This window comes from Sphaerodactylus townsendi, linkage group LG07 (genome assembly GCF_021028975.2).
Source record: "Sphaerodactylus townsendi isolate TG3544 linkage group LG07, MPM_Stown_v2.3, whole genome shotgun sequence".
Lineage (NCBI taxonomy): Eukaryota > Metazoa > Chordata > Lepidosauria > Squamata > Sphaerodactylidae > Sphaerodactylus > Sphaerodactylus townsendi.
Window position 1 is genome coordinate 52,735,625 of NC_059431.1, and position 576,716 is coordinate 53,312,340.

A 576,716-nucleotide genomic window follows, 5' to 3' on the forward strand; every position below is an offset into this window, starting at 1 on the left:
TGCTTGAGAGGCAGCCCACGGCAGGCTCCTGCTGGCTAAGGTAAGTGGGGCATGGAGGGGCACAGGGGTACACGATGGGGGTGAGGGGGCAGCCAGAGCAGGCATTGCCCCAGGTGCCATTTTCCTCCTTACACCTTTGCTTATGAATGAGCTCATTACCTATCCCAGACACTTAGAGGCTAGTAGAAGACAAAAGCTTATATTAATTTTGATGGTAATCACACACTATTACCTTGGCAAAGTGTGATTCAATATGCAAGCCACCCAGTAACTACTAAGTTTGAAAAAATAGTCACACCCCCAATTAAAATTAACTTTTAGCTGATATGATTAGGAAAATTAGGCCAAGAATTCTCTCCCTCTGAGTAAACAAAATCCCATTGGGGCAGGATGAGATTAAATGAGACATGGCATAGGAGATCCATGGTAAGTTGTCCTACATATAAAGAATATATAAGGAGTTTAATATAAGGAAAATTGTTTCTGTAGGAGAGAGTATTTAACCATTCTCAAACAAATCACAGATACTCTTAGATCCACAAGGGGGGAAGAAGAAGGCACAGTATCTCAGAGCAATCATGTGGGCCAGTCAGTTAATTTTTTAAAAATGACAGCAGAAGATCTCCACAGCCATGTCTCATTTGACCGAAAGACTGAGCTCACATTACTTTGAGATACTTGCAGCTGTTAAACTGAAGGACTAAATCTGTCATCAGCAGTGATTGTGGATTATAGTCTCTTATCAACTCAGTCCTCAAGATTATGAGCCAATCATGAGTTAGTTATTATCAATCAGATGGTAATTTTTTAGTTAATGTACCCTTAAGATATCTTGTTCAGGTACAATTACTTTTGTCCCAGTTTGAGGAGTGAATAGCACAAAAATAGACCAAGTTCCTGGACTTCTGGTTCAGAAGGCAGAAAAGCAACTATGAGATAAAGAATCTATGGCCCAATGAAACTGACTATTCACATAGCTATATAAACCACTTCACTCTTCAAATCTAATTATGTTACTGCTGACTGTGTGAACTGACATGCATTAAAAGAGTTACATGCTTGAGAGGAGATGATGGACTAAAGTTATATCTATGTTGTTATCTAGGATAGTTAATTTTCATACCTAATCAAGATAATATATAAAAGACAGGTTGCAAAATCTCACACTGATTGTTTCTTTCCTAATTGCCTATACAATATTTAGGGATATTTTTATTTGAAATATACAATACACTTCAACAGTGGTGTGAACTTAATTTCCCTTGAGACACTGGATCAAGCCAAGGGCCAAATCTCTGCTTGCCCATGGGCAAAATAAAGAACAAAGTAAGAAGTACCTTGGGAGATCACCTCAGGAGATCCAGGTCCAATTCCCACTACTCCACATTAACCCTCCACATTACCTTGGGCCAGTCAGTTTTCTCTCAGTCCATGCAGTGACTGGCAATGGCAAACCACCTCCCAACATCTTTTGCCTTGAAACCTTTATGTGGTTGGCATAAGTCAGCTGTGATTTGACTACCACTTCCCTTTTTTAAACACAGCAGTTAATGATAGAATGTTGTTAATTCATAGGGTCTCCATAAATTGGAAGCAACTTGATTGCACTTAACACATACCTGCACATTAAAAGATATAAGGGACTTGTCCTCCTTCAAACGGCTTCCCAACTAGCTAGATGAATTGAGCTATTTTACAGCTACACTCCATTCATATAATTCTGTGTAATAGTTGGAAAAGATTCACTCTGTCATCACTATATGAAAATTAACTGCCAGTGGAAACTCATTAAAGGGGTATTGCCTGAGCCTGTCATCCTTTGACTGTCAGTTTGCTATAGTGACCTGCTGCCTCTTCTTGGAGCAACCAAACAATCTTTCCTTTCTTTTTTCCCGGGTATCTTGAAATAAGGGCAAGCTGTGCATGCCCAACAGGGCTTTCTGAACTCTTACATAAACAGATTCATGACAGAATGGTATGTGAAGTCCTGCTGGGCATACACAACTTGCTGCACCTGAGAAAGCAAGGAGGAAAACGGTTGTTCCATTGGAGCAGTGGGCATGCCAGTAGTGCAAGTAACAAAGGTGAGGTAGGGTGGTGGTGAAGATAATTGCCCAAATCAGCAACCTGAAATCTTCATCTTGCCTCACTATAAAGCCAGTCCTGTTAACTTTACTTCTGAATTCTTCATAACTTGTCAGAATTGCTTTTGTCACTTGAGTTTTAGAGCAACTGAATACTTTTGTTTTCACAGCTCCAAGTTTTTAAAAATAAACAATTTTTGATCTACAGCAAGAAATTTTAAACAGTATTACATAAATGCATGGGAAATGCAGGATTATGATGTGCAGGGTCAAAACTACCGAAATTCCTTTTTTAAAAGTTAAAAGAATGTCAACTTGTATTCATAAAACTAGAACTTTTTATTGATTTTTTATTGATGGTTTGTTATATACCCAAATTAGCACAGAGACGTATCTAGGTAAACTGGAGTCTGGGGAGAAAACCTGAGTTTGGGCCCCCCTCCCAGTATGGGTGGCCACCTTCCCTCACCACAACCAAACAATGATTTTTGCACCAGCTCACAAAACCCCTCCCACCCCCAGCAAAACATACATGGCTCTCTCCCCACCAACTCTCTTTCCTAATTTTGTCCTCACACCAACCCTATGAGATAGGTTGTTAGCCTGAGAAACAGCTCCAAGCCAGTGCAAGTGGGTATTAAGCATGTAAATCTCTCACAAATCATCTTCCCCTTCCAACAAAACACACATGGCTCTCTCCCAGAGGCGTAGCTAGGGAAAATGGAGCCCGGGCAAAATCTGAGTTTTCTGTCCCCCCCATGGGTGGCCACCCCCCCCCACAACAAAAGAATCATTTTTTGCATCAGGTCATCTCAAAGGCACCATCACAATGTAGATCATGCCCCAACTCACAAATCTGCACACACACTGTTATAAACTGTGCCCAGACTTATCTTATAACAGACTTCTCTCTGTTATACACCTCTGAAGATGCCAGCCACAGATGCAGGCGAAACGTTAGGAACAAGATCTACCAGACAATGGCCACATAGCCTGTAAAACCCACAACAACCAGTTGAATCCGGCCGTGAAAGCCCTTGACAATACTTTCAATGTTTTTTAATCTAGGGAGCCCAGAGTCTCCCTTTAAATCCACTTCGAAGGGAGTGGATTTAAAGGGAGACTCTGGGGAAAATCTGAGGGTGCCTGTCAGGGGAGCAATCTTTAAGCTAGTAGTACCAAAATTTCAGGAGACTTCTGGAGACTCTCCTGATGAAATTTGGTTCAGAGGGTCTAACGTTATGGACCCTCAAAAGAGTAGCCCCATCTGCTATTAGTTCCCATTGGAAACAATGAGGGATGGGTCGCCCCCTTTGGAGGTCCATAGCTTTGGACCCCCTGAACCAAAATTCACCAAACCTGGGTGGTATCAGAAGGAGACTATCCGATGATACTACCCATGTTTAGTGAAGTTTGGGTCAGGGGATCCAAAGTTATGGACTTTCAAAGGGGTAGACCCATCTACTATTAGTTCCCATTGGAAACAATGGGGGATGGGGTGCCCCCTTTGGGGGTTCATAGCTTTGGACTCCCTGAACCAATATTAACCAAACCTGGATTGTATCAGCAGAACACTATCCTGATGATACCACCCAGGTTTAGTGAAGTTTGGTTTAGGGGGTCCAAAGATATGGACCCTCAAAGGGTAGCACCATCTACTATTAGTTCCCATTGGAAACAATGGGGGATGGGGCACCCCCTTTGGGGGTCCATAACTATGGACCCCCTGAACCAAGCCTCACCAAACTTGACTGGTGATACCTTGAAATCTTGGTGCCGCTAACTTAAAAACTGCTCCCCCTGCCGGCCCAAAAGTGAAAAAACACTAAAAATTACAAAAAACACACAAACGAATCTGAAATTTTTGTGCCCCCATGTGACTAAATGGGGGGCGCCCAGGGACATGGGGTACCTCATTCCCCTAGACAAATACACCTCTGAATTAGACTTCCTGAAGGGCAATAATAAACCCCTTTATGCTAACTTGTTCTGAAGTCAACAGTTAAAGCATTTCCCTTGGATCACATTATAGTTTTGTTGACTAGAACAGTACCACTAAATTATTAAATGCATCTTAAATGTTCTGATGAAATTCCCTGTTTCACAACTATAGAAGTTTAGAGCAACTTATTTCCCGTTAATTAAACTTCCATCTACTCATATATACTGCTTTAATTGCTTGCAGTATTGTCAGACAGAATGGGGAAAAGTCAGAATGTATCAGGGAAGATACTCGTCATTAATTTACACACAATAATAACCTTGAATAGAAGAGTTTGGATTTATCCTGTAAAGACTCTCAAAGAAGCTTATAAACTCCTTCCCTTCTCTCCACAGTAGACACTGTGAGGTAGGTGGGGCTGAGAGAGTTCTGAGGGATCTGTAACTAGCCCAAGGTTACCCAGCAGGTTTCATGTAAAGGATTGGAGTAACAAATCCAGTTCACCAGGTACCAGTCCAGTGCTCATGTGGAGGAATGGGTAATCAAACCCAGTTCTCCAGATTAGAGTCCACTGCTCTTAACCACTATACCACACTGGTTTTCTAGACATTAAATATATGGACAGGGAAAAATACTGAAAAAATACTGACTCATGCTGATCTTTCCCAAGCTTCCCTCTTCCAGCAGTCCATTCTGACTGGAAGTTTCCCCTTCTGTTTAATAGCCACACAGGAGACTTCCACAGAGTTGGAATGGCCTTTTCTGCATCTTCCATCAGTGTGGCTCCAGTAAAGATGCGAACAGGTAGTTTTCTCTCCTTCCCCCACCCATGCCAGTTCTCTCTGTTGGCATGGCTACTAAATCATATGGGGCCTGGGAATAAACTTGATTAGGTGAATCCCACATCTTCAGGAATTAACCCAAACTAAGGACAGAAATGGCAACATTGAAAAGATCAACACACCTTGCATTTATCAATTAGTGGATCTAGCCCAGTACAGGAGGAGACAGTGGGATCAAGATTGCTGACTTCAGCTTTGATGACAACAGAGTACACAGACCTGGGACCTACCAACATACTTTTACCTCAGCATGAATACAATGCTTACTTATATACAAACTGTACATGCACAGGCTATGTTCCCATGATCAGATGATTATGAACAAATAGTGAGGGCAGGACCCATATGCACAGATTGTACACACATAGGCACTGTATCTATATTCAGGACCTGCATCTTTGCTGTCAGCAGGAAGGCTGGTGCACTTGTATCTACTCCTACCTTATGCAGGAGTACACGGAGCTTGACTCCATAGGTGTCACCTATGCAGGGTTCCTTTTTAGACTAAGCGGAACAAAACAAGTCATAGTAATGAGGGGGGTGGAAACATCTGGAAAGTGTCACCCAGCAGGAGCTCCTTAATTAATTTCATGGGTATTTAAAGATGTGTGTACATGCATGTGCAAACCCATGTCTTGTGTATCTGTTGCAGCAAGCACAAGCATTTCCAGCAGCCACTTCTTTTTTTAAAAAAAGAAAGAAAACAGTGTGGATTAGCTAATTACAGATTTTATTTTCTTAAAGTTAATCTCAAATTAGCAAACATTTTTACAATGGCATATACAGGAACTACATTTGTTATTGTACAGTTTTCAATGTCAACCTCCCCCCCCCCAACCCTTTTACTCTGTGGTCCAGTGCTGCAAAGGGGTGTAAGAATGTTAAATAAAATTACTGTGAGACAAGTTGAAAAGGTTGCTTCTGTACGCACACATATACAAAAAAAGCAGTTTATTACCTGCATGACAATACAGTAATGAAAGGAGGTTGATCTCTCTAAGGTGGGTTTTCAATTAGAAGGCTCTGCTAACAATCAAGGGGAAAAGCCTATTTACTCAAGTGCATTATAGTATGACTTCTCAATGTGATTCTTTAAAAAAAATAATTAGAATACTACAGAAATGATGTAAGATGTAGTATGAAGCTATCTAATCATAAAGAAAAGAAAATCCTAATTGTCTTAATGAAGAAAATATGGCAGGAATAGCCACCTCATTCCTTCAATAAATGTATCTACCATAGTTTGGTTTCCACTTCACTCGTTATCTTGTGAAAACTAAGTCTTCTTATGCTAGCAAATGACAACCAGCATTCACTTGGATAATCTTCACAGAAGAATCCATATGCTTTAAAGAGTATTACTGACTAAAAGTCACCTCGTAAACAGCATTTCCCTGCAAAGATTATGACTGACAGTGCTGGAGACAGAAGTAGTTTGGCAGAAGGCAACAAATAAATATCAGAGAAACTCTGAATTTTCTCACAGGATTCTATATGAAACAGTTTTAAACAAATTACTGAGGCATAGAAAGCTAAACAAAGAAAGATAAACATTAAAACATATTGTGCACATAAATAGTATATAATATGAATATAAACAATAATTGCAATAACTAGATGTAATCTTATTTTTCTTTGCAAGTCCTTGAACACAGTACGTATAAATTTGTATAGAATACTGTTGTCTTCTTTTGTTTAGGGGTAGGTCACTGGAAGAATCTTGCATAATGCAGCCAGTGCAATGTAGTGGATAGATTATTGGAAGATCTGGGTTCAGATTTCCATTGTGCCATGAATGTTGCTGGGGGACTTTGGGCCCAGTCACTCTCTTAGCCTAACTAATTCGACAGGATTGTTGTGATCATAAAATTGCAAAGGGAGGAACACATACACCACTCTGAATTCCCTGAATGAAGCGGCGGACAAAAATGACTAAAGTGCTTGAGTATCAAAATCACTTCCTAAGTCTTCCAAGTACACTGCTGATTTTGATGCATGCTGTAATTGGTTTGGACCTACAACCATGGGAACAGATTCTTTCTCTGTTCTCTTGGTGCAGTGTTTATGATACCTAGGCTTAGTATCTGCAATCAGAAAAGAGTGATGAACCCTGTTCCAGATGATACCTTTTTAAATGGCAGGGGTGTGTGTGTGTATGTGTGTGCAGGGGAGGGGAGGGGGGGTTACATGAATGATGCAGAAAACAAACTTGTCCACAAGCAGATGTGAGAACAAATGATGTGTTGCCCTTGTATCTAACCCCCTTGTATTGGGGGTTTGATATGGAATGAAGCTGGAATGTGTTTCGCAGGTTAGGAAAGGCAGCACCCAGTCCAAAATAAAGCCACCATGGTTAACAAGGGAGGTTGAGGAAATTATCAGAAAAAAGAAGATGTTGTTTAGAAAATGGAAGTCCAACTTGACTGGGGAGGAATACCATAGGGAACACAAATGGTGGCAAAAGAGAAGCAACTTAGCTGTAAGGGAGGCAAAAAAGGATTATGAGGAACGTATGGCTGCGAACATCAAGACCAGCAACAAACAGTTCTCCAAGTAGGTGTGAAGGACAGTTTAATATTAGGAATATATTATCGTCCCCCTGACCAAAGTGCACAAGAGGATTCTGAGATGGAAAAAGAAATTAGAGAGGCCAACAAAAACAAAAATGTAGTGGTAATGGGTGATTTTAACTATCCCCATATAAACTGGAAAAATGCATGTTCAGGTCATAGTAAGGAGAGAGCATTCCTGGATATGGTAAATGACTGTGGCTTAGAGCAGATGGTTGTGGAACCAACCAGGGGAGAGGTGATCCTAGATCTAATTCTATGTGGGACCCAGGACCTGGTGCAGGAAGTCAGTGTTGTTGAGCCGATAGGGAACAGCGACCACAATGCTGCCAGATTCAGTATCTCAGCATGCGAACAAGTGGCAACTACTAATGTAGTTACATTCGCCTTCAGAAAGGGAAATTTCTCAAAGATGAGGGGGATAGTGCGCAGGAAGCTGAAAGGGAAAATCAAGAGAGTCAAAACTATCCAGGATGCTTGGAGGTTATTTAAAAACACAGTAATAAAAGCTCAGCTGGAATGTGTTCCACAGGTTAGAAAAGGCAGCACCCAGTCCAAAAGAAAGCCACCATGGTTAACAAGAGAGGTTGAGGAAATTATCAGAAAAAAGAAAATGTCTTTTAGAAAATGGAAGTCCAGTTTGGCTGATGAAGAATATGAGAGGGAACACAAATGGTGGCAAAAGAGAAGCAAGTTAGCTGTAAGGGAGGCAAAAAAGGATTATGAGGAACGCATGGCTATGAACATCAAGACCAGCAACAAACAGTTCTTCAAGTACAGGAGGTGAGGAACATTTCTGCACCTGAACCAAGCTTCTTAGGAGGTGAATCCGAGGAACTAGCGAAGATAGTGGTAGACAAGGAAGAAGTTCTGGCAGCCATTGATAAACTAAATGTTACCAAATCCCCTGGCCCAGATTGCATTCACCCAAGAGTTCTTAAAGAGCTCAAGCATGAAATTGCTGATCTTCTCACTTTAATATGCAACTTATCCCTGAAATCAGGCTCCATCCCTGAAGACTGGAAGATGGCCAATGTCACACCAATCTTTAAGAAAGGATCTAGGGGGGGACCCGGGAAATTACAGGCCAGTCAGTTTGCCATCTGTTCCTGGTAAATTAGTAGAATCTATCATTAAAGATAAAATTATAAAACATGTAGAAAAGCAAGACCTGCTGAGAAAGAGTCAGCATGGCTTTTGCAGAGACAAATCCTGTCTTACAAACTTACTAGAGTTCTTTGAGGGTGTAAACAGGCATGTGGACAGGGGTGAACCAGTGGACATTGGCTACTTGGATTTCCAAAAGGCTTTTGACAAAGTTCCTCACCAGAGACTGTTGAGAAAACTCAGCAATGAAGGAATAAGAGGGGAAGTCCTCCTATGGATTAAAAACTGGTTGAGAAACAGGAAACAAAGAGTGGGTGTAAATGGGAAGTTCTCACAATGGAGAGATGTCGGGAGTGGTGTCCCCTAAGGATCTGTTTTGGGACCAGTGCTCTTTAACCTATTCATGAATGACCTGGAAGTAGGGGTGGGTAGCGTGGTGGCCAAGTTTGCAGATGATACCCACCTATGTAGGGTGGTGAGCCCCCCCCAGGATTGCCAAGAGCCCAAAGCAGACCTTGATAAATTAGATGAGTGGGCTCAGAAATGGCAAAATGCAGTTCAATGTAGCAAAATGTAAAGTGATGCACATAGGGCAAAAAATCCAAACTTCACATACACGCTACAGGTCAGTGCTATCAGTCACAGACCAGGAAAGGGATTTAGGAGTATTATTTGATAGTTCCATGGGAATGTCAACGCAATGCATTATAGCTATGAAAAAGGCAAACTCTATGCTGGGGAATCATTAGAAAAGGAATTGATAATAAAACTGCAAAGATTGTCATGCCCTTATATAAAGCAGTGGTGCGACCGCACTTGGAGTACTGTGTCCAGTTCTGGTCGCCGCATCTCAAAAAGGATATTGAGGAGATAGAAAAAGTGCAGAGAAGGGCAACAAGGATGATTGAGGGACTGGAGCACCTTCCCTATGAGGAGAGGCTGCAGCGTTTGGGACTCTTTAGTTTGGAGAGGAGGCGGCTGAGGGGGGATATGATTGAAGTCTACAAAATTATGCATGGGGTAGAAAATGTTGACAGAGAGAAATTTTTCTCTCTTTCTCACAATACTAGAACCAGGGGGCATTCATTGAAAATGCTGGGGGGAAGAATTAGGACTAATAAAAGGAAACACTTCTTCATACAACGTGTGATTGGTGTTTGGAATATGCTGCCACAGGAGGTGGTGATGGCCACAAACCTTTATAGCTTTAAAAGGGGCTTGGACAGATTTATGGAGGAGAAGTCGATTTATGGCTACCAATCTTGATCCTCTTTGATCTTAGATTGCAAATGCCTTAACAGACCAGGTGATCGGGAGCAACAGCCGCAGAAGGCCATTGCGTTCACATCCTACATGTGAGCTCCCAAAGGCACCTGGTGGGCCACTGCGAGTAGCAGAGAGCTGGACTAGATGGACTTTGGTCTGATCCAGCTGGCTTGTTCTTATGTTCTTATGTTCTTAAGTACATCAAAAGTAGGAAGCCAGCTCGGGAAGTAGTAGGCGCGTTTGATGACAAAGGAACAAAAGGTGTGCTAAAAGATGACAGGGAGATTGCAGAGAAGCTAAATAAATTCTTTGCATCTGTCTTCACCCAAGAGGAGGTGAGGAAAATTCCTGCACCTGAACCAAGATTCCTAGGAGGCGAATCCGAGGAACTAGTGAAGATAGTGGTAGACAAGGAAGAAGTTCTGGCAGCCATTGATAAAGTAAATGCTACCAAATCCCCTGGCCCAGATTGCATTCACCCAAGAGTTCTTAAAGAGCTCAAGCATGAAATTGCTGATCTTCTCACTTAAATATGCAACTTATCCCTGAAATCAGCCTCCATCCCTGAAGACTGAAAGAAGGCCAATGTCACACCAATCTTTAAGAAAGGATCTAGGGGGGACCCAGGAAATTATAGGCCAGTCAGTTTGACATCTGTTTCTAGTAAATTAGTAGAATCTATCATTAAAGATAAAATTATAAAACAAGTAGAAAAGCAAGACCTGCTGAGGAAGAGTCAGCATGGCTTTTGCAGAGGCAAGTCCTGTCTTACAAACTTACTAGAGTTCTTTGAGAGTGTAAACAGGCATGTGGATAAGGCGGAACCAGTGGACATTGTCTACTTGGATTTCCAAAAGGCTTTTGACAAAGTTCCTCACCAAAGACTATTGAGAAAATTCAGCAATCAAGGAATAAGAGGGGAAGTCCTTCTATGGATTAAAAACTGGTTGAGGAACAGGAAGCAAAGGGTGGGTGTAAATGGGAAGTTCTCGCAATGGAGAGATGTAGGGAGTGGTGTCCCCCAAGGATCCGTTTTGGGACCACTGCTCTTTAACCTATTCATAAAATACCTGGAAGTAGGGTTGGATAGCATGGTGGCCAAGTTTGCAGATGATACCAAATTAGGTAGGGTGGTGAGAATCGCAAAGGATTGCGAAGAGCTCCAAGCGAACCTTGATAAATTAGGTGAGTGGGCTAAGAAATGGCAAGTGCAGTTCAATGTAGCAAAATGTAAAGTGATGCACATAGGGGCAAAAAATCCAAACTTCACATACACGCTACAGGGGTCAGTCACAGTCCAGAAAAGGGATTTGGGCGTCTTAGTTGATAGTTCCATGGGAATGTCAACTCAATGCATGGCAGCTGTGAAAAAGGCAAACTCTATGCTGGTGATAATTAGGACAGGAATTGATAATAAAACTGCAAAGATTGTCATGCCTTTATATAAAGCAGTGGTGTAACTGCACTTGGAGTACTGTGTTCAGTTCTGGTCACCACATCTCAAAAAGGATATTGAAGAGATAGAAAAAGTGCAGAGAAGGGCAATGACAATGATTGAGGGATTGGAGCACCTTCCTTATGAAGAGAGGCTGCAGTGTTTAGGACTCTTTAGTTTGGAGAGGAGACGCCTGAGGGGAGATTGTAGTCTATAAAATTATGCATGGGGTAGAAAATGTTGACAGAGAGAAATTTTTCTCTCTTTCCCACAATACTAGAACCAGGGGGCATACATAGAAAATGCTGGGGGGGAAGAATAAGGACTAATAAAAGGAAACATTTTTTCACGCAACGTGTGATTGGTGTTTGGAATATGCTGCCACAGGAGGTGGTGATGGCCACTAACCTGGATAGCTTTAAAAGGGGCTTGGACATATTTATGGAGAAGTCGATCTATGGCTACCAATCTTGATCCTCTTTGATCTGAGATTGCAAATGCCTTAACAGACCAGGTGCTCAGGAGCAACAGCCGCAGAAGGCCATTGCTTTCACCTCCTGTATGTGATATCCCCAAAGGCACCTGGTGGGCCACTGTGAGTAGCAGAGAGCTGGACTAGATGGACTCTGGTCTGATCCAGCTGGCTTGTTCTTATGTTCTTATGAAGAAGGTTCCTGTCTGCTAACTGTTGAGTATTGCTGCAAGGAACCTCCCCACTGGCAAAACAAGGACTTTACACTGAAGGAAAGCATGACTCTTAGAAGAATGGAAGAACCTTTGGAACCAACACATTTAAATTGCAGAGCAACTGTGATATAGTGGTTAAGAGTCTTGGTCTAGAATATAAGAGCCCCAGGTTCAAATCCCCATTTGGCCATGTAAGTTCAAGGGGTTACTTTGTGCCTACAAAATTGTTGTGAATATAACATTTGTAAGAGAGGATCATATACACTGCCTTGAAGAAATAAAGTATAATAGCATACAAAGTTTAATTCTACCCAATGTTTGTTCAGTTAAAACAATATATTTCGCTTAATTCTTCTACATTAATTAAGCAGCAACATCTCCTTCCCTCCATTCCTGGAAGTGAAAGCCGATGCAGTCTTCTCCTGGAAACAGAAAAATTGGGATGGGCTATGAAAGGTCTACTAAAGGGAGCCAGAAAATGAATAATGCAATTCTCCATCCAGAATTCAAATACTGTTTTCCATCCAGGCAATTTCTTGAGAGGAATGACCATTCATAGTAAAACTTGCTGTGTAATTTGGGACTATTAATAGCAACCAAACATGTGTCATGTACCCTCCCTAGAAGCTTTTGATCCTCTTCTCAGTAAGATGTCACTCCTAATTTGTAAAAAGAAGCCATAGCAGGCAATTAGTACTTGCTGCCTTGTCAACCAATTAAATGTAATAAAAAGCTTTCAAGGAGTTAATGCTAACATGGGTGTAAATGAAGACTGTATTTTGAAATGAATGGATGTCTTCTCCCACCCCTGACCTTATTCCTCAGGTGATTTTTTGTACAGCTTGTAGACTCATATCACCAGTGTCAGATCTGAGAGAAGTTTTCAGTAATCTACCCTAATGATGACTAAGAATATACAACAATTGCTGGTGACTGTTCTTTTAATTTCAACCCAGTAGGAAAAAAAACACTGCTTCAGTTGTTTTGCAATACTCCTGCCATGTTCATTCATTCCTCTTACTTCAAAAAAAGTAGCTCAAAGATCTTGCCTTGGGATAGTTTGTAAGACAAAGGAAATGCAAGGGCACGGTGTCACTCATTTGTGAAGATGGACTCACATGCATATGCTGCACTAATTGGGAGGAATGGATCAGCATGTAAAGCTGGAGAGAAAATGGAGCCAACCAGATGCTTTTGACAAAGCCACTTTCAAAACTAACCAATCCTGTTTATCTGTCAGCCAGAAGGCACTGCGGAGAGAGGGGCACCATGTATTATCTGCCCTGCTTGCAGTCTCTTAGACCACATTAATCCATGATAAACAAAATCACTAGAAAAATACAAACGGCTGCTTATGTGGCGTTAAGTTGCATTTTTGTCACCAGGACCTAGTGAATAGTGTGAGCAGCTACACAGGAAAAGTTATTACTAAGCAGATACTTGGGGTGAGAGGTGGGAGTATAGAAACTTACAACAGTCCTAATACAGCTCACAATTGGATGCTGGTAGTGAGAGCTCTAGGAATTTAGCCCATGCCAAAATTGCATTCCAACCAGAATCTCTCAGTGCTGTATTCATTACAGTATTCTACTTCCCACAAATATTTAAGCTGTATAACCTGAAACAAAGGTGTTATTCAGCAAACAAAACTATAGCCTAAAAGAATCCATTAAAATGATGAAAATCTTTAAGTTTTTTATTCAGATATAATTGTATGGACATGTGTATATACAAATACAGATCTTATGGGTTTGTTTCATTTTTACAATTTCTGTTAAGATCATATAATGTAAGCATTTCAAAAACAGCACTCAATGAATAAGTGCAAAGAAACTGCAAAGCAGGGCAGTACAAACACAGGACCACACTGAGCTGGACTTTCATACCCAGGGCACACAATGAGTGGCTTCAATAGGGTGTCAAGAGTAAGTATGGAAAGTGGATTTTGTAGACTCATGGGTAACCTCCAACATGCCAGCATCTATTAAACTGTACAGACAATGGCAGAATGCCTATTGTAGGGAGATTTGCCTCACATCCGAAAAGCTTGGGGGTGAATGCATGGGAAAATCTTGGTAATGCCAAATCAGAAACAGATCTGTTCATTCACTGGTCCAAATTTAAGGGGGGGGGGAGGGAGAACTTGCAGGGCTGAGGCACAAAACAGAAAAATTCAATGCAGGGAACTGGTAAAATAAAATTGATGAACAAACATGATCTGACTGCTGTATGACTAAGGTCAGAAGTTTTAAAATTGATACAGCCACTGCTTTTAGAACACAACTAATAGAGATCAATTAAAAGCACCTTCTCCTACCAGTTACCATTTCTTTCTCTCTATAGTGGTTAGAAGGAAAGAAAATTATGTGCATCTGACTTCTTCCAAACACTGTTTATTGATGTGGGGAATGAAGTCATATCACACAAGATGCTGGCAAGGCCTCCTTTCAAAACAGATGACAAAAAGAAATTAAAAAGGTACTGGAAAAGAAATATATATAAAGAAAATGCTAAATGCTACTAAAAACTCCAAAAGGAAAGCTTAACCCTAAATGCCACAGAGCTCCAACTTCAGACCATTAACACTGAAGACAAAACACTGGTCATCAAATGCCACATTGCTCTGGATCATGACATTGTGAAATATTGAGTCTGGGTGAATGGGGGAGTCCTGCATGGTTCACATGTTGTGGCCACTTATCATTTAGTTCTTGGTAGCCATGATGGATGCTTCTGGCATATAATCAGTGGGTGTATTCATTTATTTTAATATAATGAAAATCTATTTTTTCACTTACAAAAGACATAATAATCAAATTAATACTTTATTATCAAACACTATATACAACAGAGGCTGCTAATAATACAGAATTTAAAGAACATAGCATTTTCTTTTGTGTTACTTGTCTTTCCTTTGCCACCCAAGAAAGTACAGTACAAAACAATATTTCTAAACTAACACGAAAGGTTACCTTGTTGTCTATTAAAGGATACACAGTATCCACCAAACTGGTTGATTCTTATTTCCCCGCTTTCCTTCACAAAGCCCTTGGCAAATCAGGAGTGAGACACACAAGGCAGACTTGCCAGGGCTGAAAAGCCACTGCAGTGGTGGTGCAATTTTGCTCTGTAAACTGGGGAGAAGAGCTGTTGTAAGCTTGGACACTGACACCTTTTCCAAGTGTGCAACTCAAGACAACACACACGCATACACACCAGAGAAATTCACAAATCCAAAGACATTTCTTGTTTGATGTGATTGAGATTGCCTGATGCCATCAAGTATCCGAAGTGCAGGTCCAGTAAACTTACTACCCACAAGGTTTGTCTTTTATGCAGCATAGCAGCTCATGTCCCTGTAAAATAGTGTCACTATTATTCACTGGATTAGCAATCATACTGTGCCAAAGCAAAAGGTCAAATTCATTGTGGTGAAAAATTATTTTTAAAAAGCATGCTCTTGAAACAATGAGAGTTTGTGAATCTAGGCTTTTATTATTTGTAAACTGTTGGGAAACAACTATTGCCATTGTCAGCATATCAAATCAATACTTCTCATGTTTGATTGATATGCTATCTTCACAGGAATGCAACCTTATCTTTACATTGCTCACTGTCTTCAAGGTTATTACCCTACAGTTCTCCCACTCCCAGCTGTGTACATGCATCAAGCATATCTATCGGCTAGAGGTGTATTTATTGTATTGTAAAGAAAGAAAGTAGGATCATTCTTCTATGTAGACTGCAACTGTGTGTGTGTGTACAATATCTCATTGCTCTCAAATGCAACCCATATGCATACCTATGGTATCAGGCAAGCCCAGAATGCCTTAAAATCACATTTTCACTTTCCACTAGTTTTCAATCCTGAAATTCATCAACTTTAGAAAACCATTTTTCTCACAAAATGCTGTCCATGGGCATCATGATTCAGGATTAAAGGACACTTTTGTCATCTTGTGAAAATCCTACTGGGAGTGGAATAACCCTTTATTTTAAAATGTTGCTCTGAACAATTTTTGGACAAAAGTCAGCCTTACTAAACAGCAATTCTCATGGCATCTCTGATTTTCCCTCTGTCGGGAAGTCAAAATTCAGGCTACTTAATCCTTCAGAAACCTACAAGGGAAGCATTAACTGGTAAATGATATATCAGTTATGTTCAGATGCTTAAGATCAGCACCCTGTAATCTTTAAATGTCAAAATATTCACTCTTTTAAAATAGGACCAGCATAAATTCTTTTAGTACAAGGTATATCTAAATGATGCATTTTCTAATGTAGTGGATTTAAGTTTTTTTAAAGGACTTTGGAAGTCCATCTAGTTCATCTCCTGCTGACACTGACTCTTCATTTGTGCTGGAGATGAAAAGAAATATAAAACCAATGCATAATTTTAACTCCAGGATTCAACATACTCTACTTTCCCTTTTCTCTTCACACCCCAACTTCAATAACAATTTCCCCCTTTCCAAATGCATTTATTCCAAAGTTTGCCAAACTTTCAAGGGAGAACAATCACAGGAGATTAAGCATCTTTGACCAGGTTTGTTCTATTCAGTGCTGCCACCATTTTAGCATGTATCATTACCCAGAGCAGCATACAAGGCTATTGGCTAGTGAGTCAGCCCTGGAAAAGGTCACTTTATTCTCACAAAAAAGGAAAAAGAAAATGCCTCTTTGCATTTGAAGAAAAAATATTGTAGCACCATGGTGATCAGTTTCAAAAGAAAAAAAATCTGGTGTGCACAATTCACTTAAAGAGATAAAAGAGGCACTCACGTCCCTGTGTAGCTTCTTAAATCTGGCCTTGCTTGTGTGCTAGCATTCCTCAGTAGTCATTTTTTAAAATTTCACTCTAAAGACAGGGCTTCTGTTGTGGAATGCAAGTTTTACTGTCATAACAATTCTTCAAGGCAGTTGAATACAAAACAGTGCTATAGGAAATGGTGTTGTACTCTATCTATTCTCAGTATTTTCCCTCCAGTCCTGACATGATGACACAGTGCCTTGGATGATGATCTTTACAGCGTTGAATAAGGAGCCATAAATATTGTATTGGAGAGTCAAAACTCCTCTTGGTTTTTCACACAACTTCCTTATTCTCCAATTGACTGCATTTGCCACTATTCTTCATTGTCCACATACAGATGATATATTAAGCTAACGGAGGTGGTATCTTAAGAGAGACTGCAGAGAAAAGTAAGAATCACTAGTGTCAATATTGAAATTTGGCATTTTCATTTGGAGTCCTTTTATTTTATAATGGATCAGGGAAAGCCATGGGAAAGTTTTGGAGTGGGAAGAGGACTAATTATTCCTCTTCAGGTATTGTTCATAGTTCAGGATGCAGAGAGGGAAGTGGTGGGGATGGGGAGAAGGGAACAAATGAACATCTGCAAAACCAATATAAAGTCCCTTTCTTGGGATGAGCACTTAAGTGGATCTATGATGTTCCAAGACCCCGATGTTAGAGTATGTGCTATAACGTCAAAAGCATTGCCAGAAAGAACAGTAGGGTTGCCAAAAGCCAACTGGATATCCTTGGTGTCTGTGCTGCATTCTCACCACGGGATGGCTCAGCTGACTCATGCACAGTATCATCTGTTCAAATAGAAAACATATATTCTAATGAAGTTTTGCATTGTTGATGAACTCTTAAGATATGTCATGAACACATGTCAGCACTTAAAATATATATAGAAAAAACAAATTTTATGCCATTGTAGAATTTGAGAACTATAACAGGTCATTTATTCCTAAAAATGTGACCCATGTTCTGCATACTTTCCTGTATTAAGGAAATCTCACCAATGTCAGGTGTAGAAATGAGATGTTGGTTAGGCATGGGCTCACGTCCTAGAATGCCCCCCCTGAGTCCATCATTATAAGATAAATCTATTTGCCGATGACAATTATATTTTTAACTGACTGAGAAAACTCAGCAGACAGTCTAGGAACTCTCACCAACCAACATGGAAAGGTAGCAGGTTGTGAATTAAATATTGAAAAGACAGAGGCACTCCTTTTCGATGTAAATTTGGAAATCAAGATCAGCTTGAATCAGGAAAAACTATTCGACATTAACTTTAATCCTATTATATCAGATATAAAAAGTACACTTCCTCTCTGGCAGACCTTTACCTTATCCATCATGGGTCGAATTACTACTGTAAAAATGATACTGATACCTAAAATCCAATTTAAATGATCAAATTTACCAATAATCATAGCGGTTAAAATTATAAAGAAATTAACAAGTTTATATGGACCAGTAAAAAAAACCCCTTATACTTATTAGTAGTACAGAATAAAATTAATAAAGGTGATATAGATATTCCTAACATAAGTAATCCACGATGTTTCACATCTGTCATGGATTGCCAAATGTTTAGGTGGTAGCAGAGATTCCTCAGAAGTTGCCACAGAGCAACATTACATCCAGATGGCTCTAAAGACCCTCTTGTGGTTGAATAAATGCTTAAGAAAGAGTCTATAATAAAGAAAATTAGATTATAAATTAACTCTTACATATTTGTGACAAACATAAGAAAAATTATCACCAGGCATATTGCCACTGGCATCTACAGTAAGAAATTAAGATATCTTGCAGAACTGTAAATTTAATTCCATAACTAAATGGAAAATATACAGTAGCTGCAATATACAGTATAATAACTTGATAACAGGAACTATGATCATTGACTTGCAAGAAGTCTATCAAATAAGCAATGGCAATATTAAATGGTTTGAATATTTTAGCAGCTTTCTGTTTTGATACCAGCATTCAGCCCCTGGGATAAGAACTCTGACAGAATTTAGTGACACTATAAATAAAAAGTCAGGAATTAGTGCATCTAAACAGTTCAATACAAGTGGGTAAAAGATCTGGGTTATTAAATTCCTAAGACAAGTAGAAATATGTCTTTGCCTATAGAAATACGTCTTTGCTCTATTTCCCTTGGATTCAGAGGAAATTTGAAAAAAAAAGTTATATCAATGACACTGATGCCAGTTAAATTAGCTAAAATCTATGGGGAAATGCAGGATAAATTACCAAATGCAGATTATCTGCACATGTGGTGGGCATGGGCCAGAAACTATTACAGCTTTTATTAAACAAAAAGTTTTTATATATATTTCCTCTTTTCTGCTAAGATCATGCACTCGGCTACACAATTCTTTTTTTCCAAAAGAGAAGCCAAATGCTCATTTGTTGACAGCTGCTAGAATAGTATTTGCAAGATGCTGGAAATCAAAGCTAAATCCAACAGTTGGTGAGTGGATTCTGAAACAAGGACATAGGTAAGGGGGGGGGGTTCTTGGGTTCTACCCCCTCATTGCATGTCCAAAGCTCCGCCCTCCGTTTGTAGATTTTTGGGTAATTTTTTAAGTGTTTTTCGGTTTGTGGCCTGTAGGGTGCGCAGTTGTCAGGCTACCAGCACCAAACTTTCAGGGTATCTTTAGGAGACACTCCTGATGATACCTCCCAGGTTTGGTAAAGTTTGGTTCAGGGGGTCCAAAGTTATGGACCCTCAAAGGTCTTTGCCTATAGAAATACGTCTTTGCTCTATTTCCCTTGGATTCAGAGGAAATTTGAAAAAAAAAGTTATATCAATGACACTGATGCCAGTTAAATTAGCTAAAATCTATGGGGAAATGCAGGATAAATTACCAAATGCAGATTATCTGCACATGTGGTGGGCATGGGCCATAGCCCCCATCATCTATTAGCTCCCATTGGAAACAATGGGGATGGGGAACCCCTTTGGGAGTCCATAGCTTTGGACCCCCTGGACTAAACTTCACAAAACCTGGGTGGTATTAGTAAGAGACTCTTCTTATGGTACCACCCAGGTTTGGTGAAGTTTGGTTCAGGGGGTCCAAAGTTATGGACCCTCAAAGGTATAGCTCCTTTGGGAGTCCATAACTTTGGACCCCTTGAACCAAACCTCACCAAACCTGGGTAGTATCATCAGGAGAGTCTCCTGAACAATCCCTGAAAGTTTGGTGCTGATAGCCTGACAACTGGGGATCCTAGATTCTCCCTTAAAAGGAGAAATTGGGCTCTCTAGTTTAAACACCATTGAAAGTGATGCTGTTTGGAGGTGGATTCCAGCATCACAGTGGTCGCCCGGGGTGGGGCGCAAAACTCAGATTTTGCACCGGGCTCCATTTTTCCTAGCTACGCCTCTCCCCAGAGAAGATGGCTGAAGGGGCTGCTGGCTGCCAGCTGGTGAGGGGGCGGGGGGCAGGGAAGTCTGCTGTCCATGGCCTCAGAGCTGCTTTTATAAGCATTTGGGCCAGGGCCGGGGCTTGGGGAGGCATGGCCATGCCCCAGGCTTGCGTGGGGGTGTGACCCCACCCCCGAACCCTCCCCATAAAAATCTATACCTACGTCCCTGTTCTGAAATGAAGGGAAACCTTTTTCCTAATTAAAATGTCATATACAATGTGTCAAAATTGCAGGGATACAATGTGTCATAATTGCAGAGAATTTAAAAAATAATTCTTGTAAAAATATGGTCTATGTCTATACGACAGCATATGAATAAACTTTTTTTCTGTAAAAAAGTAATTATTCCAGAATTATAAATTCAGAATTATATGTAATCATTCTGAGTTTTCAAATATTTCCAAATTGTAATTGTTCATCTCTACCATATAATAATTTCCATCTTTAGTGGCACTACATAATAAATAGTATTCTGCTCTTATTTAGAACCCACTTTTCCTTTGACATTTCCTTTGACATCACCAAAAAAACTTCAAATGCAAAACAGCTTAGAAAACAAAGGACACACATAAGTGATTTTCCACAGAAAGCATATTGGCTGTATTAAATTTAGCTGGTTTTCATTGAAATATATTATACTTTTTTCTAAATTATATTCTAGATTTTATTATTATGTACTATGTCAACTTGTGTCCCTTGGAATCTGAAAAAATCTTCAGAATGTAGATAAAACTTAGATGTAGATAAAAAGTCTTCATATTAATGAATAAGTTTTAAATTGATCCATAAACTTAGGAAGGAAATGAATTTATTTTTGTTTAATTGATTTAGGCTAAGGAAAAAATAAGTAATTTCTGGATTTTTATGCAAAGTTTCCCATGTCAATGGAATCCACAGGTAGATAAATGTATTGTTCCCTTAGGAACAAATCCAAAACCAATTACAGAATAAAACATTTATTAGGAGAAGTTAACACATGACAAAGTAGTGAGTAAGCTGCCAAGGTCACCAGAACTCTTCTTCAGAATAGATTTTAACCCAGAAATAAAGAAAGGAATAAACATATCAAAAGTCTGTAGATTTTAACATTCTTAAAATGAAACAGAAGAGATATATATTTAAGTCAATTAGATTACACTGTACTAGATTCAAAACAATCTCAGGTTTCATCAAATGCTGCTGGCACAAGTTACACAGTCCGACATATGTATAATTGGTAAATGGTAAAATGGTAAATCAGGTCTGTGTAATGTTTGGATTGTACAACATATCTAGAAGGCACTGGGCAAAACTAGAATTAAAAATTTCAGTCCAGTTTATAAAACACATGCTGAATTAATGGTACAACATACTGTCTTCTTTTCTGTCTCTTTGGGAGCACTTCCATACATTTATATTGGATGGAGCTCACAGAAGCTGTCTACTTTAAGCACCTGTGATTCCTTAGAGACTATTTATTCATGTGCAAGGATTTATTCATTCTAGGGAACTCAGGTGATGACACCCATAATATGTTCCATGCTTCAGAATTTAGGACTTGTAAAAAATCAGGTTGCCAAACCTTTGTTTAATGATGTAAGGAAGACAATTTATACAGACTATAATTATCTCATTGTTTTAAATCAAAATAGGAATATCAAATGTTTGATGGATTCTTTGGGCCTACCAAAATTACTATAGCCATGAAGAATTATGAAACTAGACCCATTTGCCAAAGATACTTTGGGCTTGTGTTTCCCAAATAGTGATTTCATACCAATGATAAACCACTGTGGTAATGTGCAAGTCAGGTAAAATAGTGTTTTTTTCCATTGAGAATTGTATGGGAGCAATGTCACTGTTTTTAATATTGTGTTACAATGCAAGTGCTTGACTAATGTTATTTACTTTCGTGATTAAATTTAATTCTGTGTTATCCACTTTGACTTTGTTGAAGAGTAAGGTAAAACACCTAAAAAAACATTTTTTTAGATGGGACTTTCCAAAGTAGAGAACTACCAGTCAAAGGGAAGGGCAAGATAAATTAAAATCCTGTTTGGAACCTGGCCTATGCCTACCAGTAACACTAGCAGAATGTATACATTTCAACGAGTATAATTAAAATCTAATGTGCCATGTTTTTACTGATACAAAAATATAAATATGAAAGCACTGTTTATAGTTTTCAGTTAGTCCCAATTCTAAACTTCACCACAGCTACTGTGAGATATAGACTCTGAAAAATTACCAGCAGCATTTGATCATACCTTTTTTTACAATTTAAGTCCATAGTGAGAATTGAGGGACTTTAATACAAAGTATTTTCTTTGTGAAGTATTATTTTTCCTGTTACTCAGGTTTTCTACTTAAAAATGTACTATTTATTAAGAAATAAAAAAGCTTGTTCAGGAGCATAAATTACACAGAATGAGGCAATGAAGAAATTGACTGGCTATTGTGCCCTGTGACCTTGACTTGTCTCCATCCCATATACTTTGAAAGAGACAACAGGAAAACAGTCCATTGGACTCTTATCTGAAGGGTCCTCCTCCTGGTAGGTAGGAGGACATCTGCTTGGGTGATTCTCCACCTGTTCACCAGGAGGCAGGAACTTTTTAAAAACCACTTCCTGTGCTGAGCCTTGGTGCCATTTTGGTCAGCATGCCGCTGTTCAAGCAGTAACTAACTATATTTAAAAGTGAACAATAGCTCAACAGAGAAAAACATAACAGTAATAACAATGAAACATTAAAGACAACGATCAAGGAATTATGGTATAACATTAAGACAACCAATCAGGACTAAAGATGACAGGGAGGGTCCAGATAGTCTCCTGCCTACCAGGAGAAGGACCCTTCAGTTAAGAGTCCAATGGACTGTTCTCCTGGAGGCAGAGGATATCTGCTTTGGACCTCCTAGAGCAGTGTCCTTGAAGTTGATTGAAATATGGTCAAGAATCCTTTGGCCGAAGGCCATCTGGGCAGCTGACCAGGATTGGATTTTATAAGGTTTGACAAATGTGGAAGAGGATGACCAAATAGCAGGCCTGCAGATCTCTTCCACAGAAGCATGATTGCAAAAAGCAGCATTAGTGGCTGCACTTCGAATAGAATGTGCTGTGATGCCTGATGGCACAGTCAGATTCCCTGCTTCATGTGTTTCTATGATGCAGGTCTTTAAGGCGGAGCTGGTTGACAATGGTTGACATTTGTCTTCCTAGGTTAGGTGTAGAGACATTAATGAAGAGGCTTTCTGTTTGTCTAATGTCCTCTGTCCAGAGGATGAAGGCTTTCAAGGATCGTCTGACATCGTGGTTATGCTAAAGTCTCTCCCTATCTGTAAAAGATTGAGGATAGAAGGTTGGAAGAACTACAGGCTCGTTGACATGAAACCTGGAGTTTGCTTTTGAACTAAAGGTGGGATTGGTCCTAAGAACTACCCTGTCCTTATGAAAAATACACAGGTTAGGATTGATAGACAGGGTGTGCAACTCAGATACCCGTCTGGCTGATGTTACAGTCACTAGAAACAGTATTTTCATCTGGAGCCATCTAAGGTGAATGGAACGAACGGGTTCAAATGGTTAGCGTGTCAGAGCCAAAAGGACTAAGTGTAGCCACCAGGATGGAAACCTGTGTTGTAGAGGGGTTTGAGATTGGGAGACACCCCTGAGGAAATGGGTAATATCAGGATGTCGGGTGGCTGGATATCCGTGGAAGAGGGGCCACAACGTGGAAAGGGCGGCTATCTGGCGACTGAGCATGGTGCTGCACAGCCAGTTGTCGAACCCATCTTGAAGGAATTCTAGGACCTCTGGGAGCGAAGGTTCCTCTGGATTAACACTCTTGGGCGACACCAGCACACAAAGGCCTTCCAAGAAGCATTATAAATCCTGGTAGTTGCCGGGCGTCGTGAAGAAAGCAGGGTCTTCGTCACCTTGGTAGAATACCCTTTCCTTGTCAGTTGCCGCCACTCAAGAGCCACACAGTTATCCGCAGCTAACCTGGGTTGGAATGACAGATGGGCTCTTGCATCAGAAGGTCTGGGATCTGAGGGAATAGGTACAGGAGTTCCACTAATAGCTCCCTCAGGGCTGAGAACCACGGCCACCTCGGCCAATAAGGGGCGACTGTGATGACTGTCGCCTTTTTTCGGATATCCTCCTCAGCAGTTTGGGGATGACCGGGGTCAGTGGGAAGGCGTATAGAAGTCCCAGAAGCCAAGGTGCTGAGACAGCATCGACTGCAAAGGCCCTCAGATGACTGAATCGGGACATGAATTGCGGAGTTTGGGAGTTGTCTGCTGTGGCGAACAGATCCAGTTGTGGGCTGCCAAATCTGTTGGCTATTTCCAGAAAGGTGGAGTGGTTGAAGGACTATTCTGCTTCCATGTTCTTTTGCCAACTGAGCCAGTCTGCTTGGATGTTGAGGCAGCCCTGGACATGTTCCGCTCATAGGGATAGCAAGTGATGTTCTGCCCAAGAGAGGATGTGTACCGCTTCGCGATGCAGTTGCGTTGAGAAAGCTCTCCCTTGGTTGTTGATGTAGTACTTTGCGGAAACATCCGTCCAGACCAACATGTGGCGATGTGTGATGCGTGTCTGGAAGTGTTGGAGGGCCAATAGAATTGCTCAGGCTTCTAGAATATTGATGGGGAGGTGAGCTTGTTAGTCTATCCATGTTCCTTGGGTTATCTGGGTTCCCAGAGTAGCCCCCCAACCCTGCAGACCCACGTCTGTAAAAATTTGAAGCTGATTCTGGGGGAGGAAGATTTTCCCCTGACTGAGATTCTTCTGCAAAGTCCACCAGCGAAGACTGTTCCATAGAGTAGCTGTGATAGTGAGCAGGTGATCCCGTTTGTACATGATGTCCAATTGATACAGGCATAAGGACCATTGAAGTACCCTGGCATGCAGCTGTCCCTACTGCACCGTATCTATGGAGGCTATTAGTAGGCCCATGAGACTTGCCAATTGTAGAAGGGGCACTCTTCAAGTGGAGACGACGTGAGTCACGAGATGTTGTATTTCCTGAATCTTTTTTGTTGGAAGGAATAGGGCCCTTTTGGTGGTATCAGTAAAGATGCTCCATCTACTGAGATGGGGTCAGCAAGCTCTTTTCCCTGTTTACTAAGAACTCGTGCTGGTGTAGAACCAGGATGTCGCCCAGATAGGAAAACATGCGAATGCCTTGTTCATAAGAACATAAGAACTAGCCTGCTGGATCAGACCAGAGTCCATCTAGTCCAGCATTCTGCTACTCGCAGTGGCCCACCAGGTGCCTTTGGGAGCTCACATTCAGGAGGTGAAAGCAATGGCCTTCTGCTGCTGCTCCTGAGCACCTGGTCTGCTAAGGCATTTGCAATCTGAGATCAAGGAGGATCAAGATTGGTAGCCATAGATCGACTTCTCCTCCATAAATCTGTCCAAGCCCTTTTTAAAGCAATCCAGGTTAGTGGCCATAACCACCTCCTGAGGCAGCATATTCCAAACACCAATCACACGTTGTATGAAGAAGTGTTTCCTTTTATTAGTCCTAATTCTTCCCCCCAGCATTTTCAATGAATGCCCCCTGGTTCTAGTATTGTGAGAAAGAGAGAAAAATTTCTCTCTGTCAACATTTTCTACCCCATGCATAATTTTATAGACTTCAATCATATCCCCCCTCAGACGTCTCCTCTCCAAACAAAAGAGTCCCAAACGCTGCAGCCTCTCCTCATAAGGAAGGTGCTCCAATCCTTCAATCATCCTCGTTGCCCTTCTCTGCACTTTTTCTATCCGATATCCTTTTTGAGATGTGGCGACCAGAACTGAACACAGTACTCCAAGTGCAGTCTAACCACGGCTTTATATAAGGGCATGACAATCCTTGCAGTTTTATTATCAATTCCTTTCCTAATGATCCCCAGCATAGAGTTTGCCTTTTTCACAGCTGCCATGCATTGAGTTGACATTCCCATGGAACTATCAACTAAGACGCCCAAATCCCTTTCCTGGTCTGTGACTGATAGCACTGACCCCTGTAGCGTGTATGTGAAGTTTGGATTTTTTGCCCCTATGTGCATCACTTTACATTTTGCTACATTGAACTGCACTTGCCATTTCTTAGCCCACTCACCTAATTTATCAAGGTTTGCTTGGAGCTCTTCGCAATCCTTTGTGGTTCTCACCACCCTACATAATTTGGTATCATCTGCAAACTTGGCCACCACGCTACCCACCCCTACTTCCAGGTCATTTATGAATAAGTTAAAGAGCACTGGTCCCAATACGGATCCTTGGGGGACACCACTCTCTACATCTCTCCATTGTGAGAACTTCCCATTTATACCCACCCTTTGTTTCCTGTTCCTCAACCAGTTTTTAATCCATAGGAGGACTTCCCCTCTTATTCCTTCATTGCTGAGTTTTCTCAACAGTCTCTGGTGAGGAACTTTGTCAAAAGCCTTTTGGAAATCCAAGTAGACAATGTCCACTGGTTCCCCCTTATCCACATAAGGGTGATTGGGGCCAGCAGGGTCTTAGAGAATATCCTCAGTATTGTGGTCAGCCCAAAACTAGAACTGATGATGAGTTACTTCGAAGTGGTGTCTGGTGTGCTGGATGTATGGGGATATGGAGGTAGGCCTCGGTTAGGTCTATTGAAGCTTGGAAGTCTCCAGGCCAAAGGAGTCGCCTTCTTGGAGCTAGGCAAAAAGGCAGGGGAAAAATAACAGCCAGAGCAACCTGGATGCAAAAAATGCCTCAAAAAACTCCTTCTCTTCCCAAACACAGACACACAGTGGGGGAAGGGGGACAGAGTGAAGAAACTCACGCAAAGAGACTACAACAGTACAGACAAACATAACAGTGAAGAATTAGTGCACCTAGCCCAGGGGTCTGCAACCTGTGGCTCTCCAGATATTCATGGACTACAATTGGCCAATTGGCCATGCTGGCAGGGGGTGATGGGATTTGTAGTCCATGGAGAGCTGCAGGTTGCAGACCCCTGGCCTAGCCTAAGATCATGCACTCCCTGAGAGGCAGGAAAAAATACTGACCAAAATGGCACTGAGGCTCAGTACAGGAAGGGGTTTTTAAAAGTTCCTGCCTCCCAGTGAAGGGATGGAGAATCACCCAAGCAGATGACCTCCTCTTCCAGGAGAACATATATACCATAGATGTGCACTACAAAGGCATGCATATTATTTTACATTTACGACAGCATGCAACCAACTGATCTCTAAACATGTTAACATCAAGCTGTTAGAAATGTGTACTTTATTAGCAAATGATTCTGTGAAACTGTTCTATTGCTAAAGAGGTAGTGTGGATTTTCAAAGATGCAATATGGTACTATTTTTCCTTGTATTAGTCTCACCGCTACCATTTTTTCCACTGTTCTGATAGTTTTTAACATAATTGTGGCTGCAACTATTTATATAAGAAAAAAGATCTCAAAAAGCCCTTTGGAGGTATACTGGGTGAAAAATGCAGGGAAAATTACAGATGTCAAAAGGAAGTACACAGAAAACTCCTGTGTGGATACTCTATTGTCAATGCAAATACTTAGCAATTTCAGTGGTAATGAAAGCAAAACAGAGAACGCTTGCTGTATGGATGTAGCCTGAATTTTTCATTGACTTCAAAACTGGTTGAATATCTCTCTGTAGGGCTGCCATGACATGGAAGTTAGTTGGAAAGCACTAATCCCATGGGTACTCTGTGTGTATAGTGGAAATCCCTCTTGCAAAAGAAGCCTGGATGTTAGACTGAATTTGTTTGTACTGAGACATCCCTGTCCACAATTACACATTGTTTTACAATTGGACATCCCACTGCTCTACTGATTCACAAGCAATGTTTTCTGCTCTTCTTTTTAGAAAGATATTTAGAAATCTTTAGAAAATGTTTATGATGGAGTTGTACAATTGGAATACTTCAACAGCTACATTTGACAATAGGAATTGCAGCTGCTCTATATGTTTATAGAATTGGGGACTTGACTATATGCTGGGACAACAATTTTCATTTACTGGTTGTGACTGATACTCAGTCAGGATGGATTAAACATTTTGTTACAAGATTCGGATTCTAAACAAAAAGCCCAAACTATTGAAGGATTACTGAAATGAACAACTGAAGTTACTGTACGATTACTGTAACTTAAGACAGTAATAGGGGAATTCAGGGAATGGGTTGGCAGTTTCCCCAATATTTAAACAACATCCATGGAGGAATTTAAATTGACAGGACAAAAGGAATAGGATAAATACCACAAAACTCTTCTGTGGCACAAAACTAATGAAGCAAAGGTTCACAGTTACTGGACCTTATACAATTTCACTTATTTGAAGAAAATGGTTTGACTATTTCCAATTTATTTGAAGAAAAGCAGGGCAGATATCTGTTGGAAAAATGCTTTATGACATTCAAGTACTTATTCTACACTAAGAACTTTAATCAATATATATGTTTGCTTTTGTGGTCACAATACTATACAGAATTAAGGCTACAACTAGGTGTCACTACAAAGCTCTCTGCATATTTCCATGCACCACACTGACACTAGGACTAGTGCAGAAGTAATCTTTTTGTGTAGGAATTCCTCCCACCCTTGCCAACTGTAATTAACAATGATCCAAGTTTATATCAGGACCAGTTTTAACCATGGAGAAGCTGATTAGCAAATCATGTTTGCTAATCACTTATTCTACACTAAGAACTTTAATCAATATATATGTTTGCTTTTGTGGTCACAATACTATACAGAATTAAGGCTACAACTAGGTGTCACTACAAAGCTCTCTGCATATTTCCATGCACCACACTGACACTAGGACTAGTGCAGAAGTAATCTTTTTGTGTAGGAATTCCTCCCACCCTTGCCAACTGTAATTAACAATGATCCAAGTTTATATCAGGACCAGTTTTAACCATGGAGAAGCTGATTAGCAAATCATGTTTAAGAGGGAACCCTGCTTAACATAAGTCCTAAGGAAAAGAGATAATTTAGGGGGAATTTCATATGCAATGAAGAAATGGTGGGGGGGGGATTAGTAATCACATGTCACACTATTCGTCTTTTAAGTGAGGGTAATATGTGTTACATCTAAATTTCCCTTAATTACAAAACACAAATATTAATGTTCAGATAAAAGAGGTAGTCTTCAAAAACATCTAGACCTTCATTCATTCTTCTGATAAAAAAGATTTTTTTCTGTTCTACAGGAAAATACTTCATTTGACATAAACCACCATAATAAGAAGCCAGAACAACATCATGTGAGAAAACCTTCAATGAACAAGGATGATTTTCAAATTTGCAGGTATTATTTCCAGTCACAAAATATTAATACAAATGACCCATAGATCTGTTTAGTGGAGAATGCTGACAGCTTCAGTAAAAGCAATGTTCATAGAAATATTATGCACTTTCCTTTAAGAAAATGTGTTAATAATTTTATCATAAAAACAAAATTGGAAAAAAATACCTAGTTCACACCAGACACAAGCATATTCTGAAATAATCTTTAAAAATCCCAAACTTAGAAATCTGCTTTGGAAAAAAAGAATGTTTGCAAAACATGGTACTTATAAACAGGCAACAGTGTACATATATGAATTAATTCACACATGCTCTCTCACACACACACAACACACACACTTGCTGTATGTGTGATCCAGCCAAAGTTCTGCATATTTAAGTACTATCGACTTCAGATCAGAAAGTGAAAAACATCTGTTCAATTATGTCCCATCAAAACCAGTGAGGTATAAAAAAAGTTTCATTTGATAGGACTATTTCTCAACACTGCAACATTTCCAAATGTGTATACATATTTAGGAAAACATCTAATGTGAGGCATTGTTTAGATTTACACACATGTGCTTGCTTATATACTTGAACACAAACAAACATTTTTTTTACTGAGCTCAGGCTGAGAGGTCTTATGTTTAGTAAGATATATCTGGATAGGTATTCACAGACCCTGCATGAATACTACAAAACACTCTTTCACTCAGATAATTCATGGTAATAAGAATGTTCTGTTTTTAAATCTGACAATGATTTAATTGTAATTGACTAGGACTTAAGATACATGATCTAGAATTATCACCCAAAAATGACTTTTTAGGGAAAAGCACCTTGCTATACATAATTAGAATCTGCCAAGCAATTGGGCAAATGGTTTGTTTATAAAACACTATATTATCTGGAATATGTAGTGTGCAGGCTATGCGTTAGCTTAAATACTTTTACATGGAAATAGTAAATATTTTCAGGAACAATATTTCACTGTATATACACACACATTTTCTTTCTTAAGCAATTACATCCTAAATGGATATTGCAGTGTGGCAAGTTATAAAAATGGGATAGAAATGGGGACAGAAGAATTGCTGCATTTTTTAAAATTGGGATGTCATGTTTAAGTAAATCATTTGTCATGGAAAAAAGCATACTTTGCCTTCTGTTCTCTACTAAGAATACTAGCACTAGCAAGTGAGATATATCATAAGCAATATTAGCACTGCAAGAAATGAGCAAAAGCAGAGTCATTTTATCATGCAAACCATGCAGAGAGGAAGAGGGAGAAGAGAAGCAGAAGCACCAGAGGGGCAGAAGCATTTGTTAACAGAGATTCTCTAAGCATACTAACCTGCTGGTTCTAATGAATTTTCTACTTTGTCGTTAACATCGAAAACACGATCATGAACACCTATAGTTTTCATACAGTTGTCTATAACAAAAATAGAGATAACAGCCAAATATGTTAGTTAGACACCCTTAAATTCCCCATTTTCCTTTTTTTTGTTTTTGTTTGTTTGTTTTGTTCTATCTGATTTATAATTCTATTATATGTATATATTATGTCTTAGCCTGTGGCACTTTTCAAATGCCAGGAAAATTGTCTTTTTGTACAACAGTCTAAGAAACAACAAGTTAGCAACTGCTATGTACTTAAAACAAATAAGAAAAAAAGCTTTGTGAAAAATGATAAAAAGATATGGTGAAAAAAATGCTGCTATAAAGAACAGATACCACACAAGATTTAAGAGTAAAAGAAAGTTTTTACTGATGTTTACTGGACCAAACAAAGCATGCGCTATAAAAGCTACCTCTACAGCTAGATTGAAAGAACTTACTTGCAGGTCGTACAAAGACTTTCAGCTTTAAACAGGACCGTCTCCCGTTATCAGGTATTGCAGATGCTGTTAAAAGACAAGAAAGGGAAAAGCATATTAATATGTGGTTCTTCAAGCATATTTTTCCATCTCTAAAGTAACATAATGTATAAACAAAATAAAAATGAATTAAAGCAGGAATATTCTGAGTAACGTGTAAATTTTAAGAAAATGCTAGTTTTAAAAATAAATAATATGTGCAAACACCGGTAAAACTGTTCAAGTAAATACTGGCATATGTGAGTCACAAAGTTGACCCAAATCGCGCCTCTTAGCTATAACAATCTTGCTCTTAGATTACAAAAACAGAATCCTGATCGGTCTGTACTGTCTTGTAATCAGGTACAGGTTGAGTGAAGCTGATGAGCTTATTTCAAAAGCAAATTCATACAATTAATCTCCTTTATATCCTGTTGCAAAGCAGCTACTGCATGTGGCAAGGAGTTCCACACCTGGGAAATCTTTAATATTCATTATACCACCACAGCATATTCTAAGAAAGAGGCTGACACTGCTTGGCAGAAATTGGAATTCAAACATGATAAATAGCTCAACACAGAGAACAACCTAGGTCTAACATGATATAAGGCCCTATTCATGAGATCTTTCTGATCCAGGTTAAAAAGTTAATGTGGTTTTTAAAACTATTTCTGAGGAAAATGCTATCCTTCAAAACAGCTTCTCATCCATTCATCCTCTGAATCTTCAAACCAGACAGAGCAGGAAGGGGAAATAAGAGTGTATTTATAGCTAGAGCAACAATGAAGACTTGATAACATGCTTTAAACCAATCGCTCTCAGACCGTATCAGCAATCTTTGTTTGATTCCTTATAATGGATTGAAAAACAGATGCAAGGATTGCATTACCTTAGATTATGAGTATCAAAACACACATTTTGAATGCTCTCATCCCAATTAAAATGAAATCTTACCATAATAAAGTTCTCTCACTTAGCACCTACAAGGACATTTTTATGTATGATACCTCACCTTCTTACTGAACAAGAAAAATTCTGCAAAATTTCTTCTGTGGGTTTAAATCAAACTGATGAATTACCTTTAAGTGCAGGGCAGAAAGCTGAACAGTCTCCTAACTCTATAGCCAAGACATTTTACTTGTCTTTTTCATGCAAACAAGATATTCCTTTATTAACGACTCAGAAATTATCATGTTAAGGCCAGAGCTGAAAATTTGCTGCTGTTCACAAAGTTTATTGATCAATACAGTTCCTTCCAGTTGTCAAAAGTTTCATTTGAAAAATAAAAAGCCTAGTAAGCTTCTTCACAAGAACCCAACTGTACATACAATTATTTGTTACCCCAAATAAAGAATAAGTATCTGAATTAAGTTACTATGGCGAGAGAAACAATCTCTTCACCTGAGCATTTGGCTGATTCTCCCCTACTAGGATGGTGGGGGGCAGGGCTCAAACTGCCCTGTACACTCCTCCCTTTCTTGGGGGTGGCTGGGTTGGAAGTTTTTGAGTTTAGAATGTTTTATGGTTTTAGGACTGGCTTTTATTGTATGGGATTTTATTATGGCTTTTATTGTAACTTGTCCCAAGACTGAAGTAAAGGGAGGAGAATAAATCTAAATAATAAATATATACCAGAAACATGGTTGTATGGGACATTTCCAGGGGCCGCTTGAGATACAGAAATTGGTGAGCATAGCAGAGGAAAGTTAACCTGTCTCCACTGCCTTTTACCAACAGAAAACAGCTGGCCATCAATTACAGACTTCCAGCCTCCTATCTAGGTTGGTCCCGAAGTCAATAGGTGACAGTGCCAGATTTTGATTTAGGGACAAATCACTTTGATATGAAAAACCTGTTTTTGAGCAGGAATTTAAAGAAGGTATCAACAACATCTACAAGCGACATGAATAAATGTCAAAATAAATTGTTAATAGATTATTAATAAAATGATGTAAACATCTATATTGTCATCATGTTAATATACTCATCTTTTTGACACGCAAAGCTATGTTTCAGCACATGTCAAATGGTTCCATGTTCTAGAAAATATGAAATCTTTAATAACGTTGGTTGCCATAAAGTATGTTTATATAGAAAATATACTTGTTTGAACATGCATACTTCCGATCACCCCTTGTATTTAATACAATACTGTTCTGTTAGGCTTTAAAAAGAGGCATGAGCTTAGCACAGAATTAAGAACTAGTTTCTTCAGTCTTGTTTTCACTATTTTCACAGTATATTTGCTGAAATGGCTGGCAAGTACAAGGATAAAAAAACAAGAAAAAGGTAGAAGGTAGAACAAGACAAATAGCACAAGCCAGCACGTGTTGAGACTGTCTGCTTCTCTTAGTCACAAAACAAAACCATTCAGCAATGATGCCTTCTATTCTAGCTCCTACCCACTGACAAGCAGTTAAGAAGTGCTAACAGCTGGCTTGCCTGCAAGCTCTCACTAAATCAAAGCTTAAAAATACCCTTTCCTATACTGACATTTACAGTAACTGATGTGTTATAGGCCACAGTATTGCACTTTGTAGAAGAATCTAGGAAACAGTGTCCTTCCTGTGGCTCCCTGATGAATATACAAATCCTAGTCAAGAGAGAAAAGGCTACTTAACAGTACAGGAGTACTGTATCTCCAACTTAACAATAAACAAAGTGACATAAGTAAATTGATGCCCCTGTTAGCCTAAGCAAAAATATGTTTGACTATTTCCTGCTCTATCCAGTTTTTAAATTGATTTTACAAATGACACAGAACATATTCAAAGGAAAAATGTCAATTTTATATTTGTGCTTTGGAAGCTATTCTTTGCATTTATAAAATCAAACAATACAGGCACTCCTCAACAAAGGCCATAACTTTCAGTACCTTCCATATGATGATTACGTTACGGCAAGGACGTAGGTAAGGGGTTTTTTTCTCGGGTTCAAACCCCCCCCCCCCCATTACATGTCTGAAGCTCCGCTCCCCATTTGTGGGTTTTTTGTATTTTTAGTGTTTTTTCAGCTTTTGGCCTGCAGGGGGCACAGTTTTTAGGCTAGCAGCACCAAAAAGTCAGGGATTTGTTGGGAGACTCTCCTGATGATACCACCCAGGTTTGGAGAGGTTTGGTTCAGGGGTCCAGAGTTATAAACTCTCAAAGGGGGTGCCCCATCCCCCATTGATCCAATAGGAGCTAATAGAAGATTTGAAGGTCCATAACTTTGGACCCCCTGAACCAAACTTCACCAGGAAAGTCTCTTAAATATACCCTGATATTTTGGTGCTGCTAGCTTAACAATTGCACCCCTGACAGCAGGCACCCCCCAAATTTCCCCAGATTCTCCTTTTAAATCCACCCTCTTCAACATGTATTTAAAGGAAGAATCTGAGGTCCTCAGTTTAAACATTGAAAGTGATGCTGTTTCAGGATGGGGGAGCATCCACTCCCAAACAGCATCACTTTCAGTGTTGTTTTAACTGGGGACCCCAGATTCTCCCTTTCAGGTGGATTTAAAAGGAGAATGTGGACTCCTTAGTTTAAACACCACTGAAAATAATGCTGATGTGTTTGGGGGTGGATTCCAGCATCACAGCGGCCACCCATGTGGGGGGGACTCAGATTTTGCACTGGGCTCCATTTTTCCTAGCTACGCCTCTGCCTAGAGGGGAGAGCAGAAGGGACTGCCAGATGCTGGCTGGGAACCCAGCTGGTGGGGGGGAGGGGAGTGCTTTTATAAGCACCGAGGCTAGGGCAGGGCTTGGGGCATGGCCCCGCCCCCAAACCCTCCATAAAAATCTATACCTATGTCACTGCATTACGGCTTTCCCTTTTGTAAAACTGCATTTTCTCTCTCCCGCTATAGAAGTCTTTATCTGATATGTCCTCCCTATCTGAAGACACAAAATCTCTGGAAATTTTGAAGCTATATAAAAAAGCCTTTTTTCCCTGAAAAAGGCAAAGTGAACAGAAATTGGACAAAAGAAACTGAAATCCGAGTTGCACCTTCTGAGATTCCCCGGCCCAAAAGACGCCCAGCTGGCCTCAACGATGGCCAGGGCTTTTTCAGTCCTGGCCCTGACCTGGTGGAACAAGCTCTCCCCAGAAATCAGGGGCCTGTGGGACCTAAGTGAGTTCCAGAGGGCTTATAAGACAGAGCTGTTCTGCCAGGCTTTTCCATCCTGCCAGCAGAGCTAAATCCTCAAGTTCTCTTCAGGCCTCCTGTGGGCCTAGATAGGGAAGTCACCATCCTGGTTTTTAGGTTGCTGAATTATTGTGTTGTTTTTATTGGGTTTTAAATAATTTTTATATTGAATATTTTATTGTAATTTTATTGGGTTTTGACTGTACGCTGCCCTGAGCACTTTTGGGAATGGGCGGCCCAGAAATCCCATCCCATCCCATCCCATCCCTCCCTCCCTCCATCCATTTATACCTTCCTTTCTTATCATGTTTAAACTTGCTTTACTGCTTTAATGACATAAAAGTGACAGGACTGGATTGGACTCTCAGGCCCATTATTCATGGAGCGCTTTACGCTCTTTGCTATGCAGAGAGTCTCCTCACACTTCCTCGTTTATATGCAAGGAGGTACCCCACTGCCTGCTTTGCAGCTTGCTTGCCCTCACTTCCACGTCACTTCCTGCCAATCACAAGATTGATGGCTTTTAAAAAAGTATACCAATATTCTTCCATGGCACAACCTCGCTGCTTCCCTCTGTTGCAATGCTGGAGAGCTTGGGAGGGAGGTGGGCCAGGCATGATCAATCATTGGCAGTGAAGGAAGGTGTCATGGCCAGGCAAGCCCCTGTTCCTTTCCTAATGAGAACGTGATGGGAGCCTGAAGGTGGGAAAAGGGGGGTGGAAGAAGATGTGGGAGCATGTGAATGGGACTATACTGATATTCTTCATCACAAGCTTGCAATATTGCTGGCTTTTTAAATTTGGAGTTCTTCAAATTTCATATAGATATTCCTCATATTACTATTGCACAGGCTTGTTATCATTAATTTTGTTTTTGGGGAAAAGGTGGCAAACCCCCAGAAACTCTGAATCAAAAGAAAACATCAAAGTTGAGTGTGTCTGCAATGAAAACTCTGTTGCAAAGGAAACATACCCTTGGTGCACAGCAGAGACCCACTGTATAATCGGCCTTAGTGCTACTCTTTAAATTGTTCTCAATTTAAAGGAGCCTCTGGGTTTCACTCAATCATTTGTGTTGTGGTCTGAATTAAATCATCTGTAAATAATTTCCTGAAATATATATGGGATTGGATCACTGTAAATCCTCTAAAAGAGAAAATACAGAATCAATAGTTTGATTACCTCTGAGTTTAACTACAGATAGTTAAAACGTGTTTAAAATAGTTTTCATGTCTAGGATTCTTGGAAGCTGGCTTTTGATGCCACTGATTCTTCTGGACCACCTTTCAGCACTAAGATTTGGAGGCATTGCCATGCAGTGGTTTTGGTCCTACCTAAAAGGTAGGCTTCAGAGTGTGGTGCTGGGGGGTTGCTCCTGGGAGAAGCATCTGGAGTTTTGGGCTGAGTTGCCACCAGTGTGCAGGTGACACTCAGCTGTATCTTGGACTTCCAGGAGATCCCAGAAGGTTGTGGAAACCATGAACAGATGAGGGCAAACAAGCTGAAATTTAATCCTGACAAAACAGATGTGATACTGATGAGTTAATATTAGATTACTGCAGTGCATTTTCCATGGCGATGCCTTTGAAGCTACATAAGGTACAGAATGCTGAGGCCAGATTTTTGTCCAGAGTGAGTAATAGGCTGATTCTGCATGGGCAGCAATGGATTCATGGAACCTGCTTCTGCTGCCTGCCTCTGTTTGCATACCAGCTGCAGGGGCCACCCAGGATTGCTGGGATCCCAGAGACAGAAGGCAGCACGATTTGCACAGAAATACTGTTTCCACGTGAACCATGTAGCAGAAAATCAGCAGAAAATCCCCCCAGTAGCAAGTAGCCATATCTTTTTTAAAATCCCCGAGAATCCTTACATCTACCTGCACGGCATACCGGCTGCCTATTAGAGTATCCCCTCTAATGACAATTGCCTGGAGAATCCACCATAATGATGGAGGGAAAGGGGTGGTGCGTGAATGCTTCATGTTTGCCGTAATTCGCACAGGCAAGCACGAATCACTTGCAAGCCAGGTTTAAGGGGGGAAAGTTGCAGCATTAGCCATAAGGGCCTTTTCTACACAAGTTGTTTACAATTTATCTTGTCACCAAGTGCTTTTTTTTTTCATTTTAATTCTGCACATTTCCCTCTCTGTTTCTGCAAACATTTCTAAAAACCCTGATTCCAAGCAGCTTCTTTTGAGTGTGCGATCATGTTGAAACCGTCTTTATATTTCTGCCCCATCAAACACTTGGCATTTATCCATAGCCTCGTATAGTTGCCCAACTCCCCTTCAGCCATTTTCTTCTCCTCCCCCCTCACCTGTTTTTGAAAGGAATTTCATTTAATTTTTTTCTCTTTGTCATATCACATGATTAGGGTATAGAGGCAAGCCAGGTTGTTTTGTCAATTTCATCTCAAATTGGCTATGTAACATTAAGGTGAAGATACACTGTGTGCACAGTTAGAAGCAAAGGAATTGATAAGGAAGGTTGTTTTTACAGGAAGAAATTGACAAGAGACTGCCACAGTCATGATTGAGAATTACTGCAGCTCTAATTTGGCTGAAAAATATGCTGGGGGTTGGGTGTGTGGAAGGGAGAAGCAATATCTCTCTGCTCTTCAAGCAATAGTGCCTGCTCTAGTAGGGAATTTTTTTGGCTTACATTTTGTATGTGTAGTTCTCAATGGTAGAAATGGAGGTTGAGACTTTTTTTTTTAGTTGCTGCTTCAACGTAACTGCCTAATAACAATAGTGCCTAATAACAAAAAACTTCTTTTGAAGTCATCAGAACTTTCCAAGTTTAATGCATTTTATAATTCAGGGGGGAATCAATAATAACATTAATACATCACATTTTATCTACTTTTAAAAAACATTTATACTGCTATTAAAATCTGACCAAGATCCCGCTCTTATTGCAAAAAGCTCCCATCAGTCCTTCAGAACTCTTACTGCTATAAGTAAAAAAGCAGGATAAAAATGGCTAGCCTCATGAGAAAAGGCCATATATAAAGGGCATAGCTAGGAAAAGAAGCATTATTTCCTTTTCCTTTTACATAAGTGTATTAAATTCTTGTAAAATTGAGATAGATGTTGCAATACAGGGTTTCTTAGCTAACAATGTATATGTGTGTGTGTGGAAGAAAACATTTTAAAACAATATTCACTTTTAAATGATGGAAGGAGTATAAAGTCCGGATATATAAGGCTCAATGACAGCAAAATAATTAGGTCAGTCATTTTGCAGCAATACATACTACCCTGTGTCAGAATTCCAAAGGGGCCTTCAGGCTCTAAAAGGCTGGGAACCCCTGCTATAGACTGTCTTGCATAAAAATCTTTAGGATACATTCTGTGTGAATAAAACCTTAACTTAAAAATCATTTTACCCACTGCAAAAAAGAAAATATTCATAGGGGGTTCTCCCCCCTCCCCCCAGATTTTTCTATATTTCATATCTTTCTGTTAGAAAAACAGAAAAAGTGTGGGTAAGATCTTTCAATTTTTGCCCTGTGGGTTTTTATCTCTCTCTCTGTATTATTGACAACTCAACCTAGAGTGGCAATCACTCCACATCTTGTGGAAAACCACAGCTACCATCAACCAATAGAGCCCCATTTTATTTCCATTACTGGCATGAGGAAATTTTCCTCATGAACCTCAGGAAATTTTGCAGGTTACTTGTTTTTTTCATGGTGGGAACCATTTTTCTGCAGCCACAAGACCTACTAGAAAAAAATCTTGGCCCAGTTTCCTGAAATATGGGGAAAACGTTGCTTTAGGGAACGATGCTCAGAAGAGCCATGGGTGGCATGTAAAAGACTCCTGAGGTGGCTCTTGAGCCACTCAAGTGACTAGGGCACTTTCCACAAGGGCCAAAAACAGCGCCCTAGGGATGGCAAAAATGCCGTCCTTAGGGAGCTGTTCGCATGGGGGGCTCCCCCCTCGCTCCTCCCCAGCGGCGCAAAGCCGGTTTCCCAACCTCGCTCCTCAAGGAGCCATCCCCCCTTTCCCGAACGCCTTCCCTTCCCTCTGACCTTCTGGCGCGTCATCCAGGCCTGGGGACATGCCCCCCTGCCTGCGACTCCAGAGCTGTCGTGCAGGGCAGGGGGCGTGTCCCCTGGCCTGGACGATGCGCTGGAAGGTCGGAGGAAAGGTAAGGTGTTCGGGTGACGGCGCAGCGCTGTGCCGTCTTCCCTGCCCCTACTGCGAACGGTCCTGGGGGGGGGGTGCGTCTGCGTCGTATACGCTGACGCATCCCCCGAGCGAGGCCATGCAGAAACGGCCTATCATTGCTGTAGAACAAATACAAACCCTGACTTTTATCTTTGACTTTCCTTTTTACTCTTCAACAAAATTCTGGTTCATGAACTAGTCCACTCTGATCTTAACTATTGCAACTTCCTCTCTGGCATTCTATTGCTACAATTTACCTTCCCCTTTCCTCTATCCATAATTTTCTCTTGAATTCTTCATGCCTTTTATAACTCTAATGCTTAAACCTCCTCAGCTTCCAGCAGAAGTTCCTTGTTCCATAAGTAAAATTGTGAACATTATTGTGCCAGCTGAAGGGGACATAAGTTCTGTTCCTTTTCTGTTACAGGTATTAACCTGGTCACGGCCACAGATGAGACCTTCTGTTACCAGCTGAAAGGCAAGAATTAAATGGCTTTCCAAACTTTGGCTCTAACTGAACCTGCACCTCCCAGTCCCTCTTCTGTACCAGTCATATTCTTCAGACAGCTGTCTCCTTAAGTTGCTCTCCCTTAGGACTGTCCATATAGTTATAGAGAAATCACGGGATTTTCAGTGTTGGGCCAAGTCCCAGTTCCTATAAGAGTGGTTGCAGATGGTGCCTTTACTGCCATGTTTAGGAAGACATGTAAATGTTATTTGAGAGAGCAGTTGGTGGGAAGTTTTAGCATATTTGGCTGTGTTCTGTCCTCTTTTAATGTTATGTTTTAATTTTGTACTTTACATTTTGAGTGCTTTCAAATTTGTAATTTGTAATGTATATATTTTAATCTGTATTGATATTGTTGTTTCCTTACGTTATAATCATTTTAATTTTAAGTTATAATCATTTTCATTAAAAAATATGAAACTACAAAACAACTATCAGCTATCCCTAAGCCAACTGAAAAAATACTTAATGATTCCAAAATTTTGTAATCAAACATAAGAACAAAAAAACTGGGATATTGAAAAACTCAATCATTTCCAACCTTACATCAGATATGAATATGAATATTGGCGCAAGTATTGGTTCCTTCTTGATCTTTTCGCTTAGTAAATCTAACACTTTCAACCATGAGTGGAACCCAGGCAGTGCAATCCTGGTGGTGGGAGTTCACAGAGGATGGCACCACCATCGCACCACCACATCGCATCAACAGCAAGTCAAAAATTATGCTGCTTTTTCTCCCAATAATATGGCCTATGCAGCTCAACAGACTTTGCCACTGATTTTGGCAGTCTAAGTCTGTGATGGCAAATGGAGGCATTCTCAACAAAAGAGCTAAGGATGTCAATTCAAGCTAGCCCTACCGTAGGAGCACCACTTTGGCACTGGTGCGAGCTCCCACCCCAGCGGAGTGCTGATGCCACAGCTGCGCTATCGTATCATGCTGCCACATCGCTCCCTGTACCAGTGTAAGTGTGCCAGTATAAATGCCCCTTGCATGGCACAAGTAGCTTTTATACCAGCACTCTTTTACCAGTCATGCTGCCTCCTGAGCTGTTTCAGTCCTACCCCTCAGGACTGTACTATGAAAGTGAGCAGATACAAGAGATAAGCAATCTCGTTTTGGTGTGGGGGGAGGTTTAAAAGCAAAGCATCGCAGGAATGAGATTTAAAACAGAATAGCAGAATGGTTATGGTCAAATGATACACTGTAATTTCAAATGTATCAAGGTGTTTCAACCAGCATTTAAGTTTTTATTTTCTACTGAGAGTGATTTCTCTTGGCAGTCACTGGTTTGTTTGTTAAACTCAAGCTTCTTATATACAGTGGTTGTTTAGTTGGAGGAATTAGGAACATTCACACACTTCTTTAGTTTTTTCTATAAACTGGCCTGGGATCACTCCTTTCAACCATGCTATTTAGCATTAAACTCTTAGGGATCATTCTATCAACCTTATGTCCGTAGATAATGGATCCTTTCTGATTCAAAACCCAAACATGTTCCTTTTCACTCAAGAAGAGGATCCTCCAATGGATTCTTTGTTTCCAAGCTCTATCTATTAACTCCTTTTTCAGTCCATTAACTGTCAGAACTCCAACTGCCATTCTCAGAATACTCTTCAAACTCCATGTCAATCAAGGAGTTCTATGGCCAGGACAACTCCTTGGAAGGCAGCTATCTGTCAAACATCCAAATAAATAAAATAAAAATGTTGAAGGCACTTTGTGTCAAGGCACTTTGTAGAACATGAACATGTTTGTTTATGCAATGGAAATCTTCTGGAATCTCCCAGTTAGTACCTGAAGATGCCAGCCACAGATGCAGGCGAAACGTCAGGAGAGAATGCTGCTAGAACACGGCCATACAGCCCGGAAACCACACAGCACCCAAAATAAAAATGCCTGATTATCAAAAAAAATTTCAAGTGCAGCAAAATGAAAGAGTATGAGCAAAACCACTAAAATAGTCTTAGCACTATTTAAAAAGACAGAAGCAAAAGAAACTGCAACCCATTCAGGTGCATGAGCTATGTTTTGTCTCCTTGTAGACATGTATTTTATTTTGGATATGCCTTCCATGGTGGTGGTGATTTCTTCACCTTGAGATGATACACTGCAGCAAATGAACAACACTGTCCTTACTTTATTGTATATAATGGTCCTATTATATGGCACTCATAATATTTTTCAAGGAGGACAATAATTTACTCTTTATGAAGCACTACTGAGTCCAAGTTAATTCACTGTCATTACATTATTAACTGTAATTATTGAATATTTTTCTTCCCTGAATGCTTCCTTTTGTACTTTTGTTTTTCCCTTTGCATATTTGCCACAAATAATTTGCATTACTGCACAGTTTAATTTAGCATTGCCTTCTCCCTGCTTGTATGGAGCGACAAGGTCAGATGTGTTGAATGGTAGATTTGACCAAAAAGCACCTGCTCCATCTTAAAATAACTAAGCATAAATATTAGCTCCATTGGGAATTTTTTTGCTGCTGGGAGAATGAAACTTACTTTTCTTTATGGCATTCAGGTCGTACACAATAGAAAAAAGGTCTGAATAAAATCAAGTTACATTAGAGCTGTTCACAAAGAGCAAGGAATAAAATTTCATACTATTTTGAGATTTACTTTCTGACTTCCATGATTTCTGCAAGAAGTTTAGGTAATTTCTGGAATATGATAATTCAGTAAAATGTGGATAATGCGATCCTTATTCATGAAGTCTTTTGAGCAGATTAGGGGAAAGATTAAATTATTATGTTGTATGGCATGTAACTGGCGGTCCAAGGTAATATGTTGAATTGTGTCAAGGCACTTTGTAGAACATGAACATGTTTGTTTCTGCAATGGAAATCTTCTGGAATCTCCCAGTTAGTACCTTTGAAGGGAGGGCATTAAATCGAGCTAGCATAAAAGCTCTACAGTGTGAAGGAACAACATGGTGAAAATACTGAACCATTCTGTCATAGGGATTAGCAGTTTTAGTATTGCAGGAAAGCATGCATGTGGTTGGGCAGGGAATAACTTTTGGTATTCCAGATCTAATAGTTTCTGTGTTGAGGCTCTAAATATATGATTCTCACTTAAGGATTCAAAAAAGACAATTCACTGTCCTGAATTTACCAGCACATGTTATCTCTGAAAGCCCATTTTAGGACTGGACTTGCCATAATGTTTAAACCTTGGCTCAAAGTGAATTTTATCTACTCTTTCTACTAGCTCAGGCTTTTTCAATTCATTTATTGGATGCAACCTTGATTCTAATTAACATCTTCTATCCATTGCTGACACAGTTCTGATGACACAATGGGACAAATTTTCTGATTTTTTGCTTTCCCTATTGTAAGTCAGTTCCTACGGCCCAGTTTATCATCTTAGGTGCAGTTTACTATCTTAGGAGACAGCGGTGTAGTGGTTAAGAGCAGGTGCACTCTAATCTGGAGAACTGGGTTTGATTCCCCACTCTGCCACTTGAGCTGTGGAGGCTTATCTGGTGAACCAGATTAGCTTGTGCACGCCAACACCGGTGTTTTCCATCAGGCAGTCAGAGAGCTATGAGAGAACTGGCAGTGAGAGAGCCAGGACTGGGGGTGACCGGCGGTTCTGGCAGGCCTGGAAAAAGGTTGGGTACATTCAGGCAAGTTTGGCTAGCCTGAAGAGGGGGACTGGTGGCAGAGGCTTCCCAGCACTGACCATCTGGGTGCATCCAACTGGTTGTGAAAGAGCCAGGATTGGGCATGCCCGCACGAAAACAGGGTGCCTGAGGCAGCATCACCTTGCTGGGGGCATTAGAACTATGGCTGGGCACATTCATGTCGAAAGCTTCCAGGCAGCGATGGTGATGGCGACCCACCGGCAAGAGGAAAGTCATGGCTGTACATGCCTGTCTGAGGGGTTTTCCGCACCACAGAAGGGAGCTAAGGTTGACTCGGTTCCCTTCAGTGGGGGGCGATTCCAGGCTGTCCGCACAGCAACTTACTTGGCCCCCTGGAACCGAGCTAAGTGGGCGGGATCATCTTGGTGCCTGTTTCGCTCCTCGATCGTGATTGCCGCTTGTGTTACCATGGGAAACGGAGTGTTCTTTTTTTTACAGTTTTTACAGTTTACAGTTACATGCCCGCCACAACTCTTCCGTTCTGCGCATGCCACAAAAGCGGCTCCTGATTGGTTGAACGGATGAGGTGTCGTTTCGATGCGTCCGCACTTCAAAGCTTTGAAGCGGTATCGACCTTGTTCCAGCAGAAAGGTGCAGTTCATACAGCGACAGGGATGTCGCAGTTCTGAGGGGGGGCGGGAACTGAGACAAAACAACATTGAGCTCAGTTGCAATGCGGATACACTGAGGTGAACCTAGATAGAAACTAGTACACCTCTGTCAGTGCGGAAAGCCCCTGAGAGACTTTAGAACCCTCGAGACAGCAACAGAGGCCAGTGTCAACGGCCCCTAAGCAAAGCTCAACAGGACTCCCTCAGGCAGCTGAGATTGGGGTAGGCCCTACAACAATGCGAATATGGTAGCAACAACAGCAGAGACCTCCTACTGGTAGTTAGTGTTAGTAGTATGTATTCAGTTAGCCTAGTTATGTTAGTTAGCTTAGCAAGTGGATATGTAGTTTAATTTAGATTAATGTTAGTTGCTAGGTTAGAGAAATTATTAATATTAGTCATAGCAGTTAGGTGGACCTACCTGTGTTTAATTAAGTTGCTAGGCTGGAGAAGTTTATACTATTACCATTTAGTATATATGTAATGAACTGTATTGTTGGTATTTTAGGTAGGATTCTTTATACTCTTAGGTTGCTCTGGATTATAGAATTTTAATAGGAAGTCGCCATCTTAATCTTTTATGTCATTATCAGGTTAATTGTGATGATTTTGTTCTATCATTGTGGTTTTATGATTTGAATTATGTTGTACTGTGGTTATGTTATTGTGTGAGTATGTACAACGCTTTGATGTTACCAGATGAATATGTTGTGTAATACTGTTACTATTATGGATGTTATGATGCTGTGATATTTCTGATGTTATGATATTGCCAAATTATGAAATGTTATTATGTTTGCTGATGATATGCTATGGAATGTTGTTATGTTAGTTATGTTTTTGCTTTGTTAATTTAAATGGGAATATTGAATACTTGTTAATTTGATATTGGAATATTGTCAAGACTTTGACAGACTGTTTATGGTTGATGTTATGATCAGCTTTATTGAATTGCTATGCTTTATCGTTCTATCTTATGATGTTGTTCACTGCCCTGAGCACTTCGGGGGAGGGCGGTAAACAAATTAAAAATCCAATCCAATCCAACACAGGCCAGCTGGGTGACCTTCGACTAGTCACAGTTCTCTGGAGCTCTCTCATCCCAACCTACCTCACAGGGTGTTTATTGTGACGGGAGAAAGGAAAGGAGATTGTAAGCCCCTTTGAGTCTCCTTACAGGAGAGAAAGGTGGGATATAAATCCAAACTCTTCTTCTCTTCTTCTAAATGCCCGAATTGTGTCTAACAGCTTGGCTATGATAACAAAGATCTATTCCTTCAGTGCTAATCTATCCACACATGTCTAAGGAGAATGAAACCTAAACCTTAAACTAAGGAGAATGAAACTTTATTCTCCTTGTCATTCTAAAAATAAAATTGTCTACCAAATTGGAATAGATATCAAAAATCGCAAAATCCAGTCAAGCAAATATCAATGTGCAAGATCTGTACCTTTAAAAAGAAGTGAGCTACATGACAAGTCAGGAAACACTGAAATTCAAGTTTAGGATATGTTTCTACTTAAATAAATTATAAGTACAAGCTCTTTGGGGAAGAAAGGAGTATTTATAGCTATGATTTGCCTTTAGCCATCTAGGCACAATACCAGTTTCATTAGTCAAATCTAAAATCCACGTAGCCTTATATAACCCTCAAATCTTAATTCTGATAGCCAGAAGCACCAAAATTTCCAATAGTCTGTGAAAGCCCTGGAGATTTGGAAAGTTTCATTTTTAAGAACAGCCATCTGCTTCCTTCTCTATAAAGAAATGAGTTTATGTGGGAGCATTAAAAATGCAGTTTCCCATTATGTTTGCCACAGGCAATATTTCTCAATTTGCGAGAGTCAAAAGAAAAGATAGCCTATTAGCTGTTAGCAGAGCTGAGCCTTTCCCCATAGGGTTTCATGTGATTTACAGTACAACACAAATGTATGCAGATTAGCCAGGTAAATGCAGTATTAGGCATCAATATTCTTCTCACCATGTAAACTGGAAAAAGTTCCAAATTTACATAAATACTATTGAAAAGTCTGCTGGAATTTAACAAGCCAAAAAAAAGTAGACATGTGAAGAGTATTACCAATATCAATATTACTTGTTATCAATATTAGTAAAACATTAAAACAGCAAAAATACTTACTGTTACTTCATTTTTAAAAGATGTAGCATAAAAATCAGAATGGGGAATTAGGTACTTCAACATAAAATACCCAAATCACCTTCAGAAATCTTGAGAGCACTCAGGAGATATTTATTTGTGCTCCTGCATAAGAATGAAACAGCAAGTTGTATTGTGACTGTCTAGATTTGATTGCTTCTGGAGACTTATAGTACAATCCTAAATAGTGTTACATCTATCTAAGTCAATCGATTTCAAAGGACTTAAAAAGGGTATAACTTGGCTTTGGCTCACAGTGTCATGTACTGCTATTCCTTGCTCATTCTTGATGCTTGCTTTATTAAGCATGCACCCTGAGTAAACTACTTTCCTCCATAGCCACTGACTTTTTGGCAATATTTGATCTCACCAAATCTGGCATATACATTTAATCATCAGCAGGCTCAAGCTACTGACAAAATTGATTATTTTGATCTCTTGAAGGAAGTGGCAGGAAGATGCCAACTATAGAAGATGCAGTTCTAACAACTGTTGAGGAAAACTGAAATCAGTACTAGAACATCTGCCTTGCAAGGTTTTAAAAATAAATTGCATTTTAACCAAAACTTATACATACATATAGTATGAGTTGTGTTTGTGTTTGAATAACTGGACTGTATTTACCACCCTTCACAGGAAATGCTACCATGTTTAAAATTTCAGCTGTCAAAAATAAGGGCATGATATATAAATCGGCTTTTCTTTAATTATGAAATTACTATCTGCATAATTGAAATACAATCTGCAAAGCTTCTATTTTGCATCATTCTAAGATGAAAATGGCAAGGTAATAAATAAGTGAATATCAAATTCCACTAAACATCTCTAACATATCTTGCATCCTCTAGGGTTTTTAGTAAAAGTTGCAAGCTGATTCATTTGTACATGAAAGGGTAGTAGAATTCCTACACTCAAACATTTTGTTTTCTGTAAATGGTTTAGATATTACATTCAACAAAGTAACAGGAATTCTTGTGATGAACTTTCCTCCTATCAATGTAATAATTCCTCACTGATACCACACAGAGGAATCATGGAGAATGTTCTTTTTTTTCCCTTTGTAGGATAAGCTGAAAGGAGGTTACCCAGTAAGTTTTACAATCCAACCAAGGGTTCCAACCTGACCTCCTTGTTCCAAGTCCTCTAGTCTAGTCTAACCATTAAATTATACTATCCTAGCAGTTGAACTGTGTAGTAAAAAAACTCACTGGCTGTTTCCGCATGGCCCATAAACGACGGCCTGGGGGCGGTAAAAACGCTGGAATAACAGACTTATCTCAAGATACTCCTCTGAAGATGCCAGCCACAGATGCAGGCGAAACTTTAGGAACAAGATCTACCAGACCACGGTCACACAGCCTGGAAAAACCACAACAAACAGATGAATCTGGCCGTGAAAGCCTTCAACAATACATTCACCATAGAATGTCTACCAAAAAGATAGCGAAAAGGCCCACCTGCATGGCTGAGCTCTTAAAGAATTTTGTTGAGAACTACATGGCTCTTGCTACTTGTTACTTTGAATTGCCAAACTGGATCTAAAAATTCTAAAGATATTACTAAAACCAATTTCCACAGTACAGACTATTGCAACCTTGGTTGATTTGAAAATTCTTTGTACTTATTCAGTATTCCTATTTCCTGTCAGATTGTAACATAGATTCATCTGCTTCTTCAAATTAAAAAACATTAATAAGTTTCCATCAGAAATTTGGTCTTCAATTTTTTCCTCTTATCATGAATTCATTTCGCACTTCTTAGAGATTTGCCTAGTTTTCTTCAGTTGGGGAAGATTTCTACTTTATGAAAGACAAAAAGATTGGTTATAGTTTTTGGGATCCTGATACTTAATTACACTGGCAATCTTCTGGAAAGTCTCTTGAATTTTGAATTATTTCAATTCTGTGATTTATTTACATGTGAATTTAAACGTATATACAACTAATCAAATATTATCTTTACATTTTTCATTCAGAAATATGACAAGAGACCATTTTTAATTTGACTGAATAACAAAATCTTTGAATAATGTATACTATTTACAGAATTTCTCACTGTAAAAAAAGAAGAATCCATATTTTAATAGGTCCATAAAAACGTTATCCTGAACAACCCTCACAACTATAGTTAGTTTTGGCTTTGGGAATTAGCTTTTTACAAAGGCCAGAAGGACAATTGCATATATTCAACGAATCCCAAATTTCCAGTTTCCAAATGTTAACTTTTAAAAAGTATGTAAAACAGTCAACAGTACTGCAGCATCATATTTTTCATCTTTCTTTCATTTTTCTTCCAGCCATTGAGAATTATCACTATGGTTTCAGTCACAATCGGATTGTGGAGAAACCCATACAAACCCACACACTCAGATTTCCTTTCCTTCAAGAAGGTCTCTGTTTTTAAGTAATAGCAAAAGCTGAGATGAAGGTTCATTTTGCATATAAGTTGCTACACAGGAAAGGGAGAGGAGTTGTACTTTAAACAAATAAAAAATGTTGGTCCTAAACCTGAGAACCAGGACAAATAGCAGGTGAGAAGTGCTCACTTCTTTCTACAGAGCTGAAATGACCATGTTCATATCCTTTCATTCTAAAGTAGAAAAGATTATTACTATGCTACTCTGGGGGAGTCAGCCCTCCTGAAAGTGAGCTCCTTTGTTATGAATATGGAACAGATGGAGCCAAATCTATGTGCTCTGTAGGAACAAAAACACTTACAACCTAGCTCTCTCTATTAAAGACTCTACTTAGCTCCTTTATACCACTAGCTTTCTGTGCACCGCTGTGAGGTTTTGACTTTATAGAAAAAGGCACTTCATAAAAGCAATAGCTTTTACTCTTAAACTAAAGTGGACTAAGAACTGCAGAAGACAAATACAGAGTTTAACCCACATGGTTCCTTAGAGATATGCAAATATTCAATTACTTTTCTTTTCTGAGCCAGAGGAAATGCTCTCTAAAGAAAGAAATATCCATATATGACAGACTTTATACCAACAAAAGTAAGCCATGTGGCTTATAATATACCATCCACATTAGTAAAAGGTCAGGAATGGCTATTTTGTTGAAAGTCAGGAAACAAGGATTTAATTTGTTTGTGGCAGGATCAAAAAGATGACAATCTTTCAAAAATGTTATACTGAACTCTCAAACAGCATTTCAAATACACAGAAAGTTTGCAAATAGACTTTCATACATACAAATTTTTTTATATTCATTATCTTCAAGGTCAGCATTTTTCACCTATGAGTGTGTGTGTGTGTGTTGACTAAGATTTCAATAGAAGATTATACTTATTAATCTAGCAAACTGAATACAGGCACCTGAAAGATAGCATATGCATTATTTTAGATTTTTCTGGTAAAACTAAGAAACACAATATCAGTAGAATGACTGAAACAACTTGTTTATGTAAATTAAAAATAATTATAGACTCCCCCCCCCCCAATCACCACACAAATGCATCACAAAAGTATGACCCAGATTATAAAACAAGAAACAGTGATTTTTAAAAAACTGACTACATTTATTATGGGGATGTATTTACCACCTGACAGTCTTCTTGAAAGTAATTGTTAAAAGGTTTCAGGGGCAGAGTGCCTTGATTCTGACTAGGTTCAAGACTTTAGGCAAATTCTCCCCTTCCAGGAAAAGTACAGCTTGCCTGAAGTTGTAACCTTTGTTGACAGAAGGGAAGTGGCCTTGAAACAGATCATGAAGCAGATGTTTAATGTCAAATCAGAGTCTAGGGATACACATGTTAGTACAAATAAAACTCTTCTCCTGTCTGCTTAGCCTTCCCAATTCCCTGCCATGTGAAATATGAACTCACCAACAAATGGCCAGTGTGCTATGCTACACAGCAGGCAAAGCAACTGTTGCAGCTGTGCCAAAGAACGGAAAATTCCATATACTTCACAACATTTCCATTAGTCTGTTTTGCAGCACTTGTTGAAGTATATAATGCAGTAATCCCTCCTACGGAACCAGTACAATAATCAATTAGTATCATTCATTTAAAAAAATAAAGAAATTAATTTGTCAAGGCTCTGGTTGTTCCAAACTGGTAATAGTTAAGTGTCTGATAACTGATGAATATCAGTAACCAAAACAGACAAAATATCATTACTATGGACAAATGGTTAGATATAAAAGAGTACATCAAGATATCTCAAACTATAATATAACATGGATTAATTAATTAAAGATCATATCCTAAATCTTCTGTAATTTATTTATGTTCTCTATTTATATCCTGCCTTTCTCACTGATACTCAAGGCAGACTTTTTTTTGCCACCAAGTCAGAGCTGACAAATAAGAAACATTTCTTCAAATAAATATCTAAAACAGGAAACCAGCCAGAGAAAAAGTTGGGCCTTTGGATGACCAAGGAATAAATGGATTGCTAAAGAAAGATGGGGAGATGGCAGAGAACCTCAAATAATGTTTTGCTTCTGTGTTCACGATGAAAACTGTGGGGCATGTGCCCCAACTATTTTCAGGAAGGGAGTCTAAAAAACTGAGTCAAATTGAGGTGATGGGAGATGAAGTTCCAGGCCTACCAGGGAAATTAAAAACTGTCAAGTCACCAGGTCCTGTTGGCATACACCTGACAGTTCTTAGGGAACTTCATATTTCAAATTTTCAAACTGAATCTTTTATTGGCATAATAAACAATACAGATTAGTAGCAATCACAGAGTAAAACAATCATGGTTGCAACTTAATGACATAGCATGGGTACTTAGCCACCGTTTCAGAGATAGTGAAAGAATAATTGTTTAAAAGAAAAAAATGTTGCTCTAATAGACCTTCTTTATTAGTGAGTAGAGGGATCAGCAAGTTTGACCTGATTGTCTTATAAAATGGGCAATACAGAAGCATATGTCAGTCCCAGACAAATTAGTAGAAACTGAAATCAAAGACAGAATTATTATTAGGTACATAAGGGAAGAAAGCCTTCTGAGGGAAATTAGCATGGCTTCCATAAAGGAAAGTTCTGCCTCACTAATCTTGTGGAGTTCTTTGAAAAGTGAACAAGCAAGACTGTGACCCAATAGACATTACATGCTTGGATCTCACAAAAAACTTCTGAGCAAACCTAGCAGTCATGGGATAAAAGAACACATTCTCTTATGAATTAAAAATTTGTTAAATTCTATTCTGTTTCTGTTCTATTTACAACATATAGTAGACTGGCACAGGCCACAAACTGCATTACTTCCCAGATAAATAAATATGAAAGAGAAATTTTTGCAGCTATGTTGCCTTGTTTCTTCAACAGTAATCCTGAACCCTACGCCCTTAAAAGGGTCAACAAGGGTCAGCTGAACTCCATCAAATGTGGGATGTACAAGACCACAGATTTTACAGAATTATGTCTGTCTTGTTAGTATTTACTTGCTCACTCTTAACCATTTAAGTAGAGCAAGCAAGCAAGAAGGCAGGCAGGGGCGCCATACTACTAGCTGAATCACCAGGTGATTTTGAGAAAGAAATATGGAGCTGGGCTTCATCAAGATATTGATGACAACAAGTTCAAAAACTATAAATGATTTATCTTGTGCATCAAGAGAGACTGAATAGCAAGGGGGAGGGAGGGTCGGACTGCACTTTATGGAACTTCACAGAAGTTCTGTCCTGTAGACCACTGGTCTCAAATAGCAACCTCCAAATATAATACACATGCTTATGAAAATGGTCAAAATGGTTGCCTCCTCCAGACATCACGTGAGAGCTCTCCTCTGAGAGTCCAAGCCAGAACTCCTGGCTCCCAGAAGTTTTATTCATCCCCTTTCTCCACCCACTGACTCGGTCAAAGAACCTTTTCCCGGAGCCTCCTGGAATTTTCTTCCTGATGTCCTTTCTAGCATTTTGGAATCTTCAAATCTCTGATCCCCGCATGGAGAGGGGGGTGAGGTAGGAAACTTAACCCATCCTAATGTCTCTTGCTACCTCTATCAACATTTCTAGAAAAGGTGGCAGAAGTGAGGCTAGAAAGCAATTGAACTGATTTTCTCCTTTCTTCCTGCCCATAAAAAAATGGCTGTTCCTTTCACATCTCACTTCACATTCCACAATCTACATCTCTAGATTGGGCTGTAGTTTTATATTAGAATAAAAAGGCCATCTGACTTTTTACCAAGTAACTATATTGGCAATTACATAAGTTCCCTGTTATTAATTTATGAAAAAAGAATCTTAAATGGATGTAATCTGGACAGTCCAGGATAGCCTCATCTCACCAGATTTCAGAATATAAGCAGGGTTAGCACTGGTCAGTATTTGGATGGAAGACCATGAAGGAATACCGGACTAATGAGAGGCAGAAAAGGCAAACCACATCTAAACATCTCTTTCCTTGAGAACCTAGTTGTCTGGATACATAATTTTTAATGCAGGATTTTCACAGTTAAAAAATGTTTCTTCAATTTTTCTGAAACACATAAGCTGCTCAACTTTCCTGTCAGTTCTGTACGGAAGGAGGAAGTATGTACAAGTTTAGGATGGTATGGATGGGTGCACATCATGTACAAATGAGACTAGTGGGAATTCATGATATGCAATTACATGAAACAAGCATGCATTACTAGTATTTCCTGAGTTAAAATGCTCACCTTATCTCTTTGCAAAGTTCTCTTTGCAACAGACAAAACTTATAGCTATGATATCAAGGTATATGCTTAAGTGGGCATCCTGAAATAGACTCAAAGAAAGAGAAGATGCCAGAACTTTTTGAAGCATGGACATTCCAAACATATGAATGTGTGTCTGCTTGAAATGAATTGACAATGCCAGAAGTGCTAGTGGATTGTTTTTTCTATTTGTAATTTTGATTTTTTTTCACAAAACAACCCACAGAAGTGATTTATTAAAGAGTGGTGCAAAATCAAATGTATGAGATATATTTTTGCAAATATGTGTCCACATACCCATTACAGAGACTTCCTTTCTGTATAAGATTATTGAACACTTTCAGGCCGTTTCTGCACGCTGTCCGAGGAGTGGTGGGATTCAGCAGGTTCACACCACTTGGGCAGAACTGGTTGTTAAAACGGTGCTTAACAACTTAAATTATTTGACTCCCACCACCAGAACTGGTTGTTAAATTATCTGAATCCCACTACTGCGGTGGAGCCACAGGACCGTTTGCACCGTCTTGTGTGGGCAGCCCTGAAGCTGCTGTAAACCGCAGCATAGAGCCACAGAGGTGGGCTCTGCATGGAACTGCTTTCAAAATGCTTTCAAAATGTTTTATTACTGCAATGAAAACATTTTATGGTGTTGTATCCAGTCCCCCCAATTGGGGGAAACAGCATCACTTTCAATGTTATTTAAACTGGGAACCCCAGATTCTCCCTTTAAGGTGGATTTAAAAGGAGAATCTGGGCTCCCTAGTTTAAACAAGTGATGCTGGAATCCACCCCCAAACAGCATCATTTTCAATGATGTTTAAACTAGGGAGCCCAGATTCTCCTTTTAAATCCACCTTAAAGGGAGAATCTGGGGTTCCCAGTTTAAACAACATTGAAATTGATGCTATTTTGGAATTGATTCTCCCCCACACTGAAACAGCATCACTTTCAATGTTTAAACTGGGGGCCTCAGATTCTCCCTTGAAATCCATGCCAAAGGGGGGGATTTAAAAAGAAAATCTGGGGAAATTTGGGGGGGCTGCTATCAGGCGTGCAATTGTTAAGCTACCAGCACCAAACTTTCAGGGTATCTTTAGGAGACTCTCGTAATGATACCACCCTAATGATACCACCCCATTTTCGATTAGCTCCTATTCGAAACAATGGGTGATGGGGGCACCCGCTTTGGGAGTCCATAGCTTTGAACCCCCTGGACCAAATTTCATAAAACCTGGGTGGTATCAGTAAGATACCTGATGATACCTCCCTGGTTTGGTGAGGTTTGGTTCAGGGGGTCCAAAATTATCGACCCTCAATGGTGTAGCCCCATATCCTATTAGCTCCCATTGGAAACAATGGGGGATGGGGCACCCCCTTTGGGAGTCCATAACATTGGACTCCTGGAACCAAACCTCACCAAACCTGGGTGATAACATCAGGAGAGTTTCCCAAAACATCCCTGAAATTTCGGTGCTACTAGCCTAAAAACTGTGCCCCCTGCAGGCCAAAAACGGAAAACCCACTAAAATACCAAAAAAACCCATGAACGAACCCTGCATTTTTGGTGCCCACCACAAGGGGGAGCCCTGGGAAACTGCTCACTTTGCCAAATGGGCATTAAGCCACTGGAGCTGGCCTCTGCATGGAGCTGCCTCCAGTCTGCATGTTTTGTTTACCTTGTCTTCCCTCCAGGGCTCCTGAAGAGCGAAGTGACATGTCCATGCTGCCCTCTGACCCATGGGGGTCGGAGGGCAGCATGGGCATGTCCTTTCTCCCTCTGGAGCCTCAGAGGGAAGACAAAGTAAACAAAAACGCAAACAGGCAGCGCCTAAAGCTGCATCCTCACGCTGGTGCCATTCACACAGCGCTGGGGGGGAAGACGCCGCCTTCTAAAAAACTGACTCATGGAGCGAGTTTTGAAAGCAGCCTCTCCCCGCCATTTTGGGGGGAGCGCACAGCGCTGCTGCAGCTGTGCGAACAGCATCCCAGGGATGGTGTTTTTACTGTCCCTAGAGTGCTATTTTTGGGCCGTGCAGAAACAGCCTCATACTAACAAAGAACAAACCTTTGTAGTAGCCTCCTTGATGTGAGTGATCCCTACCCTTGAGGCACCTATGATAAACTTTCACATTAAGTGTCAGAATCATATTGGAAAGGTGGCAAACATCTGCAATCAAGTAAGGAAACTCTCAGTGGGATTATAATCCCCTAAGGTAAGCATTTGTCACCACTATGGATATGACAGAGATCAGTTGCTACAGGGATACTATTGCCAATGGACTGAAATTTGGGAGCATTTTCAGTAATTTCTATGTGTACATGGCTTGCATTGAAGTTTCAATGTGTTGCATTTTAGTCCACTTTCACATACATTGATGTTTTGATATTTAATTCTTGGTAAATATTATTTAAACCTGGTACCTCAATCCTCAATTAAGGCAGACGTGTTAACAAAGTTAACACCAAAAAACTGGAGCACAACAGTATGACACAATATGTTGTCAGACTTTTTACCATGACCATGAACTGCAGTTCTGAAAACTGGTGTGTATATAGCTCAAGACACCCAGTCATTAAACAACTAGTAAAAAATGTGGACAGAACCCCTAAATATCAGGGACTCAATGTACACCCTTTAAGCCAGCCAAAAGTTAAATGTGTTAGTTATGTATAAAAATACTGGGCTACACTCATTCACTCATTGTGGGTTTCAAAACTTTAGAATTTTTCAAATGACCTCAAAAGTTGATATTTGATGCACTACTTCTTCATGATACTCTGTTCATTAGAAAGTCTTAAAGAGAATACCCCAGAATATTTAAGGCAATTGCACACTACCCATAAGTTATTTTTGTGAGCAAACAAGGACGTAAGTAAGGGGTTTTTTCTCGGGTTCAACCCCCGCATTAGATGTCCGAAGCTCCGTCCCCGTTCATGGTTTTTTTGGTATTTTAAGTGTTTTTTTTGTTTTTGGCCTGCAGGGGGTGCAGTTTTGGGAGACTCTCCTGATGATACCACCCAGGTTTGGTGAGGTTTGGTTCAGGGGGTCCAAAGTTATAAACTCCCAAAGGGGTTCCCCCATCCCCCATTATTCTGCCATCCCTGGCCTTGGAGAGCTGCTTTTATAAGCACTGAGGCTGGGGGCGGGGCTTGGAAAAGCATAGCCATGCCCCAGAGGTAGGTAGGGGCATGGCCCTGCCCCAACCCCCCCATAAAAATCTATACCTATGTCCCTGTGAGCACACATATTTAAATCAGTGGGATTGCTTAAATACACACAAACACAAAACATTTGCTCGTCTTGCCTTGGCAATTACATGGCTGACTTGCTCATTTTCAAATATTGTTACTGATCTGAGTCTAATCAGATAGACAGGGGTAAAACAACAATAAGTAAACAAACCAGAACAAAACCATTTATCTGACGAACAGCCCGATAAGTCCCCAGCGAGTTGTACTGTATTTTTACAGTTTCTATAAAGGATGTCGCGGCATTTAAAATTGAGGTCTACATTGCAGTTCTCTCCCAGGGAAGATTAAATAAAAACAGAATACCATAGAGATTTCAATCCTACCCTCATTAGACAGTTCAACAGAGCTTACATTACGATCACTGAATTCATCGACTGGCTGATAGCAATCAAGACAGCAACTAAACTTTGTCACTGGATTTTGAAGTAGTTCTGTTAAAAGAGAAATCTCCCAATCCAGGGTTTGTATGTTCAATGCTGAATATCATTGTTCAGTTTTACAATCCTACTGACAGACATAGTGTTTTTTTTAGAGTATTACACCGTTACAGGAGATTTTTATCACGCCCATTCCTTTTGATATATTTCACTGAAAATCAGTCGACGTTGCCTTAAAATTAATTGCCTTAATAGAACACATGATGGAGATGAAGACAAATGTAGATTTGCCATAACAGAATTATACTAAATTGTAATCTCTATTCTTTAATCCAATGGAACAGATATAAACCTGTAAAGTCTGCATGTGGAGACACGGATTTTTGCTAATAGAATACATGGCAAGCGTGAAGGTCATATTAACAGTCTGTCCTGCGCTGCTCATAGAACCAGCTGCATTCACTTCTTTCTTATCATTCTCATCAGCTCCACACATTCTGTCCCATTATTCATGGTTTGCTCATACAGTAGTCTACAGAACTGCCTTCAGAGGAGCAGAATATTCAATGGCTTTTTAGGGTTCCTTATAGGGACTGTACAGTTAGTCTGAAGGAGAAAAAAAATCCAAATCATTAAAAAATGAAATTATGTAAAATTGAAATGAAATGAGTACAGGTCTGTAGTCATATATGAGGATTCCACATTAAACTTTGAATTTCTGGCTGCCTTGTTCCTTTGTTTCCTTGGCACCAGTCCTCAGTACTGGAGTTCTCCCTACATTTATTTGGGTCTAATATGTAACTCACATGGTTCCTAGCCTCTACTGCTTCACATTCCCTACCTCTTGTTCCTTCTTTTCTCATCCTCATTGTCTCAGCCCCTTCTTCTCTTCTACTTCTTATTTGCTGTTGACATTGTTGCTCTTCTGTCAACCACTCCACTTTTCCATATTGCTTTTAGCCTATAACTTGCAGCCCATTTTAGCCTTCAGTTTAATATCTAAAGAAAGCAAAATTAAAACTAAATGAAAAACCATAGCAAACTTCAGCTGTACAGAGTTCTTTTTCTAATCACAAGTGTGTAGTGTGCCCTGGAAAACCACTAATTATTTCAATTAAGACCGGAAACATGGCTTCCACCAACTGACTCACTCTCACTGAATTTGAAACTTGAAACATAAGCAAAGAGCTTTCTCACTTCTTTAAATGCAGTCCGAACCAGAAGCCCTTAGACATATTTTATTTCTGGAGAAAATGCTTGAGGTATGTAATGGGGAATTAGAACGTCCTTGTGATCAGGGTTTCTGATGAGAGGCAGACAAAAAACCTATGGTGGCTGGATTTTGTTCTCAGTCAGCCCAGAGCTTATCTTCAGACCTTGGATGAAACTAAAGACATCTATGACTGTTACAATCAAACTGCAAGAGGGCACACTAGTATCCCAAGTTCCTTATTAATTGTGTGTGTGTGTTTGTGTAACAAGCAAAACAATGAGATGCACATGGAAGCAAAACAACGAGATGCACATGGAAATTTTCACTTAATGTCACATAGTTGCAGTTTCTCATTTTATGCTTATTTGTAACATAAGAAGCAACACATATGAATGTGTGGAACTATGGTATATATTAATAAGCCTTTAAAATGTATTCTCAGATAAGACCTTACATAGAGAACAGGTGATGAAGTTGAGGCCTGGTTGGAATCTAAAGCCATGCCAAGATTCATAAATCATGTTTCCACAGTATGGATTCCTCCTTTCTTTGGCATGTGGTAAGCCCTCTAGGCACTTGGTCCAGTGAGCTGTATATGCTCACTCAGTTATCTCATTCGTCCCACCACCAATTAACCCTGGGGACATGGAACTTGCACTTTGTGCTGTGTTTCAGAGGTGCTGTGTTGTGCTGTGTTTCAGAGGTCAGAGTGGATAAAAGATTTGTAACCCCACGTTTTGTTTCTCCAGTATAATGTTATAAAGTGAAACTCTCCCAACACATGAGAAACTGAATAAGTAGGTATTCAAATCACTTGTGTACTTGCCACTGACTAACACCTAAAACTGTTGCAACTGACAACATCTAAAACAGAGTCTCCTGTCTCTCCAGTTAAAATGTTGTAAACGTTTTGAGACAACACAGCTGCTTGCCAATGACTTTGGAAGGCTTGACAACAAGAGAGTTTTTTAGTCTATTAAAACCAAATATAGGATATGACAGACAGAGCATACAGGATATGACAGCAGACAGAGCAGACAGATATGACTGGAAGACAGAGCTCACCAACATTTTTTTTTACAAAAATAAAAATAAATAAAAATGTGGGTCTGATTTTGTTTGAACATCTCTGCTTTGTCAATTAGCCCATTTCTACACTTCAAATGACACAAACAAGCCTGTATCGTTTTAAGCAAGCGCATGACTAATTCTTCTTGCAGTGATGAACTGAACTATATTTTTCTCCAACAAATTGCTGAAAACCATAATAACTGCTTTGTTCCCTGTGGCATAATAGGGGGAAAATATATTCTACAAAGTATTTTGGCATTCTAGAAAGGTGTTGTGGCAGGCAATCCAAGAGTTAATAAAACTTGGAGAAGGATATGTGGTTAATATAAATTACAAATTTCCAAATTTATGCTTATGTGTGATAGAAGCTAATTTACATAGTTCTGTTTGCGTTATCACACAGTATTTCAAAAGATGAAGGTGTAAACTGTGCTATCACATTGCCTGCCACACAGTTGTGTTCCAAATTAAATGTGATTCTGAGTGTGTTAAAAACAACATGCTCCATGCATTTATAATCATTTCACATTCACCTGTAATATTATCATGCCAGCATCATGTACTCTACTGCCCAAGATCCTCATTCATTCATTCATTCATTCATTCATTCATTCATTCATTCATTCATTCATTCATTCACTCACTCACTCACTCACTCACTCACTCACTCACTCACTCACTCACTCACTCACTCACTCACTCACTCACTCACTCACTCACTCACTCACTCACATACACACTTTTGATTTATTGGCCGCCTTCCCCCAAAGGGCTCAGGGCGGCTTACAACACAATAAAACACAACAATCCATATAAATTATTTAAAATCAACACAGTATACAGTCTAAAAAACCAAAGTAAAATCCAAAGCAATTTAGATGACAACAAAATCCCACCCCCACCCCAAGCTCACTGGAGGCCGGGACAATGTAACCACATTCCGAAAATGGCTGGAATATATAGGGGACCAAGTGACTTTAGACATTTTTGAAATATTATCAAAGAATAAAACATGGCAAGAAAAACAGAATGAAATAATGAAGAAATGGACAAGTTATGAAAACTGGAGGAAGGAGACGGGAGTCAAAGAAGACATATGGATGAGGAGACAACAACGAATGAACTTACTGCTGTTTGGTTAAAGAAAATTAAACATAAAATTGGGGGAAGGTGGGGGGGAAAAGGAAAATGTATCATTTGGAAATTATATCGGAAATGTATAAGCTGGGTGTCATCTGCATATTGGTGGCACTGCAGCCCAAAACTCCGAACCAAACCTGCCAGGGGATGCATATAGACGTTAAAGAGCATTGGGGAGAGGATCGCCCCCTGTGGAATCCCACGTACTATGGGGATACATAATAAATAATAATAAAAATGATAATGGGGCAGCGCTGTGAGTTCACTACCTGCAGTCCCCGGTCTTGGAGGAATGAGACCAGCGAACTCAGGGCTGACCCCCATACCCCGACATCGGTGAGGTGGTGGACCAGAAGGTCATGGTCTACTACATCAAACACTGTGGTGAGGTCTAAGAGTACCAGCAGCACTGAACCGCCTCTATCCAGGTGAAGCTGGAGCTCGTCCACGACAGAGACCCAAACCGTCTCGGTCCCATGGCCAGCGTGGAAACAAGACTGGAAGGGATTCAATGCATTTGTGTCATCCAGGAACCTCTGGAGCTGTCCCGCAACCACTCGCTCAATCACCTTACCCAGAAATGGTAGATTAGAAACTGGGTGGTAATTGGCCAGATCCAGAAGATCTAACTGCAGTGTTTTTAGGAGTGGGTGGACCACTGCCTCTTTCTGCCGACCAGGGAAAACTCCTTGCTCAAGGGAGCTGTTTATGATTTCCAACAGGTGGCTCCGCAACATCTCCCTGCCAGCTTTCACCAACCAGGAAGCAAACGGAAGGGCAACCAAGAAGGGCATGGGTCAATTATTATACTAGTATTTCATGCACCAGCATTAATGACCCAGTTTATACTTGACACCAACAGTTTGTAACTTCACATATACTTTTAAAAAAAGCTTGCAACACAAGAGGGTGATACAGTAGTTAGAGAATTGGATTTTGACTGGGAAAATCTGTGTTCAAACCCACTTTCTGCCATAAAACTCACTGGTTAGCCACTGTATCTAAACCAAAGCTATTTTCCAGTCTTGTGAGTATAAATGGAAGAAGAAGAGCTACTGTATGAAGCCTAAAGCTCTTACGTCCAGGCTGCATACACTCAAGAGTTCTTCAAACAATACAAAATGAATATTTTCCAGTGGCATCCATTTCTATGCCAGAAGATGGAAAATAGTGAACATCATGACATTTTTTTAAAGGGATCTGAGAAGAGGCTGAAAATAGAAAGTGATTGTGAGACCCCAGAAGTACTTATCTGAAATATGAATGACAACAAAATGTAAGGTGACGTTCTATGTAATTAGTGCAAATTAATGCATCACCACCAAAAAAAAATCAATTTTGCTAATTAATGCTCTTTTCCCCAAGAAACCACAACTGAAGGTTGTTGGAGATACCATGCTGAAAATGTCAAGTCAGTGTGCACTGGCAATTAAAAAAGTCAAATGAAAATTAAAAAAGTCAAAATGATCATGTGGCTGGAGCACCTGTCCTATGAGACAAGGCTGAAACATAGTGGGCTATTTCATTTTTTTTTAAAGGTTATTGAGCGATGATATAACAAGAGATCTTCAACATTATGCATGGTACAGAAGAAGTGGATAGACAGAACCTTTTCTCCTTTATCCATAATAGTAAAATTCAGTTTCACAATAAAACTTGAAACAGATTACATAGCTTCAAAAAGAGTAACAATTTCCTTTCCCTCTCATATTGTACCATGGTGAGCCATTTTGAGAATGACAAAGCTGCTAGGTTTATATATATCTGATTTAGCACAGTTATTGCAGCCTTTCCTTGTGTTTTCGCTTGCACATAGCTCTAGCACAAACAGAATTTTTGTACTGTAATCGACTCACTGAATGTTACTTCCTCCATATTTTATGTTAAGGGAGTAGAGAAATTAGTTTTAAATTTTTGAAGTATAAACTTCACACATAATGTTATTTGGTTTTATATTTTAATTAATGCACTATATGGAAAATTAAAGATGTCAAATGAATCAAATATCATAAAAAGACACCTTTAAAATAATATCTTTTAGTGCACTTTCCCATGTTCCATACCCCTTGTTAACTCATTTAATTCAGAAAGAATCACAAAAAACATGCATTTTATTCTCCTGTGAGGCAGACTGGCCTTCTTCCAGTTTGTGATGAAAAGGAAGAGAAAAATTCCTATGTCTTCCTTTAAAAAAGAGAAAAAGCCAGTATCATTTGAGAATATTAACTGTGGAAAGAATTCATTTATTTCTCACAACCAAGGCTTTTTAAACAGTATATTCATGAGACAGTTCTCAAAGATGCAGATTTGTAGCATAGCCTATCTCCATTTATACTCCCCTTTTCACAGTGTTAATGACACTTGAATTTTTGAACAGCAGGAATCTAAATAATCTCTTTTCAGTTTATTATATGACAGGCATTTAGGAAAAAAGAACCTTCACACAATCAGTAGTACTTCTGTTTCTATTTTCATTTTGTTATACAGATACTTTCTAGGCCCAAATTATGCAACAGCTTTTAACACTCCCTTTGAGAGTTTAAGAACATCAAAATCTATTAGACAGTGGTGAATGTTCCAGCTTTTCTTTTACAAGCCCAGCGCTTAATTCTTCTAATAACAGCCAATTCTTTAATCTACACACTAGATTAAGCACAAATTTTCTTTTAAAGGTCACCTTGCTTGTATCTTTAATATTTCACAAAAATACCAATAACCCCCCCCCCCCATATATCTATCAAACTTTTCTAATTACTGTGATTTTATTCAGAATGTCTAAAGCAATTTGGGTGATACAGCTATGAAGGTCAAAATTCCTTGACTCACTTGAGTTGCTGTCATAGTAGTATCTGGTCTCTGCTGACCAGATTTCCACTAAAAACCTAAACCACATCTAATATAAATAATTGCAAATCTTGAATTATGATTTTTATATTAAAATATTTTGAATCTGCTAAGGAAGTTTTCATTCCTTAAGGTCAATTCATGGAAGAAAAACTTGAACAGCCCAATTCAGAAGGCGCTGTGGCCAGGGACGGTGCTGCTGCCCCACATGCCACACTATCTCCAAAGGACTTTCAGGTGGTGTGGGAAGGCACACAACATGGAAAACCCCAGTAGCCTGAAAAACACCCAAAAGGCAACAAGTGACTGGGTAGGGGGCTGTTCCTGGGCCAAAAGTCCAGTGGAAGCTGACTAAGTTGACTCCAACCCCAGAAATACCCCTAGTCCACTTCCAATCTTGCCATTATGGTGGCACAGATCTGGGGAGGCAGTCTCTTCCAGATGGAGCTATGTGGTGCCTGCCCATCACACTGTTTCTCCTCTTGCAGTAAGGTGACCAAATGCATCAGTACAGGCCAGCACCTCTGCCAGGACATGCTTTGCCCTCTTCCCCCTAGATTGGGCTGCCCATAGCACAATTAATTGTGTGCGTAAAAAGGTAAGTACAGTTCTTTGAGATCAAGATGACATGAGGAACAAATGAGGTTTCTAGGGAAAACAAATGATCCCCACAAAAGGATTACACTAAAAAGGATGCATGAGTGAAGAACTGAGCCTCCTTTGTCTTATCTTCAATTGTTCTTGCTACAGCTATCCTGTGAAAGCCAGTGTGATATAGTGGATAGAGCTTCAGAGTAAGGTCTGGGGATCCAGGATTGAATCTCCAACTTGCTGTGGAAATTCATTAGGTGATTTTGGTCCAATTGCTTACTATAATCCTAACCTACATCATAGGATTATGATGAAAGGAGAGGAGAATAATGTAAGCTATTTTGGTTTCCACTATGGAGAAAGGTAGAATATAAATGAACTAAATAAATAATATGGGAGGCAGGTTAAAGGTAGAAAGGTGAATGGCTGAGCAGGAGAGAATGAAGCAGAAAAAAGTGGGGAGCATATGGGGGATGCCAGGATGGAAAGAGGAAAAAGTGTAAAGGAGGGAATACAGGAGAAAGTAAAGTGACCCACATAAGTCCTTGAGGGTTCCCTACCACACAACTGGGTCATAGTTTTCCTATTAAGAGACAGCTGGGCAGCGGGGGGGGGGAACTGACAGTAGATGGGCAGGTAAAAAAACAGTGACTGTTGGATGTGAAGAGAGAAGGAAACAGGAAAATGGGAGGGGATATGAGAGGTTTCATGGAAGGTAAAGAGGAAGTAGTAGCATAGGGAAAAATGAGATGCTTCCCACAAGGACATTCATGTTCCCACTTGTTCTGCGCTAATTATCTGCGCTAATAAAAATATATATAGTATTAGAGATAAAATACATGCTTGTGGAAGCAACAGAAAGGAACTTTTTATAGCTCTATGGCTAAAAATTAATGTGACTTAATATAAGGACAATATGCTACTTCTACATGAATATCATCTTACTCATAATTTTGTGCTATTTTGCCTTTCATTTAAAATGTAAATTTCAGTTGCACAGAAGAAAAACTATTGATATTTTAAAACACATCTGAGCAATTATTTTTATGCTAAACTCTGACAGCTAAATAATTCTACTAAATGAATGTTATGGAAGATCCAATTATTTCATGCAAAATATTAAATTTAACCACAAAATGAAAATGTAGATGATGATGATGATGATGATGATGGTGGTGGTGGTGGTGGTGGTATGATGACGACGACGATGACAGAAGTGGCTGATAAAGTTAAGTGGATATTGTATTTCCTATTAATCAAGTTATTAGGTAGACAGAGCTACTGAAATTCTTGAATCCTTAACATATAGTGTCCTCAGTAGTCATTATGATCATTTGATGAGCTTTTCTAAACTCCAAAGACAATAAAACAATGTTTTATTAATTTGCAATGGGTGATACTTGCAGGGATTTTAATGAAAAACAACACAAACCATCAACAAGAGTTCGTTCCTTAGCTTAAATATGCTTGCTTTCAAGTGGTAAAATTCACACGATGAGAAAATATATAACCTGTGTTCCTCAGAGGGGTCAAATGAAGTCTTGTACTCCTTGGAGACAAAGCCGATGTACAAAGTCAGGAGGAATGTTTGCATAAGTAAGATCAGTATCATATTATGTAAATTAATTCATTTCGCAATGATCTCCATGTCTAGAATTCCTTTTTTATTTACTCACAGGATATGAACCAGTGTTTAATTCTGACATGTTTTCACAGAATGTATTTCAGGAAATCAGTAGCAAAACAATACAACTGTTACTGTTCCAATTTATTTTCATTACATTCTGGCATGTATGGAGAGTTCAAGAACAGGAAAATGAACGTATGCAAAAGCTTCAGCTCCTATGAATCCCTCTTAATATGTTGTCTACTTTGCCAGAGAAAAAAATTCAACTGTTTAAGTGAGAGTAAATTCTCTTCAAGCTATTTTTTTTTTTTAAAAATATGATATTCAAGAAGAAAAGAAGAATTGGGATGCTACATACTCACAGGCATGATGGCTATATCTTAGCATGACCTTTTCTCCTTCAGCTGTAGAAGAAGAAGAAGAAGAAGAAGAGGAGGAGGAGGAGGAGGAGGAGTTTGGATTTATATCCCCCCTTTCTCTCCTGCAGGAGACTCAAAGGGGCTTACAATCTCCTTGCCCTTCCCCCCTCACAACAAACACCCTGTGAGGTAGGTGGGGCTGAGAGAGCTCCGAGAAGCTGTGACTAGCCCAAGGTCACCCAGCTGGCATGTGTGGGAGTGTACAGGCTAATCTGAATTCCCCAAAGCAAAGACTGTACTTTCTGAGACTTTTAAGGAAGCAACAACTAGATGGAAAACTTCTGGTGTCCTTTTACCGCTGTGCTATAGAGAGTGTCCTAACCTACTGCATCTGTGTATGGTTCTCCAGTTGCACAGTGGCGAATAGGAAGGCGCTCCAAAGGGTGATCAATACTGCACAAAGGATTATCGGCTGCCCTCTCCCCTCCTTGGAAGAAATCTATAATGCCCGAAGTCTAAATAAAGCCCAAAATATTCTAAGGGACCCGTCTCATCCAGCACACTCTCTTTTTAAACTGCTACCATCTGGCAGACGATACAGGGCCCTCAGAACTAGGACAAAGAGGCTTAGAGACAGCTTCTACTCTAGAGCTGTGGCTATGCTAAACTCCGCTGCTTCATATTGATGTATTTGGGGCTATGTAGGGATGGGTGGAGGATGATGATGTATGAGTCTGAAATTGCATGAGTCTGAAATTGTATGAGTCTGAAATTGTGTGCATCGAGGAATGCTGCTGTAAATTTCGTTGTGCGTGCACAATGACAATAAAATGCTTATGCTTATGCTTATGCTTATGCTTAGATAAGCCTCCACAGCTCAGGCAGCAGAGCTGGGAATCAAACCCGGTTCCTCCAGATTAGCTACATGAGCTCTTAACCTCCCACGCCACTGCTGTACCACCACTTCAATTCTACAGCACCTCTTGCTGTTATAATACCTTGAACTGCCTTACCACCAAGAATACCTTCATGAATACCTCCAAGAATACCTGTCTCATTCCCTTCAAGCTCCCTCTCAAAATTCCACCTTTTGTCTTGGCATATAAACATTTTACATAAATGTCATTTGTCTGCTGTGCTTATGCTGTCCCTTTGTTATTCTCTATTTATGCAGAGTAGAAAAATACATTGGAGTTTTCCCCATAACAACATGCATTACTTCAGTTCAGCTGGCAGAGAAGAAAGGGGAGCAAGTTACATTTTTGTGCATTGCACCATTCAGGTATTTAAATTTAGCAGTGTGTGATGTCTGTATTATGCTATTTTTCCATGTCCTCTATTCTATTTGTCTCTGATATTAGATTTTAGGTTACTTGGGGAAAGGATCTGTTTTCTTGTATGGTTTTTAGGGTCATGTACATAGATGACACTATACAAATACAGACAAACAAAAAACTAACAACATATGATCTGGGATCCGATTCATGTTTTAAAACCTTTAACTCCTTTTTCACAGCTTAAAATATGGTACATGTTACTACTATTTTTTATTTATTTATTTATTTATTAAACTTTTATGCCGCCCCATCCTCCAGGGTGGGAATGTACTAGTGACTAGCATACTCTACACATGTGAATAGGATGAAATGTGCTAAGATCTTGCTAGGAAGTAATATGACGCTGAGTCACCAAAATCTCAAAACTACAGGCCATTATTTAAACCACTGGAATTTTGGATATGACTACAATGCTGCTTCTGTTCTAGAATTTGTTTCTCCCACTACTTCACTTCTAAACTAAATCTCTTTGCAAAAATGCTTTGATGGTAAAGCAGTATGTTCTCATTTACTGATGCAGGTGTTTGAATTCCTTCAGGGTAATTTGCTTGCAAACCTGCTCCCACTGCACTTTGTGTCCCCCACTTGCTCTAACAAACAGCTGCTCTGAATAAAAGCTTGGTGAAGACTGCCATTTATCCTGAGTACTGTTACATTAGATAATGCTGGTCGGTAGTATTTGCAGCTAAAGCATATTTGGAAACCACATTTCTCCACATAGCCGTTTACACAATTTCAAGGACATTCCAGCAGTTTGAGAAATTGATAATACTGTTTTTTTAATCTAAAGTAAATTATTTGTGACTTTAAAGTTACTTTGAGGATTCTTTGCATTTCAGTACATTTAACCCTCTGTCCTCAAAAAGAGAAATTAAATTAACATGATGGGTTGGATCCTAGAAAAGATCCACATGCACAAGGGGTGTGTTTGATTTTCAATTGACCCCACATGGAATACCTGCAAATCTCCCATCACCCAGGAGAATGGCGGCGGGGGGGGGGGGGGATTTAGAGATGCATCAGGAGAGAAGGGAATCCATGAATGGAATTTAGATGGAACCCAAGAACATTATTTCAGTTTAGTCACTTAATAAGTTTGTCTACTTAATCACAGCAAGGATATTGACAGTTTAACAGTGGGTAACATCCCAACTTCTTCGAGATTCGTCCACATGATCAGCATATTTATAGATCACACTGTCTTCCTTTCAATGATCCCTCAAATCCAACAAAAGGCTCCTTGCACTGTACAACAAAGCGTCAACAAGAACTTTGGAACATCTCCCTGAGCCTTCACTGAAAGAAAACAGTAACTGAACACTCCTGCTCTTAAAATGTGTGAATAATACAAAAAAAAAAAAAGGAAAGCTCTGTTGAATAGCCCCAACACTGTCCACTTATTTCATGAGAATGCAGCTGGCTATATAATTCAATGTATGAAAGAAAAATGTGTTTTTAATTTCATTTGTGTTCTCATATTCATGGTGATTTTGTCTGGGGATTCTGAAATCTGCAAATATATATTCAGACACATCTGTAGGACACACAGATTGGCCTTTTTGCATAGGTGAAAAATTGCCATAGTTTCCTCCAGCTGCTATGCAACAATGATAAATTTCTTTATACTCACAGATGTAGAAATATTCCCGGCCTGGCCTGAACTCAAATCCTAATGAGAAGGGAGTGAAGAGCTGGAATTTTTCTGAGAACTTTAATGGTCCATTTGGAGAGTGAGGCCGATTGCACTCCCACCTCTTGAATCCTTTGGAGGTATGATCACAGGAACTATAGCCATCAAAGTTCACCATGTAAAGTATGTAGCGCTCAGTCTTATCTTCTGGCACCGAATCCTCATAATGAGGGCAGAATACATCCAAATAGTCATTGATGCAAACATCGATGTGGTAGTCACCCCGCTGGAATCTAAAAATGATACAAAGTAGAATGAGCTCAGTTCACCTTACTACAAATCACATCTAAGCTATTTTTTAAAAAAAAATCACCTTGAATTTTTCAGTTTAAGAACTAATTTGAGCAAGTGTTCCAAACTCTGTGCTCCAGCAACCTTTTCCCCTTGTGTTTCCTGGACAGAATGAGTCTAACATTTCTCTACTAAAAAGGAAAACCTGCATTCAATACAAATACAAATAGCAAACAAGGGGTTGTATTAAAAAAACTCATTACAGGTATATGTACTTTTCCTAGAAGCCCTCGTTCATCTTTACGTTTTCATCATTGCTGGCAACATTCAGCCAAGATTCAGAAAACCCTGGTTCACCTTTGAAAGATTTGAAAAGCAACATAATTCCACTGCCAATATGCACAGAGGAGATACTGGTATTTAGATAAAAGCATTCAAGGCTATGAATTATCAGCATTTAACTAACAGTTGAAATGAGAGCCAGATGAAAACTGCAGTAAAAGGGACTTTTGCCAGCATTTTTCAAAAAAAGCTATGATCCACATTAAGTAGTCACAACTGTAGTAGGGTTATTTTTAATGTCATTGTAATAATACAGAAGCTCATTACTGTGTGTGGCCAAACTATTTTATTCGTGGCTACCAACTGTACATAGCAGGTGGAAACTGTGTGCATACTGAAGTCTGCAAGTTACCAAAGAGACACTCTCTTAAACACACCAGATACAGCAAGTCATGTCTTCTCAAGGGTCAATGAGACCTATTCACAAGAAAATTTGCATAGAGCTGTGTGGCCCTTTCCGCACGGGCAGAATACAGCGCCCCAGGGACGGCAAAAACGTTCTGGCCACCCTGGAGCGGCGTGAAGCTGCTGCTTTAAACCTTGCTCGTTGATAGAACTTTCATTAGTACTTTCATTAGAACATTAGATACATTAGAACTTTTTAGGCCTTTGGGTGAGGCTTGACTTGTTAATGAAGGCCAACAACCAGCTAAAGATCTGGCAGCTGTGAAATTAATAATAATAATAATAATAATAATAATAATAATAATAATAATAATAATAAGAAGAAGAAGAAGAAGAAGAAGAAGAAGAAGAAGAAGAAGAAGAAGAAGAAGAAGAAGAAGAAGAAGAAGAAAAGACTGAGTACAAACAGAGACACAACTCAGTGGCCAAGATGATCCACTGGAATTTATGCAAGAATTACAACATAAGAACAGCTAAGAACTGGTGGACAAAGTGTTGAAACACAATACACCAGACATCATCGTGATCGAGGACAAGAAAGTGACCATCATCGACATAGCAGTCCCCGGTGACAGCAGGGTCATTGAAAAAGAACACGAGAATGTCCCTAGATACCGCGATTTGAAAATCGAGCTTCAGCGTCTATGGCACAAACCAGCTGAGGTCGTCCCAGTGGTAATCGGCACGCTGGGCGCCATCCCAAAAACACTAGGGCAGCACTTGAAACATATTCGAATTGATAAAATTAACATCTGTCAAATTCAGAAGGCAGCCCTGCTGGGATCCGCATGAATACTACGCCAATACATTACAAACTTCCTAGGCCTCTGGGTGAGGCTTGAATTGTAATGAAGGCCAACAACCAGCTAAAGATCTGGCAGCTGTGAAATCTACTACTACAACAACAACAACAATAATAATGGTAATAATAATATTAACATTAACAACAACAACAACAACAACAACAATAATAATAAAAGAGCAGGAAAAGATCAACACCTGGGCCATACCTGTCATCAGGTACACTGCAGGAATCATCAACTGGACACTGGCTGAGTTGGAAGCATTAGATAGAAAAACTCGGAAGCTTATGACAATGCACCATGCCTTACACCCACGCAGTGATACTGATAGATTATACCTTCCCCGGAGATCTGGAGGCAGGGGCTTACTGCAAGTACAGCAAACAGTGGAAGAAGAGATTATGTGAAGGAAAGTCAAGAACAGGCATTGACTGAAGTGAAGAACAGACATTTGCTGCAAACCCAGAAAACCAAACAAGAATACAGAAAAATGTGATTAAAATGAGGACTGAAAGCTGGCACAACAAAGCACTGCACGGCCAATTTCTGGAGAAAATCAAAGACAAGGTGGATAACGAAAAGACCTGGCTGTGGTTAACAACTGGAACTCTGAAAAAGGAAACTGAATCCCTGATTTTAGCTGCCCAAGAGCAAGCTATCAGAACAAATTCGATCAAGGCCAAAATCAAAAAATCCTCAGATGATGCAAAATGCAGATTGTGCAAAGAAGCTGATGAAACTGTAGCTCATGTCCTCAGCTGCTGCAAAAAGATTGCCCAGACTGAGTACAAACAGAGACACAACTCATGGCCAAGATGATCCACTGGAATTTATGCAAGAATTACAACATAAGAACATTTAAGAACTAGTGGGAACATTGTCCAGAGAAAGTAATGGAAAATGAGAAGGTCAAGATCCTGTGGGACTTTCGAATCCAAACGGACAAAGTGTTGAAACACAATACACCAGACATCACCGTGATCGAGGACAAGAAAGTGACCATCGTCAACATAGCAGTCCCCGGTGACAGCAGGGTCATTGAAAAACAAAACAAGAAGGCCACTAGATACCGCGATTTGAAAATCGAGCTTCAGCGTCTATGGCACAAACCAGCTGAGGTCGTCCCAGTGGTAATCGGCACACTGGGCGCCATCCCAAAAACACTAGAGCAGCACTTGAAACATATTCGAATTGACAAAATTAACATCTGTCAAATTCAGAAGGCAGCCCTGCTGAGATCCGCACGGATACTATGCCAATCCTAGGCCTCTGTGTGAGGCTCGAATTGTAATGAAGCCAACAACCAACTAAAGATCTGGCAGCTGTGAAATCTACAACAACAACAACAACAACAACAACAACAACAATACGGAACTGTCAACATCAAGAGAGGAATTTTCCAGGGTGACTCACTGTCACCATTGTTGTTCATCATTGCAATGATCCCACTGTCAACAATTCTACAAAAAACAAACCTGGGCTATCAAACTGCAAGAAATTCACCAAAAATTTCCCACTTGCTGTACATGGATGATCTAAAGCTTTATGGAAAATCAGAAACTGAAATTCAGTCACTGACCAACACAGTCAGAATCTTCAGCAATGACATTAGTATGGAGTTCGGCTTGGACAAATGCGCCACAGTGGCATTAAAGAAAGGGAAAATTACTGACAGTAAGGGCATAGAGATGCCTAATGGAAAAAAAAACCATAAATTGTAATCAACCTGAATCCTATAAATACCTGGGAATACTACAGCTGGACAACATCAAGCATGGACATGTGGAAAATGTGGTCAGCAGAGAATATGTCCCAAGGGTCAGAAAAATTTTTGAAGAGCAAATTAAATGAAGCGGGAATATGATCAAGGCTATCAACTACCTGGGGCATACCCGTCATCAGATTACTACTGCTGGAATCTGTGGAACTGGGCCTTACGCATAAAGCAGAGCTGGATGATCTGGACAGAAAAAACAAGAAAAACTGATGACAATCCACTACTCATTATACCTGCGCGTAGTGATGTTGAGCAGACTTTACCTACCCAGAAAATCAGGAGGTAGGAGGGCTTCTGCAAAGTGATGAAACAAACGGTGGGCAAAGAAGAGAAACATGCACTGGCAGATTATGTGAAAAACAGTGAAAGAACCAACATTGATGGAAGTCAACAGCAGAAAACTGCTCAAAGTGCAAAAAGACAAAAGAGTGAATACCAGTAAAATACACTGCAGAAAGCAGAGAAGAGAAAACTGGCAAAAGAAGGCTCTCCATGGACGGTTCCTAGAAAAAAAATTGAGGACCAAAATTGACAAGGAAAAGAAGAAACCTGGTTGTGGCCTTTCACAAATGGAACTTTGAAAAAGGAGGATCCGAGAGCTTGATTCTTTGCAGCCCAAGAACAAGCAATTCGAACAAGCACGCCATCAAAGCCAGAATTGAAAAGTCAACTACAGATCCCAAGTGCAGACTCTGCAAGGAAGCAAGGGCGCAAACAATAAGATCCACATACTTTGCTGCTGCAAAAGATTGCGCGATGAGCGGACTACAAGCAGAGGCATAATACTGTTGCTCAGATGATTCACTGGAACTTGTGCCACAACGACCATCTGCCTGTGACAAAGAACTGGTGGAATCACAAACCTGAAAAGGTCACTGAAAATGAACACGAAAAACTACTCTGGGACTTCCGAATTCAGACTGACAAAGTTTTGGAACACAATACTCCTGACCTCACGATTGTGGAAAAAAAGAAAGTGTGGATAGTTGATGTTGCAATTCCTGGTGACAGAAGGATTGATGAGAAGCAACTGGAAAAACTTACACGATACGAGGATTTAAGGATTGAACTACAAAGACTCTGGCACAAACCAGCGTACTAAAAGGAAGGTCCCAGTGGTGATTCGGCACACACTGGGTGCAGTGCCTATAAAGATCTTGAACGGCGCACTTAAAAACAATTGCTGGCGCTGACCTAAATCACCATATGTCAGCTTCGCAAAAGAGCCACCCTACTTTTACGGCTCTGCCTGCGCATTGATTATGCGATACATCACACAGTCCTAGATGCTTGGGAAGTGTCCGACGTGTGATGTAATACAAAATCCAGCATATTGATCTTGTTTGCTGTGTATAACTGTTTTGTATCAATATGATGATGATGATGATGATGATGATGATGATGATGATGATGATGATGATGATGATGATGATGATGATGATGATGATGTATACCGCACCATCCCTCAAGGGGTCTGGGCAGTTTACAACAAAAACCAATACATAACTTAAATAAATACATTAAAATCTAATCCAGATAAAAACACCAATTATAGGTGGCACCCAAGAGCCCCTATGCTTCCTACCGGGAGGGGTCGTCATAGATATAACAATTGGCTGAATGATGTAAGAGGATACTGCAATGGGGAAGCGGGGGAGCAGACAATCAGCGACTGGCTCCCCCAAAGGCCTGGTGGAACAGTTCTGTTTTACAGGCCCTGCGGAACTCCTGTAGATCCCACAGGGCCCAAACAGCTGGGGAAAGAGCATTCTACCAGGCTGGGGCCAGGGCAGTAAAAGCCCTGCCCTGGGTGGAGGCCAGTCGCATCATTGATGGGAGGGAGACCACCAGTAAGTTCGCCTCTGAAGAACGCAGAGGCTGAGTAGGGGCATATGGGGTAAGACGGTCTTGCAGGTATGAGGGCCCCAGGCCGTGAAGGGTTTTAAAGGTTAGTACTAGCACCTTGAAAGTGATACGGAACTCCACTGGGAGCCAATGCTTAGAATGGGGGAGATGTGATCCATGACAGAACCACCCGCGAGCAGTCACACTGCCACATGTTGGACCAGTTTCAACTTCTGGATCATCCACAAGGGCAGGCCTGCGCAAAGCGAATTACAATACCTAACCTGGAGGTGACCGTAATGCAGATCGCCGTGGCCAGGTCAGTCTGGGAGAGGTAAGGGGCCAGCTGCCGAGCCTGCCGAAGGTGGAAGAAAGCAACCTGTTTAGTGACCGTTTGTCAGAATTAACGTGAATACATGCTAATTAGATATTAATGTAACTAGATGCTAATTAGATTTTTAAAGTTATTTTGCTAGACCCTGGCCTACATCAAACCATGTGTGCACAGAAACACATGGAATTTTCCATGTTCCTCTTCATTCTGGAAGGCCCTTTCAACTCAGCATTGACCATTCCTAATTGCAGGACCTGAATCCATTCAGATGGCTGCCATACAAATCAGAGCCCTGCAATGAAGAGAGGGTGAATTTGTTCCCTCCTCTGTCTTCTGGAAATTAAGCTGCTACATGCAGAAGATACGAAAGTAGTGATTTTAGCCACATTAAATTACTCCTATAATTGCCCAACCTGTGTGGCTATACCTACATATAGGTTCTGGGATTCTACTAATTATCTTTTTGAGGACTGTACGAAAGCAATATGAGAAAATCAGTGTTCCATGGACTCATAATTTAATTACATGTTTCCTGGCAATTTTTAATTCTTGTCAATATTATGAAACTTTTTGAATTAAATTTTAAACGAAGCCCCTTGCTTGCCCTGAGAAAGTTATATTTAATCCCGAGGAAGCATGGCTGATATTTGGAAGCTGCGACTTTGATATTGAACAGAATAAAGAAAGCTACATATCAGAATACAATCAAGGTTTATGCTTAAACTAAAGGCATTTAATTATTTTCTGTAAACCAACACCATTGAAACAAAATATGTAATAAGTTTTTAAATATGCTTGGAAATATGATGATAAAAAACAACAGCCTGTGTTTATATATAGGCCTTCCCCTTTTCCATTGTTCTTTATACCCCAGTAAAATCCTGTACCATATCCACAGGACTAAAGATTTTCCTCTAATTTTTCCAATTTGAATAATAAATCTGTATTCATATTTACATAAACTTATTATTGTAAGAAGCCTTTCAAATAAGTACATAAATGTCTCTAGCTGATTTTTTAAATATGACTCATGTAATCTCAGATATATTCTTCCTTTTTGACTGCTATTGCATATTGACTAATATTGCATGGAAACATAAAAGGGGGAAAGGGAAGATATTCCTGCCTGGTTGAAATTTACGTTTGCCACAGGTGAGTAGATCACTGACTTCTCACAAGGCTATCAGCTGCAGACATTAAAAACAAGCATCCACTCCCAGTCAAACCCTTCAGAGTAACCTAACACTGTCTTCCAAATTTATGATAGAGAACTCATTGTCCCTTTCTCCCAACAAACAATCAAACCTCAAATATTATTAATAATGCTATCTGGCTTCCTATTCTTTGTTGCACAAAAGAAAACACATTGCTATTTTTCAAACACAATTAACCTTTGCATTCAGTCAGGTGATGTTCTTGCAATGTCACGGAAACGTGCACACTACTGAGCTAGATAATAGGCAGTAAAGCTTTAAAGAGGCATGGCAAAGATAGAGATAGTTATGTAGCAAATGTGCTATCAAAATTAAGAACTGCACACAAAGCTCACACTGATACCAGGCTAGCATATACTTGCTGGGGGTATCAACTAAGGGTACTTAATGTTCCCAAATGCCACCTATTTCAGCTACAGGAACGCTGAATGTAGTGGAATCTGCCTGACAATTTTAACTGAAGAAATATATGACATGGACAATACATTTTGAAATTAATTCTAGTGCTCTGTTTATTCATCATTACAAAACACAGGCACAACCATGTGCCTTTTTTATAGTTGTAATTCTGAAGCATATGTGACTCTTGTCTTGAATATAATAACTTTGTTGACTGTAGATATAAGAGGTGATCTACTTAACTAGATATTTATAATGCAGTAGCAGTTTTGAATGATTCTCCTTTCACTTTCTTCCTTTTAAAAATCACCATAAAATCTTGACATAAAAAATGCCACAACTGACACTAATTGCCCATTATCATATAGATAAGATAAAAACCGCAACAAGTTCTTCATGCAGATTCTGCAATACAAATCATATATATTGGTTACATTCTCCCTTCTAAAGTGCCTGTCCAAGGAGCAGCACCTTTTAAAAAAATATATCTCCTACTTTCAGTGCTCAGCAGCATTCCTTCTCTTATGTTTATAAATAATTAGAATTTTTAAACTGGATATTACTATATAAATTAAGAACTATATATTAGTAGATGGCATCAAAAACCCACCCCCTATCATGCCCTTAAGAGGCCTAGGTGTCATGGGGTTAAACAGTCAACACGGCTGGCCAAACGCCTGACAGAACAGAACCGTTTGCAGGCCCTGCGGGGCCCTGGTCTCCCTAGGGAGACTGTTCCACCAGGTAGGAGTTAGGACTGTAAAATCCCTGGCCCTTGTGGAGGCCAGTCGGATTACTTTTGGGCCAGGGGCCTCCAATAGATTCTCCTCCGAAGAGCGGTGGGACCTAGCGGGGCAATATGTGGAGGCACTGTCCCTCAGATATGCAGCCCTGAGGCCACTTACAGCCTTAAAGGTTAAAACCAACACCTTGAACATGATCCGGAACTGGATAGGCAGGCAGCAAAGGTGGTACAGAACCAGTGTAATCTGGTCCTGGCTAGATGTCCTCATAAGGAGCCTGACTGCCACATGTTGAACGCATTTATGCTTCCAGATCACAGTCAAAGGCAGGCCAGTGTAAAGCGAATTACAATAATTAAGTCTGGAGGTGACTGTTGCATGGATCACTGTGACCAAGTCAGAACTGGAGAGATATGAGGCCAGTTGCCGTGCCTGCCACAAGTGATGGAACGCCGCCAGGGCAGTTTGAGCAACCTGGGCCTCCAACGATAATACTGGGTCCAAGGTTACTCCCAGGCTTTTAACGGACGAGGCTAGATGTAGAGCCTCGCCATCCAGTGCTGGCATGCAAAAGTCCACTGTAGAGTTGAAATTATTGTATAAATATCTGTATAATTAAAGTAAAGTTGACCAAATCTGAGGATACTTAAATGCAGGGATTGGAGTTGTGAATGGGCAAGATAGATCTTTCTACAAATTTCTTCAACACCTTAGGTTGATAGAAAAAGATAAAATCTAATATCTAGGGTGTTTAAAGTCCCCCCCAAATGACAAGGACCACATGCAACTTTAAGAAGCAGAATGCCTCAGTAACTGTTGCTAGGCAACCACAGCTTCCAGGCTGGGCTTCTTTGAGTAAAATGGCAAAGAGAGAGGGATGACCAGAGATTTTTGTAGTCCAGGCCTATTTTGGCCATTGAGGAGGGACTCATTGGGGTCAGGCCTGACTGCAGTTGCCAGCTCCAGGTTGGGAAATTCATGGAGATTTTGTGGTGAAATCTGAGGAGGGCAGGGTTTGGGGACAGGAGAGGCCTCAGTAGAATCTAATGCCAAAGTGTCCACACTCCAAAGCAGTTGTTTTCTTCAAGGTCACATCTCTATCGCCTGTACTTCAGTTGTAATTCTGAGAGTAAGCCTTGAAGAGGGGATATACCTCACAGGAGATTTGGGGATACAATGCTATAAACGCCACCCCCCAGCAGTCATTTTCTGCAGGGGAACTACAGTTGCCAACCTCCAGGTGACAGTTGAAGATCATCTGGAATTACAAGTGATCTCCAGATATCAGGGATCAATTCCCATTGGGAAAAAAAATGCTGCTCTACAAAGCCAGGAGGCAACCTTGCAAATGGGGGGAAGAGTGCCTATGCCCTATGAAGATGGAGAGAACTCTCCCCATCTTCACAGACACCCTGCTGCCCCCACGCCCGGCTTTGCAAAGCCAGGATCCAGCTTTTCAAGGGGGAAGCATGAAAATGAGAACAGAGAAAGGAGCACACTAATAGCCACAGAAGATTCAGACTCAAGGTTTATGATTGGGTGTTTGCTTGCTGTAGCAATGATGCAGCAACTAAATGGGGAATGCTGGGAGGGAAATGAGGGAGCTGGCAGCAGAATAGGTGGAGACAGGGCGGAGAAATGGTGGAGCATGCCACTCTGTGGAGACTGAAAAAGTGAGAAGGGGGGGGGGGGAGAACCTGAAGCAGGCATGGCAAACTCATTCAAGTTTGGATTCCCAGTGAATTAGAGGAAAAGGTCAGTGTGTGCCCTCATTGGGAAAATTCATCCTTTCATTCATCAGAAGCACAGTAGCATTGCAACAGTTGCGTAAATGAAAATGAAACTTGGATAATGTCGCAAATCTGTTGCATAATTGAAAATCTTCCCCCAAGTGAAGGTGGACTTGCCTCAGGGAAAGCCTTAAAACTATGTTTCTTTGTAAACCAGTGACTTTTATTACAGCCAGTATTACAGAAAGAGATCTACCTGGACAGGTAATGTAATTATAAAAACAGAAATTAATTATGCCTTCCATTTAAAAAATCAGCATTTGTTTTCCAACTAAAAAATATGCTACTTTACTGCTAAATAAGCTGTAATCTTTTTTTGCTTTTTCAAATAAATTTATTTTCAACAAAAGATCACTGGCATATACATCAATAATCAAACTGTTACACAACATGAATATATGACAATTTAACAAGCTATAATCTTAAGCACCTTTATCTTTCAATCTATTTTCAAGCAAAATCTCCATTCCTTTTTTTTATACAGCTTTGCTGTCCAAAAATTTGTACCACAAAAACTATTGCAGTTTAAAGATACACATACTGCTTTCAATATCTGGGAATTCTTATTTTCCCCCAACTCAGAAAGAGCATATTTGTCCAGACTGCAGGGATCCAAGGGCACGCTTGTGCCAAGACATGGGAATAATAAAGTGAGAAGGCAAAAATGAGTACATTCTTGCTGTACAACATGCCAGAGCATCAGTTCCAAAGAGATCAGCTTCTTATCTTCAAATTCTCACCATTCCAATGGCTTTAATCCGTGCAAGTCACCTCCACCTGACCATTGATTTTTCATTGCTTTGGGCATTTAATTTGGTGATGGAGAGAGCTAGTGGTAGGAAGGTACAACAGGAATTCTTATTTTGTCAAAGACATCATTTAGACTTAAAAACTGAACTTCTGAACTGTCAACCTGAGTCACATAAACTGCAGAGCACTGTGCCCAAGCAGATACTAAAGTCAGGCTGGGATTCTTATACAATCTGTCTCAGGAAACAGAAATTTAAGACCTCAGACTATACCGGTCTCTTTGCTGGTCTAATTTATAGATACATGCTCCTGTGAATTTGAGTTTCCATTTACTTCTCTCCCAATAGCCCTGCCTAGCTGTGGCACTCAGATCCTGATACACAACATTTATTCTACTTTATCTATTGGCAGCACAATGAAAACTCATAATTAACATCCACACATTTTTGTTTGTGCCATCAAATTGTATATCCACAGGTCCAAATCTCCTTTTCCCATCCGTGTTCCATCTTTATTTTATCCAGGCTCATAAAATGCATACATTAACTTACATTTTATAAAACAGAAAAAAGTACTAAGCTCTACAATGTACAGGAAGCAATCTAAGTAGCTTAAAATCAAATTACGTAGTGAATTAATGTGGACACTAAGTGAACTGATAAATCATTAACACTTAGATTCTAAGAATTAACTGAGAGGCATAATACAGTAAAAAAGAGGAAAGCACCCACGGGTATAGCGCCAAGTGACACGGACATGAGCTGCTTAACATGTGTTGACCATGTGTCTAACCTATGAGGCACAACCCATCAGGCTTGATGGAATGCGACTATCATCGTTATTTGTTAACCCTGCCCTCAGGCATGCACTGACATCTATTAATGGTTATGGAGAACAATGGCCCATCTGCAGAAAGGTCTTGTTTTTCACACTCAAGGAGCCAAAAGGAAAAACACTTGCACAACGTTCCCACTGACCTTCGTTGTGATTGATACACATCAACTGAAATTCATGTCCCCAATCCCCAAGCAGTTTAAACTGACTCTAACATCAATAGCTTTTGTAATTTGTATTTCCTATACAATACTGTTGGACGAGAATCAGCCAGACCCCTGGTAAAGAACTGCATATTAACACACACTACCCAAGAAATGTATCATTTAATAAGATCATAAGCATAAAACTGTAAAAAAACCCCCACCAAGATGTATTTTATGAGTTTCATTTATATTCTGCCTTTCTCACCAATGGCGGGGTGGGGGGAGACTCAAGCAGTTTACGTCACTCTCGTCTTTTCCATGCTGTCCTCACAACAACCCTGTAAATTAGGTTTGGATAACAGTGTATGACATGGAGGAGTGGGGACTCGATTTTACCTCTCCCAGATCCTAGTCTAACAACCAAACCATTCTGATATTTTTCACAATGTTACAGAGGCATTCCTCCCATTGGGCAAAATGGGCAGCTGCCCAGGGTGCCACCTTGTGGTGAGCGACAAAATTGCAGGTTTGTTTGTGGGGGACTTTGTATTTTCAGTGTTTTTTTCCGTTTTTGGCCTGCATGGGGCGCAGATTTTAGGCTAGCAGCACCAAAATTTTAGGGATTTTTTGGGAGACTCTCCTGATGATATGACCTGGGTTTGGTGAGGTTTGGGCTCCCAAAGGGAGTGCCCCATCCCCCTTTGTTTCCAATGGGAGCTAATAGGAGATGGGGGCTACACCTTTGAGGGTTGCTAACATTTTGGCAAACATGAAATGATATATTGCATTACAAGAGGACCCAAATGGGTAAAACTTTCACTATCCACTCTGCATCCTGGCAAACAACAGTGGTAAGCAGCCATGTTTGGAATTACACTTGCTGAACATGCTCAGCTTGCTTGTTTCCTTCATTCCTTCTTGTCATAGTCAACATGTTAGGCCAATTGACCAGCGTGGTGTAGTGGTTAAGAGAAGCAGACTCTAATCTGGAGAACCAGGTCTGATTCTCCACTCGCCACATGAGTGGTAGACTCTAATCTAATGAACCAGGTTACTTTCTCCAGTTCTACAGATGAAGCCTGTTGACCTTGGGCTAGTCACAGTTCTCTCAAAACTCTCTCGGTCCCCCTATCTCACAAGGTGTCTGTTATGTGTGGGGTGGGAAGGAAGGCAATTGTAAGTTGTTTTAAGATTCCTTTTGATAGAGAAAATTGGCATACAAAACTCACTCTAACAAAATGTAGTTGCAGTTTCCTTAAATATTTTTCTAGCCTCTGTATAAAAAAGCAGGAAAAAAATCAAGCAAGAATTTAGTAGGTGATAACATTAAGTTAAGGTTCAGGTCTGATTTTCATTAAAAAGTACTTTTCCATTTAATTATAGGGTTGCTTTAGAAACAAAAACTCGCTTTAATATTATATATATTATTGGTTTAAATATAGGTCTTAAATTTTGCAGTGGAACAGTACACAGTCAAATGTATTATGAACACAGCAAGGAACAATGTTTCTATAGTACCAAAAAATTTTTTTAAAAGAAAAAGTTTAAAATTTATTTTTATTAACCTGAATAGAATTTCTGTAGCAAGTACTGAGGATATTCACAGTTAAATTGAAGAATTTGGTCATAACTGAATTATAGGCTAGTACCTTGTTAACACAACATTGTGTAAATGCAGAGGTAATAACAAAATATTCCTTAAACAGAACTCTGCAACAATTTTGTTAAATAATACCAATTCAACTTCATTTTTACATTCTGGAAACAAAAAACATTCCAAAAGTCCTATAAATGCTGGAGGTGCAAAGAGGCATTACTGCAGTTGCTGATCAAGAAAAGGGAGAAAGTCAGTGCACAGTGTCATTTAGCAAGATGTTACCATCCCTTATTTGTGTGAGGACAGAAGGGTGGAAGAAGCAATCATGTTGCCTGGTAGTCAAGTTGAGCAACTGTTGACAGATGTGAGAAAGGGACAGCATTGGGGATGGAGAGGAAGAATGGTTTTCTTGTGGCACAAACTGAAAGCCAACGTAGTGAAGTGGTTAAGAGTGTCGGACTAGGATCTGGGAGACCTGGATTCAAGCCCCTACTCATGCCACGCAAGCTCACTGGGTGACCAACCAGTCATATATTCTCAGTCTAACCTCCCTCACAAGGTTATTGTGAGAATAAAATGGAAGACATGAGAATGGGCCATTGGATACTCACCGTGAAGGATCCTTCTCATGGCAGGATAGGATAACATCTTGGAAGGGTTATTTTTCACCCCATTCCGTGGGAGGCAGGAACTAGTTTTTTCATTACTTCCTGTCTGACCCCATGACTCCATTTTACTTCAGTATTTGACTGACATAGCCATTCCTAAAGACAAAACTTTCAACAGTATAAACAAGTAGCAACAAGCAAAATTAACCCCAACCAAAATGGAAGGTCATAAAGGTAAAAACTAACGGAACTGTTATGGAGTACATTTGGAAAATATGCCAAATGAGGGAGGGGCCAAGATGTCCTCCTATCCTGCCAGGAGAAGTGAGTATCCAATGGTCACCGTGAGTATCCAATGGTCTGTTCTCCTGGGGGCGGAGGACATCTTGGTAGTGTCCCAAGAATTAGGGAGGGTTAAGCATGATTTCCCAAAAGCTGTTTCTATGGCTGCCCAGGACTGTAATTTGTAATGCTTGACAAAGGAAAATGGAGAAGACCAGATCACAGTCTTGCACATCTGTTGCACAGCTGCATTATTCCTGAAGGCTGCATTGCTTGTGGCACTTCTTACTGAATGGGCCATGATCCCGGTTGGAACAGGAAGGTTGTTCGCTTTGTGTGCCTCTATAATGCAGGCTTTGATTGTTGAACTTATAGCCGCAGACATTTGACTCCCAAAATTTGGGGGCAATACATTGATGAAGATACTCTCTGATTGGCATATGTTTTGTGTACAGAAAATGAAGGCCTTCAGAGCCTGGGGAACTTCCAGGTTGTGCCAATTTCTTTCCCTAGGCAGAGACGGTTGGGGGCAGAAGGAAGGGAGAACAATGTCCTGACGAAGGTGAAAGGTAGAGCTTGCCTTAGGCTGGAATGTGGAGTCTGTGCATAAGATAACTCTGACCTTATGAAATAAACATAAGTTTGGTTTTATAGACAGTGCTCTCAATTTATTTATTTATTTTATTAGGCTTTTATACCGCCCCATCCCCGGAGGGCTCTGGGCTGTGTACAAAATATAGGGATACAATATAAAAGAGTAAACATTTAAAAGCAGCTATTAAAAATTACAAATTTTTGTTCCAAGAATTATATAATTATATAACAAAATAGAGTGGCGTACAGCATTTCAATAATAAAAAATCCCTTCCCCCCAGAAGGGAGGCATAGCGAGTCTCATTAGATGATAGGTGGCCCAGATGTCAGGGGCCACAGAAGGGGGGCACCATTAGCGGCCGGTTCCTCCAAAGGCCCGGCAGAACAGCTCCGTCTTACAGGCCCTGCGGAACTCCCCAAGGTCCCGCAGGGCCCGGACAACTGGAGGAAGAGCGTTCCACCAGGCCGGGGCCAGAGCCGTAAAGGTCCTGGCCCGTGTGGAGGCCAGCCGCATCACGGAGGGACCAGGGACCACCAGTAGATTGGCCTCCGCCGATCGGAGAGGCCATACAGGGACATATGGAGTGATACGGTCTCGAAGATACAATGGTCCCAGGCCGCGTAAGGCCTTAAAGGTCAACACCAACACATTGAAGATGATCCAGAACTCTACTGGAAGCCAGTGCAGCTGACGCAGTACAGGCTGGATGTGTTCCCAAGTGGCACTGCCTGTTAGCAAGCACGCCGCTGCATGCTGAACCAGTTTTAACCTCTGGATCAAACGCACGCCCGCGTAGAGCGAGTTACAATAGTCTAATCTGGAGATGACCGTTGCGTGGATCACAGTGGCTAAATCCGCTCGGGAGAGGAAGGGGGCCAGCCACCGGGCCTGACGAAGATGGAAAAAAGCAGCCCGGGTTGTATGGGCCACCTGGGTCTCCATTGAAAGAGACAAATCCAGGTGGACCCCCAGGCTGCGGTCGGAGGGGGTCGGTGCCAATGTGACCCCCTCCCACACCGGCGGCTGGAAAGTCCCGTCCCCCCTCGCGGCCAAGCCAAAGAATCTCCGTCTTCGATGGATTCAGTTTTAACCTGCTCTGTCGCAACAAACCAGCGACCGCCTCCAAACAGTGCTCCCCCCTCCATCAACAGAATGAGCTGTGTGTCATCAGCATACTGATGGCAAATCAGCCCAAAACTCCGTACCAGCTGAGCAAGGGGTCGCATGTAGATATTAAATAACAGCGGGGACAGTAACGCCCCCTGGGGTACACCACATTGAAGCAGGCACTTCCGGGAGGCCTGGTCCCTGTACCTCACTTGCTGATTCCGGCCTCGGAGAAATGAGACTATCCATTGAAGGACAGTGTCCCGCACTCCGGAGGCGGCCAGGCGGTGGGCCAAAAGGTCATGATCAACCACATCAAACACTGCGGTGAGGTCTAACAACACCAGCAGCGCCGATCCGCCTCGGTCAAGCTGAATACGGAGTGTATCTGTTACGGCGACGAGAACAGTCTCCATCCCATGCCCAGCACAGAAGCCAGACTGGAAGGGATCAAAAACCGATGCATCATCCAGAAAACCTTGAAGCTGCTCCAGCACCACTCTCTCAATTACCTTCCCCAGAAACGAAAGATTAGAGACGGGGAGGTAATTGGCCAGATCCCTCGGATCTAACGATGGTCTTTTTAAGAGTGGGTGGACCACTGCCTCCTTCAACCCATCCGGGAAGGTTCCTTGCTCAAGGGAGCCATTGATTATACTCAACAGATGGGGTTGTAGCTCCGCCCGGCAGGTTTTTACAAGCCAGGACGGGCACGGATCCAGAGGACAGGTAGTAGGTCTAACAGCAGCTAAGGCTCTGTCGACAGCGGCTTCAGAGAGCAGGGAAAACTGGGCCAAACAAGGGCTTGAAGACTGCAAGGGAGTCTCCAGTTCGCTAATTGTATCCAATGTGGATGGAAGGTCATGGCAGAGCGACGCAATCTTATCCGCAAAAAAGCTCATAAATGCCTCACAGCTAATACTCAATTGAGAATTTGAAGATCTCTCCGATAGGGAGGTCAACGACCGAATTATACGGAACAGTTGTGCTGGGCGAAAGCTAGCGGACCGCTGGAGGGGAGGAAGGGAGAAGAAGACCCTTCTTCGCCTCCTTCGGCCACCACATCTCATAGGGCTTTCATGTAAGCCGCCCTATAAGATGTTCGCGCAGAAGCCTTCGGCCAAGGAGATTTCTCCACACTTGCTCTAGACGCCTAAGCCCCTCGGGCTTCAGACGGCTTGCGCAGCTCCTCCGTGATACCATGGAGGCCGCTGCCGAGAGCGAGGGCGAGGGCGCCGGGGAGCAAACAACTTCGATGGCATTGAAGCAGAGTCGGGAATTCCAATCGCCCACCTGCTCATCGAAAGTGTGCCTGGCAGGTTCAGGGTCCCGTAGGAGCATTCAGGAAACCAAGTGGGATCCATGAGTCTCCGTGGGCGTGGGCATAATCAGCCCATTTAGGGACGGGGTGGTGTGGCAGGTCCACCCGGAACTTCAGGGCATAATGGTTGGACCATGGCACTCTATCTGTAGAGGATACGACCAAATTTATCCATGACCCGAAGACCAAATCCAGCGTGTGCCCGGCCTCGTGGGTGGGGCCAGAGTTTACTAAGGAGAGGCCTAGTGTCGCCATGGATGACACTAGGTCCGCGGCCGCTGTAAATGAGGCGGCGTCGGCATGGACATTGAAGTTACCCAAGACGATGAGTCTGGGGAACCGCAACGCCCAGTCCGCCACCACCTCCAGCAGCCGCGGCAGGCTGCCTCCCAGTGCGCTAGGCGACCGGTACACTAGGAGGACAGCCAACCTCTCCGAGGCCAACCACTCCAGGCCAAAACACTCTATGCCGGTGACCTCCGGGACGGGGACTGCCCTAAAGGGAATAGATTAACGGATGAACAATGCCACCCCGCCCCTGGGTTCGTGATCGGTGAAGGCACGCGAAACCCGGGGGCACGACCTTGCCCAAGGCGACGGTCTCACCTTTGCACACCCAGGTTTCGGTGATGCATGCCAGGTCCACCTACTGGGCTCCAAGAAAATCTCGAAGCACCGTTGTCTTGTTCTTGATGGACCTGGCATTGATTAACACCAAAGACGAAGCAGCGTATCCCTGATTCCAACCACCATCGTTTCTCGGGATAGGTCGGAGGTCAGAAGGCAAACGAGCATAATTATATCTCATGTGTCTTCTATCATATGGCCGCCGCTTACCGCAATATCTGCCCCGTCCCATCAACACGGGGATCCCCAGCCCCGGAATTTGTGGCCTCATGACTCTACCAGCCTCCCTTCTACCTAAAAAGCCTGACTAATATCCCCACTAGATAACAATCCAATTCAACTAGCTAAACTAGTCCTAGTCTATCTAACCTTAAGCTAAACCAACTATAATACTAATGCTAATACAGTTCCAGTAGGCTACCCACAATTTATGCTATAAATACAATTCAATTCTAATAAGCTACCCACAGTTTATGCTATAATACATTCTATAATCAATTAATATACAATCTAGGTAAACACTTAAGTTACCAACAGCAAAATCAGGGAATTGGAGAGAAGGGGATGCAGGTCGGAGGCACTAGATGGTAGCAAGGGAAACCGCTCCTTAAAGGAAATGTCGTTGTCGCCTGGGCTCCCAGTGGAATCGGTGGGGATGATGGTAAAAGTTCTACTATGATGGAATTTCTATTGTGCAAGCGGTGGGTCCGGGGCTCACACCACCCGAGCCAGTTGCATAAGTACAAGGCCAGAAAAATCCCGCAGGGTAGAGATCTGGAGTTGTAATCCAAGCGGCAACCGAGGAGCCTCTGCCACTGGCCACCCCGGTTGGCCCTGAGGTAACGGGTTCCGTATATGGAAAACAGTCTCCCAGAACGTGACCCGCCCAGCTCTCTCACAGCTGGTTTGCAAGTCCTAAGGGAGATGATGATGTCATCATATACCCGTATCTCAGCCACTCCCCACCGTATAGCTAGCCTTTCAAGTAGGTTCCACCATCCACTCCACTGAGAGCATCCGACTTCCTGGCTTGCCGCTAAGATTTTTTGCTGGTACTTACAAGACCACAGGAGCCAGAACAGCCCCTGCTGCTGCAAATAAGTGTCCGGGGCTGTGTCTGTGAAAGAGAAGGTTGCATCAGAGGTACCACTCCTGCAGTACCGAAACTGGCCAGAGGGCCAGGCGCTCTGCTGCCACCTGTGGCGAAGAGTGGTACTACTCCTGCTGTGCCCAATGTTGTTGTGCTGCGAAGATCCCTGCGGGGGTTCCCGGCTACGGCTGGCGGCATCCGCACTGGAAAAACAGGGGGGGTCTCTGCCACTGACCCCTGGCGCCGATTGCGGCTTCAGGCACCATGCCACGTCACACTTCGGATGCCACGGAGGTTCCTGACTAGTGGCGTCTGTGTTGGAAAATGGGGGTTCTCTGCCACCGACCCCCTACGTTGTAACCGCCAAGACGCTCCGGCTCCAGCCCTGGACGCCACTCCCCAATTCTCCCCGACTGCGGGGCTCCCGGCTTGGCCAAATCCATGCCAATGGAGCAAGGGGAATCCCTTGTCAACCGACTGCTCACTGGTTTCAACCCCAACACCAGCCCGTTGGCTCCGAGAGAAGGGGTGCCGCAGGGGACCCGACGATGGAAGCGTACTCCCCGCAGAGGCACAGGCACAGGTAAGGCAGACAAGGCAGGTAGAAAGAGCAGAGGACTAAATACCTCATTCCGTCATCCCGGTCTATCTTGGCTTAGCTTAGTATCAATATTATTATTGCACTCTCCCAACGGCTATACAAGCCTCTAGGCTCCAAGGTCCCTCTCCCCAAAAACTGTAGGGAGCAATGAGAGCGGGTAGAAATCTCATTACAGGCTAAAACGAAGGGAATTTACATTTTAAAATCCAATTGTTGCGGAGCTCCGCTGCCGAGCACCGATGCGGACGCCATCTTGGAAAACAATTCTCTAGCTGAGGTGATAGCCACTAGAAAAAGTACTTTCATTCTTAGCCATTTCAAGTGAATGGATTGGACTGGTTCAAAAGGAGAGCATGTGAGGGCAGAAAGGACAGAATGAAGCCTCCAAGATGGGAATCTGTGTACCTGTGGTTGACCTCAGCAAACTCCCTTGATGAACCTAATAATATCAGGATGCTTAGCAACTGGTACTCTATAAAGGTTTGGCCACACTGTAGCCAGTGCAGCCACCTGCTGTCTCAATGTATAGCTACACAGGCCGGATTCGAAACTGTCCTGTAGAAAGTTCAGGTTCACTAAAATGCTAGGGGACTCCGGATTCACATTCTTCTGCCTAGTCCACTGGACGAATGCCTTCCAGGATGAATTATAAATTCTTATGGTAGCCTGACAACGCAATGCGAGCAGAGTGGAAGACAACCAATCTGAATATCTCTTCTTTAATTATAACATTTCAAGTTCCACGTGGTCAAATGCAGCCAGCGAAGGTCAGGATGTCACAATGGCCCTTGATGTAATAGATCTGGAGTTTGAGGAAGATGGTAGGGTGGTTCTATGGCTAATTTCTGGATCACGGAAAACAACGCTCACCTTGGCCAGTGTAGTGCCACAAGAATGATGTGCACCTTCTCCATCGGAAGTCTTTGTATAACTGGCATCAATGGAAAAGCATAGAGCAGGCCCCTGGGCCAGGGTGATGTCAGAGCATTTGTTGTGAGGGCCTTCGGGAAGTCAATTCAGGTGAAGTGGATAGTCTTTGCCAGATGCTGAAACTCTTGAGAGTAGCCACCTAGTGGAGGGAGGACATTCCACAGTGTAGAAGCAACTGTAAAAAAGGCCCTGCGAGCCACCTCTACCTCCTCATTTCTAAAGGGAGTGGGAAAGCCAGATGGGCCTCCTTCTCTGATCTCAACACCTGGCCAGATGCACTCTCTCAGCTACCAAGGATCAAAGTTGTATAGGGCTTTATATGTTAGCACCAGCACTTTGAATTGAGACCAGAAGTGCATTGGAAGCCAGTGCAGACTCCTCAAAATAGGGGTGGTGTGGTCCAATGCAAAGCACTGGTCAGCAGACGAGATTCTGTATTCTGCACCAGCTCGAGCTTTCAGACCATCCTCAAAGGTAGTCTCACCTGAAGCACCTTACAATAATCCAATTAATTAGTATAATGAATGTACCATTTGTTACCTAATATTATTGCAAGTTCAGTGTTCCAAACTATCTGTATGGTTCCCATTGGTGATTCATTGCATAATATTCATATATTTTTCAACATAAATAAACAAACCAGACCATCTACCACCAGGTAAAAGTATACCAATAACTTTGCCCAGTTTATTGTCCAGTTTGGATCCAGAATTATGCCATTTTAGGATCTCGAAAATATCACTTTAAATCTATTTGTAGGATGATATGCTGTTCCTGCCTTATGTCCCAGTAAATATAAGTTTTCAATAGAAAGAAATTCATGGAACACCTGAAAAGTTGATAAATACATCAATTGTATTTTCAAGGAAACAATCATACCCGAAGCTGGATATCCTGAAATCAAGAGGTACACTTCTGATTGCCTCCCACCACACACACACAGTGCAGCTCAAGACGTTTTAATATTTAAAAATACTCTCATCACCACTTTGATTTTGATATTTCCACTTCCATCACTTCCTCTATCAAGGAATCAGAGCAGCTAATCACCCTCTCTCCTCGTTTATCCATTCATACAGCTTGCCAAAGCAACTAGGGCAGGTATCAGGACAGCCATAATGATAACCAAACACAAGGGAAAGAATCTCACAGGAATCAAGTCCTCCCATATGCCATTAATTTAAGGAAGGCTAAAGAAGTGAAGAGACTAGGACAAAAATAGCTGTTCCAGCTCCAGCTCCTAGACACAGGTGACAGATGGGACAGGAGGCAGACAATAGATAGGTGGCTGAGCTAGGCCTATAGCCCCTATTGGCCATAAAATTTCAGTATCAGGAGTTTTACTATACTTGGAATTTGATCAGGTTTAAGACCCTGAGAAAGGATTATCATGAACACACTATTTTATTGCACTTTAAGTCTTCACAGACTCATTCTCACTCCTTCCCTTCTTACAATACACTTTTCAATAGAAAAAGCCCTAAAAAGGGTACAGTATTCTAACCTAATTTTTCCTGTGTGTTTTCCACTGGGATGACTAACATCTGCAAGGCAGCTGCAGTCAATGGGGAATTAGGATTAATTGTACCAGCATGCATCATTTTGTTCATCGATATAGAGAAAACTAGCAAAAGAAAATGGACTGGCACCCCTTTCCTACTGGTTGCTACTTACAGGACACATAGTACAGCTCAGAGAACCTGACTGGATCTAGAGCTAACAGTTAATATCTATTCTCTACATAACATTTTTAATGTAATCATTAGGTACATTCTGTAGTATGGAAAAGAGACAGACCTGACAAATCATATATTTCAGTTCATGAATTTCACAGTCTAATCAGGTATCTAAAGGCTTCTGTTATTGTCAAGTTGCGAAGACACTTTCTTTTGAAAGATGGCAAGATCTTACAGCCTGAGTTTAATATAAATACGTATACCCAAAATCAAGCACTTCAAGAAATAAAAGGAGTCCTAATGACAGCAGGTGGAGCTGAATACAGACTATCGAAATACTTGTTGGCATGATTCAAGAAGGCTCATCTGATGCTAAGGGCTATATAAGAAATCAGTAGAGACTTAACCTAACTAATTGTCTCCCCTGATTGTGACGGCTCTGATTAGAAGAATAATCAGCTCTCAGCAGCCTTTAGGCAAAACTGCCATCCAACATTTTTTTCTCTTCATGATGATGCAGAACAGAATGAATTCCAGATCACATTATTACCACACTTTTTTAAACATTAAAAGGGTTTCTCCACGAACAAAGCCAATAATTCCCTTCATAATTAGCTGAAACATTCTCCTGTTATGCTGAAGCACCTTTCTGACAGACTAAAGCAAAATAGGAAAATCCATGTAAATGCTGAGGCCCAATCAAATGTCTGTATCATGATTTTTGTTCACAGAAGTAAATCCATGATAGAAATTGCAGTATTTATTGGCTTGTATCTATATAAGCTTACGAGCTATAGACAGATACCATATATCAATTTTTGCAAATCTGCATATGGTGTGGATCTGGATCTGTGTATAAAATGATGAGTATTCACTGCAACAAGTCTGTGTTTGGTCAGCAAGATCTGCAAGAATTCATACCTTCTCACCTCCACCCAGCATTCAAAGGCACTTTGATGGCTATCTTTTAAAAAAGACTGTAGTAAATCGTGTTTGTGAAAGATGGCAGTAAACCAGGAGAAAAAACACAGGAGAAGATAGCAGTGGACATCATGTGGATGAGCCTGAAAACAACTGATGTAAAGTAGCCAAGGTAGAGCAAAACATTGGCTCATTCTGCACATGCAGAATAATGCACTTTCAAACTGCTTTCAATGCTCTTTGAAGCTGTGCGGAATGGCAAATTGCAGTCATGGCAAATGACAGTTGTGAAATTGGTTTGAAAACACATTATTTGCGTGTGCAGAAGGGGCCATTGTGTCTATACAATCTACAGCTGGGTTTTTAAAATGTCCCGACACAGTCAGGAAAGCTCAGAGAATAACCCAGGTCCACTTACTCTTAACTTCATCTGCCTTGCGGGGTTGTTGTAAGGAATGAATGCAGGGTCGAAGAGTCAGATATACTGCCCTATGATCATCAAAGATAATATGATCTTATATAATTTGTGTAAATAAGAAAGCATTATGGCACAGCACAACATTATCTTTAATGAAACTTTTCAAAGATAATATTATCCAGTAATATGGTAGGCTTTCTAATTTTTAAAAAACCTTATGCTAATTTATTGAAACACTTTCCATAGCTCCTTATTTCAGCTGGAACTCTATCATTCTAATTCTTCACAGAAATAAATATATTTTAAGTCTTGCGGCTTGATATTTTTCTGTTGTATTTTACTTCTGCTTTCTGACAATAATGACTCTATCTTTCCATTAGTTTTTTTCTATGGGAGAAAATCAAAAGGATTCCTTTGAATGCAAAGTAATATGCAACAACAATTATGGTTTCTAGGCTAGCAATTTCATGAAGAACATCTTGTCACTTTATCCTGTGGCATGGTGAGCTTGATATATTTATACTAAAATGTTCAGTTGATCACACATAAGAGACAGAAAGGGGGGGGGGGGCTATGATCTGGAGAGGACAGTTTCTTTCCCAGTCCATAATCTTCATGGAAAGTGTGGTTTTCCAATATAATACAGAATATCAAATTGTCTTGAATGGTTTTGGTGGAAGGTGATACATTTTTACAGTACATAAAATTATATCAGTTAAGATAGTGCTAATAAATTTTCTCCAAATCAAACATAGACAGACAGAGAGATAGACAGATAGACCGACACATCCTTGCTGCAGGTGATCAGGCATGTATCAATTTAAAATCATAACTACACAGATTGCTGAGAGCAGGCAGAAGTGAATGATTGAATTTGCTTTCATATATACTCAGACATCTTGATTCACGTGTCATCTATTACAGAAGGAGAGCAGAACATTATGGAACATATCACACGTAGAAGACTTTGCTAGAATCTCCCAGCCAGCTGTGTAAAATTTTGGTTTTGAAAATAGAGTTCTTCTCAGTGGACTGAAAAATCTGCAGATGCATTATATATTAAATGCACTGTAGTTACTTGAAGATCTACTAAGCCTGGCACATTTTAGGAACTCTTCTTAGTAAAGTAAGCCAACCACAACTCACTATATTGGTCTGAAATCATACATTTGGTAGAGCTAACTGGTCCCTGAGGAAAGCTCAGCTCTACTCTTGAATATGTCCAAGTGTGTTGCCAAAAATAAACTGAGAAGGAAGTATGTAAATATATGGTAAGTTAAATTGGTCAGATATATGTAAATCTTGTATGGCAGGGGCTGTGCATGCTTACTCCCAAATGAAGCTCTTACATACCTCAATATAGTATTCGGGGCGGGGGGGCAACCCCTGTTTTCACCCAATTCTTCCCTCTATAAAGAAGGATTTAAGAAAATCAATGGTGTCTCTTTGCAGTTAGAAGTCATAGCAATTTAGCAATGGAAATTTTCTTCACTTCACTCAGTGCAAATTGCTTTTTTCCCACAAGATTCCCAATGAACTGTAAAAGCCATCACTTTGGTCTGGTTAGCATCTGCATCCATTCAGAACCAGCATAATAGAGACCATAATGATTTATCGAAGCAGTCTGTTCAGTCTTAAACTTTTTTTAAGTCATCCATTTAACAATAACAACGACAATGCTTCTGATTGCTCCCAATTAGCTATTGAATAATTTTGCACCTGTAAAGGACTATTGTAAAGGACAGGGGAAGAAGAAGAAGAAGAAGAAGAAGAAGAAGAAGAAGAAGAAGAAGAAGAAGAAGAAGAAGAAGAAGAAGAAGAAGAAGAAGAAGAAGAAGAAGAAGAAGAAGAAGAAGAAGAAGAAGAAGAAGAAGAAGAAGAAGAAGAAGAAGAAGAAGAAGAATTCATTTCTTTACCTTTGATTCATTATTCAGCATGGCTCATATTACACACTTACAGCATATCTTATTCATACATCCTATCACACTAAGTCAGTAAATACACCATCAATGCAAACAAAGAGCAGCTGAGAATCACCAGGGCCCGCTATTGATGGCAGGGAGGGGGAAAGCTAAGAGGCCCTGCCATGCCTGCCCTTAGAAGGGCGGAAGACAGGCAGCAGCCATGCCCACTATGAGGCGCAGTGTCATGACGCCGGTGTGGCATCATGATGTCATTAGGAGGGGCAGTCGGGAGCCTTTATAAGGCTTCAACCCGACCCTTGGCCCCTCCTCCAGAGCTGAGCAGCACCAAGTTTCCCACCCACCTCTTCCCTTTGGACAATGTTAATGCATGTGTTTGCTGTAATAGCCAAGCCGGCAGTTGGCACATAGGAACTGATCTGATGGTGAGGGAAGCTGCGGAGCTAACCCTCTTGGGTGGAACCTCCTTAAGAGGTTTGGGGTAGAGCAAGCCATGGGTCAGGAAGCCTAGCCGGGGGCTACTGAAGCTTGCGCCTCTTAGTGGTAAAATGAATCTTCAAACACGGGCCTGCTGCCCCCCTGAGTTCCACTATCGCTGTGCTGCGCAAAACGGATCTTCAGAAAGAGGCCCTCCGCTTGGCTGGGTTCCATAGTTGCTGCACAAGGTTAACAGTTTCCTCCAACAGGTGAGTTGGAGGAAGGTTTCACCGGGGGACAGCTTTCGGGCTGCCCAGTGTTCAGATCAGATCCCATGCTGTGCCTCACGCATCTTTCATCCATTGTCAATAAAATGGTTTGGCTATGGCCAAAATTTTAACTCACAGACAAGAGTGTTGTGTTGTTATTTTGGTTGGGGACTCTGAGCAGTACCAGTCCTGCCCTCTGGTGGCAATAAACTTTATGCTTTATTGATTTGACGCTGTGCTCAGAGCATTACTCTGGGCAAAATTGGCTGCCCTTGACATTGATACCAGACTCCTCTTCTTAATAAGGCAACTGCAGACTAATACCAGTTGCCAGATTAAGTGTTCCCAAGAAGACATTTTGTCAGACAGTATTCCCATTTTCAAAGGGATCTAACAGGGCTGCGTCCTGGCCCCTACTCTTTTCAATCTCTTTTTGAGTGATTTCCTCTCTGCTCTTTCAGTAGTGAATAGTCATGCTCCAAAATTGGGTACATCCCATGTATCAATTCTGTTCTATGCAGATGATGCTATTATACTCTCCTGTTCCAGAGCTGGCCTTAGACATTTAATCAAGCGCTACATGGACTACTGTGAACCCCACAGATTGGTAATTAATTATGAAAAAAATCAATGTACTGGTCTTCTCTAGGCACTTAAAGAAGTTCAATTGGGCAATGAACTACATCCAAATTGAACATGTTAAGTGCTATAAGTATCTTGGACTCTTGTTTTCTTATAACTCCTCATGGATAGCCCATAGGAAGGCTGCACTCCTTGCCACATCTAATAGTATTTCTGTACTACTACTCTTCTTCTACAGCTGCAGCCATTCTTTTATTGCCCTAGCCCTTAAATTTTTTAATGCTAAAGTTCCCCTGAAATTGCTCTATGGAGTCCCAGTTTGGATTCAAGCTGTTAATCACTCCTTAAACTCTCTTCAATACAAATTTTTCCATAAGAAAACAGGACTTCCAAATTGTGTGCTTTTTGCAGCCCTTTGCCTAGAGCTAGGTCAAAGTTCTTTGGAATCAGTCGCTTGGCTGAGGGACTTTAGATTCTGGCTGCGGATTCAGCTTCAACAGACCTTTAATAGGCATATCAGTAAAAATAAAACAAAATACAGGACAGAGCAGGTGTTAAAACAAGACGTAAAACTTGTTTTTCCAGTTATCCCGCTGTCTCGAATTTGTTGGAAACCAGAGCGTGGATGATTAGCTTAAAATTCTGGTCTCATCTTTGCTTCAACACTGAGGTCGAATGCCTCACATATTTAGACCTCTCTGAACTGCAATCCTCCAGATGGTGGAAATCTATAGAGGCCAAAATAACTTCTTTAGGTCTCTCCCTAGAAACTTTTTTTATGCAATCTGCAAATGAAATTTGGCTATCCCTAAAAAGAAGGCAACTGGACCAGGAATACCCGTGGCTGTTGAGTGCAGCCAGGACATCTTGTTCTCCCTTGCGCTTTGGAATCTATCTTGAAATTAGCCACACAGCTAAATATCTATCCCAACTGTCAGAGTCTAGGCAGAGATAGATCATTACTCGAGCTAGATGTAATGCATTCCCCTCTGCCATTCTTAAGAGCTGACAGTTGAATATTTTACTTCTGGACAGAACATGTGCATATTGTCAGGATACTGTTGAAACTCTCGAGCATATTACATTTTCTTGCCCATGGTATGTGTTACCTAAATTCTCCCTACTCGTTCCGGCTCTAGGGAATAAAAAAAGTTGTTCAGAGTATACAAAGACTATGCACCTGCTGATCACCTCTTCCTTACCAACCTTATGTGTGTTGTCCAGTTTTATGTCTTGTTTTAATGCACGCTCTGTCCTGTATTTTGTTTTATTTTTACTGACATGCCTAATAAAGGCTGCTGATTCACTACCTCTCGGATTGCAATTCCCTGGTCCATTGCTTGCTCTCTGATACTCAAGCCAACCTCTGGTTTTCCATAATAGAAAAGAAAATGGTTTCTATAGGACTACCAGTGGATTCACTCTATTCCTTGTCGTACTAGAAGCTTATAAAAAATTAAAATGCCAATTATTGGTTAGAGAGTTTTCCACTTTAGTCACAGCAGCCAAGAAAACTTGTTCTCCCCTGTATTTTTCAATTCCACTTGAACAGGGTCAAATGGCTCACTACTTGTACTATTCAATAAACCCTGCTCAAAGGAGAGCTATAATGCTCGTTAGGTTTAATACTCCACCTTGTTACATGGTAGGTTTAACAATCAAGAAAAGTCAAATAGGTTGTGCTCGTGTAATGTGTTAGATTATGCCTCTCAAGATCCAGGTGGTCAGCTTGAGCCATTCTGAATTTGGATGTTTGATGGGTCCTTAAGCCAGAAGGTCTGGAGTCGGAGGCAGAGTGATGGGAGTTGATACTGATAACTCCTGAATGGTGGAAAACCATGGGCATCTGGGCCATCTTGGTGCTATCAATATGACCGTTGCTTTCTCCATTATTATCTTCCAAAGAAGACAGGGAATCAGTTGAAATGGAGGGAAGGCGTATAGAAGCGTGGGGGGCCACTGAGATGCAAGGGCATCTGTCGCTAAGGCCCTCTGGTGAAAATTCCATGTCATGAACAGTTGAAGCTGTGCATTTGCTGGGGCTGCAAACAGGTCTATCTCCGGGTTGCTGAATGTTTGGCATATCCTTCTGAAGATTATAGGATTCAGTTGCCACTTGCTTTCCAGAATCTTTTTTTCTCCTTAGCCAGTCTGCCCTGCTGTTTTGTACTCCCCGTATGTGCTGTGCAGTTAAGGATCGCATGTGTTTTTCTGCCCAGCTTAGGATCTTTGTGGCCTCTTGATGTAATTTTGACGATTTCGCTGCCCCCCCCCCCCCGATTGTTGATATACATTTTGGATGAAACATTGTCAATTCAAATCAAGATGTGCTGGTGATGAAGTTCCCGATGAAAATTTTGTAATGCAAGGAAGATTGCCTGGGTTTCCAACAGGTTGATGGAGAGTTTGGATTCTGCTGTGGACCAGGTTATCTGGACAAATTTCTGCTTGAGTGTGGCTCCCCATCCCAGCAGGTTGGCATCTGTGAACAGTTGAGGCTGTTCGCGATGAAAGTAACATTTGCCTTGTTCCAGATTGTGTCGAGTCGTCCACCATTTTAGGCTGCTGCGTAAGGATGAGGTCACCAACAGTTTCTTGTCCCATTTTAGGATAATGTACACCTGATAGGGATGGAGGAATCATTGTAGGGGCTACTGGGTCAGATTGATCACTGATATAAATAGACCCGGCAGACTTGCTAGCTGTAGAAGGGATGAAGGTCTTGCTGAGATTACTGCTGATGTTGCACACTGAATCTTTACTATTTTTTCTCTCGGGATGAAGAGGGAGTCTCTTGTCAAATCTATGACTGCTACTAGATCAGTGGTTCTCAACCTTCCTAATGCCGCACCCCTTTAATACAGTTCCTCATGTTGTGGTGACCCCCAACCCTAACATTTATCCATTTTACACTGATGCACAGAGTCTTGGGCAACTCCTGTGAAAGGGTCGTTTGACCCCCAAAGGGTTCTCGACCCCCAGGTTGAGAACCACTGTCCTAGATGTTCTATCCTTTGTGCTGGGATCAATATGCTTTTCTCTAGGTTGATGAGAAAGAGCCACGTGGCATAGTGGTTAAGTGCTTACACTGCCACTCACACGGTCAGGAGTTCAAGCCCCCTATGGGTTAGATATCCTGGCAGCTGGCTCATGGTCAACTCAGCCATCCATCCATCCATTTCTTGGTTGGTAAATGAGTACCTAGCTCATAGCTAGGGGGTAAAGAATAGCCGGGGAAACCAATGGCAAACTACCCCACAAAAACGGCTTGCCTATGAAATCACTGCTTGCAGAGGTACCCCAGGGTCGGACACAACTGAAGGGGAAACTTTACCTTTACCTAGGTTGATGAGAAACCTGTGATGGCAAAGTACGATCTGTACCTTGGCGTCATCTTGACCAAATGAGCAGGTCATCTAGATACGGATGAATCTGTATCCCTTGTTCACTCAATAGCGTAATGGGAGCCAGTTGAATCTTGGAGAAGGTTCTCGGTGCTGTGGCTAGTCTGAATGGTAGGGCACGATGTGAAGGTAGGCTTTCCTCAAATCTAGGGATGTTAAGAATTCCTCATGACAGAGTGCCGTAGTAATGGAGTGTCGGGTCTCCATGCAAAACTTCGGTAGCCGTATGAACTTGTTGACCATCTGGAGGTTCAAGACGGCTCTCCAGCCTCCATTGCACTTGGGTATCATAAAAAATGAGAATACACACCTGAACACTTCTGCAATGAAGGTACTGTTTCTATGGCTTGTATTTTAAGAAGATGATGGACAGCTTTCAGAGTTCTGCTGACTTTGGTTTGGATGACAGAGGAGAGATTATGATGTACTGACAGGGGAGCCTGTTGAACTCTATGACATTGTGATCACTTCTCTTGTCCATCTGTCCACATGGTTGCCTTGCCAGGCCATTTGAAAGTGGCAAAGATGAACCCTGGCAGGAATGGTTGGATAGTCATTGCTTGTTGTAGTCTGGACGAAATGGATTTCCCTATTTGTTGAACGGACAAAAGGTGCTCTTGTTCCGAAAGGAATTTTGTGTTTGCCAGGAGGGGCGGCCGCCATCCCTGGGTGCTCTAGGGAGAGTTCTGTGTGACTGAAAAGTGAGTCTGTTAGTGCGATTGTCTGGTCTGATAACCTTGGGCATCGCTTTTTTCTTGTCCCAGGTTTCGATTAACACCTGGTCAAGTTCTTTGCCAAAGAGTGTCCCCCCATAATAGGAATATCCTGATACAACATTCTTTGAATGCATGTCCGCCAGCCACAGCTGCAACCAGGAATTGTGTCATGCCACCAATGCTTGAGGCTATTGAGTGAGTCACTAAAGTCAGGGCATCGAAGGTGGCATCTGCTATGAAGGAGCTGGCAATGAGGACCCTCTCTACCCCCTCCCTGAGGCCCTGCTCCTCTGGGGACAACATCTCCAAGATTTTCTTCAGCCATACCATAGTGGCTCTTGCTACAGTGGATGAGGGGGAAGTATCTTGTTGGCTGCCGCCAGCCAATCATAGGATTGGCGTAAGATTGCATCTGATCGTCTAAGGAGTCTTTCATATTGCCCTCACCCTCCTTAGCTACCAGGCTCCCCAAGTGAAGTACTGCTACAGGAGAGTCAACCGGTAGAATTTGCAGCATAGTGTGAAATTGGGGTGCTGTGTGGTTTCCGGGCTGTATGGCCGTGTTCTAGCATCATTCTCTCCTGGCGTTTCACCTACATCTGTGGCTGGCATCTTCAGAGGATCTGATGGTAGGAATGGAAAGCAAGTGGAGTATATATACTGTGAGGTCAAAAGGTGAGGCCATCTGAATAGAGTAGTCTGGCATGTGAGTCACAGAGAAGTCTGTAGCATGGGAGTAACAATGAAGATAGCAAGGTCAATAGGTGAATGGATCTGAACAGAAGTATCCTGGTCTTTGTTCCCTTTGAGTGCTATAGTCTGTAGTTGTTCTGTGTTTGTGTGGAGCTGATCAGTCACTGTCTTGATTCTAGAGTTTTTCAACACTGACAACCACTGCATCAGACTACACAGAGAAGCCATTGAAATTCACAAGCACATGGACAATTTCAACAGGAAGGAAGAAACCATGAAAATGAACAGAATTTGGCTGCCAGTGAGTGCCATTAACCAACCAACAGTTTTTTATTGTCTGTTGTATTTGTTTGTACAATGGGCTTTACTACCAGTTAAAAATAATTAAAAATGAGGGTGGAGGTATTTCTGAGAGTAGTTTGATGCCAAATTAATTCCAACACATTCACTCCATTATTAGATAGTGCTGAGATTCTCATGTTATGTAATTTTATTAACATTAAATAAGATTGCCAAAATAAAAACAAAAGGGGTAAAAAACAGATATTGCTAATGGTACTTCTTTGGCTAAAACTCTAAATACCTGGTCTAAAAATGGTGAAAAAAGAAAATTAGAGGTAGATACAGGCTATTACTAGTAGTAGAAATGCTGTGAGTCGCCATCTTTTCTGCTTGAATGTGAACCTTTTAAAAAAAAGTCTCCAATCCAGATCGGTGGGGAGGTTCAAGGGTCTAATGCAGTTTCAAATTTCCCACTGTAGAGAGTGACGCAAATGCCTTCCAGCCAATCAAAGCGCGGTGGGCTGTGCATGATGCACGTGCAGCCTTTTTTTTGCTTTGCACCGGCTGAGTCTATCATTGTAACGTGTGCATGAGAGAACATTACTCGCTTAAATGTGTGCATGAGAGAACATTACTTGCTTAAACATGTGCACAAAAGAATAGTACTTGCTTCAACATTAGCACTTTTTCGTACAAAAAAAAGTTCCCGCCCCACCACAGCATGACGGCCAATCAGGACAAGGAAGGAAGAGCCGCTGAGCAGACTGTGCATTCAATCGCACAGTAGTGGTGGTTGCTGCACTGTTTGAAAGCATGATTGAGATGGATGTCATCATAAACATGCTGCGGTGGGGAGAGTGAAACCTCGACGAAAAGGTGCTGTTTCTTTTGAAACCTGGTTGTATCTGTATTTAATTTTCAGTGGGGATTCGGCCTCTGATTCAGCCTTCAGACCAGAAAGGAACATGTTAAAGCTGTATCTTGGAACATGAGTAATTTTTCTGTTATTTTTCACTTTTCCTTTATGTTCTTTTCTTTTAAATAAAATATTTGAAAAGCCAGAGTATCTGGATTTGAAGAACTCTGTTCTCTCAGTTAAGTTACAAGGAAGAGGGCAGCCCACACCTCCTCTTTCTTTCACAGTTGGTTACATTAATGAAACAAATTTCAGAACAGTGAATCAATTATATTACAATAGAAGTTAGTCACAGGAAAAATAGTTTATATCCTACAACTCCATTTCAAGCTCTCCCTTCAATGGAAGGACTTTTCTGACAGCTGACAAAGCTTCTACCAGATGAAGGTGAAGCAGAACTTGTAGGATATAAGCCATTGTTCTCACAGGTGTGTGGATCCTCTGAGTTGCAACACAGGTTGCAAATAAACAGAAAATAAAACACCTGCTCTAATCAACAATATTATTATTTTAACATCAACAGAAAGCCTTGCACTGGTAACTCCTCAGGAAGGAACTCCATAGCAAGATTTTTTCCTAAGAAATTTTTGTTTCAGGGAAGAGTTACTTTTTCTCTTTCTTTTTCATGGAAACCAACTGTTTTAATTTCTTTCCAGATTTTTCCTCGGAGCAATTCACAGTACATTTCCCATAGATTAGCTTCCAAACAAAATTTTAAACTGCTTCATACAATTTATTTTCACATGGAAGAAAGTACATGTGGGAACACAAGAAGCTGTTATACATATTCGTTGCCTAAACGTATGAAAGATATTAACACATGTAACATGGTCCATAAAATAGTGAATGGTTGTTTATCAAGTACATGTGTAAATAAAAGACACTCCTGAAATATTCTATTGACTCATAATAGATGTATAATATTGGCCTTACATGCTTAAATCATAGCTAAAAAACTAAACTATACAAAATTTAGAAGTATTATTAAATCCTTTACATAAACTGATTAGAAATCCAATTAATTTTTTTATCTAGAAGTGCTTGAAACACAAGAAATGTATGACCTTTTCTTTTTCTTAAAATCAAAATGAACCTTGATTATTTACCATAAGTGTTAATGGACATGTTAGACAATAGAACAATACAAAGTCCACCTACCCACCTACCCACTTTTTACTGAACTAATATTAGAACATAACTATTTCTGGTTCAATTAAACATTTTATATACAATGTAAGGGACTGGCTATGGGTTTGAGTTTTACGCCTTCTGCAACCAACTTATACATGCAAAGCTTCGAATCAACTTATATTTGTAATGCAGATTTGAATCCTTTTGCCCAATATATTCTAGTATATAAGAGATACATAGATGATTTGTTATTTATTATGCAACCAGGTTTTTTAGTTCATTTCCAGGAGTTTCTTATGTGGCTTAATGGCCTGCACACTTCAATTAAATTTACAGGCAGTGTGAGTACTAAACAAATCAATTTCTTAGATACTGCCATATACTTTGATAAAAACAAGCAAATTGCATTTGCTCCATACCACAAGGAAATAGACAGAAATTAGGCATTGCATTACACTTCTTTCCACCCCAAACATCAGAGGGATAATCTCCCTTATAGCCAATTATTAAGGACAAAATGAAATTCGACCGAGGAGGATATTTTCCAATCAGAAGCAAAAAAGATAATGTCCAATTATGATGAGAGATTGTATCCGAAACACATTTTACAACGAGCGTATAATAGAGTACAATCCAAACCTAGAAATGAAATTATGATGGACAAAAAGAAATTATGAACTAACAGACTTACATGGGCGTTGGACTATACTGCAAAAGCCCATAATATCAGAGACACTGTGTACAAATATTGGTATATTGTACAAAATATTCCATGCTGCTCCATTTCACCATTGGCTTTAGACACAAACAAAACATAAGACAGCAGTTGATTCATACGGATATAAAACCTGTCCCTCGACCCATTCCTCCTGTTATAGGACATCATCACTGTGGACATTATTCTGTATGTGATCTCTCTTTAAATTGCTCCACTATTACTGATCCCATTTCCAAACGGATGTGGACTTTGAAGCACACAAAGATGTGTATACATTATTATATGTAAGTACAATTTAGTATGTATTGGGATGACCACAAGATCTTTACAAGTTAGGCTTATGAAGCATATTAGCAATTTAAGGATTAAAAGGGAGGAAGCACCACTGGTGCAACATTTTGCCACCATGAAACATGGAGAAAGAGATTTCAAATTTGCTGCTCTTTATCATGCCAATCATTTACCTGATAGGAGAACAGACATTAAAAAACATTTGTTACAACAAGAAAGACGTTGGACATAATTATTCAAAAGTCATGTGGTAGGACTCAACAGAGACTTAGATTTTGCATGCTACTTATGATGGTGATATAGCTTTAATTCCCTTTAGTGAGTTGAAAGTCCTAAATGCAGGTGTTACCAATTTAGTATTATATATTATGTTGCAATTCCATTTGTGCATAGAAAAAGATTGATGAATCACGTTAGGGAAAGATGTGATAATACACAAGAAGGAGCGTGAGTATGTTGTTTGGATAACCATTTATCAATTGATTTGATGAGTATAATGAAATATACATTGCAGATAATTTTTAGCACTTTAAATCTACTAAATGCAATAGCACTGTACTAACATTGTTACAGCAGAAGTATTTTAATACATATATTTACATATTTTAATTATATAATATTTAATAATTTATACTTACTAATTGGGATATTTCTAAAAATATTTCTAAAATTATTAATTCATGAATTGAGATTTTTCTAAAATCATATAATAAATATTAAAATTGGCATAGGACTATTCAAAATTATTATTTTTCTATGTGATAACCAGAAATAGATATATTTTTGTACTTTTGTACTTTTTAAACAAAATGATTTAAATATCAAACTTCATATATGATACATTAAAACCTAAAAATTTAACATACGTTTCTTTTAATAATCATAATATTTACACCAATTATAATAAAAATATAATAGGAATGGGATAAATGTCCAAACAGAATTCTCAAGTTTATATGCATATATATTCATTAATAGATCCCTGTAGTGACTTGCATTACATTATATGATGAAGATATCTTTACTGATAGTCTACTGAAAATGCATCGGAGCGCGTAGTGTGTTTTGAAGGTATGCCATGACTGCATTCCATTTATGATACATGGAAATTGGAATGATGATGTTAGGCTCTTGGTACCCACCTACAATCCGGGATTGTACAATTATCTCTGCCCATTGGCTTTTATTGCCAGGAGTGTTTATACACTTAACGGAAGTCTTTCCTTGAATCACTGGAGACATAAAAGACTTCTACAGAGGACTTAAATGGTAGCTAACTACTTTCAGCTGCAATTTGTTGTACTGACATCACAGAGAGACATTAATTGATCATGCCATTGGATTTATTATACATAGATTGAGATATTGCATTGTACATGTTTTTTAGCACTTCATGTTTGTTGTCTATGTCATCACATTGTATCCTTTCATGCCTCTGAAGATGCCTTACATAGATGCAGGTGAAAAGTTAGAAGCAAAAACTACCATGGCCACACAGTCCGGAAAACTGACAACAACCAATTATGATTTTTCTCTCTCTATCTTTACTTCCTATTTCATTTTTAAAGTTGTTCAACAACAAACAAACACCCTTAATGGCATAACAGAGAAACATATAAAATCAGTGTAAAATACGAAGTAGTATACTAATTCAGGTTCTGTTGTACAGCAACATATGTTAAAACTCAGCCACTTTCATTATTTCAGGGTTCTTATCTGATAGGACAAATTTGATTTTCCTTTCATCTGACAAGTGCATTTCTGGTAACAATGAAAGAATTTGTTGGACTTGCCTGCCATAGTATCTTGGACAATGTAGTAATATAAGTTTTATGGTTTCGGTTACCCTTAATTGATATGGACACAAGTGGTTCACAAAGCTGTGTGCAAATTATCATATTACAAAGTCAACAGTTTTATCCAGTGGCACCCTGAAGAATATATTTATTCAATATAAGCTTTTGTCTGTTGAAGACCACTTCATCAGAGAGACACATAATACACATTCTATGGCTACCAATCTTGATCCTCCTTGATCTCAGATTGCAAATGCCTTAGCAGACCAGGTGCTCAGGAGCAGCAGCAGCAGCAGCAGCAGAAGGCCATTGCTTTCACATCCTGCATGTGAGCTCCCAAAGGCATCTGGTGCGCCACTGCGAGTAGCAGAACGCTGGACTAGATGGACTCTGGTCTGATCCAGCAAGCTTGTTCTTATGTTCTCATTTACAATACTTATTTGTTTGGATCTACTCATATCCCACAGTTAATTTACTTATTTTATCTATATGATATTGGTTATTTTAATTAATTTCAACTATTTAACTATTTCAGCATTCATTTGATTGGTTTTTAACATAGTTGTTATATTCCCATTTAATTAGCATTTACTATATCGCCTGGTTTCTTGAAGAAACAGAGCTGGTTGGAGGGAGATTGACTCTAATAATGGGAGGGGGGGTTATCTTAAATTACATTTCTTCTTAATTATTATTATTTGCTAAGGGGGGATTGAGAGGTTGTATTCTTTATTTTTTCTCTATTACCGAATCATAATGGGGTTTTATTTTAATGTAATTTGGTTCGTAGTTTCACTTTATTAAGCTCTCTAAATAGGAACTCTGTGTAAACTGTAGCAAGGATATATTGGTTAATGGCACCGTGGATAAGAGCAGCAGGGATATGTATTTTGATATTAATGAGTCAGAAATGTATGTAAGTTGCTGTTTTGGGTCCCTACCATGTTTTTCTAGAACAGCAACACAAATCTGGTATTCTTAGGAATTATGAAACACACACACATAAAATCGGTATTTTTCATGTTCAGGTGCTTTCTGCCAGTAGTAGCAGGTTATTTGCTTTTCTTTGAATTGCTTGATTTCTCAAGCAAAGGAATTTCTACCTTCCAATCAGATTCCTGCAATACATTATTCATTCATTCAGCCTTTATTGGCATTAAACTCAATATAAAGCACAAAAGTGGAAAACATGTAATCAGTTCATAAAATTGAACCATCCACAAAACGTTACAATAACTTACAACATTTTTCTGTAGCTCCTAACAAAAACTTGGCAACTGTTTCACCAACATCAGCTGTATTGTTAAGGAGAAAATTTATCAATTCAACCCCTGCAATATTCCTTTTTTCTTCAAGGATAGGAGAGATCCATCTTTCACACAATGCTCTGTGAGTTGGACAGACCAACGGAATGTGTTGAACTGTTTCAACAGCTCCCGTTACACAGGGGCATACTATCTAATGCTATTCTCTGAAATCTCCCGAAATGAGCTAATGAATAAACTCTGTGATGTTTTGGAATTTTGAGGAGAGATAAATATTCAGCCATTTTGCCTGGTGATAATTTAATTCCTAAGGAGACAGGGGAACAACTTGTGCCTACTTTTCTCAACAATTTGTGTTGTTCATTCTCTAGAATCCTTCTTTTTATATGCTGAAAAAAAGCTCCCCTCGACTTATATGCGGGCCATTAAAATTTTTTGTGTGTTTTTATTTTTCTGGCCAGCAGGGGGTGCAGTTTTTATGCTAGCGGCACCAAAATTTCAGGGTACCCTCAGAAGACACTCCTGATGATACCAGCCAAGTTTGGTAAAGTTTGGTTCCGGGGGTCCAAAGTTATGGACCCCCAAATGAGGTGCCCCCATTCCCCATTGTTTTCAATGGGAGCTATTAGTAGATGGGGCTACCCTTTTGAGGGTCCATAACTTTGAACCCTCTGAGCCAAACTTCACCAAACCTGGCTGGTCTCATCAGGAGAGTCTCTTTATGATACTAGCCAGGTTTGGTGAAGTTTGGGTCAGGGGATCCAAAGTTATTGACCCCCAAAGGGGATGCCCCATCCCCCATTGTTTACAATGGAAGCTAATAGTAGATTTTCCATTTCTGATAATATCCCTCTTTAAATCTAAGTTGGGTTACATTGGGACATACAGATGATGATGAGGAATCCAGTTTTGGAGGATTTTAACTTTTGTGTTTTAGCTTGGTTGCTGGTTGAGCTAAGGTTTTTGTACTTTTAAAGTTATTGTTGATACCATATTGTTCTTGTTGACCCTCTTTTCCACTTACAGAGCCAGTTTACTGTTTTTCTTTGAAATAAATATTCAAAAACATTTAACCTACTGATGCCGCAATTGATGTAATTTTATTGGCATCTATTTTTATTTTTGAAATTTACCAGCAGCTGCTGCATTTCCTACCCTCAACTTATACGCGAGTCAATAAGTTTTCCCAGTTTTCTGTGGTAAAATTAGGTGCCTCGACTTATATGCGGGTCGACTTATACGCGAGTATATACGGTAGTAGGTTTCTGGGCCAGAAGTAATTTAAAAAATAGATCCAGCGATAAACCCACAGAGTTTAATTTCTTTTCCATTATACCTATCCATGTAGAGTGACATGATTCTGACAGCAGTTGATGCAATAGGCTATGAGAATCTGCCTTAAAGTGTACTCAGATCCAGAATTTAAAAGCTCTGAGCCAGGCCAGTTTTCCATCTTGTGTTGTCCCATTTCCATACATAGAATCACATATGGAACACATTTTGGTACACCCAGAATTTTCCACAAAAAGCCGTATAGATTCTACTGTAGATTCTAGTGACTGCTTGATTGACTCCTTGATTGACGCCTTGATTGGACCCCATATGGTAATTGGGCACTTTAGCATTAAAATTTTTAATGCAGCTGGAATAAATTATTGGCCCTTGTTATAATAAAAAGGACACTGACTTGGCTGAATGGTTGGCTTTATTAATTGCTGCATATGCAATACATCAGAAGGTGATGCTCCCATCCAATCACTTTTGGAGACAAGCTCCAGAAAAATAATTTCTGTAAAGGAGTGTGAGTTGAGCTGTAAGCTTGCACTACTCCACATACACATGCATGTGAATAACAGTTTTTTTAGGTTCAGAAAAAAGGTTGAAAGAAAGCAAGACCCCTGTCCTCTACCCACGCTGCTCTTTGTCATCAAAATCACATTCTATGCCTAAGAGTGCAGAGATGGGGCACAGCAGGGCATTCAGGAGAAACGTTTTAAAAAGTCTGTCAGTCTGTAAAATTATGTTTACAAAACTGGATAGCGACATGATATTTAAAAAATGTTGGTGGCCAGCATTCTTCTACTGAGCTGGCTCCATTTTTCCCCATCAGTGGAGAAGTGCATTGGGGCTCTGTAAAATCAAATCCATTTGTTCATTCTGATTGAAACTTAGGAGGTCTTTAACTGAGAAATAGAACTATGATCTGTGCAAATGTGGCACAATTATCGTTTTAAAAAGCTGCTCCAGACTCCTGAATTGGTTCTCTATTGAAATTAACAGTTCAAAAATTCCAAAATCTTCAAAAACAAACAACGAAAACAAATGGATTGGAATCCCAAACTGGTATGTCCTGCCTGAAAATCACCAAGCACATTAACCTTTGTCCTCAAATCCTGAGGATTTTAGTGATTATAGTGATTTTTTTCCCTGGGACCATATCCCTAAATTATATTCCTGGGACCACATCCCTAAATTATATAATTATGTTGTCTTGTGGTTTTGTGGAGCAGTTCCTAATTATCATACAATTATCTATGTGATACTTTGTGAACAAAGCTGCATATTTGGAAAATTTTATGGGGCAGATTCATCCTTGCTCTCAATTAATCGGTACTTTGAACAAAGCTGACCACAACCCTTCATCCTTGGAAAACTAGGTAACTAGGCAAGGAAAGCTGTAGGTGCTTACAAAAAAATAGGCTATGTACTCTTAAATGTGCTTGACAAAACTCTGGGAAGCTCCCCAAAGCTTCTGCAACTTTTCAAATATATTTTTAGCTCTACCCCACTTTGAGTTTCCTGGGTTATTGAAGTGCCAAATACTTTCCCCAAAAAACCTTAGGACAGAATGGAAAGAATTCTATACATGTGCAGAATCCTGATTTACAGTCAAAATAATGGAATTTTTTTGTATCATATTTGGCCCAAGATTCATTTTTTGCATAATTTTAAAAAATCTTTGTTCATGAATTGTAGGTAAAAGTGATGCAGAATGTGTACCCAGGATCATATTTGGCCCAAGGTTCATTTTTTGCATAATTTTTAAAAATCTTTGTTCCTGAATTGTAAGTAAAAGTGATGCAGAATGTGTACCCAGGAAGCATTCATAAATGAAAGTATCATCCTATGTAACACTGAATTACATTTAAATGAAGAACTTATTTCTTTATTAAATGTTCGAAGGTATTGTATTTCAACTTTATAACAGCCAATGTGCATAGTAAAAGAATCAAATTCTCCTAAGTAGTGTAAAATAACATTTCATTAAAGGAGGTTTTCGTTTTCATCCTACACCATAAAAGGAATTTAAGGCGAGAGGAATAAGTTGTTTATGAGACAAAACTAATGAGTCACAGAGCAGAGAAAAATGAAGCTTGTTGTTTCTCACCTGTCAAGGCACAGTTTGATAAGAAACCAGCACAGGCTAGGAGAAATCCTTTTAAATTTCTGAACTATAATTATGCCAGTTAAACATTTTTTGAGTAGGAGCTCCCCTTCTAGAGGTGTTTTTGAAATATTCCAGTATTGAGCTATCACACTCTTTGAAAATAAGGAGTTCCCCAGAGTTTTCCAAAAAGTCCATTAAAACCTCCCACAAAAACACATAGTTTTAGTTGTGCTTTAACACCATGCTTTTGAATCATTTTTGATTGATTTGTTTTGCCAGACTAATAGATTCAGACTTGATTAGCCATTCATATTCCAGCTGCACTCCACCTTAATTGCTCAGTTAATTAAGAGCAGCCTATATATTTGGCCAGTCTACAAGCAATTTATCAAGTCTTATGTTACAGAAAAATATATGAATGAATTAACCTAGAGAAACAAAATAGGGTACATGGCTACCTAAAAGGATGGGAACCTACTGGGGGTCAACAGGCCAGAACTGAGTAGAGAAGTGAAAGGGCTACAGGGAGAGAGGGCTACAGGCCTGATGCCACCAAAAACAGGTGCCCTGTAGGCAGAGTGTCCCTGGGAATACCCATGGCCAAGTAGGGCAGATTAATACACACCATGCTGTAAGAAGAGATGGAGTCCCGTTAGTGTTGAGGGCTAAGTGGAACTATCTGCCTAAGGGATGGACAGCCACAGAGGAAGGGTTGAGCCAGTAAAATTCAATGACAGCTACTTTGGAGTCATCCCAGGAAAATATTGTATGACTTAAGAACATAAGAACAAGCCTGCTGGATCAGACCAGAATCCATCTAGTCCAGAACTCTGCTACTCGCAGTGGCCCACCAGATGCCTTTGGGAGCTCACATGCAGGAGGTGAAAGCAAGGGCCTACTACTGCTGTTGCTCTCGAGCATCTGGTCTGCTAAGGCATTTGCAATCTCAAATCAATGAGGATCAAGATTGGTAGCCAAAGATCAACTTCTCCCCCATAAATCTATCCAAGCTATCCAGGTTAGTGGCCATCACCACCTCCTGTGGCAGCATATTCCAAACACCAATCACGCATTGTGTGAAGAAATGTTTCCTTTTATTAGTTCTAATTTCAATGTATGTCCCCTGGTTCTAGTATTGTGAGAAAGAGAAAAATTTCTGTCAACATTTTCTACCCCATGCATAATTTTATATTAAATCATTTCCCCCCTGAGACGTCTCCTCTCCAAACTAAAGAGTCCCAAACACTGCAGCCTTTCCTCATAAGGAAGGTACTCCAATCCCTCAATCATCCTCATTGCCTTTCTCTGCATTTTTTCTATCTCTTCGATATCCTTTTTGAGATGTGGTGACCAAAACTGAACACAGTACTCCAAGTGCGGTCGCACCACTGCTTTATATAAAGGCATGACAATCTTCGCAGTTTTATTATCAATTCCTGTCCTAATTTTCTCCAGCATAGAGTTTGCCTTTTTCACAGCTGCCATGCATTGAGTTGACATTCCCATGGAACTATCAACTAAGACGCCCAAATCCCTTTCCTGGACTGTGACTGATAGCACTGACCCCTGTAGCGTGTATGTGAAGTTTGGATTTTTTGCCCCTATGTGCATCACTTTACATTTTGCTACATTGAACTGCATTTGCCATTTCTGGGCCCACTCACCTAATTTATCAAGGTCCGCTTGGAGCTCTTTGCAATACTTTGCGGTTCTCACCACCCTACATAATTTGGTATCATCCGCAAACTTGGCCACCATGCTACCCACACCTACTTCCAGGTCATTTATGAATAGGTTAAAGAGCACTGGTCTCAAAACGGATCCTTGGGGGACACAACTCCTTACATCTCTCCATTGCGAGAACTTCCCATTTACACCCACCCTTTGCTTCCTGTTTCTCAACCAGTTTTGAATCCATAGGAGGACTTCCCCTCTTATTCCTTGATTGCTGAGTTCTCAATAGTCTCTGGTGAGGAACTTTGTCAAAAGCCTTTTGGAAATCCAAGTAGACAATGTCCACTGGTTCCCCCTTATGCACATGTCTGTTTACACTCTCAAAGAACTCTAGTAAGTTTGTAAGACAGGACTTGCCTCTGCAAAAGCCATGCTGACTCTTTCTCAGCAGGTCTTGCTTTTCTACTTGTTTTATAATTTTATCTTTAATGATAGATTCTACTAATTTACCAGAAACAGATGTCAAACTGACTGGCCTGTAATTTCCTGGACCCCCTTAGATCCTTTCTTAAAGATTGGTGTGACATTGGCCATCTTCCAGTCTTCAGGGATGGAGGCTGATTTCAGGGATAAGTTGCATATTAAAGTGAGAATATCAGCAATTTCATGCTTGAGCTCTTGACTTAGCAGGTTGATGTGATAATGGTACTAAAGGCTGTTCCCCTCAACTAAAGTAATTGCATGTTTTATTAGGGAGAAGAATGTAGAGAGCACGTGTGCTGTTAAGTGTCATCAAGTTGCTTCCAGTGACCCTAAAGAACCACAGAATCATATAGAAGGAGCCATATAGGCCATACAGTCTAATGTTTAATGCTGCTGAGATATGGATGAGGAGATTATTGATTCTGTTGTTTTATTGTACCACTTTATTGGTTTTATCTAATTGATTGTTGTAAGCCGCTCTGAGCCTGAACAAAGGAGGGCAGCCTATAAAAAACAAACAAAATAGTCCAACCCTCAGCTCAATGCAAGATCAGTTGATAGCATCCGTGACAAGAGTTTGTCCAGCTGCTGCTTGAAGACAGCCAGTGAGGGGGAGCTCATTACCTATCTAGGCAGTCGATTCCATTGTTAAACTATGCTTACTATATATTTTTTTCTAAATATCCAGTTGGTACCCATCCATCCATAATTTAAACCCATGATTCTGAGACCTGTCCTCATTTGCCAACAGAAACAGCTTCCTGCCCTTGAAATACTTAATATACTTCAAATATTTAATGAAAGCATCATAACCCCCTCAACTTTCTCTTTTTCAGACTTAACATTCCCAAGTCCCTCAGTCTTTTCTCATAAAGCTTAATCTTCCGACCCCTGATAATCCTTGCTGCTCTCCTCTGTACCCACTCCATTCTGTCTACATCCTTTCTGAAGTGAGGCCTCCAGAAGTGCACACAGTATTCCAGGTGTGGTCAGAACAATGCAGCGTATAGCAGGACTATAGCATCTATGAATCAATGACCTCCAAACTGTCCTATTGTTAACAGCCTTGCTGAACATGCAGAGCCTAATCACATCAATTACTTTACTTGTTGCTACCAAGATCGGTACTACCTAGATAAAAAAGTGTAAAGGGGAAATCCAACCACCTGAGCAATTGTGTTGTTCCTTTTCCCTTGATGATGTTTCGGATTACCTAAAGTTTTATATCACTGATGCTACTTTATAGCGGTTTCTATATACACATATATATTGATTACAGATATAATAATTGTTTGCTTTTAGAAACTTACCCCTTTCTGACAATCAAATGATGAGATAATTTAAGATGATGTTGACAATTAAGTGTTTATGCTTACATTCCTACATTAATAGGAAATGATAGGATGATAGGAAATACTATGATTGTCAAGTGATAGGTTCTAAATTCATTAGGTTTACAAATCTGGGATTGCAACAGTATTTTTTAAAGCAGTCACTGTAGTGTGCAGTCCTCTACTACAGTGTTTCCCATCCTCCAGATTGGGAACCAAAAGTGGATTGCAATGCCTCTGAAAATGGGTCAAGGGCCAGACCACCCTAATGGTTGCCTCTGTCCTTTCCATTGTTCTCTTCTGTATTTTAGAAACCAAAATCTGACCCTGGAAACAATATTAGCTGGTTATTTTTTTCTTCACTGTATATAGATGTTGATCAAGTGAAACTAGAATGAGTTTTTTGGAATCATAAGGGGAATCAGAGGGAGTAGTGCAAAAGGACAAAGGGCTCAAAGGATGGAATGTACTCTCCATATGCAATGGCTGTTTATGCTGGAAAACCAGTTGCTTGGAGTTCATAGTGCGGGCAGCTGCATGGCACCCTTTGTGCCATGTATGTTGATTTCTCCAAAACATCTGGTTATTCATTGTAGATAATGTAATATTTAACTAGTTGGGTGCCAATGTTATATTTTGCCTAGGGTGCCAAAAAACTGTTGGTGATCTCTGGATGAGTTATCATACCAAGTAAATTAGAACTTGGGGGTTACCATATAGAAAAATTGGAAACCGCTGTTCTACTTGGTCCAGCAATGATTTAAAGCTAACTGGTATTAGTCAGAGGCGTTCCTCCCATTGGGCAAAGTGGGCAGTTGCCCTGGGCGCAGCCCTGTGGGGGGGCGTAGGTTCGTTTGTGGAATTTTTTGTATTTTCAGTGTTTTTTCCATTTTTGGCCTGCAGGGGGTGCAGTTTTTAGGCTAGCAGCACCAAAATTTCAGGGATTCTTTGAAAGACTCTCCTGATGATATCACCCAGGTTTGGTGAGGTTTGGTTTAGGGAGTCCAAAGTTATGGACTCCCAAAGGGAGTGCCCCCATCCTCCATTGTTTCCAATGGGAGCTAATAGGAGATGAGGACTACACCTTTGAGGGTCCATAACTTTGGACCCCCTGAACCAAACTTCACCAAACCTGGGTGGTATCATCAGTAGGGTTTCACGAAGATATTCTGAAATTTTGGTGCTGCTATCTTAATAATTGCACCCCTGACAGCAGGCACCCCTAAATTTCCCCAGATTCTCCTTTTAAATCTACCCCCTTCCTGCCAATGCTTGTTTTCTTTCTTTCTTTTATTCTCTCAATGCCTAATAAAGGTTATTATTATTATTATTAAATCCATCCCCTTTGGCATAGATTTAAAGAAAGAATCTGAGGTCCCCGGTTTAAACATTGACAGTGATGCTGTTTCAGGGTGGAGGAGAATCCACCCCAAAAAGAGCATCACTTTCAATGTCATTTAAACTGGGGACCCAAGATTCTCCCTTTAAGGTGGATTTAAAAGGAGAATCTGGGCTCCCTAGTTTAAACACCATTGAAAATGATGCTGTTTGGGGGTGGATTCCAGCATCACTTGTTTAAACTAGGGAGCCCAGATTCTCCTTTTAAATCCACCTTAAAGGGAGAATCTGGGGTCCTCTGTTTAAATAACATTGAAAGTGATGCTGTTTTCCCCAATTGGGGGGATTGGATACAACACTATAAAATGTTTTCATAGCAGTAATAAAACATTTCGAAAGCATTTTGAAAATGTTTTCAAAAATATTTCTGCTGTGTTCAGATTTGTGAGTTGGGGCATGTTCTACAATGTGATGGTGACTTTGAAACAACCTGGTGGAAAAAAAATCATTGTTTGGTTACTGTGGGAGAGGTTGGCCGCCCGTGGGCGGGGCGGGGGGCATCAAACTCAGGTTTTGCCTGGGGCTCCAGTTTGCCCAGGTATGCCCCTGGTATTAGTAGATACCTTTTATTTCAGATTTTTCCAGTTCACTGGACTTCACATGGCAGACACCGCAATTCTTACTTTGGCAGTTTTGTTATAGCATTTGGTTAGGGAAGTAAAGCTTTAAAGGGAATAATACTTTTCTGTCAAATGAAGAATACAAGGCTCTTTCTCCAATGTATGTAAAGTTCATTACGCATTAATTAAATCAACAGTATTTTGCATCAGAACATACTGCAGTAGACATATAACCACTTGAAAGTTAATCACTAGGCTTATAACACATAGTCCATGTAGCACCATAAAATGTGTCGTTATGATACATGAAGTTGGCATCCCAAGAGTTATTTTTAAAATATATAAACACTACCATCACTAAACAAAACATCCAAGATCCTAAAGTCAACTGAAAACTCAAACAGAAGGAGGTAATACTGAAAAGATATTTCAGTGATGTGGAGTTATAAGACTGACTATGATATAACAATAAACAGTCCAACAACTCCTATTGTAAAGCTGAAGTATCCAATTAACACTGCAATCCTAAAAAGGGCTGAAGGGGCAGACGGGCAGACTGATCCCTAGAGCAGCACATTTAGCAGATATACTGGCATAAGGAACATTTACACTGGTGCAGGGTGGGGAAAATGGGGGCAAACCTAGTACCCCCAGAGTCATGTGTCATGGCGCCTGATACCCCAGGCAACTCTGGGGATGCCAGCTCCTTGCAGGGTCTCCAGGCATAGCACCCGCCCCTGGCTCAGCCCTCCTGCCTCATCTTGTCATCCATCATTGCACAACTGCCAGCCACAGCAGCCATTACGAGCCTCAGGGCTGGCTGTCAATTTATAGCCCAATCACTTGTTGGTAAAATATTTCCTGTCACTGAATTCTGCAAATATATCAACGGAGTTTTAAGATGATCTCAAAAACAGTATTTGAAAAGCCTCTTGTTTGGGGTCTACAGTTGAATTAGCTCCAATGACACATCTCTTATGTTACTAAATCAAAGATGATACTGTAATTGCTCACCAACTATAAATTCTTTGTTATCTTTTAGTGGCTATCACTCTACAACTCCCCATATTAAATACACAGCTACAAGATGGATTTAGTCATTCAACAGAGCTTGCCAAAAAGATGTTAGCACAAGGAATGTGTCAGGTGACAGGGTAGAGCCTCCAAGGACACTGGGATCTGTCAACCTCTGTAACTGTATCCTGGTGGCCTGTCACAGCAAAGTTAATTAGAGACATCTGTAGCATAGAGATCAAGCAGAGGTACTAGTGGCAGCTTATTTGCACTAGAAAGGTGCGACTCGTGGGAGGTAAAGGGAACAGAATCACAAACAGATACAGATCAGTAACATGAGCCTGAATAGTTATGTGAGCCATATTCATTTCTGAAATAAAGCTACTTGATTCAGTGATGCAAATGGAGAATTAATGAAAAGAGTAAAATACACTGTTTAGTAAAACACTTTGATATGCTGGAATTTTAACAGCATAAATGGATTTCTAAACCATCTGCCAGCTGTTTCATACAGCCTATTCCACTTGAGGGTTGCAAAAACTTTATATGCTTATCTTCCATTGTCTATTCAACTCTTCGTTTTTTGTAGCACAACTTGGCTTGTTTCCTGTGATGGAGCTGAAAAGGCAATGCTCGATTCTTCACAAGCTTGGTACAATTCTTCCCCAGACAGCATCAAATGCAGAATACAATTCATAGCAATGTATTTATAGGACTGATGCCATTTGATAACTTGGAAATTTACTCTGTGATTTGGAATACAGGTCAGATTATAGCTTTTACACTAAGGAAACAGAACCTCAGTTTTATTACCCAAAAGTACACAATTTGTATGACAATAACTACAGAAACAGGTAAAATTAAAACAATATACCAAAATCCTTATCTACTAAAATATAGTAAACACTCACATAGAAACTACTATGCTTCTAAAGATTAATGATCAATTAAATCAAGGCATTAGTAATTTTAGCACTAATAAAATAGAGGAAGAACAGCAATGTTGGCAGCCCTGGGAAGCAGCTGGGGTCGCTGTCTATTTGTCCATCTGTCCATTTAAGATGCTACAAGCTGTTGATTCATTGGAGCTTCTTAAATGTTTTCATAGGTACTTGCACTATTTATCCCATGCTGAGCTGAGGCCCAAAACTCTGCTATGAGCAAAAATGTTCTTGCCCTGTGAGTCTTAATGCAGGGACCTAATTTCTCCCAGTTTGTACTTTGGGGGTGCTGCTGGAACCAGGGCTCTTGTTAGATAAACAGGTAGCAGTGGTCGACAAGGGGTTACTTCCACCAGCTTTGGATGGTGAGCCACCTGCTGCCCTTTATGGACAGGAAAGATTTTGCCATTGTGGTACATGCCCTGGTAACACATACTGCAATCCTCTTTGTGCGGGGCTTCCCATGAAGACTGTCTAGTTGGTGTAGAATGCTGCAGACAGAATGTTGATTGGAGTAAAGTGTGTGGATTAACTGATCAGTGATAGCATCTGGCTTCTCTTTCACTGTGTTTTCACTGTGCCTTCTCATTTGATTTTAATGGTATTTTGAAATACCGTAGTTTTAACTTGTTCTAAAGTTGTTGTGATCCACCTTGGGGTACCTCAATGAGCTTAAAGATTTGTGTATGTTTGTGAACTGCCATCAAGTCACAGCTGGCTTATGGTGACCATAGGAATGGGTTTTCAGGGCCATTGAGAAGCAAAGGCGGTTTGCCATTGCCCTCTGCACAGTTTTTCTCACAGGTCTCTCATCCAAGTATTAACCCCGCTCAGCTTCCAAGATCTGATGACATCAGATTACACCATGTTAACTTCCCTTTAAAAGATGACATACAAACCAATAAATTAAAATTAACTCTCAAATACATCACAAATTCAGCTAGGGAAAATTACCTATCATGAACTATTAGTGCAGCAGCACAGTAAACAAACAAAGTTTCCTCTCACTTCTCAGTGGGCCGTCAATCAGAAGTGGGTATTTAGAAAAGATCAAATTGATTGGTTGCAATGGGATTTCTGGACGTTTTAAAATTATATCCACTGAACATAGGTAAGAAAGATTTGATATCCTGCAAAAAATGTCCTGACAAAAGCTGATAGGTATATAATGCTATGATAGAAATACTACTAATTGCGTCTTATTTCCTAAGCAACTTGCGCCATATTACACAACTGTTTCAATGGTGCCTAATAACAGCCCTCATTTCTTAGGTTTTTTTCTCCCTAATAAATGAAGAACAAAATCACACCTACAGTACTGCGACAATACATGGCTATGAAGTTCTATCTGTAAGGAGGGAAATATCAAAACAACTATGCAAGTAATTTCCTCAGAATTATGCAAATGATTTGCTCTAATTCATTAATAGACAATCTGTTCTCACAGGTTTACACTGACTAATTAGCAGCAAACAAACACTGGTCAAGATTTCCAGAGTGCAGGTCCAGCTATGGGATTACATAGAAAGGTTTTGTTAATTTCAGAAACTATCTATACCAGGGGTCTGCAACCTGCAGCTCTCCAGATGTTCATGGTCTACATGGCCAATTGGCCATGCTGGCAGGGACTGATGGGAATTGTAGTCCATGAACATCTGGAGAGCTGCAGGTTGCAGACCCCTGATCTATACAGATGCCTGAGAAAAAAATATTCAGGTCACATACTGGTTGCCGTCAGAACCCATTAAGTATTTTAGGATTGGTTGGATTAAGCTGCCAGTGTATTTTTCAGAAAAGTCATAAAAATCAAACAGAAAAATATTATAAATGTTGAAAACTTCTAGACTGTGTGTTAAATGGGGGGAAATAATGCAAGAAGAAAATAACAAAGAGGTTAGCAAAAATCATAAATCTAATCAGGGACTTCCTCCTGAAATATTGGATTCTTTTTTGTCAGTGCAACCCTGGATTACTACCTGAATCAGCATTCTAAGTATAAACATGACAGTTATAATTTCTTATTTATTTATTGGGTTTTTATACTGCCCTTCCCCTCTTACCCTCACTGAGGAGATAAAAAGAGTTTCTGCAGTGACCACATCAAGTTTAACTGCCTATGATATAAAACGCTGAGAAATTCCAGTAAACAAACCATGGCAAACTTCTGCCAGTTTGGTGAAGGACAAAGTTAAAATGCAACATTATTTTAGACACAATTTCAAAAGAGATTAAGCTTATGATTTTTTCATGGGGACACACAGATTTATTATATTATTTAATTTAAGCAACCAGATTAAATTCTGAGTAACCCATTGTCATGGATGGTAATAGCTAAAACTGACTGCTTGTATACCGATCAGAAATTTACAGTCATATATATATATGATATAAAACGCTGAGAAATTCCAGTAAACAAACCATGGCAAACTTCTGTCAGTTTTTGTATGGTGATATCTAAATCTGACTACTTGTATATCGCTGACTGCTTGTATACCGATCAGAAATTTACAGTCTCTCTCTCTCTCTCTCTCTCCCCCTCCCTCCCTCCCTGTCGATACAAAATACTGATACAAAATCCCTGATACAAAATACTGAGAAATTCCAGTAAACAAAACATGGCAAACTTCTGCCAGCCTGTTCAGCCCTGCCTGGGACAGATCCTCCATGATGGTTTGCCTGCCTGCCAGCCAAGCAGAAGTCCACCTGGTGAGCTGCCACTTGCTGCCTATGGGAAGGAGTGAGAGGCCTTCCCCACCCACCCCATTGGAAACACCTGCAGGGGGTGGGGTCTGGCAGCTACACAGGAGTTCCACCAGCAGCCCAAGGCAGCCAGCCTGATCAGCCCTGCCTGGGACAGATCCTCCCTGTTGGTTTGCCTGCCTGCCAGCCAAGCCAAAATCTACCTGGTGAGCTGCCACCTGCTGCCCATGGGAAGGAGTGAGAGTCCTTCCCCACCCACCCCATTGGAAACATCTGCAGGGGGTGGGGTCTGGCAGCTACAACAGGAGTTCCACCAGCAGCCCAAGGCTGCTGACTTGGGCAATGGCCGAAGGGCACCACCTGTTCAGTGATTGTTTGGGGAGTGTTGATGGAGCAGACTCTATGCTAGTTCATTGTATTTTAGTTTTTGTAGTTGTGGGAACTGTGATTTGGGGGTTAGCTGATATAATTGGTTATTGTTTATAGTATATCATTGTGATGCATTATTATGCTATTGTTATTGTTGTATTATGATTTATTGTTGTTGATGTTTATGCTATGCTTTATTGTTTGTTCACTAATGTTGTTTGCTGCCCTGAGGGCGGATATAAATTAAATGTGAAATGAAATGAAATTATATATATAAGGGAACATAACAGTGAGAAAAAGGGATCTGGGCAGTGGTAGGATGGGATTCAAATAATTTAACAACTGATTGTTTACAAGGCACCATTTTAACAACTGGTTCTGCCGAAGTGGTGTGAACCTGCTGAATCCCACCACTGGATCTGGACACAGAGTTCTTGAGACTGTAAAGGGTCACTATAAAGAAAAGCACTGTAGGTGTGGGCTGTTGAAGAATTTGAAAGAAAAACCCCTGATCGGTAGTCCATAGGAATACACCTGGTCTGAGGCCAGTTGTACCAAAGCAGAAGGATATTAACTCTTGCAGTAATTAAACAACTTTCATACAATTACAAGTATCATGTTAAAATTGTGTATATTTTGCACAATATAAGAAAAATCATCAAGAAAATTCTAACATGTTCTACATGTTGTGTGGTGCTTTACTGTGGGATGTAGTGCAGTTCCACGGGGTTTGTTAAGACAGAGATGTTCTGCCAGGCCTATGGTTGAGGCAGCAATAGTTCTACCATGTGGACTGTCCTCACCTTCTCCCCTCCTGTTCCCATTCCATTTTATTGAATAAAGTAGGTTTCTGGGGGTAGGAGGGACTTAATTTTTAGCTTGGTTGGTTTTTCTACTACATTATATTCTCTCATTGGAAAATTTACTTGGAAATTTTACTGGTGCAAAGCTTTTAAAATTCTATATTAAGAATTGAGTTTTAATTGTTACTGGGATGAATTTTATTGTGTTGTTTGTACATAAGCCACCCTGAGCCCGGCTTTCAGCAGGAGTAGGGCGGGATATAAGCCTAAAATAAAGTAGGGTAATGTATATTCACTTGTTCTCAACCATAGCTATGTGACACTCGTATACAATAGAAAGCGCTTGAGAACATTTATACCCTATGTGCATGTTTGTACACGTATTTATGGATATCTGGAAGAACATTAACTGCAGCATAGAAAATTTACATTTTTGTCAAATATTTCATAAAATTATATACTGTATTTTGTTACTTGAAATATTGCCAATGACATCCATTCAGCTTGACATCATCTATTCCAAGTCTTTTAATTTCTACTGTTTGCACAATTACAAATATTGCAGATAGGTATGGCTCAAATGAAGAAAAGTTAAGCATAAGCATAAGCATAAGCATTTTATTGTCATTGTGCACGCACAACGAAATTTACAGCAGCATTCCTCGATGCACACAATTTCAGACTCATACAATTTCAGACTCATGCAATTTCAGACTCATACATCATCATCCTCCACCCATCCCTACATAGCCCCAAATACATCAATATGAAGCAGCGGAGTTTAGCATAGCCACAGCTCTAGAGTAGAAGCTGTCTCTAAGCCTCTTTGTCCTAGTTCTGAGGGCCCTGTATCGTCTGCCAGATGGTAGCAGTTTAAAAAGAGAGTGTGCTGGATGAGACGGGTCCCTTAGAATATTTTGGGCTTTATTTAGACTTCGGGCATTATAGATTTCTTCCAAGGAGGGGAGAGGGCAGCCGATAATCCTTTGTGCAGTATTGATCACCCTTTGGAGCGCCTTCCTATTCGCCACTGTGCAACTGGAGAACCATACACAGATGCAGTAGGTTAGGACACTCTCTATAGCACAGCGGTAAAAGGACACCAGAAGTTTTCCATCTAGTTGTTGCTTCCTTAAAGTCTCAGAAAAGTACAGTCTTTGCTGGGCTTTCTTAACCACCGCTCGGTAGTCTGTACTCCCCAGGTCAAATCCTCTTTAATCATAACGCCCAGAAATTTAAAACTAGCCACCCGCTCCACTTGATCTCCATTTATAGTCAAGGGCTGAATTTCTGAGCTATTCCTTCTATAGTCCACTATGAGCCCCTTTGTCTTGTTAGTGTTAAGAACCAGGTTATTTTCCCTGCACCATGAGAGCAGTCGGTCCACTTCATTCCGATAGGCAGACTCATCCCCTCCAGAGATGAGCCCCACCACCCGTTGTGTCATCAGCAAATTTGATAATGGTGTTACTATGATAGACAGGAGTACAATCATATGTATAAAGGGTGAACAGTAAAGGGCTCAACACACAGCCCTGTGGCGTTCCCATATTTAGAGTAAGAACTGAGGAAACCCGATTTCCCAGTCTAACCCTCTGGGAACGCCCAGACAAGAAGTCCCTAATCCACAAACAGATTGAATGTGAGAGTCCAAGATCCACAAGTTTTGTCACCAGTCTTTGTGGCGAGATTGTAGTAAATGCGGAACGAAAGTCCGCAAAGAGCATTCGCACATAATTCCCCTGATGTTCCAGATGAGTCAAAGCTGTGTGGAGGCTAATGGCAATGGCGTCCTCCGTAGATCTATTAGTCCGATATGCGAACTGATGTTTATCAAATGTATCTGGAAGGCAAGAACTAATATGCCTATGGACCAGTTTTTCAAAACACTTCATGATGATGGGGGTGAGTGCCACTGGTCTATAATCCTGAAGATTGTCAGCAGGAAATCTCTTTGGTAGTGGAACAATGGTGGAAGCTTTCAAACAAGATGGAATGGTGGACTGGGATAAAGATCGATTAAAGATCCCAGTAAAACACCAGCCAGTTGGTTAGCGCATTCCTTTAACACCCGACCGGGAATACCATCCGGTCCAGCAGCCTTCCTTGGATTCACAGCCCTCAAAACTTGCCTCACCTCATGTTCCTCCACAGTGAGGTGTGAGCTGCAATCACCTGGTGGCTGTGTGTCATCTCCTTCTGATAGACCTGTTTCAAAGCGGGCAAAAAAGTGATTTAGCTCCTCCGCCAGAGAAGAATCCCCATCCACAGAAATGTCATTGTTTGGTTTATGGTTGGTAATTTGTTGAATTCCCTGCCACACCTGCCTCATGTTGTTATTATTAAAATAATCTTCAATTTTTTTCTTATAACTCATCTTGGCTTGTCGAATGCCTCTCTTGAGACTGGCTCTCGCCGCACTATACTTTGCCTCATCACCAGATCTGAAAGCAATATTCCTGTCATGCAAAAGTCGCTGAACCTCCCTTGTCATCCAGGGTTTATGGTTGGAGTAAATCCGGATGCGCTTATACACAGTAAGAGTGTCTGTGCAGTGGGTGATATAACTCAGAACAGCAGTGGTATACTCCTCCAGATCTGGGTTCTGAGGGATTTTATTTTTTTAGCAAAAATAGATAAGTTAGGAATTGCAAAACCACTGAGCAGATTTTACAATGATCATATCTTGTGAGGACATCCATTCCCCAGCCAGCATCTTGAATCTGTGCACTTGTTGCTACACCATCAGAAGGCACATGAAGATTTACAACGAAGAAAAACCCTACCAAAACACAAATATTTATGTGTTGCTATTCCCATACCACAAGCCTCTCTTCTCCTTCCTTTCTAAATACTTGATACTGGGCAAACTAATTAATAATGCGTCAGCTCACTCATGATTAGTTTAGCTTAAAAGCCACCAGAGTGACTCTGAGCAACAAAAGGAATTCCTTTGGGCCTTGTCATGACATCATTTTTGCAATATAGCCAGTGATAGCAGAAAATGTAGCTGGTATTTATACAAGGGTATTACAGAAAGGCCCTTCCGCACCCGGCTTAAAATGACAAAATGTCAGCTTCAATCATATGCCAGGCTTTGGTCTCCTTCTGTAACCTTTTTCTTTTTGGTTGCTCACTTTTTATGTACGTATGACATCAACAGAAAAATAAATTGAAAAGAGCACTGAGGCAGAGTGTATTTCACGCACTGGTGCCAATGTTTCATATCTCATGAACCTCAGGAAAACAATTCATTGAACTAATTAGTTTACAGTGTTTAAGCAGCTTGTTTCCCGACTTTAATCTTCTTTATGTAATACTGTGAACAAAGCCATATTATCTTTAGACTGTTTTTCTTATACAGTTTAGCAAATATGATCTTTTTTGTTTCTGAATATTAGCTCATTTAGACATCAAACCATCTCTTGTTTCCTCTCCTTTTCAGGGCAAGAGTTAAACAAGGTAGAATAGATTTGGATGTTTTTCAAATGATCTCCCAGATTCAACAGAAACTAAGTTCTTTTACTGTTAATGAATCTACCTATGTTAATCAATTTATTTAGCCAATTTTCAAATGCTGTAACATGCAATGAATCATATCACAAAACGATATGACAAACCACTGGCATCTTTATAATCTACAACAGCTCAACCATCTCAAACCAGGACTTCCTTTCCACAAACACACAACACATGACATTTTTAAAAATTAACAGCACAATCCAGATTGGGGGAGGGGGGATGAATGGGTTGTGGGAACAGTGCTGGGATACACTGACGCATCTTCCCCCTCCACTGGTGTGAAGGGCATCCCTGCTGGTGGAGATGTCAAAGGCGCTGGCAGTCAGACGCCCACAGTTCTATGGCGGAAGTAGAAATCCCAGAAGTGGGCACCACTGCAGAGAAATGCTGGTGTCCAATAGGATGCCAGGGTGGGTGGGCTGAGGTGTTCCACCTGGACTTTAGGGTCAGGAATGCTGCGCCCAGGGCTTTGGACTTATGCCAGCCAAAAGGGGTGGTGTAATTCCATTGAACCCTGTGGAGGACTTCCAGGTGGCTAAGGTTTTTTTTTTCGCTTTGGCTGTCTCCTCACACCACCTGGAAGCCCTGTGTAGGTGATGCAGCAGCAGTGGCACCGTCCCTGGCTACCTCAGGTTATGCAATGGGCTGTAAGTCACTGTGTTAACTGAAATCAGTTGATGAAAGATGTTCATTTCTGTCTTTTTCTGCAGCAACCACAGCTCATGTATAGACTAATCAAAATCTAAAATCAAACCCTTGGTCAGCACTGCTACAAGGAACAGTGCTCAAAGAGAAAGAGAGGCATAACTGAATAAATCAGTACATAAATCAGACAGGTTTGGGCATTTGGTTCCCTTAAATGAAGACATTTCTTTTCCTTGTTGCTGCTGCTACATCCATAAGAGTCTGGAGAAAGGAGACAAATACAACTTCTTCACGTATTACATTGAACTATTAAATTTAGTTGTGCAGATGAGGGTTTTTTTTCCATGCAAAGCCTTTATTGGCATATAAAAAATTACAAATCACAACCGTTCCCCCTCTTTGGGAGGGTTTTAACGTGGATTGTAATGGACGCCGATAATTTTCTATTGTATGCTGTATTTTAAAGGGTTTTATTTTATAGTTAGTATTTAATTTATATTCTGTATTTTGTGTGTTTTTATTGTTTGTTGTGTAATTCTGTTGTGCACCACCCAGAGCCCTTCAAGGGAGGGGCGGTATATAAATTTAATAAAATAAATAAATAAAATATATAATTATATATAAAATCCATCAGACTCTCACCAATGCTTAATGGTCACATACCCATATTTCACGCCAAAGCATTAATTACATCAAAGAGAAATTTGGCTACCATTTCACAGAAAACATATTTTGAATTGTTTAAAAGAAAGTAAATTTTTTGGTCATCCAATAACCCCTCACATTTTGACAACACTTGATTCTAATGTTTACTTCTTATGGATGCCTTCTTCACATGAGCAAGTTCTCTCATCCCTTGGTTTCTTTTGATATCTTCCTTGTAACATAGCCGATGGAATTTTATTCAATCTAGCTATAACTAGTGCACGTCTCAGATTCGGATCTTTTAATATTTGGATATATGGTGAAATACAACCTCTCTCACCTACAATGGATAAATGTATTGGTGAGCATGTTTTGTTTGCTGCCATTATTAATTGTTCATAATTCCATGTAATTAATGTGGTCTTTAAGAGATTACATGATTCCAAACATGTTAGCATAAGAAGTCTATCTAGTGAAAGACCTATTTTGTCTATTTTCCTAATTACTTTTTTAGGCCAGTTGGAATTTGTTAATTCAGGTAGCAGCAAATTGATGAAATTACTTGTTTCAGCATTATAATGAATGTGTAGCCAGAACTTAAATGTTCTAAACCAAGCCAGGGAAATCAGTGTATTTTTAATCCAATTTTACACACAGTGCTGCATATGATGTACAGTTCAGAAGTGCCATGATTTTATGTAGAAATTAGAGTGTATAGAGTTTAATGAATCTTTGGCCTCAGGTGCCCAAATTGGTCCTCTGTATGGAATCTGTGTTCCCACAGTTAGGTTGAACACATTAATGGCAGCTAATATATATTGGTTTCCATTTCCATAAAAAAAAAATTTGGAAAATGCATTTACACTAATGTTCGCCTTTGTTAGTGCTACTTCATAATGGGCTTTCCAAGAAATATCATGGGTGAAAGTAAGCTTGCCAATAATAGATAGTAGACCAAGAGATTGATAATTTTCTAGATTCAAGTTTTTAATTAAATTTTTAATAGTTTGGGATGATTATTGCTTTTAGCTATGATTTTGGGATTAAACCCACTGAATTTACATGAGTAAATAATGCAGCCAATACTTGAGACCACAAGTTACACTTGCTTTGATCATTTCTGGAATAATTAGAGATCTACTCCAGGTGCTTTCCCTTGTTTTAACCCCTTGATCAATTCTTCAGTTTCCTGTGATGTCACAGGGGGCCATTCCATAATATCTTTAACACGCATATTCACAAAAAAGCGTTTTTGTAAGACACCTTTTCCTTAATGCCTCTATGAAGAATTATTTTTGCAATAATAAAAATCATAAATGATTGTAGGGCTGGAATTAGTAATCATTAAGAAACCATATCCTTCCATCCAGATTTCTCCAGATCAACAACTTCACATGAATAAATATTTGAATGCATTAAAATCATAATGGTACGAGTTTTTGATAATCCACCTTGTGCCATAGAATCTAGACATTTATTAACATTTCACCTTACATCATTAAAAGAAAATCAGTTCTGTTAGCAGTATTTCCTGCACTGACTTTTTGCTAGCTTTGGAACTGCTGTCCCACAGTGCCTATCTGCACTAAAGTTCACCCTGTCCTTAATTGTCAAAGAGATTCATAGTAACTCTTAATTAGTACAGAACAGGTAACACAGCTGTGACTTTGTGAACCCCATATACCTGGGGGGATTGTGACCTAGTGTGCTCAAGGGACTCTTCCACTTTCCCCCAAGGTTAATGACTACAACTACACTGGAACCAGCAAGTATGTAGACTATGCAACGGAAGATATCTGTAGTCATATGGCTGCTTAGGGATTTAAGGAAGATTGGAGAAAAATGCCTGTCAGTATCTTTTAGATTCAATTAGGTCAGTGACTGAATTACTAAATTTTTAATTCATTTTAGTGAAAGCTCCATTTTATACCCATGAAATTTATTCAGCTTTTCAGCACACACTTGGAAAGTAAATCACTAACATGTTTCCTTTTACCAATACAAAATACAAGAATCAGTGAAAATTTTAAGTTAGATTTACATCATTAACTAAACAGAACAGAAAAAATATACAACAGGCTCTGAGATTCTCTTGCCAAAATAAACAAGTAAATATTATGTAAATGTTTCTCCTCCACCATTCAATTTGTGCCTTCAAAAGGAGAAGACAGACTGGTGCGAATGGTGTTTGCACTTGCAAAGGATGATCCTCTTAGTTACTGAAGGACTCCACTATGTGTACGGCACAAGAAAATCAAAACATTTTAAACCAAAATCACAAGGACTCACACACTCACACAAAATACGTGACCACTGTATACATTACTTATCTGACAGTCTCTTGGATATGCATAATGATGATTACAAACATATGGTATTATGTGCTACCCTGCTACAGATTTTCCTCAAAACAAAGCCTTTAGATTTCACATTCTTCTTTTGTAATCTCAGAATGTTAACTATGAATCAAATGGGTTTGCTGTACTTTTTAAAAACAGATGGGTAGACTGAAGTTTTCTGTGAGAAACTGATACATATATTTATAGTGAGTGATATGAAATAATTTGGGTGAGACTGATCAACTTCACATATTATGAAGATGAAATTCTTAGAAAGAACTAGTTTCAAAAAAAACAAGGAACAGCATGTCAATTCTTTCCATTGATAAAGACTATAATTTAAAACATTTTCAAACATCTTCTTGCTGCCATATGGTCTAAGGGCTACTTCACATTTGCAAAATCATAATAGGTCATATAAGCAAAGACCTGTATGCATTAGGAAAGAACCCTCTAGATCCGTGGTGGCGAACCTTTGGCACTCCAGATGTTATGGACTACAATTCCCATGAGCCGCTGCCAGCATGGCCAATTGGCCATGCTGGCAGGGGCTGATGGGAATTGTAGTCCGTAACATCTGGCGTGCCAAAGGTTCACCACCACTGCTCTAGATGATGTAAGTGTTTAGGTACTGTGGCTAGATCATTAATGATCTACTTTACTCTGTCATAAAGAATGTCATCAGTCAAATACCTCATAAGTTTCAGATAAAACACCTGACTTCTGAATCATAATAGAAGCAAAGTCTCATCTACCCAAATATTCTTTTAGCTGAATGGATTTAGGGAGCCAACTGATCTTTAGACAAGTGTGTCTCAGAAATACGCTGGCATAATGGCCAGTTATGCTGGTGCAGGTCCCCAGCACCACTGCACCACTCTTGGGTGCTGCTGCTGCTACACACTGGCTGCATTCTGGTGCAACCCAGGTGCAGAGGTCTGTCACTGTGAGAGGACTGCAGTGCAGCCTAATGCTTTCCGCCTAATGCTTTCAGCACAAGAACATCCTCTGACAAAGGTTCAAACCTGTAGCAAGAAAAAAGGTGGGGCAGCCCATAAGCACCCTTAGAGTGGCAAAAAACAAGTGCCCTCTGCAGCCGCAGCAACACTCATTAGGCACCAAGCAGGTCAAGATAACAACTAAAAAAAACCAGGAATAATATTAATTTGTTAATTATCAAGATACAAGAAATCATTTCGTAATAATGCTGTAGAGTCAGTGGATTTTTAGACAGTATAATGTTTTCTCTGATAATGCTAGTTTTGTAATGTCAAGATCCAACATGTTATAGCTAATATTCATACAGCTTTGGGGTAGATCTATTACCTTTTCTGTTTTGTCTTTGTTTGGATTTCCCTTTTTTTGTTTCATATTTCTTTTTTTCTGTTTGTCAACCATATTGAGAAAATGTTGAAAATATATCATAAAAAGATAACTAAAAGAACTCCAATCTCAGGACATTCCCAGTCCTACAAAAACACCAGCTAGAAGAAACCACAGGTCAGTAGATAGGGCAACAGTACAGCACTCTGTCTGATCCCTTCCATGAAGACTTAGAATGAGCACTGAGGCACCTTGTGGTGGAAAAAGTGGAAAGAGAGCACTTTGCACTACTGGTAGCCTGGCAGCCAGCCAAGGTGGGGGGAGCTCCAGACCCCCCACCATCACCTCCTCATACAAAGGGATTTGGTGCATTGGGACTGAGCCCAACAGATGCCAGGGTAGGGGACCCAAGCTTTCTCTGGCTGATAAATATTATGAAATCATGAAAACAGTAAAGAGCAATTGCTAAAATACATTCACCACAATTTTCTTTAACCTTTCCTCTGTGCAATATATCTGATGGGTTTTTTAAAATCTTCCTTACCACTATCCCTGGGTAGTTTTATTCATTACTGCATCTAAAGAAGTTTATTCAAATAAATTTTAACAAGTCGTCTCATACTTCTTTGTTTAGATTTTGAACTGTACTTACACTACTTGGAAATGATTGTAAGAACAGGCGTCTTAAATTCCCACATTTATTTTATTTCAATTACTAAAATGAATTTGCTTAGTTTATAGGGGAAAAGTATCTTTTTCCTAACTACCAGCTTTGCAAACTCAGCATGAGTTCTGAAAGTCAAGCTGTGTTCTTTCCAGGTCACCCACCTTCACCAGCAAAAAAGGTTCTACAAATATAGCATTTCAGTGTTCATCCTGAGCCTTCCAGAATGAAACTAACACCCAGCATAAAACCAGTGAAATTCTATGCAATAAAAATTTCTCACCATGTAGAAATTTTAAAAAATTATCTCTCTGCTTATTAATTACATCCTTCCACTTCTCAGCATCCAAAGTACCTCTTTTTTGTGACAAGTTACAATTTATAATATAAAAAGGAAATCTGAACAACTATTTTAATCATTATTTGCCAGCAACAGAAACAAAAAGTTCCATTGTAAGTACCCTTTCTTAGTAGAGACAATTTTATGAAATGCAAATGAGAAATGGCAAACTATCTGTTTTAAGGATTATCATAATCCCAGATGCAACACAGAACCTTCTGATGTTTTAAATGTCTCCCTCGTATGTTCCTTTCCCACGACAAGACTCCACCAAGAGAGGAGCAATGTGAGTACAATCTACATGAGTACAAGTGAATACAATCTAAAATGAGGTGAGATTTTTCATGTCTCAGCATAGGAGGAAAGAAATGACTTTAGCAGCAGACTTGCCTATTGCTTTGACATAAGGGTGAAAACTACCATGGAGAAAAGTTGGGGACTAAAATTACAAAATTGTCCATGATCAGAGAAAAGCGAATATAACCCACTACAATGACAACAATAAAAACAGTGCTATGTGGAATCTTGTTTTCCTCTGCACCCTTATGGCTCTTATTTGACAAACACACTATGAATATTAATACCAGTCTACTTTACTTTTCACAAACGTATAATAAAATTTCAAAACTATAAAATTATAAAATTACTCCCCTGTGTTTTAAAATATGATTTTACTTTTTAATTTACTCGTTTTACTTTCCTAATCGACTCTTCCTTACAAAACTCATGCTGCTGTTTGAGTTTAAATCTTTAGCCATGTTACTTGTTTCAATGAATGATTTGGGTCACATGTAATACATATCCAGAAACAGCAGGTTATAAAGGCCTCTGTGGGACTCCTGGTACTGGTGCTCAAATACAAGTAGGAGATACATAAACCTGAAGTCTCCTCCCAGGTATTCCTTACGTGCTCCTGCTCAGCCACAAAAATTAAACAAAAATTGAAGCATTTATATTGTTAACTCCATAAATATGCTAAATAGTGTAATTTTATCTTCTAACCAAGTTCTGAATAACATGTTTTAAGATTTAAAGCAGTAAAATAAGTTATAGTTTGATAAGAAAGTATTCCATCTATTTCAATTTTTATTTGGGGTGAGGGGACTTATTTGGGGTGAGGGGGAAAAAGCAATTTTTAAAAATGACTTCAAAATTTCCAGGAAAGTACTTGTTCATTCTGATTAAGGAAATGGCATTACCTAATGGCAGAGACTCACCATACCTTATTTTTCAAGAGTCCAGAATGGATTCTGTATGACCCACTATATGGTGGACTCCTAGAAGCCTCTGACTATGTATATATTTTCACTCAGTATCTAAATCTTCATCCAAAAGGTAACAAGCAAAAATATTCCAAACTGCAGATCTGAAAACAATTCTTTCTCTTATGTAAGATACCTCTTTGCTGACCTGAACTAGAAACACATGGAATATTACAGGCACGGGGAACTCAAAGACTAGGATGTTCATTCATAAAATGATTTTTGCTCAGAGAATAATTGAATATTGATATTTAGGGACTTCTGTAATACTGGTTTATAAAAATCTATCTTTTAAGTATTTTAATAATTGCTTATTATTTCTATCCATTTATTTGGGTATGCCAATTACATAATTTCCCCCCTCAAATATAAGACAGTACATGCTTTTAGCCATCTGTAACACAAACTTTGCCGTATGTTTCACCCTAAAGATGCAGTTGTTCTCTCTTGAAACGAATAGGAATAGAAGGAACAGAAACTTAGAAACTTACTGTGAGGGTTCCTTCTGTCCTGAGGTAAGGAGGGCATCTTGGAAACTTGGGTGTTTCCCACTGGCTGCTCAGAAAGGCAGGACTAACACTTTCCACTTCCTGTCCTACAGGCAGGAACTCATGGACCAGCTTAAATTCTTTCTCAGCTAACAAATAGGACAGAAAGCACCAAAGAAGGCCATAGAACAGACATAAACAGTAATCAGAAGAACTGGTGTTGAGGGAGAAGATGAGCAAACTCATTCCCTTTCTTAGTTATTCCCAAACACATAACCATTTGTTTTATTTCTATACCTTTTTCTTCTATTTGTTTCTGCAGCAAGTCGAATCTTGTTTCTTCCATCATGCCCTAATCACTTTCTGGGTGGGCAAGATGCCCTTCTTACCCAGAACAGAAGGAACTCTCTTGGTGTCACAAGATCAGGAATGTGGTGATCCACGCCTGTCTTATAAATCCTGGGTTCTTTTTTCCAGATACTTAAAACTGCTGAGTTTTCCAAAGATTTTATTGAAAAAACAGAAAATAAGAAATGTTCTAATACATAGATTTCTCAGCTCTAGCATTACTCCATGCAGGTTTTTTTTCCAGACCTGGGATCTAGAGTTGCTTTTTCCTGCCTGGCCTGGATCAGAATTTTTCTTTTCCCCCCTCTCTTTGGTTCTCAGGTAAACTCCGTTTCCTCCCCTGCTGTAAATCAGCTTCTCTGATCTACTTTTTGACCTCTAGCTTCCTTTGTGTAATTTAATCAAAGCCTTTTGGTTTCCCATCTGGAGATCAAAGGTCCTTGTCAGGCTAGTGTGAATCTGCCTGATACTGTAACCAGAACAACCTCTTCACACATGGAAAGTTTATAAGGTTCCATTCTTGTTCTGAGGAGAAAGGCATCTTGGAAGCTTGGGACTTCCAACAGCTGTCCCTCTGTCTTCGGGTGAGAATTACAAGTCATCCACCACTTGCTGCAAACTCATCAATTGATGGCTGCATCAGCTCAAGAAAAGGAGTTTGCAATGCCTGACAAAGGTCAACATGGATGACCACATAGACGCTTCGCAGACCATTTCAGCTGAGACTTGACCAGAGAGGTGTGATGCCTGAAGGAACTGGAATGTTACTGGATTTGTATGGCTGACATATGTTGTAACTTATGGCTGACCTGGACATTCTCTTACCCTTTGTTTGGAAATGAAGAAAATGAATAAAAGGTCAGTTCTTCTGATGGACTGTGTACATTGGATGTATATTCTAAGAGCCCTGCAGTGGAAAGTTTTAGTCCTACCTCCCTGAGCAGCCAGTGGGAAACACCTAAGCTTCCAAGATGCCCTCCTCAGACCAAGAAGATGAAAAAGTACACCAGATGGATGTGATGTCAATTTCTTTTAAAGAAACTTCTGGCCAGCTTTCTGCTGAGTGGATACTGAATAATGACTTTTTTAAAAGCCCCTTCAACCCCCTATGTAACCTAATTGAAGTAAGATTTTATTTCTGCCACAATTTTTTTCTCCCTTTCTATCAAAATAAGCTATTTTCACTACAATGCCTTACTGAAATAGTGAGGGGGAAAGAAGCCTCTGTATGGCCTAAAGGTTGAAATATTACCAGTAGTTACACCAGTCTCTCACATGAAAAACAAAGCATAGATTACAAGGCAAGAAAGCCGTACTATGATGCTATGAAAGTATCTAGCTAGGAATAATCTTCCAACTGAAAATCATACTAAATAGATAGGTAGCAGCTGCAACTATTACACCGTATTGAGTAAAAACTCACTTTTAATCCAAATATCACATGTATGTAATCTGATCCTGTTAAAGGGCCAGTCTGTATTGTTGCTATTATCTATCATATCACTGTCTATCGTATCAATGTCACAAACAAAAAAAATCTGTATTGTGAAACATTTTGTTGGTTTATTTAGATTGTTTGAAAAATATACCCAACAGGAGCTAGAAAATGAAATAAAATTACTGTTCAAAACATGGAAGGAATGGATGTTTAGATTTCTGTAAGTCACTTTCTCTAAATGATGAACACAAAATATAATCCATATTTTCCTCTATCCTTTTATGTTTCAATGCTTGGAATAAATAATAATATTCAGTAGAAAAGTACTACTTTTTAAGGCTTTTTGTGGGCATTCTGGTAGTGATGTGCTTAATATTATTTTTATTGTTTCATTTTTACTGATTCCTAGTCCAAAAACATATATAATTTTTTCAATATTTTTTCTGTTTTCCTTAGGGCACTGCTTATGAGGACATCTTTAAGACAGATGGCTAATCCAAGCTCACTACTCATTACACTTTACTACAACAAGAATAGTACTAAATTTGTTATGGAATTCAGGGTTGCTTACTTCCAAGTAAGGATCCACATGATTGCTTATAAAAGTGGATTTAATATTAGGAATCATTAAACAATTAGGAATCAGCACAGAGAATCACATTAAAACTCCATTCTGAACTACAACAGTAGGCCAATAAAACTGTGACCCCTTATCTTACTGCACTATTGTTATCCACAATTTAGTATCACAACAGCTGATTCCTAATTATCAATTTTTTATATTCAGCCTGAGGTAATTTCATACCATTATACTATGCCATTGAAAATGGCTGGTTTTTGCCGATTAACTGAAGAGCATTACTAAAAAGTTTGCTGGCAGTGAGAAACTCTACAACAAATTAATAACTCCAACTACAGGTACAAAACTGCCTTATAGAAATAGGCAAGTGCCCCATTAATAATAACTCCCAATATATTTGCAAATTTTATTGGAATGTTCTGAATAGTTATAACTGCAATTCAATTTTACATTCTCCAACAAAAAAATTTAGACCCAAAATGCTGACTAACATGGCATTGCAACCTAGCAACTTCTTCTCCACAATATTACTGAATTGGCAGTAATGTTTTCTGTTAAAATAAAATTCAAATAATCTAATCCTGACACTTTGAGGGACGTTTACAGTATTACAAAAAGCAGCTGTATCTTCTTGAATTTATAAGAGGTGCTTTGATAGGATATAGCTATCAATTTTGAAGAACATGCACATCTGTTCGTGGCTGAAAAGGGGGAGCAAGCACATTAGCCCTTCTTTGCTCTTTATGTACAAAATCACACATGCAGAATTCTTTTCCAATAAATGAGAAAAACTTGATGAACGATCCCTAAGAGATGATTTCTCAATAGTCCTAGCATAGAATGGCTTATAGGCATACAGTATTCCATCAATATAGAGAGCTGGCAGATTGAAAGGCAGGAAGGATGCTCTCTGATAGCATGCATCTGCTTGCGAATACCAGGGAGTGCCCCAATCTATTGCAGCATTCATTATCTACAAAAAGCTCACCACATAGGTATGCAGCACCAATATCAACAGATGGTCTCTAAGTAATAATCCAAAGCAGCTTGCTGAATTTGCCCAAAACAAACATGATTACAGTCCTCCAACTAAATATGAATTCTAACGGAGATCTTGGTTGCCATACAAGGTACATTTACTAGAACCATGAAAAACATGATGCTTTTCTACTGAATAGTATTTATTTATTTATTTGTTTGTTTGTTTGTTTGTTTGTTTGTTTTTTAGACTTATAGGCCGCCTCATCCTTGAAGGGCTCGAGGCGGCTCACAATACGGCTGTTCTAATGAACAGCAAATCAACAGCATAAAACTTAAACCCCTTAAAACCTATGCAGCAATATAGATTAAAACAACAAAAGTTTTTTAAAACAAAAGTTGTTTAAAACAGGCGCCCGAACTAAGGCCAAAAGAGGGAGGGAATAGGCAGGGCCCGCGATGGCATCAGTAGATCAGGCCCAACCAGAATAGAAAAGATGGAAACAGGCAGCCTCAGATTCGGTGGGGGGTAGTAGGGCCACGGCCAGCCCCTCCAAAAGCCTGGTGGAATAGCTCCGTCTTGCAGGCCCTGCGGAACTCACTAAGGTCCCGCAGGGCCCGGACAGCTGGAGGCAGAGCATTCCACCAGGCAGGGGCCAGAGCCGTAAAGGCTCTGGCCCGGATCGAGTCCAGCCATATCATCGCGGGGCCAGGGGTCACCAGCAGTTCTGCTGCTGCCAAACGCAGCAGCCTATGTGGGACATAAGGGGTGATGCAGTCCCGTAGGTATGAGGGCCCCATGCCGCGTAAGACCTTAAAGGTCAATACCAACACCTTGAAAACGATCCGGAACTCCACTGGGAGCCAGTGCAGATGGTATAGCACAGGGGTGATATGATCTGAATAATCACTACCTGTCAAAAGCCGAGCCGCTGCATTCTGGATCAGCTTCAACTTCTGGATCAGTCGCAAGGGGAAGGCCTGTGTAGAGCGAGTTACAGTAATCCAACCTCAAGGTGACCAACGCATGGATCACAGTGGCCAGGTCAGACTGGGAGAGATAGGAAGCCAGCCACCGTGCCTGGCGAAGATGGAAAACGCAATCTGGGTAACATGGGCCACCTGGCCCTCCATTGAGAATGAATTATATTATATTACATTACATTGTATTGTTGTGCTTTCAAAATGGCATGGAACAACTTGCTGCTGATACCTCATTCCTCTTCTTTTAACCCTTTCAGGGCTTTCCCTCCATTTATTTGTACCATTACAAAAAGGCTTGGTATGTAGAGGCAAAGTCAGGGTAGTTAAAGGGTGTCCTGGAGTGATTACTATTGTGCCTATATTTTTGCACAGGTATGATGGAAGAAATATGGAACTCCATGTCCATCTGCTGAACAGGGGCTGAGGAAAGTGGGGTATGTCCGTTGAATCAGCCTGTGCCACACTCTGGGAGCGAGAACGCTTGTGAGGGGCCAGCAGCCTTTTCCCCAAACATCTCTTCTTGTGAGGCTCATCTGTCCCTCTGCTGGCTGCTATTGTGGGTGCCTGGGAACCTCCAGTGCTAAAAGCCAGACCGCAGCCAGAGGGAGCCAGACAATCTCCCTCCTGATGTTGAATCTCCTAGGTGCGGCCCTGGTAGACTCGACCGAAGAACGGCCATACTGCTGTGGTGGAGAAAAGTCTCCATTCGCCATTTCTAAGGCATGGAGAAAAAGGTGGGAAACGTTCGCACCTCATGAAAAAGAGCCCCAGGGACCGAAAAAAGGAGCTCCAGAGCCCCGGAGCCTCTCACAAAAAAACCACACAAACCTAACTTAACTGCCTAAACACACACACAAAATACAGAAGGTAGACAATCAGAGCATACGAATCAGAGGAGCTAATTGTTGGATGCTGTCCTAAATGAGGCAGGAACAATACTGAGTTCCACTGGAGGCGGAGCCGGGACAGGAATTTTTTTTTTAAGATGGAGTTCCTACCTCCCTATCTGAAGGATCAGGAAGACCCAGGCAAGATGGCCTCTGCCTCCAGGAAAAGACTCTATATTTCACATGAGCACAATTTATATAAATACTAAATACTTACTGTTTGTTCACAAACATTCAAACGAAAACTCACTCTGTGTTTCTCGTTAGTTATATGAAATATTAGTTATATGAAATATTAATATATACTTTTTGTCTCCCCCATTCCAATCCCACTTCTTTATCCCCAGGAAAGATAGGCAGAAACTTATTACCGTATATACTCGAGTATAAGTCGACCCGAATATAAGTCGAGGCACCTAATTTTACCACAAAAAACTGGGAAAACTTATTGGCTTGAGTATAAGTCTAGGGTGGGAAATGCAGCAGCTACTGATAAATTTCAAAAATAAAAATAGATACCAATAAAATTACATTAATTGAGGCATCAGTAGGTTAAATGTTTTTGAATATTTATTTCAAAGAAAAACAGTAAACTAGCTCTGTAAGTTGAAAAGAAGGTCAATAAGAACAATATGGTATCAACAATAACTTTAAAAGTACAAAGACCAAAGTTCTTTGTTTGCATGAACACAGACAGACCTCTCTCTCATTTCCCCACCCAAAGGCTCGTGTCTTACTCTCCCTGCCCCATCCCATAACTCTCAAGGGGGAAAGAAAGCCAAGAATGGGGAAGGGCACACAGCAGAAAAGTAAGCACATGCAAAAAAGGAGTGCAAAACAAGCTGAAAATGCATGCAAAACAAGCTGAAAAGGGGGGAGCAAAACCTCTTTCCCCTCCTTCTGCTCTTTGTTAGCTCCCTCTACCCTTCCTTTCTCGCTTTCTCCACATACCCTGCTGCCAATACACAACAGGCATCTGCACATACTCGCTCTTGGCCAAGTTAAGGATCCTCTCTCAATGCCCACCCCCACTTGCTCTGTCCAGGAAGGCAAGAAAGACCCTGTTTTCCTTCAAAGTACTTTGCATGTGCACAAACTTTTCAAAGCAGCTCAGCTGCAGCCACTTCTCCCTGCAAACTCCAGCACAGCCACCATCATGATGGGGAAAGAAACCTCTCTCTCATTCCCCTCACACAAAGCCTTGCACCTTACTCTCCCCGCACCATCCCAAAGGGGGAAGGAAAGCCAAGAACTGGGGAAGGGCGCACAGCAGAAAACTAAGCCTGTGCAAAAAGGAGATGATCCCAAACCTTCCTCCTGCTCTTTGTCAGCTCCCTCCTTCCCTTTGCTCTTCCTTTCTCGCTTTCTCCACTTACCCTGCTGCCAATACAGGACATGCATTTGCACATACTCCCTCGCCTTCTCGGCCAAGTTAGGGATCCTCTCTCAATCCCCTCCCCCACTCACTTGCTTGCTCCAGGAAGGCATTGCTGGCCAAGCTTGCAAAGCCTCTTAACTTTCACTCTGCCCCTAAGCCACACCTGAGGCTTGCTGGGGAAGGCATCTGCCGGTGTGCAGGAAAAAAGAAGAGTGGTGATATCAGCAGCCATTGGACCACCCACAGAGGCTGCAGGCGCCCCATAGTTGAGCAGGAGAGACCGGAGAACACCCGCACTGCACCTGAGAACAGATAAGTGGGACCCTCACTCAAATATAAGTCGGGGGGGGGGGCTTTTTCAGCACAAAAATGTGCTGAAAAACTCAACTTATATTTGAGTATATATGGTATGTCATCAAGTCTTTTGCACTTAATTTTTGTAAAATATAAGAGAGAAATCAGCTGTAAAAGTTTGCCTGACTTGACTATGCTGCCTGCTAAGCTAACCTTGACTAGTCTCCAATTAATTAGAATGAAGCTGCAAAAACTGAAGCCATAACTGCCAAAGCAAACACAGGCATTTACATACTTGTAGTCTCATTTGCATTGAGTATACATTCCCTTCAGGTTTGATTCTCAGTTACGCACACATTTTCCCCTCTTCAGCAGTCATCCCATCTTCACATCAGAGAAACCCTGATGTTTCCAAAAGCTCTGTAAGTGCAATTTTTTTCCTCTCCCTTTGCAGGGACAGCAAAGAAGATCTTTCCTTGGGTTTAATCACTCCTCCTCACCTTCCCCTGCACAGCAGTTCCTTCCACTCTTCTGGCCACTCTTCCAGAAGCATCAGAAGGGCTTTCTTTTTTATTGTTATTATTTTCCTTCTGAAAGTCTACCACTGGAACAATAAACCCAGTGAAACTGACAAGGAATTGACATGGTCGAGCAAACTAATGCTAGACCAAGGTTGGCAAGAAAAAAAGGTAGCAGACGACCTTTCCAAATGGAGGTTGCACAAGAACAGTGAGGAAACAGGGGTGGACAAAATGGCAGACCAGATAAGCTAGGGACACTTTGCAGGAGGAGAATTCCTGTGCAACCAAAAAACATGGGGAAACTCCACTGTGAAACATACAGCCACAGGGTTAAAGATTCAGCCTTTCCATTCGATGTTCGCATTACTGTTAGCATCTCCTGGAAAGGCTGAATAAACAGCAAGGGGAAGGTTTCCTGTGTAACTGCACCATCGTTATTGGTGGATTTCAGTTCAAAGCTCAATGAAATGTGCTGACTTCCTTCAATGAGCACTTTGGGGCTTTTTCCAAGGACACATCAGATAGTAACGTAGTTTCTAGTATCACTGGGAACACTGCATTGAATCAGCAGACTTGCCGGCTCACCTTTGTGACTACAATAACCAGGAAAAAGCAGGAGATAACCCTTTAGTCCCCAGCTGCCAAAGCAACCCCCCAAAAAAAGAAATCTGCCCAAGCTAAAAAGTGGAAGAAAGGTTTCAGTTCTTGGAAAAACCCGCCAGACAAGTCAGCACAGTATCCAAGTGATACCACCAAGAACTCTTTGACAGAGATGTTTTTAGATGCAAAAAACCGGCCATGGGGATAACAGAGAAACCGCCCAGGATGGAGACAGTTCTGAGCTACAGCTTACACCTATGATGAAAAGTGAAACTTTTACTGCCCAGGAGATCCTTGTCCAGACTATACTTGTGAATCCAAACAGGGAAAGGCACAGCAGAGTTGTGCATTGACCTGTGCACTGGTTGTCCAATATTTCCAATGATAAGAATTCTTGTCACTTGGAAAGTTTAAGTTAGTAGTGCATGCATAAATGGCCACAGTGTGACTTCAGTTAAACTGCTTAAAGATTTTTTTGTAATATTTGTAATATTTTATTATATTTATATTATAACAATGTTATATTGCTAGATTTGTCTCAGCAAACTCAGCAGTTTCTATCAAAACTGCTCCTACAGGTCTGTGCTGCCCACTAGTACAGATATAGTGTCACCAATCAGGAGATCAGGTGTGCTCTGCAGGATCCTCTTCAGGCTCCTTCCATGTTTCAAGCGATTATTATAATTTTTTTAATTTACAAAATTAATAACTTTGTATTTTTGCCCTCAATAGGGTCACCAATGCATCTAACAACACTTAAAATACTGGGCAGGAAGAAGTGATCACTGAGGGAACGCCAAATGAACAAAAAAGTCTTTTAGAATTTTATTTTATTTTAGAAGAAAAATGAACGGATTATATTTTTGAACTATAACAAACACAATGCTAAATGGTACATTATTATAACAGAAAGAGGACAGTGTATTCAACACATTCTTTGATTTGAGCTAAACAGCAAATTAGATTGGTTCAGAGCAGAATTTCTCTTACAAAACAGACAAAAGATTAACTGTCTTTAAAGAGAATAATGTGTTTGACAACTAATAAAGAAAGGATTTGTTAATAAGGAGTCCCAATTGATGCCTCCAATGCTTCTTAGTGTTTGCATACACTTTCAACATAATTAGCAAATCTTACACTTTTTTCTCCCTTTGCCTGCCCAACAACAAAAAAGAAGGAACAGATTGGAAAATAAAAGACATTTCAGACCTTAGTGCCTTGTTTGCTGGGTTTGTTAAAGATCCTTGGAGGTCATGCTGATTGACAAGTCTTTGGTAGCTCTGGGATAGCAGATAATATGCATACCATCTCTTGAGACACAAGAGCTCTGAGAACTGGCCATACTTAATAGGGGAAGGGGAACCAGTAGTTTGAACAATGTATCAAGCAGGAAGACTCAAAGATTGCAAATAGTTTCTTGACTAATTAGTACTAATGAGAAAGTAGAAGGGTCTTGCAAACAACACATATCTCCCCTTCACCCTCCCATCTGCTAGGAGGCTCTTTTTTACAGCTACTTTTGTAACCACTTTCTGGGATGCACCTTTAACTGCTAGGGCTATTTTGCCTGGACTTCCATGAGTGACAATGAGGCTGTACGTGCCATGACTCCAGTTCCTTTTTAAAAATCAATAGGTGGTAAGGTGCAAAGGCTTGAGTGTCTATAACCTATGGTAACCCAAGTCCTGAGACTGAGATTTCACATGTATAATGCAAGACTGAAAAACACGGCTTAAAAAGAAAGAAAAAAGTCAAAGGCAATCCTTCTCAAGAGACCCCATGTCGAGAGTTCAGTACAATAATTGTATATGATCTTTACAGCACAGCAGATCTAAAATGTGGGACAGCATGTTATTTTTAGCATGTAAGCTATTTATACTTTGAATTTTGTGCTATCTAATATTTTCTTCATATGAGGGCAGCAAATTGCTTTCCTTGTCATGTTGATAGGATGTGCTTACAAATAGTCAACCTGTTCTTACATACATGCTGTGCTTCCTCTGATTATTAATAACCTAAAACAAAACAACACATCAACTGCATAAAAATAAACTTGCTTTTTTAAAATCAAGGAAAATATAATCTCTTCCAGTATTGCAATGGACAGTTTAAGTGAAAAAATCATACCATGATTATGTTTGTCTTAACTGAATTTGTTCTGCACAAATTATAAAATTTGGTATGGTCTAGGAACCAAAATGTCTACTTGGTTATCACAGTCTAGCAAGAGCTCTTACAGCTCTTGAATTGTGCTTACAGAGCTCATCTTTCCTCCATGAACAACTTTCATTCAGTTTCACTGCAATTCTTCCCCTCCTTTCTCAACTCATTGCTTGGTGCTATACAATACTTTTAAAAAATTGAGATATTTCTGGAAGCTTGTCTGGACACTTTTACTTGTCTGGACACTTTTGTTTCATCACCATGATGCTGAATTGGGCTCATAAATAAAGTGGTTGCAGTACAATCATACAGTTCTACCGGTAGCACTGGTGTGTGCATTTTTTTCATCAGTCACTCATTGTGACCTTTGCTGAGAGAGCTGAGTCTCAGAGAAAAAAATATATAAGTTTTGGATGTCACTACTGAAATGTTTTTCCTAAATAACAAATTCTAGGTTCTCATTGTTCAGAAGAGGTAGGATCTCTCTTGACTTCACCCTTCCAAGCAAACAAGCATAGATGCCTCATTTCATCCAGTATCTGCAATCACATCATTTTGAAAAAAAAACCCCAGTAATTACTAAGTGGGCAAGTTGCCCTCCTTACCTCAGAACAGAATGAACTCTCATGGTAGGCTTACAAGGCTCCATGGCCTAAAAGTTGAAATATTACCAGTAGCTACACCAGTCTGCAGTAATTCCTAAGGTTTAGAAAAGCAATACGTATGCATTACAATTATTTTGTAAATTATTCATAGGTGAAAGGTTAAAATGTACTGCTTTAAGTAGCTTCATTTAGATATTTACCACATGGAGAAGAATCTTTAGGAGCATTATCATTTTAGTAATGCTAAAACCAAATTAAGAAAAGAAAAGAAAATGCTGCTGTTGTTTTTCCTCCTTTGAACTTAAAATGCTGTTTTGCTAGCGCTAAGTGAGATGGAATGGGTACAACGGTGACACAACACAGGGACTTTCTTTGACAGTATTTCCAAATTCCTAGCTTTGTTTTAAATCTTTCGAAATATTTTTAAAGAGTCTTCATTTATTCTCACAGGGATCACAAAACCAGTTAAGTGTCAGAAAAGATGCAGCAGTAGGCACAAAAAACACATGTAAACACGGGACTTCTTCTGAGTCAAGTTACTTTGACACTTCATAAATCAGTGTCACACTGAAGTAACAAGAATTGTTTGCACTGTACTCTAAAGCTATACTTCTTCACACCAGCTAGCTGATAGGTTTTGTATGGAACACTTCTGGCTTATTTCTCAAGGCAGTAAGTAGAATAAATCCACATTAAGCAGGAAAACCACTCTCAATTCCAGATTGCATTGTAACCAATCAACATCATCAGTGCCATATTAAAATCTGAATTGTCAGCTACAATGGCAAAGTTGCAAGTAAAAATGCATTAGTAGATGTACTAGATCTAAACAGAAATATCTATTCAACAACTGTAGAAGAATTAGCAGTCTTCCACAATTACCACACCACTGGGATTTTTAACATCGTTATGTAGTCCATTTTTAGCCTACAAATGTTAAGAGCCATTTTAAGTTACTTCATGTTTTATATTGATTTATGGTCTGCTATGTTTTAAATTGTGGGTTTTAATATTTTTATAATGATTTTAAATGTTTTACTTTGCAAGCTGCCTCAAGGCTCTAGAGAAGTGACACAGAAATTTTCCAAATAAATATATTTTAATAGACAATATTAACTAATTATCATTTTAAAATATGGGAACAGTATATGCCACCTGCAAAATAGATTAAAACCATAACTGATTTATTGGAAATATTTTGCATCACTTTATCCTGTGTTCATAGCAAGTTGGCATTACAAATTTAATGAAAACATATAATACAGTCATAAACACAGTCAAAATACCAAATCCGCTACGGGGAGTCTAAATTTAAAGGAGTCTAATTTATTTGGTATTTTGCTAGTCTTCAAGACTTGCAGCTCAATCCTATGCATTCATACTCATGATGTTCAGTGAAGCAGTAATGGCAACTCTAAGCAATGTCTTGAACATATGTCTTACAGCTGTCTGAACTCAGCAATAGGTTTAATACAGCATATCCCCATCTTTTCTATCTGCAGTATCAATGGCTTCTCTGTGAAATCCATAAGCACATGGACAATTTTAACAGAAAGGAAGAAACTATGAAAATGAACAGAACTTGGCTGCCAGTGTTGAAAAATACTAGAGTCAAGACAGTGTCTAACCAGCTCCACACAAACACAGGATGACTATAGACAAAGGAAACAAAGGCCAGGATACTTCTATTCAGATGCTCCCACCAGTGACCTTGCTATCTCCATTGTTACTCCCATGCTATAGACTTCATTGTTACTCATACTTCTATTCAGATGCCCTCAACTATCGACCTGGTTGCCTTCTTTGTTACTCACAGACAATGTTTCTTCACCCACCCTGGACATTCCAACAGATATATATACTCCACTTGCTTTCCCAACATCAGATCCTCTGAAGATGCCAGCCACAGATGCAGGCGAAATGTTAGAAGAGAATGCTGCTAGAACACGGCCATACAGCCCGGAAACCACGCAGCACCCAAGTGATTCCGGCCGTGAAAGCCTTCGACAATACGTATTTATGTACCTATTTATTTAAATAATTATCTACTATTATATAATTTTATTAATTTTATTTATTTGCTGGTTTTATATACCATCCTTCTCCTTGTGGGCTCAGGGCAGCTTCCAATATTCTAAAATCAATACAATTAAAACACTATTAATCAACATTTCATACCTAATCTAAAACCCAGTAGTGACAGATATTAACAGATACATGCCAATGCAAGGAGGGTAAGAAAGGTTGTGAGAGGGGGAGGGCAAAATGATGGCAAATCCTTAGTTGCCTCAACCATAGGCCTGGTGGAACAGGTCTTTCTTACAGGCCCTGCAGAACTGCATCAGATGCCACAGGAACCTGGTCTCACTAGACATAGTTCTACAAGGTTGCGGCCAGGGCCAAGAAGTTTAATGTTGCATAAAAGTAGTTTGTTATAGTTTTCATTCTTCATGCTTTCCTTCTTAAAAGGGAAAAGCATATATAGTTACTTAAAATAAAGGAATCATGTTTTGATCATACTATCACATTGAAATTTTTAATGTGGGATTTAAGCAACATAAATATGCACTAAGAGGCATTAGTAACATGTACAAAAATATGTTAATTGAAAACTACAAAGTGCAAAGATTCAGCAGACCAAATGAAGTCCACAAATCAATCAAATGTAGAATAATGGCAGAATAATGGTCTAGTACATTGCTGCAGATCCTTAAACAAAAGTTGCTTATTCACAACCTTCAAATCCAGGAAGAATGCCCTGAGTACCAATACTGAATACATCGGCTCAGTGGAAATGAACTGAATAAAACTAGCTCAGTGAAATAAATAAGCAGCCATCCTATTTTAAACATCTACTATTCATTCCTGAACACTTTGTACTAAAATGCCAGAATGTTCTGTCCATGACGTAGACATATATCTTCACCACAAGATTAGCATTCCAGTCTAGTCCAAGTGAAACCAGTTTACAAAATGTAATAAGCAAGCAGTTGTGTGTCCTACTTTAACTACATGAAATGGGAAACAGCAGGGAGTCCTTTTAGATTATTGAATTCTGTTGTCAGCATCAATATTGACAAAGTTGTTGACAGCTAAGAATTACCTTATCCATTTTACTAGAGAGAGTTAAAATTGATTAAAAAAAGTCAAAAGAGAAGAACACGGTGGGTGGCTAAAAATGAACTGAGTCCAGGATACTTCATCATTATTATTAGGTCTAATATTTCTTATTTGTTGAAAGGTGGCCTTGAGCTAAATGTGGGTTGCAAAAAGTGACATGGCAAAGCTATATACATGAAGCTTAACCTATACGTGATATATTCAAAAAAAAACCCAGTCATTAGTCAAAAGTATTTTTTGCTATCTGTCTTCTACGTTGCTTTTCTTCACTGAAACCATTTATTCCACATACTACAGAACTACTGGACATTCTATGGATTTGGTCCTCTGATGGAGTTCGCTAGGAACAGGGTTTTTTCCCCCCGGATGAAGAGTTAGGATGAAGAGTAAAGTAGATAACTGGGAGCAGGGGGTGGTGGGGTGGGGAACGACCCATTGGATACTCACCGTGAAGGGGTCTTCTCCTTGGTGGTCGCAGGCCATCTGGTTGGGTTGTTCGCTGCCCTGCGGCGAGTAGGCAGGAAAAGGCTCTTTGGTGACTTCCTGTCAGGTGTCTGTGGTGGTGCCGCCCCAGTATCTGACTAGCCGAGAGTAACAGTACACGGCAAACGTAACAAAAGTACAATATACAACACCACGGCCCAACATACCACGAAGGAAACGAATAATCCTATTTAAAAGGGGACCAAAGAGCCCAACAAAGAACAGGCTGAACTGTAAACGATAAAAAACTGTAAAGCTGGATATTTAGAGAACACATTATCGGTCAGCAAAAAACCGGGTGGGCCCAGATGGCCTGCGACCACCAAGGAGAAGACCCCTTCACGGTGAGTATCCAATGGGTCGTTCTCCCTGGTGGTAGCAGGCCATCTGGTTGGGAACTTCCCAAGCAGTGCCCTGAGAAAAAGGGGGGGGGGTTCGGTTACTCCCCGATAATGTGCTCTAGAATGGGTCTCCCAAAGGAAGCCTGCATAGCATCAATGGATGCCAGTCTATAATGTTTAACGAATGAAGAGGGTAGAGCCCAAGTGGCTGCCCTACAAATCTGTTCAAGGGGAATGCGTTTAAGGAGAGCCGCATTGGCGGCCGTGCTCCTGGTGGAGTGGGCTGTAACTCCGGTCGGCATGGGGAATCCCCTGGCCTTATGGGCCTCAAGGATGCAGGCCTTAATAGTAGAGCTGATAGACGCAGCCGCCATAGGTTCGCCCAATCTGGGCGGGCTGATGTTAGCAAGCAGAGCCTCCGATTTGCGGAGTTTGTTTAGTATGTATCAGAAAGGTCTTGAGAGAACGCCTCACATCCAGGTGATGCCAACGGCGTTCTCTGGGGTGTGTGGGATTCAGACAATTTTTTTTTTGTCAGAACCACTTCCTGCTGCAAATGGAATTTAGATGCCACTTTACGTCTAAAGCAGGGATCAAGCTTTAACACTAGTTTGTCTGGGAAAAAAGCATAAATTTGGATTAGTTGACATGGCTCTAATCTCTAATACCCTTCTAGCGGAGGTTATGGCTACCAGGAACAAAAGCTTCATCCTAAGCCATTTTAAATGTATGTGTCGAACAGGTTCAAAGGAGGGTTTGGTAGGTGCGTCTAGCACCCCATGGAGACACCAGGTAGGGAAGCGATGCTGTACTGGCGGTTGGGGCCGAGAAACCCCTTTGAGAATTTTAAGGTGTCTGGGTGTCTGGTGATAGGCATCCCCTTCGTCCCAGGTAGAACCATTGCAATGGCAGCTACCTGACGCCCTAGGGTGGAACTTCTCAACCCTGACTCAAACCCGTTCTGCAGGAATTCCAATATGTACGGCAGGGAAGCTAACTAAGGGACCCTTCTTTTTCTACGGCACCACCTTCCAGGAGGAGTCATAAATTCTGATTGGACTTTCTTCTAGCAGCTAAAATAGCCTTTATGACCCTTTTAGGATAACCCCATTTTCTTAACGGTCTCTGCTCAAGCGCCAGGTGGCTAGTCTGAGCCAACCTGGGCCGGGATGTAGTAGGGGGCCCTGGGAGAGCAGGTCTGGCAGGTGTGGTAGAACCAACGGTGGTATGACAGATAGCTGTTGGAGTACTGAGTACCAGGACCTCCTGGGCCAGTTCGGAGCCCCCAGTATGATTTCCCTCCGTTCCGACTGCACGCGGTGGAGTAGTCTATGAAAAACTTGGATCGGGGGAAAAACATAGAGGAACCCCTGCGGCCAGGGAGCTGAGAGCGCATCGGTCGCTGTCGCCTGTGAATGGTGGTATCTGGTGAAGAATACGCTGATCTGAGCATTGAGGAGTGATGCAAACAGGTCGATCGTTGCCATCCCGGGTCGTTCCTGGATGGTCTGGAAAACTGCTGGGTTCAGCTTCCACTTGGAGCTGGAGAGCGTGGTCCGGCTGAGCCAGTCAGCTTCCGTGTTTAGTGAGCCTCGAATGTGTTCGGCTCGCAGGGATGCAAGATTCTGTTCCGCCCATGAGATCACACGCAATGCTTCTCTGTGTAGGTCAGGCGACCTGGAGCCTCCCTGATGATTGACACGGCACTTCGCCGAGATGTTGTCGGCGTGAAGCCCTACGTGCTTCTGCAGAATAAGTTGCTTGAATGATTACAGGGCCCATCATATAGCTCTGACCTACTAGAATGTTGATCGGAAGCTGCGCCTGCACTTCGGATCAGGAGCCCTGAGCCAGGTGGTGGCTCAGTTTGGCACCCCAGCCGGACAGACTGGCATCCACAAGGATATGGATCTGTTGCGAAGGGGCGAAAAACTTACCTTGTACCTTATTGTCAGAGGCGTCGGTCCGAAATGGGTTGCCGCTCTAGTTGGAGCTGCGAAAATCGTGTGTCTTACAGAAGGACGACTGAGGCTGCCAGCTAGTCTGCTTGTATTCCCGTGATTGGTGGAAGGGGCCACGAAATGATTTGAGGGCAGGTTGTGCAGAAAACCTGGGCCTGTCTCTGACGGACCGTGGCATAGCTTATTTATGGTCCTTGGTCTCCACCAGGGTCTTATTTAACTCTGACCAAAATAGGGTCCCTCCCTCAAAATCAAAACTAGCCACCGCTGTCTTAGATAGGGTGTCAGCCTGCCAGGGCTTAAGCCAGAGCAATCTACGTGAGACTGATGCCGAAGACATGGGTCTAGAGGAGATTAGGAGTGCATCTAGGGTGGCATCAGCTGGGAAGGAGGTGGCCATGATTACCCTCTCCACCCCCTCACTAGTGCCTTGGCACTCGGGTGGAATGATGCTCAGAAGGCGTTGGAGCCAAAGAATGGGAGCTGTGGGGACGGTGGCTGCCAGAACCAGGATTTTTTGCTGCCATGGTCGCACCATCATGAACTCTGCGGAGACCATGTTCCGCCTTACGATCCATGGGGTCTTTAACATCACCCTCTCCGTCCTGGGAAACCAGACCCCCTGAATGCAGTGAGGAGATGGGACCGTCAACTAGAGGGGTTCTAATCATTCTCAAAAATTAGTCCGGAGTTAGGTAAAGCTTCTTGTAGACTGGAGGAAACCCTCTGTTTGAAGCGGGAGTGACCCATTCTTTTCTGAACTGTGGGCAAAAGACTCTGGGAGCGGGGAAAAATGAGAAGCCTGATCCTCTAAGGAAAGATGTAGGAGATCCCTTTAGAGCAGCCCTTAGTGGGCTTGGACGTGGCAGGAGCATTGGGATCACCCGCCTCCTCAGAGACCCTCAGTTCCATAGCCGACATTGTTTTGGCTAAAAGAGTGGATAATTGTTCCACCTTAAATAATCTGTGGCTCTGGTCTGCCTGAACTGGTGGTGAAGACTCTCCCTCAGAAAGGCGTCTGAGTCCAGGTCTACCTCCCCTTCACTCAAGTACTTGCATCATAATCAAGCAATCTGATTCTCCTGCGGGACCTGGAAGGGGATCTGCGTCTGCTTGTCTGAGGGGAGGCACGAGCATTTAAATGTCTACTAGCCGACTGGTCTATGGGGCCCTGTAGTAAGGAGACCAGTTGCTGCGGGGAGAAGGCGCTCCAGTCTGAAGGCAGAGATACTCCCAAGGCCGCCTCCCCCGTCATGGCACCCGCATGACTGACCTGCAGCGAAGTTCCCTCAGACGCTCTAACAAGAGCGGGGGTGGGGAAAAGGCTCGTGAAGCAGCAGACATCAAAGGCGGCGGAGGCAGGGCGATGCCCTGGGCGCTGTCTGAACGGTCGCCGCGACAATCCATCTCCTGTCCGCGTTCGCGGTCGATCCGGCCCGCGCTTCCCCGTCCTTGTGAAGGGCCCTCGGAGTGCACGGGTCTTCCAGCGCAGGCCTGGGAAGCGCGAGCGAGCCCGCCGCCCAGCCCCACGGCTGTTGCGCAGCTCCTGAAGAGTCTCCTCACTATCAGCCCAGCGGCTGTGTGTGGGAGACTGTAGGGTCCGAGAAGAGTCTCCTCACTATCAGCCCAGCGGCTGTGTGTGGGAGACTGTCGGGTCCGAGAACAGTCTCCTCACTATCAGCCCAGCGGCTGTGTGTGGGAGACTGTAGGGTCCAAGAAGAGTCTCCTCACTATCAGCCCAGCGGCTGTGTGTGGGAGACTGTAGGGTCCGAGAAGAGTCTCCTCACTATCAGCCCAGCGGCTGTGTGTGGGAGACTGTAGGGTCCGAGAAGAGTCTCCTCACTATCAGCCCAGCGGCTGTGTGTGGGAGACTGTCGGGTCCGAGATGACCTGGACCTAGTGGTTTCTACCGCGATCGGTAGAAGGGCTCCCTTAGTGGAGAAAATGGCACCGACGCCATAGCTCTTCCTTCCTCACGCCAAGAAAAAGGCGGGAACACAAGGGAAGGAGAGAGCTCAGTCAGCACGCAGACAGAAGGAGTGGAAAAACAATCAAACGTACACTGCACACAAGGGAATCACAAAAAACAACAACACAAGGAAGAAAAGGTAGCTTTGTGAAATCCAGCCTAGGAGCCTGTGGATAGTGCTGCCTACTCTGACCGAGGCAGGAAGATACAGGGGCGGCACCACCACAGACACCTGACAGGAAGTCACCAAAGAGCCTTTTCCTGCCTACTCGCCGCAGGGTAGCGAACAACCCAACCAGATGGCCTGCTACCACCAGGGAGAAAAGGGATTTCTGATGCCAAAGGGAGAAGAAAAGCTCTGTATAATGAGAAACAGAAAGGCAGATGTAATGTCTGGAGATCTACAAATACACCAAGATTCCTAAAAGGAGAGAATCAGGAAAAATTGTTGGACAAACTAGACTATGGGCACCATTTTTAAGCAATTAAAAAATGCGGCCTGACTAAGGACGCAGGATGGTGGACTGCTTGTTTGTTCTACTCCACACCATGTCACGTACCAAAACAGCCTACCCACACACAGATGTTTCAGTAGTTAAACAGGTACTAAGGGTAGATCATCTCAGCCCACAGTGTTCTAAGCCTGACAGACATTTTGAAATCTCTTTAAAAAGATGAAGACATCCATGGGTCATACCCATAGATGCCATCTTGTCTAGTTTGGATCTAAGAGAGACTTTTAGAAGGCAGTTATAGAGAATGAAAGACTGGGGTGTCGTCGAAGACTGGGGTGTTGACCACCACCAAGACAAAGGATGTCTCTAGGCAGTAAGCAATCAAAGGGATCAAAGGCCAGGCTACTACAATGCAGATGCCATTACTAACTGATTATGCTATCTTCATGGTTACTCACATGCTAAATGGGTGGATCCCACCCAACACATGAAAATCAAGCTTGCTAACTGCACCCTTCACACTTGTTAACAGGCAAATGGTTCTTTCTCTCACCCTGGACATTCCACAGAGAGAGAGAGTATATATATACTCCACTTACTTTGCTCCCATCAGATCCTCTGAAGATGCCAGCCACAGATGCAGGCGAAAAGTCAGGAGAAAATGCTACTAGAACACGGCCATACAGCCCGCAAGCCACACAACATCCCAGTGGTTCTAGCTGTGAAAGTCTTCAACAAAAAAATGAAAGACTATTACTTCTGATTCCAGCTACTGCCCAAGTTAGAAATTTTTATAAGTATACTCTATTTTGATTGCCCTACTCTTGTTTTGAATAAACCATTTTTTTTAAGTTCTGCCCATGAAGGGTAAATGATTATTACAGGGTTTGTGGATTTGTTTTGAAATCAAATTTTCCTTTCGCCTATTGTTAATTCTCTCTGTTCAGGATAAGTGAACACCAGTCAGCTGGAGACACTATTTTCTTCCCTCTATTCCCACCTTTCAATTAGTGAACCCAGGTTTCATTTCTTCCCTCAGTTGGGATAAGTGCGAGAAACTGGTGCTACATACGTTATCTGATTTGTCAAATATTATATGTGGACCTGCAATCTATACAGGAAAGGGAATCAAGTCCTGTTTGACCCAAGCCACTGCCTATTAAAAGGTGAACAGCAGGACTGAAAATTAATACTTCCTCCTGAATTGTCCACACTGCACTCTTAACAGCATTTGTATTCAAACTCTAGTTAGCAGTTTTAGCTGATCACATGCATCCAATTTATGTTACCAGAAAAATAATAAAATATATTTTTAAAAAGGTTAGATTATGTAGTCATAAGGCAGAAGTGTGAAATTTGTACTCTCAGTGCAGCTTTTCAATGCTATCACACACACAGAGATGCATATATAAGAAACATTATACAACTTGCTACAGGCAAAATTGACAGAGAGAATTTTTTCTCTCTTTCTCACAATGCTAGAACCAGGGGGCATACATTGAAAATGCTGGGGGAAAGAATTAGGACTAATAAAAGGAAACAATTTTTCATGCAATGTGTGATTGGTGTTTGGAATATGCTGCCACAGGAGGTGGTGATGGCCACTAACCTGGATAGCTTTAAAAAGGGCTTGGACAGATTTATGGAGGAGAAGTCAGTGTATGGCTACCAATCTTGATCCTCCTTGAGATTGCAAATGCCTTAGCAGCCCAGGTGCTCAGGAGCAGCAGCAGCAGAAGGCAATTGCTTTCACATCCTGCATGTGAGCTCCCAAAGGCACCTGGTGGGCCACTGCAAGTAGCAGAGTGCTGGACTAGATGGACTCTGGTCTGATCCAGCAGGCTTGTTCTTATGTTCTTAAATAAGCAAAAAAATATTTTTTAAAAAACCTTCACGGTGGCCATGAAACATTCTGGAAGAAGTTAGTATGAAGAAACATCATAGTAAAAGGGGGGGGGGGGAGGAGGAGGAGAACATTCTGGAAATGTTCTATGTGACTTTTGTGAAAGTGATACCATGAGTCAGCACAACACCAGCAAGCCACTGCACCCTTAATTTCTTCAAGTGTTGCTGGCAACCCAAGCTATTTGAAACCTTAACTAACTGCAGATTAAGTATACATATCACCAATATATTTAACAGTTAACTTAGCCCCATTTATGCATATTTAAATCTGCAAATCAGGACCACAAACAGGCGGATTCTGCGTGGGCCAAAAACAGTGGTGTGAAAACAATGTATGGTAAACCCTTTTACATGATTTTAAACCATTTTACACCGTTTTCACATCACAGTTTTTGGCCCATGCAGAATCCGCCACAGAGAGAAAATAACTTTCTCTAAACCTAGGCAAATCCCCAAATTCGCAGAAAAATCTAAAAATTAAAAAAAGATAATGTGTACATTTTATTGAGAGAGAGAGAGAGAGAGAGAGAGAGAGAGAGAGAGAGAGAGAGAGAGAGAGAGGCCATAATGTGACTGGATTTCAGCTGGTTGCCTAGCAACTATGGTAAGCACTACTACAGTGTAGCAGGAGAAGCCTGAGAGGTGGCTGAAAGCACTAGAGCTGATGTAAAGACTGAAAAAGACTACCCATGTTGGCGAGAGGAAAGGGGGCAATGGGGAGAAATATTGCACCAACAACAGAGAAGAAGACAGGTGCACAAAGAGGGATGAATGAATGAATGAATGAATGAATGAATGAATGAATGAATGAATGAATGAATGAATGAATGAATGAATGAATGAATGAATGAATGAATGAATGAATGAATGAATGCTGGGAAAATGGATTCAGTGAGATGGAGAACAGAAGATACACACATTGCAGCCCCAAGAAGAAACAGCAGTTGCAAGCTGGGAAAGAAAATATCTATCCACCACTTTACTGCTTTTCTCTTCCCCTTTCCTCCAAGCGTCACCCCTGGTGGGTGCTTGGTCCTGAAGTTCTCTTCCTTTCAGCCCAGCACAAGCAGATGTTTTACAGCAGCGGCAACTTCAAGAACTGAAACCACAGAACCTATTTTTCACTCTGTATCCTGTATTCTTTCTTTCTGTCAAAAGGCAATGGAAGTGCTGAAAGTACTAACAAGAGAGATTAGAGAAAGAAATCAGTGAGTAGATGTTAGCAGAACAGGATGACGCAAATGTGGCGTGATTGGATTCCCCCTGTCCTGCAAATCCTCCGTCCCCCTCTTCCAAATAGCTAAAATCAGTAAACAGTAAGGCAATGGCTTGGACTTAACAAACTGCAGAGTTAGACATACATGATGCGGATTTCCTGTCTCTCTTTCCTGTTAACAACTATCTGAATTCCCTAACATCTATTCCTGAAGGCTGGCAAAAACTCCAAACTGGCAAAGCAAGTGAATTACCAAAGACATGGGCAACACTGGCAACAGAAAGATCAGAAAATTAAAGAATGTTGCCCAAGGGCATCTTTGGACCTAAGACAATGATTCATGGGAAAGGAGAACATGACGGAAAACTGTGAAAACAATATGGAAGAGAAAGGTGTCCTTTCTTTTGAAGGGAGAATATTTCTTTTGGTGAAAGTCCCTGCAAAACATTCAACTACAAAATCAAAATGTGTAAGAAATACACTTTGGCTCATGTTTCAGAAAAGCAACTCTGTAATTTGCAATCACTTTCTGGACCACACAGCATAAAGTGTCATTCACATACCAACTAACGTTTCCATCAGACAGCTGACTTCCCCATGTTGTGCCAAATCCAACCACTGAGATACCCAAGTGGTATTCTTGTGACTTAGAGAATCAGTGCATATGCAAATGAAGGAGAAAGAAAAAGAGTTGATGTACACTGACTATAAATGTGAAAATGATAATAGTACTACAAACTGCTTCAAGTTTTCTTATAATGAACAAATGAATCCCTATGCCAACTGTGCTCCTCAGAGCAGACATGCTCGTTATGCTCTTTTCTTCAGTTCTTTCCCATACTACTTCTAGCACAGTACCAGTGTTATGGAATGGGCTGCCAAATGATATCAATAAATCACAACCTTTAACTGACCTTTTAGGAGACACATGAACAGTCCTACTTCAACAAGTTTTCTACTGATTGTGTTTCTTTCCTTGTAAAGCTTGTGTGAGAGGTTTTGTGAAGTAATTGTGTTTGCTTGGGAGGGTTGTTAGGATACTAGTGGTTTTATTGTCTTCATTTTGTATACTATCTTGATATTACAGTAAATTTTATTTTTTAAAGAAATTAGTAGTTCACATACTTCTGGCATAGGCTTTTTTACATACTGCAGATTCACTTCCTAGCTGGAAGCCAGTGGCCATTTTTACATACATTCTCATTAGTTGCTGTTTCTGCTATGTCTACCTCCAAAGTGAATACTCAATCTGCCTCACAGGACACTAAATTCACTGCAGTGGCTGTTGGATGTGCTGAACACCACAGAATACAACCTAATGGTTCAATTGAGACATCACATCTACCATCGTTAACAAAATTTTGCTGTAGTGCAGAACAGTGACAACTGACAAACCATAGTTTGTGATGGCGAACAAGAAAGAGAAGCTATGGTTTGAATCAGATTTGTAAACTACTGATACTGTGGTCTAGCTCTGAAGCATCACAGAAATAAGAATATTAAATAAAAGCAGATAATGATCTCCAAACCATGGCTTTCTTGAATCTTTGGTTATCTAGACAATGGTTTGGATTTTAAGTTTAATGCAAATCAGTTCTGTGAGATGTTTTAATTCATTGAATGTTGATCACTGATATGCTGTTATGCAATATGTCCAACTCAGAACATAATGCAAAAAGTAACCTTATCAAGGATTTTATCATTTTAAGAAAGGCATTATTAGAAAACAGAGTGACAATTACTATGATGTAAGCTCCATATTTCCATATTGCCTATTATGTTTATATATGTGTATTTTTGTGTTTATATAAACTATCAACACTATCAATAACTTTAGCAAGCAAAAAATTTAGTCTCTTGAGATTTTCATTCATGCAAAAAGAATTTATAGTAATAGTAACAATTCTTGTAAATGCTTCAGTTTGTGCTTATCATTCTGTAGGGTAACCAAATTCTTCACAGCCAATATGAATGTTACAGCTATTAACTAATGGATAATGTTATCGATCAATCAGTACACCATTTAGTCATTTCACATATAGTCTCCCTAATCTGTAGAATAAAAAGAGCTTTTTCAAAACTAAGCTACCAATAAGGTACAAAGCAACAATGAAATAAAAGAGATACTCAACAGAACACACTATGCTTTATTAAAAAAAACTTTTTTAAAAAAAGCTTATGTCAAAGTCAAGTAAAATTCAGCTTGAATTGTATTTTACCCAGATTGTTTTTTCCACTGCCATTCAGAAACTCTTATGGACTCAGATTTCCCCTGAGAACATTTTTATGATGCTATAAAGACAGTCAACCAGAGACAGAAGCACCCCAGCAAAGGCAGTGCAGACAGAACTATCAAACAACATTTAATTGCCAGGTGACATTGTGTAGCCGGACTTGAATTTTCATCTCAGAATGTTATCCATGAAAAGTCTGGGGATATCAGGTTGTTATGACAGAAGCAGATAAAAACAGTTTAATTTGGAAACAAAAAATCTGCAAAATGTTTATTCTCACTCATGCAGTAAGAAGAAAATGTCAACAAATTTTGAGCGATTTGACATTATCATGTAGCAATTTAGATCCAGACTCAAGATCTTGATACTGTTCTATATAGCACATGAATCAGACCACATTTTTGTTATATTATGAGATTACTTTGATTCTGTGTCTCAGAACAGAATAATATCAAACACAATTAAAGAATGACGCCTCAGTCCATAATGCTGAATGGGCTGGGTAAGATTGCAAAATACTAATTTTATGATGTGGAATTTGCTAATAGATGTGAAACAGTGATTGAAATAAGTCAGAGAACTTATAGGGACTATGGAAAAGATATAAAGCAAAACAGATGGTAAGGGTCCAGAGCAAAGAATAATGTACACTGACATGTTAGATGCTATGTCTATCAAAAAATCATAGGCAGCTAGACAGACAGTTCTTAAGCAACAAAAACGTTTATTTCAACTGCAGTTTCATTTTAGCTAAAGATTTATACATTGAAAAAGCTCAAAAATGTAAATATAAATGTAAATAAAAAATCTACCTCAGCTTTAGTTTCTGAAAGGATTTAGTCCAAGCATAACCTAATGTTTAGATAAAACTGTCACAGGACTTTTATTTAAATCAACACCACTGTACATGCAGTATTCAAAAGTCCAGAATTCAAACAAGTATTTTACTACTTTTTAAAGGCCAGGATTTAACACCAATCACTCAGTCCATTTAATTCAAGGACTATTGTATGTTATGTGGCCTTTCATTCTGAAGCATTAATCAGCTTCTTTATAGCTATGGGATGTTTTGCTCTTATCTTATTCAGGATAGTTAGGAAATTCTGTGGCAAGATATGCTGGAGGAAAGAGATGGGAACAGAGGAATTTCAGAAAAAGTGGGGGGGGGAAGGTGAAAGACAGAATGGAAGCAGGATTACAATGAACTTGCTGTACATAAGGCACAGCATATATTTGTAGAAAAAAATTGAATGTCTTTCCTTTAAGTAAAATCCCCTTTAGGCATAAAAGTTCATTTCAACATTCTGATAATCATTCCTTTCAAGCTGTAACTTTGAATTCATGTTTTTTAGGATGGAGTTGAATTTATTGTTTGCTCAGCAAGAACATTTCCATGCTCTGTGCTCTCCAATGATTTTTTTAAATTCATCCATCCTCTAAAATGCAAGGTTGAGAGGATGTTGAAATTGAAAAAAAATTAATATTGTAAATTACATTCCCACATTTTCATTTATGACATTTCTTCATCTTGTTCTTATTGACTTTTTCTTTGATTACTTAACACAGTGTGAGAATAATAAAGAGAAAAGTAGTATGAGTGCTTGTGTTAACATTAAGGCTGTTTCCGCACAGGCGGAAAACAGCGCCCTAGGGATGGTAAAAACACTGTCCTTGGGGTGCTGTTTGCACAGCTGGCACTGCTGCATCGCAGGAGCACTGTGCTCGCCCCCTTCAAGCGGCGCAAAGATGACACTTTTGAAACTTGCTCAGGGAGCTATGGACTCCCAAAAGGGGTGCCCCCATCACCCATTGTTTCCAATGGGAGCTAACAGAAGATGGGGGCTGCACCTTTGAGGGTCCATAACTTTGGACCTCCTGAACAAACTTCACCAAACCTGGGTGGTATCATTAGGAGAGTCTCCTAAAGATACCCTGAAAGTTTGGTGCTGCTAGCTTAACAATTGCACTCCTGACAGCAGGCACCCCCCAAATTTCCCCAGATTTCCCTTTTAAATCCCCCCTTTGGCATGGATTTCAAGGGAGAATCTGAGGTCCCCAGTTTAAACATTGAAAGTGATGCTGTTTCAGGGTGGGGAAGAATCTACCCCAAAACAGCATCACTTTCAATGTTGTTTGAACTAGGGACCCCAGATTCTCCCTTTCAGGTGGATTTGAAAGGAGAATCTGGGCTCCCTAGTTTAAACAACATTGAAAATGATGCCGTTTGGGGGTGGATTCCAGCATCACTTGTTTAAACTAGAGAACCCAGATTCTCCTTTTAAGTCCACCTTAAAGGGAGAATCTGGGGTTCCTAGTTTAAATAACATTGAAAATGATGCTGTTTCCCCCAATTGGGGGGACTGGATACAACACCATAAAATGTTTTCATAGCAGTAATAAAACATTTTGAAAGCATTTTGAAAATGTTTTCTAAAAAATTATTTCTGCTGTGTGGCATGGCCTATTGCTGTGTTCAGATCTGTCAGTTGGGGCATGTTCTATAATGTGATGGTGACTTTGAAACAACCTGGTGTAAAAACGACCATGGTTTGGTCATGGTGGGGGAGGACGGCTGTCCATGGGAGGGGCACCAAACTCCAGTTTGCCTAGATACACCACTGGGCGTAGCTACAAGGGGGCCGGGAGGGGTGCGCATTGCACCAGGCACACGCCTGGGGGGGCATCAAACTCAAGTTTTGCCCAGGGCTCCAGTTTGCCTAGTTACGCCACTGTTAGGAAGACAGGGGAGACAATAAGCAAAAAGGAAAGAGAAAACATAGGAGAAAAGGATATAAAATAGGCAAGACTGCTGGAGGAGTCAAAGAATCTGTGCACTCCCTGTAGAGGCAGGAAAAATACTGGCAAAATGGAGTCCAGAGCATCTACAAGAAGTGGTGAATTCTTTTTCCTGCCTTCCTGAGCAACGGCAAGAAACACCCAGCAAGATATCCTCCACCTCCAGAACTTTAGGTTCCCCACAGCTAAGAATTATGTCTTTATTGTTTAATAAAACCATAAGCTGTAAACACCATCTATGTTCTATTGAAAGTGCATTATTCGACTTTGCCATCTCCTCCATGCAGTGACTCTATCCTATCATTTTTCTTCCTTTTGCTACAGACATAACCAAAAAGGCTGGGGCAGGAGCTCAGATTCGGGTTAGGGTTACATTGAGCTCTAAGGCGTAGGAGGGGTGGCATGCATGGGAGGGGAGGGAGGGGGCCCAGCATCTGGACCTGGTCTACCCACCTTAGCAGAGGGAGTGGGAGGGGAGGGAGGGGTGGCATGCAAAGGAGGGGAGGGAGTGAGGGGTGGCATGCAAGGGAAAGGAGGGAAGGGGAGGGGGCCCGGCATCTGGACATTGCCCACCCACCCTAGTGGAGGGAGGGGTGGCATGCAAAGGAGGGGAGGGAGTGAGGGCTGGCATGCAAGAGAGGGGAGGGGAGGGGGCCTGGCACCTGGATCTGGTCCACCCACCATAGCAGGGGGAGGGGGAGGGGAGGGAGGGGTGGCATGCAAGGGAAAGGGTGACATGCAAGAGAAAGGCCCAGTATCTGCTCATGGCCCACCCACCCTAACGGAGGGAGGGGAGGGAGGGGTGGTGTGTAAGGGGAGGGGAGGGAGGGGTGGCATGCAAGGGAGGGGAGGGAGGGGGCCTGGTATGTAGACATGGGCCCCCCACCCTAATGGAGGGAAGGGGAGGGAGGGAAGAGTTAGCATGCAAGGGAAGGGGAGGGAGGGAGGGAGGGGAGGAAGGGGTGGCATGCAAGGGAGGGGAGGGAGGAGTTCTATTACCCACGCTTGTCTCACACACACAACCTTTAAATGAACTCCAATGAACATTTAGGTTCTGCAATACTTTACTAAACACACCTTAGCAGTGCCATCCTAAGCAAAGTTACACCCTTCAAAGCTCACTGAAGTCAATGAACTCAGTTATTTTGCAAGATCTATCTCTGTCTTAAAGGTGGGCTACCCTAGAGAATTGTTTGTATTTTAAAAAACTATTCTCCCAGTTCCCCTGTCCTAATGCTATACTGTATTTATACTGATTGCTGAAGTAAAAATATTTACTTTTAAAGTCCTTCAAAGCCCTTACCTGGATAGGCCAGGTAAGGGCTAGATCTCGTCAGATCCCCGAAGCTAAGCCAGGCCAACCCTAGAAAGTATTTGGATGGAGAAGCTCCAAGGAATACTGTCATGACAAACAGGCAGGCAATGACAAACCACTTCTGAATTTTTCTTTCCTTGAAAACCCCACAGGGGTCATTATAAGTCAGATGTCACTGGATGGCAAAAAAAAAAGTTCCCTCAGAACAAAGCTGTATCCATCTGGTGATCACTTCCGTACATTTATCTGGCTTACTAATGAGTGCTGGATACCAATCCATATTTCACTATTTAGTATGTATAATATGCACTGCATTTTGAAGAAAACTGTGTGGCAGAATTTGTACAGCTTTTAAGTTATTGTTCATTTCAGACCATATAGTTTTATAAAAATAAATCATATTGGGATTTTCTCTTTCTTTTCCTTTTTTAATTGTATACCTTCTCACATTTATTTTTCTGTTTTATGTACCGCATTGTATGAACAGTGAGTAAAGCATAAAAACAAATGGACAGAAAATATGTTAGCAACCACAAAGAGGAAGAAAATAATTGTATCCTGTCACACTGGTCTGATCAGATCAAAAATAAAACATTTGCATCAGATGAAAAAAATCCAACTGAAAATGAGAATGATGAACTCTAGTCCTGATGAGGAACTTGCCTGCTGAGTCATTTTTCTCAACCACTGCTGAGAGCAATAAAATGATTTATCCAGTGGTGGGATTCAGCAGGTTTGCACCACTTCGGCAGAACCCGTTGTTAAAATGGTGCTTGTAAATAGTTGTTAAATTATTTGCATCCCACCACTGGATTACTAAAAATTTCTATTACTAAAAATTAGCAACAACATGTACAAGATGGATAACTAACAACACAATCCAAACAGGACACGGTGGGCTGCACCGATGATCCTATTGAGGCTTCCTGGCTGCATGGGGAGGCTCGCAAAGTGCACAAGTCTCCCTACTACCATGAAGCCTCAATGGGCTACAATGGATTCACGCTACCCAGAAGAAAAAGAAGAGCAAGAAGAGGAGAAATTTGGATTTATACTCTGCCTTCCTCTCCTGTACTGAATTTCAAAGCAGCATACAAACTTACAAACTTCTTCTCTTCCTCTCCCCCGAACAGACACCTTATGAGTTAGTTGGGGCTGAGAAAGTTCTGAGAGAACTATGACTAGCCCAAGGTCACCCAGCAGGCTTCATGTGTAGGAGTGGGAAATAAATCCAGTTCACCAGATGAGAGTCCGCTTCATGTAGAGTGGGAAATCAAACCCGGTTTTCCAGATTAGAGTCCACTACTCCTAACCACTATACATGCTGAAACAATATAAAATCTAGTTTAGAACAAGGAGTTAATAGCAGAAAATAGTGCTTAATAATAGCAGAAAATAGATCATCATTTATGCTGTGTGTTCTTTATAAATAGGAAGAAAAAACTGAGATGCATTGTCATTACCTCATACATCAGACTGACTTATCTTACTGCATATCCACATAATGCTTATCACACCTGGCAACTCTTCTACTAACATATCACTATAACTATATTTAAATGAACTTTTTCTATAAACTTCCTTAGGCTTCTTCTTGTATCATGGTCTCAATGCTTTAGAAGGTTCTTATGTCCTTTGAATCAAACTCTACCTTCCATTTCATCACAAGTTGTAGAATTATAATCAGCAACTCTATCCAGGTGAAGCACAGGACCAGACAAGCTAAAGTGTCTCAGATCAAAACTTGGCTACATGGATAGACGTGCTTGAGGAAATACGTTGAAAACCTGCTGTTAATATGTCTCATTCACAATATGCTCTCAGGCTACAACTTTCATCAACATTAAATTAACTCACAACTTTAAAGCTTATAAAAAGAATAACAACATCAGGCTTACATTAGAACACAGGCATAAAAAAAAATTCCCCCAAAAAAGAAATTAAAGAGACAATGAACTATTCCTTTCTTTAGATGTGTTTAGGAACCAAATAAGTTTTGCAATGATATCAGCCAATCTAAAACAGGGTTTGGATATGTAAGATTCTAATTTTGATTACATAAGGCTATATTATCTTTTCTACGCAAAAAAGAGGCAGAAAGACACAATAGAATATCTAAGATATGGCAGGTACGCCACGTGCCCTTGGTGCCACTTGAAAGGAGGTGTCATTCCTGCCAGCCTGCCACAGCTGCACTGTCCAAGTGCCTTTCCTTGTCTGCTGTCTAGCTCCTGCTGTCTAACTCCTTGCCACATCCACTCAATCTGAGCTTCGGGGAGTGACTTCTGCCACCCTGATTCAGCAACAAGGTACAGCCAGCCAGGAGGACAAACTCCTGGACTCCAGGTTGCCACTAAGGCTATTTTCTATAGATTCGCCCCTGGAAAGACACCAACATGATACATAGTTTAATACTCCACATATTTTATGTCAAAAAGGAAGTGACCGGCAGTAAGTGCATTTGGCTGGCTTGGAAGTAAATTTTATTGAAATCAGTGTGAAGTATGGGAACTATGCATCTAATTTTAGAAAAGAACCTGTTGTGTTTAATGGAGCATACTCTGAAATAAGTCTATGCAAGATACATGTTAATATACTTATGTAAATATACTCATATTAATATATAATATTAAAATACTCCACAATTATTATGATTATTACTTTTGTACAATAATATGATTTGGCCACATTTGAAACAATCTGCACATCTAGAAAAGATGTAGAAAAAAATAAACAAAGTAATCATCAGCTCAACGTTTGTTTATTCATTGGACTTATCACTGCCCTTCTCTGGGAAGCTCAGGGTAGTTTCCAAAATTTGATAAAATAGTACAAAAACTATAATAAACACTTTTAAAAAATTCTATAAAATATCATATGAATTTACAATATAGACGGCATAAAACTCCAACAGACCTACAATCATTTTAGACTAGAGCCCCTCCTTCTAATATCCAATGTCATGTAATTTAGGTGGGACACTAGCAGAAGGAATCAGAGGGACAGGGGAAAGGAAAAAGGTGGGCAGTAAAGGAAGTAATTCTGGAAAATGGAAAGGAATGCTAAATTAAAGAGGGCAGAGGGGAAGGGGGGCTACGATGTATCAATGAAGCTGCCTCAACCGTATGCCCATTGGAACAGCTCTGTCTTGTAGTAGATCCTGCAGAGCTCTGGTCTCTCCAGACAGAGCACTGCACCAGACAGTGTCCCCAGGCATGGTTGGGGGAAGCTGGATTTCCCTTGGGCCAGGGACCACCAACAGATTTTCGTTTGCTGAATGTAGAGGCCTTCAAGGGACATAGCAGGAGAGGCAGTTCCATAGATACAGGGGTTCCAGCTCATTTAGGATCTTAAAGGTCAGTACCAAAACCTTAAACCTGGCCCAGTACTCCAGCCAATGCAGATGGAGCAACTGATTGAATGTGTGTATGCCAAGGGACCCACGCTGCTGTATTCAGAACCAGCTGGAGTTTCCTGATCAGCCCCCAGGGTAGCCCTGTGTAGAGCGAGTTGCTGTAATCCAGGGGTCCCCAAACTTTTTAAACAGGGGGCCAGTTCACTGTCCCTCAGACTGTTGGAGGGCCGGACTAAAAAAAGCTATGAACAAATTCCTATGCACAAATGATTGTAAAATGTTTGATTTCACCTTTCAGCCTTTCTGTCATGGTCTATTTTTAGAACAGTGACCAAAGTATGTCAAGTACAGGGTGGGCTCCAAATATTGTTGGGGGGGCTGTGGAATACCTTCCCCTGTAAAAAAAAAAGCAGAACTTTCCCAATGAAGCATTCCATCTAACCCAGGATCAGGTATCTTCCTGGATTCTTTCCTCCCTAGTAGCCAGCGAGCAATTCGCCAGCCTGGCTGATGCAAATGGGAGTGAGGCGGAACAGAAAGCCTGAGAGCAACACATGGAGTAGCCGAGAGGGAAGGGTGGAGCAGGCGTTGCCACATGTAAGGTTTCCAACTCTGGGTCAGAAAATGCATGGAGATTTGGGGGTGCCATCATGTAACTGCAATCAACGGCCGTTGGGGCCAGTTCCTCCTCTCCCTCGAGCCCCCACTGCACATGAATGGAGCCATACGGCTGCCATGCACATGGCCCGGGCCCGGATAAATGCCCTCTCAGGGGGGGGGGCCACATTTGGCCCCCGGGCCGTAGTTTGGGGACCCCTGCTGTAATCTAACTCAGAGGTTGCCACTGCATGGACCACTATGGCTCAATTGGCCTGAGACAGGTAAGGTGCCAACTGTTTCACACAGTGCAGGTGGTAAAAGGCAGTGTGAGCAATTTGAGTGCCTGGGCCTTCATTGATAAAGAGCACACCAGAAGCACACCTAGGGTCTTCACCGTTTGCACAGTGTTCAGTTGTGTTCCGTCCAGAGCCAGTAGTCAATAAGCCTACCCCAACACCTGCTGACCCAGCTACAAGTCCTCTGTCTTTGTTGGATTCAATTTTAATTGGGTCTCTTTCAAGCACCCCACTACGGGCCCCAAACAACTAGTTAGTATACCTGGAGCAGATTTCCATAGTATCTCCCCAATTATTGAAATAAAAAGCTTATCATCCACATTTAACTGTGAAATGACTCTGTAAGATTGTGGTAACGTTGGATCATTGAAATAGAGATATCAGCTGTATTATTTATTTGAAAAAAAATCTGTGTCTTTTCTTTTTTACATATTTTACTATATTTTCTCAAAATAAAAAGTACTCACTCTCCAGTCTTGAAAAATCTTATGGGTTTGCTATTAGTTTTGATTTTACGACAAATTTTTTATAAAAGTAGCATACAGTATTACACTGTACACAATAGCATACAGTGAAATACTTTTTCAAAGCCATTATTTTTATATTTTAATCTTTAAGGTCCTGACCTCTATAGTCCAGGCTAACATGATCTTTTCAGATCTCAGAAGCTAAAGCAGGGTTATACCTGGTAAATATTTTGAGGAGAGTCCACCAAAATATAGGTTGTAGGCAGAGGCAGTAATAGCAAACCACTTCTGAACATCTCTACAGGGTCACTGAAAGTCGTCTGCTATTTAAGGACCAAAAAACAAAAAATTATTTGGAGTTTTATTGTCAGATATAGACTCAATTCCAATGAAATCAGTACAAACTACAAGTATGTAGTGCCACTGAAAATTGGTTCCTAAAACTACTATACTAGTAGCACTTCTCTCTTCTTTTTCTCAATATAAGATAATCTCAAATAAGGGTACTGAAAAATTTATTTATTATTTATTTATTACTTAAACTTTTATACCGCCCCATCCCCGAAGGGCTCTGGGCGGTGTACAACACAAAAATATAAATTAAGGTACTAAAACCATTAAAACAGCGATAGCAATAAAAAGAGGCGTCCGCCAACCCCAATTTTAAAATTCTAAAATGAGTGTCTGCTATCTGTGATTTTAAAATTTTAAAATGAGTGTCTGCTATCTGTGAACTCTCTTTTCTACTTACCATTTTGTTGTATGCTTGAGTTTTGAAACAGGTTGCTTTCCACAAGGGAAGCAAAAAGAGGACTAACAAGTATTCAATCACACAGTTGTGCAAATGGAAAGGACGTCATGGAATCTACTGAATGTGAAAAAAACGAAGAGAGCCGAATGATCGTACTTAGGAAAAGTCTTTTGTTTCTTGTGAGAACTGCATTAACCAGAGTGCAGATCTTGAAATACAGCATCCATGGAAACACTAAGCACATGACAGTCAGTCAGATCAAAGAAGAGTTCTTACCCTGTAAGTATCAAATCAAACCTCCCACACCAACTGACGAGTTACTTCCTAGGAGACAAGGTCTCTTGTATTTGCAATATGCAAGTGCAACATCTATGTAAAATTTTTGCAACTAAGTCTTGAACCTGGAAGGTATGACACAACAACAATCAAAATTACTCAAATGATTTTACAAACCAATATGAAAGGCCACACTTTACGCATGGTCTCTCTCTCTCTCTCTCTCTCTCTCTCTCTCTCTCTCTCTCTCTGTGTGTGTGTGTGTGTGTGTCTGTGTGTGTGTGTCTGTGTGTCTGTGAATATTTTTAATTTTACCTACAGCCTTACTAGGAAAGGGAATCCATTCCTATACATTACTTTCAGAAAAAACAACAGGTCACACATCGTAGTAATTACTATTATTTACTTACAAAACTGAAATCTTATGTCTGACAAACACTTTTGAAATATTCCTTTTTTTCTGAGTATAAATAACCCTTGTTGACAGTATTATCAACAGTTTTCCAATAATTTCATTGCCAAAATTTTGACACAGCCTAGCATTTCTGAAAAGAGACATTTCATCTACCAGTACTTCTTTAAAACTTTTTTAGACATTGATCTATGCTTACGAAAATGTTCAAAATAAATTGTTATCACAAACAGTTTGGGTAATGGTAAATATCACTTAAAGCCTAACATTTGTAGTTTTCTAATTAACATACTGAGTTAAATTCTGTTCTTTGCATTTTTCTAGAGAAGGTTGCACATAAAAAGCTCTAGAAGCAGTCTCTGTTTGCTGTGCCCTTCTCTGAAAGGATATTTTAAATATACATCTTCACTCTTTAAACTTCAGCCAAAAGGAAGAATGTACTAATTATGAGGAAGGGAGAAGATGATAATATAGGTTGCAAGAGCCATCTTTCATCCCAACCTCAGCGGTGGTGTTGCATTTATTTTGACTGATCAATTTGACCGCCTGTAGCACATCTGTTCAGCAGATGAAAAACAACCACTGCCCATTCTGAATTCATAAATAAAATAATGTGCAAGCTGACAAACAACTGTGAAGGAAAATGTATGTGCCTTTCATAACCAAGACAAATCACTCTTTCTCAATGAATGCTTCTAGCAGAAGTTCACTAATTTGGTATTCATTTGCAAAGCATATGCACTGTGTCCAAAGCAGTACATTAAGAAAGATTGTAGCCATTCCATTTATACAGTCCAGAATTACCTAAGATTGTGGAGGCACTTTTTAATGTTTACATGGAGAACAGCTTACTGGGAGCTCTTAGGACTTATTGACGGCTCTTTATTCAAAAAAAAAATTAAGATTTTAAATCTGAGCTATGGAATTAATTTTACCAAAAGACCTGGCTGGCAATTCAAATTACAAGGCTGCATTTACCAATTATAGCTCAACTCAAACAGATAACACAATTCTCCAAAAAGCAGCATGCTTGAATTTTTAAGGATCATAGTAGGTGACAAGAAAGGATTTCCAAAACATCCAACATTTGGATATTTTCCCACTTAAATAAAAACTGCTTCCACAATTTTCTACAAAAACAATATTTACATTACAGCAACTCACAAGAGATAATCGCTTCTACTTCATGGTGTATACTCTTATTTCCAACCACCACTTGGATACATGAGTATCTACAGAAAGTCTGCATGCTTTTTCCACACAAAATTGCTATCCAAATAGAATGCCCAATGTACTGCTACCAGAATCTGTTTCATTTATGAAACTTCAGGACAACTCCTATATTCATCCTGTTCCCTATTCCATTATAAGCACAGAGTCCCACCACTATCACAGAAAACCAAAGTGGACTTCTACATCCACTTTATACTTTGTATGAAAGCTGAGTGACTCCAGAAAGGTTTTGGAAGTGAACCATGATACAGCATTGAAGACAGTGAAGGACTCAAAGAGTCATACACATCAACAACCAATCAGAAGGGTCAAAGACTATTTAAGTCTCCTCCATCAATCAGCTGTTGACAGTATATTAAAATCTAAAATCATCAAACTGGTAAAAAGATGTGAAGATAAATGTGCTATTGATATCTGCAAGATCTGCTAATATTTCTATTTTTAAAATGTTATTTTTAAAGTATCATATTCATTTCATTCTATAAAAATATAATATAAGTCAAATGATCTTTTAGGTCAAATAAGTTAGATCACAACATTGTAGACACTGCAATTGTCAGAATTCTTTGTCAAGAGTCTAGACTCAGTTGTTCCATATACCATGGTTCCATTGTCTGCTTCTTCCTCCCAAGCAGTAGCCTCTATCTGTCTGTCTGTCTGTCTGTCTGTCTGTCTGTCTGCCTGCCTGCCTGCCTGCCTGCCTGCCTGTCTGTCTGTCCCATCCCCTAAGGGCTCTGAGCGGTGTACAAATCGGTAAACACAGTTACATTTAAAGGTATCACAGGTAATATCTAGGTCTCACAGGTAATTTTAGACATTCTCAATATTTTCTGTTTTAACTAGAGTTGAGCAATACCCACAATATTTGTTAAAATTCGGACTAAGGCTTATTCAGGGATAAAAGTATCTGTATGCGCAAATAAGCCCAAATACCATATTTGGTATGCCCGGATATATTCAAATACCCGAATATATTCAGGTCAGTCTGGGGTTGTTTTTTTTTTGTATTTTTGCTGTTCTTTCATGTTTTGGCCTTCAGGGGACGTGTTTTTAAAGTTAGCAACACCAACATTTCAGGGTATCATCTGGAGATGCTCCTGATGATACCACCTGAGATTGGTGAAGTATCTCAGGTGGTATCATCAGGTGGCACTCAAAGGGTGTGCCCCAATGCCCATTGTTTCCAATGGAAGATAACAGGAGATGCGGGCTACCCCTATCAGGGTCTACGACCCTCTGATCCAAACTTCACCAAACCTGGAATTTTGGTGCCACTGGCTTTAAAAACGTGCCCCTGACAGGCACCCCAAGAAATTTCCCCAGATTCTGTGTTCTGAAGTGCCTTGGCTCCATTGCAACCAATGGGGAATTTCTGGGTGTGTAAGCAGGCTGCACATTTTTCGAGGTAGAGGCACAAAATTTTCAGGGTATCTTCAGGAAACTCTCCTGATGACACCACCCAGGTTTGGTGACCTTTGCTTCTGGGGGATCAATTTTATGGGCCCCCAAAAGGTAGGGCCAATGTCCCACTGCTCCCTGAAGCAAAGTTCACCAAATCTGGGTGGTGTCATCAGGAGAGTCTCCTGAAGATACCCTGAAAGTTTTGTGCCTCTACCTTGAAAAATATGCACCCCACAGACACCCCCAGAAATTTCCCATTGGCTACAATGGATTCACTTCAGAGCACAGAATCTGCCAGGCTCTTCAGCAAGTTCTATGGTGGGAAATTTTTTTTCTCCACCATAGACTTCAGTGGGGCTTGCTGTTATAACTAGCTGGCTCAGTGCTAGAAATTTTCTGGGGGGCTCTGGTGTGGGTTTTGTTCTGGGTATGGGCACAAAATTTCCCACAGGGCTAATGATGAGTCTCCTGAAAGGAACCCGCCAATTTTGCTGATGTTTGCATGGCTGGGCATTCATTCTGTGGGCATCAGATTCACCAATTGGATGCCCACAGCATTTGCCCCTCCCATGAAAACTTCAGCAAAGTTGGCTGGTTCCTTTCAGGAGAATCACCAGCAGCCCTGTGGGAAATCTAGTGCCCCCACCCAGAACAAGACTCCCAACATGAGCACCCCTCCCCATTGAAATCTGTACCCCGGCGCCAGCTGGGCATAGCAAGCCTCACCCCATCCCACCCTCCCACTGCTTCAAATGGAGGGGGAAAGTGGCATTTTTCCTTCCAGAAGAACACAGTTGGCACACACTTTCCCTTCCTTAATGCCCCCCAATCTTGTCTAAACTAAAGTGGGAAGAACCACAGACCTGCCCAGGCCACAGCAAGTCCTACAGGAAAAAAACTGTGGCTCACCTCCAGTGGCAACAGAGAACCCAAAGGAAATACCAAGGCAAGGCTACTTCACCTGAGCCTTGAAGAAACACACAACAACCCCATCCCCACCTTCTCTAAACTAAAATTGGGGAGACCCACAGACCTGCCCAGGCCACAGCAAGACCTACAGGAAAACAAACCACTTCTTCAAAAAAAAGGGTACTTTGGGAAAAAAGCTAAGACAAACTTAACAGCAGAACCAAAGCAAGTTAGCAAGTAGTAACCTAGCCACAAAGCAAAGCGAGAAGAACAGGCCCGGGGTAGGAGATTGGGAGACACCTATACAGAAGTTTCACAAATACAAACACTAGAACAAGGTAAAATCACAAAATCACAGTGTTTCCCTAGTAAGACAGTCCTGTGTGGGCTAGGCTTAAGGCCTACCCTCCTCCTCACATGAGCACCAAAAAAAACCACAATAGTGAAACAATTGAACAAAAAAGCAAGTTAAACTCCAAGAGCCCTGGCCTTTTGGAGCCTTAACCCCACCCCAGTCCCCTCAGCCCAATTCCAAAGAGCAACAGGAAAACTATACACTTTCAATTGTTAGCAAAAGCAAATTGTTTTAAAAAGTACAATCAAACTGTTCGGCGTCTTCTTTTTCCTCTCCAGGAAGGTCTGCTCTGCAGGGCTGGTATGTTCCACAAAGGTAGGCTCTCAATAACTAGTCATGAGATAGAGGCAGAACAAGTTCAAGTTCTTCTTGAACAATGGGTCTACCTCTTTCGAGTCTCTGGCACAGTATGGGCTGGGTGGAACCAACACCCCTGCAATTCATATGTTTGGGCCTGGCAGGCAAGCATGCTACCAACATCCCAGGGAATAAAAACCTTCCCTGATTGGCCAAGGAGCAGTGTTGAGCAGTTACGCTCACACTTCATTTGGCCAGTTTAAACTTTTCTCCTCCTGCTGTGTTCTCTGTCCTCCTGGCAACAAATTTTAAAAAACCACAATGGACTGAGACCTGAAGTCAGATCAGTAGAACAAGCAGAGTTGGAGATTCCCCCACCCCTCTCCTGTAAGGAGGAGTTTAGGGAGAGGGAGATCAAGGTGGTTTAAAGCTCCTTTCCCTTCTTCCCACATTTTTCCTGAAGCACACCAGAGAGCTCCCAACACAGACCTCCTATCACAACAAAGAGCCCCCCCCGACATAGACAGCAATGCAAAGTAGGTATGGGGGGGGGGTCTTGGATTTTTCTTTTTTTAGCTTTTTAAGCCACTAGCAGGAGTGGGATCTCCGGATTTTTTTTCTTTTTTTTTTACTTTTACAAGCCGCATGAGGTGGCTGTGGGAGGGGATTTGCCGTTTCTTTCTTTTTTTTAACTGGGGAGAGGGATTCATGTTTTTTTTAAAGTTTTACAAGCTGCATGTGCTGAAGCCCGAATATGTACAAGCCGATCCGAATACCTTGTATTCGGATCGGCTCATATTCAGGCAGGACGTATTTGGGTTATCTGAATCACCAAGACTAGTTTTAACTCCATATTTCTACCCTTCCACCAGGTGTTCCTTCAAATTCCTGCTTCTTCTTTCCAACCTTGTCAGAATTTCTAGCACTGTACTCTCCTTGATATGTCTGCTCATCTTAAACTCTGAAATGTCTTTAAAGTTGATGCTCTGATTTACCCTATGGTCTTACATTTTTACTGTGGTCCATGCTCTTTTCATTATTCTATCACTTGTACCGTCAGCAGCATTTGATAGGGTCAATCACAGTAACTTGGAGAACGGTCTACAATCAATATTTGGGACATCTCTGTTGGTTTTGCTCTTGGTTTTGCTCGGAGAGGGAGAAAACTGGCTGGAACCTGATGCGAGGTTCTATCCCCCAAGGCTCTTTAACCTTTCTGTTAAACCTTTGATTAAAATAATCTAGAGCTTTGGAGTACATTGCCATCAATATGCTGATAATACTCTATTTATCTAAGCACTCGCAAGCAACTGTGAAGGATCTTGGTCAATGTCTTGAGATTGAGGTTAAGTGGCTGAGGATGAACAAACTTGAATTTAATCCAGACAAGATAATGATGGCTGAAAAGGCTGAGTATTTGGCTGGTACGAATTACCAGTCTTAAATGATAAGTGATAAGTGCTCTTAAGTAGATCATGTTTAGCTTTGGTATGCTCTTGTACTCAGTCCTGTCAATGAATTAAAAGGATAGTAATATTGCTAGTCTGGAGAACACTCCTTCTCTCAGCCCACTTGGAGGCAGGTAATGCAAACCATCTCCGAACATCTCTTGCCTTGAAACCCTACTCAGAGTTGCTGTAAGTCAGCTGTGACTTGATGGTACTTTCTATCATCAATATTGCTAGGAGTGCCTACTTTCATTTTCATCTAGTTCACAAGCTGACCCATTACTTAGACTCTGCTGATATAGCCATATGGATCCATATTGATCTATATACCACCCCAATTGAATATAGCAATGTGCAATATATGCCTTTGAAGATATATTGAAAGTTTCAATTGATACACAATATGGCAACAACACTCCTGGGATCAGACACTCAGAATATATAACTTCTCCTGGAGGCAGAGGCCATCTTGTGTGGATATTTCCAACCCCATACTTAGGGAGGCAAGAATAACTTTTACATCACTTCCTGTCCTTTTGCTAGATTCCTTTTGCCTCAGTATTGTTTCTGCCTCACTAGGGAGAGTACGGACTCAGTATAGACTCCTTAGCTTGGCTCCGAAGACGGAGATCCTCTGGCTAGACCGCAGGGGTGAGGTTAGGGATTTCCAGCCGCCGGTGTGGGAGGGGGTCTCATTGGCGCCGACCCCCTCTGTTCGCAGTTTGGGGGTCCACCTGGATTCGTCTCTCTCAATGGAGACCCAGGTGGCCCATACAACCCAGACTGCATTTTTCCATCTTCGCCAGGCCCGGCGGTTGGCTCCCTTCCTCTCCCAGGCGGATCTGGCCACTGTGATCCATGCAACGGTCACCTCCAGGCTGGACTATTGTAACTCGCTGTACGCCGGCCTTCCCTTGCGTTTGATTCGGAAGTTAAAACTGGTCCAACATGCGGCAGCATGCCTGCTCACAGGAGGCGCCTTCAGAGAACACATCCAGCCTGTGTTGCGACAGCTGCATTGGCTCCCTGTCGAATTCTGAATCATCTTCAAGGTGTGGGATCTGACCTTTAAGGCTTTGCGGCCTGGGACCCTCGTACCTTCGGGACCGCATCACCCCATACGTCCCAACTCGGCCTCTGCGGCTCTGCAGAGGCCAACTACTGGTGGCCCCCGGCCCCTCTATGATGCGGCTGGCCTCCACGCGGGCCAGGACCTTTACGGCACTGGCCCCGGCCTGGTGGAACACCCTTCCTCCAGCTGTCCGGGCCCTGCGGGACCTGGGTGAGTTCCGCAGGGCCTGTAAGACTGTGTTGTTCCACCGGGCCTTTGGAGTGTCCAGCTGCTGACATGGTGCCCCCTTACTGCCCTGCCCTTAGGGCAGTTACATCAGGGTCCCCTCATATTGAGGGGTCCTGCCATCCCCCCCCCATGGGGGTAGGTTTTAAATTGGGGTCGGACGCCTTTTATTATGTATTATGGTTTTTTGCTGTTTTATGAGTTTTAAGCTATTTTATGGGATGGAGCCTATGTGTTTATATTTGTACGACCGCTCCTGTTGATGTTTTAGTGAATGTTGTTCACCGCCCGGAGCCCTTCGGGGATCGGGCGGTATACAAATTAAATAAATAATAATAATAATAATAATAATAATAGTATGACTCTGCCTCTGGTTGTTTCTAATCTGTCTGTCCTGGTTATTTCTGTCATAGTGTGTGTTTTGTGTGTTTTATCTTAGTTCAGTGTTTTTTTAAAAAAAACCTCATTTGTTTACTGCCTTTATTATTCAAACTGGCCTCCCAGTCATTTTCCCCTTAGAGAGGATTTTCTAAGGCGATTGCCGAGGCAACGAGAGCAGTGACGGCTCAGTGCACCACCCCAGGGATCGGTTGGCCCTGATCAAGACATCATCCAAGTAGGGATGAATTTGTATCCTTCCTCTGAGGGCAACTATAGGAGCCAGAAGGATAATTGAGGAGACTCTCAGGGCAGCTGATACCCAAAGGGAAGAGCTCTGAACTGGTAATGATATTCTGCCATGAAGCGAAGGAATTGCCAGTGGGATGGGAGAATGGGGATGTGTAGATATGCCTCCTGTAGGTCCAAGGAAGTAATAAAGTATCCCGATTATACAGCTTCTGATACAGATTGTAGAGTTTCCATCCAAAACCAACACATTCTGATTTGCTTGTTTAAGTATTTTAGATCCAGTCCCCTTTTCTTTTGGGAACACTGAAAAAGATGGAACAAATTCTCAAACCCTATTCTGATGTGAGTTCAGGATCTATGTCTTGGATCTCTAGTAGGTGTTGCACAGCAGCCCACATTCTTAGAAGCTTCCCTCTGTGCTTGGCAACTGGGAACTGTAGAAAGATAGGGGTAGGTAGGATTGAGAACTCTACCGTATCCTTGGGACACAGATTCCAGGATCCAGGCATCTGAATGGTCATGTTTCCAGGCTTGATGGAATAGGAAAAACCTGCTCCCCAATGAAATGCTGGCATAGTCAGGATTTTAATGCATTGTTGTATTTGTCTTTGCAACTCTTGTTGAAGTGTCTGTAGGATTTATTACTGTTGGGTCATCTACGAAAGAATGATTGGAATTATTTCAGTTCGAGCCCCTGTTGTCCTTGAAAAATCTGTTTAGGGTTTGCTAGGATTGGAAAATGAACCCACTGTTTCGTTTCCTGTTTTTGCGACCCACTGATCTTAGCATGGCCTTTTTATGTTTGGTCTTTACCAGGATTCTTTCTAACAATGTACCGAACGTGTTTCCCTTAAAGAGGTTTGCGGCAACAAACACTTTGGAGTGGAGTTCCACTGCCAGTGCTCGCAGCCATAGATATCTGCATGCCATGACTGTATAGGCCATTACTCTTGAGAAGAAACTGTCAGTCCAACGTTGAATCTGCTGCAAAAAATGAGGCTTGTAGGATGTGGTGAGATGTCTGTTCAATTTTTTTAGAAGCTGTAGAAGTTTCATGGCCCAAACAATGGCCACCCTGGAAACCATGGAGGCAGCTGCAGAGGCTTTAATTGTGCCATTTCCAGAGCACAGGAAAAGAAGAAGGGGGGAGGTGTAAGGTTGCTCCTATGCTGCAAGGGGGGGGGGGGACAACACACACACAAAGAATGCAAGAAAGCCATGTAGAAGCATTTAAAGAAAGACCAGAAGAGGCTGAGAAAGAAAAGGAGACTTAAGTAAGAAAAGAACAGAAGAAAAAAGGAGGCTAAAGAAGCAAAATCCAAAGTCATTCTCCCAGCCAACTCTGAAGTCTGTTCTCCCTTACCAAGGCAGGAAAGAAAACTGGAGCAGGTGAGTCCCGGTCAGGACATAGGAAGAGGAATTTGCCTCACTCGGCCAAAAGCTGGGAATCACCCATTCAAGATGTCCTCCTGTCCTTCAAGGGCAACACTGAAGTATTTTATCAGTGTGCTCAGTAACTTTTCCATATATTTGTGTTTTTACATTTCAGATCTTAAGAGAAAACAAGAATATTTCCCATTTTTTTCTAGGCTTTTAAAGCTACAACACTAAGCTTATTTTATTGTAGTGATTACAATATTGGATGAGGACCTGAGAGATTTAGATTTGAATCCCCATTCTGATATGGAAGATTGCCTGGTGACCTTGGGTTAGTCACTTTTTCATCCTAGCCTATATCATAGGGATGCCATTGTGAAGATAAATATAAGAAAGAAGAATGATATTGTGATTCACTTTAGGCCCTGTTGGAGATAACACCATGTATACACACATACATACACATTGTTATCCATTTCTTTACAGTGTGTAAAGTATACAAGCTGTGATTATCAAGAAGTAAAAATAGAGAGTAACACTGTCAGAAAGACAAGCAGAACAAAAAGGGTTAGGGATTTCACCTTGGAACTCCCTTAGGTCATCAGGCTAAGAACCAAGAGCACTGATTCTTTGTCCATCCACTAATCATTATTTAGCACTCCATTTTGTTTCTCCAGACATCTACTTTACAATGCTTCTGTGGACATATATATACACACACACATGGAAAGAGAGCTCAAATAATGAAAAAATAACTCTGGATCATTTCAGGCAGAACTAAAAATAGAATTCAACTTTCTAATATGACAAAAACAAAGCTCATCCACTCAACCATATAACCTTTCAAAGCAATTATGCAAAATCTTTTCATCTGGCTATGCTTCCTGCTGTAACAATAGATTTGATAGCATTTTTCATGCTATGGAGAGTGCTTAAAGCTGAGCTATTAGCACCCACTTCTATCTGCTTTCCTAGTACCCACTGCCATACTACTACACTAGGGACAGGAAGGAGAGTGCAAGTGGAACAAAAGATTAGAGCACACTCCCTCACCTTAGCTAGGAATAAGCCTATCAAACCACTATCTTTTCTATGACATGTCAGGACTAAACTACCCCAATCATGTAACAAAACAGATTCAATGGATGTTTTTGAAGAACTTTTTAAAAATAACCTGTATGTTCAACAAATTAGGCTGATCTTTTCAAGACAAATTTAACATAAGGACTAATTTTAATACCTCTATTTGGACAAGGACTGCTATACATAAGATCTAACCAGTACCCTTAACTTGAGAGAATGTCAGAAATCCTTTTATTTTCTGATATGAAACAAAATATGGCTTTCTATAGCTCAAATCCAATCCTCCCCACATTTGACTGTGCTAGACACACATGTGAAAGAATTTTCTTAGATTACTTAGTTTTAAATTTTCTGTAAGTTTAAAAAGTAGTTATGATTTTTGGCAAATTGCAATGTTTAAAATTTTCCTTTAAGCACTTCCATGCACTAATTTAAGTACTTAAAGAAACAGTTTGGGATTTTCTGAACTTTTTTTAAAATTAAAAGGTGCAGATACCTACAAAATTTGGTACGCATGATCATTTTATGATACAAAACAACTATTCAAATATTTCTGGACATGATTTGAAACAGAACCACTTTATATCTTTTAGCAACTATCCACACAGGATGTTGAGAAAGGCTATGCCATGCCAGGAATTCCACCTATGGCTTTCACCACTCTTAAGCAGCTTGAAGTGAGGGGAGAATCCCTACACCAGTGGCACACCCCTCTGTTCTCTGCAAATGAAGTTAATCTTTCAGCATAACTGCAATATTTTTCTTCAAATTGCAATAAGGCTTTTAACCTCTTTATACAAATCGTACACTATTTTGTTTAAGCAAACTGAATTGTTAAGAAAGCTGCTGATATATTTTATTTAATTAATTTGCTACTAAAATGAAACCTAAAATGACACTAAACAATTTAAAGTTAGATGAACTATGAAACAGATTAAAGGCAATAATAAGAACTGCCTAATCTGGTCACTTTTAAAGAAAAATTGACAACTTCAAGCAATACTAACAGATGCTAAATTTTTATTATAGTTGCCACCTCTTGCATTGTCTTTGGAAGGAAGTAGCATCACTTGGAAGTCATTCAGAGTCCAGCATTATTTGTTTATGTCAACTATAAACTATCAATTAGACTAAACATATTCGGAACGGTCAGACATCCAAAGTGTTGAATGAAATCATATGTTACTCAAGCTAGTGTGCTGACATGCTGTTTAACCATGGTACAAACGTGTTGCATACTCTTAATGAATGATTATGGATAAATCATGACAATTAATCTATGATAGAGATTTTGCATACAAAACCTGGACAAGGTTCTTAAGTCAGATAAACACAGACCACAAGGATAAGAACATCACATGGGGTGTTAATAAGAGTATTTAAACAAATTCTTCAAGTTTGTTCTTCATGATGAAATAGGGACAGAATTCTGTTTTTTCAGATACAATTTATTTTAAAAGTCTACTTCCAATATAATGCCAGGAATAGGTTCCATGCATGTCTTTCTATTAACACATGATTAAACTGCCTCTAGCAGGTTCTCTAGGTAGATGGGTAAAACCATTAAAAATGTTCAGTAAGTATTTGCAAATACAAAATATTTGCAGATGGCAGAAAACACCTGTTTTAATTCTGATGTCCTCTGAACCCATGTATTATGATGAATTATGAAATATAATTTCAAGGAGACCTTAGTAGATACTTAACGTATTGTTAGAAATCCGGCAGGACAGCTCAGGTGGCAGCAGTGGATAGCAGCCCTTCCCAGCAGCTCTGACTAGTTTGCTAGCTTTGCCCATATTTAGACAGAGGGGATGTGGCATTTTGGCCCCTCACCCCCTCACTGCCCAGCCCTCGGCCAAACTCCCCCCTGCCACTGAACTCTCCATGCTGCCACTGCACCATTGTCCCTGCAAAAAAAAAAAATCCAACAAACCTTTTCCTCTTCTCAGTAGCACCTGCCACAACCCACTGGGTTAGGTGTTAAGTGGGTTAAGACCATAAGAACATAAGAACATAAGAACAAGCCAGCTGGATCAGACCAAAGTCCTTTTGCCTCTGCAAAAGCCATGCTGACTCTTTCTCAGCAGGTCTTGCTTTTCTACATGTTTTATAATTTTATCTTTAATGATAGATTCTACTAATTTACCAGGAACAGATGTCAAACTGACTGATTGGTGTGACATTGGCCATCTTCCAGTCTTCAGAGATGGAGCCTGATTTCAGGGATAAGTTGCAAATTAAAGTGAGAAGATCAGCAATTTCATGCTTGAGCTCTTTAAGAACTCTTGGGTGAATGCAATCTGGGCCAGGGGATTTGGTAACATTTAGTTTATCAATGGCTGCCAGAACTTCTTCCTTGTCTACCACTATCTTCGCTAGTTCCTCGGATTCGCCTCCTAAGAAGCTTGGTTCAGGTGCAGGAATGTTCCTCACCTCCTCTTGGGTGAAGACAGATGCAAAGAATTCATTCAGCTTCTCTGCAATCTCCCTGCCATCTTTTAGCACACCCTTTGTTCCTTTGTCATCTAACGGGCCTACCGCTTCTCTTGCTGGCTTCCTGCTTTTGATGTACTTGAAGAACTGTTTGTTGCTGGTCTTGATGTTCATAGCCATGCGTTCCTCATAATCCTTTTGCCTCCCTTACAGCTAACTTGCTTCTCTTTTGCCACCATTTATGTTCCCTCTCATATTCTTCATCAGCCAAACTGGATTTCCATTTTTCTAAAAGACATTTTCTTTTTTTTTCTGATAATTTCCTCAACCTCTCTTGTTAACCATGGTGGCTTTCTTTTGGACTGGGTGCTGCCTTTTCTAACCTGTGGAACACATTCCAGCTGAGCTTTTATTACTGTGTTTTTAAATAACCTCCAAGCATCCTGGATAGTTTTGACTCTCTTGATTTTCCCTTTCAGCTTCCTCAAGCACTATCCCCCTCATCTTTGAGAAATTTCCCTTTCTGAAGGCGAATGTAACTACATTAGTAGCTGCCACTTGTTCGCATGCTGAGATACTGAATCTGACAGCATTGTGGTCGCTGTTCCCTATCGGCTCAACAACACTGACTTCCTGCACCAGGTCCTGGGTCCCACATAGAATTAGATCTAGGATCACCTCTCCCCTGGTTGGTTCCACAAACCATCTGCTCCTAAGCCACAGTCATTTAGCATATCCAGGAATGCTCTCTCCTTACTATGACCTGAACATGCATTTTTCCAGTTTATATGGGGATAGTTAAAATCACCCATTACCACTACATTTTTGTTTTTGTTGGCCTCTCTAATTTCTTTTTCCATCTCAGAATCCTCTTGTGCACTTTGGTCAGGGGGACGATAATATATTCGTAATATTAAACTGTCCTTCACACCTGGTATTGATATCCACAGTGATTCTGTAGGGGAACCAGCTCCCCTTGCATTGTCTATTTTATGTGATACTATGCTCTCTTTGATGTAAAGGGCAACTCCACCCCCAATGCGTCTGTCCTATCCTGCCTATAGAGCCTGTAGCCTGGTATAACCGCATCCCACTGGTTCTCCTCATTCCACCCTGTCTCTGTCATGCCCACTCTATCCAAGTCCCCCTTCAACACTCTGTACTCTACCTCCCCATTTTAGGTCGAATGCTTCTACTATTAGCATAGAGACACCTGTATACCCTGTCTCTGTCCTTAACCTGGGATTTATGTGCTTTACCCTCAAGTCTTTTTGCAGACACTATCCCTTGTCACATGCACATTGCTATGTTCCTCGCTTGTATGTGGTTGATTTAGAAAAACCTCCCTCTCTGTCTGTATCCCCATAGATACTGTATTCAACCGAAGTCACCTCAGCTCCTGTCGGCTTTCCCCAGTGATCAGTTTAAAAGCTGTTCTGCCACCTTTTTTAATGTTGAGCCAGCAGCCTGGTTCCTCTTTGGTTAAGATGAAGCCCGTCCCGTTTGTACAGGCCTACCTTGTCCCAAAAGGTTCCCCAGTTCCTGACAAATCTGAAACCCTCTGCCTTACACCACCTTCTCATCCACGCATTGAGACCCTGTATCTCCGCTTGCCCTAGCTTCTGCGCCCTGTGCGTGGAACGGGTAGCATTTCTGAGAATGCCACCTTGGAGGTCCTGGACTTCAACCTGTTTCCTAGCAGCCTAAATTTAGCTTCCAGAACCTCCCGGCTACATTTCCCAATGTCGTTGGTGCCAATGTGGACCACAACTGCTCACTCCACCCCAGCACTGTCTAAAAGCCTATCTAGATGAAGCGTGACATCCGCAACCTTCGCACCAGGCAGGCAAGTCACCATGCGGTCATCACGCCTCTCACAAACCCAACTCTCTACATTTCTAATGATCGAATCACCCACTACAAGGAGCCCCCCCTCCCGAGGGGTACCCGCAGTGCGCGAGGATAGCTGGTCACCAGTTCAGGAAGGGATCCCATCTAAGGGAGCTTCCCCCCCACCTCAGACTGGCACCCTCCATCCCCAAGGCCTTCATTCTCCATGACATCTGAAGAGATGTCACCTTGGGAGTGGGACCCAGCTGTTAGGTCCCTGAAAGCCTCGTCTGTCACCCTCTCTGCCTCTTTCCGCTTCTCCAGGTCTGCCACCTTGGCTTCAAGAGAACGCACACGTTCCTTGAGTGCCAGGAGCTCATTGCAGCGAGGGCACACCCACGACTTCTGTCCTAGTGGCAGATAATCATACATGTGACACTCAGAGCAAAACACTGGAAAGCCCCCATCCCCCTGCTGGCTTTCTGCCTTCATATCTGATTTGTTTAGATATTTAGATATTAAGCTTTTAGTCACTGCCCCCCTGGAGCTATCTGCACGTACTATCTGTCAAATATGTCCTTATAATTTTTTTAAAAAAAATTAAATTAAAATTGCGCGTGCCGCCAGGCGCGCGCCGCTGGTTCCAGAGACTGAATTAAAGCCCCACCTCTCAGGACAAAAGCCCCACCTCTGAGGACAAAGAGGAACAAGAGATGAACTCTGTTAACCCCTGTTAAGCCCCACCTTCCAGATTCAGCAGCCTTACAAGGAGAAAAAGAGATAACCCCTGTTAAAATAACACTGTTTTAAAAGCTGTGGCTTTGAGAAAAGCCCTCCAAAATGAACACCAGCAGGTCACTCTGCTCTTCCTGGCCAAGTCTCTTCTGCTGCTACTCCTCTCTGCTGGTTCCAGAATCTGAATCTGACAGCATTGTGGTCGATGTTCCCTATCGGCTCAACAACACTGACCAGAGAAGGAGCAACCAGCACTGCTTGGAAGAGGCTGCTTGTTGCCAGTCAGCACTGTTTGCAAGAGGAAAAGGTTTGTTAGGAATTTTTTTGTGTGGGGGCAGCAGCAACAGAGGGCAGGGGCAAGCCCTCAGCGCCATTTTGTGGCAGTACACCACTTCCAGAGTGTGGAGTTGGTCAGAATGCAGCAGCTAGACTGCTGACAGACAACCAGGCCAAGCACATATAAAGCAGATTTGAAAGATCTGCACTGGCTTCCCATTTGCTACCAGACCAAATTCAAGGTCTTGACAATGAATAAATAAAAAGAAGGACATGGGTTACCACAGCTATGGTGGAGGCCATTTGTCCCAGCAATCTTCAAATGGCTACTGCAGTCTAAAATCAATTGTGGTTGAATTTTCAGACTATAGTACCTATGGCCATCGCTCTACAATGGAATCCAGTCTGACCCCAATTAAATAAGCTGGACTGGAATGGAGACAAGGAAGATTTTTCAAACTTGATCTTGAGGCCAGCTGCTGCAGGGTGTTGACCACTAGCAGTCAATCATCCAAGTACAGGAATACCTTACAGCCTCTAGCCTTGCGGCCAGGAAGTAGAGCACAGCAGCCATGCATTTAGTGAATGTTCTGGGCATTTTGGCCAGCCCAAATGGGAGAACTGTATACTATGTTTGATAGGGACAGCATCTGAAACTTGCTTGTTTGGAATGCAGGGCAGACATGTTTTAAATAAAACAATCACATTTAAAAGAAAAACTATACATCTATTTTTGATGAATTCTTAATATGACACAAATATTCATTTTTTTGCCCTGACGATATATTAATCCAAGTTTCAGGAGCTAACAAGTCAAATATGTAAGCCACAGGAGCTAACTGTTCTACATACATTTGTATGAGTAATGATCTGCTAACTGCCCTTCAATTTGTTCTAGCCTAATTCCAACTCCCTCTAGGATTGTTCTTGAATCTCTCTTGTAAGGGAGTGTGTGTGTATCCACATCTCTCACAGGTGTGTGTGTGTGTGTGTGTGTGTGTGTGTGTACACACATATATATATACATATGTGTGTGTGTGTATATATATACACACACACATAAGAGAGAGAGAGAGAGATCCAAGTTATGAAAATGATAGGGAAATAACGTGAGTCAGCCATTTGTTTAACATGGCTAACCCCAACTGTTTACGCTTTTACAAGCTGTCAAAGCTCTATCTTTATATTAGATCGTCTTAAGTCCAAATAGAGAAGGGTCACATCTCTAAGAAATTGCACACCCCTTGCTTTGTGGTTTGCTCCTGTGATGTTGGTTTCAACATGACCTTTGACATGACTTGGCCTTGAGGTTGTAAAGCAAAGCTGTTCCAGCAGATTTTGATGCCAGCAACAGTGGATCAGCATAGTTAAAAGAAAATGCACACTGGAAAAAATTGAGGCAACTCAGGAAGCTCAACACAGTGTTTTTATTTTCTCTTTTCTTAGGATATGTGTAATGCAAGAATAAGACTAAAATAGGATATATCAAAAACTTTTTTTAAAAAAGCAGGATGACAGCAACTTTAATCAGGATTAGTTAAACAGAAAAGAAAAAGCCCTCGATGATACACAGAAAAGAAAATATTTTCATACGCCACTCAAATCCTCACATCCTTGAGTTTAGCAGCACTTGCACAGACCCCTCTCCTCAAATGAATCTACAGAAGCAGAGGTGACATTGCTCCCCCAAAGATATGTGGAAAAGATGTGAGGTTAGCATACAACTGCTACTGCACCTCATCACGTGCTCCACAATTACAGCTGAATGGGAGGGATTCTAACCAAGTACATATGCCTACCATACTCTTCTCTTCACAGCATGGAACATCTGTGCACAACCCAACTGTTTCCATGTATGAATGAACTTTTGCTTGTGCATTTCTATTCATTTTAATTGCTGTATTTTAGCTGCGACTTGTTCGATTTTAGTACTCTGTATTCTTTTACTAATTTACTTTTATGGTCTTTGAAATTTTGAACTTCTCAGAGAAGAGGTCTGGTCACATAATTATATTTTATTAGTAGATGAGAATGGTTAAAGATATTCTTGTGGACCATTTGACAGTTCTGATGAAATTCATTTCACTTCTTTTGTTTAAGCACTTTTACCCACACTTCTCTTCAATGGGAACCCAAAAAGCTTATGAAGTAGAATTTAAATGAACAAGTGGAACCAAACATAAAAATATTCCAAATTTTGAGCAGGTTGTGGATCTACTAGTACAACTAACTTCAATACTTCAGGTTGAACAGGACAAGCTAAAGAAGGGGAGTATTTGGACTTACAGGCCATGGCCAAGCTAAATTCCTGCAAATGTATAAGAAACAAGACTTAGTTTAGATGTTAGTCAGGTGCTGCAAGCAAGATGTTCCTACTTTGTTGTTCTTTTTCCTTCAACTAAAATTATTTGGCCTACCTGGTTAGTAGCTTTCAATAAGGGAGAACAGTGCAAAAATCTTACTAGCAGCACCTGATTTTAAAAAAGAAGGAAGGAAATAAGGAAATTTATAAATTATAGAAGAAACAAGAAGCCATAACACACATTTTCTGACTAATTCACCATTCTACTAAATTCTACTAAACAGTTTTCCTGCATACTTATGAACCAAAACTTAAAAAAATACCAAGAGAAAACCAATTCAGTCTTTCTTGAGCTTTACACATACCATAATCCTGCTTATTTCAAAGCTTTAGTTAAAATTAATTAAGTGAAAATATGCAAAAGACAGATGAAAAAAAGATGCTAAACTCGTTACTACAAAGACCCTATGGATGATTTTTAGAAACTCCCAAGCACAAATGGATAGTGAGAAGTTAATTGTAAGTGACACTGTATAATTTCTATTGAAGAGAATCTTAAGGCGTGTAAAAAGAAAGGTTACCCAAAGTGTAATAAAACATTGCACTGGAATGCCTTTTTCTTACACACAGAAGGAAGCTGCTATTGTTTTACGGCTGCCTAGGCAGCTGGCATTACACTTTGACCTCCAACCCTGACTCAGCAAGGAGCTCATTTATGACCTTAGTGAAATCAATCAATTAAATGAGATCATTCAAGAGAAAAGCTCACAGATTGTTTGTCTTCTACCCACAGCCCCCTCCCATTCCCAGACACGGTGGCATGCAGGTCCAATCAAATTGCACAATTCCCTTGCCTGCCTGAACCCATCATTTTTCATGTAGTTTTGATGGGCTCTTTCCCCCTTCAATTCAAAGCTGCTTTCCCAGACACACAAGTGGGTGTGAGCTTCCATTCTTGCCTTAGATGTGATTAATTTGCAGTATTCAAATGCCTAGTTCAATTCAGACAATGGAAATAGACTCATTTTGACTCCATCTACAAGCAATTGAAGCCAAAGTTATTCAGATCTGAAGGGAGAGAAAAAATTCTAAACTATTTCTAGTTAAAGAATAAACAAACAGTAAATAAAACCGAAGATCTAATGCTTTTAATGTTAATTAGTATTGAAAAAATACAGAGACTGGAGGGAAACCAAACTGCAATTCTTACTTCACTATATAGCAGAAATCCTTGCCACACAAAAAAAACTGCAAGGGGAAAGTCTTCTGTTGGAATCCTAACCAAAACTACATCCATTTACTTCAATGGACTCAGAAAGATGTCATTTTGCTTAAGATAACACTGAGTCATGTAGGTTAACAAACTGGTTACAGACCCTTTCAAACAACTTCCCACAGAACAGGAATATTTTTTATCTTTGAAATTGGTCCAAAGTAGGAAAAAAATATCGGTAATTATCCTCAAAAATCCATATAACTGACCTGGAAATAATGATATATCACATGCCTTAAATGTTTTACAAACAAGATCAAGTTATTTGTTTTGCCATTAAACTCCAGGTAAAAGTCACTGAAAAAAGCATTGAACAGAGCATTGGTTAGTGAGCACTGGTTAGAGAGATCTGGTTCAAATTTTCACTCTGCCATGAATATTACTGGCTGTTTTTGGGCCAATCATCATTTCGCAGCCTAACCCATCAGATAAGGTTGTTGCGAATTTAAAATAGAAAAGGAAATCCATGGATACCACCCTGAGCTCCTTGAAAGAAAGCAGCGATAAAATATACCGTATATACTCGTATATAAGTCAAACCGCATATAAGTTGAGGCACCTAATTTTACCACAAAAAACTGGGAAAACATACTGACTCACGTATAAGTCGAGGGTGGGAAATGCAGCAGCTACTGGTAAATTTCAAAAATAAAAATAGATACCAATAAAATTACATTAATTGAGGCATCAGTAGGTTAAATGCTTTTGAATATTTATTTCAAAGAGAAACAGTAAACTAGCTCTGTAAGTGGAAAAGAGGGTCAACAAAACAATATGGTATCAACAATAACTTTAAAAGTACAAAAACCTTAGTTTTTTGTAAGGAAAGGTTTTAAACAATGGATCTTACAATAAAAACTGGAATGAACATGCCTGTTCACTGTGACTCAAAACTACTCTGCTTTTTAAAAGAATAGTTCATTATTTTTAGTGTACATATTTTTAAAATTGCACATGGCAGGTGTCATTTTAGACGGAACATTCACACAACCTGTCAGGGGAGGAATGTTTATGTTAGCAGTACCAACATTTCAGAGTATCTTTAGGACACCCTCCTGATGATACCACCCAGGTTTGGTGAAGTTTGGTTCAGGGGGTCCGAAGTTATGGACCCTCAAAAGGGTAGCCCCATCTACTATTAGCTTCCATTGGAAACAATGGGGGATGAGAGCATCCACTTTGGGGATCCATAACTTTGGACCCCCTGAATCAAACATCACCAAACCTGGCTGGTATCAGCAAGAGATTATCCTGATGATACCACCCATGTTTAGTGAAGTTTGGTTCAAGGGGTCCAAAGTTATGGACCCTCAAAATGTAGCCCCATCTACTATTAGCTCCCATTGGAAACAATGGGGGATGGGGCACCCCTTTTGGGGGTCCATAACTTTGATCCCCCTGAACCAAACTTTACCAAACTTGGCTGATATCATCAGGAGTATCACCTGATGATACCCTGAAATTTGGGTGCCGCTAGATTAAAAACTGTGTCCCCTGGTGGCCGACAAAGTAAAAACCTAACATATTTTTTAAAATACAGTTGACTTGTGTAGAAGTCAAGGGGCGCTTTTTCAGCACAAAAATGTGCTGAAAAACTCAACTTATACACGAGTATATACGGTAGTACAGTGATGTAGTATTTTAATGCAGCAGGGACACAGTCTGATTGCTCACCAAAGCAGGTCTCAAAATACTATTTGATTTATTATAAGCTCATACAACAAACTGAATTATAATTTAAACAACTGCAATAACTTTAAAAACTACACAAAAATGTGTAAAAAAATTCACATGGAACAAAGCGACCACTTTTGCCACATAAATGTTCATAGCATTTCCTACTTACAATTACTCTTACAGTCACTGAATATTCACATAAAGTAATATTCACTGAAACATCTCCAGTACATAGACATTGACTATGAATATCTGACAGCCTAATGTAATTTTATAATTAATTCATTCATTTTGACAGACAATGGCCAGATACTGGTTGTTGTGGGTATTCCGGGCTGTGTGGCCGTGGTCTGGTAGAACTTGTTGCTAATGTTTCGCCTGCATCTGTGGCTGGCATCTTCAGAGGTGTATCACAGAGGGAAGTCTATTACACACTGTGTCCAGTTTCTTGAAAATTCTTGAAAGATTCTTGAAAAGTCCTCTACTACATAAGTGCTTAAATTAGATTCTATCCCTGATGAAAAAGAAACTTCTGGCTGTACCCTAAATTAACACAGCTTTCTTGCTTTTCTAAAAAGTTTGTTCAATAATGAACAGATTTCTCTCACACCCTGGCAAGTCACCTTCTTTCCACTGTGGAAGTTGAAATTTTACAGCGTATGTTGCTAATTTATTAAAATATTTGAATCAAAGCCATAGTAACATTTTTTAAAAAAAATTACCAAGAGGCAATATAATTTACATAAACACATAATTAAGCCACACTGGAATTAGAATACATTACAGAATTTAATACTTTAAATTCCATTCACATCACTGGGACTTAGGAATGCCAATATTTTGCTGGACCATACTTAGAACACTGACATTGTTTGAAAGCTAATGTTAACATAATTCCAACACAAAAATTAACCCTGTAGGCAGTGTTGGGATTCAAATGATTTAACAACCGGTTCTGGTGGTGGGATTTAAATAATTTAACAACTGTTTGTTTACAAGCACCATTTTAACAACCGGTTCTGCCAAAGTGGTGCGAACCTGCTGAATCCCACCACTGCCTGTAGGTGTTACAGAAAAAAAAAATGTAGAACTGATACAGAACTGCAATATTAATTGAATGTTAATTTGTCAATGGAACAGGATTTTCCCACTTCTTCCTTTCCAACTCAGCTCCTGAATTCACTGAGGTCCAAACATAAGAACATAAGAACAAGCCAGCTGGATCAGAGCAGAGTCCATCTAGTCCAGCTTTCTGCTACTCGCAGTGGCCCACCAGGTGCCTTTGGGAGCTCATGCAGGATGTGAAAGCAATGGCTTTCTGCGGCTGTTGCTCCCGAGCACCTGGTCTGTTAAGGCATTTGCAATCTCAGATCAAAGAGGATCAAGATTGGTAGCCATAAATCGACTTCTCCTCCATAAATCTGTCCAAGCCCCTTTTAAACAACATGATGCATGTAGTTTTAACTCACTCCAGACTGTTCAGACCCCGCACACTTTTACCACAGACATACAGCAGTTGTGAGGAACATCATTTTTAAATCCCATCCCACCATGCTATGGTAGGGAGCAATTTGCTTAACTTTGGAGCTGCACACAAAGTATTCCAACCACATGAAGCTCAAAAGTTATGTACCACGGTCCCTTCAGCTTGGGAAAACAACATGGGGCACACTTCTAACTGCACACAATGGTGTCAAATCCAGTGGGGAAAAAGACATTCCCTGTAGTTGTTGCATGACAGCAGGGAAAACAAGTTGGGTCCAGGGAGCCCGGTCCCAACTCATTAATGTACTGTAGAGTTAGTCTCTAAAAAGCCACTCTTGGGGTTACCTCCTTCTGGCAGGGAAAGTACTCAAATAGTCCTTGGGATCTACATAATGTTTCTAATTTTTTTCTGCTAATTTTTAAAACAAAATTCATAGTTCGCCTTTAGCACTCGCAAGGGTCACCAAAGTGAATGACACATTAAAACATACATAACAAAATCACATCTTAAAACCATCGCCATCTGAGGGAGGGAAAATTGCTGCATATGACAAAACACCTGTTAATTTGAAGAAAACACATAGACACTTTATTGTGTAAAATAAAATTGGCCATAGCCATCCGTTTTATTGGCATGACAGAATAAAGAACATAAGGAACAGCATGGGGGTCAGATCCAGGTGCTGGGCAGCCATGAAGGCTGTCCCCCAGCACCCGCTTTTCCTCAAACTCACCTGTTTGAGGAAAGAATAGACCATAACCAATCTAAGGGCAGCAATGAGGGGAAATTCAAGAAGGGCGGTGGGCCATTGCCTAAAGATTCCTCCATTTGCTTCAGTTCAGTTTAACCTTTAATGGCATAAAAGACTACAGATTATTTACATTTAGACATTTTAAATATTGGTATTTAAAATGTTTTCCAAAAACTTAGCCACTGTCAAGGTAATCGATGGACTACAGTCACTCAGCAAAAAACGAGTGGTCTGGAATTTAGAATAATGAAGCCTTGGAAGCAGCAAAGGATAAATTAAAATCATACGCAGGCTGCTATGAAGGGGAAATTCCAGGAGAATATGGGATATGATTTCAGGAGATCCACAACCGCAACAGCATAATCTCTGTTGTTTGGGGATCTGAAGGTATCTCCCAGAGGTTACCGCTGATGGGAAGCTGTGGGGCGCGAGCCAGCTCCACTCACGCCTGGGCATCCTGACCCCTGGCTTGCTCCACCCCAAACCTTGTAAGGAGGTTCCAAAGTGAGTTAGCAAGCAGCTTACCGCAGCCAAGGATCAGTCCCCCATGCACAAACCGCCTGACGAATATGACAGACAAGCAAACAAATGAAGAGCATAGTGCATAATACAAAACCGTGAAAAAACAGGGAGTGGCGGGCAGGAACGTTCACCAGGCGGCAGGGCAAAGAGGGCCTGGTTGTGCCCGGCCCTGCCTTTTAAGGTAAAGGGGAGGCACATGGCTGACGTGAGTCACAGCCACTACTTTAAAACTGACCAAAGAGAACAATGCATCATTTAAACAATTAATACTGGAACAAAAAACATAAAAAGACATTAAAACATTAGTCAGGAAGGAAGGATCACTGGGGGAACGTTAAATTTAAAAAAAAGTACTGGTGGAAGATGACAACAGGGGAGGACAGACAAATTGCCCTGCAGAAAGAGTCCCAGAGTTTCAATGCCATGAAGTCCTTCTCCTAGGAGGCTACCACCTAATTTCAGAAGGCAGGAGCACGTGAAACAGGGTCTCTGAACATGATTGTATTAGTTAGGATGATTCATAAATTAGTCGGCAGTCCTTCAGGTCTGTGCGTTCCAAATCATATAGAGCTTCAAAGGATAACAACCAGTACCTTCAATGGTGCCTGCAAAACAACTCCAAGCCAGTGTAAACAGACCAAGACTAAAGAGATATGGTTCCTATGGCCTACTCCAGACAACTTCCTAGCAGGAGCATTCTGCATCAACTGGAAATTTGCAAATACTGCTCAAAGGCAGCCCTATGTAAAGTACATTGTAGTAATCTAATCCAGATGTAACCAGGGCATGCACCACAGTGGCCAGATCTTTTTCCTCCTGGGAAAGGTCATTGCTGGCTAGCCAGTCAAAGCTAGTAAAAGTCACTCCTGGCCTCAGCTGGCATTTGTTTATCCAGGAGTAGCGCTAGGTATAAGAGCACCCCAAGGCTACTGATAAGAATGTAGCACATTTTTTGTCACAGCAAGGCAACACATAAAACTGTAGCTATGAGGAATACCTAAATTCCAACATGTAATTTTAACTAACCAGCAAGATCTGTAGTATAAATAAAACAAAATTATTTGCCATAATCAGCCTGTAAATGGAGGATTTTCTAATTACTACTAATTAATTCAGTACCCTCAAGTCACAAAATATATAGAGAAACATACTTTGAGTTGGCCTTGAGGTTTTCCCATAGCTGTTGAATATAATTAGTCTTGATTAATATTCTACACTGCCGAAGAATGATAATAATGGGCCAAAATTATCTACACAGATAATGCCACAGACAACTTTCATATCTTGATCAGAGCTTTTGTTCAAGCCATGCTGTTTAAATGGGATCAGAAAAAAAAATTTACACCTCATTTACAGTGAAAAATGTACTTGTTTGTGAGTAATTATAAGTAATCCTTTGCCTGTGTCCAAAGATATTCAAAACATTATGTATTCCTGCATGGCAGAGGACTTCGACTTGATAGCCCTTGTGGTCTCTTCCAACTCTATAATTCTATGATTAATTTAGGAACAATATTTACCATAATGGTGTGCATCAATGAAAGTAGAAAAGAGTATGTAAATATGGGAGGAACACAACGCGTTAGCTCTAAAACAATAGTTTTGTCAAAATCAGCAAAATTCACTACTTTTGTCATTTTAAAAAATGGCAAGCCAAAGATTTTACCTGCCAGTTTATATATATTATATATGCATAAAGAATATTCATGTTTATTAGTTCAGAATCAAAGGTCTTTGCAAAGCAGTGGTTATCTCAAGAACATATAAGAAACTCAGCAGGAATGACTACGCTCAGAATTGGCTAAAATTTCCAGTTGAGCAATTACGAAAGAGCAGTTTATAAACAGATGCATAAGGAGTGTTATGTGATTGCCATACTGAAAAGGAACAGAGAAAGCAGAACAGCTCTTATTACAGGCTGTTTCTATGTAAGGGTAAGTTGACTTGCACATGAAATTTCATCAAAAGTTTCACAACCTGCAGAGTTGCTTCTGTTTACATCAGCAAGACTGGGAACTTCTCCAGCATCCAGGACGCAATAATCCAATACAGGGGCAGAGTGCATTGGCACTCACTGGGTCAGGTATTCAAGCCACAACTCATGCTGATAAGCCACACTGTGATTACAAGCTGTAATCACATAACCAGTGAACTTTTACTGTGCAGATCCCTTGCTGTCTTGGAAGAAACAAACAATTCCTACATCCACATGGGGGGGGGGGGAGGAGAAGAAGAGCACAGGGCACCATGTCTAATAAATGAAAGGAAAGTAACCTTTGTTGGTTTTTGCGAAAAATTAAAAAAATTGAGGAATTATTCAGTACCTAAAGAAATAGCATTTAAACTAGACAGTATCCTTCAGGCTACAAAATTAGGCTTGAACTTGATCAAATTACTAACACCTTTCATAACCCCACATCCATAGGGATACATTAACAAGAGGGCTTAGAGCATGCTGCCTAGGAAGTGAAACAGGTTTGCCTTATTCCTAAGAGATGAAAGATCTGGCATTCTTTGCAGCTACATGGGAACATTCCATCTGGTAACTTGTTCTGCATCTCTGAGGAATTCCCCCTGCCTGTTTTTTGTCTGTTGACTGAATATCCAGGGCAGGGAACTTCTGTGGGAGAGACAACAATAGAGAGCATTTCACTGAAAGGCATTATAAGGAGACATGAATGACGGGTGTCGCAAAGATTATGCAGTGTTCTCACCGTACTCTCTACCGACAGCAGCACAAGTCAAACAATATGGTTGTACCTGCTTCTTTTAAGGATGTGAAGAGAACTGAAAATTATTTAATGTCAGCTGTTTGATCAAACAAAAATTATCTGAGACTACCAGCTGACTGTTAGATGCTTCTTGTTTTCCATGGTATTATATTCATACAATATCTAGCTTTAACTAGCAATGGCACCCTCTGCTGGCTTCTGTTTTGAACTTTCACTGAACAAAACATCTGATGTATTCCAGCTGAATCAAAAGTACAGGGTTTTCTGTTTCCCACAAGATACATCTCCTAAACCTTATCCGTTCTATACATCCAACATGCGTTTGATAGGAGAAGCCATATTTATTTTACTGTTTGTGCATGCTGTGGGAATAATGGGACTTTTCACTTGTACATGAAAAGAAATAAGACATGTATTCTTCACACATTACAATATACATTCAGAGTAAACAGAAGTTCCTACACTAACGTAAAAAAATGGTTTGTGTGTGAAATGAATATACATCACAAAACAATAGAAAATATACTGCAAGAAAAACATATTCAGAACATTTTAACAAAGAACAAGGGAGAGCCAAACGTTAAACTGACCACTGTACTATATAGATGAGGTTTGGTCAGAATAGACAATGAAAAGGTACCAAACTGCCAGTGACTGCCCTGAGACAGGCAAAAATATGGCTTGTTTGGCTTTTCTTTCCCTTCCTACTCACTGTTGCATTCATCTGCAGAGAAGGATTGAAAAATTTCCAGCTTGCTATTACGTCCAAAAGCATGGATAAATTGGAGCGTATTGGTTGTTGTGAGATTTTCAGACTATGTGGCCTTGGTCTGGAAGTTTTAGTTCCTAATGTTTCACCTGCATCTATAATTGGCATCTTCAGAGGCATGTCATGGTTTCTCTCTGTGGCACAGGGTAGAATATTTTGTGTAGTTCATATTTCATTTTGTCCACCTCTGAGGTGGGAGGGGGATAAGGTGAATTTGCATGTGTCCAAGTCAGGGGTAGGGAACCTTTAACACTCAAAGAGCCATTTGGACCCGTTTACCACGGGAAAACACTTGGAGCCACAAATAATTTTTGACATTTAAAATAAAGATAACACTGTATATACTGGGGGTTTTTTAACCTTTTATTCCGCTCATTCTGAGAAGCGCATGGATGTGTCTGCCCTGCTGCCTGTAGGGCGGGCAAGGATGGGGCCAGCGGCTCGGCGTCGCCACTCCAACGGGGCGGGCGGCTCGGCTCGTGGAGCCGCAGTGCAAGGGCAGAAGAGCCGCATGCGGCTCTCGAGCCGCAGGTTCCCTACCTCTGGTCCAAGTGAAGCTTGCATCCTGCATGTGTGCATCTTGATGGTTTGAATGTGTGTGATTCATCTCAGAAACTTGAATGAGGTGAAGCAGTGGGGGGGAGGTACGAAGGGAGAGGGAGAAGTTTATAGCATCTGGTGGATTATTGAATAGTTTTTAAAAAGTGCCCTGGTTTTTAGTTTTGGTGATTTTAATACCTATAGCCAGGTTTCATTGATTTTCAGACTCTTTTTGTTGAAACTGTCTTCGTGTTTGTGGATTTCAGTGACTTCCCTGTGTAGTCTGATACAGCAGCTCTTGCAGTTGTCAAGAATTTGTTTCCTCCCCACAAATCAGAATTGAAATCTGAAAGATCTGTTTCCTTCATTTACATATACATATTTACAGACTTCAAAATTAAATCCTGATTTGTGGGGCAGATATAAACTCAGATCTGCCCAGACACCAGCATGTTGAGATCACATGGTGGAGTTTGATTAAACATTTCACAAATTATTCACTGAATGCATGGGAAGGAGTGTCACATGATAAATAAGCCAAGTTTATGCTTTTCATGAACAGAGATTTGTTGCGAAGTTTGAATGTGGCCAAGTAAAAACTGCTTTTCAGAAAGTATTTCATATTCTTGTTCTGAAAGCTTACTGACACATTAGAAGATGCACACATATTTTTAAAACACAGTTTCACCCTAAATACAGGGGATAAACCCCAGTGAACAAACCCCAAAACCTTTGTCATTGCTTCAGTGAACTTTAAAAGGAAAAAGCTCTGAGTACCCATTAGAACTGATGCGGTATGCATACATTTGGTGCTTAGGCACCCATAAGCATAAGCATCATCACCTCAACAGCATCATCTAAACACACAGCTGCCTATGCTGCGACAACACGCTCCTAGTCAATCGCCATGCAGGACTCAGCCATGTGTGGAACTGAACCCTGCATGGCGATTGGCCCATGGCCACTCTCCTGCCACCCTTCCCCCACCCAGCAAGCCCGCTTGCTGCCACAGGCCCAGTGCCCCATCAGCCCCACATCTAGAGCCCATTTTATTTTAGCATAAAATAAGCTTTACTGTTAGTTATTACATAATGACAATATGTCAATGTCTGTGATCCTTGGGCACAAATTTGGCTAAAAAATAGATCACTTCTGCCATTGCTTGTGCCATAAACCATCATTTCTCATTTCATCTAAAACACAAACTACAGCTTTTCTGTTGCTCCAAGAAAGAATTCCAAACTAGAACTGAACAGTGACTTGAAATCCTAATTGGAGGAACAAAATCAAACTAGAGTTCATGGCTTGTATGAAACAATAAGGTATGGTTTGCCATGAATGCAGAAATATTTAATTTTTGATCCACACAAGAGGTTACAATGGACAGGGAATGAGCGAATGTGAGCACACTGGAGATTCCCCAGATTAATTTGCATAGCAATAAACAATGGTTGGTCATTACAGAATGGCACCATTTTCCAGCACTAAAGACAATCTAACAGGTTTTTTGGTTTTTTGTTTTACTAAGAGGTACTTGTGAGGGAGCTTCAAGAGCTCCAATGTGCAGTATTCAGATATCATTAAGACAGTCACACACACTAAGAACACATGTACCAAAGTAAAACTTACTGTAGTGGAACTTGTTTCTTAATACACTTGCTTAGAAACAGGTTGTGAAGTTTTGCATCTGCAAGCTTTCTACATTCACTGAGAAAATGGTAACTCTAAACACATCTGAAGAATGGCTTCTCGTATGGATCCATATTTATATAGAACTCTGCAACAGAAACTGAATTCAGTGGATATAACTGCAGTTTCACAAAATTATATTCAGCTTACAATACAACAGCATTCTGCCACACCAAGATGCCTTTTCATCACTACTGCTGTAGTATTTCAGGAGTCTGACAGAAAATCCTGTGTAACACAAGCAGTGAGATTGTCTGAAAGCACATTCCCACCATCATCAATTGGAAACGCTTACTTAAGGAAAAATGCTTTTAATATGTACCAGTTAGCTACGTCCCCTAAGATGACAGAGCTCCAGGGGGGGGGGGGGGAATTCATCGTTTAACCTGATGGCAAGTGCTTTGATCGCTCTTCAGGTCCATTCACTCCTTCTTCTCACTAACTGATAAACCATCCCATAGATTCCTGAACAAACTCTGTCTGTTAGTCACAGTAAGGCAGACAGGCTGCCCATTTAAGCTGTACAAAGCTTCCTAAATTCATCTCCCTGTTTTAATGTAAACTGTTCTTGAATGAGAAAGAAAGAATTTCTAGGAGAAAGGGGAGAGTATAAAGTGGAGAGAACAACTGATTGTCTCACAGCTTCTTGGTATTCTTTTTGGATTTTCTAGAGCAAAAGGCTGTAAAGAGACAAGCATTGCCAAACTAAACCACAAACCATGTGGAGGGGGCAGATTTAAAAAGAGAATGCCATACATTGAAAATATCAAATAACAATATCAAGCTGACTGAATAATGAACGTAATTTATAAGGAAGCACAGAATAAAATTGTGCCCTATTCTTACAAAACTGTCAAGGTTTATAACCCAACTAAAATGTTATTGCTATTTTCATTATTTTAAACCCAGATGTGCATTCTATAATAATCCAAACTATGTTTCCTCAAGACACTTTGCATTATTTTTATCCTTAAATGATCAAAAAGTCAAATATCATTGCAGCAACAAAATATAAACTTATGAGAATCACCTGTCTGTTTGGTTCAGTACAAGAAAAAGGTATCTCATATGTTCAGAATGTTAACTGACTGCCCTCTATCCCTCTGCCTAAAAACAGACAAGATACAGATTTAAAGTTCTATCAAGCCCTAATGTCTTCATAGCTTTCCTGTATGATGCTGCCATTCTTTGTCTCATTTGCAATAGCGTAATTAGACAAGTGACCAGTCATTTCATTGCATGGAATAGTTATTCAACTCTTTTTTTCAAGTAAATTAAAAGTTTCACATGAAAAAAGCTCAATTTTAAGGAAACTTTTAACTAGCCGAACTTTTTAAAGAAGAAAAACATGTTTCCCAAGACAAGGTACAAATATTTATTATCAGATACTGTTGTCCATTTTCATAAGAGAAACAAAATAAGGCTGATAAATGAAAACCACCTTCATTCCATTTAAGCTAATACACCATTAATATGAAAAGAATTTGACAGTTTACATAAGGGATGTGACCTGCTGCCAACAACCTCTGGCTTCTCCATTTTCCAGATGGAAGGAGATTAGTCTAAAACCTTTATACTCATAAGAAGATTTCCCCCCCCATGGAAAAAAACTATAAAGGACAATTCTGTTCCAAACTTCAAGTCTGTCTAGTCAATTCTGGTCCCTTACTAATGCCTATTAAAAGAAGCCCTTAGGCCTAAATCTGATTTTTTTTGGGGGGGGGGAGAGACTAATGCAAACTCCACACTCATGCCTACCTTTAAAAAACCTATTGACAAAAGCAGTGGGGAGAGTTTCAGTCAATGTTAACTTTAAAAAAAGAGGATAATGAGTTTCAATTGTGACTATGAACGTCTGCTTGAGTTTGATCTTGATGGGTTTAAGACAGGAAAAAGTTAAGCCTACTTGCATATTAAAATGAATTAATTTTAAATTCAGCATGTTCCATTTCTCTCACTTTGATTTATAAGCACCACTGAAAGACTTTGAAAGACATTCTTGTCCATAATGGTAAAGAACCACTGCATGGGACAATGTCTTTTCTTTGAAAATGTTAATATGAAAAATTGCCCATTGGCAAAGCATGACACTGCTTCCTATTAATCCTCAAATTACAGCAAAAAGGGAAATTGGAGTCTTTCATTGCTCCATTAAGTTGAAGACATGGGTTGTCAATCAAAGTGGAAAAACCTCTTAGAAAACATATTTCTAGTGAATTCATAACAAATAAATAAAATTAAACAAAACACAAAAAGTTAAACCACATTTTTCATTATATAAATCTTCTTATAAACAAAGAGAAAATCTATCCTTTTTCCTGGGAAACTTCAGTCAAACTGCAATAGAGTTAAGAAAATTAAGCAAAAATGGATACTACCCAAGGACAGTCACATTTTAAAAATGATGGGTTGTTTTTTTTTGCAGAAAATACCTGTTGTCAGTTAAGACCTTTCTGCCTCAAAATACATGAACCTTAAGGACTTCACCCATTCATTGTGGACTGTTTTGTAATATTAGTCTAACAAATTTTCCAAATCTAAACTGAAATCCAAAAATTTAGCTAGATTTATATTGCAGTAAAAACAGAACTTGTAGTTTAAACAATTAATATATCCCCACCCCCCAAAATAATCTTCCTGAGCAAAGGAATTCAGAAAGACAGAAAGATTCAGAAAAATAAATAAAACAATAAATGTAATTTCCACACAATAAATGTGCAGTAATGAAACCTAATAACTGGAATAGTTAAGACAATCAGATAATAAATTTATAAAACTGTTTAAGGAAATGGATATTAATAATTGCTGCACTGTGCCTTTTTGTCAAGTGATTATTTTGTTTTTTGTCAAATGATTATTTTGTTTTGTTTTTATTAAAGGGTCGAGATCTGAAATTGTATTTATGAAATTAATTTGGAGGTATGGCAAGCAACTAGGGGGTAACACAGTAATTAGGAATTTGAAAGCATTCTTCACCAAAAAAAAAACACCCCAAAGAAAAGGGCTTTTGTTCCTGTTTTTTAGTCCTGTAAAAGTGATACAGGAGTATCACTTCACATCTGGTGCTTAAAAAGATAGACTTTGATGCTGATCGATACTATTTGAATAAGTAGATTTTATTTTTCACCAAAGAAACAGAGTTCAAGATTATGCAGTTTATGTTTTTCAATTTTCCCATTTGGTCAATGATTTCCCTTGATGTACAGTAGAAACAGCCTTCTGTGTGGGCTGCCTTTCTTTTGGTTTTTCTCTGTTTTACTGTGCAGTCAAAGGGGGGAGGTTGAAGCGTTTTATTGACATCCGTGCTACCAGAGTCGTGCCAACTGGCACAGATGCTGGCCCTGAAGGATTTACTTTGGCAGGCAGCTGCTGCAGCACCCAATCCCAGAAGTAGACCCCTGTGACAGCAAATGCCTACACTAGCATGGAGGTGGCATCCCAGAGATTTTACGCAGGACAGAGCCAACTTTAGTCACCTCTGAACAGACTTTTAGACCAGGAACAGCCCCCTTCAGTGTCGTAGCCTTACACCACCAAAAAAAAGGTGGTGTTAGTCATTTTCCACTGTGGGCTTTCCTGAGGGAAAAAGGAGTTCCTCCTCCCCTGGCATTCATGCTCTCCATTGCCTCTTTGGACACAGTGCAATGGCACCATCCCTGGCCACCATTCTACACTCACACACCATTTTGATTGTGATGTTATACTTTTTTGATTTCAGAACACAAAACTGGTACTAAAACATCAAAATTCAAACTTTTCAAACACTATTCAAAAATCTCCCTGATATTACAAACTCCTTTCCTCCGCTCTCCACTGCTTCACCTCATTCCAGTTTCCTAGATGAGTCACACATATCAAAACTACCAGAACACATACAGATGCAACTGCAAATGAACTTCACCCAGACACTTGCAAATGTATCTCAGTAACTAGAACACATACAAAGGCAATTTTATGCATTATTATGCATTATTTACTAATTCTACTAATTCTACACTTCTTTGCAAGATGACCTCTAAGAATAAAACATGTCATTTCAACCATCATTTAATGCATTTTAGATAAGAGACTGGGAATAATAAAGCTTCAGCTTAGGAGAAGAATTGAGCCACAATTAAAAGTGCAGATGTAAACAAGTCGTCTGAAGAGAAATGCATCAAAAACCTCTCTGTACATGGGTACTGAATGGGTAGTATACTGCTGATTGATGTTGTCAAGGTAGTCCAATTTTTCATTATATTATCACCATATAAGGAAATAAAGTAAAATCTTCTGAAACTAAGCAAAGCCTTACAGGTTATTGCATGACTGGCTATTTGAATCACAAGCACATAGAGATCTGTCCATATGTCAACTCCTTCAAGAGAAATGGCTTTGGAGTGTCTTGAAAGACTAGAATTTTCTGTGACTTTGTTGGTATATAATGAGATATATTACAATGGAGAATAAGGAGGTGGTGTTATGACACATGTTCTTTGGTGACAGAATTGTTTTTATTATAGGAATCATTAAATGGCCATGCTGACATCCAAAGTTGTAAATATGGCCTAATGTTCAGCTTTAGATCAGATAGATTTTAAATTAGTGGATTTTCTGTAAAGATTTCAAGAACTATAAGAGAATCTGGTATCTCTCTGAAAATATGGTTTAAGGGTTTTAGCAGGAGCTGTTGATGACGTGTTATTGTATGATTTTCTCTTCCGGTGCTATCACAGAAGATACAACTTTACCTTTTCTATCCATTAGTTTACCACAGTGAGTATAGAAGGTATTTTTAAGCACACACGAATAACATCAGGTCTGATAATTTGTTTAAAGAATTGGAACATTTCTTTCTGGTTTTGCATAATTTTATGGCTTCTGTCACAATAGCAAAAAATGCAGGAATTGTGTAAACTCACTTCACATTTATGGCTAGGAATACTCAATTCCAAAATATAGTAGTGAATTAAAAATGTTTGTCATGAAAGTTTTAAATACGAATGAGGCTAAAAAGTTCCAATCTTGGTAAAATGAATGATTGTATGGATGGAACTGTTCAGAGAGTCTACTCTGTATACAACTACAAATGAGATACCTATAGATACCAAAAGCAAGAGAATAAACTTTTAAGGAACGAATTCAACACTACTCAAAACCCAACTTTTTACATATAAAATCAAGGCAGTAAATCACAGCAAAGAACAAAATAATCCAACATCCTTGAGCACAGATGTTCCCCTTGGTTCTTCTGCATCCTTCAGCGTACATTCTCACTTTCAGCAACCATTCCATACTTCAGCTACTCTCATCAATAATACATATACTATACACTTCACATTGTTCTGTTAGTTTTCATCTGACCTTACAGAACAAATTTAGAAACTTTACTGTGGAAAGAGAAGCATATCTACACATTTAGCACTAAATTATATGAGCTACTCTTAAGGACTGCTTTAAGAGAAAGGAGCAACAAATTGTCCAATTTGTCCTTCAACAGACAGGGTAGTCTGTTAAATTTTACACTGTTAATACAGCAAAACAATTAACACATCAAACGCCTGTAAAGAACAAGTTAGCTCAGGACTGATATTTCTGCCCATCAGTACCTCAAGATACATCTTTTGTGATAATACACACATAAATGAATAATACAGTTTTAATGTTACAAGTACATTGTTATGATTACTCAATTCTTATTTTAATAAAGCATATAGATTTGGTAAAAGGAGGGGTTTCCTTGATCAGGCACAATCTATTCTGTTTCTAATTGTGTATGGGGGAGTTGAATTTCTGTTACAGAAATACTGTACAACAATAACAAAAGGTGACACAGAGAAAATGAGAAATAAACTAAGAAAGCAAATCCATTCCACTCTTCAGTGGGAAGAACTACTTACCCTTTTGAACTCTTACCAGTGACTTCAGAATAGCAAAATCAGGCAGCTTCAGAATAATTTTTTTCCCTACAAGACAAATCATCCTCCACTCAAGTTAATTAGGATTTTATTACAGGTATCAATGGGAGCATGTATTTTTCTAGTAAAACTCCATTCTCAAACTGAAGGCATGTCTTGCTCCAAAAAATATCAAGGAGAATTTTATGTGAAAACACAGACTCAGTCATAAAACATGTGTTAGCAATAACAGCATGACAATCAGAAGTCTCTCATATTTCCTTAAAACTCTTTGCTTCTTTGTCCCTATCCCTATGACAGATACAGTACGTAAACAATCCAAGATAGGGAATTCACATTTTCTCTTTCTTTTTCAAATACTTTTAATAATTAACTCTGTTTACTCAAGGATCAAAATATGAAAACTGAAAAGAAACTCATTTTAAATAACAGATACTTAAAACATTCCACAAATTTCTCTGAATTTCTTTCACTGTGCAGCAGCAATGTTTCTGAATGTAAAGGTTAATTACATTGTGTTAGGACTGCTTCAGACATTCTCTAAAAGCAGAAAGAAAAAGTGAGTAGATATACATAATTTTCCCATACTTCTAATTCTGGTACAGAAGCAAAAATGCCCACCTATCAAAAAGACCTGGAAGTGTACCTGCATACAAGATGTACTATGATCATACAGAAAAAAGTGATGTTATATGAGCACAACTGTACATAACCATATGGCATAAAACACATACTGTTGGGAAGAAGACGTGGTGGAGGCAGGCTAGTATTGTTCACACAATCCAAAATCAAATACATTTAATTAGGATGAAATGTACCTAAGGTATGGAAGAGATGAAGCAGAGCAAAATGATCAGAATAACAACTGCAGGTGAACGTAGCTTTTAAAAGAGAGTACTTAATACTAGCCTAAATGAGTTCTGTGCGTCTCAGAAAACTATAAAAGTGCTCACAGACAACTACTACTGTAAGCCTATTTTGTCTCAGCTATCTTTATACTGAGCAAGCAGTGGTAATTAGCACCAGTATTAACAGCAGTAATCCTACAGAAAGCTTGAGGATATTAGGCATATGAGATTGCAACATGTATTGTTTCATTATTCTCTGGATTAAATATTTGAAGAATGGCTGCAATGTACTAAAAGAATTTACAAAGTATTTAAATTCCTTCCAATTTTTTAGGAACCCTTGACCTGGCATCGGGCATTTTTCCATCTTTAGTCTCCTTCCCTTCTCCTTTGAAACCAACTCTCCTTGCTGGCTAGGATCATCAAATGAGTTACACAGACAGAGAGAGAGAGATGGGTTGGGACCAAGACTCTAAAAGTAACTGCGGCAGCTCGTGTGGTGCCAATCACAGCAGGAAAACTGCTGCACAAAGGAGAAGTTAATCAAACCCAGACAAACCAGGAGATTTTAGACAATTTTACTCATCTAAGGGAAAAGAAGGAAGGTTGTTTACAGTGAGCCTCCTTTTTTGACTCTGTTGAATTCTCATTAAAAACACGACTTGGCTATGAATTATATTAGCTAACTGAAAATAGTCTAACATGAAAGTAAGAAGAAAAATGGCTTGCTGCTTATGCAGTCTTTGGTGTCATGGGGAAAAAAATCAAAAACTGTTTTTATGATCAGTCCAAACCAGTAACCATATCAGACTGGTTTTCAACATGACTTCTATTATTTAAAATAATAGAAGAATGAAAAGGCATGAGACAATGCTTTTAGTCAGAATCTGTTTTTGCATGCAGAATAAAGTGACCAGGTGCAGATTTTTATTTTCTAGAACTCCTGCTCAAATTCATCTTTAATGTTCATTTTTACCCCTTAGCTTGTTACATCGTACTGACACTAATCTGCCTTGAAATTGGCTGATTCTGCTCAAGCCATGTTTACTCCAGAGCCAAGTTTCATCTGGTTGATTTCATTCCAATACCACTTTATTATATGGCAGAAGTTATTATTAAAAACAATACATTATGAACACATAGATTTAAAATAATCTTAGCTCACAATGTATTATATCTTTTTTTTATTGTCTTAGTCATGGACAAAAATAAATGGTCGTTAAAATCTGAAATACAAATTAGTTCCCAAACATATTACCTTCAAAACAGCTGTTTAGCAACTGCTTGCTTCCAAATAAAGGAAAAAGATGTAAAATAGTTAAGATGGGATATCATCTTGCTGAATATTAACCACAAGGACAGTGAAATACAAATATTAATGTCAGATAATTTAGATGATTCCTTCAGCTAAGCAGGTGTTTTGGCTCCAACCCATGGAACAAGCAGTCAACACCAGTTTGCTTTCTAATGCTACAACCAAATACAAACCAGAGTATTTAATCTGATAAAAATGATGATTTTTTCAGATGAGAACAACAACAAGAACATGTCTGGATATTTACAACTTTTCACTGGAAGATTTGCTTGAATGTATTATCGAAGGCTTTCACAGCTAGAATTAACTGCCTTGTGGGTTTTCCAGGTTGTGTAGCAGGGAGTGTACACACACACACACTTACTACATGGACATGGTAAGGCAGAAGAGAATGGTAACCATTAGTCCCATGAAAACAGACAAACAAAAAACCCTAAAGTATTGCACTTAGAAGCGTTGGTGTACATTGGGTACCCAGTCCACACTAGCAGTAGTAAAGTCTCTATACAAGAACTATAGAGATACTGTGAAGATGTATCTACACATATAAACTGGGGTCCTTGCAGTATAAAAAAAATGATGTTACCACAGACATTTTGCCAGTGCCAGAGCAAAACAAAAATAGGGCAAATTTAAATAGTCCTGGGGTAAAAGGGGGCACTGTGTAACAGAACTAAAAGTTGCTATGCAATATAATACTCTGTTACCTGCTTAGAAATGAAAATCCCTAGCAATTGTTCAACAGAAATCAGGCCCTATTTAATCTTCCCAATATACTGATCTTATCTTGTCCTCTGGCATGACTTAGAAAGGCTGATGTGCTAACTAACATATATCATTGAACTGACTTTCTATCTATGCTCTAAGGCATACATTTCAGTTCAACAACAAAAGCTTGATCTCTCTCCAAAATGGATATCTTTTCTGAAATCTTAAATTATTTTAAAGGCCGCTTTGAGAAGCCCAGAATTCTTGAAATGCCTAGGAGGCAAAAGAATATAAAAGGCTGATAGGAAAGAATTTATAACCCAGTGTCAAATGTCAATGCCGTCCATCTCTATTAAGCATGATCTTATCTTTACTACAACACATAATGTTCAAGCAAATATCATGAAGAGTCACTAAGCATACACTTAACCTCTAACTGATATCACAGCAGCATGGATTAAATTAAAAACAACACAGTTGTATGCGTAGTGAGATTTAAAAACCCTTACAAAAGAAAATTTAGTAGATAAAATTAATCCATGTCATCGACAGCTTGAGATTTGCCAGTTCTCCAGCCTAGGTATTTGTATAGTTTCCTGATTTTTTAACATTTTAATTCTTCCTGCGTCTCAGTGTTTCTTCCTTGTAAAAGTTCCTTGCCACGTAGTCACACACCTTTTATTACCAAGGCGTGGGTTACATTCCTACAGTTCCTAAGGTCTGAAAGAGAAATGTTATAGAATGAAAGATCTTTCTTACTTTAGACTTTAGGGCTTCAATTAGAAGTTGGTCATATTCAGTGGTGGGATTCAGCTGGTTCACACCGGTCCAGTAGAACTGGTAGATAATTTTTTGTGTAGTTCGGAGAACTGGCTGAGTGAATCCCACCACCCCAGGGAAGGGGGAATGAGGGGGCTTTCAGACTCCTGGAACAGCTGGCTGCTCTGAGATGCTAAAAGCCCCGTCCTTCCCTTCCCAGGGGAGGAGGAAAGAAAGGGCTTTCAGAGCTCCAGAGCAGCCGGCTGCCCTGAGTAACTGAAAGCCACAGGGGAGGGGGAGCAAAGGGGCTTTTAGAGCCCTGGTGCAGCTGGGCATGAGCAGGCCTCTCCCAAAGGTTGCGCTGCTGGCCCAGAGGCATGGTGGCCTATGGCAGCCATAGGCCAGCTGGAGCCTGCCCAGACATCCCAGCCGCTGCCCTAGCCTGGGAAGGCCACCCCGGCAGGCCACATCGCAGGCCCTCTGGCAGCAACTGCCCACCCAGGTGTCCCAGCCAATGCTGAAAAAAGACACCCCCCGGGCCATGCAACCAGCCAGTGAAAGAAGACCAGCCCCTTTGGTAACTAGGTGGTCGGCCCCGCCTTCCCTCACCTCCCCCCAGTCCAACATCAGAAAGGGGGGCACAGCAGCCAGGCAAGTGGGCAGCAGGGGAGCGCACAGCAGGGGTCATGTGGTAGTGGTGGGGGAACAGGTGGTTAAATCATTAGAATCTCAGCTGTGGTCATATTCCCACAGACATTCAACGTACCGTAACTAGTTGGAGGTAATTATTACTTAGCTAAGCAACCAGATGAGTGGCTACTTGACCCAGGTGAGTGGCTGTTTGAAAGTCTATCTTAAATTGTGTTCTCCATACATCTCCATGACCTTTTCAAAACTCATCCAAACATTAAGTTGATTTTTAGCATACCTACAATGAAAAGCAGTATAAGATGAATGCTTAATAATACTTCAGAAGTTGTGGTAATTTCTGTTTGGGATTTTATCAACCAGTACAAATTGTGAAGGACTTGCATTTGGGTAGCACAATTCATTTTCCTACTAACCAACCTTTTCGTGCTATGGCAAGAAATACTGAACAGCCTTGTCTTTGCGTGAACTCCCTTCCCTTTAACTGTAGGTAGTTCACTGGATACAGAATAATAATGAATCTTCATTTTAAAACTGTTGTTGAAGTTATGAATTTAGTAATAACTATAACCATTAGAATTTAAAAAGAGAATAGTAGTTGGAAACAAAGTAAGCTGCACAGGCAATGCAGCACTGGAGAGATATGATCCCAGTGCAAGAAGCCACGCTGATGCTGGACCAATTTCAGCCTCCGGATCAGCTGCAAGGGAGTTGCAATAATCTAGCCTGGAGGTGACTGTAGCATGGATCACAGTGGCCAGGTTGGTCTGGGAGAGGTAGGGGGCAAGCTGCCGTGCCTAGTGCAGATGGAAAAATGCTACCTGGGTTGTACGGGCCACCTGGGTCTCCACTTACAGAGAAGAATCCAGGTGGACCCCCAGGCTGCGAACCAGGAGGGCTACCAGCAAGAAAAACCCCTCAAGTAATGGCAGCTGAAATCCTTTTCCCCTCCCATCGCAGCCCACCCAGAAGACCTCCGTCTTAGCTGGACTCAGTTTTAATTTTCTGTGCTTCAACCAACCAGTGACCGCCTCTGAACAGTGCTGAGGAGCTGCAGAAGCAGCGTCCGTCCCACCCTCCATCAACAGAATTTGCTGAGTGTCATCGACATATTGATGACAGATCAGCCCAAAGCTTCACACCAACTGAGCAAGGGGTCATATATAGATGTAAAATAACAATGGGGATAGAAGAGCCCCCTGTGGCACATTGCAATGAAACGGGCACCGCTGGGAGGTCCTATCCCCAACCCTCACTTGCCGACTCCCGAACCGGAAGAATGACGCAATCCATTGTAGGGCCATGCCCCGGACCCTGGAGACGGCCAGGTGGTGGGTAAAAAGATCATGATCAACCATATCAAATGCTGCAGTAAGATCTAGCAATACCAGCAGAGCTGATCCGCCTCCGTCAAGTTGTATGTGAAGCGTATCTGTGGCGGCGGTCAGGACAGTCTCTGTTCCATGCCCAGAATGGAAGCTGGACTGGAAGGGATTGAAAGCCGTTGTGTCCTCCAGAAATCCCTGAAGCTGCTCCAACACCTCTCTCAATTACCTTCCCCAAAAATGAAAGATTTGAAACAGGGCAGTAATTGGACAGAACCCTAGGATTTAAAGATGGTTTTTTCAAGAGTGGGTGGACCACTGCCTTCTTCAGCCCATCTGGAAACACACCTTCTTCAGCCCCATCTGGAAACAGAGCCCATCTGGAAACACATCAAGGGAGCGATTGATGATATTCAACAGATGGGTCCCTTCCTCCCCACCCTTGCATGCACCCCCTCCCCCTCCCTCCCCTCCCTTGCATGCCATCCCTCCGACCCCTCCCCTTGCATGGTACCCATCCCACTCCCTTCACTCCCCCTCCCTCCACTAGGGTGGGTGGGCCTTGTCCAGATGCCGGGCCCCTCCCCTCCTTGCATGCCACCCTTCACTCTCTCCCCTCCCCCACTGCCCTTCCCTTGCATAAATTCAACCAGGGCAGCTTCTCTTAGCATGATTTTTTTATTGCTATCAAGTTGCAGTCAACTTATGGCTATCCTGTAGCATTTTTAAGGCAAGAGATGTTCAAAGGTGGCTTCCCATATTCTGCCCCTGGGTGGTCTCCCACCAAGTACTGATCAGGGGTAACCTTGCTTGGCTTAATAGATCTCAGACTAAGCTCTCCCTGGCACGCTCAAATTAACCAGGAAGGGTACGGATCCAGGTCCAACAGCAGCTAGGACTCTGTTGACATCGGCTTCGGCAAGCAGGCTAAACCACTCCAAAGTAGAACCCAAAGATGGCAATGGAACCTCCAGTTCATTTATTGTCTCAAGGGTGACAGGAAGGTAATGGCGGAGTGACATGATTTTATCTGCGAAAAAGCTCATAAAAGCCTCGCAGCTATGATCCAATTGAATACTTTTAGAGCCCTCATTCAATGAGGATAGGGACCACACAATGCAAAATAATTGTGCCGGGTAGGAGCTAGTGAACATGAGAGAAGACGAGAAGTAATCCCTTTTCGTCCTCTTCGTCGCCACCTCATAAGCTTTCACAAACGTCCTATAAGTTGCTCACGTCGCCTCGTCACAAAACTTTTCTCCACATAATAATTATCTCATTGTACTGGATTTTTAAACAAAAAAAATGCTAAGATTTCTCTTAAGACTTCATAATTATATCCAAGCCCTGGCCAGCAAAGTAGTTTGCACAGCAGAACATTAGAATAGAATAGAATCTTTATTGGCCAAGTGTGATTGGACACACAAGGAATTTGTCTCCGGTGCATATGCTCTCACTCAGTATAAAGTAGACTGTATAAAGTAAAGTGGAGCATAAGAAAAAGGGAATAAAATTTAATATATATAACATCATTAATAATTAACAGAGAGAAAATGGGAAAGTGAATTGTGTCCTCTTGCTTCCTGAAAGAAATTATAGGTATTTCAAGACAAACTCCTTTCTTCTTGATGAGATTTCAGGTCTTGATAACATGCAAAAGAGCACTTGTCTCAGCATGCATTTTTTCTTGTTTGATCAGAATGAAAATCTACATATTTTTAAAATATTACTGTTCGCAATAACTCTGGCAACAAGCTAGCATGCTGGTTTCAACCATGTATCTTGCAACACCTGAACATCATATGGGGTTTACAGGGTACCAAGGTGTTTAAAGCTACATTTCGAGACCTACCAAACCAATTTTTCTGTAAAATATTGTTTAATATAAGAAATATTTATGTATTCTATTTTACAAGCAAAGTAAGCAGAAAATTCTTTAGTTGCTGATAACATCCATGCTGTGCAGTTAGAATCAACAGAACTTTTAATGAAATGTTAAAATGAAAGGAGAGTGAATTCACATGCAATTTAACAACATGCAACTGTACAATAATAGTTTACCAAAATAGAACATATGGAGGGAAAATCTAATGTTAAAGAAGTCTTGTTAGACTATTATGACAAAAGAGATTCCAGGGGCGATTTCGCACTTATCAGGTGAACTCAAGTTCGACCTATGTTCAACCCAAGTGTTCCTCACATCCTGTGAATCTGACGTGGAGTTAGCGAACTGCACTGCTCTGCTCTGACCGACAAATTTTCGAACTTCCACCTCCGAGGTGGGAGGATTCAGCAGCTGGCTTCTAGGGTTGAACTCAAGCGAAGGTGACGGGAGTCGGGGAGATCTTTGTTCCGGTCGAATTCGGTCGCTTCCGTTCAAGCCAATCACAGACTAATGCTTTTGCAGGCATGCGCAGAACGGAAGACTTCCTTACAGGCAACATTTTTCGCTTCCACAGCACTGGCATTTCACCCCAATCAATCGCTTCCTCATCCCTCCACTCCTTTTGAATTGTGAAGGCGTGTTATATGAGCGTTTGTCATTTTGGAGGAGAAGTTGTCATTTTGATCTGACTGCTGACAGCTGAGCGTTGCGTTGCTACATAGCTGTAACGTAAAAAAATTGGGGGGAAAAGGGATGCCGCACGTTTGCTTGGCTTGCTTAGCAGCCAATCGGAGGCAGGCGGCGAGGTGAATAGGCCCGCGCCGAAATTGATCCCGCCCTCTGAACTTCGGCTCCGGCAAGAGTTAACCCTACGGCTGCTGTGCAGGAGAGTCTACGAGGGACTGACATAGGTCGAGCTCTTTCAAGCCTGATCCGGAAATTGACCTATGTCGAATTCTCAATCATGAAAATAAAAGCCCCAGATGAACATTTACTTCCCTTATTCATATTTTAAAGGATGTTCCCCCAATTTATTTAAAAAACTAATTTAAACTTCAATTTTATCTGTTCATTATACATACACACACACACACACACACACACACACACACACACACACACACACAAAACTGATAATATGGTCCCAGATAGCAGACAAGTTGATACTATACCACCACTTCCCCTTCTCTATATGCATTAAGTGCCATCAAGTCACTGACTGCATACCTGTATTTCATTCCAAAGTATTAATTACATCAAAGAGAAATTTGGCTACCATTTCACAAAAAGCTTCATTAGTATTGTTTTACTATATATTCATATGTAAGCCGCCTCGAGACCCCTTGGGACACTGACAAGGTAGAAATGTAAGCTATAAAAATAAAAAATGTGACACATCCTCTTCCTCAAGTGCCCTGAGGAGATTTTTCCCTCCAAAATTAATACTGCCTGTCCCTTTAGCCATTTAAGCATGGCTCTTTTAGAGAAACAGTGTGCAAGCACTGTATTTTTTAATAGCCCAGTTTTCCCACTATTCAACCAAAATAAAGATTGGCTTCTTGCTCAGGCACCATCCAGAAAGCAGGAGAGTGTCACTTTCCTAACGCAGCCTTCCAAGTCAGAAAAATAAAATCAGGCACAAGAGGTTTTACAAAAGAAAAAAAGATGAACTAAATGAAATTTATTTAAAAATAATAAAGATATTTGGTGACGTAAAATAACAAATAAAACAGGTAAAGGATTCATATCGAGGGCACACTATAAATAAACTTACTTTTTAATTAGAAGTTTACTTGAGTAGGAATTTTTTCAACGGAAGGTAACGCACTTGGAAATAAGTTTCTACTCAAAGCATGTGCATAAATGTTCCACAAGGCAAGGCATATACATTCTGTAGAATCTGTAGATCATTTAAAATATCAGTCTGGTTTTAAGACCTTTTACAATGGCCCCTTCCACACACACAAAATAATGCATTTTCAAACCACTTTCACAACTGTTTGCAAGTGGATTTTGCCATTCCACACAGCTTCAAAGAGAACTGAAAGCAGTTTGAAAGTGCATTATTCTGCATGTGCGGAATGAGCCAATGTTATTACTCAGAACACTTTCACTTCTATCTGAAGACAGTTCTCTTAATTCTCAGGTAATAGCTATTTTACCAGATTTACTTCTAAGAGCAATCTGCCCACAGATATATCCCTCCAAACATTAAGTTTTTAGTAGGATTTCTCTTTACAGATTCCCATCAGAATAAATCCACTTCCTGTCTATGAATACCACTGGCAGATAACCCTACTTGCTTACTTTCCTTCAGTGTATTTTCCAAGAGATAAAAAATAACCAGTGTATTTTCAGTGTAACATGGCTATGTTTGAAACTCAGAAGAGACCACGCTGTCTGTCTGATTTGTCCCTTCACAAAGATAAAGCTTTTACATACAGAGAACAGAACAGTACACTTCACAACTGTCTCTCAGCTTTCTCTGCCTTAAACTCCTTCTCATAACTCTGACTGAAATTCTAGCTATCTGTCACACAAGACTTTAGCTAACTTAGCAAAATATATGAAACATACCATCTTATTTGTAGGTTCTGGCATAATGTAGCGGCAAAAAGAATGAGCTCTGATATAAATGTTCCCAGTTCCAACCTTTGCCTCCAATGCAAAAATCACTAGGTTTTAGAAAAGTAACTCTCTGTGGCCTACTTACAGGACTATTGTATGGATTACAATAATGCCATATACATGAAGCTATCTGAACGCTGAAATGATGAAATGAAACCTGAAAAATTAAGTATTATTATTGAACAGAAAAGTACCTAATCAAAATGAAGCAGAACATTACTTTTGGCTATCCAGAATCACTGTAATGTTCACAAAGGGGTATGTCTATACACATTAACTGCTAATTACTTCCACAGAAATATCTATGTACTGTGATATTTTCGCTTTGCTTTGAGGACAGCCACTCCACAATAGAAAATATACATTTACAAACCTATATTCTCTATTAGATTATTATGTATTTATAATGAAAATATAATTTTACATTCTTATTAATGATACACTATGATCTCACTTGGAGTTGCCACTTGCCTGCCTGCCTGCCCCGCACTTTGCCTGCCTGCTGCCTGCCTGCCTGCCTGCAGGCAGGTGGGCGTGACAGCTGTTTTGTTAATCCCGGGAATAGGGAGTTTTTATCAGGTAAGATGTAGAAAATAAAGAGAGAAGGAAAATCAAACCAAAAAATACACAGAAGTCAATTAAAAACATAATACAAAGGGAGAGGGAAGGCTCTCGATTTCATCAGCATCAAATATAAAAACAATTATAATTGAGGTTTGTTCCGCAGAGTGAATAAAAATCAATGATTTTTTTTAATTAAAAATTTATTTTTTTTATTAAATCAGATTTTTTTATTTAAATGCTTTTGAGGGGAAAATCTATGATAAAAAAGTTCACAGAGCAATCCAGATTACTGGGGGAGTGCTAAGGCAGCTGGAAGTTGTGTGATGAAGGCAGAACACTAGCTCTAAAGAGGTTTCAGGTGGGCAGGGAGGAAAAATAACATATCTTCCTGCTGCCTGAAGAGTCCCATAGTCCAAACAGGCAGTCTGCAGGTTCCCAGATAGCATTCCTGAGCTAGAATGCTGGCAGAAGATGACTAACGTTGTTTCCACCCCCAGGAACACCGTGTCCTGCCTCTCCAATGCTGGCATCCGATCCAGTTGCCAACACAGGTCTGTGAAGGCCTGGACTTAAGGTTTTGCCGCCACAGAGCTGAGGAGCAGAGCTGGCACGTCTTCCCCTGTGCTGGCGGGACTGTCCCTTACACAGCAGAGGGGGGTAAACTTGCCAGCATGGCCCTCCTCTGCTCCTTATGTGCATTCACACACCTCTATCTGGATGGTGCTGTTAAGATAGTTTTCTATTTAAGACATTATAGTCCAAAAGTTATTAATAATGAAATAAGAATTAGTTCTTAATTATGTGGCATGAGATTGTATATTCAGGCAATGCTTAAATTTTTGGTAAACAAATTCCATCGATCTATTCACAAAGTCATGCTCTTTCAGGGGGTTCTGTAAGATTATTTTAGGCAATTTTTCGATCTAGAATATGTTATCATAGATCCTTGATTCTGCAGTTCTCAAAATATATCTCTTCACATCAAAAATGTTATAAAATAAACATGCAAAGTTGAGAAAAAGACTTTAATCCCACTGTTCCTTTGCAAATCTACGTACACAGAATCAACCCCTCACTTTTAAAGTGCTAAGTTTTAAGAAGTTCAATGAATAGAAGATTGAACGGATCTGCACAAGAAGCTATGGCTCCTTCCGGACATGCAGAATAATGCACTTTCAAACTGCTTTCAGTGCTTTTTGAAGCTGTGTGGAATAGTAAAATCCACTTGCAAACAGTTGTGAAAGTGGTTTGAAAACACATTATTCTGCGTGTGTGGAAGGGGCCTAAGTGAGAAAAGACAGGCAAATTCAAATCTCCATAAGCAAAATGGCCTCTGGGTTTTATCAATAAAAAAAGTTCATGAAATACTCTTTAAAATCGGTTTGAGCACAGGATTACTAACACACCATAGTTTTAACCCCAAGTAACTTAACTTCAGTCTTCACATATCTGTCATGATCATGAGTCAATATCAGTTTAGGATCCAAATGGGATATGATAAACACCATCCCATTTTTCTTTTAATATTGGCTGAGATAAATTCCTCAATTCTAGAATTCAGGACTGACATTTTATATCCTTTTTCCCTATGATGTGAGTTTGAAGGCTTAGCTGATACTACTTCGGTTTTGCTTTATAATCTGTATTATATTTCAACTCCAAATTCCCATTCTAACTTCCCCCACCCAAATCACCAAATAATTTATTCCCTCTTTGCAGCTCATGACACATAAATCCTACAGCTCATTTGACAGCTGCATGAATTGATTTATTCTTCATGAACCGATTACTTGGGATCAAATGAAGCCAGCAAGGCAATAGACAACTGCTCCAGTGGGAGAAGAATCATGTGGGACAAACTACAAGCTGCTATAGGATTCTGAAGAGGGGAAGAAGATAGGAGAAACAATGTTAACTTGAAGCAGCTGTCAGAATGTGGATTTTAGGTATATAATCCATTCCACCCCCAAACTTCTTATATATATTAGCAAAAAAGTTTGAGCTTGACCTAGAGCAGGGGTAGGGAACCTGAGGCTCTCCAGATGTTCAGGAACTACAATTCCCATCAGCCCCTACCAGCATGGCCAATTGATAGGTAGATCATATAATGAAGTCATGAGAATACAATCTTACACTTCTCCATAATGAAGTCATGAGAATATAATCTTACCTACATGAGGCACTAGTGAATACAGTAAAGCAAGGCAACCAAATATGACTTTTAAAGTCTTCTGTTTCTTCTTAACTCCTGGTCTGAACAACATAATGCAACCTAATGGTTTTCAGCAAAATTCTACTATGTGGTTTTTATAGCATCCACAAATCCAGTCAGAAACTCAGACTTTATTCTACAAATATTAATAAACATCATAATTAGTTTGTCACTTATAAAAATTGAAAATTTCATCCCAACACAGAATAAAAGCTACTTTAGTTAGAGATTAAATATATTTTCTTACATTTCCCACAATTTCTACTAGAAATGACCAATAATCCCTGTTCAGTCGCCATTCTGGGTAGTGAAAACATCCATTTAAAACTCTACATACCCACTTTAGTAATTTCAGCAATGTCTATTGAACAAGATGAATTTGGTTCATTACATTGGGGGAAAGACTCAGAGAAGACAGCTGACATAGCAGACCATCAGTATTGGGTAATTTCCCATTCGATATTTCCTAAGAAAAGAAAACTCTTACTCCTTCAATCCATTATTATTTCTGTTGGCTGCATTGACACTCCATCAGGCCATTATGCAGATCTGTGAGACTCAGAAGACAGAGAAGCCCTGTACTCATTTCAGGAAACAGAATGAAGTTCCATATTTTATTCTACAGCAGCCACAAAATGTACATTGGATTCAAAGTACAATAATTATTACCCATGTGAAATAAAACAATCAAAAGTGGTTTCCCTTTAACAGTTCAGATAGGGCTCTAGCTCTTCCTTCTGTGTTTTAAATACATGAATTCTACATTTTCCATAAATGCATATATTCCCTACATTTTGTTATTTAGCATTACTATTATTCTTGTAATTTTAGGTTTGCAAAATTGTTCCAGCTGTATCCTTGATATATGCTAAATACTAGAAAAAGCAATGCAGACATTAACCATTTAGCTAACATGACACTCTAGTTTTCTGGGAAAGTATATGTTACAGAACTAACAGTAAAGACAGGGTTTACCTTCAAAGCATCTTGCTGGTTATAAGCTCCAAGGCAACTCTGGGATTTATTGTTGATATCTTCGAAACTTTTCAAACTTGCCAATACAGAGATCAGTGTCAGAATAGAACATTGTCAGAAAAGGACATTTTGCTCCCGAAAGGTTTTAATTTCAATGAAATTGTAATTTAAAAAACATTAAGACATTCCTGGTGTCTCGAGTTGAAAAACCATAATTGACACCAAAACATGTTGTTAATTTTTGTTGCAAATCTGATAATATGCAAGAATATATATACAGAGCCAAATGACACGATTTGACAATTTAAACACCTATTAAACAAAGTTTCCATGTCTTTCACCCACCAGGAATTAAATGCCCTATTTTCATTTCCAATGTGAGTACAATTAAATTTTAACAATTGACCAGAACAGTTTCACAGAAATTTTTGTAGGGAGTATGATGTGTTTTAGCAGTGAAAACTGTGTGTATTTAGCAGTGAAAACTGTGTGTATTTTCCATACTCATATAGACCCTGATATTAATATTCTGCAATTCACTTACTCAAATGAAACAAAAATATTGGTATATGATACAACAGTGTATTTCACCTGAGGAAACAAAGTTCTCAAAAAAGAATATAATTAAAATAAATATAAAACAATTCTATGTATATGCCTTGTATAATTATAGAGTGAAATCAATCCTGGATCTAATAACTTCTTAATAATTAACAAATTAATGAGATACTGGACTGATGGAAAAGTACAAGAGCTTCAATGTGGCCTAACTGATAAAATCATTGCTATTTACTTTATCTAAATATACCCTAGGCTGGAATTCAGTTACAACTTCTTCAACAAATTAATTGTTCTGCATCACCAAGTAATATTTGTTTGAAGTTACTCATGGAAAAAGGCTAGAATTAGAACAGAAACGAAATAAAACTGAATGAAAATAAATAAAACAATAAATATTTGGACACGGCTGGGATTATATTTCTTCCTCAGAGAGTGGGGTATAAATTGAATTAAATAAATAAAGTAGTCATTACTTTGCTATCAATGTATCTTGATCAATATGTAAATTGCATTTATAAGACTAATGTTTCAGTATAAACTCAAACTTAACTTTCTCAAAAAAGCTTTCACTGATTTCTTTGTGTGGATGTGTTACTCAAAGTTACTTCCTGAGTGAGCTGCAGCCCAAATGTTTATGTTTAAATATATATTTCACTACTATTTCCATTATTACATGGTTTCAAGAGACTGAACAAGAGCAATGAGTAGGCAAAGATGATGGCAGCTACAGAAACCCAATGAAAAGCTCTGAAAATCCTAAAGATAGATTAGTTTTGTAACTTTTAAGTCATTGGGGGAGGGGGGTGAAAAAGGGACAGTTGCATTTCCACCATGCTGCAAAAAATGAGATAATGAACGAAAGGTCTGGTTTCTGTGTATTGTCAAAGGCTTTCACGGCTGGAATCACTGGGGTGCTTGCTGTGTGGTTTCCGGGCTGTATGGCCGTGTTCTAGCAGCATTCTCTCCTGTTTTGCCTGCATCTGTGGCTGGCATCTTCAGAGGATCCTCTGAAGATGCCAGCCACAGATGCAGGCGAAACGTCAGGACAGAATGCTGCTAGAACACGGCCATACACCCGTAAATCACACAGCACTCCGGTCTGGTTTCTGTTTCTACACTACAGCGGAAAAATGAAATTGCACAAATGCACACTATTCACAACCTATAACTGGAAAGAAAGAAACATGGAAAAATGCATTCTTGTTTCATCTTTCTAGCTCTCTTACAGTACACCCATAAGACTCTGCTTTTCAACTTGGACCGTCCTAATTATTTTCTGAGCATTTTCTTTGTACACCTGTAGGATGACAAGGCAACATCAACCTGTAAAGTATATCTAGTTTTAATTTTTTGTAAAAAAAAAATGGGTTGTAATAGTATTGATTTGTTTTATACCCTATGTTCAACTGTTAATAAGGACAGAATGAAACACTTTGAGACTATTTAGGATACATAAATGCAGTCATATATCCACAGATAACGGTCAATCATATTGTGGAAGTATTTATAATAGTATAACAGTTCAAGAACTACATAAAGAAAAATGTTTAAATCATATTTACACTAGCAGAAACAAAACAGCTTTTTTTCCTTTAAGACAATCATAGAGACAGTGAGAATGTAGGTCACTGTCCTACTGCTAGATTAATCTATTTAAAAGATTTAAAAATACAAATTTCAAGGTAATTTATTTGATGCTTCAGACAAAGAGACAAGACCATTAATGCTAAACACAACCGTGTGTTGTTCTGATTTAACTGCAGCATGACTGACCTTTTTCATAGCAACCTTTATGCATCTAAATGCCTTTTCTGAAATGAGGGGCAGAGGCTATGTGATGAACGAGGAATTTTCTAGAATTGCGTATTTCAATCCATGCTCTCTCAAGTCCTAGCTCCATGTGCACTACGTGCCAAGAATACCAAATAAATTCTACAGTAACACTCGCGATGACACAATGTACAGTCATAAGATATGGGCACTTATCCCATTCAACCCCTCCCAGAAATATTCCACCTTAAAATACTTTTATACTCACAGAAGCATTAAAGAGGTGAAGTGACAGAATTGTAACCTAGCATAAAATACCAAAGTAATGCTCCTGTATTTGCTGGATATTAACTCTGAACAGACTTGGACCATATGTACATAAAGAAAGATATAAGGGCAAAGCTGAAAACACTGCCATAATTTGAAAGAATGGAAATTATTAATATTGGGATGTACACGTATTTTGAGACTAATGCCATACTGATCAATACACAGAAAACATTGTTTCTATAAAGAAAAATGTTGCCTTAGAAAATTCTCTTTGCTGAGTAAAGTTATCAATGTCCAATACATAAGGAATACTTAAGCCCTTCGCGGATCGGGCGGTATAGAAATTGAATTAATAAATAATAAATAAATAAATAAATAAATAAAGATCCCATTTTCTTTCAAATCCAGTTTCTGGGGATATTCTCATAGAATAATGTAAAGATACTGAAAAACACAGTTAGTCCAGCTGCCACTATTCCCAAACTAGATTTAGTCTAAACTGGAATGAATAAATAAAACAATTATGTATTAATTCAAACCTAGATAACTTCTAAACAGATTTAAAAGAATAACCACTAAAGAAAGAGTGCAGTAATTAAAAGGAAAAGACACTTCGCCAATCTGGTCTATTTTCAAGTATAAGAGAAATTCTAATGAGCCAATCAAGGCTTCCAATATTTTTATGCTGGCAAAAAAGAGATACAGTAATTTGAATTTAATTATTTTATTAAATGCACACTATGTTTCATATATTAAATTGACTGGGACTCATATCATTCAGGGAATTTTTTTAAAGATATTTGCCAAAGAATTCAAGACAATTCCCCACTATAGCCTCTCCCCCAATTATCATAATTTGCATTATTGATCAATAGCTTATTACTTTGTCTATTTCCAGATAATTTGTCAATACTGACACCAGGTTTCATACTACTGGGCAGTTAATAACGAAGCATCTTGCTAAAGTAAATACACTCCATGAAAAATCCACATGATGTTTAAAGTGCTTGAGGCAAATCCTCAAACATACTTTTACTTCCTCAGCATTTGTTTCCTGAACAAATCCACTCTGTGAGGATAGGCATGAGATAAAAAAATCACTGAAAAGGAAAAAGCTTTTTTAAAAATACTATACCTTGTCACTGGACAAGACAAAGAAGGCGAGTGCTTCTGCAAAACACAGACAGTGAACAACTGAATAAGCACCTAACAAAAAAAGCACACCTCATGAAGATCTTTCAAAGTTACTACATTAATGCAAGGCGACTTAATGGGAGAAGTATAAAAATAATAAACTTTCTATTTACTAGACTGTAAAATTAGCACTAAACCCTGAGAAGCCTATTAGAAAGTAAATATTTAAGGAATTAAGCATATACTGAATGATAAACTGAAGAATGATGAACTGAAGAATTAGCAAGATAACACAGTTTTAAAAAGACGCTCTCTCTTTTTCACAGGTTCCAGAAGAAGCCTTATTCTTTTCAAATCATAAAAGCACTACATGGATAAAGAAATTTTCCACAATGACTTAGATTATACAAGCTAAACAAATTTACTCTGAAATAAAAATACTAATAATAGAAAAAGTTAGAAATGCAGAGATTTCATAAATATTAATGATCTCATTTTGTTTATTTACTATTTACTAATTTCTAAAAGCCACAGTATAAATGAAAATAAAATGTAAAATGCTGGATAAAAAATGAGGGTCTTGAGTAAAATAACTAGATTTTTTAATGTATACCAAGCGCCTCTCCACATACATGTTAAACTTTTTAGTTTTGATGCAGTAAATTTTTATTTCTCCTCCAAACTAGTAATCAAACTTGTGTAATAAGAGTCAGATATATTTCATGAGTATTAGGCATAACAACTTGGACATTTCATAGTATTGGTAACCATTCACTGATATTTTTCAACTACCTCATTTTCATTTACTTTGGAGCAACAGCTTACTTCAAAGCAAGCATTTTGCACTGATGCACTACTATAGCCAATGATAAAATTAACCTTTCTTTCAATCCTTTGTTTATTCTTGATAGCTTGAATAGAGTGGTTTAAAAACAGAATTGCTGTAAAGAAATCTAAACTAAGGTTATTTTAATTTTAAATGTTTTAAGAGTTGAACAGCTATGCTAAAATCAAACTAGTGATCCCGAGTTGATATTACCAAGTCACTGGGTAAATTAATACATGAAGAATCATGTTAAAAAGTATTTCCTATGAAAGATATCATAGTGGTTATATCTTGTCCTGGCACTAAGGATTCCTAGTGGTTCTAACAGTCAATCATTCAATAAGTCCTTCACAAAAAGAAAGATTACTAAACAAACCCGATCAGAACTTTGGCCTTGGAGCTGCGAAGTCTCCAATTTCTCAAGGTTTCCGGGCCACTTGACTGTCTCGTAAAACATAAGGATAATTAAACTGACATGAAATAACTGCCATGTTTAAATTCTAGGGTCTGTTTGCTTAACCTTCTGATCTTTCAAAGACCACAGTCATTCCAGCACCTGTCACAGTCACTATATTATACAGTACAGTATGCTGAAGAAGCAGCATAATGTTAATCAACTTGTAAATTTACTCACATCTGCAAGCCATATTTCTGCTACACATTAACATTAACATTGTCACCTTGATTTTACTAGGACAGTTCTAAACATGTTATTCAGCATTAAAAATTTTAGTTAAGCAAGGAACATATACTATTACTGAAAATTTAAAAAGAATGTTCAAGGTTTGTCTTCATTGAATTAGATTTTAGAGTACCCAATTACAATTCTATTTAACCAGCTCATCAGTTTTGTTAGAATTCCATCTACCAAACTCTCAAGCTTTTTAAATTTGGTGTTGCCTGCCTTAACAGTCTTTACTGGAAACTGTGAACAAACAAAATCAAAGTCAAACTTCCCTAAGGATGCAAAAGTTTATGTGTCAAGATAAAATATTTTTAAAATGTGATCCAGAAAGCTGCAACTCACGTTAATTGTCCAGCTAGGGGGAGGGGAATCTTTCTCAAGTGCATTCAGAAAAGACCACCCTGAAAATTTTCACTTCCACTCAGATCCTTTGAAGATGCCAGCCACAGATGCAGGCGAAACGTCAGGAGAGAATGCTGCTAGAACACGGCCATACAGCCCGGAAACCACACAGCACCCCAGTGATTCCAGCCGTGAAAGCCTTCCACAATTTCAAGCTTTAGTTTTATGATGTGCATTTTTTTTTAAATCTTCACAAATATGAATTGACAAACCACATTTTATTTAGGAACTGACTAAATTAAATATACTGACTAAATTAAATATAAAGGGGGGGCACATTACAATATTATGAACAATGGAAATAAATTGCACTAACAGAAGCAGTAATAGAAAAAGCAAATCTGGTGGAATTCCAAACCATTTAAGATTGTGGTTTGAACAAACAAGATTACAAGAGAATCACATGAAAGGATATTCAAACTTTTGCAAGTAAGTGCGTTTAAGTCTGTAGCCCCAGTTTATGGATCAAAGATAAGTATCTGGAAATGTGGAAGAGACAAAAAGCTCTACACACTTTTCCTTAAATGCTGAGAATTTCATTTGACGCCACTTAGGAAGAAAATTCCCATTCCTAAAAAGATTTCTTTCACACTGCCAACTAAAGCCCAGTGATATTAAAAAATCTGATATTTATTTGTGATAGAAAAAATAACAAATTATGAGGTAGCCAATAAACAAGGAAGTTGTGCTGTTCTTTTTTTAAGAGCCTAGTTTACAGAATAAGTAGGCAGTCTTGATCACTAAGACATTTCCAAAAATCTACAGTTGCTCAAACATGTCCATTAAATTGTATGAAAACACCCTATCAAATATTTCATTTAAAAGAAAAGTAAAAAATATGAATTAAAGTATATTGCTATCTCAAGAAATACTAATTACAATTTCTAATTAAATCCATATTTGTCTTTGTCGTTCATGCATACACAAGGTATTTGTGTACAAAAGCATCTGCTTTTTAAATTTGGTGTTGCCTGCCTTAACAGTCTTTACTGGAAATTGTGAACAAACAAAATCAAAGTCAAACTTCTCTAAGGATGCAAAAGTTTATGTGTCAAGATAAAATATTTTTAAAATGTGATCCAGAAAGCTGCAACTCACGTTAATTGTCCAGCTAGGGGGAGGTGAATCTTTCTCAAGTGCATTCAGAAAAGACCACCCTGAAAAATTTCACTTCCACTCTAAGGAATAACTGGTGAAAAGTTACTCTGGTCCCAATCTTCAAAAGCTGCTTCTACAGTTTACTCAACCCATAAACTGAGGACACAAATTTATGCTGTCCCGTGTTTTTCTTCATGAAAACAAAGCAAACAAAAAGTACATATATTACAACTCTATGGCAAGAAGTAAATAAAACAAATTAAAAAATGCAAAAGTCACTAAGTGATATGACTGTGTGTATATTATATATGTATATACAGCTCATTATTAGTAGTAACATAATGAATGCCCATAAGAATATCCATTTTTGGAAGCCCACTCTACAATGGCAAATAGGATGTCCTATTTCAGGAAGAGCCTCAGTTAAAATGCTGCAGATATGAGACATCACAGCAAGTGAGCAAAAGAATCTTATGGTATCTGAGAACTGAGGTCAATCTCCTAATTATAGTATTCAAATCATATGATATTGTTCTTACTGTACATATCAGTGTACAGTTTGTGTCTCATTCCAGAATTATTTTGCAAAAATCAAATAAATAAAAAAATTCCCTCACAACTTAAAAACATCTATTTTAACTTTACCAGTCAATTCAAATGAAAAATTCTACCCAGCTATCTACACAGTAAAAACCAGACAATCATAAAGAACTTTATCAGAATGACATAGATTGTGAACAGTCTTTTTGCATAGCACTCACAAAAAACAGAGAAGCAGCATAACAAATAACCTACAATTTCGTTTCCTACATACCCAATAGATAATTCATACAGCGTGTTCTAACAAATTTTAATAACTTGTCAATTGACATATCTTGCACATAATCCATTTCTTATTTCAGGTAAGTATCATACAACTATGTAAATGTTCTCACTATTATTAAAAATGTTATACATTTTCTTGGATCAAATACTCCCCTAAACCAGCAACTAATCTTATAATTAAAATGTAAATTAAATGTCCTGAAAAATCAGACAACATTACCAATTGTACTCATCAGGAACATAGTAATTAAAGATAGTGTTAGAAGTTCTAGTAGACAGTAGAAGGGCTAGATTCAAGTCCAGTAGCACCTTAGAGATGGCTTCAAAGTGCTAATTGGTAGCTAAATTCAAGTCCAGTGCCACCTTAGAGACCAACAAGATTTTCAGGGTATAAACTTTTAAAAGTTAAAGCTACATTCATCAGATACACCTGACAAAGGCCTCTTCAACTCCCAAAAGATTTTAAAAGATTGATTTCCATATTTGGTAAATCATAATATACAATTCATAAGAATACAATTGCCAAATTTTAATAAATGGCCCATATTTTCTCAAGCAGCTTTAGAGTACAAGTTTCAATTATTCTAAAAGGACTTTGACTCTCAATGTGCTTAATGTGCTGTTCATGTTTATAATTTCAACTTCATTAATGTACAATTCCTTGAAAATTCCGATGTCAAAACTTGAAATTTTCAGTCTAACAAATGTTCCACCTAAACTCCATCGAATACTTCCCACTTCTTCACTTAGACAGAACTAATCTCTTTTTCTATCGCTGCCACAATATGCTTATGATCAGTGGTGGGATTCAAATAATTTAACAACTGTTTACAAGCATCAATTTAACAACCGGTTCTGCTGAAGTGTTGTGAACCTACTGAATCCCACCACTGCTTATAATAATGTCTGATTTCTACTACTGTCTAATGTGCAAAGCCTATGCTCAACATTTTTTTTACATTTTATCAGGTAGGTGATAAATGGTTTCCAAGTGTTAAACTACCCATCTGGGGTTTGTTTCTTATTCTTTGTTAATTTTTCTGTTTCTGGTAAATCTATCAATTTTCTTTGTTGGTAACTTTGAACATTTTCATTTCACAGCTATCACCAGTCTCACCGCTGTATCCATATACATCATAAGTATTTCAGTTTTATGGTTTTATTATTCAAGACCTCACTCTAAGAACAAGGGAAATTTAAGAAAGTATACAATTCTATTAAATCTAATAGTCTAAAAATATTTGTTGCAGATTAATACTGTGCAGACAGAAATAGGGTGTCCCTTCTCCAATTAATATTTGTAAGATATAAATAAATATCATTCTGGAAGGTAAATCTAGATATTTGAAAGACTGCTTGTAATATTAAATCTTTTCCATATTGTTTTAGTTTTCATATGGCTTCCCAACACATGTCATTCTGACAAAATAAACACTTTTCCTTTCTCACATATGTTTTCCCTATATGGACAAGATTATCTTCCTAAACCATCACATCTGAATATTGTCAAGGTACTGAGGATTAAATTACCACCAACATTTTTAAAAAGTGCAATCCCTTTGATCATTTTTTTCTATTATTTTTAAAATCCTTTTATTGTATTCTTATTTCTAGACTACAAAAATACATTTTAAAAACACCCAAATAACTCACTTAATCAAAAAAAATATAGTAAACTACTTGACACATGGAAACAGGAAACAATTCTAGTCGATATTTACTCCTCTCCTCAGATTTATCAATTATATGATTATAAACAAAAATTCTGTGTAACGTTCACTGTGTAGCATATTGCAATAATGCATCGCTCTAACCCTACAGATAGCCAGAAAGTTGGCGGATCTCTCCGTGGGTGAATGAACTTCATGGAATCTATGAACCTGCACACTATCTGCTACTTTTTCGAAGTAATATATAGCTGTAAACAATGGTGTGAGTTTTCTGTGAAAATTGGACTTTTTGAATCAAAGATTTAAATGGTATATTTGCCTCCTTTTGCTAACTTTATGTACAAGCCCTGGAGTTTGTCCATGCTTCATATCCCACATTTACCACATCTAATATGATTGGTTTGCAGCATAACAGCCCTGACGTCTACAGATTACATTTACATAGGTGGGGCAGATGTTTTTCACACAGAATAATATAGCAGTGGAAAATTCTCCATTTTTAAAAATCTTCCATGGAAAAATTTCCACCTGACAGCACTAGATATAAGACATTAATCAATTTACCAAGCCATCAACCACACTAATCCAACTCAACAAGTATGTATTAGGTGATACCAAACATAATTTTCCTAAAAGTACTACATGCCCCAGGGTGGGCAAGCCTGTAAAGTGTAGAAACAACAATAACAATAGCAATTATAAAATATCATTATTTGTTATACGGTTTTATGACTCCTATATATCTATATCAAAATGCAGTTGGCAACTGCCAGAAAAGGCCCTCATTCATTCTGGCAGAAACATCTTCTCTATCATCAGCAGATGGGCTCACTTTTTTCTTTGCCACATGAAAACATGGTGAGCTGACTAGGACTGCCTGTTTGGATGTGCTATGTAACATTATCCAATTCTTTTCTCAGTTTTTTTTTAATCATGTCTTCAAACTTCACTGACTTTTAAGCAGACATTCCTGTAAACAACTTCCTAGAAACCATGTAAAGGTTCTTGCTGTTCTCGATTTTCTCTTTCCAAGCATCACAACAATCAGACACAAAATTAATTTAATACATTTCTTTAGGAATAAAAATGGAGTTGAGAACAAAGAAGAAACTACTGTGGTGTGAGATTTGATGAAAACTGGGGGAGGGGGAATGCAATGTTTTTAATGTATTGATATTGACACTATTTGAAAATGCTTCCCTTGGCAAATTTAAGAAAACAATATTCTCCAGCCTGTACAAATGTCTGGGTTTTTACAAACACAATACTTAAAGCTTTCACAATAATTAAAGCTTTCAGTACTAATAAATATAAAACAACTCTAGAATTCTTCATAATACTATAAACTACCTAGTATCTCAATTGATAATGGTACAGCAAAACACATTTCTGAACAACTTGTTCTTACTCTACATAGCCAGCATGCAGGTGATAAGCCTAGAGATCATAGAAAGATTTGATGCTTGGCTGAGTATAAGTTGAAATGGCAATCACACAAGGAGACATTAACCCAAAATATGGTCTAAATGCCTTCTAGTTCGTTATGAGCTGCATTACTGGCCAACTGCAGCCCAACACCACAATGTTTTCTGTACTTACCCCCATCAAATAGTCAAAATGTACATTAATCTCAAATATGACACCTTCCCCAAAATATTACTGAGCTGCAATTTATCTACACATAGTTTTCATAGTGATTTGTATATTCCACTTTGCATTCAGCAAAATATCTACATCATATACAAATTTAATTTTTCCTAATTTGTTCTCAATTTGGCAGATTTCTTGAACCAAAAAGACTGAATTCCCATTACTTCCAAGTAACCTGTAAGAATCTAAATCATACATGAATACTTTCACATACAAGAAATTATTTGCTACAGGATTGCCACAGGAATGTGGGCACATTTTGACAATGGGTGTTTAATCGTATATGTTTTGTGCGTATAATTTCACATTGCTTCTGTAATTATAATAATGTTTACAGGCAAATATAACTGGCATATCTGAAGCAATCCCATTTAAAAAAATTTTTTAACTGTAATACAACTAGTGATTTGAATTCCTTTTCAGTTTATATAATAAAAGGATGGCACTAATACATTCATGTTAAACTATAATGGCTTGTATTCTATCAAAACAAAACAGAAATCCAGAGGCATCTTAAAGGCTGCTCATCAAAGTTTGAAGCTTTACTCTAGAGTCTAGCCTATCCCTGATGAGCTCTCAAGTTCCAATACAGTTATTTACAATGGTACAAGAGCAACTTCTAGTACTTGAAGGTTCCAGACTTTGCTGAGCAGAATGAAGCAGTAGAATATAGGCCATTAGAGACTGTGTTTCATCCTGCCAATCATTGCCATTCATGGAAAGGGGGAGGGCTATTTTTGCCTTACCTTCCTGGAAAACTTCCAACTTCCCTTCATTCGTGAGGATCTCCAGTCCCACAAGAATAGCATTTTGGGCTTCAGAGGGATAGAGCAGGCAGACATACTCCACTTTACAGAAATCCTTTAATCAGTGGAGATTTTCCACAAGAGCCAAACCTTAATAATCCCAAATTTGAAATACAGGAAATGGAGGCAAAGGCAGATTGACAAATCTGAATCAATGTGTAAAGTAGGTCTGCTTGGACTCTGATACTCATTTCAACTGATGAAAAGGAGAAGGGCCATTTCACTAGAGACTCTTCAGGGCATACCACTGCTTTCTAACTAGTACATCCTTCAATTTTGCTAGGAAAATATAGAAAGTGCAGTAAGGCCAACATGCCTTGAGTGAATTTACAGATCTTGAAAGGGCAGAAGATATACATTCCTACAAAATTTTGGCTTTCCAACTATACTGCTGGGCTGATTCCTCATGGGCAAACAAACATGGGTGTAGGATATTATAAAACCCGTTTTGGGGAGGGACTTCGCACAGGACCTGCCTTCAAAATGAGTCTGCCCGGTTTTATTTTCCCGAACCCAGTTTTTTTTTTAATTGCTAAACTAGCGATTCTTTTGAAAAAAAATCCTGGATTGGAGCCATCTTGAGCGAACAGCCAGGGAGGAGGTGCTTTATTTGCCTCCCTTCTACCGCACCCTCCACTGTGAGGGAGAACCTGCCTGCCATTGCCTGGTTTTCCTAGGAGGTCTCTTTTCATTTTTTTTATTTTGCAAGCTGCATTTGTGTAGCTATGCAGCTGTAGTCAGTCATATTGTGGGACAATTGGCATGTCTATGGGTGTTCATCTCTGCTTGCCTGCGTAGCTATGCATGTGCAGCAGGGAAAATGTTTTAAAAGAGAAGCGCCTCCTTGAGAAGTACAAAAGCAACCTGGGTTGTTTCCATGGGCTCCAATCACAGCGTGCACGGAACACATGGGAATGGGTAAACAGGAAAACGGGTTCCTTTTTCACGACTGCAACCCGTTATCTTCTGCTGTGCAGAATCAGCCATGGCCACAGTTATAACAACCTATTCATTTAAAACTAAAATCCCATATAGACTACAGAGTAGCAGAGAACAGGAACACCCATCGCAGACTTCCTACGTCTACCGGAGAATATCAACAGCATGCCTGCATTTGAACATTTCAACATGCAAATAATTTTCTAGATGTACATTACTTGCAAGACATGCAAACATCTCTGTTAATATTAATAGCACAAGTGTAAACACGTATACTAAAAATGAAGTTGAAGTGAATTTAACAAAGTTTAGTTTTTTATAAGCATGATCAACACAGCAGTCTTATGCTGGATTTTCATGTTAGTTTTTGATAATGTTTCCATATGAAATAACTTTAGCCATCAGCTCTCATTTGATGAATGAAATTTATTCATCAGAGCCTTTAGATTTTGGACAAATTTCCAGTATTTGCTAAATCTCAGATTATAATATGTGAGAGTTAAGAAAAAAGGCTCACCTTACAAAAATACGTATTATGTTTGCATCATACCCTTTCTGCAAGGATCATAAATGGTGTTTACTAGTTAATGTGCTAGCCTAGGCCAGAGATAGATACCAAGGTTTTAATTCTCACCTGCCATAAAAGTCACAGATAATCTTGGTCTGGTTCAATCTCTCTGTCACACAGAATTGTTGAGAAGATAAATGAAAAGAAGAACTATCTATGCCAGCCTGGGTTTTTTGTAGGAAAGTAAGGATAAACATAAATAAATAACATAACCCATAATCCCAGTTGAGGAAACTGAGGTTGAAATTCAGTGGCCTGAGGCCAGCAGTAGGTTTCATAGCTGATTTAAAACTAGATCTGTCACACCAAAACCCAACATTTAGATACTGACATGATTCCACAGTTCTGAAAACCAAAGAATCCAGTCTTCACAAAAACTGACCTAGAATTCATATGTATGTTTTTTATGCAGTAACCAGGCTTTAACATAAGGTTCACATCATCTATTTCATACAATGGATTAGTAGAAAATTTCACAGCATTTTTATGGTGAAAGAGATAGTTATAATTGGTATCAATAAATCCAACAAATCTTAAACCATAAAGGCGTAATAAAGAATACAAAAGTTTTACTTTTTAAAATTAAATCTCAGGCCTGATTAGTGTTACTGATTCCTGTATAAACATCAATCTCTGTTTAGAAAATAGAGTATAATCAACTGAAGTGTTGAAATTGTTCTTATTATAAGTATACTAATATATCAAACTAGAATGCTTACAGCTTATAGTTTATTACCAACCTGGGCATAAAAGGGGAAAGACCAAACAACTATAATATGCCTTGGTATCAGCTCTACCACTAGAAGATGAAATTTCACTTTGTGCAACGAAGCAAACGTTAGCAAAGCACACAGCCCATACATGGATATAAGGATTCAGAATAAACGCAACAGCAATATACGGCAGTTCGGAGTTCTTTTAGCCTTATGCATTTCACCCTTGAATGATAACTTGAAATAGAAAGTTTTTATGCCAATACCTTAAAATTTGATTTCATAAGAATTCATCCAGTTACACAAAATAGGATCAGTATGGAATATTGCTACAATATATTAACAATGCAATTCGGGGGGTGGGGGAGAGAATGTGCTCAGACAGCCAACTGAACTTAATTGGCATAAGGGCCAGTTATGCTGAAACATCCTCCACCAGAACTCGTCAGTGCAACTAAGGCATAGGCCACTGCAGCAATGTCATTATGGACAGTTCTGGGAGCACGGTCAAAGTCAGTTGGCTCCCCAACCCTTTCAGCCTGGGAATGCCCATCTCAGAAGTGGAAAGCTACACCACCAAAACATACTACAGCCCACATGCTCCTACTGTGCTCAAAAAACATGTCCCTCACACACCCACTGCTGCATGGCCACAATGAGGTCAGAAGCCGTCCAGGATGTCAACTACAGATGCGACCAATCATCTCTCTTTCCTGTGCCAGCTAAGCCCCCTTCCCAGTACCAAGTTGTGTACCTCTAGTCCAACAAAAGCCATGACTACATAACTTAGGAGGTACAGCAGCTGGTAACAGAATTGTGTCTCAGAACTCCTTGTGGCCTTTGAGTGAGTGGCAAGGCACTTTGGTAGCTGGAGAGGTTCAGAAAAGGCACTTAGCACCCAGTCACAAACTCAGCCTAATTTCCTTCAAAGGGTTGGTGTGAGGTTAAAATAGAGTAGAGGAGAATGATGTAAGCCACTTTGGGTCCTCATTGGAGAGAAAAGCAGGATATGAATCTCATAAATCTACATGCCAATAAAAAGCCTTTGCGGTTGAATACAGTAAATCTATGAGGTAAATAAAGGTGTGCCTTTCCTAGGAAGTTACAATGACAGCATAATGGATTTAGAATAATGGTCTCTAGGCACAGACAGATTGCCCTAGGACTGGAATGACAGCACCCAGAGAGGAAGGATGGTCACTGCAGTCCCAGAACACTTATGCTACATTTAGGAGCGTACTGGGGGAACTGTTGGCAGAACTGTACACTTGAGCTTACCCCAGTCACCCCATCTCCTGGTCCATTATTGACAGGGGTGGCTAGGGGGTACACTCAGGGCACCTTCAGCAATGTGGAAGGGCTGCTGGGAAGTGTGGCTGTTGATGAGTGGAATACACCCACAACTGCACACTCTCCTTGACATCGCCTTGTGGCTCTTCTGAGGTAAGTGCACCCTTTGCATCATGTGAGCCCAAGAGTCTGTTTAAGGTCTCCAGAAGGTGCCTGCTAGACCTTTGCTAACTGTCAGCTGACCAGGAACTTGTTTCAAGACTCAACCTCTAACAAACACTGGGCCAAACCCCCAACCCATGCCTGCTGGGCCAAACCCCTACCCCACTCCATCCCTGACTCCTTGTCTGTCACAACACAACAGCTAGTTGGAATGTTGCAGAATAATTGATGGGACTACTGATGCCATTGCAGCCATGAAAACCTAGCCACAATCTCTTTTTCCTGCCAGCTGCTGCCTAACCAAATCTTTTGGCCGAAGACTAGTGGTGTCAAAATTACACTGGTGGCTAACCACTGTAGAACAGGCAGCCTTCAGGATTGAACTGCTTGTCTACTACTCTAGTCATCAACACAATTAGTAGTAAATTACTCAATTGGAAGTAAATCCTCAGTTTAATTGACAGCCATGTTTGCAAACTTCCAGCATTCACCTTTAAGATTTTATTTCTTACTTTCCTATAATTCGTTCTCAAATGTTTTATGTTTCAAATAAGTCCCACTGAGCTTACCAAGACTTAAGCCCTATAAAGTCTGTTTGTAACTGTGACCACAGAAAGAAAAATGGCAAATTAGTAAATAAGTCATAATCAAATGTATACCTTCAGAATTCTAATTTTCTAGGTACTTTTGTCATGAGATGTTACAACAGCCATTGTTTCATAACAGATTTTTTAAAAACAGCTTAAGATATTTTATAGCACCAACATCCAAGAAGTCGTAAGAATTTGTTGCTTCATTAAATGCCATGAGGTTTGCCTTTTCTGTATGAAATATCATTTCATACCTTTTTCTGTCACTTTTACTATCACAATAATCTTTGTATTATTTCCTTTTTCCATATTTCATTGTTCTCTGTTGGTTTTTGTTTGTTTTACTTTGCAGAATTAATACAGGAAATGTTAATGAGACAGGATTATTAAAGCACAGGGATGAGTTGATTTGGGATCTCTACACTATTCATCCCGATGAACAGAGGACAAAGCATTCATTTTCACAGTACAGAAAATAATAAAAGTTATTAGCTACTTTATCACCTGAAGAACTGCCACAGAGGGAGCATTTAGCATGCAAATGCCTGCATCAGTACTACCTCTGTGTAAAAAGGTAATCCAAACAGACTTAGAGATAATATCATGAGGTCGTTTACTACTTTCATGTCCTTTCATATTTTGTATATAAATACATAATGATTCACTAACTTTGTTCTTTTATCCAGCAGTTCCAACTAAATGCATAAACATATTAAAATGAAAAATCAAAGGCAAAGAACTGTTTAATTATTTTCAGTATTGCACATGGCATGCCTCTTTTAATTACAAAAATGTTTCAAGTGGCAACTTTGTTTTCACAAGAGTTGAGAGTATCTTATTAATTAACTCCGTTTATTGTCGCATCTGAGATAAATATACTGTAGTTTTTTTACAACCTAAGAACACTTCTGTTGGAGTAAGCCCTGCTAAATGGACCTCAGTGGGATTCTGAAGAGACTTGCTTAAAATTGAAATTTATCATCCATGAACTAGTTAACCATTAAAAAGTCAATCATAATATGCTCCAACTTTACTTTCAACAATGTGTTTTAAAAAGTACACTAGAAGACTAATTTTGAATATATTAGTCCTTTCTTCTTGTAGGAGCTATAGTTCAATAAAAAGAAAGGCTGTTCATATAACCGATCTTGCCGTGATTTTCAATGACGATAACAAAAATGTATGTGCTACGACCTTCATCTTTAGCATTAAAAAAAAACTCACAAAAAACCCTATCTATAAGTAGAAGTCTGATTTAGCCAAGCCACCAGGGACACTAAGCTGATCCATGAAGTTTGTTTGTAAGATGCAAACCATTATGTTATATTACTTATAACACAAGCAAATTATGCAAATTACCTTGCTATGTTTCCAGGTGCACTTAGTCCAAATAGTCTGATGACAGCCTGGAAGCATTTATTTCCAACAGTGTTTTTTTGTGATAGACTGCTACAACTTTCTGAGTTTTCCATTAGTCATATGATTTATCAGGAAAAAAAATCAGGAGTGCTGACTCTGTCAGCCCTTCACTCTCTAAATATAACTCTCAACAACATGCCAGAGTCAAGACCAGTTACTTCTGATGTCTTCTCCTTAGTTGGCATGCACACGCTATCCTGTTGTGCCTCAGACCTCTCTTCCTCAATATACTGCACCGAGCGAGCTGCCTAACTGCACTTTTGCATCACATTACTTCCGCTTTTCTAACTTTTCCACTTCTGAGCACCATCAATTATGCACTAGAATAACTGACGCCTGGCTCAGCAATGTAACATAAAGGGCGATTATGAGTGTAAATAATTTAAACATCTGTGTGCCATGTTTCTTTCACCACTGATACAAAGCTGCTGTGCAGCACATAGCTACTGGAGGCTCAGGCCACTAATGGACAGAGAGCACGCCAGTTTAATGGTGGACAAGGATGGTGCTTGATTTAGCCCTTAAGGCCACTGCAAATGATTGACCTGAGTAAAAAGGAAACTGTGTTGTTTTAATAAAGCTAAATTCATTAGCGCTGCATTCTTTAAAGTGATCAAATTATAGTGGACTTCTAAATAACCCATTACCACAAACACCATTTGGAGATCTTGTAATAAATCCCCAATCACAAAAATGCTGGTCACAAGAATTCCATACTAGCTCATCCTTAAAGGGAAAAAAGGAGGGTCGCTAAAAATCATTCTCAGGCAAAATTTTAAAATTGAGCCATTTCCCAGGACAGAAATAAAATATAGTTCCAAGAAAAAGTTTTAAGAACATACTTAACAATTTCTAAGTCCCATATTGGTCCCCTCCGAACATTCCTGCAATCATATATAGACATAAATGCTATAGTTTCCAACTCTAAATAATTCTCTCATTTGTTTTAAATATGAGAATCAAAGTGATCTCTCACACTGCCAAGGATTAGCTGTGCAAAACCACTTTTAAAACTGTATGAGAAAGGCTCAAGATCAAGTCTCGCTCAGACAAAAGAAAACAGAAGAACAAGCTTGAAATAATGTAGGATTAGTTTTAGAAACATAAACAGGTTTTCATTAAAAACACACATCAGGTTATGATTCAGCATTTTCAATACTAGTAGCTTATAGCGAGAAATGCAGAACAGCTACTGCTTGTGTTGTTCTAAAACAACTGAGAGATTTTTATAATGAAGTGCACTTGAGAGGGATAGATTTAAATTACACTTTCTGTTTGCTTTTGAAATCCACTAATAACATGACACTGCAAATGGAATGTTTCCATTTCAAAAAGTATAGCTCACGCTTCAGTAAAATTTGTATTGAACAGGATACTGCAGCATAAGCAAGCCCAGCTCCAATGGAATCCCATCATACAAAGCCATTTCCTTTATCAGTAATGGCCAACCTTTTCCAGAACGAGTGCCCAAATTGCAAACCAAAATCCACTTATTTATCGCAAAGTGCCAACATGGCAATTTAACCTGAATACTTAGGTTTTCGTTTAGAAAAAATGGTTGGCTCCGAGGCGTGCATTACTCGGGAGTAAGTTTGATGGTAGTCGGTGGCTTTGCTTTGAAGCAACCGTGCAACTCTTCCAATGGGTGAATCACGACCCTAGGAGGGTTTACTCAGAAGCAAGCCCCATTGCCAGCAACCGAGCTTGCTCCCAGGTAAAGGATCGCACTTTAGTTCTTCGCATAAAAATCAGTGGGGTTTAACAGTGCTTAACAGGGTTACCTACACTGCTTTCCCAAAACTAGGTCTTAGGTTTAATGCTAATAATCAAGCCCAGTGGCCCAGGCCAGCCTTGATGTGGGGGGGGCACTCTGTTTGCGCGTGCCCACACAGAGGGCTCTGAGTGCCACCTCCGGCACCCGTGCCAGAGGTTCGCCACCACTGTCCTATATGGTGCACACAGGAATGGGTTTGAGAGAAGGAAGAAATGTTATCAACTTGAAGAACACTGGATTTACCTCCAAAAGATGTATTTGAAAGGGATTAGAACCACTGTTTTTTTAAAAAAAAATGGAGAAATAGTAGTTTGTTTAAAACAGCAAACTTAGGCTGTTTCCGCACGGGTAGAAAACAGCGCCCTAGGGATGGTTAAAACACTCTGAGCAAGATTTTTAAAAAGTGGCATCTTCTTGCCGGCGCAGTGCAAACTGCACCGGCATGAGGCAGCCGCTTTTGGCTCTCCAGTATCTGCAAAGGACTTATCTTGCCTTCCTCTGCAGCTCCGGGTGGCTGGAAAGACTCGCTCACACTGCCCTGTGACCCCTGGGCGGTTCAGTGCGAAGCCACCCCTGCGGGCAGCGGCGGCATCTGGACTGCACGCATGGGACCATGAGAACGGTCCCAATGCTCCGCTGGCTTCATTTATGCTGGTGGGAAGCCGCTGCCTCTAGCTGTGCGGAAACAGCCTTAGTTAACAGCATCCATATGGTGCAGCCAATCAGAATCAACAAAATCATTAGGCCATTTTCCAAATTGTTTTCTTTGGTTGCTTTAGCTATCTACTTACTACAAAAGTTTTCATTCTTTTTTTATCTTCAAGTTACATCTTCAATGAAAAAACAGAGAAGATCATAGAACAGTGGTCGCGAACCCCTGGCACTCAGATCCCTCTCTGTGGGCACGCGCAAACAGAGCCCCCACTACACATCTAGGTTGGCCTGGGCCACTGGGCTTGATTATTAGCATTAAACCTAAGACCTAGTTTTGGGGAAGCAGTGTAGGTAACCCTGTTAAGCGCTGTTAAACCCCACTGATTTTCATGCAAAGAACTAAACTGCAATCCTTTACCTGGGAGTAAGCTTGGTTGTTGGCAATGGGGCTTGCTTCTGAGTAAACCCACCTAGGGTCGTGATTCACCCATTGGAAGAGTTGCACAGTTGCTTCAAAGTAAAGCCACTGACTACCACCAAACGTACTCCTGAGTAACATATGCCTCGGAGCCAACCGCTTTTTCTAAACTAAAACCAATTTAGGTTAAATTGCTGTGTTGGCACTTTGAGATAAATAAGTGGGTTTTGGGTTGCAATTTGGGCACTCAGTCTCGAAAAGGTTTGCTATTACGGTCATAGGACATTTTATAAATAGGGAAAGATTTAATTTTATTGCATTATCAAGACTTTAAAATAATTTCTCCTACACAGTTTATCTTAACTCCGTGAATAGACAATATTTCTCTATGATTGTACAAACTTTTAACTGAATCAGAGGTTTGCAGTGTTTTAATTAATTTTCACCAAGAATACTAGCTCAATCCAGTGAATCCATTTAAATATAATTTCCCACTGCCCATATTCCATATATAGCTGGAGACACATGTGGGTACTACTGTTACAAAAAAGAAAGTTCCTAAATGGAAGACTTTGCATAGCTCTTCTATCAACCGTAAGAAAACTGAAGATGACTTCACCCATATAATGTACACACTGTACTAAGCATAATGCTTAGTTTTTTATCTAGGAGTTTTACTTTATGCTGACTGGAATACAGCAAACAATCCCCTCATAGCAGTCTCTTTAATCCAAAACATTTTATGTGTTGTAATGAGAGGCATTTTATAGACATAGTAATTATCATGGTTTTTAAGCCTTAGGTAATAGACAGCCACATGGTGAGAAGGTTCAGTAAAGGCAAAGTTTCTAATTAAGTAATATAAATGCATTTCCACTAAACTCCACAATGAAAGAATGACTGATAAGACCAAATTTGTAAAGCCAGCCACCCATGGGATGAAAGGATTCAGCAGAGAGCCTATGAACAAGGTGACTATACTCAACCAGGACTGCAAAGGACAAATACTCCACAATAAAGTTGTATATGTCCACTGCTGTCATTAATACAAAATCTTGTGCAGTACAGAAGCTTAGTGTGTCAAGCACACAATAAATAACCGTTCAGTCTGTATATCAAACTTCTTTTTTCCTACATCGTCCTATCTTCTATAATAGGAGATATTGGCTTGTTTCCCCACAGAAGTTTTTCCTCAGGTGGAATACAACAATTTATTTGAGAGCTTGACATACGCTTTTTTCAGATCACAGCTCATAGAACTCCTGTTAAGCCAAAACAAAGAAAAACGTCATCTGTCCCAACTTAAAGGAAAAAGCAAGCAGAGTCTCTGGGTGAAAAGTTCTGCCTGCAGTTCAAGGAGAGGGTGGTGCTAAGCTATAGCACTCCCCCCCCATCCCCTACTTACCTTTAGCAAGTGTGACAATCCTGCTGGGGGACTGCTGGACTGGGGGAGATGGGCGACTGCTGGATTGAGGGACCCAGGGAAATTTTCCTCAAGAAGAATGGGACAGGGACAGTGGCAAACAGTGCAGGGACAAAGCATGTGAAAGAGCAAGAGGAACTACTTGCCTCTGTGTGGATTCTGATTTGGCTAACACAAAGCACTCAGAGCTAAGATGTAAAAAAATTCCTTCATTTTGTTGAGAAGTAAACATTTCTCGATGATCAAAACAACTTTAGCTAATAGAATTTATAGTCATCTGATAAAAAACCAATACTGTCCAAATAACGGTTAACCATAAAATAATAGCCTAATATGGTTAATGATAGTAGCACTGCCTATAGTTCTAAGTAAGCAAAAGCAAATAAACTTATCTGAAGCCCAAGTTTGTTACATTACAAATTGTACAAAGTAATTCTTCAGTATGTAGTTACAACTTATCGGTTTCAAGTTCCAAGTTCTAGCAGAATATTAAACAATCTTCACTGACATAACTACGTGCATACATTGAAAGAGCTTCTAGCCAACCTCCTCTGTATGCTTAACTGCTGCAGACAGAATGTTCACTCTTTGAAAATTTCTGCCAGCATGCAATCTCTTCACACACACCTATTCGCTTCTACTTCCTACTGCTTTAAGAACAAGGGTGGCTTTTCCCTCCCCTCTGTGGAACCAGCCATTTCTTCAGAAAACCTGTCCCCAGCTTCACAATAGTGTGGCAATAGATCATTTTACACAACTCTTCATTTCCATTACAGAAAAGACACCTTTTTCTGAACTTCCAAGAGCATTTATCATTTCATAGCAGTTCCAATAAGTGACAACAAGGAACAACCTGTTCTTAATAATCCTATATGCACTCAAAAAGGAGAAAACCCAGCTTTAAACATGCATAGGATTGCATTGTCTCAGCCAATCCTGAACAGTGTGAATTATATGGACCAAAAGGATGAATATGGACCAAAAGGATGCATTATTCTACAAAGTAAATGTGAACAGTACTACTAACAATTATATTGATTGGGACAGTACAACAATGACTCAAAGCATAAGGTCAATGGACCAAATCCTTTTAAAGCAATTTAAAATATGTTCCTATGTCTCTCACACGGTACATTTCCAGACCCACATTAGGAAGAAATTATTTCCAAAGAAATGAACAAGTCACCTACATCAGGGACTCCACCAATAACTCTCTACCTTGCTTTACTGGGATTTTTTTCCCTACCCATGTGCGTGCAAAAGTCTGCTTGCCTTGCTCGTCTGTAAAATCGCAAGTAGCCTTTAATATTTAATTCGGCCCAAAGCACAGAGCGTGCTCAAATTCAATACAAGGAAATGCTTTATCTCCTCCATCACAGACTAATAATCTGACAAAGCCAGGAACACCAGGGAATCGTGGCAAACTTTGAGGGAATGACATGCAGTAGCTTTAAAATATTTTTACTTTTATATACAAATAACTATAAAAATAATACCATAAAACTATACAAATAATAACTGAATGAAACATAGATTAAGGCTCTGATCCACAACACTGCTGCCAATGAAAGCTCCATTTATTTTTAGTATTCTTTATGCGGAAATTTAACTAATTTCAGTTTCATATGTGATCCGAAGGAACAGGCATAATTTTGCCTTGTTACCCCTGCATAGCACAATCATGGTACCATACATACACAGACTCCCCTCTACGTCACCCAGCCAACATTTTTCATTAATGGTAAAACATTAAAAGTGAAAGGCACAATTTCTTCAATTGATATTCCTGTTTAATTCAACCAAATGTGGGTTCTGTTTTCCTGCTCCTCTACAATAGCTGAAATCTATCTAAAATCTGAATTCACCAACAGAAGACATAAGAATCAGACAGATCTGGCCACTGCATCAAATTTGAATCTAACCAGGTTACATAAAGTCCTTTTGGCTCAACACTTCTACAATGAAAAAACATTGTAGCACAACTTCCACAGTTGAACAGATTTTGAAAACCTGATATCTACAACTGATTAGTGTGGCAATAATCAAATACAACCTTAGAGAATGAAAAATAACAAATCTCACAGATCCATATTTAAGTAGGGGAGGTATATGCCAATATTGTATCTTCCTGGTATTTCAGCCTAGATCAAATATTATACAATATGTCTGAAAGATAAGCACCAGCATAAGGAGGTTTATTTTGATTTCCTGTGTTTACATTTTGTACAGAACTAGACTCTTCCCTCTCCTCCACTGCTCCAACTTCTGCATTCTCTGTTAGACCCAAATAGGTCTTCATCTGCAACATCTAATTTGCCCCTTAGCAAGATGCAAATAATTTACCAAATGTGGCAGCCTTATTATAACCCATTACTGAAAAGATAAATGATCTTCCTAAAACTGATAAAGAAAAAAAATCTTGTTCCATAAATATACTCTCTATTGGAATATGAATTTTATAAATTTCTGGGACATGCAGTAACCTCAGTTCTCCACCATTTTTATCTAATGAATTAGATATGACATCAATATATGTGGACCATGGTGTACAGTCCATTTGACTGGAGTAAATATAAAAAACACTCAAATATTAAGTTTCATACAAAAATCTAACATTAAGTATGTGATAGACACACAGGATAAAGTCAATCTCTACCAGATGTTATCCTCTATTTTATTCAGAAGAAGTTGCCTGCTACACTAATAGAAAAAAACAAAGCAGAATTTCAGAAACTAACATTTAAGTTAATATTCATGACACATCCACTTTGCTTTTGTTAATATCACAACTTTTAGAGCATCCAGATACATTTCTTCTTATTTGGTCCTGCCAGATTTGGCAGAATTTTACTAGCTGATTACCTATTTGCTATAACATGGCAGATGTGATAAGGTGCATATCGAAAAGTAACAGAAACGAAGGAAAAAATATCATCTTCCTGTTTCCCATGAACGTGTTCAAGCAACTTTTTGACATTTTTTTAAAAGCAGGTAAACTAACCCTCTTATGTCTTTGTAACAATTTTTTAGCCACTCATACAAACTAAAATAAAAGTATATTTAAAGTTAAATGAAGACTCAGGAGAATTATAGAAACTGCCACTAAAAGCTAAAGAAGGGATCCGATTACCAAACAGACTAAATTCCAGGAAGGGAAACAAAAGAAAACTATGCAAAGCTTAATTTATGAATTCCTAAATAGTATCGTCAAACAATATACGAACTGGCACCCTAGAGCTATCATACATTAAATTACTGCTTTGAAAAGCAACCATACATTTTAGCTACTGATTAACAATCACTTGAAACATTTGTCCCAAAGGTACTTTTGTCTCAAGACACACATATTTTACACAGTAGTAGTTTCTACTTTCTGCATAAAACACTGGACAAAGACTTCCACTAGAAATAGTATGCTCAACTATTTATAAAAGCAGTGCCAAGTACATTCTAAGAAAACAAGTTCACAAAAATGTATACGGCAATACCAGAAGTAAGCTTGTAATACAGCATTTACCTCTTGATACAAACAGCAAGGCTGAAAGACCATATGTACACAAGGCCAAAGCATTTCAGTAAAGTGGACGGCAATGTATCTCAGCAGACCATTTGAGAGTTAATCTTAACCATCACACTGCAACTCTATCAGCAATGCTTAAAATCTACACTATTTACTCTATAACCACGCTGATTCCATCTCTCTATTTGAATGTTCCTTTGCTGTCCTATACAATATATAAATGCATATCATAAAAGCCAAAGGCCTTCCTCAGCTAAGTGTATCAATTATTAACTTTAATCTACAGAGGCACAAATGGATTTTTACAGGAAGATAAAGTCATAGGATTAAAAATGTAATGTCTGTCTATCCAGATGGAGAACAGATGTTCAGTTAATAAGCCACTCTCCATATTTTATCTGTGACTCTGTGCAGCCAAAATATTTATCAGAAGTGACCACTGTAGAGCTCCAACAAGATAAATTAGAACTAAAATAACTTTCAAAATAGCTCCTTCTAACAGTATGTCTCCATATCTCACAGATTAAAAAGAGATCATAATCATTTGCAGGAATCCCAAGTTGGTTTTTGCTCTCAGGGGTTCTGGTTTTGGGGAGGGGGAACTGAGCAGTGTCCTGGGTGAAAAGATGTTTAAATTATCCCATACTTGAAATGTTTTTAATGTGTATGAAGGACCAGTTCCTACTCATACATATTCAGAGAGGGCCAGGAATAGTTATCATTCATGCCAATCATTAAGATCATAATTCTTATTGTGAGCCCAGGGAACTATTTTCCTCTTGTGATAGTCACATATTTAGCTAAGCCCATGCCAATTAAAAGCAATTCAATTTTAACATTTCTAGATTCCAACACATTTTGTGCACTGAATAAGAAAATAACACTTACTAAATCTAAATGAACTGTCCTAGAAATCTTCTCATAGAATTCAGAAAGTTAAAATTAAATACAAGAGGATGAGCAAATTCATCTTTGATGGCTGTACATTGCTCCCTGCCCCCAATTCCTTTCTTTGCCTAGCCTTTCTTCATTTCCCCTCCCCATCCTTCTTTGCTCCAGTGACCTGTTGTTCTTAGAACACTATCTGGCCCATGTGCAGTACCTCAACCATCTGGGCTGCTGAAGGGCCCTCAATTCCTGGTTGTGAATGGTAATTGTCTCAGAGAGAGCACCCTTATAGGCATTTCAAGCATCAAGGCTTATTAAAATCCTGAAGGGCAGTAATCCCTGAATGCCACTAAAAAGATCTCCAGCTGCTACCGTTTATGAAGTGGGCTTGACAAGAGAGAGAAAAGGGGAAGGGGTGCAGAAAGAGAAAGGAAGAATTTAGAAAGAAGCAAGCTATCCAAACAGCTCCCATTGGTACGGAATTGGGAAGGGGAGAGCAAGAAAGAAGAGTCATGTTTTATCAGCTTATGTTTCCTTGCCCCAGTTCCCAAAATATATTTCTCTCTGCTGTTTCCCCTTTCCCCACAGCACACAAATTATATTTCTGTTAAATCTTCCTTGGATTTTTAAACATCACATTAGCATATGACTTCAGAAAGTCTAAAGTTAAGCAGGGAAAAAAAGAAGGCTAAACCAAGAGAACTGACAGTTGTCTTTTCCCAACCACAATAGATTCCTTGAAGTTGTTTATGTAAAACATTCAAACACAGTTTCCGTATGTGGGTCTTCCCTCAATCTTTTGAAAGTATCGTTTCACCTAATTGAAGTAAGCTGATTAGTAAAAATTTAGAAGGCTCTTTCAGAAGAGGTGCAAAACCAGTTGAAAGATGTGTGTGGAGGGTTTTTGTGTTTTAAGACAATGAATGGGATGACTCTTCGTTGTCATCCTTCATTAGACATAGACACCTTGGATCAAACTGCTCAGACGTAGCACATGGCGAAATTTCTTTAACTTCTATTAACTTCCACAGAATAATTAACAGTTTCAGAATGCAAGGATTTTGTAGACATTTTAGAAGTCTCCCAACAAGGGAATGTTTCATTTCAACAACTAGTTTGACAAATCAGTGAAAAGTAATTAGTGGTTATATACCAAAAAGAAGGAGAAAGGGGGAGATGGGGGAGAACCCAAAGTGACAGACTGCTAGATTTTCAAGGAATACCAGACTATAACTTTTAGAACAATTAATTTTTCCCACACAATTGTGGAATATCATATATTCATTACAAATTCAGTTATAGTAATATATGCATAATTAAAACATATATAGCAGTATTATTCATTATAAGATAAATTAGAATAGGTTTAACTAATCTATACAACCATTTGTAATAATTCAAAAAGCAAAAAAACCTGAAATATTTTCAGAATTAAATTAATCAATGAACTGTATATAGTGAATACTGCATATAATGCACAAAAATACACAACAACTACTCACAATTATACTCTCACTAAGCATTCTAGGGACAAAATCTAACACAAAGCACACCATTTATATCACTAGAATTGGTTCAAACTAAACTTCACTTTGCTTTTTATAGAATACATATTTAACTATAAATTCCAGCTACAATTCTCTCACTGTGCTATTAACATGTCAATTCACGTGCATGAATGTACATGTACACACCCACAGAATTTGTACTTGTGCTTATAATGGGGCTCTGACAAGCGGAAGAACAAGGACTAGCCATAACATGGAGTTCTCGTTGGACCAAGCTCCACTTTGTATCTTAACTAAGGCTCATTCCACACATGCAGAATAATGCACTTTCAAACTGCTTTCAGTGCTCTTTGAAGCTGTGCGGAATGGCAAAATCCACTTGCAAACAGTTGTGAAAGTGGTTTAAAAATGCATTATTTTGCGTGTGCGGAAAGGGCCCATGACAAGCAGCTTACATGAATCAATGGCCCCTTCCGCACACGCAAAATAATGCATTTTCAAACCACTTTCACAACTGTTTGCAAGTGGATTTTGCTATTCCACACAGCTTCAAAGAGCACTGAAAGCAGTTTGAAAGTGCATTATTCTGCATGTGCAAAATGAGCCAATCTTTCATAGAACAGATGACCACCGTTATTTAGAAGTCTATAGCTAATTCCGCATGGGCCAAAAACAGCGGTGTGAAAATGGTGTGAAAATGGTATCAACCCTTTTACACCGCTTTAAACCTTTTCACACCGTTTTCACACCGTTGTTTTTGGCCCATGCAGTATGAGCCTGTTTTCCACATCCCTGAGTATGTGCTTGCCCCCTTGTTTTAGAGAACCCTTTCCTCTATTTTAAGTAGATTAGAGTTCAAATGTGTCCTGTTTTATGTTCCACATCACCTTTCTTTTTCTTGTAACACACGGGTACTTTTGCCTTGTCTGTTCTGACTAAGAAGGAACAATAAAAGCTTTTCAGGTAGCTTTTAGAAGGGCTCAGCTCAGAAGTCTAGTCAATATTTACAACAGCTCTGAACTGCAGTCTCACAGATCCTTCCAAGCAGAACTTAGCAGAAGGATTCCCAAGAGGATACCAGATTTTATTTTAACAAAAGTAAAAGTGAAGAGGTAAATAGATTACAATCTAAACCACATTTCCATGGAAATAATTTAAGAGAGAAATGAAAACAGGGCAGAAAAGAAAGGTCAAGAAAAAATGAATCTAGGGATCCACTTATAAATCATACAATGAATTCAAGTTTTGCTACTAATTAATATTACACAATTAGGAAAAGCAAACAATAAGTTATAAAAGTTATAAAAGTTACACACTGAAAAGTCTAATTACAATGAAACCTTGTAAGAAACACTAAGGTGTAATGGTTAAAGTGTCAGACTAGGATCTGGGACACCCTTGTTCAAATACCCCCTCGGTCATGAAAGCTAGCTGGATGACCTTGGGCCAGCGCTATACTTTCAGCATAGCCTAAATCACAGGGTGGTTGTAAAGATAAAACAGGTTCAGGTCTACACTGGAGTAAAAGACGGGGTATAAATGAAGAAAATAAATAATAAAAATATTTTAAACTCATAACACTGAAAGTATCCTAGTTCCTATAAAAAAAACCATAGACAAACCATGGCTAAAAGGTTAGGTATACTTATTCTAAAAACAGTACCCTGCTGAATTTATGCTCAAAAGCAAAACTTCAAGGAAAAGGTTATGCAGCAAACATTTTCTAAATACAGTTCCACTGACTCCAATCTATATATATAAAAAGCTAACAGTGTTTTTGTTGATGGCTGTATACCTCAGTAACTGCTGGGCCAATTCCTCTGAAAATTCCCAGCCACTATAGTCAGCCAGGCGAGAGTGTTTTTTGATGTTCACATACCTGAAATTTCACACCTGGCCCAGGTAAAACGCCTTTTTCCTGGCGCTCCATGGTGAAGGACATGCAGCTGCCTGTGTGTAACTGTCACCCTTAGAATGTTCGTGCTGCTTAGAATGTTCACTCAGACGGCCAGATATGAGCAGTGAAAACAGTACATAGGCAGTAACTCGAGTGGAAATGAAACACATACACACACATACACACGAAGGAAAGGGAAGGGAGGGAGAGGGAGAGGGGTGGCATGCAAGGGAAGAGAGGGAAGGAGAGGAAAGGGACGGAGTGGGAGGCATGCAAGGGAAGAGAAGTGAGAGAGGGGAGAGAGGGAGGGGTGGCATGCAAGGGAGGGAAGGCAGGGGGCCCAGCATCTTGATATGACCCACCCACACTAGCAGAGGAAAAGGGAAGGGAAGGAGGGGGAGGGGTGGCATGCAAGGGAAGAGAAGTGAGGGAGGGAAGATAGTGAGGGGTGGCATGCAAGGGAGGGGAGGCAGGGGGCCCAGGATCTTGATATGACCCACCCACCCTAGCAGAGGGAAAGGGGAGGGAGGGGGGTGGCATGCAAGGGAAGAGAAGGGAGGGAGGGAAGAGAGTGAGGGGCGACATGCAAGGGACGGGAGGCAGGGGCCAGGCACCCTAGATTCCCTGAATACTGCGGTTACAGTTAAGAAAACCAGGCACGAATTACTCAGGAGTAAGCTCGGTACAGCAACTGTGACATACTTTGAATGGCTGCATGGTGCCCCTCAGAGGGTTTCCTCAGAAGCGACACCCATTCAACCAAACTTACTCCCAAATAAAGGATCATGACCAGCCAGCCTAGATGTGTGGGAGGGGTGCCTTTCCATTCCCCCCCCCCAGGAATGCGGGCACACACATCAATGACATCGCACAGTATCAGGCTACGTGTTTGCATGTGCACGTACTGCTGGCCGGGCCCTGCTAGTCTCTCTCTCTCTCTCTCTCTCTCTCTCTCTCTCTCTCTCTCTCTCTCTCTATATATATATATATATATATATATATATATATATATATATAAAGCTAATGTTACTGATGCCCTAACGTTGAAACGGCTGAATGGATCGCCCCCAAATTTTCACATGACGTTCCTCCCTGTTGCAGGCAGGTAATCGGACCTTCAAATCGCCAAGAGTCCATACCTGAGCCAGGTAAAATGTCTTTTTCCTGGCGCACCAGGCCATGAAGCTGGCTGTGTTTAACTGTCACTCTTAGAATGTTCGTGCAGCATGTCTGTGGCCTGAGGGCTTGGTATGCCCTTAGAATGTTCGTGCAGATGGCCAGAGATGAGCATTGAAAACAGTAAATAGGTAATACTGTTAGGTAATAAGAGTGGAAATGAAACACATACACACTTTGCCATGTGAGATGTCAGGTGGGGTTCTCCCCCCTCACACGCAGGTAACTTTCACTCTCTGTGCCTCACCCACTGATACCACACAACACACATACTCTCATACACATCCAGCTCATCCTCACACACCTCACTCTGCCTTCCCTCACATCCAACCACCACTTACCCACTTCCTCACCCATATTCACCACAGCTCTCTTTTACTAAAAGCGAGCTGGAGTTTGCCTTTTTCTTCTAAGAAAATCCACGGGCTGGGGGCGAACGAACACTACTGGCTCCGCGTCTTTTGCACGTAGCTCTTTAAGAACCCAGGGAGCTGGCCTCGATCTGAGCGCCTCACCACCCTGCCTCTGCTGCCTGACTGGGATAGCCTCCTTGCCCCAGTTCTGCCTTACCCAAGCCAGGACTGTGCGTGTCAACCAGCCTCATGGACAGCGGGATTCACACTCTGGACAGTTCCGTTGTGGAATGGAAAGTTACCTTATACTAAAAAAACAAGACACCACCATATAACAATGTGAATTGCAAAGAGAAAGAGGGATTCCATTTGACCACCCCAAAAAGCTATGCTGCGGATCATTGGACCTGCATGGACATCTGTGTGGGTTGCGGACTGTGATGAGAAAGACAATTGCCACAGCAACGCGTGGTCGGGCCCCGCTAGTGGAATTATAACTGTGTAACTCTACTTAGAATGACTCCATGTGGTGTGCAAATTGTACTGGAGCAGTAGTGGCGTAGGAGGTTAAGAGCTTGTGTATCTAATCTGGAGGAACTGGGTTTGATTCCCAGCTCTGCCGCCTGAGCTGTGGAGGCTTATCTGGGGAATGCAGATTAGCCTGTACACTCCCACACACGCCAGCTGGGTGACCTTGGGCTAGTCACAGCTTTTCGGAGCTCTCTCAGCCCCACCTATCTCACAGGGTGTCTGTTGTGAGAGGAGGAAGGACAAGGAGATTGTCAGCCCCTTTGAGTCTCCTGCAGGAGAGAAAGGGGGGATATAAATCTAAACTCTTCTTCTTCTACTACTTCTACTGGGGGCCTCAAAGGTTGAGCTGGAAGCTAGAAAATCTATAACAAAATAATTATATTTATTATATGATGTACACAATAAGTTTGCTAAAACACATGGCTGGAATACAAGCTACATATAAAAACATCAGTATAAACTGTTACAAAGATCTCAAAGTTGATGATACTCATTATAAATGACTAATATAGAATCATATCCATCTTGGCCTATTGGGCCTTTCTCAGAGGCCCTTTCCACACGGAGGCGGAAGGGCTTGGGTCGGCGTTTCTGACGCCGACCCAATGACGCTGGGACCGTCCGCATGGATGGTCCCAGAAAGAACCGGGAAGACAGCGCCGCTGGGCGCCACCGCCCAGTCGACTCACCTGCTCTCCGGCCCTCCGGCGCGTCACCGGGGCCTGGGGACACGCCTCCCCTGCCCTCGCGGCGCCTGCCTTCCGTGGCGCATGAGCAGGAGGCGTGGTCCCCAGGCCCGGCCCGGCGGCAGCGCCGGAGGGCGGGAATGGGCAGGTGAGTGAAGGCGAGGGAGCACCGGGAAGCCGCTGCCGTTTGCATGGCAGTGGCTTCCAAACGGCGTTTGCGAAGCAGCTGCGCCCCTGTGCGAATGGTGGCCTGGGGACAGCGTTTTTGCCGTCCTCAGGCCGCCATATTCCGCCACGTCGCAAGGAAACGGTGAACTGAAAAGCTCACGGGCTACCCTGACACAAAGCATTTGAATCTTGAGACCTCCAAAGAAATACCCACGGGTCATGGATGCAAACCCGAGGAGCAGACAAAAAAAAAGAATCTCTAAATGGCTCTTCCTGAGAAAACCCCACTGCAGTCACCTATAAATCAGGTGTGACTTGATGGCAATTTTTTTCATTTTCAACTAAATAAATTACAGTATGACCCAATGCAATGTTATGTTCTCCAGGCAATACCTGTAGTTCATTTTAAAAATATATAAGTAGAGCTTTTTAATAACAAATTATTTCTCTAAGAAGTAATATGTTTTCCATAACTGTCATCATATTTACTACAGAAAAAAAACCTTTCACCACCATCACAAGGGAAATCAGAAGGCTATCACAGTCTTAAGTAGAGATTATATGAAAATCAGTCATAACTAGAGCCATAATGGTTGTAATTTAACAGTTCAAACTGATACTAGCTGTATTTACAGAAGAACTTCTAAATTTGTCCAAACATACATTCATATGTTTATAGAGAAAGAATGAAAACGAATGGAAAAATTATCATTTTAAAACTCAAAAATAAAAAAAATATTACAGCTTCAAAACATTCTGAAAATTATACTTTGCCAGCCCAGAGATTATGAGTTATGGAATAAGAATTATCCATGAGTTTTTCTTTTTGAAGGCTATAGAATATTGCGTGGTTGCACTTGAATGTACCCTCACTGTCAAAAATCTCACAGATTTTTAGATCTTTTAATCAACACCAACTAGCAAAAGAAAAGGTGCTAGGTGGGAGAAGAGGAAGAAAAATAGTGTAAAAGACATACCAATTCCCTTCTTTTTGTAAACAAAAACAACAAGAACAACAACCATAACCCGTAATGGCTGAATGCTCTGAAACATAAGGAATGTCTAAATCTCTGCATCCCTTAATTAAAAATACAGACCTTTGAAGCATCACCCTCACATTCATAGCTGGAAGGCTGCCCAACAGGATGGTACCACTACTGTGAACCATGACAGTCTATGAAATCATGCCCCAGTAGTGCTAAATAGCCCAGTCCTAAGCAGATTTACCCCATTCTCAGGCAACTGACTTCACTGGATTCAAAAGAGTATAAACCTGCTTAGGACTTCAGTACAAGTGTCTGATGCTTTTTCCATAGTTCAATGGACTCCTAAGTCTACAGCTAAAAAAAAATTAAAGAGCCTGGCTGTGACTAATAAAGCCTTAAACGTCTCAGACGCAAAATAGCAAGAGAGTCACAGAAGTGGCGATCATACTAATTACTAATTGTACCAGAGAAGAGGAACTAAATTTTCACTTCTACTCCCTAACAGCTGATCAATATAACTACCAATTATTTGATGGGCTACACCTACCTCCAAGGAATATCAGAGTCACAACGCAGAGGCAACAACGGCAAACCACTTCTGAACATATCTTCCCTTGAAAACACTACGGTGTTACCAAAAGTCAGCTATGACATGGCAGACACAGACAGACACACAAGAGCACTTGCACAACCCAAGCTACTGAATCTGGCCTGCAAATTGTGTCTGCAGCACCCATTTGTATGTGATGTTCTCCATTTGGCTAAGTATATGCAGGCAGAAATCTGCTTCCCCACAGAACTGTTTCAGGAAATCTAAGCCAAAGTTTCCTTGTCTTGATGCTGCTTCTGTTCTATTTTTTAACTTGTTATAACCCTGTCTGTTACCTCAGATTTTTTGAGGAGGACCTTCTGGTTGAGATTTTGAACTATCAGGGCGTGCCTTGGGCTTCCTCTTTTTCAGAGATGGTTCCTATAATATCAAATGTTTTATTCAATTTTTTTGGGAAGGGCCCCATACTTTATGCCTCCACATTAGAAATAAGGAGGGGATTATTTCAAGGAAGAGTTTTACAGCAGAGTTTTTTCTTGTATTTCAAACATTTTAATTGCCTCTAACCCATTGGTCAGTTTTTACCTGTTGGTCAGCATATATTCTTAATGCATAAGAAAATGTGTACACATTGTCTGATCATGCTTGGGGTCTAGTAAGTGAAAGTTAAAAAGCAACACCAAAACTAACTACATACAAGCAACCCACCTCAGAAGATGGGAGCTGTTGGATGGTCAGATCTTTCATTGGCTGTACAGAATGGAATTTCAGTTTGAAATTAAATTTTCATAGAAACCTTTCCTACTAATAGTTGAATGTCTTTTACCTCAAGATATTTATGCTGCAACCTAGCCAATTAACTTATATGCATACAAAGGATATTTCCACAATAGCCCAGAATATTGCCCTGAACAAAATTTTGAAAGGCATCTCAGGCTGCTACTGTTGATTTGTTCTTTCTACAGAGAGTACAGTGACAGAGAGTACAGTATCACAAAATGTATACAGGAGACATGAACTTAATAAGGGTGATATAGTACTTTGACTTAATATGTAGAATTTATGTAGTACTTCTGAACATTCAAAGTCCTTGTAGACAACTTTTTCACAAACATTGCACAATTCAGGCAGTACATGTGAAGAGTTTTACATTACCTCCAATATGAACGTGTTTATTTTATAACAAAAAATTGCAATGTGGCTGGCAAGGCAGGACATATCCCACAACAATTTTGCCTGGATTTCGTCTTCTATAGGTTGAAGAATTCTGATGGGTATACTGCTTTCCACATATTCACCTAGCAATCATTAGGCTTACAGGCATTATATGTTTGTAAAGTTTTGGTTCATAGGTAGATTCCTCATTAAAAAATAGTGTTTCAGCATATTGTCAAAGACTTTCATGGCCAGAATCAACTGACTGTTCACTGTTTCTATGGCGGTGTGACCATGGTTTGGTAATTTTGGCTTCTAATGATTTGCCCACATCTATGGTCAGGATTTTCAGAGGCATGACATGGTGAGATGTGCTATACAGAGTAACACATCCCACTGTGACTTGCCTCTAAAAATGCCAGCCATAGACGCAGCAAAACATTAAGAGCAAAAACTATCAGATGATGATCACGCAGCCTGGAAGACCCGCAACAGCCAATTGGTGTTTCATTGGCCACTTTCCAGCTCTCCAACAGGGAGGCTGATTTTAGACACCATTTATTTTATGTTATGTTATGAAATCAATTTTCAAATTTGAGGTCCTTTAGAACTTATGGATATGTATATGCCATCTGGACCTGGTGACATTAATTTTTTAATTTGCCAGTTGGTCCTAGAATTTCTTCACATTGCCTCTTTTTGCATTGGGGCCAAAGCAGATGAACTACTAGTATTTTAAATGGAAATCACAGTTGCAAAGGTCTCCCAATTCCAAACCAAACTGCAGAACAAGAGAAATGAGTTTTATGTTTGCTCCTCATACGATTTCATCAATAAGAACCATCTTCAGCTCATCTTTTTTAATTACCATTTTAACATGGAAATAACATCAGTGAAATAACATTTAAGGAAGCTTTAATTTATCTTTAAGAACCCCACAAAGACCTGATCATGCCTCTTCTAGCTTCTCATGTGGTTTGAATTTAATGTTGGTTTTTTTTCCCCTTTTTTGAGAGGGAAAATACTGCATTCTTTTGGATAACTGGTTCTTTGGTGGGGTATGTGGTTTGGATGGATATTTTTATATTTGAGTAGTAGATAGGTTTATGTTTGATCTTTTACTGTTAGATATTTTGAGCCCTTTGGTGACAGGCTGGATACAAAAGTTTTAAAGTAAATAAATAAAAGTCAGCTGCACTCTCTAAAAGAAGCAATATCACTGTAGACACCATCCAATATCTTTGGTAGTGAAGACTGAGGCAACATTAGTTGTTTAATGCTGCAACTGCCTAGAATCAACCTATGGCTAGTCACAATAACCTTTTTTGCATAGTTTATGAATCTTTATTAAATTGTGCTATTAGGCAGCATTCCTAGCTTCTGTAGGCAGCATTCCTAGCTTCTTAATGAAATGTCTGGCAATACATTTGGAAGTTGAAACTTTTAAATGGATCTACAGCAAGACCATCTATGATACCTTTTCTCCATAAAAAAAATAAGTTATTCGAACAGGGCATTATACGTACAAAGAAATTGCCTATATTTATATTCTTCATTAAGACATGAAAGTCACTAAAACTAGTTTCAGTCATATTCTAAATAATTAGACTATCACTGACCTAAAATCCATATTGAGGACAGTGCCAATGGTTCATAAATGCTACTGCCCATAAATGCTGATTACCCTGCAAACAAATGAAGTCTCACCTAGAACTTGTCAGTTGCTAGGTAGTGGGTTACTTCAGCCTATCTTTATTTCATTTTAAAAAATCATCTTCCATCTCTCTATGTAATTGCAATGCTCCATTACTGATAACGTATAAATTTTGTGTAAGTTCTTTCATCCACCTCCAAGCCAAGAAAGTAAAAAAGAACACACTACACCTCCATTACTAGTCAATGTGGTGTAATGGTTAAGTATCTTGGACTAGTATCTAGAACACCTAGGTTCAAATCCCTGTTCTTGTCATGGAAACTCATTGGGTGACTCTGGACCAGTAGCCCAACATATCTCACAGGGTTGTGGTAAGGATAAAACAGAGGAGATGAGAATGATGTAAGCTGCTTTGTATCCCCATTAGGGAGAAAGGCAGAACGTAAATGAATTCAATAAACATAGTTCCACATGTAGAGCAAAATTCTTTCTATTAATAACTAAGAAGGCCAACATATGAACACAATAATCAATTATAATAACAAACAATGATTGTTACACAAAGATAATACCAAGAATAAAAGTATCATTTGTACTACACAGAATACAATAGTTGTTAATAGAACATTACAATTATGTTTTTGTTTTGAATAGCTGGTTCTGAAACTGAAAAATCCTCCATGATGCATTAGATCTATGGCGACAATACACAGTATACTGCTTGGGGGGGGGGGGCAGCTGTTCCATTTTGGCTTCTTTTGCTACTTCATGTGTTATTCATAAAAGGTTCTGGATGTATTTTGTACTTTGCAAAAAATTTAGACAGACAGATAGATGAAGTACTTATGGAGTAGTCCTTTCAGTAGGGACACACTATTAATTAAGACAGGGATCTGAAGATTCAAAGTAATTATTGTGCAGCCAAGCAGGATTTAACATCCAACATGTAAAAGCCTGGGACTGCTTTCATTCTGCATCACCTTATCCTCAGCTCCGAAACCAAGAGAGAGAATGCTGCAAGAATTATCTTTATCTACATCCAAATCAAAACTATCTTAATAATGAAAGCATAAGTAAACATTGTAGACTAGATTTTTAAAGGCTTCACTCAATGTAATGTTATATTACAAGCAACACTGAAGAATCTAACATCCAAGAGAACCAAGCATGTAAGCAATTGAGCAACTAATATGGGAAAAAATACCGTCACTTTAAAAGTCACTTTTATCTTTTCTTGGTTGGTGTTTTAATGCCGGTATTACGGTTTAGTTGTTTTTAACATTTAGATTGGAGTTTACATTTTAAAGTTTATAACTGTTTTCAATTTTATGTTGTGACCCACCCTGAGCCCTGTGGAGTCAGGGCGGGAAATAAACAAATACATACATACATACATACATACATACATACATACATACATACATACATACATACATATCACTGATATAAAGTGGGGAAAACATCTGTCCTTGTTTAATTTTTGTTCTAATTTATGGACAAAAATTAGGCTTGAGTGACTCTGAATATTTAATGCAAACATTTCTGATTTGACCACTTTCTTGAGCAGAAAGGCTATCGGCAATTATCACTACCTTCCACTCTTGAAACATCAGATATGTAAGGTCATCCCATCTATTACTTCATGCGTTAACACTGACATTCAAGAATGTTTTTCTGAATACTAAAACTTTTTTTAATATTTATTTTTAAAAGTATATTTTGCCTTTCTGCCCTTAAAGGTCCACACACTTTAATATTTTTGTTCATTTTATGAATTGGACAAATGTATAAAAGTTTTAATTGTAATCCTGATTGGCAAAAAAAAGTGCAAGCTTGGTATTTATCTAGCAAAATTTATCTAGCAATATTTCTATGTACATGTGTCATACATATTTCATACTTCGCAAATAGATCTGAAGTATAAAAACTTACTAAGTAGTATTTACAGCAAGTAGTTCAGTATTACTCTACTGATCAAAGCCAGGATCCAAAGATTCAAAGGCCCTCCCTTTCTTGGGCAAAGAATCACAGTTTAAAACTAGCTGCAGTTTCACAGGAATACATGCAAGCGTAGAAATTAACAAGAGTTTGTTCTGATTAACTTGCATAGCTTCAATATGGGTAACCTGCCAGTAACTCCATCAGAACAATAGGATTTTTAAGCCCTACATTACTGTACAACACCTTGCATTCTTCTAAATACTAAAAGCTCTGGAATGCACTGGCTACTGCACAGGCTGGTAGCAAAAAAAAAATCAACTATCTTTCACAGTGTACAAAGAATTATTCTATTCATAGAATTCTTTGGATTCTGGCCTTCATGACTTTAATTGAAAGCACTAGCTTTTTTCAGATATGTTGGCTAAATCTGCAAGTAATGGAACTAGACGAAAAAATAATTCTAACATGACTGGATTGTTTTCTACGGATGGAACCAAGAATAAAGTCTTTAACTATATGCTTAAGTCTGACTTGAACATGCTTCTTACACAAAGGGTTTAGAATGACATTTTTAAAAGCATTCGACTGGAAGCTTGATATTCACAATTATATTGAAAGACTGTGTACTTATGACTCTGTGATGTATATCTCAGACCATAAGCATATGGGAGGTAATGCCAAAGAATATTTTTAATGACTCAAGAATCAATCAAATAATTCTACAAGGAATAGTAAATTGAGTAGTAGCATTTTCACATATAGCTCTGTTTATCTAATCACACATTATATATACACAATATATATTCTCCATTATATTTTCCTTAAATGCCAAACTCAAAATGGTGACAGTGCTGTATGCAATTAGTTTTTCATTGTTCCCATGACAGCTATAGCTCTACAAGCACCCTTTGCCTTTCCCACTTTAAATGTTAAGCAAAATGTGCTAATTACGGATACCACAGACACGATGCGGTCTGTGCCAGGAATGATTGGCAGCTTTGCAATCCAGAAATATAAAAAGGAATGGATCATATTGGCCAATTTGTTCAGTAAGGGAATCTATGACATCTCTTTCAATAACATAACACATTCCTTGCTGCAATAGCTGAAGCTTGTTAAAAAGCTGATGATAAACTCAGCAAGACATGCATTCTTCCCACTCGTACCCTAGAGCATTCTACATTTCAAAAGGTTACTGAAGGAAGGGGAAGCACCATAAACCATGACAACTACTGTTTGACTATTATTATTTACTTAATGTTTAGAAGAAATTATCCCTGAGTCTGCCATAGTAGCTTCTCTACTGGTTGATTTTTTTTTTGCCTAATTAGTTACTTGGAGACACACTTTTGGCAGCTCTCGTATTCCAATTGTTTCATGTTGCTTGGCACAAAACCCATCAGGAGTACCACTACTTGTACTATACCCCTCTTAGTGATGGATCACTAATTTTTAATAAGACAAGCCTCTAATGAATGGGGGAAAGATATAAAATGTATTGAACCAACAGTAGTAAACAAATATAACGTGACCATACATGGAACACTATTATCTTCTCTAGGCTCTATCTGGACAATTTTTTTCCAAAAGAAATATGCAACAAGAAAAATATAATGGCCATATGAAAATGGAAGCATATTTTTAAGAGTGTTTTGCTTCTTGTTCAAAATCCATCTCTCCTATTCCCGTACCCTCTGGCAATAATGGTAAAACAATATTCCCAGCAGGAAAATTATTTATTTATATATATTATTTATAATTTATAATTTAAATTTAATAGACCGCGTGCTCCCGGGAGGGCTCTGGACAGTGTACAACGTATTTAAAACCAACAATAGAGTTGAATAACTTAAACCTTACAACCATTATTTAAAATAAAAAAATACTAATTTTACATATAATAATATAATACTCAGATGGCGCTGGTCATACAGAATATGTCACGGGGGAATAGTTAAGATGGTATTCCAGAGTGTCAATTGGACAACAGGGGTGGCAACCTTTCTATGGCTGACCCCCTTCCCCACCACCAAAAGCCCAGTGGAAAAAAGCCATTTTGCAGGCCCTGTGGAACTCCTCAACATCCTGCAGGGCCTTAACGGAAGATGGTAGTGAGTTCCACCAGACGGGAGCCAGAGCACTGAAAAGCAGCCTGGACCACCAGTAAATTGGCCTCTGCAGAGCACAGAGGCCGAATGGGGACACAGGGGGAAAGACGATCCTTTAGCTTCCCTTTTTCTTCTATTAATGAAGTTATTTTAGGAAGGGAGTTGCTTGTTCCCAAAGATGGCTTCCAAAGAATCCTAATTCCAAAGATACCAAATCTATGCAGCATTCATTTTACAGATTCTTTTGATACACTAAATGTAATTAACCACTAGCAAGTTTATGATTTTAAAAGTAAAGTTTTATTGCTGACCAGAACATTGTAAGCTTGTCAATTATGAAGGATCAATAACAGATTCTGTGTTCCTCTAGCTTTCATATTACTAACATTAAAAATGTGCTTGTGGCTTAAGGCATTTTATGTGCCAATGTAGTGACCACAACATGGTTATGTGACCAAAGGTTACTCTGAAAAACTTCCAGTATCTATCCATCACCTTTTTTTTCAGGAATAAATACTGATGGATTGCAGAAGTGGAATCTACTTGCTAAAATGGGTAATAATGTTTCTACATATCTAAAGGTATGAATATACTTCTGTTGTCCTACATACAATCTCTGTATTTTACAACTATTATCCAACCTATGGGAAACACATTTGAAGCTATTTCTGGGATGGCCAGTATATATAAATGATATATATATGGGTTATTAACCCATCAAAATGTCATTTTTAAGCTACAAAGGTACTTTCCATGCAAGAGGAAAAGAGATAATTGTTATGCTACAACACAAGATGCAACCATAGCGCTAACAATATTGTTCACTCATAAAACGAGCAAATTAACAGTAAAAGGTAAGAACAAGAAAACTGTGCAAAGTACAACAGGAATCTGCACATGCATTATATTTTTAAAAAACTGCAACACTAGAGTCATTTGACTGTCAAACAAGAGATAGAGATATTTCACTGTCAAACAAGAGAACTACAACAGTTGAAATCAAATTCTATAGCATCATAGAAATTAGAAATTATCTGAGAATGCTAGGAAAGCTAATCTGTTACTAGATAACTGAACCACAGTAATATAGATATTCCGTTTTTCTGTAATAATCACAGAAAGCAAAAGAAGCAGGTCATTCTACCTGGTAGGTTAGAAATTCAAAGAAAAGATTACTACAAATTGCAGAGCATGTAATATTATCACTCTTCTGCAAGACAAAACAATTAAATCTAGAGGACAAGAAGGATAATTTCTTAGCACAAAGACAAGACATTTTACTTCAAAAAATATAAAAGTCAGGTGTTATACAGTGGGAAAAATTATGCCCACCATTAAACCATTCTTTTCATATGGGAGAAGATGTATGCTATACTGTATATCAAAAATAATGCAGAATGTTTCTATACTAAACACAGCTTGGAAACAAACTATTAAAACAAATAATTTAAATACAATAGTTGTGGTAATAAAATGCTATAAAATTTCAACAGAAAATCAAAAGAAAAATAGAGGAATTTATACCCGTCATTTAGGTTTTGATATTTCAAATGTTCCCTCTGTCTTGTCAGCTCCATTTTATTCAACACTCTTTTTAACAGCTGAATAGAACCAAGTAAACCAAAATGGAGGTTACAAAGAAGAGCTCGATATGAACTGGAGTTAAATTGAGAGGTAAAATTAGAATTGAAAATGCTTCCATTATTCCTTGCATGAAGCACTTCTGTGTGCATATCTTTAAATAGGCAAAATGGGACTGATAAAATTACTCAAAAGAGCAGACCATAAATATGAATTGCTCTTGTTCTTGTTAGCAAGATGGGAGTTTATCTAACAACTCAACAGACAGAAAATACTGATAAGAGAGAAGGACTAAGAGTCTAGGCCAGCACACAACTTCTTCCAGTTTTCCTTGCCCCCTGTCCCTAGTCCTCAACTTTCAGGACTACACAAAGTGAAAATTGGGGAAAGCTACACATACAGCATTTCTTCTTTGCATACCTCGTTCCTCAAAACCTTTTTAACTCAGGAATTTAAACATAAGTTTAATGAAGGGAACTCCAACTTCACTGAATCCCACTCTCTTTCTAAACACATTTCAGAATTTGGAGAAATGAGGTACAGATGTATATGAGCGCTGGACCAATAAAGTATGGTGGCAATAATCAGTGAGTTGGCTTCTTTACAGTGCTCAAACAGTCTGTTCTCAAAACTTCTATATTTTATTTTGTTAGTACAATAGTTGTATTCATCATAGAAGATGAACAATTATTTATATTTGAATTAAGTTAGTGGGCTTTTACTAAAGCTTAAAAATCATAAATCGGGTTTGATCTATTTGAATGAAAAATGAAGATTCAACAGGGCACCTTCATCCATCTGTCAACTATGAAATAGGAAAAAAATTCTCTTCAGCAGTGTAACAGATTTCATTTATCCATGTCATCAGCACAGTATTCAACATTATACAGAAGAATACTGTTTACTTTCCCTCAAAGTAGATTCTAGATCATTTTTGCTTTCAAAAATAGAACTGTGACACAGACAACAATTTGCTATAATGATCCAACTCTGATAGGCTTATATGTAACATTGTTAAATTAATAACTTGAAACACTGTATTTTTGCATTACAGTTACACCTATGTGTATTACTTCAGTTCTTGTAACAGAACTGATTAGTGGGTTTTTTTAAAAAAATTGCTAAGAACTCAGTATGTTTCATAAACACAAACAGAAAATTAACACACACAAAGGAAAATATTTGCAAAAGCAACTATATCATACACAACTACTGAAAATCTTGGATAAAATAATGACAGGAATTAAAGAATTACATGTGAAACTTTTAAACCACAGCAACTGGATTGTATTACCAAAGAAACAAAGGAAGGAGGGATATGAGGCTGATGGGAAGACAAATTCAGCTCATAACTTCCACTAAAAACTATAGCCTCTTTGATAGAAAATAATCACATAACTATTCTTGTACATTTTAAACTTTTAAAAAATTAGTTTCAAGTATTTTAGTGAAATAGTACATTTTATACAGCAACATTTCAAAAAAACAGAACCCTGTCATTTCATACATATATGCATCTACTGATGACAACCAGATACAAACTAAGACAGAACAGGTAAAAACCTATTACAATACTACAACATTAGGTTGTCGGATCCGATGCAGTCAAAACTGACAGAATTAACAACTTATTCAACTTTCCCATTAAAATAAGCAGTAAGTTATCACTGGGTCATAATGTTAACTTTTATTGAACTGTGCCAATATTTACTTCCTGATCTAACAGATTTCACAGATAAATTAGCAAATACACGCAAGACTTATGTGACTCAAATAGTTCGGCTGCATCCTATGCAAACCACTTACTATAATGAGGCTTAAATCAGAGTACACAAGCACAGAAAGTTGGTGAGCTTAGCTTAAAAATATTCTTTTTCTTTTTAATGCTTGTTCATGTTTTTTCCTTCAGTACATATGCCCATCTTCACCCAAATCTTAAGGAAGAAAAAGAAGGATTCCTTATGAAGTGTATTCACCCATTTATGAAGTGTATAAACCCATGAAGTGTAATTCACCCATATTCACCCATTTTCTTACCCCAACATAGAAAAAATAGGTTGGTTCATAAGAATAAGCATATTTACTTAACAGTAAATAAGGCAAGTAGGTCCAGCATTTAAACATCTCCATAAAGGCATTTGAAACAAAGAATCAGACAAATGAATTCTGTACTATAGTAGTTGCCATTTATTTGAAAGGTAAAGGCCTGTAAAACCATTGGGTAGGTTTTCAAAAAAACAGATCAAACTGTAAGAGGTCTTAATTTAAAAACCAAACAAACTTTTGAGTCCAAAATAGCATTATTTAAATCAGGAAGGCTACATTTAATGAGCTAAGACGGCTTTTCTGTTGTACTTCTACATCAAACGTTTACTGGGGTGGAGATCTCAGTATTTCCAGGTTTGGGTTCCGAAATCAACAACTGAAAAATAAGTTAGTCACTATTATTCCTTGGACATAAGTATCAGTAGTATCCTGATTCTTCCAAAATAGAACATTTGTGCCAAATCCACTCATCCATCTAGTTTTATTTATGCTGACACAAAATAGGCAAGAAACCAACAGCATGAATCTTTCCATGTTTACCTGTAATGGGTAGAGTGAAATCTTATGCACACTCACTTCCATCTAAGTTCCACTGAACTTACTGAGACTAAACTTCCAAGTTAATGCTTCCAAGCTGAACAAAACAATGTCTTGTAAACCTACAGAAATATCTCTCGTCATAAAGTCATATTTATAATGAAAACTGTGAAATTTATAAGATAAAGTCCTGAACAAGAAAATATGTTAAAAATTCCTAAAACAGAACAGACTACTACAGAAAATTAAGTAGGAAGGAGATCTGATTTCACAAACTAAAAGACTTTCTGAACATCCATCAAACTCAATGGAAGTTACAAATGCTCAACAGTTCTGTCACCTCTGAAGGTCGTGCAACTTCAAAGTTTTTAACTTTAAGGTTACCTTTGTCCCTATTACTTTCAGCAAAACCTGGATGGCTGGAAGGCTCATACCTCTTTGTTGAAAATAGAGCACCATTTTGAACATCAACACTCAAGCCAACTTTCAACTATACAGTGGGAATCCGGTCCAAAACTACATGAATAAAGTAAATCAGTATGACTACTATGCACGCATCAAAGTTAATTATAAGCCACAAAAGTTCATATCAGCTATACCCCATAATAAGAAAAATAAATTTTACTCACATTTGAGATGTATAAATTATGTTACTTTTATTTATAAATATAAAAATCATTGTTCTTATTCAATTATTTGTATTAATTCAATTATTTGTACATTATTTGTATTCAATTATTTGTACATTAACCAGGGAACTTTTATGACCATAGTCTTAAAAAACTGGAGACAAAAACAAAAGTTACCAAACACAAATATTGTCATCCCTAAATGTATCCAAGCTATAAAAATCTCTGTGTAAGTATTACACAGGCCTCAAAGGGAAAATATAGATCACAAGGCATATACCCATTTTTGCACTAAACAGAATCCAGGTGTTTTGCAATACAATTCTGTAATCTGTAATCTGTCCTCTTCTGTAATAGACACAGAACAAAAAACTTTTACAGCCTGAAGTCCACCTTCAAAATGTTTAGAAAAATTACACAATCATGTTAATAACCACTGCATTAAAGGTCTTCGATCAAGAAACTGTAAGTTTTCCTTAAACAAATTTTATCAGCGTCTTCACTTTATTTGTACTGTGCATCTGACTAGGCTACTTTTGAAAAAAGACTAACACAATTGTTGTAAAAATTACTTATTTTTTTATTTAAATGTTGTTTTGTAGTAATACCTTTCAGTGCAACTGCAAGGAGGAAGAGGATACCAGATGTTCATACATCATAAAAAGCCAAATGTGCAGCCATATTACAACACAAACTTAATAAGTATACCTACATCAGATGGTTGCCCATATAACTGGACAAGATATGTAGATTATGCACAATTCCCTTTTATTAAAGAGCAACGTACAACTCAACATTATGTTGGTATTTTTAAAATATGATATACCATATTTTGATTATATAAAATCTAAATGCATATGAGTGTTAGAAATATAAAACTTCTACAGTTATCTTTTTTTAACACTTTAGTTAGTTCTCTATGGATTGACATTTCTCTGGTTTCCTTGTTCAGAGAGCCATCTTTACCTGCCAAACATTTCTGACTGCCATTATACATTGTTAGGTTTTAGTCGAGAACCCTCATTCTTCAGTGAACATAGCTATTTAAAAAAAAGTAATGACTTCTGTACACCAGGTCCTGGATTGCATGTGAAAACTTATTTCAAGAAGTTCTAACGTCTCTCTGAAGAAAGATGTGACACATTTCACACAACTACCTGCTTTAAATTAGGAAACTTATTGCAGGGAAAAAATGAAAATTCATCATTTTTTTGTTGCGAGGAAAAACATGCCGCATCCAACATTCACGATATCAGCAAGGTTTTCTAAGCCTTTAATTCAAGGAGCTTTCCATCACATATACATACTGGTAGAAAAGTTAGAGCATTCTAGAACGTTACTGTTTTAAGAAGTTTCTTAGCAGTGTGCAAAACAATTCTAACCTAAAGGGGTCCTTTCTGACTTCAATGGCTTAAAAACTCTGGTTTGACCCACTGTACCATGGATTATTTATACTTAATATTATATATATATATACACTATATACCTTGCATGTTTAATTAATACCATAACAGGCAGAGAAGCCAAACATTTAACAGCATACTTTAAGCAAAATAGCAACATGTGCTAGTCATTTAGTCAAATTCAAAGCAGCAAATATTTCCTTTTTCACAAGTAGAGGGAACAAATTCAGTTTATTATTTCACCATCTTCAGAAAATGTGTATTAATTTCAAAACTTGTTCTAGGACATTCTGATGTGCACAGTTGCTGTCTTTATAAAATGTACTGTAAATAATGTCTGCAAAGTGTTACTTGTTAAAACTTTTGCCTAATTTTCCCTGAACTCTTTTTGGCTGCAGATTTGTCTGTGATGTGATACAAGAGAGATGAGAAGTTTTGAAAGCATCGAGGTCAGTAGGCATCATCATGAAAAGCAACTCGAAGCAATCCAATTCACTGTCATCCTTCCTTAGGGTCTGTCTCGCTTAGGTTGCCATACATTACACTAAAATAATCAACTATCTACTAAAACTTAGATCCTTTAAAATTCTTATTAACTCTGGCACTATAAATTCTAAAGCTTTCCTCAAATACAGGGTAAGTATTCTATTAGCACCACAGATCTATTAAAATCATAACCTGTGACAAAAAAAATCAATGTGCCAACTTCAATCCAAGCAACTATATCACAAGTACAGAATGGAGGTAGCGCAAGACAGAAGTGTCCTCAAACTTACTTGAACTAGCCTAACAAGTTAAGGGAGGAAAATCTGCTCAAGTCTTCTTTAAACAATGCAAGCCCCCACTCCCCATCCCTCAATAAAACTTAATTGAATTTAGGTGCCTCATTACAAAACCAGAAAGATACCATTTGGCAAATGACTGTAATTTTCAGATATCAAAAGACTTGGCAACAGAATTCTGAATCTGAAGAGTCACGTGCAATTTTGACAGAAGTTTAGAAACAAGAATATTTGCTCTTGAGTATTTACAGGAAGTGCAAATAAAAGCTAAGAGAACAAAGAACCTGTCATAAAGGTTGCTTTCACACAGCAATAACTATACCATTAACTGAATTTGTTTTATCAAGTATTTTAAGAACTTTTTCCTGCACTAGTGTAGCCTCTCTCTCTTAAATCTCATCTACTAATGATGCTAAGTCAATGGTGCAAATATCAAGGGCCGCACCTCTCTATCCAGCTACCTCACACAACATAAAGGAAATCGGCTGTATGAAAGCATCACCATACACTGCACTTGAATTTGCTCTGACAGCTTCAGCAAGAGTTGTCCTTTTTCATGCAAAACTTCCAAGCCTGGGGATCACCTGAGTTACTGAAAACCTTGAGGCTTTGTATTCAGTTAACCTGATTTTCAGAGCAATCCTAAACAGGTCTATTCAATATGCTTCTTCCCAGGAAAGTGCCCATAGCATTACACTGTTTACTGGTTTATATGAGGGAGGCAAACGCATGGAGGAAAGTGGGAGATGCAGAAAAAGGCTAGACTAATGGTAACCCTTCAGGATCTCGAAATTGTTGGCAAGGAACAGGTGCCACATGTGGTCGCCAGGAGGCCAATTCCACAGTGTCCTGTAATTTCACTGAACAGAGGACCCTTAGAAAGTTTTTATTATCGTATAGCCACATACAAACAAATCACTAAAACAGTTTCTGAGTATTAACTCATTTTTACAAACTTTCAGTCGGATAAAAGGAAAAGAAAATAGTGCTGCTCTACACCCAAACACACACACCCAAAAACTAATACCAGAGAACTGAGTAAACCGTAAGTACTTTCCAGATATATATTTCATGCCTGCACGTTCCTGTGCAATGTACTACGCGGACCCTGCCACAACCAAATGTAAAAGGGGCTTTCCTTAAGAGTCCTAAACCAGGAAAGGACTTCTAAGTCAGATGCTCCGATGCAATGCACAGTTCAGAAGGAACAAGAAAACGCCGGGTGATGTTTCCAAGCCTACGTCCACGGGGAGTCACGGGCGGAAAAGTTTCCCCCCTTTCTGCAAAGCAAGCGCCTCCGGTGCTTTGAAAAAAGTCGGACCCCCTTAAAGTGCTTCCTCCTGAAAAGTCTGAGCCTGGAGATGCGGCTGTGTGGCTGAGTTTACACGAAGCCCAGCGGATCTTCGCTCTCCGGCCCAGCCCGCCTCTCAGCTCCGTTCCCTTCTTACCTGGGGTTGGTGCTGTTCCAGTAGACGGCGTAGCGATCAGCGACTGCTTTGGAGCCGGGATCCTGGCCGAAGACGCACATCCAGAGCAGCAGGAAGATCAGCGTCAACATCTCCACGTGCAACATCGCTCCCGGCCAACGAGGCGCAGCGCAGAGAAAGAGAGAGACACAACAACAGCGACGGCGACAAAGGAGAACACGGGGGGAACTCAAAGAGACAAAAGGGACACCTCACACCAAGTCACGAGACACACACACAAAGAGGACAGAGCCGGCGGCGCGAGGGGCCGCCCGGAGATGCCCCCCGGGAGAAAGCTCGCGCCGAGGAGAGCGCCTCACGGTGCCCTGCGGGGAAAGCTGCGAGCCGAGGCGGGTAGCAGCAGCAGCAGCAGCAGCAGGGCGAGCGCATTCACAGCCAGTCCTGCGCCGAGACATCCACCGGCCCTCCCCGGGCGCCTGGCTTTCTTCTCCGGGGTACTGCTTCCCGCCTTTTGGCTGGGAGAGCCGACAGCAAACCCTGGACAGAAGGAAAAGTCCGCCTGGGCGCGCTCTCTCTCTCCCTCGCTCTCTTTTCCGCCTTGCTTTCTTCCTCGGGCTCGAGTTGGGAAGCTGTACTGGCGGCGCCTCTCCCTCGGAGCGCGGCTGGTCGTCGTCCCTGGTCCGAACAAGCGAAAGGGATCCACCGAGGCAGAGCGGGAGGAGGGCGGCAACCCGGGCAGAGCAAAGCCCGTGGCTCCGGGACCAGTTTTTGGGCGACAGGCGAGGAGAAGGAAGGCTTCCCCCTCCCCAAACTCCTCCGGCGAGGCTCGGCTGGGGAAGGTGCCTCCTCTGCCCGAGGCAGGAGCGACTGGAGCCCCCAGGCGAGGCGGCGGCGCTCTGGTCTCTTCTCCTCCTCCGAGTGGCTGCGGGAGCCAAGGAGGTCCAAGTCCCCCGAACGTCAACTTTGCAAAAGAGAAGGGGCGGAGGAGAAAAAGGAAACCTCCCTGCAGATGACTACATTACAGGGCGGGGAGGGGGGGAAAGGCTTCAGGGTCTGGCCCGGCGGCAGCTGCGCTCTCGGCCCCGCGAAACAGCAGCAACAGAAAGGAGCGAGGAAATGCCTCCTTTCTCGCCACTCCAGCAAGCGCATGAAATAAAGTCGAATGCAGCGGCGGGCGGGCAGGGATCGGAAAGCGCAGCGAGGATTGGAGGAACAGGAGTCAGATCTGCCAAGAAAAGGATGAAGGGGGGGATCTTTAAACAGTCACGCCCCCCTTTTTCGCAATTACCGGTTTCCTGCGTGTAAATCCGACAGCGGCAGCCTAAAAAAGACCCCGAGGAGGCTACTGAGCTGGGTGTCTGCGCGCCACCGGCAGCTGCATAGATGCCTACACGGGAAAGCCGTGTACACACACATCCACATGCGCGTTTTTGTGTCAGATCCGTGTGTGCGTAGATGGACGAGGCGCAGTCGGCTAGCTAGGAGCAAAGTCGCTGTTGCTTGATCATGTGGGATTTTTGCATGCCGTTTACTTGGCGCGGGGGGGGGGGGGGCTGCTGGAACAGCCACTCCGCGCCCAGACTGCTGCTTGCTTCCAGATGGCTTTTTTCCCCTTCGTTCCCTCCAACCCGATTGGATCCCGACCGCAGAAAAGAGGCGTTTCTATTGCCTTTGGCTCTGCCTCTTGTACCAAGCAGACCGCCGCTGACCCCACCCACCCAACCTTGTGAAAACCAGACTAATTGAATTACAAGGAGTGGCTGTGGAGTGCTGCAGGTAACTGTTTCCGCTCGGGATCTTGTCGAGGCTTGTGTGTGAGCCGTGCCCTGACGCCCTTACCCGCGACTAGGGCGGCGATGAGCGCGACAGCAAGGCCAGCGGCCCCAGTGGTGAGTGGACGTGGATGCGCTGTGGGCTGCTGGAGTCTGAGCTGCGTCTGGATCAATTGAATTTCACCGCAAAGTGCGAGTCTAATCTCGTGCACTGTAATCAAATGGAAAAACACCATGTTTAACGGTCTGGGAAGCAGATTGCTAATCTGCTTTGTTTCGCATTTAATCCTCTTCTTTCCACAAATGCGATGGGGATTGCTAGATAGACAGTCGGCTCTGAGGCTTTAAATTAAAGCCAAGGTCTGTCGTGCGAAGACGGGTTCTGCCCCTGCCTACTCGCACGGTGAGAACTCGCTGGTGTGAGCCTGCCGGTGCCAGATCCGCCGCTGGTGCTTACGTAATGCGGCAAAGTGATTTACCTGAACCCTTTTGCACCTCATGCATTAACATCGAGAGGAAGGGAAGCAGCGGTTCCTTATTGCATTACTGAGCCATACTGCATTAACATCTCTCAAACGGCAGCATAAGTATTTCTACCAAAGAGCTAGACCAGGTGACCTCTCCCCAGAAGGCAATTGAAAGGCGTTGTATTTTACACACCAGCACTTCAGATAAGAGCCACACCCTGCTGAAGTCCAAAGTTTGGACAAGGGAATTGAAAGCATAAACACCGCTCTGCATTTCACTTCTTTGGTGGAATTCATCGACCGCTAAAACTAGATCTGAGGAGACGGCGAAAGCACTAAGCCTCCATTGTGAGTTAAATCTTCCAAGGGGGGAAAAAAACTTTCAAAGACAGACACGACCCTTGAACGTCCTGAATCTTTTTTGGTGCTGCTGTCCCTTCTTTGAAGCATGTGACGTAGTCCGGACGAAATGTTTTCCTGGAAGAACGTGGCTGAATCCACTTTGGTTTCTGCAGCAGCAATAAAAACTGGCATCGTCGTCATTCGTCTTTCAACAACTTGGCTTTTCTCCGGATTTTCAATCGTTTGAAAGTGCCTAGACTCCCTCTAGTGGTGGATTGTCATGCCGCACTTTGGTTAGACAACCCAATAGAAAATTGTTCTTAAAGATCTATTTACTTAGACATCTTTTGAGGTCCAGTCCAGGCAGAGGCACTACATTTATTTATTTATATTGAATTTAATAACCCATCCTATCCCAGCCAAGGCTGGGCTCAGGGTGACTTACAAACATAATTTAATTACATTGATCAAAAACAATACAACAATTAAAATTAGACTTTTAAACACTATGACAATATTGATGGTGAATAAATTGCATATCTAATTCTTAACTATTGGGATGGGGGGCCAGTAAGATGGAATGGATCCATGGCTCTCTCAACTGAAAGCTTCTCTCACCCATGTTTTGAAAAAAATAGCGGGATTACTAAATTTTGTGGCCATAATGCTTATTATTTTCAATTAGTCACTGTTTTAAAAATATGCAATTCTGTATGTCAATTTATGTAGGAATATGCAAAGTTTTAAATTACATTGGAACCACAAGGAGTAATGTTGAAGTATGCAGAATAGTATTAACTGATATTAGAAGAATATCCCTGTTAATGGCAAAGAGGTAAAGTATATCCTAATATAGTACCCTGTGATTTTCAGTATCATAGAAACAGATTACATACTATTCTTGTAGACAACCCCATTGTAACCAAAATCCTTTTAGGGTGGTACATTGATAAGTTGATCTGTCATATTCCTACCATGCCTTATATATCATAATTGTGTTACACAACCATGCAGTAGGTAATTTGCTGGTGACGGCCATGATTTTTACACTAGCAACCCAGTCAACTCATAAAAGCAGCCTGTGAAGTAAGAAGTTCTATGTCCATAATTGTGGGCTGTGCAACTCACCTACACAGTATAAAAGTATCTCTTAAAATATTGCTGACACAACCCTATTTGCTAGCATAAATACCCTATGAAATATTCATGGATAGGATTTTACTCCAAGAACAGAAGTCCATCTGTCAAGGGACAAAAAAATCTTACAGACAAAATCTTAAATTTAAAAAGCAAGTAAGAATAATTATTGGTACATTTTAATGGTCATGGGCATTCAAATGAGACAGCTGGCTGCAAGGAGATACAAAGGTCTCTTTCTCTCACCTATAGGAACTATATTTTAATTATGTATAGATATAACACAGACACAATAACGTTAGATCAACAGCATTTGGGTTTTTTAAAAATTAAAGTCAATAGATGTCAGCAAAACTATCAGGTTAACAGATGTCATAACAAAAACCATTCCGATGGGTACAATGACAATAATATCCAGTCAGATGTCAGTCTATGTTATAGTCCCTTCATGGTGACCTAATTAAACAATTATTAATGTTGAAGTTCTGAACTACTTGTGCATGCCAATAAACACCTCTGATCTTGCTGTGGAATCATGAGGTCTGCTAACAAGGTTCAGCATTGACATCCACATCAGTATATGAATTAAAGTATTTATGGTAGAAACACAGCATCAAATAGACTCAGTGGTCACAGTTTTTTCTTATTGTGCACAAATTATAACAATATTGACAATATTCCTGTTCTATAAAATGTATTTTTAAAAAATATTTTGAATCAGTAATAGTTTTTTCCTTACTGAAGGAGTGTTTCAAAATGACACTAACAATTAAAAAAATCCTAGGATGCGTTACTTATGTCTTAATAATAAAAAGAGAATGATATGGTAATAAGAATGGAAAATAGCCATCTCAATATTGACTGTACAATCTTGTAAATTTGTATTTTGAATTATAAACACACATATACCTTATATTGTCAGATATTATATTGATCTTATACTGTTGGATCGGGCTGCAAATGTCTTTCCTAGCACTGGTACCTGAGACTCAGAGTATGGGGTACAAAGTAGAAGTACCTTCAGCAAATTATTCTTACCAAACATAACAAAAAAGATGGCCCAAATGATAGCCTCATCCAAAGGGGGAGGCATGAATCTGCTGTAGGGACCAGTACAAGGCTGTACCGGGAGATTTGTCCTCCCCGGACAACTTGCCTTGGCAGAGGGATGAATCTGCCTGCACACAGCCACTACGGCCCTCCTGATGGTTGGATGCTACTACAGCATCCCTGTCCCCCACCACTGTAGTGGGGGCAGTCTGGGAGGACGGGAGGAGCTGACTAATGTCAACTCCCTCCCAACCATTGCCCCAGTTGTGCTGACAACCAGGACATAGGACTTATGGCATCTTTTCAGCATTTTTTGCATTTTAAACTACCCCACACTGCTGGGAACGTCCTTGGGAGCAGTGGGCCAGTGCAGGCAGGCACCCGGCCTGTTGGATGTGGCTGCCTGAGTCACGTACCCTAAGACTCTGCTTCAACAGTTTACAAGAAAGATAAACTGTATACTGAAGTGAATTCAGTTTTTATTTATGACAAATGGCTCTGCTAAAATTACTTAATTCATAATATTAAAGTAGCATTGATGTTTGATACAACTAGATGGCAGTTAACATACACGCATATAAAAATAATATGTTTAAGGACATGCAAATAGAAGCACATCTTATGCTCTGAAATCCTTTTTTCATCAAAGCTGTTGGTGAAGGACTTCCAAAAGCAGCTTGAAAGTCAAGTTTTGAAATTTAACTGTGTGATATGGTTAACAGATAGAATTGCCTGCTTATTTTTAAAACTAATCAATGATACAATACATGTAAACATTATCCTTCAAGTAAAATAATTCATCAGGCAAAAGGCAAAGCTTATATTTTCTCTGAAGTGGAAAACCTCACGGCTTGATTCCAGATCAGACAAATATTAATGAGTATATTTAGGTTATTTTCTCAAATTAATGTTTTGTACCAAACACGGTATGCTGAAATAGTTGTGGCTGCATTTAGGGTCAGAAGTAAAAAATGTACATTTCTGTTGGGGAATATCAGTAGAACAGAGCTTTCTGCAACTTGTGTCAGTAATGCTGAGTATATATCTGTGAAGAAAGGCTCCAAATTGACACCAAGACAGCCAAAGGTCATACCTAGCCATCACTAGCACGTTTTTGCTTGACAGTACACAACAACATGACTTACGTATTTCTCTTCCCAATCAATCACAAAAAGTAGGCAATATGACACCATTTTCCTGCTAGCTATTACTTCTTAATAATGTTTTCTTTCTCTTCTTGAAAGGCAACCACAGCACTGCTGTTGCTGGCACAACAGCTGAGACAAAGTGGAGGAGGGTTGGTATCTGTTAATTTTTTGCATTGTGCAGAGGCTTGGACTAGATGACCTTTAAGGTGCCTTCCAGTTTCATATTTCTAAATTTGTAAGTCATATTTAAATCATGAAGCCTTTCCTAGATTAGTTTTGCAAGGTACGTTTTAGCAGGCACTACATGCTGTCTTTGCTGTCTCTCAATGAGTCCTCATCTTGTGGACTTTTGGAAATTCTGGTGACTAAAAATACTTCTAAGCCCAAAACTGCACTGAGTTGGTCTCATCTATTACATGATTATTTTTCCCATTAGAGCTAAACTAGAAAGCTACTCAGTGAGCAAAAGGGAACCATTGGAACCAACTAATTGTGCAAAGTGGTCCCATCCTGCCAGAAACTGGCCAGCAAATCAAACACTAGTTGCAATTCAAGAGCACTTGTCCTCTGTGAAGCATTGTCCATTGACAGAGGACTTTAAAAAGCCTTTCCAGTTTCCTGTCAAATAGATTTGGTGTTGTACTTTTATCACATCCAGGAGATAGGAACACCTGAATGCATAAACCTGAGTAAGCAGGAGGGCTAAAGTCACATCAATCCCTATCTTCCTCATTTCCCAATTTACTATCATTTAATCATCTTAGTCTTTTTTGTCTAAATTCATCATCAATGCAACTGAAATACTGAACCAAGAAACTTAATGACATGAAAAAGAGAAGGAGCAGGATATCTTCAAAGAATCCATACCACACGTGGTTTTGGAACAGAGGGCTGAATAATTGGACGTTCTCTCACTTGTGTCTCGTTGGTAGAGCAATTTAATTGGTTCACCCATATGACGGAAATCTAGGATACCCAAGCAGAAGCAAATATTCCTTTCTGTCTTCTTCCTTTGAATTTTCAAAAGGGTGCTTCAGATCTTCACGAGTCATTTCAAAGTGAAACAGTCATCAGAGCTTGTAGAACTGAAGTGCCGATTCAGAAAGGGTAATTCTCAGATACATGAGCATTCTGAAGCTTCACAGAACATTAGAGCACCACACTCAAAAGCTGCATAATGACTGACAAACTGTAAAACTGGAAGTTAATTAAAAGAATTCACAAGTAAGCCATCTAAATGAGAAGGGTGGCAACTTTCACAAAGTCAAGCATTTATCTTCTTTAATAGAGCATATAAGCATAAGCTAAAGCAAAAAAAATTTCTTGTTTTAACATTGCTCAGTCCTCCATCAGAAGTAAATCTGTGGGAAGCAGTAGGGAACTTAATTTCACTGATGACATCAGCAATTCTTTTCTATCCTATAGTTACATAAAGGTTTTAATTTTAAGAGTCCACTGATATTGCTTACTATGCAAATATTAGCATATCTCCTGGTAAAATGATTTTTTTGTAATACACAGACCCACTCAAATATAAACTCACTTATTTCAGAATATACTAATGTTTTGAAGATTACAATCATCTTGTGTTATAATTAGGAAATTATGCTGCAGTTTCATTAATCAGCGTTTTATTTGGTACAGTGATTTTTCTTCATTTGTCATCTATACACATTATGTAGCAGGGTATATTCTGCTACTTAATATTACCCTCAGCATATTAAAAGTGAGGTTTATTCAAATACAATGATGAAACAGCAGTGTGTGTCAAGGTCTTATTAGATATTCTATTATTATGCACAATAATTCATAAATGAAAGCTAACGATTCAGTCCTTCTAGTTACTGAACACCTGCTGCTAGGCAATTAGTACTTCTTCCCACATTAATCAGCATTATTTGAGATTTTTCTGCAGGTATGCAGCAGTTTTTAAACCTAGACTGCATACATTTGGCTAAGGGACATTGCTAAAAATGTGAGTACAGGTATAGACAAAAGTGCCAATTACATGCTAGAAAACAATGGAAAGGATTGCAAGTTACTCATGAGAAGATCCCTGGCAACCAGCAACAAATAGTGCCATCCCAACTGCTATCATGCTGGCCAGAAACAGAAGGACTCTTTGCAATTTAAGTATCTCACAGCATATGGCTAGTTACTGCTGTGCAGCCTTTTAAGTACCTTTTTAAGTAATTTTGTTCCTGTGCTTGCAGTGTAAATCACTGAATACAGGCACTGAGGAATAATTTTAATAAATATGACCATACCTTGCCAGTAATTATTACAGAATTTTAAAAAATCAATGTTTTGTGTTTTCGAATCAAAACTCACTAGGTCATGATGCTATAACAAGATCATGGAGAAGAGCAAAGCATAATATAAAAATGCAAACAAACCTGGCAACTGGACAGCAAACCAAGTAACTGGAATGTTTTACAGTCGTAAGGTGATATGCAGCCTAGTCCTTTCCATATTTAACCAGCAGTAAATCCTACTGAGTGTGATAGGGTTTACTCCAAATCTAATCTGGATATTATTAGCAGTCTTAATGAATCTAAGGTCAGCTTCCAAGACAGCCCATAAAATCGCATTTCGCCTGGGGTGGTAAAAACGCCGCCTTCTCCAGGCCGCCGCTTTCCTCGGCACAGGCGACGCTAAGCCGGCAACGCGAAGCAGCCGCAACCTGACTCCGCTTCTCCCCCAGGGCGGCAAATAGGTCAGGTCGCTTCTAAACAACAACCCTTTAAAGCGGGTTGCTGTTAGAGGAAGCCGCTCTTTCCGCGTGGCGCTAACCGGGCCGCTGGAAGACGTCTAACTTCTTCCGTTTGATAGAAATGTTGTTGCCGCTTCGCTGGTCGCCGTGACTCGCTCATTAATTGTCCTCCTCGCACCTCCAGGGTCGGAGGGCAGCGTGGGCGGGGCTTAGACGGCCAGCAGGCTTAATTTTAATGACACGAGTATACCGTGAGTCGGATCGGAGGAGCTGGAAGAGGCGGCCCGCGCGTGAGCCGCTTCCTGCTGCCTCTTCGTGCTTCGACTCCATGCTCGCACGCTATATGAAGTTGAGCTATGCATGTTTCCACTCACGCCGCCAGGAACTCTTTGGCGGCGCATGCCGTGAGGTGGCCGTGCGGAAACGGCCTAAAATTGAATGTGAATTTGGGTTTTACCTTTGGGATGGAAATCATGTTGGTACTCTCGTTATCTCCTGTTTTTAGTAGTTCTGCATTTTTCATAGAAATTTTTCATCTCCAAATGAAACACACCAGTCCCAATGCCAAACAAAAATTAAATTATTGTGAGATACTAAGAGAATAAATATTTAAACCATTATGATGCATGCTTATAGAAATATTATGCACATTTCATAAAAATGACTTATCTAGAGTCTGGAACCTTACAATTATTTTAAAAATATAATGGGGCCCAAAATTGTGGATCTAATTCACATTGCTTTAAATTGTTTTAAGTAATGCTTAAATAATGCTTCCCTTTGAAATCAACTGGACTTTGAAAATACTCAATATTTGACTCAATTACAATCTTTGAAACATTAAATTAATGAAGATACTGGTAATGGGAGGTGCCTAGCTCAGAACTAGAGTTCTCACTGAGGAGGCAATGGTTACAGACAGCCCAATCCTGATGGGGGGTGCAAATCAGCCACTGGAGCCAGTGCAGGGCTGCGCCAGCACGTTTGCCCACCTCAACAGTGTAAGTCACACTTATGCCTGGTGGCATAAGTCTGTTTTTCTCTATGGAGAACTTTCAGGCAGCCAGGAAGTTTGTACTGTTTGCTGCTTCCCTGTACCACCTGGAAGCCCCCTGAAGGTAATGTGGAAACAGCACCATCCCAAGCCGCCAGAGCCCTCTGGATTAGGCTGAAAATCACCTTTTGATGAAAATTATATCCTTATGCCTCTGTTAACTGCAATGAAGGTTCAACAAGTTTATTGTCCAGTCATGTGCTATTTTTTTTTATATGGCATACTTTATTTTGATCCTTTTAGATTCTTTTAAAATATTTTCATTAAAATAAAAGTTGGAAGGATGTGGCTGACATTTAAAAAAAGGTCAAAATGAAATTTAAATAAACTGTAAAGAAATTCATTCACTGTCAGAACTTTGGTCAAGTTGTTTAGGCTGTGATTTTTTTCCCTGTCTCCTTTAATTAGAAGACCCTGTCCTGATTAGATCTTGCTTCTCTTGGTTGATGTTGTGAGAACTAACAGGGAGTATTAGCTGCCCATCTCAGTCTCTTGGACCTATGCTTGCTGGAAGAAACTAAGGCCAACGCTAAATAGATTCCAAGGACTATGGGTGAACATCTCCTCATATTTGTGGAATGTTTCGATTCTGTGTCTTCTGTTTCAGCTAATCTTCTGCTATTTATGCAGATGTTATTATTCCTGCTGAAGGACTTTTTATGTTGATTTTAAAAAAATTATATAAAACTTTTTAAAAATGTATTTGGTCTGCTGTGTGCTCACTTACTCACAAGAACCCATGCGAGCTGGGGGGCAAAAGCCTGGGCTGTTTTCTTGGCACCAACCACAGGCAGTTTTCTGCAGCAAGATTCTATATACATGTGTAAGGAGGAGGGGGGATTTGGAATGGTATACTATAATCTGATCTCATCAGATCTAGGGAGCTAAGTTGTGTTGGTACTTAGAAGGGAAAGACTGAAGAGGAATATAATAGTAAACCTCTTCTGCTTAATCACTTGCTTTGAAAACCCCACCAGGGTTGCTTCAGGTTAGTTGTGACTTGAGGGCACTTTACACACAAACAAGGGGGTGGACAGGTGTTAGCAAAGTGAAATCTGCGATTAAAAGGTCACTGAGCAAATGTGTTGCATGTGTATATCCTTGGAGATAAGCATACCTATATGCCATTAAAGGTTTTGTATTTGTTGTATTTGTTTGATAAGCATACCAAGTTCACCTACCACCCCTAAGAGGCCTTAGATTGGGGGGGAAAGGGAGTTGAATCTTCACTCTGATCCACCTCCTCCCATCAGGATTCGCCTGTTCTTTCTAAGCCAGCTTTGTTGACAGAGAAGTAGCTCTAACTATGTCCCCTTTACGTGGGCTGGAGGTACCTAAATAGTTCCTAGCAGTCTGTGCAAGTTCATCTGGTTCATGAAAACCAGCCAGTCTTGAGTGCTGCATCCAGTCTCTAGAAAAGGCTTGTAAATGACCAACTTTGCTCCGACCTCCTCCCTGGTCTGATCCCATCATGCCACTGTTGGGCTGTGGAGGCATGGCTTTGATTTTGGGATTTCTAGGTTTAAAGCCACAACACAGCCAGCTTGCCTACCTGTTTATGCCACCCTAAGGAAACCCATATCTTTGAGACCACATCTCCCCATATTGTCCTCAAAGGCCCCTCCGTTCCTTGGAGGGGAACCTTCTGACAATTCCCAGCCCAAGGGACATCTGGCTGGCTTCAATGAGAGCCAGAGCTTTCATGGCCCTGGCTCCAGCCTGGTGGAACAAGCAACCAAGTGATGTCAGTGATAGCGGGAGCTATCACAATTCCGCAGGGCCTGTAAGATGTGGCTGTTCCACCAGGCCTTATCCATCTATCCAGCTGGATGGAATTAGTAAGATCATCTTTCGGCCTCTAGAGAGGATGGGGGAGGGGATTATTTATTGCCATCTGGTTTTAAACATCTGTTTAATCTTTGGCATTACAATTTAACATTTGTATTGGTATTTTAAAGTTTATAATGTTTTAATGACTGTGATTTTATGTTGTGACCTGCCCTGAACTCTGCAGGGATAGAGTAGAATAGAAGTAAAATAAAATAAACAAACAAACAAATCCAGCCACTCAGCTGCACTGATCATCAACCTTGCCTTTGGAGCTGCATGTAAGTTCTGTGTTCTCCTTTTATCCTCACTATGGGGCTGAAGTCCCCACTTTGCAATGGTCATGGGACTGGTGTCAGAGCCTCCCTTTGGCTCCAAACATCTTGTTATTACTTCAGGTTATGCCCTTAAACCCAAAGCTTAATTCCAGTCACAAGATTTTTAAAATGCATATAAGAATTCTGAATATTTACTTTATTTAGGCTAATACCCCATTCTTCACTTGGGTCACAGGGCTCAGGGTGACTCACAACAATTCAATGAATAATAATCCTACAAAGATAAAACATACAACATCTTAAAATACAGACAAAAATTATCCTAACAAACATCAACATGAAATATAATCATTTGGCACACAGCAACATATATGCCAGAATGCTGTCAGACACAGGTGGTACTGCTAACGGGATAGAAAAGTGGCCTCGACCATCCTTAACAGAATGTCTGGAAGAACAATTCTGTCTTACAGACCCTATGCAATCTAGAAAGATCCTGCAGAGTCCAAAGGTCAACTGGCAGAGAGTCCCACCAGGCATGGGGTCACCAATGAAAAAGCTCTTGCCTTGGTTGAGGACAGTTGAGCAAGCACATCATGTGAAAAAAGGCTGAAGTAAAGGAATGCCTTTTGCTTACAACGTATGTTCTGATTGTATATTTCTTACAAGAAAAAGAAATCAAATAAGTCTCCAGTGTTTTAAATGCAATATCTTTTTTTAAAAAATTACTTCATTTATATTCCTTGTTTCTTACCAGTGAGACCTAAAGTAGCTTACACTGTTCTCAATTGGCCGAGAATGAGAGTGAATGGCCCAAGGTCACCCAGTCAGTTTCCATAGCAGATTTGAACTTGGGTCTCACAGATCTTTGTCCAACAGTCTATCCTCTACACTACACTGGCTGTCCATGAAAGTCTCAGTTCTCAGGGAAGTGAAGACTGCATAATAATAAAATGTAGCTTTTAGCAGAAAATATATGTTAAGATGGTTAAAAATTATTTTTGCACTCTGTCTACTGAACTGTTTCAGTTTACTCCTTATTGGTTTTACCATTCAATGTCTTGTCCAGAGCCCGCCTCAGCCTCCAGGATCCCAGAGTGAATTTTTTTGGGGGAAAAACCCTGACCACCTGGAAAGAACATAAGAACATAAGAACAAGCCAGCTGGATCAGACCAGAGTCCATCTAGTCCAGCTCTCTGCTACTCGCAGTGGCCCACCAGGTGCCTTTGGGAGTTCACATGGGATGTGAAAGCAATGGCCTTCTGTGGTTGCTGCTGCTCCCGGAAAGCACCTGGATTCTCAGTTAAGGCATTTGCAATCTCAGATCAAAGAGGGACCGATGTAGGAAGCTGGCAACATCCTCCATGTCCGTCCGTCTTTAAAGCGTATCCGTTAGTGCCACCACCTCCTGTGGCAGTATTGTTCCAAACACTAACTGTTCTACAGCAGCGTTTTGCTGTTCGAATTTTCCCAGCATTTTCAATGCAGAATGCCCCTGGAAAGTTCTAGGTATTAGGAGAAAGAGAGAAAAATTCTCTCTGTCAACATTTTCTACCCCATGCATAATTTTATAGACTTCAATCATATCCCCCCTCAGACGTCTCCTCTCCAAACTAAAGAGTCCCAAACGCTGCAGCCTTTCCTCATAAGGAAGGTGCTGCAGTCCTCAATCATCCTCACGCCTCTCTGCACTTTTTCTATCTCTTCAATATCCTTTTGAGATGTGGCGACCAGAACTGAACACAGTACTCCAAGTGCGGTCGCACCACAGTTTATATAAGGGCATGACAATCTTTGCAGTTTTATTCTGTTCTTTCCCACTATCCTGGCAGCATAGAGTTTGCCTTTTTTTCACACAGCTGCTATATTTGAAAGTTGACATTCCCATGGAACTATCAACTAAGACGCCAAATCCCTTTCCTGGTTCAGACTGATAGCACTGGACCCTCAGAAGCGGTATGTGAAGTTTGATTTTGCCCCTATGTGCATCACTTTGCATTTTGCTAAGCATTGAACTGTGCATTTGCCATTTCTAGCCCACTCACCTAATTCTATCATGTAAGGTCCGCTTTGGTCCGCAACTTTTGTGGTTCTCACCACCTCTACATAATTTGCATCATCTGCAACGCATACCACGCTTGTCCCTACTTCCAGGTCATTTATGAATAGGGAAAGAAGAGCACTGGTCTCCCAATACGGATCCTGGGGACACCAATTTCTACATCTCTCCATTGTGAGAATTTCCCATTTACACCCACTCTTTTGCTTCCTGTTTCTCAACCAGTTTTAATCCATAGGAGGATCTCTGTCTTCTGCTGCGAGTTTTTCAATAAGTCCCTGGTAGGAAATTTTGCAAAGTCCTTTAAAACTAAGTGAGCATGTTCACTGGTTCTCTTATTCTGTCAGTACATCTCAAGAATCCTGAAGGAAATGCTCGAAGAGATGAGTCCTCCTCACAAACAGGTCTGTTTTGTAATTTTATTCTTTAATGACAGATTCTACTAATTCTGGTCAGGAACAGATGTCAAACTGACTGGCCTGTAATTTCCGGGTCCCCCTCTAGATCCTTTCTTAGCTGGTGCATATTGCTACCAGCTCAGGGATGGAGCCTGATTTCAAGTGATGCCTGCATATTAAAGTGAGAAGATCAGTCACCGCTTGTTTTAAGAACCTCCTGCGAATGCAATCTGGCCAGGGGATTTGCAACATTTAGTTTATCAATGGCTGCCAGAACTTCTTCCGTCCACGGTTCTGTTAGTCCTCCTCGATTCTGCCTCCTGACAAAGCTTATTGGGGAAACGTTCTACCTGGCAAGCAGATGCAAAGAATTCATTCAGCTTTTCTCAGTAATCTCCTGTCATGAAGCACACCCTTTTGTTCCTTCTTTTGTCATCTAACGGGCTCTACCGCTTCCTTTTGTTGGCTTCCTCGCTTTTGATGTACTTGAAGAACTGTTTGTTGCTGGTTTTGATGTTCACAGCCATGTGTTCCTCATATAATCCTTTTGCCTTGCGTCCAACTTCTGCTTCTCTTTGCCACCATTTGTGTTCTCTGTATGGCCTTTATCAGTTAAGTTGGACTTCATTTTCAAAGGTTCTTTTTGCGCCACTTCTACCATCCCAGCAATCCATGAAGTCTTTGGACTGTAGCTGCCTTTCCTAACCTGGCGGAACACATCTCCAGCTGAGTCCAGACCGCCCAACAACCCCAAGCATCTTGACATTTTGACTTCTCTTGATTTTCTCCTTTTTTCAGCTTCCTGCGCATCATTCCCCTTCATCTTTTGAGAGAAATTTCCCTTTTCTGAAGGTAACATCCTGTTCAGTAGTTGCTGCATTTCAGAGCCCGCAGATGCAGAGATACTGAATCTGACAGTATTGTGGTCGCTATTCCCTATCGCTCAACAACACTGACTTCCCCAAGCACCAGGTCCTAAATCATATAGGAATAGGATCTAGGATCACATCTCCCCTGGTTGGTTCTACAACCATCTGCTTCTCACAGTCATTTAACGGTCCAGAATGTTTCTCCACCCATTGCATCCCGAACATGCTTTTCCAGTTTCTAGGGGAGAAGCAAAACGCCCGCCATACGTTTTTGTTGCCCTCATTTTTTTTCAGCCCGGAATTTCTAAGTTTGGGTCCAGGGACGAGTATGATATTTTGCGGTTAAACTGTTCCAGCGAGATATCCACAGTGCTTCTCTGTGGGGAATCAACCAGTCTCCCTGCATTGTCTATTTTATGTGACACTATGCTCTTCTTTGGATGTAGAGGGCCACTCCAATTCCCCAATACGCCCTGCCCCATCCTTCCTGTAGAGCCTGTAACCTGGGGATAACAGCATCCCACTGGTTCTCCCTCATTCCACCTCATGTTCTGGGCTGCCCACTATATCAACCAAAACTCTGTACTCCAGCTCCCCCATTTTAGGTCTAATGTTTCTATTTTCGGTTTTGCACAGGATAACTGTATATTCTGCCTCGTCCTAACCTGATCCAGGTTGCCTTCAGCCTTTTGGTGGTATACTATCACTTCGGACATGGTGCCTTCGGGTCAGGCAACGTTTTGATTTAAAAAACCTTCGTCCTGCATCCCCATGGGATTCTGGTGGTTCCGGAACTCAAGTCACTCTTTGCCAGTTCTGTCGGGTTTTCTTCCAGATTCAAGCGTAATGCCTGGCAGCCTTTTCATTGCTGGTTCTAAAGCAGCCTGGTTCCATGGTGATAGTTCGCCCTTTGCGCTGTGTCTGTTTTGTTCAAAAGGTTCTCGTTCTTAATGTACCGAAATTCTGCCTTTACCGTCCTCCAACCAACATATTCCGCCTTGCCCGGAAGAGCATTTCAGAATGCCACCAGTCCGATTTGGTCGTCCAGCACGGCTTTCGCCAGAACTCCCGCCATCCAAATGCCGGTTTGGTACCAATGGCATCCATAACTGCCATTCACCCAGCACTGTCTAACAGCCTATTCCACGAACATCCGCAACCACCAGGCATGCAATACGCGCCTGGCCGTAAAACCGTACCCGGTATATCCCGATGATCGGGTCGGTCAGCAGCCTCATCTCCTGAAATGCGGTTCGAAAAGTAGAGAAGATTTGACCACCACCGGCGAATATCCACCGGTGCAGAGCTCCTGTACCCACTGCCACTTCCAGAGGACTCTTATTCTCCATGGGCATAGGGAGGCAGATGTCATTTTGGGAGGGGGAAACCCGGGTTGACTCAGTCCCTGGAAAGTTTGTTTGTTGCCTTTTTCCCTCTTCCAACGCCTTCAGTCGTCCTACCTGCCCGAGAACGACACGTTCGGTTTACAGTTGAGGGCAATACCTAATGATTCCGCTCAGGTGGCAGCAGAGGAAGCAGCGTATATCGGTGAAATGACGAAGCCTCGTATCCTCTGCTGGCCTCCTGCTCATATCTGCTTTGTTTATATATTTAGATAAACTTTTTTTTTAGTCAGTGCCCCTCTTTGGAGTTATCTCATCCCTTCTCAAGAAATGTCCCGTTAATTACTTATTTATTATTTTAAAAAAGAAAAAGTGAAAGAACCCGCTCCAGAGAGACTGTGGAACTAAAGACTGAATGACTCACCTCAGAGCTTCCCATTCCTGCAGCTCAGGGCGTGAAAGGCAACCCTCCGTTAACCCCAAAGTAAGTTCCGTTCTCGAAGTAGAAGCCTGCCTAAACAGCAGTCTCTAGCAAGGAGAAAGAGAAACCCCTGCAAACCCCTGCTAAAACATACCAGCCAAAGGATGGGCTTTGGAGAAAAAAAGCCCTCCAGCACACCAATTAAAGGTCACTTGCTCTTTTCCTCAACAGGGCTCGGCCAACGGTTCTTAATAGTACTGAATAGCTGTCCAGGCCTATGCTGAAGTATTCCCAGTTTGAAAGCCTGGGCAGTGTATTTCTCAACCAGGTGTCAGCTTCCCACCCCAGAAATGCCCCGACTTGCCACACCCCCTTTATGTTTGCAAATCCACTCCAGACGCTAGCATGCTCTGCAGTGGTGCTCTACTTTAGGGGTTTGGCTTACCCACTTTGCAGCTTTTGGATACCTAAAGCAGTGACGTAGTGGTTAAGAGCAGGTGTACTCTAATCTGGAGGAAACTGGTTTGATTCCTCACCACACTCTGACGCGGTATGGAGGCTTATCTGGGGAATTCAGATTAGCTTGTGCACTCCAACACATGCCAGCTGGGTGATCTTGGGCTAGTCTTCGCCAGGTTCTTTAGCTACAGAGCTCTCTCTAGTCTCCACCTACTTCACAGGGTGTTTGTTGTGGGGGGCTGGCAGTGGTAGGATTCAGCAGGTTCACATCACTTCAGCAGAACTGGTTGTTAAAATGGTGCTTGTAAACAACTAGTTGTTAAATTATTTGAATCCCACCACCAGAACCGATTGTTAAATTATTTGAATCCCACCACTGGGGGCAGGGGAAGGGAAAGGTGATTGTCAGCCCCTTTGAGTCTCCTTACAGAAGAGAAAGGGGGGGGGATATAAATCCAACTCTTCTTCTTCTTCTTGCATGAGTGCCCCTTACATTGATGGAGGAGACACATGTGCCAGCATGGCTTATGCTGCTCTCAGGCGTTGTTTTAAGCCCTGCCCCTGGATTGAGCCATAAATCTCAAGTAGCATTAACTGGTTGACCAGAGCTTTTCCCCCCCTCAAATTTCCAAATGGCCTTGGAGTGAATAGAAGAAGAGGCAAGAGACATGAGCCTATTGTTTGAGCTATCTTAATTTATATTTTAATTTAGATGTTTATTTATGGGGGGGAAAGAGCTTATTAGTTTAAAGAAGAACGTTCAATTTCTCCCTGCAAGCAAAGGAAGTTAGAGGACTACTTTGATTTATTTAAACATCCAAACAGATTTCATTGTCTCAGAATGAAGTTCTTGGTGCCCCAGAAGAATTCATTACTAGCACCAATGATACAATGATCACAGTTTGCATTCATTGTCTCCCCTGCACCAGCATGGTAGAGCAGAGGAATCGAGTCTTTTAGCTGCACTTAGTTGCAGAGATACTGCAGAAAGTTCATTAAACATTTGATCTTATAACAGCTTATTTTTTAGAAGTGTAAACAGAAGAATCAGCTCACTATTAAAAAAAAACAAATAATCATCTAGTGAATCCGAGAAGCCAGGTTTGAGGATCAAAGGGACATTTAAACCTGTTCCTAACAGGAGGCCAGATGGTTTGCCTCTTTAATTTATGAGGCAAATTTTATCGTTGTAAATGTTTTCCCTTATCATGGAAGGTATATTAACTGGTCCTCCAAACAATGGGCTAGCAAACATCTTGCTTTTTTCTTCTATTGATCTTAGGTGAACCAAATGAATACTTTGCCCCTTTCACTATGAGCATTTTCTTCTGCAATTCTACTCTAGCCAAATCTCAACATACGTATTTGCATATTACTCTGACTTTGTTAAAATCTGGGGCTAAATTGCAAAAATATTTTTGGATTGTTAATTAGAATTGAAACTATGGCTTTTGGGCTCAAATGGATGTTAAAGTAAAACTCAGTATAGTTGAGAGAGACCTGCACGATCTTCTGAAGTTTCAGTGTCAATTTCTTCCCCTCTTCATGCCCTTCCTCCTGCTATGTTTAAATGTTTTTACCTATGTTTCAATTTGTTTTTTTAAACTTTGTCTTGTTGCTTTCTTTCTTTCCTGTCTTCCTTCTTTACATCCTTTCTCTTTTTTTGCATCAATACTAAAAACAATCTATCTTCATTTATGGTTTAAAATGCCTGCCTGTATCCTAATTTTATTCAGAAATGTTGTAACCAAAGTTCTCAAATGTGCTTTTGACTCAATCTTATAATGTTACATTGATGCGACCCAGCCCTACATGATTATGTCGTTAGTCTACAGTGGAGCAAAAACAATGATATTAAGCTCAATGCACTTCAGCTAATGCATTGGTGAGGTCATCAGCAAAGAAATAGCTAAGTGGTTTTCACTCACACCATACTACATTGAGGAAACAACAAAATCAAAACCTTAAAAAACTACTTAGGATATATACATTAAGTGCAATTCTCCTAAGAACTACTGACAACTTTTGCCAGGCATTTAATGCAGCTGGAAAGCCTCTTGCCAGGACATTTTGATGGCGCTCAAATCTATGGAACAGAGTTTTATACATAATATGAACTACACTTGGCATATCTGTTACACATTTTTTAGTGTTCAGTGGATATATTCTCAGAAATCTTGATGTAAGCCCTATAAAGGAGATCAATTTGGTATTCATATTGCAATTTAGAGTGAAAATGTTGCAGTGACGAAGATCAAAACTACGCATTATGGAGAAATGTATGGCTTCTTCCAAATGCAAGCATCTAATAAGGCCAAAAGTGATGTAGCATCATTAAGTGAGTTCACAACCAGCACTCCAGTGTATTGATTGCAACTAGCAGGAGCATTGGGAGCTCACGTGAGGTCATATTGTATTTGTCTAAAACGATATGGAGGACAGTCAATGTAGGCTACTGCTTTGGTCTAAAAGACCATGAATTCATGGCAAAGATTTGAACCATGGACTTCTCTGAATTGAAAACACACAGGATTTTTAAAACTCCCAAGATTAGTACAAGTGCAGCCCAATTTGCTGAAATAAAGTATTGCCTACTAACTGCTTTCTGGAATAATACTGCATTACTTGCCCAAACAGAGTTAGTAAGGATGCCCTCACCAACACTGGCATGACATTTTAAAGCTATTACACTGCACAGAGGGGGATGTGCCAACTTGGTACATGGCAAGCTTCTCCTACAGGAAGCCAGTTATATATATATTAAGCATTTCAAGAAATTTCAAACTCAGGAGTAATTGGTATTTGTACTCCTGTGTTTTAAAATTTAATGTAAACCATAACTTTTCCCCCAACATTTTGGTATCTTTGAACTTAGGACAAGAGTGCATGCTAGTAGGCATAGTTTATGCACATTTTAAAGCCTTGAGAAACAGAGTAATGTTGGGTCATTAAAAGCTGGGTCATTAAAAGCTGTTGTTCCTATCATATAATATAGCCAGGTATCCAAAGGAACATTTTGTATCTAAACATAGGGTCATTTCAAATCACACTTAAACTTCCATTGTACAATGTGAAAACTAGATAAAATGTTTTGCTGAAACAGAGCCATACTTATTTTAATATAACAATAACAGTGTTTTGTTCATATCATTTGATTCTTGCATTTAGATATCTTTGAATGTTAATAGTTACCAGTAAAGAATCCACAAGCATTTGCAGGGGGCATCTTATTTTGCGCTTTGTCTCTATACCTCTTTTGTTTTCCTGAAAGTTCCCATGAACAGTTCCTTTTTCCTGTTTCCTGCTCTTGTTTCCGCCCACCAGCCAACCAACATTTCTCTGCCACCTCCCCCATCTTCAGTTTCCCTTCCTCCACTCATTCTGGCAGCCTCTCCCCAGTACACTCTGACCCAGGTATGCAGCACCAGCTGAACATGGCCCATTTGTGTCATTGGGTCATTGTACTACAGAACAATAGTGTCACTTAATTTATGGACAAATTAAACAGTACTAGCCTCAGTACTGATTTTTGTTGGATCCCACTGCTTATGTAGTTAAGTCTACATGGTGAAAACTGAAAATTTATTCCTACTTCTTGTTTCCTACTATTGAATCTATTTTTAATCCATAAGAGAACCCATCCTTTTATCCTATGACATCTAAGTTTACTCAGGGGTCTTTGGTGATGAACCTTGTTCCCAGTTGTTCTTGTCCCCCTTGTTAGTCTATTCTCCCCTGAAATTTCAGATTTTTCTACAAAGCTGATACACTTTTCAGGTTTGTTAAAATATCCATCTTGTCAATTTACCACTCCAATCTCTGAATTTAAGTATCCTTAAATGGGACCACATTTCAATATTAGTATACAACTGGGAACCCACACATGGATGCCTGGGGCAATTTTAGATATAGCCACAGTGGCAGATACCTGGGCTGCTCAAGGTTTTTAGGTAAGTGCTTATGTGGGAGATGGAATTCCTTCCCCCAAATTGATCAAATCTGACCATAGTCAAATCCAAAGACTGGACCTGTGACTAGTGGTTTATTTCCCCTTCAAGCCCTTGCAGGGCCCCAGCTTGTTCCTTATAATACCAAAGTTGATGCATGAGTGTCCGTATCAATAGGACACCAGTGGCAGATCTAGGGATGGGGGTACTCTCTTTCCCCCAGGTGCCACTAATCTGGTCACATGGGGTGCAAAATTGCCCCCCCATGTGACCAGGAAGACAGCAAGGCAGCAGGAAATCCTGCTGCCTCGTCATCTTTGGGAGCCCTCGGCCCTGCCCATGTCATCATTAATGTGGATGGGGCCAAGGAAGCTCAAGGACACCATTCCACCAAGCCTCACCCCCCTCCCTGCTCCTGGCTCCCAGCTCCCAGCTCCCAGCCGGCAGTCCCATCTGGAGAGAGCAGAAGCAACTGCAAGGCTCCATCCTCGTCTCCTTTGCTTTTATAAGCACGGGGTGAGGCTCAGGGGTGGGAGGCCAGATGGGAGGGCAGAAGGGACTGCCAGCTGCTGGCTGGGAGCCGGGAGGGGGGCAAGGCCTAGGGGGTGAGGCTTCGGGGTGGGCCCCCCTGAGAATAGCTGTCTCCAGCCGCCATTTTCCCTCCATAAGCCTTTCTCTGTAGGACAGGAACACAAATAAGTTAGGGGTTTTTCCATCCTCACTGGGTGCATATAAATTTTACTATGTAGATTAAATAAAGGACCCCTGCTCAAGACCCAACAAAGACTGGACATGGCTATGGTACGTTGGCATGATACGGTAAGTAGGCATGGTATGCTGACATCAGTTGACATCAGTTAAAAGGAGGGGGCTGGCTTGCTCAATGTCTCTGGAGAGGCATTGTATAAGTTTTCTAAATAGATAAATACATAAAATAATCAAGCAAATAGAAAAATAGCAAGTAACATACTAGACTATTGTCAATAGAGGGAAAAGACAGGCTTAACCATTTGCTTTATAATCAATCTTCAAATACTATCAGCTTAAGAATATGGACAAAGGTACTTTGCAAATGAACAATGGTGAATGAGAAAAGCCCAGCAGATAAGCTTAGAGCCAGATAGTTTGTAACTACAGTATATAAAATGAAGTTAATAGCTATAGAAAAAGTAAACTTGAAGCTCTTCAGAGTTTATCCATCTAAGGAATGGTGCAGTGTACATAATGCTTTTCTCTTTTGCACAAGGAAGTCTATCTAGCACTCCAGGTGATGCTATATTAAATATTGATGGAAAATCACTGCATGTTAGATTTTTTTATTCTTTCAAGGAATTGTTAAATAGTTGATGAGTACTTGGGAGCAACATTCCATTCCAAATGGGAAATTCCTTCAGAAGTATAATTTAATTCTGGAGAAAGAGAGAAAGAGAGAGAGAGAGAGAGAGAGAGAGAGATATTAAACATAAGAATTGTGCATTGATTGCTGAATAATAAGTGATGCGAACACCTTTTGAAACTTCAGTTCCATCATAAATAAATGATGAAAAAGGAACTAGCATATATAACACCTAATGAGTTGCTGTATTGGAAGTCATTGTCATAATCAATGATGATTATCATCAGCCATGAGCTCAACTTCTGTGGTCTTTCATCACACAAGAGTATAAAAACACACAAACATAGAACAATGTAACAATTACATGAAAAATGAAACATTTTGCTTCACCTAGTATCAGTTATGGACATAAAACAAGTAACAATTAATGAAGAATGTCAAAATGGCATCCTCCTGCTCTGGACTGGATCTCTTTTTTAATGATACACAGGGGAAGGAATAATGGAGGCAGAAAACAGCACATGCATACACAGAAGAATCAGTTGCTTTAAGTAAAAACTACATGACTTAATTCTCATTCATATAGTAAATCTGAATTTGTATTGTACCGCCTCAGAGCCCAGGAGAAAAGCCTCACATGATTAAATCTGGGGGGGGGGGGGATTCTTGCAATATAGAAAAAGTATAGACTTGTGTGGACAAAAAGACACATCGGCAGGGTTTTTCTTGCATGGAAGCACCAGCATTGGGAGAGAAACAATTTTGCCTGATCCCCCTCCTCATTAAACCCCTCTCAAAGTACATGGCATTTCTCCTACAAAAGTCCTCCTAACCCCTAACAGTGTCTTTTTGAAGCTAACAGGTATAATGTAGGAAAGAGAATAGTCCATTGGTACTTACCGTGAAGGAGGCTTCTTTTGGTAGGCAGGAGACCTTCTCGGTGGGTGATGTCCACCCCTTCTCAGGGAGGCAAGATCAAAAACATAACTTCCTGTTCAGCCTGGGACTCCATTTTCTCCAGTTTACTCCTGATCGAGTAGTGCTAACAACATATATAACCATAATAGAACAGGAAGGACAGTAACAAGAACATCTATCAGCGATGACACAGAACATAGAAATCCACAATCGAGAGTGGAATCAGAAGGGGGAAGACGTTTCCCTAAGTTAAAATCAAGCTGAGAGCATTCTGGACGCTAGCGATGCCATGGGAGAGACGAGGGACGAGACGGTCTCCTGCCTACCAAGAGAAGGCCCCTTCACAGTAAGTACCAATGGTCTGTTCTCTTGGAGGCGGAGACCTTCTTGGTGGGACTTCCCCAAGCAGTGTCCCCATATCGGGCGGGCTACCGCTAAGCGTCCAGCATGTTCTCTAGCACTCTGCAACCGAAGACAGTCTCGGCTGCTCCCCATGACTGTAGTTTGTAAAGACGTACAAACGACTAGGGGCCATCCCAATGGATACTAGGCATACCTGTTCAATAGAAGATTATTGAACAGCAGCATTTGTTGCAGCACTCCTAGAAGAGCTGATATCTGCAGTTCTCAGTATGAAGACCTTAAGAGACCTGCGCATGCCAAGAGTGTGCAAGGTACGTTCCCGGGAATGAAAAGATCGATGACAGAAATAGGGAAGGATAATGTCCTGCTGCAGATGGAAGGTAGACGCAGTCTTAGGTTTGAAAGTGAGATCCAGGATGAAGTAACCTGGAGAAGAAGACTGGAACCTGTGCGTTCTCTGCCATGGCAAACATATCTACCTTCAGGATGCCAAAACGTTGAATGATCTGACGAGACACTGTCTTGTTGAGAGACCACTCTGCTGGGGAAATAGTTTGGTGACTCAACCAGGCGGCACTCAAATTGATCATTCCTTGATGTGCTCTGCCTTGCAGACTCAGAATGTTCCCCTCTGCCCAGGTAAGGATCTTGCTGACTTCTTGGGTAGGCGAGAGGAGCGGGATCCTCCTTGATAGTCCAAGTAGGTCTTGGTGCCACCTTGTCTGATCTGAGTACGTGTCTGCCGGTCACCTTCAGGCTTAGGTGCTACAGTGCCAAGAAAACAGCTCGTTCCTTGAGCACATTGATGGGGACGATGACCATTTGTCTTGTGCAAAACTCCTGTTCCAGGGTGGTTCCCCATCCCTGGAAGCTTGCATCCGTGAAGATCAGAACGTAGGACTTGTCGGTGAAGACCTTGTCCTGGGGCAGATGGATCTGCATGTCCACCAGCGCAGTTTGGCTTTGAGAGACATAGGTATCCAGAGAGACCTATCTTGCTTCTGAAGGGTCTCCCACAGGTACAAACGTAGGAGAAACTGAAGACCCCTGGAGTGGAACCTGCTCTACTGGATCATTTCGAATGTGGCTGTCATGATTCCTAGGAGCTTGGACAGAAAGAGGAGTGAGACCATCTGGGACCGGAGAACGGTAGACACCATGGTGATGATCTTCCGGCTCTTGTCCTCTGGGACAAGTGCTTGATGGTATTGATGAGGGCTCCGAGGTGAGTCAGCTGCTGGGTGGGATGTAGATGACTCTTTTCCCAGTTATTTAGGTTATTTAGGAAACCGTGATCCTGCAGGACTTTGATGGTGCAGTTCAGTTCCTGAAGTGCCGTTGATGCAGGTTTGGACCGTATTAAAATATCGTCTAAGTAGAGATGTATGTATATCCCCTGTTGGCGAAGAAAAGTTATTGGGCCTAGAAGCAGCTTTGAAAATGCCCATGGCACAGTGAGGGGAGAGCCTGGAACTGGGAATGATGTTCCCCAAGTATAATCAAAGAAATCTGCGATGAGAGGGTCATATTGGCAAATGAAGATAGGCTTCGGTGAGGTCCAATGGAATAAGGAAGTCCCCGGGTCAAAAGGCCTCTGTGATGGGCCCTAGACACAGTGGGAACTGGAGTGGTGGCCTTCATGGCCAGGGCCAAGGACTTGTGGGAACATCTGACAGCAGCCTCCGATCTTTAACTAGAAGGTCCTTGGAATTACCCTCTCCATCCTTGGAAACCAAACCACTGGAGCATCTACTAGTGGGACCTTGAGGAGCTCTTCTACAATTCAGGCACCGCATATTGTTGGTGTGCATTAGAGAGGAGGTGCTTGCTAGAAGCAGGAATCTCCCATTTCTTCCTGATTCTCCTAATAAAATATTCCGGTAAGGGAAGAATGGTTTTGGAAGACTCATCCTGAGGGAACAGTGTCTTGCTACCCTTGGAACAGCCCTAGATGTTAGAGGAAACGGCACTGCAGGAGGGCTGATTAGACTCTGTCTTGTGCAACTCTAAAATGGCTTAAATTAGTGATCCCTGGCAGGACTAGAACTGGCAAGTTTTTACACTGCAACACAAGGCTGCATCGCCCAGCTAAGGCATCAAGGCTCTAGATACTGTTTTGGTGATCAGGATTTCCAGATCCTCTGGATTGACACAACTGAGGACTGGTCGGGGGAGAAATCTACTGGTTCCTCATTCTCAGAAATGAGCTCTAAGTGCCCAGGATCCAGAGCCTCCACATTGGAGTCTGCTTCTGCTGCAGAAGCATGGGGGAGCGCCCGCTAAGGGGACCTAGGTAACCCCTAGTATGCCCATGGAGTGAAGATGTAAGAGTGGGTGAGTTATTGGGAGGTGGACTACCAGTAGCCCTGGATCCCCTCCCTTGGAGGTAACTCTCGAAATGCTCCTCAATGGCTCTCTGAAGGCCCAGGGAGATTTTGGTGGAGGGCAAGAACTGCCATCTCTAAGGGAGGAAGGACGAACTGATTGCCTTTCCCTATTGGGGGAAACACACACACCCTCCACCAGGGCTCTCTTGCCTGAGTGCTGAGTAGGAAGACGATCATATGTCAATGCTGCAAAGGGTCTGTTCAGGGTTTCCTGCTGATTGTAGGCTATTGGAGCCATGGTTGGAGCTCCGTGATGGGGTGTGCACCGGCGCCATCCTTCCCTGCTTAGCAGGGGGGTTCTGAGTGATTTTCCTTGTGGTGTTTTCCACCAGTCATGGACCCGCTGTGGCACACCGAAGCAGATGCCGCCTCCGGTGGTTCCCTGCTAGCCACGGTGGTGGGTGAGGCACAACTGTCGCTCGGGGGGAGGATGATCTTTTGGGGGAAGCCCTAGTGACTTCTGCGGCTCCCTATGAAATGTCTCCCTGGGAGGGGAGAAGATCTGGTCCACCATTTGGCGGGGGGGCAGCCCTTATGTTGGATGATGCGCCAAGGCAGGAGGGAGGAGAAGATTCTGCCTCCTGTAATTCCAGTGTGGCCACTGTATTAGCAATCAGGAAATCCAGATCTTCTGGATTAAGGCACCTGAAGGACTGGCCAGAAGAAGATGCCATGGGTTCCTCAGTTTCGGAGAAGCGCTCTAAGGACCCGGGGTCCAATCCCTCAATGTGAGAAGATCCTCTGCTGAAGAAGAGGGAGGGAGTGTATGCTCAGGGGACCTAGGATAACCCTTAGTATGCCCTTGGAGCGAAGGATTAGGTGCAGGTGCATTGGAGGGAGATGGACTACCAGTAGCCCTGGAACCCCTGCCCTGTAGGTAGCTCTCAATATGTTTCTCAATGGCTCTTTGAAAGGCTGAAGGGAGGCAAGGATACCATTCCCTGATGGGAGAAGGTTGGGCCATTGTCTTTTCCAAATGTGGGGATCCCCCCCTCCTCCGGAGTGCTCTTGTCTGTGAGCTGAGGAGGAAGATGAGTGGGCGCCAAGGCTATTAGTGCGAGGGGACCAATCTCCTGCGTGCTGCCTATTGAAGCCCTCATTAGAACTCCGGGACGGGGTGCGCGCAGGCGCCAGTCCTCCATGTTTGTGGGAGGTTCAGTGTGATTTGCCTTAAAAAGGCATTTCCCGCCTGCTGGGGGGCCACTGGCCCTCTGTGAAAAGTCTCCCTAGGCGGGGAGAAGTCCTGATCCGCCATTATGGCGGGGGAGGGGGACAAAGGGCGGGAAGAGAGGAACAAGGGAAATAAAGCAATTCCCAAGCCTCCCAAGTACCACATGCAAACGGGACGTTACAAGAACAAACACTGAAACCAAACACTCACTAAAATAAGCACAGAGAAGAGAAAGAGACTATCAAGCTAAGGAGTCCAAAGGATCCGTGCACTCCCTGTTCAGGCAGGAAATAGAACTGGAGAAAATGGAGTCCTAGGCTGAACAGGAAGTGATGTTTTTGATCCTGCCTCCCTGAGAAGGGGTGGAAATCACCGACCGAGAAGGTCTCTGCCTCTAAGAGAAGGTGGCGGAAATCCACTTTTTAGGATCCACCTAATAGGTTTAGCAGTTCATTGTGGAAGTACAGGAAAAGATCATATGAAAGGATCTTATCATGTTATCAAGTTTCCTGACTGATAACAGCTCACCAGGATTACATGCATGCAAAGAATCTTCCCGAACTTCTGCTATCAGAGAATATTTTAACAGGAAATGCCAGAGACTGAACCTTCTGCATGTGAAGTATGCATCCTGCTACTGAGTGAAAGCTCCTCAGCAAAAGCTATACCAATGCTACCATACGATAAATCTTGCTATACCTTCAGTTTACAAGATCTGTATTCATTGTATCTGTATTTACAAGATCTTATTCATATTGACCTTGATGTTTTTGTGATAACACATGGTGTCACACTATCTCATGCTTATGCACCTTTTTGAGTGCTATACCTTTCAACAAATACACTTCACATATTTTAAATTGTGTTAATATTTCTGAGCATGCCTCTCCACAATGTGTGAAGTGATCCTACAATGGAGGGTGGTAATTATAGCAGATGGCCTATGCATTAAGAAACAGTGTAATCATGAGACATATAATCATGTGTCCTTGGAGGAAAAATTAAAGTTACTAGAAAGTTAAAGACCAGACTTCAAAGGAAGTATTCTCAGAGTTGCTACATGTTCAAAATGCAGGGCCAACCAGACAGGGACAGATCAGGGGTCTCAATGTGTTTATGAAATAATGCTGCCAGGAGGAAGGGTTTAGATTTGTTAGGCAGTATTGCTCATCAGAAAGCAATAATTGCAAATCCATTAAAATTATTGCTAAAATTACAATAAAACAAAACATTCCATAAAATCAATAATACAATTCGCACAAAAATCCCCCAATGAAAAACTAAAATAAGTCTACCACATTCTATAAGTGTTTCTGGAACAATCTGAACCTGCACAAAAGAGACAGGCTTCACTTCAACCAAAAGGGAATCAGCTCCTACTGGCTTTCCAAAATTAGTTTAAAAGCTATTGGCTTTCCTGAATTAGGTTCTTTCTGCACAAGAAACGTACATTTTCAGGCTGGAAATCAAACATTTCCTCCATGGAGTTCCAGAGTATCCACACTGTTTTTTCCCCTTTTAGTTTTGAAAAGGTTTCAAGCAGCTTTTTCTCCATTGTTTTTGAAAATCCTTTTATAATTCTTCTTTCTGCTGAAATGTTTCGGAGCCGGCTTCCCTCCCAGTGTGATCATATTTAAAATGATTAATCTTTCCCGCTGCCATTTTCCATGCCTCTCTGCCATTGCCCAACTTTCCCTTCAGTGCCATTGTTTTGCATCCTTCATCTCACCCATTCTGTCTTGCCTTTATTTTTGCCATTTCATAAAGGGTCTTTTCTCACCTTTTTTGGTTGAATAAACGAAGCATCAATTAAATGGAATTGAAGCAATTAAGCATAGTTTCAACAAATAAGCAAAAAAATGTTTTTTAACCCTCATAGCAGCCATGAAATGTTTTGGAATAGGTGAGTACAGACAAATATTTTGGAAAAGGTGAGTGTAGTAAAGGGGAGAGGGATCAAAAATGGTCTGGAAATGTTCTAGGTCCATGGTGGCGAACCTTTGGCACTCCAGATGTTATGGACTACAATTCCCATCAGCCCCTGCCAGCATGGTCAGTTGGCCATGCTGGCAGGGGCTGATGGGAATTGTAGTCTGTAACATCTGGAGTGCCAAAGGTTTGCCACCACTGTTCTAGGTGATTTGTGTGGAAAGGACCTTAGTGTATAAAAGGAATGTCAAGGTGTCATTGGGAAGAAGCATTGGGCACCATCCAGGTCAGGACAAATAAATAACATACATGTTATTTTTTTAATTTAATTTATTCCCCACTTCACTCCCCAGTGGGGACCCAAAGCATCTTATACTGTCTTCCTAACCTACATTTTATCCATACAACAACTCTGTAAGGTAGTTAAGGCTGAAAGCATATGATTAAGCACCTTCTTCTCCCTGCTGTATAATGCCTCGTTTGTAGCATATCCAATGATGGTCAAAGCACTAGCAGCTGTTTAGGTCCCACAGAATAAATAATATAGTGAAGCAATATCTTCTATAGCACCAACCAACATTTGAAATACAGTTTGCCACAGGTACATATATTTAAAATATAATACATTTGGCTATTATAGGCTGAAAATTATGGCTGCTTGACTGAGCTGCTGCTGTTCAGAGTAAACTAATGTGCAAGCAGATAATGTTAGACTATACCTCATTTTGCCTGGAGACAAGGCTAGTAGCTTCCATTTCTGCAAGTCTTCACATACACAAGCATATTGCTGCCCTAGCATGGTATTGGGGGCGGGGCCCCAGTCCTCAGCAGCAGCTTCTCAAGGGTGGAATAGAGGCATGAAATGAAGCTTTGTGGAGCTAGAAAAAATCTGGTGCACAAGCCCTTTGCATATAACTCTTTAGATTCCAGCCAGTCCCTGATTATAAAACACGTGTTTTTTTATTTCTAGTTGTACTGTGGTAATTCAGGACTGTAAGATTTCAAAAATTGGTAAATAAAACGGAACTTAACAGAAGATGTGAATCCACATTCCTTATAAAACATAGTTTCATCCAAGATAAGTTAAACAGAACAATTAAAGTAGTATTTATGCTCACAAATTTTTATTCTTTTCATATATGTGGATCTTAAGAGGTGATCCCTACTTATTTGATCAACTAGAAAGGACACCAACATTGAAAAGCTAAAGGAATATGAAACAGAAATCTGGTACAAACACTTTCAACACCTTATACATTTGTGATATTGAGCTTTTGAGTTTTTATGCATCTTTAATTAGTATTTTCTTTAATATGTTGAGTATGACTTTATATGTTGCTGACATTAATTATTATTTAAATGTTGCATGTGCATCATGTTATGTGCCTTAATAGGTCTGCAGTATGGCTAAAATTACAATAAAACAAAATATTCCATGGAATCAGTAAGATAATTCGCTAAAAACTCCACACCCCACACGGCAGCCAATGAAAAGCTATCATTAAAAATAAGTCTATCATATCCTATAAGTATTTGTTGAAATAAAAAAGTTCTAACTAATTTTAAGAAGTCAAGAAAAAAGGATAAACACAAGAACTTGCCTTATATTGAATCCCCCCATTGGTCAGTCATGGTCAGTACCATCTACTCAGGCTGGCAGCAGCTCTCCAGGGTTTCAGTCTGGGGGTTTTCACATCACTTCCTCCATGATCCTGAATGTTATCTTCTGCATGTCAAACAGGTGTGCTACCAGCATCACTTGGCCATGTCCCCTCCCTTGTTAAGCTTCCCTAGGAACAGGTTCTAAGAGGAAGACCATCACTACTGAGAAGGTCCAGCTCTTGTTCCTTATAGCCTAGCCCCAGTAGTAAGGGAGATGTTCGTTAGGTAATCTAAGCTCAGCATATTAGAAGTTATGGGCCCTCAAAGCCTACTCAAGAAAATGTATTTTTCTGCATAGCAGCAGTGGTATGTTCCCAATTTATTATTTAATAGTTTCATTAATGTGTAACTCAAGGGAGCACCAGTGGGAGGTTTCAAAGAGGTCTGGTATCTAAGCATGGAGCAAATCAAAACTCCATCAGTTTTATGAAAGGTGTGTTGCAGTCATATTTTAGTAGCAAAGGATAATGTTCTAATTAACTAGGTGGCCCTATTCTGAGTTTCCAAGGCAGCTTTGGGAACAGTGTGTTATAGTAGTCCATGCTAGAGGTATTATGATGGCCAGGTCCTCACATTCTTTAAGGGATTGTATCCAATGCACTATTTCAGCTAGTAATTCTAATATTGATTTGTAACAACCATTCTTTCCACATTGGATTGTTTAATGAAAGGTGTATGTTTATAATCCAGCCATTTACAGTTGTTCTCACTAAAGCAACATGTTTTTTTTAATTTAGAAGAAATCAGAAATAAGCAGAACTTCAGACAGTGTATGTTCCAGTTGCATAGTAGACTGTAGGTCTCATTAAGAGAATTCAGTTTCCATCGTATTACTTCAAAGTCAGTTTGATCGGAGTTGACATTTTTATCACCTAAATGTCATGTCCATTCAGTTTTTACATGATTAAAATCCTTAATTTAATTTGTATATTGACACCTATTTTTTTTTAATTATCAATTTACATTTTGAAAACTGTGTTACTACTAAAACATTTGATACTGGTTTTTCATCCAGAGAATATTAACTTCCAAAGAGTGTTAACAGCTGCTGGATATTTACACATTTAAACATTGCAAACATTCCAAAAATTTCAATCCACGCTAGTTTGCCCCATTTTCCGAAAGATGCACACTACTGTGTACTTTTTTCTCATTTGTTAAGATAACCTTGAGTTAGCAGTATTGCAGTAGGTCAGGAGATTGAGGAAAATTAATTTCAGGCTCTAAACAAACCAAATATGTTTTATTTTGTGCCAAGTCTTTTATCAGTCCTTGTTTTATCTAAAATCAATCCCTCCAAAGTTTCCTGAGGAAAAAAATCTGGAATTTGCAATGGTAAATATATGAGAGAAAATCACTATAATTGATCCATTTTATGATAAGGTTGCATTATTCATATAACAACTTTCTGTATTTCTTATTTTATTGGAGAACTGAACATCTGGTTAATTGTACACATAATTTATTCATACTTGGGAAATTTCTAGTGCTGATTTCATATACATGGCATGACTTTCAAGTATAGCTTTACAAAATAGCTGTTATTAGTAGCATTTTTTACACTAGATAGATCTCTGCCAAGAAGCTTCCAGTCTAAGTTCAGGTGGCAGGAAAAGGATAATTTTGCAAGAAATGAAAGAGACTGTACAGTTATATCTACTTAAGTTGCATTTCAGCATGTGAAACCTTGCAGTGTAATCTTAAGCAGAGTTACAGCCCTCTAGGTCCATTAAAGCTAATGCCTTAAAGGACGTAACTGCTTAAACGGTATTTCTTCTTCAAGGAAGATGACAGACAAAAACATTGAGTATGAATTTAAAGTGCACAAAGTTGTTCAAAACTTAAGTTCTCCTCCAGATTTATTTGTTTGCAAAATATGAATGAGGATATCAAATACAAGTGTTCAGCCTAAACTTGGTTTTACTGGGCATCAGAGTCACGAGTTGAAGAAAGGGATGAATTAAAGTTGGAGCCTGGAATGTTCATAGAGAAGAAAAGGGTGATAAAAAAAGATAAGGGAAGACTATACTTCTAAGAAAGCCATGTCACCAATAGTCACAGGTTACAGAAGGGGTATGAAACAGGCCAGGATAAGTAATGTGGAGAAGAAAGGTGGTGATAGTCACACAATGGGAATTCTACATCAGAAAAGCAAACAGAAAATAGTTCTTGGAAAAGGCAATATGAAGAGAGTACACATGGTAATGAGTGAGGAAGTCAGCCCTGGATCACAGAAATTACCACTTGCCAAGATGAATGTTACATTGCTAGGAATGGTGAGAATTTGTCAGAGAGAAAGAAGGCAAGCTAAATATTGAGGTCAGAAATGAAAGCTAATACAGCAATACAGAAATGCAAAGAAAGCAGGGTTTTTCGGACTGAAGTCCTAATTTGGAGAAGCAGTGTGATGAGACAGTTTGTAAGGGCAAGCAGAAGTCTGACCTTACCAATGCAGCTTTTAAAGCAGGGTGTGTAAGAGAAGAAAACTTCCAAAATAGGGACAAGTTTAGCAAAAAAAGCACTAAAGGATATGAGAAAGGTGAACTTTTGAAACAGATGTGATTTCTGAGGAAAGGAATGGTAGATCAAGATGAAGCAATAAAACATAAAAGGAGGAAGGAATAGAGATAACATTGAGGGAGAAAGATCATCAGTAAAAAATGGAATTGTTGATGTTCTGAATCTGCAATATATTCAGATATGATACCTGATAATATTGGAATTTCTAAAAAATCTCAGTTCAGGTTTTTAGAAAGCAAGTTTTTAGACCTTTTGTATGAAAAATGAGTATATGGCCCATTATGCACAAGATGTCTACTGCGTGGCAGGGGCAAATGTCCATCACAGCAAGATTTCTTGTATAGATATAGTTCCCCAAGCCCCACTTAGAGCAGGCAGGGAATGCCTCCTCACATGTAAACAGAGAAACTTGAGACCACACTGCAGTTCCACTGCACAGCTAAGAGGTCCAAGGTAAGAGTTCCATGCTTAATGGGCCTTTGACTCTGATTCCTACCCACTCTGGTATGCACTTTTTATTTTGCTTTCCATATGCCATATATTACCCAGATTGTTTTTACTGTTTGGAAAAAAAATAAATTTAACAGACTAGACTTGCTGAGTTCAGGACATTTGATGTTAGTGTTTTAACGTTCATTATTATTCGATTGTTGATTCTTAGTATTATCATGATTGAACTGAACTTGGTATTGATTGTTTAATTATGTGAGTGAGACAACCTGAACCTGACCTTTGGCTGGGAAAGGGCGAGATAGTAAATTTAATTTAAAAATGCTTTTATATGCATTAATTTTCTACAAACTACGTATTATTAACTTAGAAAACAAAAGAAATAGGAAATAGGGAGGCAAATAAATGATAAGTCTAAATTCAGGACAATTTCATAGGAATGATTTGTCATTATCTTTCAATCATGTAAAGCTGAATATATGTTAGAAACTGGTTAACATCTGCCTTTGGGAATGGGAGAGGGTGGGATACCTAATACTGTGGTTGAAGTTTCAGGGGTAATTAATTAAAAAATAGCTGCATGTGACATGCATCTTTTGTAAGCAACTTCAGTCAGACAGACATCCCAGAAACAATGGAGTGTCTTTGTTCATATATTATTCATGCACCTGTGTGTTTGCAGGGGTTGAAAGGAGGGCAAAGGGATCTATAGTGCAAATAGACCAAAAGAAGCAAAAGCCATACTGACAGACAGAAAGCTTTAGTACCAGCCACTAGAGCTGCAGGAACAGATACTTTGAGCTTGGGTTTCTTAACATCAAGGCTTCCTTTCCCCCTCCTGAAGCCTATTCTATAGCCTCAATATAGATTTAGAGCAGGGATGCCAGCCTCTAGGTGGGATCTGGGCATACCCAGAATCACAATTCATTCCCAGGCTACACCATGGAGAAAACATATGCTTGGTAGAATGGGCTCTAGGACTTAGGGCCCTGCACTCTCCAGGTTTTTTCCTCGAATCTCCAGATGTTTCCCAACCTGGATCTGGCACCCCCATGGCCTAGTATAACCTATTAAACTCACAGATGTAAATACACATCTGGATAAATTACTACCTGTTTTCTACAATGTATGGTTCATTTTCAGGGATTGAGGTGTCCTGTGGTAGTTAGGATTTTCCCCCATTGATATTTTCACATGAGACATACTCTGCAAAGCACTAAGTTTCTCAACCTTTTGTCTCAGAATTTTTTAAATAAAAAAAATGATAGTAACAAGATGATACCAAACTTCCTCAGTTATTTAGGCTCTTGGGCTGCTCGACCAATTTGAGAGTTGGCACCCAAAAAAGGTGCATATGTTTCCAGGCTGGACTCTAACAATCTAAAGAGGAACAAAAGATGCATTTAGAATGGGAAATGTTCTAAAAATGTACTACACCAAAGAATTGCAGGATTTAGAAGGTAAAATAATGCTAAGAATGCAAGCAAAGGCACACAAATCACAGAAAAGTTGCAACATACGAAATAACATTATATATTATTTGTGCCAGAGAGTTTAGTCAAACAATTGAAACACAGATTTTCAGTTTCAACAATTTCAACACAGATTAGCTCCCCCATCTTGTTCTTCTTTGAGGAGCTCTTTGCCATGGGGGCAAGACCCAGCCCAGTCCAGAGGCTGCTGGGCACAACAGGAAGAGCCAAAGAACCCCAAGTGCTTGCTGGAGAGGCTGGAGAGGCAATATTCCCTTTGTCCCCCCTCAGGCAGAGGGGAGAAGAGATCAGTCATGTTTCCCTTTCCATTTCATCTTGGTGCTCACATTGCCTCTGCTGCTGCCAACACAGCTGCTGCCAGTAAGTCCCTTTGGGCAGATTGGCTAAGTTTGCCCAGGTGCACAATTAATGCACAAAGCATAGGTGCATGAGTTCAGCTTGGTGGAGGGAAACTGAGTGCAAGGGACAGAGGGGAAGGGAGGAGGGAGGGAGAGAGGGAGATAGATAGATAGATAATAGTTCAGTAAATGATTATAATAATAATATAATAATAATAAGCATTTATTGTCATTGTGCACGCACAACGAAAATTACAAGCATTCCCGATGCACACTATTTCAGACCTCACACCCCATCCTCACATTCCCCTTCCTCCAACCATCACTATGCAGCCCCAACCACATCAGCACGAAACCATGGAGTTCAGCATAGCCATAGCTCTAGAATAGAAGCTGTCTCTGAGCCTATTTGTCCTTGTTTTTATAATCCTATATCGTCTGCCAAATGGTAACATTATGGGATGGGCAAAAGTGCGAAGAAGACAAGTAAGAGGACTGGAGTGAAAATATTCAACAGACAATACTCTTTCAAATACAATTTGTTTGTTTAGGCTGATATTGCCACTGATGAATCCATGATGTCATAGAAAGGTTGAGAAGACTTCAGAAGACTCGTCAAGCCCATTGACCATTATCCCTTCCTTTTAATCCATGTTAGAACAAATGATACTGCTAGACATAGCTTTTGGGACATCAGAAAGTATTTTGAGGCTCTTGGAAGGAAGATGAAGGATCTGGATGCACAGGTTCATTTCATCTCTACTTCCAGTTGAAGGATATGGGCCCAGGCGAGAAAGAAGAACAATGGAAGTGAATAACTGCCTTCGCAGGTGGTGCCACCAGGAACGTTTTGGCTTCTTGAATCATGGTCGGCGGTTTCATGAAAAAGGAATACTGGCAAGGGATGGGTTGCACCTCACAGTTGTAGGGAAGAACATTTTTGCTGGGAGATTGACAAACCTTATCAGGAGGGCTTCAAACTGAGTGAAGTGGAGGAGGGAGACAATATTCAAGTGGGAAGGAATTCACCTAGTACTAGAGAGAATAGGCTGAATGTTATAGAGAGAACTGAGCGAATAGTTCAACAACCCAGCAGTGAGGGGAATAAAACTTTAAATAAGCACACCCACGGGGCATGAACCAAAGCCTTAGATGTGTCTACATTAATGTACAAAGCATAGGTAATAAACAGGATGAACTGTAACTCTTAACACGGCATAATAAATATGACAGAATAGGCATCACTGAAACTGGTGAGATGAATCTCATGACTGGAATGTAATAATTGAGGGGTACAACCTATTCCAGAGAAATAGATAAACTAGGAAAGATGGAGGAGTAACACTATATGTCACGGATGATTACACCTGTGAGCAGGTCCATGACTTAAATCCTGGGAACCAGGTTAAGAGAATCTGGGTAAAAATTAAGGGGGAGAAAAACAACAGTGATCTCATTGTGAGGGTCTATTACAGACCCCCCAAACCAGACTGAGCCTTTCAGGGGAGGGCGGTATATAAATTAAATATGCCATACCATACCATTGATGAGTTGGATGATGCCTTCCTGAGGCAGATGACCAAACTTTCACAAAGAAGAGAAACAGTAGTAATGGGAGATTTCAATTATCCAGATATTTGCTGGGAGTCAAACTCTGCCAAGACTGCCAGGTCCAACAATTTCCTCACTTGCCTTGCAGACAGTTTCATGGTCCAGAAGATGGATTGAGGCAACAAGGGGATCGGCTGTTTTAGATCTGTTCCTAAACCACAATGAATACCTGATTAATGGGGTGGAAGTGGTAGAGTCCTTAGGTGGGAGTGACCATGTTATCCTGGAGTTCGTTATACAATGGAAAGGTGATAACAAGTCTAGTCGAACACATGTTCTAGACTTTAAGAAAGCTGATTTTAGTAAACTTAAGAAACTACTGAGTATGATCCCACTGTTAAGAATACTAAAAGACAAGGGAGTACAACATGGACAGGAGTTTCTAAAAAGTGAGCTCTTAAAGGCACAATTTCAAACAGTTCCAATGAGGAGAAAAATAGGAAGTGTCTAAAGAAACCAGGATAAGAACATAAGAACATAAGAACAAGCCAGCTGGATCAGACCAGAGTCCATCTAGTCCAGCTCTCTGCTACTCGCAGTGGCCCACCAGGTGCCTTTGGGAGTTCACATGTAGGATGTGAAAGCAATGGCCTTCTGTGGCTGTTGCTCCCGAGCACCTGGACTGTTAAGGCATTTGCAATCTCAGATCAAAGAGGATCAAGATTGGTAGCCATAAATTGACTTCTCCTCCATAAATCTGTCCAAGCCCCTTTTAAAGCTATCCAGGTTAGTGGCCATCACCACCTCCTGTGGCAGCATATTCCAAACACCAATCACACGTTGCGTGAAGAAGTGTTCCTTTTATTAGTTCTAATTCTTCCCCCCAGCATTTTCAATGAATGCCCCCTGGTTCTAGTATTGTGAGAAAGAGAGAAAAATTTCTCTCTGTCAACATTTTCTACCCCATGCATAATTTTATAGACTTCAATCATATCCCCCCTCAGCGTCTCCTCTCCAAACTAAAGAGTCCCAAACGCTGCAGCCTTTCCTCATAAGGAAGGTGCTCCAGTCCCTCAATCATCCTCGTTGCCCTTCTCTGCACTTTTTCTATCTCTTCAATATCCTTTTTGAGATGTGGTGACCAGAACTGAACACAGTACTCCAAGTGTGGTCGCTTTTCCTGTCTTTATATAAGGGCATGACAATCTTTGCAGTTTTATTATCAATTCCTTTCCTGATTATTCCCAGCATAGAGTTTGCCTTTTTCACAGCTGCCATACATTGAGTTGACATTCCCATGGAACTATCAATTAAGGCAGCCCAAATCCCTTTCCTGGTCTGTGACTGATAGCACTGACCCCTGTAAGCGTGTATGTGAAGTTTGGATTTTTTGCCCCTATGTGCATCACTTTGCATTTTGCTACATTGAACGGCATTTGCCATTTCTTAGCCCACTCACCTAATTTATCAAGGTCCGGCTTGGAGCTCTTCGCAATCCTTTTGTGGTTCTCACCACCCTACATAATTTGGTATCATCTGCAAACTTAGCCTGCACGCTACCCACCCCTACTTCCAGGTCATTTATGAATAGGTTAAAGAGCACTGGTCCCAATCTCACGGATCCTTGGGGACACCACTCCCACATCTCTCCATTGTGAGAATTTCCCATTTACACCCACTCTTTGCTTCCTGTTTTCTCAACCAGTTTTAATCCATAGGAGGACTTCCCCTCTTATTCCTTCATTGCTGAGTTTCTCAATAGTCTCTGGTGAGGGAACTTTGTCAAAAGCCTTTTTGGAAATCCAAGTAGACAATGTCCACTGGTTCACTTATCCACATGCCTATTTACATCCTCAAAGAACTCTAGTAAGTTTGTAAGACAGGATTTGCCTCTGCAAAAGCCATGCTGACTCTTTCTCAGCAGGTCTTGCTTTTGTACATGTTTTATAATTTTATCTTTAATGACAGATTCTACTAATTTACCAGGAACAGATGTCAAACTGACTGGCCTGTAATTTCCCGGGTCCCCCCTAGATCCTTTCTTAAAGATTGGTGTGACATTGGCCATCTTCCAGTCTTCAGGGATGGAGCCTGATTTCAAGGATAAGTTGCATATTAAAGTGAGAACATCAGCAATTTCATGCTTGAGCTCTTTAAGAACTCTTGGGTGAATGCAATCTGGGCCAGGGGATTTGGTAGCATTTAGTTTATCAATGGCTGCCAGAACTTCTTCCTTGTCTACCACTATCTTAGATTAGTTCCTCTCGAGTTAAGCCTCCTAAGAAGCTTGGTTCAGGTGCAGGAATTTTCCTCACCTCCTCTTGGGTGAAGACAGATGCAAAGAATTCATTTGGCTTCTCTGCAATCTCCCTGTCATCTTTTAGCACACCCTTTTTTGTTCCTTTGTCATCTAACGGGCCTATCGCTTCCCTTGCTGGCTTCCTGCTTTTGATGTACTTGAAGAACTGTTTGTTGCTGGTTTTGATGTTCACAGCCATACCATTCCTCATAATCCTTTTTGCCTCCCTTACAGCTAACTTGCTTCTCTTTTGCCACCATTTGTTTTCTCTCGGGTATTCTTTATCAGTTACGTTGGACGTCCATTTTCTAAAAAAGACATCTTTTTTTCCCTAATAATTTCCTCAACGTCCCTTGTTAACCATGGTGGCTTTCTTTTGGACTGAAGCTGCCTTTTCTTTCTAACCTGTGGAACACATTCCAGCTGTGAGCTTTTAAGACTGTGTTTTAAATAACCTCCAAGCATCTTGGACATTTTTGACTCTCTTGATTTTCCCTTTCAGCTTCCTCGCACTATCCCCCCTTATCTTTGAGAAATTCCCTTTCTGAAGGAGCATGTAACTACAATAGTAGTTGTCACTTGTTAAGCATGCAGAGATACTGAATCTGACAGCATTGTGGTCGCTGTTCCTATCGCTCAACAACACTGACTTCGCACCAGGTCCTGGGTCCCACATAGAATTAGATCTAGGATCACATCTCCCTGGTTGGTTCTACAACCATCTGCTCTAAACCACAGTCATTTAGCATATCCAGGAATGTTCTCTCCTTACTATGACCTGAACATGCATTTTCCAGTTTATATGGGGATAGTTAAGGTAGCCCATTACCACGACATTTTGCTTTTGTTGGCCTCTCTAATTTCTTTTTCCCATCTCAGAATCCTCTTGTCGCTTTGGTCAGGGGGGGCGATAATATATTCCTAATGTTAAACTATGCTTCACCCCTGGTATTGATATCCACAGTGCTTCTGTAGAGGAATCAGCTCCCCTGCATTGTCTATTTTATGTGACACTATGCTCTCTTTTGATGTAGAGGGCCACCCCACCCCAATCACGCCCTGCCCTATCTTTCCTGTAGAGCCTGTAACCTGGGATAACAGCATCCCACTGGTTCTCCTCATTCCACCATGTCTCTGTGATGCCCACTATATCAATGTCCTCCCTTCAAAACTCTGTGCTCCAGCTCCCCCATTTTAGGTCCGAGATGCTTCTACTATTAGCATAGAGACATACTCTGTCTCTGTCCCTAACCTGGGATTTATGTGTTTTGCCCTCCTAGCCTTTTGTAGACACTATCACTTATCACATTGCTATGTTTCCTCGCGTATGTGGTTGATTTAAAAAACCTCCTTCTCTGTCTGCATCCCCATGGACTCTGTATTCGAACCGAAGTCACCTCAGCTCCTGTCGGCTTTCCCAGGAATCAGTTTAAAAGCTGTTCTGCCACCTTTTTTTTAATGTTGAGCCAGCAGCCTGGTTCCTCTTTGGTTAAGATGAAGCCCGTCCCTTTTGTACAGGCCTGCCTTATCCCAAAAGGTTCCCCAGTTCCTGACAAATCTGAAACCCTCTGCCTTGCACCACCTTCTCATCCACGCATTGGCCCAGACCCTGTATCTCAGCACTGCTTCGCCCTGCTGGCGTGGAACAGGTAAGTTCAGAGAATGCCACCTTGGGGTCCTGGATTTTAACCTTTTCCTAGCAGCCTAAACTTAGCTTCCAGGACCCCCGGCTACATTTCCCAATGTCATTGGTACCAATGTGGACCACAACTGCTGACTCCACCCCAGCACTGTCTAACAGCCTATCCTGAGCGTGGCGTGACATCCGCAACCTTCGCACCAGGCAGGCAAGTCACCATCGCGGGGCATCACACCTGTCACAAACCCAACTCTCTATATTCCTGATGGTCGAGATCACCCACTACAAGGAGCCCCCACCTCGAGGGGTATCCCTCAGTCGCGAGGAGGATAGCTGATCACCAGTTAAGGAAGGGATCCCATCTAAGGGAGCATCTTCCCCACCTCAGACTGGCACCCTCTGTCACCCAGACTCTCATTCTCCATGACATCTGAAGCGATGTCACCTTGGGAGGTGGGACCCGGCTGCTAGGTCCCTGAAAGCCTTGTTTGTTGCCCTCTCTGCCTCTCTCAGCTTCTCCAGGTCTGCCACCTTGGCTTCCAAGAGAACGGACACGTTCCTTGAGTGCCAGGAGCTCATTGCAGAGAGGGAAAACCCACGACTTCTGGACTAGTGGCAGATAGTCATACATGTGACACTCAGTGCAAAAAACTGGCAAGCCACCATCCCCATGCTGGCTTCCTGCCTTCATCTCTGATTTTGTTTAGATATTTAGATATTAAACTTTTAGTCAGTGCCCCTTGGAGCTATCTGTACCTACTATCCCTCAAGAAATGTCCTTATTAATTAATTAATGTATTTATTTTTAAAAAGAAAAAAGAAAGAAATTCCGCTGGTTCCAGAGACTGAACTAAAGACTGAATGACTCACCTCAGGAGCCCCACCTTTAGCAGCCCAGGACAAAGAGTAACCTCTGTTAACCCCTGTTAAGCCCCACCTCCAGCAGTCTCAGCTCCTAGTAGCCTTAAGGAGAAAAAAAAGAGATAGCCCTGCAAAGCCCTGTTAAAAAATACACTGTTTTAAAGATGTGGCTTTGAGAAAAGCCCTCCAAAATGAACACCAGAGTCACTCTGTTCTTCCTGGCCCAGATGCCTTGTCCACTGCTGCTCCTTTCTGCTGGTTCCAGAGACTGAACTAAAGACTGAATGACTCACCTCAGGAGCCCCACCTTTAGCAGCCCAGGACAAAGAGTAACCTCTGTTAACCCCTGTTAAGCCCCACCTCCAGCAGTCTCAGCTCCTAGTAGCCTTAAGGAGAAAAAGAGATAACCCCTGCAAACCCCTGTTAAAAATACACTGTTTTAAAAGATGTGGCTTTGAGAAAAGCCCTCCAAAATGAACACCAGAGTCACTCTGTTCTTCCTGGCCCGGATGCCTTGTCCACTGCTGCTCCTTTCTGCTGGTTCCAGAGACTGAACTAAAGACTGAATGACTCACCTCAGGAGCCCCACCTCCAGCAGTCTCAGCTCCTAGTAGCCTTAAGGAGAAAAAGAGATAACCCCTGCAAACCCCTGTTAAAAATACACTGTTTTAAAAGATGTGGCTTTGAGAAAAGCCCTCCAAAATGGATGGATGTCTAAAGAACTCTCAAGTGAGCTAAGATATAAAACGGGCATGTGCAAGAAATGGAAAAGGGTGGAAATTGCTAAAGAGGAATTCAAACAAATAGCCAAGACATGTAGAGAGAAAGTCAGAAAAGCTAAAGCGTACAATGAGTTCAGACTTGCAAGAGCTGTTAAAACAATAAAAAGGGCTTTTTTGGTTATGTCCATAGCAAAAGGAAGAAAAAGGATATGATAGGGTCACTGCATAGAGAAGATGGTGAAATTCTAACAGGGGACGGAGAAAAGGCAGAACTACTCAATACCTTCTTTGCCTCGATTTTTTCCCAAAAGAAAAATGGTGCTCAACTGGGGGGAAATGGATCAGAAGATACAGTAGGGGAAATTCAGCACAGAATAAAGTGCTGGTACAGGAATACCTGAATACTTTAAATGAATTCAAATCTACAGGGCCTGATGAACTACATCCCAGGCAGTGGTGGGATTGAAATAATTTAACAACTGGTTCTGGTGGTGGGATTCAAATAATTTAGAAACTGGTTTCAGGTTCGTTTGTGTGTGTTTTGTAGTGTTTTTTCAGTTTGTGGCCTGCAGGGGGCACTGGTTTTAGGTTAGCAACACCCAAATTTCAGGGATTTTTCAGGAGACTTTCCTGATGATACCACCCAAGCTAGGTGAGGTTTGGTTCAGGGGGTCCAAAGTTATGGACTCCCAAAAAGGGTGCCACCATCTCCCATTGTTTCCAATGGGAGCTAATAGGAGATGGGGGCTACACCTTTGAGGGTCTATAACTTTGGACCTGCTGAACCAAACTTCACCAATCCTGGTTGGTATCATCAAGAAAGTCTCTTAAAGATATCCTGAAATTTTGGTGCTGCTAGCTTAACAATTGCACCCTTGACAGAAAGTACCCTCCAAATTTCCCTAGATTCTCCTTTTAACTCCACCCCCATCTGCATGGATTTAAAGGGAGAATGTGAGGTCCCCAGTTTAAACATTGAAAGTGATGCTGTTTCAGGGTGGGTGAGAATCCACCCCAAAATAGCATCACTTTCAATGTTGTTTTAATTGGGGACCCCAGATTCTCCCTTTAAGGTGGATTTGAAAGAAGAATCTGGGCTCCCTAGTTTAAACACCATTGAAAGTGATGCTATTTGGGGGTAGATTTCACTGGAGGTGTTTTGTGAGAGATGATGCTGACATTTGTTTGGTAAATGTTTTGCTGGGGGTGATTTGTGAGAGATTTACATGCTTAATACCCACTTGCACTAGCTTGGAGCTGTTTCTCAGGCTAACAACCTACCTAATCGGGTTGGTGTGAGGACAAAATTAGGAAAGAGAGTTAGTGGGGAGAGAGCCATGTATGTCTTGCTGGGGGTGGGAGGTGTTTTGCGAGCTGGTGCAAAATATCATTGTTAGGTGGTGGGGAGGGTGGCCGCCCATACGGGGGAGGTGCCAAACTCAGGTTTTGTCCCAGGACCCAGTTTGCCTAGATACGCCTCTGCTCGGACCCAAGTGTAGCATTCTAGAACAATCTAGGAAATGGCAGATAAATTATCAAATCTGGTGTCATCTTTACACTGGAAAATGCATTAGAAAGCATTGTGGATCTTAGACATTTTGTTAGCAGCTTAAATCCTACAGTTAATCACAGCACCTGAAGGCATACAGCCAATTTATACCATGGGTAGGGAGGGTAAAGGAACTACCAGCCTTGTTTTGTATATTACAAATTATCCAATAGGACCTGAACAGCATTTTCACAGCATCAGTCAAGCAATGAGTCAGTACAGCACAAAGGACTGCAGAACAAAAAGAAATAGTTCTCTCCAGCTGTTCTGATAAATTTCTCAAGCTTCTTGGCTCCTCCACTTCCCACCTCTTAAGCTTACTTGAGATTTCTACAATACTCTCCCCGCAGTTACATATTTCTCATTCATTTAAAAATGTCCACACTTCCAAACTGTACCTGACGTGCATCTATATCAGAGTTTGAAAAGGGAAAAATTACTTTCAATAACTGTCAGTACAGAATGCCTGGATGATTGTGCTGTGTAACATTTAGTTTCTACTAAGCAATTTTTTTTACAATGTTGAAAGTAATATAATACGAGATGTTCCCACTTTCAGGCACTAGTCAAAAACTACTTATACTGGAGTAGTCTGACATTGTCTATGCTGATTTTTTTTCAACTAGCTAATGTTTTATGTTATGGTAGAAGCATAGCTAGTTACTATTTAAAGTGAACTTGAACTTAACAGGCTCAAACTCACTGATTTCACATTTAGCAGGAAACCATCTCCTAAAAATTCATTTGTCAGTGAGGAAACACTTACAAATGTTAAAGAATATGAACATTCTTTGCTGAAGGCCCTGACTCTCACAAGTTCTTTCACCACATATAATAATAGACTAATTCAGTGTGTTCAGAGGAAGAGAGACATTTACACTGCATCAGACCAAGACCAGTGCTAAGTGGTACTGATTACTTAAGATTTAAACACATTTTTTTCTTTTTAAAAAGCCTTACTATGGGAACAGAGCCCATGACAAGCTCAAATGTAAAGACATGCTCAAATTTAAAGTAAAGTTATAATTAGAAATGAGAAATGAATTGGCACAGAGATCTTTTAAATAGAGGTCTCAAAATTAATGTAGCTACCTTACATTTATCAGCATGTTTGTAAAGTTACATTTCCTCCTAAATGTTCAATATTCCCCAAATTGACCATGTGGTCATCTAATCAACAGATTTTGTCTGAGTCAGTGTATATGGTTAGCATGAAAGGCAAGGTATTTACTGGGGAGCTGAATAAAATTTTCTGAGTTCTCACCACCTTGAATAAGGTGACTGAAAATTATGTGTGAAAAACTAGTGTGGTGTAGTGGTTAGAATATTGGACTAGTATCTGGAAGATCCAGTTGCAAATCCCTACTCTGTCATGGAAGCTTGTTGGGTGGCTTTGGGCCGGTCATACCTTATCTGCCTAACCACCCTCACAGGGTTCTTGTGAGGATAAATTGAGGAGAAGACAACAATGGAAGTCACTTTAAGTCCCCATTGGAGAGAAAAGTGAGATATAAATGAAATAAATACAAAAATTCCTAAAGGAGGGGTTAAATTCAGTATGACTGGAATTATTACTGGAATCATATTGTTATTGCAAGGCTACATTTCTCAGGTTGAAGATTGGAACTTGGTTTCTGTGATATCTACTTTGTTCTTTTTTTTTTTTTTTACAGAAGGAGTGTATAGGTAGAATCTGGCATATAATGGAATGGAGACATTTGACAGAAGTGAAGAATCTGGCATTTTGATGGAATTGACCTAGCTCACAATAGTATTATTGACAGTGAGAATCAACTGATTAACTGGATTAATAGACAGTTGAAAGTTTCTTTTCTCTGTTACATGTGTGTTTAGTTATCTGCATCTTGTTTTATTCGGAGAATTTGTAGAACTCAGTCAGGCAGAGATTATACCTGAATCTTTAGAAAGGCTTTTAGATAAGCTTTAATGCTGCTGTTTAATAGTTAATTTGATTTTGATGCTGTTCCATTAGTATTACTGTAATTATTGGTGTATTGTTATTGTAAGCTGCCTTTTGGATATTATATAGACTGAAAAGTAGAGTACAATTTGGCCAACAAATGTTAATTTATTTACTTGTTCAGTTAGTGCATCTGGACTGCTGCTTATGGAGTTTTTCATAGTCTGGGATTTTGCCATTCTGGGAAATTAATGTGGGTATCCACCTTCTTGTGTTTCTTTGTAATGTCCCAACTGAGGGACACCCACATGTCTCTAGCATTGAGAAAATTCCATCATCTGGGTGAGAATTTAGTGGCTAAGTATAAACAGGGGTTTGTTTCAATGCTATCTATATTTTTTTGCCTAAATAGTTTTTAAATGTTGTCACCTGCCATGAGCCTTCAAAGATAAAGCAGGTTTTAAAAAGAATGGAAATAAATCAGAGCAGTAGCTAAGGCAGTGGAAAACCTATCTGGGGAATAATATATGGGTAATTCAAAAACCTCTATGGGCAATTCTGTTCAAATTGTTATGTCATAGGCTACTCAGGAAAGAGGTTATAAACACTTCTTGTAATTGCAGCCCTCATCAGAGTGAGGTAATTAGGCATGCCAACCAATTGTGCAAGTAAAAGAAAAACACCATGGATCAGTTTTCTTGCACAAGTGCTGGAATGCTTTCCTATTTGCTGACTTTTTAAAAAGAATAACCCCAAAAGGCATTAGCAATGGTACAATAAAAAGCTGTATTAAACAGTCAACTGACCTCTTTCAAAATAGAAAGTATTTGATTGTTAATTAACTTGATTGTATTTATACATATTTGGGGTTTTTAAAAATTCCAATATCATCCAATATGGAAACAAGGAGTGTTACATAAAAATGTTAGGTCCATGTGCAGATGTGTTAGGGCATCCACTAGTGTCCATGTGTAGATGTGAGCATTCCCCAGTGTCCTGTGATGAGATGACAGTGTAAATAAGATAAATTAGTACTGATAGAGATGTGGGGGCCGAAGGTATCTCACATCACATTTTAACAACATATGCACACATACTGGCAGTGGCTAATGTGACTAATGTCACTAAGGGAGCCTGCTGGAAACTGAACACAAAGCTGTGAACTGCAAGATCAAGTAGAAGAGGCTTCCCCACTAGCTTGTCCTTGTTTTATCATTCCAGGGCTCTTCCACACCAGGGTGATTTTCTTTGGTAAACTAGTTGCTAAAGCAATTCTGTGAAATCACCCTTGCAATGAAGATCCATAAAGCCCAGGGAAATGGTTTTTTCCCCTGTTTTTTTTTAACAATTTCCCTTTTACACTTGATATGCATTAAAGGCTTCCTCCCCCAGTATTCTGTTGTGACCCTCAAGATTACCTGTTATATTTTCCTCTTAATTTTGAGAAGCATGGGTAATGCAGCACTGCAGTTAAAAAACCTCCACATATTTCCAGATACCTCCAATTATGTATTCCAAAAGGTATGCTGGGCTATGGGTGATTCTGTTCCAGTATTTTTTTAAAAAATCAAGTAATGCTGGATAGGAATAATACAATACCTTTAAAAAATTGCACTTTGAAGAGCTTCTGATGATCCCTCCCATCTGTCTAAAAGGCAGAGAATTCCCCTCTATTATGCTAATTGTTGCAGGAGGTGGGAGTTGGCTTCTTGAGTCATCACTAAATTTAAAAAGTAATTTATGAGTAATAGATAATATGAATATTGACTGGGCAATGTACAACATTCCCTGTCAATTTTGCCAAATGTAAAGTTCAAGATTTTAAATACTGTTATTTGTGTATGTTCTCCACAGTCGTAGTGAACATGGACTATAGCCTGTTTTCATTCAAATTTTTAAAGCATTTTTAAAGAATTTGTGGAAATCACACTTTGCACAGTTTAGTGTGCATAATATCTGCTTTAAGAAAATTATTCGTCATAGCCTTTTTTTCCTGGTTGAAAATATACCATGAATACATCAAAGCCTAGCAGAAACTCAGAACATCTTAACACAAAAGCTTATCTCTATACAAATAAAAATGTGCGAAAACCATAAGACGAATGCCTCCTTGGAAGTTAGAGTCTGATTTCCCAAATCCCTTTTTTCTAATCCAGAACATGTAAAACAGGCCAGGTTTACTCACTAGAGGAGTGTTCACAGCTGATCACTGGTAATGAAAACACACCCAAAGACTGAGCTCAGACAAATGAAGTCCAGAAAACCAAAAAATATTTCGCTCCCTCCTTTTAACCTTTAAAAATTAAAGAAGTTCTGAAGATGTCACAAAATTGGGGTGCTGTGTGGTTTCCAGGCTGTATGGCCATGTTCTAGCAGCATTCTCTCCTGACGTTTCGCCTGCATCTGTGGCTGGCATATTCAGAGGCCACAAATGCAGGCGAAACGTCAGGAGAGAATGCTGCTAGAACACGGCCATACAGCCCGGAAACCACACAGCACCCCAGTGATTCCGGCCGTGAAAGCCTTCGACAATACATTGTCACAAAATTGTTTTTGGAAAGATCTAATGGGATTGCCCAGTCTAATGGGTCTGATGGGGTTGCCCAAACATAGAATTTGTGTGGTTTTAAAAGCTGCCTGAAATGCAGCATGCAAAACTTTTATTAGCATGATGAAGCTTTAACTGCTACACTTATGCATATCAAGCCTATACATTTTGGTACTTATGAGGGGCCTTTCAGGAAAATTGTTAGTGACTATAGTGGTTAATGTTTCCTTTCTGGCACAGTGAAATGCAAGGAGGGCAGGAAGGAAGATCTCTAAAAGGCTGGAGAAAAGATGACACAGGAAGAAAGAAGGTTGCCCTTTAAAATGGCTTCAGGTGAATTTAATGTAGGCTTTATTTTGTACATTTTGGTTTGGAGTTCTTTTGGGAGTTTGCTGCTTCTTTGCTATGGAACATCACCAGTCAGACAATAACAGATAAACATAAGAAAGGTTAAAGAAGGGATAAAAGAAAATCTTTAAAATATATGGTTGGGATTGGGGGCTACATTGAAATGAAAAAAAATCTCTAGTCAGTGCAGTGATGTTGAGAGAGGGGTTCCTGAAGGAGTGTTTTTAAATTGGCTGTTTGAAACCCCAGGGGTACAAAGCATTCAAAAGTGATTATCTCAAATTCTGTGAGAAGTTTGCCTTTCAGACATATTGGAGGGCAAAGGGCATTTAGAACAGCTCTGATCCGTTGTACTGTGCTTGAAACATTCAAAGTTGGGGTTAAAGGTTGGGATCTAGCCAGATTAAAAAAGAAAAGAAAGCAACAATGGAGGATAAAGGAAAGCTTCTCTGAATACAAGAGTTTTTAAAACTTTTGTTTACCAACACAGAACCAAGCATTGAGTATAATGAACTATCCATCTCTGCTGAGGCCAGTTTTCTATCTCATGTAACATCCAGTATCAATAACAACAATAACAACAACAACGCCAGACATCACAGTGATTGAAGTCAAGAAAGTAACCATCATCGACATAGCAATACCAGGTGACAGAAGGGTTGTTGAAAAAGAACACGAGAAGGTCACTAAGTACCACAATTTGAAAACTGAGATTCAGCACCCATGGCACAAACCAGTTGAATTTGTCCCAGTGGTAATCAGCTGGGTGCCATTCCGAAAACACTCGGGCACCACTTGAAACATCTTCAAATTGACAAAATAAACAGATTCAGAAGGCAGCCCTGCTAGGATCTGCAAAAATACTACACCAATACATTACAGCTTCCTAGATCTGGATGAGGCTTGTATTGTAATAAAAGGCCACCAACCAGCTTAAGAACTGGCAGCTGTGATATTAAACAAAATCAAATAATAATAATAACTAGACTCTCAGGCTAGTTTAATTGATTATAAGATGTAGAGCCTTCCCACATCAGTAGAAGCTGCTCAAAAATTGCTCCTAATACATATTAAAGAATACAAGAGATTCCACCTGTTCTATCAATAAGAATCAGGGACTTAGGTATAGATTTTTTATGGGGGGGTTCGGGAGTGGGGCCACAACCCCACCCACCCCAGGGCATGGCCACGCCTTCCCTCTGGGCAGAGGCATAGAGGGAAAATGGAACCCGGTGCAAAATCTGAGTTTTGTGTCCTGTCTCCCCCTCCCCCCGGGCAGTCGCTGGGATGCTGGCATCCACCCCCAAACAGCATCATTTTCAATGGTGTTTAAACTAGGAAGCCCAGATTCTCCTTTTAAATCCACCTTAAAGGGAGAATCTGTGGTCCCCAGTTTCTGGAGTGGATTATCACCCACCATGAAACAGCATCACTTTCAGTGTGGCATAGTGGTTAAGAGCAGGTGCATTCTAATCTGGAGGAACTGGGTTTAATTCCCTGCTCTGCCGCTTGAGCTGTGGAGGCTTCTCTGGGGAATTCAGATTAGCCTGTGCACTCCCACACACACCAGCTGGGTGACCTTGAGCTAGTCACGGCTTTTCGGAGCTCTCTCAGCCCCACCCACCTCACAGGGTGTTTGTTGTGAGGGGGGAAGGGCAAGGAGATTGTAAACTCCTTTGAGTCTCCTACAGGAGAGAAAGGGAGGATATAAATCCAAACTCTTCTTCTTCTACTAAACGGAGGACCTCAGATTCTCCCTTTAAATCTATGCCAAAGCGGGTGGATTTAAAAGGAGAATCTGGGGAGATTTGGGGGGTGCCTGCTGTCAGGGGTGCAATAGTTAAGCTAGCAGCACCAAACTTTTAGGGTATCTTTAGGAGACTCTCCTAATGATACCACCCAGGTTTGGTGAAGTTTGGTTCAGGGTGTCCAAAGTTATGGACCCTCAAAAGTGTAGCCCCCATCTTCTATTAGCTCCCATTGGAAACAATGGAGGATGGGGGCACCCCATTTGGGAGTCCATAACTTTGGACCCCCTGAACCAAACCTCACCAAACCTGGGTAGTATCATCAGGAGAGTCCCCCAAACAATCCCTGAAAGTGTGGTGCTGCTATCCTAAACAATGCGCCCCCTGCAGGCCAAAAACAAAAAAACACTAAAAATGTTTTAAAAACCCACAAACGGGGGGCGGGCGGAGCTTCGGACATGAATGGGGGGGTTTAACCCGAGAAACCCCCCCTTACCAACGTCCTTGATAAGAATATATATGATGGGAAGGCAGTTATAAAAACACAGATACAAAAGATGTTTTCTAAAACTGGAAGCAGAGAAAGCTGAATACATGGAAAACAGGGGACGAAATCTGCGCCCTCAGCTCACACTCTCCTGGCATTAATAAAGTCTGAGTAGATAGACTGTCCAAACAATCCTGAGTATTTATAGTAAAAAATGTCTCTTCGACTTCAATATGACATACTTCCTAGTAAGTGTGCTTAAGGACTACAGTCACTGGCATGCAACTACATACACAGGATTTGTGCACAGAGATCCTACAACCTCAAGGAAAATGGTCATAGGAAAAGGAGGTGCAATCTTCCTTCCCTTCTATTCTGTCATTCTATAGGCATTGATTACATGAAAGGGGCTGCGTTACTTTTCCTGCATATATAATATTACAACTAACGTACCTTCTTTTTCTAGTTTTGTGTAATACTTTTATGTTTTTTTAGGTAATCAGTGCTCTGGAGCAATCTGTTTTTACCTTTCCGACTAAACAGAGACTGTTGAACTTTGTCATATAATGAGAAGACATGAGTAATTGGAAAAGATAATCTTGCTAGGAAAAGTTGAAGGCAGCAGAAAAACAGGAAGACCCAGCATGAGATGGATTGACTGTATAAAGGAAGCCTCAGTTAACAAAATTTGAGCAATGCTTTTAACAATAGGACATTTTGTAGGACATTGATTCATAGGGCCACCTTGTGACCTGACAGCATTTAACACACACATCTGACACATATGGCCCCCTATACCACACATTTCCCCACCTGTCACAGAGTAGTACTTCCTTTTGTCTTGTGTGGCCTTCTACACAGATCTTGAGTGGCCTAATTTCAGTTACCTGATTTTTGCAAACCTCATTGCATTTGTGTGCATGTCATCAGGTATTCCTGCTCCTGTGTCCTTCCATTGCAATTTGATCTGAAGATAAAGCCATTGATAGTGCACTTCATGATGCTAACTGCAGACTTCTATCATTGAAAGGCACAAGAAGAGACCAGACCATTTTCCCTTAGCAAGATGACAATTCTACATACTATGACTATAACCAGTTTAGAGGAGAGATGCATCAGACTGGTCCAAAGATCTATCTAGTCCAACATCTAATAGGTCAAATACTTTTGCAGACATTATAAGCTGGGGAGGAAGATATCAGCGTCCCCACCCCTTGCTTGTCTCTGTCATCCGATGTTCAGAAGCATGGTGCTTCTTAATGTGGAGGTTCCATATTAAGTATCACCTTCAGAGCAAAGTGGTGCACACACACAAAGAATTGGAATTCACTTCTTCTTACCCGGTTGCTGGTCCCCACTCCCCAGCTTTATATTAAATGTCTTAAGAAGAAACATGAAGAGGTCTCATGCCTGGAATACCCTTAATGTCCAAAATGAGCTCTATGGAAATTGCTTATGCTTTGAAAATACTTTTTTTTAATTGATTCATTGATCTTCCTCCCTAGCAACTGAGAGGGTTATATACATTTAATCCTCACAGTAATATTTCACTTTATCAGATTTCCCTCATACCCTGCTCTTCAGTGTTAAGGACACTCCCATGAAAATGATTAATGCAAGCAAGGCCTTTTATGATGGTGCCTAGGTTCAAGTTTTCAGCTTTTAGAATTCTCACTCTGTGCATACTGATCGCATTACCTCTGGGAAAGCTCTTATTAATCTCAGTGTCAGAGCTGTTTCAACAAATCTACTGTAATAATGAAAAGTCATCTTATCACATTCTGCTCTCAGTAAATTTACTATTCTTTGATAAGGTTGCAAACAACAGGTAAGTAATTGATCTGTAATTAGTGTGGCAACTACGCAAGATAGACTGCACTGGGATTTAGTCATTTATCTGCCTGGTGCTTTGCATTCTTCTCTGTGATAAATTATTCAACCTCTGCTTTAAGTACAAATGGTTTCATACAGCCCTGTTATTTAAGGCACTTTCCGAAGGTGGGAATACCATTTAAATTTCTGATTATCTGTCACCAGTGGAATTCTTGTAGGAGAGATCATTTTTCACACACGACTTGCCGTGCACTTACTTAGCATGCCATTCCTTGCCTGCCTCTTTGAATGGGAGACTCTTTGATCTGCTCCTGGTTTGCTCCATTTCTCACTTGGCTGCACTAAGCTTCTTGATAAATGTCATTTCTAGAGCTCAGTTTTTCCAGAGCTAGGCCAGCTAAGATGCTCAGCGACAATAAAGCAGAGCATCACAGTATTTTCAGCAGCAATGTCATTACTAAAAGTTGCATTGGTGACAGTGGTCTAAAAATATGCTGCACATCACATCCCCAAACTGATGAGATGCTTTTACAATGCAGAAGTTGGGTTGTGCAGGGTTGGGTTGGGAGGAGGGGGAGCATGTCGCCATCTGCTTTTATATATATGGTTCCTGGATTTTTTAATGAATATTATTTATTATTAGACATCGATAGATTTTAATAGTTAGAGATGAAGGGGTTTTAATGATTTAATCTGTGTTAATTGCATTTTTAATCTGAGCCCTTTGAGGGAGGGCGGTCTACAAATGCAATCAATCAATCAGTCAATCAATCAGTAAGTCTGATCACCATAAAATAAATTATCCATATGTATTCTTCTAGAATCCCAGACAACCCCTTGAGAGATATTTCAGTAATGGCTAGGAGTTGTTCAACACATCAATGTAACATCCAAGAAAAATTATGCCATTGTTACGGGGGAAAGCCAATTAATACATGGTGAGGTTGGAGACAACAACAAGTGCTGACTGGATGGGCATCCACCTCTTTCTTCAGGCAATGAAAGTTTGTTTTTCCTAACATGCACCAGCTGTTTAAGGCCAACAGCTGATTCACAGATACTCACCACTGATAAGTTCACACAGGAGCAACATGAAGGAAGATCTGGAAGGACATATAAATTTCCATTTCCTGTGTCTGTAATGGAACTGTACGACTTTCCTTGATTAAATATTCATTCATGTCAAAGTTGCCGTTCTTCTGCTTTTTATAAGTCATAGCATCCACATGTACACAAACACTTTTCAATAGACTCAGAGGGAATTTCAATGTTAGAAGTGTGCATGTTCTATGCCTAAAGGGTTTATTTGGTATGTACAGAAATGTACCATGTAAAAATCACTCTTAGGTATTGTTGGATACATATGATTAGAAGTGTGGGGATGGTGTGAGCACACATACATGTATGTGAGACAGAATGTTAAATATTTAGGAGTTTGAGTGGTGTGAAAGAATCCATATGAAGGAGTCTTTTTGATCCCCTGAAGATGCCAGCCACAGATGCAAGCGAAACATCAGCAGAAAAGGTTACTAGAACACGGCCATGCAACCTGGAAACCACCCCAACACCCCAGTGATTCCGGCTGTGAAAACCTTCAACAAGACGTTGACTCTTTGGGTGTTGGTGACATATGTGGAAGGTGATGAAACAAAAGATTTTGTCTTGTTAATCCAATCCTGCTGGAGAAAGCAAATTAATACAGTGACTAACTCAGTGTGTTAACACAGTATGTAACCTCAGTTTGTGGATTTTGTGGGGCAGAACTTGGAACAGATCTTGCAAAACAATTTAAAACTAATTTTCTTTCACTTAGCATATATCAACAAAGAACATAGTATCCAAGTTTATTCAGTTATTCAAACATAAACTTTCCCCCTTTTTACAACTTGCCAATCCCAAGTTTATTTCTTTCCTTTTGTAAATGGCCCAGGAAGACTCCATATAATAGAAGCTTGCAGGGAACTGTAGAAAGGATGTCATAACCCCAATGAGCCATTGAAATGATGGGAGAAATGATACACTGATGAAGGACACCAAAAAGGCAAACAAAACGCGTGTTGCTTCTGTGTAAAATGAACATTTCCCGAATATGTGACTATTATTCCTTTAATTGGTGAGGCTGACAACTTGCCGGAGAAGAACTCCAAACAGGTGGAGTTAATTGTGGTCTGTGAGCTATAGTCTGGAAGCTTTCCACCAGCAGCTTATGTAACACTGCAGAATTGTAGTGTGGCTGGAAAGCTGAAAATACGTTGATGGACTAAAATACACTATTATTAACTGATACCACAGTGATCAGACTCCAATGTGTATTGGATGTTGATGACTTACCTGTAGAAAAAGTAGGAAAACACAGGAAACATGAAGGACTATGACAATATCCTTGAAGATGCATGAACCGTTTTATTAATATATATTGATACTTAGTAGAATAAGGATATTATTGTATATGCACCTGTTGATGGGCAGATTGTATTGTGATTTATACATATTTATTGGTAAGATAAGTAAAAGAACATATTTGTAAGCCAATTCTGCTGCTCTAGTGTGTTTTTTATTTCGACATATATCCGTGATGCTGCTTGTGCCTGTGCCGTGCAAAAACCAATCAGGAGCAGGACCCGTTTATTTTTCTCACCCAGTCTGACGTTCATTCAAGCGGCCACTCAAAAACAGGAGCTACAGAATGCAGGACACCAGGCAAGCTCACAGGTGCTTGCAGCTGCCATTCAAAAGCAACAGCCAATCAGAACAATCAGTTTATTTTTCTCAGTACAAGCTTTATTTTAAATCAATTGGCAAACCTATTCACCAGTTTTCTCCCTATGACAGCAAAATCTTATTTTAAACCATTAAAAACACAGATCAATTTCTTCAATTCCCACAGCACATACACAAAAACACCAATCGGGGCAGTGGTGGGATTCAGCAGGTTTGCACCACTTCAACAGAACCAGTTGTTAAAATGGTGTTTGTAGTCAATCAGTTGTTAAATTATTTGAATTCCCACCACCAGGACCGGTTGTTAAATTATTTGAATCCTACCACTGAACCGGGGGCAGACCAAGTGTATTGTTCTCGCCCAGCTGGATGAGCTCCCTGCTTGACATCTATTCAAGCTGCTACTCAAAGGCAACGATCAGGACGCAGGACACTGGCCATGCTCAGAAATGCTTCTGAAGCAAATACAGGAGTCCTGGTCATGCAGAGCAAACTGGAGCATTACTAACTCTGCTCCTGGGCAGAAAAGGGGGGTACCGTGCATATGCAGAAACTGGGATAAATTAGCCCAGGTGTATATGATCCCAGCTCAACCCCGGTGTAATTGTGCTGTCCAAAAATGGTCCAGGTGAACTCTTGATGCACTGCCCTCAAAAGATGAAAATCCAAGAGAACTCCCACCAAATCAACACAGCCTCGAAACAATACATTCTAAAATTTACAATTCAGAACAAAAGTCTCCCTCCCTTCCTTACTAGTTCTCATATAAACATCACAGTTAAACCTTAAACAAGGTGTCAAGAGTCTGTAATTAAATTTCAAGCTGTCAGCTGGGCAACCGTTCTTCCTTTTGCTTTCAATACATTCTGCACCCTTCTGCCTCTAGAGCAGGGGTAGGGAACCTTTAACACTCAAAGAGCCATTTGGACCCGTTTTCCTTGGGAAAAGAAATCACTTGGAGCCGCAAATAATTTTTGACATTTAAAATAAAGATAACACTGTATATATTGGGTTTTTTTACCTTTTACTACGCTCATTCTGAGAAGCGCATGGATACGTCTGCTCTGCTGCCTGCAGGGCGGGCAAGGATGGGGCCAGTGGCTCGGCCTTGCCGGCCACCGGGAAAGCGCCTGCCCCGCTCCAACAGGGCGGGCGAGAGGGGAAGCCCGCGGCGCAGCCCAACTGGCCGCGGGCAGTTGGTGCGCCCGCCCTGCTGCCTGCAGGGCGGGCAAGGATGGGGCCAGCAGCTCGGCTCGTAGAGCCGCAGTGCAAGGGCAGAAGAGCCGCATGCAGCTCTCGAGCCGCAGGTTCCCTACCCCTGCTCTAGAGGCTCCATTCCTTCCTGGCTCATTTCATTCATATGTAGCGGTTATAAATACACTTGAAGATGCTGGAGATAAGTTGATTCACTTTATTAACAATTTCCCAGATGCCAACACTGAATTCCGTCTCTACGTACACTACATACTACATACTTGTAATTTGTATTACCACTCCATTAATTATTTTAGGTCTGATAGATATTTCTATCACACTATTATTTTCTTTTCCCAGTCATTAGAATTAAATTTATGATTAACAGTAATGCTTTGGAATATGAGTAAATGTATATATTTAATTATTTATTTTATTAATAACATGTTATCTTACCATTATTCCAAGCTCAGAAAAAAAGTGCCCATTACTACTTTATCCTTACAATAACTCTGTGAAGTAGGTTAGACTTTCTGAAAGTAACTGGCCCAAAGTCACCCTGCAACTTTCATGGCAGACTAGGAATTTGAAACTATGTCTTCCAGATCCCAATCCAGCACCCTAACTGTGGTGATGTGTGCCTTTAAGACTTTGTATTAATGGACCGAGTTAAGAAACCCTGGGAAAGCAGTTGCATCTGAGACTTAGAGAAGTCCAGACTGAGAGCTTCTGTGTAGCTGTTTATAGTTCTAACTAGTCTTATTGTTAGCTGTAAATAGACCTGTATTAAATCCACAAGATTATCCTGTCATCCTTCACAACTCTGCTACACAACACTGGCTGTAAATGAACATATAAAACAGCCTAATATCATTGGTTCATCTGCCTATATATTGTCTACTTTGTCTACTTTGGAAAATTCCTTAGGTCAGGGATTTGTAAGCATGTGGGCACTTTAATAGTTTTGAGGGGATGGTAAGTAACACTCCAAGATGGCTACCACAGAAAGAACTAAAATCAAAATGGCTGCTGCTTTGCTTAGCAAAGGAACTACAGGATGTGTAAAAAAAGAAATGAAATAAATACTTCAGAGCAGAGGTGTATGGTGGTAAAATGGTGCCTAGAGACAGCCATTCTCCAGGTGCCCCCAACACTATGGCAGGGGGTGCGGCTCACAGGATGGAGCCCCACCCCATGAGCCCTGTCCCCCTGGCCTTGTCCCCTCCCGGCTCCCAAGACCTGCCCCTGTGCTTATAAAAGCAAAGGTGCTGAGGACAGAGCCTTTCATTTGCTTCTGCTCTCCCCAGAGGGGAGACCAGAAGAGACTGCCAACTGCTGGCTGGGAGCCGGGAGCCAGGAAGGGGGACAAGGCTTGGGGGGCAATTCCCGGGGCTTCCTTGGCCCCACTCATGTCGATAATAACATGGGTGTGGCCGAGGGCGCCCAAAGACAACTAGGTTGCCTTGTCATCTTCCTGGTCATGTGGGGGGCTTGATTTTGCACCTCCTATGTGACCAAATTAGTGGTGCCCGGGGACAGAGGGTATCCCCATCCCTAGACAGATACATCACTGCTTTAGGGGGAAGGAGGAAGGAGAAGGGGGTAAGAAATCTCACAGTGACTCAGGAAATCCAGGTGCTTACCAGTCCTTCTGATCCTCCAGTGGCTGACTGTACTGTTGTTGTAGCTGTGCAAAACCCTTTCCTTTGAATGAGGTCAGCCAACAACAAGCCCTGTTTTACAATGGACTGCTTATATTCTGAAAAGATTGGCAGTTGCCAAGAGAAGTATAATGGGTAACATGATGCTCACAGACACCAAGTGAGGGAGCCCAGCCCTAGTGTCTATGGCATAAAACAGCCTTTTCCCATTCTGTCGTGTGGGATCCTGATTTCTTGAGATGCAAGGGGCTGAATCCATGGTTCTCCGCACATGAATGAGGTGCTCTACTACTCAGCTAAAGCTTCTTTCCACATTTATAAGTGTTAACTCTTTATAAAAGTTACTTTTATGTTTAGAGTGGGTCTGTTCTGTTCTGCTGTCCAGGATTTCCAACATTTCAAATGATACCCTTCATGATGTGATGAAACAGCAGAAGCATTATTTCCAGGTGTGACTAAATTTAAAATAATATGAATCTGCTTCAACAAATCAACACAGTTTTCAAGACAATGTGCAATGGAAAATTTAACAATTAGCATGAGAACCTGTAAAAGTTCTTTCTGACATATTTTAAATTGAAATGATATTTTGGTATTGTGGTTTTAAATTATTTATTGATGTTTTATGGACTGTTTTATTGATTATTGTAAACCTCCCTGGGCCTTCCAGGGAATGGAAGTGAACAAAATGAATAATAATAATTTTCTTAAATAAAGAAAAACGAGAAAGGGTCTTTAATTTCTTGTTTCTTTATTCAAAATAGTATAATAAAGACAAATGCCATGCTGTTGTAAGAACTTGTGAGATTTGAGCTCACATTTAACAGATTTTTAAAGGGATTAAAAGAAGCTGTAATTATATACATAATAAATCTGGTACAGAATTTAGAATGTGGAATTAGATTAGTAAAGGGAATAAAAGTATTGAAGTCTAAATAGTTCAAGCTGCTTTGCCCTTTTCTGTTCCCATCAGAGGTAGCTGAGTTCAGTGTGTTTCAGATGTGATTGCACAGAATATCTTTGCTATTCCTTGTATCAAATTCCATATCAAAGACAACTCATTGTAAAACCTCATAATCAGCATAAATGGGAAGTGGCAAGTGTGAATCCCAAAGGTTCTTAAGAAAGGACAGAGAAGGGCTCAACAAACAGCTCTTTACAGTCTGCCATAGTTGGGAGATATTGCTAATCCAAGATAATATTAAGTGCACAGAGAGGCTAGGCATATTTATGGAAGTTTTATTCAGAACGCAAATATAACCATCAAGAAGCCAAAGTCCAAAGCGACAGAAGAATGAGGGAAAGTTCAGTTGCCCTTCCAACAAAGTTAATGAAGAACAGCAAGCTGTTCTTCAACTCGTCTATTGCAAATTTTTAAGTACAGCATTAGAAAAGCTATTATGAGTTTATGCTGGTATGTTGACCTATTTATAGTAAAGCTATGGCAAGGGCTATCCAGTTTTGTTATTGATCTGGAAGACTAGAAATGCACACTCTACGTTTTTAGCAGATCACAAGTCAAAATCATTCTAACTTTAAAGCAAAGGGATTTGTGCCTTTGGTATACATACTATGTATATGGAACATGGAGTCCAGAAGTATAAGCATTCCAGAGAAATAATGTCTCGAATATTAGGGTGAGTACAGACACAAAGTATATTGAGGTGTAGCACAGAATCAATTAGTCATGTGTATTTGTTCCAGTCTAAAGGCTGTTACAAAAATGACATTATGCCCAAAATTGTAGATGAAGTAATTGAATACACACCAGGTAATTAAATACAAACTATAAAAATTGAGCCACATTTGATTAAACTAAATTTATGCAAAATCTGGGATATTAATTGTATTAGATGGTATCTGTGGCAGGGTACAACAATTGACTGTATACGTTTATATAAACTTTTATAGACTCCCATGCCAGACCGATCAAAGTCCTGCACACGACCACCTCTAACAATTTCTTTTACATCTGTTTGGAATGTTCTGTGAGTTGGTAGCCAGTCAGAGTCATTGTAAACTTGAGAGCAGATGGTATGGTAGTAGGAAATTGAAGCAAAGAACAGTTAAACTGTCATTTTTTCCACTGAACACATTTTAGCCACCAGCGAGGCAGATAGAGAATTCTTTATCTCAGGGGATAGTGTTTGTCTTAGTATCTTACTTCTGGGGAAGCAGCATAGTAAAGCGTGGAATCCAGAAGAGAGTCACAAAATGTTTAATTGTCATCTGTTAGTCTTCCAATGTTGGGGGAACCTAAAGATCCAGGTTGTGGCTTTCTTTTTAAGTATTCTGGTAGTTTTAATTTGGGATTCAGTAACCCAGGTCCGGTCATTCATAATTTTTTTCTTGAAGTGAAGATTGGCTACTATCTGCTCATTATGCTTCATTTGCTTACGTGCCCTGTCTTGGTTCTCTTTTCAAGTTTTTCCAGGGGATAAATAAAAGTTACTTGTTCTTTTTTTTTAACTCATACCGCCTATGGACAAAGCATTTTCTTGAAAAATGGTCAATACAAGAGTGGAGAATAAGATTTACAACAGCAGCACACTAAAACTCATTTGATCATTCAGAACAGATTAAAGTTTAACAACAGACAGACTGAGGGTAGTGACTGCCTCTATAATCCATTACAAGCTACCCACATATTTACACCTATGTTACACCCACACCCAGCATGGTTACCCAGGCAAACATGCAGTAAGCTACCTTATACCAAGTCAGCCCTTTGATCTATGCATGTTAATATTCTTCTAGAACCCCACTTTAACTGGCAGCAGTATTCTAAGATCTCAGAGTTATTTCATATCTCCAAGTACCTAATATCATTTCATCCAAAAATGCTAGGGTTTGAACCTGGGACTTTCTGCACACAAAATAGATGCTGTATGTCAGTGGTGGCGAACCTATGGCACGGGTGCCAGAAGTGGCACTCAGAGCCCTCTCTGTGGGCATGCGCAAACAGAGTGCCCCCCCCCCACACATCTAGGCTGGCCTGGGCCCCTGGGCTCAATTATTAGCATTAAACCTAAGACTTAGTTTTGGGGAAGCAGTGTAGGTAACCCTGTTAAGTGCTGTTAAACCCCACTGATTTTCATGTGAAGAACTAAAGCGCGATCTTTTACCTGGGAGTAAGCTCTGTTGCTGGCAATGGGGCTTGCTTCTGAGTAAACCCTCCTAGTGTCATGATTCACCCGTTCAAAGAGTTGCATGGTTGCTTCAAAGCAAAGCCACCGACTACCACCAAGCTTACTCCTGAGTAATGCATGCCTCGGAGCCAACCATTTTATCTAAACTAAAACCTCAGTATTCAGGTTAAATTGCCACGTTGGCACTTTGCAATAAATAAGTGGGTTTTGGGTAGCAGTTTGGGCACTCGGTCTCGAAAAGGTTCGCCATCACTGCTGTATGTTGATCCACAGCCCCTCAGACATGGGAAGAAAAACTCTTCCCATGCTCTGCTCTGCTATGGATGAAAATTTTCTTTAGGCCACATTCTTTGCTATGGGCAGGTTTCCCACTCTTCAGAACTCACCACACTCAGCTTTGACTCTCCATGCAGGTTTCTGAAACCTGCAAAAATGCAACTTTTTGTCTCATTCTGCAAGGAAAGCAAAGGAGACCAGTGTTCATTTGGCTTCCTTCAGGTTTCCTCTCCGTCCCCTGCCTGCATAGGAGCCCTTCTGCCCACTCTTCAACCAGTATTTTAGGGGGATCAGTGGGCTTCTTTTTGTAAATTTTTAACACTTAGGATCAATTGCAGGAATGATACAGAACTGAAATGCCTTGCTCCCAAAATAAGTCAGCAGGTAACCTCCCCAAATGGAGGTTGCAAAAACAACTCAAAAGCAGGGGGCAGGCAAAATGGTGGCTCAGCTTGGTAGGAATCAGCAGGTCATTTCCTCACATGTAAACAAAGAAATGTGGGGAAGCCCCACTGTGGAGCAAACAGCCTTGGGGTAAGTATTGCATGCATAAATGGCCACAGATTTGAGATTTTTTACTAGCTCTGTAAATCATAGAATACTTTCCCAGCAATTTGTACAAGTCCAGCAATTTACTTGGGAAGCCCAGGAAAGTCTTGCATATTCCAAGGAAAGGGCTTCATGTCAATGTGGCCTTTGCAAAAATAACTACACCAGGACTGGAGGACAATGTCTTTTTGCACAGTTGTTTTAGAAAACAACCTTTTTTCCTGAACATGAAGCTAACCAAGCAGTCTAAAATCTTATGTGAGGAATCTAGCAACCATGTGCAAGTACAAGGCACCATAATGTACAAAGGGAGTATTACACAGTTGCTTACGTAACAAATTGTTTGTCCCCACAGTTAGTTCTCAAACATTTTCAAATTCACATGTTCCAAAGGTTTATGACCCATTTTCAAATTCTTGGGAAAAACCGGTTTCCTTCGAAATCTCTCACAGGTAAAGCTCATCATTAGCTGACCAGATATGATTCTAGGATACAGAGAATCCCTTATCACAAGTTATCTGTTCTTTTAGTGGACCTACAACAACCATGATTTAACCCCATGGAGGGCTTTTAGGCAGCCAGGGAGGTTTTTTGTTTTTTGACTCCCCATCCTGAAAACCTTCTGGAAGCAACAGGGCAGCAGAGAGTAGCAGTGCCATCCCCAGCTGCCTTGGGCTTTGGAAGGGGCTGCTTGGCAGATATCCCTCCCTTTTAATATTTGAAGCTCAAGTTCTGTGTTGGATGAACTCTGTATCAAACATCTGCTATGGGATTCCAAGAACACCTATCTTAATTTTTCATATGATCCATTTCCTTAGTTCGCATGATGCATTTCCTTAATTTGTGTCAACTAAAATTGAACATGACTATCCAAGAGAATACTAACCAAGATAGAATAGAATGGGGTCATTATTTTCTTACCATTACATGGATGCTGTTTTGGTACTAATTTATCCCCAAATGGTATTTACTCCTTTTGCAACACCATTAAAGAACACCAAGCATGACAATCCCATCTATTCTCCAAGAAAGATAATAGACAAGGATATGTGAAGACAACAACTAGAAAATTTTAGATTTGATATATTAAAGAAACAAATGGTTCAAAATACTAGTAATAAGTTATACCATTACTTGTGTCTAGGACACCAAATTAAATCGAATCCAGAATAATATTGACTATTTGTTGCTACATGATGTCTGGGGAGTTAATTATAAAAACCCTTGTTTGGAAATCTCAGCAGATAGCTTATGGACTGAAGGAGCATGGATCATGGTGATTCTATAGGGATGTTGTATGTCAACAAAAAATGAGTGGTAGGGAACATTAATTGTCACTACAAGTGACTTGTCTTCTCTGCAAAAATAGAACATATCAATCCAATCTCTTTCACTAGAAAATTTTTTGATTTACGACCTATTAGGTACATTCCATCAATATGTCTGTTATAGCAATATGTGAGTTTAGTTTTCATGTTGCATAGAGAAAGTTTTCAAATTGTACTAGTATACACAAAAACTTGTCTAGTGTCTTCAATAAAAATATCAGTAATTACAAGCAAACATTCCCCCCTTCCAAAAAAAAGTTCACCACAGTTGTTCTTCTTGTAAAGTATACATCCACAGGAGTCTATGTGCCGTGTTCTAGAAAGTTCTCTCAATTAATACAGAACATCTCAGATTCCCTAAAAAATAGCCTGCATGAGTCCTATGTCACAGAATTCTTTGCAGCTCACAGAAGTTTCAGATGTGCAGGAAGTTTTCTATAAACATTGGTATGGAAAGCACTCCCTCAGGTTTGAAAATAACTTTACAATTTAGAATGCCTCTTGTGTAGCCCACATCATTGATGGTTAAATCAGTGCAATTTTCTGCCTGCTGTTAGATGTTTCATAGCTTAAAGAAATGTACAACAGTGTTAGTGGGAGAGTTTTCTCTCTTAATTTTTAAACAAACACCTAGATAAATCAGCATTTGTTGTGAAGAATACATTTTCATTGGACACATAGGTTGTGTTTCACTGAGGGTAAATTAGCTGAACTGAGGGAAATTTATGTTTGGTCAATAGATGCTACTTTGTGCCCTGTCTTGGTTCTCTTGATTGCAGTAAGAGTTTCCAGTTTACACAATCCTTTGTTTCCCAACATGTTTTTTGTTTACATGAGTTAACTTTCTGGAAAATGTCACTAGCCAGCTGATCTCCATTATGCTTGCCCACCTTGTTGTTTCCATGTAACCTTCATTTGGGGACGTTGCCTGCTGCCTTTTTTGCTGTTGTTGTTGCTGTCTTTGGTCTATCCCTACTTCATTGGACCAGCTTTGTTAATTTCACTAGAATCAAAACTGCAACAATAAACTTTAATCATTAAAATAAAAAAAATGGGAAGCTCTTCTGATCGTTCAGAAATGGTGGGCTGAAGAGTGGGAGGAATTACTGTGGTCTGGGTGGGGGAAGGTGAGGAGGAGCAAAAAAAAACCTGAGTAAAGCTAAATGGTGATCTCCTTTACTTTCCCTGTGAAGGGAGAGAAAAATTTGTACTTAAAAGGTTTTCAGATACCACGGAGATTCTCTAATTTGACAGCACAGCAAGTGCCAAAGGTGGGAAATATGTGCATAACTGAGAATCAAACCCAAAGGGAATGTACACTTGAAGCAAAAGAAACCACACAAAATTTGACATAATTAGACATGTTTTGTTTAATTATGGCCAGCATGGAATTTGCCTTATTTGCAACAGCTGAACACTGGATTGGCATTTTCATCGAACTATTCACTACCATCCTCTCTTGGTCTGTCACTGCCAGTACAAATCTCATCAGTTTATATGTGAAGCTGGGTCCCCTCCCCCCCATACATCACTTTACACTTGCTCATATTGAATCTCATTTTCCATTGTAATGCTCAGTTCTTCAGCTTGGAGAGGTTCTTCACAATCTTTATTTTCCCTGTTACTTTTAGTCACCAGCAATACATTCTTGCCTTTAAGAATGTTTTCTAGCTCCTTCATGGCTGCCCTTCCAGTCTTAATCTCCTTCTGATTTCTTGGTTGCAGTGACCCCTTTGGTGGATGATGGAGTCAAGGAATAGAAAATCTAAACAGTTTCCATTTCTTTGTCATAAATGTTAAAGTTGCGTAATTCATCAGTATTCATTACTTTTTTTCTTCTTAAAATCTTATTCTGGTACTTTTTGCTTTACCCTTCATCAGCAGTCATTGTTTTTCCCTTAAAGCGAAACTGCGGGCAAATTTTCTAACAGCCCATGATTACATTTTTCCAGGGCCACCAGTAGCCAGATCAAGTTGTTTCATGGCCATCAAATTCAGCCTGTGTTCTCCATTTAATACTATATATTGGCTATAACACCAATACATGCCTCTAAAAAATTACACATCCCATATAGCAGTATTGCAGAATATATCATAAGGACAGCTGGATTAGGTAGAGGAAGGTGGAGTGAAAATTGGTGGAACATTAACAGTTTGAGTTATGCAGATAATACCACATTACTGGCAGAAAATAGTGAAGGCATGAAATGACTGCTGATGAAGGTTACAGCAAAAAGTACCAAAATAAGATTTTAAGAAGAAAAAAAGTAATGACTACTGGCGACTACAAAAAATTCTGAGACAAACTCATTCCATACTTTACTTCATTGCTCTTTTGGGGGGGGGGGGAGTGTATGTAACACTTCAGACAATAGCTACTTGGAGACTTATTATAGAACCTAACTGCCTTTTCAGCAATAAGAGAGTGTCAAAAATGTGTTTGCAGTATACAGAGAAAAAAATATATGGAGAAAAAATGTTATCTCTGCTATAATGATATGAAAATATCAGGAAAGATTATTTTCAGTGTTTTATATAGTTTAAAGATTTTTTTCCTTTTCCTTCCTTTTCAGTTATATTCTCAGTTTTTTAAAAAAACAAAATGCTTAATTCAATGTCATTGTTTTACTGATGTGTTCATATGTGACACAAATACATTATAACTCAAATAACACATATAATTTACAAATGAAGGTCATTTATAACATTTGCTACCTTAGTTGCCTGCCAAGGTAAAACTGCACCATGGTTAATAACAAAACTCACATAAAAGCTGATTATCATAGGTATAGTTCACACAAATAAGAATAGATCACAGCAGAAAGAAGTAAAATATTTTAGTGAAAGAGAAATAAAACCAAATTCAATGACCTTTATTTTAATTTTCTTCAGCTCCAAGTCTTATGTGAAATCCAGGCAGTGGAATGTACTAATCTCAACTGGCCACCAGCATTAAGAAAGGTATAAAATCTCCCCAAGCTGGAGAAATTGAATGTATTCAGTACTCCCTCTAATCTTCCCCTCACATAGCATTCCTTCCAAATAAATTCTAACTCTTCCAATGCTTTGTCACAGAATAATAATTGAACAAGAACCTGTAGTTTGCGAAAGCCCTTTAAAAAAAAGTGAATATAGAAAAAGTAATTCAGTCTGCAGAGAATTACAAACATTGGGGGTTCTTTTTCATATTAACAGAAAGAAGAGCTTTCCCTCCATATAAATATTTGCTTTATTGGAAAGCTGCTCAGTTCATTGTTACATCATTTGATATCTTCCTGCTGAGTCATATGGGACTACTATTAGAAAACCTAGTAGCCAGGGGATTAACTGAGTTCCAGCACAAAAGGGCTTACTTCTGTTTTGCACATGATTTATCTAGTAATGTATAATTAAAAATACTATTGACTATGTTGTTAAATTTTACACAGATTAGCACCTTCCTTCTGAGGACCTCAAGATCCTTGCCTACACTAATAAGCTACATCCTATTGTAAACTCATGAATTTAATCTTATTTATTGTTATATATTAAGGTTTAAGAACCTTGACTTTCCTCCTACAGTAAGTGCAGCTATTATCAGCTGTGGACTAGCAGCTGAGAAAATCAGCAAAATGTTAAGATAGCTTGCACAAGTTCTGATGACCTAGTAAAAAGGTGCACTGACCTGGATGGCCCAGACTAGCCTGATCTTGTGAGATCTCAGAAGATAATCAGGGTCGCTCCTAGCTAGTACTTGAATGGGAGACCACCAAGGAATCCATGCAGAGGAAAGCAATGACAAACCATCTGTCTTAGCCTCTTGCTTTGAAAACCATATTGAATTGGCGTAAGTGAGCTGTGACTTGACAGCACTTTACACACAGTACAATGATAGCCAAACTGACATCCAGGAAATTTCCCCTTCCAAAAAAAGAAATTCAGGTAGGACTTTAAGCATTTGTTTCACACTGGACTATTCCACACAGGGTAAAAATCATGAATGCAGGATGCTATATAAACCATTGGGGGGGGGGCTTTGCACAGGTCCTGCCCCCAAAACAAGTCTGCCCTGTTTTATTTCCCTCAACCTGGGATTTTTGAAAATTGTTAAACTAGTGATCCTTTTGCAAAATCTTGGGTTGGAGCAACTCCTGTGTCAATAGCCAGGCAGGAAGCGCTTTATTTCCCTCCTTTCCACAGCACTATCCTTGGCCAGGGAGATTCCACCTGCCATTCCTAGTAGTATCTATTTCCTTTTGCATGTATTGCAGTCAATTGTATTGTGGGATGATCAGAATGGCTGTGGGGGTTCAGTGCTGCATGCCTGCATAGCTATGCATGTGTAGCAGGAAGTATTTTTTTTAAAAAAAGAAGATTCTCCATGCAAAGGTGTGAAAGCAATCCAGAATGTTTCCATGGGCCCCAATCGCTGCCTGCATGGCAGGTATGTGAACAGGAAAAAGGGAAATGGGTTCCTTTATAACGACTGCAACCCGTTGTATATTTGCTGTGCAGAACTGACCACTGTTGATTTGGAAAAGTTTATCTGAGAACAATGGAGTAAAAGTTCTGCCGCATGGTCCAGTTTGATGACACAAAGAATTCCTATGCCTGCAGAAATAGATGCTGACAGAGAATGACACCAACAGGATGATTTTTCTTACAGTTAAAGTGACTGAATTTTTGAGTAGATTTCAGGCCTGAAGCATCTGATTGAAATTGCCACCATAAAGAAGTGTTTCCAGTAACCTCCACATGATGGCAGTAACATTTGGTCATCTGAAGTATGAATTGCATTCAAGTTTTTTTCCCCGTAAAGCAATTCTGGAATATCTACATATGTACATTTCACTAATTTAAAAACCAGAGAAGATACATAGCAACAACATTATTGACAAGCTGACAGATCCAGCATGAGTAATTGAAGTTGTCACATTCCTATGTCCTCATTTGTCTAACTTTTAACTTGCCATATGAGACCGGTAACTGTTTCTGTCTTAAAAGACTATGGGTAAGTGTGACATGTTGAAGAACATCCTGTGAGTCTGGGGCTGAAATGAGACTTCAGACAAGATCTTTAGGTCCACATTTACTGAAATCATGGTATTATTTGTCCCTACAGACTACTGTGAGAAAACTTTGATGCCACACTTCACTTACAAAACTTGTTGATAAACATGTCCAGTAGATACCAGCTCTGATTGGAAATAAATAGTACAATCTGGTTGCAAAATTGCACATAAGAGCCCCACTTCAAATTGCTTAATCCATGCTGTGCATTTTTTCTAATCTCAGAAGCTTTAGCCTTGTTTATTGCTGAGAACTAAATGATCCAGTCCATCTAAAACTATGTACTAAAGAATGCACTAAGCAATCACAGGAATGAAATGTAGCCTTCCTGAATAATAGTAGAGTTATACATTGTAAAAAAACCTTTTTTCTGTCTACCTAGGCTTGTGTCTTGTTGAGGGTCTTCAACCTCTATGGAACCTATTGTAAATTAAAGGAGCGAGAGTGGCAATTTCTTACAGAGACAAAGCTAGCCAATGAGATTAGCATACTTAAAAATCATGACTGCAGAGACTTGGCCTGGGCAAGGGGCTATCTGGAATGAGGTATGAAGGAAGGAGATAACCAGGATTGGATTTGATAATGGGCACTAGTGAAACAGAGCTGGAACAGGAAGTCTTAGGAAAAACAAGACAGGCAGAATGGATTGAATCAAATTAGAGCAGCAACATGGAGAAGCTTTCCAACTTCCTCTTTGTAGATTAGTGTAAGCCTGTACTGAAAAACAAAGTGTTTGCAGCCTAGGTCTCATAAGTAGGCCACAGATAGTTATATAGGCCAGCTGATGTGTACATAGGTGTCCGGGAGCGGGGCCCTCCCCCCGCCCGGACTTACCGCCGCCGTCTTCTTCGGCCCGGCCAGCCGCCCCGCAGGGCTCGGGCGGGCCGGTGACAGCGCCGCCCGCTCAGCCGCGGGACCAAGGCACGGGGGACTCCTCGTGCCGCCGGTCGGGGGCGGCAGGAAACCCCTCCGCCGAGGCCGGGGAGGCTCCGGCGGCGCCGGTGGGACTCTACGCCCCCGGCCCAGGACTGCAGCCGGGGAGCGGGGAGGCGAGCCGGCCGGAGCAACGGGGGCCTCGCCTCCGCCCCAAGGACGCCGCGGCCGGGAGCTCCGAGGCCGCCGACGAGGGAGCCACTGGCCCCACGCTCCCCAGTGGGGCACTGACACGGCCAGCAGCTGCGCGGGCCGGCGTCTCTGGCGGGGGCGGAGACTTGGCCCCGCAGCTGGTGACGGGCCGGGCGCGCCGGTCGGGCGGAAGACGAGCCTGGAGAGGGGAGGGGTTTTCAGGCTTGGAACTGGGTGGGGAAAGGATAAAAGGGGAAGAAGAGAGGCACCTGGGAGAGTGGTGGGAATGGAGAGCGGAGGAGACAGTAGACGGGAGGCTGGAAGGGAAGCAAAGAGGGGTTGAGAAGGAGAGGCGAGGGATAGTGAATGAGGAGGACAGAAGCCAGGAAAGAGAGACAGCCGGAGGACGGGAGAAAAGAGGGGAGAGAAGGAGAGAGAAGCGTGTGGCTGGGGGCTGGGAGAAGGGAGCCCTGTGGCATGAACAGGCTCCCTCTTGGGCTGATTAGTCAGGGCTGGTCAGCCCGAGGGTGTACAGGGACACCCAATTAATCCACCCCACAAGACCAGGGGTGAGGCCGGGAGGTACCAACACCCGGGAAGGGATAGGAGGGACGGCAACCGGGTACCCCTTTGGGTGCCCTGGAGGGGGACCCTGACAAAGTGGTGGAGAATGCGGGCACACCCCAATTAGCTGAGCCCCGCCCGTTACCGGGCCTACCCCGCCCGGCTGGGTGGCAGCCTCCGGTCCGCCGTTCGTTATCTGGCCCTCAGAGGCCGGAGTCCGAGGCCGTAGTTTCTAGGGGACGCACCCCCTCGCCTTCCCCGGGAATGGAGGGGATGGATTTTGCCCAGTTCGGGCAGTGACTGACAGAGCATCAGGCCAAACTCACTAGGGATATGGCTCACCTGCAGCAGGAGACCCAGGTCTCTTTAATGAAGGAAGTTATGTTGAGGCAGGATGCCCAAAATGCCGCGTTGCAAGACCTTACCAAGAAATTAGGCTCCATGGGGGGAACTCCCGGGGCGGGCTCAGGGCGTCTGCCATGGGTTCCCTTGACAAAGCTTACCCCAGAGGACGACATCGACAGCTTCATAGAAGCCTTTGAGCGTACAGCAGAGGCGGCGGGGTGGGACCCGGTGCAATGGGCTCTTATTTTGACCCCCTACCTGACGGGCCCGGCCCAGGCGGCAGTCAGGGCCTTACCATGGGAGGAAGTGGGAGATTATAAGAAAGTGAAGGAGGCCATTCTGGCCCGCTATAACATCTCTCCAGAAACCTACCGACAGCGGTTTCGGGCGCTTTCCTTCAAAAAGGGAGAGCAGCCTCGGAGCGTGGCCAATGCCCTACGGGATTTGGCACAACGTTGGCTACAACCGATACATGCTGACGCCCTGCGCATAGTAGAGTTGCTAGTGTTAGAGCAGTTTATTCAGATTCTCCCTCCTCGGGCCCGCAACTGGGTGGTCTGTGGGCAACCAAAGTCCGTGGCGGAGGCTATTGCCTTAGTGGAGGGTTTCCTGTCGGCGGAGGGTCGGGACGCCCTAGAGAGGGAGGTGCCTCGACAGGAAGGCCGGGGTAGAGGCCAGACCCCAGGACCAGGGACGGACCTGGGAAGGGCTCGAGTCCTAGGGTGGGGACCGGGTCCCCCGAGTGGGCCTCCTAGAGGCGGCGAGGCTTCGCCATCTTTAGGCAGAGGGACCCCAGAGGCCCGGGCGGCAGGGGGGGCTGCGGCGGCCCCGTCCAGGGGCCCCTGCTTCCGCTGTGGGAAATGGGGGCACTACCAACGGGACTGCCCCGTGATGGAATGTGATCTGGAGTGGGGTGATAGTTACCAGGTCACAGGGGGCAGTACTCGACCTCGCCCTTTTGTGGTTAAAGTGGTTCTAAACGGGAGACCCCTCACGGCCTTGCTTGACAGTGGCAGTTCGGTATCGATGATCCGGGATCATCTGAAGCCCCGTCAGGCTCCCGTAGTGCGTAGGGTCACGGTGGCCTGCTTCCATGGGCATTCAGGGACTTACCCGGTGATCCGATTACCATTTAAATGGGGCCCCCAGGAGAGCGTGCTCGAGTTAGCGTGCGTTCCCTCATTGCCCTTCCCTCTGTTATTGGAGTGGGATACCCCTGAATTCCCGGAGCTCTTGGCAGCCGCGGCCCAGGAAGCCGAGGGTCACGGCCTCCGTACTCTGCTAACCATACTGCAGGACCCCCAGCCCTCCACCTCGACCGACCTGGCGGCCGGGGTGCGGAGCGACCAGGCCGCCGTGCACGCCTCGTGGGTCACGGATCCGGCCTTCCTACAGGCTCAAGCGGATGATCCCTCTCTAGCGGCCACAAGAGACCTACTGGCGGTAAGCAACGGGTGGGTCATAGACGCCCGGCGAGCGTTCAGACTGCCCCATATCGGGAAAGACCAAGAGGTCTGGTACCGAAAGGTGCACGGTCGGGGGGGAGGTACGGCAGCTATTAATTCCCCTCCAATATAGGCGCCAGGTGTTGGAGAGGGCGCACGATCATCTCTGGTCAGGGCATCAAGGGGCCAATAACACTATAAAGAGGCTATTGGATCACTTCTTTTGGCCATCACTATACAAGGATGTTCGCACTTTTTGCCGGTCTTGTGATGCTTGCCAACGCCAGACGGCTACCAGCCCTCCTAAGGCTCCTTTAGCCCCGTTACCGGTTATTCATGCCCCCTTTGAGCGCCTCGCAATGGACTTTATTGGGCCTCTGCCCCGAACACCTCGCGGGGCCCGTTTTGTGCTTGTCCTGGTGGACTATGCCACCCGCTACCCGGAGGCCGTTCCTCTGCGGAATATGAAGGCCGAGGGGGTCGGTCGAGTCCTGGTGCGCTTCTTTGCGCACGTGGGGATCCCAAAAGAATTAATTTCGGACCGAGGGACCCCATTTACTGCTCACACGACCCGACGGTTGTGTGCTACCTTAGGTATACGCCAAATCTTCACGTCCGTAGGTCACCCCCAGATGGACGGGTTGGTTGAACGGTTCAACCAAACCCTTAAGTCCCGGCTCCATAAGTTGGGGTTCGACCGTCCCACCTGCTGGGACCTGCTGGTAGATCCGATTCTTTTCGCAGTCCGTGAAACCCCTCAGGCCTCTTTAGGTTTTTCCCCATTCGAGCTCATTTTTGGTCGGAACCCCCGGGGGATTCTCCAAGTAATGGAAGAAATGTGGGTAGAACCCCCAGGGGAAGAGAGCCAGGATGTCCCCACTTTTCTCCAGGAGCGACATCGGATTAGACAACAGGCTCAGGAGCTCGCCACGCACCATCTACAGATAGCTCAGGAGCAACAAAAACAGCAGTATGACCGGTCAGCTCGCCCGCGCGCCTTGAAGGAGGGAGACCGGGTCCTGGTACAACGACATCTGGCCAGAGCTCCAGGGGCAGACCCTTGGCAGGGTCCCTTCCCGGTGTGTCGGGTGTTGGGGCCCCTTACCTATGAGGTCCAGTGCGGGCCTACCCGGCGCCACCGGAAACCTGTCCACATCAATAACCTAAAGGTGTGGCATGCGCGGCCAACTCCGGTTGGGCTCGCCGTGGAGGGCCCGGATTTGTCGGCCGGCGACATGCCGTGCCACGCACAGTCTTCCCCGGAGACGTTGCCGCAGTTTGATAGCCACTTGGACGCAAAACAGGTTCAGGACCTTAAGTCAGTCCTAGCGCACTTTCCCCAGTTATTCTCAACCGCCCCCGGGAAAACACAGGTCATCCAACAGGAAATCCGAACGGAACCTGGACAGGTGGCCCGCAGTACGTGGCGCCCACTACCCCAGCAGCGCTGGGAGGTGGTCCGTCAGGAAGTAGAAAAGATGCTCCAGTTGGGAGTGATTGAACCATCCCGAAGCGCGTGGCGCAGTCCTGTGGTGTTAGTACCAAAGCCGGATGGGTCCATTCGCTTTTGCATTGACTATCGAGAAGTCAATGCTGTGGCTCGTTTCGATGCTTACCCGATGCCCCGGGCGGACCACCTGGTCCAGCAATTGGGAACGGCCCGGTATTTGTCAGCCCTGGATTTAACAAAGGGGTACTGGCAAATTCCCATGAAGGAATCCGATCGCGAAAAGACGGCCTTCGCCACTCCCCAGGGCCTATTCCAATTTCGCGTGATGCCGTTTGGGCTACACGGTGCGGCGGCCACCTTCCAACGTATGGTGGATACAGTCTTGAGCCATTGTCACGGCTTTGTCACGGCCTACATTGATGATATTCTGATCTACAGTCCCACTTGGGAATCCCATCTAGAACACTTGCGGCAGGTCCTGGCCGCCCTGCGCCACGCCGGGCTTACGGTAAACCCCCAGAAAAGTCATTTAGGTTTTCAGGAAATTCGGTACTTAGGTTACATCGTGGGAGGAGGGGTCTTGAAACCCCAACCGGACAAAGTAGCTTCCCTTGAGGGGTTGACCCCCCCCACCACAAAAAAGGGGTTACGACGCTTTCTTGGCTTAGTAGGGTACTACAGCAAGTTTATTGCGGGTTTCGCCTCAACGGCGGCCCCCTTAACTGACCTATTGCGTAAAACGGCCCCGGAGAAGTTGCGGTGGGGTTCGCAGCATGCCGAGGCCTTTCGCACCTTAAAAGGAGCCCTCACACGGGCCCCGGTTCTGCGCAACCTGGACCCCTCCCTACCTTTTGTCGTGCAAACAGACGCGTCTGGCACGGGGTTAGGGGCCGTGTTGTCGCAACGGTGGCCTGATGGGGAACATCCCATCCTCTTCCTCAGCCGCAAGTTGCAGCCGGCTGTGGGTAAATATTCCACCGTGGAACTGGAGGCACTCGCTATTAAGTGGGCGGTAGCGACCCTACGGTTCTACCTGGAGGGTCGTTCATTCACTATTGTCACAGACCACGCGCCACTACAGTGGATGCGTCACATGAAAGATCACAACCCCCGCGTGCTTCGCTGGTACATCTCCCTTCTGCCTTTCAGATTCAACATCGTACATCGTCCGGGGCAGCAGCAGCTAAATGCCGACTTCCTCTCCCGGATGTGGGACGACGCTTCTGACGACGTCCCGCCGCCCTGGGGGGGGGTGTCCGGGAGTGGGGCCCTCCCCCCGCCCGGACTTACTGCCGCCGTCTTCTTCGGCCCGGCCAACCGCCCCGCAGGGCTCGGGCGGGCCGGTGACAGCGCCGCCCGCTCAGCCGCGGGACCAAGGCACGGGGGACTCCTCGTGTCGCCGGTCGGGGGCAGCGGGAAACCCCTCCACCGAGGCCGGGGAGGCTCCGGCAGCGCCGGTGGGACTCTACGCCCCCGGCCCAGGACTGCAGCCGGGGAGCGGGGAGGCGAGCCAGCCGGAGCAACGGGGGCCTCGCCTCCGCCCCAAGGACGCCGCGGCCAGGAGCTCCGAGGCCGCCGACGAGGGAGCCACCGGCCCCACGCTCCTCAGCTGGGCGCCGACACGGCCGGCAGCTGCGCGGGCCGGCGTCTCTGGCGGGGGCGGAGACTTGGCCCCGCAGCTGGTGTCGGGCCGGGCGCGCCGGTCGGGCAGAAGACGAGCCTGGAGAGGGGAGGGGTTTTCAGGCTTGGAACTGGGTGGGGAAAGGATAAAAGGGGAAGAAGAGAGGCACCTGGGAGAGTGGTGGGAATGGAGAGCGGAGGAGACAGTAGACGGGAGGCTGGAAGGGAAGCAAAGAGGGGTTGAGAAGGAGAGGCGAGGGATAGTGAATGAGGAGGACAGAAGCCAGGAAAGAGAGACAGCCGGAGGACGGGAGAAAAGAGGGGAGAGAAGGAGAGAGAAGCGTGTGGCTGGGGGCTGGGAGAAGGGAGCCCTGTGGCATGAACAGGCTCCCTCTTGGGCTGATTAGTCAGGGCTGGTCAGCCCGAGGGTGTACAGGGACACCCAATTAATCCACCCCACAAGACCAGGGGTGAGGCCGGGAGGTACCAACACCCGGGAAGGGATAGGAGGGACGGCAACCGGGTACCCCTTTGGGTGCCCTGGAGGGGGACCCTGACAATAGGCTTGTGTTAATTGCATGTTTAGCAAAGGCTCATGGGAACATGCTCTTGAAAAAACACCATGACATGAAAAGGTGGTATAAAACAGGACTCAGCAAGCTTGAAGGACAAGAAAGAATTGATTGAGAGAGACTGAAGGTAGTCATCTTTGAAGGACAGAGCTTGTTTACAAGCAAAGGACGGAGCAGATAGAGTCGTTCTTCTAGTGGGGAAGACCTGAACAATTCTCCTTGAAAGTTGCAACAGTGGGAAGAACTGAAAAATAGGATTTTACTGACAGCTGTTATTGAAATCAGCACCCTAGTACAGAGCTGCCCCACTTCACTTTGCCAGGAGAAAAGGAGAACTGCTCCTAGGGCAATTAACAGACTTGAAAACTCATCCAGCATCTTCACGGGGAGAGTGTTTGCTGTGGCAAAAACGTTTTGTTTAGATCTGGGACTCTGATCCAGGCTTAGCATCAGGAAGAGCATTGCAGCCTGCGCCTTCTACAAAGTGGACTGTGAATAGGACTCTGCAGTGGTGGGATCCAAAAATTTTAGTAACAGCTTCCCATGGTGGTGGGATTCAAACTGTGGCGTAGTGTCAATGGAGCTGGGTGGGGCATGATGGGGGCGTGGCCGGGCATTCCAGGGGTGGGGCATTCCTGGGCAGAGCTGTGGCAAGGACGCAGCCGCTGCGCCGGTCCTTGGGCGGGAAACGAATGCACGCAGGTGCAGGCTGCCACGCACGCCGGTGCACCTCCTGCTAGACTGCTTCAAGTTCTGCGCGCTACTGCTGAAGGAGGGGCGTAACTAAGGCAAAAATCACGTGGCAAAATCACCAATTAGTAACCCCCTCTCGGCACACACAAATAATTAGTAACCTACTCTCGGGAACCTGTGAGAACCTGCTGGATCCCACCTCTGGGACTCTGCCATGAGACTATGGTTAATGAAACAGTACTGATATGTTTGAAAATGTTTTCACAGTTGCTCTTAGTTGTATCTAAATAAACTGGATTTATATTTTGATGTTTACAAGAATAGCCCTAAGCTTTGAATCTGTCCCTTGGGATTGAAGGGGTAACAATAGTACTAAAAAATGAACTGTTGACCTGGATAAGGCAAATATAGCAGGACAAAATAAGAGAGCATCACACAACAGAAAGCTAGGAAGTATCAGAGAAAAAGCTTTCCTTGTAAGGCACATCTAGGATTGGACTTCACATGGAAAGTTCAAATATAAATTTCCAAACAGCATAAAAGAACCTTCGCGCCGCTTGGGGGGAGCCAGGACGCCTCCTGTGTGAACAGCACCCCAGGGACCGTTTTTTCCCTGTCCCTGGGGTGCTGTTTTTTGGCCATGCGGAAACGGCCTTCGATTCTGGTAGCTATTCACAGCCTTGACATGCTGTTTGCTCTTGAAGTTTCCCCCACATCCACCAAACTCACACCCTTTCTCAGGAAATGAATATCATGAAACCAAACTGATTTAAAATTTTTCACTGTCAGTTTTATTATTTTATGATGTCTAAGTAATGGACTTTAGAGCTAAGATGTTTGCTTAACCTTCTTCCCACATGTGGTTAAATCCATGCTGTTTTAATAATCTACATGTCCATAATATCAGATCACTCCTTAGGACTACCTATATATGTAATAAAATTATACAATTTGCAAACAAATAGTGTTGCTGTGCCTTCTTAAGTCAGTCATTTTGATGCTTATTTAATCTTTATCTGCTCCCGTGGACAGGTTTCCATTGCCCCAATAGGATCCTGCCTTTTCTTTCTACTAGCTGTTCCACCCTGTTCTACCACAGACTATTGGAGAATTCATTTGACTTTATGTTTACAATACAGATAATGACAAGAGAATGCCAATTTTCAGAGGACATAAAACAGACTAAATGTATATTACAGTAAGTAAAATATAGCAATGTTGTGAATGTTTTAATTGTCATATGTCACACAAGTGCATGAAAGATGTCCCTTATGTACTTTAGAACAATTTATGCAAGCATTCCAGAGGGAACAGTAGTAACCAATGGATTTTTCAGTACTAAATTAACTCCAAACTACCATTAACAATGGATGGAAGCAGTGAAAGCACACCCAGCAGTAGTTCCATCAATAAAAAGGCAGTACAAGTCAGACCATCTAGCCCAGTATGGACTACATCAGTGTTTCCCGACCTTTTCAATGTCGTGGTACCCTTGACCTTGCTCTTCATATCTCAGGGTACCCTTGAGGAAAACACCTATTTTTAATTGATTTATTTTAATTATTAGTGATGTGAGAGACATAATAGTTTATTGCCTGTTTATTCATTAATTAACTAGCTAGGGAAAATTCTCTAAATGAAGAACTACTACACCAAAACACCTCATGAAAATTTTAAAAGCTTTCAGGTCTTCAATATAAATCACTTCATGCACCAGCCTTCCTATAAAGCAGCAGGCATCTCCGCCAGGATTTCTAAGTGCATTTGGCGGGATGCAGATAGGATGCAACAACCTTACACCATTTGTTAGCTGCCCTTGGCCAATCCCCCATCAAAAAAGTCCACTATCTCAAATGCTGGAGGGGATTACTTATGAGCAACTATATTTAGGATTTCATTCTTACAGTTCAAACCTATGCATGTTTACTCAGCAATTGCACAGTGGGGCTTCTTCTCTTAAGTACGCACAGGATTACAACTGCATCGAGGGGTACGCAGGGGTTGCGTAGACTGCTTGATGTTTAGCAGAACAAATGCTCAGCCCATTTGACTTCTAAATGGGAAACTAGAAAGGAACCTATCCACCTTTTTTTCCAGGAATGCTCCCTTACACCGATTTTTGCAAAGCAAGACATACCCTACCATGAACAGAAATGAAATACAAATCCGCTACGGAAAGGGGGAGGAGGATGAGCAAGCGAGGAAAGAGCTACAAACTTTGTGGGTCTTTTAAAAAAAGATGCATCTGGGATGTTCACTCTGCCTTCCCCTCCTCCATCCAGCAACACAGACGCTCCCCTCTAACACCCCCCCCCCCCGCTCATGTCCACAGAAGAGGCATCGAGAGTTCAACTCCTCAAAAGTTTGCATCCCAATCCAACCACGCAGGCAAAAGTGAAATCCCAGAGGGCTTCTGGGCACAAAGCCCAAAACAAGTGAGTCGCCACTTTCTGTCTGGCGCCTGGAAGGGAGACTCACTTTGCATTCCTACGCTGCTGCCCCTGAAGTGGTGCCATGGAGGGAATTGGGGGGGTTGCAGCTGGAGCCCTTTGCCATGTGACCCCTCCCCACGCCTGCCCCCTCTCCCCTCGCCACCCTGCCCTGCCACCGTCCTGCGGCAGCCACAAAGTGACCCCCCGCTGGCCCCATCCTGCCCACCAGTCCGCCAAGCAGGGAAGCGGCTCCAGCCTTCAGGCCAGAGTTTCTGCAAGGCACCAGGCGGAGAAGCGCACAACTCAAGGCGCTGCCCGCAAGGCCAAAAGGTGGGGAGGGAGACATCGGGCTAAGGCCACCAAAAGCAGCGGAGTCAAGAGTGAGGTGGGGGGGGGAGCGGTGACACAACACAACCCAATCCCCGAGCAGGGTGCATGATTACTCCTTCCCCAAATGCCCGCTGTCTACCAATCCTTTCCCAAAAACCCTTGGTTGCTTTAACTTGCTTACAGGCAGGATTCAGGAACCAGCTCAAAAATTGCCACGACGGTCTGAGCGCCAAACAAACGCGCCTTTAGTGCAGGTCACATGCAGACCCACTCGTCTGCTCCTGTGCCGCTGTATGCCTGCCGCCTTCCCCTGTTTCAAATCTCGCTGCTTCACTCACAGGCTTGTAGTCAGCTGTTGTGAGGAGGGGGCGAGCCGGAAAGATGGTGCTCCGTTGGAATGGGCAGTCCTCCCTCCCCGTACGCCACTGCGGGGGAGGGAGGGGGCGGTAGCGTTTCCCACGGTACCCTTGAGGAATGCTCACGGAACCCTAGGGTACCGCAGTACCCCGGTTGAAAATCACTGGACTACATGGACAGCTCCCAAGGGTCTCACATAGAGGCCTTTTCAAGTCATAGAATCGTAAACCTGGAAGCCCTGCTACTTGAGTTCCTTTAAAAAAATTAATGGCACAGCAGTCCCAAGAATTTTACACAACAACCTCAGCAATGTTTTCCAGGTTAAAACTCTACATTCAATCTAATAACCTGATTGTGTGAACCCATCTAGGACCAGACTGACTGTTTCCAAGTCTTGCCTTCAGGACAGTGGTTTCTAGTCTAGACAGCCCTGTCAGATGAACATGATAACAGTTTGGGGAGTACAACATTCCAGGGAAGCACAGTAACCAGCAGTTCTCCTAAACCCTTGCCTCCTAGGAACTAAACAAAGCCTTCTGAAGGTGCCACACAGCTAATAAACACTGGCAACTTCCTGTTCATGTGCATTTTCTGTGGTGGCTTTAGGAGGTAGATGCATCTTTCATTCTGCAGTGTACACAAAATTGAAATGTTCAGGACAGCATTTTTATAAAAGGGATTAAAACTGTATTATAATGGAATAGAGCAGGAGGTTGCTTTACAAAGGATAGAGTTTATCGACTGCCTTTTTTTGTATGGATCATCTTCCTTGCATTGCCTCTGTGACACATTTTTTGTATTATAGCATGCCATGGCTTAGAAAGGTTTTTTTTTTAAAAAAAATCTGCATTATTTTTCAATTCTTTAATCCCAGTGTAACCCAGCAGTTCCCTGGCTACATAGTTTCCTTTCAGAAAGTTTGGAGGGGTGGCGGGAGATTCAAAATCAGTTGTACAGCAGCACCTTTTGGGTTGGTAAACAAGTGGCTTCAAACAGGAAAGCAACACTGAAGCATCCACTGTCCTGTGGACAGACCGCACATTGGCCAGGACATGCCTGCCTGTGGTAGAACAGACCCCCCCAGGCCATGATACGGCCTGTTTCCCCTGCGTGGCTCTGCAGATGGGGCTGGGGAAGGAGTTTTCAAGAATTGCGTTATGCGTAATTCTCTTGTTTTAACGTGGCTTACAGCCGTGGCCGTTCGCTTGGCTGCGGCTGTGAACCGTGTTAAAACAAAAGAATCACACATAAAGCATTATTCAAAAAATCCAGGTTGGGGGGAAAATGCAGAGTGGATCCATGTTAGGATCAGTATCTGTGCGAAGTTCCTCCCAACCCGGGTTTTTTACCGGTGTTATCCTGGTTTAATTGGCCGGTGCAGAAAGGGCTTAAGTGATGACAGTGAGCTGGGAGTTCCGTGTGTGTGTGTGTGCGCGCGCGCGCGTGCGCGCGTTACAAAAAAAGACCTAGAATTTATTTTTTTTTAAAGAAAGCATTTATCATGTTATTAAAAGAAGCAGAAGAAACAAAGCAGGCATGTTTTGAGAGTTTTGTCTGTTTTAACTTCTGTTTATAGGATTGCAGAAATTTAATACAGATGCAAAGAGTAAAAATTAATTATTATTAAGAGTAAACTAAGGAGCTAAGTGGTAGAATCCATAGAAATGTGTATAGTTAGCCTGTCTGCCTTGTAACTTTGAGGCTGTAAATAGCCCCAGTGGGGGCACTGCCAGAAGGCTGAAGTGTTTACAAGACTCTTGATATTTTCACCAAGTTCATCATTTCTGTTGCCATATCTCTTGCCATTATTGCTGGATGTGTTCATTAAAGCTAGAAAATAATTTGTTTCTCAGTCTTTTTGCTATTGCAGACAGTTCCTAGGAGAGGAGTGGGTGTGGAGTAACACAGTTTTAATGTAGGTTTATTATAGACAGTTATGTTGCCAAGTCAGAGGAGTTTTGAAGGGGTGCATTTATAAATTGCTAATGATATCTCTACTAAACTGCAAAAGGCCACTTCTCAAAGCCATATCCTAGCAACAAGCATAACTCATAAGAAAGGAAATACACAAGGAAAGTAAAATCCTCAGGTTCTTGCTGGGAGCGTTTGACTTTTGAACTCTCAGGCAGGGAAGCTGATTCAAGTATTTATTTATTTACTATACCACACTCAGGTGGTTTCTAATGAATAAAATATTCAACAAAGAAAAAACCAACAAAAGGACCATACAAATCATCAGCAGAACTGCAATCAAACTAGAAAGCAACCATAAAATTAGTTTATCTTCATAGCTTCAGTACAGTCCCACAGAATTAAAGCAATCCCTGCCAGATGTCTGCTACCCAGCATCACCAACTACAAAAGTAATAATGTTTAGACTCTTGGGCATTCCGAACCTTACAAGGAGGGAGGATGGCAGTAAAGATGGTCTTCCCCAAGAAGGTGATGAATTCAGAGAGTTTTTTGATGTCCCTTAGAGATTCTCCAGTCAACAGTGTTGGTGTTCCTGTTCCTGTTGCTGTCCTGGTGGACTAGTAAAATAAAGAGACTGTAAAATAAAGAGGCTGTGAATGCAATTGAACGTGAATGTCATCTCTGCTTCCTTGGAGCTCAAAATGCTCCTTGGTTTATCAGAGGAGCCTTAGGATGCTGAAACAGGAGAGAAAACTCAAAGCAAATACAACTAAACACAGGTAAGAGCACTTTATTGTGCCTAATCTGTGGCAGCAGTGACAGCTAAGTGAGCACACTTCTCTGCCCCCATTTTGTTTGCATAGGCCATAGGGCCATCCGGTGGACAATTAAAATTAAATAATTAAAAAAGAAGAACTGTGTGGCCCACGATGTCTGGACTTGCCACTTATCACTCATAGTTTCATGGTGGCTGGGTGGATTGAGTGGGCCCCTGGAGAAACAAATACCTCACAGTAGGAGAGTGTAGTTCCAACCACATTGAAAGAGGCAGTCTCAGATGTATCCTGAAAAAGACATTCCTGTACCCAAATGAACTAAATAACTACCAACTGGTGGCTAATATTCTGTTGTTGGGCAAGATATGCAAGCAAATTATGTATCTGAATTTCCTGTAAAATACCAGCAAATTATCTTAAATTTTATTGCTGTAGATTTCTTTTACCCAGTATTGGAAACTAAATATGACTCCAGATATACAAAGAAGGCAAGAGAAAGTAAAAGAAATTATGTCATGATGAAGCTTCATATATTGTGCAAAAGTAATTGTTCTTTTTCATTTGATCCTCTTTGTACTTCTGTTATTAATCAAATTAAGTATGTAAATTATATACTACAAGTAGGAACCTGAAAACTTGTGGGAGGCATATCATTTTGCTTCTTCAGTATTTCCTCTTTTCCTTCACTGAAAAGCACCTATAGCTTCTCTCCTTTTCCTGCTTCCGTTTCTCTTTCCCATGAAGCAACCAACTTACCCTCCCATCATCAGTTTTCTCTCTCCCTTGCCCGGGTAGCCTCTATCAAAAACACAAAAACAAAAAACAGTCCAGTTCTTATTGCCAAAGAGGAAAAAAGCTATTGTCCACTGAGGGATTCAGAGGCAATAAGCACACCAGTGGTAAAGAAAAATGGTTTTACTGAAATCTCTCTAGTGATGAGAAATTAATATCATAAGAATAAAACAGGGAATAAAAACCCCATAGCCGGGGCGTACCTAGGCCAACTGGAGCCCGGGGACAAAACCTGTGTTTGACATCACCACCCCAGCGTATGGGCGGCCACCCTCCCCCACCATGACCAAACAATGATTTTTGCACCAGCTCACAAAACACCTCCCACTCCCAGCAAAACACAGCTCTTTTCCTAATTTCCTAATCACAACAACCCTATGAGGTAGGTTGTTAGCCTGAGAAACAACTCCAAGTGGGTATTAAGCATGTAAATCTCTAACAAATCACCCCCAGCAAAACATTTACCAAACAAATGTCAGCATCATCTCTCACAAAACACCTCCAGTGGAATCCACCCCCAAACAGCATCACTTTCAATGGTGTTTAAACTAGGGAGCTCAGATTCTTCTTTTAAATCCACCTTAAGGGGAGAATCTGGGGTCCCCGGTTAAAACAAAATTGAAAGTGATGCTGTTTGGGGATGGATTCTCCCCCACCCTGAAACAACATCACTTTTGAGGGTTGGAGATTCAGATGAAACAAATACCAGATTCAGCTGAAACCTGGGCAAATTTGGGCACATTCGGACAAAAATTGTCTGATTATGTCCTGCCCAAATATGAACAAATGCAAATGCAAGGTATTTTGGGTGTTTTTTCGGCCTGCAGGGAGTGCATTTTTAAAGCTAGTGGCACCATGATTTCAGGGCATCATCCAGAGACTGCCCTGATGATGCCACCCAAGTTTGGTGATGTTTGGTTCAGGGGCAGCAAAGTTATGGATGCCCAAATGGAAAGCCCCCATCCCCATTGTTTTCAATGGGAGCTAACAGGAGATGGGGGCTACCCATTTGAGGGACCATAACTTTGGTTCTCCTGAACCTAACTTCACCAAACTTGGGTGGCATCATAAGAATAGTTACCAGATGATACCCTGAAATTACTAGCTGTAAAAATACATCCCTTACAGGCATCCCAAGAAATTTGCTCAAGATTCTTTGTTTTGCAGTGACAAACTGTAGCCAATGGGGAATTTCTGAGGCTGGCTGCACATTTCTGAAGATAGAGGCACCAGACTTTCAAGGTGGCTCCAGGAAGCCCTCCTGGTAATAGCATCCAGGCTTAGAGACCTTTGCTTCTGAGGGTTCAATTTTATGGGCCCCCAAAAGGCTTATTTTGTTTCCATGCTCCTGCACATGAAGCCTGCTGACTGAGTTCTCTCAGAACTTCTCAACTCGCGCCCCCACCCACTTCCAAAAGCAAAGCTCAACAAGCTTGGATGCTATTACCCAAGGCTTCTTGGAGCCACCTTGAAAGTCTGGCGCCTCTATCTTCAAAAATGTGTGGTCAGTGCTTACACACTCAGAAATTCCACAGAATCTGCCAGGCTCTTCAGCAAGTTCTGTGGTGGGAAAATTATTTTTCCCACCATAGACTTCAATGGGGCTTTCTGTTATGCCCAGCTGGCTCTGTGGTAGAGGTTTCAACAGGAGGCAATGTGGTAGTGGTCTTGCTCCGGGTGGGGGCACTTATTTCCTGCAGGGCTGCTATTGTGAGTCTCCTGAAAGGAACCAGCCAACTTTGCTAAAGTTTGCTTGGGATGGCTGAATGCTGTGGGCATCAGGTTCACCTTCAACTCGGTGCCCACAGCTGCAGTGACTCTCTGAGCCTGCAGCCATTTGCTGAAGGTTTCCCTGGGATGTTTGCTCTGCAGGCTCTGCAGATGTGTTCTTTTTAGCCTGAAAAGTACATAGTACTCTGTTCATCCTGCCAATTCCAGCAATATATAGTTTTCCCTTTTTAAATTTTAGACGAGCTGTCTTCGAAGATCTGCAGACATGATATGAAAATTGGCACGGACACAAGTGGAAGAGGAAACTGACAAGAGAGCTTTAAGGATTGGGCAGAAAAAAAATAAGACATCTCCTCAGCACCTGAATTCATCATAGCAATCAGGAGACAACTTGTAGACACCTTCAGGAAAAAAGGTTCACATTTTAGTGGCTTAAAAAAAAGACACCCTGAGCTGAAATAAGATGTCCTGAGGACATCTTGGGGAAAGAGATGTGCGGAGTTCCTCCCCAAGATGCCTTTTTCCCCATCTTCAGGACATCTTATTTGTGCTGTGCAGAAAGGGCCAATGATTTTTCATGGGGAAGGGGGATTTAAACTCTCCAATATATTGTTAAGGCCTCAAATTTATAGGAAAAACAGTTTCATATCAGTGTGGCTCTCATCCAAAGATTTAGATATCCACAGATGGGGACCATACTTGAGACATAGATATACAGATGTAGATGATAACTGGATGAAGTGTGTAGATGGTATACTATTAGAATTTTAGTTTTTTTTAAAAAAGCAAATGGTAGCTATGAGACCACCACTAGTCTTGAAGTACACAGATTATCTAGATCCATTTCTCTGAAAATGGTTCAGAAATTTCTGAAATGCAGCAGCCACCCTATTGTCGGGGTTAGTTACAGGGACTGTATTGTCCATGTTCTGAAAGATCTTCACTGCCTATCTATCTATTTCCAAGTGAAATCCAAATAAATTCTTACCTTTGAGGCCTTAAATCGTTTAGGGACAAGGTACCTGAAGGCTCGTCTTTTTCCATGTTGTGTAACCTGCCAGTTAAGTTCTACCCACTGTCTGAGGAAGGATTTGAACCTCAGTTTTTTATAGTCTAAATCCAAAACTGAGGTCAGTATACCCCAATGACTGTTAACAAAGCTGAGCTAACAATGGCCATCAGTTCTTGGGTCTTTGTGACATAAGGAGTGAGAGAGAACTCCCTTTAATGATGGATTTTAGCTGTCTCTTTTTGTACATAATCAAAAATCATTCAGTAGTTACGCAACATCTATGCAGTCAATCTCTTCCCTTGAAATTAATCTTCAAAATACTTTCCATAAAACTTATGCTTTGCTCTTTAATCTTCATCCTCAGATGGCTAGGTTTAAGATACACAATTGTATTTGTTCACATCTAGAATGTGTTACCCTTGCCCCTCCATTCTCCTATATAAATATAAACTTTTAAGTTTCTTAGAATAGGTAAAATCTCTGTTTTGCTTATGTTATAGTATATAGTTATAGTGATACTCTCCAGTGGGGTAGTTGTGTTGGCTAGTTTCAGCAAAAATAATAAACAATTTGTTGCATCTTAAATATTTGCAGATTTATTATGGCTTAATCCTTTGTGGACTAAAGCCACTTTGTCAGGCATATGAAGGATTTTATTTTGTTGTACATCTATATAATTTTCATTTAATTAAGACATTGATCATTCATGTTTTACCCATCGAGTTCACAACAAAGGTTATGACATATCTGAAAACTTTCAACACATCATAAATCTTAATACCATAAATAAACATTGAACAACAAATGAAACCCTTGAGTATTCCCAGAACACCTATATAACTAACCCCTCTTCCTTGAAATACTTCTTCAAAATACTTTGTCCCATTAAATATTTGGTTTGCCCTTCAATCTTCATCCCCTAACTAATGTAAAGTCTAAAAGGCTAAAGCTTAAAAAAAAACTTCTTGGAAGAGGGAAGAAAGGAAAAATCACAAGCGTAAAAATGGAAACATTTTGATTTAACTTGATTAATCCTGAATGGCCTCTGAAGTAAAGCTGATGGGTAGACCAAACACCTGAAGTTAACAGAAATGGAGCTTGATGGATCTCCCTAGAGAGGGAATTCCATAATCTCAGTGTTGCTTACAAAAAGATCTGTCCCTCACTTCTCTCTGTATATACAGAGAACATGCACAGACAAGGGAAGTCAGGACTTTTTTGGTGGCATATAAATCTCACTATTTTCCACATTTAACAAAGGAAGTTTGTGAAAACTATGCTTCTGTAAGTTTTAAGGTGCTGTAGCAGACCAGCATTCTGTCTCATCTAGTTCAGCATTCTGCCTCACACAGTAGCCAGCCAGGGCATAGAGGTCTTCCTCTGATGTTGCCTCCTGGCATTGAGATTCTGAGGTTCACTGCCTCTGTACTGGAAGGTTCCCTTTCATCACCATGGCTAGCAGCCACTGATAGACTTAACCATCATGAATGTATCTAACTCCCCTGTTAAAGCTGTCTATACCTGTTACTATCACTACATCCTCTGGCAACAAATTCCACATTTTAACCACTTGATCTGTAAAGAAGTGAGGTTTTTTGTTCGTCTGAGTCTGCTATAGCTTTATTGGATGCCTTTCAGTTCCAGTATTTTGAGAGAGGGAGAAAATGTTGTCTTTGGCTGATTACCCGCTGCAGGCTGTTCCCTGCCTTCACCCTACTGTGACGTGAAAAGTTGCACCAGAAGTGTTCTCACTTTCCCAGCAGAAATCAAGAAGCACACACGGGGCAAGAGGAAGCGCGTTGGGACAAGAAATCTTGGCCCAATAGCTTCAGCATGTTGCAAAGAGGAAGCATGACAGGACAAGAGTTCCTGCCCCAATGTGCTACCAGTCCCTCTGCCCAGCAGAGTGCCAGTAGGTAATAATGAGCCTTTGTCAACCCTCTCCACCCTCTACTCTATCATACCCTCCCTTAGTCATCTCTTTTCTAAATAGAAAGTTCATCTTTTGCTGTACTTTTTCTAGCTCTGAAATGTCCTTTTTGAGATACAGTGGCCAGAACTGTACACAGTATTTCAAATGAGGAGACACCATAGATCTATACAGAGGCATTATAATGCTGACCATTTTATTTTCAATTCCTTTCTTATTAATCCCTAAAAAAAGTTTGTCTTTTTCACCACTGCAGCACACTGTATTGACACTTTCATTGAGCTATCTACTATGATCCCAAGACCTTTCCCTCTCTCAGTCTCATCAAGTTCAGGCCCCATTAGCTTATAAAAGTTGGGATTTTTTGTTCCAACATACGTCACCTTACACTTACCAGCATTAAAATTTATTTGCCATATTGTTGCACACTCATCCAGTTTGTAGCGATCCTCTTGAAGCTTTTCACAGTCATCCTTTCACCATCCTGAATCATTTTGTATCATTTGTAAACTTGTTCACTGCACAACTCACCCCATGTCCAGATTATTTATCAACAAATTCAATAGTTCTAGCCTCAATACTGATCCATGTGGGATTTCACTGCTTACTTCCCTCCCTTACTGTCCATTTGATTTCAACTCTTTGCTTCCTGTCTTGACAAATTTTAAAACCTTAAGAGAATTCATCCTCTTGTCCTGTTATTGCTAAGTTTACTCAGGAGTCTTTGGAGAGCTACCTTGTCAAAAGTCTTTTGAAAATCCAAGCATATAATGTTTACCAGGTCACCACTGTCTAGATCAGGGGTGTCGAACTCATTTGTTATGACATAAATGTGACTTATGACATAAATGTGACTTGGTTAGGTTGGGCCCTGGATGGGGGATGGTTGCCTCAGTTGTTGAGCCTGCAGTGGGCTCATCAACCCAGAACAACAGTGGGGGAGCTAGTTAGCACCAGGGCAGGTGGCTGCCTCAGCTGATGAGTCCTTAGCAGCTTCATCAGCCCAGATTATCCCTGGTGGAGGTGGTTGAAACTGGGAGGGGTGGCTACATCAGCTGGCGAGCCCAGATTGGAATTAGGGGGGGGGGTTGGATGCCTCTTCTGGTGAGCCCACAGTTGGCTTGCCAACCCAAAATGGCATTGGAGAGGGATAGCTGCCTCAGCTGATGAGACATGTGCTTTGGTTGCAATCACCAAAAGCTAGATGCACCCCAAACAGCTCAGAAACCACACCACTTCAAGCAAATAGATACCCCTCTATGCCTTTTGTACCAACCCCACTTCACTAATCATTTATTATAATGGTAAGATATTGTTGATACAGGATATAGTGAAGCGATCACGTAACACAATGGGTTGAACTGCAACAGATCTTACAAGCTATACAGCGGTGTGTGCGTATTAAGTGCAGTCAAATTGCTTCTGATCTATGGTGACCCTATGAATTACAATGGACTGAACTACAATAAAGATTCACCCTTACTTCCCCAGGCAAAAGGGTGGCATGAATCAGTTCTAAGACAACTTAGAAGTGTACTGTAGCTGAACTCATTTGTGGAACACTCTGATAACCAGTAATTGGATAATGTGTCATGGATCAAGCATTTATGTTCAGGCTCACAAGAAGTTAAGAAAAGAAGACAAGCCAAAAAGGAAGAGAGGAGATAAAGGAATTGGCAAAGGACTAAGCAGTTTACAAGTTTGATGTTCCGCTCTGTAAAATAACTTGGCAATAAAAATCAAATGTGACAAGAAATTAATCCATACTGTGCTCTAATTACTGTTTGAAAACTGGAGAAAGTGTAAGATGTCTGAGATATTTAACTGTGAAAGATGACTATGACACTAACTTTATACTTACCACTCTAAAGCAAGAATGTTTAGAGCTCAGCAACATCTATCTACATTATTTTGATTGTTTAAAAATGGCATCTATAGTGGCAACCCTGTTCACAGTAAAGCAGGTTAAATCTGATGGATTTCAACTGAATTTTGAAAACCCTGTATGTAACAATATGTTTATAGAAGGCATGAAGAGTTTTTTCTTTCTGTTTCCCTGAGAAAGGAGGACCAATGCCATATTGTCTCTCCTCAGCCTACATGGCTTTGTCTATTCAACTGCTGCAATCCCATGAATGAGCTTCCCAGGGATTGCAAAAAGTTGCAGAAGCAGACAAAAATGAGAGAAAAAATAGCATTACATTCATGCATCATTAGGTATAACTTCTTAACTATTGATACAACTGCACCCTGCATTAACCTGTCAATCAGGTGGATTTCTGCCATCACCATTTACAGGTATACTTATGCTTTTCACTGCATTTTTTTAGCAATAGCAGAAGTCATATCACACATATTTCTCCCCATAATGAGTTGTCTAAAATGTAGGGGCAGCACCTACATTTCTTTTCTTTCAGATTACAATAAAGCATGAGGAACGAAAAGTGAGAGTAACTCATGTATCCAATTCCAAATATCCAGCTCTTTGAACCTTCTCTTTGGCCCTCAGGCAGAGTCCTAGCTTCACAGTTTATTAGTGAACTAGCAGTAAAGTCTATTGTGTGAAAAAATACAACAGCTCTAAAGAGCTGTGGGTGGATGAACAGCACCAACCAAAGGGGCCAACCCCTCCTGCCTTTCCTCCCTGCTTGGCCCCACAATTTACCACAGATTATCCCACACACACACAAACATGAACAGGATTCCCTAATTTTGCAAACGAGCTCTGCTTTCTCAGATTCCCCCCCCCCCCCCGCATGCACAAATACACAGACAGGCTCCCCTAACTTTGCAAACAGGCTCTCATTTCGCAGATTCTTTCCCCTCCCCCCAGACAGCTCACCTAATTTTGCAAATGGGCTCTCTTTCTCAGATTCCCGCCCCGCCCCGCCCCGCCCCACGCAGGCTTCCCTAACTTTGCAAGCAAGCTCTCAGATTTCTCCTGCACCTAGGCTCCTCTAACTTTGCAAAGGGGCTGTTTCTGCTCAGCTGCAGCTTGACAGAGTTTATCAGGTGTTCCCAGGCAGGAAGTTCCTCAAAGTTCACCAAGGCCCCTAGTCCTGGTAGGCACATTGTAGGGGGAGGAGGGAAGTATGCCTTCCACACTTTCCTCCTTTTTCAAGACTCATTACCACTAGGGAGAAGCATATTGTGGGGAGAGAAAGGGCGCATATTGTGGAGGGAAGAAAGAGCTGCTGGGAAATGTAGTATTTGCCCCTTCCAGGAGGAGCTGAAATCTGGGCCCTCCTGAGTGGTCGGGGACTATACTTCCCGGCAGCCCTCACTTCTTCTGATTTGTCATCAGGAACACGCTGCTCAATGGTATATAGTAAAATTAGGCAATTTGATGATAGTGGGAAGGTGGCTGTAATATCATTGGTAGAAGACTTGTACTGATTCAAACAGAGCATGCAATATAGCCCACTGTGCTGATATGAGGTGATGTCTCCACTACCACTGTATCAACTGAATCCAAATTTATTGTCGAAGGCTTTCATGGCCAGAATTACTGGAGAGTTGTGTGGTTTCCGGACTGTATGGCCATGTTTCAGTAGTATTTTCTCCTGACTTACTGATGCAGGCGAAATGTCATGAGAAAATGCTACTGGAACATAGCCATACAGCCTGGAAACCCCACAACACTCCAGTGAATCCAAATTATTTAGGATGGCTCATGGACTTTGGTGCAACTCACATACTGTTCTGCTCCCCAGGTGGTTATTTAGGTGCCCTGCACCCGGCCAAAGCAGAATGTAAGACTCACTGATTCAGTTAACAGTTCAATACTTAAAGCTTTAATTGTAACAATGTTGACAGACCCTGACTCCTCCCGGGTCTAACTATATAAAGGTTACTTTGTTGCAGAAACTTTCTGGAGTCTGGAATTTATTGTAAACACTGTGAGACTATAACATCTATACTGTGAATCTATAACATCTTTGACTGTTTAACTTAAATACTGAGAGTCTATAACATCTTGGACTGTCTAACTTGTTGCTGTCACCCAGCTTCCGTTGGCACCTAACTGCCAAAACCAGACGGGTTGCTGGGTAATAACTGCCATAGAACACCAACCCTAGGGCTTCTTAAAGGGACAGAACTAAATTAGGTTCCCTCCCATTGAATACTATACAAAACATAGCTAAACCCATTCTATATAAAGGGCAACTAAATCTTAAAGGGTCTGTGGGGGCATGACACATACTGTTTTGTTTGATTTGGAAAATAGTTGTAACTATTTTATCAAATTCTTTTTTGCTAATAATGTTTATTTTATTCCATCTGAATTGGTGGTCAACTTAAATGCACACTCTATGCCTGGGACTGATGGAATCAACTCACAAGATTTTACTAGATAGTTTAGGGCTAAGTTTCCTGGCTAATGTAAATAGGGTGCTTTGAGCTGTCTAGGCTACCTCCTGTAAACTAGACCCTTGCCTTTTGTAACTTGTTAAATCAAGCTACAAAGGATTATTATAGATCTATGTTCAGTCTTTCTTTTCCAGGTAAGATGAATGAGCAGGAAGTGGTAGAGTAATTCCACATGCATCTGGATGATATCTTACTCATTTCAATCTGCCTTCAGACCTTAATATGGGATAGAAACAGTTTTAGCAGCTCTGGTAAATTATTTCCATCTTCAAATGAAGGAGGATATTTTATCCACGTGGATTTGTTAAATCTGTCAACAGCATTTGATACTATAGATCAGTACTATTTTGTTGGAGTAACTGGAAAATTTGGTAAAGCCTTTGCTTTAGAGTTTCTATCAGGGAAGCAGAGTCAGCTATTTGGGTTACTAACCTGTGGAGTTCCATTAGTATCCATCTTATCTTCTATGCTCTTTAACATTTATGTCAAATTATTGGGTGGAAATCACCTGAGGCATGATTGGGAGGAAAAAGCAGTCCTGGAAAAGAATGGCACCATCACAGCCCTGCCATGCCTGTCCCCCACCAAAAGAGGGAGAAAGAACATGTACAACCAGCTTTGCACAATTTGCAGCTGGGCTGGGCACCTGTTTTGCTGTGTGGGGCTCAGCCAGATACTTTCTTTTCCACACAGTATGGGGCATGGGGTGCCCCTCACTTGGTGCTGGGGTGGCCCCAGAGGGGAGGCATTCTCCAGACTATCAGCCCATTGGGACTTTTTACAGTGGCCATAATGGCCAATCTGCCACTGAATTACCTATAACAGTGATGCCGAACCTTTTCGAGACTGAGTGCCCAAATTGCAACCCAAAACCCACTTATTTATTGCAAAGTGCCAACATGGCAATTTAACCTGAACACTGAGGTTTTAGTTTAGAAAAAATGGTTGGCTCCGAGGCGTGCGTTACTCGGGAGTAAGCTTGGTGGTAGTCAGTGGCTTTGATTTGAAGCAACCATGCAACTCTTTGAACAGGTGAATCACGACACTAGGAGGGTTTACTCAGAAGCAAGCCCCATTGCCAGCAACTGAGCTTACTCTCAGGTAAAGGACCACACTTTAGTTCTTCCCATGAAAATCAGTGGGATTTAACACTGCTTTCCCCCCCACATGACGCACTCTGTGTGCACGTGCCCACAGAGAGGGCTCTGAGTGCCACCTCTGGCACCCATGCCATAGGTTCGCCACCACTGACCTATAACTTTGGAGTTGTTAGCCCTCAGTATGCAGATAATACCCAGCTCTATATGTCTTCATTTAATCTTCTGGAATCAAATTGAACCTAGTACTGGTGGCAAGGGTGATATTTTGGTGGGAATTGATCTGCCAGTTTCTGATAGATTAAATTTTCTGAACAAACTGTGACTAGCCCAAGGTTACCCAGTAGGAATATAGAAGTGGGGATACAAATCTGGTCCACCAGATAAGACTACAGCTGCTCATGTGGAAGAGTGTGGAATCAAAACTGGTTCTCCAGAACCCGCTCTTAACCACTACACCACACTTGCAGACACTGGTAACTAGCTTGGGGCAGATACAGTAGCACGATTTTACTTATGCCACAGATTTTGAACAATAAGGAAAGACAGATGGGCACAGAACCTAAAAATAATAAATAAAAATACTATATTCACTAATGAATCAGCTTTGAAAGGAATGATAACCAGAGATAGAAGCAAAACTGTGATGGTTTCCAAGAAGTTGAATCTTTCACAACTCTAAACTTTTCAGTATAATCAGGCCTATGTCATAAGGTTGCCTATTTCCAGGAACTGTGGGCTCCTGCTGAAGTTCTATCTACTATGTGAGAAATGAGGGACAGCCAGATGACTCTACAAGAAGTGATATTCTAAGAAGCTTGGATAGTGGTTAGAATTGCATGAAGAACACATGATGATGTCATGTAGTGAGTCAGAGTCTTGATCTGTCTACTGTCTACGCTGAATGGGGTTCTGCATGGTCTTAGATAGTGGTATTTCATATCACCTACTGCTGAATAATTTTAACTGGAGGTATCAAATATTCCGCCTGAGACCTTCTGCATGCCAAGTAAATACACCGCCACTGAGCTCCAATCCTCTCCTTTGGGAGATACATATTGGCTGTGTTAACCAACCCCTCCCACTTCTGGGACAACTTAATCTCAATTTTTTCCAACATCTCTCTCTCTCTCCCTTGTTATAGATGGTATAGTTCATCCTTGTACCTCTAAACCCATGCTTGTAACCTGTGCTTATAATGCAGACATTCTGTGTTTGTTTCTGGACCTGAGATTGGTTCCCACTTACTACTTTATGTTTCATATTTTGATTCCCATCCCAGTGTTTCTGTGATTCTCTTCTCCTTTTCCTCCCAACCCTGTTTTTTTTTGGGGGTGGGGGTGGGGGGGGAACTGAATGTGATGTTTGCAACTTTTTATTTAATATACTTGCCTGTTAGCCTTATTCCTGAAAAAGATATAACCACCACTGGGGAACCTTCCCTGTCCCTTTCAGCCCCAATTGGTGCATAATACTTACAATTCTTCCCATACAATCATTTTTATTGATAAAGCATAGTTCTGTCCTCAACAGTTTATAGAAGACCCAGGCGGTCCCTCTCTCACCTGAGTGAGTATGTAATCCTTGTTGTGTTGCAGAGATAACTTTCAGGAATTTCAGAAACACTAGTGCCAAAGCATTCTGGCCATGTACAGATTTTAGGAGGAAAGGATAAGTCATGCCCTAATTCTAGGATCACTGTATGCTTTGGAAGAAGAGTGAAGATACACAATGGGACATTTCCTAATATAAATTCTACAATGCAAAATTATCAGAGATTAAATTTCATGCTTGATTTATTTACTATGGCCTAACAAATGGTTTCCCTTCATTTCTAAACCCTAGAAAATATTTTAGCAAAATATACAAAAGTCATTGCAGTGAGGGGAAGTAGACTGTAATGAGGGAAATACAGTTAAGACATTAGAATTCAATTTCCACTCAACCATTTAACTGGTTTCCAATTTCCATTTCCTTGTAAGCAGTAATAATCCAATTTGTGGTCTTGAAGATATACATTGTGGCTAATGTAATTTTTTTTATTTCAAAAGCATTATTTTATGAGACATCTAGCTTAAAAAACCCAAGTTAAATGCAAACATAACCTTCTACATTTCTAAAATGCCCTTTACAATGACTACTAATTATGTTCATAACCGCTTTTCAAGACCTTTTAGTCTGCTACAAAAGTGATCCTTTTGCCTTGCTGCTCATGCTTATAGAAGATGCCTACATGAGTGTAAAATGTGTGAAGAATCTCCTTTTAAAATATTTGTTGTGAGGTTTTTGAATTATGTAGCCATAAATCTTCTCTATAAGCCTTGTCTCACAGTGGTAAATGTGGAATGCTCATGATGTTAACTGTCAATTGTTCAGGAAAAGGGGAAGGTTGTTTTGAGGAGTCCTGTTTCATTGACCGATAATATTAATTTATCAAACAAGATTCTTAACACTTAACACAAATCTAATGAGGAAGAAACTGAAATTTTACACCTAAGTTAAAATTTGAGGGGCTTTTTACCAGTTCCTGAAAATTGGTTATTAAAACTAACCTCCAATTAAATCTCTCAACTACTATATCAAAATGACTCAAATGAAACCTGCCAGGAGGAACACACCAATGTAACTCCACCAACTCAACAGAGCAACAATAAACAGATGTCCTCTCAAACCCTTTAAACAAAGGGGGGGAGTGGTTGACCCACCACAACATCTCAACATAATAGAGAAACATGCACTAAAAATGAAAGCAAGAGGGGGAGCAAGAGTCAACACAAAAAACTGAAAGACCACCATCAGATTTTGAAACCCAGAGAAAGACCCCCCCCAAAAAACCCACACACCCTTGGAACAGGGGTGAGAAAACATACACAGATACACTCACAAAATCAAATGAAATATCAGTTAAAAAAACATGGTGTCCCACACAAGAACAAAAAAAAATACAAAAAGCATCTACTACCAAACCAACTAAACTGCCTCCTCTCCCCAAAAAACAAGAAGACAATGGCTTCCACAGAAAAGTAATGCAAGAAGCCCCCCCCCCCAAAAAAAAACCCAAGGAAAAAATTTCAGGAAAAGAAACCAACACACACACACACACACACACACACACACACACACACACACACACACACACACAGAGAGAGAGAGAGTCCAAAAAATAAAACAAATTTAAACAACTTATACAAACACAACAGGGAAACCAAATAACCAAACTCAAGGCAATTGAAAGACCCCTTAGGCCTTGCAAGGCCCTGAGGCCTCCTCCAACCCACCAGCAGGCCAAAGAAAAAAATGTGCAATAGGCAGACTTCACCAAAAATAAAATAGAGCAAATTATTTTAAAATAAACCCACTATTTCAAACTGTTCAATGTCTTCTTCTCCAGGCAGCTGGGAAGCAGCAGGAATCCAATGCATTCAGCCGGTAATCCAAGACATGCAGCTGTCTAAGCACCAGAAAATCAGAGGGAAGAACTGCAGCTAAATCCAAGCTTTGCACTAAACTCTCTCAAATACCTGCTTTGGAATGGGGACTGCTGGAACCAGACTTTCTATTAATGCTCTTTGCCATGCATAAAAAAATCTGAAAGAAATCCAGGCCCAAAACACCTTCTGCGATTGACCAAAGAGCAGTGTGGTCCCTAACCTGAGATCCTATTAGCCACTTTAACTTTCTGTCACCATTTCCACCCTCCCCTGTCTAAAGTTATTGCAGTCCATATTGAGATTGCAGCAACTTAGCCAAAATGCATTGCAGCCTGTGACGTTCAGACACATGTGTATTTTCAAAGTGCAGTTTTGTCAAAGTATAATTTTGTTTACCTCCAGAGTGAGGCACAGAAAGGCCTAGGAAAAGGGGAACCACCTGATTGGCTGTGACCTTCTGCACTCTGATTGGGCAAGTAACAGTATAATGCAGAGAGAGGGAGAAGGTTATCTCCCTTGTTAGTACAGTCTGTGGGGCTTTTGATTTGAATCATTTGTACTGTTAAGAACTGTCTGTTTTAACTGAGTACAAACTAATCATTGTGTGTGACAGGAACTATTGTTAACAGCCTGAGTGCTGAGAAAAAGCAATTATACACTGACCAAGTATACTGGTGGGTAAGGGTTTATATGAGAACCAAGAGAAGATCACATAAACCGAGTTAGGAATTGTCCAGTGTACCAGTGGGTCTGGGGTGTAGGGATTCGCTTTAAACTTTGCTAGAGAGTTTATGTTTTGTTTTGAAAGTTTTACCTAACCGTTACAGCTGTGTGAGGGTACAGTGAAAAAGTACCAAGTCAGTGTTAGGACCTGTATGTGAATAGCCATTACTAGAAAATCTGAGGCCAGCCAAGAGACATAAAACAATGAACTAATTGGTATATGCAATTGTGTTTCTATATATACAGTCCATGCTTCTTAGGCTTGGCTAGCCTCAGATTTTCTAGTATTGGTTTGACTGTATATATTTGCTGGTTTGTTTAATGTGAATAGCCATTAGCCAAAAAATCTAAGCAAATGAACTGTACAAAATATGAACTATCTAAAACTAAAATCTAAGCTAAAGAGAACTAAGTAATCTTTAGTGCTGTGCTGAAGAAACCAAAAAAACTGTAAGTCTCTATGCCAAACTCTCTTGTGAATAGTGTATATATATTTATCCTGCCTCCTGCCTTGTTTACTACATCTTTATCCATCTCCAAGTTGTTATTCTCCCCTTACTATCTCCTGCCTGTTAAATAAATCTGTTATTTTATTTAAGTTCAAATCTGCCACTATTTATTTTATCTGTGTCTTTGTGAGGGGAGTGCCTGTGGAAAACATAAATAAAAGTTAATAGGCATCCTTCGCCTTCTGGTTGTAAACAAAGCTGAGGGTGTTAAAGCAGCAGATACTCGGGAGTAGACCACTTTGTAGAATGCAATGCTGAAACAACTGACAGACACACAGTCAACAGTGCAGAGGTTCTATTTATTGCTACAACTATCAAAGTGCCTCGCCAGACAACAGGTGTTTGCAGGCACACTGAGTTCTCTGTGCCAACCATATACAGGTTCTGACAGAGGGAAGGTGCTTTCTACCTTACGCTACGATTATTAGAGGCACTGAAGAGAAAAAGGCAGGAAAACCCTGAGAGAATGGTTACCCAGCCTGAAGAAATATAGAAAGTGAAGGGGGCGCACGTCAAGAAGCTGTTGACCAAAATGAAATGCTCAAGGGAGCTTTCCTATTTGTCCCTTCAGGATGACTCTCCCACTCTCCTGTTGCCCTGGAAACCAGCCACAGGGCAGGAAAATAGCAATATGGGATTGCTCCTTCCAAGTAATCATTAAAGGGATTTGTCTTTGCTAGCCCACTGAATCTCACCTGATTGACCCACAAACTACCAGCTAAGTTGTGGGTTTTTTGGGAGGAGGGAGCATAAATTTAAAGCCCAATTGTCAGCTTAGCAAATGGGCTTTACTTTAAAAAAAAAATCCTTGTGCTCTTATTTGGGACATAAAAAAGCTGAAATTCCAGAAGAAAGTTGATTTTTTTCAGGCTTTTCAACTATTTCTGGATAGATTTCAGAGGGGTTTTTTGGCTCAGATTATTTGCATGAACACCCCTAGATATGATTTGTAACCTTCTACAGAATGCAATATTTACAGTTGCAACATTTGTTGGTATCTAAATATGAACGTGTGGCATTAAGTATCTCAGAGTCCCTGCTGCTTCTGGAAGCTCTAATTGAATCAAGACCGAAAACAAAACGAACAATATTTGTTTATAAATATTTGATATCAATTAATAAATATGATATGAGGAGTCCCGGGAATTAATTGAACAAGAGGCTAGTTCACTGTATTGTGCCAAAGCAAAGAGATATGGCCTTAATTTGGAATACTGTGTACGTTTCTGGTCTCTGAATCTCTAAAAGGACACCTCAGAGCTGGAAGAGATTACAGAAGATTATCAGGAAAAGGATTGAAAATAAAAGAATCAATATTATAATGTCTCAGTATAGATCTATGTGGCCTCATTTGGAATATTATGTACAGTTCTGGTCTCAAAAAGGATATTGTAGAGCTGGAAAAGATACTGAAGAAGACAACCAAGATGACTGGTGTTGGAACACCTTCTCTACAAGAAAAGGCTGAAGTGTCTGGGCGTTTTCAGTTTGGAAAAGAGATGACTAAGGAGGGATATGATAGAGGTTTATAAAATTATCCACGTGGTAGAAAGAGCTGACAAAAAGAACTTTTTTCTCTCTTCCAAAATATTAGAATACAATGACATCCCTTGAAGCTGATGGACAGTAAATTCAAGATGGACAAAAGGAAATATTTCTTTACACAGCAAATCACAGGTACAGGCATCTTTAAAAGGGGATTAGAAAGATTTATGGAGGATCAGTGATTATCAGCCATTGTGAGTAAAGAGAACTTCCATGTTTAAAGCAATAAACCTCTGAATTCCAGTGACGGGAGTAAACATCCGGGGCAGGTCCCAGCCCCTATGTCCTGTTGTTGGTCCCCAAGAAACTGGTTGGTCACTATGTAAGACAGGATGCTGGACTACATGGACTCCTTGTCTGATCTACCAGGGCTCTTCTTATGTTTGATAGGTAAATATAAGGTGTCCAACAGCTGCAATCAGCCATAGAGAGAACCTGTTTTAAATTGCTGTCAAACAGTTTTGCAACTGTGCAGTAGCTGTGTTGGTAGAGTTTCATTCCTTTGCTTTGTAAGGGCTTTTGGATCTGCACAGTATGCGAGATTATTTTATCCAGGAATCAGACAATTAAATACCATGGAATGATGCCTTCCTTAAGGCTGAGCAAAAAACATGCATGTTCAAAATTACATTGATACACAAAAATGTGCATGTTCAAAATCATGTTAGTAACACAGAGTTATACTGTGACACTGAAAAAATAAGTTTTTTATTTTGGCAGGCTAATTGACTGATTTGGTGTTTATACAATTAGCTGCTGATTTTCCTGTGTTCTACTGTACTGTTTGGCTATGTAAAAATAACCGAACAAACAGGCTCAAAGCAGCAAACAGACTGTCAGCTGAACTTTTATAGTTGTAATTATATGTAAGAATGGTTCTGAATTGCATGAACACACCATTTAGATTTGAAAATCCAATTTTCGGAGATGGATTCTCCCCATTTAGGATGAAAATTGTGTCAACTTTTGTTCTGGCCATACCAGTGACATTCAAGAGAATTATTGTCTTTATAAATATGCCAGATTTTGTTTCAGTACAAAAGAGAATGGAATGAACTTGTGTAAGTATCAATTTACAATGCCAAAATGAGGAAAAAAACTGGTAACATCAGTATAAACTGGAAATCAGCATAAACTGGTAACATGCCTAAAACAGAAAGATTCACGACAGCACTCAAACACCAACAGCATATTTACATATTCCTTAAATTGTTTCACCATATATATTCTAAAGGAACAAATTCATCTTCTAGTTGTACATAAAGGAAGTAGCTCCTCTGCAACTAATAAGGGTAATCTGGACTTGATTTGTAAGATGTTTAAAAGGTACTTGAACATTAAGAGATATATTTTCTCATTTATCCATGCATGCTTTTATCCATAATTTTTCTTGACAACCTATAAGGGATTGAGGCATTTCATGCTGAAATGAAAATAGACAGTAATATGGGATTATGTGACCTTTGGAGGTACCATATTTTTTCATGCTGTGCCTTCATTATGGTTGAACTTGTTAAAAAAAGCCATTCACAGAACAACACAGTAGAGATTACAATACAAATAAGTTCCCAAAATATGGGTCAATAATTTGTACTTGTTTGCTCAACAAATGTAAATCTTATTTTTTTTAAAAAAAATTACCCTCACAGAAACCTAAGGAGTAAAAAGTTCTGCATGGTAAACAAGGAGGTACATTTTAGGAGCCTCATGTCTTGATTGCTACTCTGCGATCAGAATCATTTCTCACACTTTGAAACAAAAGTAAATGGCAGTTTTCAATGTTAAGAACCCCTGTGGAAATAAGATGAAATGAGAAGAGGCTTTCAGCCCTGTGAGAAAAATCAATCTGATGGAAAATTGACAAACTTGTTTAACGTGTCGGCACAAGATCCAAGAGCTGACCCGTAGAGACCTCCACTTAGACACACTGTGAAGTTACTGTCAGTTCTCTTAATCTGTTCAATTACACAACAGGATCTCAAAGGGGAATTTTTACCAAACATCAGTTTAAATTAACTTTTCTCCTCTGTGTTTTAAACCTCCAGCCTTTTCTTCCACCCTGAATAATGCTTCTCCAACATTTCTGGTAATCATTTTTTTTAAAGCCAACACAATTGTTTATCAATAAAAAAGAATTATGGCAAGATCAATTTCAATTTTTTTAACTGGATTAAGATTAATCTATGAGAGTTTATTTTAAAATAAGTAGCACAACATAAAAGGGGTATTTCATTGTTTTGTCTAAGGTTTAGATTTTTTTCTTCAATGCAAATAAATATGTGTCCTTTGCTTTAGTTGTAAAGCAAGAACATAGTAGGGTCTGGCAAGGAAAAAAGTGAATCTAGACTGCTACTAATTGCTTCTAAACATTCCATTTTGCCTGCTGACATGATTTCCCAATAGACAGGTCAACTGAAGTCACAAAATTAAGGCTATAATCCTAACCATACTTAATATGAATTAAATCCTAGTAAATTCAGTGAGATTTTCAGGTAAACTTATTTGGGATAAGGCTGCAAGACAATCAGACATGGAAAAGTTCAACAAAAGTTTTGAATAGTGAAATATTGGAAAGACACTGATGTGGTATTATAGGCAAAGTTCACACCATTCAAGAACAAGAAATGGCTATATTAGATAAATAATCAGCCTCTGAACATCAGGAGGAGCCTGACTATATGGCCCCTAGAGTTGTTAAATGATCTCTAGAGTTGTTTCCTTATATATATACATTAATGAAGAATTGACCTATCAATAGCTGTTAGCCATGATCTCCATGAAACCTGTATTTCTGTATTTCTGACATACTGGAGAGGAATAATGGGGAAATCTGGACCTTCTGGAACATCAGGTTGGCCACTAAAGAGGAATTTATCCATTGGTCTGATTCAAAGAGATTGTTCTTAAGCTTTGATGAATTGCTATTTCAAATCAAAAGCTCTGTAAGCATTGCATATTGCTTTGTATTTGTAAATTATTAGTTTATTATTCAGATTTGTTGCCAGGAGAGTTCTGCCTCAGTTTTGTTGTCTTGTCAGCCTATAACCAGCTCAACTGTTCTACCCTCTTAGAAAAGCCTTGCCCACCCTTGTCTAAAGGTCTGTTCCAAACCAATCAGATAAGCCTCAATCAGAGAACTTTTAGTGCAGGACATAAGGAGGATAGGATTGTGTTTGTGTAACTGAGTTTTAATTGTGGAATATAATGGCCTGCGAGAGCTATGTCACAAGACAAGCCTAGAGAAATGATGCAGGCATGGCGAGAACTTTCCAGTCAAAGTACAATACCTTGGTGTATGGTCTCAATCTACTCTAACAGAAAAGACTTCCTGACATTGCAACCTGTAAGTAAAGGACACCGTTCTTGATAGTGCCTTCTGTCTTGTTCTGGTACTCCTTGTTTTGGAAAGCCTTCTACTTTGAAAACTGTCCTTGAACATACCTCTTCTATGTACTGTCGAAGGCTTTCATGGCCAGATTCAACTGATTGGTGTGGGTTTTCTGGGCTGTGTGGCCGTAGTCTGGTGGATCTTGTTCCTAATGTTTTGCCTGCACCTGTGGCTGGCATCTTCAGAGGTGTATCACAGAGGGAAGTCTGTTACACACACCTCTGAAGATGCCAGCCACAGATGCAGGCGAAACGTTAGAACGAGATTTACCAGACCACGGCCACACAGCCCGGAAAACCCACAACATACTTCTTCTGCTTTACTTGCTCCTTCTTTCTCAGCTAGTTCATTTTAAAAGGCATCATTTTAATGAAGTTTCTGCCTGAAATATTGAACAGTTATTATTAGAATTATTCATGATCTCATGCTGAGATTTAATCGTTTGTCCACCATTTGAGGCAGCCATTTTGAGGTTGGCTCAGCCTCTTCAGGCAGCCAGTTTATGGTTGACTTCACTTCCGCAGGCAGCTGTCTTGTGGTTGTGCCCATCATCCAGTGGCAGAATTCCAAAGGTACTTGCAGGCCCAAAATAATGTGTGTATAGTGCCACCAAATTGCAGTTGGTTTATGATAACTCCATAAGGCTTTTGAAACATATGATTAAGCAGAGACAGTTTGCCACTGCATTCCTTTGGAAAGTCTTTCTTGGTGGTCTCCCATTTAAGTACCAACCCTGCTTAGCTTCTGAGATCTGACAACAGTGAGCTATACTATACCGTTTCTCCAAATCTGTACATATAATTGAGCAGCATGTTCCCAATAACAAACCAAAAAAAGCAAATAACTCTGAGAGATGTAATCCAGAGGGTGTTCTTTCCAGAGCAAAGAGGAGCTGACTGGAGTACAATTCCCATAATGCTTCACTTTACCAACAGAGTCCTCGCCTCCCAGAAGGCCACTGATGAAGGTCTGAAGAGTAACTGGAAGCCAAGGAGGGGTTGCAGATACTGTTCTCACTCACTGAAAATATATGTGGTCATAATAGAGCCAGACACTTACAGTGAGTTTCCCTTCGCTCCAATCAGAATCCATTACGGCTCATGCAAGTGCTTGAATTGTATACCTGTCTTGACAGGGTCACACATTATATAGATGATATCCTGGCGAGCCTCGTTTTGAAACAGGAACTGGTAATCAAACACAGGAAAGTAAAAATGTGTTATGGCAGAAATAAAATATCTAGGCCACTGCTTTAAAATGCACATTTAAAACCTTATGTATCCAAAAGCATTATGCTGAACTAGAATACTGGCAATAATATTTGGATTCATGAGATTCTGCCAATTTATCTGTGAAAAAACAATTACTCTGACTACAATCCACAAACTACTGGAAACAAGTTTAAGATCGACTTGATATAATATGCCCTGATGAAGCAAAATGTATAATATCATTTGAGCAGGGAACAATCAGAATGGCTCTGGATTTCACCATCTTCTTGGACTTTGCTGGACTGAATACTGTGCTGATATAAGGCAACTATAAATTTGCTTCACACTGTAGAAGACTTCACTTTTAATACTTTCAATCTCAGCCTGCCTTTCTTCTTTTCTTTAATAGCAGTTATCTGTATCTTCTAAATAGTATTTTCTATGTTTTAACATTTCAGTTTTGGTCCCTGCTTAGATGGGTTTTTTATTTTCCTTCTTCATGCTCTTCAATCTTTTACAAGTAGCTATTAATTGCTTGAAACAAAAAAAACTTAAAATGCTTATCTTATTAATTGGGTAGGCTGAAGATTATCAAAGAATCCTGGAGTTAGTTGAAAGGGGTCATAACAGGCCAAATAGTCTAATTGAAAGATGATTGCTCATCCTCTGTCTGAGGACATCCAGCTAAAAGTATCCCCATTCCCTGATGTCTGGGAACTGGGTGTATCATGGCAGGCTAGGTGTGGGGGTGGCAACATGACCAAGCTCATCGAGGTTCGGAACCAGTAAACTCACACCATGAAAAGCTACAAAGAGCTTTTTGAGAGAAAATTAGAAAAAAGATATTAAAACAGGACATACAGTTTGGTGATGAAAGGATGCATAGAAAATAATAAAGCTAACTTGCAGACTTCTTACTGAAGTTCTAACACAACATAGTTCGTCTTTCTGACAACTAGGAGCAGAAAGGGGAAGAAGAAACTACCGTTAGGGAAAAAGCTGGCCATGACCTGCTGACCTACCACAACCTATCATACAGCTGTCTTTATGGAACCTTCCAGGGAATAAGTGAACTGCCCACTTCCAACTGAGATTCTCAGCTGCAGCACGTGATCTAATTAAGCCTGCTTGGGAATATATGCTTGAGATAAAATGCATTCTGCATCTGCAAAAGTCAGAAAACTAGCTCATGATGGAAAATTCCTTCAAGATAGATACTCTGGTGACAGGGTGGTGCAGCTAATATTTGCTATATAGACAAGCCCTTGGTTGGTAGCAATTCAGAATTCATGTTTCATAATTCACACCTCCATTTCATAATTTACATATTTTTCATGACATTGTTCAACACAAAGATTTCAGAGAAACCTTACCACAAAATGACTAAAAACAAAAATAGTTTTCATTCTTCCGCTTACTATAAAAGCATTCTGGATGAATGCAACTATTTTAATGCATCTCTTTGGGGAGCTGTGCCAGCTGGCAACTGCTATAAAAATGCCAAGACAGTAACAGCGATTTTCCTAAGAAGACAGCAATGCTGAGCAGAACTCGGATAACAAATGGCAGAATTTCAGTGGTGGCCAAGGGCAAGTCAGTAAATATAAAAAGGGAGACAATTCCTGGCTCTGGCTTGCCTGTCAGGGAGTTGATAGATTGTTGCACAGAGTGCTGAATCCCAATCTTTTAGTTATGTTCTTCATGTTTATTTAAAAGGGAATTCAAGTGGTTTCAATAGGCAAAAATCACGCTGGCATTAGAAACTTCCAATTAATATGATAGAAAAAGCAAAGGCAAATCTATTTAGTTCAGCTTGTAAAGTTTTCTAGTCAAAGGACTGTGACATATATAGGTACATCAATATGTTTATAAAAACCTAGTGCAAAGCCAACTGTACTCACGCTCACTACCCTAGAAAATTCTTACTGGATTGTGTTCTCCTTTACATGATGTTATGTGAATTCATACTCTTATGGTATTTTATGGTTTATTTGGTTATACTGCTTTATATTTCCTATGCTATTACTATTTTTATGTTGTTTATATTGCTTTGTTTGTGATTTTATTATATTATTATATTTGTTTTATTTATTCTGTTTCATTTGAAAACTGCTTCAGTCTTGTTTGTATGAAGTTTCACACTAATCTTCATGTACTTTAGGATATTGGAAATTTTCTGATTGGAAATGTTTCTCCATTCTTTTCACAGGTTTTTTTGATAGAATTGCTGTGTATAACACATGTACAGGTCATATAAGAGACTGAATAAAATTTATAAGGTTCCCTATACATAACTGATTCTATGACCATAACACATGTCAGTTGACATGTTGTCTGTAGCCTGATTAATTTTGTTGTGTTAGTAATTCTACTTGTATTTTGAATTCTCTGCCATATTTTCATTGTCCGTCCTTGAGGAAGTCTCAGTTTTGAGTACTCTGAAGTGGATAATAACTTTACAGCATGACTTTTAAATGCTTGATTTTTATATTATTTGCTGCATATATTTGTGATGCATACTGTCCTGATGCATAGTCCTCACACAGATTCACTTGCTCGAGTCATCTGCATGCATTTTCAGTTTTTGCTTTCTGCTTGCAACCCAATTGCGATCTATATTTGATATCATGTCACCTGATATCATGTGTCAGTACCATACATTGCTCAGCAGTGAAGGACTTAAGTACATACAGTGGCAGAGTACCATCGATGAGCAAAGAATTTACGTGATCTAACCATTTACAACTGGACTCCACCACTGGTTACACCAGGACCTACCCACAACTGCTAGTCTTTATCCCACTCCCAGAAATACCAGGTTTTACCATTTATGCATGAGAGCTGCTCTGGTCCTGTCAAGCTCCTCTCAGATGCACTAGGCTCAGCCTTGGGGCCCATTCTTGAGCTCTGTCCTGGTACCAAAATTTTTCAATATACAAGAGGTGGCATGCCTTGTCTGCAACATTTGATGTACCATTTCAAGATCAGTTGACAGCAAGAACAGGTAATTCAAATATTTACAAATTTTTCTCAACGAGATATACTTTCTGGATCATCTGGTTGCAGTGGGTTTTCCAGGCTGGATGGCCGTGGTCTGGTGGATTTTATTCCTTATGTTTCGCCTGCATCTGTGGCTGGCATCTTCAGAGGTGTATCACAGAGGGAAGTCTGATCATGTTTCTCTATTCTGGGATATGTGAGGGCTCTCCAGGATAAAATCAAGTCTTTTTTTTTAACAGTTCAAACAAACCAAGCAGCAATGTATCATCATCACATGCCTGCAAATCATGAATCTGGCAATATAATTTGACTCTTAATTTATCGTACCTCCTTGTTAGAATAAACAAAACATGTTACTTTCAGAACTATGCCAGCTGCAGGAAACAGTAGCCACAATCCTTACATTATTCAATCTGAATTACTCTGAAGTAGTTTTGAGCACTGCAGTTTATATGAGCATATGTGATTTTGTTTGCTTTTCAAATCTCAGTACAGGTGTCACTCAAGATATAATGCTCAGGAACCGTCTGGGCATTGTATTATATTCTTTTGAATTTCAGGTCTGTAGAACAATGAATGCATTATTTTAATAATTTGTCTTTGAGTTGCTAATAATTCTTTTATACTGCATATTTCAACAGTGAATAATAACAATCTGAACAATAATATTTGAAGGGCACAGCTTTGAAAAATATATCCGTTTGCTCTGTATACTGACTGTGGATGTATTGTTGCTCTGTAATGTTTTAATTAAAATATGTTTTCAAAATCATAGGCAGAAGTCATTCAAACATAAACAGAAATTTTATTTAAATTTTGGGAGTATAACAGACCATCTTCTCTTCTGCTTAAGGAAATCTGTTCTATAAAAGATGTTTATAAATATTATAAAGTTATGGAAATATAGTTTTCACTAAGATTTGGAGCACCAGAGTTTGTTGGCTGGAAAATTAAGGTCACTAAAGCACACTAAGTCCCACTGTTGTTATTTTGGCAGCCCAATCCAGATGCAGGGGTGGTGGTGGTGGTGTGGTGGTGTAGAACAGCCACAGGAATTGGATGGGCTTGCACCGATATGGTCGATTCCCCATGGGAAAATTCTATCTAGATCAAACCAAGTTTGTAAATAAACCGCACTTTTAATCAGGGTTTCAACCTCCCCACCACAGTATTTATTCTGCGAAGACATGTAGGCCTGTCGTGGATTCCGGAAATGTAGCAGTCCCCACCACCATGCAATCTCCTTTGCGGGTCTTTCCTGATTGGCTGGCGTGCCGTGTTGGGGTGGGACCTTTTTGGGGCAGGAACCTGAGGTTAGATTGTTTGCAAGGATAAATGTTTAAACGTTTAGGCGTTTAAGTGGGGTTTTGCTCGTTTGCAAGGATAAATGTTTAAGCGGGTTTTCAGTCATTTGGAAGGGCGAACGGTTAATCGTGTAAGCGGTTTTTCGTTCTGCTAACCGAAACCTGGAAGAGATTGCATGTGCATTGCTCAGTGCCGCTGAGAGCTGATTGGTTGCTAGACTTGGGTCAGGCTCCACAGCGGGAATTTTAAACATGGATTGGACCCCCATTCCTCCCCACGAAACTAGATCGAAAGCGTGCTAAGGAGAAAATTTGTACACGCAAGCAGGTTCTGCCAGGACAAAGGATAAGGGGGAGAACGAGCGCCAGAAACAGGATGAATCCCTGGATCTGGTGGGTTTTCCAGGATGTGTAGCCGTGGTCTGGTGGATTTTGTTCCTAACGTTTCGCCTGCATCTGTGGCTGGCATCTTCAGAGGTGTATCACAGAGAAAATTCTGTTTCACACTGTGTCTAAGTGAGAAGGGGAAGTTTAGTGTATATTGTCCATGGTATATTGTCCATGTCCCAGGGTGAGGAACCAATCATTAAGTGTTTGGGTGGAACTTGCTTTGCAAAGGTGTGGTTGAGTGCACTGTATTGCGGGTGAGGTTATCAGTCCATTTTTTAAGTACTGGGAGCCAGGCTTTGCTAATTTTTAACGTTTCTTCTTTCTTATTCAAATTGTCCTGGTGTTTGTGAATGTCAATGGCCTCCCTGTGCAGTCTGACATAGTAAGCTTCTGAATTGTCCAGAATTTCAGTGTTCCCAAATAAAATATTATGTCCAATTTTGTTTGACACATGTTCTGCAACTGCAGATTTTTCAGGATGGTTAAGCCGACAGTGTCTTTCGTGTTCCTTAATACGGGTCTGAATGCTGTGTTTTGTGGTTCCTATGTAGACCTTTCCACAGCTACAGGGTATGCGATATACTCCTGCAGAAGTGAGGGGGTCTCTCTTGTCCTTTGCTGAGTGTAGCATTTGCTGTATTTTCCTAGTGGGTTTGAAGATGGTCTGCAGGTAATGCTTTTTCATCAGTTCCTAACTCTACCAAATCTTCAAAGTAGGCCAATCTGCAAAAAATGCACACGTAAGTTTGGAATGTCTTGCTTGTATGTTTGCACTATGAAGAATAGACTCCGCAATCCCGTCTCTGAATTCACTGATAACCAAAAATATGTTGTTAGTAGTGTAAGTGAGGGTGATGGAGAAGAATTATTTCCTCATTTCTATAGGCATTGGAACAGAAAAATTCAATACTCTATTATACTCAGCAGAACTTGTGAGTTTAACAAGTTACAACTCACTGACATTCAAACATTTTAGGTACTCCTTAAGTGGATTTAGTTTAAAGGCATTTCTGAAAATGCAGTGCAGTTCTTCCTGAATTCTACTTTCTGCTGTGGCTTTGCATGCAATAAATAGCAGCAACCGAATCACCGGGAGCAGCCATTGCGGCTGTGGTGAGCAAATAGGAAAAGGGTGGTTGCTTGCAAGATGCAATGCCTAGCAGTAAGCTTGCAGAAGGTCTGCATTGATTGGCTCCAAGCCTAAAAGGGGGGAGGAGCCAAGGTATAAAGGGCGCCACACCCTGAGCTCGGCCTTCTTGGCTGCCAAGACTCAAGAACGGCGTGGCCCACCCTCCCTCCCTATGTGTTCATGATTGTTGTATTGCATGTGTTTCTGTTTATAATTTGTCGCAGCCCGGCGGGTTGGCAACGGGAGTCGCAACATCTGGGGGAGAAGCCGAGCCAGGCGGCCGGTCTTCTCCCATGCTTGTGCCCTGCGGAAGGGCCGGGGTGTGTGGTGGGCCGGTAGGCAAGCCGGTAGGCTTAGCCGGTGCCCGACACCCCATGGTGTGGGGTTGGGTCGGGCTGGTAGGCGGCCGGTAGGCTTAGCCGGTGCCCGACACCCCAGCAAGCTTGGGAGGATGGCGGGCCAGTAGGCGGCCGGTAGGCTTAGCCGGTGCCCGCCTCCTCAGCAGCAGGAAGGGTTGAAGCCAAGGGGTTCGCCCCTCGGCCTCCCAGCTTCCTGCAGGTGGCCCCAATGGAGATTGGGGAATCGCATTTGCTGCCCAGCTTCTCTGTATATAGTTATGTAATGTGTAATAAATTGGGCTGCGGCCCAATCCATTTTCCAAGCCTGTCGTTGTAGTGTATTGATTTGCCGGAGAAGGGTCTCACCATCTGCACGCAAATTGAACATAGTGCAGAAATGTATGATAACTGAACCACTCTCCTCGCTACACTAACTCTATAGTGAACTAAAACAAGGAGGAGCCAATTAATGTCCCAAGGGGCGGATCTGCCAACAGTCTGCCAACGTTCATGCCAACCACTACCAAAGATCTCAACCCACAGTGTCTGGAGTGGTGCCAACTGGGGTGGGGGGGGAGTAGAGTCCGACATGAAGATGTCTAGGAGCAGGGAGCGACAGCTCCAATGTCCACAACACAAGAGCAAATGACCACTGCATAGGAGCTGCTGCCACCAGCCCCTGATGAAGGACTTCCACAAGGTGGATAACTTGCTTCTCAGGTGCTCAAAAGGGATATGTTGTTTCTGCCAAGGCTGTCTCCTGATGGATAATTTCTGCCATTAAACATGTTGTGACAGACTGCAGAAGAAAAGTTAATTCTAAAGGTGCAGATCTGTCTGAAGCAAGGCATTGTTTAGATTCAAAGTAAGGCATAAAGGCTTTTGCTCTGATTCATCAAAAGATACAAGTGCGGCCAGTGGTTGTTGGGCAATGTGCAGGCTAGGCGGGGCTGGTGTGCTGCCACAGCAACATGCAGTACAAAGAAGGCTCAGAGCTAGGGCTGTGCTGCTGACAGTTCAACAAGGAATCATTCCAAAGATACCACGTCCGTGGAAGAGTCCAAAGATGTCAATCAGGCCAGAAATTGAACACCAGGAATGTATACAGCAACAAGGAGAAGCCGAGAATCAAGGTCAGAAGTCAGTCAGTAGTCAGTCAGGATCTGGAGATAGCAATGGTATGCAGACAAGGTCAGGTAGAACACAGTTTGCAACCACAATTGCAATTCCTGCCAATGGCCTTCTATTCCTCAGAATTACTTGCCTGGGACTGCTCCTGCAAAGGCTCTGGGTGTTGCCTAGCCTGTGATCTTTCTGAGCAGCATCCCTCCTTTAAGGCCCCTCTCAGTCTCTGTCTGCAATGCTGGCTTACATCTGGAGACCCAAAGCTGCTAGCATCTTCTTTAGCCCTGCTAATTAGTTCTGTGCCAGAAGCCTGTGTCAGTTGAGGCTCTACTAGTTCAGGTGGCGTCTCTCTGCGAGGCTCAGTTAACCCTTTCTCAGATGAGCAGTCAACGGCAGAAAGGGGCTTCCTTAGAGGAGCTGTCAGTTGCAGTGGGGGGGCATGACTGGCAGAAGTAGCGTGCTTCCACCACAGAGAATATTCCTCACTGCACTTAGACCTTTTGTTGGAAAAATATTCCCAGTGGGGCAGGGTGACAAGGTGCCTGCTGCCCCACCAGGTTGTACCAGCCTTCCACCGGCACACCTAGAAGGGAGGGGTCATTTGATCCAAGCACCATTTGCCCACTGCTTTTCCATCACAGCTGTGGCTTCTGCCGCCTGCTCCCAACTCCCCTCTCACTCACCTGCTGCTTTTCCTGTGCACCTGAAGCTTCTGCTGCCCACCTGCCTTCCCTCAAACTCCTCACTTGCTCCTGTCACCTTAAATCAGGTCCACCATTTTACATGTTCAACTCTGTCATTGGTGTAAGGTAAGTGTGGCTTATTTTTTAAAAAGTTTTGCGAGTTTGATGAGGAAATCACTCCAATGGTTCCATGGAATATGTCTTGCTTTCAGTGGGAATGAAGGGGGCTTGGGAGGGCTGGTGTCCACTAGAACCCAAGTGGAACTACAAAGAAGGCACAGGAAGTGACAGCGGCAGATGACTTCAAAATCTCCTGAGATCTTCTGGTGAGACAGAAAATAGGAACAAGAGAAGCCACCTGGTTGGCTATGGCAGCCTGCACTCTGATTGGCCCAATGGCTAGATGATACAGAGAGGAGGTTAAGTCCATGACAGAACAATTTGAGAGTCTTTTGAACTTTAGAGTTCTTGGTGTTAAGAGGGACCATGCCTTAACTGAGTTTTGAAGCATAATATCTCTGAGGGGAGTAGTTCAGCCGAAGTGTGTGACTGATTTTACTATTATAAACCTGACAGCTGGGTGAAAACAATAACATATAAAGAATGAGAGAACTGGTAAGGGGTTTATTGAGTGGCCAAACTGAAGGGCCATACATATAAACCAGTGAGGACTATCTTCAAGTGAGGGAAGAATTCCTGGATACCAGTTAATCTGAGGTATTGGGTTACCTCAATAGAGTTTTATGTTTTAGTTTTGTAACTGTGAGGGCTGAGTGAGGGTACTGAGTATACGTACCAAGCCTGTTAGAACCCTGTGTGTATGAACAAGCCACTAGCCGGAACATCTTGAGTATACCATCTAAGAAACAACAATATAACATCTAAGCTGAACTGTAACTGAGAACTGAAACTGAACAATCTTATGAAGTCTGTGTTTAAAGAATTAAATACCGAATCTCTGTGCCAAGCTCTAGCGCAGTGATGGCGAACCTTTTCAAGACCGATTGCCCAAATTGCAACCCAAAACCCACTTATTTATTGCAAAGTGCCAACACGGCAATTTAACCTGAATACTGAGGTTTTAGTTTAGAAAAAACAGTTGGCTCCAAGGCTTGCATTACTCGGGAGTAAACTTGGTGGTAGTTGGTGGCTTTGCTTTGAAGCAACTGTGCAACTCTTCCAACGGGTGAATCACGACCCTAGGAGGGTTTACTCAGAAGCAAGCACCATTGCCAGCAACTGAGCTTACTCCCAGGTAAAGGATCACGCTTTAGTTCTTCGCATGAAAATCAGTGGGGTTTAATAGTGCTTAACAGGGTTACCTACACTGCTTCCCCAAAACTAGGTCTTAGATTTAATGCTAATAATCAAGCCCAGCAGCCCAGGCCAGCCTAGATGTGTGGGAGGAAGGGCACTCTGTTTGCGTGTGCCCACAGGGAGGGCTTTGAGTGCCACCTCTGGCACCCGTGCCAGAGGTTTGCCACCACTGCTCTAGCATATATATATTTCTCCTGGTTATTTGTCTCATCCATTCCATCTCTCCAAGTTATTTATCTTCTTTTTCCATCTCCTCTGTTAATAAACCTTTTATTCTGTTTGAATTTAAAATCTGCCTCAGTATTTATTTTGTGTGCCTTATTAAGGGGTTTGCCTAGGAAAGTTTGAGTCAATGGGCATCCTTCACCATCTGGGCCAGGTTCAGGGCTGAGGGAAAGTACTTGTATTATACCAAATGCTACCATTTCTGAAGTACCTTAGTCCCTGAAGGGAAAAGGTGGGAAAATTTGACAAGCTAGATAAGTGAGTGGTCCCTGCCTGAAGAAGTTAATGTGAGAGGGTCCATCTCACATGCCTATACTCTGTCGAAAGTAGACTCTGTTTTTTGGGTCAAGGCACTCTTTATTGAGAACATAATTTTCTTCAGTGACATTCCTAAGTAGAGTGGCTAACCTCTACAATGCTGCCACATGGTCCTTGCCCTCAACCTTCATTAAACACTACTCCATCAGTGTTGATTCCAGAAATGATATGGCTGTGGGCAAAGCAGTGTTATAGTCATTACTTCGTTGAGGAGACCACATCCACATCCTTTGTTAAATGAGCTTGCTATTATCCCATGTGGAATTGCATAGAAGTCACGGAGATGAGAAGAAGACTGCCCTTACCTGTAACTGGCTCCCTCCCTCCTATCCCTCCTGTCCAAGCCCCTATTGTGTGCCAGTTTGGGTAGGAAATGCCAGCAAATGATGGGAAAAGGGCAGAGTAGTCTGAGAGCTCTGGAAAGACCTAGAAAGCTTTAGAAATCCATCTTTGCAGCTGGCCTGTGTGTGCACAGTCCCCCTGTGGGTGTGTGCACAGAAAACCATTAGATTTGCAATAGTTACATGTAAGTACAACCTTGTGTCTGCAAAGGAAGTAGACCTATAAGCAAATAAGCAGTAGAGCAGAAGAAGGAACCTAAATAAGGAACCTAAATAGATGAAGAAGTTGAAAAATGTTTTCCAGCTGAAAGAAAGAATAATTTCTGTTTAGAGAAAGCAATATCAACATCTCCCAAAGAAAACCAAGTGAAGTTTTGTACTCTATAGTCATTTGGTTAAGTAAGTGGGAATGAGTTCTACAGACTTTTGCAAGTAGGGTAACTGGAGATGTGAAGGTTAGGCAATTTAAAATTAATAATTGAAGAATAAATCTCTAACTGAATCAATGACTCTTTTAGAGCCCTGTTGCTCTGAGGTAAGAAATTCAACAGGTGTTGGCAGTTACCTATTTACTATGTGATTTTGTGGGCTTAGTTAGAATATCAGGGATGTAGAATGGTAAAGAATAGCTTGATCTCGTCAGATCTTGGAACCTAATCTTGGTACTTGGATGAAAGAATACCAAGGGAAGACTTTGCAGAGAAAGGCAATGATAAATCACTCTTGAAACCCTTGTGGGGTTGTTGTGTCTTGACGACACTTTACACACAGTTATAGTAACAATACACTGTTCTAATTCATTTTTCCAGTCATACCTGGGGAATCAGGTTAAGAATAATACTCTCAGAAGAACTTACAGCTTCATGGCACTATCAAAGAAGACACATTGTGGAAATCCTAAGCTCAACAGAAACATAAGGGAGTGAGAACAAAGTACTCTAGAAAACTGAAAGTCTTCAGGGTATGCTTTGCTATATTACTGTGAGGTCAAAACGTATAAGGAAATGATAGAAACTGATGCATTGTTGAAAGTTACAAATGACCAGGCTTCTTTTCCATTGTCTTATTTGTGAAAATACTGCTATCATTTGAATGGCTAAAAAGTCCTTCATTATATGCATCCACCTGTACTTGTGATATGCCAGGCAAAATCCACTTTACAGTTTTCCTTTCTTTTGCAAAGGCTTTTAGTCTCAATTTGAACTATCTAATAAGAAAACATTCAAGAAACTGTCACTGAAATGACACAGCAAGCCATTTCTGTCGTCAGGAACTGATGCTGTGTGACTAGAAATGCTGCTCATACAAATACACTAAAGCTGTTATCAGGTTATGCTGCCTAAAATCTTCTATATTAACCTAACATTTTGACAACACTGGCAACTTTTCAGGTCAAGCCTGAACATTTGATATTTTGGATTAAAACACATTAACCTTTAAAAACAAATACACAGTGTCATACATCTAAAAAAAATCCTTTATCAAACTGTTGCATTCTAAAGGTTACTTACTACCGTGTCTGTATTTTCAGTGCTTGTTTGTCAGTATTCTAAATTTTAACCCTTCATAATACAATTTGACATGTATAACTATTCCTTTGATTAGTACTTTCAAATAATTTTCTGCATATATTAATTCTATAAACCAGTTTTAGATTGAACTGGCCTGTTACAGTAGACTTCATTAGCCAGAATACAAACAAGGAAAACATGAACTACAATTCAAAGGAAAGGGAAAGCCTTTCCCCTCCCTAGCAGGTATACCTCTTCAAAATAGAGTGATGATTCCATAAAGAAGGTACTATGGCTTCAGGTTCTTATTAGCAGGAAACTACAGCATGGGATTCACTCTACCCCAGCCATGTCCTTGTTCAGTTCTCAATATGTCACAATTTTTATGTGCTTTAATTCAAAAGCTCGCAGTCCATTATGATAAAAGAGCACGCCCAATTTACTCTGTTATGTTCCTCCAAATGTATGAGGATGCATACACCTGAATTCATGGAGAAAAATTAACGTGACTATTGTGAACTAAGCAGCTTAGAAACAGGGTGAAAACAGTCACAGATATTTTCTGCAAACTGCAGCTGAAATAAGGGAAATGGCTATTGGCTCTCCATGTGTATCAAAAGATTTACACTGTAGTCCTTTATGCATGCAGAACTTACCCTAAGGCTGTTTGTTTGCAATGGGGTTTTCCTGTGTTTTTTCATTTACACAGTATTCCTACTGACCCACCATTTTGCCCCCCCTTCCCATGCTTCCTGGTTGCTTCTGCAACTCCAATGGGGCATTTCAATGGTCTATCTAAATTGTTTAAATAAATAAATAAATCTCATTGCTCCTCCTGAAATGCCAGCCAGAGGAGTGGGCAGAACTGTTGGCTGGAGGAAGGCAGAGAGAAGTGTGGAAACCCAAATGAAGCTGCATGCATGCTGATCCCCTTTTCTCCCTGCAGAAGAAGACAAAAAAAAATCACACTTTAACTATGTGTTGGAAATTGCACAGAGTCTGAAGTTCTGAAGAGGAGAAAATGTATGCATAGCTGAAAATTCAACCCAAAGGGAATGTATGCCGAACATGAAGGAGACCATAAGTCTGTAAATGGCCTAAGTTATCTTTATGACATTGTCAATCAGCACATTGGATTGCATGGAGGAATTTAGCAGTAGGAAGTTATTTTAATAAGTGATATGGGGACATTAATATACTTCCAGTACAGCCTTGTGCACCCCCAAAATTAGAACTGCGGTTTGAGAAACCCTAGGGAAAAGTGTAAGAACTTACTGTGATAACTTACTACAGGGAACTTACTACAGGGAAAGAGAGAATTGGCAAAAATCAGTGATTACTCTCCTAGAGTACAAATAGAAATGAATTCTGTTCATGCAGTGGCACTTAGCGTTTAAGCCAGTGGACTGGATCCTACAAATCGTGGGTTTGGTCCAGCCAGCATTTTTCTGAAAAAGAATTGGGGGGGTGCCTTTGTTTATAAAAGGGTGGTGCCTTTGTTTATAAAAAAAAACACCCTATGCTGGATATTATGGGATCTGAAGGACAAAAACCATGTAGAATGATAGCTGCAATAAGGAGGGGAATTGATTAAAAAGTTGGCTGGATCCAACCCATGTGTACAAATAACTCACAGGTGAAAATTTGTCTTGCATTCTCCTTCCTCTTAATAGCTCACTGTGACTCCTAAAAAGCCAATGCTGGAGGCTGTGGAACTACTGTGGTCAAAATGTGGGGTGGCATGGGGGCTCAGAAGGCAAGGGAACTAAATCAAATAATCTCTTTTTCATGCTAGAAGACAGGGGTATGTGTTTGCCTGATTTCCTCTCCTCCCTCCTGATGGCATTTTGTCTGTTAGGTTCCCTAATTCTTAGCACTGGCTTTTCAGAAAAAAAACAGGGGACTACTGCAGGAGGAGGAAAGTTCTAGTTTGTAAGATCTGGCCCATTGTTTTTCAAAGAAGCACATTTAAGCTCTAATGTATTAAAGAAATTGTGGGACATTAAATCAAAAGCATTGAAATATACTCATTGCAAGGTATGAATGTGGAGAAATCTAGTCAAGGGCATAATTTGTAAAAATGTCTATTTCAAAAACTTCTGTAAAATTAATGGGAAATACACAAGATGTGGAAAAATACCTTTCAAAATATCACTTTGAAAGCACTAATAAAAATCAGCAGGATGGTACACTTGAATAATTATTCCATGTCCATTTTTTATTAAGGGTTCTATTCAAAATAATGACTTATCAAAATCCTATATTTTTGAACCAGTTATTTGAGATTTCAGATTTGTACATCTCAAAACGCACATGTGGGTGGCATCAATGGATAATTAGTTTTTAATTAAGTCTAGCCTCCCCTTTATACAGAGTTCAGGAAAAGGAGACATCACTCGCAAACCAATAGGAACAACCAAAGCAAAAGAAGGTATGAAAGAAAAAGAAGCAATATAATACATTGCTGAAACTACCCACAGAACTAGCTGGAATCCAATTCAAGATCCTTTTAACATTGGGTTTATGCATACAGGAAAAGTAGAAGGTTTTTCTAACCGGCTTTTTAATCATGAATGTATAGTTTAGAAAAAACCAATAGTGTTTCCTTTATATGTAAACTTAAATATATATTGCATCATGAAAAGTTGCGCACCCTCAGTAACCGTTTCGACAACTGCAGAGGTTTAGGTTAATAATTAAACATTTAAAACAATCAGATATATTTGACTATGTTTCTCTTCCAACTTTTTCACTAGTGGAACAAACATAAACTTCCCTAAAACTAAAAGCTTTGTACTAAAACTGAATATGTAGTTTAAAAAAAGCAAAAATGTTAATAAAGAATCTTAACAAATTTCAAATGTTCAGTCCAAATCTGTTGACTGTAGAAATTATCTCTTTAATATCATGTAATGAGTTAAGAGGCAGTGGACATGCTGGGTGTCCAACCCATCTGGTATGCTCGTTCCAAGGTCCTCTTGCAGTCTTGTAGTACAGTACTGAAGGTTATGTGTGGGTGCTGCTGTACTAGTTGTTCTACAGTAACTTCATTCACCTACGAGCAAAAAAATAATCTGTCATTCACATGGCTTTTAACACAACCCAACCTATGGATGCGAGTGGAAAGTGGGAGAGTTCATTTGGATGCTAGCAATAAGACATTTACTAGTTAAAAGGTCTTTACAACCATACTCTCAAGATGGTTGAGAGCAGTTTTATTTTCATCTTTCAATGCTAAGGTCCTACGTGTGCAATAGCTGACATGGTGGAAATCAGTAATTAAAATGTACAAGCCCAGCAGGTGAGGAATATCCCTGGTAGACCTTAGCCAGAGATACCACCTTTATTCCTTGATCACACAAAGCAATCAGACAGGCATAATTAAATCCAACACCTTTACATCTTCTGTGCTGTGAGGGGATTAATTTGTCAATTATTCTTAAACTGATTGTAGTTCATATCATAGAAGCAGACAACCGGCATCATCCATTAGATAAATAAAAGATTAACCTAAGAACCACAACTTTTAGATAGCTTTCTTTGGAATCTTTATTGAACATTTTAAAATGCATCAATATTTAATTTAAACAGCCAGTTGCCTAATCTGGCAGCCTACCAGTGTTACAATTGCTTACTTTGTGTTTCCTTTTTTTTACCCAATGTTCAACTAATATAAGATAACAAGTCCAATAACCATAGCAACAACTTTCTTTTCTTGTTGAAAGTAAGCATTTCCTTTCCTTGAAATTCTTCTTGGAAGAAACATTTTTAAACACAACAAATGCTTCTTAAGTATCTATCTTCTATCACCCTGTTCCAGCCCCCAACGGAAGCAATTGTGCTAGGCAGTGCAGAGAATGAACAGTGATTGCATTTTATGGCAGGGATAAATGACGGTTTTAATCTACAGTTCTTTTGCTTTGATAATAGAAACACTCAATCTTCATTGGGAGATTTGTCAACAGAAGAGCAACTTGGATAGAAAATGGGTTTTACTTCTATTCCAAGTACATAGAGAGACCCTGGAAGCTCTAAACCCTTTTGTAAACAACTACATTACAGCAACACTGAAGGTACCTTGAAAACAGAAATGGCGTTTAAATAAATCAGAATGAAATCTGTAATGGTACAAGTTCTTCAGAATATCTGACACACATCAGTAAATTATGTTTTAAATACTAAAATTTTTTTTTGCTCAGAGGAAACTAGCCCCAGGGGGTAGTAGCCCACCCACCACACACATACATGGTAATATAGACCCTACTGTATATAGTTAATGAAGGATTACTGAGGTAATGTAAATAAATTATGTTCTGCTGCATGAAAAATACTATGTAAATTCTCAATAGGAATTTAAAAAGTCTGAAGTGTTCAAATATGATAGAAACTAAAACCACTGGAGAGAAAAAGTGTAATGATTTCTCCTCATAAACAAATGGGAAGAAATGAATATAATGTCATGTTAATTCAATATAACTTTAATACAAATAGCTTGGATTTTCTGGCCTATTTCCCAATGGGACCTATTTTTTTCCAGTGCATTGTATAATATAATTTTAATTACAGCATTCCATCTATCAAATCTTATATTTACTAGAAAGAATATATGACAGTGAATATATGATATCCCTCTAAGAGAAACGAATACATAAAAGCAGATAACCCTGAATTTAAGATGGCTCTCCCAAAGAGGAAAGCCAATCAGCAAGCCATCAGGAGATGTCCTCCTCCCACTAGCTTCTACCTTCTCCTTTCCACCCCCTCCCTACTTGGTGCTGGTATCGCCTCTTTCTCTCACCCCTTATAATTCACAGAGAAGAATTAGTGCAATTCTACTATCAGATAATAAGCTGAGCACATGCCTGCTCAGCTCAGATCCATGAAATTACCACCAAGGCAGTATCTGTGGAGCTCCATTAATATTGGGACTGACTGCTGGCCTCTCTTCCTCTGTGTTTCCCGGCTCAGATGCAAAGAGAGAGAGAGCACCCAACAATGTTTTCAGTTTGTGGAACCAGCTTTGACAATACATACAGGAATATATTTATTTGTTAACTTCATGCTCTTTGACACTCAAGGTGGATTACCAAATACTTTAAAAAATTTATTCAGCCAGACAAGATGACCAATAAATGATGTCATAGGACTAGGAGTGTGTGTGTGCGTGTGTGTGTGTGTGTGTGTAAAGTGCTGTCAAGCAGAAGCTGATTTATGGCAACCTCTTATTGGATTTTCAAGGCAAGAGATCAACAGAGGTGGTTTGCCATTGCTTGCCTCTACATAGCAACCCTGGACTTCTTTGGTGGTCTCCCATCCAAGTATTGACCAGGGCTGACCCTGCTTAGCTTCTGAGATTTGACATAATTGAGCTACCCTGGGACAACCATGTTAAGGTCCAACGAGGATAACACAACTGGAAAACAATTTTAAAAACCCTGTCTAGGGTACGATATACTAGTGGACTACAAAGGTAGAAGACAATTATGCAAAAGCAAGAGCTCCGCAAGACACTCTTCAAACATGGGGAATGAGCATTGAAATGACAAATATGATTCAATGCAAACAAGTGTAAAGTGGTACACACTGGGGCAAATAATCCCAGCTTCATATATATATGCTGATGGGATCTGAGCTGGCAGTGACAGACAAATACAGGGACCTTGGGGTGACAGTGGATAGCTCAACGAAAATGTTGATCCATTGTGCAGCTGCTCTGAAAAAGGCATATTCCATGCAGGGCAAGGTGGGAGACGTAGAGTATGAACATACATACATACATACATACATACATACATACATACATACATACATACATACATATAAACATGTATGGGCTTTTGTTGATCTTACACATTTATATGGGGGCACACTCAGAAGGCTTTGTTCAGATGAATGAAACTCACATGGCAGAACATAGCATGATAGGCAGTCATGCTTAACTGGGGGGTCCAAAGCCATTAAGACTTTTGTGAGTGACAATCACTACCTTGAATTGAATACACTATCCAGTGAAGTTCCTGAAGAATGGGTATGATATGCATGCTCTGTGTCAGGTTGGTGGTTCTGACACTCTGCTTAGTTCCTGATACTAACTGAACTGCAATATTCTGTATCAGCTGGAGGTTCTGAATAGACTATCAGGTTAGACCTATGTAGGGTGCATTCAGTAGTCTAGCCTTGAGGTGGCAGTGGCATGGGTCCACATGATCAGATTCGGCATGTCAAGGTAGGGAGCCATCTTCTAGGCTGAATGGAGGTGGATAATAAAATGGGATGCAGAAGTGATCAACCCTGTACCATTTTGATAGCAAAACTCATCTCCACTCTCTCCCTGTAATGGCTAAGGGTGGACTGTCCACATGGATGATCTGCCAGAAACTACTCCATAACTTCCCCTTTGAGCCAGAAAATATTTGGGGGGAGGGGGAACCAATGTCATATTCAGATCCACCACAGCATCATGTATGGGCTCCCATTTGCTGTGACAGCTTCCTAGAGGCGTATCTAGAAAAAATGTAGCCTGGTGCAAAATCTGATCCACCCCCCTCCCCCGGTATGGGTGGCTGCCCTCCCCCACCATGACCAAACAACTATTTTTTGCATCAGGTCAACTCAACTGGTGGGAAGGAGGCGGTGTGCTTGAGGCAATTTTCCCCCACATGACTAAATGGCCACAGCCCAGGGACATTTGGCCCCATATGTCCTCTGGGTGGTATGCCCCTGCAGCTTCCCACTATCCATGCTGGGAAAAAATCCTTGAGTGAATGCATCACATGGTGTCTTGTTTTATTTGGTTTCCCCCCTCTTTTTCCTCCTCAGGGAATGGATTTTATTTATTCTATTAAACACTTTCTTGATGTAACAGCCAAAAGAACCCATTAGATAAGCAGAAATCAGAAGAGGTTGTCTTTTACATATGAAGGCTATTATGTTTTTTTCTGGACTGCTGTTAATATAGAATGACACCTCCCGTGTTCCTGATAATGACAGCATAACTGTGAAGAGACTGGAATTCATAAATGTAACATCAATTACAAAAGTTAAATAGTCTTGATAATTTCTGTCTGGAGAAACATTTTGCTTGTTCATATCAGTATGTAGAGAGAAGCAGAGAGCACATAACCTGTGTTTCTCCGGACTCCATTCTATTTCCTACATTGGCTTCTAACTACTAGGATTAATTCAGTCAATTTACTACATGGCAACAACATCGCTAAAAATGATGTGAAAAGAATGTAGATGACTTCCATAACTGGGCATTGCATTGCATCATGGCAGAGCATAGTTATTTAAATGCCTCCTGTGTCAGAAAGGGGACTTCTTGCACTTCATCCCATTAAAAGTAGAATTGATTAGAGGGATCCTAAGGGGGGGATCTTGTCCTTCATATTATCTAGTGCAAGCTTCCAAAAGTTCTGTGTCTAACTGCCGAACCACCACATGTGGAGACAGAATTTGTAGGCTATGTCTTCTCCTAATTGTTATGGTAAACCCCATAGAGACAAGGAGGGGCTGGCTTTGGCGTCATCTGGAAGTGACATCACAGCATCCACAAATACTGTTCTCCCCGCTCCAGTCTGCTACCATTTGCCAAAACAGTGTTGGGACCTTCAGGCTATTCCTTAAATCTGTTTGTGAAAACTGAACAAGGTTCAGTTGCTTGGGGGTGGGGGGAAAGGTACTGAGTAACAAGACAGCCCGTTGAAAAGCACCGTCTGTTAACTTTGATAGAAGAAAATCTTTGAAAGAACAGTAGAGTGTGTTAGCTGTTTTGAGAAATCAATATCCAAAATTAATAAACTCTATCAAACTTGGGAAAGAGCCAGTCCAAATAGCCATATAGAATTTGTGTGTGTGTGTGTGTGTGTGTGTGTGTGTGTGTGTGTGTGTGTGTGTGTGTGTGAGGAGACAAAAATGGCTGATCTCCAGGAAGTGGCGTAGGAGGTTAAGAGGTCGTGTATCTAATCTGGAGGAACCGGGTTTGATTTCCAGCTCTGCCGCCTGAGCTGTGGAGGCTTATCTGGGGAATTCAGATTAGCCTGTACACTCCCACACATGCCAGCTGGGTGACCTTGGGCTAGTCACAGCTTCTCGGAGCTCTCTCAGCCCCACCTTCTTCACAGGGTGTTTGTTGTGAGAGGGGAAGGGCAAGGAGATTGTAAGCCCCTTTGAGTCTCCTGCGGGAGAGAAAGGGGGGATATAAATCCAAACTCTTCTTATTATTATTCTTCTTGCCTCTAGTCAAGCAAGTATTTTATAAGCCCCCCTCCCCAAGTCTTAAACCTAACCTGAACTTATTATTTTTCTTTAATTTATTCAGTCATAAATTGATCCCAAAATCGTAGCAAAAAATAAATTAAATAAAAAAATTGGTTAGGGTTAAGGCAAGGGCAGGGGCTCAGGCTTGCCTTAGTGTTACGTTGAGTTCTAGGGCGCAGTCCGAGAATAGTGCTATGGTCAGTTTTAGGTTTTGGGTTTTTGTTACAATGTTGGGAACAATTTTTGACTGAATAAATTAAAGAAAAATAATAAGTTAATAAGTTAGGGTTGGGCTTCAAGCAAGGGCAAGGGTTACGGCAAAACCTTGAAAGACAAGGGCAGGGGAGTTCTAGGGCGCAGTCCGAGAATAGGGCTATGGTCAGTTTCACGTTTCGGGTTTTTGTTACAATTTTGGGAACAATTTATGGCTCAATAAATTAAAGAAAATTAATAGGGTTAGGGTTAAGGCAAGGGCAGCAGGTTAGCATTGCCTTATGGAAGGCACACTCCTCTCTCTCTCTCTCTCCCTCTCCGCAGGCTGTGAGAGTAGCACTCTTCCCCCAGCAGAACTCACCAGTAATTACATTTTTTTGGGGGGGTGTAACTTACCCAGCAGTAAAGCAGTGTGCATGTTGAAGATGACCTGGCCTTTAAAAAAAAAGTCAAAAAAGTATTTCAAAAATTCCTCGTTTTTCAATTATTACAGTACATATTTCTGTACTGTTTACTTACCCAAACCTATACTATGGGACCAGCCTAAAAAACCCTAGTTACCCAAATATACAAACTGGCTACACTCAAAGTAGAAATTGATTAAATTATATATTATTTATTTTTGCAAATGAAGATCTCTTTTGAAAAGTTCTTTGAAGTTACATTCAAAAACTTTATTTACTTCATCCTGTCTCCCCCAATGGAGACTCAAAGTGGCATACATCAGTATCCTCTGCTCCATCTTAACCCCACAACAACCCAGTGAGGTAGACTAAAAATTGATGATCATCCCAAGGTTTCTCTGCAAGCTTCCACATCATAATACAAATTTGAACCTGGGTCTCCCAGATCCTAGTAGTGCAATGTTCCAACTACTACACTGCCATAGCTGTCTTGTATTATTTGTTATGGTACATATAAATGGTGTTTATCTGCCTTAAATCACCAGGAATGGTGGGTTGTAAATATTTTAATATATAAAAATAATGTTATCATTTTCAGCACGTAGTACACACGTGGAATGAACTGAATGCACTGTCATCACTCATGCTTAGAGTTAAATGAGAGGACATGCAGCTACACTGAAGACACCTCAGTTTAGTACTAAGAAATATTTTGAAAATGGATACTGTATAAGCAGACTCGTGTATAAGCCGAGGCACCTAATTTTATTACCAAAACCTCGGGAAACGTATTGACTCGCGTATAAGCTGAAGGTGGGAAGCCGGGAGGCAGAGGGAGCTCCTTATTTGGGCAGTGACTCCCCCTGATGTCATTGCCCAAATAAGGAGCTCCCTCCACCTCCTGGCTGGGTTGAGGAAGCCCAGGCAACCAGGAGGTGGAGGGAGCTCCTTATTTGGGCAATGACATCAGGGGGAGTCACTGCCCAAATAAGGAGCTCCCTCTGCCTCCCGGGGTTTGAGGAAGCCCAGCCAGCCAGGGTTCCCCTTCACCCTCCAAGGAGGGCAGCAACAAGCGGCTTGTGCAGCCGCAGGGAGGTCGTCCCAGCCATGCCCCCAGCCTCGGCAGAGGCCTGAAGAGCCGGCTGGTAAGCAGGACTCGTGTATAAGCTGAGGGGGCATTTTTCAGCCTTAAAACAGGGCTGAAAAACTTGGCTTATACGCGAGTATATACGGTAACTACCACTGCTGATTTGTGAGCTCCGAAGTCCCTCAGACCATGTTTTTCTTGAAAAAAAATTATCTTTTGTCTTCAGTTATATGCCAAAATGATCTTTTGTCTTCAGTTACATGTCACCAACTTTGGCATGTCTATGCTAGACAAAAGAAGAGCTGTGTTCCATGTGCAGGAAGCACAACTTTCCACACAGAAAAACACATCTCACTGTGACATGCCTGTGAAGATGTCAGCCACAGATGTGGGCAAAATGTTGGAGCAAAAACTACCAGACAAGGCGGTATAATGGTAAAGAGCAGGTGAACTTTAATCTGGAGAACCAGGCTTGATTTCTCCTCTTCCACATGAGTGCACCAGATTTGTTTCCCCACTCTTATATTCCTGCTGGGCATCTTGGGCTAATCACAGTTTGTTCAGAACTCTCTCAGCACCACCTACCTCACAAGGTGTGCAGGCTGGGTGGGTTGGTGTGCTGCCATGGCAACACCACCACTGAGGAGGCTCAGAGGAGCAACAGCTGCAGCAGGGCTTGAGGCAGGGAGCTACCTTTATGACAGTCTAAGCTAGTAAACAAAGTTCACACAGGCCCATTACGTATGGAACACTGACGTTGAGCCTGTTCTCTGTGCAGTGGGCTCATAGTGGGTTCTCCTCGCATTTCTCTGTTCACACGATGAGGCAGCCCATGGAATGCAGCGCAGTTTGTCTGCTGAACACTGCTGGATCTCTGCTTCTCCCGGTTTTCTTCAGAGAAGCAGGAAGGAGCTGGAAGCATGGGGGCAATCAGGGGGAAGGCTCTAGGGCACCTGGCAACTGAGGCTGTGTTGTGCTGAGGCTGTGCTGGTGGAGGAGAGACTGAACACAGACCTGGCTTAGACAGACATGAGGGGAGGTGTTCTTCCCTCCACCACTAAACATATGAGAGCCAATCTGTCAATCTCTTAATCAGTGCACTTAGGGAAGCAGGAAGAAACTGATAGCATGAAGGAGTGAGTGAGAGGGAAGTGTGCAAAGTGTTGCAAGGAAATGGGAAAGCTGTCCATGGGCAGAGGGAAGATGTCTGGGGCAAAGCTGTGCCCACTGGCAAATCTTTCCTGCTCTGGCAGTGAAGCAAGAATTAAATCGTGCTATAAGTGATTTTGCTTGCTGCAAAGAGAATGGGAAGTGAAAGCGAGGCTTCGGAAAATACATCCGTATAGGAAATCTTCCTGTGGTGAACACTGGCCTCCGCTATTGGCAAAGACTTTGGGTTTAAGTGGCCACACAAATGTATCAGGCCAGTGGGAGGGTCCAGGAAGCAGGGTCAAACAAGCTAGGTAGTCACATGGCAAGAAACATACACACCGGAGGGGAAGTCAAGGTTGTCAAAAGATGGTCCGAGGTCAAGCCAGAGTCTGGAAGTAGAGCAGTGGAGTGCAGGGAGTGTCAGGGAAAATGACATGTTGCATCCACAAGTTGGACTTTCACGGCAGTTCATTAAATCCATCTGGGCTGCTTGCACAGGAGGGTTGCTGCAAGGACTCAGCACACTCTGCTGCACACTGCCAGCCCTGCAAACATGCTGAGCGTATTCTCTCCTCCAGAACCAACCTAAACGTCTGCTTACAGTGCTGTGTTGTCTGGAGAATCAGAAGAACTGCTGGCATCTTTCCTGGTACTTCTCATAAGCTCTGAGCTGGGCGTCTGTGACTTTCTGCTCTGTTGACACTGCTGAATTGGCTCTGTGAGACTTGAGTAGGACCTCATCTAATGAACTCTCAGTTGTATTGGGAGGGGGGAGGCGGCACATGATACAAGGTATCTGTTGTGAAGAGAGGAAGGGAAAGGAGTTTGTAAGCTGCCTTGAATCTCCTTACAGGAGGGAAAGGCAGGGTATAAATCCAAATTCCAATTCCTCCAACAACTTCTCCTCTTCCACATTTTGGAAGCCTTGAATCAAAATTTGCTGTGATGGCTTTATGCAGGCAAGCTGCACAGACTGAACTTTGTTTCCTCCCACAAACAAGGACTCTGAACTTTCCTAATGACATCTATTCTAATGATCACTGTATATCCCTGGTGAACTCTTCACATACTGAAGGGCATCAAATAAAACTCATTTTCTGCCTACAGAGATATGTGTCCCCAATCCAACACTCAAATTTTCTTGAGGCTGTAGGCCTTTTACATACCAACCACTCTTCCTTTATTTGCAATTAATAGGCCAGTCAGTTTTATGCACTAACCTCTGTATCTTATTTTCTCAGCTTTTTTAAAAAAGTAGACATTTAACAACAAATGTTTGATTAAATTTTTTTAAATATTTGAATGAATCACATTCTCAGGTGGCCTAATTATAATTCCTGACTATAGCTACAGTACAATAAAAAGGGTTGTGGAGTTATTGTGTGTGAAGTGCTATGCACTTGATCTGTTAAGGCCGATATGTTCCACAGGGTTTCAATGATTACCTCAGTGCTCAAGGGCCCAGGACTAGTTGAATAACACAGAGAGAGCACAATATCTGCATTCTGGATCTCCTGAATGTTAATGCAAACAATGTGCTTCGACTTAAATTATGGATTTAAAAAAAGAAAATAAACAAACAGCAGCAGAGTGGTAATGAATACACTTGGCAAGGCCAGTGCTCATCAGAATACTGATATGCTATTTTTTTGTCAAAATAGGTAATTTAGAACCAGTTCTTACCTTAATACTGTGATGCATAGCATCTGCTGTGTGGTCCAGTTTCAAACTGAACTAGTTGCATCAGAAAACAGGATAAGAAGTGACTTGGGCAACTGATAGGGCTATATAACAAAATAGCACTACTTATCTTCTGGTGGCTATCAACACTGATGTGGGATGTAGGATAGGATTATCCAGAAATACTCCTATTTTGCAAGAGTAAGGCAAGCCTGGCCCTGGTAGCCCAAATTAGCATGAACTCGTCAGAGCTAACCAGGGAACTCGGAAAATACCAGAGTTAGTACTTGAATGGGAGATCAGAAAGGAAGACTGGGCTGTGATGCCCTGAAAGGCAATGATAAACTATGAGGTGGCACTTCAAGAACTTCAACAATATTCCCCTTCCCCACTCATATGATAAATAAACAATTCTGTACATTACATACTTGCTATCTCTAAGTAAACTAACTAACAATCATAAATTATATCTTTGTTTAATAAATGATTTCCACGGGTCCCACTTTGAGTTCCTATCATTCATAGGTTCTATACTTCTTGGTGACTGATTAGTCTGCTGCGATAGACTATCCGCAATATGGAATTCTTGAGTTTTGTGGATCCACTCTTCTACGGTTGGTAACGTTGGTAATTTCCAGTGCGAAGCTATCAATAATCTTGCTACTGATGATAGATAGAGAAAGAGATATAAATCAGGTTTAAATAACTGTAATTCTGCGATTACTGGACTTAAGAGGTAAGTTTCTTTAGTCATCCTAAATTTTATTCCCAGTATTTTTTGTACATGTTTGTGTATGTGCTTCCAAAATTTCTTAACTTTCTTACAGGACCACCAGGTGTGTATAAAGGATCCAACTTTCTCTCCGCATTTCCAGCACATGGGTGAGTAGCTTTTATACATGTTAGCTAGTTTTTGCGGTGTATAGTACCATCTGTAAAACATTTTTATGTTATTTTCTCTTAAGACGGTACATGGTGTGAAGTTATATATATTTTTCCAATATTTTTCCCAATTCTCTAATTGGATGCTATATCCTATGTTTTGTGCCCAATTAATCATGGTTGGTTTTATTATATCTTGTTCTGTTTTATGGGTTAGTAGTGTTTTGTAGATCTTACTGATTTGTTTTGTTTCTTCATGTAGTAATACTTTGTCTAATTCATTTTCCTCCGTTGTAATTTCCCAGTATTTTTGGTCCGATTTAAAGAAGTTATGAAGTTGTTCATAAGTATACCAGTTGCAAATTTTTTCTCTAATAATTATTTGTTCTCTGGTTTTGAAGACTACCATTTTGTTATTTTTAAGTGTGAGATCTTTGTATGTTGGCCATTTCTCTTCTAGATTATAATCTTTTAGTTGTAACGATTCCATTCTTGATACCCATAAGGGCATTTTCGTATAGAATATTTTTTGGTATTTTTTCCAAGTTTTTAATAATGTTTTCCTAATATGGTGGTTTTTAAATACTGTTGTTCTTAATACTTTTGTTTTTTGTTGTGGCCACATTTGATTATGCCAACCGGTTGGACATCCATAGCTTTCTAAATTTAATAAATTATGTTTTTCCAGTGTCATCCATTCACTGATCCATTGTAGCGCGTTAGCGTCGTGGTAAAGTTTGAGGTCTGGAACTGCCAGGCCTCCCTTTATTTTTTCCTGGATCATATTCACATTTTTGATTTGGGGTTTTTTCCCATTCCATATGAATTTATTTATTTCCTTGTTCCAATTTAATAGTGGTTTATCTGTTTCTATTACTGGAATGTTCTGGAATAGATACATTAATTTTGGAAGAACATTGGTCTTTATTATGGCTAGTCTCCCTAGTATTGAAAGATTAATATTATTCCATTTGGCCATATCTGTTTTGATCTTATTCCAGAGGGTAAAGTAATTATTTTGGACTAAGTTTTGGTTATTTGTTGTTATCTGGATTCCTAGATATTTCAACTTTTGCTCCACCTTAAATTCAGACATTAACTCCAATTTTTCATTCTCAGCTTTGGTTAAATTTTTGGTTAGTAGCTTGGTTTTACTTTTGTTTATTTTGAAGCCTGCCACGTCCCCAAATCTTCTAATCTCTTTCAATAGTGGTGGGATGTTGTCAACTGGGTCCTTAATGAAAAATATCATGTCATCCGCATATGCTCTGATCTTGTATTTTTTCCCTTTTAGTTCTATACCCTTAATATCGTTGTTTTCTCTAATGTTATTTAGTAATATCTCAACAGCCATGATAAATAGAAGTGGTGATAGAGGGCATCCTTGACGTGTTCCTCTGAATATACCAATTTCTTGGGATGTTTGATTGTTGAATATTATCTTAGCTGATTGTTGTGAATATATTGCCGATATTGCATTATAAAAGGGGCCTTGTACACCTATTGTTGATAATGTTTCTTTTAGGAAGGACCAATTAATTTGGTCAAAAGCTTTCTGTGCATCTAATAATAATAGTGCAGCTGGCAAGTCTGGCTTGTGGTCTAGCAATTCAATTATATTTAATACTATTCTAACATTTTGTTTTGTGTTTCTTTTTGGTAGGAAACCCGCTTGTTCCTCGGAAATAATTTCATTTAGGACCACCTTAAATCTATTTGCTAGCAATAGTGCGAATATTTTGTAGTCCACATTAAGTAAAGAAATCGGCCTGAAGTCTTCCTTGGTAAGTATATTATCTTTTATTTAATTTGCTTGAATTATTAGAGTGATATTTGCCTCTTGCCATGTTTTAGGTATATTACCCCCTGTCATTATATCGTTAAATATGTCTGTTAAGTATGGAGTTAATTGTTGATCAAAAGTTTTATAGTAAATGGCTGAGTAGCCATCTGGCCCTGGCGCTTTATTATTCTTCAGTATTGATATAGTTCTTACTATCTCATCTTTTGAAATTGGTTGATTTAACATCTTTTGTTGTTCATCTGTTAGTTTATTAAAAGCTTTATCTTTTATGTAATTTTGTATTTTCCTTATTTTAACTTTTTCTTCCTTGTAAAGGTTTTGGTAGTGTTCCCCAATTATCTGTTCTATTTCTTTGCCATTTGTTATGATCTTGTCTTTATTTTTAATTTGTGTTATAATATTTCTTTCGGTATTTTCTCTTATTTGAGCTGTTAACCATTTGCCAGGCTTGTTTGCATTATAGAATTCTCTTTGTTTCAGGTACTTTATCTTATTTGTAATTTCTATTATTCTTAGTTGTTCCAATTGGGATTTTATTATTTTAATTTTATTTAGGATATTTTTCTTAGGTTTGTCTTTATCTTGTAAGCTTTATTCTAATTTCCTTACCTCTGATTCTAATCGTAGTTGGTTTTCCCTCCTTTCTTTTCTTTTTTTATTTCATATGTAATTATTTCTCCTCTAATAACTGCTTTGTGAGCATCCCAAATTGTATTCTTATCTATCCCGCATGTAATATTATTTTTCCAGTAATCTTCCAAAGTGTTAGAAATTTTTTCCTGGAATTTCTTGTCTTTGATCAACCATTCTTTAAGTCTCCAGTGGTGTGTATGTTTGGTTTCTGATAGTTCCCAGCTAACTGGGTTGTGATCTGAGAGAATTCTCGGTAATATGTCAATTTTTTTTGTTTTGTTACAGAGGAAGCCAGAGGCCCAGATCATATCCAGCCTGGAGTGTCCCCCATGGCGGCCTGAGAAGAATGTATATCCCCGGCCATTAAGTTCTTTCTCTCTCCAGATATCGTGTAGTTTAAGTGTATCTATTAAATTAAAGAAAGATTTTGGCAATTTTCCATTTGTTGGTTTCTGTTTCTTCAATTTTGCCGGTTTAGAATTGGCCAATTTCTTGTCTAAGATTGGATCTACAAACCCATTATAGTCACCCATAAGTATCCAATGATCATAATTGAGATCCAATAAAGTATCATTTAATTTTGAATAGAAGTTAGCTTTATTGGTATTGGGGGCATATATCCCTACTACCAGTATGAGTTTATTGTCCTGTTGGATCTCAATTGCCAAAAATCGTGCTTCTGAGTCGTTTAGTATTAATTTAGCTTTCAGGGTATTTTTCACAAAAATAGCTATCCCCCCTTTTTTTTGGGGTAGTTGGTGTGGAATAGTGTACCTAGTTTACGCCATTGTATGAATTTTTCGTCTCCGGTTTTGAGGTGGGTCTCCTGTAAACATAATAAATCATTGTTACATTTGCTAAAGTAGTTCAGTACATTTCTGCGTTTCCTTGGGTTATTTAAGCCGTTAATGTTACACGTGGTTAGTTTTCTAAGCATCTTACTGAGCAGTCACACAGGAAATGGGGTTAGTTAATTGCAAGGTTAATACATCAAATATATATAAGGTTAAGACAAAACAGTATTATACCTATTCTTCTTCCTGGAGCAGATCTTTCTGATTTCTGAATAGGAAGTCCTGGGCCTTTGCTGCTGAGTCAATGAAATGTTTCTTTGATTTATATTCAAATATCACCCCTTCAAGATCTGCCCATTTGAATATAATTTCATTGTCTCTCAGAACTTTGGTGAGTTTGGCATAAGTTCTGCGTTTCCGTAGCAGATGGTTGGGGATTTCTTTTAATACCTTTATGACAGTTCCATCAATAGTTATTTTCTGAGCTGAATGGGTCTTCAGTATTAGATTCCTCATAGACCTGCGTACACAATTTAGTATGATATCTCTTGGTACTTTATTTTCTTTTGCATACCGTGAATTAATTCTGTAAAGTTGATCTATCTCTCTGCAAGCCTCGTCTTCTGAAAGTTCCCAAATTTCAGCTAGCATGGGTATAATTTTCCCCACCAGATGTTCTTTTGGTTTTTCTGGAACACCACGCAGTCTTAGCATTGTTTCTTTTTGTTTCAGTTCAATAAGGGCAAGTTGGTCAGCATAGTCCGCATTCCATTGTTGGATGTTTCCAACTTTGTCTTCTAGATTTGTAATCCGTTGTGCATTGTCTTTGACAGAGTCTGCCAGAATTTTCATAGACTCCTCCATTTTTTTTATATGGCAAGTGTCTTTCTTTACTTCTGAAATGTCAGTTTCTATTTTTTCAAATTTTTCTAGCAATAGGTCCAGGCGCTGATTTAATTCAGTATTTTTCTCAGGGGTTTTCCCATCTAGTGAGCCTGAGCTTTTAATCAAGGAGGTGGCAGTATTTTTCCTTGTGTTTGCCATTTCCTCTTCAAGGTAATTGGCTTCAATATAGATAGCCTGGGGCGTTTGTTCTTCTCTGTCGCTGTTATATCGCGTCAAGCTGTTATTTAATGCTTACGTTTTATCTAGTGCCAGCAATGCCGATTCAAGCATATTTGTGACTCCAATTCCTTAATTCCCCCTGTACAGCAGAACACCGGTAGTTCAGTTGTGCCGAGTTTCGAGGTAAATGTTGTCTAGCTCTTTCTGCACTCCGTTCTACTGTTTATCTTCCGTTTTCCGCCTTAAAGCGGTCTTCCGTTTCGCACCTTTGCTCCGGAAGAGGAGGGAGTGCTTTAGCCGTTCATTCCGGCTCGTCTATGTCCTGCCTTAAAGTGCCCCTACTTCGGTATTGAGTGGTAAAAGAGAAAAAAAAGTTTGTCTTACTGAGTCTTTCTCGAGTCTTCAGTCTCTCGTCACGCAGCTGTTTGGTTTTTTTTTCCCGCCGATATCTCTCTATTCAGCGTTTTTTTTTTGCTCCGGGTAGCGGGTGAGTCGTCTTCAGCGTTCGCGGCGGCTCCCTTCCCAGCTCTTTTTCTTGCACGGAGCTCTCAGTGTTTCAGGTAAGTTAATTTTCTGTTAGCACAGCGTACTTTTCGCGTCTCGTTCAAGGTTTCTAAAAGTTTTTCTTACTGTTTTTTCGTATACCAAATACGGTTGGTCTTCTGCTCCCGTCTTAAAATCCCCCTTGGAATGAGCGGCAGGGCTGTCTCCCCACTCCCCCGCCGAAAAACGGGGTGTCAGAGGAAACTAACCACCTCTGCCTTCTATCTGGTTCTTCCCCCCTTTGTGGGGTTGAAATTATTGATCCGTTACTTACGGATCAAAAAGATATTTGGGGATTAAAACCTGCGGTGGTTAATGACGTTCTCTCGGAGCTGCGATCCAACCGGAAGACTGGGCTGCGATGCCCTGAAAGGCAATGATAAACTATGAGGTGGCACTTCAAGAACTTCAACAATATTCCCCTTCCCCACTCTTGTGATAGTCAGTTTTGGGGTTCGCACCTTCTACATAAATGCTGATAAACTTTATATAAGGCCAACGGTCAGCATGTTTAATAATTATGTTCAGCACAATTTATTGCATCTATAATACTTGCTGTGTATACTGACGGTGTACAAAAATGATGTAAAATTAAAAGTTTTGCATATGGAAAAAAAAGAAAAGAAGTTGCCATGAATCAGTTGTGACTCAACAGCCTGCTTCACCCTTAGCCTAGATCTTGATGGGTCAGGGTAGCTCAATCTTGTCAGATCTTGGAAACCAGGCAGGGTCAGCCCTGGCTTGTACTGGGATGGCAAATCCTCACTGAAGTCCAGGGTTGTATATAATGCGCAATTTATATATAATATTGTCGAAGGCTTTTACAGCCGGATTCAACTGGTTGTTGTGTGTAACATACTTCCCTCTGTGATACACCTCTGAAGATGCCAGCCACAGATGCAGGAGAAACATTAGGAACAAGATCTACCAGACCATGGCCACACAGCCTGGAAAACCCACAACAACCAGTTATATATAATAATTAGCAGATCAACAATTTCACATTGAAGTTCCACAAAAATTCTCAGGAGTGTGCCATCAGGACCTGGAGACTTACTAGTTTTCAATCTGGCAGTAATCCTAGAATGTCGTCTCTTCTCTCTCCAGTTTGACTCAGTTCTTCACACTTCCTTCCTGAAAATAATGGCTCTAGCATTAGTGTTCCAATTTTCCACAATGAACACAGGTGAAAGTAATTTCCTTTTGCAATGCTTTTATTCCTTTTTATTTTTAAGTATGAGTATGGATGGCTGCTTGGATTTTTTTCTAAGCTGTTCTTCTTGGGTATTTTTCTTTGGGGAGGGGAGATTATTTCACCCTTTCTATCTTTTGGTTTGAAACCCTTGTCTTCTTCTGTTGTGGCCAAAAAAACCTTGTGAGCTCTGAGGGACTTGTTATCTTTTGTTGTTTGGCTCTTGGTTTGTTTATTTTTGCAATTTAGTTGGTTGGTGGCAGAGGTTTTGTATTTTTTGCTCTTGTGTGGGAGGTTCAGGCATTTTAAAAAAACAACACAGGTATCTCGTTTGGTTTTTTGTGTGTTTTCTAATCCTTGTTCCAGGTTTTTTTTTCCTTTTGGGTTTCTTTCTCTTGGCTTCAGGGTCGTGTGTGTGTGTGTGCGGGGGGGGGGAATCTTTCAGTTTTTTGCACTTTCTTCCTCCCTCTTCATTTTCAGGTGCTTGCTTCTCTGTTGTGAGGGATTGGGCCCTTCTTATCTGTTCCTTGTTTTTCCTTTGTTTGCTTGAAGGGTTTAGAAAGCGGTTCTGTTTATTGTTTCCTTGTTGAATTGGTGAAATTATATTGTTGTGCTCCTCCTGGTGGATTTAATTTAAGCCATTTTGATGTAGTAGAGACTTTTAAATAGAAGCTAGTTTTAATAAAAGTATGTTAGGAATCGCTTTAAAAATCCTCAAATTTTAGCAGGTTTTAACAGGCTTTAAGTTCTTCCTAATTAGGCTTGTAGTAGGTGTTAAGAAGAGTCAAATATCTTTTTTGCCAAATAGTTATTCAGCATTCACTAAATCTTTTTGGTGATAGCTTTGAACTTTGTAACAATTGAAGCCTTAGAAAACTAGTTCCTCAATTCAGGCGGTAGATTTGCAGAGGAGCTGTTATCTGAAATTGAGGAGTTTGAATAGAGGATCTAGGACAAATTTTAGTACAAATGCTTTCCCCTATTTTAAAAGTTTTCATATTCCATCTCCAAATAGTTGCAGGTTAAGCTTAGATACAACCACAAAAACAAAGGAAAACCAGAGGTCAGGTTAGGTGACTTTTAACAAAACAGAACCTTAGTTTACTTTCGGGAGGGTTCTTAAAAAACTTGCAGGGTCTGTTAGATTGTAGTGCAGATTAGGTAGCTAGGCACTTGTTTTCCCTGTGTTAGGTACTCAGATTTTGGATCAGGGGAACAGTGAGAAACAGAAAGGAAATACAGCAGGCCTTGCGTGGGAAGACAGGAGAAGAGGCAAGAAGTGGAACAACATAAAGAGATGGAGGGGGCATCCCAAGGTGCTGTCAAGTTAATCCCTTCACTTTGGCCATCTCCTAGACACAGCTTGTCTGCTCCAAGCTCCTTACAGGAGGCAGCTATGGGGATGCTTGCAGCTGCTGGTCAGCATGGATGTCCCCTTACAACCTTGGTTCCAAGTGAAGGAGGATCCACAGTTTGCACAATACTAGCTGTGTAAAGCCCAGATAAGTCAAGGAAAATATATGTCACCTCTCAGCTTCCAGACTCTGGACCTATCTGATGAAGTTGTGCTTCTTCAGGGTTGTGCCTTCGTTAGGGTTACCAGGTTGTGCTTCTTCAGGGTTACAGATACACTGGTGAGGTGGCCAAGTCACCACTAGCCAGTCAAGAGGTGAGTTGACCAATGGCATGACCTCATGCTCTCCCTGCTGCATGTAGTACACAATCTCTGTTAGGCAAGGATTATTATTATTTAATTTTGTTTAATATTACAGCTGCCAGTTCTTTAACTGGTTGTTGGCCTTTCATTACAATTCGAGCCTCACTCAGAGGTCTAGGAAGTTGTAATGTATCGGAGTAGTATTTGTGCAGATCCCAGCAGGGCTGCCTTCTGAATCTGACAGATATTGATTTTGTCAATTTGAAGATGTTTCAAGTGCCATTTTTTCCTGTTTGGCTCTCTGGGCTTTCAGTAAATTTCTGTTTTTCAATGCCTTTTCTTAACTTTCAGTCACATAATTGGCCAGCGCATGTTTCTCCTCTTCCACGGTTTGTTTTACTTGCAGAAACTCTCTGCCACCAGATCTCCTGGGAAGGTATAGTCTATCAGTATCACTACATAGATGTAAGACACTGTACCTTGTCATAAGCTTCTGAGTTTTTCTATCCAATACATCCAAACCAGACTGTGTCCAGTTTATGATTCCGGCAGTGTACCTGATGACAGGTATGGCCCAGGGGCTGATGGCCTGATGGTATTGCCACCATTTAATTTGAATTTCAAATTTTTCCTTACCCTCTGGGTGTATTCTCTGCTGACCACAGTCTTCACTTGCCCATACTTGATGTTATCCAACTGCAAAATGCCTAGGTATTTATAGGCTTCCTTATGGTCATCAGGCATTTCTGTGCTGTCACTTTCTGTGATTTTGCCGCTCTTTATCGCCATAGTGGAGTATTTTTCAGGCCAAACTCCCTTGAAATATCTGTGCTGAATATTTGGACTGTGTTCACTAGTGATTGCATTTCTATGTCTGATTTCCCGTAGAGCTTCAAATCATCTATATACAGCAAATGTGAGATTTTTCTGAGTCTTTGGCCATTTGATATCCCAACTTGTTTTTCTTCAAAATCACTGTTAGTGAGATCATGGCAATGATAAATAGTAAGAGTGATAGTGAATCACCTTGGAAAATTCCTCGCTTCATGTAATTCTTTCATTGCTACTTGCACAAGGTGTTGATGTAAGGCTCAAAAAGGTATTTCACCTCAGTGGGGGAAGGCAACTTTATGCACAAATTCCCTTAATTAAAGTTAACTGGAGATCTTGCATATGCGCAAGTCCTACACACACACTAAACACCACTTCATGTACATGCTTGCAGCTTGCACCCCCTGCCCATTTGTGAATTGTAAAGGACTCATTGCAGTGATTTGAAAATCTTAATAATTATGGTGAAAGCTTTAATAATTAAAGAGGCATTATCAGGTGGCTGTCATTCGCTTGGTTAAAGAATCCAGCTCTTAAGCAATGACCTACTACTACCTCTTCTCAACAGTAGTCTGGGAGATGAGTCTCTCATTAATTGAACCTGGCAATGAACTGGAATTCAAGACAGCTGGGTTTAAAATGTTAAAACCTAAAATATACCCAGTGGAGAAATGAGATTGCCGTTCCTCATTATACCAAATTTATAATGCTGTTTTCTTCTAAAGCAGTGAATGTGTACTGCCTGTCTTAGGAGCAAGCTCATATGAAAATCAAAAAGACCACAATAATGGCAACTGGACAAGAAATGAATTAATTTGATTATTTTCATGGTGTGGATCAATAGTACAGCCAGTAGTGAGATCTATAGCCTCGAGGCAGTTATATAATCGATGGAATCAAACAGAGTCTGCCTTTGCCCAGCCCTGCTATTTCTCTGATCTTTTTTGGCAAGCCCCTCAACTCCTTTGTAATTTTTAATCTATGTCAACCGCATATCAAAGAAATTCCAAGGAGATAATGTCACAAAATGTATTTGGTGGAGACTGCTGAAAATCTATTGTTTGCTGTTTCCTTGTTTATATGGGCTTTTCCTTTGCATTCCAGGAAATGTCATCTAAAGCACAAGATGCAATGGTTAGCTGGATACAAACATCATAGAATAATTTTGAAAAAAGTCTAAGGGAGAAAATAACCTGGTCCATATATGCCACTGCCCCCATTGTATGAAAGAACATTTTCTGTCACAGTGGCATTTGAAATCCCATCTCTACTTGCCAAGATTTTTCTTCGTTGATGCCCTGGATGCTTGTACTTGGAAAAAGAAATTAGTTCTGCATGAATATAGAGAAGTGAATAAAGTAGTTTTGTTCTCTAACTTCTCTGTTCTATGGATGTGGAAAAATGAAGCTTTTAGAGCTGCCAGCACTGCATTTCGAACATTTTAAATTCAGAGATAGTACAAATTTGTTGTTTTTATGGCTAGTTTCCTCACTCCCCCCACAAAGAGATTTAACAAGCACGTTAAATGACTCCCAGTGGTCCATCTAATGCCACACTTTACAGCATTTTCATCAAGTGATCCAATATATTTCCCCCATTAATCAGGAACAGTTTCCCCCATTTCCACTGCAGCCATCTCGGTTTTTTATTGTTGTTAGCTCAGTTGTCTCCCGACACAGCGTGCAATCCCTTTGTAAAAAGCCAAGAAAGTGTAAGGCAGCAATTAAAGGAATAGAGACAGTGAGCATGGGTGATATACTAAAATCTGTTATCAACATCTAGGTTGTCCGCTGCCTTCAACAGCTCAACACAAGATAAATATATCTTTACTGAATCCTTTAGTAAGTACAAGCAGCATTAACTAACTCCACAAAAAGAAGTATCTGTAAAACATAAACTCCAGGGTCAAGTATCCCTTGGAACAGTTTAAGAAGAAGAAGAGAAGAAGAAGAGTTTGGATTTATAACCTCCCCCTTTCTCTCCTGTAAGGAGACTCAAAGAGACTTACAATCTCCTTTCCCTTCCCCCCTCACAACAAACACCCTGTGAGGTAGGTGGGGCTGAGAGAGCTCCGAAGAACTGTAACTGACCCAAAGTCACCCCAGCTAGCGTGTGTTGGAGTGCGCAGACTAATCTAGTTCCCCAGATAAGCCTCCACAGATCAAGTGGCAGAGCAGGAAATCAAACCCAGTTCTCCAGATTGGAGTGCAGCAGCTCTTAACCACACAAACTTTTCTTAGTTTATTACAAAATACTCAAGTTTAAGCTATTATGTTCTGTCACATGTAAAAATAGTGACTCTACATTTCAGAAGTTTAATAATAGTTCTATTTTTGGAATTTATTTTTGTAAACAGAAAACACAGCAAATGAGTTTTATATATATTTCTGAATGGGCAAGATAATTGAATAACACAAGGCCAATTGTAAGATTTGTCCTCAGAACAATACACAGCTTCCTGTTTCAAGACATAATGCACATTTGTGATTGAATGTAGAGAGGTACAGAAAATTATTTTCTTTGAAAGTTGTCCAACAGTTTTGCTACTTAGCATTTTAAAACAGAGATTAGGAAATTCAATAAGAAGTTGCTATTCAAAAAGTGTGTGAGCGACATCAGCTCAGTATTCAGAGATAATGGCACTTGCCATTTTCTTTAATAAGGTATAGAATGAATGGATCTCTCTCACACACTCACGAATACAGAAACACAGCCTTTTACACAAAAGCTTCTTACCTTGTCACATCTCATCAATCCTAAGTATCTGAGAGACTTGCTACTTTGAGCAATCTGAGTGGCTCCCTGATCTGTGATTTCTTTGCACCATCCAACATCCACAGTCTCTATTGTCATACTGTATCGCCCAATGGCTATCAATGCTGTAAAATATGAGAGAAACAAAGCCAGCATGGGAATGAAGCTTCAATCAAATGTAGCACATTACTTATATACAAATGAGCTTTATAAATTCTGAAATTATTGATTCCAAGCATATTTTATTTCTATACCAATTTCAATTATTTCCTTTGTGATATGTTGTATTGCACTAACTGATGCAGAATTTTCAGACTACTGTCTTTTGGATTCCCACACAAACCTTTGCTACCAGTAAAAATGCAATGCCGAAACCAATATAGAGTCTAATTTGGAGGGTCTGAGCAAATATTAACATTTTTGAGTTACTTGACTGTCCGAGATATGTGGGTATTAGGAATTTCTCTCCTTGGCTGGTCCTAGACAAATCTGAAAGAGACTCTGACAGCTCTGTTGTGCAGCTTCTGTTAAAAAATACAGATGTCGTACTCTTGGAAGAAGTAGCAAAATTTATTTTACAAGTGACAGAACTTTCCAAGTAACATCCAATGCTAGATACAGTTTCTCTGTCTGTGTTTTGAATGTATTCTTGATTTGTACTTCACAAATGTCTGGTAACGCTTTGGAGCCTATTTTATATGCCTAATAAAGGTTGTTGTTGTAACATTTTTGGGTAGCATAATTATCATGCAACAACTTACTGGACTCTTTATATATTTATATATATTCCAAATGAGCTTCCATGGATCCCTATTAATTTAAATGAGTGAAAAGGTATTTTCAACAACATGAACTGAAAGTCATGTAATTTCTTGTAATGCTGATGTAATCTATTGGATACCTGTAAAACATGTAAAACTTACAAAAAACAAGGTTTTTATTTTAAAAGAAAGAGAAAAGTAAATCAGGCTCTGTTCACTCTATAAAATAGTTTAAAATAGTTAAATCTATCTGCATACAAAGAAAATTCTGAAAGTAGCTTATCAGTTTAAATTCATTAGGATATAACACCAACATAAATAAAATAACTAAAGGACACATTTATAAACCAATACAATACAAAAGCAAGATTGCAATAATAAAACCAAACAGAAAGTTTACTAAGCAGAAAAGCTCTTAGGAGGGTCTGCTGCTCTGGAAAATACCAGGAAATTTGGGGGGGGGTGTGTGTGTGGAGGGGGGGGGCTTAGGGAGGAGAGGAACTTCAATGGTGTATAATGCCATAGGGTTCACCTTCCAAAGTGGTATTTTCTCCAGGTGAATGGATCTCTATCACCTGGAGATTAGTTGTAATAGCGGGAGATCTCCAGCCACCACCTGGACACTGGCAACCCTACCATTTAAGCATATTTATCTGGGAGTAATACATATAGAAGGTGTAGGAAAAGCTTTTGGCTCCTGAATCACAACACATCTCCCTTACTCCTAATAACTGTAACTTGGACTGTCATTTGAAGGCCCCTAGGTTACTAATAAAGCCCATGCTTTGCATCCAGAAATTCCCACCATTTCCAGTGAAATAGGAAGATTTTTTTTCTAAAATTGTGACGAGCTGCTAACAGTTACTTTTGTATGAAGAACCTCCTAACATCTACTGGTCAGCTTCACCCCCCATGGGAGCCATTTTGTGGTCACACCCACTACCTGTCCCAACCCCAGATTTGTTCAATAAATGAATCCGTACTTTGGAAGCAGAATTTTAATTTACTGATCACAAGCATAGAAAACTTGATGACCTCTTATTGTCAGAACTGAATATAATAAAACAGGCAAAGCATTATATTCTGCACAGTGGCAACATCATGCCTATTCTACCCATTCTATGTTTGGGCGGGAAGACACACACTCACATATTCTTTGGGTCATGAGAAACAGGCATCCCAAACCTGCCCCTGTTTCCAGCTGCAGAAATGATTAAAAAGTGAGATAAGAGACAGGCTGGTACAAGCTGGAATCAGAGCAAACAATTCCCAAGACCACCCTCTAAGAGTGATCCTGAAAGAAATATGGCAGGGCCCCAGTTAACATACTACAGGGCCATGACATTACTACCTCTAAAAACTCCAAAGGTACTCAGACGCTTAACAAATATGGAATTCTTGTCCTATTCCCTCTGCTCCTTGGTATTTAAAGGTATTTAAAGACTTTCACAATTGTGAAGACAGTGGCATACCTACAGAAAATGGCACCCAGAGCAGGCTCTGAAATTGTCCCCCCAAAATTGCACCCCTAGGTGCAATTTTCTGCATGTATGCCACTGGTCCTTAAGGTATGGGGTGGGGCCTCCCCGCATCCACCTGTGCAGTCCGTGCTGGCACATTTTTCAAAGCAACAACACAGCAAGGAACAACAACGCAGCTTCAAGCTTCAACAGTCAGGTGCAGGATGCTCTGTGCTTCCCAAACCTCCTCGCTGCCACCTCTCGTCCCATCAAGGCTCCAGGCCCCCACTACAGGCTAGGCCACCTTCACTGGATGTGCTAAGTTGCCATTCACTGCAGGGACTACTGCTGCCTTTTCTGCCTCCACCAGGAGTGCCTCCTCTGAGCGGGGCACAGCTCTGGGTGAAGCCGCTCAAGGATGAGAACAGCCAATCGGGACAGAAGTGGGTCTTTGCTGGCTGTCAGGGAAGGGAAGAGAAGAGAAGAGGATGAAAGGAAGCCTGGCCTTTAGCTGTGCAAGAGGTCCCCCTTAGGCATTAGAACAGTTGGGTAGCCCTTTTGTGCTTTGGGCTGGCACAGTGAAGTGTTCCTGCATGCTCCCAAGGTTTTGATCAAGGGGTAGGATGGTAGGCAGACGTGCTGGCAGGTAGTGCTGCCAGGCAGGGTGAGCGGGGTGGGTCGGTTTGGCAAGTGGGATGTGGAACGACATGATGGCCTGTTTCTTTCCACTGCTGCCCTACCCCCACTGGGCCCTGAAGAGGAGGGCTGAGTGGGCTGCTGCTGGGTCAAATGGGAGGACGCCTTGCTTCTGCCACTGCCCCACCTGGCCCTGCTTGCTCTGGGGGTGGCGGGGTGGGGCAGGGGGAATCTACCCCTATGTGATTTTAAATGTACCCCTATGTGATTTTAAAGTGGGTTGTCTGCCCCCTGAGTACACGTATCAGCTTTTTTAAAAAAAACACCACCACCAGTGATCTGTACTTATAGGAGCTGTACAGCTGCTTTGTACCACATTGTTTTTAAGGAGTAGCTAATTACATTTTTCATTTAAGGGACAATGGAGGGGCTAGGCCAGCATGCCAAATAGGATGCTGCTGCTGTATGATGCTGATGATTGCACTAGCCTAAATTTTGACCTAGACTTTCCAGTTAGCTTTTGTAGTTCTTTGTTAATTAAACAGGTGTCTCACATTGCTCTTCCCACAACATAATGATGTTTATCCCCGTTGGGCCCGAACAGGCCAACTTTGCATCTACCTAAATATTTTAGCTAACTACTAAATCTAAAGGAAAAAAACCCTATCTTTTAAAAAAAAACTACATATGTTCAGAATTTAAAAATAGATTTAAAAACAATTTTGGTAAGTACTACAAAAATAGCAGTTTAAAATTTTCATACATGACAGAATCTATAATTGTGGTTCAATGAATTATATTGGTATATATATATCTGATATATTTAGATGAGTATGAAAAATTACAACTATTTTAAAAAGTCAATTGAACAATTTTTAAAGGAAAAACTTAGTTATTGTCTAAGGGTAAGAAAAATTCTGTGCAGTACCACAGGAAAAATGTAGGTTTATCCTGGGTTTTTTGACATATTGTCCCCAGATCAGCACTTACAGTGTGATGCTGTGATGCAGTATGTTAATATTATGCAACTTAATTATACATGTCAGCCTCATAAAGTCAAGATGTGCTTGGCGAGGATGACATTTCAAATCACCCATATTTTTCAAACATTTTTTAAAACGTGCCTATGTTTATAATTATATGGCTACACTGATTTTCCTTTGTAAAGTAAATCAATCAACCAGTGATTAGTCAGCAGGACTTTAAAGATGGGATCACCTGATAAGAAAGTGTTCACATGTTTAGAGACTGTCAGCGGCAAATGTCAAATTGGCACTTTACTTGTTATAATATGGGAACTACACCTATGTTCATGTCAACCTGCTGATGTAACCATGATCAAAATTCAGACTTCATATTTATACCTGGAACCAACCATATGTAGACCCATTCACAAGACATGTTTCTCTGCAGAAGTTGCTACAACAAAACATCTACCTTGTTATAAAGGAGTTGTATGAATAGACCAATTCATTGGACTACAGGATTAAATAATAGAAAACTGAGGCTGAATTACTCATATTAAAGTTCTGGATAGGGCCATGAGAGTAATTCACATCTTGCAACTATTGTAGCATTAAACTGAATCCTCCAATGGTAGATTGGTAACCGTTCAAACACAGTGGAAGAGCTAGAAGGAAAAGAGTCTTATGATGGAAAATTTCCAGTGATAGCCATTCACCATGGTTCCACCTAAAGCAATGAAATAAAAGGGAAAGACTGGATTACAAACCATTTATGGTCTGATTTAAAAACAGCCATGCTTGTTTAACCTTTTTAAAGGGTTACATTTGTGAACACCCATACCAATAAGAATTCATAATTTCATATACCCCTTCCCCAATTCATACAAAAACTGCTTTGATAATTAAAGGAAGGTAAAATTTGATGAGTTGGAAGTGACTTGAATGCACTTGATACACAAAGTCTAATACAATTGATTAGTATTATTAATCAAGTATGTGTAAAAATTGCAACAAAAGGTATGCATATCAATCACAGTTTCCCGTGATCACACTGAAGGCTAATTTTTCATTAGAAAACTACAGAATCTGTTTCACTAATAACCATCTGTGAGAGAGAGAGGCAAAAAAAGAAGAAGAAGCTCTGTAGTAATATGCTGCTATAGATATTGTCAGGATCATGCCTGTCAGTATCTTGATGTATTGCTGCGTGTGATTTGCAATTGTTTTCCTGTTTCCCTCTTCCCTTCCCAGCAATTTCCTGCTAACAATCTCCTGGCGCCAGCCCATCTTCAAAGAGGTGTGAAAGGTTCCCAGGTCATTTGTAGCTTTGTAGTAGAAACTGTAGTGGACATTTGGTGTGGGGTGAAAAGGGGGGGGGATTAAAAGAAATAAGTCCCGGAACTGAGCTCTCTTGCTCAGATCCTGCTTTACATTGTTACTCTTCGCATCACCTGGAATAAACTGCTTTTGGACTTTCCTACAGTCTCTGTTATTTCAACGTTTGAGAGTCTGACAGATATAACCTTTAACTACAAGACCATATCCATAACTCTGTCTTAAATACTTGCCTGAGATTATAAATGTAGAAGGAATAATATTTGCTTTAAGTACTGGAGGGCTGACCCAAGCCCTGTCCCCCCTAACTGGTTAGCTTCATCACCACCTCACCTGTTGGTTTGGATGCACTCAAAGTTCAAGACCAGCCAGACACAAACTCACCAATGAGGCAACACAAAGTATGTGTGGGGAACCTGAGTTCGAACACAGAAGTGTTCAACAAATCCCTGAAATTTCTATGGTAAAGTCTATCAAGATGTGAGAAATCCTACAGCATCACCCGTCACTTCCAGGTTCTGATGTAATTATCTTCCATTCTGGTTGGCCAGCTGGAAAGGGTGTACCCTGAACTGCCAGCTAGCTTGATAGCTGGGCTGTGCCAGCATCCCTGAAGCACTCCTGGCATCCTAGGGAAAATATTTTTGTTCAATTTTCTGTTATTACTAAACACTATTAAAACAAAGTGATTTTTTTAAAGGTTAAAAAAATACAGAGATCAGCCAACCCTGGAAACAAATGATGGGTTTCTTCTTGCTATCTCCATCATTAATTTATATCTACTGTATTTATGATTTGGCTTGTAAAACAGCCTATGAGAACCATTTGTAAGTAACCATAGGATTGAGAAATGGTTCAAGGAAGACCACTGGGAAATAACGGATGTTAATAGAGTGAAAATGAACAAAAGGAACAGTAGACTCAATATTAAGACCATTTTGTAACAAATGGACAGAGGGATATTTCCCTTTAGGGAAGTGGTAAAAGTCTCATTGCTCAAATCATTTAAAACATGCAGGGACAAAAGTCTGAAGACATTCGACAGAAGAAGGCTGCGGCAGATGATACAAAAGCCCCCTCGCCCTTATTTTTATTAAATGAAAAATTATTCAGAGGTTTCATAAAATTTGGCCTGTGATTCAATAAGGTAGTGGACATTGGTCATCTGTAAAGTCAGAATTGGTCTGCTATTTCTAAGTAGTGTTGATCTATCCAATCAATGAGTACAGTGCAGAAGTTACAGGCTACATATTCTGCACACTAGCAAGATTTCAGTATTGCACAAAGGTTCTTGATTAGACTATTTTCAGAGAAAACAACAATATAATATAAACTGTTAATGCACAAAATTAAATACATACACATGGAATCAGACAATGGTTGTTTTTCTGCCAGCAGGAGAGGTGGCCAGTCTAAGCTGCTCCCATTAATTTAGGGCCTTTGAGCAGTGGCATAACTAGAGGAGCATGGGGAGAGGGCTGGAGCCCAGGCTACCACTTCCTAAGGGCACACTGCAGGGGAGCACCACTGTGACCTGTCCTGAACTCCAGGGCTTGTCCCATCCCTGATCTCTACATGGAGGTTGGGAGCGGCAAGGGCCCGCTTGAACCTGGCTTCAGCCAGGCTTGGGATTAGCTTTAAACAGAAGCCTTCCAGACTGTAGCTTAGTGCTCAATTCAAGCCTGGTTGAGGCCAGAATACAGGTGCTGTCAAACACAGTACATAGACTGAACACAGGTGCTATGGAACACAGTATTGCTTTATACTGTTGACTCCACCCCCAAACTCCACTTCTGGCTGAGGACAGGCTCAAACAGGTTCTTGCCACTTCCAACCTCCATGTGTGGTTCAGGGTGGGGTGAGCCAGCTTCCCCCCACTCCTGATCTTCTTGTGGAGAATGGGGGTATGGCAAGCCTTGCTCACCAGCACCTTCTGCCTTAAACTCCCTTAATACTGAAACTCAAGGTATAGCAGCAGTTCACTCCTGCAGTAAGACTGTCCTTCAGTAGTAATATGCTTTACTGAAGTATTGCCCTACTACTATATGGACTGAAAGATGAGACATCAGTTTCTTATTCCCCAATACAAGAGTATTTTGGATGCCTTCTCATGGAAGCACAGGAAACAATAGTGATCAATCCCTATACTTGGCTCAGTAGAGGCCAACCAGAGATTGCCAGGAGCTAGCTTGTGATCTGCCAGTAGATCTCTGATTGCTGCAGAGTACACCAAATGACCAAGGGAAGCTGGCAATATGATCTGCTCAAAACTTGGTAACTTGTTAGGGATGGGTTTGGGAGAATGTGTTGGGGATAACTGTGAAACGGTCTTTGAGAATGAAATGAATGGAGCACTGATGAAGGCAGTCGAAAAGCTAACAAACGCGTGTAGCTTCTGTAATGTTGATTCCGATGTGAATGTATGGCTCCTTTAATCGCCTATTAACGATACTCCGGAGGGAGATGCTGTGATGGTAACATTGTTTCCATTCATGAAAGTGGTGATTATGCTTACACCTTGACGAAAACAATTCATGAGCTAAAGGATAATTATTCAGTCACCGATTCGACATCCAATACATATGAAAAGAGACAACAGCAAAACAGTAGCCTTTATTGAGGTGAACTTGTTAACAACAACGAAGGAAAATACTGTCTACATCGGTGTTACTGAAGTTCTCCCATTGGAGATATTTGTAATGAAAAAGAATATTTATTATAGCAATTGCATTTTATGTATGTCTAGATCAGGGGTCCCCAAACTTTTAAAACAGGGGGCCAATTCACTGTCCCTCAGACTGTTGGAGGGCCGGACTAAAAAAAACTATGAACAAATTCCTATGCACAAATAATTGTAAAATGTTTGATTTCACCTTTCAGCCTTTCTGTCATGGTCTATTTTTAGAACAGTAACCAAAGTATGTCAAGTACAGGGTGGGCTCCAAATATTGTTGGGGAGGCTGTGGAATACCTTCCCCTGTAAAAAAAAAAAAGCAGAACTTTCCCAATGAAGCATTCCACCTAACCCAGGATCAGGTATCTTCCTGGGTTCTTTCCTCCCTAGCAGCCAGCGAGCGATTCGCCAGCCTGGCTGATGCCAATGGGAGTGAGGCGGAACAGAAAGCCTGAGAGCAACACATGGAGTAGCTGAGAGGGAAGGGCGGAGCAGGCGTTGCCACATGTAAGGTTTCCAACTCTGGGTCAGAAAATTCATGGAGATTTGGGGGTGCCATCATGTAATTGCAATCAACAGCAATTGGGGCTGGTTCCTCCTCTCCCTCGAGCCCCCACTGCACATGAATGGAGCCATCGCCGCCATGCCTGGCGGGCCGGATAAATGCCTTCAGGGGGCCACATTTGGCCCCCGGGCCGTAGTTTGGGGACCCCTGGTCTAGATATTGTAATTTATAATTGTAATACACATAAGCCACTGCGCAGCACACGTGCGTCACGTGATTTTTCGGTCCGTACTCAGGTATTTTTTTATTACTCTGAGGTAGCGCTCATTAAATAAACATTCATAACCCCTGGTTTAATTGCCAATGACAATTAAAAACTTTGCAACATTTAATAAAGACTGTCAATAAAAAGATAATGTAGGTAAAATCTATCAAAATTTAGCTGCAGCAAGATCCCAAATAAAATCAATGGAAGCTAAGCACACTGCTAAACATTTATGTCACATTGACTTAAACCTAAACTTTCTCTGCATATACATCTCTGGAACTATTAAAATCAATGTTACTGTTTTATCTGTGTTTTGAGTTTTATTTGCATTTTATAATGAAACAGAAGGATCCGAGGGATATTATAGACATCTTGAAGATAATTTTTGCATAATCCTGTTACTTATAAAATGACAGAATCAAGTGCAAGAGAAAGTAGAACTGACTTGCGTATATTATTAACAAAACTTTGATTTTATGGCAACTTCAAACCATGAAGGTAGGCTTTAATGTTACTCCCTCACTGTAACCCACCTTTGATAGCTAAATCAAACATAAATTAGGAAGAACTTTTTCAATGTTTATTTACAGAACATTTATACCCAGCTTTCCATTTAAAATGAACATTCAAGGTGGTCCCCATAGTTTAAGCCTGATGTAGTTACGAAGGTAGGTTACATGACTAAACAACACTGAAGAATTAAAATAGTATGATGGATGCCTCCCAGACATATACCACTGGACAGAATCCAAATTATATTCAGTGACAAATGTCTTCTGTGGCTGCTATCCGCTTTGTGTTGTCTTTGACCATTGCACTTTTTTGTTTAATTAGGACTTCCATCTTCCTGATCTGGGAGATATCTTTCTTGACCTCCTGTAGGTCTTGGTTCATCTTTTTAAACTGCTCTTGAGTTAACTCAAGGAATTGTTCCAGTCTTTGGCTGAGATCTGTAGGTTTTTCTGGGGTCTTGTTGTCGATAGAGCCACTGGATTTCACTGTTGAAATGGAGTTAGTTTTAGCTCTAGTTGCCATTTTATGTTTGAAATTCTCTATTTAAATCCAGCAAGGACCTCTGTGAAGTATTAGTAGTTATCCCAGTAAGATGTTGTTCTCTGTTCTATTTAATTAATTCTGTTCCACTTCTCTGTCAGTTAAAGTCTTACCGTTGTTATTCTTGTTTGCCTTTAACAGTAATGGTTGGTTAATCCTCCTTCTTTGACTTTTCCCCTCTATTGGCTTTCTTGCATGCAGTCGGTTTCAAGAGGTACCGTATATACTCATGTATAAGTCGAATTTTTCAGCACATTTTTAATGCTGAAAAAGCTCCCCTCGACTTATATGCGGGTCATTAAAATGTTTTGTGTGTTTTTACTTTGCCGGCCAGCAGGGGACGCAGTTTTTATGCGAGAGGCACCAAAATTGCAGGGTACCCTCGGAAGACTCTCCTGATGATACTAGCCAAGTTTGGTAAAGTTTGGTTCAGGGGGTCCAAAGTTATGGACCCCAAAAGGAGGTGCCCCCATTCCCCATTGTTTTCAATGGGAGCTATTAGTAGATGGGGCTACCCTTTTGAGGGTCCATAACTTTGGACCCTCTGAACTAAACTTCACCAAACCTGGATGGTCTCATCAGGAGAGTCTCTTTATGATACCAGCCAGGTTTGGTGAAGTTTGGGTCAGGGGATCCAAAGTTATTGACCCCCAAAGGGGATGCCCCATCCCCCATTGTTTACAATGGAGGCTAATAGTAGAGTTTTCATTTCTGATAATATCCCTCTTAAAATCTAAGTTGGGTTACATTTGGACATACAGATGATGAGGAGGAATCCAGTTTTGAAGGATTTTAACTCTTGTGTTTTAGCTTGGTTGCTGGTTGAGCTAAGGTTTTTGTACTTTTAAAGTTATTGTTGATACCATATTGTTCTTGTTGACCCTCTTTTTCACTTACAGAGCCAGTTTACTGTTTTTCTTTGAAATAAATATTCAAAAACATTTAACCTACTGATGCCTCAATTGATGCTGCATTTTCCACCCTCGACTTATACGCGAGTCAATAAGTTTTCCCAGTTTTTTGTGGTAAAATTAGGTGCCTCGACTTATATGCGGGTCGACTTATACACGAGTATATACGGTAACAACAAGCTGCTCAGCTTTTCCTGCTTCACACTAATGCCACTCAATGGTCCAGCGAACACCGGAAGCAGTTACTTCACTTAACTTCCCAATTGTGACCTTAATTCTCTTGTTACCGCTTTCTTACTTTTTCTTAAAGGGCACTGAACACTTTTTCCTCATGATTTAAGCAGTATTATTCAGTAGCTTTTGCCAAGCTTTGTCAAGTCCTTGTATTAACTGGTTCTTATTTTGAAATTCACAGCCATATATGGTCCCCCCCCCCCCGATCATATCACAGGCACTCACTCGCTTGCACCACCAAGCCTCTCCATACTGCACCGGAGGATCCTTCTGGAGGTCTTTTCAGCAATAACTTCAACTCGGCGAATTAAAAGGTAACGAGGAGTCCCTCAAAAAATGGCTTTGTACTGTTTGCGTTTCTTTAGGATATATGAAGTATTCATTTCAATAAATTTCGTAATTTTATACAGTCCGGCTTTTGTTTCCGACTTCTTTGATCCCCTCCAGTCACATCCAAATGGAGAGCCATTCCTCGGCACTTTGCACAGCTTGTACCAGGGAACTGGACACCTCTACTTTTAGTGCTAGTTCTCCCACCATATGGGGTTGAAAATTAATCCAGATATATCAGATTAATATGGTTTGGAGGATTCTCTAGCCACCTAGGCTGGCTGCATCTGCTTGGAACACAGGCTGAACCGGAAGTCCGAGCTATGGGCCTTTATTCACCAGTTTTGCAACCTCTGCTACCTATCTTGAAGGTAGCACTTCTGCTACAATGAAATTGGCAATTGAAGAGTCCTGGTGGAAGAGTCCTGGTGCACTTGAAATTATGTGGGCTAGAATGACACATCAATGGGCTTCTGTCAGAAAAAGACACAGAAGCCTGGGTAGGTGAAAATGTGTTATTTCAGCATCAGAGATTGGCCCCATGAAGATTTCAGCACTCAGCACTGAGTGTCCCCAGCATGGAGGTGATGTTATCTCTTGGTGTCAAGCTGTTTCTCAGCATTGAGGATATGCTGATTGACACCAAGGAGATGCCAATTGGCACTGAGGTGATTTATCTCAGTGTTGAGTGCATGGAGATGAATGGTGTCTGTAAAACATAAGGACTTGATGGATAAGGTGTTTGGCACCAAGGTGACAATGAGATAGTAGTGGTCTATTCCTGGTGTCCAAGAGACATCAATGTCATGGCCAATGGTGCCTAAAGATACTTAGAATTTCTGCTAACCTTTTTTTGGTGGGGGCTTGGCAGCAGTTGTTTCAACCACAGATATCTCCGAAGACAGTTTGGGGGAATCTGAGGGCATGGAAACAGCAGAAAATGTGCGGGAGCACTAAGAGTTGGTAGATCAGAGCAGTGGTGAGATTCAAATAACTTAACAACTGGTTTTGTCAAAGGCTTTCACAACCAGATTCAACTTGTTCTGGTGGGTTTTCCAGGCTGTGTAGCTATGTGTCTGGTGGATCTGGTTCCTAACGTTTTGCCTGCATCTGTGGCTGGCATCTTCAGAGGTGTATCACAGAGGGAAGTCTGTTACATACTGTGTCCAGAGAGAAGGGAATGTTTTGGGTATTTATTGTCCATGTCCCAGGGTGGGGAACCAATCAGTAAATGTTTGGGTGGAATCTGTTATGCAAAGATGTGGTTGATAGTATTGTATTATGGGTGGGGCTTATTAGTCCAGAGAGTGATTCACCTTTTCAGCAGTATTAGTGAATGCAAATCCTGTGTTTGGGTGGAGTCCATTGTTCATGAACTTAGCATGCCCTTGGGGTTTGCTTTTGGTGTTTTTAAGTACTGGTAGCCAAGCTTTGTTAATTCTCAGCAGTATGTGTATAAAAATACACACAATTCTAGATTGAAGGGCATAGCCAATGACCACATAATTGTATCTTGTCATTAAGTTAATTATGATTAACTTAATGCAGGCGAAACATTAGGAACAAGATCCACCAGACTACGGCCACACAGCCCAGAAAACCCACCAGAACCAACTAACAACTGGTTGTTTACAAGAACCATTTTAACAACCGGTTCTGCTGAAGTGGTGCGAACCTGCTGAATCCCATCACTGGATCAGAGCCTTTGAGAGAGTTTTCCCAGTATTCAGCCCCTTTCTTGACTGACCTTAGGATTTATCAGATGATAAGCCTGGCAAGACTTCACACATGGCCTTCATCCAAACAGAACTCACCATGTTTACTGCTTTGTGCCATCTTGGTATTAAATTTTTGACATTTTATGAAGAGATCCATCTCCTCAAAACTCCTCTCCACAGTGACTGAAAGCAGAAGTAAGTAGGAAACATCCTCACTTCATGGTGGCAAAGTGAGACCTGAAGGAAAGGAGTGTTCCTGGCCTCCGTCACATGACCATTTGAGTGGAAAACCTTAGCTTGAGATGGAGGGGCGGGGCAGCACTAAGAAGCTTGGTAGTCTGTCTCTGCAGCTGGCCCAGGCCTGCACAGTTCCCATGAGGAACTGCAGTGAAGACACAATGAACCATATATTCAGCAGCATGTATATAAAAATACACACAACTCTAAATTGAAGGGCATAGCCAATGACCACAGAATTGTATCTTGTCATTAAGTCAATTATGATTAACTAAAGTTGAGTTGATCTCATTTGCTCATATAAATCAATATATGATTGTGTATTAGTAGTGTTTTACTAGTACTGAGAAAATAGAACAAAATTAAAAAGAGTTTCACACTGTGAATTATCAGCAGCAGATTCAGAAAGTAATGAAGGAATGGCTTCTGTACATGCATAAAGAACATAAGAACTGCCTGCTGGATCAGACCAGAGTCCATCTAGTCCAGCATTCTGCTACTTGAGTGGCCCACCAGGTGCCTTGGGGAGCTCACATGCAAGATGTGAAAGCAATGGCCTTCTACTGCTGCTGCTCCTCAGCACCTGGTCTGCTAAGGCATTTGCAATCTGAGATCAAGGAGGATCAAGATTGGTAGCCATAGATCGACTTCTCCTCCATAAATCTGTCCAAGCCCCTTTTAAAGCCATCACCACCTCCTGTGGCAGCATATTCCAAATACCAATCACACGTTGCGTGAAGAAGTGTTTCCTTTTATTAGTCCTAATTCTTCCCCCCAGCATTTTCAACGAATGCCCCCTGGTTCTAGTATTGTGAGAAAGAGAGAAAAATTTCTCTGTCAACATTTTCTACTCCATGCATAATTTTATAGACTTCAATCATATCCCCCCTCAGACGTCTCCTCTCCAAACTAAAGAGCCCCAAACGCTGCAGCCTCTCCTCATAAGGAAGGTGCTCTAATCCTTCAATCATCCTCGTTGCCCTTCTCTGCATTTTTTCTATCTCTTCAATATCCTTTTTTTGAGATGTGGCGACCAGAACTGAACATAAGTACTCCAAGTCGCGGTCGCACCACTGCTTCTATATAAAGGGCATGACAATCTTTTGCAGTTTTATTATCCAATTCCTTTCCTAATTATCCCCGTAGCATAGGGTTTGCCTTTTTCACACCTGCGGCATGCATTGGAGTTGACAGACTTCCCATGGAACTAACAACTAAGACAGCCCAAATCCCTTTCCTGGTTCTGTGACTGATAGCACTGGACCGCCTTGATAAGCGTGTATGTGAAGTTTGGATTTTATGCTCCCTATGTTGTGCATCACTTTTGCATTTTGCTAAGCATTGAACTGCATTTTGCCATTTCTGGAGCCTCCACCTCACCTAATTTATCCTTAAGGTCGGCATTTTGGAGTTTTTTTCTTTGCAATCCTTTGTAGTTCCTGCACCCACCCTACATAATTTGTGAAGTATCATCTGCAAACTTGGCCACCACGCTTACCCACCCCTACTTCCAGGTCATTTATGAAATAGGATTCCCAAAGAGCACTGGTCCCCAAAATGGATCGCCTTGAGGGGACACTTGCACTCTCTACATCTCTCTCCATTGTAGAGAACTTCCCACATTTTATACTCCACCCTTTGTTTTCCATGATTTCCTCAACCAGTTTAATCCATAGGAGGGATTTCCCTCTTATTCCTTCATTGCTGAGTTTTCTCCAAGCAGTAGTCTCTGTGTGAGGAACCTTTTGTCAAAAGCCTTTTGGAAATCCAAGTAGACAACCAATGTCCACTGGTTCCCCCTTATCCCACATGCCCTGTTTTACACCCCTCAAAGAGACTCATAGTAAGTTTGTAAAGACAGGACTTGCCTCTGCAAAAGCCATGCTGACTTCCTTCCCTCAAAGTAGGTCTTGCTTTTCTACATCGGTTTAATAATTTTATCTTTAATGATAGATTCGGGATCCTTCAATTTTACCAGGGAACAGATGTCAAACTGATCTGGCCTGTAATTTCCTGGGTCCCCCCCTAAGACCCTTTTCTTTAAAGATTGGTGTGACATTATGGCCATCTTCCGAGTCTTCCGAGGGATGGAGGCAGATTCTCAGGGATAAGTTGCCATATTAAAGGTGAGAAGATCCAGCAATTTCCCATGCTTGAGCTCTTTTAAGAATTTCCTTTGGATGAATGCAATCCTGGGCCAGGGGATTTGGTAGCATTTAGTTTGTATCAATGGCTGCCAGAGCTTCTTTGCCTTAATGTCTACTCACTATCTTCAGCTAGTTCCTCGGATTCACCTCCCTAAGAAGCTTGGTTCCAGGTGCAGGAATTCCTTCCTCTCCTCCTCTTAGGGTGAAGACAGATGCAAAGAATTTCATTCAGCTTCTCTGCAATCTCCCCATCCATATATTTCCTTTAGCTTACACCTTTTTGTTCCTTTCTTCGTCATCTATTGGGCCCTACCACTTCCCTCTAGCTGGCTTCCCTCACTTTTGATGTAATTCTTGAAGAACTGTTTGTTGCTGGTCTTGAGTGCCTCTGCATGCAGCCATGCGTTCCTCATAATCCTTTTTTTGCCTCCCTTAGCTAGCTAACTCTGCTTCTCTTTTGCCACCATTTGTGTTCTCTCTGGTATTCTTCTCATCCAGTTCAAAGTTTGGACTTCCATTTTCTAAAAGACATCTTTTTTTTTCCTAATAATTTCCTCAACCTCCTGTTAACCATTAGGTGGCTTTCGACTTCCCTGGACTGGGGCACTGCAGCTTCTCCTTAACCTCGCCAGGAACCACCGAATTTCCAGATTGAGGCTTCTTATAACTGTGTTTTTTAAAATAATCTTGGGACAGTTTTGACTCTCCTGATTTTTCCCTTTCAGCTTCCTGTTGCACTATCATCCCTCATCTTTGAGAGAATTTTTCCTTTCTGGAGAGCCAAATGTAACTACATTAGCAGTTGTCACTTGTTGCACATGCTGGAGATACTGAATCTGACAGGAATTGTAGTCGCATTGTTCCCTATCGGCTCAACAACACTGAATTCCTGCAGCACCAGGTTCTGGATCCCACATAGCAGAATTAGATCTAGGATCCACCTCTCCCCTGGTTGCAGTTTCTACAAACCATCTGCTCCTAAGCCACAGTCATTTAGCATATCCAGGGAATGTTCTCTCCTCCTTACTATGACCTGAACATGCATTTTTTCCAGTTTATGTGGGAGATAGAATGAAATAATCGCCCATTACCACACATTTTGCTTTTGTTGCCCTCTCTAATTTTTTTCTTTTTCCATCTCAAAATCCTCGCTTGTTAAACGCGCTTTTATTGGTCAGGGAGGATGATAATATATTCCTAATGTTAAACTATGCTTCACCCCTGGTATTGATATCCACAGTGCTTCTGTAGAGGAATCGCTCCCCCTGCATTGTCTATTTTATGTGACACTATGCTCTCTTTGATGTAGAGGGCCACCCCACCAATACGCCCTGTCCTATCCTTCCTGTAGAGCCTGTAACCTGGGATAACAGCATCCCACTGGTTCTCTTCATTCTACCATGTCTCTGTGATGCCCACTATATCAAAGTCCTCCTTCAAAACTCTGTACTCCAGCTCCCCCATTTTAGGTCGAAGGCTTCTACTATTAGCATAGAGACACTTGTATACTCTGTCTCTGTCCCAAAACTTCTTGTTAGCAAACCTTTAGGTACATGTTCTTGTTAACCTAATATGACTACTGAAGCGATATTGTTTATGAAATGTCAGACAGAATTTGCAGAATCTATTTTCAGTAGTCTCATTAGATTGCTTCCAAATTATGACAGTTGCAATACTTACTCCACATAAGACAAGATGTAGCTCTAGCTACACCTTAATTGCATCTTCTTTACCATAATAAAGAATCAAACATTAATTAGCTGTCCTATATAAAGAATGGGATAAAACTTCTTGAAAATAGTTGAGGGTAATCACCCCGGGAACTCTTTAAGCAGTAATTAACATGATGGAAATGCAAATAAAAAATGTTGAGTCCTAAAGGCTTGAAAAAGGCTACTATCCCCTCAAGTATTTTTCAGCACACTTCATATTAAGTAGCATAATTTCAGTCTTCAAAATACTAACTGAAAAGAACAATATCCTAAGGGAACATACAGTAAATCACTTCAAAATTGCAAAATTCTTTTTTGAATGGAGAAACAGGAACACAGTGTGCTGCTAGCAGGCAGGGGCATGGCCGGGTCTGACCCTGCAGGGCAAAGCAGGCAGCAAGCACAAACATAGCCAGGTCACAGTCCAATAGGTCAAGGAGAACTGAGGAGCAGGCTAGGAGTCAATGCAGGCCCAGGCACACAGCAGTGACAGGTAACACACTTGTTCCACCCAGGCAGAAGCAAGCTCACAGCAAGGCTTCTATAGACACCCTTGTTCAGGGGGCTGGGTTTCTGTGAGGGCAAACACAGAGGTGGGTAGGCGCCCTAGAAGAGCCTACTGAGCTGCATTGGCCTAAAGGTGGATGCTGGCATCAGTTAGGACTGTTTCTGGACACACAGTGGCAGCATTCTGCAAACAATTTGTTGACATCTAAAGGAAGGCTTGGTGAGAGACCAGGACACAGTGAGGGCTGGGAAAACAGTGACATGTTTTCCAGTGATCGCCCTGTTGGATCTTCATTTGCTGGATGATAAAATAGATAGGTGGGCAGCTACAACATGGGACCAAGTGTCATCTGGAGATCCACTTTGAGGTCCATGGGACTCTGGCACTATTGCCTCCTCCCCCAGCAGAGGCTGGCACCATTACAATTCACTACTGCAGAGGGCTTAGCCAGGTTTGCAGTGGCGCAAAGCTACAGCGAAACTATTCTGGTGCCTGAGAGGGATGAAGTGGTGCTGGAGTCCTGCAACAGTGTAAATGGCCCTTATGCTAATATATCTCAGAGATATGTTGGTGTAATGGTTAATTCTCTATCCCACCCCCAGCACCAGGACTGCTAGAGATGAAAAATTTCTGGAAATTTTGATGCCATGGAGGAGGGAAACATTGGAGGAGATGAAAAATGGATTTTTTTTAAAAAAAATTGTTCTGCAATTTCTGATTTTTCTGGCTGAATTAGTCTGCAATGCCTTTCATGTTCTTTGATTCATGTCTGATGACATGTTCACAATTTGGAGCCATGGAGAAGAAGAACTAAACTAGTTTCTGGACCATATTAACAATATCTACCCTAACATCCAATTTGCTATGGAAAAAGAAAATGAGGAAAAACTACCATTTCCAGGTGTCTTTGTCATCTGCAACCAACAATTGGGCCACACAGTATACAGAAAATCTATACATACTGATAGATATCTACATAAAAACTCCAATCATCCCCCAGGACAAAAAAAGGAGCACAATAAAAACTCTGGTAGATCATGCAAAAAGAATATGTGAACCCCACCTCCTTCAAGATGAACTGAATCATGTAAATTGGGCTCTACAGGCTAATGGTTACTCTACTACAGATAGAAGAGCTGCAAGACCAAGAATAAACCACAGGAATGAAGATAAACAGCCACCCAAAGCGAACTGATCGTATAGGAAAACTGATGAAGAAACATAACCTCCAAACAATCTACAGAACCACTAAGAAAATTCAACAAGTGCTACGTTCAGCAAAGGATAAGAGGGATCCTTTAACCTCTGCAGGAGTCTATCATGTACCATGCAGCTGTGGATAAGTCTATATAGATACCCCGAAACGCAGCGCCCAGACACGAATCAAAGAACAGTACAGTAAACCTTTATTAGGCATAAAGAATCAAAGAACATTAAAAAGGCACTGCAGACTAATTCAGCCAGAAAAATCAGAAATTGCAGAACACGTGAAAAACCAAGCTGGACACAGAATGTTATTTGAAAACACAGAAATTCTGGATCACTCTGACAACCACTACGTCAGACTACACAGAGAAGCCATTGAAATCCACAAGCACTTGGACAATTTCAACAGAAAGGAAGAAACTATGAAAATGAACAAAATTCGGCTACCAGTACTTAAAAACACTGGAATCAAGACAATCAAGACAAACACTAGAATCTGTAAATATTTAAAATGTAATCTTTTCTGATCTCATTCCCCTGAATGATGTTTGTACAGGTGATTGCTGTACTTTGTTGCAAAAACATAAAATAAATGAAGGGATGTTATTACAGCAAGTGGACTGCAGATCTCAAATTTCCACTCAGCTATGGAAACTTGCTAGGTGAGGTTGGGCCGATCATACATTCTTAGCCTAACCCACCTCAAAGCGTTTTCTGAGGAAAAATAGAGGAAGGGAAAATGTTGTAAGCTGTTGAAAAGAAAAGTGGGACATAAACCAAGTAAATAAATAAATCTGTTTTATCAAAACAAAAAAAAATGTTGCTGAAAGATCTGTTCTCCTTTACAAGGTTTAAAGACGTGACAAAGTCCAGAATGTCAGGCAAGTTAGTGCTTTAAACTTTAAGTTTGGTGTATCATTTTACTTCTGTAGACAAGATTTTTTTCAAAGAACTATAAAAGTAATTATTTTTCTCTGTGTCAGCTAGTCTTAACTTTCAGTGAACATTGCTTACTGACAGCAACTATCCTGGTCCTGATAATTTCCAGCACTGAGGGCACCTTTGTGCATGTTGTGTAAAAAATAATTTTGAACCTTGTGATGGATCAATACATCTTCACCTTTTTTCTCAGCTGTGAGCATTGCTTTTATTCTAGACATTTCTCTTTTAGTACTATACTGTAGGAATTATATCTTCCAAAACTGAAATGGCCTTGCACTATGTTTTAGTGTTATTGCTGTTTGCCTTGGTTCACCTTCTCCTCAGCCCTCAATCATATTGGCAATAATAGTTTCCAAAAAGTTCAAACATCTTTTAATCTCAAACACTAATTGTGACACATCTGTCTGTACTGGTTCTATCCTATTCTGCACTTATTATATTGTTTCCTTCATCCTTACATTTTGGCCACTTACATTCTTTTTACTTCAGAAAATCCATTAACTAATAATCAGATGGAGTGAATGTTAGCTAACTGTGAATGCTAGGTATTTCTTCTTGCCCTACGAAGCAAACTATTTCAGATAAGAACACAGAACAGTCTTACTCGATCATACTAATCGTCCATTTAGCTCAACACACTATCTTTCATAAAAGACAGCAGTGGATGTGAGACTAGTCTACTAACTTGCATTTTTTCAGCACTTTCCCCATTTCCCAAAGCCTCTTTTCCCAAGATGCTTTTTAGTTATTTATTCACTCTCAACTCATGCTAAAAGTTTGATAAAGAAACTGATAGTTGCAGTTTCAATGCATTAAAAACTACCAAATGGATTACTGAAGAATATAAGAAACAAGCAGTGACAGGTGATACCCATGGGAGAGGAATTCCTTATCCCATTACCACTGATTCCTTCCTTACTACTCATTGTGGGGGTCAGTAGACTTGTACAGGGGGGAGTTCCATAACCCCTCCATTACCAAGCCTGGAACAGCTCCAAACCCCACTACCTACTATTGCAGCCAGTGGCTGCTGATATCCTCCTATACCACTGGGGGCAGAGCAATTTTTTAAAAAGTATTTTTGAGGAAATTTAACCCTCCATATATTTTACTGTTGATTTCATATTTCTGATTTCATATTTACCAGTTTCATATTTTACCGCTGATTTCAGATTTTGGAGCCTCCCCAAGTCTGAACAAAAATCTGCTTACTGTCAGTGTGGCCTTGATCCATGGATTTAGACAGCCACAGATGAGAGTCACAAGTTCTACTAGATATATAGATAATATTTTAAAAATCAAGAATATAGCAATTAAAATATGTATGTCTTGTTGGAGAATTGGGAATAAGAATTGTTATTTCTAGTATCAGTATATAATTAAGCAGTGAGTACTTAAGTGTAGGTAAACTCAACTGGCTATACACCAACAAACTTTCATATTTCAATGACTAAGAAGAAGCTGGGTCCTAGAAAGTGTGAACATAAAGAGAGAATCACAAATTATATACAGAGTATTTCATCCCCATGAAAGGAACCAACATGAAGGAGAAATAAGAGATAATTTGTTTAAGGATTATGAAGAAACAATAAGGACAATTAAGAAAAAGAGTTACTGTTTTTCTCTAGTATGCAAAAAATACTGAAACTCGGAAATAACAGAATTCTGGGTGTCTCTGAACAGTTACACCTTAGATAAACTGTAGAAGTGGAATACTGTTTATTGGGCAATGGTGCAGGATACCAAGCTCCCACAGGCCAAATTTCAGCTATTGTCCATTCAACAATCTTTACATAATACGTCTTCAAAAAAGCCACATCCCTGTGAACTCAGCATGCATAAGAAACCCATTCCATTAAGGTAGTTTTCTTCCAGTATTGTTCACTTTAAACAAAAAAGTGAATGTTTTTGTCATGATTAAAGAGCTGAAGTGTTTTTTTTAAGTCAATCCCTAACCCTTACCCTTCAGTACTACATAATGGCTAAAAGGAACATCAGGCTAAACAGACTTTGAGGCTTCAATAGCCAACCTCTGGACTGTGAAAAATCCCCAAGAATGTGTGGGATAAAATGAAATATATTGGCTAGCTAAGTATTATGTAAGGTAGTTCTGAATATACTATTTCAACATGATAAAATTGACAATACTTTGAATTTATGTCAATAGTCAATAGTTGTAGTAAAAATATTTGATGCTATCAACAAAATACTTCTTCCTGCAATAAATGAAGAAAAGGTTTCACTAATGTAAAGTAAAATGGAAATGTTCAGATGAGAATATAAAGAACCTTTTTTAGATTAAAATTGTTTCAAAGTCAATTGAATACTATCTGGAGTAAAGAAATTACTTCAGTACGACACCAGATCTGTCAAAATAAGAAAAGTGTATGAAAGTAGTGCTTCACTATTTATGTGATTTAACAGCAGCAAGAAAGTGTAAGATCTGGCAAAGTATGCTCAAGGCACTTTTTATGGCTAAGGTCCAAAATTTTACTTAAAAGAATGTCAAGAATCTGTAATTCAATATTCTTCTTGGCATAAGTAAATCTGGTGGCAAGCTGATCTGAAAATGGAATCTTGTGCCATACATGATTTCAAAGGAGACTCAAATGGCTTGTTCGTTATTGTTTAGTCTGTGTTTAGCCCCCTCTTGTTATATGAACGAGCAATAAAGACATGCTGCACTACAGAACAATCAGGAGGTACCTTAGTTGTTATTATATTTTTACAATCACATTTTCCTCCAAAAAGCTCAGGCAGCATACTTGGTTCCCCTGCCCCATTACTATTTATATGCACAACAACCTTGTAGGTTACTGAGAGACTACATAATAACAGACAATGTAACTATTAAATACAAGTGGAGGGGCTATAAGAACTTGAGGGGGCATCTCATTGTTCCTCCTTCAGTACTTCCTCTTTACCTTCCCTGAAACCCTCCTTAGCATCACTCCATTCCCTGCTTCCTTCTCTTCTTCCCACTTTCCTTTATCTGCCCCATCTTCAGCTTTCCCTCCTTTCGTATCCTGGCAGTTTCTGTCTGGGAAAACTGCAGTGCTGGCCATCAGGGTGGTCTAGTTCCAGTTGTGGAGCAGGGAACCCACAAGAACTTGCATGAGCCACCTCACTTTTTCCTGAATCTTCTTCCCCACAATATTTCCTCTTTCCCTCTTTCTGGCAACTCCTTATCCCCACCTTTTTCTGCTTCTTCGGTTAGTCCTACTGCATTGTTCATTGATTCTGTGATGTCTGCATGCATCACTTTATATTCTGTAATCTCAGTGAGGAAGGTAGGTTATAAAGTAATACATAAATAACTGCGAGAGAGTCATCATAAAATTAGGATGACCTAGACTGAACACATTAAGACCTTTCATCTATTAAGGTATGTACTGTCTTCTCTGACAGCTGCTCTCCAGGTAGAGATTTTTCATTTCACCTACTACATGTCCGTTTTAACCGGAGAAACTGTGACCTTAGGCATGGCAATCAGAAGTATTAAGCCACAGCTCCACCTCTAAGCCTCAAATGGACTCATTGAATTTCTAGGATGGCCAGCAAGAGGATGAATGCACGAAGAAAGAAAACCTTTGAATTAATCAGGAGGGCCCCAAGTATGCTGCTTTGGCTGGTTCATTTTTCCTTTCTTCCTCCAAGCTCCATTGCTCCAGCAAGGTAAGTGGAATGGATGCCCTAGAACCGTGGTGGCGAACCTTTGGCACTCCAGATGTTACGGACTACAATTCCCATCAGCCCCTGCCAGCATGGCCAATTGGCCATGCTGGCAGGGGCTGATGGGAATTGTAGTCCGTAACATCTGGAGTGCCAAAGGTTCACCACCACTGCCCTAGAACATTTTTCCTAACCTGGGCTAGATGTGGCTATAATCTCTGCACTGTACAACTCATACCATCAGCTAGGTCAGAAGCTGACGATACAACAGGTAGGCATCAAGCTGTTACATAACTTCTACTCCTAACAACAGTAAGCCTGCGAAACTCACATCCTACACCACTATTCTAATAGTGAATGATAATAAATGACCCTATCTGAGACATAAAAGTAACAACTCTTGCTAAACTTAAATTCATTTCGTCTTAATATTTGTACATTTAGGTGCACACTGCAGAAAACAGAGATTAAATTAACCGTTCAAAGTCAAAGTCATAGAAAGCAAAGTCAAACAACAAAACCCAGAAAGAATTACAGGTAAAGCATAGCTGTTCCCATTCACAGTTTTATGTAGGCTCTAAAAATGCTATCTTTCTTAAATGTGATACATATATGCTAAGCTAAGTTTCCACAAATTATGCTTATATTGTGACAAGTGTTGCACAGCTTGAAATGCTTCATGATTTAGAATCCTATCATTTTCTGCTGTGTCTATCTTCAATATGCTACTGCTTTATAAGCTGCTGCAGAAGGCCAAAAATATATTTAAAATCGTAACAACCTTTCTCTCTTTTTAAAGTTAGTCATTGCAGTTTTGAAAGTTTTATTACACTTTAAGAGTGTGAATTATAAATTCCCTAACCATATTGGTACTGAGGGGTATAAATATCACAGCTGTACCTTATATTCCAAGTGCTTATAGAGGTTACTAAAGGAAATTTCAGTGTTGACCTGGAAAAGCAGCTCTTTGGGATATCTGTCTACCATAACAAAAGAAATTCTAAATAAGAAGAAGTGTGAGAAAATATGTTTCTTCGGCTACTGATGCAGGAAATGGTAGTGTAGCAAGTCTGGTGAAGAAGAGATGCCTGGAGAGGTAAATAATGGAAAAATAGGACACCTGTAGAGCACATTCAGCTGTATGGAGCCGCCTTTCACAAAGGCTTAAAGGGAAATGAAATGGAATCCTTTGACCAGCTTTGCAAGACAAGTATATACAGTAGCAATTCGTTCCACTTATGAAAACAAATGTAGAGCACAGTTCTGGGTTAACATACCCCCCCTCTCCTGCCTGGTCAGTGAACCATTTGGATGACTGCTATTGAATCTATCAGTTGGGTTATCCTGACACTATCTGTAATATTTTCCCTTTAAAAATGTATGTTCAAAGAATTAAAAATTAAACAGGTTGCATACGAATGCAAGCAATTTATTTTGCAAACTGTGAATCTACACTAGCTAGCACAAATGAGTAAAACTTCTAGCTTTCAATGTTCTATGTTTTATCACAAAACAAACACTGGCAAATCAAACTCTGTTGGTCTGAACAAACCCAGGATCTTTCAATGGCGGTGACCATCCCAGGATCAAATCCACTCAAAGCAACATTTTTCCAAAGTAAATTAATTATCGGAAAATATGCAGAAAGCTCAGCCGATCAATATATTTTGGTGGAAATTTGAGGGACTTGGAAAGAAACTTTTTCACAGTCTTTCTGTTTCACTTCCATGATTTTTAAATGCCAGCAATATTTAGAATTACACTGTTAGTGCTTCCATAGAACATTATCCATTCAAATTAAGGTATTTTGATTAGGAAAATTAAATGATACATTCCAATCTCACAGAGACACTTATAAGTGCTTAATCTTGTTTAAATCATGCCAGTAGTTTCATTCATTATAGTAAGTGCAAAAATGCTTGTAAAAACATGGATTTTTAAAGTTAGGTTTGTTACAAATAGTTTGCATCTACCAACAAAGTCAAATAGACTTTGGAATCTTGTTCCCTCATAAGCCCTCATTGAATCTTTCTTTAATTGAGGTAATATCATCTACTTTTAACAGACAGGAACACTTCTGCTAACAGAAGGACAACTCCCTCCCCTGCTTTCAAGTAAGCAGTATACCACTGATGACTAACATAGATATTAATGAACAAGTCACAAAGTTTTAAAAAATATTATCACAGAGATGCACCCGGAAATCACAACCTACAAGCATTTGGGGCAACAGCTAACCTCTGGGATTCAATTGGAATAATTATGTTTAGGATGGCACTGTTACAACAAAGTTTGCATCCTTCTAACTCCATTGAAGCCAGTTAGTTTTGAAGGGTGTATATGCTTTTTAGGATCTCACACAGTGCAACCCAAAGGATGGTGGTGGCTGAATGGCGGCTGGGGATGGTGACACAGTAGCACACCTACACCACTTCCAATGGGGGTTCAGGCAGATTGAAAAGGGGGATTTTTTAATATATATATATATGCTGCCTGAAAAATTCAATTCCATCAGAAATACTTTCTTTAGCACAATTTTTGGTGGCGCAAGTTATCTGGCTGTGTGTGTGTGTGTGTATGGGGGGGGGGGTGTCGCGAGTTAAAAGTCCATTGGAAGCTGACTAAAGTTGGCTCCACCCTCAGGAATGCCTCCTGAATGCTGCCACAGCCTCTTGTAAGGGCCTGGCTGATTTATGCCCGCCCGCGGAGACTTATGGATCCAATTGGATTCCTGAATGCTCTACGGGACCCTGAACCCACCGGCACACTTGATGAGCAGGTGGAGGACTGGAATTCCCGGCTCTCCGATGCCATCGAGGTTGTTGCTCCCTGGAGCCCTCTGCGCCCCCATGCTCGACGGGCTCCATGGTATACTGAGGAGCTGCGTCAGATGAAATGGGGGCTCAGACGACTTGAGCGAGCATGGAGGAAATCTCGTGATGAAGCTGCGCGAACATCTTATAGGATGTTTATGAAAGCCTATGAGATGGCGACCAAGGAGGTGAAGAGATCCTCTGAAGATGCCAGCCACAGATGCAGGCGAAACGTCAGGAGAGAATGTTGCTAGAACACGGCCATACAGCCCGGAAACCACACAGCACCCAGGTGAAGAGAGTCTTCTTCTCCTCCTTTCTTGCATCTGCTAGCTCCCACCTGGCACAATTGTTTCGTATAATTCGGTCCTTAACCTCCTTATTGGAGGTTCTACAAACCATCAATTGGCTATTAGCTGTGAGGCTTTTATGAGCTTTTTTGCAGATAAAACCGTGTTGCTCCGCCAGGACCTTCCTGTCACTTTGGCTACAATTAGTGAACTGGAGGCTCCCTTGCCATCTTCAGGCCCTTGTTGGGCCAAGTTTTCCCTGCTCTCCAAAGCTACTGTTGACAGGGCCTTGGCTGCTGTTAGATCTACTACCTGTCCTCTGGATCCTTGCCCCTCCTGGCTTATTAAAATCTGCCGGGAGGAGCTGCAACCCCACCTGTTGAAGATCATCAATGACTCTCTTGAGCAAGGAGTTTTTCCAGGTGGGTTGAAGGAGGCAGTGGTCCGCCCACTCTTGAAAAGACCATTGTTAGATCCTGGAGATCTGGCCAATTACCGACCCGTTTTGAATCTTTCGTTTCTGGGGAAGGTAATTGAGAGAGTGGTGTTGAAGCAGCTTCAGAGTTTCCTGGATGACACATTGGCCTTCGATCCCTTCCAGTCCGGCTTCCGTGCTGGGCATGGGACGGAGACTGTTCTCATCGCTGTCACGGATACGCTCCGTATGCAACTTGACCAAGGCAGATCGGCACTGTTGGTGTTATTAGATCTCACTGCAGCGTTTGATGTGGTTGACCACGATCTTTTGACCCACCACCTGGCCGCTTCCAGGGTTCGGGGCGTTGTCCTTCAGTGGATTGTCTCGTTCCTCCGGGGTCAGAGTCAGCAAGTGTGGTGTGAGGATCAAGCTTCCCGGAAGTGCACGCTTCACTGCGGTGTACCTCAGGGGGCACTGTTATCCCCACTATTATTTAACATCTATATGTGACCCCTTGCTCAGTTAGTACAGAGCTTTGTGCTGATCTGTCACCAGTATGCTGATGACACTCAGCTCATTCTGTTGATGGAGGGGGGAGCAGCTGCCGCTCCTACGGCTCTACAGCATTGTTTGGAGGCGGTCGCTAGTTGGTTGAAGCAGAGCAGGTTAAAGCTTAATCCATCGAAGACGGAGATCCTTTGGCTCAGTCATGGGGGGGAGGTTGGGAACTTCCAGCCACCAGAGTGGGAGGGGGTCTCATTGGCGCCAACCTCCTCTGTAGGCAGTCTGGGGGTCCACCTGGATTTGTCTCTTTCAATGGAGACCCAGGTGGCCTATATAACCCAGACTGCATTTTTCCAACTTCGTTGGAAAACATATAACACAAGAAAGAATTTTACCACTCCAAGTACAGTTAAACATAAAAGGAGTTAATAAAAATGACCAACTATACATGGTATTCCAAGTTAATAGTAATAAAATATTTAAAATCACACTGCTGCAGGAGAGATAGCAGATATTTTAAATTATTTTTTATCTTGAGCTACTAACATCTTGAAATTTTGCCAGTGATTATGATTAGTAAATGACTACTGATGAAGGTTAAAATATGAACTGCTAAAACAGGATTAAAGCTAACACCAAAAATTCAATAAGAATGTCTACTAGACGACTACATTTCTTTAAGATAAAGAAATTGAAGTTTTTCAAAAATTTTGAGTCCTTGGCTCCATCTTATCAACTTATCAAAAGGGTGGCTGCAATAAAAAAATCAGAAGACTGAGACTGGGAAATGAAGCCATGGACAAGCTAGAGCAGATTCGTAGGTATAAAGAGATGTTGCTGGTGACCAAGTTCAACATAATTCACATTACAGTATTCTCTATAACTATGTTTGGATGTGAAAGTTTGACAATGAAGAAAGATGATAAGAAGAAAGTTGATTCATTTCAAAAGCAGTGTTGAAGGACAGTTTTGTGGAAAATATGGCCCACCAAAAAGACAAATCAGTGGGTGTCATACTTTGGTCACATTATGAGAAGTTGAGACTCACTTATGGGGCGGGGGGAGGGGAGAGGGATAACCCTTGGAAATGTTGAAGGCAGCAGGAAAAGAGGATCATCCAATATGAGATGGAGTGACTCTATCAAGAAAGCCATGACACTTCATTTGAAAGACGTAAAAAAGGCTATTAAAAAAGAATGTTTTGGAAATCACTGATTCATAGTATTGCCATTAGTCAAAAGTGACTTGACAGCACTTAACATACACACAGTGGTCAATGGCATCCCTTCAGAAGTATCTTTAAACAGGATTGTATCTTTTTGATAGAAACTACATGACCATATAGGCTATTAATTAGGTATTTGATGTGTGCCCTAGACAACTCTCATAACTGATGATGTTGGATTAGATCCTGCAACTGATGGAGCACAGAAAAAAGCTCCTTCTCATACTTTCCTCCCTCCCAGCAGTCCCTTTCAACTCTGAGAAAGTTGATTCCTAGAGTTGCAGGACTTATGTAGACTTAACAGCCATGGGTGTCAGGGGCCTACACTGGGAAGAAGGGGGAAATGGCATCCTTTTTCTTCACCTGCAAATGCCAGATTGTGATGCCACTTCCTTCTCCCTCCTCGGTGTAGTATTTACCCAGAAGGACCTGTTTATTCAGGAGATATGCATAAAGAAAGCACAAGAGACAGGAAAATTTCAATCATTGGTCACTTTGATAGTGACATAAATTTATTATTGAACACCATTTTATTTAATTAAATTTTTATCTCAATTTTCCTACAAGAGTTCAGGGTTCTCAAAATATAATCTCAACTATACAACTCACATATTAGATTTTCTTCCAGAAGTTATCTTGAAAAACTGTTGGTAAAAAAAGAAAAAATGCAACATAAAGACTGGAAAACATATTACAAATTATTGGGTCACCTTTTGTGGTCCTGTGCTATGTAAACTTTTAAAAGCTGCGTAGAATTGCTACCAAAATCATACATATTCTTGTGAATTATTTTGGTTATCTTAAGATTGCATACTGCTGCATCTGTGATACAATGAAAGTCTTCACTAAGTTATTAATGGAATTAAAATATTTAATGTTAAGGATGGGGGAAAAGCAAATCACATCAACATAACGTCTAAAAAATGGAGAAAGAAAATTTCCTGAAACTTCTCTCTTTTTCCTGATTTCATCAACAACTCATGGAAAGCCTCCTCATCCAAATAGCATTCACCTTTATCCAATCAACAATTCACAGAATGCAGAATTTTCTGGTATTCTCCCTGGCCCTGAAAAGATCATTAACAGGGTTGTGGGACCTGTGTGCATTGGGGGGCGGAGCTGAAGTGAGGAAGCACGAAGATATACAATCACTCCTTCCTTTTCAATAAGAACAGTTCTGCTGCACAGAAAGACAACTGCACATCCTTGTCGTTCCTCACTCCCTCCTGCCAGCCCACTATTTCTCTATGTGGATTCTGCAACCCTAGTGTTGGAGCTGACACAGGTAGCAAGAATTAAAAAGAAAAATGAGAAAACTCTATGTATTTAACATACACAGGTGCTTCAATAGAAGCCATTGGCTGTTTCTTTGCTGCAAAAGTAATTAAATTGTAAATGTTTCCAACAGCTGACACTTTGACAAAACCATCAAAATTTCAGAATTTGGGGTACATAAGCATGAAAAACAAAGGGATATTGATCCCAATCTCTATGGCTGATGACTAGGGGAAAGGGACCTTACGTTTAAAAAACTGATTTCTTTTAAAATGTAAGGCTACATGAAATTCTAATTAGAGGAAGCATATCTAATTGAAAACAATGGAGCCCTCTGACTAATCATATTTGGTTCTGGGCTAAAAGCTTGTCTACTGAGCCTTATTTTTTTTTTCATTCTTGGTGCATGAGAATAATAAACAAGTTACTTTCATGTTTTCCTGCAATCCATTTTATTTGCAGCTACTGCTGACAACTACTATGGAACTACTACTGACTAGCAAAAACAGTGACATGAATAAGAGAACACGAATCTAATTAAATCTCTTCCTATTGTGAATTGAAAAACAAAACAAAATCTGGAAGCAGCATGCTGCCACTGTAAAACCCTGCTTAAATTTCAAAGAGATTTTCCTGTCTATGCAATTTGAGATGAAGTTCCACAACTACAGGATTATCCCTTTTTAAAAACTCACCTTCCCTCCAACTCCTCCTTGTCTAGGTCTGTGACTTTCTCTTCCTCAATGAGGACATGAAAAATAGAGGACAACACTTCTATGAAAACTGATGTAAGTTACATTTAGTTGCTCAAGTGATTGGGAAGAAAGTTTAGAAGACAACCCCCTTCTCTAAATATTCCCATTTAAAAGAAGTTGTTTTGCCAGTTTCAGTGTTTGCATCTTATTTAGAAGTTATAAGATGCAAAAAGTGAGATTATATACAACATCACTACACAGCATATATGCTATGTCTAGCCCCAGGACCTAATTTTTAATATATGCATGCAGTGCTACAAAATAAAAGCCAGGCAGCTTTGATTCTCAAAAGCTTACACCCAGAAAATCTTGTTGGTCTCTAAGTGCTACTGGGCCTGAATTTAGCAAAACAAAATCCAGTTGCTTCTTCAAAAATAAGGGTATCAGAAGTTAGCACATTTACTGGGTTTACAGGGTATTTAAACTGGGGTGTCCTGGGCAAGTCTAAACTCAGGAAAAATAACTAACTTTATAAAAATTCGCACGTGACAGTGCGGTTATTCAATTTGTAATTATAGCTCAACTTTATGTTATAAAAGAATTTAAGCTTTAGGAATTTACAGCCTCATCCAAAAGGGGAATGAATCCACCAGTGGGAGTGGTGAGCAGCTGCGCCAGCAGCTTTGCCCTGCCCAGGCCCCTTGCTTCAGTGGAGGGGTGAATTTGCTGGTGTGTGGCTGCCGTGGTCCTCCCTGATGGTGGTACACTGTGCCAGTGCCCTTATACTTCCAGGCTTCTGCTGGTGTAGCACGGGCAGTCTGAGGGGAAGGCTAATGGTGCAGCTAACACTAATCGGCTGCCTCCTGCCCAATGCTGTCATTGTGCCAGTGTCCCAGACTTGGGACTTAGGCCACCAAAAAGAGGGTGTAAGTCCATTAAGTTCAATGGGGGATTCCTGACAGGACGGAGGCTTTTTTTGCATGGCAAGTCTCCACACGCTGCTGGGAAGCTTCCTTGGGAGTGGTGATTGGTAGGTCAGTGTTGCCATGGTGCTGTAGCCGGGCATCTAACCCCTTGGATGGGGTGAGTATTCTCCCTTGAGATCATTTTCATATTTCAGGTACCACACCAAGTCATTTCTTTTTACTCAGCTTTTTAACAATGGGGTTTAATCTTTTCTAGATGTTTTACAGTCTATGTCTGACATGAGGACTGTTCTATCAGCATCAGTATAGGCAGTGCTTTTATGTTTAAAAAAGTGCTGGAATTTATATATAAGGTTCCACTAATTCCCACCAATTCCTCTCTCTGGACTTGGAGAGCACCCCACCACCAATACCAGTGAGTACCACCACCATTAATCCACTCCCAAAAATCTGTGACCTTCGACTACTTTTGGACTGTGATTCCAGATTATGTGATTTACGTGATTCTGGATTATGTGACCCTGTATTCTGACTTTGGACTGTAACCCTTGCAGTGAGACCTGTTGTGGTCTAGGTCTCGTTCCCAACCTGGTACGCAGGGCAATTCTATTCAAATAGCCTTTAGAGGATCAAAGCGCACAATAATGAAAAAAGCGCCATATTCTGTAAACACTGAAACTGAGTGTCTATTATTATTACAATTATTATCTGTATGCGATGAACAACCAGAAACAGTGCCATCCCAAGCAGACTGACTTCTAAGCCGACTGACTTAAGTGGATTTAAAACTCTCCTTAACATTGTACTGTAAGAACCCATGTTTTCTGCTTAAAGTACATAATGGCCTATTACAGACTGGGGACCTTATCTCCTCTCGGCCCCGTACAGCAGCAGTGCTGGGACTCACTCATGTCAACAGTCCTTCGCTGGTATTGACGGGAAAGATCTCCCAGTGCCCTGGTCATCTTACTGGGGGAGAATGTCCTTGGAGCCACCACTGGCCTTGATTTGGTGCTACATGCCAAGATGGACTTATGAACCCTCCAAACGGGCTTCCTTCTAGTTCTTCTGGTCTGACTGGTTGGAAAGGCACACATGGTGTGGGACTGCCTGTCCAGATACAGTTGACCTTGAAAGAAAGAAAACCACCAGCAAGTTGGGCAGGGTGACTGAAGCCTGTGTGATCACTAGATCCATCACTATGACATTTCGTTTAGGCAAGAAGCACTATTCTGGGACAGAATATTTGGATGCATAGGTCTGGGATGACTTTCAGTTTTGGCTGAAACTGTACGAGTTTTGGCAGGAGGTGGGTGGGTTTCAGCATGGGGCTCGATCCATTTTTGGGGAAAGGTGGCTTATGTGGTGGGGATCTTTGGGGATTTTGTGATGAGGGCTTTCAGGGAAATGCCCAACTCAGAAGCTGTCAAATTGCCCTCACCTTCAAGTGGCAGGAGAGACCACATACCAGCTGGCATCCATGTGGAATCCTACATCCTGCCATCCCATGGTATGACCCCACATACCTGGCACTAGGTGGAGCATATCAGCTTGCAGGTGGTCAGTTATTGCTAGGATCCATTGCTCCATACTTTGCCAAAGCTCTGACAGCTGCTGTAATTGGTAACATTTTGGCCACTTTTATTCCAGAAGGTTGTGTATCATTATTGCGTGTTCCAGGGGGTAGTGGGGGTTGTTTGCCATACCATCTCTTTGCCCCTTCAGCACTGCATCAGCAAATTAATACTAGATTTTCATTGCTCAGTTTTCAACCCATGCCAACAGCTGTACTAGCTGGTTGACATACCCAAACATTAGTTCAGTTTTACACCACAAGAAGCTTTGACAACTGCATTAGGACTATACTTTACTGGTATCACTCAACCAACTGGAGTTCCTAGGGATGACCATCTAATCTGTATATTTCTTGGAAAATCTGTGAAGAGCTATGAAAGCTAAGCCATTGCTTTGAAAAAAGAGGAAGCTAATTTAGTTCCCATTCCTAAAGGTAGAGGCTCCTTTTCCTATTACTATGAAATTGAAAATAATCCACATTCAACTTAGGCAGATAGGTAGAATTTTTCTCCTTAGAAAGGAGCCATGGAGCAAACACCCCAGTCTGAGAACCACCACTCTAGGTGGTTTTACAAATAATGTAAGTATTATACAGATGCATAATTTTGTCAGTGGATTTAAGAACATAAGAACATAAGAACAAGCCAGCTGGATCAGACCAAAGTCCATCTAGTCCAGCTCTCTGCTACTCACAGTGGCCCACCAGGTGCCTTTGGGAGCTCACATGTAGGATGTGAACGCAATGGCATTCTGCTGCTGTTGCTCCCGAGCACCTGGTCTGCTAAGGCATTTGCAACCTCAGATCAAGGAGGATCAAGATTGGTAGCCATAAATCGACTTCTCCTCCATAAATCTGCCCAAGCCCCTTTTAAAGCTATCCAGGTTAGTGGCCATCACCACCTCCTGTGGCAGCATATTCCAAACACCAATCACACGTTGCATGAAGAAGTGTTTCCTTTTATTAGTCCTAATTCTTCCCCCCAGCATTTTCAATGAATGCCCCCTGGTTCTAGTATTGTGAGAAAGAGAGAAAAATTTCTCTCTGTCAACATTTTCTACCCCATGCATAATTTTGTAGACTTCAATCATATCCCCCCTCAGCCTCCTCTCCAAACTAAAGAGTCCCAAATGCTGCAGCCTCTCCTCATAGGGAAGGTGCTCCAGTCCCTCAATCATCCTTGTTGCCCTTCTCTGCACTTTTTCTATCTCCTCAATATCCTTTTTGAGATGTGGCGACCAGAACTGGACACAGTACTCCAAGTGCGGTCGCACCACTGCTTTATATAAGGGCATGACAATCTTTGCAGTTTTATTATCAATTCCTTTCCTAATGATCCCCAGCATAGGAGGACTTCCCCTCTTATTCCTTCATTGCTGAGTTTTCTCAACAGTCTCTGGTGAGGAACTTTGTCAAAAGCCTTTTGGAAATTCAAGTAGACAATGTCCACTGGTTCCCCCTTATCCACATGTCTGTTTACACCCTCAAAGAACTCTAGTAAGTTTGTAAGACAGGATTTGCCTCTGCAAAAGCCATGCTGACTCTTTCTCAGCAGGTCTTGCTTTTCTACATGTTTTATAATTTTATCTTTAATGACAGATTCTACTAATTTACCAGGAACAGATGTCAAACTGACTGGCCTGTAATTTCCCGGCCCCCCCCTGACTGGCCTGTAATTTTCCCGGGTCCATTTAATCAGTGAAATGGATGAAATTGATGCATAAGTTCCTGATATTTACAACAAAGGTGTAACACTACATAGTTATGTGAAATTTATCACTGCACAATAAATGTTTCCATAGCATAAAACTGAAAATGCTGAAAGTAATTTATAAAGTATTTTTCTAAGATATTGTACATGTTTTAATGTTATTTTGCCAGTGAGTTATCATACTTATTACTTAAGTTGACGATAGTTTAGAAAAGGCTACATTAACTTATTTTGGATGCAAAAATCTAATAGGATTTTCTTTCACATAGCTTATTGCTGAAGGAGATTTCTAGAAAACAGAGATTTTCAGCATTTATTTTTTTAAAAAAACATTCTAGCCCTAATGATCTTAGTCACTATGGGATTAAGTAAATTGATATATTTATTGTGCATTCACTTTATAATTTCTAATAAATATAATATTAACAGGTAGCTAAAACAGCAAACTGGCTTGGCAATATTTATTTAACTTTGGAGAATGTAGCTGTTCAAAAGGGGAGCTGTCCAAACAGAAGAACATATTCAAAAATGTCATCAAGGTTTTCTACTAACTAGAGAAGTTCTCTAATTTTTTGCCATTGTGTTTCTCTGTTTTATGACGTATGTTTAAAGTGGGAACCTGTGATATGTATAGGTACATATCTAGGTATAGGTAATGTTTCAGAGAATGGCGGCATTGGTCTGCAGTAGAACAGTTAGATGTGAGTCCGGTAGCACCTTAGAGACCATCAAGAATGTGAGGATATTAGCTTTCAAGAATCAAAGCCTCCTTTGTCAGACACAACACAGAGCCTACAGTATAGATAATAATAATAAACATAAATACATAGTATAGATAATAATGGGCCTTTTAGGAAGCACTTCCACTACATTCTTTGTCTTACAATGTCTCTGCACAATCTGAGATCTTTAAAAAAGGCAAAGTTGTACTTTACAACTTCAAAGTTATATATAACTAGAGGGGCCCAGCCACGCGTTGCTGTGGCTTATTGTGGTGAAATGGAAAAGGAACAGTAGAGGCAAATCAATTGCAGAGGCCAGCAGTACGTGCTCATGCAAACACGTAGCCTGATACTGTGCGATGTCATTGATGTGTGTGCCCGCATTCCTAGGGGGGGGGGGTGGGAATGGAAAGGCAACCCTCCCACACATCTAGGCTGGCTGGTCATGATCCTTTACCTGGGAGTAAGTTTGGTTGGTGGCAATGGGTGTCGCTTCTGAGGAAACCCTCTGAGGGGCGTGATTCAGCCATTCAAAGTATGTCACAGTTGCTGTACTGAGCTTACTCCTGAGTAATGCGTGCCTGGTTTCTAGAGAATCTAGGGTGCCTGGCCCCTCCCTCCCGTCCCTTGCATGTCGCCTCTCACTCTCTTTCCTCCCTCACTTCTCTTCCCTTGCATGCCACCCCTCCCCCTCCTACCCTTCCCTTTCCCTCCGCTAGGGTGGGTGGGTCATAGCAAGATGCTGGGCCCCCTGCCTGCCCTCCCTTGCATGCCACCCCTCCCTCTCCCTCCCTTCCCTCTCCCTCGTGTGTATGTGTGTGTATGTGTTTCACTTCCACTCGAGTTACTGCCTATGTACTGTTTTCACCGCTCATATCTGGCCATCTGAGTGAACATTCTAAGCAGCACGAACATTCTAAAAGTGACAGTTACACACAGACAGCTGCATCTCCTTCACAGGCGTTTTACCTGGGCCAGGTGTGAAATTTCAGGTATGTGAACATCTAAAAACACTCTTGCCTGGCTGACTATGGTGGCTGGGAATTTTCAGAGGAATTGGCCCAGCAGTTACTGAGGTATACTGTCATCAACAAAAACACTGTTAGCTTTTTATATATATAGATGTAGACTATAAATTCTTCTGAAATAATTATATGAAAAATCTAATCTTGTCTATGTTTATTCAGAATGAAATACAATTAAATTGAATGGGATTTACTTTCAAGTGCAAATGCACTTAAAGATTGAAACGAATTGCCTTGGTTCAGAAATAACATCTTTTTTTAAAAAAAAATTCTTGAATAGCCACCCTGAAGAGTTCTATGTACCTCAAAGTTCATGCATCATGTGCTGTTGGTCCAAGCAAGAGATATTTTACTGACCTTATGAGAATCATTGTGATATTTTTACACCAAGAGTTAGTCTAGTCTTGTGTTATTTCTTCCATTGAACTCTCATAAATTATATTAGTTTGTAATTTATTTATTATACAATTGAAACATTTTCCCCAATACTCATTCATCTTCCAAATAAGCAACTGTGACCTGCTAAGACCTTATTTTACATAAAAGAAGGAATCACTGCCTTTGCTCAGGTACACCAATCAAAACTAAGTAGACAAAAAGCTTTAAAAACACATAATCTTTTCTTATATGGATTTGGTCAGGGATGACTGGCTAATTGGGGGGAACACATGAAAGCACATCACAATCCAATTAGCACTTCAGTGCAATTAAATAGGATAGGCTTTGCTATTCTGTGGAGAGACATCTTTGATCCTGCAGTGAAAAATGTCCTTCTGTAAAGCTGCCGTTTTGATTTTTTTCCTCCATAATTAGTGCTAATTGTGTGCCCAAGCTTGACCTGCTACAAACAGAGTGTTTTGCTGCATTTGACACAATGACCTTAGATCAGGGTTCTACTTTGTCTATCTTGTTCTTACTTATTATATATAGCCTGAATCAGTGCTAATCGTTAAATGTACCATATAAAACAACACACTGAAGTCGGATGAAACAATTTACCTGAAGGCTGAGCTGTTAGCTATTTTCACTAGCATTACATGCATTTTGGATTTGAACAAATGTGAAAGGGAATTTAACTTAAATACGGAACAGCTGTATTTTCAGAATTTTCAACCAATCTTCTCCTCCTTCCCAGAACAATAATCCATTTTGCCAGCACATTTAAGGATTCTCAGTATCAGGAACATCTGAAGTTACAAAGGCTGTGTGAACAGCTCACTTCATGTCATAAGACACATAGCTACTAATTACCAAAGCTATTTCTTTAACTGCTCCTCTCCAATGCTGCCTTCCAAAATTTCTTATTCCTTCTAACACAGTAGTATTTTGTAGACTTTCCACCTTCAAGGAACACTTCCCACAGGGATATCTTCCAAGGAACCCAAACCATCTGGCATGGAATGCATGCTGCAAAAGATCCTGAGGAATGTTCCAGAGTGTACAGAACTTTTATAATGAGCCTATGGAAAATGCAAGGTACATTGTACTTCCTAATTGAAAAGGCTAACTGAACCATACATTTTGGGACATTAGCTTAGCCATTTTCTGAAAATATATATTTACTAGCCATTGAATAGTTAGCCGAATGTTAGTTTTGCAATGAAGAACTGCTGATTTCTTCCAAAGGCAAATCAATTAAGGCATATTTCTGATGTAACTGACGTCAATGGGAGTTTTGCCATCAACTTCAGTGTAAAAAATAAAGAACCATTAAAACATAATTTTACTTACCATCAGACTACATAAAAATTGATGGAATGACTCACTGAAATATCCAGTTCATTGCCTTTTAAGCACTTATATGTTTGTCATGGCACTGGAATAATTAAGTTTCATGAGTATCTTTCAGAACAATCTTTACTCTGCTTGATTTGGAACTAATCCAATGCATCTTTTAGGTATGTAGTGTAAGTACGTCACTGCCAGTGAAATACGTCACGCTTTTGTAAGAAATATACATACTGTGCTTTACTTTTTGAAATAAGAGGCTAGATTCCTTATTTTCCTTCTGATGTAACTGAAAGTAGCCGCATTGCAGCTGAGCATCATTCAGTTAACATAATTAGGGAGTTACATAGGCTGACTAACCAACAGATCGAACTCAAAAAGCTCACAAACTGCTCTGTGTTGACTTCCTTGGTCTACTACCTATTCTGGGATTTGCCCTTAGAAGGTTTTGTACTAGTCATTGGAACTCACAAGGAGTTTGGAATATTCTTAGAGTTTAAGTATGGGTAGTTCTATTTTTGACAGTATACACCTGTACAGCATACAGTATCTTTTCCACACTTAATTGTTGATATGTTTGTAATGACTTGGCACTACATACAAATAAATTCATTTAAGCAGCCACTTGTTCAGATTCATATCTCTCTCACACAGTTTGTCTGTGACAATTTTTAACCCTTTTTAAGCACATTATATATCAGGCCCAAATTCATGTAGAGAGGTTTGCTGGGTATATATGTTTTCTTTCCAAAAGGAAGCCTACTATATAATACTCTTTTGGAAGCCTGAGGAAAAGGTCAGGGATTTTTTTTTTTATGTGTCAGCCTACTGAATTCACCTGAAAGCATAACCCACTTGTCACTGAAAATAACTGGGAAAATTCTGCAATCAGCAACATAAAGTGAACTTTTAATTCTTATATTTGGCTCTGTCAAGTCACCAAGATTTCTCAGGTGTGTTCATTATGTGGATTTGGCACATCCTTACCATCTAAGGATATTGTTGGGACAAAGACAAAGCATGGATTCTTGCTTGATTTGCAAGTCTCTACATTTATGGCTCCATAGATTAATGCATCAAACAGAATATGACAATGGACAGTATAATCTAATGGGATTTTTATTTCTCTGCAGAGTTATCAAGACTCACTCCTGGCATTAAAAATCAAAATTCAATAAGTGTGCTAAGATATTAAAATGAATGGAATTCTATATAAAGGAGCCAACAAAAAAGATTTCTCTTTTGTGTGACACATTATAACAGATATAAAGGCCGCAATTTTGTCAGTTTTAATTATTGCATAGATGATATATGAAAGCATTCATGATTCAGTTTGAAAGCAAAATATGTATTTGTTTTGTTGCTTTGATAGTCAACAGAAAATTGTGACAGCAATCAAGTTGTCAGCATCAGCCACCCACTCAGAAGATATGGATGAAATGGTATCAAGGAAATGGTATAAGTTAAATAGCCACACTGTCGTACAGACCATTTTACAAATATCATTTTTGTTGTACATGTAGCAGTCCAAACCACATTTCATATCTGAAACAGTGTTCTTTAACCTATTCCAATAAATAAATGTAAATACAAAAGACATCCACTAGCTAAGGGACAAATATACACGCTGAATGCAGTGCTATTTGACTAATTGATGAGCCTTGCAGACAGCATTTCTATAAACTGTTCTTAATGAGCACATGTACCAATTATAATGTCATGCTCAAAAATAGGACACAATTTGTCTTCCTGTCACATGCAATAGATTTTCAGTGAACAGCCTACAGGTACCACTTGTATCAGGCTATGAATAATAGTGATGCCCTGTAGCATTTTCTCATCACAATTTGAATCCTAGTACTTAGAATGTCAGTTCTATGAGACAAAAACCAGGCTGTAACCACACACCTACACAGTACGGAGTACAAAATGGATTAAGTAATACATTAACAGCACATTAAAACAACTAACACACTAATAAAACTGAACCAGTTAAGGTTTTGTTCAAGAAGCTTTTTGATGAAAATGCTAGTTAAAACATCACCAAAAGTTAACAGATTCATTGAGTGTCTTTCTATAGAAGCTACTTATTAATGCAACTATTGAAGATAAACTTTAAGAGGCTTTATAGCAAGATTATATTTTTGATTTATTTCTGTGCCACTGAAGGTTTTCAAAATCCAAGGATATGCGGGTAGAATTACATACTGAAAGATTTGTCACTTGTAACTAATTTCAGCCATGCTTTATATCGACATTTAGGAGGATGGTGAAGTGCAGCAGTTAAAAGAATGTGCTTAAAAAGGGTTAAAAATTGTCACAGCCAATTTAAATGCTATATCTCTTAGAGATCTGCTCAAAGTGGTTCACAATTAAAACAATATAATCAAACCAAATAAGTCATTTAAAACATCATTAAAAAGGCCCTCCCTCACTAGCAGTACACTGCTCCAAAATACCTGCCAGTGCTGGGTTTCTACCTACTCCCACCCCCAGCTCTCCTCTACTTCATTAGGCATCCTCATGTCACACTGTCCAAGGTTCTGAATGCCTGAATTTAAGTCACTGTCCAATATCTTGGTAGTGCTGCCTGGCAATTGAGCCTATTGCTGGACACTTGCTACATTTAACTCTTTAGGGTTGCCAAAAGCACTGGGAAATGAGTCTGAGGAAAATGGTTAATGTTTTTAAAGTGGGAAATGGCAATTCCCTATTGACTTTAACAAAGCTTTAAATATTCAGAAGTTTAAATTTTTTAGCGTGACATGCTTCTGAAGATGCCAGCCATAGATATGGGCAAAATGTTGGGAGCAAAAACCACCAGACCACAGCTACACAGTCCGGAAAACACACAACAGCCAGTTCTACAAACTACTTGAAATTTTCAATAGCTATCTGAAAATAGTTTTAAAGGTAATAATCAGTTCCAAATTTTGAGGGGTTGAAGCAACACATTTAAGTTTGTGATAACACAGGTTACAGTTGCATGTATAATAAAGCACTTACTTCACCCCTTTTGGCAAGAATCCTAAAATGTATACTTAAAAAAATAGTATCTTTCAGGTTTACAGGGCTTTATTGAAAAAGCAGAACAACATGCCCTGGTCTACTAAGTGTTCCCCTTTCCTCTTTAACCACACGGGAAGATCTATCTGCTTACAACAGAGCACTGAAGTGACATAAGCACCCTCTCATGCAGTAATCTATATACAGTAGGCTCAACAACAACTATGAAACAAAAAAGATGTCAGAGGAACTCTGACCAAATTAGTAATATGTGTCTCTTATGGTACCTAGCTCAGTTTTTGAAAGGATGAGATGTAGTTCTGTTGCAGTCTACCCATAAAGATGATTAGCTCTTGTATTACTGGCATCAAGTTGATATGGCATCCTGCCAACTGTCTTAAGAGAATGTTCAGTACAAGCAGTACAGACAGAAAAGCAATTCCAGAATTACCTCTGAGAATACTCTGACTTTTCTCCTGAAAGCCTGTCATTTCCTGATTACATGTTAGAAACCATTCTTGAAGCATCTTGTGAAATTGGTCTCTCATGCTTTCACCCATTATATCACAACTTGATTAGAAATGCAGCAACATCTCCATTTTTCCAAATGAATAATGCCTCTGTCTTTCTTTTCGTAACAGCCTCCCTTTCTGGTGGTTGACTTGCTTCACTCTACCATGTACTTTGGAAAACCTACCTGAAACATTATTTAGCATAATATTTATTAGAATATATCTACCCTGACCTTTTTTGTGGCTCAAGGTGACCTATGCATTATGGCCTAAACATTATAATTCAGAACCTATAGAATATGGGCAAATTGCCTCCCTCCAATTTTTACTCCATTAAAAGTCCCAAAATAAAATGGCCTTGCATTGCCTACTGAAGATTTCTAATGATAGCACTATAACTGTCTTAGATCCACAGAGTGAGAGAGACAATGAAAATAAATGTGCTTTGGCTGATGCAAGGCAGACCACCTTAAGTAGGGCAACAGTAATTAGTGCCAGCCTTAAAACCACAGCTGCCATGTGGAAACACATAGGAGAAGGTAGTCTTTTAGATATGTGGGTCCTAGATCATGAAGGGCTTTAAAGGTCATAATTAGAACCTTGAACTGGAATGCTGAACTGGCAGCCAATGTAGCCATTCTCAATGGCCACTCACATTTCAATGGATGGGATAGAGATCACACATGAAGCAAGCATTGCCATGTTTCCTTGAATGTTTTCCTGGAACAACAGTCCTCCCACTCTGATAAGGGATGAAACATGCATGGTGCAAAACAGCCAGTACAAACAACAGCCCTCTCCACTCTAATCCCTAAGATTATTGCTTTCAGGAATAAGTCTCCCAACACTCAATCCCAAGCAACAAAACCAATAATATGGTCATAATGACCCATAAAAGTTACAGGTGGTTTTAAAAGAAATGGGTGTCCCACACTGGATTATTTTGATGTGCAACCTGTACTCAGGCGAAGAGGTTACTGTTAGGACAGAGTATGGAGAAACAGAATGATTTCCAACTGACATACATTTCAGACCAGGAAGTATTTTTAATCTCCCTATATCTTCAATCTATATAAAAAAACATAACATGAGAAAAGTTAGAGTAGATTTAGATGAAGGAAGAGTGAAAATCAGCTGGAAGGAACTCTACAATTTGAGATCACAGATGGCATCTCATTACTGGCAGAAAATAGTAAATATGTGAAACAACTACTAATGAAAGTTAAAGCAGAAAGTGCCAAAGCAGGATTACAACTGAATATCAAGAAGGGATAAATAATGACTACTGAGGAATCATACAACTTTAAGGTTGACCATGAAGAAACTGTAAGTGTTCAAGATGTTATATTCCTTGGCTCCATCATCAACCAAAAGAGACTGCAACCAAGACATCAGAAAAAGATTAAGACTGGTAAGGGTAGCCATGAAGAGCTAGAAAATTTCTTAACTGTACAGATGTGTCAGTGGCAAATAAGATCAAAATAATTCATACTATGGTATTTCCCCATAACTATGTACAGGTATGAAAGTTGGATAACAAAGAAAGCTGACAGGAAGAAAGTAGATTCCTTTGAAATGGGGAAGAGAATTTTACATACACCATATATCGGCAGAAAGAAACATCAGTGGGTTCTAGATCAAATCAAACCTGAACACTCCCTAGAAGCTAAAGTAATCAGACTGAGGCTATCATAGATCGATACATTATGGGATGAGACTCACTGGAAAAGACAATAATACTAGTAAAAGTTGAAGGCAGCAGGAAAGAGAAAGACACAACATGAGATGGACTGACTCAATCAAGAAAGCCATAGCCCTAAGTTTGGAACAGCTGGGCAGAGCTGTCAACTATAGGACATTTTGTGAGTCATTAATTTATAGGGTCACTGTAAGTCAAAAGCGACTTGATGGGACTTAACTCTCACACACTGCCCCACAGGCACATCTAAAATGATTGATACTTTGGATTCCTGCTTCAACAGGAATCAACTAAACAGTTGTATTGTAGATCAGTATCTGGTATATATACTATCAACTGCAATTTTTGGCTAAAGCAAAAAGGATAATGAGCAGCTTCCTAGCTGGTCATACTACTCAACAGTTTTAAAACTTAGTACCATTAATGTAAAGCATGTCTTCGATATAAAGCATTGTATTCTTACCAATATGATGCAAGAAAGCATTTCAATATAGCTTACATCTTCAAGAATCTATATATCTGTTTATTTTACCTTCTGTTGTTGTTAATTGTTGCATGAAGTTGTCATAAGGGCAATATCCAGTTGCTGGGTCTGCACATTTTCATTCCTGTGAAAATTACAGAGGATAGCCATAGGCCTTTTCAGTCATTATGGTTCACCATCCATTTGGAGAGGATGCACTACACATGGTCCTCCCAATATGCATACCTGCCATTTTGTATGAAAAGGGCAAGGTGTGTATTTTCAGAGTCCTGTGGTGCAGAGTGGTAAGCTGCAGTACTGCAGTTTAAGCTCGGCTCACAACTTGAGTTTGATCCTGATGGAAGTTGGTTTGAAGGAGCCAGCTCAAGGCTCACTCAGCCTTCCATTCTTGTGAGGTTGGTAAAATGAGTACCCAGCTTGCTGGGGGTAAAGTATGGACAACTGGGGAAGGAAATGGCAAACTACCCCATAAACATAGTCTGCCTAGTAAATGTTGTGATGTGACATGTGATTGGTGTTTGGAATATGCTGCCACAGGAGGTGGTGATGGCCACTAACCTGAATAGCTTTAAAAAGGGCTTGGACAGATTTATGGAGGAGAAGTCGATCTATGGCTACCAATCTTGATCCTCTTTGATCTGAGATTGCAAATGCCTTAGCAGACCAGGTGCTCGGGAGCAGCAGCAGCAGAAGGCCATTGCTTTCACATCCTGCATGTGAGCTCCCAAAGGCACCTGGTGGGCCACTGCAAGTAGCAGAGTGTTGGACTAGATGGACTCTGGTCTAATCCAGCAGACTCGTTCTTATGTTCTTATGACATCAGCTCATGAGTCAAGAATGAACCAGTGCTTCGCCAGGGGACTACTTTTACCTGGAAATACAGAAACTGAAAATACACATTGCCCCTTTCAGACAAAATTGTGAATATCGGGATGATCACATGTAGCATGTTCTTACCATATAGCTGGTAAAAGATAATGACTGAAAAGAGTTAATGTTACAATGCAAGTCTAAGCAGTCTAACCCAATTGATTCCAATGAGCGTAGATTAGAATAACTGTACAGCATTTCACTATTTGTTGCAGTTACAGATACTTTTTGGTGTTGTCACAATCAAAGTTTGTCATATTTTTCCCACTTCTGTTCTTTGCTGCAACTCTTTCTTTTAGTTGTCATGACTAATGACATTTGCCAGGTTAATTATTACTGGGCTTGATGTATCAACCTCAATGGCTCATTATGATCTACAGCTTTATGAAGCAATCACCACAATCCTGAGAGATCTTCCGGAAAATAACAACTTCCTGCCTCACTGCTACCATCACTGCTGCAGCAATGGTAGCATTCTAGATGCCAGAATCTTGAAGTATGTAGTTCTCCTACAGTATTCCTTAGCATAAGCATCAGGTCCTTTGGAAGTTACATGTCTCAAGTCTCTGCATATATAAAATGTTGCTGATTCTCCCTATCACAGTATCTATTGAAACCAAGACAGAGAAGAGGGCAGGGAAGAAGATAGGACCCAGTGGCTTGAAGAGATGAGAAGGAATTTGGATCCTGCTGAGCTCACAGCAATGTCATCAAGAGTACATTCTCAAACTGAATTCAGAACACATTGAAATATTTTCCATTCAAAAATAACTTCAATCGTTCAGCATCATTTTGTTTTGAGCTGAGGGAAATTCACCAATCACTAGCTACACTGTAAATTTCAGATACTTTAGACTTTGGTGAAAGTGGAATGTGACATAATTAATTTGACCAGGAGAGTACATGTAATTATTTTAAAGGAGAATTCGAGTTAGGAGAAGAAGGCTTGAGTTACTATTTGAAGTTTTGTTGCTATGCTTTCCTTGCTCCCATAGTCTTTTCTCAAGTTATTTGTCTCTGCTTATTAAACTGGTTTGCACTACTGTCAATGGTTATTTTTTATTTTAAATCAGGAACTGCTCAGTTGTCTCAAAGGTATTTTCTGAGATGCCCACAAATAAATCCACCTATGACTTCAAATCAAAACTTCAGGAAGCTATTTTCCTTGAAGAATATAGACTGTATTCCTCATTGCCCTCCAACAGCTTTACCAGCTTCGTAATTTCTTCCTGTAGCTCTTTCTCCATTCTACAGCCTTGTGGTCTCTAACTAATATATTCAGCAAAACTGTTTTGCAGCAGTTTGTTCAAATGGTTCTGCTTGGTTCATGCTATAAGTTGCATCCATTCTTCTTTCTAGATCAGCTACATGGCAGGTCGGCTCACCTAATTGGAAAAGCCTAATGCAGAGATACCTTGCATGCATCGTCACTTTCCCTATTTTGTCTAAAAAATGATTTCACAGAGACTTACTTTGGGTCAGAAGAGTGTAGAAAAACTATCAATGTTACCCAGTGGCTTTCTTCCCCACTAAAGGCTTGGAAAAAATTGCTTTCTTGGTTCTTTTATAGCACAGTGAGTTTTTGCCACCACCGATTTATATCTCCTTAGACAAGAGTTCTTTATTCAGAGACTAAGCCAATTTACAGAGCTGTAGTTAGTTACCTGTTTAGATTACAGCAAAATATACTATATTCCTAGTTTCCCCATTTTTAATATGTTTTGCTTTAAATTAAATAATGAAACTGCTTTAATAGATATTTTCTGTTCAATTTATTTTATGGAGTTATTCTCCTTTCATTAAGACCAAGGAAGGAATTGTTTTGTGAGAATTTTAGAGAAATGCCTTCATTTTGCATTCTAAATGGGTAAAGAATGCTCCACCTCAGGCAATTCATGTCAAGTGGAGGCTTTCTCATGCCTCACCAAAAAGCAACTAGAATATTGACCCCGCCCCTGTTCCTAATAAGTTGGTTGTTTTCAACATTATCAGGACTGAACGACACATGGTCAGAAAGAACAGACTTTTGGAAGCACTTCTAATGAGATGTAGGTACTCCACTTGATGTGAATTGACTGACCACATCAGGAAAAGCAGGACTGTACTATGGAGAGAAACATATCTCACTGTGATATGCCTCTGAACAGCCATAGGTGTGGGTAAAACGTTAGGAACAAAAGCTGTCAGACCATGGCCACACAGCCCAGAAAACCCACAACAGCCAGAAAGAAGGACTGCTCTCGCAATTTATGTCAATTTAGTGATCATGAGTGCATCACACACATAGGAATGAAACATGAGCTGAAAATTCTGTTGCTGAAAATTCCAGTGTTCATAGGAGCAAGAGGTACTTCCCCTCTCCTCCAATGTTTCCTCCTGTTTATGGGGCAAGAAACAGGAAGAAGAAAAGAATCATGTTTCATGCCTCAGATCCTCTCTAACTGACAGAGGAATCTGTAAGCAAATGTATAGGATTTACAACAGGGTTATTGTGAGGCATGTACAACTGCACAAAGATAAACATCAGTTACAGGTAAGCACAACCATGTTTTCATTATTGTGGTCTCTATGCAGTCTGTCAATATGGTTCTGTTACCCTGAGCAGTCTTTCCAAGAAAAATCTTGAACAAGCTACACTAATAACAGATAGTTGCTGACATTTTTTATTTATTAAAATATTTATACCCTGCCTTTTGCTTTTAACTTAAGGCTGCCTACAATTCTAAATTAAAACTATCTGTAATGCAATAAAACCCCATTACTCTGACCCACAACATGCTTGCTACTACAACCCCATCAATCCTAACAAATAAAACTGAGACACAGAGCCTACTATAAAGTAATAGGAATGGTACTCTTCTGTCCTCAGAGATTGTTCCACAAGCAAGGGAGCCACTGTTGAAAAGGTATGGGTTCTGATTGATGCAAGGTAGACAATCTTAAGCAAAGAAACAAGTGAAAGATTGAGCATTGTAACTGAAGGAGGAACATCTCACCACAAGCAGTTGTAAACAATTTAAAAGAATCTCTTAATCCTGAAAGAACATTTTCGCTAACAGGTGGGTCCTTTCCAAAAAGTATGTAGAAGTAAAGACTTCCTGCCTTTAGTCTATATAGGAGTAATATAGGAAATAAAAAGCATGCAGTCAATAACTCTAGCCCTTCTGGAGGACAGAAAAGTCTCCCCTAGGGTCAAACTGGTTATTGCCATTAATTATTGAAAGGACGAAGTGGGCTTCAAATTTAATCAAAGAAGTGTTTGCAAAATTTATTATCTGGTCTTTTATTCTATCTGCAATGGGGTTATCCAAAGGACACCACTCAGAGGGCCTTTCCCCACTTACCGTTTGCGGCGCGCTACTCTCAGCGCGAGCTATTTCTGCCGCGGGGTCGTGTTCCCCACTGCTCTGAAGGTGCCGTTTCTTCAGTGCCAGAAATGACGCGCGCTGAGGGGACGTGAGAGCGCACAGTCGGGGCGGCTGCGTTGTCGCCGCCCGGACTCGTGGGGAGCGCCGCTGGACCACGCGCTATTTGGGGAGAGTAGCGCGCAGCAAACGGTAAGTGGGGAAAGGGCCAGAGTTGACTTTTCTCAATCCCTCCTTCCTCTTTTGTTTGAGCCATGCTCTGACTCCTTTGATTCCCTGGTGCCAATTTCTGGATTCTAAAATAGCAGAACTAGGGTTTTCCCTCTCTGATTTGTCTAAGTTAGGCTTTGATAAAACTTGTACTCTGATTAAAAAACAGCTTGAGCTAATAGCAGAGGGTATCTTTAGAAAACAGTGCCCAGGGCAAGTACTACAGCTCATCCCGCTCCCAAACTCCACATGAGTTTAGCAGCAGATTGTGCCTGTTTGATGCAGACAAGGTTGGGTTGAGCTTGCAGGATTCAAGCCTGCAGTTTAAAGCTCAACCCAGAAAGGTTGAGGCCAATTTCTCCCCAAGCTCCACCTGACATTTGGAGATAAAGTTTGGGGGCGGAGCCAGCAGTTTAAAGCTGGAGTCTGTCACATCAAGTGCTCAGTTTGAAGCTGAGCTCCATCTAGCTGGGTTGAGTGACCCAGCCAAGTCCAGCACTGAAGAAGTTCGACCCTGCCCAAAACTCCATGTGACTTTTTGGGTGGGGCAAGCCCAGTTGAGTGCTGGCTAGGTTCAGCATTCAACTGCGAACCTGCCCCCAAACTCCATGTGGAGTTAGGGAGCGGGGAACAGTTACTGCCTGGTTCTGGGGGCAGGCTGGGGCCCCTTGAGGGATGGCACCCAGAGTACGTGCCCTACCTATGTGGCCTACAGTAGATGTACCTCTGGCTATTAGACTGGGGTCACCTTCTTTCAGATGTCAAACAAATTCGCTCTTCATTGTTCCTGGGGTTTTGCTCCTTCAAGACCATTTGTTGGCAATAAGTATATGTATTCTTTTTCTATTCCCTCTTCTCGCCATCTCTACTCCTTAGCCCTTTTCAGTGCATTACTTCAGTGCATTCAGTGCTGATCTTTTTGGAATATTTTCTAACACACCACACTCAAAGGGTTTGTTTTTACAGTCTCAAGGCGCCTGAAACCCTGTCACATTTTTTCTTCTCTGGCAACTACCCTTCTTGCAACTTTCCCCAATGGTTCAGAGGACTATCACATAATCTTTTGTCCAGAAAGGTTGCCAAATATATCTTGGCTGCATAAAAAATTCAAGCTGCCATTAATTTGGTAAAATATGCAGTGATTCAGTGGCTATTTTAATTGGTTATTTTAAATTATGTATTCAATGTTTACTTTCTCCTAAAGTGCTGAATGTGTTCCTGCATGTCTGTCTTCCAAAACAGAAATCCTACAGATCCCACTTTTGTCAAAATAAATGTGTTTGCACCTAGTTTGTCTGCTTCATGGGGGAGTGGTAACACTTGCTATGGCCCCATCCACCTCTGAGTAAATGCACTTGTTTTAGAGACAGGGCATTCCAGCTTGCATTGGTTACAAGAAGCAAGCTGGTTCTGGGGCTGGCAGCTGAAGGGTGGTGGCAAAAGGGCACTCCCATGGGGTGTCAGGTTGGGGACCAGTGGGGGTGGAGCAGGTCTCTTTATTTTTCCCTTTCTCCCCTTTCAATTGGCTCCAGGGGATGGGGATATGGTGGCTTTTTGGCAATTGGTTTGACATGAATTGGGGAGAGCATTTTTTGGCCACTAGCTGGGTACAGAGGGAAGACCCCCTGGTCTGCCTCTCCCTGCTGCTGCAGCTTGGTGTGATGGACGGTATTGGTGGTGGATAGGGTTGGGGTGAAAGAGTAGCCCTGGAAGAGCAGACTGTAATCCTGAGTGAGAAACAGGAGAATAGTTCACCAGCTCCGAGGACATGGATAAGTTGCTTGCAGGGATGCAGCCTACTACCAACTCTTGTCCATCCTGGCTGATGAAAGCTAGCTGCAGTGCATGGAGGGGGTCTGGCCCAGTGGCTTCAGTAGGTGATAAATGCCTTAGTAGGTGATGGTGAACCTATGACATGTGTGTCAAAGGGGACATGCAGTGATGTTTTTGATGACATGCCAGCATTCACCAGCACCTGACAACTATTGTCCCCGTTTGAGTTTGAGTCATTTTGTAATTATTTGTAATTATTTATATAATATATAACATATATAACATTACACATGACCACCATCTCTTTCAGAAGCACTGGCATCACATCACACATATGTAATTAAGTGTTTCTAAGTTGCTTGAGGGGTTGGGGTGATATGCCAGTCAAGTCAAATTAGGCATTTTCTGAAATTTTGACATGCCAAGCCCAAAAGGTTCACCATCACGGCCACAAACTATGGTATTTTACTGGACCAGCTCCAGAGAATGAGGTTGGTGAGCACTGTGTTAAGTGACTCTCCAATCTTAGATTGCAAATTAGATGCAATAGGGTCAGTTTCAGAAGATAGCTTTGGGGGACTCATATTCGCAGTTTTGGGAGCTCCCTTGTGATGTTTCCCAGGTTTCAGTCCTGTCCCCCATGCCAATCACAATCTACATGAAGCTGCTGGGTGAGGTCATCATGGGATTTAGAATCAAGTGTCATCAATATGTGGATTACATTATTTCTCCGTTACATCAAAGAAAGGGGAGGTACTCTGTGTGGGGACCATTGCCTGGAAGTGGTTATGGGATGGAAGAGAACCAACAAACTGAGGCTGAGTCAAGACAAGACAAAGTTTTCTGGGCTTCTGAGTGTGCGAGATCATAGGGCACCTAGTTCTGGACAAACTGGGTGTGAGATCTGGGGATGCTCCTGGATTCACTGCTGTTCTTTAAGGTTCAGGTAACGGCGGTGGCTACAGGGGTCTTCCAGCACCTCCACCTGGGGTTTGGGGTTAATTTTATGTGGTTTTATGATTTCTTTTAATGGTCATAGTTTATTAAAATTAATCATAGTTTATGATATTTTGTGATCTTTTATTGTTTTGTAAGCTTTTATTGTGTAAACTGCCTAGAGACTTTGTGTAAGGCAGGTTATAAATATTTTCAAATAAATAAATAAAATAAAAACCTCTACACAGGTGTCTGCAATATATTTCAATATCATTTTGACAATTCTAAAACGTGCCTATGCATGCCAGAGTACATAGTTTACCTAACATTATACCGGAGAGATAGTGACATAGCTAAATCCAAATTATTTGTATTGTTGAATGAACTCGTAACAGAAAAAAATGTATGTAAACAAAAACAATTTGCATCATTACTACAGGAAATAATTTGCCTGTTTCCTTTCACAGCTGCACTAGAATAAGCGTACTATGTAGTGATCTAATACTCCTTTTCAGAGTGATCAGATCACTCCTAGTCTGGCTGGTGGACAGTCAGCTATGAGTTACATATTCATAAGCTCAGAACAAAAAGATATTCTAAATGCCCTATGTAACAACATCTTTTAAAAATACATTTACATGCCATGATCTTCATGCCAGTTTTTCTTCCAATATTAAAGTGCTGAATCTCAGGACCAATTTGCTTTATTGCTGAAATTTACACATACCTTCTGCTTGATATCCTCCTTTTCTGTAGTAAGGCCCAAGTGGTTACATATTTATAGAAGCATTTCATAAGAGTTCTTGGCATTTTGTAATTAGATGCTATAAGTTTCAGTATGTGTGGTTAATAAATAAGCATGAATAGGGCACTGGATGAAAGAGAATTGCAAATAAAGTATGCTATTAACTAAGTTAGGTCAGAAAGATCCCTGACATTTCAAAAACTAGAATCATTCCACTTGACTTATGGAAGAACTGGAATACATACATTTAAATTACTTTACATAGTTTTTACAGGCACTAACTACGTTGAGCTCAGTGGCTTCCATTCAGCAAGATAAAACAGCAATAGACCTGAAATTGTTAACAAATGTGTTACTACACAATATACAAGCAGCAGCAACATTAGACATAGACATACATGTTTATGTTTTGTCACATTTTGGAATGTGTATGGAGGAAACTTCCCTATTTCCCCATTTACAGAACCATAAGACTGACATTATCAGAAAGTGGATTCCTTTTGAATATTAGAAAATTATTCAGGGTTTACTTTTATAAAACTCAAATTTTATAAAACTCTTTCCTTTTTTTACTAGATTGGAACAAATATATGAAGAAGTATGTATTTTAATAAAATATAAAATAGAATGAAAAGGTCACTTCCTCCCCCTACAGAATGGCTACTTAAACTTATTCTCTGCCACCACCACCAAAAAAGAAAGGTTCTAAATATTCCACAAGGAACATCTTATCGCTATGAGAATGAATTATAAAGTTACCATTTAATGCCCCATTGTGTTTACTTGTATGTTTTAAACTTCAACGGATATACATATTTTTTAAAAAATTTAATCACCAATTTCAGTAAATGTTACAGGTTATATCACCATTAATATGTACAAACAATATTTCCACACAGTCATGCATACATTTCTACTTAATTCAATTATTTATAAAATGATCCAGCTTCATAATTGTAGGCTCCCATATATACAGTTGTTGTTTCTATTTCTCTCATATTTAGTCTATCTAATGAGCTCATATAAATGCTATATCTTTGATAAAACTGTGGCAAAAATCTGGCAAGTTTCCACATTTGTATTTTTCCAAATATTTGGTTATCTGCAGTTTTCTATTCAAAAGCAAACACATCCTTGGAAAAACATGAAAATTCATTTTAGTGGCAGTTGAATGAAAGAAAATAAAAGCCTAAGGAAGAGGCACTTAAAGTGATTCACAGTGTTTTCAGATGTCTGAAATAGACGGTCAACTCACATACAGGTGATAATGTGGAGCATTTGTTTGTACAATGTGATAAACCAAAGTACTTTTAAAGTTTCTTTTAACCAATTACTTGGTTATCTGGTCAGAAAAGAAGGGTGGTGATCATTTATTTATTTGATTTTTAAACCACCCTCCCCCTAGGGGCTCAGGGCGGTGAACAACAATGATAATATTGTTCAATAATGTAGGCAGAACCTCAACAGGAATTACCAAGATGTATAATAGTTCGATTTACTGTCATTTTCAACCACAATGTCCTTCTTTAAATACTATAGAACAAAAAATTTGTAATTCAAGAATGTTGAAAAATATCTTATTGCTAACTTAGGTTCCTGTATGAGATTGAGAAACAGAATGACATTTCAGTCCAACGTTCCCAAAAGAAGATACACAAGATCTTCCTCCTTGCCCCAACTAAAGAACCTTATTTTAGTCATCCCTAGCAAACAGCCCAAGCTTATATTTATTTATTTATTATTTATTTTGAGTTTTTTATACCGCCCTACCCCCGAAGGGGGTTGTGCTAGATCTGTTTAGTTGTGCTAGATCTGTGGTATGTCAACAAATGTGAAGCATACTAATAATCCATACAGGCACCCCTTATTTCATTTTAAATCATTTAGAGACTATATTTGCTTCTTGGAAGTCACTAATTTAACACTCTCAACTAGTTCCGGCTTCCAAGGCAGCTGACAGGAGGGCACTGCAGGGACACATTTTCCTGGGCCCAAGTCAGCATCATGCAGCTTTCAGAAACAATCTGATTTATTTTACTTCTAATGCAGTTCTACACTGCAGTCACTAGGGGCACAGGGAATAATAACCAGTGGTCGCTTTGCTTTCGACTCACTGTGCCTTTCTGCAAAGTTTATTGCAAGGAGGCAAACACCTGCATATGCTGCTAAGTCCATCAAGGAAGCCAACACTGGAGTAACACAACAATGGCAATAACAATTCATTACTGATATGGTCATCACCAGGATGCAACCTCCTTTTTCTAGCTGTATTTCCCTCTTCCTTTCCTTTCAACCAGCCTCACAGTTTTGTTTGCTCAGCCAGCTCTTCTCTGTTAGTGTTTTTTAGAAAATGAAATAGCAGTTCCTCTTTTCTTAATTTCTCTTGCTCTTTTCTGTACATTTCTCCTTTATTTTGTTTTCTTCCTTTCAAAATATGGCTCCATTTCTCTCTCTCACTTTCTCACCCCCCCCCCCCAATACACACACACAATTTATCAGTCTTGGTCTCAACTCCTTTTCATTGCTGGTTGGCAGCATAGAATGTAGTTAATGATAGTACAGCAGCAAACCTTTGTTAATATTATGAACAAAAGCAGAGGTAGGAAGTTAGTATTTCCCCATGATCTATCCAACTAGTAAAATGATGTCTCCCCTCTCCCTTTTACATGCACGGTAATGGAATGTTAATCTGCCTTAGTGGTTACACATGTGCAACAGAAGACATACGTCCTTCTCTCCCCAATTAGATTTAATTACATACAATTAGATTTAATTAAACACTACAGAGGAAGTGGAATACCGTTGTTATTTGTGGGACATCTAATATACTTTGTAAACGCCTCTTCCCTACTATAGATACTAAGCACCATGTTATATGACAAACGAAACATTCTTTTTAGAAAATATGTCAATCAGTTCAAATGATCCCAGTACTTCTTATAGAGCAATACTACACAATCAGTTCTCCAGAGAACTGACTTGAGGCAGCTTACCACAGTGTTGAACTAGGTAAAGACACAAGGGTAAACTGAAATATATTTCTTACTGATTTACTTATCAAAGATTTATTGCAATATGAAACTTTAGTGAACCACAGCCCACTTCGTCAAATGTGTTCTCTAGTGGTACACATATGTCATGAGCCAGCACAATATGTCCATACAAATGCATAATTAAAAAATCAGAAACATGGTTTGGGTCAGGGTCATATGGGCGGAGGTGCGGTGAAATCTTTGTCTAGGGACCCATGATGGCTCTCAGCAGCCCTGATGGCTTCTTGCAACTGCTTGGTGCTTGCTACTTGATTATCCAGATTCTGGCTGCCAAACCCTGCCTCTTGATAGTCCCTACTGAACAGGCTGGATTGCACCTGGCGAAGTCCAAATGACCAGGAATGTATAAATACACATCATGCATTACTGGTTCAAGCTTTACAGGTCCAAGTTTTTTTCAAATGTTTGCGCATTATTATAAATTTATTATTTATTTAAAACATTTCTATGGATTTTCTCCAGAGAACTGACTTGAGGCAGCTTACAAAATGCAACATAATAAAAACATAACACAATAAAAGTTGTCAACAATTAAAAAACACTGTGACTCCTTCCAGATCAATTCTGAACCAACAAATGTGGCGAACACATTCACATTCTTTCTACATTTCCAGAAAGAACAAATATCAAACATTTAAGGGTAAAGAATTCCATCTGAAGGCAACAAAAAAGTTTTTTTAAGTATTACATACCATAGTCTGTAATTTTACAGGACACCAAATACAGCTCTTTCAGATTCTGTCCTTCTTTAGCAATGACCTCGACACATCTGGAATACATGAAATATAATTTACTGGTGTTAGAATTAATTCTATATTAATACTTTTTTTCAATTTCAGGAGTTTGATGACTTTAATAATAGTCTTTGTAAGAAATTAGTTCTGTTGATCATACAAAATTTGCATTAATGGATTATAACTGCATTCTTCATTCCAACATATTTGGCAAACAAATGACAACTCAGTGTTAAAAGTAAGTGCAAATGAATTTGATGATAATCATAATGATTTTAAGCTTCATCACATTTTTAGATAATAGAGATTAAAAAATTACATCAGTACTTTAGATACTACCCAAAATAATTGCAATTTGAGACCGTGATCACTCCTGTTTGCCAAGAGTGATTACTCCAGATGTCAGAATACATCAGTGTATGAAATATCATTTAACATTTGAGCACAAATATTTAGCTATGGAAACATACATTAATTGGCATAGAGATTTAAGGTATTTTTGTTTCTTTCCTACAAAATTGTAAATTGTGCTTGAATTTTATTATTTTCATTACATTTATGAAAATGCAACAAACATAGCCAAAAATGTTGAATTATGTAAACAATATACTGTTTTTTACATGTTTTAGTCAGTCAGTATGTTTGCTTGGTCATTGATCCAAAAATAAATAAGTAAAACAAATACAAGCGAGTAGATACACCTCCAACAATTAACAGTCGTTCTATTACAAGGAAATAAGCTCATATTAATTGTAAAAAGTTAAACATTTCATAAATATTTAAAGAAGACTAAATATATTAAATCTTAGAATGTCGCAATCTTGTGACAATGTAAATAAATTTAGTCGCTTGATATATTACATTAGGGGACTATTATCATTCCTTCCCAAAAGATATTTCTGACCCTCTCAGTGTTCGTCCACTCAGTTATTCTATCATTAAGCTGAGGGCTCTTTTGATTTGACGTTTCCCTAGTTCAGAAAATAAGTCCAACTGTGTCTGGTTTGTATATCTTATTGATTCCCCTCCTAGATTACAGTAAAGAGTCAAAGGGAGGTGATCACTTGTCATTGCAGCAATATAATCTGATACAATTAAATAATGAGCAAACTGGCTGGGCTGTTCAGCAGGGTCAGCGCCATTCAGGATAACTAGGTGAAGATTATTAACTGTCTGAATTAAACATAACCCTGCAAAATTTGCTACTGGGTTCAAGGAGCACCGGGCTGTAAAATGTTGTTGATTCTCAAAAATCATAGGCCAGAGCCTGAATTTATCAGCCAGCATTTCATTACTAAGTCCTATTTCTGTGGATCTTCTTCAGAGAACTGGCTTGAGGAACCTTACAAAATGCAACATAATAAAAACATAACAAAATAACAGTTGTCAACAATTAAAAAACACTGTAACTCCTTCCAGATTAATTCTGAACCAACAAATGTTTCTAGAAATTTCAATTTTTACTTCAGTCAAAATAAGCTTACTGTGATTTTGCTTCCAGAGTTTTCAGCTTGCTACTTAAAGTGGCAAAGGAATATTATTAATAACCAACTGGACACCTTAGTTTTCTACAAACCTCTCATTTATTTATTGAAAGCCACATCATGCAATGTAACTACATAATGTAAGTTAGGCTGAACATAATGTTTCCCCATACCCGAACTGGTATATATTGAGCAACTGGCTGTAGTGTATTCAGTGACACATGAAATTACATCCACATAACAAAATGTATGATGTTGTTTTATCATGTATAAATTCTTCCCTGTAAACCGCCCTGAGCCCAGTTGGGGAAGTATAGCCTAAAAGTCAAACAAATAAATATCTTTAAAGGTAAAAAGGTAAAGGTAATCCCCTGTTCATTACTGACCCCTGAGGTGAGTCACATCACAACATTTACTAGGCAGACTGTGTTTACGGAGTGGTTTGCCATTGCCTTCATCAGTCATCTACACTTTACCCCTAGCAAGTTGTATAGCTCAAAAGGATGGTAGGCTGAGTCAACCTTGAGTTGACTACCTGAAACCTGTCAGAATTGAACTCAGGTCATGAGCACAGTTTTGACTGCAGTACTGCAGCTTACCACTCTGCACAAAAACCAAAAACAGTCCCAAGCAACCTTTGTTCAAGTTCTGAATAATGTTACTTTTGATCATGAATGGCACCTACAAATATCAATTATCATCCAGGCACAGTATATTTTTGTGTGTATATATATTATTCTGGGAGGGAAAGCAGCATGGTGATCTTGCCAGATCTCAGAAACTAAGTAGGGTTGGTACTTGGCAGGAAGACCCCCAAGGAAGACTCTGCAGAGGAAGGCAATGGCAAGTCACCTCTTCTTCTTACCTGCTTTGAAAGCCCCTTCCAGGGGTTGCCATAAGTCGGCTGCAACTTTGAGAGGACTTCACACACTTGACACCACTTTATAGCTATGTAACACTTTTTAGCAATGTAACACTGCAGTAGTTAAAGAAGTAACGATGTAATAAACAACTGTATAGATGCATATCAGATGTGAAAGTATATCTACAGTCAAACATACTGAGAAGAATACTGCATTACATCAAGCTTATCTATACACCCATCCTTTATCTTGCCTTTAAAGTTTTGGTACACTTGATCATCTCCTTCATTTTTATATAAAACACATTTTACACATTTAAATCTTATTGTTCACAGTTTACTAGTTATTATGTTGCGACTTAAAGAACGTGGATAAATATTAAAATAATTATTTACAAAAATCAACTTATACATGATCTATCATACACTGCAGATGGTGAACTATTTCTAGGCAACGTCTTTCTAATATTCTCTCTTATATCAGGGTAAAGGTTAATTAATTAAACTGTGTAAACTACAAGCTATCAAATGAATTCAAAAGGACCTTGAATTATAGAAAATAATTGTCTGTTCTACATGCATATACAGTTTTATGTTTTGGTCTACTTTGCAAGTCTAGAATATTGCATTAGTGACAACTGAAACGAACTAATGAGGAAATATGACTACACTGCTTGCAAGAAAAGTGGTCCTTGGAGACCTTGTTACTGTTTGTGATGCACTTCAGCTAATAGGAGCTGCCAGACATTGGTTAGGACATTTCACTTTAAAGAACTGAGTTTCAGTCACCTCAGAGGTATGAAAAGAAATGACACCATTAGAGAAATAGCCTAGTGAAATTTGGAATGAATGTCAAAATGTCCAAACCAGATCAGCGGCACATTTCAATATATTTTTCTCAGTAGAAAAATATGTCTGTGCTATTGTTTAAAATGAAAATAACAGAACAAAAAATTACTGGGAAAGATTTAATAAAGGGAAAACTGAAATGCATAGGACAAATAAACCATACACTTTTAAAAGCATTTATGTTCAGAACATGTAAGTAAGATGAACATGATATTAAAGAAGCTTAACTATGGCAGATGTTACAAGTTAGAGATTCAAAACATAGAATATTTATGGAAACACAAATGCAAACAATTCATGTAAAGATACTTCACATGGAGCAAAGCAAGCTAAAGGTAAGAATTTATCAGTACTTCTATTTCAGAATCGTGGGGATATGACTGATAGAGCCTCAAAATGTTGCTAGGGGCACACAGCGGGGAGGGATTTCTCTACAAACCCACAGGGAATCCCAGGGTTGTATATAAATCTGAAATCTTAAGAAAAAATAAAATAAAAATCAGGGGATAAAAAGTCCCTCCACCAAAAGAACAGAAAAATACCAAAAGCTTTAAGAAAAGAATGCACACTAAAATCTCAAAGGCTGTTGGGGGGTATCAGGTAACCCCAATAATATTGCTAAGCCTTCCAGAGCCTTGGTTCCTGTAAATCAAAGCTTCAGACAGAAACAGGAGTGTATTGGGAGCCCAAAGCAGTGCTGGAAAAGCACCCCCTCCCTGACACCGTCATCTCTCTGAAGGAGAAGGAGGGGTCAGGCCTAGCAGTGGCTACTGAAACTTACTACCCATGTAGCCCAACCCAGCAGCATCCTCTGCACACCTAAGCCAAGCCTGGTAATGGCAGCCATGATGACCTCAATCAAATTTGGCCTGGCCCAGCAGCAGCCCACTGCACAACTGAGCCTGGCACTGGCCACTATGTAGCCCCGACTGACTTTTCCCAAGGAGAGGTTGCCAGGGCAGGGAAAATCTGAGCAAACTGGTACTGAGAAAGGTAGCCTACCTGTGGGGAAAAAGGGACAGAGGGAAGCGCCATTTAGCTACTTACTGTAATAGGGGATAATCTACGTATGTATATGTAATAGAGGCTTGTTTTGTGTATTTGAGAGTTTGGATGTAATATTCATCTGCATTTGATTTACTGTATTACTGTATTGGCCACTGGAGAGTGTTTTGTTTTGTTCTGTTTGATAGTACAGAGAGAAGCAGAACCAGAGGTACTGAGTACATCATTGGGTCCCATGGTAGCAACTGCCACTGTGCCAGGATTTGTGACAATCACTGCACTACTAGGACTGCCCCAACACCAGCAGCCACTGCACAGCTGGGCCAGTCTTTTCCCAGGGAGCTTTTTCCTACTATATCACACTTAAGTGTGTGGCTTAGCCTGTACAGGATGTATGCTTGACAGAGCTGTCTACATTTGTATTCCCAGGATTGATTCAAGTCAAGTGCAATAGCAGTCTTCATATGGTGTTCCATTGAGGAAGACTATAGTTGAAAATGTGGAGATTCATTGCAGAGCCAGTTTTGGAAGTGGACAGTTATTTTTACTATACTTCTTCCTTTTGTTTAAGACTGGGGTTGTTGTGGTTTTTAGTTCTGGTGGTTTGGTTTCTTCTGTTGTGGCTCAGCTATGATGTTGGTCATAAGGGTGTGGGAGGCACTGGATAGGGAGGGCATACTTTGCTGCATTTCTTCTGCTCAAAATTCCCCTCGTAGATTCTCCAGTTGTGTCCTTACACTCATGTGACCAGGTCACCAAGGAGGGTGAGGGAAATATCAAAAACCCATTAGACAAAAGGTCGGACTCGGTCTTACGAAAATCCCATGAATGGTTGGCATCTACCATTAAGGCACTGGCCCCCTCCTCCACAGTGGCCAGGGCTACCATGGTCTTCCTGTCCCCTGAGGAGCAAGTGGCTAGGGAAAGGGTAGAATGGAACCTCTTGGCTAATGCCTTCCTATCAGATGACACCAACAACACCCTCACCTTGGTGGCTCGTTCCATGGAAGCCAAAGTGGTTGTTCGATGTAATGTTTGGCTATGCCTGTGGCAAGCAGAATCCCACTCCAAACAAATAGTAGCAGGCTATCCCTATCGGGTGGGGGGGGGCTCTTCGGCAAAGAGTTAGATAAGGTTCTCATAGAAACAGATGGAGGGTGGAATCCCTCTTGAAAAATCCCTTGTGACTGGAACTTGAAACAGTCCAACATTAGAGGCACCTCCATTACTCATAGGTAGAGGAGACCAAGAAGGAAAGGCCACACAGGTGTTAGTGGGGGTGGGGATTCCAAGAATCAGTTTTGCAAAGCAATGACAGAAGTGCTAGAATGACAAAAATGCCTAATATAACACTCAGTAAAAGCCTTGTTACCGTGTCCACAACTGCTCATTGGGAACATATGCTCATGAACAAAACAGGAAGGAGACATCTGAATGCCACCACAAATGAAACTGGAAATATGGCAAGCCTCAGCAGCAAACTACAAGGAACACATAGGATTGGAACCCATGATGCATTGAACTGATGGATTGTAAAAGACAGAGTCAATTAAAAAATGGGTTCCACTTCAAAAGTTTTGAAGTGGAACCCATTTTTTAATTGACTCTGTCTTTTACAATCCATCAGTTCAATGCATCAGACCATTGGCAGAGCAGGTCTGGAAAGCTATAGGCATAATATACACCCAATTATTCCTCATCATTAATGACTGGCTGTGAGCTAACGCCTGGGAATGTTGGGGTGAAAGATGAGGAAGGAAGAAGAGTATTCAGTAACTGCCCTCTTTTTCACATTTCCCATATTTCCAATCAGGAGAGGTGACTACATCTGCCTTTTAGAGGTTTGAGCTGTATAACCCACCTGGCAAGAGAGTCATGATCCACTTCATGCTATCAACAGAGCCTTGTCTCTCCCCCCCCCCCATGTACCTGATGCCCCAGTCTCGTGCCACGTACCAGCTACCAGCACAGTCCTTTTCAAGTCCTTCACTAGTGCAGTGCCATAGTTTATGGGCTGGTTGTAGGATTGTATCCTTGCTTCTCTAATTCATGATAGAATTTAAATACATTATACAAAACGCTGAAAGTTTACTGAGGCACACACACACAAATCTGTGATTTCTAGAGCTATTTTCATTTACTTACGTATTTATTTAGTTCATTAGTTTTATATTCAGGGCATCTCCCACCATTTTATGAAATCATAAAATCAGACATCAATACATTTAGGTAACATTTAAAACCTCATTTAAAACTGCTCATAAACAGTGGTGACAGTTCTTTAAAGACAGCTGGATGTTGGACCAGATGGGAGTGGGGCAGGCCAAGTTGTAAAACTGTAACTGCCTCAACTGTAACCCTGGTGGAACTTAGTTACTTACTTACAGACCCTGTGGAATTGCATCAGGTCCTGCATAGCCTGGATCTCACTCAGCAGAGCATTCCATGAGGTTGGAGCCAGGGCAGGTATGCTGGTCCCAGATCATTTAGGGCTTTAAACGTAAGCACCAGAACCTTAAATCTGATCTGGTACTCGACCTGGAGCCAATGCAGCTAGCAGAGCATGGGCTGAATATGTACCCGGCATGAGGATCCCATAAGAAGCCTCGCTGATGCAGTCTGCACCAGCTGGAGTTTCTGGAGCAAGTCCAAGGGCAGCCCTACACAACAGAGGCGTAGCTACCATGGGGACATCCGGGGACAAGTGCCCTGGGGGCTCCCTTGTGGTGGGCGCAAAAATTGCAGGTTCGTTTGTGGCTTTTTCTATTTTTCACGTTTTTTTTCATTTTTGGCCTGCAGGGGGCGCAGTTTGTAGGCTAGCAGCACCAAAATGTCAGGCTATTGTCAGGTGACTATAACTTTGGACCCCCTGAATCAAACTTCACGAAACCTAGGTGGTATCATAAGGATAGTCTCCTGCTGATACCACCCAGGTTTGGTGAAGGTTGGTTCAGGGTGTCCAAAGTTATGGACCCCCAAAAGGGGTGCCCCATCTCCCATTGTTTCCAATGGGAGCTAATGGTAGATGGGGCTACCCTTTTGAGGGTCTATAACTTTGGGCTTCCTGAACCAAACTTCACTAAACCTGGGTGGTTTCATCAGGAGAGTGTCCTGAAGATAGCCTAAACGTTTGGTACTTTTAGCTTAAACATTGCTCCCCTGACAGGCACCCTCAAATTTTCCCCAGGTTCTCTCTTTAAATCCACCTCCTTTGGAGTGGATTTAAAGGGAGAATCTGGGCTCCCTAGATTTAAAAAAACACATTGAAATTGTTGAAGGCTTTCAAAACCAGATTCAACTGGTAGTTGTGGGTTTTACAGGCTGTGTGGCCGTGGTCTGGTAGATCTTGTTCCTAACGTTTTGCCTGCATCTGTGGCTGGCATCTCCAGAGGTGTATCACAGAGAGAAGTTTGTTACAAGAGAAGGCTGGACACAGACTTCTCTCTGTGATACACCTCTGAAAATACCAGCCACAGATGCAGGTGAAACATTAGGAACAAGATATACCAGACCACGGCCATGCAGCCCAGAAAACCCACAATAACCAACATTGAAAATGATGCTGTTTGGGGTGGGGAATCTACCCTGAAACAGCATCACTTTCAATGTTGTTTAAACTAGGGAGCCCAGAGCCCTTGAGGTGGATTTAAAAGGAGAATCTGGGCTCTGTAGTTTAAACAACAATAAAAGTGATGCTGTTTCAGGGTGGATTCCCCGCCTTCAAAAAATAGCATTACTTTCAATGTTGTTTAAACTAGGGAGCCCTGGGTGTGTTCAGATTTGTGTGTTTGGGCATGTTCTATAATGCAATGGTGACTTTGAGATGACCTGGTGCAAAAAATGTTGTTTGGTCGTGGTGCGGGAAGGACGCTGCCCATATGGGGGGGGGGGGCGCAAAACTCAGATTTTGCCCCGGGCTCCATTTACCCTAGCTACACCCCTGCTACACGTTGCAGCAATTAACAATTAGAATTCCCCACTTGCTCCTCCCCAGTCCAGACACAGGACCTCTGTCTTAGCTGGATTTTGCTCCACTGTTTCAACCATTCCATTACAGCCCTCAGGGATATTTCCGGGGTGATATCCAGATAATCATCAGCTGGGTATCATCAGCATATTGATAACAACCTAGCCCAAAACTTCCAAAACAGTCTGGCAAGAGGATGCATATAGATGTTGAATAATATCTTATCCATAAAGCATAGAGGTTTTACATATTATTGTACTGGGGTTTGTGAATTATCAAATGTCTCCTTGTTGATTTCAACGAGTCTAATTTGCACAACCACTACTAAACAGAAACTATTCTGAAAAGTACAGAGAGATTAATTGACTGGGCTAAAGGAATGCAATGTGGTACATATATATTGTTCACTTCGGCGTTAATGCCCCCTAGAGCATAAAGCTAATTAACAAGGCAAAAATAAGGATGCAAACATTTAGGAATAGGTTTTCTGCATTACACAGCATTTTCTCATATTGTCTAAACAAACCACATCTTCAGTTTGTTTTAAATATCCTTGAAACATTGTGATTGAGCATGTGTTTTCATTTGATACCACAATATTTAAACACTGATCAGAAAAGGTAACAAATAAAATACAAATAAAAGTGTTGGATTGTATGGAACAGTCCTTCGATGGCTAATCTCATTTCTCCAAGGCTGGGGACAGGGGAGATAATCTCAACTTAAGTATGTGGAGTCCCATAAAGCGTAATCCTCTCCCCAGTGCTCTTTAACATCTATATGTGCCCCCTTGCCAGTTAGTCAGGTGTTTTGTGCTAGGTTGTTACCAGTTTGCAGATAACACTCAGCTGTATTGGTTAACAGACAATCAGCCTGAAAAATCTGGGTATATCTTTGGAGGCTGTAGTAAAACGGCTGAGGCAGAGCCGTCTGAAATTAAACCCATTCAAGATAGAGATCCTGCGATTGAGTCGGGGAGACACAAAATTAAACAGTTCAGCTTCACACTCTGGACAGTGTTCAGCAGAAACCAGCTTCCTTTGGAAAGAATCTGGCAATGATCCTGGATGCCTCCCTTTCCTTGGAGGCCCAGGTCACTCACACTATCAGGTTGGAATTTTTTCCCCTTGCCAGGCCCAGAAGTTGATTCCTCACATGTCTCATACTGATCCAGTCACAGTGTTCCATGCAACAATCACCTCTAGATTAGACAACTGTAACTTACTCTATGCAGGGCTACCCTTGAGACTGCTCTTGAAACTGCAACTGGTCCAGAATGTGGTGGCGCAGATCTTGATGGAGACCCCATAGAGCAGGGGTAGGGAACCTGCGGCTCTCCAGATGTTCAGGAACTACAATTCCCATCAGCCCCTACCAGCATGGCCAATTGGCCATGCTGACAGAGGCTGATGGGAATTGTAGTTCCTGAACATCTGGAGAGCCGCAGGTTCCCTACCCCTGCCATAGAGAGACCATATAACACTGGTGCTCCGTCAACTGCACTGGCTCCAGACTGAATTGCAGATCAGGTTCAAGATTTTGGTATTAACCTTTAAAGCTCTAAATGGCCTGGGACCATTATGTCTTCAAGACCGCCTCTCCGTATATACCTCTCAAAGAGGCATTTCTCTCCTAAGGGTTATTGGTGCGTTGCATTCTAGATGAATACAGTTCTTCATACAGTAGTTTATTGCCAAATACTGATGTTACTGAAGACAAAGACTTTCTTTGGAGCAAAGTTTGGAGCAAAGTTTAGGCTGGCACGGCTATGAATCCCGGAATTATTCTACATTTGGAGGAAAACAGTGGTTCATTTGTGTTCCTAGAGTGCTGGAAAGCTTCTGTTTTTAGCTGCTACTGAGTCAAGTTCGAAGGCTTATACTCGAGTCAATACGTTTCCCAGTTTTTGTGGTAAAATTAGGTGCCTCGGCTTTTATTCAGGTCGGCTTATACTCAAGTATATACGGTACTCAACTTATTTCCTGCTTTTCTAGCCATTAGGGACTCAAAGTGGCTTGAATCATTTCCCTCTCCTCCATTTTAACCTCATAACAACCTTGTGAAATAGGTTACCCAGCAAATTTGGTAAAGAGGTGGTTAAAGTGTTAGACTAGGATCTGGGAGATTCAGGTTCCAATCATGCCTATGTCATGGAAGCTTACTTTACTGGACCATGTTCCAGTCCCACACACTCAGCTTAACCTACCACAAAGGGTTGTTGTGATGAAAAAAAATGGAGGAGAAGAGAATGATATACATTTATCTGGGTCCCCACTGGGGAGTAGGTGATGTAAGTAAAAAAATAAATTGCAGAGTGGAGACTTGAACTTGGGTCTTCCAATTTCCAGTCCAGCATTCTAAGAATTACACCACAAGGAAGCACAGAGAATAATATTAAAATAAATAAATACTGAGTTTCTCTCATTGCACAGTAATGGGAAAATGCAAATATACTTTTAGGAACAGACTCTCTCTCCACTGAGAAATTAAATGATGGGCATGCATATGCCTTTTTAATCTTTTTACAGGCATATAAAATTAAAGGGCAGTGGTACCACAAAATCGATTCAGACTAATGACCTGAGGGTTCAGAATAGCAGCAGAAGCCTGCAAAAATCTCTAACTAAAGAAAAAGGCAGGGCTCTACAGGTGATACAAGGCAACCACTACCAGTCTATCCAGATTAGTACAGTGTGACATAAAAACAAATAAACTAGAAGGATGTACACAGAGAATAAACTTTGTGCTCCATTTAATGTCCTCTGTGTGCATGTAATCTTTTGATTAAAAATGCACACTGAAATTGAATTTTAACTTTACACAAATAGTAGGTGACTTGGTCCCTAAAATAATAAAAAGCAGGTAGTCTGAGCCACCCTATAAAATAATTACATAGCGTTCAATAAATCCACCCTTGCCTTTATATCTTGTACAACAAGAGAGACAGACATAAGAGGGAATTCATTAGAGATATATATGTAGAAGTGAAGCAACAGAAAAACCCACCAAATGTTAAGAACAACAAGCCATAATGGATAAAATTAGTCACATTTAACCAATTAGCTAATTAAAAAAATATGTTGCATATTTCACAGATTTTTTTTCACAACGTTCCCCAAAATTTCTGGGGTTTTTAAAATTGGATTTAAAAATATATATAATCTCAAGGAAAAAAAGGTTCTTCCCTTGAATTTTTCCATTTTTATTTCCCAGGCACTCACACCTTAACCCATAATTCCCTGCAAATTCACTAACAAGATGGAACAACTTTTGCTGGGCTAAATCTTTCATAGAAACATTTTTATATTACAAACAGATAATAGAGGACTGATAATTCATTTTGTTTTCTGATAGAATGATTACCTTCATTTTATTTTTGCTACAACTTTGCTCAATTCACCCTTTAATTGCTGGCATACAACCATAGTTAAACATGCATTTACTGTAATGCAGTATATAGTTTATAGTAATTCAAAATATTGGCAAGAAAACAATGACTTGCAGATGTTCCCAGGACTTGCATGTGAACCACAAAAAATAATAATTAAAGGATATGAAGACACAATTCAAATTTTCAGTTCCCAGACGACAGGCAGTCCTTGAACTCATTAATACTGAACTCTTAGATAGAGTGATGGGCTCAGAGATAAAGAAATTAGTAGACATACTAGTTTTCATGCTGATCTTCACTTTAAAAATATTCAAATTTATTGTATGTAACAGATACTGCCCAGCAGAAAATGTATCCTTTACATTGTTTATATAATTGCCTTTTCCTATATGTTATCAGTAACAACATTGACCTTTCTCCTAGAAGGTTAAACTTTCTGTCTTGTTTGAAGCACTAGAATACTGTTTCTCAAAAGGAATTCTACATGTTCATGCCGCAAGCAAAGAAGAATACACTATCATTTTGGCTCCTGATTAGTCAGAGGATCTTGGCAGAAGCACTGCTGCTTGTATACTATCCCTGCATGAAAAACTGTTTTCAAACACAACCTTGCCAGGAGCTATGTTTTGTCTTGACAAAAAAAAAAGAAGCAAACTTTATTTCTCTGCCTATCATCTCAGTCTGTATGAAAAACAGGTGTTATTATAGGGAAAGTGGCTTGAAGCAGGAACAAAATAAAATTATGTTAAAAAAAGATTTGAAAAAATGGAGATGACACTGTAGGCCCCAAGTATTTGTGCAAAATGCAAATCATAAAAGCTGGTTAAGGGATTAAATGCTTTTTTGCAAAAAAGAGACCATGGAGATAATAATTGTTAATTAAAATCAGGTAAATAATGTTCTGAAAGAACTCTTTCTTTTTATCTTACAGGTTTTAAAAAGCCTAATGGTAAAAAACTTTATTCTCAGAAGACTAGCTCTAATTAAAACTAAAAATCTAGTATCATAACTGTGAGAAAGCTTGCAACCCTATCAATTTAGGAAAGATAGATTTGGAATACTCAAGCCACCAGTTGGTCTGCAATAGAAGAGCAAGATTTGAGTTTAAGACTGTCAAAATTTCCACAGTATAGGCTTTTGAGAGTCAAAACATTTGATAAAATAGAGCTTTGGCTCTTAAATTTTTATACCCTGGCAATCTTATTGTGCTTTAAGGTGCTACTGGATTCAAATCTTAACCTTGTTATTGTTTACTGATCCTTTAATGTATGCATGAAAGAAAGATTATACAAAGGCCTGTGATGTTGCTAGGAATTGTTAAATTTCAATTCTTTTCAGCCTCTGATCCATTTCTTGAACATATAGGCAGACAATAAAGCTAAACTAGGGCAACTGAACAGTGCACATTCACTTACACAATTAGTAGATAATTTTTCTAATATTATTTTGCTATAATGATTCACTAATAATCCCCCCTTCTATATTTTCCTACTTAATGGGAAAAATTCAGCTTTCAAAAACTTAAGTTAGTGGACTTAAAATGGTATAAGTCGTTTTAGGATTGCACCGTTAGTATGTTTGGAGGATGGACTAGCTTCTGAATTATTCTGAAACAAACTATAGCACTGCTGGAAATTTAGGAGCCACTGGAGTATGCATGTGCCACCACAAACCAATACTATTGTAAAATTCTTTTTACAGTCATCATACAACTGCAAATAGTCATAAATGTCTATGCTGTTTTTCACTTGTATAAGAATTTGCTCTTAGGTTTTTGATGTTAACAGAGGAATGTCACCAAATAAAAAGAAAAGGGCTATGTCATCCTTGCTTCAAATGCTTGTTTCAGGGCATATTTAAAGACTGAAGCATTCAAGGACCTCTTTAGAACTTTGCTTGAAATGTTTAATTATGAATGGATACCACAGCAAAACAGACAAAGAAATTCAATGTGTGTACACAGACCTAATGTTAGCCAGCCAAGATTTAATTTCCAAAATGACACAGAGACTGCTCACTGAACAATGCCTGTGTTTAGCTCATCATACTGAGACAGTACTTGTGCCAGAACACTTAAGCACTTTGCTGTTCTACTATTCATTACAACAGATATCAATATTCTTCAGTTCCTGCCAAGGTTGAGACAGAGCTCATTCAGCATAAGCTGAATGTTAGGCTCAATCAAAGGAGTTCAAGGAAAACATGAAAAAGTGTTTTGTATGCAGAGTTCTGCCTCTGGCTTGGTGCATTAATGTAGTACTGTTTCCAGATAATTATACTCATTCAAAGAGTATGGCTTTTGAACTAAATTGAGTTACCTCTATTCTTGAAATTTTGAGATCACTGTGTGACGAAAGTTTTCTTAAAAATTGAATTCAGAAGTCTGTATTTACTCAATCCAAATATTTTCTTTACATTAACATAAATGTATGGATAAGAAAAAAATCCTCTCTATATGTAATAACCCCTCCTCCCCCAGCCGCCAAAGAATTTATCTCAGTACATACAACAAAGGTGGGGGGGAGATGGGAATATTTTTTAAAAGAATACATTAAGCAGATGAAAACTAGGTCAATAACCACCATAGTGAATAATTTTGTAATTAAATTAGTTGCAGCATAAGTCAGGCAAGTATTTGGAAAAAGAGAGACATCCCTGTAAGTCTGCAGCCATCATTGGGGACATTCACAGGTTGAAAGCCCTTTGAAAACTGACTAAAATTGGCTTCACCCCCAAAATGCCCCCAGACCACCCCATTGGTGCTGGCATGGGCTCCTGCACTAGAGTACTGCTGGTGTGGCGGCAGCTTCGGGGTTCGGGAATTGCCAAGTCGTGTGGTGCTCTCTGCCAGCATATTTGCCCCTTACGCCAGTGTAGTAGGCACCCGCATCAGCGCTCTTGCACTTCTTTTGCACTACCCTGCCTCCCTGCCCGTGGATTGCAGTGAAACAGAGGAAAGGTGAAAGAAAATAGAAATTATACAAATTAAAGTGATTACTAACAATTATGCCATTCAGGAACAGAAATCGCCAGTGTTCAGACAATACTGTACAAAATAGATATTCAGTCATTAGTCTGTGAACAAAGACAGCACAATTTGGGAATCACAGCATTAGCTCCTCTAGTAAAATACCGACAATTTAAAATGTTTTAATACAGATTGCCCACAGTCAGAAGGGGGACTAATGTGCCTATACCGACCTGCTTTTTTCTGCAATGCTTGCTTCAGCAGCTTCCCCCCAAACCCCACATATTGCTTTGTAAACTTTTGTCATCTGGTCTGGGGTAGTAGTGTGGGGAAATTACTGAAATAAGAATTATAGGAAAGATCAAGATGTATGTTCATTACTGAGATCACAGCAACTATGTGCTTCTTCCTTATCAGAGAGAAATAAAGATCATTACAACTTTTATGATGATTGCTTGACAATAGTGTTAAAATAAATTCAGTGGTTCAGTTCTCCTGCTCATGGACATTTGTTTCTTGGCCTTACTTTTTCCATTAGGATTTCTGATATTTGATATAAATCTATCCTTCATTAAAGACTGCTCTAAAGCAAAACTACTACTGATTTGACATTAAAAGTGTTTTCTTGTATTCACCCTCGGTAAAAAATAACGTAAATAGCCATGGGTCAATATAAAGGCATCGGGTCACAGCTCTGTGGTGCACTTCATGTTTTGCCCACAGTTCCAGGTTCTATGTCTGGAATCTGTAATTACAAGGAACTCAAGCAGAAGATTTGGTAAATGCTGCCACTGGAGATCTGCGAAAGCTACTGCTAATCAGACTTAGCAAAACTGGACTAGATGGATCAGTGGTCTGATTTAGTGCAAGCCAATATCTCATGTTCTAAAGATTTTGCTTAATATAACTGGACCCCTTCCACTTTATTCTGTACTGAATATGTGTAGTGTAAGTTTCTATTCAATCATTTGACATAATTAATTTGTCAGTAAAGTAACACTTAAGTCCTACTGACAACCACTGGATTCAAATCTTTAGAAAAAGGAATATTAAAGACCTTCATTTTTTGTGATTAATTACAAATACATGTTTATTTTTCCACTTTCCAATATTAGGTAGTTAATAATTCTAAAACACCACAGAAGTTCAAGTGAATTAAATTTACATTATATGAAGCCAATGTACACCAGAATAAGGTACAAAACCGAAATTAGCTCTGGTAGTTATGTGCTTGACTGCAAACATTCACTTTCCATGGCATTTCTTTGTATAAAGTAAACTAAAGTTCTATAAATAGCACTTTGCCTGAAGGAACTGGTAGCTTTTTTCTGAGGTATCTACCATATGAACTCTTGCTTCCTGAGTGAAACATTACTAAAGGAGAAAAGAGAATGTGTGTGGAGCATTTTCAATTAGTTTTTAAGTAAAATATTAAACAGAAGTTTTATATGAGCCCTTCGGGGGAGGGCGGTATAAAAATGCAATAATAAATAAAATAAATAAGTATAGCAGTAAAGAATTTGCAAAATGCAAACACTGGACATCAGTGATGGCGAAATAAGCATCGTTCATTCATTCATTTCACTATTGTAACTTTTTTTTTGCTTAGGGTTGTCAAAAGTTAAGATATTTTTTGAATTCTGAAACAAAATTCCAGCTTATTCATGGTCTTTGTGGGAAATTCCTAAAGCAAAGTTTATTGCACTGGAAATATAAAGAATTGCCAGTGCTGATAAAGTTAAGGAAAGCCCACTTCGCTATACCTTAATTCAATATACAGTGCAATCTGAAAGCATATGACACTCTCCTCACCTGTGATTACCAGTTAATGCAAGTACAAATTAAATCATAGTTACGTATTGCTTTCTTAGGTAGAACTGACATTAAAAGGGAAATGCAAACCTCTGCACAAAGCACTGCTAAAAGCTAAGGCCACTTTATTGACTTTCTACTACAATAAATACTCCAGGATAAATCTAACAATAAAGTTCTTGCTGTTGGCACTTCCCAGTGTAGTCTACAAATTTGAGTATTTGCCAATTCAAACTATGAAGAACTTTACAACTGCCTATCGATTCAAAATGTGCAATAACCTTTACAATATGCTTACCCTACATTTGATTTGTTAATATTTCAAGTCAATCACTTTATTAGGTTCCTCAGATATTTTTAATGTACCTTTATTTTTTTACAAACCCTGTATGATATTCAGGATATATCATTTATCTTAACTAAGAGTTTATTGCTGCTAAAGAATCAATAAACAAATATTTAAGAGAAGTTTTCCAAAGGAGGTTAAGAGCTCGTGTATCTAATCTGGAGGAACCGGGTTTGATTCCCAGCTCTGCCGCCTGAGCTGTGGAGGCTTATCTGGGGAATTCAGATTAGCCTGTACACTCCCACACACGCCAGCTGGGTGACCTTGGGCTAGTCACAGCTTCTCGGAGCTCTCTCAGCCCCACCTACCTCACAGTGTGTTTGTTGTGAGGGGGGAAGGGCAAGGAGATTGTAAGCCCCTTCGAGTCTCCTGCAGGAGAGAAAGGGGGGATATAAATCCAAACTCTTCTTCTTCTCTTCTCAAAGAATTAGTATTGGGGTTTTTTCCCCAAAGAAACAGCATCACGTTTTTACTCATATAAAAATACTTAGACAACTGAATGGAAAGTAGGGCAACAACTATCATGGAATGAACGAAGTGGCATAACATGTTTGTGAATTTTTCAGCGATATTTAATTGACACCTGTTGAGAATCTGAGAGCTGGCCTAAAATCACTCAGTTCACAAAGTAATGTTTAGGGGGAACACAGTACAGTGAAAGGCAAACAAGGAACATTTGCATAGGCAAATTGCAGTTTTATAGGACATTTCTGAATCTTAAAATGTATATGACTCAGAGGAAGAACACTTGAGCTGGGTAGTTCAACATATTTAGGCCATTCCTACCTTATCATAATGTCAGCTCATTGCATTATTTCTTTACTGTTTTGATATGGGCTTTTATTTAACATATAAATGTCTTCAAGACTGTGGCCATTAAGTTAACAAAATGTTATCTTTTATACAAACTTCTACCTAATAATTGTCCATGGACACAAAACAAATGACTGCTTGGGGGGGGGGGGGAGAGAAATATTAGGAATGGATGCAAATTTTAATTTGCCCTTTAATACTTCATCTAAGTAGAGTTGGTGTCATGGAACAGTCAGGGAGTCAGATAACGACTGGTGAGACCCGAGTTCAAACCTCCACTTCATGAAATTTGTAAAACCTAACGTAATTCACAGGGTTGCTGTGAGGATGACATGAAGAGGATCAAAGTGCACTACCCTGCTCTTCTTGGACAAAGGTTGGAATAAATATACTTAACAGCTAACTTTGTTCAAATTTCTGCTGAAACAGTGGTCACGGAGTCATTAAATTGAAAGAATATCATCAGTCAAGTGGTTCTCCATATGACAAAGTTTAAGTGCCACTAGTATAGTTGAATCTGTTATCTCAATTACCATATAGTTTTAAAAAATCATTCATACCGTTAACAGTATAATGGTAATTTTGAGCCTAATATAAATGGAGCACTCGTGTAACTATTTTGCATAGTCCCCACAACCATTTTTCAAAATAGCACAAAATTAAATGAATGAAAGCTGATGCATACACTGCCCTGAAACATGGGAAAACACTATGCTTTTAAATGATGTCTTACATGCCATGGCCAGAGACAGCTATATACTAGCCACAAAATTGCTGGTTACTTTTAAGGTATCTTACCCCAGTTCAAGGGATTACATTAAGATAGACACATGTGCTCTGGTCTCTTCATTTGGTAATTTAACCAATCTTCCTTGCAAGATATTAAAAGAAACTGAAATATCACAGAGGGATAACCAAAATAAAATTGGTAACACTAAGCATGGCAAGCATTAACTATTATTCTAGGAGCCTTTTATGCTGTCAGGATGGAAAATAATTGTACAACAGAGGAAAATGTTATGCCTCCTCTATCTCAAACTGTAAGCAATTGGCATTAAATTCATTTTGTTTTCAAGAGTACACTAACCACAAAGGACCAATTCTCTCCGAATAAAATGATAACAACAGCATACAAATTTCTGTGTCTGGTGACTCACCAGAGATACAACCTTTCATCACCATACACCCTAATAAAAGGAAATTTCTGTTGTACGCAATTTCTTTGTTTTTACTCCTTTCCCCAGAGCTGATAAAACTGTTGTTGTTTCCCTGAGGATTTCAATCCTTCCCATCAGGAACATTATATCATATATATTCATGTACTGAAGAGTGATTGCGCTTACTCAGCATTAAAGGAAATTATCAATAGACGATTATCAGAAACATTCAACACCAAAACAAATAGTTTAATTTTATCACTGAAACATTGTTACATCAATTTCTATCAATTGGTCAATCTGAAGAACTGTTTAAGAGTTGGAAGTTGTCTGGGGCAGGCAAAGCTCTTCCCATATTTACCTGTAGATTTTGGGGCCAGCTGAGAGGCTACAGAAACATCAGGGCTGGAGTGGGCCCCACCAGCCCTAGCCAACATTAGTGTCAGGACCACGCTGGGAGTCTGCAGCAATATTGGTGGAATAGGAAAAGCCCTCCCTGCACCCACGTGGCCCAGAAGAACTGTGCTGGAGGGCAGCGGCAGCAGTGAAGCAGCAGGTAAAGCCAGGGAAAGTGAGCAGGGTGAGGCAAAGTAGACTCACCTGCCAAGAGCAGCCAGGGGAGGGGAAGAGGGAAGGAGGCCTTGCCAGCATTTCCAGGGACAGGAGCCACAGAAGATAGGTAGAGGCAGTAGACGGTGATTTCCTGGAGCAACACCGGACAGAAGAAGTTTGTTTTGAAACCTCAGGGTGGAAGGAATAATAAGGGAGGGATGGACAGAGGGAGACCTATTGGCTCACAAGCCGGGAGTAAGCAGGCTCCACCCATAATTGGGAGGCACCAGCAGGGCCCAGAGTGGCCCTACCTCCATGCAGGTTTTCATTAGGCACTACCTCAAGGTAATCTGGAGGGCAGGCACAGCCATACCCAAGCAATCACAGATTTCAACAGAAATTTATTCACTTTTGAGGTACACTGAGTTGCAGATTCAGCAGCAATATACCACTGAATACTAGTTTCTGAACAATAGTGAGGGTAGGTTACTAGAGAACTTTCTGGAATCATCCATCTTGAGGAAAGAAAATAATGCATTAAATGGAACGTGTTTAGCCTGACAATATGTGGAACATGTGTATAGCTTGTTGCCAGAGAAATTTGAACTGTACATGTTGAATTATTATTATATTTTTTTTAAAAAAAATTGTATATCACCCCTCACTTTTCAGGCTCAGGGCAGTTCACAATTAATAAAAACAAGGTAAAATAAAATGAGCTATAAACTTATATTTTTTGACCTCTGCTTCATTAATATCCATGTTTGAGATTTTTTTGTTTTCAAGAGTTGGAAAAATTGTGGGATCATTAGACCTTGCAATATGAGTCTCAGCCTTGAAGTTCTGGGGATGTGGCAACTCTCTGGTACTCTAAAAGAATATGAACTTCCCTGGACTCTCTAAAATTAGACTGCTGCGGAAGGGGCATAAAACCATTAAGTCCACAATCTTACCAAATTATATCAGTACTTCAGTCAAAACATGACTGACTACAGGTATTAGTTCAAGAGTACTGTTGTCCCAAAGGATGCAAGTCAAGGAAAACCCAGCACCTGAAGGATGATGACCCAACTACTAGTAGTACCCAGCGATTTCTAAATTGAGTTAATTAATTTGTATAGTGGGATCTAATTGTCAACCCAATCCAATATCTTGACATTGCAGACTGATTTCTAAATTGATTTCTAAATTGAGTTAATTAATTTGTATAGTGGGATCTAATTGTCAACCCAATCCAATGTCTTGACATTGCAGACTGCTTGCAGACTGATTCCTTGAAACTCTAACTTAGGCCGGATTGCCTGATCTGACCTCGCCTGGACCCCTGACTGCCTCTTAACAGACCTGCTTGGACTCTGCTTCTCTGAACTCAAAGTAAGACTGCTCTCTCTCCATCTTGCTTCTGTGCCTATTAGTTAACTGATTTTCAATTCCATATTCAGTTAGTAATGATTTCATTTAACTTGAAGAATATTCTCTCTCATTGTCTGAAAGTAAAGCCACTTGCTCGCTAGGAAGAGACTCTGCAACTACCCACTTACCAACCCCAGATGGATCTTTTTCTCAGTTCCTTTGCACATTAAACGCTGCTACATCCAACACTATAAGTTGATTAAAAACACTGTGGGGAATTTATTCCTTTTCCTAATTTTCTCACAATTGCTGTAATTGGGCTACACAGCTAGGTTCTATGACGCACTGCAATAAATTTTGTAAATAGTCTGATATTTTGTGCTGTTCTCATGGAAAAGTATCTTTCTCAACTCCATCCTTCTAATCTATGAAGACATGCCCATTTATTGTAGAATAAAATGCTGACTCTCCTCCTATGCATATATTATCACTTTATCAGCTCTCTAAACAACATTTAAATAACAAAGAACTTAAAACAATGGCTGTTTCAGCATGGCGGCGGAAACGCACCTCCACCGGCATTAATTATGCCGGTGGAGGTTCAGGGACCGCATGCACGGTAGCGCGCAAGCAGTCCCAAAGATCTGCTGAACTGGAGAGGCGGCGCCTTCGGTTTGGCCCCTCCACTGAACTTCCCGTCCAGCACTGCTCTGGGAGGCTGGAGGTACATGCCTACACTGCCCTCCAACCTCCAGGGGTCGGAGGGCAGCATGGGCATGTCTCTCCAGCCCTCCAGAGCTGCGTTGGATGGAAAGGTCAGTGGAGGGAACGGGAAAAGCAGCTGGTGTTGTTCGCACCGCACTGGCGGGAAGAAGACACTTTTCAAAAACCTTGCTCAATGAGCAAGGTTTGAAAGTGGCGCCTTCACGTTGCTCGGGACCGGCCAGGACTGCCTGTGCAAACAGCACCCCAGGGACGGTGTTATTCACCCGTGCGGAAACAGCCAATGTTCTGTTTGCTGATGGTACAAGAATAGCTTCAGAAGTTGATTTGCTATTACTACATTTGTTCTACTGATTTTCTTGGTTGGGTCTGGCCAGAGCTGGTTATGCCAGCCCGATGGCATGCCATATCCTTCCAGTATTAATAATTCCTTGTCATTTAGCCGTATCCAGTCACTGATCCATTGCATTGCACATGCATCATGGTACAAATTTAAGTCTGGAAATGAGAGCCCACCTCGGTGTTTCTCATCTATCATATGTATCATTTTTATTCGTGGCTTTTTCCCATTCCAGATAAAGCTAGATAATTCTTTGTTCCATTCCTCAAAAGGTTTTTTTGTTTCAATTAAAGGTATATTTTGAAATATGTATGTCAATTTTGGCAGTATATTTGTTTTTATTAGAGAAATTTTCCCAAGTAGTGAAAGATTCAAATGCTTCCATTTTTGTAAGTTATTTCTTATTTCACTCCAAAGGTTGGTGTAGTTATCTTGAAAAAGATTGTAATTGTTATTGGTAAGATAAAGGCCAAGATATTTTATTTTTTTTTCTACAGCAAAATTTGAGATCTTTTGCAGTTCGTTTCTCTGTTTTTCAGTCATATTTTTCGTTAACATCTTTGTTTTTTTGTCATTTATAGTATATCCTGCTAACTTCCCAAATTCTTTAATCTTATTTAGTAAGTGCTCTATCGTTTCTAAGGGATTTCCAACAAAGAAGACCAAGTCAAAGCAAATGTGAGTGCAAAATAATTACAGTAAATACAGATATTACTTATATATGATACAAACTTGTATAAAGATAAGTGTTGAAGAGTTTGGGGGGAAGTCTCCTATATCACTACTTACATTTTTTTCTCATCTTTCCTTCTTTTCTTCCTTCTGCCTTTTCTTTCTTTTCTTTTTTTTATTTTATTTTCTGAATACTTTTCACTATCTAGCTATAGGTTATAGCCAAATATGTAAACTATGAAATTTGTTTTCTTCCAGTAGAGTATAATAAGGAGACTGCAATAATGGAGAAGAGAATATTACTGTATATAAGTAGAAATTTAGTGGTTTGAATGAAACCATAGCAAGATGGGACTAGGTTCCTTTTTCTTTTTCACTTTCTTCTTCTGTAACAAGTCGGGTTGGTACAGACTTAAACTTTGTAATGTATGACTTTATTTTAAAAAATAAAAATATTTGGAAAAAAAAGAAGTTGATTTGCTATTAAATGCTATAAATAGTCTTTCCAACCAGGTCTGATTGGTTCAGGAAACTATCCCAGCTCTGCTTTACAATAATGTGAAAGTGGTTCTAATCTCTTCCATGCTATGCTTACATTAAAACACTACTTGTTTTTAAAAAAATGCAGCATTAGCCTCCATTGCAAAGGGTGGAAATGTAAGGAAATAATATTGTTCATTTCATTTTTAAAATCTTATTTGAATAATTCATTCTCTCTTTACAGTTTACTTCCTATAGATTGATCCTATAAATTCCTTTGTGCTGTCCAAAAAGCCAGAAAAATACTTACATAGGATACATAACTACATATTTGTAAAGAATCTAACTATTAAAGTTCAATATCAATAGATCTGTTTTAAAAGGTAGCAAAGGATAAAACAGAAACAGTTTCCAGATAATTAATGAGCAGCAGCAGCATCAACAACAAAAATGGCCACAACAGTGCCTTCCATGTGCAGACAAATAAAGTGATTGCTTATATGATACAAGCAATAAAAGATGGGGTGAAGGAAGGATTCAGCAGTCCCTCCCTACTTCCTGCTTCCCTGATGCCACTCAGTGACACAGAGCCACAAATGGGTGCGCATAAAAAAGCAGGGTATATGTGCTCAGTCAGTCAAAACAGAGTGCCTCACATTGTCATGCCACTCACCCTGACATAACTGCAGCATGGCAAACTGAACATCTCCTTATGCACAGAGGGCTGCTATGGTCAATATTCAGCTGTAAGACAAGAGCACAATGATATCCACACAAACATTCCACTATGAATCCATGCAGTTGAAAACAGCTGCAATTTAAGGGAAGGCAACAATCCAAAGAGGAGTGTCTTCTGAACCACAAAACACTCAGTAGGAAGTCACAGAAAGCCTTTGGAACCCTTTCCCTGCATAGTACTATTATAATTTAGAGAAAATAAAGGCACATTGTCTCTATAAAAAATAATGGAAACAGCACTAGAATGGAAAAAATAAATTATTTTATTCTGGAATCCAGATTTTGTTATCTATTATCTATGAAAAGAGTTCCTAACCTTCTTTGGATACCTTTATTTGACCCAAATCTTCTCAAATGCTCCCTGAGAAATTTGGTTCAGGGACTGCTGCTATTTAATTTATTCATAAATGATATAAGGATGTGGTGAATAGTAGGGTATCAAAATTGTTAGATGACACCAAATTGTTCAGGACAATGAAAATATAAGGGCAGCTCCCAAAGAACTTCTCCAGACTGGTGAATAGGCAAAAAAAGAATATGAAATTTATTGTAGTTAAATGAAAAGTGATGTACCTTGAGGCAAAAAAATCATAATTTTCACAGATACATGATGGGGTCTGAGCTGGCAATGACAGACAAAAGAAAAGACCTTAGAACTATAATAGGAACCTTGTTGAAAATGTAGTGTAGTGGCAATTTTGTATTAAGGACCATCAAGAAAGGGGTTGACAATAAAAATGACATTTTCGTAATGTCCTTGTACAAGTAACTGGAGGATCCTCATTTGGAATACTATATATAATTCTGCTCATAGCATTGTTAAAAGGATACTGAAGAGCATGAAAAAGTGCAGGAAAGAACAAAATGAACAGTGCTTGCTGTATGTGTTAAAACATCTGAGATATCTTAGTAGAAAAAAGGAGACATAATTGTGGGATGGATCCAGCACAAAATTTCTGCTTTCACTGGAGCACTTGTACAAGCAGAAACACAAGGGGAAAAGACAGCAGCAGCAGCTTGCCCAAAGCCAGACTTACATTATCCCCCTCTTGCATTTCTGCCTGCACAAGATATTGTGCAACCAATTTCTGGGACAATAATATATAGGAAGGAAAGCACTAGGTGTTGCATGCAGAAGAACACTAAGTCCATTTGTGTTTGTGCATCACTGGATCCAAGCTTATGTCTATAAAAGTATGTATAATGTACAGCAAGGAGCACAATTTCTCCCTCCAGTGTGTTACACTCCAGTGTGTTACCCCTTGTTTTTTCCCTAAAGCAAAGACCCATCATCCAACCCTGGCTATTCTTCATTGGTATCAGAGATGCTCAGGTGGCATCATCTTTCTGTTTGCAGGAAACACTCATTTGGAAAGTTGCGTTAAGAGGGAGTTCTGAGGTGTCCTGAACACTCCTCCATCTTTTGGGGGTGGGAATTTTAGAGTATAGAATGTTTTATGGTTTTATAATTGGTTTTTGTTGTGTGGGATTTTATTATGGCATTTATTGTCACCTATCATGAGATTGTAGTAAAGGGCAGGGAATAAATGTAAATAATAAATAAATAATCAGAGTAGACTGCTTAGATTAGAAACATTCAGGGAACTGTCGAAGGCTTTCACGGCCGGATTCAACTGGTTGTGGTGGGCTTTCCAGGCTGTGTGACCTTGGTCTGGTGGATCTTGTTCCTAACAGACTTCCCTCTGTGATACACCTCTGAAGATGCTAGCCACAGATGCAGGCGAAACATTAGGAACAAGATCCACCAGACTACAGTCATTCAGCCCAGAAAACCCACCACAACCAGTTTCAGGGAACTTACCAACACTTTGTAATCTGACACAGCATACATGGAAGCCACTCGGTTGCCTGTTTTCCAAATTCCAAATGCTCACAGGTTTGAATAGGGTCACTTGACTGACAGCACATGGGGGGGGGGGGGTTAGAGAACTATTCCTACAAGAAGTCAGCTTGTGGAATTCACTATTGCCTTAAAATTAAATTAGAGAGACCTATGGATGACAAGACTTTTGCTTCTATTAGCCACGATAGCCAAATGGGACCTCTGCCTGTGATTGTTAAAAGCTGGGAAACAATTAATAGGTGAGGATTGTTGCTTATGAACCCTGAGTGTGGAGTTCCCTGTGAACTGTGATAGCCACTGTTGGAAACAGAATACTAGACCACACTGATGACTTAAATGATCCAGCATGGCAAGTCGTGTTTTTCCTTTTGTGCTGACTAGAAGAGGCAGGACAGCTACCAGGCAAATTCAGGACAAACCTCAATTCAAGAATTTATTTATACAGACAAAGACATGAGGTAATTAAAAAATTGTGGAAATATCATGTGGGATTTTTAAAAAGTATGCTCATTATAATCTACCATACTAAACTTTTGTTGTCAGTTTAGAATGGGGCATCTTTTCCCCCTCTTTAATATCAATCAACATTCAGATGCTGAACTAAGATGCATTTTTTCAATTGTGCTTATTATAGTGTCTTCTATAGATGTCATTAACATTACTTTGTGTGCACAAGATCCCTTGTACAAATAGTACTATTCTGAACATAGAACTAAAATGCACTCAGACCAAAATCAAAGGTTCTAATTTTAGAAGTTTCAAGACTTTTAACTTCATGTCAGTTTTTAAAAAAACAACATTTAATATGATCAGTTCACCAGAGAAGCATTTGAAGCTGTGAAAAATCAGAACTTCTGCACATTAGGCTTTATTACACCAAGGAAGGAAGTGTCAAAGAGTACGTGCCTGAGTCCAGTGGTTATTAAATCTTTATGGTGACCTTTTCTAGATAACACACTGATTATGCAGTTCTGGCAACATCAGTTAACCACCTTTCATTTGTCTGGGCAGTTTACGCTAACACTTAATTATAGGCAGCTAATATTACATTGCCTTTGCCTCACTTTCTCCCATCAAACAAACCCTACAATCATGTTATGGACACCAGATGCTGAAGTAAACTTTATTATAGAGCTTTTATTGCAAAGGGCCTGAAGGTGCCATATAAGCTCTACACTGAGGTGGGACCAGCGTAGCCCTCTCTCATTTGTCCTCTGAACATGGAAGGCAAGCTTTATAGCATAAGGGGTTTTTGGCATTATAAACAGTGTTACAGACACAAACTAATGGCATTTAGGGGACTGTACAGGAAACGATTTATGGAAAGGTCTTGCCATACAAATTCCCAAACCATACCCTGGATGAACAATAAATAAATATCCAGAAACATTAGAGAACCACTGTACAAGAGATGAAAAATGGGATCCCTTATAACAGGGGTTCCCAACCTTTTTTCACTTGCATACCCCTTGGCAACCCATTACATAATTTTTTTTCAAATAATCCCAAATGCTCTGGAACATACCCCATGTTGGGAACCACTGCTTTACAATAATAGAATTGCCTATGCCTGCTACTGTAAGCTGTTCTAAAAGGAGACATTCCAAAGTTCTTATTTCCTTATACCCCAATGAAGGAAACTCAAAACTTACAGGATGGGTGGGGGGGAGGGGGAATGAACAATTCTGCTCTCTGTTAGTTCAGGGATGGAACAGTCTGAAACTGCTGGGATGTAGGAAAGTTACATGTCCCCAGGGTGGGGAAGAAACTTTCATTTTACATCACATCAAAGAATTTCCTTGGGACTCTGATGATGCAAATATGATAATGCAGAGTAAAGACTCAGAATAAATTTCAAGTAGTTAACTTACATACAGTCTCAACTGATGGGAAGATTTATGTGTTACCCACTTAATGAGTAAGCAGTAATTCCCTTTGAAGGTTCCAGACCCTTAGACTTATTTTCTTTGGTGATGCATCCTATAACACAGGGTTCCACAATCTTTTTGAGCCTGTGCCTATGAAGCTCTGGAAACAGCAAAAAGTGGTTCTAACTTCCTAAGCTTCTTTACTCCAGATGTATAAAAATGAGAGCCTTTTGATATTTAAGTGTAATTTTTGATCCCACAGATGTTTGGTTTCAGGAGAGAAAAAACTGCTAGAAAATCTCTACAGTGTAGTGTAATAAGGAATTAACCTTAAAGATAAATGCCGACTTGGTCCTAAAGGTCCTTGTTATGAAAGATGCAAATACCTTTATTAACTGAAAAGGTATTATTCAATTCTAAAATCTTTTGGGCTGATGTGATGCTCTTAAGCTGTCAAAGTAGACATGTGGTCAAGATTTAAAAAGAGCCTTGACACAGACTAAAAAGACAGAACTTAGATTCTATGTAGGAAACTTATTTATTGGGGAAGGGGACAGGTTTCTGTGCCTGGTACAGAAGCAGCAACATATGTTGTACATTGGCATGGAATTTTGCCCATGGAATGACATTCTGGTAAAACACCAATCTACTGAGTGACTAACTGACCATAGTTTCCATGCAAAATTCACTCTGGGGCACACATTTCCATTTTTCTTTGGAATAATCAAAAATTGAGTAGGTATCTGGTACTATGTGACAGATTTTATGGCCACTGTCCCCAAGAGAATTGAACACCATTTGACTGCAAGCAGATCTGAATACCATTTGAACAGACCTTTGCCTGCAAGTGTGAGTGCCAGATGGGGGACACCCAGCATCACATGTGGGACTGTCATCTTCACCCTGCCCCCTCCTCCAACCTTCTGAGCGGTTCTGAGGGGAGCTATAGCTGCTTTTCTTGCAATGTTTCCCCTTTAATGGCTCTTTTGAAGCTCTGGGTGTTGAGAAACACTAGAATGTTCCTTCTCTTTTAGGTCTTTGCTAATGTGAAGGAGAAGAGAGAAAAAAGAGTTGCTTTGCAAAAGAAAAATTAAGCATTGATACACTATGCTAAGAGCAAAGTTATGGGCTGCAACCCACACAAGAGAGGTCTAGGGATCAGGTGGATAGCTCCTCCTCAGAAGGGGTGCCAAAAGCCTAAGCACTTCATCTGTAAGTCATGGGAGGTACTTCTTCTGAAGTTTCAGACTTTCCCATCCTGGGATCTCCACAGAAATGTCAATTAGATGATGTGTGCATTTGTTCTGTTAAAACTGTACTCGTATACCTGTACATGATCAGGATGTGACAATCAATTACTTTTGGGACACCTGTGGCCTCAGATATCTTCCCATGTCCATTTCTATTTCCTGAGGGAATACAAAAAAAATGGGGGTGGGGGGAGAATGACTAAGTAGTAAAGTTTGGGGAGTTGTAACATATTCAGTTAGATCTTTAGATTCTTACAGCCTAATCAACAACCCTGGGACAGTCAGGGATGGTGCTGCCCTGACACCTCCAGGCTTTTTGGTAGTGAAGGGAGGCAAAACAACAACAACAACAAATGTTCCATCACCAAGAAGCCTTTTATTGGGTAAAATGGAGGCTCCACCCTCATCAGGCCTATAGAACACTTGCAGAGCCAGTGGGGATACAGGAACACTGACACGGCACTCTGTGCTGCATCTGGCTGTTGTGGAGGGCCACCTGCCACCAAAATTTACCTCCACCAGGGTATGTGCCCCAGGGAGCGCAATAGTCCACCACCAGATTGGACTATTACTCATTTAGCAGACAATGGTGGCACTAATGGTGTATACATTTCCAGCCAAACATATGCATACATATAAAATACCTATAATTTCAAATTTAGTATCAAATTAAAGCTATGACCTGCACAAGACAAATGGAATGAGGTATCAAAACATGTTTTAATGTATTTTGTTTAATGTAGGGTGAAATAAATAGGAACAATCGAGGCAGAAAAGAAGAATACTCATATACAGAAATGAAAATATATACATGTATAAACTAGCTGCCATAAATGTATTACATGCTAAACAGCTGACTCTTGAAAGCTGGTAAGAAGTAAAAAGGGTCATAAAAGTATTGGTGATGCCGCCTAATTCAGCAGGGAATAGATGATGGCCATCCTATTCTTCATTTATTTAGTTGGGCTGCAAAACTGCTTGTTCTACGGCTTCAATTTTATGTAGTCACTGCTAATATAGGACACTATTTATGAACTTGCTAGTGCCTAGACATTAGGGGACTATGTTATTTTGCAATATAGCACCATAAACAACATGCTAATGACCCCATTTAATTCTTATCAGCTATTTGGCATATACTAGTCTGGTAGCAGTTTCTTCCCTACTCTCTTTATTTCTTTACACAACTGTTCCTCTTGCCTTTGTTATCTTCCATTCCTTTATGACATCTTAAATAAAATTCTGAGATAGATACAAAACAAACTTCTCTTTCTACAATAAATGTCTAATGCATAAGTCACAGATTTGTCACTAAACAAAACACATAGCAATTTTTTAAAGATCAGTGCTCATGTACCGTAGGTCACAAATGAGGTCATATACTAAATGATCAAGAGTCAAAATATCTATTTATTATTTTACAAATCCATTACCTTATCCTGAATTGACCTTGCAAAGTTTTTCTTTGAATTCAAAAGTACACACAAGGAAAATAGCCAGCTGATGTATTATGGGTTCAATGACTGCTATCACAGAAATTACGGAACAGCAGTTTGTGGTACAGCATCTCTTTAAGAGAGACATTAAATAAGTAATAAATTTTGTACTTTATATCCTATCACTTTTTATCACACAGTATATTTCATCTCCCAATTTTTTTTCTTTTGTATTCTGTAAAGAGAGGTTCTGTTTCAATTTGTTGGGGACTGTGAAATCCTAAATTAAGGATGGAATTTCTGTCACTGCTTGGAATATTATTTTCTAATGAAATTCATTCTACTAAAGATCCTTCAATCTCTACACTGCCCTCATTTTAGCATTTCTGAGACACTAATCTATCTGTGGCCTTGATTAACTATATGGCTTTTCCAATGTATTTTTAACTTAACACAGTAGAACTACTACAATCTTTTTTCACTGGTCAGAGCTCCCCTTACTGGTCAAAGTGAGATTTTCAGGGTTGGTTCATTTTTTGTGACGGTACCCAATCTATGCTGTAGCAAGTCTAAACTGTCTCGCATGCAACAGTATTCAATTAAACAGATACCATATAATTCCTTTTTTGACAAGCCTCACAGATGTCTCAAATAAATTAAAAACATTTTACACAATTAAGAACTTACAAAAGTGTATGTTAGCGCAACTGTACAAGCAAAGTTAGGTTTAACATTACTGCAGATATTTTCCATCCACATTTAAATGTTAGATAATGATTACTAGATAAATTTAAAATACCTTAAGCTAAAGATAGGTACAGCTGAAAGTAGCTAGAAGAGAGAAAAAAATTACAATAAAGATACACACACACCATTATAGTTTCATGGACTTTCTGATTTTCCAGCTTTCAACTTTACTACCACAAAAATAGTAAGTTGTGGGTTTTCCAAGTTGTATTGTTGTTTTTGAGGCATTAACTTGACATTTTTTCCCAAGAATTTATTTGGAAGAAGGCAGCCAAAAATTATCCTGGGCTCCAGTGTCATTACAAATCTCCAATTACATTTCATGTAAGTACCTAGGTGTATAATCCTACACATGCACACACTATCTACGTCTTCTCACCTGCCCAATTATCACCATTTCTCTTTAGCAGCAACTTGATTATTTAGTTCCTGCAACAAACCCCACAAACAAAAGGGCAGTTCCTATATATTCTGTGGGGCTCCCTAGAAATTTAGAAAAATACAACTGTAAAATAAATGTAAATAAGAAAAACTTTCACAAGCTGCTTAATGGGAACACTTTAGGAGGCACACAATACTGAAGGGAGCTGAGTGCCTGTTAAAAGAAAAAAGCGAAAGGGTTACTCTTTTCAGGGCTGTAAAAGCTTATTACACCCTGAAGAAAAGTGTGCACATCTTCCACATAGGAAAGAGAGGGGAGGCAAAGATACCACTTTTCTGGGCAGTATCACTCAGCTAGGTGAGCACTAACAGCAGTCTCCAAGATACAGCATCAAAAAAGAGAGATAAAGGGGGAGGAGAAGAGTTAAAATCCTACCCTTAATCTCAATTCATGGCTTAAAGACTTGGCAACACTGAAACCTTTTAATTATTAATGAATCATTATTATATCATTTTAATGCTAGTAGGTTACACCTCTGCATATTTAAAACTTGTGCACTGATATAAGCTGTTCATACAGTAAACTCCAGCTCATAAAATAACACTCTGGCTAAAATACCAACTAAAATACCAACTCTGGCTAAAATACCAAGATTAAGAGGCACCTTGTGGGATTTTCAAATATTTTGGATGCCAGCTATTACCAAATTGTTTGTGAAAATTCCCTCAGATTCAGAAGTGGCACTGGGGTTGGAAAATGTTCAAGAGAAATAAGCAAAAGTCTTAAAGTGAATTATAATGTATGTTACAGAGCAAAGACAAAATTACCTGCAGGACCATTTTTTTCTGGAACGCATATACGATCAGTCTGGTCCAATTCTACCATAATTGGTTTGGTGTCAGTCTTTATTAAAGTCCCCCACTGTCTAATCCATCTCAGTTCCATTCATGTGCATAAATAATGTCTTGCAGAAAAGTTTGAAGGGAAAGCAATAATATAGAAGGAAAATGATTTTGAAGATTCCCTCCTTCCTTCCAAATACATCACTCTTTAAACTTGCTGTTTTTAACAACTGTTCCAAATTTTCTAATATCTTTTGGGGAATAATTCATCAGTGGAGTTAAATTATGGTTAATGGTGTCCTTTAAATCTAGTTTGGAATCAGAGTACTCCACTTTCGCTACACAATAATGGTTTTGTAATTGATTTAACGAGTTATTCATGACTTCACTTTTAAAGTTTTTGTGTGACCACTAGGCAAGGGGATTTTTGTATATATATCACAGAAACAGACACTAGTATAAATCCAAACTTTGTTTTAAGCAAACCTACAATGAACATTCTTATGCTTGAGTACGCAATCCAATGCTCTGAGCAGTGCGGTGAGAAAATAGGCAAATTACAATGCAATCCTAAGCAAACATCTTTCCCATACCCGTGGATGCTCACTGATTTCAAATGATTGGGAATAGGGTCTGTTTAGGATTGCACAGTTAGAAATCTAACTCTGTTTAAAATGCTTGTCTATATTATTTGAATAGAATGCCAAAATTACTTCTTTCATGCAAGTCTTGTCACATTTGTGTGGGCATTTTTAAAAAATTTCTTCCCTTGTAATGTTTTTGAAAACCATAAATTTTTAAAAGACTGTTCAAGGATTTTATCCCTTTTTAACTCCCAGAAGCATGTGATTCTTAAAAGTAATTTAATGAGCTAGATCAGTAGTCATACCCAACATGATAAGGTGAAACTGAAGTAATTTGTGTCTTAAAGTTACAGATGTACCATATTGTGGGTGTTTTCTTTTTAAACGTCAACTCAATCTCTTTTGGCACTCCAGAGATTTAATCCACAAAACAGTAGTCTATTACAAATAAATATCAAATATCCGGGGGAGGGCGGTATATAAGTGGAATTATAAATAAATAAATAAACTACACACAATATGCTAATTATTTTTATATCTACAGTTTACATAAATAACACCAATTAAGTCTTTTGGAAAGCTAACTGCAAGTTATTTACTGCAACATTTTAATCAGTGTTCTTCTGTTGTTTTATGAAGAACTTCTCCAAAAGAAATAAAACCTATGTAAAAAGTTGTAGAAGCAAATCTTTCACAATCCTAGAACCCTCCTGTAATTTGAAAACAGAAATTATTTTGTCTTGATTCAGGGACCAGGTATAGTCATAGTCAGGGACCAGGTATAGTCGCACAAACACAGTCATACTTCATGAAAAGATAACTGGAACAGTATAATTTTTTTCCTTTAAGGAAAGTATGATCTATGCAGGTAGAAAAATAATATAACGAATGTTTCTCAAAAGACCCAAAGTAACCTTAATTATAAATCTCATAAAATCTACTATTCAGGCACCGATTAACCTGAAATTTAGGTTTACGGTATATCTGTGTAATGGCTATAAAAGCCTTAAATACATTAATTATCTATTAAATTGACCATTTTTGTCTTCTACATATTGTTTAATGCTTTTCTTTTAATGACTTATAAAAGAAATAGGCAGTTGCATATGAGTTTAAAGGAGTACAATTTAAATAGCATACATTCTCAACATTTTATCAGTTTCCTTTCAAAGATAGGGTACGTTGTACATATGGTCCCTGGATCACACTGAAATATGATATTTAATTGTTTAACCTACTGTATATTTTGCAAATACTTCTATGAGTAGCTGCAAGCTATAATTCAGCATTTAAACTTCTCCACATACTGGAATTCCTCCCTTAAGTGTGACCCATTAAAAGAATAAATTTGTCAGAGGTGGGGTTAGAAGGATGTGTTGAAGACTTGTTCTGCAGCATTGGGAAGGTAACCTCATTACTGAACTAGTCTTACAAACATATGATCCTAGATTGGAGTGTTATTCTGTTAAGGCTATACTTTCAGATACCCTGAAACTTGAGAAAACTATCTGGTGAGCCAGAGCAAATATGAGGAGGAAAAACTTTTTTTCTTTACAGTGGACAATTAAATTGAATAAGATTAGAGAGTGCATTTTCCCCCAGGATCACAAATGGACCAATCCCTAAAATTTATTTTTAAGACATGTCACAGTACAAAAAGGTTAAGAACAAATTTAGCAGTTCAATATGTATTGTACATGGATGGTGGTATCCAATTGCTTCCTTTAATATTAAATCACATACACATATAATGCAGCCATCAGTGATATAATCATGTCTACTAGAATTAAAGAACAGTGCTTCAAAGGGGAGGGGGAAGAATCAAGACTATGTAACACCATTCTTCATGCTGTAGAGCACATAACAATAGAAGGGTCAAACAGCCATCTGGCACATCCATTTCTACTCATTATAGCTGCCAGGTTTTACAGTACATGAATCCTGAGAAGAGACATACAATGAAAGATTGTGCAATTAATAGATGTTGCTCAGGGTTATCTCCCTAGTACAGCAGCAACTGCCTGTAATAGAGCAAGTCTGAACTAATACCCAAGAAGATTAAATTTATACATCCTTGAAAATGCTATACACTGATGCAGACCATAAAATTGACATAATGATTCTTCAGGGCCACAAAAGTGGCTTTCTCCCACTTTAATTGGTGACAATTAAATTGACTTTTTCATTATGATACTAACTATAGTAGATTAGAGAAACCACCACCTCTATTTTTTCCAAATGCATTGAACAAAAACAAAGTATAGGATTCCTTTGAAATTAACATAAAATAACATTGAACAGAGTCAACATAACCAAATGACAAAATTTAAATCGTAGCAAAAACTAAAAAGGTCATATGAAGACATTTTATTGCACATTATACTTTGATGAAAAGTGACCACTATGAATATTCCATATCACACAGACAATTCATCTGTCCTGTCATAAACATGTACTGCTCTTGTGAAACATTTACACACACATACAACCTTTTGTTCCTGATAGCTTGAGTATATACCTAACAAGGGAATATATTTGGTATTTTGAGTACAAAGAATATATGTGCACTTTTTATACATGTGCACTTTATGTGTGTGTGTGTGTGTGTGTGTGTGTATACGTGCACTTTTTATATATATAGTTGAGGTTTTTTTCAGATTAACAAATTACAGACTAATATAGAAAAAGTGCTTGCCAGTAGAACAACCTTATCTATCTAAAGGAAAATTAGATTTTCCCTCATATTTATGGTCAGTAAAAAGAGAAGACTAGCTGAAATTCAAATGCATTAATTTTTGCACTCATATCAAGGCCCCTAGGAAGCAAGCATTAAAACATTAAATAGTTCAGTCACTAAATTATTAGATATTTCAAACCTTAAATCAATGCTTACAGTACAAATCTATATATGTTTGTATTTTAAGCCATTAAAATATGTAGCCACTAAATTAACTAAGAAAATAAATGTGAATATTTTATCCATAAAATATTTTTTCTCATTTAGCCTTTATTTGGAATAAACCATAAAATATTGAACAAAATGGTCCTTGTTCCAGAAGTCAACCAGAATATAGAAAGAACAATGGCAGCAATGTATTTTTTAAAAAATCTGCCACAAAATTCTACTGCAGATTAATGAGGCTGAAAACATTTGTACTAGTAAAAAAATCCAAGTTGCTAACTGAATTTAAGAAAATGCTACAAAATTAAAGTACCATATATACTTGCATATAAGTCGAATTTTTCAGCACATTTTTTGTACTGAAAAAGCACCCCTCGACTTATACGAGAGTCAGGTATATTTTAAAAAATATTTCAGGGTTTTTACTTTGTCAGCCTCCAGAGGGCGCAGTTTTTAGGCTAGCTGCACCAAAATTTCATGGATTTTTCAAGAGACTCTCCTGATGATACCACCCAAGTTTGGTAAAGTTTGGTTCAGGGGGTCCAAAGTTATGGACTCCCAAAGGGGTGCCCCATCCCCCATTGTTTCCAATGGGAGCTAATAGTAGATGGGGCAACATTTTGAGGGTCCATAACTTTGGACCCCCTGAACCAAACTCCACCAAACCTGGGTGGTATCATCAGGAAGGTCTCCTAAAGATACTCTGAAATGTTGGTACTGCTAACATAAACATTCCTCCCCTGACCAAAAATCCAGTTTTGAAGGATTTAAACTCTTGTGTTTTAGCTTGGTTGCTGGTTGAGCTAAGGCTTTTGTACTTTTAAAGTTATTGTTGAGACCATATTGTTTTTGTTGTCCCTCTTTTCCACTTACAGAGCTAGTTTACTGTTTTTCTTTGAAATAAACATTCAAAAACATTTAACCTACTGATGCCTCAATTAGTTTAATTTTATTGGTATCTATTTTTATTTTTGAAATTTACCAGTAGCTGCTGCATTTCCCACCCTTGACTTATACACGAGTCAATGAGTTTTCCCAGTTTTTTTGTGGTAAAATTAGGTGCCTCGACTTATTATATGCAGGTCAACTTATACACGAGTATATACGGTAGACATTTCTGAGGAATAAATGTCCAGCTTAGTCAACAATAACAAAATTCCTAATGATACTGCTGTTGAAAGAAAACTGAGAAGATGATGCTAAGCATGTTCCTTTGAGCACTCCAGTACTTTCACTCTTCTTTCAAAAAGGCTTCAATGCCTTTAAAGATTTAGTCACTCTATAAGGCTCTAAATAAAGATCTGTGCATGCATAGAACCCATGCACAGTAACCAAGACAAAACAGCTGAATGTAAACAAATCAAAGGAACACCAAATGTTACCATTACTCTGCTTTAAACCATATAGTTAAGAAACTATACTTTAACTGAGCATTTTGTATATTAACAAATGGATTCTGGGTAAAATTGAGGGGGCAGGGCATCATTTGTATCCTTTTGCATAGAAAAGTCTGGCCCAGTGAAAGAATTTCAACACTCATTATACAAATAATAATGTTTTCTATTAAATTTGTCTAATGCTGTGATTTATTTGTGGGCTGGGAAAGATGTTAAAGAACAGCACCAAGTTTCATTGCTTAGCATTCATATATCTGGGATAACAAGAGGGAAACAGCATTGCAAAAAAACAGTAGAGCTGACTATCTCAGTACCCAGTGCAAATTTTTATTCTAATGTACCTTATATACTTGCATATAAGTGTACTTTTTCAGCACAAAAAATGTGCCCCCTTCAACTTATGTGCGACTGAATGGGTGGCGAGCGGGTGGGGGGAACAGGTGGCGAGCGAAAAAAGGCTGGGAGCTGAGGGTGTTTTTTTTTTTTGCACCTGCTCCCTGCTATGTGGATACAAAGGCAGCTCCCAGGTAAGCCTTGGGCTGTTGCTTCGCTGCACTACAGGTGGCCAGTAGCTTCATTCACAGTGAATATTCAGTGAGTAGGTGTGAATATTAAATATTAAATTTATATGTTACAGAATTTTTGTTCAGGCCAGGAAGCTCCATGAATGCTAGGGAGCCATACTTGTTGGGAACTCTGGACTCAGAGCGGTCTACCTCCCATTAAGAAACAATGGATAGATGTGCCCTCAGAGAGCAGGTCAACCCAATGCTTCTTAATGGGAGGTACATCTGCTCTCTCAACACCTGTGATTCTTACAAGTTGTCATTTGGAGCAGGAAAATGTAGAAAGATTTGTGTGGCTTCCTCTTGGGCAATTTCTTGAAAGCCTTTTGGTTTCCTATCCGAAGATCAAGGCCCTCATCAGCCTAGCGTGACTTGCTTGATTCTGTAACTAGAGCAACCTCTTCACACAGTCCTAATCTGAAAAAAATCTTACTCTTAACTCCCCACAACATAGAGTATTCCATGTACAACGTTGCTATACGTTCAGTTCATGTCCCTGTGCTTCTGTATGCAGATGATGCAGTTTTGCGCTTCGCAAGTGGGACTCAAATGGCTCTTGCATTGCTGTGCTGAATATTCTCTGACAAACAGGCTAGAACTTAACTACGAGAAATCTAAGGTTCTTATATTGGCTAAATCGTGGAGACGCTATAGCTAGAAAATTAATGACCACAGACTTGAGCAGGTCAGGCAATTTAAATATCTAGGCATCTTATTTAACTATAATGCATCTTGGCGCCCACATTTCAATTCAGCATCAGCTATAGGCAAGTTAAATGCATCAGCCACTGTCCTTTTTTTTATAACAGAGGAAAGCAATATGTCCCAGCAGTGCTGAAAGTCTTCAATGCAAAGATAGGTTCCCAATTGTTATTTGGCACCCCATTATGGATTAGTGCTGTTACTCATTTTTCAAACACCATTCAATCAACATTTTTGCACAGAATTATGAGGATGCCGAATTGTGTCTCATATGCTGCCTTGTGCATTAAAACTGGTCAGAGTACTTTTGAAACAATGGCATGGTTGAGGAGATTTAAGTTCTGGCTGTGTATTCACTATAACATAGATTCCTCTAGTTTAAATTTTCACATGCTCACTGAATCTGACTATTCCAATTGGGTAACATTCATTCAATGTTGTCATATAGATACGATACAAATTTCATAGTTAATATTTCCTGTGTAGGATATTCACAATAATGAGGTAAGTTAGCGTAGATTTAATTTAGTTCTCTTGCTATGTAGTACTTAGCACACCTTAGTACAGCTTAGCACACCTATGTAGTACTATGTAGCACAGCTTCTTCCCAGGCTATGCCAGCTTCTTCCCAGTCCTAATCCTTAATTTTTATGATGACTCACATTCCACATGTGCACACACATACACAAATTACAAAATAATTTACATCTCAGCTGAAAACTCATGTGCCAAGAAAGAGCCGAAGGCAAATTTAAAAGATGAGTTATGCACCCTTCAAAAATGCTGTTTGTAATGGAAATACTGACAGACCCTAAACAATATAGTCAGTTCAGTAAATCATTACACTGTCACTTTTTTTTTAACTTTATGAGCAGGTTAGCGGCATTTTAAATCATACCTAGCTTCAAAATGTAAAATAATTACAATAAAAATTGTATCTTATTATCAGTAGCTGAGTAAACTATATTGTTCTGAACTACTTAAAATATAACCATAATTTTTAAATCTATAATGGAATGATATATAAAAACTGAAAAGGCTTTATACCATGCCCTGAAGAGTTACATTCATAATATAGTGTCATTTTTCATGCCTTTTGAAAGTACTATTCTTTTTAAATTTCTATTTGGATTATCATAAAGCAAATGCTGTACATGCATGGACCTTATGCAAGTTTCCTCTGAAGCACATCCTATCCACAAGAAGTTTATTGCAGCCTTAATCCACATCTAAACCAAGCCTGCTATTTTTAATTACTAATCAAACCAAAGTAATTTCTACCCTGGTTTAACATGTATATACCTATCTTCTAAAAATATTATGTCACAATTCATAAAGTAGTAAAGGTTGATGCTAAATCTCCGGAACTAAATAACAACTCACAAGAGATATTAATCAAGCCTCTCATATGAAGATTGTCACAATTAATCACCTTTCTCATATTTTCACTATTTATGAAGCTTCATTTATCATACATTTTAAACAACTGGACAACAGTGAATGATTTTGCAGCTGTCATCAGTTTGACAAAAAAAGTGACATCACTGAAGCAGCAAAATTCACATAATCTTTTCCTTGGTTTGTATGTGAGAGAGATAGACAGAGCCTTTTAGTTTGGGAAGTATCTTTAAGTTCAGGTACCCACAAGTAAAACACAAAAAATTCTTTCAACTTATTTGCTGAACACTTCAAAAATAATGCCAGACATATTCCATCCATTGCTAGATGTATTTTACAGCACATGCATGAAGATAATTGGACATCTGGAGACCTTCATACAACCACATCTAGATTGGATCTTTAGGCTTATAAAGACATTCTTATGTGACAAATTCTTCAACTCTTCCCTTTCTGAGTTTGATAATCTTTTTTACTCCCCTCATACCTTTGTCTGCAGTCTATTCAGAAACATAATGTTATTTTGTTTAATTTGTTGATCTGGCATATTGCTTCATCCCTTTGAAACATTGGGACAGCCAAGAAACTGACTGAATCCTTACAACACACTGGGAGATTTATGTGTACACCACGAGCCCTGGAAGTACAATATTACCTGGGCGCCAACTAGCTCAGGGGTTTTAGGAGGAATTTGTATGTTTGTAAACTATGTTTGTAAATCTGGACTTAGATTCAAGTTTGTTTAAGTGGTGTTTATTTGGTACACAGTGTTTATGAGAACTGTCTTCACTTATGTTTTGAATGTTTGTAGTTAGAGAATTACTCCAATATAAGACTAGAGGGTCTATTTTCAAGCCACTCTTCCTTTTGTTTGCTTATAGGGACACTTGATGTTCCTCTTGGATTTTATAAGTGATTCAGCTGTTCAGGCTGCAAGTCACACAGTGTAATCAGGTTTTCAGCTTATTCTGATTGCACTGACCCCCAATTGATTGTCGCCATGATGTATTCTCTTGCAATATTAGATTATTTAGTACTGATATCTTAGCAAATGCTCATAAAAATCTTTCCAGTTAATACACTGGAATAATTCTTATATAATTTGCTGCCTAAATGTTTCACAGTCCAAATCCTTCCACTTAATTTTGATGCTGAAGTCATTGTTTTGTACACCAAAAATTGCTACAGAAAAGCAAGAGAACAACATTTGTATACATTTGTGATCACAATTATTGATAAAAGCTCTCTGCCCACCTCTTCCAGATTTACAACCATTTTGCATTGTCTCCAGATGCGACACAACAAATTGTTTTTGCAATTTTACTTACTAAAATGATGCATATGCTGCATGCATATTTGGAACCATTTAAACACCTGCTGAGGCATTCAGTATAGTTTAGGTGGCCCTAATAAACCATTTAAAAATAAACTACATTAAAGACCCTTTTTATGGCTTAACATCTGTGAAACATGTTTGTTCATACTAATGAAAAACTAGTTTTCTTTACCCATTAACAATAATTCAAAGCTATCTTGTATGAACATGCTTTAGCATTAGGTAAAAATAAATGAATTTCCCTTACCCTCACTTGCTTTGAAGTAACAGATGTTTTCAAACAAAATAGTTTTTAATAAAACATGAAGTATCAGGATGATTGTTGTCAAAATTACAGCTAAGACTCACAGAGACAAAATACATATACTATAGCTCAGTAGAGATCTGAAGTTATTAATTTAAAAAAACCAGTTTAAATACACCACCACAACATAATGATGTTGTGAAAAATGTGATCGGGGGACTGGGAGACTTGAGGGAGGACTCTGCTATCCCCCTCCCCATTGCAATGTCTAGTGTGATTCTTGGCTTTTCCATTGTTGCTGCTGAGCCCAAGGGTGACTTTCTGTCACTATTGCAGCAGGCGAAGAGCAGTGACATGTTCCCGGGTGCCACTTGGGGGGGCTCTTGTGCTGGGATTGTGCTTGCCACCCCCCAGACTCCTCTGGCATGCTGTGGCTGCAACCCCAATGGCCCAGGAGTGCAGTTGCCCCCCCCCCCCGCCCTTCTCTGCTGCTCTGCTGCTCTGCTGCTGTGGCCCTGAAGGCCCAGCTGCCGTGGCCCTGAGGGCACCTGGAGGCTGGTGGTGGCAGCGGCAATTTGGTCCCCTGTGCTGGGAGCATGCTTGCCACCCCTGCTGGGCTCCCTGCATGACCTTACCTGGCCCAGCATGGCGGTGCTGCTCAGACGCACATCAATGCGACGGCTGGGGCAGTGTGTGGCTGAGAAGCACTGCTGCGCCAGGCAAGGAAGCAAAAGGTGCCCCTGGACCAGGGCAGTCGGGCCTGTCGGTGTGGAGGGAGGCGCCTGGAGACGAGGACAGGGCAAGGGAAAAAGTGTTTTTGTCGGTGACCAGTCAGTCACTCCTCAAGACAAATGTGACACTTCAATTGGCCATATTGGGTCTGGGACTGCTCGTATCCCGTTCCCCCCAGTCCCGCAAATCTTGACCCAGTCATTGCATTCCCAAGTGACGCAACATAAAGCCCACCAAAGTCAGAAGAACCGTTTTCCGAAACCCCCTGGTTTGCCTCATGGAGCAGGCGGAGGGATAGGACTTGGGAGGTGATGCCAAACCGGGGGTGTGTGTGTGGAGAGAGCGAAGCCACCCATGAGGGGCCCCCAGCTGGCATTTGCCCCAGTCTCCATTTCCCCTGGATACACCTCTGCAGTAACCTATGTCCTCCTCCGCTGCTGCTGCAGCTGAGCCTGGGGCAGATGCCAGCGATTACTGCCACTGGCCTGGAGCAGCTGCCAACATACACTGCCACGCTTGCTGATCTCAGATCAGCAGCTGGTGTCTGCCACTGCAGCCAGCTAGGAGCAGCCACTGACTTTCTCCTCCCTTGCTGCTGCTGAACATGAGTAGCTGGAACCATCTGCCACTGCCGGCCTAGAGGAGCTGTCATCAGTGTCCTCCACCACCAAAGCTGGGTCCTGAGTGACACATTCTTGCTCAGGAGATGCATTGTTAGCACATGACAAACAACACAAATGTTCTTTGTGGGGATTTAACCTTCCCATATATTTTATTGTTAATTTAGATCTTTCTGCAAACATGGGAAGTTCCCCAAGTTTGAAGAAGTTTGTGTCTATCATCTCCAGCAGTGGCATTTGGACATTTATTTGGACTACAGTGGTGAGCAGGGAAGTCTCCAGATTTTGATGCAGTGGTTCACAACAAGACATTTCAATTACTAAAGACTGTTACATACAAGAAAAGACTGCAAGGATGTTAATGTTTTAAGTGTGTTTTTATTTTAAGTAAAAATAATATGATTAATTGGCTTTGCCTGTGTCTTTGATAAAGTTTGTATCTCCACTACCTGGCATTATTCTTATGGTACATATAGCCTGGTCCACATAACAAATGAGTTACACACCCCTGGTCTAGATACTCTATCAAGGGTTTCCAGTTGTCCGTGAACTTAATTAAATTATTTTATTGAAGCAGTGAAGTTAACTTCGCCATGACAGCCTGCTCTAACACCTGAAGAAAATTCAGTCTTCATAACAGTGAAAAAACGAACTTAGGGAAGTGGAGCACCTCCCCGTGGAACCTGTGACTGCTTGAGTGTGACAAGACTATCTGGAACCACTCTGGATGGGAGGGGGCTCCCTTTAAGAGTAAAAATTGTCTGGGAAAAGCTGGAAGGACCTTCTGATTGGTTGGTCTATGTGTGTACAGTCTCAATGTGGGACTGCACAAAAGACCAAAGATGAACAAGTACATGAAAGAAAAATGCCTGAAGACGAACTTCATCACAGTACATAGATGGACAATAAAGTCATGGGCTTCATTTCAAACTGTACTGTCAGGTTTTGTCTGAACTGTCATCTCAATAAAAATTCTTGGAAAAAAATTCCATATAAAATATTGAACACAAACAGCACAACTGAAAATACAGCACAAGAGCATGTGAACAGCAAAGATAAAATAACAAAGCTAAATATCTAGCCTAAGCACTTTTACAAGCATTGGTTCTCTAATACAGATGTTGCCTAACCAGACTGAGTTCAAACAGTTTCAGAGTCCAACATCTCAGGAAGGTGTTCTGTCCAGCAAGGGTCACCTGGTGCAGAATCAAGAGATAACCCAAAGGCAGATATAATCCAGAAAAAGGGCAGAGACTGCAATGAATCTCTTCCTTTGCTCCAAACAACCTGCAATGACCTGATTCTAGCTGAACAATCAAAACTGTTGCTAAAGGGATGACTTTAACCAATCAGGTGTGTTTCTAGCAGGAGACCATGTGCTCTGCAGTTGTACTTCGACCCAATTAAGCAAGCTACCTTCTTTCATCGAAGGGTCCTTGCACTAGCAAGATGGAACATGTATGTGAAACCCCCTCCTGGTTCTCTTGGTGTTGGAACCTTCAGGCTCCATAACTTTACTGACACCTGTGTTAGACTCCCATCTCTCTCTCTCTCCTCTGACACTGTAATAAACATGACCTTGAGTTCTCAGAGAGAGGAGCTACTGTGATTTCTGCTATACCCAAAGCCTGAAAAGCCAGTCCGCTGCTAGGTAAGCTAGTGGCTTGACACACTACTTTAAAGTCCACATCTTAAATATTTAACACTATGCAGCATCCTGCAACATATTGAGGGCTGAAAAATGTAAATAAATAGACGATGATGTGATAGATTGAAATTTAAAATGTTCCTGATAGACACCAAGACTTAATAGATTGTTTAATACGTTTTTCTTATGGCTAAGGATTTTCTTAGATCACTTTTTAAATGTTAATAATGTACTGAGGAATGAACCATACAAGAAGAAGAAGGGAAGTTAAATGACAAATTTCTTTTGATTTTTAATAGCTGAACTTACACTTTTTCATAACAGGTTCTTAATAAGCAGTTGTGTTAATCAGGCCAAATTTCTTCTCATTGGTTTTTTAAATTACCAATTAGCTACAAGAAATATTATTTTAATTATGATAGTATAAATCTAATTCACTGTAGCAAACTTAATTATCTTTCCATCCACATCATGAATTGCTTACTTATTGCACAAATGATTGAAATATACCCCCATGTAATGTTGTGTTTAAGCTTAACAAATGGGTGCCTTCTCTGCCTTCTTTGCTCTTGATAATTTTAATCATAATGGACAATATAAGTAAGCAGCAGAAGAGTAATCAAAGTAGCTGAATATAAATGAGAAAATGTCAGAATCTGATATCATGATGCTGCAATGATCTGCAATGCCTCTTCCATAGCTGATTTACTCATGTGTACCAATATTACGCCTACATGGTACATATGAGTTCTTAAAATAAAACCCACTGTCATGTTCTGCATTTGGTATGAGTTTGTGTGAGTCCTGTTATTTCTCGGTTGTAATTATAGGTTTGTGTGAGCACAACGCTGAGGCATCTTCTATTTTGGTAGGAAGAGCCCACACCTAATAAAATGCCAAAGACAGAAAAAATTGGGGGGTCACAAGGAATCCCTCAAGAGGGAAATAAGTGAAGGGACATGAGAACAAAAAAGGAATGGAGGAGGGCAAGAAAGAAAAAGGGGGGAAGGGAGACCAGCTAAGAGGGACATCATCGCTGTCCTCAAACACAGGCTTGGTGAAACATCTCCATCTTATAAGCCCAGAAAAATAAAGTTACACTGGACCCAGGTCTCATATGACAGATCATTCCACCAGGCTGGGGCCAGAACCGAAAATACTCTGATTGAGGACAGCCAGACATTTTTTGGACCAGGAACTACAGCAAGTCGTTACCTGCTGAGCTTAGCGCTCTTTGGGGAATATACTGAAGAGATCAAGCCCCGTAGATACAAAGATCTCAGATCATTTTAGGGCTTTAAAAGTTAATACCAGAATCTGGAACCTGATCTAGTATTCTACCTGGAGCGAGTGCATCTGACTCTGACTGAATATGTGCCTTCCATGGTGTTCCCATGAAGACCCATGCAGCTGCATTCTGAAACAGCTGAAGTTTGCAGAGCAGACTCAAGAGCAACCCTATGTAGAGCGCATTACAGAAGTTTAGTGTGTAAATGACTGTTGCATGGATCATCATGGCTAGGTTGGGACGAAAAAATAGAGTACCAGTTGGCTCACTTAACGAATATGGAAGAACATCAGTTTGGCTACATTTGTGACCTGGGCCTCCATTGAACAGGAGGCATGCAAGATTACACCCAACCTCCTAACAGTGGGTGCAGGAATTAATTTCCACCAACAAAGTCAGAAGCTGGTATCCCATTCCTAAATCTCCCTGCCCCAGCCACAGAACTTTCATCTTCAATGGATTCAAATTCAGCTGGCTCTGTTTCAGAAATTTCACCATGGCCTCCAGATGTATGTCCAAGATGTCCAGAGTGGCATCCAGCCAGACATCAATAGATAAAGTATGCTGATGACAACCCGTCCCAAAACTCTGAACCAACTGAGCAAGAGGGTGCATATAGATGTTCAATAACATTGGGGAGAAGCTTACCCCCTGCAGGACTCCACACACAAACTGATGATGTGGAGTCATGCTCCCCCGTTGTGTACCCTCTGTCCCTGACCCTGACCCTGGAGAATGAGATCAACCACTGAAGACTGTCCCACCAGTTTCGGCTAGGGGATGAGGCAAAAGATCAAGATCGAACACTGCTATCAGATCACTTAGTAACAACAGCACTAATCCACCTTGGCCCAGTTGCCTCTGGAGATCATCTGTGATGACATCCAGAGCTGTCTCTATCCTGTAGCCAGGTCAGAAGCCAAAATGAAATGGATTCAGAGCCAATGTATTTTGCAGAAATACCTAGAGTTGTTCTGCAGCCACTTCTTCAACTAACTTACCCAGAATGGAAGATGTGACACTGGGTGGTAGTTGGAACGGTCAGATGGATCCAACGATCACTTCTTCAGGATGGACATCTGAGATTACTCCAATCCAACCCATCAAGAGCTGACAGAGAGGCCAACCCGACACATGGAAACCAGGTACACAGTAGTCAAAAATGGGAACCAAGCCAGCTGTTCAAGAACTGCCAAATGCTTTCTGCCTAGCAGTCAATAGCAAGTCCCTGCTAAAGACTGGGCCCACCTCCAGAAACAGTGAGACACAAAACAGCCCTCACAACCCCCTCCACCCCTACCTAGCAACTCAATGCTGATATCTCACTACGGTAAGAGTCTAAGTCGAGCTCTGATGATGTAATACCCAGCAAATTCCCACTGTAGGTTTCAGCCAGAGTGGGGGAAAGTCAGTAATGGGATTCAGCCTTCCTGAAAGAAGGCTGTGGTTTGCAGGACTTGCCACTCTCCATAGGTACTTTGCTCCCATTTGCCACGTGTCTTGCATGTTTAAAATGGTGTTTGAATTGGTGTTAGTCTGGTCTCTGAGATTTAAATTGTCTAAAAATAATACTGGCTTACTTAGGCACAAACCTCTTTGAAACATGGTTTTCTCAACCTTTCAATTACCCTTCAAAATGGCAAGAGCTACAGTTGCAGGAGGTCATGTTTAATGCTCCAGTCACTGAGCCATCTTGAAAAAGCTTTAAAAGCTTAGTTGAAACAAACAGAACTAAATTGTTTTAAATGCAAGCACTATAATTTTAACTTAATTGTAAATCCTTTAGCAGATTTACTAAATCTGTTAGTAAATTTAGTACTAGATAACATTTTTTTAAATAAAAAAAAGTTCCTTGTTTATACTGCAAGTTTTAAAGCATGCAACTAAGATTATACTGGGTGTCAACTAAAATCAGAGTTGTATTATATTTTAATAATTTTAAGTCAAAAAATGGAACACATGAAGCTGACTTATACCAAGTGAGACCATTCATCTACCAGGGTTGATAACATATACTCAGATTAGAAGCAGGTCTCTAAGGTCTCTAGTAGAGGTCTTCGGCATCATCAATTATCCAATCTTTTCAAATGGGGAACCTGAGACATTCTGCAGGCAAAGAAAATGTCCTACCACTGAGCTACTGAAGTATTCAGTCTTATCTTGAAAGACATCCAAGAGAAGATATTGCAATTTCTTGGGGCAGTTTCTTCTAATGTATTTCAGTTCTTACAGCAGAAAAAAATCCCTTATTAATCCCATTGCATCTTTTTCCCATAGATCAAGTGAACAATTGCTCATCCTCTCTTCTGTTGTGAAACAAGTTTGAAAGTTATCAGTACATTCTCAGACTCAACACAAATCCTTTGTGGCATCGTGATTAAGAGTGGTGGACTCTAATTTGAAGAACTGGTTTCAATTCTCCACTAATCCAAATGAAGTCTGTGGGTGACATTTTTTTCAGAACTCTCTCAACCCACACAGAGGCAAGTAATGACAAACAACCTCTGAACGTTTCCTACTTTGAAAATCCTAAAGATCACCAAAAGTCAACTGTGACTTGACAGTACACACCCATACACCCTTCACACATAACTTTCCAATCAATTGCATATGCCATCTTAGAGAAAATAGTTTGTTCTAAACCTCCACCTCTCAAAGTGAAAACTGACAATAGGTGGTTTCACATCACAAAATGGACTTGCCTCTGCAAAAGCCCACTCACCTAATTTATAAAGGTCCACTTGAAGTTCTTCGCAATCATTTGCAATTCTCACCACCCTACATAATTTGGTATCATCCACAAACTTGGCCACCACACTACCCACCCCTACTTCCAGGTCACTTATGAATAGGTTAAAGAGTCATTTTATGAATAGGTTAAATCATGGTTTTCTACATAAAGACTCATTCTTGCTCTTATAATCTTAATATTTACAACCAGATGGAAGTTTCATCATTTGAATAATAGCTTTTCAGATTAATTTTACAGTTATATCAAAATTATTGATTTGGTTATACTATCAGAAATATACAGATATATAATTATTAAATTATTGTAAGGTGAACTACCAGGCATTGCATTGCATTGTTAAAGTGTTGACATTTTAAACACCTTATCCTGCAGGAATTGCTCAGATCTCAAAGAAGGATGGAATCTCCAGAAGGGTTGGCCCCAAGGCAAGCCAGGACATTCTTAATGCCAAGAAAAATAGATCAGAGGATGCACACTGACTGTTTAACCAGTGATTGAAAAGAACAGGGTCAGGAGAAAGGTGAAAAACAAGGGTTAAGCAAACTGCCTTCCTTATCAGTTTGAATCCTGTGGGAGAACACATAAATGACTGAGTATGGTCAGGAAGGGGCAGGGTATAAATGCAATAAAATAAACAAATGACCCCTGTTATATCCTTCTCCACCAAGAGAACTAAGTAGAATTGTACCATATGTACCATATGCTTCATCCACCATATGCTGGCCATCTTTGTTTTAGAATGTTCTGCTTGGGTCCTAGCGCCTACCTAACAGAACTAAGTAGGTTCTAGGACCGTGGTGGCGAACCTTTGGCACTCCAGATGTTAAGGACTGCAATTCCCATCAACCCCTGCCAGCATGGCCAATAACATAGTCCATAACATCTGGAGTGCCAAAGGTTCACCACCACTGTTCTAGGACTTAAGCAGAGTATTCTAAATGGCCCAGCAATGGCGGAAAAAATTACAATTCCACTTAGTTATTTGGGTGGAAAAGGGCGCAGCAAGGATCCAACAGACCGAGGCACGTCTTCTACACCTACTAAATGAATTAATTTTCTAATGTAAGAACTGAGTGGGTGAATTCTGAAGTGTGCTAGGAACTGGCATGTTGACTTCTACTTAAATTCAAATCTCTGAGGTTCCTATAAATACTGTTATTTATTTGCAGTTGTGCTCTCCTCACACAACTGACTTCCATTGTTTTTCTCCACTGAACAGAACAAAACATAATATTAACAAGTCACTGGTTAATTCTTCAGAATTATCCAGTGCAAATAATACAATTTGAGGATATACAATATTTCTCAGTTCTGACACACTGCATGTTTTGCAGGAATGTACAATGTACAAATAAGGATATTTGGTTTCCTGCCTCTAGATATTTTTCAATAATTGATATTATGTTCACATAGAGCATTTCCTGGCTCTGTATGAATCATGTCATGTAACTTATCAGTTCCATTTTTTTCAGTCCTATCCTGATCCTAACGCTAATACTATTTTACCACATACGTCAGGATGAAAATCCAATCATTGATCTTTATTCTATAGGTTTATATTTTATTGTACAGGTCTACATATTATTTTCCTGGCATAGTCCTCTTACTATTCTTGTACAAGACTTCCAGCAGCGGCAATGTTCCTTTCAAAGGTTTGGTATACCCACTAAGTCACAAAGCATATGAAACATTTTTCATACTATTAGAACATAAACATTATATATTATTGGTACCTACACCTTGAAAAGAGTCATTTTAAAAATGCTGGCAACAATTCCCATATTCCCTCATTTTCTTTTATCAAATATATGTTTTCAGGAAGAACCATTCTACCCAATTTCCCTTATTTTTAAAGAGAATAACTGAGTTAAAAATCATGCTATGATTATGAACAGAAAATATATAGACAACTTCCCTTTTTACCAAGAAAGTTCTGTACTGAAAGTCTTAAAATCCATGTTGTGGGGATTTGGTTTATTTTTGTTTCCTCTTCTATCAGGTTTGTGGATATATTATTATGGTAGATTTCACAGCTGCCAGATCTTGAGATGGTTGTTGGCTTTTCATTACAATTTGAGCCTCACCCAGAGGCCTAGGAAGTTGTAATGTATCAACATAGTATTCGTGCGGATCGCAGCAGGGCTGCCTTCTGAATTTGACAGATGTTAATTTTGTCGATTCGAAGATTTTTTGAATGCTGCCCTAGTGTTTTCGGGATGGGACCCAGCGTGCCGATGACCACTGGGATGACATCAGCTGATTTGTGCCATAGACACTGAAGCTCGATTTTCAAATCTAGTGACCTTCTCGTGTTATTTTTCAAAGACCATGCTGTCACTGGAGACTGCTATGTCGATGATGCTCACTTTCCTGTCCTCAATCACAGTGATGTCTGGTGTATTGTGTTTCAACACTTTGTCCATTTGGATTCAAAAGTCCCACAGGATCTTGACCTTCTCATTTTCTATTACTTTCTCTGGACAATGTTCCCACCAGTTCTTAGGTGTTCTTATGTTGTAATTCTTGCATAAATTCCAGTGGATCATCCTGGTCATTGAGTTGTGTCTCTGTACTCAGTCTGGGCAATCTTTTTGCAGCAGCTGAGGACATGGTCTACAGTTTCGTCAGTTTCTTTGCACAGTCTGCACTTTGCATCATCCGAAGATTTTTTTTATTCTGGCCTTGATCAAATTTGTTCTAATGGCTTGCTTTTGAGCGGCTAAAATCAGTTTCCTTTTTCAGACTTCCAGTTGTTAACTATAGCCAGGTCTTTTTGTTATCCACCTTGTTCTTGATCTTCTCCAGAAATTGGCCATGCTGTGCTTTGTTGTGCCAGCTTTCAGTCCTCATTATCACATTTTTCTTGTATTCTTCTTTGGTTTTTGGGGTCTTCAGCAAATGTCTGTTCTTCACTTCAATCAATGCCTGTTCTTGACTTTCATTCACATAATTGGCCAGCACATGCTTCTCCTCTTCCACTTGCATTAAACCTTTGCCACCCGATCTCCGGAGAAGGTATAATCTATCAGTATGACTCCATGGGAGTAAGGCATGGTGCACTGTCATAAGCTTCTGAGTTTTTCTATCCAGTGTATCCAACTCAGCCTGTGTCCAGTTGATAATTCCAGCAGTGTACCTGATGATGGGTGTTAATGGCCTTGATGGTATTCCCACTGTTTAATTTAGATGTCAAAATTTTCTTAACCCTCTGGGTGTATTCTCTGCTGACAACAGTCTTCACATGTCCGTGCTTAATGTTGTCCAGCTGCAAAATGCCCAGGTATTTATAAGCTGCCTCTTGGTTGCACTTGGTGGGTTGGCCATTAGGCATTTCAATCCAATCACTCTCGATGACCTTGCCCCTATTTGTTGCCACAATAGTGCACTTTTCCAGGCCAAACTCTATCGAAATCTCTGTGCTGAATATTCAGACTGTGTTCACTAGTGACTGGATTTCTGTGTCTGATTTCCCATTCAGCTTCAAATCATCCATGTACAGCAAATGTGAGATTTTTTTCCAAGTCTTTGGTCATTTGATATCCCAACTTTGTTTTCTTTAAAATTACTGTGGGATCATGGCAATGCTAAACAGTAAAGGTGATAGTGAATTACCTTGGAAAATTCCTCCCTTAATGTTGACTGTTCCAAAGTTTTCATTTCCACTGTCATCGCTTTTTCAGTGAATACTCAAATGTTTTTGCTGACACCAATTGTTTCCAAGCATTTCATGATCCAACTATGGGGCAGTGAGTCAAATGCCTTCTTGTAATCAATCCAGACCATATGCAAATTTGTTCTTCGATTCTTGCAGTTCTCCATTATCATTTTGTCTATCAGGAGTTGATCTTTTGCACCCGGCTCCTTCTTTTGTTCCCTTTTTGCTCCACAGTCAGGATGCTATTTGCTTCCAAGTAGTCCATGATGATATCTGCTATTATGCTGGTGAGCAGTTTGAGCATCATGGGTAAACATGTTTTGGCCTGTAGTTTCCAGGTGTTGTTCCTTTGGCTGGATCTTTCTGAATCAAGTATGTCTTCGCAGTTGTTAGTCATTAATCAATTTCACCATTTTGCATGGCTTTACAAACATTGAACTGCTTGGCAATTGTCGGATGCAAACTGGTTAGGTATTTGAGCCAGAAGCCATGCAATTGATCATGTCCTGGTGCTGACCAATTTTTCACTTTCTTGCTTCGATATAATTACATGCAATTTTGATCTGCTTCACTGATCAGTTCAGTGGGGCAATTCAGCATGTTCACACCACTTCGGCAAAACCGGTTGTTAAAATGGTGCTTGTAAGCAACCACTTGTTAAATTATTTGAATCCCACCACCAGAACTGGTTGCTAAATTATTTGAATCCCACCATTGTATCAGTTGTTATTTCCAGGTCTTGCATTTTTTTTTGGCCAACATCTTTCTTAAAATCTTTTATTCACAGCACCTTCCTGTTGTAATCATTCTCTTTTTCCCACAGATCTTTCCAAAGTGTTGCATTTTTCTCAGGGGTTTTTTTGCTTTCAACATTGATCTTTGTGTTGAGGCTTTGGTAGAAATGCCTTTGGTCTGATCGAAATTGCTGATTTTGTCTGTATTGGATGTTTCTTTCTTCATATGTTTCAATTTTTCTCGCTGTGGCTGTTATGTGTTGTTTGGTGATCTCCAGCTCTTCTTCAATTGTTCTAGTATCTAGCCAGTACCTTCTAATTAATTCTTTCAGGATGTTGCCTTTCTTTGTTCTTTCATATTTTTCAGGTTACTGGCATCTGATCTTAATTTTTTGATCTTCTGTTCCAGTCTAATTTTCCACTTTGGTTTTGATGGTTGATTTATCATAGGTTTAGGTATTTCAATGCCACATTCTCTTGTGACCACTAGTGCCGTACTATACAAGAGCTGATTCGTTTGTTTGATGGATGTTGTTTCAATTGTCATAAGTGCCATGTTTACATCCCTGACAATTCTGTCAGTCTATCAGTTTTTTTAATGGGGGCTTTCTCTGGTAATTGTACTATTATTTTCTCCCCTGTACTGGCATTTTTGTCTAGCCATTCTACTATTATCTCTCCTGTTGTTTCTGGAGTATGTACTGTTCTTTCTTTTGATGTTATAGTTGCTTTCTTTTCACAATTTTCTGGAGTTCTTCCAGTTCTATGTCTGCAAACACTTTATTCTGTATGATGTATCACCTTTGATTTGCCAGGCTTTGCTCAGTGATATTCGAATCTGGGTAGCATTGTTTCCACATTTCGTATATCCGCTTCAACTATCCTCTTTTTTCGGGCTCTGAGTTGTAGTAACAAGTCATGGATGGCACAATTTTCTTGCACACTATACTTCTTTCTTTTGGATGGTTGGTCCGCTTGTAGCCCACTTGTCAATGCATGCCAAGGGACACCAGCATGCGACACGGCACAACGATTGATGCAGTATGGAATAATTTTTCATTTGTATCACCATATTGTATGAGTTGGTGGACACTCTTAGTCTGGTTTCTCAGTTGAGACCTGTCTGGCTTGGGAGCCCCTTCTGGTAGCATACCTCCAGCATAGCTCTCAACATCATCAAAGCACGCAAGCCCCTTCTCCACAACAAGGGGGTGCCCATGAGGGGAGGATGATGATGATGATTACACTTAATATACCACCCAAAAAAACAAAGCTAAACAATTAGCAACAAATATAACCAACATATAACAGAATAAATACATTAAAATCCAGTTATTATTAGTAAAACTCCATTTAGCGGCATCCAAGACTCAAACTCTACCCCCCCCCCCGGGGAGGACTGGCAATAGGTCAGTTAGATGGTAAGTGGGGGCTTCCCCAAGGGGGGCATGTATATATGATGTAAAACATATATTCCAAAGAAAGTATGCTTTTGATTCAACCACTAAATGCCAAAAAGTATTCAGTGTAGATAGCTTCACTGATCTAAAATTATTTTTCAACCCATTCATTTCTTCTGAACTTCTGGTTATTAATTCTTAACACATTAGAACTTGATTTTGCTTTTCTAACCATTCTTAAATAATTTAATTACCTGTCATTAATTATCCAGTTCAGACAGAGATTGAGGGAGGTAAGATTTTTACATCTCTTTACTATTTCCATCACTGTTTCATTATCCAGTTCTGTGATATGCCGTAGATCCAAGCTCGAAAGGTTTCTTAGCTATTAAATAAATACAATAGTATTAAACAACCTTTAATATATAAATCTCTCTATATAATTACATGTAATTTTGATCTGCTTAAACTCTTGTTTGTCCTAAAAAGTAACATTTTAGACTTGACTGTTTTGTCAAAGGAAAGGCTACAATAAGAAATCCTCAATTTGAAATAGTAATGTTTCACTTGCTTCAGATTTTTTGTTATTAATTATATTGTTTATTTTTGTTTTTTTCAAAAATGACAGATCTTTAACATTATTTTACTGCATGTTTTACTTAAATAGAACAGAGCTAATGTTAAGGGGTTCTCATTTTAAAATGAATATGCTTTTTAAAACTTTCAAACAAAATAAACACTTATCAAAAGGTTTTGATGAAAATCAGTAATATTTTCAACTGCTAAATATATAACAGCTTTTACTAATAGGCATGATATCCAATAATTATAGCACTCAGTACCTCTGCTATACCAAATGTGGAAAGAGTAATCAAATTTACTGTGATATAACATAAGCCAAATTCCTTGCGGAAATATTACTGGGAAAGTTATATAAAAATAAGGGTGGGGAGAGGGGAGACTGATGAGAATATACTATTTTATTGCCAAAAATATACTTGTGTCAATAATTAATACATAAAGTACAACAAAATTAAGGTTTTAATTAGATGAATATTGTGTAAGCACTTTTCTCATAAATCTAAATATTCCTGATTCCAGACAGCAACAAAATGTTCACTTTGATAAAATAATGCAATGTGACAATATAGGATTCTGGATTAATTCATGTTCTCCTTATAGATATTACATGGACTAGTATATTAGTTTATGCTATCAATGAAAATGGATACCAAAAATGGTATGTAAAATATTTGCTGTACAGCAAAGGTCTCCTTTGCATATTTCTTCAAAATGAAAAGGACAGGCAATTTTGCAAAACACATTTTCTACTAAATATGGGAATTAAATTTTAATACACCAATATAAAATGTAGGGAACCACTCTAAAAGGCACGAGAGATTGGGTTTTTTCCATTCCTGAAAAAGAGCATCCTCCATTTTAAGCTAATTGTGCTCATACTTCTGTTTTGCGCTAACAAACAGCAGGGTAACAGGCCACAGCAGCTCCGGGACCACCTGCACAGGAGTGTGTGAATGGTCCCGGCAGGGGCGCAATGCCCATTGGGCAAGGTGGGCAGCTGTCCAGGGCATCACCTTGTGGGGGGCACCAAAAATGCAGGGTTCGTTTTTGGGTATTTTTAGTGGTTTTCCGTTTTTGACCTGTAGAGGGTGCAGCTTTTAGGCTAGCAGCACCAAAATTTCAGCGTATCATCAGGAGTCTGTCCTTATGCTACCCCCACAAGTTTGGTGCAGTTTGGTTCAGGGAGTCCAAAGTTATGGACTCCCAAAGGAGGTGCCCCCCATCCCCCATTGTTTCCAATGGGAGCTAATAGGAGATGGGGGCTACACCTTTGAGGGTCCATAACTTTGGCCCCCCTGAACCAAACTGCACCAAACCTGGGGAGTATCATTAGGGCAGTCTCCTGATGAGACCCTGAAAGTTTTGAGACTGTGCCTTCAGAAATGTGCCCCCCCCCCAGCCTGCAACCCCTATTAACAGCAATGCAGAAAACTCAATGCAGAACAAAGATTCTTGGGCAAATTTCTGGGATGTTCCTGCAGGGGGCGCAGTTTTGGACGTATCAGCACCAAAATTTCAGGGTATCGTCTGGAGACTGCCCTAATGATACTCCCCAGGTTTGGTGCAGTTTGGTTCAGGGGGGTTATGGACCCTCAAAGGGCTACCCTTACCATCACTGGAGAATCAATTTTTTTTTACATTTAGGCTGCCCACACTGCAGTCTTTGCCCAGTATGCCTGGACCAACTTGGGTTCAGCTGCACTGTATGCCAGCTGCTCTACCCCTAAATGTGGGTGTTGGCCATACCCTCTACAACACAAATAGCTATTACCCACTCCACAACAACCTACTCTCTTCCAAGCCTATCCCCTCAACTCTTTCTGAATCTAGGAATCTCCCAAAATCTGCGTGTGCTTGTATATTTACCATTTGTGCATGTTTATGCTTGCTGTCACAGCTGCCAGTTGTTTAGCTGGTTGCTGGCCATTCATTACAATTCGAGCCTCACGCAGAGGCCTAGGAAGTTGTAATGTATCTAGGAATGTATTTGTATTTTTCTAATAAAAATGGTTAAACTTTATTTCTGGCTCTCTGTGGTTTTCTAAGGAGAAAGACCCCCATAAACTCAAATGGCAAAGACCCCAGTTACCCCCTCTCACAATTTAAGGCCTGTTTCCTGCTAATTCCTCAATCTTAAAGAGACAGACCCTATCACTCTGGATAACAAAATAGCAATATAAGGCAAGATCATACGCTTCTTCCTCTAGCTTAGGATCATCAATAACCCTTACCTTCCACTTTCAATTACATGCTTAATTATATTCCTCAATATTTTTTTACTCTGAAACAAAACAGATCTTTTAGGTTTTCCTACATCTCTCATTCTTGTCATTTTACTACATTACCTAACCTTGATCTCTCTGAAATAAAATAAAAGCTTGGTAGGGAATTTGGTTCAGCGAGTCCAAAGTTATGGACTCCCAAAGGAGATGCCCCCCATCCTTGCCATTTTTTGCAAGGATGGGGAATTTGCCATTGAAGGCGGTGAGGGCCTACAGTGGTGGATTTGCCCTTCCAGGAACACTTGTCCTGGCAGAAGGGTGGATCTGCTCTCTGGTGGCCACTGCAGCCCACTAAAACAGCCAGACGTGGTAGTGCACATCACACCAGTGCTACTGCGTACCTGCTGTATACTGGCATTAAGGGGGCATTTCAGAGGTGGAGCCAACATTAGTCTGCTGCCACCCTTCCTTCGCCACAAAAAATACTGGCACCCGCCTCCTGGGGTGTAGGTCCATGGGAACCCTATGGAGTTTTCTGGTGGCGGTTTGGCTTTTTTTGCTCTCCATGCTGCTGGAAAGCCCTCCTGATAATGGTGGCATGGCTGTGTCCAGGAGCTCAGCTGTTTGGATGGGCCTGTGGGAATCTGGGGTACTTAAGTCACTTGCTCACTCCTGACTTGTGAACTGCTTTTCCCTATAACAAAGTTTCACATAGAGGAAACTTTTCTGTGTACATTGAAAATTTGAGTACTATTGAATAAAAACACCTGTCTATACATTAACTTTTGTCCTACTCCCTTTTATGTTTCTTGAGGCATCATCCAATCCAATCCAAAAACATTTATTAGGCATAAAACCAGTAGTACCATACATTCCAAGTACAATAACAGGATCATTGTTACACATCATGTAGAACATGGATTAAAAATGTAGCAACTGCTTCAGAAATTTCTACATTAAGGCTGTTCAATAGCTTAGACATTTTTAGTTTGTCTGAGAAAAACATAAATTCTAGAGGTAGTAAAGCTCCCAGATCAGTTCTAATATCATTATACCTCAAACAGTAAAGCAGGATATGAGGAACTGAGTCCATAGTGTTGGGACATCATCACTAGCGGGGATGCAGTTTGTTAATTCAAGCATCACAATACTGGTAAATCAAAATTGGTCAAATTAAAGCTTATAAACCATGGTTTACCATAGTGTATGGATACAACCTATATTAAATGTCAGAAACTGTCAATAACAAACATTATAATGTACTTACATTGGTAAGGTGTATGACTCCTTTAGATGTAACAGAACAGCCCATAAACCCAACATACTGCAACTGGGGGCAGTGTTCAGCAAATGCTTTAACAGATTGATCTGTCACCTGTGTAAGAGAAAACAACTGTTGAAGGTGACATGGAATACCTCAGCCACAATGAAATCTAGCAGGCATTTTAGCTAACTTGCAGGTTCAGTAGTTCATTTTGTCTTAACAGCATGAGATAAAAACTGAAGTGTACTTAAAAGGTCTCTGGGTAAGAGAGAAAGATTAAAAAATTGCATCTTCAGTAAATAACAAAAGGAGGTACCAGGTAATGAGTACAAAATGTAAAGTGTAATTACTGAATGTATCCAGAGGGATAAAGAAATTCATTCTTACTTTTTACAGAAGTTTAAATTTCATCAAAACAAAATAAAGTTAAAACCATAACCAGAAGGCAAATTCCTATTCTATAGGAGCATTCAGAAAGTCTATGAACTATTGCCTTTTCATTGTTGTTTTGTGTTTTTTAATTCAGTGCATTCTTGCAGTATACATAAAATGTTTTAACTCAAGATTACCATCCAACTTCCCAATTACTGTATATACTCGAGTATAAGTCGACCCAAATATAAGTCGACCCAAATATAAGTCGACCTAAATATAAGTCAAGGTAATCTTAGGTAATCTTACCACAAAAAACTGGGAAAACTTATTGACTCGAGTATAAGTCGAGGGTGGGAAATGCAGCAGCTACTGGTAAATTTCAAAAATAAAAATAGATACCAATAAAATTACATTAATTGAGGAATCAGTAGGTTAAATGTTTTTGAATATTTATTTCAAAGAAAAACAGTAAACTAGCTATGTAAGTGGAAAAGAAGGTCAACAAGAACAATATGGTATCAACAATAACTTTAAAAGTACAAAAACATTAGCTCAATCAGCAACCAAGCTAAAACATAAGAGTTAAAATCATTCAAAACTGGATTCCTCCTCATCTGTATGTCCAAATGTAACCCAACTTAGATTTTAAGAGGGATATTATCAGAAATGGAAAAGTTAAGTTCAAGTCTTTGGACAGTGTGGATCTCAACCTCAGGGAAACCTTAACATTCACCAATTAGACTTCTACAACAAAAAAGCAAAATCACTTTAAATCTGTTTCCTGTTTCATAAACAATAGTGTGCAGTATAGCAATGAAACATGGCAAACCAATACAGAAACAATAATCAACATGTTAATAGTTCTGGCCTGCTATGCAAAACAGACTAGCGGAGTCTCAGTCCTTTACAGTTCTCTCTAGTTGTATACAGGCTCCAGGCCTCTTAACTGAATTCTGTGAAGTTGATTGGCTCCAGCTACAGGCTGAGGAAAATAATATATACTATGTCTCACCAAAATCTCTCTCTCTCCCTCTCTCTCTTCCATGAGCATAATCACAAGCTTGCAATTATATTTGAAACAAGCATGATCTAGCTTATTACTATCCTTGTGTGTATCCCTAACAAAGAAATAAAATAATAAATAATTAAATAAGAATTCATTTAGCATTTATGTGCTGCTGTAAATACTTTAATCAGGGATCAACAAAACTAGGCACCAAGTTACTTAAAATTCCTCATGGTACCCATGCTCTCTCCACCCAAATTCCAGCAGCAGAGTTTCTGTATCTTTAACAAAGTTCCTGTACCTTTAACCAAGTTTCACATATATTATTTGCAGCTTCAACAGAACATTTCCTTCACCATGTTTCTGACCCCAAGAAGGAGGAATTCATACGTGACCAGCAACCACAGTCACTTGAAACCTCCTTGCCTCACAGACCCAAATGTGACATTCTTAAAGAAAAGAAACAGCAGCCATCCACATTCACAGGGCAGCAAAAAAGTAATTAGAAAGAATAATTAACTTCCTAATAAACAGAATTGCATCTTTGCACATGTCCCCTCCAAACGTCCTGATTTTTCCAACTGGAGAAACTGAAAAAAATAATAATAAGGGAGATTAATTTAAATTAGGACACTATATGTCTCAATTCACAGACTGATACAGCCAGAAACCAATGGAACAATTAGCCATAATAAGCATAAATGTTAATAAGGTCCATTCTTTAGCGGTTGTACAGCATATAGCACTACTTGCTATTCTGTTCTCTTTAATCTGATCTTTAAAGAACTCCTCCAAAGTAACTTGCTCTTCTTGTGCCACAAAAAACATCCATAGTTTGACTTAATGATACAATGCTTGTGTCTAATAAATGCCTATACCATGTAGATACACAGTTTGTGGCATGAGAACTGGTTGTGTGTGTATGTAGTATGTCTGTTTGAATTTAATTACATACTTCATTTATACCTTACCTTTCTCCCCTAGGGGGGGATCTAAAGCAGCTTACAACATTACACCCTTCTCCATGTTATTGTTATATGAACCCTATAAGGTAGGTTACAGTGAGTGTGTGACTGGCCCAAGGTGACCCAGCAAGTGTCCACAACAAACCTGGTTGTTCCAGATCCTAGGTCAACACCCAAAATGAGAATTTGAGGTTGGGGGTTGACTCAAGATGTCCCAACTAACCAATTACATTGAATCTCATCTGCCATTTTGTTGCACATTTTGTTGCAACTTTACTCAGTCTGTAGAAGTTTTTCAGAGTACCTTACAATTCTCTTGTATTTCACCATGCTTAGCAAAGTGACAAGTCAATTTCTATTCCTGCAGTTCTTATTTTGCAAGCTAGTAAAATGTTCCCTTTTAAAAAAAAGCTAAAACAGGAAAAAAGATACTTACATAGCACAAGAAACCTTCCATGAATCTGGTGCAGAAAAATTCGCTATTACATCAGATTCCCAGGGAATGTAATTTCTGAACATGGACCATTTTAAAGCAGTGTGAAACAGTCTTCAGGCTGCTGACAAATTGCATTCTTTATGATCTAGACAATATTTGTGACCTTTGTCCATTTACAGTGGAATGATTCATGTGTGATGAAATCTTATGGGATCATATACACTTCTGGATATATGTGTAAGTGTAAGTGTAAATGCCATCAACTTGCTTCTGACTCATGGCAACCTTATTAATCCTCCAAAATGTCCTATAGTTAACAACCTTGTTCAGTTCCTGCAAACTTACACATATTACCACCTGTCATCTCTAAGAGATAATAAATTCTTATTAGCTGAATTGAAAGTTATTGATATTGAAACCTTAACATGGGAACCATACCCTATATTCTGTTATACGATTTGGCCAATCACTTTAAATTTAACAAAAATTATATGATATTTTCACTAAAATTAACTCTGCTCAGTGAAGACACATATTCACAACTAACCACATTACTAAGAAATATTAGTGTTCACTGAGGAATCTGTAATAATTTCATTGCCTGTTTGACCTTCACTGACTTACTTTCATTCTATCTTATATTAGCCATGTTTTGAAAAAAATAATATAGGTTGATGAAGAGATTTATATGCTATTCACAAAAGCAGAGTGAGAGGAAAAGATATCCGTCTGGAACTAATGGCACAGATACTAGACACCAATGTTTAAAAATCTATAGTGAGTCTGACAATGTTTCTTAACTACATTTCACTAGTTTGCTATTACAATTCTGGATTACATTACTGAAGATCTATATTCCACAGACAGGGAATTCTCTTGTGTACTGCTATTAAACAAACAACCATCAAACATCAATAAAAAGTAAAATCCAGGATTTTTCTAGGAGCATGGCGAGATATATACCCCAAGGCGTATAAGACTGGCACTTTTTGTTACAGGAAAATCTCTATCTCGCCAAAGTTTGGGGTCATCTTAGGTCGCCGGGCATCCCCACTCCGCTTGACCTTGCCAGCACCTGGTCAGATCGGACTGGCCACTTCCCGTGAGGGGAGCTCCCTGCAGCCAGCCCGGGCGACGACGAGGGGCTCCCAGGGCTGCTGCTCCCCTGCTCCTGCATTGCAGGATGGGCCGGGACTCCCCTGCGGGTGGAGGGAACCCCAGTGGGATGCAGCCTCCTCGACAGCCGGGAGCTTCGCTTCTCTCCCAGGCTTGCACGGGGAACGCGGAACTCCCCTTGGGGTGGGGGGGACCCCCGTTGACAACCCCACGTCAGCGGGGATCAGTGGCCTGACAAGCCGGAAGTCCCGCGTGACGGCCGGCAACGAGGCAGAGGGGGTTTAGGGACGCTGGGGGAAGGGGAAGGGATAAAAGGAGGAAAAGAGGAAGAGAGGGGACGATGTGGTGGAAGGCGGGGGAAGGAGTGGGTGTTGTGGCTGAGAGGGAAGGTGTGTGGAGGACAGAGAGATGGGGAGAGGATTGGGAGAATGTGCATGGAGTTGGTGAAGAGCGGGAGGGACTTACAGGGGAGAGTGAGGGGGGAGCTCAGGAGGCGTCCTGCCCCCGTCACACCTGGCCTCTGGCTGGGGCGGATCCCAGTGTTGCCGCCGTCGCTGCAGCCCACTCTTCACCCCCTTGACGATCAAGGCCAAGGCCACCCGGGGTGCCGCCGCCACCACGCTGTCCCGCCCCCGCAACAATTGGCTGGCCTCTGCCGAGGCCAAGGAAGGCCACCCGGGGTGCCACCACCGCTGCTCTGTCCCACCCCTGCAACGATCGGCCGGCCTCCACCGAGGCCAAGGAAGGCCACCTGGGGTGCCGCCTATCGGACAGCTCTGTCCCGCTTCCCCTCATGACAACTCCGGACATCGGCATTCTCCACCGGGTGGCCAAGGGAAGGCCATCCGGGGTGCCACTGCCGCCGGGGCTCTATCCCGCCCATGAGACGATTGGCCTGCCTCTCCTGAGGCTGAGGCCACACAGAGTGTCGCCACTGCCTCTGCCACGGCGTAGTCTTATAAGGCGAGTATGTGCCAAAATCTATATTTTAACTGGAAAAGTGGGGGGGGGGTCGTCTTATACGCCAGGATATACGGTATATGTCACACTGCCCTGTTGCAGAAAAGCAAAATACAATAAATTCACAGAATAAGAAAATAATGCAGGGATAAAAACAATAAATGCTTAGTCTCAGCTAATAAAAAATTCCTTAAACAGTCTTGCTCCCAAATCTCACTGTTTGCTAATATTGTCCCCTCTGCCACAAATATATTACTATTAATAATAATTTGTTTTATAAACCGCCCACCCTCGAAGGGCTTTGGGCGGTGTACAACATAAAGGAAAACACAACATACAGGAAGAGAATAAGCAAAATTACAAATATAAAATAAATATAACTCTATAACATTAAAATAATAACTAAAACCAAGTACCATATATACTCGTGTATAAGTTGAGTTTTTCAGCACATTTTTGTGCTGAAAAAGGCCCCCTCGACTTATACTCAAGTCAGCTGTATTTTAAAAAATATTTTAGGGTTTTTTCTTTATTGGCTGCTAGGGGGCACAGTTTTTAGGATAGCTGCACCAAAATTTCAGGATATCATCAGGTGAGACTCCTGATGATACCAGCCAAGTTTAATAAAGTTTGGTTCAAGGGGTCCAAAGTTATGGACCCATCCCCCATTGTTTCCAATGAGAGCTAATAGTACATGGGGCTACATTTTGAGGGTCCATAACTTTGGACCCCTTGAACCACACTTCACCAAACCTGGATGGTATCATCAGGATAACCTCTTGCTGATACCAGCCAGGTTTGGTGATGTTTAGTTTAGGGGGTCCAAAGTTATCGACCACCAAAGAGGGTGCCCCATCCCCCATTGTTTCCAATGGGAGCTAATAGTAGATGGGGCTACATTTTGAGGGTCCATAATTTTGGACCCCCTAAGCCAAACTTGGGTAGTTTAAAAGAGTCTCCTAATGATACTCTGAAATGTTGGTCCTGCTAACATAAACATTCCTCCCCTGACCAAAAATCCAGTTTTGAAGGATTTAAACTCTTGTGTTGCTGGTTGAGCTAAGGTTTTTGTACTTTTAAAGTTATTGTTGAGACCATATTGTTTTTGTTGTCCCTCTTTTCCACTTACAGAGCTAATTTACTGTTTTTCTTTGAAATAAATATTCAAAAACATTTAACCTACTGATTCCTCAATTAATGTAATTTTATTGGTATCTATTTTTATTTTTGAAATTTACCAGTAGCTGCTGCATTTCCCACCCTTGACTTACACGCGAGTCAATAAGTTTTCCCAGTTTTTTGTGGTAAAATTAGGTGCCTCGACTTATATGCGGGTCGACTTATACAGGAGTATATACGGTAAATGCAGCGTACATAGATTAAACGTCCAACAATTTTTTTAAAAAACCCTGGAGAGGGGAACGGAAGACCCCATAGATACAATAGGGCCACCTAATTAAAGGGGGCGCCATCAGCGGCCAGCCTCCCCAAAAACCCGGTGGAACAACTCAGTCTTACAGGCCCTGCGGAACTCACCAAGGTCCCACAGGGCCCAGACAGTTAGAGGGAGAGTGTTCCACCAGGCAGGGGCCAGGGCTGTAAAAGACCTGGCCCTAGTAGAGGCCAGTGTTAGATTTCGTTTAGAGTCATGGATGTGCCCAGTAGTGTGTGTGAATGCAGTTTGTAGAAACTTCTCCAGAGACATAAATGTAAAAGGTAAAACTTACATTTATTCAATCATCTCTTAAAGCCCAACCCTCGAAAGTTCCAAGAAATGAAAAATAGAAAGAACCCCTATCTAAAGAGATTACTTTCCCAAGGACAAGTGGGCACAACTAATCAACATCACGTGCAGGTGGAAGTGAGTGGATGTTGCAGTGGGAAAGGCCCTGACTGAGCAGGCTGCCAGCTGACCATGCGCTGGCTCCAAAGTGTTTGGGAGCAGAAGTGAAGCTAGCATGGGGAAGAAAGGAAGTTAGTGGGCGGTCTCCTGGCCCAGACAAGGAGGGCAAACAAGAGAGGCAACATCACAGTTAGAGTGATATACAGCACCCCCCAGGCCCCAGGGTGCATGCAGAAAGCTCATTATTCCAACAGCTGTGTCACATCATTGAGGGGGGGTCAGAATCACCCAGGATTTGGCCTCTGTGAACTGGAACATATGGGGTCAGACGGTCCCGTAGGTATGAGGGTCCCAAGCCAGAATGGTGAAGAACAATCATCCATCAACCCAAGCAGTCACGTAAATTCTCATACACATAACAAAGATTAGAGGTCATGTGCCCTAACAGAATAAAGTCATTCTCTGGGACATCTAGTGTAATTCCTGTCCTAAAAAAATAATATCTTACAGAGGGAACAGGAAAAGATGAAGGGAGTTGTTGGATTTACCCCATTCTCTTTTTCTGTTGAGATTATAGAACTTGAAGTACTTGAAAATTACGTACAATATACTTCACTGGCAGAATTCTGATAAGGTGAGTTGGAGGCCTGCAATATATTACATCTCATCAAGTACCAACAATAGTGAGGCAATGCCACATAATATTTCTCTGACACTAGAACAGTCATGTGATGAATAAAAGACTAATTAATCTATGTACTGGGGTCCAAGGAGTTTATTCAGTTCACACAAAAGGTTTGAACTTGTGCAGCAGAAATATTTTATTTTAGTTGCTTGCACAGGAATCGCTTCACATCAGTAATTGTTTTCGAAATTTCCATCAAAAAGTTTCAAAAAGAGTTTGCCAAATTTAGATGGTACCTAAATGATAAAGATGCACTTGGAACAAGGTTGATAGGTATTCAGATTCTGGACGTAATAAAGTTTAGTGCAGTTTATTAACAACACAAAAGGGAAAGCAGAGACAAGGAAAACAAAGCAAAAAAAAAGCTTCCCTTATTATAAGCACTGCTGAACTTGGTCTCATATTAGAAGTACTTAACTCAACTATCATTAAACATATAAATATATTTGGCTCAGTCAGAATTTGGACAACACTGCAGTGCTTATTTCATGACACTAGAAATAGCTATAAATAAATATAGGCCTCCGTCAAATAAAACATTTTTACTGCTACACCTAATAATTAAAACATTTGTCTTCAGCTCACTTTAAATTACCAACAAACCCTCACTGTGAAACTACAATGCAGGTTTTAGCACAAGAGGAATGAAGTTTAATTTTAGGTTCACAATTTAAACATGAAAATTATAATATTACAAGCAAGGGGCCCACAAGAACTTGTAGAAGAACATCATCTATTTCCTCCCCTGAAAACCCTCACAGCCTGTCTCTTTTCTGGCTTTCTGCTCCCCTTTCCACCTACCAGCCAACTGACCTTTTATCTATTCCCTTTCCGCAGCACTCCTTCATTCCCTCTCCCTATCAGCCTCTCCAGGGAAAAACTGCATGGGGCTGGTCACAGGACAGGGCACAGCTGTTCAATGGGAAACTTGGGAACATGTGTGGGATACATCCTTTCCCCTGCATCGTACTTCCCACATTATTTCCTTGTGTAGGGATGAGCCCTGCGAACCCAGCAGAACCTCAGAAAGAGCGCATGGAATGCCTGTGCCATCTGTGTCCTTCTGGGCGCACACGCTCACTCATCCCCCAGAACCCCAGTGAGTCACAGGTCACGAACTACCTGACTCACGGTCACCAGGTGTCCCAGACAAAGGGACAAAGGGGCTCTTTGCCTCCCAGGGTATGGAGCCTAGACTCCAGACGCTAACGTGTTTCCTCCCGCACGTAGGTGCAACCCCGCTGTCATGCATCATATGATATTCTCCTCGCTTCTCCCGGCCTCCTCCATACACGCCCCTATTGTAAACCCTAATAAAAGGTGCCAGGGACTAGCACACGGCAGAGTTGCCAAATCCACGGATCACGCTTCCTGCCGCTGGCTCTCTCCAATGCGATGGATACTTCATCACCTGCTGCCTCGCCTTTTCCTCATGGTAATTCGCCCCCGCGGGTCAATACCTTTCAATCTTTGTTTCCTTCTCCAGGCAACCCCCATATTTTCTCAGCTTGCTTTTCTCCTTTCCACTAACCAACCTATTTTCTTCACCCACATCTTCAGTTAGATTTTTTAAACTGAATTTATACCCCAATTTTCTCTACAATGGAAAAATATAGCAGCTTATATTATTCACCTCTCTCACATTACATCCTCACAACAACCGTGAGCTAAGTTAGGCTAAGAATGAGCTGCCCCAAAATCACCCAGTGAACTTCCTCACCAGTATAGGGATGTGAACCTGGGTCTCCTTGAAAAACCTCTCAAAACACTGGCTTCCATGGGGTGATTACTGCTAAACCATTGCAAGCAACCGGGCCTGAGTGAGTCATGTGAGTCACATGGTATCAAGTTGTTTGGTGTTTACAGCCAAGTCTGGCCTCAATTAATCCTCACTGAAAGGCCAAAACAGCCCTGTAAAAGGTCCCTGCCCCCCACCTTTTTGAGATATAAACTAAGGCACAAAGCAATAACTGTTCTTTTGCCTGGTATAATGGTACATTTACATATTTATACGATTTTAAAGCTGCAAATGCAGCTGCTATTATTTGGGGGTTAATCCACCTAATGATATTTTTAAGATTTCAGATTTTTCTGCAAATCTGGGGGTTTTCTGAGGCCTGCAGAAAGATCTAGCATGTCTGTTCATGGCTTCAGTCTGTGCATTTAAATATCCACAGATTTTTCCATGAAAATTAAATATATTGACATAAAAATTACACTGCTTAAAACATTTCCTATGTGCGTGCATAGGAATACGTGCTGTCTTTAATATAAATGATTAAATTATCAATTTATTTACATTATAATGTTAACAAAATATTGGAAAATTAAAGATTTGCAATGACTAGATTAACATTGTTTCATCAAAACAAATAAATGAACTAACTAAATTTCAGATAAAAACATTAAGCTTATTCCCAAATTAATCATACAAGGCACTAAGAATCCCACATCAGCTACCCCATCCCATCATCCAGTTGTTTTTAAAGTTCTCAAACAATTACTAAAATGATGCTTTATGTCAAATTAGTCATTGTGAAAATATTGTTTATTGTGGATTGCTGAAAATACTGCTTCAAAAGCATAATGTCTAAAGTTCCCTTAGAGTATAATTATACACAAACCTGCTAACTTTTGGAACTACAGAAAATTTGTTTTAAAATTAAATTGCAGGTGGCTGGCAGCACTGTGTTCAAAATGATCTGCAGAGATTTGCAAGCTAGGTACATGATTTATTCACTATGGACTCTGGGAATCGAATGTTTATAAAGTGAACAGTTTAGTCAACTACTCTTTGCAGACATCTTAAAACAGTACCCAGTTGCTTTCAGTAGTACAAAGCACAGTTTTGCTTGCGCACAGAGAAATAAACAAGAACATCAAAAATCTGATATATTTTATAATGCTTACTTTCACATTTTAATTCACCTGTCGCTGACATGTGAATACAACATTGCCAAGCATTTGGAAAACACATAGGTTCAAGAAGCAATTAAATCACTTGTTAGAATGTCAAGACCTTAGCAAAAAAAATAAAAAACCTCGCAAAAAATAAGTAGAGAATCAGTATTCTAAATAAATCCTTTCCAAGTACTATCAACCAATGAGAAACTGAACTACATTTTGTTTAAAATTTATCAATGCAGCCCAGAAGAAGAAAGGCGGCTGGCATTGAACAATCTATACCCTTTATGCTCTCCAAAAATGGTTGTTTGCTGGGATATGAAATAAAAGAAGGGGTTGGAGAAAGGTAAAAGTTCAGACACTGGGGGAAAAGGCTATGCATGTACAAGGTTTGGCAAATGAGAGACAAAGGAGACTTGTGGCTCATATAAGAGTTTAAATCAGTAGAGATTTATTTATTTGTTGCTGGAATGAATATTTACAAAATTATTTCAATACAAAAGGGTGTGAACTGGTCTTATTGCCATACCTCAATAAAGACATTACAGAACTGAAAGAAGAATTAGTTCTCCCACCCCAAAATCTTCATGGATCTCACTCTTGTGGCAACACAATAGTATGCCAGAGCGGATAAGCCTCACTGCAGTTTCAACATTACAAATAGTTCTCACTGATTCTCTCCTCTGTAGAAACTGAGTAGATAGTAAGGAGGATCTCATTTTGGTGTTGATTCCTGAATACTGGGAATCTGCTTGAAGCTCAGTCTTGGCAGTCATAAGGTCCTAGGTTCAGTCCCCAACATCTCCAATTAAAGGAGCAAATAGCAAGTGATATAAAATATCTCCTTCTAAGACTCTGGAGTGCTACAAGAAGTCTGAGTAGACAATATTGACTTTGATGGACCTATGGACTGATTCAGTATAAGTCAGTTTCATGAATCCAAGAAAGAATCAGACTGGAAAAATCTGTTTTACTAAATCCAACCCCCTTTTTCACACAATGCAGAAATCATGCATGCAGACCACAGTGACCGAAGTCTTATTCTATTTTTACTGCCCACATTACTATTCAGAAAGTTATTGCCTCTTAACATAACAATTCCATTTAGTCACTGAAGCTAAACCAACAGAAACAAGCTAAACCAACTGCATGTATAATACATTTAAATACCCTTTGATTGAGAGCCAAGTAAATTAGCAGCCATCACCATTGCCCTTTCCAACTCCTTTTCCAGTGCTACTGTATCCTTTTTGAACTACTGCATCCTTTTTGAGGGATCAGAAGTTCTTTGGTGCTCATATTTTCTCTGATAACATAAAGGGATGGTCATAAGTATTATCTTTCTAAAAACAGAAATTAGTACTCTTGTGTTTATTTACCGTAAATGTATCGCTTTGTATAACTCACGACTGGTTGCAAGTTAAGAGAAATTTTAAACCACAGAAAATATTTAGCAGTATTTAGCATGATTTGAAGTATCTCAAAATTATTTTATAATAATCATTGGACATAAAAAGGTATTTTGGACCAGTGAATCATTTTTTCTCAACTTCCCATTTTATTAAGAGCATTCTTAATCAAAATAAATTACCATTACACATCTTTTCAATTAAAAAACACTACCTAAAAACGAAAGACAAATTTCTGAGACCCAGAACAGCTGATTTATTCACTGTACATTACTAATGGACAAGGTTTAAGACTTTGATAACCTCTAGTACTCACTGTGATGCCTGCAGTGAAAAATAATAGCTCCTTTTGTGTCCTGTCTTAAGGAACCACATATATTTTAATGCTTTTCTGATAGCATCTGTATTTGGAGTTTTCATGTATTACAATGTTGTTACAGATGAGTGTAAATGTGTTTGCTATCATTATTTGCTCTTCCTGATTCAAGACACAAAAACTTATTCAGAAACTACAATTAGCACAGTTATACAGGAAAAAGGAAACCCACAAAAAAGATTGTAACCTTTTAAATATTGGGCATCCCAATCCAGAGGCTGCCATGGCCAAGAATGACTGCGCCACCTTCAGAGACTTTTCAGGTGGTGCAGGAATGCAACAGTAAAGAAAAAATTCACGGCTGTCAGAAAGTCTTCCATAGGATTGAATGGAGTGTGGCGTAACTCGAAGACCCAGGCCATAACGTTCTCAGCTCTAAAAGCCTGGGTGGAAGCCTACAGTTGACTCCACCTGAGGAAAAACCTCTGGCTCACCCTCACTGGAGTTTATTAATTCATAGGATCACCATATGTGAGAAGTGACTTGTCCTGACTACCCTTAACTCACATACCTAAAGATTCCACTGGAGAAGGGTTTGCATAAATGAATGAATGACTTTCTGCTGGAAGAAAAGAAACTTCAGTAAGAGAAAGGGTCTTCAGACAAAGAGGGAGGCTTTGTGGGAGCTGCACCACATCCTCTGCAGAGTTCTATTTCCTTATTTGTGAATGTTTCTGGAAATATTGAAGATAATTGCACAAACTGAAATCAAACCAGCCTCCTCAGCTCATGATTGTTGATGTTAACTACCATCCTTTCCCCAGCTGAACACTTTGCCCTCCATTGTGGCCAGGCCTCCTTTGAGCTCTTCCCACTGAACCTTATCCTGGCCAGGACTTCCAGGATGCCGTTTCCCTGGCAATGATAAAAGCCTGCAGGCTGCTCCTGCAACCGCCATCTCCTTTGGAAAGAATGAAGATGTTGGGGATAGGGAAAGAAGGTCCCATGGTGGGAGGGAAAGAGGCGACTGGGGCTGCCAGGCTGTTTCCTCATCACTGTGAGCAAAAGTCCAGCCAGGGAAAGGGGAGTCAACAGGTCCCAGCAGGTAACTCTTTCCTCTTTCCCTTTCGTTCACTTGCTGTGCTCAGTTTCTGAATGGAGAGGTTTGTGAATTCATTGAAGTAGTGCCAGGAACTCTAATGTCTCCGCTGTGTAGAAGCTGGCTGTAAATTCTCCAGCAGTGAGAAACTGTTCAGAAAATTCCTTCATGTAAGTTCAGAGGTACTCTTTCTCTTCCCTCATACTCCACTCTAATGAACTTTTATTTCACTAAGAAGTGATTTTAAGGTTTAAGTGCAACCTACTGGACTTCCTTCTACTTTTAGCTCCAGCATTCTTTAAATTATTGTAGAAGACCACTTTCTCACCTGCCCACAGCTCAAAATTCCCTCTTGAGGTTACCTGGGTGGTCCAAGCTAGCCCAGTTTAATTAGATCTCAGAAGCTAAGCAGCTGATGTGTATAGAGTGGCTAACCATCACATTCTGCTGTTTTGTTTTTGTTGTTTTTCACTGGTTCTGTGTAAGCCCTACCCCCAAGCTGAATGTGCATGGCACAATCAAACCTACACACACTGTTGAGAAATTCAGCATTTAATCAGAAGTTAATTATCTGCCATTATCTGAATAAAAGCATAATTTGTACATTAAGTTATTTTGATATTTTATATAGAAAAAATGTGTAATTTTTCATTAATTCAAACTTTCTTACAACATGAAGGTAGCTAAAAAACAAGCATTAGATATCACCATTAAACAGCAACTATATTTCATTGTAAATTCATTATGCATTAATCAAATTAGGGCAGAAAAACAGGGGAAGGTCTTTTGAAACAAAAAGGTCTCCACTTTCTGATGTACTCTCAGGAAAAAAATTACTTAATATGTACAAAAATGAGTGTATTTTGAACATATTAAGCCAAGGTACTGTATAATGTTCAGGGGACAAGGATGGATCTGCACCAGACCGGTGGCAGCTTGAGTAACGGGGAGGATCATCACCCTTTCAGGTGGCCATCACAAAGAAGGACACTTCTAAGGTGTTGCTCCTTCATCAGATAAGTAATGGTCAAAGAGGAAGGTAATGTAGTGCCACAGCAGGAACACAAAGAAACTGACAGCTGTGAAAATGCATGCATGAGTTACTGTGCTTTCTTTAAAAGGGCCAGGACAGAGGCCAATGAGGAGGCATCCAAATGACTACTGAAAAGACTGCATTAAACTTGTTGGTAAAAGGAAAGGAGCTGGGTGGAGGTGAACCCACCATCCTTAGATTTATGGTCACAGAGGTAAATGGGGACCAGACAGATGTAGATGACAGGAAGCAGAGATACCAAGTCCCCAATAATTAATTCAAAGGTAGTGAATTACACAGTCATATGCTAATATATAAATATCACATTTAACAGAACAAATTTTATCAACTGAATTTGTATAAAGGTTGAACCAACTGTAAGAAAGTACTTATGGAGGTTAACCAGCAATTAAATTGGAAAAACCATGATCCAATCTATTGGCACATGGGCTGAGAAGCATACATGTACATCTATTTTCCTGGGGACTCCCTTTTAATTTCTGACAATATACTGAGGAAGAGGTGCAAATTTTCAGCGCTTGGAAGACAGAATGGAAGGTCTGGGCCTACAAACAGAAGAAAAACCCAACTATAACCACTCTATATTCCCTCTCAGACCATAGAATACAACCCAGAATATCCTCCAGTAAAGTACACTGCCTCCAACATGCTATAACCACTAACTTTTGGACCTGAAATCAAATAAAAGCGTCTGCTTACTCCAAGCAGAAAGTTCTCTGTCGCATCTCATTTGAGGACACATGCTTGGCATGGTTAGGGCACAACTGCAACAGGAGGGCTCTGCTTACAATTTGTCCAGTCCATAGAATTGTCAGAATATCAATCATGAAACATCTGTCCTCCTTACCTATATGTGATGCCTTTAGGCCAGTGGTGGCGAACCTATGGCACGGGTGCCAGAGGTGGCACTCAGAGCACTTTCTGTGGGCACACGCAAACAGAGTTGCCCCCACTCCACACATATCTAGGCTGGTCTGGGCTGCTGGGCTCAATTATTAGCATTAAACCTAAGACCTAGTTTTGGGGAAGCCGTTTAGGTAACCCTGTTAAGTGCTGTTAAACCCCACTGATTTTCATGCGAAGAACTAAAACATGATCTGGGAGTAATCTTAGTTACTGGCAATGGGGCTTGTTCTGAGTAAACCCTCCTAGGGTCGTGATTCACCCAATGGAAGAGTTGCACGGTTGCTTCAAAGCAAAGCCACCGACTACCACCAAGCTTACTCCCGAGTAACGCACACCTCAGAACCAACCGTTTTTTCTAAACTAAAACCGTAGTATTCGGGTTAAATTGCCATGTTGGCACTTTGTGATAAATAAGTGGGTTTTGGGTTGCAGTTTGGGCACTCAGTCTCGAAAAGGTTTGCCATCACTGCTTTAGGCTGACACACAGTGAAAGATACTGTTGAAATGTCAATCTGTTGAACCCCATCTTCAACTCTGCCACCTTGAAGGCATAAAAGCAATAAAATGGCAGAAAAAGAACAGCAAATTTGCAGAGCAATATGCTAGGATGTTGTGACACCATTGGTTTAAACAATTTTAAGTCACCAGTCAAGTTTTTACAAAAGGGCATTCTGACTCTATGTACAACACAGTTATCTGTTCTACAAAAAGACAGGCATAGTTCACCAAGCTGAATCAAACTGAGGGCTGAAATGAGTGTCAAAGTTCTTTTCAGGCCTAGCAAGCCTGTATCTGCCACAACAGCATTAAAAGTTGTACAGTTTTGAGTAATGTAAAACAGATCCGGGTACCAAGATAAAGGAGGGAAAGATATTCTCTTAAATAACTTTCAAAAGTCACACAATGAAAGTATCACAGTGAAGGTACCATTTTTTATTAAGCATGTCATTCTTTTGTATAATTTGAAGAACCAAATATAGTAGAAGTAGCCCAATTCAAGGGCACAAATTTTCAAAAGATTTAAAAGACAAATTTTGAATTGCACGACATAGGCAATATAACAAAGTTATGTATCATTATGTACAACCAAGCAAGAGTCACCAATGGCAATGTCAATAGTGTTCACATAAAAAGTATTCATTAAAATTGATGAGATTTCTCCTTCCAAACACTACTGTAGCCCAAAATGCCCCCCAAAATGGTGGCATGAAGGAACAGAGAACTCCTAAAAGCAGCATGGAGTAGAGGTCAAATATCTGCCAAAGGAAGTGAAAAAGCAGTGAAAATTTCTGTTTTATCTTCTTCATTTGTCTGTAAAAATTCCTTTCATCAGGCAATTATTTAGATGATTTAGATGATTACTAGATGATTTAGATGGTTACTACCAGTAATGATAGTGAACTATAATTTTCTGCAGTCCTATTTGTTATAAAGCATAAAAAAGAAAGTATTTTCAACAAGAAATATCAGGCCGTTTCCGCACTGCCCATAAACGACGGCCTGGGGGCGGTAAAAACGCTGCCCCCAGGCCGCCGTTCGCACAGGCGCCGCTGCTGCAACGCAGCAGCGGCGACCTGACTCCGCTTCCCTTCCCCCAGGGCGGCGCTAGGTCGCGGCTTCTAAACAACAACCCTTTAAAGGGTTGTTATTGGGGAGGAAGCGCCTTCCCGGCGGCGCTGGTAGCGAACCGTGTCACCGGAAGACATTGTCTCCTCTCCTCCGTTCGACTCCGCGATGTCCCGTTCGTTGCCGTCTGCTGGCGCAGCCCCGACACTGTCCTCCGACCTCCAGGGGTCAGAGGGCAGCGTGGGCGGGGCTGCGACGGCCAGCAGGTGACGATGAGGACATCGTGAGTCAGACGGAGGAGCGGGAAGAGGCGGCTCCGTGCGGAGCCACCTCTCCTGCGGCGGCCTCTGCTTGGCCTGCTCGCACGCTTGCATGCGAGCGGGCTTCCGCCCCCACGCCGCCAGAACTCTGGGCGGCGTGGGGGCGCGAGGTGGCCGTGCGGAAACGGCCTCAGTCAGTATTTGTAAATGGGCTTGCTGGTAAACATATCTACATAAACCAGACAGACTAAGTTTACTTACCACCAATTATTTTATATTTAAACTAAAATGTTTATCAGTATCTCCTAGTCAGAGAAAACATTAAATGGGAAAATAAATCATAACAGCTACCATAACTGCTGTTAAAAACTTTACATTATTTCAGGGTGACAAAAACTCCATAATTTTAATTTGCATTTGTTATAATATAGTAACAAGTGAATTTGTTTTCCAAGTACACTGAGATGGAATTTAAAATGTGCGGACAGCTGAGAGCCAGAATTGTAACCTGCACTAAAAGATAGCAGCCCAATTTTTTGCCAATCAACTTCAAGAACACAGCATTTAATATATAATTGTGTCATACAGAATTTCCAATACAATGAATTATATGGCCACCAAGGGTGCTTTCTCTAAAGCCATTTTATTATAATATTTCAGTATTTTTTTGTTTTTATCATCAGTATAACTTCAGGACTTTTACAAGAAAAATAATAAACTATAAAATGCATAAAGATTTTGTAGTCTTTAAATAAGTTGTCTTCCTGTGATTATCAGTCAACTACAGAAATGAATAAATAAATATAAACTGAGCCATTTGGATTTGGTTTTAGCAATTCAGCAAAATATCAATTGTGAAAAAGTCTCAGGATTATGTCAACATTTATTTGAGTGAACTCCAATTGATCACGTTTTTAAACAGGAATAATTCTCAAGATCTTTTAACTAAATATTTCTTTATATCCTATACTCATTATCGTGAAAATGGAGTGAAAAAGTACTATAAACCTCACTGAAAAGTTGCAATAGAGGAAACAGATTAAAATTGGCAAAACAGTTAAAACAATAAACATATTTTCCCACAGTAAACACCAATAGAGGCATTTTAGATGCACGCGCTAAGTTATTTTCACAGAAGACAACACCCATCAGTTTATAAAAATCAAAAGATAAAGATCTGACTACTCAAACTCTGTATTAACATAACACTCACTTTTATTACAAGTTCTCATTAAGATCAGCTACCTGTTAAATCATTTGATTTGCTTGTGTTAAGAATTTCTCAATCCAGTTCTGTAAAATAGATAAATCCTGCACATTCATAAGAGTGTAAAAGTTAAGCTGTTTTTTAAACATTCCATCTAGGCCACTGGTGGGCTCAATTTGTTGTTGGTGGTGGGGTTATCGTCATCTGTCTGATGTCTGCTGTAGTTCCTATTTATAGTTTTATATTTATAGGTTGTTGTATGGGTTTTAATGTTGTTAAAATATTATTATGCTGTTTGTATAATTTTATGTTGTTCACTGCCCTGAGTCCCTTGGGGGAGGGCAGCCTATAAATTGAAAGTATAAAATAAATAAATAAATAATATGATTTAAACGCTGATGTACACTAAAACTTAGAAAAGTTTAGGCAGATTCTGCTGATATACAGGTTTTATTCATATGTTGTTAAGGTCTCAAATCAAATTGCTAGTTAAAATGCTTACAGTGGAACCTCACAATTAGAAAAGTATATATTTACCTATGGTGAAATATAATACTGCCAGGATCAAATATACTCTGAACTGTTACTGTGGATGACGGCAGGATTAGTCAGCACCAGTACATACATATAGCCATAAAAAATAATGCATTTACAATATGGTACTTTCTAACAATATATAAAAATATTTGGAAGAAATATTTAGAATATATTAATACACTAATTAGGTACAAAGTTTCCTTATTTTACTTATAGGCTTCTCACAATAAGAATTATCAACATATTATTTAAAGTAATATGTTTAGGATCAAAATGAACTATTTAATATAGAAGATGTATTCCTCATAGATTCAAAAATACCACAGCACAATTACCACCATCGCTGTTAATATAGTGCAGTGTTGCATAGAAAAAAACTTTTAGAAAACATACTCATAAATTACTGGCATATGTAATACTTTCTGCAAGTATATGAGTAAGAATATACAATATATCACTAACTAAAATTTAGGTGGTATAATTATTTAGGAAGTTTTTCAAAAAAAGATGTTCAGACAAAGTCATGCTAAATGAACGATCCCCTTCATGATACAGTTAAACAACATTTTTTAAAAAACCAGTTCTTTCATTATTACGTCTTTGGCAACTGGAGTAAAATCAGTTTCTAAAACATACTTAAATCAAATTCAGAAAATAAAAATATAATACATAGTAATATGATCTCTGCAAATTCCAATCATAAAGAGCCTACTTTGTATTTGTATTAATTCTCTGCATATTTCCCAAAGAAAGCTGTTATGGCAGAAAGTATGCACACATACACAGAACAACAGTATTAATATACGTTATCTTCATCTATACCTTCTTAGGTTGCTCATATTTAGTTGAACACAGCCATACATAGTGTTAAAAACTAGGAATAAATATGAAATAATGATCCACTTTCTTCATGTATGGGTAGATGGATATAGATATCATTTCCAACATTTTAAAACAGAATATTAGCTCTTGGGAAAAAAACCTTAATGGACACCAACTTTTAAAACTCTGTAATATCTTGGAGTCAAGTTGCCAAAGAAAAAATGGAAACTGTGGGAAACAGAAGAAATGTCTCATAAGGGGAAAAACATAAAAGTAGGCAGCATCTTAAGAACCAATACTGACCTAATTCTGTGTATTAGTATTGTCCATTGTTATAGACATAACAGCAACACATTAAAGAGAAACACATGTAACAAAAAGTACAAAGCTTATTTTGACCATTTTAGACTCTACAGTTCTTGTAGCAATGAGACAGCGTATCGCAGTATCAGAAAAATATAATTAAAATTAACTAATAGTACATCAGAGACATTTGTTATCTTTAAAGTATATTTTTAAATGACCAATAATTTAACATTGGATTGACTTTTGAAAGTAAGCACAGGACAAAATAAAAGTCTTGCAAATGAAATGGGGAGGAAGGGCTAATCTAACTTCAACTGCAAATGCCCATTCTCCATTGTCTTTGGAAACTACCTGGAGTATATGGGAACAGAATACTACAGAGAGCAGATTTCAAGGAACCAAAAGCAGACTAATTGTTGTCTCACACACCATACATAGTATGTATTCTATTCTATCAATTTACTAAGAACTCTAATTTCAGTGACTCTGGCTGCTCTTTAGTATTCAAGTAGCTCTGAATAAACTTCAGATTGATCTCTTTCATCTATACTGGAAGAGGTGAAATGTTCATATTTTGCAAAATCAAAACACATGCACTTGTGAAAGTTACCATGATTGCATACTTGTATTAATGTACAATGTGTTTAAATACAAGTGAGATGGCAATAAATATTTAAGCTGCATGTACAGAATAGGTGGTCTGTGAAGCCTGGTCATAGAATGCCTAGTTATCAGATGAGAAAGAAAACCAAGCTCAGTAACTGGGCTTCACAGCATCCAAAAACATTTCTTTCCCATTGACATTTTACAGCCTGGAACAAGATAAAACAAATCAAAGCAGATTGCCAGAATTCAGCACTCACCAAAGGTCTCTAAAATCTGACTGATATAAACAGAGAAATATATTGAACATACCAAAAACTTTCTCGATATTAAAATTTTCAAGACAAGGTTTTTGTCACAATTTTTGAATGTTTATTGCTTTTCTCTTACTATTACTACTTTTGAATATTACTACAATTTCTGAATGTTTATTGCTTTTCTCTCTCTTCTCTTACTACTTACTACTCTGTTCATCCTGAATGGAATTACCTTTTTCTAGTTGAGCATTAATTTCGCAAAAAATAACAATAAAAAGGGAAAAAGCTCACAAATTAGTTCTGAATTCCTAACAACACAGGAAATCCAAAACACTCATGTTCTGTCAATTTATGCCATTTCTCTCTATACATGACACTACAAGATAATGACAAAGGAAGTTATTAGACATTTAGACCCAAATTGCAGTTGCTTAAATCATTTAGAATACATAATTATACCAGGCTATTAAATTTATTTCTGCCACAATAGCTTATCCTGAATGTTGTGCAGGCTAATGTTCCACTTATAAATGTAATTCACAATATAGCAAAGGTGACATATTTCTTCCATATTGGAGAAGTATGGGTCACACATAGTCACATATATTGTTAAGAAGTGAAATAAAAATAAGTTTTGGTTAGAATCTGTGTTGTTTGCTTCCCTCCTGAGCCAAATATCCTCATTAATAGGAATAATCTAACTGCACAGGCCACAATAGTATTCTTTTCTAATTATTATCAATCTAATAATTTCCTCAGACTTCCTTATAACTACTTTTCTCACTTTTCAATTATTTTCCAGTTGTTTCACCTATCCTTCTCAGTGTTACTTCCAGTCACTTACCACTTAAGCTTAGTTCTTATGCTGGCAGTAAAGGAGCCACAGCAGCACTAATCATTCCCACACCATAAACAGCTCAGGACCATGCAGAATGAACTCATGTTGTAGCTCCTCCCCATATTAGGATTAATCTAGATTCCCAAGAGCTGAATTTGACATAAAGAAGAAGAAACCTGAATAATGGACCTTCAACCATCACTTCATCCCACATGGAAGATACAACTGAGTTGACAGCTGGCCATCTACAGACTCCAATAATATAGTAGGCTGAACATTATTAGACTCCCACCACAGTCCTGCTTCAGGAAGGCTTTAGAGTTCCTGAATGACTAAAGTTCATGAATACCTACCTGGATTCACTTATTTATGTGTTAACTGTTGGTGTGGGATGTTTATTAAGCAGTGAACAGATTATATAGCCTGTCTGTTTCCATCACCACAGAAGAAATGAAGACACCTATATGCTCTGTAGAATAATTATGACAACAAGATTTAGTTCCACAGGGTTGCCTGTAGGACATCTATGGGAAGCACTGAAAGTAAGGTGAAAGGAAAACAATTAGCATCCCTGGGTAAAGGTCTGAATAACCTTTCCTTTAGTTTATTTGTTCCTAGTTTGGAAATATCCAGGATTAGATCAAATATAGTTGTCTAGACACAGAAATTCAAATGTCCATTCCAGACACAGATCCAATATCAACACGTAAGGGAGATGGCAGCATTTACTTTAATCTGCTCATGAAAAGAATTATTCAGTATAACTCAGGCTGCAGGATTAAAGGGTATTGATGTTTAAAATAGTTTTTCATATCAATGTCGTTTCATAAACATTCAGAGAAGAGTATGCTTAAAAAGTCTGCACACTCAGAAGTGTGTACACAGGCAGCAATCCCAAAACAATGATCAAAGATCTTCCAGAGCTACACAAAGTTCACACGGACGGCCTATACTGATTTATAAACAGAAGATAGTATGACATTCCCTCTTGACTACTGTACCAATAATCACTTCCAGCAAAATGCTGTGCTCTCACCTCTTCAGAACTGCATAAAAGCCTTTCACTATATCAGCAGGCCACTAGAAGGTCAGTAAGCAAATTATGGACCAAGAAGATCAACAGCTGCTGCTATATCAACTCTGAAATAAGGGCTGTCGGATGCCTGTATTAGTCCCTGTGTTTCAGTGAGGATCCCGCTATCAGTCTTCAGAGCTGTTAATACAGTAGCTTTACCAATGCAAGAGATGCTGCTTATATGTTGTCTATATCTATATTATCAATACTATAATAATATATTCCCCTTACCATCTGATTCTAATAATTAACCCGTATTTGCAGATATTGAGTTCAATTAAAATCAAGCACTCCTTAAAATCAAGCTGCAGTCCTTACTGTTCTTGAGCTGCAAAATAAAAGGGAGGGGGGGAAGCGTGAAAAAGATCCATTCTGCAAACAGAGCTTCCGATGTCACTCTCTGGATCAAACTCAGTACTTGCAAAATGAAATCGAATAGCACAGTACAAGTTAAAAAGCACAGGCAACAATCTGCAATACTTTCTGTCTTCAAGGATATTTTTAAATGATAAAAACTAAGACACATTTAGCTGTTTTTGTGATTGCATTTTGAAAATGTTCAGATTTTCAGTATGCTGCATAGCTACATGAAACAACTGAAATAACAAATATACCAATGAAGTATTATATAGAAGTCTGCTACAGGAGGGAGGGATCAAACTGCAGTGTATATTCATAAATGTATCATACAAAAGATCCTCAAGTTTACAAAATTAATACTAAAATCATACGCAAACTTATTTCAACTTACACCACATTAAATAACAGGCACATATGACTACATTACTGATTTCCAATGGCACACAGATACCCCTCTACCTTGCTATTAGTAGCTACTTAATCTGTGTATGTTATATTCTTTAAGCAAAACTGATGTTTTTTTCATTTCCATCTATTTTGTATGCATTGTATTTCTAGTGATTTCACTATGATTTTCTGTTCAATTCCATGAATTACTCATACGCCTTGAGATGGCACTGTATACATATTACACTTTTCCCAAACTTGTGTCAGCCTTTTCATAGCTTTGCACAAGTACTAAAATGTTTTCAAATCATTTCAGCCTTTTCAAAATAACAGCTAAAGCAGTGATTTTTTTTCTCTGATATAGTTAAAATGATATTCAACAAAAACTGTTAAAAATATTTAAAACGTATCTCATGCCAGGACCTTTTGTCCATCCATTTTAATTAGATCTGACCATTGATTTTGCATATAATGACCATCCATTTTACATACATATTTCATACTAAGACATTTACTAATCTTACAACAGCAGCAAAACCAACAATATAATAAAATCACATTTAATTGCTCCAAAAGTAATAGGAAATAAAAATCTTCCTGTCTCCAATTCAGTTTCCATCTTTTCTTATTCACTGTACATCAAAGAGAATCAGCTCCACCTGATATATAACACACATTTCCTTCACTGATCAGACAGGTGTCAAGGTCAGAAAGCAAGCCTATTTTCCACAGCCCCTTTACCTTGTTTGATCATTGGTTACTTTTGATCTGACATTGCCCTCACTGGAGTAATGACTTCCACCTCATAGAACTTACCTCAAATCTGTCAGAAAGAATAAAGAACCTCAAACTGAGTCTTGACAAGGCCTATGGGCCATGAACTGCACTGCCAATGGAACATTCCCCAGCTCCCACAATTTCCAATTCAATTTCTTTTGTTCTGATGGGTACAGGGGTTAGGGTACCATTGAGAGAATGAAGGATTATACACACACTGTGAAGCCAAGTCTTCAAGAATTACTATCTTTTCATGTCAGTTTCTTCATTCCCCTCAATGCGATGAGTGTCGTGGTAGTTTCTATGAAACACAGATTCAACACATACTGTTATGGAAAGTTTGTTTAATATGTGTTTCAGATACTAAACGTTTTGCATTTTAACTATAGGGTTTTCTTTAAAGACTTAAACCTAGTGTGATATTAGGTCACTGGAAATATTAGATCCAGAATTGAATGGACTGTTTTTTAACCAACACCATTAAATACAGATATAATTTTCAAGAATATCCTTTTTAAATATTATGATCAATATAAACTAAATATTTAATAAAAAGGGTGAGCTTATTATTTCGATTTAATACCTTTTACATTTCAGCAGTCATTTTAACAACAAAAAGTAAAACAATTAAAATGTAGCAGAAATGTTTTGTCACTTGAAATAGCTCTTAAATTTAAGAGCTATTCTTAGCAACTCTTAAATTTGTCTTTTTATTCACATTTTTCTTCATTTGCAATAGAATTTCCATAGAATATTGGCAGTCTAAAATTTTCAGAAACTTAAAAGGAATACTTTAAAGCATCTATTTGTATTAGTGGCAAAAATAAAACATCATTTTTAAAATACTAAATCTTACTAAGAGTATGAAAACCAACATGAGCCATTAAGACAAGTAATGAAACATTTATATACTTTACCATCAACATCGTACTGAAAATAATTTCTCTTTAATTCATTCCACTGTGAAACAACAGTAGGATAGCTAACACCAACTGGAGAGAACAAATTGTACAGCACTTTCCTCATCAAAAATAAAGAGGTTATATTGAGTTGGGTACTACTGTAAAAGAAACAATATTTTACCTTACAATTATTTCACAATATTTTACTTCACATACTAATCTATAGGGAATCCCAGCTTTTTCTACAACATGAACATCATAATAACATCCTAATATGGCCCCTAAAATACTTTTAATGTGTAAAATACTTAAAATGCACATAAAGTATAAACAACATTACACCCAGAATTTGTGACTACAGGGCAGCAGTCCATTTACTGATATTTTCTAGTGAAAATATGAGCTGATGTGCAGAGTATAGCGATTCCTCTTAGTACTGGTACAAGAAAGCGAGGAATATCGTTGTGCTAGTGCTAGGACTCTTTTTACTATTCAAAGCATAACACTTGGTGCAAAACACGACTACTTTTTAAAAGCAGTAATGACTCCTTAAGTTTTAAAGAGTAAACAGAAGGGCACTACGGGATCTGGCCTGCTACTGATATCCTCAAAATATCCCCATAAATATATTACCAGATTAAAAGCAAAGGATATAATTCCTTTTATACATGTTTTTAGAACATAACATCTTTGAGTTTTGCAGATTTATCATCAACCTAATTTTTCTGGATCTATCATCACAAAAAAATCTTCATATTACACATTCTGTCTAAAACCTCATCTTAAAAAGCCTTTCACTGATTCCAAATGAAAATACTTCATTACAGATTTTAGTGCTCTCCAATTTCCAAGTTTTCCATCATGAAAATTGAAAGTCTTCACAAAAATGTTTTCTGTGAATTTTTCCAGACCTCCACATGTCCAAATTTCATTCCATGTAGCCCATCCAATTTATTAACATAGAAAATGTTAATAGAAAACCAAAGGCAAGCATGGGATCGAACATACACATTCTCAGCGCAAGCAATGATCATGACCAACACGGACAAACACATGCATTATACTTCAGAAAAATACTTTGAATGTTTTAAGGATACTTCTATTCCTTGAATGTATTTTCCTCTCAAAGTACAAAGTGTTTGTCTCTTGACTAAAGTTTGAAAGCACACTCCAATTCCTGATCAGAGACAAGGTAAAGAAAATTGAATTTTTTACATGGAAAAAATTGCCCTTTTTAATTGCATCAAATAAACAGTGATCAGATGCCATTGTCCATAAAATATTAGGCAAGCATGCTAGTTTCAATGTTGTAGTTCATGTTTTTCCAATGATTATCCTTAGGAATTGTGTGACAGAGTAGAAGTATGTTATTGCTTTGGAAACGAAGGGGGTGAGGGAACACAAGAACATAATAATGAAAATTTTTAAAACTCAAGTTATATGTTCACCTCATTGGCTGGGCAGGTCAAATCACAGCCAAAGCTAAATCCTTTTGTATTAACATTTTTTATTGGTACTTAAATGGCTTTACATCAACAAAGAGACATAAAAAATTCACAGAAATCCAAAGTACATTTTCCATAAGAACTCCCAGTTTTGTCTGCACCGAGTATTACTAAAAATATTTTTTTTACCTCTTGCTCTTTAACCACCTAGGTAAAATTGGATCTTTAGAGCTATGACTAATAAAAGCCACACTTTTCTCTGTAAGATCTTATTTTAACAACCCCTAACCTTCAAAACCACTAATCATTTTTCTTTTTTAATCCAAACACTCTGTGGGCACATCTGGAATTCTGATATGGCATGGTGGGCACAGCAACAAAATTGCTGCCTCAGGTGGCAGAGCCAGACACAAAATGACTGCTACAGTAACACAGTGTAGATCCTTATGGTATGGATGGAGTATTATAAGAACTCTGCACAGACAATTAAATCTCCAAAAGTCAATCAGCAGATGGGCAAAAGCCCTACCTGGCCCTACCTACTCCCTAAAAAACACTTTGCAGGAGCCAAAATAAAGGTGTTAGCAGGCAACAGGATGTCCATGGGACCCACACTGAGAAACTCTGTGCTAGGGCATACACGGAGGTAGAGTGTGTGGACATTTCTTTTTAAAAAAGCTTTAACTTTTAATGCTGGTAACAGTTCTCTGTACTACATAGAATGTCCACATCAATGAAGGTCTATTTTAAAAAGCGCCAGGAAGGACAGAAGTCAATTGACTTTTTTATACTGTGTTTTAATGCACGTTTTAAAAAATTTTGTTCACCACCCTGAGCCCCTAGAGCAGCGGTTCTCAACCTGTGGGTCGCGACCCCTTTGGGGATCGAACGACCCTTTCGCAGGGGTCACCTAAGACTCTCTGCATCAGTGTTCTCCATCTGTAAAATGGATAAATGTTAGGGTTGTGGGTCACCACAACATGAGGAACGGTATTAAAGCATTAGGAAGGTTGAGAACCTAGGAGGAGGGCAGTTTACAAATTTAATTAATCATCATCATCACATGTCAGACACTTCCCAAGCGTCGATACATCACACAGTCCTAGACGCTTGGGAAGTGTCCGACATGTGATTTAATACAAAATCTAGGATAGTGATCTTGTTTGCTGTGTATTAATGATAATAATAATAATTGACTATTCCAGTAGCACACCAATTGTCCCATGGTAACCAGAAACTGGGTAGCGAGAGACACAAGCATGAAACAAGGTCTTTGAATGGCAACACAGAAAAAAAGGAGCTGGGAGCCCTGGTCCTCTCAGGAGGCAGCATCTACAAAGATGGTGGCAATGGGATCAGAGAAAGAGACAGAAAAAAGCCATTTTGAGTATTGGGAAAACCAGGTTAGTAGCATGTGCCAGGCAGAGACCTTTGATAGCCAATCGTGTCCAGACACCTCAAGGGCACGGCAGAACAGGGTCTGCAGGGTCATCCTGTCAGGTCCATCACAAGTCAAATAAGCTACAATTTTAAAATCCATGTGATATTTACTTATATCTCTTTTCAAGATTTGAACACAGTGCAAGAATGTTAACTGCAGCTAAGTTCCAGGACTTTGCCAAAATGATTTTAAAAAATTTGATCAGCTGGAGCAATACTTACCCTATAAGTAAAAGTCACTTCACAAACCTACTTCAAACATATCTTATTATACAAAATTGCTCATATGCAAGCTGAAGTGCATGTGTCAGTGGTACATTTTGTTCCAAGGTAATAAAGAATTTTGTTTAAGCTAAAGAGAGAAATATTCAGTATCATCAACATGATACTGTTGAGGAAATTATCAGAGGTTGAGGAAATTATCAGAAAAAAGAAAATGTCTTTTAGAAAATGGAAGTCCAGTTTGGCTGATGAAGAATATGAGAGGGAACACAAATGGTGGCAAAAGAGAAGCAAGTTAGCTGTAAGGGAGGCAAAAAAGGATTATGAGGAACGCATGGCTGCAAACATCAAGACCAACAACAAACAGTTCTTCAAGTACATCAAAAGCAGGAAGCCAGCAAGGGAAGCGGTAGGCCCGTTAGATGACAAAGGAACAAAGGGTGTGCTAAAAGATGGCAGGGAGATTGCAGAGAAGCTGAATGAATTCTTTGCATCTGTCTTCACCCAAGAGGAGGTGAGGAACATTCCTGCACCTGAACCAAGCTTCTTAGGAGGCGAATCCGAGGAACTAGCGAAGATAGTGATAGACAAGGAAGAAGTTCTGGCAGCCATTGATAAACTAAATGTTACCAAATCCCCTGGCCCAGATTGCATTCACCCAAGAGTTCTTAAAGAGCTCAAGCATGAAATTGCTGATCTTCTCACTTTAATATGCAACTTATCCCTGAAATCAGGCTCCATCCCTGAAGACTGGAAGATGGCCAATGTCACACCAATCTTTAAGAAAGGATCTAGGGGGGACCGAAATTACAGGCCAGTCAGTTTGACATCTGTTCCTGAAGTAAATTAGTAGAATCTATCATTAAAGATAAAATTATAAAACATGTAGAAAAGCAAGACCTGCTGAGAAAGAGTCAGCATGGCTTTGCAGAGGCAAATCCTGTCTTACAAACTTACTAGAGTTCTTTGAGGGTGTAAACAGGCATGTGGACAGGGGTGAACCGGTGGACATTGTCTACTTGGATTTCCAAAAGGCTTTTGACAAAGTTCCTCACCAGAGACTGTTGAAAAAACTCAGCAATGAAGGAATAAGAGGGGAAGTCCTCCTATGGATTAAAAACTGGTTGAGAAACAGGAAACAAAGAGTGGGTGTAAATGGGAAGTTCTCACAATGGAGAGATGTCGGGAGTGGTGTCCCCCAAGGATCCGTTTTGGGACCAGTGCTCTTTAACCTATTCATAAATGACCTGGAAGTAGGGGTGAGGAGCGTCGTGGCGAAGTTTGCACATGACACCAAAGTAGGTAGTCTGGTCAGACCGATAAAAGCACGCTAAGAGCTCCAAGCGGACCTTGATAAATTAGGTGAGTGGGCCCAGAAATGGCAAATGCAGTTCAATGTAGCAAAATGTAAAGTGATGCACATAGGGGCAAAAAATCCAAACTTCACATACACGCTACAGGGGTCAGTGCTATCAGTCACAGACCAGGAAAGGGATTTGAGCGTCTTAGTTGATAGTTCCATGGGAATGTCAACTCAATGCATGGCAGCTGTGAAAAAGGCAAACTCTATGCTGGGGATCATTAGAAAGGAATTGATAATAAAACTGCAAAGATTGTCATGCCCTTATAGAAAGCAGTGGTGCGACCGCACTTGGAGTACTGTGTCCAGTTCTGGTCGCCACATCTCAAAAAGGATATTGAGGAGATAGAAAAAGTGCAGAGAAGGGCAACAAGGATGATTGAGGGACTGGAGCACCTTCCCTATGAGGAGAGGCTGCAGCGTTTGGGACTCTTTAGTTTGGAGAGGAGGCGGCTGAGGGGGGATATGATTGAAGTCTACAAAATTATGCATGGGGTAGAAATGTTGACAGAGAGAAATTTTTCTCTCTTTCTCACAATACTAGAACCAGGGGGCATTCATTGAAAATGCTGGGGGGAAGAATTAGGACTAATAAAAGGAAACACTTCTTCACGCAACGTGTGATTGGTGTTTGGAATATGCTGCCACAGGAGGTGGTGATGGCCACTAACCTGGATAGCTTTAAAAGGGGCTTGGACAGATTTATGGAGGAGAAGTCGATTTATGGCTACCAATCTTGATCCTCTTTGATCTGAGATTGCAAATGCCTTAACAGACCAGGTGATCGGGAGCAACAGCCGCAGAAGGCCATTGCGTTCACATCCTACATGTGAGCTCCCAAAGGCACCTGGTGGGCCACTGCGAGTAGCAGAGAGCTGGACTAGATGGACTTTGGTCTGATCCAGCTGGCTTGTTCTTATGTTCTTATGTTCTTATACTGGAAATGCAGCAGTTCTTTGCAGCAGTTCTTTTTTTTCACATTACACCTTCCCAAATGCCAAAAAGGAAGAGACAAACACTTTTAAACATGAAAAACCATAACTTAATTCTCAGGTGTTATAAGAGAATGTTATGGGGTGACATGATAGTCATGTTTAAATATTTGAAGGGATGTCAGCCAAACATTAGGAAGAATTTCCTGACAGTAAAAGCTGTTTGACAGTGGAATACATTGCCTCAGAGGATGATGGAGCCTTCCTCTTTGGGAGTTTTAAACAGAGGCTGGATGGTGATCTGTTAAGGGTACTTTGACTGTACATTCCTGCATGGCAGAGAGTTGGACTTGATGGCTCTTGTGATTTTTTCCAACTCTATGATTCAATTATTCTAACTTCAAAGGCTCATTCTGCATGGGCCAAAAACAGTGGTGTGAAAACAGTGTGAAAGTGGTATAAACCCTTTTATACTGCTTTAAACCCATTTACACCATTTTCACACCGTTTTCACACCACTGTTTTTGGCCCATGCGGAATGAGCCAAACATTTTCCACAGTGTTTCAGTTACTAAGTAACTCACATCCATCCACCACATAACTCAAGCATATTGCAAGGTATTCTTTGGCCTTTTCTAGAGAACATTCTCAGGTTAAACTGGCAATGCTGGAACTAGATGTACAATGGTAAATCTACCAGCCACACATTACAGGAGAAAGGCAATAGTAGTGGGAAAGCTGACTTTCTGGGAAACTTACCAGTTACTATTCTTCACTCTAAGCCTCTCTAACAAACTTTCAAGGAACCTAAGAGTTCCCAAGGAACCCAAGGTTATACACTAAAGAGTAACTACATACAAGCTTTCTACAGTCATTTAACCAAGTTCAAACAGAGAATTCTAGTAATGTCTTCAGAAAGCTCTCTAGTTAGGGGTCCACCTCCTGAGGGAACACTGTTTCATTCATATTTGTGCAGGTGCCATCAATGACTATCCTGTATCATTCAGTTCATCTTCGTGGGTATTCTGTGCCATCCCACATTGGGACTGTGCTTGTGCAGGCCTGCCATGGAAATATTTTCAAACTTTTGGTCTGCTCTGAAGAGCACTCACTCCTTCCCAAATGGTCACATGATGGGAAGGGAAGGAGTATTATTCCCTCCAATCTTCTTTCACCACCATGGAGGAAATAAGTTCTTGCTTCAGGTCTGCTGATTCTTCCCCTCAGACTAGGTCTTGTGAGGTAGTTTTGTTGTCAAGGTTTTTCTCTTTTATCATGGTCACTGAGAAGGCTCTGCCCTTTTTCAGGAAGTTTTTCCTTCAGCTCTGCTGATTCTTTACCTCACACCAGATCTCAGCCTTGCAGGGTATTTCCTTAACATTTTTTAAAAGGCATGTCACTTATACTTTGGCTGCTCTAGCTTTTTTTTTTTAAGTGAATCACTCTGTCCACTTTCTAGGATAACACCAAGTGTAGGGGATGCTAACTGAGAGCTGGCATCAGCACCACATCAGCAGGGAACTTTTCCAATTTAATTGGAGCACAGAGTTTCTCTTCCCACCATTCACCCTACTCTACTGTGGTAGTCAAACCCAAGCCAACAAGGCCTGGGGCATTCTCATCTCCCATCATAGGAGCAGATATCCATGACTTCCATCCTAAAATCCTTGGTCTGGGATGTGACCTCAGGCTTCCTCCTGCTCCAGACTAGTCAGGGCGGGTCCTCTGCTACACCACGATATGCAAGCACTGTACCTAACAGCGTGACTGCTATAGCCTTAGCAAAGTAGTCTGTTAGAATGAGGACAATCCTCTTACTGTCCAGGAAGAAGTCCACCACAAAGTCCTATGGCAACAGTTTGGTCCATTTTATTCTGTGGGTACAAGGATGAAAAATTGTATCTGAATCATGTGATTTACTTGTGTTTGATTGCCACTTTCAGCATTTCATCTGGGGTTGGATTCATTCCCTCTTTGCCCATCCATCCAGCAAGCATTGCCTAAAGGGTTTACAGAGCATGCACCTGTCTGTTAAGAGATCTGAGCCATTCTCAATGGGTTAATGGGAGGCCCCTTTGAACCTATGACCTCCAGTGACATATAGCTCCTGTTCTGCAATGCTGCCCTTCCATCTCCATCACTTCTGCTAGAAGGGTGGGTGACCTCTGGGCTCTCAGGTGCAATCTGTTTTCAATGGATTACGTCAAGAAAACGTGCTGTTTCAGCATTCTACATTGGTGAGGACATCATGTGGCCAGTGTTCTTCAACAAACCATCTCCCCCAGTGGAGCAGTCCCTGAACATACTACACATACATAGGGTATTGCTTTTCAACCTGCATTGCACAGCAGACTCGATGAAGGGCAATAACCTTTTCATTCTGGTAGGGGACCACATAGAGGGCTAGAAGTACCTACGTCTGTCCACATGAGTGTCCAAGTCCATGAAGTTGGCCTACAGTTCATCGGGATGGCTTGGCTGATGGAAGTTCACACACTCTACCAGAGCATAGCTAGCATCAAATCCACACAGTCAGATTTACAGGGTGAACCCTCCCGGATGTCCATTTTTTGACATTATTTGGTGGACCTTGACTCCTACAGGGAGCCTGCAGTGGGCTAAGCAGTTCTGCAGGAATTCTTCAGCTAGACAGTCTCACGTCCACCTCCAAGCTTCTTCAGCTTGCTAGTCTTTCAATGTGGGGCTGCACAGAATACCCATGAAGAGGAAATGCAGAGTTACTTTTACCTGTCACTGTAGTTCATCAAGTGGATTTTCTGTGCAAGACACACACCCCTCCCTTCTATCCTGCCATGGGCTGCTGTTTTTTTACTGCATTACAACTGCCTTTCCAATACTACTCTGTCTAGCTGTGGGGGCTGTAGGACAACTGAGGGAATATCACTCTTCCCATCACATTTCCATTTGGGCAGAACTCTTTCTTCCCAAGGGGAGAGGGAGGGAAGTTAATGCTTTTCAGAGCTGCAGAGCAGACAAAAAGCTTCAAAATATTTCCGTGGCAGGTCTGCGAAAGCACAGTCCCAATGTGTGTCTGAACAGAAACCCACTTGATGAATTACAGTTATACATAAGTGCAACTCTATATATACATGCACATCGGGGGGAAGTCTCACATATTCAGAGTTCAAGGCATTTAGAACTGTATAACCTAAGTATAAGGTATGTACAAAACAATACCAAGTTACAGGAAGCTTCTAAAAAGATGGAGAATAAAATATACACAATCTTAAATATAGGAATAACCTTTCATATGTAGTATGGAAATATAAGTGAAATAAAATGCTGAAATTTGCAGTTCCTGCTTGGAAGCTAAGAAGGGATGGTTTTGGTTAGTCCTTGGACAGGAGCCCACCAAGGAAGACATGGGTTGTTATGCAAAGGAAGACAATGGCAAACCACCTCTGCTCCTCTCTTGCTTTAACACCCATGAGAGCTCACCACGAGTCAGTTGAACTTCATCGCACTTTATTACAAATCAGCTATTTTAACTATTTTAAAATAGTTAAGTGAAAAATCTTCCTCCAATATTTAAGGACAACACTCACCATGTTTTCGATCATTCGCCCTTTCCCTCATATCATGAGAGTACAATCACTGGTAATATGTACACAAGTCAAGTAGATTATACGCTGATTATGATTCATGTCAGAAACAAGTGAATGTTCAACACTTTACCGTAAATGGCACATAGAGAGTCTTCTTTGGAGTGTAGTGCAAACTCACCTTAACTACTTGCTTCACCCCGACCACAATTTTAAATATTTTTTCTTTCAACTCAAATATATTTTATAATTAAAGTCTGCACTTTAATTATAAAGTAATGCACATAATACTTAGCAATCTGAAAGTTACAGAACATATTTACTATTCATCCATTGTAATAGTAAGAAAAGCAATTGTACACCCAAACACACCTCAGTCATAAAATGTTGCAGAGTCTGTGCATCAAGTAGCCACTTGGGGAAAAAACTAGTACATTTAGCACTGTAGTTGATATTGTCTGACCAGGAACCAGAAAGAAGTAGAAATTTTAAAACATCCCAGGAAATAAAAACCTTCCCTGATTGGTCAAAGAGCATGTTGGCAGTTATGCTGAAACCCGTTTGGCAGCAGTTTTCCTCTTTCCCTCTCCTCTCTCTAGAGTTGCTAACTCTGCAAGGAGCTGAGCTCCCTGCAGAAATGAATGGCAGCCATTAACTGAGAATCTCTACCAAGCTCTTTCATTTCCCAGTGAGAATACTTTCCTGTTGTCCTGGACACCACACACAGGGCATGAAGAAGGCAGGGGGTTTCCAGAGGCTGCATGCTGTGGAATAGTCTCTTTAAATTTTAAATGGATGAAAACCTGATTACCGTAATACCTATTTTGGTTATCAGGATTTTAAAAATTTGGCTAGGGTTTTTTTTGTTGTAACTTGTATTCGGTGCAGAGTAAAACCTTAAAAAGCTGAATAGGGCTGGGGGGGGGGGGGTTTGCTTATTCAGCTTTAGCAAGTCTAGTTTGCGTACAGGGTGCAAGGATGAAGTGCAAAATTGCAGCAGTACAGTGGGACAGGGCAATATGGAGGACCTTGTACTGCAGTTGCTTATGCAATTACCTCCTCAGCAAATAAAGAACTTCAGTTTCCACAGCAATCAAATTGGGCTATCCTCAAAGTACTGAATATAAAACCACTGCTTCAGCTTCATTTGACTACATTTTGTCACTATTGTTATTTTTCTCATGTAGACGTGATTTAAGAGATAATGATTTATACTTTTTAAATAGCTAATAGAATGTTCTTCACACCCCACTCATTTAGAATTATTAATGCTAGGAAATCAAATCATAATTGCAGACATGTATAGCTAATAAGCCATTATCTTGAAAAATTAGTTATTCTTCATACAAAGCACACTGGATCATCACTATGTCAAATAACCTGTATTAAAAAATTAGACAATTAGTTTTAAAGTCAGATACACCGTACTTCTGCTGTTACGAAAAATCGCACTGACCGTTGTGAATAAACTTTTAAAAGTATAGTTAGACAGTATTATTGTTACTGCCCTTCCAACCACCTAAGGCTGAGAGACATTTAGTTGTACCTAGGACACTAAGGCATATTATTGGCATCTTTAAAGTAAATAGTGCCACCTAAAGGTCAACAGAATAGATACAGTTTACATAGAATACTGACAGGTAGAATTTCAGTTATAAATAATACTAATAATGTTGTAATTTATAGACATTGTAGCCAAGTAAAATGGAAGTTTAGCTATGATTAGCCATTATCCCAAAATGTTACAAAGTGACAGTTTTTCGAGGTGTCTGTGGAATATAAGAGTCTCCATTTTTCTTCTTACACTGTTCTCCCAGTTTTGTGAACAAGATTATTTGTTTATTGTATGTGATTTCACTGCATTGTTCTCCAATCTTATAACCCTACTTTACTGTCAGTTTTGTGCCCTGTTATTTAATGAGTCCCAGTGTGGGAGACCCAGGTTCCAACCCTACTCTGCCAGAGAATATTGGGCCTGTCACACATTCTTAGCCTAGCTCAACAAGTGAGAAATGGGGTATTCTGTGTGAAAGAAGCAGAGCCTTTTCATGCAGAGAGATATAACTTTATGGTACAAAAACAAAAGCTAAGAAGAAGCCTTAAAAGAGCCGAGGGGAAAAAATCACCCTGCCCTCTGCCTTTTTAGCCTCTTGAAACGTCTCTTTTTTTCCAGCTTTGGCTTGGCAAAAGCAGATGAACCCAGCAGTGCAACCACTGTGGCACACCACTGCCAAGACATAGTTATCATATGAAGATGCTCTCCAACCTTCCTTTTTTCGATCTATGCTCCTCAGTCCTGTGCTTACAATTCTGAGATGCCAAGTCCAAGGCAGATTCCCTTGAGCAACAGTTGGAAGGAGCAAGACAAGCAGCAAAGTTTCTGCCTGCTCAAAGTGCCACAAATCATAAGTACATCACATAGAATGTTTTGTGTAAACAGCTCAAGGAACAGCTTGAACTTGCTAGAGATATGATTGCCTTTTTTCAACTTGAGGATATTTCAGATGCCTGTCTTCCATGTAGAATTCATTCTGACACCATTCCAGAGCAACTCCACAAGTCAAATTGGCAAGATGTCCTAGTTAAGACTAAAACCATAGAGAAAACAGGTAACGGAAGAACTCGTCTACATGGAAAAACTAGGGAAACAATACAAAGGTCTACTATGAAAGACCAAGTGATGGTAGAACAGCTTGGTTCCCTCAGCCAAGAAATCTATGTTTTGCTAATATACCACAATGTTAACAAAGTTTGACCTGATTCAGGTAGCAGAAATATGTGCTTCTAATGCAGATGCCTCTAGCTTCAAAGCCAGCAACAAGAATAAATATTAAGATTTAAGCCCCAGATTTCTTACTGTGCCAGAGACCTAAATACACTTTCATATTAGACCTCTAACATTTTGCTTAATTGTAAAAAAAATGTTTAACGTATAAATTTGTAGCCAGTACAGTGAATTGACTGCCTAATTGTGTAGCACAAAAAAGCTTCTATTGCAGTTTGCCCTCCAGTCTGAAAACTTACAACTTCAAACTGTGGCATTTTTAATATAAATACACACTTTCTATGCTGCAAGCTGGTGCATGAATGCATCTGCTGTGAATCTGTGGATGCCAATAAGAAACAAAACTTCAGTTATTACTGTTAGCGGCTTCAGAAATGTTTGGGTTGAAATGAATTTTTAAACAAATGTCAACATGAAGGGCCAAAGGAAAAAGAAACATTTTCCATAGAAAAGAATACAAAGCAGAATCCAATAGAGCAATGAGCTACAGGCATACAAAATTACTGAAACACTGAACATTTAACATCTACTAGAAATAAGGTATGAGAGCAAGCATGTGCATAGATTAAGGTGTCGGACTAAGATCTTGGAAACCCAGGTTCAAATCCCCACTTTGCCATGGAAACTTGTTGGATGATATCGGGCAAGTCATATACTCTCAGCCTTGACCCTGGAAAATATATGGATGAGAGATCTCTAAGGACTACCAGGGGTATGATGTGGAAGCAAGAAAACCCTATGTGGTTGCAATAAGTCAACTGTGACTTGGAAGGAAGGAAAGGAAGAAGGTGCTTTGCAGTTAACAAAAACTATAATGCTTGTCCACTTCTGGACTGATTGGAACTTGAGGGCATCCAGTGAAGCTGATGGGCAGTATATTTCAGATGTACAAAAAGAAATATTTATTTAGACAGTGAGTTATTAAAATGCGGCATTCACTACCAGAGAATGTAGCAATGGCTAGGCGTGTGGTCCACATTTTTTCATTATTTTCAGATTTGGGTTTATTTGACCTGAAATTTTTTGGAAAAGTCACAAGGACTTTTGACACAAGTAAAAGTCAATATCCTTTGCCAGCCCAGCAGAACCCAGCTGGAAGCCCAGAAAAGCATCAGCCAAAACATACTTACATGGGGTTAAACTGAAAATTCATTCGCCAGGGTCACGAATGGGCTGGAATTTTTTTTTAATTTTCTGATCTCTTACATGGGCTGCAAGAAAGTTGAACAGTCAAAAATTTTAAGCTTTCAGATCTATATTCTGGCTTTTTTCAGTTTGGCATATCCAAATGCACACCCCCCAGTAATGGACACAGACAATGACAGTTCTAACAGGGAAACAGACAGATTCATGAAGGATACGTCTATCAGCAGCTACTTGCCATGGTAATTAAAGAGAACCTCCAAATTCCCTGAAAGTAAACCTCTGAAGACCAAAGCCAGGAGGTTACACCAGAGGAAGGTCTCAGCCTCTATGACCTGTTGTTGAACCTCCAAAGGAACTGGTTGCCCACTATAAGACAGGAAGCTGGACTACATCACAGTTCTCCTTGAATTCTCTCAGCCCCATCTACCTCATAAGATGCTTGTTGTGGGGAGATGAAAGGAAAAGAAGTTGTAAGTCAGCTTGAGTCTCCTTACAGGAGAGAGGCGCAGGGTATAAATCCAAACTCTTCTTCTTCCAGATGGACCACTGGCCCGATCCAATCAAGCTTTTCCTTTTGTTCTTATACATTTCCTCATCAAAACAAGGCACCTTCGGGGGTAGGGCGGTACACAAAACCCAATAATAAATAAATAAAATAAATAAATCTTGAGAATGTTAACTCTTGCTTCTAATAAGAACCAAGCTGGGTGCAAACCCTCTTACCAGTAAATCACTTCCTCAGAGACTTGACAACTACATTGTTATATTTGTAAGTTTCTGAAAGATCAGAATGATATAGAATATGGCAGGTTTTATGCTGATATACAAGGGTGCTATTTTCTGTAATATATCTCTGATAAACTTAGCAAAAGAACATGGCACTGTACGTAATCAATCTAAAAGTATTCTACAGTAGTTCCAAAGCATTTTGTTTCCTATACAGCTAACACATCTGCCTCTCATTTTGTTAACATACCAAATTACTTAAACCCAGAGTGAGTTTGTCTTGATACTTCTAATTCTCATGAGAAACACAAGTGTAGAATGTAAAAGACAGTAAATTCCCCCAATTCTTCTCCAAAGAAGAATTCCGGTATAATTCCAGTATGGGAGAGAGGCAACTTAAACATTTTAGATTTTTTAAAGATGTCCGCAAGACTTCCGTTGCAAACTATTTTTCTGTTTCTTCAAGAAATTATCCTAGCAAATGTTTGTAAAGGCAAAAGCAATGCATCAACTTAGCTTGGACACCATAAGAAGAGCTATAACAGAAGATGAAGGATCATGTTCACATGGAAAGAAGCAAAGCTTGCAACACAAGTTAAAAAAAATTGCCTCTCCAGGTTTATACTTGTTGATACCATTCAGTGCTTTTTGGTAACAAAAACGGTGCTGGTACTAATTTGGTTGCACCAGTTCTCTTCTTGGGGCTCGGGAGAGCCTCCCCACAAGTGTTGCTACTCAATACCAGTAAGTGCCATCACAATAAAAGCCCTGAAACCACTCCACTGGTACAAAAACCAGCTTACATACATTTTACTAAGTCTTCTGTCTAAAGTAATCACTATGGACTATTACATTCTCAATGATCACAATTCTGTACAGTTATTATACTAATGGACTAGTAAACAGAAAAATGACTAACTTTCGGATTAAGACCTATTCTGTATTTAATAAAGTCACCTAAGAAATTTTAAAACAAAGTGTAACAGCAAAGGACATCTGTTTCTTCCCAGCATTTTCTATGCATAGATGTTTAATTTAGTGAACTTGGCAAATTCCTGCTGACAGACTACATGAAGGGCAGCCCAATCCAGAATGGCAGTAGGAGGTGGTGCAAGCTTGTACCAATATGTTTGCTCTCTTGGCTGATGTAAGTGGCACTTACATCAGCTGGGAGGCAAAATAGGGAGGCTTGCCTCTGGCTGCCACTTCCAGAGTTGCATTGGCGTTAACTTGTATGCCAGTGCAACTGGGGTCATCACGAGGGGAATTCCCAGAGGTGAAGCTCCCATCAGCTTTTGTCCCTGGAATGCCAGCAGTGGGGAGGATGGACTTACATCACCTTTTCTGTTTTTTCTGCCTCCCCGGACCACCTGAAAGCTCTCTGAGGTGGCAGGGCAGGATAGGAACGGCACCTTTCCCAGCTGCCTCGGGGATCTGGATTGCGCTGTTAGTTTAATCTTATACACCATGTCATCGTATACAGAAAATTCAACTGTCAAGCATGTTACTTTAATCAGTTGTTCTCTGATGTGAAAACATACATTACTCTCCAAAGACTATCCAACAGCCATCAGAAAAAATCCTTGCCAGTGTAAATCCCAGCACTGCCTCTCTAGCAGAGTGATAATATTTTATTTATATCCCATCTTCCTGCTGCAAAACAGGTTTTAGGGCATTCACAACACAAAATTAAATAAATTACTAATCCAGTAACAAGTATAAATTAGATCAAAACAAAGCCGACAAACACTACTAGAATAATGAACAAAACAAGCAGTTCTGCAGCTACCATGAACCTCTTGAAATCTAGATAGTTGTCAATTTTGGGGGATTCTAGACTGAAATGTGCCACCATTGAAGTACAGCAGATTTGAGATGCAGTTGTGAATCACTACATGCAGTCTTAACTCTCAGAACACTAAATTAAAAGTCTATGAATAAACCCTCCCAAAAACAGTTTGTAGAACATGCACTGAAAATGTTTAGAAAGACAAGATACTGAATTTTTTAAAAATCTAAATACTCACCAATTTGTTTTCTTGCATATATATTCGTTGTAGCTTCAGACAACCTTTCGCTATCACAACCATTCCTTCATCTGAGATCTTGTAGCACTGCCCAAAATGAATATCTTTCAGTTCTCTGCATTTGGAGCCCAGCTGCAAATGAAGTTAACATTACATTAACATGCCACCTCAACTGAATCCACATTATATGTCAAAATAAACACTGCTGCTAAAATAATTTACATTTTACTTAAATTAACCAAGAGGATTCCAAAATTAGTTTGACTACCAGAACTAAGTTTTGCCCAGGCACAAAACAGCTACCTATGATGACTGGCTGTACTAATGAGAATCTATAAATACACAACTTAATTCCTTGGGATCTTGCTAGAATAGACTGATCCACTGTTTTCTCAATCCTTTTATGCTACTTTTTTTCAAAACAGCTTACGTTATTTTCAATGTTTTCATGCAAAGTAGCAGCTTATAAATAAAAATACATTCATTTTGATACTAACAGCCCAATCCTATGTATATTAACTCAGAGTTTATTCTTATATAAGCAAGCACAAGTGCTTAACACAATTAAAAATAAAGTGTTTAAGTATCAAAAATATCTTCACTACATAAAGCCTACCTGCTTGAGTCCTTCATCAGTAAGTCTGTCTTGATTGCCCACATGTACTTTCTGCAGTTGAGGGCACTGTGAGGCAACGGCAATTATGGATGTGTCTGACAGCTGTTTACATCTGTAGGCAGTATACCTTAGAAGTCCAGGACATTTAAATGCTAAAACACACACTCCAGTATCTGATATATTACGGCAATCCGAAATATTGATTTCAGTTATATTCTGACTTCTTGATGTAATTTTTTCCAGTAATTCATCAGTGACCTGTCAATAAAATCCAGTTTGTAACATTAATATTCCCATAGCTTACTGTTTTTAAACATACACATGCACAAACAAAACCAAAGACACATGCAATACTAATTCTGGATTTCTGACCATGGTAGAAAGCTTTTTCATAACCAAACCTGACTCACTCAACTTAACAGTATTGTCATGATGTCTAGTCTTTGTACTGTTCATTCCTATTTGAATTTTGAAAGCTCCTAATGGTTCCCTGATGCGAATAATCCTAGTTCAACACTGTATCTGCAGGATCATCTCAACAATTAAACTACACTTAATATATATATCCTCCTGCCTCTATCCCCGTGATGGCGAACCTATGGCACGGGTGCCCAAGGCGGCACTCAGAGCCCTCTCTGTGGGCACGCATGCCATCATCTCCGCCTTGCCCTTCCCACCTCCACCAGCCAGAGGCGGCTGCCAGCAAACGCGTTGGGAGTCACGCTGCACAGACTGGCCGTGCACAAGGCGCTCTGCCGCCTGGGGCTGAGTTTCAGGGAGGTCCTCATGAGTCAGCCTGATTTGTTGTAAGTACCATCTACCGCCCCACAAGTACCCCTCTCCCCCATAAAGCTTGAGAGACTGGAGGCTGGCACGCTTTTCTTGGTGTGTAACTTTTGGGACCAAACCAAAACTTTGGGGGTAGGATTAAAAAGCAGCAGTCTGGGTGAGGGGCTTTCATTGGGAGGAGTGCGTCTGCCAAGAGCAGGGCAGGCGCAGTGGTGGGATTCAGGCGCTCGCCCTGATTGGAATGAACTGTTTGTTAAGGGCCCCTCACCCCTGGGAGAGAGAGTGATGGGGTTTTTAGTGGCTGTGAGCCCAGGGCAGGGAGGAGAGATCTTGCAAGGTCCCTAGGCTCGCGATGCCAATCCCGTTCCCACAGGATCAAAGCAGAAGTACAAAAGGCAAAAGGCATTTCACACCGATAAAGAATTAAGCTAAACCAGGCCATGACCAACTGGCAAAAAAGGGAAATGAGCATCCCTTACCACCCTGAGCATCCCTTCCCCACCCCCCCTTGTCAGAATTAGGGCTGTTCTGACAGAGGCAAATATGGGACAGAGAAGTCCATTTCAAAATATTCTCCATGCTTTTATTTTTCTGTTCCTGTTGCATTTTTGTGGGAAGTCAAGTGCTGTGATGACATGTGAAGGAAAAACTGCTGATCAGATGGCTGCTCTACAAATTTAGCTTTCCTTAAGTTATCCCACCCCTTGCACAGCATTCTTGCTTAGGACTGCCTTCCTTGACTGCCTTTTTACTTCTATTTTGTGGTGGTGGAGTTATTGGATTTTGGAAAGCGAAAGTTTTACTTCCCTTTCCCCCACACCCTTCCCCTTCCCCCGCCAGGCTCCCAGTGTGATAATAGTGCAATTATTTCAGGGAGATTATTAGCATTAAACCTCACGCCTAGTTTTGGGGAAGCAATGTAGATAACTCTGTTAAGCGCTGTTAACCCCACTGATTTTCATGGAAAGAACTAAAGTGCAATCCTTTACCTGGGAGTAAGCTCAGTTGCTGGCAATGGGGCTTCCCAAAAGCTTCTGAGTAAATCCTCCTAGGGTCATGATTCACCCATTCAAAGTGTTGAATGTTGCTTCAAAGCAAAGCCACGGATTACCACCAAGCTTACTCCCAAGTAATGCGCACCTTGGAGTCAACCGTTTTTTCTAAACTAAAACCTCAGTATTCAGGTTAAATTGCCATGTTGGCACTTGGGGATAAAGAAGTGAGTTTTGGGTTGCAGTTTGGGCACTCTGTCTCGAAAAGGTTCACCATCACTGCTCTATTCCATCTCTAGAACTCATTCTACCACCAACACCCAATAAAATAAACGTACTGGGTTTGACATTTAATGCTAAAAATTGCTACCCCCATGCTCACAACAACCACCCTAGCTCATTAAGAGGAATCATTATACATTATGTAATTACAATTCTTCAACCATATCCCACCCAACACTAAATGATATTGTTCTAATCCAAAAGGTTAACGATACATTATGGCAGCACAGCTTTGTTGAAGAGCATTCCACAACAGTCTTTGGCCTAAAACCAAGCATGGAGTAAACTCATCCCATTTCTTTTATGAAAACAGGTATCAATTTTACCAGCAGGAGAAAAAGAATTGTTTTTAAATACTAAACCACACTGTTTTTCTTTAGCTTCCTTCATACCTGCTGACGATTGCTGAGATCCAACTGTTTCCAGAAATGGAAATCTAAACAGAGGTCATGCCAATATTTACAAACTAATGAGGCTGAAAGACATCGCTCATTCAACGACAAGTTGGAAAATATCTATGAAAACAAAGGATTAGTTATAAGAAAGTCCAATATCCTGAAATCATTTCATAACACATCCTTCTAGATAGTCAACAATTAGAATAATTATTTGCATTTACTTTGTATATGTTCATCCCTTACGCTAGTCCACTTTACTTTCAACGTCATAACCATTATAATTAGGATTTAATATACAGAGCTATATTCAAGCTGTGCTTTAGGGAGCATGTGCCATCCATGCATTATACTGGTCATCAACTAACAACTGTGGAGGACTATTTCAAGAAGTGAAGGAAAAGTGGAAGAGAAGGACTTCCATGAAAACTACACAGCAGCCTGCCACCACATTTTGTTGCACACAAGCCATTTTTTTCTCAACTCTTCTTCTTCGGGTTTGGCATTGAAGAACTGGATAGCATTCATTTGATACCAGATTTGGCCCAGGATCAATTTGAAATTGATGACTTGCAGCCAAAGGGATTTTCCTCTACCAATACTTCTGAGGTATCTGTGATGACCATGGTGGTTGGGATGAAAGGTTCACATATTAAAGCCATTCCACAAAACCTGGTGGCTTTTCATTTGTAAATATATTAGGACTTTTTTGAAACAAGGCCAATTAATTCCGTTCAAAAATTCAGCAGGAGAATATCCACTAGATCTTCCAAAAGAGTTAGATATAATACATCTTCTGAAAGGTCCCCACCCTTCACCACGCCACGTTCCTCAGTTTCTTTATACAAGAAACCTTTCATCTCACTGTTCTCTGTGATGGTGTTTTTTTAATTTCTTCTGTTGTTATTAGATGGTGCTGCAGCCTTGCAACAGACCCAGGAGAATAGCAGAACAGCCGAACTCAGGTTTGGGGAAAGAGAAGGAAAGACCCTTTCAACTTTTAGTTTGTTTTGATAGCTATTGAGGAAAAGAACAGAACAGATCTGAACAATGTGAAAAATAGTTTTAAAGAACTTAGCTACCTATTATCATGAAAGGAACTCTCCAAACAGTTTAATTGTTTTTGAAGCACTTCAGGGAATGATCAGAGATTCCTGAGAACATGTCCTGATGGATCCTTCCTTCTGTGGCAGTACAAGCTTCAACCTTAACAGTTCCAGTATGACAGTTATGTAGTACTTTAGTATCATCACTCAAATGGAAACTTTACCAAACCCCATCAACTTAGATTAAAAAGTGGCAGATATTACCACAATACAGCTGTCTTTTGATTAAAAGCCATTACCAAGAAGTAGTAATTTGTAGTTTTCAACAATTGTTTGCATGCGGGGGGGGGGGGGGGTCTAGTTCCATTAGCACATGTAAACACCAAGGCAGCATTAACTTCTCTGGGTTAGCTGATTCAACTGAAAATCTAAACATACCTCAAATTTTCTCAAATCAGGACACTTGAGTTGGGATACATATGAACAATTAACCTGTTTAACAGAACAATTTACTTCCCAATCTAGAGCCCTGGGGCAGCCAGGGATGGTGCCACCCTGCCACCTCCAGACGGCTTTTCGGCAGTGTGGAGAGGCAAACAACAAAAAAGCCTCCTCACTGCCGAAAAGCCCTCCATTGGCCTCAATGGGCTTACACCACCCAAAAGAGAGGCAATGCAGGGGTGATAATGGGAGGCCGTGATGGTAAGTACCCTGGGGAGGGCAAATCCACTGGCATATGGCCCGTATCCTCCACAACTGCCTTTGGTCCCCACAGAGGTGGAGCAAGGGGGAACTGTGCCCGGGGCGTGCACGTGCCCTGCCGCGCACCATTCACCCCCGCCCCAGAACGCCCTCAAAAGACCACGCCACACCCCCTCTACTGCTCTGCCTGAGGCGTCACGTCCCACCCGGCCCCATTGGTGCTACGTCATTGGGTCCTCGCACTCTGGATTGGGTCATTAATGCTGATACAGCACAATCCCATGCACTATGCAGGTATCAGTCCCTCCTTTATTCCATGGGGCTTATTGTCAAGAAAGGATGCCTATTCCTTAAATCGTACAGAGTCCTTGATCCCTTCCCAACCAGAAATGCAAACAGCAGAGCCAGCATCACCACTGAAGGATTCTTACAACTGCATGCTTTCAAGCATTATGCCAGAACAGGTAGGAAGACCAGTGCAGAGGACACTAAACTCAACGCAGTGGTTCAAGCAAGCCACAGACATACACTTGTACTGTTTTAAGAGTCAGTCCCAAAAACAAAACATCCCTCCAGCAAAGGCATCCCAATGGAAATGGATGCAGGAACAGCAGCCAAAGGGGCTTTCCCTGGTGACTTCAAGAATGTTACCTGAAAGGCCAAAGTTGGGCTCCCAGCCCCGCAACCCACCTTGAGAAGGATGGAGGGTGGCAGTTCGTTGATGTCTGGGGACGGCGATTGAGGCTCTGGGCAACAGTCGCCAGGGTCCTCGGGAGGCTCCTCGCAGTCCGGATCGCGGGACTCCTGCGTCTCTCTCCCGCCCAGCTCAGGCGGTGGCGAGGCGGACTCCGACGGCGGCCCCCTCTTCCCGCCCCGGTCCTCCCCGGCCGGGTCCCTGGGCGTGGCCTCGAGCTGCGCGCAGTCCGAGGCGCAGGGGAGCGGGCACAGGTGCGCCTCGGGCAAAGCGCCCTGCTGGCAGTCGGCCGCCTCAGGGGGCGGCGAAGGGCTCTCGGCTCCCACTCCGGTGCCGGGGGCGCAGCGGGGCTGCTTGCAAGGCGGACAGGCGGGCAAGCCGACTCCTTTGCGCTTGCACACCATCTCCGCGTTGACCTCGCCAGTCTGCAGCGCGGGCCCCAAAAAGCCCCGCGGAGGAGGAGGAGGAGCAGGCGGCGGCGGCGAAGACAACAGCAGGCCGGAGAGCAGCAGGCGGCGGCAGCGGCGACGGCGGCCCCGCGCCTCCCAAGCGGCGGCGGCCAAGGGCGACAGGCGAAGCAGGCGACAAGCGGCGCGTTCCTCCGGATCCTTCAGGGCAGCGTACAGGAGCTGTGGCGGAGGCGACGGAGAGCCGCGGTGGGCAGGCGGCGGCGGCTCTTGGCGGGCGGAGGAGCTGGCGCCGTGGACGAGGAAACAGAGCATGCAGGGCCCTCGCAAGAAGCAGCTCCGGTTGCGCACCCTCGGCGGCACTTTCCCCCGCAGCGAGCGACTGCGCCGGCGGCTCCTCTCCGCGTTCAGACTGGCTCCCTTCCGCGAGAGAAAGTGGCCCATATAGGAAGCGGAGCCGCCACCCGGCTGGAGTCTCCCTCGGCGGGGTCAGCGGCGCCTCACCCCGCAGGCGCGCCGACCCACAGCAAACTCAGCGGCCGGCAACCGCAACACCGCCGGCTTCTTCCGGGACTCCGAAACAGCCAGAACTTCCGCTTCTGCTCCCGTGACCCTCCCAAAGAGAAGCTTAAAAACGCATTTGAGTAACTCTAACTTCCGGTTGCTTTTGGGACCGTCCATGTGCGGGTCAAAGAGAGGTTGAAGTAGGCTTTGCGTGTGTGCGCCGTCCAGTCGCACGTAGTTTTGAACTCGTGACATTCCTTGGAGGGTGCCTATCCAAATACCAACACCAAGGCCGACCCTGCACAGTCTCTGAGATGGACGAGATCAAACTATCATTATGAGTACGAGTGCCGCATGACGACCAAGCTTCGTATGGAGCAATTCCACGCAGAGTTAGTCCTTCAGTACGGGTTCGGATTCAGTGGTTTGAGCAAGAGAGACAGTAGGTTGTGACTGAAAGGCTACACCAGAATAAAATTTTGACAGTCTCCTGTCACTAGACTCTTGTTTATCTGAAACGGCTGCCCCTCTCGAAAAGAGACCATAATTGGGTTCCAATAATGGAGACCTCAGCGACAGAACTGAACGTTCAAGGGGTCCTTGAACACAACCTGTCCTAGCTGGGGGCTTTTTGAGGGGATTGCAGAGGCGCCTTATGAATCCTTACGCATGATTATTTCAGAAGTTTTGCAGAGAAAGGAACAACCGTATTTACTGTAGCTGAGGTCCTACGGTTAATGCTTATTGACCCTGTTCGCTGCTTGTGGGAACCGAATGTGTATTACGCTTCCACTAAGACTTGGATCCTCATACACACGCACACAAAAGTAACCAAGGCAACAAGGAGAGGACTTCGTCATCAAACGACGAGGTCGCTTCTATCGCCGTGAGTTTGCAGTGGTGCTGCCCCCCTCCGATGCGGTGGATGGACTGCGCTTTGCTTCCCATTCTGATCAAACGAAAGTAAATGTCACTTAAATTCTTCATTTGCCCCAGAAAAGATCTATCGTCCTCCCTGCACTTCTCAACTGCAGTAAAGCGCCTGAATTATTGTGTTTGGATTCCTACTAAGGAAAGACTTTAAAACAGAAGCTATTTGACAATCTCTTACAGCACAAGAATGCGAACAAGAATCTTTTACACATTCATAGGACAAGCCTAAGCAGTGGCAGCCTTCTGAATCTATTGAAATTAATGAGTTTAGAAGAGTATAACTCTGTTTAAGATTGCAGTGTCATTGTAGTATAAACTGTGATGACCTAAAGCATACTCTCAGGTGCATACAATTTATCAGGGAGTTCAAGATTTCATTTGAATTGGCTTAGACTGGAATAACTCTCCTATTGGAGTGTAACAGTGTTACCGCTGTTGCTTGGGTAACTTTAAGAGATTTCAGCTCAGCAACGTATTGAGGCGTAGGAAGCTGATGTTTCTTCAAGGCAAAGTATTTTATTTGGAGGTCAGGGTCACAGCTCGAGCAGGAGAATCGCGCCCTCGCAACCAAGCGCAAGAACTTTTATTCACAAACATCAAAGGGGCAGGTAAAAAGGGAGGTAAGGGGGCAAGTCCCTTACCAAACACCAATAAGGAAACAACAATACAAAAGGAAGATACAATTACAACTTTTGTGAATGGGATTCCGAAATCCCGCTGTCAAGCGTCTTCCCGCGAGATCTTGCAATGGTGCTGAAGGGAGAGCGGATAAGGTCCATTCAGAGAATCTGGGTGGGCTCGCTACCTCACCCAGCTATCTACTTTATCAGATGGCTGTTTCCTTCAGTTATGTCCTCAGGCTCCCGCGCCTCATTTCTGCAACAAAGGAGAGTTTAAATTGTCCAATGGTGGTCCCTGCATGTCTTCCAACAGCTGGGACCTCTGGGTGCTGCCATCAGATTTTAATTTGCAAATCCAAAGGGGATCTTTGTCCTCGCTAAGGAGTTGGCAGGGTGTTGGTCCAAACTGCATTCCAGGGTTAACTTCCTTGTCCCTTAATATCAGCTTCTACAGGCTACTGCTTTTACTAACAAACACAAATATCAAAAATAACATTTCTAAACTTAAGCATTAGGGAAACTTTAAGGAATAAGCACATATATGCAAGAATCTCCTAAATTAACAATAACAAAACCTTAAACTAGTTGGAAAACCTAGCTAAAATATAACCTTAACCGCAGGCAAATCATAAATCCAATACAAAAGGGGCTTTCATTATACCTAAGAAGGGTCAAAGGCAAGAGGGAAATCATGTAACATTGGCACAATCATACATATACATTCTTTGTGAGCCTTGTGGAGGCTCCTGAACTACACAAGTCTCTGCGTCTCGACATGGAACCAGTGTAGTCATGTAACTTGGCTTCAAGAAAATATTTTGGCTATTTTCTTGGGCGGTAACAACAGGAGGAGGCCAAACAAAACTAGCTCAAGAAAAACCAGGGGAAACAGTTTTATTGCAGAAACATTTCTAGAGAGAGTTGCTAAAGGCACAATTGTAAACAATGTGTATTGTCTGAAGAGGCCAATGTGGCTTTATAAAATACTAAGTCACTCAGACTTGCTGAGACAGTGCCTAGACAAAACAAGCTAAGAACAACACCACCACTAAAGATTTCTCCAGGTATGATCTAAGATTAAAGAAAAGGTAGGCCTGTCTGCTCAGTGGGGCTGGTGACATGTTAATAGGTTACCAAAAGTAGGTGGAATTTCTCAATTGACATTGTCTCTCAGTCTTCCACCAAAGAGGAAACTATACGTAACTAAGCAAAAGTACCATTAAGGGACAGGATTGCAGCTCAGTATTGAGAAGGTGCTGGTTAATGACTATTTAGCTACCTTGAATTCAATTCTTTTAAACTGCATATAATGATAATTAAGAGAAAATGCTGGAATATTCTGAATCTTTGTTTATCACCTTTAAGAAATCTTGAAGGACCAGAAAGGTGGGGGAATATCCCAATATTTAAAAAGTGGGAGGTTGCGAGAGGATTTGGGACACAATTAAATTAATAATTATTCAATCTGGAAGCATCTTCAAGATAATCCACTGATTTGTGGAGGCCAGAATCCAAACAAAACAAAAAGACTAAAATGGCATGGGTTACACTGCCATCAAACTTTTTGCATTTTTAAAATCAGATTATTAACAGAGCCAATCGTGGGAATGTCACAGATGTAACATGTACCTTGATTTCAGCAAGATATTTGTTAAAGTCCATGTAAAGATTTTTGTCAGCAAACTGGTTACACATAGGCTAGACTGTGGTATCATCTGGTAGATTCATTGGTGTCTGGAGGAGTATACTCACAGAGTGCTTATCAACTATACATAATCAGTATTGCAGGAGGTGTCAGGTTGGAACATCAGGGGAATTTGGCCTGGGCACAGTGCGCTTTAACATCAGGTGAAGGAGCAGAAAAAATCCTTAACAAATTTGCAGACGAGACAAGGTGTGAGGGATAGCTAAAATACAGAAATGTTATTCAAAATGATTTCAATAGGCTGGAAAGTTGGGATTAAACTAACAAAATGGGCAGCCTAATCCAGTTGTGGGGAGCTCCACAGGAGGTACCATTTCACCTCCAATAGACCATTGTGACAGCCTCTGATCTTTTCCATCAAAAATTTGAAAGATATGTGCTGTGTTAGCAGCTACAGATAATGAAGTTCCTTGTGTGAACAAGCACCATAGTTTGTAAGTTAACTGTTTTGCCTGCAGATGGCAGCATTGTTTCAGGCAAAAACTCTGCCACCAACCAAAATAACACAACAGCCTAAACTTTCACATTCTGCAGAAGTCTTCATTGGGCTTCTGTTTTGCTCTAAGATATGAGAGAGAACAAGAGATCCTTCAATTGAAGAAAAATGATCTAGAAAGAGTCTGTGTTTGTGGGACTTTTAAACACTCTCCACCACCACCAATAGGACATATTGCCTTATTTAGCTTCTATTGGCCTTCTAAATCTCCAGTTGTATAAATGTAATGGCTACCATCTTTTCCAGCACACCTCCGTTTTTGAAGGAACCTCAGTTAGGAAGACATTTGATCAAGAGCTGGCTTTTATATTTTCAGATTGAGATTGATTTCTGTGCTGCTGCTTCCCACATCTAAATATACAACATGGTATTAGCATCACCTTGGATGTCTCCTTGGATGTCTACACAGGATACAAGCCTTAAGATCTGGGCCTGGGGAAATTTTACCCCTTATTATTATTACCTGTCCAATATAGAGTTCTGGTACAGCTAGCGAGCTTGCTTATTGTTTTGTGTTGCTTTGGACAAATCCAAGGTTTTTAGGCTTGAATTTACACTTTGCCCAGTATGGCTGTTTATCTAGAGCCAATGTGGTACAGTGGTTAAGAGTGTCAGGTGAATGTCTGAAAGATCCAAGTTTGAATCCTCACTCACACTATGGAACAGGTTCAAATCCTCACTCGTGCTGGGTAATCTTGAGCCAGTCACACATTCTCAGAGTAAACTAATTCTTGGGGTTGTTGTTATTATTATTATTAACGAAAACAACAAACACATTTTATCACAACTGCTGGATCACTGGTTGGTGTTGATCTTCTTTCCGCTTCAAGTTTCACCCTGGAACTTAGGAAGACGTGATGCATCAGTGTAAAATGTTTGCAGAGCCGAGTAGAGAAGCTTTCTGCATTTGGCAGACAGTGATTTTATTGATGTTAAGTTGTTGCAAGTACTGTCCCAGGGATTTGAGGACAGCACCCAGTGCACCGATCACCACTGGGCTGGTTTTTGCCATAGACGCTGCAGTTCAATTTTTAAATCTTGATATTTTGTAATTTTTTCTAGTTATTTTTCTTCAATCTGGATGTCATTGGGTATTGCAGCAACATCATCATCATCATTATTATTAATATGGTAGATTTTGTTGGCCTAGTGCACAGCGGAAGGACTAGGTGCCAACTCACCCTTGCTAGAACAGGAGGTAACTGCTTGCAGTATAAGAAAAAGAAACACTCAGACAGTAGATTTAGTTCCAACAGGAATACTTTATCTCTTGTTTCTCAAAGGAACAAAAATAACAATAACTATCCACTCTCTACTCTGACAACAATCTGAGCCCGAACCTGAAGATGAAGGAGAGGTACTGAATTGGGTATGCAGTCTTCTTATATAGTTTTGTCCAGCAAATCATTAGCTAGATGATCTAATCATCCTGGCCTGTGACCTTTTCACTTCTGCTGACTGTTACATGCCAATCACTGCAGACCCAGACAGAGAGGCTCCGACCTTTACAATTCTGCTGACTGTTACATGCCAATCACTGCAGACCCAGACAGAGAGGCTCCGACCTTTACAATTCTGCTGACTGTTACATTCCAGTCATTCTAGACCAGCATATGACCACCTTGCAATTTTCAATATCCTGACAGATTTCACAGCTGCCAGATCTTTAGCTAATTGTTGGCCTTCATTACAATTTGAGCCTCACCCAGAGGCCTAGGAAGTTGTAATATATCGGCGTAGTATTCATGCGGATCCCAGCAGGGCTGCCTTCTGAATTTGACAGATGTTAATTTTGTCAATTCAAAGATGTTTCAAGGCTGCCCTAGTGTTTTCAGGATGGTGCCTAGCGTGCCGATTACCACTGGGATGACATCAGCGGGTTTGTGCCACAGACGCTGAAGCTCGATTTTCAAATCATGTTATCTAGTGACCTTCTCGTGTTCTTTTTCAATGACCCTGCTGTCACCGGGGACTGCTATGTCGATGATGGTCACTTTCTTGTCCTCGATCACAGTAATGCCTGGTTTATTGTGTTTCAACACTTTGTCCGTTTGGATTCAAAAGTCCCACAGGATCTTAACTTTCTCATTTTCCATTACTTTCTCTGGACAATGTTCCCACCAGTTCTTAGTTGTTCTTATGTTGTAATTCCTGCATAAATTCCAGTGGATCATCTTGGCCACTGAGTTGTGTCTCTGTTTGTACTCAGTCTGGGCAATCTTTTTGCAGCAGCTGAGGACATAATCTACAGTTTCATCAGCTTTGCACAATCTGCATTTTGAATCATCCGAGGATTTTTTGATTTTGGCCTTGATCGAATTTGTTCTAATGGCTTGCTCTTGAGTGACTAAAATCAGTTTCCTTTTTCAGACTTCCAGTTGTTAACCACAGCCAGATCTTTTCATTATCCACCTTGTCTTTGATTTTCTCCAGAGTGGTGTCAGTTAGTTGTGAATCAACAGTACACTTTACCTTTCTGGAGTGGAGGGCAGGGGAAAGATTGATCAATTGTAGGTCCTGCTATACTGATGCCTACTATAAAACAGTTATTTTATAGCAGCAGTGGCGTAGGAGATTAAGAGCTCGTGTGTCTAAACTGGAGGAACCGGGTTTGATTCCCCGCTCTGCCGCCTGAGCTGTGGAGGCTTATCTGGGGAATTCAGATTAGCCTGTGCACTCCCACACATGCCAGCTGGGTGACCTTGGGCTAGTCACAGTTCTTCTGAGCTCTCTCAGCCCCACCTACCTCACAGGGTGTTTGTTGTGAGGGGGGAAGGGCAAGGAGATTGTAAGCCCCTTTGAGTCTCTTGCAGGAGAGAAAGGGGGGATATAAATCCAAACTCTTCTTCTATTTGGCATAGTTCTTGGATAATATCAGCATGATCCTTTACACTCCCCACAGCAAAGGAGAAAGCAAGGCAATACCATTAAGAGACTGTAACAATACCAACAGCTACTGCCATGACATCCATAAAAACTCTGCCACTACCCACTAATTGCAGGGCTCTTTAGACATGAGACAGGATACACAAAAATCAACACACTGTGATGACAAGTTGCCCTCAGGTTGTTGTGAAGCCTAGCATATTCCCTTTCTAAATACAACACACAACTAGGCAGCGAAAGGAGATCTTAATATCTCCCCTAATGAACACCCATAATCCAAAGGATAGGAGAGTAGCAACAGATATCTGCTACCACAATCTCCAGGCTTACTTTCAGACAGGGGATTTGTTTTGTTAAATGATTTATCCTTTTAGGCAGCCTTGTTTTTACTTAGAACTTTAAGCATTTTACTACCAAAAATCCATTATTCCCCTTTAATAGATTCAGAGTGTATTGCTGCTATTTTTGTTTTTCAAAAGATTAAAAGCACTAATGGGGTCGCCTTGTCCCATTAAGAAAACACCATGAACTTTGAGAGAAGACGGTTATATGCTGACCTCTATTCCCATACGTCAACATTACTAATGGATTTTGTCTCAAAGTGAAAAAACTGCTCAGCTACAGCAAATTATGTGGCACCTTTATCTGAATAACTGGTTGTTACTTGTCAATTTCAGTGTTCCTTGCCATTAGACAGAAATGCCAAGCACATCTCTATTCACAGCCTCCACTTGTCTATTCCTCAAAGCCACATTTTTTGTACTGGAAAAGAATTGATTCTCTCTCCCTCACCCGCATTTGATAGACATCACTGCCTACCTGGGATACTTAACCAACATTCTATTTCTAAATTCTTTTTTTAAAAAAGAAGAAAACACTAGGATTGTGATAGGTTTGACATTCTGCCATGTTCAGAGAACAACAGGCAGTATAACATTTACTCAACAAAACGTTTGCTCCACTGGTCTCATAAAAGGCTTTACTGAGGCGAGCTAGATTCCCTTAGAATGTTCTGAAGAAGCAGAGTTGGAGGATGAATTTGATTTTATATCCTACCTTTCTCTCCTGTATAGTCTGTCTTGCCCATTTACAGAATCAGTGACCAGATCTAAGTATGCAAACATTTGGCTGTACTTTGCTATTAGAATATAAAATGTTAAGGATAGCAGCGGTAGTAATAAATAGAAGCATAGAATTGATACTACAGAGAGTGTCCCTCAAGTGTCCACTACCCATCATTGATCAAGTCTATAATGAGTTTTAATTATTTACCATAGACCTGGAAATTATATACCTCACAGTTTAATGCTGTCCCATATAAACTCATTGAAAATATTATTAAAGAGAACAATAATTGTAACTCAGCATGATTTCAGCAAAGGGAAGACACCTAACATTGTTTTTTTTAAATTCCTTGAGAATGTAAACAAATATTTCAGAGCTAGATGTGACATATTAGCCTTCAGTCCAACATTTTTGCATGCCTGGAATTAGGGGCTACACAATATTCTTAACAAAGAATATTCTTAACAATATTCTTAACAAAGAAATTTGGTGGGAAGAAGAAGCTGTGGGAGGAACTACTGGATCCTGTTGACTGGAGGTGGTTTTCTGATTGATTTCAACTGTACACAGACCTTTACAGGTCCAGGTGCTGCTGCCAATCAGGAACATTAGTTGCAGCACCCATTTGTACGTTATGCATTTCCTCACTGAGTTGAGGACACAGTGGAAAACCTGATTGTTTATGATTTGTACCAGGATCAAGATACTTTACTTTTTCTAAGCTCCTGTCAAGAAAACCTAGTAATTATGAGATAAGAAAACAAGTCTACCTTGTAAATCAATAATTTTCAAGCAAAGAGGAAACAGAAGGTAGGAATAGGAGGAGGTAAATGCTGGCATTCCCCAAGGATCTCTAAAGAACTACATCATTTACTAGTAAATAGTCTGGAGCAGGGGTAGGGAACCTGCGGCTCGAGAGCCGCATGCGGCTCTTCTGCCCTTGCACTGCTGCTCCATGTGCTGAGCCGCCGGCTTCATCCTTACCTGCCCTGCAGGTAGCAGGGCGAGCGCACCAATTGCCCGCGGCTGTCTGGGCCGCGCCGCGGGCTTCCCCTCTCGCCTGCCCCATTGGAGCAGGGTGGGCGCTTTCCCGGTGGCCGGCAAGGCCGAGCCACCAGCTTCATCCTTGCCCGCCCTGCAGGTAGCAGGGCAGGCGCACCAATTGCCCGTGGCCGGCTGGGACAGTGCCACAAGCTTCCCCTCTCGCCCACCCCGTTTGAGCGGGGCGGGCGCTTTCCCAGCTGCCGGCAAGGTTAGGCCGCTGGCCCCATCCTTGCCTGCCCTGCAGGCAGCAGGGCGGGCGCATCCATGCGCTTCTCAGAATGAGTGGAGTAAAAGGTAAAAAACCCCAATATATACAGTGTTATCTTTATTTTAAATGTCAAACATTATTTGCGGCTCCAAGTGTTTTCTTTTCCCGTGGAAAACGGGTCCAAATGGCTCTTTGAGTGTTAAAGGTTCCCTACCCCTGGTCTGGAGTCAAGTAAAACAAGCACAAAAGCTTGCACCTGACACCCAATTATTTAGGATATTGAAACACAAAGTTAGCAACATGAAAAGCGCCACATGATATCTCTAAACTGGGTAATAAGATTATGGGAGATGAAAGTCAGTGCAAACTGCTGTAAATCGATTGGCAACAGCTTCAGGATAAATAAAACAAAATATGCATATCTTTGTGCAACATACAGTTCATTATCAACACCATTGCCACAAGATCTGGGTGAGATGTCTGCCTTAGATGGCTTTTAAAAAATATTAGAGACATTAATGAAGAAAGGTTTATCAATAGATAATATCCCTGACAGATAGATATGAAAATTCTGCTAACAGAAGCAGTATATCTCTAAATGCCAGAAGCAACAGACAAAGATGAAGGGATAGTTACCACCACTATGGTTTGCTTGAGAGTCAGTGTGGTATAGTGATTAAGAGCAGTGGATTCTAATCTGGGGAACCAGGCTCAATTCCCCACTCCTCCACATGAAGCTTGGTGGGTGACCTTGGGCTAGTCACAATCCTCTCAAAACTCTCTCAGCCCCACCTAACTCACAAGCTTGGAACAGCTCCATTTAATCATTGCTGTGATGGCTGCAGAAAATGCTTGTATTCAGTTGTATTTAGTACTACATTTTCAGTGCTGGTACTTGTAGATACTATTGATTTCAATGGGTGAATTACAATTGT

At 40.3% G+C, this 576,716-nt stretch overlaps 2 protein-coding genes across 5 annotated transcripts; both read right to left on the reverse strand.

Moving 5' to 3' along the window:
• Positions 1-13,611: 13,611 nt before the first annotated feature.
• Positions 13,612-266,705, reverse strand: EFNA5 (ephrin A5). 2 transcript variants are annotated; one of them, XM_048504656.1, is made up of 5 exons: positions 265,090-266,705; positions 68,619-68,911; positions 31,277-31,342; positions 30,790-30,870; positions 13,612-17,537 (listed from the first exon to the last, which is right to left on the reverse strand). In XM_048504656.1, the coding sequence occupies exons 1-5, from the start codon at positions 265,212-265,214 to the stop codon at positions 17,416-17,418; spliced, it is 687 nt and encodes a 228-aa protein (XP_048360613.1). In that variant the 5' UTR covers positions 265,215-266,705; the 3' UTR covers positions 13,612-17,415. The 2 variants fall into 2 exon arrangements, with proteins under 2 accessions (XP_048360613.1, XP_048360614.1); XM_048504657.1 differs by lacking the exon at positions 30,790-30,870.
• A 116,829-nt stretch (positions 266,706-383,534) lies between these two features.
• On the reverse strand, positions 383,535-566,916 carry FBXL17 (F-box and leucine rich repeat protein 17). 3 transcript variants are annotated; one of them, XM_048503388.1, is made up of 9 exons: positions 565,910-566,915; positions 563,469-563,591; positions 561,014-561,271; positions 560,398-560,529; positions 519,784-519,891; positions 515,967-516,097; positions 461,812-461,888; positions 406,270-406,412; positions 383,535-384,392 (listed from the first exon to the last, which is right to left on the reverse strand). In XM_048503388.1, exons 1-9 carry the CDS (start codon positions 566,762-566,764, stop codon positions 384,255-384,257), a joined length of 1,965 nt encoding a protein of 654 aa, XP_048359345.1. In that variant the 5' UTR covers positions 566,765-566,915; the 3' UTR covers positions 383,535-384,254. The 3 variants fall into 3 exon arrangements, with proteins under 3 accessions (XP_048359345.1, XP_048359344.1, XP_048359346.1); XM_048503387.1 differs by having other exon boundaries at positions 565,871-566,915; XM_048503389.1 differs by lacking the exon at positions 383,535-384,392 and adding an exon at positions 396,855-398,277 and having other exon boundaries at positions 565,871-566,916.
• Between the last annotated feature and the right edge of the window lie 9,800 nt (positions 566,917-576,716).

Bases quoted from the DNA above. Each gene is read 5' to 3' on its own strand.
- EFNA5 (XM_048504656.1), bottom strand. From the start codon at position 265,214: ATGTTGCACGTGGAGATGTTGACGCTGATCTTCCTGCTGCTCTGGATG. The intron at 31,343-68,618 runs GTGAGTATAAAG...GTCTTTTAACAG, and splicing joins CCGGGAATATTTCTACATCT to CATCTGCAATACCTGATAAC. The intron at 17,538-30,789 runs GTTAGTATGCTT...CTATTTGAACAG, and splicing joins AAATTCATTAGAACCAGCAG to ATGATACTGTGCATGAGTCA.
- FBXL17 (XM_048503387.1), bottom strand. From the start codon at position 566,764: ATGGGCCACTTTCTCTCGCGGAAGGGAGCCAGTCTGAACGCGGAGAGG. The intron at 519,892-560,397 runs GTGAGTATTTAG...TCTCTTACACAG, and splicing joins ATATGCAAGAAAACAAATTG to GTGACAGATCAATCTGTTAA. The intron at 516,098-519,783 runs GTAAGTACATTA...TTTATTTAATAG, and splicing joins GAGTCATACACCTTACCAAT to CTAAGAAACCTTTCGAGCTT.